The 406,138-nt window shown below is 46.2% G+C and overlaps 138 protein-coding genes across 138 annotated transcripts; 61 read left to right on the top strand and 77 right to left on the bottom strand.

Annotated features, from left to right (window-relative positions):
- Nucleotides 1-144: 144 nt before the first annotated feature.
- Nucleotides 145-1,479, top strand: SERLADRAFT_437427 (uncharacterized protein; the record flags this gene model as incomplete). The annotated part of the gene is made up of 1 exon (XM_007317763.1): nucleotides 145-1,479. One exon carries the CDS (start codon nucleotides 145-147, stop codon nucleotides 1,477-1,479), a length of 1,335 nt encoding a protein of 444 aa, XP_007317825.1.
- A 2,069-nt stretch (nucleotides 1,480-3,548) lies between these two features.
- cfs3 (putative cyclopropane fatty acid synthase) lies at nucleotides 3,549-5,488 on the bottom strand (the record flags this gene model as incomplete). The annotated part of the gene is made up of 11 exons (XM_007318117.1): nucleotides 3,549-3,774; nucleotides 3,832-3,862; nucleotides 3,914-4,044; nucleotides 4,101-4,222; nucleotides 4,276-4,461; nucleotides 4,521-4,730; nucleotides 4,778-4,813; nucleotides 4,866-4,994; nucleotides 5,045-5,103; nucleotides 5,152-5,301; nucleotides 5,386-5,488. 11 exons carry the CDS (start codon nucleotides 5,486-5,488, stop codon nucleotides 3,549-3,551), a joined length of 1,383 nt encoding a protein of 460 aa, XP_007318179.1.
- A 1,394-nt stretch (nucleotides 5,489-6,882) lies between these two features.
- SERLADRAFT_437425 (uncharacterized protein) lies at nucleotides 6,883-8,336 on the top strand (the record flags this gene model as incomplete). Its single annotated transcript, XM_007317762.1, has 15 exons — nucleotides 6,883-7,001; nucleotides 7,056-7,065; nucleotides 7,126-7,143; nucleotides 7,198-7,223; nucleotides 7,272-7,297; nucleotides 7,351-7,382; nucleotides 7,445-7,469; nucleotides 7,526-7,537; nucleotides 7,598-7,653; nucleotides 7,712-7,812; nucleotides 7,867-7,926; nucleotides 7,987-8,014; nucleotides 8,070-8,127; nucleotides 8,182-8,206; nucleotides 8,255-8,336. 15 exons carry the CDS (start codon nucleotides 6,883-6,885, stop codon nucleotides 8,334-8,336), a joined length of 678 nt encoding a protein of 225 aa, XP_007317824.1.
- Nucleotides 8,337-8,611: 275 nt separating this feature from the next.
- On the bottom strand, nucleotides 8,612-10,244 carry SERLADRAFT_415172 (uncharacterized protein; the record flags this gene model as incomplete). The annotated part of the gene is made up of 6 exons (XM_007317761.1): nucleotides 8,612-8,725; nucleotides 8,753-9,087; nucleotides 9,147-9,465; nucleotides 9,514-9,551; nucleotides 9,604-9,888; nucleotides 9,946-10,244. 5 exons carry the CDS (start codon nucleotides 10,219-10,221, stop codon nucleotides 8,833-8,835), a joined length of 1,173 nt encoding a protein of 390 aa, XP_007317823.1.
- A 667-nt stretch (nucleotides 10,245-10,911) lies between these two features.
- On the top strand, nucleotides 10,912-11,359 carry SERLADRAFT_388062 (uncharacterized protein; the record flags this gene model as incomplete). Its single annotated transcript, XM_007317760.1, has 2 exons — nucleotides 10,912-11,084; nucleotides 11,136-11,359. Coding segments are annotated over 2 exons (152 nt in total), but the record flags the coding sequence as incomplete, so codon positions are not given.
- A 1,787-nt stretch (nucleotides 11,360-13,146) lies between these two features.
- SERLADRAFT_437421 (uncharacterized protein) lies at nucleotides 13,147-14,529 on the bottom strand (the record flags this gene model as incomplete). The annotated part of the gene is made up of 5 exons (XM_007317759.1): nucleotides 13,147-13,401; nucleotides 13,461-13,779; nucleotides 13,828-13,865; nucleotides 13,918-14,202; nucleotides 14,254-14,529. The coding sequence occupies 5 exons, from the start codon at nucleotides 14,527-14,529 to the stop codon at nucleotides 13,147-13,149; spliced, it is 1,173 nt and encodes a 390-aa protein (XP_007317821.1).
- Nucleotides 14,530-15,165: 636 nt separating this feature from the next.
- Nucleotides 15,166-16,608, top strand: SERLADRAFT_466237 (uncharacterized protein; the record flags this gene model as incomplete). Its single annotated transcript, XM_007317758.1, has 7 exons — nucleotides 15,166-15,447; nucleotides 15,501-15,636; nucleotides 15,683-15,728; nucleotides 15,782-15,847; nucleotides 15,914-16,170; nucleotides 16,232-16,510; nucleotides 16,564-16,608. The coding sequence occupies 6 exons, from the start codon at nucleotides 15,245-15,247 to the stop codon at nucleotides 16,289-16,291; spliced, it is 768 nt and encodes a 255-aa protein (XP_007317820.1).
- Nucleotides 16,609-16,775: 167 nt separating this feature from the next.
- On the top strand, nucleotides 16,776-17,035 carry SERLADRAFT_437419 (uncharacterized protein; the record flags this gene model as incomplete). The annotated part of the gene is made up of 3 exons (XM_007317757.1): nucleotides 16,776-16,824; nucleotides 16,879-16,903; nucleotides 16,951-17,035. The coding sequence occupies 3 exons, from the start codon at nucleotides 16,776-16,778 to the stop codon at nucleotides 17,033-17,035; spliced, it is 159 nt and encodes a 52-aa protein (XP_007317819.1).
- Nucleotides 17,036-19,791: 2,756 nt separating this feature from the next.
- On the bottom strand, nucleotides 19,792-20,106 carry SERLADRAFT_437417 (uncharacterized protein; the record flags this gene model as incomplete). The annotated part of the gene is made up of 1 exon (XM_007317756.1): nucleotides 19,792-20,106. One exon carries the CDS (start codon nucleotides 20,104-20,106, stop codon nucleotides 19,792-19,794), a length of 315 nt encoding a protein of 104 aa, XP_007317818.1.
- Nucleotides 20,107-22,521: 2,415 nt separating this feature from the next.
- SERLADRAFT_437416 (uncharacterized protein) lies at nucleotides 22,522-22,920 on the top strand (the record flags this gene model as incomplete). Its single annotated transcript, XM_007317755.1, has 1 exon — nucleotides 22,522-22,920. The coding sequence occupies one exon, from the start codon at nucleotides 22,522-22,524 to the stop codon at nucleotides 22,918-22,920; it is 399 nt and encodes a 132-aa protein (XP_007317817.1).
- A 403-nt stretch (nucleotides 22,921-23,323) lies between these two features.
- On the top strand, nucleotides 23,324-23,773 carry SERLADRAFT_388060 (uncharacterized protein; the record flags this gene model as incomplete). The annotated part of the gene is made up of 2 exons (XM_007317754.1): nucleotides 23,324-23,430; nucleotides 23,507-23,773. A coding segment is annotated over one exon (185 nt), but the record flags the coding sequence as incomplete, so codon positions are not given.
- Nucleotides 23,774-45,243: 21,470 nt separating this feature from the next.
- SERLADRAFT_415168 (uncharacterized protein) lies at nucleotides 45,244-46,850 on the bottom strand (the record flags this gene model as incomplete). Its single annotated transcript, XM_007317753.1, has 5 exons — nucleotides 45,244-45,723; nucleotides 45,783-46,101; nucleotides 46,150-46,187; nucleotides 46,240-46,524; nucleotides 46,575-46,850. 5 exons carry the CDS (start codon nucleotides 46,848-46,850, stop codon nucleotides 45,469-45,471), a joined length of 1,173 nt encoding a protein of 390 aa, XP_007317815.1.
- A 551-nt stretch (nucleotides 46,851-47,401) lies between these two features.
- SERLADRAFT_466233 (uncharacterized protein) lies at nucleotides 47,402-49,213 on the top strand (the record flags this gene model as incomplete). Its single annotated transcript, XM_007317752.1, is given in 8 exon segments — nucleotides 47,402-47,437; nucleotides 47,457-47,690; nucleotides 47,756-47,891; nucleotides 47,938-47,983; nucleotides 48,041-48,106; nucleotides 48,168-48,431; nucleotides 48,498-48,768; nucleotides 48,822-49,213. 5 exon segments carry the CDS (start codon nucleotides 47,832-47,834, stop codon nucleotides 48,536-48,538), a joined length of 477 nt encoding a protein of 158 aa, XP_007317814.1.
- Nucleotides 49,214-49,798: 585 nt separating this feature from the next.
- Nucleotides 49,799-52,364, bottom strand: SERLADRAFT_355805 (uncharacterized protein; the record flags this gene model as incomplete). The annotated part of the gene is made up of 12 exons (XM_007317751.1): nucleotides 49,799-49,842; nucleotides 49,913-49,957; nucleotides 50,071-50,222; nucleotides 50,291-50,429; nucleotides 50,502-50,608; nucleotides 50,672-50,792; nucleotides 50,848-50,916; nucleotides 50,984-51,022; nucleotides 51,075-51,171; nucleotides 51,223-51,481; nucleotides 51,542-51,566; nucleotides 51,621-52,364. The coding sequence occupies 12 exons, from the start codon at nucleotides 52,324-52,326 to the stop codon at nucleotides 49,799-49,801; spliced, it is 1,803 nt and encodes a 600-aa protein (XP_007317813.1).
- Nucleotides 52,365-52,415: 51 nt separating this feature from the next.
- Nucleotides 52,416-52,899, bottom strand: SERLADRAFT_388052 (uncharacterized protein; the record flags this gene model as incomplete). Its single annotated transcript, XM_007317750.1, has 3 exons — nucleotides 52,416-52,691; nucleotides 52,747-52,773; nucleotides 52,828-52,899. One exon carries the CDS (start codon nucleotides 52,660-52,662, stop codon nucleotides 52,483-52,485), a length of 180 nt encoding a protein of 59 aa, XP_007317812.1.
- A 6,189-nt stretch (nucleotides 52,900-59,088) lies between these two features.
- SERLADRAFT_407978 (uncharacterized protein) lies at nucleotides 59,089-60,612 on the bottom strand (the record flags this gene model as incomplete). Its single annotated transcript, XM_007317749.1, has 6 exons — nucleotides 59,089-59,241; nucleotides 59,290-59,411; nucleotides 60,098-60,138; nucleotides 60,181-60,316; nucleotides 60,340-60,469; nucleotides 60,580-60,612. 6 exons carry the CDS (start codon nucleotides 60,610-60,612, stop codon nucleotides 59,089-59,091), a joined length of 615 nt encoding a protein of 204 aa, XP_007317811.1.
- Nucleotides 60,613-61,490: 878 nt separating this feature from the next.
- Nucleotides 61,491-61,925, top strand: SERLADRAFT_437407 (uncharacterized protein; the record flags this gene model as incomplete). Its single annotated transcript, XM_007317748.1, has 1 exon — nucleotides 61,491-61,925. The coding sequence occupies one exon, from the start codon at nucleotides 61,491-61,493 to the stop codon at nucleotides 61,923-61,925; it is 435 nt and encodes a 144-aa protein (XP_007317810.1).
- Nucleotides 61,926-62,349: 424 nt separating this feature from the next.
- On the top strand, nucleotides 62,350-62,877 carry SERLADRAFT_388051 (uncharacterized protein; the record flags this gene model as incomplete). The annotated part of the gene is made up of 1 exon (XM_007317747.1): nucleotides 62,350-62,877. One exon carries the CDS (start codon nucleotides 62,386-62,388, stop codon nucleotides 62,554-62,556), a length of 171 nt encoding a protein of 56 aa, XP_007317809.1.
- Nucleotides 62,878-67,585: 4,708 nt separating this feature from the next.
- Nucleotides 67,586-69,255, bottom strand: SERLADRAFT_415165 (uncharacterized protein; the record flags this gene model as incomplete). Its single annotated transcript, XM_007317746.1, has 5 exons — nucleotides 67,586-67,982; nucleotides 68,042-68,360; nucleotides 68,409-68,446; nucleotides 68,499-68,783; nucleotides 68,835-69,255. 5 exons carry the CDS (start codon nucleotides 69,108-69,110, stop codon nucleotides 67,728-67,730), a joined length of 1,173 nt encoding a protein of 390 aa, XP_007317808.1.
- A 347-nt stretch (nucleotides 69,256-69,602) lies between these two features.
- Nucleotides 69,603-70,897, bottom strand: SERLADRAFT_466226 (uncharacterized protein; the record flags this gene model as incomplete). Its single annotated transcript, XM_007317745.1, has 3 exons — nucleotides 69,603-69,804; nucleotides 69,857-70,586; nucleotides 70,642-70,897. 3 exons carry the CDS (start codon nucleotides 70,860-70,862, stop codon nucleotides 69,709-69,711), a joined length of 1,047 nt encoding a protein of 348 aa, XP_007317807.1.
- Nucleotides 70,898-72,215: 1,318 nt separating this feature from the next.
- SERLADRAFT_437404 (uncharacterized protein) lies at nucleotides 72,216-72,595 on the top strand (the record flags this gene model as incomplete). The annotated part of the gene is made up of 3 exons (XM_007317744.1): nucleotides 72,216-72,227; nucleotides 72,278-72,432; nucleotides 72,502-72,595. 3 exons carry the CDS (start codon nucleotides 72,216-72,218, stop codon nucleotides 72,593-72,595), a joined length of 261 nt encoding a protein of 86 aa, XP_007317806.1.
- A 262-nt stretch (nucleotides 72,596-72,857) lies between these two features.
- Nucleotides 72,858-73,408, bottom strand: SERLADRAFT_388039 (uncharacterized protein; the record flags this gene model as incomplete). Its single annotated transcript, XM_007317743.1, has 2 exons — nucleotides 72,858-73,265; nucleotides 73,331-73,408. A coding segment is annotated over one exon (211 nt), but the record flags the coding sequence as incomplete, so codon positions are not given.
- Nucleotides 73,409-73,650: 242 nt separating this feature from the next.
- SERLADRAFT_466219 (uncharacterized protein) lies at nucleotides 73,651-73,959 on the bottom strand (the record flags this gene model as incomplete). The annotated part of the gene is made up of 1 exon (XM_007317742.1): nucleotides 73,651-73,959. One exon carries the CDS (start codon nucleotides 73,857-73,859, stop codon nucleotides 73,689-73,691), a length of 171 nt encoding a protein of 56 aa, XP_007317804.1.
- An 830-nt stretch (nucleotides 73,960-74,789) lies between these two features.
- SERLADRAFT_415162 (uncharacterized protein) lies at nucleotides 74,790-75,820 on the top strand (the record flags this gene model as incomplete). The annotated part of the gene is made up of 8 exons (XM_007317741.1): nucleotides 74,790-74,969; nucleotides 75,020-75,061; nucleotides 75,114-75,170; nucleotides 75,220-75,271; nucleotides 75,333-75,379; nucleotides 75,436-75,496; nucleotides 75,566-75,655; nucleotides 75,766-75,820. Coding segments are annotated over 8 exons (555 nt in total), but the record flags the coding sequence as incomplete, so codon positions are not given.
- Nucleotide 75,821: 1 nt separating this feature from the next.
- Nucleotides 75,822-76,296, bottom strand: SERLADRAFT_448641 (uncharacterized protein; the record flags this gene model as incomplete). The annotated part of the gene is made up of 1 exon (XM_007317740.1): nucleotides 75,822-76,296. One exon carries the CDS (start codon nucleotides 76,002-76,004, stop codon nucleotides 75,822-75,824), a length of 183 nt encoding a protein of 60 aa, XP_007317802.1.
- SERLADRAFT_466217 (uncharacterized protein) lies at nucleotides 76,280-77,064 on the top strand (the record flags this gene model as incomplete). The annotated part of the gene is made up of 3 exons (XM_007317739.1): nucleotides 76,280-76,325; nucleotides 76,373-76,737; nucleotides 76,790-77,064. The coding sequence occupies 3 exons, from the start codon at nucleotides 76,313-76,315 to the stop codon at nucleotides 76,865-76,867; spliced, it is 456 nt and encodes a 151-aa protein (XP_007317801.1).
- A 2,323-nt stretch (nucleotides 77,065-79,387) lies between these two features.
- SERLADRAFT_388035 (uncharacterized protein) lies at nucleotides 79,388-79,814 on the bottom strand (the record flags this gene model as incomplete). The annotated part of the gene is made up of 2 exons (XM_007317738.1): nucleotides 79,388-79,711; nucleotides 79,766-79,814. The coding sequence occupies one exon, from the start codon at nucleotides 79,629-79,631 to the stop codon at nucleotides 79,467-79,469; it is 165 nt and encodes a 54-aa protein (XP_007317800.1).
- Nucleotides 79,815-80,171: 357 nt separating this feature from the next.
- On the top strand, nucleotides 80,172-83,165 carry SERLADRAFT_466214 (uncharacterized protein; the record flags this gene model as incomplete). The annotated part of the gene is made up of 10 exons (XM_007317737.1): nucleotides 80,172-80,318; nucleotides 80,373-80,402; nucleotides 80,453-80,762; nucleotides 80,830-81,163; nucleotides 81,222-81,460; nucleotides 81,510-81,784; nucleotides 81,840-82,148; nucleotides 82,204-82,339; nucleotides 82,406-82,536; nucleotides 82,599-83,165. The coding sequence occupies 10 exons, from the start codon at nucleotides 80,217-80,219 to the stop codon at nucleotides 82,680-82,682; spliced, it is 1,950 nt and encodes a 649-aa protein (XP_007317799.1).
- Nucleotides 83,166-83,278: 113 nt separating this feature from the next.
- Nucleotides 83,279-83,496, bottom strand: SERLADRAFT_369079 (uncharacterized protein; the record flags this gene model as incomplete). The annotated part of the gene is made up of 2 exons (XM_007317736.1): nucleotides 83,279-83,418; nucleotides 83,478-83,496. The coding sequence occupies 2 exons, from the start codon at nucleotides 83,494-83,496 to the stop codon at nucleotides 83,279-83,281; spliced, it is 159 nt and encodes a 52-aa protein (XP_007317798.1).
- Nucleotides 83,497-83,696: 200 nt separating this feature from the next.
- SERLADRAFT_437400 (uncharacterized protein) lies at nucleotides 83,697-84,051 on the bottom strand (the record flags this gene model as incomplete). Its single annotated transcript, XM_007317735.1, has 2 exons — nucleotides 83,697-83,919; nucleotides 83,996-84,051. The coding sequence occupies 2 exons, from the start codon at nucleotides 84,049-84,051 to the stop codon at nucleotides 83,697-83,699; spliced, it is 279 nt and encodes a 92-aa protein (XP_007317797.1).
- Nucleotides 84,052-84,521: 470 nt separating this feature from the next.
- Nucleotides 84,522-88,004, top strand: SERLADRAFT_466211 (uncharacterized protein; the record flags this gene model as incomplete). The annotated part of the gene is made up of 24 exons (XM_007317734.1): nucleotides 84,522-84,558; nucleotides 84,615-84,693; nucleotides 84,743-84,767; nucleotides 84,835-84,878; nucleotides 84,937-84,964; nucleotides 85,018-85,040; nucleotides 85,096-85,175; nucleotides 85,226-85,251; nucleotides 85,305-85,317; nucleotides 85,376-85,415; nucleotides 85,469-85,477; nucleotides 85,536-85,740; nucleotides 85,789-85,882; nucleotides 85,934-86,013; nucleotides 86,081-86,150; nucleotides 86,214-86,286; nucleotides 86,340-86,440; nucleotides 86,494-86,788; nucleotides 86,840-86,862; nucleotides 86,918-87,020; nucleotides 87,078-87,084; nucleotides 87,134-87,229; nucleotides 87,277-87,485; nucleotides 87,542-88,004. 24 exons carry the CDS (start codon nucleotides 84,536-84,538, stop codon nucleotides 87,569-87,571), a joined length of 1,776 nt encoding a protein of 591 aa, XP_007317796.1.
- On the bottom strand, nucleotides 88,001-88,497 carry SERLADRAFT_388028 (uncharacterized protein; the record flags this gene model as incomplete). The annotated part of the gene is made up of 3 exons (XM_007317733.1): nucleotides 88,001-88,180; nucleotides 88,240-88,330; nucleotides 88,395-88,497. Coding segments are annotated over 2 exons (197 nt in total), but the record flags the coding sequence as incomplete, so codon positions are not given.
- A 431-nt stretch (nucleotides 88,498-88,928) lies between these two features.
- On the top strand, nucleotides 88,929-90,335 carry SERLADRAFT_407970 (uncharacterized protein; the record flags this gene model as incomplete). The annotated part of the gene is made up of 5 exons (XM_007317732.1): nucleotides 88,929-89,180; nucleotides 89,237-89,392; nucleotides 89,447-89,891; nucleotides 89,988-90,220; nucleotides 90,285-90,335. 5 exons carry the CDS (start codon nucleotides 88,929-88,931, stop codon nucleotides 90,333-90,335), a joined length of 1,137 nt encoding a protein of 378 aa, XP_007317794.1.
- Nucleotides 90,336-90,597: 262 nt separating this feature from the next.
- SERLADRAFT_369076 (uncharacterized protein) lies at nucleotides 90,598-93,215 on the bottom strand (the record flags this gene model as incomplete). Its single annotated transcript, XM_007317731.1, has 9 exons — nucleotides 90,598-91,046; nucleotides 91,096-91,209; nucleotides 91,266-91,373; nucleotides 91,423-91,471; nucleotides 91,537-91,731; nucleotides 91,838-91,917; nucleotides 92,743-92,957; nucleotides 93,014-93,104; nucleotides 93,158-93,215. The coding sequence occupies 9 exons, from the start codon at nucleotides 93,213-93,215 to the stop codon at nucleotides 90,598-90,600; spliced, it is 1,359 nt and encodes a 452-aa protein (XP_007317793.1).
- Nucleotides 93,216-94,632: 1,417 nt separating this feature from the next.
- On the top strand, nucleotides 94,633-98,060 carry SERLADRAFT_437394 (uncharacterized protein; the record flags this gene model as incomplete). Its single annotated transcript, XM_007317730.1, has 12 exons — nucleotides 94,633-94,876; nucleotides 94,927-95,013; nucleotides 95,076-95,226; nucleotides 95,307-95,518; nucleotides 95,574-95,824; nucleotides 95,880-96,110; nucleotides 96,176-96,713; nucleotides 96,769-97,002; nucleotides 97,059-97,690; nucleotides 97,749-97,832; nucleotides 97,886-97,904; nucleotides 97,954-98,060. 12 exons carry the CDS (start codon nucleotides 94,633-94,635, stop codon nucleotides 98,058-98,060), a joined length of 2,790 nt encoding a protein of 929 aa, XP_007317792.1.
- A 905-nt stretch (nucleotides 98,061-98,965) lies between these two features.
- Nucleotides 98,966-101,475, top strand: SERLADRAFT_466194 (uncharacterized protein; the record flags this gene model as incomplete). The annotated part of the gene is made up of 9 exons (XM_007317729.1): nucleotides 98,966-99,548; nucleotides 99,602-99,781; nucleotides 99,847-99,917; nucleotides 99,967-100,161; nucleotides 100,220-100,334; nucleotides 100,400-100,582; nucleotides 100,644-100,771; nucleotides 100,826-100,921; nucleotides 100,982-101,475. The coding sequence occupies 9 exons, from the start codon at nucleotides 98,996-98,998 to the stop codon at nucleotides 101,108-101,110; spliced, it is 1,650 nt and encodes a 549-aa protein (XP_007317791.1).
- Nucleotides 101,476-101,560: 85 nt separating this feature from the next.
- SERLADRAFT_466191 (uncharacterized protein) lies at nucleotides 101,561-102,442 on the bottom strand (the record flags this gene model as incomplete). The annotated part of the gene is made up of 3 exons (XM_007317728.1): nucleotides 101,561-101,636; nucleotides 101,695-102,026; nucleotides 102,084-102,442. 3 exons carry the CDS (start codon nucleotides 102,429-102,431, stop codon nucleotides 101,579-101,581), a joined length of 738 nt encoding a protein of 245 aa, XP_007317790.1.
- A 1,570-nt stretch (nucleotides 102,443-104,012) lies between these two features.
- Nucleotides 104,013-107,990, top strand: SERLADRAFT_437391 (uncharacterized protein; the record flags this gene model as incomplete). Its single annotated transcript, XM_007317727.1, has 8 exons — nucleotides 104,013-104,269; nucleotides 104,332-104,595; nucleotides 104,647-104,849; nucleotides 104,899-104,999; nucleotides 105,058-106,271; nucleotides 106,325-107,751; nucleotides 107,804-107,845; nucleotides 107,899-107,990. The coding sequence occupies 8 exons, from the start codon at nucleotides 104,013-104,015 to the stop codon at nucleotides 107,988-107,990; spliced, it is 3,600 nt and encodes a 1,199-aa protein (XP_007317789.1).
- Nucleotides 107,991-108,007: 17 nt separating this feature from the next.
- SERLADRAFT_466187 (uncharacterized protein) lies at nucleotides 108,008-109,128 on the bottom strand (the record flags this gene model as incomplete). Its single annotated transcript, XM_007317726.1, has 2 exons — nucleotides 108,008-108,727; nucleotides 108,801-109,128. 2 exons carry the CDS (start codon nucleotides 109,111-109,113, stop codon nucleotides 108,297-108,299), a joined length of 744 nt encoding a protein of 247 aa, XP_007317788.1.
- Nucleotides 109,129-109,314: 186 nt separating this feature from the next.
- On the top strand, nucleotides 109,315-111,288 carry SERLADRAFT_466183 (uncharacterized protein; the record flags this gene model as incomplete). Its single annotated transcript, XM_007317725.1, has 7 exons — nucleotides 109,315-109,488; nucleotides 109,542-109,696; nucleotides 109,757-109,865; nucleotides 109,921-109,950; nucleotides 110,006-110,080; nucleotides 110,142-110,783; nucleotides 110,846-111,288. 6 exons carry the CDS (start codon nucleotides 109,360-109,362, stop codon nucleotides 110,472-110,474), a joined length of 831 nt encoding a protein of 276 aa, XP_007317787.1.
- Nucleotides 111,289-111,344: 56 nt separating this feature from the next.
- Nucleotides 111,345-111,852, bottom strand: SERLADRAFT_466178 (uncharacterized protein; the record flags this gene model as incomplete). Its single annotated transcript, XM_007317724.1, is given in 2 exon segments — nucleotides 111,345-111,370; nucleotides 111,384-111,852. Coding segments are annotated over 2 exon segments (408 nt in total), but the record flags the coding sequence as incomplete, so codon positions are not given.
- Nucleotides 111,853-112,483: 631 nt separating this feature from the next.
- Nucleotides 112,484-113,018, bottom strand: SERLADRAFT_466177 (uncharacterized protein; the record flags this gene model as incomplete). The annotated part of the gene is made up of 2 exons (XM_007317723.1): nucleotides 112,484-112,497; nucleotides 112,578-113,018. Coding segments are annotated over 2 exons (444 nt in total), but the record flags the coding sequence as incomplete, so codon positions are not given.
- Nucleotides 113,019-113,280: 262 nt separating this feature from the next.
- On the bottom strand, nucleotides 113,281-117,133 carry SERLADRAFT_437387 (uncharacterized protein; the record flags this gene model as incomplete). Its single annotated transcript, XM_007317722.1, has 21 exons — nucleotides 113,281-113,865; nucleotides 113,921-114,031; nucleotides 114,097-114,158; nucleotides 114,217-114,381; nucleotides 114,424-114,559; nucleotides 114,619-114,753; nucleotides 114,806-114,820; nucleotides 114,883-114,894; nucleotides 114,951-115,068; nucleotides 115,126-115,273; nucleotides 115,329-115,398; nucleotides 115,450-115,569; nucleotides 115,633-115,661; nucleotides 115,721-115,808; nucleotides 115,873-115,942; nucleotides 116,023-116,079; nucleotides 116,133-116,322; nucleotides 116,378-116,500; nucleotides 116,573-116,656; nucleotides 116,709-116,921; nucleotides 116,992-117,133. The coding sequence occupies 21 exons, from the start codon at nucleotides 117,131-117,133 to the stop codon at nucleotides 113,281-113,283; spliced, it is 2,673 nt and encodes an 890-aa protein (XP_007317784.1).
- Nucleotides 117,134-117,538: 405 nt separating this feature from the next.
- SERLADRAFT_466168 (uncharacterized protein) lies at nucleotides 117,539-118,501 on the bottom strand (the record flags this gene model as incomplete). Its single annotated transcript, XM_007317721.1, has 2 exons — nucleotides 117,539-117,780; nucleotides 117,840-118,501. One exon carries the CDS (start codon nucleotides 118,416-118,418, stop codon nucleotides 117,888-117,890), a length of 531 nt encoding a protein of 176 aa, XP_007317783.1.
- A 904-nt stretch (nucleotides 118,502-119,405) lies between these two features.
- On the bottom strand, nucleotides 119,406-119,951 carry SERLADRAFT_466166 (uncharacterized protein; the record flags this gene model as incomplete). Its single annotated transcript, XM_007317720.1, has 2 exons — nucleotides 119,406-119,867; nucleotides 119,923-119,951. A coding segment is annotated over one exon (456 nt), but the record flags the coding sequence as incomplete, so codon positions are not given.
- Nucleotides 119,952-119,963: 12 nt separating this feature from the next.
- SERLADRAFT_387982 (uncharacterized protein) lies at nucleotides 119,964-120,547 on the bottom strand (the record flags this gene model as incomplete). The annotated part of the gene is made up of 2 exons (XM_007317719.1): nucleotides 119,964-120,097; nucleotides 120,205-120,547. The coding sequence occupies 2 exons, from the start codon at nucleotides 120,379-120,381 to the stop codon at nucleotides 120,089-120,091; spliced, it is 186 nt and encodes a 61-aa protein (XP_007317781.1).
- On the bottom strand, nucleotides 120,541-121,083 carry SERLADRAFT_387981 (uncharacterized protein; the record flags this gene model as incomplete). The annotated part of the gene is made up of 2 exons (XM_007317718.1): nucleotides 120,541-121,006; nucleotides 121,057-121,083. One exon carries the CDS (start codon nucleotides 120,804-120,806, stop codon nucleotides 120,621-120,623), a length of 186 nt encoding a protein of 61 aa, XP_007317780.1.
- Nucleotides 121,084-121,676: 593 nt separating this feature from the next.
- Nucleotides 121,677-123,131, top strand: ATG6 (autophagy protein; the record flags this gene model as incomplete). The annotated part of the gene is made up of 6 exons (XM_007317717.1): nucleotides 121,677-121,835; nucleotides 121,886-122,093; nucleotides 122,141-122,229; nucleotides 122,285-122,497; nucleotides 122,552-122,894; nucleotides 122,946-123,131. 5 exons carry the CDS (start codon nucleotides 121,786-121,788, stop codon nucleotides 122,688-122,690), a joined length of 699 nt encoding a protein of 232 aa, XP_007317779.1.
- Nucleotides 123,132-123,375: 244 nt separating this feature from the next.
- SERLADRAFT_355797 (uncharacterized protein) lies at nucleotides 123,376-126,283 on the top strand (the record flags this gene model as incomplete). The annotated part of the gene is made up of 13 exons (XM_007317716.1): nucleotides 123,376-123,525; nucleotides 123,574-123,818; nucleotides 123,883-124,059; nucleotides 124,110-124,249; nucleotides 124,308-124,462; nucleotides 124,521-124,637; nucleotides 124,696-124,843; nucleotides 124,900-125,012; nucleotides 125,065-125,262; nucleotides 125,316-125,600; nucleotides 125,657-125,777; nucleotides 125,830-125,950; nucleotides 126,007-126,283. 13 exons carry the CDS (start codon nucleotides 123,376-123,378, stop codon nucleotides 126,062-126,064), a joined length of 2,028 nt encoding a protein of 675 aa, XP_007317778.1.
- Nucleotides 126,284-126,408: 125 nt separating this feature from the next.
- ATP16 (delta subunit of the central stalk of mitochondrial F1F0 ATP synthase, ATP16) lies at nucleotides 126,409-127,245 on the top strand (the record flags this gene model as incomplete). The annotated part of the gene is made up of 4 exons (XM_007317715.1): nucleotides 126,409-126,599; nucleotides 126,653-126,806; nucleotides 126,865-126,953; nucleotides 127,010-127,245. The coding sequence occupies 4 exons, from the start codon at nucleotides 126,477-126,479 to the stop codon at nucleotides 127,136-127,138; spliced, it is 495 nt and encodes a 164-aa protein (XP_007317777.1).
- A 406-nt stretch (nucleotides 127,246-127,651) lies between these two features.
- On the top strand, nucleotides 127,652-128,099 carry SERLADRAFT_466152 (uncharacterized protein; the record flags this gene model as incomplete). Its single annotated transcript, XM_007317714.1, has 2 exons — nucleotides 127,652-127,901; nucleotides 127,967-128,099. Coding segments are annotated over 2 exons (303 nt in total), but the record flags the coding sequence as incomplete, so codon positions are not given.
- Nucleotides 128,100-129,348: 1,249 nt separating this feature from the next.
- Nucleotides 129,349-129,695, top strand: SERLADRAFT_466151 (uncharacterized protein; the record flags this gene model as incomplete). The annotated part of the gene is made up of 1 exon (XM_007317713.1): nucleotides 129,349-129,695. A coding segment is annotated over one exon (347 nt), but the record flags the coding sequence as incomplete, so codon positions are not given.
- Nucleotides 129,696-129,984: 289 nt separating this feature from the next.
- On the top strand, nucleotides 129,985-131,339 carry SERLADRAFT_387966 (uncharacterized protein; the record flags this gene model as incomplete). The annotated part of the gene is made up of 8 exons (XM_007317712.1): nucleotides 129,985-130,093; nucleotides 130,152-130,196; nucleotides 130,251-130,480; nucleotides 130,528-130,666; nucleotides 130,719-131,033; nucleotides 131,087-131,123; nucleotides 131,174-131,270; nucleotides 131,321-131,339. The coding sequence occupies 3 exons, from the start codon at nucleotides 130,472-130,474 to the stop codon at nucleotides 130,766-130,768; spliced, it is 198 nt and encodes a 65-aa protein (XP_007317774.1).
- A 31-nt stretch (nucleotides 131,340-131,370) lies between these two features.
- SERLADRAFT_369056 (uncharacterized protein) lies at nucleotides 131,371-132,519 on the top strand (the record flags this gene model as incomplete). The annotated part of the gene is made up of 8 exons (XM_007317711.1): nucleotides 131,371-131,402; nucleotides 131,454-131,575; nucleotides 131,684-131,722; nucleotides 131,782-131,798; nucleotides 131,850-132,011; nucleotides 132,068-132,214; nucleotides 132,270-132,316; nucleotides 132,366-132,519. 8 exons carry the CDS (start codon nucleotides 131,371-131,373, stop codon nucleotides 132,517-132,519), a joined length of 720 nt encoding a protein of 239 aa, XP_007317773.1.
- Nucleotides 132,520-134,064: 1,545 nt separating this feature from the next.
- SERLADRAFT_466148 (uncharacterized protein) lies at nucleotides 134,065-136,556 on the bottom strand (the record flags this gene model as incomplete). The annotated part of the gene is made up of 6 exons (XM_007317710.1): nucleotides 134,065-134,228; nucleotides 134,282-134,814; nucleotides 134,879-135,247; nucleotides 135,306-135,480; nucleotides 135,533-135,828; nucleotides 135,886-136,556. The coding sequence occupies 5 exons, from the start codon at nucleotides 136,264-136,266 to the stop codon at nucleotides 134,713-134,715; spliced, it is 1,323 nt and encodes a 440-aa protein (XP_007317772.1).
- A 2,716-nt stretch (nucleotides 136,557-139,272) lies between these two features.
- Nucleotides 139,273-139,967, top strand: SERLADRAFT_466144 (uncharacterized protein; the record flags this gene model as incomplete). Its single annotated transcript, XM_007317709.1, has 2 exons — nucleotides 139,273-139,649; nucleotides 139,704-139,967. 2 exons carry the CDS (start codon nucleotides 139,335-139,337, stop codon nucleotides 139,947-139,949), a joined length of 561 nt encoding a protein of 186 aa, XP_007317771.1.
- Nucleotides 139,968-140,334: 367 nt separating this feature from the next.
- Nucleotides 140,335-140,785, top strand: SERLADRAFT_387958 (uncharacterized protein; the record flags this gene model as incomplete). Its single annotated transcript, XM_007317708.1, has 3 exons — nucleotides 140,335-140,388; nucleotides 140,445-140,593; nucleotides 140,645-140,785. Coding segments are annotated over 2 exons (161 nt in total), but the record flags the coding sequence as incomplete, so codon positions are not given.
- A 5-nt stretch (nucleotides 140,786-140,790) lies between these two features.
- On the bottom strand, nucleotides 140,791-142,678 carry SERLADRAFT_448609 (uncharacterized protein; the record flags this gene model as incomplete). The annotated part of the gene is made up of 2 exons (XM_007317707.1): nucleotides 140,791-142,211; nucleotides 142,288-142,678. The coding sequence occupies 2 exons, from the start codon at nucleotides 142,474-142,476 to the stop codon at nucleotides 140,937-140,939; spliced, it is 1,464 nt and encodes a 487-aa protein (XP_007317769.1).
- A 444-nt stretch (nucleotides 142,679-143,122) lies between these two features.
- Nucleotides 143,123-144,414, bottom strand: SERLADRAFT_437378 (uncharacterized protein; the record flags this gene model as incomplete). Its single annotated transcript, XM_007317706.1, has 6 exons — nucleotides 143,123-143,321; nucleotides 143,394-143,557; nucleotides 143,620-143,661; nucleotides 143,711-143,819; nucleotides 143,872-144,035; nucleotides 144,094-144,414. 6 exons carry the CDS (start codon nucleotides 144,412-144,414, stop codon nucleotides 143,123-143,125), a joined length of 999 nt encoding a protein of 332 aa, XP_007317768.1.
- Nucleotides 144,415-144,715: 301 nt separating this feature from the next.
- On the top strand, nucleotides 144,716-145,269 carry SERLADRAFT_466134 (uncharacterized protein; the record flags this gene model as incomplete). The annotated part of the gene is made up of 3 exons (XM_007317705.1): nucleotides 144,716-144,864; nucleotides 144,924-145,086; nucleotides 145,140-145,269. Coding segments are annotated over 3 exons (300 nt in total), but the record flags the coding sequence as incomplete, so codon positions are not given.
- A 446-nt stretch (nucleotides 145,270-145,715) lies between these two features.
- Nucleotides 145,716-147,574, bottom strand: SERLADRAFT_466129 (uncharacterized protein; the record flags this gene model as incomplete). Its single annotated transcript, XM_007317704.1, has 5 exons — nucleotides 145,716-146,733; nucleotides 146,786-146,996; nucleotides 147,056-147,245; nucleotides 147,301-147,396; nucleotides 147,450-147,574. The coding sequence occupies 5 exons, from the start codon at nucleotides 147,532-147,534 to the stop codon at nucleotides 146,701-146,703; spliced, it is 615 nt and encodes a 204-aa protein (XP_007317766.1).
- Nucleotides 147,575-147,842: 268 nt separating this feature from the next.
- SERLADRAFT_466127 (uncharacterized protein) lies at nucleotides 147,843-149,367 on the bottom strand (the record flags this gene model as incomplete). Its single annotated transcript, XM_007317703.1, has 5 exons — nucleotides 147,843-148,437; nucleotides 148,558-148,680; nucleotides 148,834-149,020; nucleotides 149,133-149,232; nucleotides 149,298-149,367. 5 exons carry the CDS (start codon nucleotides 149,327-149,329, stop codon nucleotides 148,388-148,390), a joined length of 492 nt encoding a protein of 163 aa, XP_007317765.1.
- A 147-nt stretch (nucleotides 149,368-149,514) lies between these two features.
- On the top strand, nucleotides 149,515-152,276 carry SERLADRAFT_448603 (uncharacterized protein; the record flags this gene model as incomplete). Its single annotated transcript, XM_007317702.1, has 7 exons — nucleotides 149,515-149,914; nucleotides 149,986-150,160; nucleotides 150,210-150,278; nucleotides 150,448-150,805; nucleotides 150,865-151,284; nucleotides 151,354-151,867; nucleotides 151,889-152,276. 7 exons carry the CDS (start codon nucleotides 149,515-149,517, stop codon nucleotides 152,092-152,094), a joined length of 2,142 nt encoding a protein of 713 aa, XP_007317764.1.
- A 1,465-nt stretch (nucleotides 152,277-153,741) lies between these two features.
- SERLADRAFT_387939 (uncharacterized protein) lies at nucleotides 153,742-154,395 on the top strand (the record flags this gene model as incomplete). Its single annotated transcript, XM_007317701.1, is given in 5 exon segments — nucleotides 153,742-153,801; nucleotides 153,870-153,986; nucleotides 154,038-154,216; nucleotides 154,271-154,351; nucleotides 154,365-154,395. 3 exon segments carry the CDS (start codon nucleotides 153,754-153,756, stop codon nucleotides 154,185-154,187), a joined length of 315 nt encoding a protein of 104 aa, XP_007317763.1.
- Nucleotides 154,396-154,888: 493 nt separating this feature from the next.
- Nucleotides 154,889-158,558, bottom strand: SERLADRAFT_466115 (uncharacterized protein; the record flags this gene model as incomplete). Its single annotated transcript, XM_007317700.1, has 14 exons — nucleotides 154,889-155,880; nucleotides 155,932-156,394; nucleotides 156,451-156,482; nucleotides 156,539-156,680; nucleotides 156,740-156,923; nucleotides 156,986-157,022; nucleotides 157,072-157,219; nucleotides 157,282-157,360; nucleotides 157,417-157,481; nucleotides 157,537-157,645; nucleotides 157,698-157,805; nucleotides 157,860-157,984; nucleotides 158,050-158,110; nucleotides 158,162-158,558. 13 exons carry the CDS (start codon nucleotides 158,369-158,371, stop codon nucleotides 156,216-156,218), a joined length of 1,479 nt encoding a protein of 492 aa, XP_007317762.1.
- A 93-nt stretch (nucleotides 158,559-158,651) lies between these two features.
- Nucleotides 158,652-159,838, top strand: SERLADRAFT_466108 (uncharacterized protein; the record flags this gene model as incomplete). Its single annotated transcript, XM_007317699.1, has 2 exons — nucleotides 158,652-158,894; nucleotides 158,953-159,838. The coding sequence occupies 2 exons, from the start codon at nucleotides 158,685-158,687 to the stop codon at nucleotides 159,778-159,780; spliced, it is 1,038 nt and encodes a 345-aa protein (XP_007317761.1).
- A 1,336-nt stretch (nucleotides 159,839-161,174) lies between these two features.
- On the bottom strand, nucleotides 161,175-165,603 carry SERLADRAFT_361215 (glycosyltransferase family 2 protein; the record flags this gene model as incomplete). The annotated part of the gene is made up of 20 exons (XM_007317698.1): nucleotides 161,175-161,990; nucleotides 162,046-162,174; nucleotides 162,235-162,261; nucleotides 162,322-162,561; nucleotides 162,614-162,638; nucleotides 162,694-162,796; nucleotides 162,850-162,995; nucleotides 163,053-163,114; nucleotides 163,168-163,242; nucleotides 163,297-163,317; nucleotides 163,373-163,604; nucleotides 163,658-163,701; nucleotides 163,754-163,767; nucleotides 163,822-163,928; nucleotides 163,980-164,002; nucleotides 164,057-164,139; nucleotides 164,203-164,362; nucleotides 164,427-164,726; nucleotides 164,786-164,893; nucleotides 164,953-165,603. 20 exons carry the CDS (start codon nucleotides 165,601-165,603, stop codon nucleotides 161,940-161,942), a joined length of 2,601 nt encoding a protein of 866 aa, XP_007317760.1.
- Nucleotides 165,604-166,538: 935 nt separating this feature from the next.
- SERLADRAFT_466100 (uncharacterized protein) lies at nucleotides 166,539-167,189 on the bottom strand (the record flags this gene model as incomplete). Its single annotated transcript, XM_007317697.1, has 1 exon — nucleotides 166,539-167,189. The coding sequence occupies one exon, from the start codon at nucleotides 166,976-166,978 to the stop codon at nucleotides 166,592-166,594; it is 387 nt and encodes a 128-aa protein (XP_007317759.1).
- Nucleotides 167,190-169,848: 2,659 nt separating this feature from the next.
- Nucleotides 169,849-171,466, bottom strand: SERLADRAFT_466097 (uncharacterized protein; the record flags this gene model as incomplete). The annotated part of the gene is made up of 6 exons (XM_007317696.1): nucleotides 169,849-170,175; nucleotides 170,239-170,430; nucleotides 170,491-170,893; nucleotides 170,948-171,062; nucleotides 171,126-171,256; nucleotides 171,313-171,466. The coding sequence occupies 6 exons, from the start codon at nucleotides 171,430-171,432 to the stop codon at nucleotides 170,039-170,041; spliced, it is 1,098 nt and encodes a 365-aa protein (XP_007317758.1).
- Nucleotides 171,467-171,636: 170 nt separating this feature from the next.
- Nucleotides 171,637-172,974, bottom strand: SERLADRAFT_466093 (uncharacterized protein; the record flags this gene model as incomplete). Its single annotated transcript, XM_007317695.1, has 6 exons — nucleotides 171,637-172,099; nucleotides 172,156-172,231; nucleotides 172,288-172,539; nucleotides 172,600-172,650; nucleotides 172,703-172,768; nucleotides 172,830-172,974. The coding sequence occupies 6 exons, from the start codon at nucleotides 172,855-172,857 to the stop codon at nucleotides 172,024-172,026; spliced, it is 549 nt and encodes a 182-aa protein (XP_007317757.1).
- A 136-nt stretch (nucleotides 172,975-173,110) lies between these two features.
- SERLADRAFT_466089 (uncharacterized protein) lies at nucleotides 173,111-174,869 on the bottom strand (the record flags this gene model as incomplete). Its single annotated transcript, XM_007317694.1, has 1 exon — nucleotides 173,111-174,869. The coding sequence occupies one exon, from the start codon at nucleotides 174,778-174,780 to the stop codon at nucleotides 173,320-173,322; it is 1,461 nt and encodes a 486-aa protein (XP_007317756.1).
- SERLADRAFT_466086 (uncharacterized protein) lies at nucleotides 174,860-175,534 on the bottom strand (the record flags this gene model as incomplete). The annotated part of the gene is made up of 1 exon (XM_007317693.1): nucleotides 174,860-175,534. A coding segment is annotated over one exon (621 nt), but the record flags the coding sequence as incomplete, so codon positions are not given.
- A 1,803-nt stretch (nucleotides 175,535-177,337) lies between these two features.
- On the bottom strand, nucleotides 177,338-178,136 carry SERLADRAFT_466083 (uncharacterized protein; the record flags this gene model as incomplete). The annotated part of the gene is made up of 4 exons (XM_007317692.1): nucleotides 177,338-177,354; nucleotides 177,422-177,757; nucleotides 177,819-178,032; nucleotides 178,087-178,136. 3 exons carry the CDS (start codon nucleotides 178,128-178,130, stop codon nucleotides 177,476-177,478), a joined length of 540 nt encoding a protein of 179 aa, XP_007317754.1.
- A 2,029-nt stretch (nucleotides 178,137-180,165) lies between these two features.
- SERLADRAFT_466079 (uncharacterized protein) lies at nucleotides 180,166-181,938 on the bottom strand (the record flags this gene model as incomplete). The annotated part of the gene is made up of 5 exons (XM_007317691.1): nucleotides 180,166-180,578; nucleotides 180,790-181,087; nucleotides 181,165-181,634; nucleotides 181,687-181,826; nucleotides 181,882-181,938. 4 exons carry the CDS (start codon nucleotides 181,742-181,744, stop codon nucleotides 180,475-180,477), a joined length of 930 nt encoding a protein of 309 aa, XP_007317753.1.
- Nucleotides 181,939-190,654: 8,716 nt separating this feature from the next.
- Nucleotides 190,655-193,497, top strand: SERLADRAFT_466076 (uncharacterized protein; the record flags this gene model as incomplete). Its single annotated transcript, XM_007317690.1, has 7 exons — nucleotides 190,655-190,778; nucleotides 190,848-190,952; nucleotides 191,014-191,163; nucleotides 191,234-191,332; nucleotides 191,429-191,759; nucleotides 191,906-192,248; nucleotides 192,901-193,497. 5 exons carry the CDS (start codon nucleotides 190,716-190,718, stop codon nucleotides 191,633-191,635), a joined length of 624 nt encoding a protein of 207 aa, XP_007317752.1.
- A 584-nt stretch (nucleotides 193,498-194,081) lies between these two features.
- SERLADRAFT_407945 (uncharacterized protein) lies at nucleotides 194,082-196,465 on the bottom strand (the record flags this gene model as incomplete). Its single annotated transcript, XM_007317689.1, has 7 exons — nucleotides 194,082-194,264; nucleotides 194,319-195,307; nucleotides 195,363-195,874; nucleotides 195,919-196,043; nucleotides 196,098-196,237; nucleotides 196,286-196,406; nucleotides 196,463-196,465. The coding sequence occupies 7 exons, from the start codon at nucleotides 196,463-196,465 to the stop codon at nucleotides 194,082-194,084; spliced, it is 2,073 nt and encodes a 690-aa protein (XP_007317751.1).
- A 169-nt stretch (nucleotides 196,466-196,634) lies between these two features.
- On the top strand, nucleotides 196,635-198,717 carry SERLADRAFT_361210 (uncharacterized protein; the record flags this gene model as incomplete). The annotated part of the gene is made up of 4 exons (XM_007317688.1): nucleotides 196,635-196,777; nucleotides 196,829-197,202; nucleotides 197,263-197,598; nucleotides 197,651-198,717. 4 exons carry the CDS (start codon nucleotides 196,675-196,677, stop codon nucleotides 198,539-198,541), a joined length of 1,704 nt encoding a protein of 567 aa, XP_007317750.1.
- A 663-nt stretch (nucleotides 198,718-199,380) lies between these two features.
- SERLADRAFT_415133 (uncharacterized protein) lies at nucleotides 199,381-202,368 on the bottom strand (the record flags this gene model as incomplete). The annotated part of the gene is made up of 3 exons (XM_007317687.1): nucleotides 199,381-202,030; nucleotides 202,093-202,264; nucleotides 202,300-202,368. 3 exons carry the CDS (start codon nucleotides 202,366-202,368, stop codon nucleotides 199,677-199,679), a joined length of 2,595 nt encoding a protein of 864 aa, XP_007317749.1.
- A 1,581-nt stretch (nucleotides 202,369-203,949) lies between these two features.
- On the bottom strand, nucleotides 203,950-205,142 carry SERLADRAFT_415132 (uncharacterized protein; the record flags this gene model as incomplete). The annotated part of the gene is made up of 4 exons (XM_007317686.1): nucleotides 203,950-204,405; nucleotides 204,554-204,723; nucleotides 204,879-204,969; nucleotides 205,061-205,142. 4 exons carry the CDS (start codon nucleotides 205,061-205,063, stop codon nucleotides 204,139-204,141), a joined length of 531 nt encoding a protein of 176 aa, XP_007317748.1.
- Nucleotides 205,143-205,318: 176 nt separating this feature from the next.
- SERLADRAFT_361209 (uncharacterized protein) lies at nucleotides 205,319-206,271 on the top strand (the record flags this gene model as incomplete). Its single annotated transcript, XM_007317685.1, has 3 exons — nucleotides 205,319-205,622; nucleotides 205,703-205,854; nucleotides 205,925-206,271. The coding sequence occupies 3 exons, from the start codon at nucleotides 205,333-205,335 to the stop codon at nucleotides 206,269-206,271; spliced, it is 789 nt and encodes a 262-aa protein (XP_007317747.1).
- Nucleotides 206,272-206,830: 559 nt separating this feature from the next.
- SERLADRAFT_437354 (uncharacterized protein) lies at nucleotides 206,831-207,830 on the bottom strand (the record flags this gene model as incomplete). Its single annotated transcript, XM_007317684.1, has 7 exons — nucleotides 206,831-206,909; nucleotides 206,962-206,998; nucleotides 207,048-207,169; nucleotides 207,227-207,448; nucleotides 207,517-207,606; nucleotides 207,670-207,734; nucleotides 207,795-207,830. 7 exons carry the CDS (start codon nucleotides 207,828-207,830, stop codon nucleotides 206,831-206,833), a joined length of 651 nt encoding a protein of 216 aa, XP_007317746.1.
- Nucleotides 207,831-210,075: 2,245 nt separating this feature from the next.
- On the top strand, nucleotides 210,076-210,300 carry SERLADRAFT_387878 (uncharacterized protein; the record flags this gene model as incomplete). The annotated part of the gene is made up of 1 exon (XM_007317683.1): nucleotides 210,076-210,300. A coding segment is annotated over one exon (225 nt), but the record flags the coding sequence as incomplete, so codon positions are not given.
- Nucleotides 210,301-215,122: 4,822 nt separating this feature from the next.
- SERLADRAFT_437351 (uncharacterized protein) lies at nucleotides 215,123-215,989 on the bottom strand (the record flags this gene model as incomplete). The annotated part of the gene is made up of 1 exon (XM_007317682.1): nucleotides 215,123-215,989. The coding sequence occupies one exon, from the start codon at nucleotides 215,987-215,989 to the stop codon at nucleotides 215,123-215,125; it is 867 nt and encodes a 288-aa protein (XP_007317744.1).
- Nucleotides 215,990-224,049: 8,060 nt separating this feature from the next.
- On the bottom strand, nucleotides 224,050-228,910 carry SERLADRAFT_448582 (uncharacterized protein; the record flags this gene model as incomplete). Its single annotated transcript, XM_007317681.1, has 19 exons — nucleotides 224,050-224,438; nucleotides 224,494-224,635; nucleotides 224,695-225,003; nucleotides 225,063-225,160; nucleotides 225,211-225,304; nucleotides 225,360-225,425; nucleotides 225,478-225,635; nucleotides 225,690-226,131; nucleotides 226,194-226,274; nucleotides 226,334-226,519; nucleotides 226,579-226,650; nucleotides 226,702-226,812; nucleotides 226,868-227,060; nucleotides 227,113-227,517; nucleotides 227,569-227,696; nucleotides 227,785-228,069; nucleotides 228,123-228,383; nucleotides 228,445-228,650; nucleotides 228,708-228,910. 19 exons carry the CDS (start codon nucleotides 228,802-228,804, stop codon nucleotides 224,386-224,388), a joined length of 3,387 nt encoding a protein of 1,128 aa, XP_007317743.1.
- A 1,499-nt stretch (nucleotides 228,911-230,409) lies between these two features.
- On the bottom strand, nucleotides 230,410-231,696 carry SERLADRAFT_466059 (uncharacterized protein; the record flags this gene model as incomplete). The annotated part of the gene is made up of 5 exons (XM_007317680.1): nucleotides 230,410-230,728; nucleotides 230,790-231,180; nucleotides 231,234-231,284; nucleotides 231,334-231,418; nucleotides 231,473-231,696. The coding sequence occupies 4 exons, from the start codon at nucleotides 231,582-231,584 to the stop codon at nucleotides 230,853-230,855; spliced, it is 576 nt and encodes a 191-aa protein (XP_007317742.1).
- Nucleotides 231,697-232,436: 740 nt separating this feature from the next.
- On the top strand, nucleotides 232,437-233,213 carry SERLADRAFT_466054 (uncharacterized protein; the record flags this gene model as incomplete). The annotated part of the gene is made up of 1 exon (XM_007317679.1): nucleotides 232,437-233,213. One exon carries the CDS (start codon nucleotides 232,515-232,517, stop codon nucleotides 232,821-232,823), a length of 309 nt encoding a protein of 102 aa, XP_007317741.1.
- A 2,118-nt stretch (nucleotides 233,214-235,331) lies between these two features.
- SERLADRAFT_387863 (uncharacterized protein) lies at nucleotides 235,332-235,878 on the top strand (the record flags this gene model as incomplete). Its single annotated transcript, XM_007317678.1, has 2 exons — nucleotides 235,332-235,640; nucleotides 235,692-235,878. Coding segments are annotated over 2 exons (321 nt in total), but the record flags the coding sequence as incomplete, so codon positions are not given.
- Nucleotides 235,879-237,927: 2,049 nt separating this feature from the next.
- SERLADRAFT_387862 (uncharacterized protein) lies at nucleotides 237,928-238,713 on the top strand (the record flags this gene model as incomplete). The annotated part of the gene is made up of 3 exons (XM_007317677.1): nucleotides 237,928-238,045; nucleotides 238,106-238,245; nucleotides 238,400-238,713. 3 exons carry the CDS (start codon nucleotides 237,998-238,000, stop codon nucleotides 238,611-238,613), a joined length of 402 nt encoding a protein of 133 aa, XP_007317739.1.
- Nucleotides 238,714-238,756: 43 nt separating this feature from the next.
- Nucleotides 238,757-239,821, bottom strand: SERLADRAFT_369015 (uncharacterized protein; the record flags this gene model as incomplete). The annotated part of the gene is made up of 7 exons (XM_007317676.1): nucleotides 238,757-238,949; nucleotides 238,999-239,056; nucleotides 239,084-239,188; nucleotides 239,243-239,305; nucleotides 239,357-239,452; nucleotides 239,509-239,622; nucleotides 239,680-239,821. 7 exons carry the CDS (start codon nucleotides 239,819-239,821, stop codon nucleotides 238,757-238,759), a joined length of 771 nt encoding a protein of 256 aa, XP_007317738.1.
- A 144-nt stretch (nucleotides 239,822-239,965) lies between these two features.
- SERLADRAFT_466045 (uncharacterized protein) lies at nucleotides 239,966-242,625 on the top strand (the record flags this gene model as incomplete). Its single annotated transcript, XM_007317675.1, has 7 exons — nucleotides 239,966-240,487; nucleotides 240,545-240,779; nucleotides 240,835-241,013; nucleotides 241,071-241,265; nucleotides 241,329-241,530; nucleotides 241,590-242,234; nucleotides 242,291-242,625. 7 exons carry the CDS (start codon nucleotides 240,312-240,314, stop codon nucleotides 242,402-242,404), a joined length of 1,746 nt encoding a protein of 581 aa, XP_007317737.1.
- A 497-nt stretch (nucleotides 242,626-243,122) lies between these two features.
- SERLADRAFT_437343 (uncharacterized protein) lies at nucleotides 243,123-245,201 on the top strand (the record flags this gene model as incomplete). Its single annotated transcript, XM_007317674.1, has 14 exons — nucleotides 243,123-243,446; nucleotides 243,495-243,660; nucleotides 243,720-243,834; nucleotides 243,888-243,909; nucleotides 243,965-244,128; nucleotides 244,179-244,227; nucleotides 244,288-244,299; nucleotides 244,358-244,468; nucleotides 244,523-244,572; nucleotides 244,629-244,688; nucleotides 244,741-244,759; nucleotides 244,811-244,817; nucleotides 244,874-244,999; nucleotides 245,065-245,201. The coding sequence occupies 14 exons, from the start codon at nucleotides 243,123-243,125 to the stop codon at nucleotides 245,199-245,201; spliced, it is 1,362 nt and encodes a 453-aa protein (XP_007317736.1).
- A 1,580-nt stretch (nucleotides 245,202-246,781) lies between these two features.
- Nucleotides 246,782-247,438, bottom strand: SERLADRAFT_466038 (uncharacterized protein; the record flags this gene model as incomplete). The annotated part of the gene is made up of 1 exon (XM_007317673.1): nucleotides 246,782-247,438. One exon carries the CDS (start codon nucleotides 247,132-247,134, stop codon nucleotides 246,958-246,960), a length of 177 nt encoding a protein of 58 aa, XP_007317735.1.
- Nucleotides 247,439-251,106: 3,668 nt separating this feature from the next.
- Nucleotides 251,107-251,374, bottom strand: SERLADRAFT_387845 (uncharacterized protein; the record flags this gene model as incomplete). Its single annotated transcript, XM_007317672.1, has 2 exons — nucleotides 251,107-251,277; nucleotides 251,327-251,374. 2 exons carry the CDS (start codon nucleotides 251,372-251,374, stop codon nucleotides 251,107-251,109), a joined length of 219 nt encoding a protein of 72 aa, XP_007317734.1.
- A 1,719-nt stretch (nucleotides 251,375-253,093) lies between these two features.
- SERLADRAFT_437341 (uncharacterized protein) lies at nucleotides 253,094-255,021 on the top strand (the record flags this gene model as incomplete). The annotated part of the gene is made up of 4 exons (XM_007317671.1): nucleotides 253,094-253,176; nucleotides 253,239-253,275; nucleotides 253,337-254,082; nucleotides 254,136-255,021. The coding sequence occupies 4 exons, from the start codon at nucleotides 253,094-253,096 to the stop codon at nucleotides 255,019-255,021; spliced, it is 1,752 nt and encodes a 583-aa protein (XP_007317733.1).
- Nucleotides 255,022-256,140: 1,119 nt separating this feature from the next.
- Nucleotides 256,141-257,338, bottom strand: SERLADRAFT_387838 (uncharacterized protein; the record flags this gene model as incomplete). Its single annotated transcript, XM_007317670.1, has 6 exons — nucleotides 256,141-256,433; nucleotides 256,490-256,591; nucleotides 256,645-256,785; nucleotides 256,845-256,950; nucleotides 257,008-257,145; nucleotides 257,205-257,338. The coding sequence occupies 6 exons, from the start codon at nucleotides 257,285-257,287 to the stop codon at nucleotides 256,392-256,394; spliced, it is 612 nt and encodes a 203-aa protein (XP_007317732.1).
- A 530-nt stretch (nucleotides 257,339-257,868) lies between these two features.
- nps10 (putative nonribosomal peptide synthetase) lies at nucleotides 257,869-262,506 on the bottom strand (the record flags this gene model as incomplete). The annotated part of the gene is made up of 12 exons (XM_007317669.1): nucleotides 257,869-258,236; nucleotides 258,293-258,553; nucleotides 258,612-258,758; nucleotides 258,817-259,095; nucleotides 259,148-259,709; nucleotides 259,773-259,937; nucleotides 259,994-260,155; nucleotides 260,220-260,429; nucleotides 260,485-260,591; nucleotides 260,663-260,884; nucleotides 260,942-261,249; nucleotides 261,308-262,506. The coding sequence occupies 12 exons, from the start codon at nucleotides 261,642-261,644 to the stop codon at nucleotides 258,021-258,023; spliced, it is 2,976 nt and encodes a 991-aa protein (XP_007317731.1).
- A 319-nt stretch (nucleotides 262,507-262,825) lies between these two features.
- On the bottom strand, nucleotides 262,826-268,021 carry SERLADRAFT_448570 (uncharacterized protein; the record flags this gene model as incomplete). The annotated part of the gene is made up of 30 exons (XM_007317668.1): nucleotides 262,826-262,976; nucleotides 263,031-263,091; nucleotides 263,137-263,178; nucleotides 263,232-263,295; nucleotides 263,346-263,383; nucleotides 263,432-263,441; nucleotides 263,568-263,978; nucleotides 264,031-264,035; nucleotides 264,113-264,325; nucleotides 264,371-264,410; nucleotides 264,467-264,729; nucleotides 264,793-264,873; nucleotides 264,924-264,968; nucleotides 265,022-265,063; nucleotides 265,128-265,166; nucleotides 265,224-265,346; nucleotides 265,398-265,412; nucleotides 265,465-265,575; nucleotides 265,631-265,896; nucleotides 265,947-266,028; nucleotides 266,077-266,156; nucleotides 266,212-266,227; nucleotides 266,283-266,387; nucleotides 266,443-266,905; nucleotides 266,965-266,992; nucleotides 267,052-267,182; nucleotides 267,235-267,295; nucleotides 267,349-267,689; nucleotides 267,739-267,816; nucleotides 267,885-268,021. 30 exons carry the CDS (start codon nucleotides 268,019-268,021, stop codon nucleotides 262,921-262,923), a joined length of 3,447 nt encoding a protein of 1,148 aa, XP_007317730.1.
- Nucleotides 268,022-268,418: 397 nt separating this feature from the next.
- Nucleotides 268,419-269,728, top strand: SERLADRAFT_369004 (uncharacterized protein; the record flags this gene model as incomplete). The annotated part of the gene is made up of 7 exons (XM_007317667.1): nucleotides 268,419-268,548; nucleotides 268,607-268,687; nucleotides 268,746-269,022; nucleotides 269,071-269,221; nucleotides 269,275-269,437; nucleotides 269,490-269,578; nucleotides 269,639-269,728. 7 exons carry the CDS (start codon nucleotides 268,419-268,421, stop codon nucleotides 269,726-269,728), a joined length of 981 nt encoding a protein of 326 aa, XP_007317729.1.
- A 124-nt stretch (nucleotides 269,729-269,852) lies between these two features.
- On the bottom strand, nucleotides 269,853-271,463 carry SERLADRAFT_466019 (glycoside hydrolase family 17 protein; the record flags this gene model as incomplete). The annotated part of the gene is made up of 7 exons (XM_007317666.1): nucleotides 269,853-270,225; nucleotides 270,275-270,352; nucleotides 270,411-270,493; nucleotides 270,553-270,874; nucleotides 270,934-270,991; nucleotides 271,049-271,151; nucleotides 271,204-271,463. The coding sequence occupies 7 exons, from the start codon at nucleotides 271,433-271,435 to the stop codon at nucleotides 270,058-270,060; spliced, it is 1,044 nt and encodes a 347-aa protein (XP_007317728.1).
- Nucleotides 271,464-272,215: 752 nt separating this feature from the next.
- SERLADRAFT_466015 (uncharacterized protein) lies at nucleotides 272,216-273,984 on the bottom strand (the record flags this gene model as incomplete). The annotated part of the gene is made up of 8 exons (XM_007317665.1): nucleotides 272,216-272,532; nucleotides 272,604-272,663; nucleotides 272,715-272,837; nucleotides 272,897-273,043; nucleotides 273,102-273,410; nucleotides 273,465-273,554; nucleotides 273,604-273,675; nucleotides 273,738-273,984. 8 exons carry the CDS (start codon nucleotides 273,957-273,959, stop codon nucleotides 272,446-272,448), a joined length of 1,110 nt encoding a protein of 369 aa, XP_007317727.1.
- Nucleotides 273,985-280,745: 6,761 nt separating this feature from the next.
- Nucleotides 280,746-282,575, top strand: SERLADRAFT_415117 (uncharacterized protein; the record flags this gene model as incomplete). The annotated part of the gene is made up of 2 exons (XM_007317664.1): nucleotides 280,746-280,797; nucleotides 280,849-282,575. One exon carries the CDS (start codon nucleotides 280,938-280,940, stop codon nucleotides 282,573-282,575), a length of 1,638 nt encoding a protein of 545 aa, XP_007317726.1.
- Nucleotides 282,576-283,938: 1,363 nt separating this feature from the next.
- On the bottom strand, nucleotides 283,939-284,973 carry SERLADRAFT_466005 (uncharacterized protein; the record flags this gene model as incomplete). The annotated part of the gene is made up of 7 exons (XM_007317663.1): nucleotides 283,939-284,114; nucleotides 284,176-284,265; nucleotides 284,324-284,403; nucleotides 284,454-284,661; nucleotides 284,719-284,756; nucleotides 284,808-284,888; nucleotides 284,938-284,973. The coding sequence occupies 7 exons, from the start codon at nucleotides 284,938-284,940 to the stop codon at nucleotides 283,976-283,978; spliced, it is 639 nt and encodes a 212-aa protein (XP_007317725.1).
- Nucleotides 284,974-287,637: 2,664 nt separating this feature from the next.
- On the bottom strand, nucleotides 287,638-288,671 carry SERLADRAFT_465998 (uncharacterized protein; the record flags this gene model as incomplete). The annotated part of the gene is made up of 3 exons (XM_007317662.1): nucleotides 287,638-287,778; nucleotides 287,844-287,979; nucleotides 288,030-288,671. The coding sequence occupies one exon, from the start codon at nucleotides 288,601-288,603 to the stop codon at nucleotides 288,358-288,360; it is 246 nt and encodes an 81-aa protein (XP_007317724.1).
- Nucleotides 288,672-291,613: 2,942 nt separating this feature from the next.
- On the bottom strand, nucleotides 291,614-292,311 carry SERLADRAFT_465993 (uncharacterized protein; the record flags this gene model as incomplete). Its single annotated transcript, XM_007317661.1, has 4 exons — nucleotides 291,614-291,733; nucleotides 291,804-291,957; nucleotides 292,014-292,125; nucleotides 292,183-292,311. 2 exons carry the CDS (start codon nucleotides 292,248-292,250, stop codon nucleotides 292,017-292,019), a joined length of 177 nt encoding a protein of 58 aa, XP_007317723.1.
- A 1,606-nt stretch (nucleotides 292,312-293,917) lies between these two features.
- SERLADRAFT_437330 (uncharacterized protein) lies at nucleotides 293,918-294,403 on the top strand (the record flags this gene model as incomplete). Its single annotated transcript, XM_007317660.1, has 3 exons — nucleotides 293,918-293,967; nucleotides 294,021-294,229; nucleotides 294,291-294,403. 3 exons carry the CDS (start codon nucleotides 293,918-293,920, stop codon nucleotides 294,401-294,403), a joined length of 372 nt encoding a protein of 123 aa, XP_007317722.1.
- A 295-nt stretch (nucleotides 294,404-294,698) lies between these two features.
- On the bottom strand, nucleotides 294,699-295,154 carry SERLADRAFT_387798 (uncharacterized protein; the record flags this gene model as incomplete). The annotated part of the gene is made up of 1 exon (XM_007317659.1): nucleotides 294,699-295,154. A coding segment is annotated over one exon (175 nt), but the record flags the coding sequence as incomplete, so codon positions are not given.
- Nucleotides 295,155-295,478: 324 nt separating this feature from the next.
- On the bottom strand, nucleotides 295,479-297,230 carry SERLADRAFT_465990 (uncharacterized protein; the record flags this gene model as incomplete). The annotated part of the gene is made up of 11 exons (XM_007317658.1): nucleotides 295,479-295,745; nucleotides 295,802-295,834; nucleotides 295,889-296,073; nucleotides 296,124-296,142; nucleotides 296,193-296,228; nucleotides 296,276-296,376; nucleotides 296,438-296,517; nucleotides 296,567-296,668; nucleotides 296,722-296,810; nucleotides 296,874-296,905; nucleotides 296,967-297,230. 11 exons carry the CDS (start codon nucleotides 297,128-297,130, stop codon nucleotides 295,657-295,659), a joined length of 930 nt encoding a protein of 309 aa, XP_007317720.1.
- An 85-nt stretch (nucleotides 297,231-297,315) lies between these two features.
- On the bottom strand, nucleotides 297,316-298,688 carry SERLADRAFT_465986 (uncharacterized protein; the record flags this gene model as incomplete). Its single annotated transcript, XM_007317657.1, has 3 exons — nucleotides 297,316-297,699; nucleotides 297,766-298,285; nucleotides 298,350-298,688. 3 exons carry the CDS (start codon nucleotides 298,548-298,550, stop codon nucleotides 297,542-297,544), a joined length of 879 nt encoding a protein of 292 aa, XP_007317719.1.
- A 1-nt stretch (nucleotide 298,689) lies between these two features.
- On the top strand, nucleotides 298,690-301,492 carry SERLADRAFT_465982 (uncharacterized protein; the record flags this gene model as incomplete). The annotated part of the gene is made up of 9 exons (XM_007317656.1): nucleotides 298,690-298,826; nucleotides 298,882-298,933; nucleotides 298,986-299,266; nucleotides 299,320-299,482; nucleotides 299,536-299,731; nucleotides 299,786-300,046; nucleotides 300,100-300,535; nucleotides 300,582-300,700; nucleotides 300,756-301,492. The coding sequence occupies 9 exons, from the start codon at nucleotides 298,761-298,763 to the stop codon at nucleotides 300,838-300,840; spliced, it is 1,659 nt and encodes a 552-aa protein (XP_007317718.1).
- Nucleotides 301,493-305,216: 3,724 nt separating this feature from the next.
- On the bottom strand, nucleotides 305,217-306,430 carry SERLADRAFT_387784 (uncharacterized protein; the record flags this gene model as incomplete). Its single annotated transcript, XM_007317655.1, has 6 exons — nucleotides 305,217-305,530; nucleotides 305,581-305,705; nucleotides 305,761-305,872; nucleotides 305,929-306,033; nucleotides 306,090-306,328; nucleotides 306,408-306,430. The coding sequence occupies 6 exons, from the start codon at nucleotides 306,409-306,411 to the stop codon at nucleotides 305,477-305,479; spliced, it is 639 nt and encodes a 212-aa protein (XP_007317717.1).
- An 887-nt stretch (nucleotides 306,431-307,317) lies between these two features.
- SERLADRAFT_355774 (uncharacterized protein) lies at nucleotides 307,318-310,040 on the top strand (the record flags this gene model as incomplete). Its single annotated transcript, XM_007317654.1, has 13 exons — nucleotides 307,318-307,791; nucleotides 307,850-307,983; nucleotides 308,033-308,432; nucleotides 308,490-308,577; nucleotides 308,629-308,716; nucleotides 308,774-308,824; nucleotides 308,896-308,984; nucleotides 309,045-309,423; nucleotides 309,475-309,531; nucleotides 309,583-309,611; nucleotides 309,669-309,747; nucleotides 309,805-309,861; nucleotides 309,918-310,040. The coding sequence occupies 11 exons, from the start codon at nucleotides 307,730-307,732 to the stop codon at nucleotides 309,675-309,677; spliced, it is 1,386 nt and encodes a 461-aa protein (XP_007317716.1).
- Nucleotides 310,041-311,514: 1,474 nt separating this feature from the next.
- On the top strand, nucleotides 311,515-313,552 carry SERLADRAFT_437324 (uncharacterized protein; the record flags this gene model as incomplete). Its single annotated transcript, XM_007317653.1, has 7 exons — nucleotides 311,515-311,682; nucleotides 311,738-311,970; nucleotides 312,049-312,141; nucleotides 312,196-312,419; nucleotides 312,477-312,663; nucleotides 312,715-313,465; nucleotides 313,517-313,552. 7 exons carry the CDS (start codon nucleotides 311,515-311,517, stop codon nucleotides 313,550-313,552), a joined length of 1,692 nt encoding a protein of 563 aa, XP_007317715.1.
- Nucleotides 313,553-314,624: 1,072 nt separating this feature from the next.
- On the top strand, nucleotides 314,625-317,648 carry SERLADRAFT_361197 (uncharacterized protein; the record flags this gene model as incomplete). The annotated part of the gene is made up of 14 exons (XM_007317652.1): nucleotides 314,625-314,960; nucleotides 315,010-315,086; nucleotides 315,144-315,303; nucleotides 315,356-315,432; nucleotides 315,493-315,626; nucleotides 315,681-316,080; nucleotides 316,140-316,227; nucleotides 316,285-316,372; nucleotides 316,430-316,480; nucleotides 316,534-316,622; nucleotides 316,689-316,901; nucleotides 316,957-317,074; nucleotides 317,133-317,189; nucleotides 317,248-317,648. 12 exons carry the CDS (start codon nucleotides 315,148-315,150, stop codon nucleotides 317,523-317,525), a joined length of 1,749 nt encoding a protein of 582 aa, XP_007317714.1.
- Nucleotides 317,649-317,954: 306 nt separating this feature from the next.
- SERLADRAFT_437321 (uncharacterized protein) lies at nucleotides 317,955-318,698 on the bottom strand (the record flags this gene model as incomplete). Its single annotated transcript, XM_007317651.1, has 5 exons — nucleotides 317,955-318,085; nucleotides 318,171-318,253; nucleotides 318,315-318,486; nucleotides 318,548-318,595; nucleotides 318,653-318,698. 5 exons carry the CDS (start codon nucleotides 318,696-318,698, stop codon nucleotides 317,955-317,957), a joined length of 480 nt encoding a protein of 159 aa, XP_007317713.1.
- A 690-nt stretch (nucleotides 318,699-319,388) lies between these two features.
- Nucleotides 319,389-320,038, top strand: SERLADRAFT_465971 (uncharacterized protein; the record flags this gene model as incomplete). Its single annotated transcript, XM_007317650.1, has 3 exons — nucleotides 319,389-319,427; nucleotides 319,482-319,588; nucleotides 319,647-320,038. Coding segments are annotated over 3 exons (531 nt in total), but the record flags the coding sequence as incomplete, so codon positions are not given.
- A 646-nt stretch (nucleotides 320,039-320,684) lies between these two features.
- On the top strand, nucleotides 320,685-320,959 carry SERLADRAFT_387776 (uncharacterized protein; the record flags this gene model as incomplete). The annotated part of the gene is made up of 2 exons (XM_007317649.1): nucleotides 320,685-320,861; nucleotides 320,915-320,959. Coding segments are annotated over 2 exons (222 nt in total), but the record flags the coding sequence as incomplete, so codon positions are not given.
- Nucleotides 320,960-323,749: 2,790 nt separating this feature from the next.
- On the bottom strand, nucleotides 323,750-325,669 carry SERLADRAFT_368985 (uncharacterized protein; the record flags this gene model as incomplete). The annotated part of the gene is made up of 12 exons (XM_007317648.1): nucleotides 323,750-323,822; nucleotides 323,873-323,978; nucleotides 324,030-324,169; nucleotides 324,226-324,272; nucleotides 324,328-324,371; nucleotides 324,438-324,515; nucleotides 324,574-324,717; nucleotides 324,777-324,920; nucleotides 324,974-325,046; nucleotides 325,094-325,227; nucleotides 325,427-325,475; nucleotides 325,529-325,669. The coding sequence occupies 12 exons, from the start codon at nucleotides 325,667-325,669 to the stop codon at nucleotides 323,750-323,752; spliced, it is 1,173 nt and encodes a 390-aa protein (XP_007317710.1).
- Nucleotides 325,670-326,711: 1,042 nt separating this feature from the next.
- Nucleotides 326,712-328,697, top strand: SERLADRAFT_465967 (uncharacterized protein; the record flags this gene model as incomplete). Its single annotated transcript, XM_007317647.1, has 8 exons — nucleotides 326,712-326,968; nucleotides 327,025-327,287; nucleotides 327,349-327,630; nucleotides 327,687-327,860; nucleotides 327,916-328,012; nucleotides 328,062-328,214; nucleotides 328,275-328,398; nucleotides 328,454-328,697. The coding sequence occupies 7 exons, from the start codon at nucleotides 327,098-327,100 to the stop codon at nucleotides 328,580-328,582; spliced, it is 1,149 nt and encodes a 382-aa protein (XP_007317709.1).
- Nucleotides 328,698-330,410: 1,713 nt separating this feature from the next.
- SERLADRAFT_448548 (uncharacterized protein) lies at nucleotides 330,411-335,043 on the bottom strand (the record flags this gene model as incomplete). The annotated part of the gene is made up of 18 exons (XM_007317646.1): nucleotides 330,411-330,999; nucleotides 331,053-331,335; nucleotides 331,389-331,548; nucleotides 331,608-331,634; nucleotides 331,689-331,954; nucleotides 332,009-332,055; nucleotides 332,107-332,201; nucleotides 332,254-332,329; nucleotides 332,394-332,504; nucleotides 332,561-332,725; nucleotides 332,775-333,111; nucleotides 333,162-333,303; nucleotides 333,367-333,521; nucleotides 333,579-333,654; nucleotides 333,738-334,019; nucleotides 334,072-334,132; nucleotides 334,197-334,266; nucleotides 334,573-335,043. The coding sequence occupies 18 exons, from the start codon at nucleotides 334,673-334,675 to the stop codon at nucleotides 330,654-330,656; spliced, it is 2,802 nt and encodes a 933-aa protein (XP_007317708.1).
- Nucleotides 335,044-335,703: 660 nt separating this feature from the next.
- SERLADRAFT_368979 (uncharacterized protein) lies at nucleotides 335,704-338,511 on the top strand (the record flags this gene model as incomplete). The annotated part of the gene is made up of 5 exons (XM_007317645.1): nucleotides 335,704-336,372; nucleotides 337,242-337,607; nucleotides 337,654-337,957; nucleotides 338,019-338,258; nucleotides 338,315-338,511. The coding sequence occupies 5 exons, from the start codon at nucleotides 335,704-335,706 to the stop codon at nucleotides 338,509-338,511; spliced, it is 1,776 nt and encodes a 591-aa protein (XP_007317707.1).
- Nucleotides 338,512-342,034: 3,523 nt separating this feature from the next.
- SERLADRAFT_348468 (uncharacterized protein) lies at nucleotides 342,035-343,469 on the bottom strand (the record flags this gene model as incomplete). Its single annotated transcript, XM_007317644.1, has 7 exons — nucleotides 342,035-342,276; nucleotides 342,336-342,409; nucleotides 342,469-342,533; nucleotides 342,587-343,063; nucleotides 343,119-343,144; nucleotides 343,204-343,322; nucleotides 343,372-343,469. 7 exons carry the CDS (start codon nucleotides 343,467-343,469, stop codon nucleotides 342,035-342,037), a joined length of 1,101 nt encoding a protein of 366 aa, XP_007317706.1.
- Nucleotides 343,470-343,611: 142 nt separating this feature from the next.
- Nucleotides 343,612-344,818, bottom strand: SERLADRAFT_387750 (uncharacterized protein; the record flags this gene model as incomplete). The annotated part of the gene is made up of 5 exons (XM_007317643.1): nucleotides 343,612-343,780; nucleotides 343,833-343,897; nucleotides 343,959-344,123; nucleotides 344,214-344,376; nucleotides 344,429-344,818. 5 exons carry the CDS (start codon nucleotides 344,632-344,634, stop codon nucleotides 343,777-343,779), a joined length of 603 nt encoding a protein of 200 aa, XP_007317705.1.
- A 17-nt stretch (nucleotides 344,819-344,835) lies between these two features.
- SERLADRAFT_491610 (Ca-transporting ATPase) lies at nucleotides 344,836-350,368 on the bottom strand (the record flags this gene model as incomplete). Its single annotated transcript, XM_007318118.1, has 17 exons — nucleotides 344,836-345,345; nucleotides 345,405-345,571; nucleotides 345,632-345,782; nucleotides 345,834-345,879; nucleotides 345,932-346,007; nucleotides 346,060-346,340; nucleotides 346,400-346,611; nucleotides 346,672-346,886; nucleotides 346,935-347,052; nucleotides 347,106-347,265; nucleotides 347,322-347,882; nucleotides 347,947-348,428; nucleotides 348,479-348,545; nucleotides 348,604-348,738; nucleotides 348,791-348,935; nucleotides 348,986-349,239; nucleotides 349,292-350,368. 17 exons carry the CDS (start codon nucleotides 349,547-349,549, stop codon nucleotides 345,059-345,061), a joined length of 3,615 nt encoding a protein of 1,204 aa, XP_007318180.1.
- A 141-nt stretch (nucleotides 350,369-350,509) lies between these two features.
- On the top strand, nucleotides 350,510-352,088 carry SERLADRAFT_465940 (uncharacterized protein; the record flags this gene model as incomplete). The annotated part of the gene is made up of 7 exons (XM_007317642.1): nucleotides 350,510-350,665; nucleotides 350,729-350,843; nucleotides 350,897-351,204; nucleotides 351,261-351,428; nucleotides 351,490-351,543; nucleotides 351,600-351,656; nucleotides 351,709-352,088. 7 exons carry the CDS (start codon nucleotides 350,609-350,611, stop codon nucleotides 351,937-351,939), a joined length of 990 nt encoding a protein of 329 aa, XP_007317704.1.
- Nucleotides 352,089-352,123: 35 nt separating this feature from the next.
- Nucleotides 352,124-353,189, bottom strand: SERLADRAFT_465936 (uncharacterized protein; the record flags this gene model as incomplete). Its single annotated transcript, XM_007317641.1, has 5 exons — nucleotides 352,124-352,269; nucleotides 352,323-352,693; nucleotides 352,749-352,815; nucleotides 352,871-352,973; nucleotides 353,040-353,189. 5 exons carry the CDS (start codon nucleotides 353,134-353,136, stop codon nucleotides 352,188-352,190), a joined length of 720 nt encoding a protein of 239 aa, XP_007317703.1.
- Nucleotides 353,190-353,330: 141 nt separating this feature from the next.
- Nucleotides 353,331-354,383, bottom strand: SERLADRAFT_465935 (uncharacterized protein; the record flags this gene model as incomplete). Its single annotated transcript, XM_007317640.1, has 4 exons — nucleotides 353,331-353,887; nucleotides 353,941-354,013; nucleotides 354,074-354,179; nucleotides 354,226-354,383. 4 exons carry the CDS (start codon nucleotides 354,336-354,338, stop codon nucleotides 353,475-353,477), a joined length of 705 nt encoding a protein of 234 aa, XP_007317702.1.
- A 2,460-nt stretch (nucleotides 354,384-356,843) lies between these two features.
- On the top strand, nucleotides 356,844-358,630 carry SERLADRAFT_465929 (glycoside hydrolase family 5 protein; the record flags this gene model as incomplete). Its single annotated transcript, XM_007317639.1, has 5 exons — nucleotides 356,844-356,858; nucleotides 356,931-357,033; nucleotides 357,090-357,186; nucleotides 357,247-357,935; nucleotides 357,988-358,630. 5 exons carry the CDS (start codon nucleotides 356,854-356,856, stop codon nucleotides 358,426-358,428), a joined length of 1,335 nt encoding a protein of 444 aa, XP_007317701.1.
- A 270-nt stretch (nucleotides 358,631-358,900) lies between these two features.
- On the bottom strand, nucleotides 358,901-361,434 carry SERLADRAFT_465926 (uncharacterized protein; the record flags this gene model as incomplete). Its single annotated transcript, XM_007317638.1, has 14 exons — nucleotides 358,901-359,483; nucleotides 359,535-359,626; nucleotides 359,685-359,691; nucleotides 359,752-359,933; nucleotides 359,988-360,003; nucleotides 360,061-360,118; nucleotides 360,176-360,329; nucleotides 360,381-360,427; nucleotides 360,481-360,555; nucleotides 360,613-360,715; nucleotides 360,773-360,835; nucleotides 360,894-361,007; nucleotides 361,068-361,230; nucleotides 361,314-361,434. 12 exons carry the CDS (start codon nucleotides 360,960-360,962, stop codon nucleotides 359,069-359,071), a joined length of 1,281 nt encoding a protein of 426 aa, XP_007317700.1.
- A 911-nt stretch (nucleotides 361,435-362,345) lies between these two features.
- Nucleotides 362,346-363,686, top strand: SERLADRAFT_387727 (uncharacterized protein; the record flags this gene model as incomplete). The annotated part of the gene is made up of 8 exons (XM_007317637.1): nucleotides 362,346-362,372; nucleotides 362,429-362,603; nucleotides 362,663-362,736; nucleotides 362,788-362,934; nucleotides 363,008-363,130; nucleotides 363,180-363,344; nucleotides 363,397-363,530; nucleotides 363,584-363,686. The coding sequence occupies 8 exons, from the start codon at nucleotides 362,346-362,348 to the stop codon at nucleotides 363,684-363,686; spliced, it is 948 nt and encodes a 315-aa protein (XP_007317699.1).
- Nucleotides 363,687-374,809: 11,123 nt separating this feature from the next.
- SERLADRAFT_387725 (uncharacterized protein) lies at nucleotides 374,810-375,205 on the bottom strand (the record flags this gene model as incomplete). The annotated part of the gene is made up of 1 exon (XM_007317636.1): nucleotides 374,810-375,205. One exon carries the CDS (start codon nucleotides 375,156-375,158, stop codon nucleotides 374,937-374,939), a length of 222 nt encoding a protein of 73 aa, XP_007317698.1.
- A 1,683-nt stretch (nucleotides 375,206-376,888) lies between these two features.
- Nucleotides 376,889-377,512, top strand: SERLADRAFT_387724 (uncharacterized protein; the record flags this gene model as incomplete). The annotated part of the gene is made up of 1 exon (XM_007317635.1): nucleotides 376,889-377,512. The coding sequence occupies one exon, from the start codon at nucleotides 377,288-377,290 to the stop codon at nucleotides 377,450-377,452; it is 165 nt and encodes a 54-aa protein (XP_007317697.1).
- A 4,042-nt stretch (nucleotides 377,513-381,554) lies between these two features.
- Nucleotides 381,555-383,875, bottom strand: SERLADRAFT_465921 (uncharacterized protein; the record flags this gene model as incomplete). The annotated part of the gene is given in 4 exon segments (XM_007317634.1): nucleotides 381,555-383,037; nucleotides 383,093-383,739; nucleotides 383,793-383,822; nucleotides 383,838-383,875. 2 exon segments carry the CDS (start codon nucleotides 383,452-383,454, stop codon nucleotides 381,777-381,779), a joined length of 1,623 nt encoding a protein of 540 aa, XP_007317696.1.
- Nucleotides 383,876-384,182: 307 nt separating this feature from the next.
- Nucleotides 384,183-387,552, bottom strand: SERLADRAFT_437300 (uncharacterized protein; the record flags this gene model as incomplete). Its single annotated transcript, XM_007317633.1, has 14 exons — nucleotides 384,183-384,614; nucleotides 384,666-385,121; nucleotides 385,173-385,250; nucleotides 385,310-385,434; nucleotides 385,486-385,671; nucleotides 385,725-385,947; nucleotides 386,028-386,338; nucleotides 386,387-386,454; nucleotides 386,512-386,636; nucleotides 386,685-386,835; nucleotides 386,896-387,017; nucleotides 387,073-387,146; nucleotides 387,200-387,341; nucleotides 387,394-387,552. The coding sequence occupies 14 exons, from the start codon at nucleotides 387,550-387,552 to the stop codon at nucleotides 384,183-384,185; spliced, it is 2,652 nt and encodes an 883-aa protein (XP_007317695.1).
- A 131-nt stretch (nucleotides 387,553-387,683) lies between these two features.
- Nucleotides 387,684-389,215, top strand: SERLADRAFT_465914 (uncharacterized protein; the record flags this gene model as incomplete). Its single annotated transcript, XM_007317632.1, has 7 exons — nucleotides 387,684-387,858; nucleotides 387,924-388,054; nucleotides 388,107-388,195; nucleotides 388,253-388,434; nucleotides 388,484-388,574; nucleotides 388,628-388,775; nucleotides 388,834-389,215. The coding sequence occupies 7 exons, from the start codon at nucleotides 387,703-387,705 to the stop codon at nucleotides 388,970-388,972; spliced, it is 936 nt and encodes a 311-aa protein (XP_007317694.1).
- Nucleotides 389,216-389,344: 129 nt separating this feature from the next.
- Nucleotides 389,345-390,226, top strand: SERLADRAFT_465912 (uncharacterized protein; the record flags this gene model as incomplete). The annotated part of the gene is made up of 3 exons (XM_007317631.2): nucleotides 389,345-389,534; nucleotides 389,590-390,004; nucleotides 390,063-390,226. 2 exons carry the CDS (start codon nucleotides 389,863-389,865, stop codon nucleotides 390,224-390,226), a joined length of 306 nt encoding a protein of 101 aa, XP_007317693.1.
- Nucleotides 390,227-391,007: 781 nt separating this feature from the next.
- SERLADRAFT_415092 (putative ureohydrolase) lies at nucleotides 391,008-392,733 on the bottom strand (the record flags this gene model as incomplete). The annotated part of the gene is made up of 9 exons (XM_007317630.1): nucleotides 391,008-391,222; nucleotides 391,273-391,313; nucleotides 391,370-391,448; nucleotides 391,498-391,518; nucleotides 391,571-391,590; nucleotides 391,642-391,775; nucleotides 391,832-392,060; nucleotides 392,114-392,268; nucleotides 392,328-392,733. The coding sequence occupies 9 exons, from the start codon at nucleotides 392,718-392,720 to the stop codon at nucleotides 391,104-391,106; spliced, it is 1,191 nt and encodes a 396-aa protein (XP_007317692.1).
- Nucleotides 392,734-395,401: 2,668 nt separating this feature from the next.
- Nucleotides 395,402-395,786, top strand: SERLADRAFT_437297 (uncharacterized protein; the record flags this gene model as incomplete). The annotated part of the gene is made up of 2 exons (XM_007317629.1): nucleotides 395,402-395,646; nucleotides 395,711-395,786. The coding sequence occupies 2 exons, from the start codon at nucleotides 395,402-395,404 to the stop codon at nucleotides 395,784-395,786; spliced, it is 321 nt and encodes a 106-aa protein (XP_007317691.1).
- An 8,434-nt stretch (nucleotides 395,787-404,220) lies between these two features.
- SERLADRAFT_437294 (uncharacterized protein) lies at nucleotides 404,221-405,072 on the bottom strand (the record flags this gene model as incomplete). The annotated part of the gene is made up of 3 exons (XM_007317628.1): nucleotides 404,221-404,606; nucleotides 404,664-404,679; nucleotides 404,731-405,072. 3 exons carry the CDS (start codon nucleotides 405,070-405,072, stop codon nucleotides 404,221-404,223), a joined length of 744 nt encoding a protein of 247 aa, XP_007317690.1.
- Between the last annotated feature and the right edge of the window lie 1,066 nt (nucleotides 405,073-406,138).

Here is a 406,138-nt window from a genome sequence, read left to right as displayed (position 1 = left end):
CCTCTCCCCCAGAGCCATGGGTATGAGGATTATCAGCATTTCCAGAATGACAACTTTGTCCACCAACCGTTCAATCAATTCGCTCAGTTCAGTCAAATCCCTCCGCATATCAACCATCACAGTAGTTCTCTTGCCAATTCTGGCATGGTATCTTCAGCTTCTTCCTTGCCAAACAATTCATCACTACCTTCATTACCGTCTATTGCAACTGATCCTAGTTTTTTTGACCCAAACGCCGCCAGCCTTTTTCCAGGAGCATACCATCAATCCCTTTCTTCACTTTTCCAGACGAACCATTCCTCCCACTCTTTTGGTTCTTCATTTGACGATATGCAGCCTCGAGGTCTCCAAGGTTTAGAAGTCGGACATCTACAAGTGCGTGATGTACCATTTCAAGATATACCCTTCCAGCTTCCAAGTTCTCCTGTCTCTGGATCCGTGTCTGGACACTCTGGTTTCTTTATGAACCAGGCTCCCGCTTCTCCCGCCTCGGGCCACTCCAGCTTCTACGCAAGCGTACCTCCAGGCTCTCCGTCCTCTGGCCAGTCTGGCTTCAGTGCAAGTCCCAGCGCGAACCTCGTTCCTCTCTCACCTAACCCTGGCTTCTTTGCGAACCTTCCCCCGTCTTCTCCCATTTCTCGCTTGGCCTCACCTCCTCCCCCTGTCCCATCTAAGCTTACTGCAACTGCGCCCGCAAAGATTGTCAAATCGGGAAAACGGCCATCTGCTGTGACCGTCAGAGAGACACTCCGAGCCCAGTTAGCAACATCGTCAGGCAACGAAGTGAGCACAGAGCATCTTATCACCACAGACAGAAGGGTCAGTACAAAGGACGCTGGGACCCCACAGTCTGCAAAGGTGGACGACAGGCCACGTAAGCAGCCACGATCTCATATTGAGGACAATGTGTCCTTGATGCAGAAGGTGATGGAGCCTGTTGCACAGGCTATGCAAGGACAGCAAAGCCTTGCACAGGAGGCACTCCAAGTTAAGGGAGGTAAGGTAGCTGCGAGGCATGCGAAGTACACGGCCATAGCAGAACGTGCACGCAGCGACAGGCGGTCGAAAGATAAGGAAGCCACTGTGTTGGAACACGAACAGTTCAAGGAGAAGCTGCAGTTAGTTAACAGAAGTCAGGTACAAAGGGAACGAGAACAGCGACAACACAAGAAGGACATGTTTGAAATGAAATTCAAACTCATCCAAGCCGTCAAGGATATCCCTGGTGTGGATAGTAGCATCATCTCTTCCCTTCTTGCCAACAACTCTACCTTGCCTGCTCCCTCTTCACTGGTGTCCAATTTCTTTGAGCAGTCGATTTCTGGCCCTGTTGCTTCCTCTTCCACTTCCGTATCCACCTCTGCTTTCAATTCTCGTGCATTGGACAATTATAAAGATTACAGCGGTGATGATGACGCTGATGATGACGCTGATGACAATGAAGACTCAATGGCAGTTGATGGGGGGTTGTACGAGTGAATTCATACTATCATGCTTGTTCTGAATCATCGCTATCTCTGTACTATCTTATTTTTTGTATGTTTGTTGAGCAATCATAGTGTTGTGGTATTTGTGAACAAAGTATTACATTCAATGTTTACAGGTTCAGTCTACATAAAGATGACTAGAAAAAAGTCCCAGCATTAAACGATGACGAAGTAACTGACCCTCGGGTATATTCACCCCATCAACGACACGAGGTGCTTCTGGCAACTCACAGGCAATGGATATATCATCAGGTACATCCTCGGAAGCTTCGCTTCTGATTGTCATCTCGCCCATCATGGTTGTCAAACCCGCCATCATCATTCCACCTTTCAGCACTGTTGTCGCCTTCTATAAGAATCACCAAGTTGTGCAAAATAAAACATGAACGTAGCCACATAACAGCCCACTGATGCCTCTGGTGTGAACTGATTTGTATCCTGAGTTCTCGCAGAGATTGAAATCGGCCCTTGAGTAAGCCGATTGCATGCTCCGATCGGATCCGAATACGCGAGAGGTAGTAGTTATAGTGGCGCTCACTTTGCGTAAGGTTACCATTTGTGGGACGCTTAAACGGCGCCACACACCATTTTTGGAGGGGGTATGCCGAGTCTGCCCACAGCCACTCGCCTTCGTCTAGAAATGCTGTGTGATCGCGAAAGATCTGAGTGCTTTCAAATGCATAGGAGTCGTGGACGCTGCCCGTATGGCCCAGACCGTAGTCAACTATCCGTAGATTGTGCGGCAAGATAACGATCTGGGATTAATTAGTCAATATCTGTATGTAATATTTGTGATCGGGACAACGCACCTGAGCGTTTAATGAGTAATTTGATGAATGATCGTACCAGGCCTCGCCAAAATGGCTTGGCTTTTGGAACAGTGGGAATGTTGTCCCATCTACTGAAAGCCAGCCGTTTTGCCATGATGGGCAGACCTTTGACCCTGCATAAGCTTTAGCTTTTATTTTTTCCTCATTTGTTGGTTTGCACATAACCATGTCATGCAGGGAAATGAGCGCGACAACCACCCGCTTAGTCGATAGCACTACTGTGCCGGCTGATACTCCAGCCCATTCGGCTACATCATCGCATGACACAGCATTCCCGTAATGTCTGGCCCGAACAAGAAAGATGGCGAGCTGGAGGGAAACAGCATACTGGGGGTTGTTGGACTCGTTATGAAATATTGGGTGGTTCTCGATCAGGGTCACGATTGCATCAAAAGTTGCCGGAAGCACGCGGAGCTTACGCGAGAAATGGCGGGTGTCGTTATGGCGAGCCCACTCAAGCGAGCCAAGTTGGGGCTGCCGAAATGCAGGTGCTTTGGGAAAAAAAACCCTGGTCTCTTCCACCGTTTTGTGTAGCATCATGTATACTACGGATGTGACCTGCATAAGTGTGAGCTGAGTGATTGGATGTGATTGATACCCCATATCCTCGGCATCGTTGTCCTCACCACCCTCTGACTCTCGATCAGATTCTCGATCCGACTCGCCTATGCCGTCAGACCTGCCGCTAAGCGATAAGCTATCCAAATCGAGCCCCAACCCCAACTCTGATCCCACATTGGAGCTAACCGAGTCGCTGGAGTCGGAATCACTTGATGATGACATTGAAAGGCCGATAGACAACTGGGCCGGTTGTTTCAGGGAGGCTAGCAAGTTGTTAAGTAGCGTTGTTTGTGAGTTGATGAATAAACTGTCGAGAGCATTGAGATGCTGATCGCGGATTGTAGGACGGTGTCGACTCATAGTTACGATGGATTTGTGGGGGGGAGGCTCAATCTGATCTGATTTTTTATATATACAACCTTTGTAGTCTGACTTTGTATATCTGATCGAGAATTCATCTATACCCGACCCTTTCTGGTAATTATTTCAGCTTCAGACGCTTACAAATATCCACTTTTCTTTTTTTCAGGCTCCTGAAAATATTTCAGCGTTTACTTCGAACGACGCTAATGTACATACAAGATCCGGTCTACGACAGCAATGTCCGTTTACGACTTAACTCCATCATTTAATCACAAATTGTTGACACATTTTCCTGCCCGCTTTGGGATTAGCACATGCTACAGGACCTCCAGTGGTGAGATCTATAACTCACCGGCCTAGCCAGCGTCCAGCAATTCAAAGAGGTGTAAGCTTTAGCGTAACCAGCTTCTGCATATGTAAACATATACATCCACTTCCGTCTGAACGCTTCCAGGTTCTTTTCATCGCAAAGCTGCGGAAACCTTTCTTTCATGTGCTCGACGACTTTGCTGTTAAAGTTCTTCTCGAGACGCCTGCCGAAGAATGTTAGGTGACACTTTAACACGACATGCACAGCAACCATAACATACCTGCCCCATTCGCGGAGGGTGCGCGGATAGTCTTTGAGAGTGTCTCATTAGTCTGTTCATAACTATGCTCCAACAAACGTACGTATTCCATGATCTTCGATGCTTTCCAGGACGAACCGACCAGGTACAGCAGCTTGGACTGCAACAGCAAAGCTCGTTGCGCTAGGGAGATGGCAATTCGGCCAGTGGTAATGACGAGCAAAATCATCTGGCCTGGGGGGAGATCGTCGTCAACGAGAGTATCTCCGCAATGTAACGAATGTTCATACTGATAATCAGTATAGCGAGACTCGGCTTGCGTTGTCGCAGTGATGACAGCTGCTGCTCTATCCTCCTTCAAAGCCCAGTCCATCATGCTGAAATATTCGCCATGGTGCTTTGGTCCAACAGCCTGTTGAGATTGAGGAAATCTTCCGATAATTCTTGGCATACAAAGATATTTACCTCAAACATCTCAGAACTAACGAAGGCGTCGAATTGGCCCTTGAAGGATTCTGGAAGCTTGCGATAGTCGCACAGATGAACACGGATGCAGTCGGAGAATCCGGCAGCTGCAGCCCTCTCTTCAGTCATTGCCTTCTGCTCTACGGAAAGGGTCACAGTATCAACTGTACAGCCCAGTCGAGCAGCCTAAAATATATAAGCCGACAACTTTCGATAATTTTTTGGCCTGCAAACGGATATCATACCTCAATAGCCAGGGCACCCCACCCCGAACCGATCTCCAAAAGTCGGTCTCCAGCGCGAGCACGAGCTTTTTTCAATAAATGGTGAATTTTGCGGTGCTGGGCTGATTCAAGGTCTCCAGGAGTAGGTCCAATGGTCAGATCTCCGCGTACACCATTTTCTTCTTCACCCCATATAGCACACGAATACATCATTTCCTTGCTAAGGAAACACTAGCGAGATTATCAGAGATATTCTAGCTGTGTAAGTAAGGAAATACCTTGAAGAAATCGTTTGAAGTGTCGTATGCAACCTCCTGATTTTTTTTATGAAATGAAAGGTTGGTGAGTGAGATACGGACGACTCACTGCATTCCACCGTGCCATCGTTAAGTTCTGTCGGCCGAGGGCCTTTATAGCTACTGCGGAAAATAGTGCAAAAATGAAGCTAAATGTACTTGATAAATTCGACAGCGCATGGCGATTGTCGAGCCAAAGCTGTTCGAATGGGTCAGATCAGATATTAGTTCGGAGGGTAGCACACTTACATCAAACATAGCTTTCAGACTAGACACATCAAAGTCGCCTTGCATATAAGCCTCGGAGACTAATCGTAGGTGAGTAGACCAGCCACTCGAGATTGTAGGGGACTCACCGCCCAAATCGTTTGACAAAAGGATTCGGGCCCACATGTCCTGGCTAACGACTTTGAGAACGACAGGAGGGCGGCCTTCTACGCATGTCCCAAACTGATGCGACTCTGCGCTACTGATGTCCTCGATGATGAGCTGGCCCTTTATAACACCTTGGGCCAAAGTTGATAGCACTCGAGAACGTGCTAAAAAAATGTTCGTTTGGTGTACGTGGCTAGAAAAGGGTGGAATCATACCATGGGCAGTCAAAAATTCCAAAATTCGACTTCGTGAAGGCGTGCTAGAAACAAGGCTAAAGCGAAAAGTTGGAGGATGCAGTATGGACGAAGTGACACTCATTGTAATACTTTCAAAAGGAAAGCAGCTTTACCCTATATTTTATATACGCCAGAGATATCTTATTTCCGCCTGGATAGCCAGAAAGTTATTTTCATCATCATCTTGAATCATTATCTCAGCACTATTGCCTGAGAATCGCCAAAGGAGTATGAAGACAACGATGCTGCATTAGAATAGCATTGTAGCCGCGGAGTTAGTAGACATACTTACAAATGATTATGTAATAAAAAAGTTTTGAGCGCAAAAGCGTATGATGGAATGCTGATGATCGATCTGCTTGACCGCCGCTGGCTCTGGTTCCTCTTATTGTGTATCGGGAATATGCTTGTTTTGATCGTTTGAGGGTTATCTTGGGGGGTTCAGAGCGGCCAGAGGGATAGGTAGAACCGGAGGTGCCAAGAATTACTGGTGTGCACCCACACTATAACAACTTCATCATGATGGTGAATGACAACTATGGGCGTGAATCTCACATTCTGTAAGAGACTGTGAGATGAGTGCGATACTGAACCTTCGCCTTAACGTTAACACGATTATATTTCTGATGGATGGAAAGCCTTGGATGTTTGACCAGGCACCATGGCGCCGGCGGCTCAAGGCCAAGCCAACCTGGTTCGTTGGTTCAACGTTCAACGTTCGCTAAGGATTTGGGCCAAACCTCAAGCTGGTATTTCAGTTGTTCAAAAGTAGTGGCCACTATGATGCCCGCACGATGATGATATACAAATTTCTCCAGCAGCGGCTTCTTCCGCACATTCCCAAAACGTCCGAAGCTGGGTTCGAGACTAGTAAGGCCTCGTGCTGGTTCTGATTGTGTCAAAACGCCGGGTTGATTATAGGCCTAACTCGTTAGTTGCGGCGAACACCACTCTAAAGCACTGACAGGCTGCCATAAGACTGTTCTTTCGACCACGATATCAAGCCATCTTCATGGCAGTGGTACTATTGCCAATTACATTCAATTCACGACCCTCATCGTACTCATAGATAGAGCAATCACTTTTGGTAATAATGTATGACAGTATATAATAGCCAACACTAACCAACTTGAACATCCAAATCTCTTCCAAATCGTTGAATATGACTAGCAGAGTCCTTGTACCAACCTTAGGAGTTGTCTTAGTTGGAAATTTTATCTCGACTACGCAAGTCCATTTCTTTGCGCGGCTGTTACAATGTGGCATGATTAACACGCTCCCCCAGGTTGTATGGCGTGACGTCTATGCAGGTATATTATTACTATTCAAAATTTTGGAACAGAGATGCTAGCAATATCAAATCTGTTGTACGATATTTCATCAGATTTTTTGAATGTGCTGATACTAACTTGATACTCAGGTCTTACTCCTCTGGTACGATCCTTGAGATAGAGCCCTACTTGCGGAAAATTGAACATGGATGCATTCACTTTCAGGCTTCTTGAGTCAGTCCACACGCTTCTCATATGTTCCTTCACATGGCGTTCTTTAGTACTAGAATTCAATGATCCTGCCGCTCGCGCAAGGACGCAAGTGTGAGTTTTCTCCGTCTAATAACCACCAGGATCCTGCTCAATATCCTTCCATAGGTCTGACGACGTGAGTTCATGTTTATATGATTGTCAATATGATTTATCGAGCGTGGTGGTTTTTGTATAGGTAACAACAGGCATCACGGTAGGTTTTCTCTGTACAGAGCCTAATCTGATTTTGCTCATCCTTATATCTTAGGGTTCAATCATTTTCTTGGTCCATTGGTACATGCTGACCTCTCTTTGCATATCACCACGCTGATTTTATGTTAGTTTCTATGCACGTCGGATATGGATATGTGAGCACATTTTAATCAGTATCATATGAACAATGAGACTGACGTCATCTTAGTGAGTCTGCGCAATAAACTATTGATTGGCGTCGTGGCAAGCCAGTGTCAATCAAGCTTTCTTGTTCCTCAAAATGAAAAACAAACCATCTCTAGTTGATCCTGGCTGTCTGTCACTTTGGTGAGCGGATATATTTGCTTACGTGCTAGGATTTGATTTGATTTGAGGCCCTTAAGTACTTGAAATCGGTAAGTAACACGAGCCAACGCCTGTGTGAGTGTGAAATTGCTTATGGAATCTTCACGCAGGGGTGATGGCTTTGACGTTCAAATGGCCCGAATTCTCTGAATTCCACAGGATTGAAGTAAGCTTAAGCTTCCAAACTCAGTTGAACAGGCTAACTTCTATACTCTGGAAAATAGCCGTATTATACAGCTTCTCTCGCTGTTGCTGCAGCAAATGATATAATTATCACTGTATCAATAGTTTACCTCTTGGCCAGCAGTCGTAACGGGATAAAGAGGTGTGGGACTTTACATATGTCATTTTCAATATGTTAGCTAACTCGATTTGCAAGCACAAACACAATTGTCTCCAGAATTATATCATATATCATTAGTTCTGGAGTTTTAACAAGGTGTGTCTATTTTCGAGGATATGTATATGACTGACTACTTACTGCTCGAATGTTAATCAGCGTGACAGATGTTGCTATCTTAGTTTGCGTACGTCAACTCCCAAGGTATGCCTCATTATGCTGAAATCCAGAATTGAAAACAGTTTGTCGCCATGCCTAACAATCTAGTATATCTTGCACTGTACCAATTCATCAATAACCGTATGTGTTCTACAATATCTAAAATCTGCGATAAAGATACTGATGTTGATCCAGTTTATGCGAACTCTTTATTAGCTACGTATGTTCCTTGTCTTGCTTCCCGTGTTAACCTAACCCAATTTTACAGCCTTAATGCGCGAGAATCGCTGAGAGAAGTCACGACATCAACTAACATTCTTTCGCAAGGTGTTGCTTTGTCGGATTTCTGAGCCATGCCGGGATCCCATTCTCGTGTCGAATCGGAGGCTGATGAACCTTCCACCAAGGTACAGTCTTTTATAAGCACTACGTGATCCTCCAAAAATTTATAATATGTTTCTAAACTTCGTAGCGGCCAACCTTGACAAAGCTCTCACTCGGGAGTTCAGCATCTCAGACTGTATACAACAAATTCTCTTGATACGACACACGAAATGATTGAATCCAGAGGGATAAACAGGAAGGCGGAAATGCCAGCTTACAAGTGTATTTACCCATTAAAACCACTAAATAGAAACTGACTCTGATCGGTTTTAACCGATGTCCCTCGTCCTAAGTGATCGAAGAGAGATTCGGAAGCGAATGAACAACACGTTCACTTCATGCCGATGCGACTCTTTGCCACGTAAGGTGATTTGAAGGACACTGCACAGAGGCCAATGATCCAGTTTCTCGAATAGATTCACAAGTAGATGTAAACAAGTATAACGATACAGTATAAGGGTTTCAGGATCCAGGTATCGCTGATACCCTCCTAACTATATAGCTGATGCGACGCGTCCAATGAACAACACCATGATAAAGGCTTTCGATGTTACTATCCTCCTTGTAGATGACGCGTGATCGCAGTTTCCAACTGCTGAGTTCCTTGAGGATCTCGTCAAAGCGCGCAACGACTTCATCCATAGTAGGCCGCTTTACTGGGTCATCTTGTACCATGTCTTTCACAAGAGGTAACATAAACTCGAGTCCGCGTTTTGTCTGAACGACAAAGAGAGCATTCTTAATCAGTCCCTTTTGTTAACAGACAAGGAACTCACCAGAAGAAAGTTTTCCCTAATCATATTTCCTAGATAATAGATGTCTGTGGGGAACGGATTACAAGCATCGTCCGACTTTTGAAACTCGGGAACAGTCTTGTCACCTCCCCATATGGGGTATTCCAGGGGAGCGCTGTTGTCAGCGGCATAACGGCGGGATATACCAAAGTCGATAAAAAAGTACTTGAGTGGGCGTCGAGTACGAGTGAAGTATCTGGCTGTGCCATTGAAGTCACGTCTCATGTCCAAGTCTTGAGGATGATAAGGATCAATGTATAGAGGGGTCGCATCCATCATAATATTGAGACCCATACAGTCACTGGCAGTCGGTGAGAGAGGATAAAACAAATATTTGAATAAAATATACCGATGAGCAACATGTTGTTGATGAATAAATCGTAAGCCCTGAAGGGGAACGATCATCAAAGCTTTATTATGAGTATTAGAGTGAACTTACAAAAAACAACTGACTAAAAAAATCTATTACTTCACCGCAAGTATCAAAGCGAGGGCGATGGAATGGCCGCAATAATGGCATGACCAAAATAGACTGATCATGGTCATCTGGCACATCAAGCACATCGTAAATCGGTACAGAGTAATTGGAAGGGTCAGAGGCAAGTGGTTCGGTCGAAAATAAGCGACCAATTTCAATTTCGTAGGGATGCCGAGACTTGGTGATTAACTTCAAAGTCACAAAGACTCCATCGCTCATCCGAGTCGCATCCAGCACATGACCCATCTAAGAGATAGCTAGTTATCGGTGAACACTACAAACACCAAAGATAGTATAACGCACAGCAGGCACTTGACTGTCTTCGCACTGTGCCCACCACTTCTTGGTACCTTTCCATGAAGGGACCCAGCCAGGCGCGTATCGCGGGCGTAACAAATATCCAGTTTCCTTCAACCATTGATATTGCTGACACCACCAACGTTCAGATTTACCTATGGCTCCAGGGATAGTCGACAGAGGCGATCCAAATGCTTGACAGGCTCGTTCCTGGAACTTCGCTTGCGCCCGTGCTCGCCTTTCTTCTCGTTCAGCTTTACGCTGACGACGATGAGGAAACATTGTGGAGCATAGAGTTTTGCAACGTGTAGTACCCCCAGTCTGAGAGTAGCAGTCTGGTTCCAGAAAATTGAACAAATTCGTGTAAATCTGGACCCACAGAGGGCCGCGGATTCTGAAGTTAAAATATTAACCTCCGCCAATGCGAGGCTCACTGTGGCGAGCAAATACAGTTCAAAACGTTCAAGAGTGCAGTGTTGCAGTTCTATACGTCCTGGGGCTCTCTTGCTCGAATGAAACTCTGAAATACCTGGCGTTATCAGTACTTTCTGACAATATTCTCGCTCAATTATATAGTAGGCCTCAAGTGATTTTGCATCCCTTTCTAGTAGGCTCTGAGCCAGTCGAACGGCTTCAAGTTTCAGACAGGATTCATCTGTACTGCGAAACATGGCTTATTTTCACACTTCCCTACCCGACTTGCAACCGACATACCTACTATTCCAACTAAATTGTAAGCAGAATGTTGTTTTCCTCATTGCGTTTATGCCTTGTCAAGTTGTATGAGAATGTCCTGTTTTCTGGCATTCAGCCAGATCTGCTAGTCTGTTTCTGCTTGTTTACGTTAGGCCTACTCATCTGGATCTTTCTATCATATCAGCGACAAATATATTACACTGGCGACTTTCTATCGGGCTGTATCTTTCATTCCTCCTGCAACACATGCACAACGACGAGCCTGAATTTGATCTCGTAGCAGCCCTTGCTACACTACCAGAAACATCTCAAAGGTGCTCTAAGTTAGAGAGAGGTCGATTGTACCACCAGATATCTGTTGAATTGCTCCTCCAATGCCAAAGATATTCCGCTGAGGCCCGACCGGAAACAAGGAAGGATATTGACAATATAGAAGATCGTATGGAAAGGTGAACCCTGTTTTGATTACCATTTCCAGCTTTAATCAATCTCATCTTTAGACTAAACATCATTGCGTTTGATCTCGAGCAAAAGAATAAGAAATCAAGCAAGTGGGACCCCCGCAAGATAATGAATATTTACTATGAAAATTGTAAATTTGCCAAAGAAAGTCTTGAAGTTTTGAATTTGGCGAAGGTAAGTGATTGAAGCCTTGTGAGCACATCGTTTATAGTCAACTAGGCCACATCAGATGAGATTATGAGGACGAGAGCGCAAAGCAGTGAAGGTTAGTTAAATACCTCCTATATCTGTCGACAGTGTAAAGCTTTAATTTCATAGATCGTGAATCACAGATCAGTATAACAACGAGCTTCTTCACTGCTATAGATATTGTCACTCAGGGTGGTGAGTTTTCAGATTACCCAGGATCTTCCTTAGAAGGACTTAACCATCCTATATGTTTGTGTTCAGATGCAGATTTAGATGAGAATGATGGCGATGGAGCTGATATGGGATCACGACCAGCTGATGGAAATCAGACCAATGAACAAATCCTAGGACAGGTCCAAAATTTTGCTCAGGCCTTACAGTCGATACCCATTCGTCAACTTGGAACATCAGACGTCACTGTAAACCAGACTATCATTGTCCAAAGCATTGTAAATCGGGGTTCCGGGACCACTACGAATCCCACGATCAATGTGGGTGGATCAAATACTAGGGGTGAGGTTAAATAATTTATTCTTTTCAATCCCGTAATGCAAAGCTTACAAGCAGTACCTCATGCAGGCAGTCGACATACGACGACCGCTTCCCAACTATCTACATAAAATGTATATCAAAGCCTGAAACCGTTAACGACCAAAGACGGCATCTTGTAGCAGTGGACTGAATGGATACGGAGTGCGGCATCAAATTCACCGCCACGGTATAATTCTGTCAAATACAAAACACTCAGACTACGCCCGATGGCCCACTGTGGTATCAACGAGATGGAAGATTAACAGATTGGCATAGCCCGGCCATTGAAACCGCGTTTCTTGTTAATGTATTGAGGATGGTAAGCATCGATGAATAGAACGGTTGCGTCCATCATGAATTTGATCTCCGTAGTCGTTGAATATATTTCAGGATGGAATAGTAAAGACAAATAACACCGATCGGCCATACGTACGTTACTGAATGCATTGACTTACTACTTACTGCTCGAATGTTAATCAGCGTGACGGATGTTGCTATCTTAGTTTGCGTACGTCAACTCCCAAGGTATTCCTCATTATGCTGAAATCCAGAATTGAAAACAGTTTGTCGCCATGCCTAACAATCTAGTATATCTTGCACTGTACCAATTCATCAATAACCGTATGTGTTCTACAATATCTAAAATCTGCGATAAAGATACTGATGTTGATCCAGTTTATGCGAACTCTTTATTAGCTACGTATGTTCCTTGTCTTGCTCCCCGTATTAAGCTAACTCAATTTACAGTCTTAATGCGCGAGAATTGCTTAGAGAAGTCCCGACATCATCAACTAACATTATTTCGCAAGGTGTTGCTTTGTCGGATTTCCGAGCCATGCCGGGATCCCATTCTCGTGTCGAATCGGAGGCTGATGAACCTTCCACCAAGGTACAGTCTTTTGAAAGCACTGATCCTCTAAACTTCATGATATATTTCTAAACTTCGTAGAGGCCAACCTTGACAAAGCTCTCACTCGGGAGTTCAGCATCCCAGACTGTACACAACAAATTCTCTTGATACGACACACGAAATGATCCAATCCAGAGGGATAAACAGGAAGGCGGAAATGTCAGCTTACAAGTGTATGTGTATTCACCCATTAAAGCCACTAAATAGAAACTGACTCTGATCAGTTTTGTCCGATGTCCCTCGTCCTAAGTGATCGAAGAGAGATTTTGAAGCGAATGAACAACACGTTCACTGCATGCCAATGCGACTCTTTGCCACGTAAGGTGATTTGAAGGACACTGCACAGAGGCCAATGATCCAGTTCCTCGAATAGATTCACAAGTAGATGTAAACAAGTATAACGATACAGTATAAGGGTTTCAGGATCCAGGTATCGCTGATACCCTCCTAACTATATAGCTGATGCGACGCGTCCAATGAACAACACCATAATAAAGGCTTTCGATGTTACTATCCTCCTTGTAGATGACGCGTGATCGCAGTTTCCAACTGCTGAGTTCCTTGAGGATCTCGTTAAAGCGCGCAACGACTTCATCCATAGTAGGCCGCTTTACTGGGTCATCTTGTACCATGTCTTTCACAAGAGGTAACATAAACTCTAGTCCGCGTTTTGTCTGAACGACGAAGAGAGCATGCTTAATCAGTCCCTTTTGTTAACAGACAAGGAACTCACCAGAAGAAAGTTTTCCCTAATCATATTTCCTAGATAATAGATATCTGTGGGGAACGGATTACAAGCATCGTCCGATTTTTGAAACTCGGGAACAGTCTTGTCACCTCCCCATATGGGGTATTCCAGGGGAGCGTTGTGGTCAGCGGCATAACGGCGGGATATACCAAAGTCGATGAAAAAGTACTTTGGTGGGCGTCGAGTACGAGTGAAGTATCTAGCCTTGCCACTGAAGTCACGTTTCATGTCCAAATCTTGAGGATGGTAAGGATCGATGTACAGAGGGTTCGCATCCATCATAATATTGGGGCCCATACAGTCACTGGCAGTGTGTGAGAGACGATAAAACAAATATTTAAATAAAGTATACCGATGAGCAACATGTTGTTGGTGGATAAATCGCAACCCCTTTGGAGTAAAGATCGTCAAAGCTTCAGTATGAGCTCCAAGGTTAACTTACCAAAAAGAGCTGACGAAAAAAATCTACTACTTCACCGCACGTATCAAAGCGAGGGCGATGGAATGGCCGCAATAATGGCATGACCAAGAGAGCCTGATCCTCGTCATCCGGCACATCAAGCACATCATAGAGTGGTACAGAGTAGTTATAAAGGTCAGAGACAAGTGGTTCGGTCGAAAATAGGCGACCAATCTCAATCTCGTATGGATGTCGAGACTTTGTGATTAACTTCAAAGTCACAAAGACTCCATCGGCCATTCGAGTCGCATCCAACACATGATCCCTCTAAACAATAGCTAGTTATTAGTGAGTACTACAATCGACAAGATAACGCACAGCAGGCACTTGACTGTCTTCGCACTCTACCCACCGCTTCTTGGTATCTTGCCATGACGGAACCCAGCCAGGCGCGTATCGCGGGCGCAACAAGTATCCAGTTTCCTTCAACCATTGATATTGCTGGCACCACCAACTTTCAACTTTACCAATGGCTCCAGGGATAGTCGACAGAGGTGATCCAAACACTTGACAGGCTAGTTCCTGGAACTCCGCTTGTTCCCGTGCTATTCTTTCTTCCCATTCAGCTTGACGCTGGCGACGACGAGAAAGCATTGCAGAGCATACAGTCTAGTGTTTCCAATCTGAGAGCATCAGGTGTAGTCTAAAAATCAAAAATCACGTAAATATGGACCTATAGAAATTCGCGGATTCTCAAGTTGAACCCCCGACACTGCGGAGCTCACTGTAGGCAAACGTGCGACTTCACAGTTCCACCATATTTTCCATTCGTCCTGAGGCTGACTTGCTCAAATGGAGCTTAAGAATAAAGGCATGTATTTGGAACCCCTTGAGTATTCTCTTCGACACGCGCTGTCTCATATTTTTATGACGTTATCACCGAATCCTGTAAGTAGGCCTCAAATGACTTCGCAATCTTTTACAGTAGACTCTTGGCAGCCAGTTTTCAGACAGACAGGTCCGACAAGTCGGCGCTAGTCAGCACCTCATCTGCATTGCGCAACATTGCCTTTTCTACGTCACTCTACCCTACCCGTAAACAACAGACGATCATCATGCCAATCAAAATTATATGCAGACTATCGCTTTTCTCATCGTGTTTATGCCTCGTGATGCTACATGAGAATGTCTTGTTTTTATGTATTCGATGGAGACTTGTAGAGTCCGCTGGCGTTTGTTTCTGCTTATTTACGCCGCGTCCACTCATCCGGCTCTTTCAATCATATCAGTGACAAGTCTATTCACATTCCAACGACTTTCTATCGACGGGCTACACCACATACTGTATTTCCCATTCCTCCCATAACACATGCAGAATAACGAGCCCGAATTCGATCTCGTAGCAGCCCTCGCTACACTGCCCGAAACAGCTAAGAAGTGCTCCAATCTAGAGAAAGGTCGATTATACAACAAGTTATCCGTCAAATTGCTCTATCAATGCCAAAGATATTCTGCTGAGGCCAGACCGGATATAAAGAGGAAAATTGGTAACATACAATCTCGTATCACAAGGTGAGCAATGTTTCGACTACCATTCCAAATTTTAATCGATATCTCATTTTTAGACTAAACACTGTTGCTCTTCTACTCATGCAAGAGAATAATAGATCGAGCAAGTGGGACCCCCGAAAGATAATAAAAATGTACTATCAAAATCGTGGCTTTGCTGAAGAATGTCTTGCTGTCTTGAATTTTGCGAAAGTAAGCGACTGAGCACATTGTAAGCACACTGCTTATAGTCAGCTAGATTACTTCAGATGAGATTATGAGGACGAGAGCGCAAAGCAGTGAAGGTTAGTTAAATACCTCCTATATCTGTCGACAGTGTAAAGCTTTAATTTCATAGATCGTGAATCACAGATCAGTATAACAACGAGCTTCTTCACTGCTATAGATATTGTCACTCAGGGTGGTGAGTTTTCAGATTACCCAGGATCTTCCTTAGAAGGACTTAACCATCCTATATGTTTGTGTTCAGATGCAGATTTAGATGAGAATGATGGCGATGGAGCTGATATGGGATCACGACCAGCTGATGGAAATCAGACCAATGAACAAATCCTAGGACAGGTCCAAAATTTTGCTCAGGCCTTACAGTCGATACCCATTCGTCAACTTGGAACATCAGACGTCACTGTAAACCAGACTATCATTGTCCAAAGCATTGTAAATCGGGGTTCCGGGACCACTACGAATCCCACGATCAATGTGGGTGGATCAAATACTAGGGGTGAGGTTAAATAATTTATTCTTTTCAATCCCGTAATGCAAAGCTTACAAGCAGTACCTCATGCAGGCAGTCGACATACGACGACCGCTTCCCAACTATCTACATAAAATGTATATCAAAGCCTGAAACCGTTAACGACCAAAGACGGCATCTTGTAGCAGTGGACTGAATGGACACGCAGTGAGACATTGATTTCACAGCCATGGTATAATTCTGTCAAATACGAAACGTTCAGACTACGCCCAATGGCCTACTAGTCGAGTGTAGTATCAGCGAGATGGAGGATTAATAGATTGGTGTAGCCCGGCCATTGAAACCGCGTTTCTTGTTAATGTATTGAGGATGGTAAGCATTGATGAATAGAACGGTTGCGTCCATCATGAAATTGATCTCCGTAGTCGCTAAATATATTCCAAATATATTCCAGGATGGAACAGTAAGACAAAGAACACACCGATTGGCCATACGTACGTTAGTGAATGCATTGACTTACTACTTACTGCTCGAATGTTAATCAGCGTGACGGATGTTGCTATCTTAGTTTGCGTACGTCAACTCCCAAGTTATTCCTCATTATGCTGAAATCCAGAGTTGAAAACAGTTTGTCACCATGCCTAACAACGTAATATATCTTGCACTGTACCAATTCATCAATAACCGTATGTGTTCTACATTATCCAAAATCTGCGATAAAGATGCTGATGTTGATCCAGTTTATGCGAACTCTTTATTAGCTACGTATGTTCCTTGCCTTGCTCCCCGTATTAAGCTAACTCAATTTACAGTCTTAATGCGCGAGAATCGCTTAGAGAAGTCCCGACATCATCAACTAACATTCTTTCGCAGGGTGTTGCTTTGTCGGATTTCTGAGCCATGCCGGGATCCCATTCTCGTGTCGAATCAGAGGCTGATGAACCTTCCACACCAAGGTCAAGTCGTTTGGATTGATCTATAGATAAGACAGAAGGCTCAGATCTCGTTACAGAGTCTTCGCATACATTTAGATAAGTACCTATAGATAAGACAGAAGGCTATACTAATAATCAGCTAGTTATTCAAGAAGGAGAAGAAAACATAGAGGGTCTCACCTCAGATCTCGTTACAGAGTCTGAGGTGATACGTGGCAATCAAGCCCTCTTTATAGGTAAGTAAAATAACGGGATCAAAAAATTTGATGGTATATAGTGGTGCACGGGCCACCCTAACTTACTTGCCTTCCTTTCTAGGCGCTTTGTACCAGCTTGTCTCAAGACTCGACATAGTTGTTCCAACACTTCCCCTCAAGCTACACGAAGCCCAAGCTCGGCAGCAAAATGTTTTGCCTTAACGGATGGCAGGGCCTTGGTGAGCGTATCGGCGATCATGTCTTCGGTTGGGCAGTAGATCATTTTGATCTTGCCCTGTTCAATTGCGTGACGTATGAAATGTAGTTGTATGTCAATATGTTTGGTTCTGGCGTGGTACTGACTGTCTTTCGCCAGGGCTATTGCCGATTGGTTATCACAGAACAGAGTCGGCATTGGTGCGTCATTCCCACATACCTCTTCCATGAACATCCTAATCCAGAGGAGTTCTTTTGTGCGTGGGTTGCAGCCATGTATTCTGCTTCCGTCGTTGACAGCACGACCAACTCTTGCTGTTTTGAGAACCAGGAGATCATTCCGCCATTGAACATGATGGCATATCCTGAGATAGCGCGGTGGTTTTCATGCATGCTGCCATCAGCATCACAATAACCGGTAAGTTCCTTCTTTTCTGGTCCATAGCATAGCCAAAGCTCACGCGTCCCTTTCAGATACTTCACCACCCTTTCGCCGCCTCCAAATGCGCCCTCCCAGGATTCTCAACGAACCTCAATAGTATGGCCACAGCATGCGCAATATCTGGCCGAGTGGCAATCACCACATACTTGAGGGATCCTATGATCTCTCAATAAGGTGCATCTCTCATATCTGCAAAGTCCTCAGGCGTCTTGGGGCACTGGTCTTTTGTTAGATACATGTTCGCCACCATTGGCATCGACAGGGGCTTTGCATCCTCAAGGCCAAAATGTTGGACTATGGCATCAATATACGAGTGCTGGGAGAGGCTTATTGTCCGGGTGAGTCGATCCCTTTTTATTTCCTTTCCCAACATCCAATGCAATTCTCCAAGGTCACTGACTTTGAAAAGTTTTGATACTTCGTTTTTCAGGGCAGTCATATGGGTGTCACCAGTGTCATGTCATCAACATGCACTGCTAAGATCATGAGTTCATTTTCTTTTCATCTATGAAAAACTGCGTTGTCTGATTCACAGCGTATCAGTCCAATCATTTTTAGGTTTTCGCACAAAGTCTGATACCAGCGACAGCCAGCTTGTTTTAGGCGATACAAAATTTTATTCAAGAGTAGGACTTGTTTTACTTTTCCCTGAGTGATGTAGCCAGGAGGTTGACGCATGTATATGACCTCATTGTCATCAAGTTCTCCATTCAGGTACGTGCTCTTTACGTCCATTTGATGGAGTTCCCAGTTTTCACATGCAGCCATGGCCAGGATGATTCGCAGTGAAACCATTTTTGCAACAGGTACAAAATTATCAAAATAATTGATGCCTTCCACTTGGCTGAACCCTTGTGCGACTAACCTTGCCTTATATTTGTCAATAGCTCCAGATGCGGTCTTCTTGACTTTGAATACCCAGCGGCTACCAATGACATTAGCTCCTTTTGGTTTCTCAATGTGAGTCCACGTTCCGGCTGTATCCAGTCTCTCTAGCTCTTCGCTGATTGCATCTTTCCATTTGTCCCAATCGGGGCGTTTCTTTGCTTCCTCGACGGTTCTTGGTTCCACACTGTCAAGGTCAGCCATGTGAGGCAACGATAAACTATAACAAAAACTAAACCTATCTCCTTCTGCACTTGCAGGGAGTAAGGGTTCAATGAGCTTGAGGTCGACAGACGCTAGCAAATATAGCGAGTAGAGGACTTTGAGTGGTAAGCTTCAAAGGTTCTTGTTGAGGAGTAAAGCGGGTAAATTCAGTAATAGAAAACTAAGGAGCCATACATGAATAGGTAAGGCTTTATATAGGGAACTGTCCGTTCCTCAGACCAAAAGGAGAATATACGAAAAGTGGTCTGAGGAATTAATCAACCAATAAGAAAAAGGGGGAGTAACTATCGTACAACTTTTGACTTGATTAATCAGCATGTGAGAGACTTGTACTAATAATAGAGGATTGTCACGCGTGTTCAGGAACCGTATCCTCACGATGAGGTACAATCCTAAATAAGGCGTTATTAGTATTACCAGGCTTTACTGGGGCTTGAAGCTGGTTGGCGAGATGCCTACTACCAGTCCCTACCCAGTGTGCTGGCTGGCTGGGAGCGATACCCAGTCTCTGATCTGTGATATAAAATGGTAGCGATGGTTAAGAAAGCCTGTGAGGGCTATGAGAAGTAGAACGGCAAATGATACCTCTAGCCCTAGAGCCAAAGGTGTAATGGGAAAAGCGTTCGAGAACCAAGACATAGTGAAGATAAGAAAATAATAAAATGGTCCTTACAAGCCATGCATGCAACCATAGCTACATTTTGGGCTAAGTCTCTCATGGCTTCATCATCTCGTTCTTCTTTGTCTCTTCCTTCAACATTGTTTATATTTAGCTGGAAGAGCTGGAGGTTGTTGAAGAGGGGGTAGTTGGTTGTCTTGGGGATCAGGTGGATTAAGAGGTCCGCCTTCATCCGATGCATCTTCATTGTTAAAAATCTCAATGATTTGACTCTCTTTAGGTGCTTGGACTTCTACAAGAGTATTTTCCCCCTCAAGCCCAAAGGGAGTCCCATCATTTACATTGAGAGGTATGTTTTTAACGTTAAATTGTACCATGCGTTCAACAGTTACTGAGCGCTTTTCTGGCCAGTAGATGTGATGTCCTTTGCTTTCATAGTCAAAACCCATCCAGTGTCCTTCCTGCACTCGGCTTTCTAGCTTGGATCCACTGGGATCGTGGACTAGGACTTTTCAGCCCCATTTATGCAGCAGGGAAACATTGGGTTTGGCACTGTGGGCTGCTTCATGCAGCATCATGTTGGCTAATGCTTTTGTAGAGGTGCAATTTTTTAACCATACTGCTGTCAATGATGAGAATTGTTGTTAGAAAACCACACACAAAAACAAACTAACACACAATCCTCCCAGATTCCACAGAACTTGTTTATGGGCTTTACCTCCTAGAACAGTGGAGTGGTCTTGTTGTTTGTGGGGTGGTACGTATAATGATCCTTTAAAGTAAAACCCAGAGATGTATGGGTGTGGGTTTTGAGGAGAAGGGGTAGTTGGAATATAGAAAGATAGGGGCTTTGTGGCGAGTATAGACAAGCACTACCTTGCTAATCGTAACACAAGGTAGGTTTGAGAACGACAAGATGACAAGGTTCCCAGTGATAGCAGGCTTCTGACGCACAAACTGTAGTGCTCAGAAGGACTCTAATTGAAAGGGATGACAATGACTTCAAAAGTGGGAAGTAATGATGACAGCAGTTAACAGTAGTAGCAGTGGGAAGTGTTGTGACCACACTGGATCACAAGCAGCAGAGTAGTGAACTTGAAATTAGAGAAGAAGTCTGGGATTGAGTTCTTGTTCTTTTTACAAGGTAAATACAGGGGTTTATATAGTAAAAATATGTGTCCATAAAATGATTCAAAAATCAAAATAATTGCACTGTAAATGAATGTTCTGCTGAAAAAAAAGAAACTGGAGCCACCGGTCCACCACCTAGTCCAAATCTGACAGTTCCATGGCTTTACCAATGGACTGGTTGTACTGGACCACCTGGTTGGGCGAGGGAGGGAGGGGAGTAGTTCCAATTTGGAACAAGTGAGTCCCAGGCAGTGTGTGGTAGCTGTAGCTGTAGCGAAGACGATGGACGAAAGATAAGTGTACCCAAGTGTTAGTTTTGGTGATTCTGCACCTTTGTGCTACCTATATATTTTCATTCCTTTCTCTATCTATTCTTCTATCATTCACTATTGATTGTGTTCTCTATTATTTTGCCTTTGTGGCTGCTTTGTTTACCTTTGTTTACAAAACTTCGGACAGTACTGCAGAGTCCAATGCTTCCTATTCTCTAGTTACTCACATTGGACTCTAGTTCCAGTCCCTGATTGCTCTCAGCAAGTGGCTAGACACTTCCTTCAAGCTTTGTTCTTAATAGGTTATGAGCCCTGTGCTCTAGCCATCTTCCTGACCTCATATCTCACCATCCAAGCGTCCTACTGCTTATCCATCGTAACCATCGTCTTCTGGGACTCTTATTATCTCATCCATCACCTCAGATTACTCTGATCTCATCTTGATCTCCAACAACAACTCCTTGTTGCAAGTTACCCCCATTTCAGACGCTTTTTTGGTCTTATCTGCACCATATCTCGCCCAATCCTTATCTGATTGTCCTGTAACTTCTACCATCGTCTTCTACGGCCTAAATAACCCTAGGAGACCTGTCAGAGCAGTTGGATTTGAGCTGGATCTTTCTGTGAGCCTTCATCATCATTTGATCACCTTTTGGCCCCCTATTCCATATCTCCACATCCTGTGCTCGGATCTTGGCCCTATTTGAGCCATCTACTACCCTATACTATTGCACTTTACACCGTCAATTTGGGGGCAATCCATCCACTCCATCATCCTCTGTGAAGTTCGCATTCTTGGCACTTTCACCCCTATTGGACCCCTATTGCATATCTCCACATCCTGTGCTTCACTTCTATTTGGGCCATCTATTACTCTATAAAAATGTTCCCTATACCTCTGATTTGGTGGCAATCCATCCATCTTATCTGTCTCTGCATCAATTTCGACTTTTTGCCCTATTTTTCGCTTTTTGGCATATCTGGTGTGTGCATAAAGCTCCAATCTTCTCTACTCTGTCCATTATCAGATAGAACAAGCCTATAGACTGTGAAGCTCGCCTGCATTGCCTCAGTTTGCTGTTGCCTAGAGCCTCTCTCAGTCTGCGGTGTTTGGGGAGCTTAAGTCACTTTGTTGACTCATATACAAGCCCTTTTAACCAACACTGTCTCGAGGCGATTTCTCTGTTAATATCAGTGTGGAATTGAAAGGGGAACACAGGCGTAACCCTGTAGCAGCACTAGGAAGCCTTAGCACCCTCCTGGATCACTTTTGGGCGCTTTTTGGACCCTATTTGGACCTATCCTTGCGCTTTCTGACCCTCTCCATATCCTCTCTCTACCGCCTCACCATCTTATCTGCTCGCCTCCTACTGTTGCCCATTGTCTTTGCCACTATTCCATTGCCTATAGCCGTCTCCTACATCATTTATCATTGCTCTATTGTTTTATACAACACCCATCATGTCTGACTCTGATCCCAAGTTCCATCCCTTGTCTGGCACTAACTACCCCCAGTGGAGTGGTGAAATGCAAGCTTGGTTGATGACCAAGGGACTGTGGGGGCTCGTCTCTGGCGCTGAAAAGTGTCCTGGGACTGACGCTGAAGCAATAGAGAAATGGGAGTTGAGAGCTGAAAAGGCTGCTGGTGTATTATACCTCAATATCACCAAAGAGCAGCGCATTCATCTTGATGGCATCATTGATGATCCTGTCAAGATCTGGGAGAAACTAGCAATTGTGCACGTCTCTAAGAAGCCTGGGACAAGATTTAATGTCTATGACGACTTCTTCTCTATCAGAAAGAAGGAGGACGAGTCCCTGCAGTCTCTCATGACCAGAATTGACGAAGGCATGCATTAGATTCAAAATCTTTGTCCTACTGGCTTCTCATTGTCTGAATTGGACAATGAATTGACATGCATGGCCATGATTAGGGCGCTTCCTGATCAATATGCCCACTTCACTTCATCTCTACTACTTCTGGGCACCTTGGACAAGACCCAGCTCAGGGATGCTTTCCTTGCTGAAGAGGTCAATCGCCGTCATCGTGCTGAAGTCAATTCTGCCTTGCATTCTTCATCTACCACTGCCAATAGCACCTGCACCCATCCTAACTGCCATCATTGCAACCAATCCACCACCTCTACTCGCGTTCAGTGTGATTTCTGTGGTTTACTTGGTCATACCCAAGACAAATGCCACAGATACATTGCTAGTCGCCAACAGGCAGTGGAGGGTGCTAAGAATCGCTACAAGCGTGGCAATAAGGCTCAGGCAGGCTCCAGCAACTCTCAGAATACCTCTCAGCAGCCCAAATCTTCGCCCAACAATGCCAATTCATCTACTGTGGTCACTGAATCAGCTGGAAATGCAAGTCTTCGTTCCATTCATCCCTCTGATCCTCATTGCCCTCTCCAACTTGATGCTGACATTGATTGGAATGCAGACACAGGCGCCACTTCTCATATGACACCTCATCATCATTGGGTGCACCACTATACCCCATATCGTGTGCCAATCAAGCTGGCTGATCACACTGTTGTCTATTCAGCTGGTGTTGGTACTGTGGTGTTTAATCCTGTGATGAATGGCAAAGTGGCTAGGGCTGTGGAATTCTCTAGAGTGCTCCATGTACCAGATCTTCGAAATAATCTCCTCTCAGTCTTGTATTTAACTCGTCAAAGTGGTTTCAATGTCACTATTTCGTCTCATTCCATGTCCTTTATGCGTGACAACACTCTCTTGTTCACTGCAACTATCAATGACAACAATGCAGCATTCCTTGATGGATCTACTGCTGCTTGTGTTGAATTGGGACATTTTACTGCGACTATACCACTTGATTTGATGCTCTGGCATCGCAGATTGGCTCACCACCATCATGCTGATGTCAAGAGACTGATACAGAGAGATCTGGTCACTGGGCTTACACTGGAATCCAAGGCTGCTCCTGATCCTGTCTGTGAACTGTGCTTGTCTGGCAAGATGCATGCCAATCCATTCCCCTCATCTGATACTCGCTCTGCTCATCCTTTGGACCTCATCCATTCTGATCTACACCAAGTCTCTTCCCCCACATTCTCTGGTTATCGCTACTGGGTCACCTTCATTGACGATCACAGTCGATTCCGTGTTGTTGTGCCTCTCAAGGCCAAGTCAGATGTCTTTGATGCTTTCAAGAGATTCAAGGCTTATGCTGAGACTCAATTGGAGCGTAAAATCAAGGCTCTGCACGATGACAAAGGGGGAGAGTACATGTCCAAAGAATTTGAGCAATTCACAGATGACCATGGGATTGTCAGACAGCATACCACCAGGAATTGTCCTCAGCAGAGTAGTGTGGCAGAGCGAGCAAACAGACTTCTGACTGAGCGTATCACTGCCATGTTATCAGAGTCTGGATTGCCTAACAGCTTCTGGGGTGAATGTCTGTCCACTTTGGTGCATGTCTGGAACAGGTGTCCCACTGATGCAGTGGCCCATGCCACTCCATTTGAGTTGTGGTATAGACGCAAGCCTGACATATCTCACCTTCACGTTTGGGGCTGCACTGCCTATGTGCATGTGCAAAAGGACAAAAGAGGCGTCTTTGGCTCTCATATGGAGAAATGTGTGTTCATTGGTTACCCTGAGGGATACAAGGGATGGAAATTCTACAATCCTACCACCAAGCGCACTGTTATCTCTGAGAGAGCTGATTTTGATGAGCGCTACTTCCCTGGCTTGAAGAGGTCTTCTGACAATGTCCCGCCTCCACCTCCCACTCCACCTTCGCTATCCATGCCATTGGGCCTGATTGAGGATGTCCCTGCACCAGGTCCAGGGGGAGATATGGGCCCACCAGCTGCGCTTCAGCAGCCTCAGCCATTGCCTGACAATGGGCCTCATTTGGACCTTGATGCAAAACCACCTGTGAATCAACCTCCTGAGCTTCCAAATCACCCTCCTCATGGCTCACCTTCTCCTGACTTGCCTATTGCACTGAGACACCCTGTAAGGGCTAGGAGACCACCTAGACCATGGTGGCTTCAACACAGACAACCTACTCCTGCCATTGAGAGTGATGACAGTGATTCTGAGGCAGTTGATGATGAAGTGGCACACTTTGGAGACTCTGCCGAGCCTAGGTCATTTGCAGATGCAATGAAGCGTCCTGATGCAGATAAATGGAGAGAGGCAGCCATGGAAGAGCTTCAAGCTCGTGAGCGCAATGGTACTTGGTCACTAGTGGAACTACCTCCTGGAGTCAAGGCTATTGGTGGCAAGTGGGTCTTCAAGATCAAGCGCAACTCAGATGGCACTGTTGAGCGCTACAAGGCCAGATATGTGGCCAAAGGTTATAACCAGCGCCCTGGCTTTGATTTCCTCGAAATATTTGCACCTACTGTCCGCATATTGTCCATCAGAGTTGTCCTTGCCATTGCAGCCATCCACAACCTCCATTTGCACTTCATTGACATTTCCCATGCATTCCTGAATGGAGTCATGGATGTCAAGGTCTACACTTCAGTCACCCCCAAAACATAAGCATTTAGCTTCAACTATCTGTGTAAATGTATAAAGCTAAGAGCTTGTTTTTCCTGGTATCATCCCAAGTGCTCCAGCAAGGATGGGATCATCCCAGAAGTGGGATAATACCACCCTTCTGGGATTTTCCCATGGTATCAGACCATTTGTTATGGTGGGATAATCCCATTAGATGGGATAATCCCAGACATTTGCCACATGTCACATGGTGTCAGGGGGGCTTTACTGCAAAAATAGTTCCTGCATAAATGTAGCCAACATCAATACATTATCAATAGTACTAATAGCCATGAAGCAGAATACAATACTACCTGCTTTCATCATTTATAACATATATACAAATTTCAAATGGTGTTTACTCTCAATTGAACCTTAATTTGTCCAGCTTCTAGTGTAATATCATATACTATAGATTGATGGAGGAGACTTTGACCAAAGGTTAGTGTAACTAATTGTGACATATAACCATTTACAAATTAACCTGATTTAATTCAGTTGATTAGGAGATAATTCAACCATATCTCTTTTCCTTAACTGACTATATAACTTTGTCATTCCTACTTATCATATAATTTACTGCATATCACAAAGTAGATTTATCTACCCTGGATTTCTATCAATGTTACTTAAAATGGCTTATAGTCAAAGGAATACAAGATGTTTGACAATACCAAGCATATACATCTGCAGGATTACAATACCTCTCATTCAGGCTCATCCAACTTTAAATAATGTAACACTCTTGCAACCAGGCAAAGATATGTCACAAATCCATTTAATGTGCTGATCCAAAAGATATGATATTTTTTTGAATTGTGCAGCTTTATCCAAGTGCCTGAACTGAAAAATGCACAAAGATACCAGTCCGAGTAAGTACTACATATTCATTATCCTTCCCTCTGCTGCATCATTGTCAAAGGCAGAACATGTCTTGCATGAGACAAATTGCTGGCTCTTTGTGGCAGCCCAGCATCCACAAGCCAACACCCATTTTATCCACTATATGTCCCCACGCATACAATTGATTATAAATTTTTGTGAAAACAAAAATGGCTGAAAGGTGTGCTCTGCATGCTTATGCAATTTTATGTGACTTGGGATGAACCTACGTGAGGGCTACTCTGAATCACTGTCCCAGTTCAACCTTAGGTTCATCCAGGTCCTACCATAACATAATAGTTGGTTTACAAACAAAATACTGCAACATGTAAAAAATGGAAACTGCTGGAAAAGGACAATAATATTTTAAGCTGCTGGGAACTTACCTATGATTATATGTTACAGAATAACCTTAGTGCATTTCAGGAGTATTTTCCCCTGCCATGCTGAGTCACCAGCAGCCTAAGCATGCTATTCGATAATTCTGTTCCTGTTGTGGGATCTCCCTGTCCTATTCTGACTCAGGGTGATCTTGTCCCCTGCTTGGATTTGTCTGTGATGTAGTGAGATGATCCTATGTAATTTGGAGATTTTTCTAGATCAGATTGAACTGGAATGATCCCATCTCTTTCCAAGACTTTCCTTGGCTGGTTTGGGATGATGCTTTACCCTTCAGGCATTGGTCCATATCAAATTGTGATGATCCCATCCCATTTGGTATTTGTCCACATTTAACTGGGATCATCCCCTTTTTTGCTGGGATTTTCCCAGATTGGTTTGAGATGACCCTATCCCCCCTTGGTATTTGTCCATGTTGAACTGAGATTTTCCCAGATTGATTTGGGATCATCCCATCCTCTTTTGGTATTTGTCCATGTTGAGCTGGGATCATCCCATCTCTGGCTGGGATTTTCCCAGAGTAGATTGGGATCATCCCATCCTCTTTTGGTATCTGTCCATGTTGAGCTGGGATTGTCCCATCTCATTTGGTATTTGTCCATGTTTAACTGGGATCATCCTATCTCTTGTTGGGATTTTCCCAGATTGGTTTGGGATCATCCCATCCTCTTTTGGTATTAGTCCATGTTGAGCTGGGATCATCCCATCTTATTTAGTATTTGTCCATGCTTAACTGGGATCATCCCATCCTTTGGTGGGATTTTCCCAGATTGGTTTGGGATCATCCCGTCCTCTTTTGGTATTTGTCCATGTTGAGCTGGGATCATCCCATCTCTGGCTGGGATTTTCCCAGAGTGGATTGGGATCATCCCATCCTCTTTGGTATTTGTCCATGTTAAGCTGGGATCATCCCATCCTATTTTGGTATTTGTCCATGTTCAACTGGTATCATCCCATCTCTTACTGGGATTTTCCCAGATTCAATTGGGATCATCCCATCCTCTTTTGGTATTTGTCCATGTTAAACTGGTATCATCCCATCTCTTGCTGGGATTTTCCCAGATTCAATTGGGATCATCCCATCCTCTTTTGGTATTTGTCCATGCTTAACTGGGATCATCCCATCTCTTGCTGGGATTTTCCCATATTGGTTTGGGATCATCCCATCTCATTTGGTATTTGTCCATGCTTAATGTTACGATAACACAATTTCCGGACATCTCCTTTCCTTTTTATTCTCCGCTTTAACTTTATACTTTAAGTGCCACGCGGCATTTCCCTTTCTCGCGCCGCATTTGCCTTTCTTTTACTTTTAGACTTAACTCTCTCACGCAGTGGAGCTGGCCATACGGGCTAGGCCCTATGACATCATCAGCCACTGCCTTCATCAACTGTATAGTACACATGTACAAACAACCTGTAGTAGTATATATACCCCAATAGATCCAGGAGACTCCTCAGCGAGTCCTCCTGTTGTATACCAACTAACTCACTGCAGCCCAAGGGGTACCCACTCCCCATCTTCCACTACCTTTATAGTGTGTTCCTGTGTGCGCCAGAGTAACTAACTCTTGGTTGTTACATTAGGACTCGCTCTTTCTACTCTCTCGCACGTGTGTGCAGAAGTCCCATCATTTGGGCACCCGGACTCCAGGGTGAAGGAGATTGGTTAGCGGTTAGGAATATCCCACATAGCAGATAGGTGCGCTCCTAGCGACGGCCTTGTAGTGCTTTGGGAGAAGAACCCAAACCTTCGAATACGCGGCCCCCAGCGTTAAGGGGAGTACTTAGCTCAGCAGTTGGTGTGGAACCACTGTTGATTAGATTTAGAATACAAACTTTCACTTTCGAATACCTCTGACCAGGCCGGGCACTTGCCTCCGCCAGTCTGGAGAAGGGTTGACAGCTTAACAAGCGGACCACCCCCTGACAACCGTTCGGACCAGGGTTTATTACGTTTACCTTTTTATATACATTTTCAAATACTATAGTGTGGGTAGTCGGAGATTGAGATCCGATACTCAGCTGGGAAGAGGTTGATCCGCAGATAGCAAGCGGGGACCCCCAGTTACCTATCTTCTACGTTACACAAAGAGAACAAGTCGACATGTCGTCGCAACAAGATATGAATCAGCTACTGCATGCAATGCGTGTGCAGATAGCTGAGTTAACCTCGCAACTCGCCGAGATACAGGCCAACCCCCCTGTAGCAACCCCCTCGGTAGAGAAAAAGTTCAATAAGAAAGTCGAAGTTGTCGCTGACCCTGGCGCCTTCGAAGGAGACCGAGCGCGATTCGCCGAATGGTGGATCAAGCTCCAGATTTGGGTCAAGGCAAACTGGGACGCGTTTGCCGACGATTTTGAGGTAGCCACTGCGGTGCTATCTCGCCTAAAAGGACCTGTGGCGGGTCGATACGCCCAAGTAAGACTCCAGGAATGCTACACCGCGGGTGTGTGGCCTACCTGGGACGATCTCAAGAAAGAGATCGAAAAATACTTCAAACCACAAGCTGAGCGAGACTGGGCGCGTCAGCAAATCCGTTCCTTCAAACAAGGAAACATGAGGACGGACGATTATGTCACCCGGTTCCTGGCCCTCTCCATCCAAGGAGGGTTAGGTAACGAACACGCAGTAGAACTGCTGGAACGCAATGTGAACCCTCGCATTGCAGAACAGATCTATCTGCAGGATACAAGAAGTGACGACCTGGCTCTGGCAGCCGAGGAAGTCCGACGAGTCGGTAGGGCCATGGAGCTCTACGCTATGCACCAAGGTGGCGGGTCCACCAAACAAACCACCATACCCCAGAGGCGCCCTGGGTCATCAAACCAAAATCATAATCACTCTCGCGGGTTCAAGCCGTTCGGGCTGCAGCCAGGACAGGGTGCCCCTATGGATATCGGCGCGGTCCAAGGCGGACAAATGCGCAGATTCAAGGGCAGCTGTTACAACTGCGGCCAAGAGGGACACATGTCCCGAGACTGTAGAAACGGGGCGCAGGCCGCCCAACAAAAAAATAATCAAGGGCGCCAGGCGCGCCAATTAGAATCCGAGAAACCGGACGATCGGCTCAACTCTTTGGCCGGTCGTTCTTACGACGAAATCCGGGCCTTCTTCTATGACCAACAGGTCAACGAAATGAAGGCTCAGGGAAAAGAATTCGGGGCTTAGGTCACTTGGGTACCTTAGCTCCTGTTAAAAATGAAGTAAACCACAACAAAGTGGCCCCTGCTCCGGGGTGTTGCACGAGCAATAACGGAATGACGGGGATGGCTCCCCAATTTGTAAATAAGTTTCTAAATTTGTTATCAGAAGTATGTACTTGTATGAAGAAATGTAACTGTAATATTTATGATACTACCGCTGCACCAGCGTCTCTCTTGGAGCGTGGCCCCGGCGAGACAAACACTAGGGTGCTTGATTCTGGTAAAACAAAAATAGAAAAACATGTGTCATTTAAAACTTCTTCTTCTTCTTCTTCTTCTTCGGAGCCACCCTTTCCCGAAATCCCAAGGCGTGTGTTGATGCGCACGTATTTATTCCAAAAAGAGATCCGTTTAGACGTTGGCGTGGAAAATCTTGCCAGGGGCAAAGTACACTCAACGAGCGCACTGCTTGATTCAGGCGCTAACGGGATCTTCATAGATCAGGTCTGGGCGGAGCAAATTGGACTCCCCCTTGTAAAATTAGAAACATCTATTCCCGTCTATAACGTTGACGGTACGCTTAACGCAGGTGGCTGTATTACACACAAATGTTCTTTTGTGGTCGAATATCAAGGACACAGAGAACGAGTCACTGCCGAGGCTACCCAACTAGGGAAGATTAATTTAATCTTAGGCTGGACCTGGCTATTTAAACACAATCCTGAGATCAACTGGCAGACAGGGGTTGTCACATTGTCACGTTGTCCCCAGGAATGTGTAAACTTGGGTAAACCAAATCATGTCCGTCATAATGAGCGTCTCGAAAAGTTAAACGCTAGTCACGTTTACGAGCTCAGATCTTTAGAAAAGATCGACGATGACGATGATGAGGTAAAACCAGAGGAAGAGATTAAGAGGCTGGTACCTCCCGAGTACCACGGCTTCTGGAAAGTCTTTTCTAAACACAAATCAGAGCGCTTCCCAGAGGCTAAGCCTTGGGACCATGCTATAGATTTGAAAGACACCTTCAAACCAAGGAAGGGACACATGATACCGCTCTCTGCTCCCGAAAGAGACGAGGTATCTAGTTTCATAGACGAACAACTTAGGAAGGGTTACATCAGACCTTCCAAAAGTCCTATGACGTCCCCGGTGTTCTTCATTCCTAAAAAGGATGGTAAGAAGCGCATGATTATGGACTATCGTTACGTGAATGAGCACACGGTTAAAAACGCGTATCCGCTGCCTTTGATTAGTCAGCTAGTGGACAAATTGGCTGGTGCCAAGATCCTGACTAAAATGGATCTCAGATGGGGGTACAACAATGTACGAATCAAAGAGGAAGATGCTTGGAAGGCCGCGTTCACGTGCCACCGAGGATCTTTCGAACCCCTTGTTATGTTCTTTGGGTTAACCAATTCACCGGCGACCTTTCAGAGCATGATGAATGAGATCTTTGCGGATATGGAAAACTGTGTCGTCATTTACATTGACGATTTATTAATATTTACAAAGTCGGACGATGAGGCTGAGCATGACAAGATCGTGCAAGAAGTCCTTCGACGCTTACAGGAACGGGACCTATTCGTCAAACCCGAAAAATGTAATTTTAAAGTGAAGGAAGTAGACTTCCTCGGTATGATCATAGGCCAGAACGGAATCAGGATGAACCCTGAGAAAGTTCAAGCTATTTTGGAATGGCCAGAACCTACTCGCATCAAAGGAGTTAGGGCCTTCCTAGGCTTAGGCAATTTCTACCGAAGGTTTATTGAAAACTTTGCAAAAATCACGAGACCGTTGAACGATCTTACCAAAAAGGACCTTGTTTGGCAGTGGGGCGCCAAAGAACAGGAAGCTTTTGATAAGCTTAAACAGGCATTTACAACAGCGCCCATATTGGCATTCCCTGAATTAGACAAAGAGTTCCGGCTAGAAACCGACTCTTCTGACTTCGCCACTGGGGCTGTTCTATCAATCAAGTGCCCTGATGATCTTTGGAGGCCTTGTGCCTATTTATCGCATAGTTTGTCGCCTACAGAGCGCAACTATCAAATATACGACAAGGAGATGCTGGCCATCATTAGAGCTTTAGAGCACTGGCGGCACTACCTAGAAGGTGCTAGGCACCAATTCGAAATTTGGACCGATCATAAGAACCTAGAGTACTTCATGACGGCCCGAGACCTGAACCGAAGACAGGCCCGCTACGCGGTGTACTTGTCAAGGTTTAATTATAAATTAATTCATAAGCCTGGAAGCTCAATGGGGAAAGCAGATGCTTTATCCAGAAGAGAGGATCATGCCAACGGCATTGAAGATGATAACAAAGGTGTCACCCTGATAGATCAATCAAGGGTCGCCAATGTTAGAATCGGGCAAGATTCCGACCTCCTAGAAGTCTTTAGAAAAGACATCTCCCCAGAAGAAAAGGCGCGCCTTGACGGCAATGAAAACTATTTATGGAAAGACGGGCTCTTTCATTTTAAAAACAAAATCTATGTGCCTGAGTCCGCAAGGATCAAGGCAATAGATAGACATCATGACACTCCAGTGGCTGGGCACCCTGGATGGCAACGAACGATGGAGTTGATCTCCAGAAACTACATGTGGCCTGGCATGGTCAAAGACATACAGGGATACGTAAAATCCTGTCTGAGATGCGCCATGGCCAAAAATTCCCATTTACCGCCGGCCGGTAAACTCATGCCGAACCCGATACCAGCTGGCCCCTGGCAGGATATATCGGTAGACTTCACGACGGATCTGCCCGAGTCAAACGGGTACGATTCAGTAATGGTGGTAGTAGACCGCTTCTCCAAAGAAGTGGTATTCATACCCACCAACAAAACCATCACCGCCGCCGGTACGGCAGACTTATTTAAAGATTTCGTATGGTCAATCCATGGGTTACCAGAAACGGTAATCTCTGATAGAGGACCGCAATTCGCTAGCGAATTTACGAAAGAATTATGCCGGATGCTGGGCATCAAACCTAAATTATCCACGGCGTTCCATCCGCAAACCGATGGACAAACGGAGAGACTTAACCAGGAGTTAAAACAGTATCTCCGTATATTTATTAATGACAGACAGACGGATTGGGCCAAGTGGCTAAAGATAGCCCAGTTCTCGTATAATATTAAACAGTCGTCGGCTACAGGCAAGGCACCATTCGAGGTTACTAGATCGTACCTCCCCAGAATGGGTGTAGAACCTGGCAAGAGCAAAAACGAGGCTGCTGGGAACATGGCAAAAGACATGAAGTCTGTCTTGGACGAAACGCGCAAAGCGCTATTTAAAACTGCGGAGCAAATGAAAGACAGGGCAGAGCGTAGACGCTCTAAGGCCCCTGATTACAAGATCGGCGACCTGGTCTGGTTAGACACCGACCACTTGAAATTAAAAGACCGGCAGTCTAGAAAACTGACCGAAAAGTGGATTGGCCCTTACCGGATTAAGGAAGTCAAACCTAATGCGGTGGAGCTGGAACTCCCAAAACGAATGAGGGTGGTACCCACGGTTAACATTAGCCGTGTGAAACCCTACAAGGGACCGCTGCCGGGACAGCGCGTAGACCGGCCCGGTCCGGTAGTAGTCACCCAGGAAGGTGAAGAAGAGTTCGAAGTCGAACGGGTGGTAGATGCACGCTTGAAGCGTGGAAAATTAGAGTTTCTGGTCCTATGGAAGGGCTACGGAGACGAGGACAGAACGTGGGAACCAGAATCCCATCTGGAAAACTCCCGCGACGCTGTTCGCGAATTTTATTCTAGGAATCCCTCAGCTCCCAGAAAGCTTAGAGGCATGGATTCAAACCTTTTTAATTCCCTCTTTCAACCTATGCCCGAAAATTTTACCACTACCTCCGGAATTTGGTCTCGCCTGGAAGTCGAGCCTTAGAAGGGGGGTAGTGTTACGATAACACAATTTCCGGACATCTCCTTTCCTTTTTATTCTCCGCTTTAACTTTATACTTTAAGTGCCACGCGGCATTTCCCTTTCTCGCGCCGCATTTGCCTTTCTTTTACTTTTAGACTTAACTCTCTCACGCAGTGGAGCTGGCCATACGGGCTAGGCCCTATGACATCATCAGCCACTGCCTTCATCAACTGTATAGTACACATGTACAAACAACCTGTAGTAGTATATATACCCCAATAGATCCAGGAGACTCCTCAGCGAGTCCTCCTGTTGTATACCAACTAACTCACTGCAGCCCAAGGGGTACCCACTCCCCATCTTCCACTACCTTTATAGTGTGTTCCTGTGTGCGCCAGAGTAACTAACTCTTGGTTGTTACACTTAACTGGGATTTTCCCAGATTGGTTTGGGATCATCCCAGATTGGCTTGGGATTATCCCATCCTCTTGTGGTATTTGTCCACATTGAGCTGGGATCATCCCATCCCTTTATGGTATTTGTCCATATTGAACTGGGATGATCCCACCCCCTTCTGGTATTTGTCCATGTGAGAAGTGGGTAACCCCATGTTACGTGGGGACATGTACAGATTTAACTGGGATGATCACACCCTATTTCAGGGATTTGTCCAGATCAGTGTGGGATGATCCTCAGTAAAAAAAATCAAAAGTTGGGCAATGTCAATGGTCAGAATCAGTTTTGAAGGAAATTACCTGAGTTCTACATATTGCCATAAAAATGATAATCCAAAAAGAGTGGTGTGAGACAGCATCACTATCATATGAGAGACAGAGAATGTTGGCAGAAACCTTACTTGGCATGAAAAAATATTTTCTGGATTCATTTCAATTTCTCAAGAATCTAAAAAAAGAATACCTTTACAGCACTCAGATTCTTTGTGGACTTAGATACTGTACTATACACAGTCAGCATATAGGCACCAGTCACCCCTTAGACCTTCAGCTGGTAGCTCCCAGAAATGGCACAACTCAAGGTATTAAATACCTAAGCAGTGCCTAATTAATCCTCACACTCAAGTCATCTAGTGTAGGAGTATCAAAATGGAGATCTTGTGTATTATACTGTACATAGCAAGCATCCCCCTCTCCCCATAGACCTTCAGCCAGCAGCCCCCAGGAACCACTCTCAGAGAATGTACAATATAAGGTATCAAATACCTTGGTAGTGCCACAAAAGTGGTAAATTCATGTTTTTGCAAGAACATGACTTTATGTTTCTTTTTACTATGTTTTACTTTCTACAAGGTCAGGATTTTCCTCACAGAATATGCCAGATCTAGTGTAATCTAATATTTGATGTCCTTCTGCAGATTACTTTGTTGTCACAGCATTTGTGTTGTGTTTCCTAGTTTTTACTTCAGTTAAGGGTATAATAAACCTTGCAAAAAAGCAGAACTCACATATCACATCTATCAGCAAGGACAACAGCATCTTTCTAGTGTATGGTTCCTGCAATTGATTATATCTAGAAATTGATAATGTTCCACATTTAAAAAAAAGGGAATGCTTCTCCCCAAATTTGCAGTAAGCTACAATGAGGAACTTGTAACTCATATATTTCAAAATAGTCTTGATTATATTGGGCTAAAGTACCATTATTCAGGTGGAAAAGACTGGAAATATCTTCACTAGTTGGCCCAGCATTCTCACATGTTAGTATTAGCACCAATCCCCCTGATACCATGTGACATGTGACAGGTTATTGGGATTATCCCATCTGAGGGATAATCCCACTATGGTACATGGTCTGATACCATGGGAAAATCCCAGAAGGGTGGTATTATTCCGCTTCTGGGATGATCCCATCCTTGCTGGAGCACTTGGGATGATACCAGGAAAAACAAGCTCTTAGCTTTATACATTTACACAGATAGTTGAAGCTAAATGCTTATGTTTTGGGGGTGACTGAAGTGAAGGTCTACATGCATCAGCCAGAGGGATTCCATCAGGGTCCTCGCAATCTTGTTTGCCAGTTGGACAAGGCCATCTATGGGACAAAGCAGGGAGGCAGAATGTGGAACCAGAAGATGCACACTGTGCTTGAAAAACTCGGATTCAAGCGTACTTATTCAGACTCTGCCATCTATGTCTTTAACAGAGCTGATGTGCGCATTATCCTGCCTGTCTTTGTTGATGACATGACACTGGCATCCACTTCTACTTCTGCACTTGACCAAGCTGTCAAGGACCTCTTCCTGCACTTTAAGCTTCGTGATCTTGGCCCTACTTCTTACCTACTTGGCATTTCCATCACTAGAGACCTAAGTAATTGCATCATCTCCCTCTCCCAACATCAGTACACTCTGGACATTTTGGAGTGCTTTGGCATGAAGGACTGCAAGCCTGTGTCCACTCCCATGGATCCTGGTTTGTGCCTCACCAAGGACATGTCTCCCAAAACATCCAGTGATGCTGCTTTGATGAAGGACATTCCCTACCTTGCTGCTGTTGGTGCTCTGATGTATCTGGCCACTACCACTTGTCCTGACATTGCCTACACTGTTGGAGTCCTTGCCAGATATAACTCTAATCCTGATCTTACTCACTGGAGCGCTGTCAAGCACTTGTTCCGCTACTTGCAAGGCACCCTTGATCATTCCCTTGTCCTTGGTCCTGATCCCAATTCCACTGAACTCTTCACCACTTTCTCTGATGCTGATTGTAAGGACCATTTCATTGTTTTCTTATCTTCGCTATGTCTTGGTTCTCGAACACTTTTCCCATTACGCCTCTGGCTCTAGGGCTAGAGGTATTGTTTGCCGTTCTACTTCTCATAGCCCTCACAGGCTTTCTTAACCATCGCTACCATTTTATATCACAGATCAGAGACTGGGTATCGCTCCCAGCCAGCCAGCACACTGGGTAGGGACTGGTAGTAGGCATCTCGCCAACCAGCTCCAAGCCCCAGTAAAGCCTGGTTATACTAATCACACCTTATTTAGGATCGTACCTCATCATGAGGATGCGGTTCCTGAACACACGTGACAATCCTCTATTATTAGTACAAGTCTCTCACCTGCTGATTAATCAAGTTAAAAGTTGTACGATAGTTACTCCCCTTTTTCTTATTGGTCAATTAATTCCTCAGACCACTTTTCATATATTCTCCTTTTGGTCTGAGGAACGAACAGTTCACTATATAAAGCCTTACCTATTCATGTATGGCTCTTTAGTTTTCTATTACTGAATTTACCCGCTTTACTCCTCAACAAGAACCTTTGAAGCTTACCTCTCAAAGTCCTCTACTCGCTATATTTACTAGCGTCTGTCGACCTCAAGCTCATTGAACCCCTTACTCCCTGCAAGTGCAGAAGGAGACAGGTTTCGTTTTTGTTATAGTTTATCGTTGCCTCACACTGATCATGGTGGTGACAAGGACTCTGGTCATTCTACTGGTGCCTATATTGTCAAGATGGGATCTGGTGCTGTCTCCTGGAGCTCCAAGCTTCAGAACATTGTTGCTCTGTCCACCACTGAAGCAGAATACATTGCTGCTGTTGAGGCTGGCAAAGAGATTTGCTGGATGCAAAATTTGTTGAAGGAAATGGGATATCCTATCACCTCTCCTTCCACCCTTCATATTGACAACCAATCTGCCATCTCTGTATCCAAGAACCCTGAGCACCATGGTCGGATGAAACACCTTGATCTGCGATGACATTGGTTGAGAGATGTTGTTGACTCTGGCAGATTGCTCCTACCTTTGTTCCCACTGCTGAAATGCCTGCAGACTTGTTGACCAAGGCTCTTGCCAAGCCTAAAGTGGAAGTGTTCAGGAAGATGATGGGACTTATTAGATCAGGGGGGAGCTGATGCTTGGGAGGTGCAGCATCAGGGGGGAGTGTTAGTTTTGGTGATTCTGCACCTTTGTGCTACCTATATATTTTCATTCCTTTCTCTATCTATTCTTTTATCATTCACTATTGATTGTGTTCTCTATTATTTCGCCTTTGTGGCTGCTTTGTTTACCTTTGTTTACAAAACTTCGGACAGTACTGCAGAGTCCAATGCTTCCTATTCTCTAGTTACTCACATTGGACTCTAGGTACTGTATACCTGTCATACTCTCTAATAATACAGTTACTCACATTGGACTCTAGTTCCAGTCCCTGATTGCTCTCAGCAAGTGGCTAGACACTTCCTTCAAGCTTTGTTCTTAATACCAAGTGGATGGGACAGCAATGTACGTGGGCAACGCAAGGGGATGAACCATCTCCAGCTCAAAAACTACCCACCCATGCTCCAACCAGGCAAGATGAACGACCAATGTTTTGATAGTATATGATGGCAGATTGACATCATGAAGATGGACCTGTTGCCCTATTTGAACCGGCTGCCGGGGCTTTGCTGATATCAGCAGTGGCACGTGGTAGTCAACGGATTGGCGACAGAAGCGGATAGGAAGTGGTGACATCAGAAATGGTGGAGGGGCAAAGAAGATGAGGAGGAGGCTGGAGGTGACGAAGAGGTGGATTAAAATGGAGATCCAGAAACAACTGTCAGGTGAAAATAAAAAGGAGAGGAAGGGGCCTATGGTGGGGCTAGGCAAAGGAAGGGGAATGAAGGAAACAACAAAAATGAGGGCGCAATGCAACATGTAGCCAGTGGCAACGCAAAAATTTGCCGAAATGCCGAAATGCGGAAAGTACCGAATGGAAAAGTGCCAGGCAACAAATACGAAGCTATATAACAAAGCACAATGCCTGGTCAAGTCCTTGCTGGAAGGCGGTGAATCAGGGTATGAGGATGAAGAGTATCGATATGAGCGCAAATCCAAACTAATATTGAACTAGAGAACAGTACATCAAGTATCTACTTCTTTATATAGTGAATGGCGATGGTCAGACCGATAAAGGGAAGAATTGAGAAAGTGGTCTGACCAGCCAGCTAACCAATAAGAAAAAAGGAGAAGGTGGTCTGATCTATTGTATTTACTAATTGTATGAGAAAATGTATTGGTAAGGGATGTGCGATTGGCTGTATCAGTAAGCCTATGAGAAGGCGCTGACTCACAACCTTCTTCGCTTATCAATATTCCTCCGAAGTATTCCCAGACATAGCACTGGATTGTTGCTATGTCATTTGGATATCTTCTCGAGGGTCTACAACAAGTCTCCTTTGTTGTAGGTACAATAGGACGTGAGTGTGAATAGAGAACAAGAAGAAAAAGGATAAAAGTAATAAAACACCTGCTGTAATCTCTAGTCCAAGGGCAAGAGGAGTGACAGGGATCGAGTCTGCTAACCACGACATGACGGGGATGCAATAAGAAAAATTGATTCCTAACATTAGCTCCCCTTTTATAAGACTCGTGTCCTCATGAGTCCGGATGCGGCACTCTGGAACTTGTTGGTAATCCAGTCAAAAAGCATTGGAGATTTAGAAGTGGCAGTGTAGTTTTCGTAAGGACAGAAGTGAAGAGAAGCGGTAATGATGCGAGGGGCGGCGGGATTCGTTTTATGGAAAGTGGCGAGTAAATTAGCAACATGTGTAAGATTGGTGTCGGGTTCCCAAGTGTGTTCGGAGACTGGATAACCATGCCAGTGAATTAGGTAGTCGAGCTTACTACCTTTCAGTTTAGTTGGTCTGGAAGCGATTATACTCTCTACTTCGTATTTGTCTATCCCTTCCACAATCCCGGGTGGTGGTTGTGAGGAAATTGGTTGATTGAGGAATTTGGGAGCATGATATGGTGAGAGGATGGCTTCGTTGAATACTGGATGAATGGACTTCCAGCTCTTAGGGATGTCGAGTTGATAGGCGGAGGGTCCGACCTTTTGGGTGACTTTGAAAGGCCCGAAGCGTTTATCATCTAATTTCTTCATTGGTCTATCCGTTGTGATGTTATGTCCTTCTAACCAGACTTTGTCGCCAACTTGATATTCTCCGGAGGGGGATTTCTTACGGTCGTAATATTTTCTTAGATTATCCTTTGCTAAGAGAAGGGAAGATTTCGTGATGTCGTGGAGTTTTTTCATCTGTTCGCCAAATTCTGTCGCAGAAGCGGATTGAGGGGATGGTGTGGTGGTGATATTTGTTCTTGGGTGTAGTCCGTAGTTCAAAAAGAATGGTGTTTGATTCGTTGCGGTGTGGAGATGGTTGTTGTATGTAAAGTCAGCGATGGAAAGCCAGTCTGCCCAATCATTTTGTTGATGATTTATGAAAACGCGAAGGTAGTGCTCTAGATCCTGGTTGATCCATTCGGACTGTCCGTCTGTTTGAGGGTGGTAGCCTGTAGAGAGGCCTGTTGTTATCCCCATTAAATCATAAAAGTCTTTTGAAATCGAGACATGAATTGAGGACCTCAATCCGAGATGATCTCATCAGGGATTCCGTGGAGTCATATTACATTGTCTCGGAGTTGACGTGCGTAACCGGCAGAGTCGGGGGTGACAAAAGTAGGGACAAAATGGGCCATTTTGCTAAATCTGTCAACAAAGACCTGAACGGCGGTGTAGCCCTTGGACTCCGGTAATGCGCCTATGAGATCGGTGGTGATAATCTGCCAAGGCCGATCTGGTATTGGGTTTGGGTGTAGAGGGGCGTTAGGCTTTGTCCGATGTGCCTTGGTGCGTTGACAACTCTCGCACCCTCGTACATATCGTCTGATATCTGTACAAAGACTCGGCCACCAGAGCTCTCAGTTTACTCGTTCAAACATTGTTCTTTCTCCTGGGTGTCCAGCCAAAACTTCGTCGTGATAATCTTTCAATATTTGCGCCCGTAATTTGTGGTTTCGGGGAACGTATACGCGGTCAACCAATGGGATCAGGTAGGAACTCATCGCAGATTCTCTTTTGACCCAGACAATCCTATCCTTCATCTTCCAGGTATCTGGCTTCTCTTTCAAGTTCTTCTTTACTATGTCGTCTTGTTTCTGGAAGCTTCGACGTATATCCGGTAGGTATCCTTCGTTGGTGTCAAGTACTTCAAAATATACGTCCGGGAGAAGTGTCTGATTCTCGTTATTGTTTGTGCCTTTAGGATAATTGATTCGTCTGCTTAACAGGTCAGCCTTTGTATTTTGATTTCCTTTGACGTGTTCCATTTTGAAATTATAATCTGCAAGCTGAGACGACCATCAAGCTTGGCGTCGATTGTATTTCTGAGGTTGACGGAAGTAAAGGAGGTTTTGGTGGTCTGTGAAGATAGTGAAGGGGTGTTTCGATCCTACAAGGTGATGTCGCCATTCATCTAGCACCGTCATGACTGCGAGCATCTCTTTATCGTAAATTTCATAGTTTTGTTCTGCAGGGGTAAGAGCTTTTGAGAGGAATGCTATGGGTCTGAATTTATCGTTTTGTTTCTGGGATAGGACGGCTCCTACAGTGAAGTCAGAGGTGTCAGTTTCTAGTTTGAACGGGTCGTCATCATTTGGTATTGCGAGGGTGGGAGCAGTAGTAAGTGTTTTCTTCAATGTTTCAAAAGATGTCTCTTGTTCGTCTTTCCAGGTCCAGTCAACTTTTCCGGTGAGCACAGTGAGTGGTTTCGCAATTCGTCCGTAGTCTTTGACAAATCGTCGATAGAAGTTGGAGAACCCTAAGAATGATTGGAGTTCTCTTTTATTCTTTGGTGCAGGCCAGTCAGCGACCGCTGCAACTTTTAATGGATCCATACGGATAGTGTCTTTGGAGATGATCATGCCTAAGTACTCGACTTCCTGTTTCTCAAATTCGCATTTTTCCGGTTTAAGATACAACTGGTTTTGTTGCAGGATACGGAGGACTTTGGTGACTATTTGGCGATGTTCCTCAAGTGTTTCCGTGAAGATCATAATATCGTCTAAATATACAATAACTTTTCCTTCCATGATTAGTTCTCTTAGGAGGTGATCTATCATGGTCTGGAAGGTCGCTGGCGAGTTGGTAAGTCCAAAAAACATAACAAGGGGTTCAAACAGGCCGCGATTGGTCCTGAAAGCGGCCTTGTGTTTGTCTCCTTCTTAGATTCGGACATTGTTGTACCCCCATCGTACGTCTAGTTTCGTGAAGTAGTTGGCACCTTTGAGTTTATCAATGAGTTCGGATATGAGGGGGAGGGTGTAGCGATTCTTTATGGTAAGCTCATTCAGCTTGCAACAGTCTTGGACAGGGCGTAGTGAACCATCTTTCTTTTTGATAAAGAAGAATGGTGATGCGTAGGGTGATTTAGATACTCGGATCCGTCCACTTGTTAGGTTTTTGTTAAGGAATTTGTCTAGATGGTGTTGTTCATCTCGGCTAAGAGGGTACATTTTGCAGTCAAGACCATTAGCCTCGGGTACTAACTCAATTGCATGGTCCCCAAGGACGTTTTGGGGGAAGTTTGTCAAATGATTCTTTGGTGAAAACGGGTTCAAATTCATGGTAGATTGGAGGAACGACATCTCGGAAGGTGAGTTTTGACTTTGCCTTTTCGGAGGATTCAGCTATTTGTTGACTTTTAGTGGCAAAAGCATTCAATTCTAGCTGTGTTATCTCCATGATTTGTGTTTCAAGATTGACGGCTAGGATTTTATCCCCTTCTTTAGGATGATACTCCGGATCATCGGCAGGGAAGGTAACCTTGTTGGCCCACCAATCAATTGTTGGATTGGTAAGTATCAACCAGTCGTATCCAAGCAGTATGTGCGGTGAAAGTAGTGATGCTACGATGACATCTATCAAATGTTCTTTCCCTTTCACATTGATGTGAAGGGTGACATAGTGCGTTACTTTCTGGGATCGACCATCAGCTCCTGCGGCGTCAAGAGGGACGGTGTCATGCACCAAAGTTGATTGGTAGCATGGAAAGGTGTCAAGAATGAAGCAAATATTCAAAAAGACTCGCCTTTGCGCCACACAGGCATAGTGCCACGTGGAATAGTAATTAATATTGCCCTTTTTGAACTTGTGGCTGATCAGCACCACCTCTATTAGGCAATCCAGTCACGCTCACCTTTGCTTTTCCATTCGGTACTTTCCGCATTTCGGCATTTCGGCAAATTTTTGCGTCGCCACTGGCTACACATTGCATTGCGCCCTCGCTTTTGTCGTTTCCCTTACTCCCCTTCCTTTGCCTAGCCCCACCATGGGCCCCTTCCTCTCCTTTTCATTCTCACCCGACAGTCGTTTCTGGGTCCCCATTTTAGTTCACCTCCTCGTCACCTCCACCCTCCTCCTCCTCATCTTCTTTGCTCCCCCACCATTTCGGATGTCACCACTTCCTATCCGCTTCCGTCGCCAATCCGTTGACTACCACGTGCCACTGCTGATATCAGCAAAGCCCCGGCGGCCGGTCCAAATAGGGCAACAGGTCCATCTTCATGACGTCGATCTGCCATCATATACTATCAAAACATCGGTCGCTCGTCTTGCCTGGTTGGAGCATGGGTGGGTAATTTTTGAGCTGGAGAAGGTTCATCCCCTTGCGTCGCCCATGTTCATCGCTGTCCCATTCACTTGGGTACACTTATCTTTTGTCCATCGTCTTCGCTACAGCTACACCTACCACACGCTGCCTGGGACTTACTTGTTCCAAATTGGGACTACTCCTCTCCCTCCCTCGTTTGATCAGGTGGTCCAACACAACCAGTCCATTGGTAAGGCCATGGAACTGTCGGATTTGGACTAGGTGGTGGACCGGTGGCTCCAGTTTCTTTTTCTTCAGCAGAACATTCATTTACAGTGCGATTATTTTTGATTTTTGAATCATTTTTATGGACACATATTTTTTTAGAATGCCTGACTGACAATAAAGGAACTGTGTTGATACTGATAGTGTTTTGCCTTGCCCTTTTTTTACTGCATCTTCCCATGACATCATGATTTTCCTGCTCTCTTTTTGCTATTGGACTTTACTTTATGGCTGTACAAACCTGTGACATTACTCACAGCATTCATTGTTCTATCCCTTTCTTTTCCTTTTTTTGACAATCTTATCCTGTACTACCTACGCAGGATTTGTCAGTGTACATTCCTTCCTTCATATTCTTTCTCATTCTTTTTGCACAGCTATACTGTGCATAGCCTACTTTTCTTTTACTATATAAACCCCTGTATTTTACCTTGTAAAAACAACAAAGAACTTGAATCCAGACTTTCTCTCTAATCTCAAGTTCACTACTCACTACTACTTGTGATCCAGTGTGGTCACAACACTTCCCACTGCTACCACTGTCAACTGCTGTTATCGTCACTTCCCACTTTTGAAGTCATTGTCATCCCTTTCGATTAGAGTCCTTCTGAGCACTACGGTTTGTGCGTCAGGAGCCTGCTATCACTGGGAACCTCGTCACCTCGTCATCCTTGTTGTTCTCAAACCTACCTTGTGCTACAATTAGCAAGGTAGTGCTTGTCTATACTCGCCACAACGCCCCCTATCTTTCTATATTCCAACTATCCCTCCTCCTCAAAACCCACACCCATACATCTCTGGGTTTTACTTTGAAGGATCTTTATACGTACCACCCCACGAACAACCAGACCACTCCACTGTTCTAGGAGGCAAAGCCCATAAACAAGTTCCGTGGAATCTGGGAGGATTTTGTGTTAGTTTGTTTTGTGTGTGGTTTTCTAACAGCAGTTCTCATCATCGAGCTTGTCACACTACTGAGTACTGATGAGATAAGATAGGTCTTTGATGCCTCATGTGATCATGTGATGAAAAGTGTTACACTTGGTGGCAAACAAAGTTGCTATCGCTTCTTGCTTGATATGAATTATTTAGGATTTTTTGTTTGAGAGAAAAGCTGAACCTCAGTAAATACAAATATAATACTGTAAGAAGAACTAAGGAAAATAGTGCCATGTAAAGACGAGATAGATTTTTTGTGGCAAAGATGATAAAAATTCAAGTTGGTAATTTGCCTCGTCGCGCCAGTGGTCACAAGCCAAATCACGTCATGTGATGGCGTCGGTTGTGGATGACGCCTATCTTACACAATCCTGAAATGCGTGTAACATAATGTGACATAGCGTGAGAAATATTGTTTGTGCTGAGAGTTGTTCAAAACGAGCGCGTTTGCAAACGGCTCTCGTTTTGAAACGGAGGCTGCCGAACAGGCCCTTACTCGCCTTCCGTACCAGCTTGTCTCAAGACTCGACATAGTTATTCCAACACAAGGTACAGTCTTTTAAAAGCACTGATCCTCCAAAATTCATGATATGTTTCTAAACTTCGTAGCGGCCAACCTTGACAAAGCTCTCACTCGGGAGTTCAGCATCTCAGACTGTATACAACAAATTCTCTTGATACAACACACGAAATGATCCAATCCAGAGGGATAAACAGGAAGGCGGAAATGTCAGCTTACAAGTGTATTCACCTATTAAAGCTACTAAATAGAAACTGACTCTGATCAGTTTTGTCCGATGTCCCTCGTCCTAAGTGATCGAAGAGAGATTCTGAAGCGAATGAACAACACGTTCACTTTATGCTGCTGTGACTCTTGGCTACTTGAATAACTTTTGAGGACACGGTGCACAGAGGCCAGGGATCCAGTTCCTCGAATAGATTCACAAGTGGATGTAAACAAGTATAACGATACAGTATAAGGGTTTCAGGATCCAGGTATCGCTGATACCCTCCTAACTATATAGCTGATGCGACGCGTCCAGTGGATAGCACCATGATAAAGGCTTTCGATGTTACTATCCTCCTTGTAGATGACGCGTGATCGCAGTTTCCAACTGCTGAGTTTCTTGAGGATCTCGTTAAAGCGCGCAACGACTTCATCCATAGTAGGCCGCTTTACTGGGTCATCTTGTACCATGTCTTTCACAAGAGGTAACATAAACTCGAGTCCGCGTTTTGTCTGAACGACAAAGAAAGCATGCTTAATCAGTCCCTTTTATTAACAGACAAGTAACTCACCAGAAGAAAGTTTTCCCTAATCATATTTCCTAGATAATAGATGTCTGTGGGGAACGGATTACAAGCATCGTCCGACTTTTGAAACTCGGGAACAGTCTTGTCACCTCCCCATATGGGGTATTCCAGGGGAGCGTTGTTGTCAGCGGCATAACGGCGGGATATACCAAAGTCGATGAAAAAGTACTTTGGTGGGCGCTCAGTACGAGTGAAGTATCTAGCCTTGCCACTGAAGTCACGTCTCATGTCCAAATCTTGAGGATGATAAGGATCGATGTACAGAGGGGTCGCATCCATCATAACATTGGGGCCCATACAGTCACTGGCGGTCAGTGAGGGATGATAAAACGATTATCTGAACAAAACATACCGATGAGCAACATGTTGTTTGTGAATAAATCGCAACCCCTTTGGGGTAAAGATCGTCAAAGCTTCATTATGCGCTCCAAGGTTTACTTACCAAAAACAGCTGACGAAAAAAAAATACTACTTCACCGCAAGTATCAAAGCGAGGGCGATGGAATGGCCGCAATAATGGCATGACCAAGAGGGCCTGATCATGGTCACCCGGCACATTAAGCACATCGTAAATCGGTACAGAGTAATTGGAAGGGTCAGAGGCAAGTGGTTCGGTCGAAAATAGACGACCAATTTCAATCTCATAGGGGTGCCGAGACTTTGTGATTAGCTTCAAAGTCACAAAGACTCCATCGGACATCCGAGTCGCATCGAGCACATGACCCATCTAAAAGATAGCTAGTTATTGGTGAATCTACAAGCGACAAGGTAACGTACCATAGGCACATGACTGTCTTCGCACTCTGCCCACCACTTCTCGGTACCTTGCCACGAAGGGACCCAGCCAGGCGCGTATCGCGGGCGCAACAAATATCCAGTTTCCTTCAACCATTGATATTGCTGACACCACCAACGTTCAGCATTACCAATGGCTCCAGGGATAGTCGACAGAGGCGATCCAAACACTTGACAGGCTAGTTCTTGGAGCTCCGCTTGTTCCCGTGCTTGCCTTCCTTCTCGTTCAGCTTGACGCTGGCGACGACGAGAAAGCATTGCGAAGCTTGCAGTCCAGCAACCCGCAACAGTAGCCTGCCTAGAGGCCCAAAATTTAGCTCGTTACCAATTTCACGTAAATATGGACCCACGAAGGGTCGCGGATTCTCGAAGTTAGACCTCCGACGCTGCGGGGCTGACTGGGCAAATGTAACAATGCGTTTTCTATTCGTCCTGAGGCCCTCTTGCTGCTCTCCTATTCCAATGGAACTCAAGAATAAAGGCTTGTACTATCTATCTTTCACACGCGCTATCTAGTATGCTTTTGGCTGTTATAATCCTGCAAGTAGGCTTCGAATGACTTTGCATCCCTTTCCAGCAGGCTCTTAGCCAGTTAAGTGGTTCTCAGACAGACAGGTCTGACCAGCTATTCGGCCGACCCCTAACCAACAGACGATTATCATGCCATTCCAAATTATATGCAGACTATTGCTTTTCTCATAGCGTTTATGCCTTGTGAGCCTACACGAGCATGTCTTGTATTCAAATAGATGGAGACTCGTGGAGTCCGCTGGCGTTTGTTTCTGCTTATTTACGCCGGGTCCACTCATCTGGATCTTTCAATCATAATCAGCGACAAGTCTATTCACGTTCCAACGACTTTCTATCGGGCTATATTACATACTATATCTCCCATTCCTCTCGCAACATATGCAGAACAACGAGCCCGAATTCGATCTCGTAGCTGCTCTCGCTACACTGTCAGAAACAGTTAAAAAGTGCTCTAATCTAGAGAAAGGTCGATTATACCACAAGTTATCAGTTCAAGTGTTCCGTCAATGTCAAAGATATTCTGCTGAGGCTAGACTGGATACAAGGAAGGATATTGAGAAGATAAAAGTTCGTATGGAAAGGTGAACATTGTTTCAATTACCATCCCCAGTTTTAATGTATATCATCTTTAGACTAAACATCATTGCGCTTGATCTCGAGCGAGAGAATAATAGATCGAGCAAGTGGGACCCCCGAAAGATAATAAAAATGTACTATCAAAATCGTGGCTTTGCTGAAGAATGTCTTGCTGTCTTGAATTTTGCGAAAGTAAGCGACTGAGCACATTGTAAGCACACTGCTTATAGTCAGCTAGATCACTTCAGATGAGATAATGATGATGAGAGTGCAAAGCACTGAAGGTTAGTCAAATATCACCTACTATATCTATTGACAACGTAAAGCTTTGATTCCACTAGATCGCGAATCACAGATCAGTATAACAACGAGCTTCTTCACCGCTATAGATATTATTACTCAGAGCGGTGAGAGATTACCCAGGAATTCACTTGGAAAGACTTAATCATCCTATGTGTTTGTGTTCAGATGCAGATTTAGATGAGAATGATGGCGATGGCGATGGCGATGGGGCTGATATGGGATCACGACCAGCTGATGGAAATCAGACCGATGAACAAATCCTAGGACAAGTCCAAGATTTTGCTCAGGTCTTACAGTCGATACCCATGCGTCAACTTGGAACATCCGACGTCACTGTAAACCAGACTATCATTTTCCAAAGCATTGTAAATCGGGGTTCCGGGACCACTACGAATCCCACGATCAATGTGGGTGGATCAAATACTAGGGGTGAGGTTAAATAATTTATTCTTTTCAATCCCGTAATGCAAAGCTTACAAGCAGTACCTCATGCAGGCAGTCGACATACGACGACCGCTTCCCAACTATCTACATAAAATGTATATCAAAGCCTGAAACCGTTAACGACCAAAGACGGCATCTTGTAGCAGTGGACTGAATGGACACGGAGTGCGGCATCAAATTCACCGCCACGGTATAATTCTGTCAAATACGAAACACTCAGACTACGCCCGATGGCCCACTGTAGTATCAACGAGATGGAAGATTAACAGATTGGTATAGCCCGGCCATTGAAGCCACGTTTCTTGTCAATGTATTGAGGATGGTAAGCATTGATGAATAGAACGGTTGCATCCATCATGAAACTGATCTCCGTAGTCGTTGGATATATTTCAGGATGGAATAGTAAAGACAAAGAACACCGATCGGCCATACGTACGTTACTGAATGCATTGCAGACCCTGATGAATAAGCCTTTCCTTGAATGTCTCACTACAAGCAACAGGCGAGGGCAGTCGACTACTTCACTATATGTGTCGAAGAGTGGACTGTCAAACAGTTGACACAATAGCATGACCAGAATTGCCTGGTCTTTATCATCCAGTACCTGGAACACACCGTGAATCGGTCCGACACGGTACATACAATTAATTACCTTATATTCGAGTTCTGCTCAAGTCTCCTCTTCCTTCTGTCGGCGTCAGCGTCTGCATCGTCTCCTAAAAGGGCTGTTAAACAAGATCATTAAGACCCTTACTGTACTATGTACTATATTTCTCACTCCGTTCGCTGTCTCCAGTTCCAAAGACTCCTTTCTCAAGATCGTCCTCGTCAGTGGGAATGTGCAGTTCCAACGTGATTGTTATCTTTTTGCCAGAGGTACAGTCCTGAATCCAAAGTTTTGGCGTGTATGCCCGTGTATGATGGCTAGTAGTCTGCTCGGTGATGGTAGATGGTCGATGGTGTTTGTTTTTATATGAATGTGTAGGAAGTGTGGTGGTTTCCGAAATCGTGTTGTTTTATTGTAGTTGCACTTTCAAATGTTAGAAGTTTTGTGTTTTGTTGTTTTGTGAGCGGCTATGACATGTGTTGATTTGATATCAGTTAGGCTTGCCAGTGGTGGCGATGAAACGACTGGAAGCTGAAGGACATGACATTGACTCGAAGGCGAATGCTGGTACTTTTCACCTTACGTGTTTTACAGGTAGGTAGAATGAGTTCGATTGAGTTACAGTCGCAGTTACATGAAAAGCAAAAGAAGGAAAAGCAAAACAAGAGTACACGATGGGCAATCATGGTATGGTTGAAAATTGAAGTAAGGCCAGGGGGTGTACGATGTGCTTTTTTTTCCTCTTCTAGTATTTCGTGCCGTAGATTCCTTCCTCTTTGGCTTTGATTTCTGTTCACAAAGAAGGGGGGAGAGGTGTATCAGCATCAGCATTATCTATTATGGATGGAAGGGAACGTACGAAGGGCGAGGTGTTTAGAGTGGAATCTGCACAACGCGAGGTTACCTGCCAAATGTTGTTGGGAACAGATGGAAAGAGCGTCGCAGATGCATCAATCATTATCATTATATATTAGTGCCAGTGGAGAGAAAAACGCCATAACACAAAAAAAAACGCACCCATCATGCACCAGATCCCTTCAAGCCCAGCACCCACTTCGCGCCATGTAGACTGTAGCTCGCCCTCTGCGTCGAGCCCCCAGATCGGGTTCAGCTTCTTGCCAAGCTCGTCGCCGAGGATTTGGCGGTAGGCGGAGGAGGCGTCGGAGTATCTGTGCGGTGGATGTGAGTGATGGCGGTGGCGATTTGGTTTGGGTTGGGTTAGGGATAAAACACGCACCCAGTTGCGAAGATGACCACATCTGCATCGATCGTGGAGCGGTTCTCGAATTCGAGGCCAGACGCGGTGAACCGCGACATGGGACTGTCGGCTTTGAGTTTGATCTTGCCGTCGACGATGAGTTGCGAGGCGCCAACATCTGTGTCGGTGTGAAGGAGAGGGTAAGCTGTTGGGCGGCAATGTTTTGGTCGTGCAGAGAGGAGGGGCTTACCGAGGTAGTACCCTCCAGCCTTGGTCCAGGCTAGGAGGAGAATTCCTGTGTCTTCCTCGCCCATGCTGAGCTGGAACCCACGCGCACGCAGACCGTCCAGCAGCTCTCTATAGAAGTTGAATTTCAGAGTTCGGGGTGGATAGATATAGCATTATGGTGGAAGAGCGTACTTGTCTGCTTCGGCTATGTCCCTGACTGCGCGCTGGTGCAAGAACTTAAGGAGGTGGTTCGGATATGATGCGTTGATTCTGTCAGCGATATCTGTGGGTGGACTGCCTTCCCAGTATAATGCTTACGAGGGTATAATTAGAGGAAGAAGATGAGAGATCGATGAAAGAGGACATACGGAATAACCTTGGACACCCTTCTTTTGTAGTCATGATGTACGTAGGACTGCGTTGGCACATGGTGATGTCTGAATTGAGGCAATGAATGGGGATCAATATATTGCTAGTTGCAACATAGATGGGAGTTTGGCTCACCAATTCCATGTTCATAGTAATCAGCACAGATATCATGCGCTATTCACGCATAAGTAAGTTGTTGAAGGACCCGGTGAAGAAATGCCCTTACCAGATGTACATGAACCGACGACCACGACCTTCTTCCCTGCGTGATCGAGAGCTTTTCCATGAGAAATTGAATGTAGGACCTGCCCTTTGAACTCGTCCTGCAAGTACCCGATTAACATCATTCTCCATGAGCTTGATTAATAACACACTATGCCAGGGTACGTCGGTATACGAGGGATGCTGCCCCCAATGCCCAAGCAGAACACGACATGGTTGACCTGGAATACTCGTTCGCTCCCATCAGCGCGCTTCACATTCACGCGCCACTTGTACTTGGAGGACGAGAGTGGAACGACGGCAGTGACGAGGGATGAAGTCCAGACATTGAGTTCAAGAGACTGGGCATAAGATTCGAGCCAATCTGCCAGTTTTAATGCAGGCGTGTATACAGGCCAAGTCGGTGGGAAGCTGGGAAGATTTTTCATGATTGAGGGTAAAGTTAAAATTTGACTACGGGTAAACACGTACGGGATGTATGGCATATGGTCATACCCTGAAAGTCTAAACGTGTTATCAATGGAACATAGGTAGAGGAATGATAACCCACAAACTGGATCGTGAAGACACAAAGCCTCATAACGCTTCCTCCAATTGTCCCCTATCCTCTCGTTCTTCTCTATAACGAGAGCACTCAAACCAAGCGCTTTCAGTCGTGCCGCGATTTCAAGACCACTCTGACCACCACCGAGCACGAGGACCTGAGGCTCCGCATCGATGAATTCTTTTTCACGCGCTCGTTGCTCAGCCCATTTACCATGGTTAGGGAGGGAGTTGCGTAGGAATCCGATTTGTTCTGGGAAGCCCTTCAGATCTTCTAAGTTCGTGAGGACCGTGTGTGCTTTCCAAGTGCCGTCTGGCAATGGGACGAGCCTGAATACACCTGAAGCAATGCCTACGTGGGTTTCAAAATCAAAGAGACCCTGGATCCATGCCAAGTCCGGGTAGGGCTGCTCCAAACCGACGAGATCTTTCCTGAGCTTGAACGACGAGACTTTGAAAGTGGCAAGCTGATCGATAAGGAACTTTTTGATAATGGGAGTGGACTGGAATGTCCGCAAGTTCCATGTGAGTGTGAACATGTCGCGCCAGAATGCGTCGTCTACGAGGAGGTTGATGATGTTATCGACGCTCCCATCTTGCATGTTTGCTGCGAAAGACGCGAACCATTCTTCTGCTACTTTGTTGGCATCGAGGTCTTGAGGAACAACACCCCGGAGTTTGTCTAGTGTTGGGAGAGAAAGCTGAGAGGGCATGGCCGCTCGCTATGGATGAAGATTAGAGAAGAGGAAGAAGAAGTCACCTTAAATAAGTATTGTCAGCTGACTCAAACGTTTCGCACTGAGCGTAAGCCTATTATTTATTCTATACGAATCCCTGATCGACATGGGATAGCAACTAGTAGATGACAATTATCCGCATAAACGCAAAACGTCTGTCGCGAATCGTTTTTTGCATCTGACAGCTTGGGGCGTTCGGACCATGAGTGGGTGGGTGCGTATAGTGCGGATGCCGGGGTAATGAGGTTCGAGCTTGTTGGCGATGCCGGACAGGTAGGTGTTCACTGATCTGGGATTTATGAAGGACGACATGTAGATGATGTAGAAGCTGGGGGTGTCACCTGTTGGGTGGATAGGAATGTGATGAGGGATTTTGGAAGTACGAGAGAAACAGACCTCGCACAGAAGTTTGACAAGGCCAAACTAGGAAGGAGCTGTGGATCAGATAGCCTGTAGACTTTAATGGAGAAGTTTCACCTGGGGATTTATTTCAGTTCTCCTTTTCTTATAAATCATCGTAGCAACCGTAGCCCACCTCAGTCTTTCCCCCCAAAAGCTGAGGTGAGCATATACCTATTTTGACATTAGTCAAATAAGACAAGATTTGAGTGGGCTACCAGACAAGCCACAAGCCACAAGCCACACCAACACCGTCGCCGAGAGCGTAAGCTGGAACAACCCCAACCGTTCCCACGATTATCGGGGCTCCAGTATTGAGTCAGGCTGACCAGGAAGCGTTGAATGCCTGCAGATCAAGATAGAGTAAGTGCGATTCACCCAAGGAGGGACGCAGAATCATGACCGGAATGATGGACCGCCGCTTGTATTTCCCATTATGGAAAGAGCTCTGGGCGTGCTTCTATGAGTGCCAACAGGACCTCTCACAGCAAGCATTAACAACTTTTGTCACACTCATAATGGATGAAAAAGTCTGAAAGTAGTTAAAAATTTTGATTGCATTTTGGACCTACAAAATGATATCTTTTTGTTGACATATTTCCATTAATACTATATTTTTGTGTGGATATGTAGATATGTCAACAAAAATACATTATTCTGATAAAATCTTGCAGGTCCAAAATGCAATTAAACATTTTAACTACTTTCAGACTTTTTCAATGATTTTGGGTGTGACAAAGTTGCTGTGTCTGATAACCGCCTATGGAACCTTGATGAGGCATCTGGACAAAGTTTTGCGAAAGTGGCAAAATATCTACCTGGACAAAAATCCCATATTGCATGTAACCCAGACTCCCTAAACCATTCAGTGGTGGGAATTCAAGCTTAACAAAAAAAAGTATTATACAATATGGTGTTTTTCTGACTTTACACTCAACTCTTACTTTGAGTTGAACATCCACTGCTAGGAATGGTAAAGTTTGGTTCAGACAAATTGTTCAGAACCACTTAACCCTAGGTTTGTAACTACCAAAGTTTTTATACTTTGGCGCACAACTTGACAAAACTGGATAAACCTACTATCTGTTAAGATACACAATTTTTGGACTTCTTTTTTTCATTCTCAGCTTCAATCTGGACACTTGTGCCATATGATACTCTCCTGATTTTATTTTTGGGGTCACACAGCACCTTTTGTATTCTTAGATATAACTCTCTTGTGCGGTGGAGTCAGCCACAGGCTTAGACTCTACATCAGTAAAGTGTCAAATTTCTTGACGGAACTTGGTCACACTTTGGTGACTTTCAAGACTGTTCAAGAAATATAAGGAATTAAAGTTCTATCAAGTGAACAAGAAAGCGAGCCAATTTACCTTTAAGTTCATTTAGACACAGCAAAGAATATGTAGGCTGGTCTCAATAGAAGCATTCAGACATTTTGATCAAAGTGTTATCCAAGCGTAGTCCAAGTACATGAAATATAAAATCAAGTTTGACAAGTTATGAATCATCCTTGGCTAAGTCCAAAGGCATGATGGTCTATATATTTATTAATGTAGAACATTGTTACGCACAAAGTGCTTAACAAAGTCTGAGGGTTCGTCAAAGTTTCAAAGAGACTTATCCAAAGACATGTTCGAGGAGGTAGTTCTGAGTAGAGTTCTTCCAACGAGAGTTGGTCTTCTTCTAAGTAGAAGTCTGATCTTAGGAGTCTAGCTTTGTAAGCGTAAACTGTGTAGAATTGTATTGAAGAATACTACTACTGTTACAAGCATATTTATAGGAGCTGGAATCGGTGATAGGAGTTAGGTCATATCTAGGGCTGGTCTGTCTATTGAGGACTAAGTACTATACTAAGTAATGCGACTGCGAAGAGAACAGAAATATACGTGAAGGAAATGAGTCATTGGTCCGATGGTATAACCGATGAGTAAAGGAAAATGAGTAGTCCGTAAAAGAGAATAGAAATTGTAACAAACGTAGGAAATTTATTGACAAAACCGGATAAACCTGGTCTCTGCCAAAGCAGCCATTGTTCTCCATGGAGCATAGCCACCACTCCATGGAGTAACCATTGTTCTCCTAGGAGCACAATTGTACTCCTAGGAGTCATTATACTGTAGCGAGTAGCACCTCCGACTATAAGTAGTAGGGGGTTTAGTATAGGAATACCTCGGTCGTTTCTATAGCCTCTCGGGCAGCGGCTGAGTTTTACTTGGTTTTATTATTTATCTAGTGAGTTAGTGAAATCAATGTCAGATGGGATGAACCAATGACCATAATCGCCAAATACAGGCATGAGATGTGCACTATGAAAGATACAGTCTAAATGAATAATTTTGAGACTGGGTGATCCATCATTATTTGTATCAGGCTGGACCTTCCACAACCCAGTGGGTTCATCAGGCTCATCCAGAATATGAGAGAACCACTGTATAAGAGCACATGGATAAGTAGTATTATCATGTGAGAAAGAAAGGAATGCAAAAATGCAAATGACATTGAGTCCTCAGATTCCTGGAATTGAAGGATTGCGCTCGATGTAACAACCAAGAGTTAGTTACTCTGGCGCACACTAAGACAAACTATAAAGGTAGTGGTGAGGGAGTGGTTACCCTTTAGGTAGGACCGAGTTAGTTGTTGGCATACAACAGGAGGACTTGCTGAGGAGTCTCCTGGATCTATTGGGGTATATATACTAATACAGAGTGTTTGTACTTATGTACTGTACAGTTGATAAAGACAGTGGCTGATGATGTCATGGGGCCTAGCCCGCATGACCAGCTCCACTGCATGAGAGAGTTGTATCTAAAAATAAGAAAAAAGACAAGGTGGCGCAAGAAAGAGGAGTTTGAACAAAAAAAGGGAAGTGCTGCGTGGCCCCATGTGTGAAAGCTAAAGTACAAGGTTAAAGCGGAGAATGAAAATAACAAATAAAGGGAAGTGCTGCTGTCATGCACCAAAGTTGATTGGTAGCATGGACAGGTGTCAATAATGAAGCGAATATTCAAAAAGACTCGCCTTTGCACCACACAGGCACAGTGCCACGTGGAATAGTAATTAATATTGCCTTTTTCGAATTTGTGGCTGATCTGCACCACCTCTATTAGGCAATTCAGTCACGCTCACCTTTGCTTTTCCATTTGGTACTTTCCGCATTTCGGCATTTCAGCAAATTTTCGCGTCGCCACTGGCTACACATTGCATTGCACCCTCGCTTTTGTCGTTTCCCTTACTCCCCTTCCTTTGCCTAGCCCCACCATGGGCCCCTTCCTCTCCTTTTTATTCTCACCTGACGGTCGTTTCTGGATCCCCATTCTAATCCACTTTTTTGTCACCTCCACCCTCCTCCTCCTCATCTTATTTGCACCCCCACCATTTCTGATGTCACCACTTCCTATCCGCTTCCGTTGCCAATCCGTTGACTACCACGTGCCACTGCTGATATCAGCAAAGCCCCGGCGGCCGGTCCAAATAGGGCAGCAGGTCCATCTTCATGACATTGATCTGCCATCATATACTATCAAAACATTGGTCGCTCGTCTTGCCTGGTTGGAGCGTGGGTGGGTAGTTTTTGAGCTGGAGAAGGTTCATCCCCTTGCATCGCCCATGTTTATCGCTGTCCCATTCACTTGGGTACACTTATCTTTTGTCCATCGTCTTCGCTACAGCTACACCTACCACACGCTGCCTGGGACTCACTTGTTCCAAATTGGAACTACTCCTCTCCCTCCCTCGTTTGATCAGGTGGTCCAACACAACCGATCCATTGGTAAGGCCATGGAACTGTCGGATTTGGACTAGGTGGTGGACCGGTGGCTCCAGTTTCTTCTTTTTCAGCAGAACATTCATTTACAGTGCGATTATTTTTGATTTTTGAATCATTTTTATGGACACATATTTTTTAGAATGCCTGACTGACAATAAAGGAACTGTGTTGATACTGATAGTGTTTTTGCCTTGCCCTTTTTTTACTGCATCTTTCCATGACATCATGATTTTTCTGCTCTCTTTTTGCTATTGGACTTTACTTTATGGCTGTACAAACCTGTGACATTACTCACAGCATTCATTGTTCTATCCCTTTCTTTTCCTTTTTTCACAATCTTATCCTGTACTACCTATGCAGGATTCGTCAGCGTACATTCCTTCCTTCATGTTCTTTCTCATTCTTTTTGCACAGCTATACTGTGCATAGCCTACTTTTCTTTTACTATATAAACCCCTGTATTTTACCTTGTAAAAACAAGAACTCAATTCCAGACTTCTTCTCTAATTTCAAGTTCACTACTCTGCTACTTGTGATCCAGTGTGGTCACAACACTTCCCACTGCTACCACTGTCAACTGCTGTTATCGTCACTTCCCACTTTTGAAGTCATTGTCATCCCTTTCGATTAGAGTCCTTCTGAGCACTACAGTTTGTGCGTCAGGAGCCTGCTATCACTGGGAACCTTGTCATATTGTCGTTCTCAAACCTACCTTGTGCTACGATTAGCAAGGTAGTGCTCGTCTATACTCGTCACTAAGCCCCTATCTTCTATCAATTCAACTATCCCTCCTCAAAACCCACACCCATACATCTCTGGGTTTTACTTTGAAGGATCCTCATACATACCACCCCACGAACAACCAGAGCACCCACTGTTCTAGGAGGCAAAGCCCATAAACAAGTTCCATGGAATCTGGGAGGATTGTGTGCTAGTTTGTTTTTGTGTGTGGTTTTCTAACAACAGTTCTCATCATCGACACCGCATGGCCCCATGTGTGAAAGCTAAAGTACAAGGTTAAAGCGGAGAATGAAAATGAAAGGAAAGGTCCAAAAATTGTGTTATCATAACACTCGACAAAAGCACAGTTGTAACAAGCTGCATGCTTTTTCCACAAAGGTGTGGCACAAATTGTTTCTTGGTGCATACCATTGGTTCCACTGCAGTCGCTTGGAGTATAGAAATATGCAACTGCTGAGTGCATCACAACTACCCTTGAATTGAATATGGGGCATTGGTGCAGGGGTATATCAAAGGCTGAGGGCACGTTATGGTCATTTATGTGCTCTTGGCTGTAAAGGAAGCACCAGAGTAACTCAACAAGGTGGGGCTAATGAAGCTGTACACTGAGCTCATGGCATTTTGTCGGATATTGATGCACTAAAAGAATACATTAGTATAATATGTATTTGTAGTAGTCAAAATGTACCACGCTGAATTGATGGTTTGACATAGCTGTAACAACCAAGAGTTAGTTACTCTGGCGCACACAGGAACACACTATAAAGGTAGTGGAAGATGGGGAGTGGGTACCCCTTGGGCTGCAGTGAGTTAGTTGGTATACAACAGGAGGACTCGCTGAGGAGTCTCCTGGATCTATTGGGGTATATATACTACTACAGGTTTGTTTGTACATGTGTACTATACAGTTGATGAAGGCAGTGGCTGATGATGTCATAGGGCCTAGCCCGTATGGCCAGCTCCACTGCGTGAGAGAGTTAAGTCTAAAAGTAAAAGAAAGGCAACGCGGCGCGAGAAAGGGAAATGCCGCGTGGCACTTAAAGTATAAAGTTAAAGCGGAGAATAAAAAGGAAAGGAGATGTCCGGAAATTGTGTTATCGTAACAATAGCTGGGCATCATTGGGCCTGGAACTGGCCTGCTATCATTATCATTGTTATGTTTGATATTGTGATGCTCTAAGCTTGCTCCTGCATTTGATGCCCTTGTATTCTCTGTGGTGTCCCTTTGGTTTGTGTAGTCCAGAATGTTGCCTGAAAGTGTTCCTCAGGCTGTAAAATCAACACAAGAGGCCGCAATTTTGTCAAGCCTCTGGTTGATAAGCAGCATTTGACCCAATGCTCTGTATCTACTTGAACAACGCTATGGTTGTTTCACAGCTGTAATGTGCCTTGATTCAGTTATCAAAGAATAAAGACCGTTTGGCGACCTGAACATTCAGATGAGTTGTGTATAATGTTGAAGTGAGTGTTGCTGTGGGAGAGAAAAGCTGGTCAGTCAAACATTTAGTATCTGGAAGATGAAAATGCTATGACTGCATCTTGTACTTTCTGAACAGTGCTATCACTGTGAATATCATGTCAGACCAGGTAGTAGAAGTCAAAAAATGCCTAAAAGGTGTGTATTATATCAGGTGGGACATGCCCTTCAATGGCAGTGAGATACACCTTTGAGTCATCACCAGTCCACTACTTGAATCCATGGCCTTGAGGAAACTGTCAAAGTCCAGGAAATGAGGGACCTGCCGCAATCCTGGTAAATCATATATTAGAAATCATTGGATTATTTTGATAGAAAAAATGTTTACCTTTAATCAATTTCATTTAAGATCTCAATCAGTGTGCTTCTTGCTATATGTGAGACAAAGGTATTCTCCTACCCAAGTCACAAGGTGGTCCTTAAAGGTACCTTTAATGATTTGGTGAAGAAGGTCTGGAGCCAAGATTTCATGTATGTCAACACAAGGAAAATTATGGGTGAACGGCTAGATGGGGTTTTTGAATTGGATTCATTTGAATGTAAAAAAACTCACTATAATGTCACTAACAGTACCATATTGATCCCACAAAACACCTTGATCAAGAACCTTGGTGTGATCTTCTGAGTATTGACCACCTTTGCCATCAAGGTAGTTAGTTGAGCCATGCAATGCAACTACAAGCAGAAGATATTAGTCCAGATAGTGTTATGGAAGAAAAGCACCCACTGGGCACACCACCTTTAAACTATGCATGCAAGAAGGACCTGCTTGGGGTAGTCAGCTATGTATGGGCCAATGCTATAAATAATATGTTTAAAATGTATGTTAGAGCATCAAACAACCTATGGAGTTAACATTTCAGGTTCAAGATTTTGAAGAATATGTGACAGTGATGTGTGGAATAGTTGTTGGCAAAACTTGCCAAAAATGTTACGCTTGGAGTGTGCAAGCCTGGTAACACAGAGTTTCTGGGTGTGCAAGTTGTTTCTGATAAGCCCATTTGTGAATGGGTTTGAGATGTATTCTGATGATGAGGTTTAGACTGATTAATACCAAGTTACACCGTTGAAGTGTACAATTGTATTGGAGATAGTATTTACAATATAGGCATATATATAGTGCCTACTTTAGGGTAGGTGTTTGTGTTGAACAAACAATGACGGGTGATACCATAACAGGTAATAGTATGTGGGAAAACATTGGTAGGTAGCGGTGTGTAGCTACTTGAGAAAAATAAATAAAAGTCTATAGCAAACACAGTTCATAACAAAAACTTGGATCATTTGTGTACTTCTTATCAGCTAAATAAACATCGGATTTAGTATATGCAAAATAAAGGTAAAAGTTAAATGTTACATACTTTTTGGGATGGCCAAGAAGCCCAACAACACTATAGCATTCCTATGTGCACAACAAGCATTATTATGAACATTCCCCACGTACAGTGGATAATATTTGTTTTGCCCAGTTGCAACCGAAACTGTTGTTTTCTCGCTTCCTAAGATGACTGGCACAAATGGCAAACCATGTGTTGTTGGATCAAAAGAAATCTTATCTGCTTGCTTCCAGGCCCATTCACCTACATGAAATCTTTGTACTCACTCTCTCCCTCAGCATTGAACTTCTGATAGGGTGTGAAGTCAGTTTTGCCACAGAAATCTTGATTGAAAAGCACATTTTGTATAATAGTGTGGGGATCTCTAAACCAAACATCAAACTCTTGGCTCATCCACTAGGGTGGATTATCTTCAGGAATTTCACTATTGTAGGACAACAAAAATGATTCCCATGGCACGTCTCCAGTTGAGGTGGTGTCAATCATTTGGTATAGATCATCCTTACTGGCACAAGGGACATCTTTGTTAACAAGTCCATTTTTGATGAATAAAGCCCTCCACAGATCTAGGAGTGTGTTAATGTCTCCAGCAGACATCTGTATTTTCTTGTAGAGGAGTCCGGCAGTCTCAAACTCTATGTGATCGCAATATGGGGACCAATCATCTGATAGTGGATTTTCTGGTAGTACGAGCTTTGCTCTAGGAGGAAGACAGTTCCCACTGTCATTGCAAGGTTATCCTGTAAATGGTTAGAAACAATGATGTGGTACAAAATGTAGCCTTACCATCTAAAAATACATGATATTCATTTTCACCTTGCAGCTGACTCGGATCTTGTAGCTCTGAGTCATTTTGTTGTCCAAAGATTTCTGGCTCATTTTCAGGATCAAATGGAAGTGCTGGAAAAGGTGGATGGAGTGGAGTGCTGGTATCCAGATGGTAGGTATGAATGTGCCTGTTTAAACCAGATATGCTGCAAAGCCAGCAATTGCATTGGGTGTTCCCACAGGGTATGGTGAAGCAGTTTTGTTGTGGGTGGACGGGCTTGCTACCATGCTGTGGAGGCATTCTAAGTTGATTTTTTGTCTGAAAGAAAAAGCCAAGTAAGAGAAAATGAGCACCATGGATGGTGTGACAACACAAACAATTTCATATAAGCTTTACTTACTAGGCTTGAACTCCGTCAAATTTTTCTCTACAATGCAAGCCTTGCATCCTTCAGTCCTATTAGTCTATCAGTCCACATCTTGCATCCTATGCGTTTCTATCATGCCTAACCCAGGAACTTGTGCCAAGAATGCCCAGCTGCATCCTGGAAAGATTCTACTTGACCTGCAATAGAAAAAATGTTCTCAAGAAGAGGTAGCACAGGAAAAGCAGCAGTTTAAACTCACCAAGTAGGAGCTACTACGAGCAATGAAACTTGGCCTTGCTGCTACTGCACAGTTTGAAGACAAAAATGCAAGAGAAGGCATAGAACAGGATAGACCTATTCTCCCTCCCTCCCACCAATACTGGGCAAGTAGCAAAGATAGCCCTCAGGCTGATACCAAGGATAGTATTGGTACTATTAGAGAGACACCAGCACCTTTCCCCTTTCAATGGCGCCTGTTCCGCCTGTCCTGTCATAAGAGTAGCTTGAAAATTGTCACAGACAGCAAGGATGAAAGGACATCTGTAGGCAGGAATGGCAGTGACAATGAGGAAGGTGAAAACAACTTGGAACCTATTGATCTGATGGATATCTTTTCTGAACCAGATAAAGGTCAAGCTGAAGCTGTTGAAGGAGTTGAAGATGATAGTTTGGAGCGAGTGTTGAAAACAATGTCATGCACCAAAATTGATTGGTAGCATGGACAGGTGTCAATAATAAAGTGAACATTCAAAAGACTTGCCTTTGAGCCACACAGGCACAGTGCCATGTGGAATAGCAATCAAGTTGCGCTCACCTTTACTTTCCATTCAGTACTTTTGGCATTTCAGCATTTTGGCAAATTTTTGTATTGCCACTGGCTACACTGTGCACCCTTGCTTTTGTCGTTCTCTCTTACCCATTTTCCTTTACTCAGCCCCACCATGGGCCTTTTACTGTTTTTTTTATTCTCATCAGACAGTTGATTCTGGCTTCCTATTGTAGTCCACTTCTTCGTCACCCACCTCCACCCTCCTCCTACTCGTCTTCCTTGCTCCTCCACCACACTTGATGTCACGTCACTGCTGTTGATGATGAGAATTGTAGTTAGAAAACCACACACAAAACAAACTAACACACAATCTGTAAGGACCGTTTTATTATTTTCTTATCTTTGTTATGTCTTGGTTCTCGAACGCCTTTCCCGTTACACCTCTGGCTCTAGGGCTAGAGGTATCCTTTGCCATCTTACTTCTCATAGCCCTCACAGGCTTTCTTAACCATCGCTATCACTTTATATCACAGATCAGAGACTGGGCATCGCTCCCAGCTAGCCAGCACACTGGGTAGGGACTGGTAGTACCCATCTCGCCAACCAGCTCCAACCCCCAGTAAAGCTTGGTAATACTAATAACGCCTTATCTAGAATCGTACCTCATCATGAGGATACGGTTCCTGACCACGCGTGACAATCTTCTATTATTAGTACAAGTCTCTCACCTGCTGATTAATCAAGTCAGAAGTCGTACGATAGTTGCTTCCCCTTTTTCTTATTGGTTGATTAATTCCTCAGACCACTCTTCGTATATTCTCTTTTCGGTCTGAGGAACGGACAGTTCCCTATATAAAGACGTACCTATTCATGTATAGCTCCTTAGCTTTCTATTACTGAATTTACCCGCTTTACTCCTCAACAAGAACCTTTGAAGCTTACCTCTTAAAAGTCCTCGACTCGCTGTATTCAACAGCGTCTGTTGACCTCAAGCTCATCGAACCCTTACTCCCTGCAAGTGCAGAAGGAGATAGGTTTAGTTCTTGTTATAGTTTATCGTTGCCTCACACAATCCTCCCAGATTCCACGGAACTTGTGTATGGGCTTTGCCTCCTAGAACAGTGGAGTGGTCTGGTTGTTCATGGGGTGGTACATATGACAATTCTTCAAAGTAAAACCCAGAGATGTATGGGTGTGGGTTTTGAGGAGGAGGGATAGTTGGAAGATAAAGATAGGGGCTTTATAATAAGTATGGATGATTACTACCTTGCTAATTGTAGCACAAGGTAGGTTTGAGAATGACAAGATGACAAAGTGACAAGCTTCCCAGTGATAGAAGGCTCCTGATGCACAAACTGTAGTGCTCAGAAGGACTCTAATTGAAAGGGATGATAATGAATTTCAAAAATGACAAGTGACAATGACAGCAGTTAAGAGCAGTAGCAGTGGGAAGTGTTGTGACCATACTGGATCACAAGTAGCAGAGTAGTGAGCTTGAGATTAGAGAAGAAGTCTGGATTGGAGTTCTCTTTTTTTACAAGGTAAAATACAGGAGTTTATATAGTAAAACAAAGGTAGGCTATGCACAGTATAGCTGTGCAAAAAAAATGAGAAAGAACATGAAGGAAGGAATGTATGCTGACAGATCCTGCATAGGTAGTATAGGATAAGATTGTCAAAAAAAGGAAAAGAAAAAGATAGAACAATAAATGCTGTGTAAGTAATGTCACAGGTTTGTACAGCCATAAGATAAAGTCCAAAAACAGGAAAAGAGCAAGAAAATCATAAAGTCATGGGAAGATGCAGTAAAAAAAGGGCAAGGCAAAAACACTATCAGTATCAACACAGTTCCTTTATTGTCAGTCAGGCATTCTAAAAAAATATGTGTCCATAAAAATGATTCAAAAATCAAAAATAATCGCACTGTAAATAAATGTTCTGCTGAAAAAAAAGAAACAGGGGCCACCAGTCCACCATCTAGTACAAATACGACGGTTCCATGGCCTTACCAATGGACTGGTTATATTGGACCACCTGGTCAAACGAGGGAAGGAGAAGAGTTGTTCCAATTTGGAACAAGTGGGTCCCAGGCAGTGTGTGGTAGGTGTAGCTTTAGCGAAGACAATGGACAAAAGGTAAGTGTACCCAAGTGAATGGGACAGCGATGTACATAGGCAACGCAAGGGGATGAACCTTCTCCAGCTCAAAAACTACCCACCCATGCTCCAACCAAGCAAGACAAGCAACCAATGTTTTGATAGTATATGATGGAAGATCGACATCATGAAGATGGACCTGTTGCCCAATTTGGACCGGCTGCCGGGGCTTTGTTGATATCAGCAGTGGCATGTGGTGGTCAACGGATTGGCAACAGAAGCGGATAGAAAGTGGTGACATCAGATATGGTGGGGGAGCAAAGACAATAAGGAGGAGGAGGGTGGAGGTGACCAGGAGGTGAACTAAAATGGGGGATCCAGAAGCGACCGTCAGGTGAGAATAAAAAAGAGAGTAATGGTCCCATGGTGGGGCTGAGTAAAGAAAAAAAGTAAGGGAGGGCGACGAAAGTGAGGGCGCAATGTGTAGCCAGTGGCGACGCAAAAATTTGCCAAAATGCCAAAATGCAGAAAGTACTGAATGGAAAAGTAAAGGTGAGCGTGACTGAATTGCCTGATAGAGGTGGTGCAGATCAGCCACAAGTTCAAAAAAGGCAATATTAATTACTATTCCATGTGGCACTGTGCCTATGTGGTGCAAAGGCGAGTCTTTTTGAATATTTGCTTCATTTTTGACACCTGTCCATGCTACCAATCAACTTTGGTGCATGACACCGCTCTCCATCTGTTTCTGTTGCCAATCTGTTTGACAACCACGTGCCACTGCTAATATCAACAAAGCCCTGGAAGCCGGTGCAAGTTGGGCAACAGGTCTATCTTCATGATGTCAATCTTCCATCATATACTATCAAATTATTAGTCGCTTGTCTTGCCTGGTTGAAAGGTGGGTGGGTAGTTTTTGAGCTGGAGAAGGTTCATCCCCTCACGTCACCTATGTACATCACTGTCCCATTCACTTGGGTACATTTATCCTTTGTCCATTGTCTTTGCTACAGCTACACTTACCACATGCTCCCTGGGACACATTTGTTCCAGATTGAAGCTACTCCTCTCCCTCCCTTATTCGACCAGATAGTCCATTACAACCAGACCATTGGTAAGGCCATAGAACCATTGGATTTGGACTAGGTGGTGGACCAGTGGCTCCAGTTCCTGTTTTTTTCAGCAGAATATTAGTGCAATTATTTTGGATTTTTGAGTCATTCTTATGGACACATATTTTTTTAGAATGCCTCACTAACAATAAAGAAACTGTGTTGATACTGATATTGTTTTCTTTATCCTCTTTTTACTGCATCTTCCCATGATATTATGATTTTCTTGCTCTCTTTCTGCTATTGGACTTTATTTTATGGCTATACAAACCTGTGACATTACTTACACAACATTCATTGTTCTATCCCTTTCTTTTCCTTATTAATCTTATCCTGTACTACCTATGCAGGATCTGTCAGCATACATTCCTTCCTTCATGTTCTTTCTCATTTTTTTTGCACAGCTATACTGTGCATAGCCTACCTTTGTTTTACTATATAAACTCCTGTATTTTACCTTGTAAAAAAAGAGAACTCCAATCCAGACTTCTTCTCTAATCTCAAGCTCACTACTCTGCTACTTGTGATCCAGTATGGTCACAACACTTCCCACTGCTACTGCTCTTAACTGCTGTCATTGTCACTTGTCATTTTTGAAATTCATTATCATCCCTTTCAATTAGAGTCCTTCTGAGCACTACAGTTTGTGCATCAGGAGCCTTCTATCACTGGGAAGCTTGTCACTTTGTCATCTTGTCATTCTCAAACCTACCTTGTGCTACAATTAGCAAGGTAGTAATCATCCATACTTATTATAAAGCCCCTATCTTTATCTTCCAACTATCCCTCCTCCTCAAAACCCACACCCATACATCTCTGGGTTTTACTTTGAAGAATTGTCATATGTACCACCCCATGAACAACCAGATCACCCACCATTCTAGGAGGCAGAGCCCATTCACAAGTTCCATGGAATCTGGGAGGATTGTGTGTTTGTTTGTTTTGTGTGTGTGGTTTTCTAACTATAGTTCTCATCATCGATAATGTGAACATGGCTTTCCAAGCATCTTCTTCTTTGAGCTGTGCATTGCTCTTTTGTTACAGTGTTAGGCACCAATTTGGAATCTGGACTAATCATAAGAATCTAGAGTATTTTATGATGGCTTGAGACTTGGATTGAAGAAGGGCCCACTATGCAGTATACTTGTCTAGATTTAACTATAAATCAATTCATAAGCCAGGTACTTCTATGGGAAAGTGGATGTAACAACCAAAGTTTGTATACTCTGGCGCACAACAAAGACAAGCAAGGAGGGGTGAATGAAGGAGAGGGTAATCTCCCTTAGGATAGGACCAAGTTTGTTGTGGGTAAACAATAGAAGGACTTGCTGAGGAGTCTCCTTAATCTATTGGGGTTTATATACATCTACAGACTATTTGTACATGTGAACTGTACAGTTTGTTATGATACACAATTTTTGGATTTACATCTTTTATTTCTCCACTTCAACTTTCCTTCTTAGTTTTCACACACTCGTGCCATGCGGCACTTTCCTTTTGTTCAAACTCCACTTTCTCAGGCTGCACTGCTTTTTTTATTTTTAGATACAAGTCTCTCACGCAGTGGAGCTGGTCACACGGGCTGCGCCCTATGACATCATCAGCCACTGCTTTCATCAACTGTATAATACATAAGTACAAACACTCTGTAGTAGTATATAAAACCCCAATAGATCCAGGAGACTCCTCAGTAAGTCCTCCTGTTGTATACCCACAACTAATTTGGTCCTATCCCAAGGGGTTTACCCATTCCTACCTTCCTCACTCTTGCCTGTCTGAATTGTGTGCCAGAGTATCAAAACTTTGGTTGTTGCACAGTTACCAAGGGTAGTGGCTGATGATGTCATAGGGCACAGCCCTTGTGGCCAGCTTCACCACGTGAGAGAGTTGGATTCAAAAATAAGAGGCAGCAGTGCAGTGCAAGAAAGTGGAGTTTGAAGCAAAAGGAAAGTGCCATATGGCACAAGTGTGTGATAATGAAAAAGAAGGTTAAAGAGGAGATTGAATGTTTAAGAGTCCACTGAGCTCCCAGCCCTTGGATATCAACACTCAATTGCACAATGTTGTCTAACAAGGCCCAGGCTTTGACTTCTACAATTCCAACAAGGCGGACTCTCAGCACCACTTTGTTTCAGCTCGCCTCAGCCACTCATCACAACACTACATGTATAGATCATTTTGACCTTTCAAATACAATTTCTTCCCCTTATTGATGGGTCTTGCCTTCGGTGATTTGCCCCCATTTCTGGTCTCACAGTGCTGGTCAGACCAAAAGACCAAATTACTGAAATGACAGGTCAATATCAGCAAATATGGAAATATAGCTTTCACTCAGGATATCAGTGAGTTCCAATATTTCCAAGTGGAAATATGTTCAGTAAGCAGATCTACAGACTCGGAAACGAGTCAACGACACATTCATAAGCAACTACACGAAGCAGCCTCGAAGTACACTGGAGAAGCTAGGAACTCAGTTCCTCGAACAGAACCATAAGCACTAGTAGGTGTATCCAGAATAACGATAGAGACCGTATAAGGGTTTCAGCGTTCAGGTATCGCTGATACCCTCCTAACTATATAGCTGATGCGACGCGTCCAATGAATAACACCATGATAAAGGCCTTCGATGTTACCATCCTCCTTGTAGATGACGCGTGATCGCAGTTTCCAACTGCTGAGTTCCTTGAGGATCTCGTTAAAGCGCGCAACGACTTCATCCATAGTAGGCCGCTTTACTGGGTCATCTTGTACCATGTCTTTCACAAGAGGTAACATAAACTCGAGTCCGCGTTTTTTCTGAACGACGAAGAAAGCATGCTTAATCAGTCCCTTTTATTAACAGACAAGTATCTCACCAGAAGAAAGTTTTCCCTGATCATATTTCCTAGATAATAGATGTCTGTGGGGAACGGATTACAAGCATCGTCCGCTTTTTGAAACTCGGGAACAGTCTTGTCACCTCCCCATATGGGGTATTCCAGGGGAGCGTTGTTGTCAGCGGCATAACGGCGGGATATACCAAAGTCGATGAAAAAGTACCTTGGTGGGCGCTCAGTACGAGTGAAGTATCTAGCCTTGCCACTGAAGTCGCGTCTCATGTCCAAATCTTGAGGATGATAAGGATCGATGTACAGAGGGGTCGCATCCATCATAACATTGGGGCCCATACAGTCACTGGCAGTCGGTGAGAGACGATAAAACGATTATCTGAACAAAACATACCGATGTGCAACATGTTGTTTGTGAATAAATCGCAACCCCTTTGGGGTAAAGATAGTCAAAGCTTCATTATGAGCTCCAAGGTTAACTTACCAAAAATAGCTGACGAAAAAAATCTACTACTTCACCGCAAGTATCAAAGCGAGGGCGATGGAATGGCCGCAATAATGGCATGACCAAGAGGGCCTGATCCTCGTCATCCGGCACATCAAGCACATCATAGAGTGGTACAGAGTAGTTATAAAGGTCAGAGACAAGTGGTTCGGTCGAAAATAGGCGACCAATCTCAATCTCGTATGGATGTCGAGACTTTGTGATTAACTTCAAAGTCACAAAGACTCCATCGGCCATTCGAGTCGCATCCAACACATGATCCCTCTAAACAATAGCTAGTTATTAGTGAGTACTACAATCGACAAGATAACGCACAGCAGGCACTTGGCTGTCTTCGCACTCTACCCACCGCTTCTTGGTATCTTGCCATGACGGAACCCAGCCAGGCGCGTATCGCGGGCGCAACAAGTATCCAGTTTCCTTCAACCATTGATATTGCTGACACCACCAACTTTCAACTTTACCAATGGCTCCAGGGATAGTTGACAGAGGCAATCCAAACACTTGACAGGCTAGTTCCTGGAACTCCGCTTGTTCCCGTGCTATTCTTTCTTCCCATTCAGCTTGACGCTGGCGACGACGAGAAAGCATTGCGGCATACGGAGTTGGATAACTTGTAGTGCCTCCAGGCTAGGAGTGATTTAGAACAGAATTTTGGTTCGTTACCAAATTCATGTAAATATGGACCCATAGAAGGTCGCGGCTCATGAAGTTAAACGTCAAACCCCCCGACTATGTCACCGCGATGAGTCTATGATGCCACTACAACGTGCAAAGGCCTATCTAGAAAGGCTGACTCAATCAGATACCTATCGCGATACTATCGCCTGTGGTTTGTTCGCTGGCGTGCTCTGTTCAGGTCGACCTAACATGTACAAGAGAAATTTGTATGAAGCCGAAACTTGGGGTCACTACCAATCACCCGACCAATCATAAACGGCTTTATGTGACGATAAGATATCTCTGGTAGTATATCGGCCAGTACACCCGCCTGTCATCTTAAGAAGGGTCGCGGGAGAGCGGGGTTCGACTCCCCGCCAGAGAGAATTTTTTGTTCATTTTTACTCACATCCATGTCATGATACTTCGTGGTTCATTGATAGGTCTATGCTCTTACTATCCAGCTTTTAATAATTAGAAGCTCGCCATTTCACACCGAAATAAAAAATTCAGGACAAGAACATATATTTCATCGCTTTAGTTTCTCAATAAGCTCGGGAACAACTTCATATAAATCCGCGACAAGTCCAACATCCGCTACTTGGAAGATGGGAGCATCGGGGTCCTGTTGTAGTAAATTTAGCACATTATACGTTAGCACATGTACACGACCCTACCTTGTTCACTGCGACGATGAGTTTCGAGTCTTTCATCCCAGCGAGATGCTGGATAGCTCCTGATATGCCGAGGGCCATGTAAAGCTCAGGTGCAACGACTTTACCCGTTTGGCCTACTTGCAAGGAGTTATCCGCATATCCAGCATCCACCGCCGCGCGAGAAGCTCCGACGGCGGCCCCGAGGATGTCGGCCAAGGGATAGAGAGTGGACTGGAATGTCTCTGCATTCTTTAAAGCACGTCCACCCGAGACGATTCGACTAGCAACACCCAGTTCAGGCCGGTCGGACTTGGTCAACGACGTGCTAACGTGCTCTGAGGGAGAGTCGGAGACCTGTACGGGGTCGAGGGTTTTCAGCTCAGCCTCTGCTCCTTCGGAGAATTCAGCGGGTGAGAAGGCCGTTGACCGAACAGTGAAGAATTTGATAGGTATCGAAGATGGGGCACGAACAGTTGATATGGCGTTTCCTGCATATATGGGGCGTGTAAAAGTTGTGCTGTTGGACGACGCATCGTGTTCAACCGATGTGATATCGGAGACGGCCGGTACATCGAGTTTGGCTGCGACTCGAGGCAAAATAGACTTGGCAAGAGATGAATGGGCGGAAATAACATGTGTAAAGGGTGATCCTTCAGAGAGGAGCTTTTCGAGAAGCGGTGAAACTGTTTCAGGCAAGGGAATGGTGTATTGAGGGGAACTGGAGTGCAGAACGGAAGATAGCCCTTGCAATCTGTCCACCGATATCAATTTACTGATAGCTGAAAATGGTAGACAGTCCAACTTACTTTTTTGCTGTCTCTATGATGACTTTGACTTCATCTGATCCACCTAACACCAGACCGGTGACTTGGCCGCCTAGTTGGCCAGCAGCTGTGAGGGCTGAAAGGGAGCCGGAATCGATGACACCCTGACGATGTTCGAGGAAGACTAGCGCATTAGGTGAAGAGGCGGTGGCATAAGTACGCAGAAGTGTTCTGCGAAAACTGAAAGCTTGTGTTCGCAGCATGTCGGTACTCCGTGTGTTAATGCTCGTTCAGTCGCAACTCACAAATTAGATCCGGGTACCCATATGGGTGTCTACTTTCCCACGCCCATCCAACGAGACAAAATGATCCGAGTCAGAGGAGATCGACTTACCGCTCACTGGACTCTTCAGTAATGTCGAATGTCATGTCGCTCATACACGTTTATCTTGGTGCGTTAGGAGCAGAGGCCCAAGTTATTAATTCAAGATTACAATCTCTAAAATCTGCGCTTTGGTTTGATTCAAGTCTGCTCGCTGTCACCATAACTTGAACTAGTAATCGAACCATCATGCATCATGGCCCCTGGATCACACACCGGTTACAATTACTATTTATCCTAAGGCCATACATGCTTTTCAATCAAACTTGTAGTCCTTGTCGGCCTGGATAGGCATTCAAATTTCCTACGCAAGATGGGTGGTATTCCTCGACTCTCTGCTTCGAATCAATGTCGATGCTAGCATGCGGTGATGGATCACCTCAATTTCTCATATGGTTCCGCCATAGTTGTAGTGGATATATAGCGATATTGACGAGAGAGATTTGCCGCGACTAACATGTCTCCTTCCACACTGAGGCTGTCAGTGCTCGTCAGTGATATCGAATACACTGCAAAAAGTGATACTCTGTCTATTAGAAAACATCGCAACACTGACATCAATATTTTTGCCGTCATTCCATCTGGATATGGCATGAGGACAGCAAAGTTTCTTCCGTGAGTGTATTGCGATTGGGAAACCTTGCTGCCTATACTGAAAGGAAAGGATTCTCGCAGAGGGGCGGATGTTGTGAAAACTGTTCATCAATTCCTTGGCAGGTTCCAGATATCTGCTCCTCGATAGTTAAAGTGAAGCACTTCGATTTTCCTTTATCCTTTACCACCCCGCGTCAGGCCATGATGCATCGATTATTTTGGTTTACAACATTCACCCTCTTTTTGCTACTTGCTACTCCGAGTAATGTCCGCGCTGGAAACACTAATTGTGTTGGGACTATGCTTGACTGGTACACCAGTGCGGTCGGAGAGTCACCATGTGAGTTGCAGATTTTATTTGGAGGATAGCGCACGCTAAACTATCCTAAGGCATGACCTATCAACGTCTTATGCAGATATGTGACCCTCAATGTGGGAGATAAGTTGTCTCACACAATGTCACCTTAATAATCCTAGCTCTTAGACGAGGTTCCGTCATTCCGAAGTACTGCACCAGGTGACAATTGTGATACACAGCTTAGTATGTTCTTTGGCTTTAGCGCTGTCCTATATTTCAATCGTCTCCTTCACAGATAAGTGTTGCTGCAATTCGATATCCTGGACGCTTAGTATGCTTTGCATGAAGTGGGTGGTAGATAAATACATTCTTCTGAGCTAAACTCTTTGACTTAAAGTTGCCAGAAAGACGTTAGCGGAAGTAGCCCTAACGGCATAGACGCAGGTATAGGTCTATTGATCCATCCTATATTCATGACTAAAGTGACTTTATCTGCAGGCGCCGGTGCGTATCAAAAGTACCTCACTGACGGGACAACGTGTTCTTCTACAAATCAATCGTGAGTGAAAATTCTTGCGGGTGGTAGTAGTCTAATATGAACACGTTCATAATATTTTTCGACTTCCAGCCTTCCCACCGATATCCAGGCTGCAGTTTGCAAGGCGGGTATAAAGTTGGATGACTCTTTATACGATATATTTTGGGATGACGGGGCATGGTAGCTATTATTTTTCCTTGTCTCTGAAACCTCTTTTTTTGACATGAGCGCATCAGGTATTAGTACGTATTTGGCTTGATGTCGCCACTGTATCCTTATTAGTCTTCAAAGTGTCTACATGTCTAAATCAGCCCAAGGGAATGAAATCGCAAGTAACGATAACACATTCAGTCATTGCCAGACTCCCGGATTACTGGTCCCACCACCCTCTACATCAAGTCCACCCTCTACATCAAGTCCACCCTCTACATGGTCTACAGGTCCACAATCTACACTATCATCCTCTACAAGTTCGCAGTCTTCACAGTCTTCATCCTCTTCAAGTTCACAGACTTCACAGTCTTCATCCTCTTCAATCTCACAGACTTCACATCCTTCATCCACACTGAGTTCACTGCCATCTCCAATTTCTTCGCTGTCGACCTCACCGTCTCCGGGGGGTTCATCCCCTTCGACAGTTCCTAATACAGCGAGCCCTTCCAATATGAGTACCATTGTTGGTTGTGCCGTCGGCGGAGCTGTACTCTTGGCAGTCCTCCTGGCAGTTGCTTGTTTCTTAAGGAGGAGGCGACGTGGTAAAGGTGTGGTCACACCTGTCCCACCTTCAGGACCACTCCTCACCCAGTCTCGATATCTTTCCGGGTCTTTGGTGCCAGTTACAATGCCTAATACAGGTGAGACCAGAGCTAGTGAACGAGGGATTGCATTGACGCTAAGCAAACAATGTCGACAAATACAGATCTGTTGGATCAGAATACGCACATTTTGCCTAGCAGTGGCTTTAGTCAAGATACCTTCAGCTCAGACACTTCTTCGTACGCTTCCGAGCAAGCTGTTCGTGAAAACTCCGTTGGCGCGTTGAGGCCAAATTTACTTGGTTTTAATCCTTTAAGACACGCCTATGTCCTGGAAGGAGTTCACAGGGAAGGCCCTAGAGGAGAGGAGCTTCGTAGAGCGGTGTTCGAGGTAGAAGAAGATGCAGGAACATTTGGACAGACTTACATGACTACTCCGCCTCCATATAATCCTGCCTGGGATATTTTCCAAATACAAAATGAGGTGAGTCTATCGACATTGCGCATGTAGTACCCGAAGTCTCAGCTTCTGGCAGGAAATCGGTAATTCCCAGGCTCAACGACCGGCGCAAAGTTCGCTAATGGAAGATAAAGACTAGTTTGTGCAGAGGATAAGCTGTTGATGTTTTTGCGACGTTCTAATATTGACTTGATCAGTTGAAGATTCTTTTCTAATTTGATGATAGTTTGCATTGCGTGATGTATCGAACATCTATCTTGTTGAACTTAACGATTTTGATTATTCGGTCGATGCTAGCTTTAAATTTTACGCTGCAAGGACTCATGATACTGTCATCATCACTGTTATTATAATTAGCTTCAAAGCATAATCTTTGTGGCGTGACGCCACTACTCTGGTACTAAAGTATCAGCTCCGAGTCACTGACGCTTTTCCGCATGTCTCGCGTAATTCAGAAAAATCAACGGTGCTGGTGTATAATCATTAAACCACTCCCAGAAACAACAGGTATGTCGATGTGATTTTGCTGGCACCATTTTGACACTATTCACTATACCAGTACGCCAGCTCGCTGCGATGTCACGTGTACCCCCCACGATCCCTTTGGAACTCGCACACCGTTGTCATATATATATGTATGGCTGTGTATACCTGTCGATGCTGTCCGTATTTCACTTCCCACAGCCATGAAATCTCCCGGACGGGATGCGGTGTATTTCAGCCTGGGTGTCCTTTGATTGAATCAATCTCAAGTACGTTGCGATCTTGTACGGCTTCTCACGTGTTTTTGAGATAGTTGTATTGAAGTTATAACGGTTTCAGCAAGGAAAGATATGCTGCGACAAGCAACTCATTGTCTCTCGCGGTTTAAGTCGATATCAAGTAGGTCACATTGTGTTGTTTGGATGATGAGGCTGCCACATTGAAATAGTTGATATCAAACAGGTCACTCAATTCCCTCGAGCACAATAGACGCCTAGTGCTTCGTATGGCAATTGAACAACTGTATTCTTGCAAGATCATCATGAGTTTCTGAGGCACAATCTGGAAGCTTTGCTGCATATGCTGAAAGTTGACTTTCCATCAATTCAGTTGACAGATGGGATAACACGGTATACCTGCTCTTCGCTACTAAAGGCCAAGCCCCCTCCATCTTCATCTTCACGCCTTTCATCCTTTACTACTCCCTGCAATGACTCGGACGCGCCGGCTAGGCCGGCTTGCAGCCACTACTCTCTTTTTCTTTTCTCTACTTCCTATTCCAAAGACTGTCCACGCTGGAAACACTACCTGTGTTGGGACTATGTTGGATTGGTACACCAGTGCGGTCGGAGAGTCGCCATGTGAGCCATAGAATTTGTCTGGATCATAGTGCATGCTAAGATAATCAAAGGCATGACATATCAGCGACTGAGGCAGATATGTGACCCGACTTGTGAGTGATATTTCCTCTTATGCGATGCCCACTTAATCATTTTGGCACTTAGATCAGGTTCCGTCCTTCCGAAGTAATACACCAGGTGACAATTGTGATACACAGCTTAGTACGTTCATCTTCACCGTCGTCCTGTTTCGAAATCTCATCCTTTATAGATAGCTGTTGTTGTAATTCGATATCATGGGCCCTTAGTATGCTCTGCATGAAGTCAGTGGTAGATGCTTAGCTTCGTCACTTCTTTTTTGAGCTAAACCATTGGATTCTAAAGTTGTCAACAAGATGTCATTGGAGGTAGCTCTAATGGCATAGACGCAGGTAAGATTTCTTTCAACTCATCCTATTTCCATAGCTGAAGTGATTGTAATCTGCAGGCGTCGGTGCTTATCAAATGTACCTCACTGATGGGACAATGTGTTCTTCTACAAATCAATCGTGAGCGGAAATTCTTACGAATCGTGTTCGGCCAATACAAACGTGCTCATGATGTTTTCCAACCTCCAGCCTTCCCACCGAAATTCAGGCTGCAGTTTGTAATGCAGGTATAAAATTGGATGACTTTTTGTATAACCTATTTTGGGGTGACGGAGCTTGGTAACTGTTATTCTTTCTTTTCTCTGAAAATTATTTTCTGACATGAGCGCATTAGGTTCTAGTAAGTATTTGACTTGATGTCTCCACTGTATTCTTATTGGCCTTCAAAGTGTCTACACGTTTCAAACAGCCCAGGAGGATCAAGTCGCAAATAATAACAACACCTTCAGTCATTGCACAAGTTCCTGGGCAACGCCCCTACAGTCTCCACAGTCTTCACCTCCTCCAAGTTCACAGTCGACACAACCTTCGTCCTCGCTGAGTTTACAGTCCTCTTCTTTGTTGACCTCACAGTCTCCACAAGTTGGATCGTCATCCTCTCCAAGTTCACAGTCTTCACATCCTTCATCCACACTGAGTTCACAGTCCTTTCAAATTTATTTGCTGTCGACCTCACGATCCCCTCAAGTTTCTTCGTTGTCGACCTCCCAGTCTCCACGGGTTTTATCCCCTCCGACAGTTTTCAATGCAGCGAGCCCTTCTCATATGAGTACCATTGTTGGTTGTGCCGTCGGCGGAGCTGTACTCTTGGCAGTCCTCCTGGCAGCTGCTTGTTTCTTAAGGAGGAGGAGACGTGGTAGAGATGTTGCCACACCTGCCCCACCTTCAGGACCACTGCTCACCCAGTATCATTCCGGGTCTTTCGTGCCAGTTACAATGTCTAATACAGGTGAGACCGAAGCTGATTAGCAAATGACTGCATTGACGTTAAGCAAGCCGTGTCGACAAATACAGGTCTGATGGATCAGAATACGCACATTTTGCCTAGCAGTGGGTTTAGTCAAGATGCCCTCAGCTCAAACACTTCTTCTTACGCTTCCGAGCAAGCCGTCCATGAAAATTCTGTTGCCTTGTTGAGGCCGAATATACTTGGTTCTACTCCTTTAAGCCATGCCTATGTCCCGGAAGAAGTTCACGCAGAAGGTCCTTTCAGGGAGGAGCATAGAGGAGAGGAACCTCGTAGAGGGGAAAGGGAGATAGAAGAAGATGCAGGAACATTGATTTCATTGAGTGGCCAGACTTCCAGGACTGTTCCGCCTCCTTATAACCCTGCTTGGGATATTTTTCAAAGACACAGTGAAGTGAGTCTACTGTCATCGTGCATGCAGTATCCAAGGTCTCAGCTTCTGACAGGAAACCAATAACTCCCAGACTCAGCAACCGGCGCAGAGTTCGCTGATAGAAGATAAGACTAGTTTGTGTAGAGGATAAGCTGTCGATGTTTCTTGCGACATTCTAATATTGACTTAATTCGCTGAAGATCCCTTTATTTTGGCGACAGTTTGCATTACGTGATGTATCGACTATCTATCCTGTTGAACTTCGTTATTAGGTCGATGCTAGCTTCAAATTTTGTAGCCTTTACGCTGCAAGGACTCATCTGCAATGATATACTATCATCATCACAACTATAATCAGCTTTAAATCATAATCCTTGTGGGGTGACGCCTCTCAAATCATGCATCAGTCATCACGACTCTGATACTCTCAAGCCAAGTCGTTGGTGCTTTCTCACATGTCTCACATGTTTCGAAGAAGTCAACAGTGCGGGCGTACCAGAAACAACAAGGATGCCGTTATGGTTTTACACATAGTTGTCATAGGTATGGATCTGTATATTTTTGCTCACACGGCCACCTCTCGATACTATCCGTATTTCACATCCCATAGCCATGAAAAATGCTGGACAAGATGCTGTGTAGTCCAGCCCGGGCGTCCTTGATTGAATCGATCTCTAGTACGTTGGGACCTTGCACGGCCACGGCTTCTCACGTGTTTTGGCGATAGTTGCAATGAATCTATAGCGATTTGAGCAGGGCAGGATTATTGCGACTAGCGACTCATCTGTCTTTTGCAGTTCAAATGAGTGATATCAAGCAGGTCAGACTCTGTCGTGTAGATGATACTGCCACATTGACATAGTTGATATCAAGCAGTTCGGGCAATTGTCGCAAGTACAATAGACGCCTATTGCTTGATATGGTACCTGAACAACTGTATTCTTGGAAAATATGCTTCCGAGGCATCAGGAAACGTTGTTCTATATGCCGAAAGTTGGCTGTTCATCAATCCAGCTGACGGATGGGATAACACGGTATATCTGCCCTTTGATAGCCAATGCCAAGCCCCTCCCCCCTCCATCTTCAACTCCACGCCTTTCATCTTTTTACTACTACCTGTAATGACGCACCGGCTAGGCTGGCTTACAGCCACTACTCTCTTTTTCTTTTTTCTGCTTACTACTCCAAGCAATGTCCGCGCTGGAAACACTACCTGCGTTGGGACTATGCTTGATTGGTACACCAATGCGGTCGGAGAGTCGCCATGTGAGCTATAGTTTTTACCTGGAGGATAGTGCATGCTAAGATCTCCCAAGGCATGACATATCAACGATTGAGGCAGATATGCGACCCAACATGTGGGTGATAATTTCTCTCATACAACGTCCACTTTATCATTTTGGCACTTAGATCAGGTTCCGTCCTTTCGAAGTAATACACCAGGTGATAATTGTGATACACAGCTTAGTACGTTCATCTTCACCGTCGTCCTGTTTCGAAATCTCATCCTTTATAGATAGCTGTTGTTGTAATTCGATATCATGGGCCCTTAGTATGCTCTGCATGAAGTCAGTGGTAGATGCTTAGCTTCGTCACTTCTTTTTTGAGCTAAACCATTGGATTCTAAAGTTGTCAACAAGATGTCATTGGAGGTAGCTCTAATGGCATAGACGCAGGTAAGATTTCTTTCAACTCATCCTATTTCCATAGCTGAAGTGATTGTAATCTGCAGGCGTCGGTGCTTATCAAATGTACCTCACTGATGGGACAATGTGTTCTTCTACAAATCAATCGTGAGCGGAAATTCTTACGAATCGTGTTCGGCCAATACAAACGTGCTCATGATGTTTTCCAACCTCCAGCCTTCCCACCGAAATTCAGTCTGCAGTTTGTAATTCAGGTATAAAATTGGATGACTTTTTGTATAACATATTTTGGGGTGACGGAGCTTGGTAACTGTTATTCTTTCTTTTCTCTGAAAATTATTTTCTGACATGAGCGCATTAGGTATTAGTAAGTATTTGGCTTGATGTCTCCACTGTATTCTCATTGGCCTTCAAAGTGTCTACACGTCTGAAACAGCCCAGGAGGATCAAGTCGCAAACAATAACAACACCTTCAGTCATTGTCCGAATGCCATCGTGACGTCAACCATCAGCTCAAGTTCCTCCACTAGTGCCGCAACAGGAGCGGTGACTGGGACCCCACTGCCTTCACAAACTCCATCCGTGCCAACAGTTTTGGATGCAGCGAAGTCTTCTAACATGGGTGCCATTATTGGTGGAGCGGTTGGTGGGGTTGCGGCCTTGGCAGCTCTCCTGATAGCTCTTTACTTCTTGAGGAGGGGGAAACGCCATAGTAGGGCTGATGCACTGGATATGGATGCAGCTGTTCCTACTTTTAGATCATCTCCCAACCAGACTCAGCTCTCCTCGCTATATTTCAATCCGTTCACTGCGTCTGATAGAGGTGAGATCAACTCCAATGATGAATAAAGTTGAAGGACTGCTTTGACGTTGGACAAACAGCGCCGACAACAATAGTAAGCAGCTACATGGATCACAATCCGCAATTTCTGTCTAGCAGTGGCTCCGACCGCAATGCCCTCAGCTCCGAGTTTTCTTCTACTGCTCAAACCTATCGTGAAGACTTCGTTGGCCCACTGAGGCCAAATGTACTTGGTTATGCTCCTGTTCACTATTCTCATGCACAGGAAGGGTCTCGCCGGCAGAGCCCTTTCACGGATGAGCCTAGAGTAGAAGAGCCACGGAGAGCAGAAGGGCCACAGAGAGCAGAAGGGCCACAGAGAGCAGAAGGGCCACAGAGAGCAGAAGGGCCACAGAGAGCAGAAGGGCCACAGAGAGCAGAAGAGCCCCAAAGAGCAGAACCCCGGATAGAAGAAGATGCCGGGACATTAATTTCATACTCCCAGAATCTGGGGAGCATTCCACCACCTTATAATCCCGCTTGGGATATGTTCCAAAAGGAAAATGAAGTGAGTTGGTTTATTGTTATCGTGCATATTACACAATATCTCAAACGCTGACAGAAAACAGACGAACTATTGGCAGGCTCAAGCACTGGCCCAGGGTCCTCTGCCTGAAGACAGCCCATCCGTGTCTAGTGGGCAGCGAGTGTAGACTGTGGGCATTTCTTGTAGGTATTTAGTATATATAAGGTCAACTCAGTTCTAGCATAGCGGTTGCTTGGAGACGGCACACAATAATGATCTTCTTGACTTTTTTTTATTTAGTTGATTCGAGTCTGCGTAGCCCTTACACGATGAACATCCATAAAATACATTGTAAATAAAATTCATGGTTTCACAGTTTTGGCACGAGCTTGAATGAAGCTTAAGCAGGGCCCCGTAGTCACGTGCTTTCCGGGACGGCTCCCAGTTGTGCCGCTTCACATGTAGAGCGTAAATCCGAAGCTACAACAGAGCTTACAAACTTGAACATATTAGTGATTTGCTCCTCTCACCTGCGCTATCGTGGACGATGTCTTTTCAAGGATTAATATCAGGATCTGAATGTGGAGTCCAGTCAAACCCACTTTCTCAAGTACTCAAGCACACCGAGGGGGACAGAAGCTTGCAACAGGTATGTTCATCAACTCCATGATAGTCGGCATGGGCGAACTGACTGGTTGATTAGGATAGAATTTCTGGACCATCCTCTTCACGGGTATGTCAGATGCTCATTACACTTGTTCTGCACATTCATCATTTTCACAGCTCCATCACCTCCCCGGGACTGCCCCTCAGCAAGCCAATGATCACGATGTAGCCATGGCAAGGCAGTTTTTTGAGGCCCAACAACCCGGACCTGGACAAAACTTCACTCTTCCGCCACATATACACCCTGCTGAGCTCCTGCGTCTTGGTGAACTCAATGGCCGCCCTGATCTGAATGAGGCTTGGATGAGGGAACAGCAATATAAGTCGGTGCTTCAAGAGCCGATGTCTCAATCATCCTGGGCTGCAGAGTTTGGTCACAGCGCTGATCAGATACAACCTACAGCTGTCCCAGAACATAATATGTCAGGTAGGATCCCACTGAAAGCGGTTTATGTTCGAATCATTGATCTCAGCACTGACACGTTCGTAATTAGTCCAACAACGTCCTTCGTATATGGGCAACAGTGGAATGTATGGGGGTTCTATGCCTTATGGAATATACGGTGGTGCTATGAACCAGAGTTCATACCAAGGTTTCAGCAATAATTATGCTCTTGCATCGGATCAGGCCAAAGGAAAGGGTAAAAGTAGAGAGGTGGACTTCGAAGAAGCGTTTGCTCAAGCAGCAGCGTCTTTCAATCCAATTCAGGCAGAAACTTCGAGGATTGTAGAAGTCGATGAGAGCGTAACAGACATAGAGCAAGCCCTGAGAGGCACTGTACTGGAAGACGACACAAAGACGGGAGTGCTTGGCTCGGACTTTCCAACGTATGTCAGGTTCCTCGGATACTTTGCGTACCTTTAAACTCACGTCATCCATTACTAGAGTGTGGGAACACTTGCAGCAGTCGGGGGTCCCGCCTCCGCACGAAGATATGGCAAAGTGGGAGGCAGAATTTAATCAGCTGATGACATCGCAGAGAGAGGAAATAGACCATGATTATAGCACTGCTATGCAAGATACTTGGGAGAGTGGTTTAGGGGGATTCGGAGAGCACGGGTTTGTGGAGGAGCCGCAAAAGTTTGATGATGAAGGTTTACCCATCCTGAGCGAGTACATTTTCGGTTAGTATTAGCATTTTTAGGCAGTCACACCACTGACAATCGACAGTAGAAACTTCTAACAAATACCTCGATCCATCCACATCTACTCGGTCCCCTCTTGGTGAGGCCAAACTTCTCTTGCAGCAGAATGGCTCGTTGTCAGAGGCAGCACTACTACTTGAAGCCGCCATTCAGAAAGGTGACTTAGGTGAAGGGGGCTATGAAGCTTGGATCCTTCTGGGGGAAACCCGAAACATGGATGAACGTGAAGATCTTGGAATGCGGGCTCTTACCGAAGGTGTAAAAAGAGCTGAAGCTGCGGGTGCCGACGGTGCAGGCATGCTAGTAAGCTGAAACTCACCGCTCCCATGTTCCAAAGTAATCTGATCGGACTTATCAGTCACTTGCGATATCATATACCAATGAGTCATACGACAGGGGTTCATACACGATGTTGCTGCGCTGGCTGAGAGCTCGATTCCCAACTTATGCCATCCCAGAAGAAACTGGCAAGGCCGTTGCTTCAAATTCTACATGGGACTCGCATGGTAAATTGACTGATGCTTTCCTTGGCTTGGCACGATCGCAGTTTAGTCAGGGGTTGGTGGACCCAGATGTGCAAATTGCTCTCGGGGTACTTTTCTACAATACTGGAGAGTATGACCGCGCAAAAGACTGCTTTGAGAGTGCATTATCTGGACGACCTCAGGCAAGTAAAAACAACCAGCTGTGTATCTGGTTTACTAAATCGTCCGATTTTTTAGGATTACCTTCTATGGAACAGACTAGGGTCATCTTTATCGAACGGCAACAAGCCAGAGGAAGCCCTTGGTGCATACAGAGAGGCACTCCACTTACGTCCTACGTACACTCGTGCAATCTATAATGTTGGAGTAGCATGTGCGTCCCCGTCTCCTCGTGTTTTGTGGGGCTTCATTTGCTGATTTCGGTCCCATGTCGAAATAGGTTTGAATATAGGCGCACATCAAGAGGCTGCGGAGCACTTTTTGAGTGCTTTGGCAATGCAAGAAGCTACAGGGGGTGGACAAACTAGCGATCAACTTTGGTTTACCCTGAGGCGCACTTTCTTGTCAATGGTATGTGATCTCAAGGTTGACAGGGGGTCCCCTTGTGGACTAATCCCCGTGTTCAATTTCAGGACCGAACTGACCTTGCGGAAATCGCAAAGCCCGAGAGTCACCCGACCCTGGAGTTGTTCCGTCAGAAAGGTTTTGATTTTTAGATAAGATCCCGTAGTATGCCTATTGTTCACAGCATGCAGACACTGCCGGTACAGAAGCGGACAACAATGGATATAGACATCTGTTTGTACATAGGGGAACAGCTGACACTTGCGTTAACATCTTAACTACCGTCAGTACTTTTGTGAAAGTCGGTTCCTTGGTGCAAGGGTTGATCGCAAGAGATAACTGCGGAAGTGTCAACAGGATGAGGTATTCCAATCTCCATTGTCTGTGTAAGCATGTGCTAGCATGAAAGCTGTCGCAGCATAGCATACGCTGCAAGTTCGCGTGCTCTTCTCAGGAAGGTATGCTCGATCCAGGGTAAAGTTAGGACGACAGACATGCCGAAAGATGATCTCTGGAATTCGTTAGCTTCTTTGATGTGTGATCCACGCCAGTGGAGTGGGTAGCTGGAGCTACGAGGCCTGAATGAACTACTTTAGTCGAGATAGTTGTGCTAGAAACGAACTTGGAACTGCTTCGACTTTCTTTGGCCTTACCCGTTTACACGATGTGACTTGCCATTTCAGGGGATAGGATTTGGTTTAAAAAGGCGAGCGTAATCGTAGGTCAACCAGTTCCCGTACTTTCCTCTTCACCACAACCCCCAATCGTCAAATCCAACACCTGTACGTGCTGTCGCAGCCGTTATAGCCACTTTCTTCTTGCTAAACGTTTCCTTCAGAAGCCTCTTCCTCCTTTGAAAGAAATGGCCGAATCCAACGAACAATGCAGCTGTACCTCTACGTCAGTAGAAGATCTTCTAGAGCAATGTTTCGAACCTCTTAGCTGACCTGTGCTAATCTTGTTCATATATAGCTGCTCTTGCAAGAGCGGAAGCTGCACCTGCAAGTGAAGCGGGAGCCGCCAAAGTGCGCACTCGTGATGTAGAGGCAACGCACCCTTTACTCCCTATTGTTGTATGATTATGAGCGGCGTTCATTGTAAGCTTGATGATTGGAGCACATTGCGAATGTAGATGTACCAGAGCGGGGGGTGTTACGTTAATAGTATCAATGTTCTTGGATTAGCGCTGTGAGACCCAGGAACTCGCTCCCGTGGTAGCCTTCGTAACGAAATCTCGAGGGGTTACTTGTGTTGAGTCTCACGCTGACATTCCTCGGTGTCCCTTTGAAAGGATTCATCATATTGGCGCCGCTGCCGGCCACAGGGTGAAGGAAAGGCCTCTTCTTGAGCGTGTAACACATGTTCGGATACGAAGAACCTACGATAAGACTATTTGCGTCCAGTCCGTTGTTTCCCGGTATAAGTAAATTCCATTATGGATCCCCCATTCACCGAGAACTCGTACGTTGGGCTCGAATCGCGAGCTGCAGAAGACGGTGCGACCTCTTGCCAGTTCCGCATGGTTCATAATTGTTGCAAAGAAGGGTTTTCCGCAAGCTAATCACTATTCACTGCAGTGCTGCATTCGAACGTGATGTCGTGGTTCTGTGGAACCTGAGCATGATTGTTATGTACCGGCCGACCGGTGCCACAATAACATTCATTATGTCCGCCCTACTGACATGGTCCCCTGACCAACCTCAACCGGCAGACCATCCTCGTCGAGTGCTCTTATGGTCGTAAGCGACAGTTACAAATATCAGACATAGCAGAGGTCACTACCATTGGCAAGGGAATCGATCGAGCTCGTTGGGGGCGCTATCACGCCAGAAGTTACCGCCGTGGGTGTAAAGCAGGCAGAAAATATGTCCGGCTCAAATATCTCAGGTCATGGGTTATACCACTGATACGCTCACCGGACCGAAACAATACAACTATATGCGCATTATAAGAGAGCAGACATTCAACACCCCGTCTAGAGAGCAGTTGTCGTCTGAAGGTCATCATGTCTTCCGGAGACGTCGAGATGTACGTTTAATGCCTCTTCGACAACTACCTAGTAGTAATTCATAATTCTCTGGCAGTCACTCTGTGTCTAAGCCTTCATCAACCCCCAACAATGCTAAGTTAAACAAGATTTCCTCTCAGCTCACCCAAGAGAAGGTAGAGCCTTTGGTCATCTGTTCATGAATATATCTAATTTTTTGTTTAGACCGGGGGAGGGGCGCAGGCCATGCGTGGGTTCTTATCGTACTTACACCTCGTTTGAACTTGCGTGGATTCAAAATCGATTATTCATTACAGTTTACGCTGTTGGTTTGACTGAAGATGACATGAACAAGCCTCAAGTACCATGAGTTCACTACTGGTATATCGTCTTTACTGATGGCGATGTGTGACGCATAGATTGGAATATCCCCAGTCTGGTGGGAAGGTAAATGCCGTTTTTCTTCGAATAAATTCTGCGCTTACTCCTGGGACCTGTAGGGAATCCTTGCAATTCGCACCTTGTACGTTTTTCTCCTTGAGCGGAAGCGACCATCCCTTTATAATGTGGAGAAATAGCTCGATTTAGCCATGAAGATAAAAGATGGATGCAAGGAAGAAGGTCTCGTTGGCCTCACATTTAACACCATTGGAGTTAGGTAACGAACCCCGCTATTCACAATAAATGAATCGTTCTTACATTAAATAGTGATGCTATCACAATGGGCACGGATGGTAGGTATTTTAATCATGGAAGTTAACTTTCTTGGTACTCACGTGAGTTACAGGCATGAGATACTCGTGGGTTTTCCTCAAACCCCATTCTGATAATACGCAAGTCAATTCTCTCCTTGTTCAGACTCCCGAGTCGCGACCTCATTGCGGACTCCATTGAAGCAGTAAGTTGTCTGTATTCATGCTGAACTCCCCGTTAATCGTAATTATTTTGTAGGTTGTAATGGTAAAGACTCAACACCTTCGTCTTCTTTTCACTTTAACGGGCTTATTGTTTTTCACAGGCTCAACACTATGATGGCAATATTTCGGTTCCAGGTTGCGATAAGAACATGCCAGGTGTCTTCATGGCGGCAGCGCGCCACAACAGGCCTACCATCATTGTTTACGGGGGGACCATCCAGATTGGAACCCGACATGTTGACTGTCCATCCATGGGATTCGAGAAAGGCGGTACTGTAAACATCTCTGACGCCTTCGAATCATATGGTATACTTTTCAATTCAACGAAAATTGTCGGTATCTGATCGGTCGCAGGTGCCTTTGCTGTGGGGCTTATCAACGACGAGGAACGGTTTGACGTAGTCAGACACTCATGTCCAGGCCCCGGAGCTTGCGGAGGGATGTTCACGTGAGTAAATGCTGCACCTTTTTGTTACCAGGGCTCCTGAGCATTCGCTAGTGCCAATACTATGAGCTCTGCTCTTGAAGTACTCGGGATGTCGTTACCATACTCTTCTAGTACTCCCGCTGTTTATCCAGGTGAATAATGCATGGCTAACATCGAGTAAATATGTGCATTGCTAACTGGTGATCCTCACATTACAAGAGAAGGCACAAGAATGTTACCGAGCCGCAAAGTATATGAAGAAACTCCTCGAGCTTGACCTCAAACCCAGGTCCGTTCCATCTTGCATCCTGCTACCTTTTTGACACCGAACTTATATATATCATTAATACAGAGATATCCTAACTCGCCAGTCGTTCCTGAATGCAATCACTATCGTTAATGTTCTTGGTGGATCGACCAATTCGGTGAGAGGAGTGTCCATCATTGTGCAGTTTGCGTTATTCACGACAAACTGCAGGTCCTACATCTGCTGGCCATGGCCCGTGCCGCTGACATTCCCCTCACAATTGACGATTTCCAGGAAGTTGCAGACAGGACGCCATACCTGGCTGATTTGAAGTAACCTTCACTTCTTCCACATCGAGCCTGCATTGTAACATTATTATTTCCAGGCCTTCTGGAAAGTACTATATGGAAGACATCCACAACATCGGTGGTATCCCAGCTATCATCAAGTATTTGTTGAAAACTACAAACCTCATTGACGGTAACCAGATGACCGTCACGGGGAAAACACTTGCTCAGAACCTGGAAGACGTTCCTGAATTGGACTTCGATAAACAAGACATTATTAGGAGGATAGACAACCCCATTAAACCCACCGGACATCTGACCATCCTGAGGGGAAGTCTGGCTCCTGGATCAGCAGTCGCGAAACTAACCGGGAAGGAAGGTTTGCGGTTCACGGTGAGGTCACACCGTCGTCTCGAGTTCCGCTTTCTAATTGTGTATGTACAGGGTGTTGCCAAATGTTTCGACAGGTTATTAGTATTGATATTTCACGCAGGATATGGAATTGACCCGATTTTGTTTTAGTCTGGAAAACTTTTATCCATCCCTTGCGGCAGGTGAAATCAAACCTGGCACAGTGTTGATATTCAGGTACCAAGGTCCAAAGGGTGCGCCAGGGATGCCAGAGGTGAGTATTATCAAAAATATATATCCTTCATAATCTGACGCCCCGCACTCGAATCAGATGCTGGGTGAGGCAAACGCTTTATTCTCAATAACTGTCTCACGTTATGTTCACAGGGCCCACTGCTGCCTTGATGGGAGCTGGATTGGGCAACAGCACTGCTTTAATTACTGATGGCCGTTTCTCAGGAGCTTCTAGAGGTTTCATCATCGGTATGTCAATTGAGCTGAAGAGGCGGCGTTACACTCATTCTTTGTAGGACATGTCGTGCCTGAGGCTACCTCGGGTGGTCCCATTGCTCTTGTCAAAGATGGCGATCCCATCATCATCGATGCGGCTAGTCGAGCTATTGATTGGCTTGTTGACGATGCAGTGAAAGCGAGCCGCAGGAAGGAGTGGGAAGCGTCTGGTAAGAATAAATTGAAAGTGAACAGAGGAGTACTGTTCCGTTATGCAAGAGACGTTGCAGTATGTGTCCATTTCTATTTGTTCCTTAACCGAATGGCTAATGAACCTTTTTACAGCCTGCCAGCGAGGGTGCTTATTGCGACTAAGTCAAATATCCTATTGTGTGTAGCGTAGGCACTATGTGTGTAGTCCGTGTATGATTAACCGTCCATTATCGAAATCAAAGCAAAGTTCGTTCTCAAGAGCCTGATAATATCACCTCCACTATTGTCCCTGGCCAGCATGTCTATAATATTTAAGTAATAGGTGCAGATGGCCTCGTAACTAAGAATGTCTCGGATCGCTTTCAAGCCAGAACAGTACCAACACTTCTATCTGGGCCGTTGGGATAAGGGTTGATCGGACTGTCGGTGGATCTTGGCAAAGCTTTTGAAGAACGACCATCGATATTTACCTTCGGATCTTCTCCTGGAAAGTAGGAAGTCTTAATACTTAGATTGGCATCGTTCGTGTTGCCCTCGGGTATATTTTGTCCAGGTATCCTCCGCCCTTGCACGATAGCGGGATCAGGGGGAATAATATATCGTTGAGGTTTCTTCGGCTCTTTCGAAGGCTCCAACCCTGCAGCTACTCTAGCTTCCCTTGCCTTCCGCTTCCGACGCGTTATGAAGTAGGCGGTGAAGCCGATTATCCATGCAATGCCGAGTAACGTTCCACAGATGCTGCCTGCAATAATGGGAGTTTTCGCTTTATGTCTGGACATAATTCCATGAGCGTTGTTTGAACCACCAGACTACATGGGATGGTAGTTTACCCTTTCAAAGACGCAGATTCTGAGGGATTCCCAGCAAAAATGTGGAAGGTCTGTGTAGGTCCTGTCATCAACATCGATGTTTGACCTTAGACTAGTAATACCACCCGGACATCAATACGCGAGCCCGTTGGAATTCGTGGAGTCTGGAAACATACCTGATATTTTTCGCTGATTTTTTACTCCGCAAATGCGGTTGACGAGTGTTGGGAAGCAAAGAGAGTCGAATGGTGACCTAAGCTGCTCTAGTTTCAATCCCGTCGGCCACGAGCCTCGCTGCGTTCTCCACACCAAGATAAATGCTTGTGCCTGCTTTGACTTTCTAGGCCGTAATGTGGGGCGTAGGGCCCCTAGTCAAGTATTTCGGTGGGGCCGTGAGTGCAGGGTGCTAGGACTAGGCACGCTGTACAAAAAAAATAAGGCTAATGATGAATATGCGTCCAAGATGCTTTCAGTGACAACCAACTCACTTTTTGTGGTCAGAGAAATGAATGCGATATTCTGAATAGTGCTAGCCATTGCAGTTGCAACCTTCTGTGACTGCAGCTCAGTTTAAAACTGACTCTTCACAAGAAACCTGGAGCTCGCTTATGTCCGAGTCGTATCCGAGTATCCGAGTACCGACAGCCTGAGGTTTGTTCGATCACTGGCATGATAACTTACTTTTGTTACCACCACTTGTCTGAGGAGACATGTCCCATTTCACAACGGTCACTGCGACTTATATTCTAGTGAAATATTCGAGGTCTTACCCATCGTCTGCGCCGTCATCGCAGGCCCAAACAAGCTCAGATGTAGACTGGCAGCATTTCGTGAACCCCGTAATCAAGTTATACCTGGACGTCAAGAAGTCTTCAACAGGCGAACTTGTTTCTGTCCGGCTGCGTATTGCATGGTTTATGGACGACCGTACAGAGGATGTCGATCGACGAGAAGTCGTGTTCGTAAGTTGCTTCAATCTGATGCTCGTCTATCACGCATACGAACTTTGTCTATTCAGGAAGACTTGGAGTTACTGTCATTTTCATCGCTGTCTCCACCAAACCCGCAAGCGGCACAAATAGAACAAGGTCTCCCTCTAAAGGCTGTTTACCGTGATTCTGTGGTTGGTATACGTTACCTTCACCCAAGAGTTATTGGGCCAGGCACTCATCCGGTATTTCTTCATTTGGACATATATCAATGCTTAGTTTATGCACTGTTCTTGAAGGTTTATCGTCGATTTCAAATTACTTTCCTCTCACCTACCGCTGCCCTCCAGTTTATCGACGCGATTCGTACCGTTTGTCCCTGTAAAGCTAACCCATCAACCCAAACGCCAGTTCGTAATCAGACCATGCACACGGATCTCAGCAGACCGCGAACTTCCACTGGTCTAATGTCGCAAACAAACACCCTCATCCGTACCCAAACCTCCCATTCCGCTGCGCCTATCCCAAAAAGGGCTCGCCTAACTTATGACGGAGCTTTTTCTAGGCCTTCAAATCCAGGACGCTTGAATCTAGAAACTTCAACTGATCTTCATGTTCCAAGTTTCACCACCTCAACTCCATCTAGGCAGATGCTTCCTAATAATGACAATACCAGCCAAATTTCATCTTCCTCCGTGACGCTTTCCTCTTCAAGTAGTCGAGAGATGATCAACCCAGACTGCGGTAAGGCGTTATCACTAACTAGAGACCTCTCTCACCCCACCAAAGACAAATCTGGCGTCACAGCTCCGTTTGACTCGAACCGAAATTCTCTTCCAGATTCCTCGCAGCCCTCGTATGCAAGCCGTAACGACTCTGACATGATGCCACCACCACCTCTTCCTTCAAGTGCCCCGCGACCTGTAGAAGTGACAGGACCTCAAGTACCGGATGCATTCACATCAGAGTTTCTAGCGTCTTTACGGGAAACTCCTGCCCTCTACGATCTGCCGCAAGCTGAACTAGAAGACCTCGTCGGCCATGTCATACGGGAAGAAGGGTTCGCGAAACTGGTATATCCTTTTTCTTTATAGTGTCGATTTCCTTCATCTAAAACGTCTCGAAATATTACTATAGCTCGATGCTCTCGATTCTATGTGGAAAGTGAAAGGTTTCTTGGACCGCTAACAAGTCTTTTCACCGTCCGCTCGATTCTCAACTGTTCTCGCTATTCAATGTTGTTTCCTTGTCCTGCTACTCACCATAGTTATTTTCTGTATATCACTGATCACTTGAATTAACCATGTGTTCATATATAAGTTGTTCTATATGTTGCAATGCCATCCATGATCACGATCAACAGGTTTTCAAATTCATGCTGCTTAACCATCTAGCTTTCCAGTAATCTCTATCACTTCTATGCCGTCTCCATAGTAGATCTCATAATGCCTTAGAGGTCCTCTGAGTCTTGTGGGACCACTTCAAACGAAGTCCCAGTCACTTGTAGATCATGAACACTTTCCACACCAACTCCTTTTAATATACGACTAACCCCCTCCTTCTTCACAGCTTCCAACTCTTCGTCGCCTTTCACCAGGAGCATCCCTGCAAACCCAAGAGAATTGACGCTCACTTCCATGCCAATTTCTGGTATAGTGTGAAATTCCAATCGGCGTGGGATCAAATGCATGTGCTCCAGTGTAAGAATCACATTATACGATGGCGTTCCTGATGGGTATGTGGGGTCATGTCGAACGGTGGAGATGACGAGATCGAGGAGGGAGAGGAAGGGAGGGAATATGAGTTCTTCTAGCTGATCAGGACTCGAATCACTGAGTGGGACAGGGAATCGGAAGACGTGATTCGCGTATGGTAAAGATGATATAGAGAATGGCCTCCCTGTATATGATGTTACTGTCTGATTGTCCGATCAAGGAAGACAACTTGCCCGATACTTCTAGCTTTGCTTTTCTTGCCAGCCGCTCGATCGGTGGGCCGCCATCATCCACTGGAATGAACTGTAGGTGTTTATGTGGCTGACTAGCACCGCTGTTCTTTCCGCCTTGTGTTCAGAAGTATTTAAATCCACATCGAGGATCTAGTAAACGTATGGCTCACAGTTATAAAAGGCCATGTAGCGCTTGTTCGCCTTGCGAGCGGCGAGAAGAAGTAGATAGGCTTGCACCAGGTCAGGGGGCATTAGTGGGGATGTTTGTGCGCGAAATTCTGCAAGTAGATGAACCACCAGGATCTTCATGTAGACTATCAAACATACCTTTCGTCACCATAACGAAATGGTGGGGAACGACGGAATATTTGTTCAGCTATAATGGGGGTCTCGAGTCTGAACTCTGGAACGGCTCGTGGGCTTCTGTATGTTGGCACTTACAAGGACGACATAGTCTGCATCGTTGTTCTCGTCTTGCAGAGTTCCCAGTAGTATATTAGGGACGTATGGAGGGGCAAAAGGATCGAGTTTCCTTACTTCCTCGCTTGGGTGGTTGGCGAGCGCGATACCTGTGTCCACAGTAGGAGCGGGGTTGGTCGGTTTCTTCTGCAATGCAGGACACACCCGAATCTCGAACTTTTTGGCACGGAAGAAATGCACACAAGTAATCAGTGATCGTTTCATAAACAACAGAGCCTGGAAACCGGACCAGCTATCTAATATCAGGCTGATAACTACTTACCTCGATACCATCTTCCTTGTGAGTATGGGCGGTCGATGGGAAGAAGAGTAGATCGCCTGAAGAGAGGGCGGTATCGAAGCCTTTTTGTAATCCTGAGATGATATCTGAAGCAGACATGATTGATTGATATTTGAGATACCGATACCAGTAGTAGCTGCGATCACTGTCGGATGATGCTGCAAGATGGCAGCGGTTGCAACTGGAACCGTATGTGTCAGACCGATGCTTTGTGGTACTATTTTCTTGGAGGGAAACTCACACCAAGGCACAACTCGAAATACAATGTGTACCTGTCAAGTTCGCTAGAGGCCGGACTCGGTATCTAAAGGGTATATCTGATATGATGTCTCTCTGAACACTAACGTTAACCGAGACGTTGATCTAATGTTTTATTGGACGCGGAATATCCAGATCAACTCTCGATCGCAGTTCATGATATAGGCTTGAACACCACTGCAGATTATTGGGAGGTTGTAGACTTTGCATACACATAACCAGATTTTCTAAGATGGAATTGTAATCATGATGCGCAATGATGATATACGCGAAAACAAGAGAAGCATCTGCAGACATAACCAATGAGGGCCCATAAAAATACAATACACAGAAAGCCATTGGCGCTTGCGCCCACGTCGCCCCATCTACCAGAGAATGTGAAGTAACACGCAGGACCTAGAACCTGTCTGCCTGACGTGTCTTCTCCCCCTGCAACATCTGCAGAAGGAGAAATGGTCGGTGATACCTAGATCAAACCCGACCTGCTTTCCCTTTATTCTCCTTCGCCTCTTTCAAAATTTCACCCAGCATCTGAGCCCTGGTGTAACAGATAGCGGCAACAAGCGAATAGATAGCGGCGTTTGTACCCTGGTGAAAATGTAAGCTGGCTGATTTTTGCAAGAAGACACAGTGAGGTATTACCTGATAGAAAAGCACCGCTAAAAAGGCCTGAAAGAAAAGTAGCACGACTTTTAAAGGCATACTGCGTTGTAGTGCCGTTCCCCTGAGCCGAGGTAAAGGATACTCCAAAGCGATCATCGTAAAGCCGAGAATCATGGTGAGAATTTGAACGACCGGAACCTTGACGATGATTGTGATGAAGAAAGAAACCTTTGGAGACGGCCTGTTAAGGTGGCATGTCAGTACCGATGAGGGGTGTATAAAACGATTAACACGCACTGCAGTCCACCAGGATTGCGGAGGATGCCACCGATGAAATCCCAGAAGAACTTGCGGAAGTAAAAGCCCCAGAAGCTCGCCCAGACAGCATCTTAAGAAATGTGAGTATAGTCCACCGAAGCGATTAGGGAAAGGACGACTCACATGCACTTGCTACCAAGGCGATGTAGCGACTCAATTCGTTCCAGATGAGATTACCCATTATTTCCTACTTTGTTGACAAGATAAACTTTAGAAGAGACCAAGAGCGCAGCTCAGGAGTGATGAGGGTGAAAATGAAAGAAACGGCAGAGAAAGAGGCGAGGCAGAGGACAGAGAGAGCGCAGCTCTGAAAAGAAAAGGAGCGAAAAAGAAAAAGGGACCAGACACAGGAGAGCGTCCATTGCATTCTTAAGGCGGACAAAAACGCGAATTTCGTGCCACTGTCTCTAAGGTAATTTCCGATCGGTTTAGCCTTATTTTCTCACCATTGTTGGTCACTTAATTAACCGAGATCCGAATCGTTAGCTCCTATTCTTTGTGCCACAACTGGTTCACTTTGTACCACAATACCGCCTGCTAAGAGCACCTCAAATGCCACCAGACATGAACACACACAACATCCACAGTCCTCAAAGGTGTCCTCCTCTGCGCTCGCTGTGGTCGTGATGCTGCCCCTGGGACACATGAGGCAGTTTGACTGTCATGGCATTTATAGCCTACGATGGGAAGAATCGGGTCCGCACTGTCATTCTCTCCACTGTGGAACAGTAATTATCAGACAACGAGTAGCCCCGAGAGCTATCTTTAACACTGAAATGTGACACTTACAGCACGATACCGGCCGGCTTTTTCCAGGAGTCCCATCGATCTGATTACTGGCAGATGGCATGAGAAATGCTTACTACGAAATACTGGTCACTCCGTGCGTTTTCCAGGTGGAACTGGCATGAAAAGGAAATATGCCTCCAAATTGTCAGCCTCAGAAATTTTGTCCGTGTCCTGACTCAGGTCTTAGTCGTAGCTCAAACCTGCCTTAGTCACGGTTATGGCACCATCAATGTATCAAGCAGCTAGAGAGGAACAGGTTCCTCGGCTGTGCGTTGAACCGCCTTTGATCTGCGTGCAGACTTCACTGCAGATTGACAGACACGATACGTATAGACGGTCTGTCATGACCATGTTAATATGCAACATTCTCTTGTAACTGTAACCATACAATCTGAAACCGGGAGTGCATACGGGGAATGCGACTTTTGTGACACAGGAGGACATACATATCCACTCAAATTCACTTGCGGAAGGGTGAAATGGGACGAGTCTTCGATATCGTGAGCAATAGCTGAGCGCCTTTTCCAGCGTTTATCATGATGCCGAGGAGCATTTTTCATCATTATACCGCTCACGCTGATATGAAGCAACAGAAACAGCATAGACAAATAGTTGCTAAGAGACAAGTTTTTACGCAGACGACAGGCACTGAGCGACATGCATATGTATGCCAATGGATTTAATAGTAAATGGGATCGAGGCCTTGTATCACAAAACGCGTCAACAACGACAAGCACAGTGCACGGACCTCCAAATCAGATTGCGCTGTTAGTCGCGCTGCGTCCTACCTCTTCTTTCTCTACAGATACATGTCGAAGAATACGAAAAAAGCTGTAAAGCCTCCCATAAAGCTTTCAGCATCTCGAGATGTGGTTTCTGTCGCTCCTAGGCATGTTTCAGTGAAATACCAAGGTAAACGAGATGAGAATGGACTAAGACCCTCAACCTCGCGAGCTCTTGTGCTGCGAAACGGTAAATATGGTGCACGAGGAACGGGAGAGCTTATGTTAGCTAGCAAGATTAGCGGCAGAGAGAAACTTGATCTTTTGGCAGGTTGGTTGTAACTGTTCCTCCGTCACTCCAGGCGCTGAATGCTAGTTAAGAGGATCTTCTCAGTCGATCCAAGAATGCTGTTATGTCTCCCTTGCGACTGGAAACTTGCGTGAAAATAGCAGACTCGCAGTTCAACGGTACGCGCACCAATGCGCTGTATGATTTGGATCGAGAGTCTCTAAACATTCGAATAACTCAGCCTATTTGGACGATATCTCCAATTTGCAAGATCCTGACTTGTTCTTGGCCGAGATAAAGGAAGAACTGATGGCGCGCACACCGTGCAGCGACCAGCGAGGTGCTGAAACTCTTGAGAACCCCACCTATATTGCCTCAGTTATCGCAACCAGGTACGACTTAGCAAAATGTAATATATCTGATAAGCATGACGCATTGATCCATTGCATACTATGTTGTGTGAATGTTGTAGAATTCACAATGCATATATGCTTGCATCTGCATGGAAAATTGTCCTAGACAGTCTTCATGATCTACAGCAAGCTGGACTCGTCGACAAAACTGCACAAGCCCAACTCAAAAGGGACCAGAGTCTGCGATCTCAATATTTGCTTTTGTGTGATATGGTCAACGTATTGGCAGATATCGGGCAAAAGAACTTTTCGGTGCTCGCCACTACGACTCGTGAGATGCCCTCTCGTTTTATGTATCTGATGTTTCTCAAGGTTGTGTCCTTCAGCCCATTATGCTCACTATTTCAAGCCTGCTGAAGGGACCGATCCTGACGATCCAGAGATGACCTTTGACTGGGGCGCACTGAAGGACGCAGGTAGATCTTTCCTCGATTCCATCATCGTCGAACTGTGTTTCCCGCATGCTCCGTATCCTAAGCGCATTTTGTATCAAATCCTGCACGATGCTATAGGCGAGGCACCCCGAGAAGCAAAGCGCTTCCCTCAATATCTATGGGATGCAGTGGGCGACCTCTCTGTAAGGCTCAACTTGATTCATCTGGTCGTATCCATGACTCTACTTTCTCTTCCAGATAACTTTACAGCTGCAGGAATTACTTGAAAGCACACTATTTGGACCAGAGGGCGAAGCTTGGAAGAAATTGCCACGCCAGATGCCGGAAAAATATGATCAGTGGATTGATGCCCAAATATATTCTCAGCAAGCCTCGAATAGTCACAACAACTTCAAAGATCTCGTACATCCGTTGGATAAAACCAAGGATAAGGTTGTCCTTGAGAATATGTGGAAACATGTCAATCTTGTAAGTTTCTGGTATCAGGTCGTTTGTTCTCCGTCATTCATGTTCTCCATTCGTTGTCGTTAAAGAACTATAAAGCTGTTTCAAGTATGAATATCGATACCCTGTGGCAACTGGACGAAGCATTACATCGCATCCCGCAATGGAGTTCTTTTTATGTACCAGGCTTGAATGTAGGGTCAGATTCCGACTCAGACGCACCTCCGGGTCTCTTTCGTTCCAAAGGCAGGCTTCCTAAAGCAACCAGAGCAAAAGGAAGTAAAGGACGAAAATTACTTGCGATTACCGATGGGCCAGCAGATGACGATAGTGATGGGTCTATGCCAGGCTTGCAATCTGTCTCGGATTCCACGGGAGATAGTGATAATTATTCAGACTCTGATAAAGAAGATATGGATATTCAAGATATGGACGAGGATGACGACGACGACGAGAGTGGGTATGACAGTGAAGAAGAGGCGGAGTACCGTGATATGATAAGAGAAGCTATGGATACAGCGATGGGCATACCCGAGTTCTTTGATCCTAATACTCCAGTCCCCGAGCTGGATGCGGCGGATGGAAAAAGGGGAAATCCATTCTTGAAGTTGCTTGGGTCTCTAAGAGGTAGGATTATCTCGATGGTGGCTATGTGGGTTCCTTATGGATGAATTTATCATAGGACGAATGTTCTCCTCCAAGACAAGGCTTAGTACAACTGCGCGGACAGGTCCTCTCAAAGATTTGTTTGGTAAAAAACCTGCCCCCCAAAAGCCTACCCCGCCGACGCAGAAGGATGTATCAACCTCCCAGATTAATTGGACCAGCGTACCTATAGATGACTTACCTCCTTTGGAGCCCATCTCCGGCACAACGAGACTACCGAGGCGTAACTATACTACACCCAACACGCCAGGTGAGTGTCAAGTATCAATAAAGTACCAGCTGTAGACTAAGGCTGTCATTGCGCAGCCGCAATTGCAGCGGCAAGCCTAGGGTCGAATAATTTCCGTACAACAGTGGAAGAAGTAGAAGATGAAGATGCGGCAGATTCGTCTGCGAAGAAGAAGAAGAAAAAGAAACCCAAGAAAAAGAAAGTACGCCCAGCTGACGGAGAGCTAGCGCCAGTGCAAGAAGACATCCCCTCGAACACCATGGCCCCGGCTCCCTCGCCTAGTAAACCAATGACTACATCTCCTCCTACCTCACCTCCTAGAACTATGCCGAGGAGATCAAGCGGGAGTGGTGGTGCCCCTTCGATACACTCCCACATGTCGACCGCATCTCTGTCGCTTCCGTTAGAGCAGACTACTGCCCAGTCTTCTCATTCGTACTTACAGGAGCGTGAAGGACCCAAGGCTAAGATTAAATCCCGGCCAGACCACGCCTCACTCTTTTCTAGTAAAAGAGGCTTCCTCTCTGAGTTGATTGGCAGCAAAAGCAAGACGGAGGCTGCGGAAAAGTCCAAGAAGACCAAAGGAAGTAAACACAGTTGGTTCAGCAGGCTGACAAAAAAGACGAGTATCTACATGCATCAATTGCTGGGTACTTCTGAAGTAGCGGATGAGAAAAGTGCTCCTATGAAATGGGAAAACTTCTTGAAGGTGATTGGTTGATAAAACATTCTTGTGTTTGTGCACTTACGATGAACTGTTAATACAGGTCATGCGCGAGATGGGATTCACTTATGATCCTAGCACGGCAGGCTCCAGTGTGCGGTTCGATCCCCCTGATCCGAAAGATAAGGTGAGTATTTCATGCTAGCGCCCCGGTATATGCTGATGACATGTACACTGAAGTCCATCACATTCCATAAACGTATGTGCGCTTTTTACATGACATGACGCTCATTGAACGGTCGATCTAGCCCATCCAGATACGACGCTACATCCAATAAAGCTGAAGGAGTACGGCAATAGGTTGAAGAGATACTATGGCTGGTCAGAAGAAGATTTTAACAAGATGCTCAACTAAAGTACGCTAGCTTTTGACGGATATATACGCGAAAGCTCACTGTGTTTATAGTTTAGTGTCTGGAAGACGCCTCTATGTGATGTACGAATACCAATCCCTGCCTTTGTCAATGACCTTTATCATGTCAGTTTCTCAATTTTGAACTTACGTTTTTGGAAATCCTACGATCCTCCTGGTATGGTTTACCGCCATTTTTAAGTGAAAGCTATAAAAAGCGAAGTAACCTTTGGTAACATTATAACGAGCTGAATAGCATCTCTCTCAGCGATCTTCATGTACGCAATCTGATATATGTTCGTGATTCCTACCACCTTCATGAAAATGAGATAACTAAGTTTGACTTTAACTCAGTGGATTGGGGCGTCTCGCGGACTGAATCATAAGGTAAGGAATAGCGGATAACTGATGGAAACCTCTGCAACGGAAAATGAGCTTTCATACCAAGGTATAGTAAGACGTTGAGCTTGAATGACTGGCAAGATCAAAAGCCCACCATGTTCAGCTATGCAGTTGGCACTTCCAACAATTGCTGAACCATTTGGATTAAGCTGAGGGTGCTCCCTTTGGCACTGTAGGCAAACTGTCTCAAACTATAATATTACGATGAGCCTCGTATATTTTCCGTGATGCCAATTGGCATTCAACAGTACAGTGTACAAGGTATAAGGCTAAAATGATGGATCTTCTAAAATTATGCTGCTTAAACGAATTCTCCCCACACCGACTGATGGAACTGGCGTTTGATGTGTCCATAATCAGGAAAAGATCGTGCAGAGAGCTCATTGCCCACTTTTATCTCGGGAACATACCTCGTAAAAAGCTTAAGGAAGGTTACGCGATGAGTATCGCGTCAATTATGTAATATTTTATTGATTAATCTTCCCACGCCTGTATAAGACCTAAATGCGGAAGGATTGAGCTCCCTGTTGCGAACGATGACGGCCAGGCCTCCGCCAGCGCGGCCGCACGTTGCACTCAATCCATCTTTTAATGTTCGAAACACTGCTGATTGGGCGGAGGACGATGCCTGGGACTCTGGGTCCGATGCTGAATCTCCTCGCCAGTCTACCCTCTCACGTTCATGGAGATTGTCCCCTGCGACCTCAAAACGCACACCATCTTCCCCTATAGCAGCACCAAAGCCCGTTCCCAGAATGTCAAGCAATTCTTCTTCATCTGGTCTTGCATCTTCCTACACCCACCTTAACCCCCCCAGTCCTAGTTCTTATCCTCCAAGGTCAGAGAGCACCCAATCTCCAAAAAATGGGCTCGGATGGACTATCGTCAGAAAGACCAGTGATCCTCGAGAACATGTGAATATTAGAGATCAGTCTAAAGACGAAGATGCACATGGTGACGTTGACCTGGATGGAGATATGGTGGTTGGTGATCTTGAGCCGGATGTCGTGGAGCAAGAACCAGGAAGGAAATCTAGGTCTGACTCGGAACGAGGGTCTATCAAGTGCGACGCTGGTGACATCGTGAACGGTACACAAACTTTTCAAAGTTTAGTGATTATTCTTTATCGATGATATACTTAGATCCATTCCACGGGTTGCGTCACTCGTCGCCTCAATTTCCCAATACGCACCTCAGCGCGAAGGGAAACCAGTCGCCTCAAGGAATCGAAAAATCAGAGAAGATGATGCGGGAGCATTCCATCCGCTCGAGTAGACGAGTCAAATTTGTTGAGTGCTTGAGCAAAGAGGATGTCAACATTGGTGAGCCCTTGAACCATCCAGGAATTCGAATGATTAGTGACACCCTTTAATCCGTGGTGATAAAGCCGATTTGCGAAAGCTTGCCTGGGCAGGTGTTCCTAATGAACTACGTCCCATAGTCTGGCAGCTACTCCTTGTAAGTGATTACGCCGTACGTCCCACTTGGTGCCAATAGTTTTTCACAGGGGTATCTTCCTCTCCCTTCTCCTTTACGTTCTACGACGCTTTCCCGAAAACGAGGAGAGTATCTTGACCTTGTCGAACGTGCATTACCTCGCGACAGACAAGGTCTTGATCAGCAGATATGGCATCAGATCGAGATAGATGTGCCCCGGACCAGGCCAGGTGTACGGCTTTGGATGCAGGCGTCCACTCAACGTGTATGTATCATAAACTAAAACCCATGCTTGGATACTTATCTCTTCCTTTCAATAATAGAGCCTTGAAAGAATACTCTACGTTTGGGCTATACGACATCCGGCGAGTGGGTATGTTCAAGGAATCAACGATCTGGTGACACCATTTTTTCAAGTGTTCCTTTCAGCATATATAGGTACGTATGTTGCAATTTGTCTGAACTGAATTCTGTAATCGCATGTCTATTTTTTTCCTCGACAGACTCGGATCCTGAACAATTCGACACCTCTCTACTACCCTCACATGTTCTCAATGCCGTCGAAGCAGATTCGTTTTGGTGTCTTTCTCGACTTCTTGATGGCATACAAGACAACTATATCTCCGCACAACCAGGTATCCAGCGCAGTGTAAAGCGAATGGCCGAACTTGTGGCGCGGATAGATGGTTTGTGATTCCAGCATGGCAGCCAGTCAGCCATTATAATAACTGTATGGTTTGCACATAGCCCCGCTTTTTGCCCATCTCGAAGCCCAGAGTGTGGAGTTTATGCAATTTGCGTTCCGATGGATGAACTGCCTCTTGATGCGCGAGATTAGTGTTCAAAATACCATTCGCATGTGGGACACATACCTGGTCAGTCCATATCTTCAATCTTTAGACACAATTCTGATTTGATTCATCGAGTAGGCTGAGGGCCCAGACGCCTTCTCACAGTTTCATTTATATGTTTGCTCTGCTTTCCTTGTAAAATGGAGCAAGAAGTTGCGCGAAATGGACTTTCAGGTACAAAATCCACGCGTCATCTTAATTCAAGATTTGAATTGCTATTAACACACATTGCAGGGCATAATAATGTTCCTTCAGTCTCTTCCTACTCAAGATTGGGGGGATCATGAGATAGAAATGCTCCTCAGCGAAGCATTCGTACTTAATTCCATATGGCAAAATGCACAGAGCCACTTCAACGCTTAAGGAACACATGGCACTCAAGCCGTGGCAATATGTAATGTAGGACCATAAGAGAAGTCAGCTAAAATCATGCTATGTAAAATGTTATGAAAGTTAGAAAGTGTAATGTTAATATCTGGTCTGCGACCAGGCAGTACTATCCTTTTCGAGGAGCATCCCTGTGAAAAGACGAAGAGTGTAGGTCCTTTCCAGAAAGGTGGTAGTATGTGAGACTACTGAGCATGTCCTTCGGCCTGTGCAATCTCTCGGTCTAAAGCATTCTTCAGTTCTGACGCTTGTTCTTCGGTCTTCATGCGAAGCTTAAAGAGTCTGGAAATGCCTTCGTCATGGCCCATAAATGAGACGAATTTCGTAGCCGCTGTCGGAGCAAAACCTGTGTAAAACTTGAAGTTCTGCAAGGTACCAGTTATATAGTTCTCCTTGGCAATCAAGTGATGCAAAAGACGTACAATTATGATCTTGCCTGTACTGCTATTTCTCAGCAGCATGCGCCGAGCGTCTGTCGTCTTGTGTTTCTTTAAACGAAGCATACCTGGTGACGTTCGTTGCACATTGATTTGAATTGAAGAACATAATTTATGGGCTACTAACCTACTCCCATGTCTTTCCATTCGGATTTTTCATCAGTTTTGAGCATTTTATAGACCTTGCATTTCGCAGCGTGAGTGGTCTCTTCGTCTTCCTCTCCTTCCCCTTCTTCATCATGATTTGTACTGGGAAGAAGCTTGGATGAATCTTCCTCTGTCCCCTCCACATTTTCGGACGGAGTGGCGTTCCTTGATTTTTCGGCTGGAGGTGAAGCAGTGTTCTCAGAACTCTTGGGCGGGGCACCAAAAGAAAACCCTGTCGAAGACTTGGCCGAGTCTTCCTCCCCATCCTTCGCTTGATTTCCAAAACCGAAACCAACAGGATTACCAATGCTGCCAGTTCCTTTACCGAAACCGAAGAAACCAGTCTTTGGGGGAGAACCTCCGCCAAAGCCAGTGAAAGGGTTGCTGGTGCTTGACGGCTTGTCTGCCACCCCAAATGCCGTAGAACTACCGAATACACTAGTAGTGTTGCTAGTGGTTGTATCCGAGGACCCTGCTGAGAAAGATGAAATTGGACCGGTAGTGACACCGAAACCTGAGGAAACCGGGGCAAACGCAGATATAGGCTTTGTTGATGGCGCGTCCGAGACTGAGGTCACTTTGGACGAAGAAAAGAAGTTGGGGACACTAGTGCCAAATGGTGAACTTGAGGTTTTTGGTATTGAGGGAGCATCAGAGGTAGGAGCAAAGGGATTCCCACTCGACTTTGTACCAACACTCTCCTCAGCTTTCATAGGAAAGCCACCGAACGTACTTGTCAAAGATGGAGCGCTAGAAATACCAGACGAGAACAGAGAAGGCTTAGCACTGACATCGTCCTTTTTTGAAGCGCCTGTACTGAAAGCTGATTTTAGCCCTTCTGGGTTCTGATTGTTACCCGCAGATAAGGAGGGACCAAGCGATGATGAAGGGTTGACTCCGCTAGTTTTTGACGCAAAACCAAAAGCAGACTGTGGTTGGCTTGAGGTTGTAGAGGATGATGTGGCACCAGCTGTGAAGGGATAACCACCTGGTTTGGCCACAGACGAGGATTTTTCAACGCTCGGAGTAAATCCACCTCCGCCACTGGGACCGGAAGTAGAAAACGCACCAAAACCAGAGAAACTTGACGGAGGTGCCGGCATCACCGCTGCTTTGAAGATATTGATATTTCCGGGGGCTGATGAGGGTTCAGATGTAGAATCATCTTTTGCAGGTTTAGACTGCTTGTCATAATCGGTCTGCACTGAAGTGCGCAAATTTTTGTAGCTCTCTAACAGGCCGACAACGTCTACGAATGGATCTCGCTCAACCGCTTTAGAAATGGCAGACAGGAACGACACATTGAGACCACGAAGAGATTTGTAGTATTTGACCTCTGCCAAGTCTTCTTCTTTTTTGAAAGATGAGCTTGTATACGTTGACGTACTCGATGTTGAATCAGAGGCGCTAGGACCAATAACGGAAGCAAAAGCCTTGGTAGCGGGTGACGCCAAAGAAGATACAGAGGGAGTGGTGAAAGAGAAGGATGATGTTTGTGAAGAAGGATTCAGTAGGCCACCAAATGTAGAAGAACTGGACGTAGGCTGCGATGAAGGTATTGCGCTACTGAGAGCAGGAGTAGGAGGCGTGAAGGTGAAAGGACTGGAGGTAGTGGGTGCAACAGATGTTCCAAAACCAGAGAAACCTCCAAATTTCGGCGCACTTGCTGATTTCTACAGTGCTTTGAGAAGAAAATCAACAGCAAGACCAAGAAATGCTTACGGGTTCCTCGGAAGAAGAAACAGGACTGGGCGAAGGGGCATTGAGCGAGGAATTCCCGGCCATTACACGCTTAGGCAGAGCCTTTATCCTATGAAATTTTGTAAACATAGAGTTTTCAGGGATGGGTATATGCCACATACTTTCTATCAGCAAGAGCAGATTCATCCGCCTTGCGAAAACCTTGAGCAGGGTTTGGTACTTCCTAACTCAACTGTGAGCTATGCAAGTCGAATAAGGTACGAGAGACCAACCTGTATATCATCGTCTGCATCGTCCTTTGAAATCTGCCTTTCAGCTCCTCTTTTCATGATGCTCAGGAGACAAAGACTGGCTTGAAGATGCCTGTAAAGTGTAAGCTTGCCTGTTAGTCCAAGTTCAAGCGAACGCGACACGGGCATGCGGGTGAGAAAATGTTACATAATCATCAACGCTAGGGTTAGGTTTCTATCATTGCGTTTTGAGTCTTCCGTCTTTTGGGCGCGCATTCTCCATTCAGTTGTAACTTATCCCAAGACATTGCCCCAACGTTTCTTCAATCATTCCCGGCGTCTGTTTGCTGTACATACTCTCTTATGTCCTCATCGCCCACAGCCGCGATGGATTCGCGTTCGTCTTCACCCGCAACGCCAGACTCACCAGACGGCATACATCCTGTTGCCATACACCATGACAATGAATTTTCCTCTTGGTATCATTCCTTACGTCCCGGGAAGAGCTTTCCAGAGCTCAGCGCATGGGACGAAGCTTCACACTGTCTCGCCGTCGCAAAGTCCGAAGAGGAGCGCATGCTTCAGCTCGATGATTTGATCGACGAACACGCATACGACGAGTATGACTCTCGGTTTCTACCACTGGTGTGCATGGCTTTGCTGATAGTGCTGTTATTAACAGCCCTTCGTTGTCTGGCATGGAGGCTTTGTTCCCACATACGCGCCCTTTCGCTACTGGTATAAAGTCTCAATCAAACGGTCATGCGCCTGCACCCCAAACCCCGGCTCCGACTGCGCCTCTCATGGAGTCTGATTTCATGGTGTCATCGCAAGGTCAGGTATCTTGCACTAAGCCAATTCCTCCTCCAGCAGTCAGACCTCGCAAGCGAGATCCTTCTACTACCCCGCATAGAGTGGTATATCCCGCAAAGGACTCATGCCATAAGTATGCCGTCTCTCCATTTCCCAAATTAATGTGGGCTTACACCCTACTCAGTCTTTCCATAATGACACCAAATATCCCCGAAAGCGGCACAAAATCTCGTGTCGAGACTCAGGTCCGTGTTACGATTGACTTGGCCCATGGTAGCTCGTCGTCTGGAGAGGCGTTCAAATACGATAGGGTGGGTACCTGGAAATGGCTCAAGTTACCACCAGGCACTTCCACGAAGAAACGTACTCGAAAAGAGGGCAAAATCGGTGAGGTTCGCGACTTTTATGATAGTTATATGCAGTTAACATTGTAAAGATCCTGCGCCTTTAGATATTCTTCATCTTACAGCGGCAGTGACTTGTGCGTCACCGCCTTTTAGTCGTGTAGTGAGCTGTGCTAGCTGTCAAGCCCGTGAAGTGAGTGCCTGTTACCGGTTAAGTGTTTCTCAGCTTCTGATTGCGGTCGGAAATCTAGGCCAAACGCGTTGCAAAGAAACTTGCTGCCCGCGTTAGGCCCGCTCGGTCAGATTCAGACTCGCCCGAGGATGGAGCGGACCACCCCAAAGGCTCTAAAGAGGACACAACAAGCATTATCCAGTTTAACTGCCCCGAGGTATTAGATTTTGCTTCGGGCTCCGCCGTACTACCCGTACGCATCACATGTTACTGTAGGCATCATCGCGAGAAGATTGGTTTTCATGTTCACTTCACCATGATGGATCACAGTGGTCGCGTTATTGGAACAGGAACTTCCCCGCCTATCATGATAACTGATGACCACAAGAGCACGCAAAAACAAGGTGTATCTGGTTTCCCAGATGAGGTAGACTGGTCTCAGTATATACAGGCCGGAGAGCCCGTGGAACCGTGTGCTCCCTCTAAACGCAAAACGCAAAATAAGAAAGGCCAATCTAAGAAGCGCCCTAAACCTTATGACGCCGCGAGTCGAAGTAATTCTGCAAGATTCTCGAGGGAGGCTAGCGTTGGTAGCTTTTCCTCGCCCGTCAATTCGCCATCCACCGTACCTAACACAAGGTCGCCCACTCCTTCACATCCTCCACATTCTTTGGCTTCTATTCAGCCTCTCTCTCAAATCGAATGTATATCTGTAGCAACCATTCCTCAAGAACAAGAAATTACATCTACTACCCAGCACAGCACACTGGCCGGAGAAATGGATTTGAATGATGCGTTCGGAGTTGCTGACATCAATATGCTTGGACCGCCGGAAGCGAAGGATATAGCCTCTTCTTCTGCAGACCAGCTGTCTTCTCCAGTGTCCGGTACTCTGGCATCCCCTATTCCTACACCTGTTCCACCATCGGCTGACCTCATGTCTGACCTGGTCCCTTCCCAAGCAATGCCATTCATGTTTTTCAACCCCGGTTCGCCTTCAATGACATCGGTTCCACTCCCTAAGATTCATCGTCTCATCCCTGCCTCAGGCCCCACTCACGGCGGTATTGAAGTTACTGTCCTTGGCGAGAATTTTCACCCAGCGGTTCAATTGAATTGCATATTTGGAGATGCAGTGGCGAGCTTCACGCAACGTTGGAGTGATAATACTCTTGTATGTGTATTACCTCCTAGATCATCTCCAGGTGTAGTCGCTGTATGGTTTGAAGGTGTTGAAAAAGATAATACCCTCCCTTCATTGTTCACTTACACCGACGAATCGGACCGAGCACTGTGAGTTATTTGTCGTCATGTGTGTAATTGTGTGATTTCTCACCCTATCCCAGCATGGAACTGGCTCTCCAGGTCGTAGGCCTCAAAATGACGGGCAAAATTGAAGATGCCAAAAACGTGGCCTTACGCATCGTCGGAACTACGGGCACCGAGGACTCTCAAAGCAGACCTGAAGCCAGCACCGCCATGCAGGTTGCATCGTCGTCTCCATCATTCAGAGATATCCGCCCTCTTCTCTTAATCCGTACAGGGGAAGAAACTGACTATGAATCTGTGATCGTCAAGTTTCTTAATATGCTTGACGTGGCTGTGGACAATAAATCAGACATTCCAATGTCTGCTGCTATCTCACACACCACCACAAGTGGGCAAACTCTTCTTCATCTTGCCGCATTCCTTGGATTTTCCACTTTGGTGGAGTTCTTGTTGAGGCACAACATCGACCTAGACGTTCGTGATCGAAACGGATATACAGCCTTGCACTTTGCTGTTACAGCACGTTCGAAGGCTTGCGTAAAACTGTTGGTCGACGCTGGTGCTGACCTTGAGATCGTGAACGTACTAGGAAAGACTCCAGAGGAAATAGCACCAACTGGCTTCTTTGCCGACATCATCTCGTCTGAATCAGAGCAGTCTTATGAAGCTGACGATGACGATGACGGAGAATCTCGATGGGGAGACGTGGAAACGGAAGATGAAACCCATGAGGTAACCGTCAAGCGACGCGTCACGGATCGCATTTCTCGTCGCCGAGTGGATGATTCTAGTCAACAAGCTGAGAGAAAACAAACACCCGAAATTCCTCGTATGGATACTTCTCAAGGTGATCTTGACACTTCCTCTGACATCAAGAAGCCAAAAGACGTTGAAGGTGATGAAAAACATACTGCATCCTTCGTCGATATGATTCAGCGCACATTGGCACAGCTTCATGCTCCTCAAGGAATCATCCCAAATATGCCTCAGCTTCCATTACCTCATCTGCCTGAGATGCCCACTGTCCCATGGGCTGCGCTTCCTCAGATTCCCATGGTGTTCCCTGTTTTTGTGCCGATGCCTGCATGGCCATCCTTCCTGACAGACAAACGGGACGAACAGCAGGAATATATTCAGGGCGAAGATGCTGTTAGACCGACGGGGTCTGCTACTATGCGTGCTGCTCAAGAATGGCGAGCTACATGGGAGAAATGGACCGCTCTTGCTATCGCAACTGCTACCATGCGCCAACAACAGAATGTAGAGGAGGCACCTCCCATGTACACACCAAGAGAAAACTCCGAGGATGACCAGCCTTCACAACAACATGCATCATCATCTGTCTCTGACGGCGAGGCGTCTAATCCACCCAATCGACCTTCTAATACAGCAGACAGGCCATCCAGACGGGTTGGGTATGAAAATTTACAGATTGCGGACCAAGAGGTGAATGCTTATGGCTACAGGCCAACGAAGGCTCAGTCACAGAAATTAAAGAAGAAACGTGGGGTTCTTTCATAGCCCATAAATTCCTCATGCTAACTTTCACCCTACAGACGACCGTATGCTTGTCCTGTTCTGGCTTCCTATTCTCCTCAGTAAGTAGCTAGTGATATCGATTTGTTTGCTTCAAGCTGATTTGTTTGCTCAGTTTCGTTACTTTGGGCTTTACATAACGGAGTACGCTTTGCATTGCAGGCAATAAAGACTACCCTTTCATTGAGATCGGGAGTCCATGCTTGAGATTCTTTTTGTTCCCTCAGTGAGTGTACAACTATCATACAATGTCGCCTCCTTCTAACATTGAGATGTTTAGTTAAGTTAAGCTGTGAATGGACACTAGATTTTAGATGCATTCACGAGTTATGCACACATTGGTGTGGCTTGTCGGAATTGCTGTAAGAATACTCGTAGTCAGTTGTACCTACAATTTCGCACCGACAGGGATGCATCGTAATAAACTTTTCGGAACAAGATGGTCTCTAGAGGTTCTTTCATCGCAATGTTTACTCGTAAAGACCTCCATATTGATTCAAAACATCTGATAGGTTACTTTCCTCTGTGCTTTTTGAAAGATTCTTGTATACCCTTTCCAGCCTTGATATCTTCCATACATCTGGCGTCAACTTCCTGGCCCTTGGCCGCAACTTCGATTACCTTCTCCGTCATGTCCTTGGGAACGCAAACGACACCATCTTCGTCAGCGACGATCCAATCTCCGGGGTCCACTCTCACTGATTCGAAAGCATCATCACCTTCACCAACTTGTCCCTGTGGCGCAATCAGGAGAGGGATATTGATGGCGGACGGACGGACAAATGGAGACTGGCCAACGGTCGAATGGCCCCGCGCAAAAACTGGGAATGAGGCAGTTCGATGCTCTGCAAGATCTCTGCAGCGTCCAGAAATCATAACACCGACAGCCCCGCGAGCTTGGGCACCCGCAGTCATTAGGCCTCCCCAAACAGCATTTTTAGCCTCTGAAGATGAAGTAAAAGGGGAAAGACACTGATAAGTGGCGATAGAACGGACTAAAGGGGAAACAAACTAAACGGGGAGGGGCATCTATGACAATGACAGAGCCTGCTGTTGCAGTATCCACAAAGTGGGAGGACAGTTTTGGGGACAGCTTGTCTGATGTCATGACCATTTTGACCGTGTATGCTGGTCCACAAACTCTCAAACCCGACGCAGATGAGGTAGGGGACATCATGTTAATGTCTGGAATGTAGCCGCCATTAGGAGAACCAAGCTTGATAAGAGCATCGGACAATTCGCAGGTAGAAAATGAAGAGAGAGATGGGGGGTGAGTAAGTGTTGACATAGCTCGGACAACAGACTGCAATCTTGCTACTGCACGCTGCATGAAGGTGTAAGGACCAATATTAATATTTGACTTTCAGTTAGATAAGCGCTCTTAAGTAACCCGATCGGGGATATATCACAGCCACAGATATAGTTAGTGTTTTCCCACGTCAATTACCAGCGACGAAGCTATAGATGGTATGAATTACGTAATTAATTTCCACGGGCATTGGTTCGCACCGCTCCGAGTTCTTAGCCATTCACATCCGAATCCTTCAACTCCAAGTCCTAGTTGTTTTTCTTCGCCATGCCAGTTTCGCTCTCTCCATCCCAGCCAAGAAGTGCAAAAAAGTCTCTCAAGAGAGTCTCAAAAGCGATCATGAAGTCGTATCGCGTGCGCATACCAAAATACGACTTGCCTATTCGTCTACGCCCGGTTCGTTCGCTGTTCCCTGCGTCCGAACGTACTTGTGCTCACATACCATCCAGTGGTTCATCTTCTTCACTTGTGCAATCATGGTAATCCTCGCATTCCTGAGCTTTACAAACGTCTCCAGGTCTCTTCCACTTAACGACAAATTGCTGCACTTCATCTGCTTTTGCATCGCGACCGGAGTGTTCTACTTTATATTCGATGTAGAAGAGTAAGTTACTGCTCAATTCTTGAATTAAAAGCATATTTATCTTGTTACTGCTCGTATCAGGGATGCTCGAAGAATATGGTTTTGGCGCCATTCCGGCCTGCTTTTCACCGCAGTGATCTGCTTTTTTTTCGGAGGACTTGTCAGCGAAATCGTTCAATCGATGCTTCCGGTTGAGTACTATTCAGACATCGCATATGGCGAATATCACTAAGTGAAATTTGTAGTACAAAGAATTCCACTTTGGTGATGTCGTGGTTTGTTCATTCAACTTCAGCTGAGATTGCAGTTTTGACGTTCATGTTTTGGTAGGCAAACATGCTTGGATCCACCATCGGCCTATATATAGCATACTATGTCGAACGATATTATCGTCACAGAAGAGAGGTCAGTGTAACTTACATGATGGTGCCTGTTACTGATATCTGACCAAATAAACCCTTATTAGATTGCTCGCTTGTATCGTCCGCTTGATACTGAGTCTGTACTTTCCGACGATGAGGATCTTTCAGAAGACGGAAGTGGACAAGGGACACAACTTCTACCCACACACTATGTAACCTCACCAATTGGTCAGGGCAAACATTCTGCTTCTACCAAAGGGAAAGCATACAAGGCAGACAGACTGGCCGATGTTTGGGACGAACGAGAGGAATTGTTCGGTATCGGAGACGACAGTGACGTAGAAGACAATTCAGGATCCAGTGGAGCACCATCGCACAAAACAACTCATGTACGATTTGAACAGCCGCCACCAAGAAATACTCCCTCTAACTCATGATCGAGTTGTGTCTTGGATATTGATATAATGTATAGTAGACCAACCATCCTTTCCATGGACAATATTTAGCGGATCCATGTATCACTGAAGCACTAGAGTAAAATTGGACAAGTCGGATAATATTTATTGGGATGATGATTCACGGCTATCTTTCTCCCGGAGTGCTTGCAAGTTACATTCCAGCTGTCCCAGCTCATCTTCTATCTCCCCAACTTCGTCCTGTCGTTTCTCGACTAGTTTATCTAGCCTCTCACAAGCTTGTGACGCCACGATCACCACTTTGTTGTCGACAGTCTTCTGAAGGGTATCCTGGAATATAGTAAGATGCATGAATGAGTAGGCTCACTCCAACCTCTGGACGGATAACCCACCTTCAGATCCCTTCTAAGACCATCGCCGACTCTATTCCAATCCTGCATCCACCGACGTTTTGCCCTCTCCCACTTTCCAACGGCCCATCTGATACTGACCACGGTTCCTAACATGCCAATACCAACAGCGGTACCCACTTCTGTTCCTGGCATACCTATGATGTTCTCACCGAATCCAAGCCACCAGCCCAGCCCAGAGCCTCCTAGAACGCCACCAAATGTACCTAAGGCTGCTTGTTGGGCTGCAAGATGGAGACGAGTAGTGGAATAGTCAACTAGTTGACCCTGCCGGGTGGACAGAGGCTGTATGAGGGAAGACGAAATTAGTCTATAGGATGGTGATGAAGAAAGTTGCTGAAGTTCGTTGACGATGAGGGGAGAATGGAAACTACGAGTGGTTGCAGGCGGCGAAAGTTTGGATAACAAAGCAAACGTCGAGGAGGTAAGTCTCTCTTGTATGGAAGATAGCCGGCCTGTATGCAGTATGAGCTAAAACGGATAATTACCTGTCAAAGAACGTTTCAAGTAAGAGCGAGATACCTACTTGGTCTTTAAGATCCCTACACCATGCCTTGTTGACGGCAGATCCAACAAGGGATCCAACCTCATCGACCTTCCAAATCATCTTCCACCAAGTCAGAGAGTCGAGCAAGAGTTTCATCTCCTTTCCGCCCTCAGTCATCGCCTTCTTCACGGAGTCTTCGCCATCACCTTGGACTTCCGACGAACCCAGTACTTCGACCTCAGCTTTAGCTCTTATTTCCTCGACTTGTGCTCTAAGTTCGCTGATGCCCTGGCAAACTGCATTGATATCTCTTCTCTCGGCTTCTATTGACCTATAACCTGCTTCTAAAGTACTGTTGATGTGTACCAGGGCGACTTGTGTTCTGAGGCTTGATAGATCACCACCTCCGAGAGTCATGGCCGTGATTGATCTGGTAATGGCGTCCGTAAGAGCGGACACCTTTGAGCCAGCAAAATTGATTTGGTATTTTTGAATAGCGGTTGAAGAAGTAGGTTCGGCCTTCAGAGTACGGACGGCATTTAGGGCACGGTTTGGATCAATAGCCAGCATTCCTCCTGTCTTATCCTCTGAGGGTCCGGAGAGAAACTTGCTGATTTGGCTGAGCTGTACATCCGAAGGCAAAGAGGTCAAAGCGAGGATCGTATTTTGCCTGGAGAGTAGATGTTTTGCTTTTCTGAAAAGAGTGGAGAGTGGTGTAAGAGCGGGGTTGCAAAGCAGAACCAATAGGTCTGTGTCTAGATAATTGCGAGTAATTTCCTCAATTGTTCGAGTTAGTTGTGCCTCTGAAAAACGCTCTGATAATGGTACTGGGTGCATCTCGATGATTTGTACGGGTAGTGGGAATTGCTGGAGCCATGATGATGGGATTGCAAGCTTCCCTTTCTCCTGAGTATCTGCTAGTGAGGTAGATGGCCAATACCTGGAGAATCTCAGTAAATTATCATTGCATAGAAAGTGGCCAAAAAACTTGGCCATTTATAACATACTGACTCTACATCCAGACTCTTTGGGTGACTTTTCCAACGTGCGTGGAGAATATTACTTTGTGTATCGTCTGAAGCGAAAGGATCTTCTAATAGGGCAGTTAAAAGCTCTTGGGATCCCGCCCAGCTATCGATACCGCACACTAGAGAGTCAAGAAGTTACTTCCATAGACTTTTGCAACGACGCGCAAGGAAAGCAACACGCAGGCTAAAATGCACATACCTCCTATACGGACCTTCGATCCTAATGCCACAGCATCGGATAATCTGGCATACGTTTGGGATAATAGAGCTTCCCAGAGTTGTAAGGAATCTGCAGTTTCCTTGCAAATGTCTTCTGGTGGAAGAGTGCGAGGTAACAGGGAAAGTGTCTTGTGAAGGAGTGTAAGAGTATGATGCCTGAGTGAAGGTACCTCCTCTCTTTTATTTCCATCGAATGCACTTGCATAAGCTCGGCTCTGTGTAACATTCTTCAGCCGCTCTGCTTGAGGGCCCTTGAATTGCGAGCCTAGCCTCAAACATCTTCCGGCTTTGCGACTTCGGGAAGAATAGGATCTTGAAGCTGGGCGAAAGGAGGAAGCATTATGAAGAAAAGCAATGTTTCTGGGTGTAGCAATGCGGAGAACAGGGGAAGAAGTAGGACATGATAGCATTGGGCGTATCTGACCTTCGACTTAGCACTCAGCCAACGCTTTTGGTGCATATGCCGTTGACTTTTTCCGCACGTGATCGAGAGGACGACGCGAACACGACTCAGACGCAGTAGATAAATATACGCGAATGCGCAAATTGTACAAATTCCAGTAGTTATAGAGTAGATAGAAAATACAGAATAAATATAGATGTTACGATATAGCACCAAATGGCCCAGAAACAACAAAAAGAGATTGGATACCGTTATTTGAAGGGTGACAAAAGACTGGTTATCATCTCTTCCGCTTTCCTTTCGTATTAGCTTCCCAGTTCCACGTAGAAGTCGCTTTTTTCTTGGTGGGACTGCTTGATTCTGCCTGTGCGTGGAGAATTGCACCTCTGCTCAAACAGAAATCGATATGGGCATTCAGCCCCTGATTGTCCGTCGCAAGATTCTTTCCGCATATAGGACAGGTATGTGTTTGAGCGTCAATCTCTTCCGCTTGTGATGTAGGTTGCTTGGGTACTGGGATGTGACCCGAACTACGGGGTTTTTGTCGTGAGATGGTAGCCATCGATGATGACCTTCGACCTTCAGAATTGGAGCGAGCAGGAGCTGAAACCGGTGGTCGGAGCTGAGCCTTAAAGTCGTCATTTTCTGAGATATCGTTTGGTTCGTAATCTTCTCCGTCCACTTCCTCATCGCTATCAAATCCAGCCTCTAGTTGCTCATCATCTTCTCCGCCAAACCCAGGCATATAATCCTCATATTCATTTTGGTCATAATCAGAGTGGTCATGTTTGTGTATATTGCCTTCCTTGTTCGTTGCTTCATACTTAGCCTTTTTGCGTGGTGATGCAGCAGTAGGTTCTAGAAACTGATACAAGATATACTTGACCCATATTCAGACATTCGGTGACAGAACCACTTACACGTTTGATACCTCCTGCGGGTGATGACGACCTTAGATCTTTGAGCTTGGTGATCCGTAGTCCAATTAGCCTAATTGACAGAGGATGGCTTGGCAAAAGTTCCTTGCCGATCTATAAATTATAAAAATTAGAAATACGAGAAGTAATAGGTGGTACTGCCACAAGTGATGGCATACAGCAAGCAGATCGTCCTTCTTTGTGCTTATCCACCGATCAAAGGATTTGGCGCGAGTGTAAACTACCAGAGCATCAAAGGTAGCATCAGTAAAAATCCTGCATTATACGCATCGACAAACCTTGATATGTATTTAACTTGTACTTTAGCGTCACTGTTTTTCCTGTCCACCCATTTCTTTCAGTATCGTCTTCAAGTTCAGCAGCTACTTCTTCGAGTTTGTTGAGTATCTGTTGTCTATCGCTAAGTGTACTGAAAGTCCTGAAATGAACCTTAGCGCTAGCGACTTTTCATATGAAGATAGATGCCTGCCTTTCTGCGCCGATACTTTTCCGTTCCTCTCTTTTGCCAGGCTCAACGACATTGGATGCGATACCAAGATGTATCCGTAACAAAAATTGGAGTCCGAATTGTTTGTCCATCAGCGAGAGAGTTGCCCTATGAGTGTAGATGTCGCCACAAGTCTTGTAAGTTTTTCAGTATGAGTTTAGAGGTTTATGCTGGTGAGGAGAGAGATACATACCTTTATGCCTATTGCGTCAAGTAGCCTTTCATTCACACGTCCAACACCAGGTATCCTCCGGATGGGAAGATCCTGCATAAAGGATTTGATGGATTCACGGTCAAATGGGAGGTAGAATTGACCGTTTGGTTTATTCTAATCATTAGGGACTTAGCCTCTATGAAGACGGATGAACGACAGAATATACCTTGTCTGAACATATCTGAACCGAAAGAGGAGTGGGTCAGAATCTCCAACTATGTGCGATTTGTCATGATAACTGACTTTGGCTAACATCTGGGGGGTGGAATCACAGTCAACTTGAGCTACGATATCACAGAGATATGACGTACCTTGTTCGGCGCAATCCCAGCACTTACTGTTAGATTCGTTTCCTTGTGCACAAATGCTCGCATTTCTTGCACACATGCCTGTGGGTCTAAGTTGTGCTCCTCGCAATAGGCTGTGATACTAGATAACATTGCATCGGATTAAACTCATCAACGTCTACGGAAAATTTCAACTCACTTCAAGTAACCTTCGTCACAACCTGCAGCAAGCATGTTGGGGTCATACCGTCTGAATATATCCATCACCTTATCAGACATCTCCTGGTATCGGGTAAAATTGATATTGACGAGGATTAGTTCTGGACACAATTTCTTGGCGATGAAGCCTATGGAGATATAATGTCATAGCATGAACAAATTCTCAAGAAAAACCTAGCTTACCCGGCATACCAGAGCGCACCCCGTACTTTCTAGCATCATACGAGGCGGTAGAAAGAACTCCAGCTCCTACCTATTACCGTAAGACAGGGTTTATATTGAAAGACGTCAGTGCTGAACTTACTCCAAAGGGTTTGCCTTTGAGCTCTGGGTTGTGAAGGAGTTCTACATTTGCATAAAATGCATCCATGTCTACATGAACGATAACCTGGCTAAGGTCACGATGCGACTCTAGCTGGTCGAGCTAGAAGGAAATGCGAATGGTCTCCATCATGAGCATTTGGGTTGGTATGTCTGTCGCACTCACAGTATGGTCAGTACTCTTCTCTATCTGACCTGTTAACGTCGAGACACGAGTTATTGGGTAAAATGAATGAAACCCGCTGTTCACGTACTAATGTCCACTCCCTGTCTTGCATCATCACGTTGCTTGAGGATTTTGTTAATGCGCTCAGTCAATTCTTTGTCTTTCCGCTTCTCGTTCTGAATATATAACACAAAGTACTTAGCAGGATACACATTGAGACTGAACGATATACAGTCTCACGTCGTAGAATTTAGATCCTTTTGAAGCTTCTGCAATAATACGATTGATTTCGCTTTGATCTTTGGCCAGGCTGTACAGCGAGTTTTGTGAGTGGTGTGTAAAAGTATAAGATTCTGAAGATGCGATACAGTAATGACAAAACGAACTAACCCTGCTTTCGTGGTGGATGGGCCCGCCAGACGCTTAACGAGACTTGCAGTATCAGGGCTTGGATTTGGAGGATTCAGTTCTTGCCCCATTGTTTGCTATTTATGACGAACAGACTAGGTGTTTGGAAGGGATAGTAATGTGATTCTAAGCATGAGAGTCCTTGAAGCTTTTGCGAGGTAGTAGGAACACCAAGAATGTATTTGCCACAAACGCGACGCATAATTGCATCACGTGACGCATCTATATTTTCGAACACAATTGGAAGTCTCCACCCATTCCCTAAACGAATGACAAAATATGCTACATGATACAATGAAAGTGTATGGTACAACAAATGAAGCATCTAATACCTTACAGCATACGTCGTAGTCTTCATTGAACGTTTCTCGGATCACTGGCAAGAGTCGTTGGAGGAGAATGAACCTGTACACACCGAGAGGAGTCTTCCGGTTCATTGGGTTGCTTGCCACGTAATCTTCTTATGACGTGCAAGCGCCGAACTAACGCGTGATGGTAGATGATTTTATGGAGGGTGGATGCATAGACTCACCATAGTCAAGCCGCACATGCTCATCTGGGTTTTCTTCATCGGAGTCAATAAGGGGGTCTGCGGTCATTGCGGTGTGCCAGGCATCTGGAAAGAAATACAATGAGATGGCCAAAGCAATATAGGTGAATAGTCATACGCTGGATCATAGATCTTGGAGATACTGGCATGCTTGATCGTCGAGACCGTGGAGGTAACGGGACACTACCAGTGGGCCCTGAGCTGGGCCTTCCCGAGTGCGAATATGGGTCACCAAGTGAATGACGGTGTGAGCGATCACCTAGGCGAAAGGTATGGACTTGTCGTGGTTGACGAGATCCTGACTGGACGTGAGATTCAGTGGATATATGAGCTAGTGACCATGCATTTAGCCAGTATAAATCAGCGGAGATAACAAGACATACGCTGACGACTTTGCTCACTTATCAACGCAGTATCGATGCGACTCATACTCCCCCTTCTTTCCTTATGAGCTTCCTTATGAACCTTAGAACTCCTTTTCCTGTTTGTCGTCGTTTTGGGTTTGTCGTCTTTCTGTGTCGGAAATTCTTTGTTGTCGGACATCTCGTTAGCCCTTGTTTTCATCGAAACATTAGTTATAGGATCCGATTGAGCAGAGATTATGAAGGTGTACGCGCCTCTAATTAATATTGGCAGTGGACTAGCTCCTAGCTGCGAGCCCGTCACTGCAAGGTATGTCCTGAGCAACCCCCAAGGTTCAAGTTGTGGCTAGCGCTACAAGTGAGAAAGTCCTCCGACGCACGGTTTCCGAACCTTGTATTTGAAACATATCTTGAAATGTCCTGAATCGCATGACAAGAGCTAGATATCGCTAGATTTTCGGGAAGTCAATGTTGGAAAGGACACTAACAAGAACCAATCTCATGATGTTCGTGGCAAATAAACATCAGGCCAGCGCTTGATAAGCGCCTGTCAATGAAATCATACTCATCACCAAGCTCATCATTGTTTATATTTGAGCTTAAACATTTGTCACTCCATGCATCCCATGGGTGCATGTGTGATTAACTGCATTTCAAAAACAGTGCATTACAAGCATAAGTAATCTTTAAGCATGCTCGAGCAGCTGGTGGTCAGGTTCAATATTTACCTGGACACCACGGGGCCCAAGAGCTGAACGTTAAACCAGGCGATAAAATCAACCACCGGAAATCATTATGGAGGTACGGAGCGATCAGGAGATAGATATTCTGAATAAAAAACCTTTTCTTCATAATGTACATCTACAACAACAAAACATGAAGCATACCATAGTATATGTGGGTTGTGCGAACGTCCATGAGCTACCGAGCCCGGCTCAGTCCACTCTTTTACCTTGCCGCATACTCTGAGTCAATGTCAAGCATGCGAGCGCTGTATCCCACTTCTGAGTTCGAGTTTCGTCTTGCCTAAGTGGTGTCGCAGGACGAGGTGTAACAGAAGATTCGACCCCAAGTAAGGAAGAAGAGCCTTGTTCGAGAAGTCCCATAGAAGTATACGTAGTGGAGACGAAAAGTTTCAAGAAACCAGAATCCTCTTGTTGATGTTCGGGGAGAGGGAACGACAACGGATCAGACATGGCATTCCCACTTCCACAGCCAATTTCGAGGAAACTGTGCCTTCGCAGAGGGGGAGGAGTTGAAGTAGGTTCGGGGTGGTAGAGCAAATTAATACCGAATCCATTCGTATCCATATACGCTAGATATGGCCAAAGGTCCAGATCAGAGTCGTTGTGGACGACAACGGCATAAACAGCCTGTTTATCATGGAGTATACGTGCTTGGCCATTCACGAGTAGATTGTTACCCACTCTTTTCCGAAATCTGGGATCGACACGATATATTTCCATTCTAACAAGTTCTCGGAATGGATTATCTGGATTTTTCCTGTGGAGATGAAGATGGAAACGCGCAGCCTCATCTAGAAGAGTAGTGCCATCTTTCTGTTTCTCGACTCGAACGATGGGATGTCCAGATGATGGAACGAGATGGTCAAGGTTCTGGACATGAACGTCATGCGTGTGAACGCCAACCGAAATATCTGCGTTGGCAGGACTCTCTACACGGACAATATTCAGGCCATCCTTAAGAGATAGATCTTCCACTGAAATGGAAGCTTTACTGCGACAAGTAAGTCGCTTGAAGAAAGAAGCGCAGGTCCTTTTAAAATGGACACGAAATGGGGTACGATTGTTCCAGCGTGTAATCTGTGCCCAAGAGCCTTTTCCTACGGGTTTGCTATTAGATTTCCGCCTGGCTATAGACCAGGTGGGATGGACTTCCAGGACACGAAGATTATCTAGCGGCGGGTTCAGGGATCCACGACAGTTATGGCCGTGAACACTGAATTCAGTGCCCTCGACAATTCCATGAATGGCACCCATTTCAATCCGCATGCGGTCACTATTGCCTTCAACTGGCACAAATCGACCATCTGTGACAAAGGGTACAGCACTAAAAATGACGCGATCTTTATGCTGCCCAAGGCAAAGTGGGTGCTGCCCGTGTGTAGCGCCCATGGACGACACCAAACGTCCAATCAAGTCCATGCATCTGGTTTGGTGAAGTGGTGCCTTTTTGGTCGCAGCCAGTAACGATCCAGTGAATCTTCCCCCCTCTTTTCCTTCGATAGCCTTCTCTCCGACTCTGCAGGCGAATAACGCAGTATAATTGGAAGTATCTTCTTGATAAAAACCGTGCTCTGCAGCAAATTTTTGTCCTATTGCACCCCTCCATAAACCTGAACACAGATCCTCTGAGCTCGCTTTGGTTGTAGGAGTAAAACGCACGTAGCGCCGATCACGTGAGTCGGAAGATGATTTGGGCGGAGAAAAGCAACAGTCAAGGATGAGCGTAATGTTATCACCCTTAACTTTGCAAAGTTCGGCAAGCATAGCGTTCAGGGAACGATCAGAGATGCCAGCAACTCTGCCTTCCGGACCCCGCGTGTCATGGTCATAGGGACACAAGACTTGAACGCTAGCAAATTTACCTTCACCCCAGTCCCGGGGACGCGGTACTGAACTTCCATGGCCGGCAAAATAGATTATCATCGCATCTCCACGTTGTATGTCTGGATTGTTCACGAAGTGAGCCATGAAAACGTCTTCGATACGCCGCTTGGTCGCATCATTGTTGAGTAGCGTTGAAATATGGGGCTTGGGGACGAGAAGTTCTTGAATGAGCCACTGTTTTACACGTATGGCATCGTCACAACAGGATTGCAAATTCCATATCGATCCTGATTTATAGTCGTCAATGCCAATGATAAGAGCGAATGCACGCGCTGCCATCTACGCCTTTAGTACAGCATCGCGTCAGACAGTGAAAGTTGAGTGGGACTCTGCTGCTCACCTGGTATGCTTTGGTGACAAGAGAGAGATTTTGAGTATAATGAAGAAATGCTCTCAATTCACTTTATACACGCTCTTTGGCATCGCATCGTGAACAGGGGCTCGACACATGTTGGGCCATGCGCTAGACGGCGGTCGTTAATATGACACTAAGGCGAAATTTTGGGTTACAGCAGCTGTAGATATGAGGCGGTCAGCGACACGCACGCCCGTCGTGACCAAAGGATTTCAGGCTCTCTGACCAATGACGGCCAACTTTATGCGCAAAGCATGAGATACACACCTCAAAAACACATGTAAGTGCGCTGTCCCCTACCGCACGGGCTATCGAGTGGAGTGATGCATACGTTTTCGTACTAGACATACCGTGATCGTTCATGCTAGAATATTCCGCGGTGCTGTGATGACGAATGGTGTAGTAAGTTAGGTGCTCGCAGCTGAGGTCGGTGCCGTAAGGCATTTGATGATATTATATCAATGAACCAGTTCATATATTGAATGAACGAGTAGGAACCAGGGTATATCACCCGTAGCATCGTGATAGGGTGTTATGATGGTAAGAACTTGAACGAAAACAACAGTCCCTAGCAGCGACTCGGGCAAAGTTTACCCCAACGGCAGGGTAAATTCTAGTGTGAATGTGAGTATCTCGGTGACGCTTTCGAGTCGCTGATAGAATGCTTGATACAAGGTCATATACTATGGAGTATGTCCCATTATCGGGGTGTTTTGAGGAAAGGTCAAGTTCGAGGTCAAGTCGAGTTTGAGCCGGGAGGAATGGTCTACAAAAGTCGGCATGGGCCGGCAGACCGGCGTCTGCACTGTGACTGAGGGCTTTCCAGCAGACTGGCTCGCCGGGCAGCACCGGGTATAACAGGCCTTCATCGAGTTTGTGCCGTGGCTTTCAGTAAGTTTGTGATCACCGTTCTCTTCAAAGCCTGAGTCAATATTGCTTCAATCTTGACCCGCCTCTGGCAGAAACAGCGTACCTTCAATTTCCTCGGTTTAGCGAGTGGCGGCCTCAGACTTGTTCTGTACGTACAGTCATGAATCTTGTCTGTCAACAATGCAAGGAGCCCTTGCAAGTGCGTTATCCTCGTACATCTCTTGAATGGCAAACTGACACCTAGCCCAGCTCGACGCCTCGTTAGTTGACCTGGCACCTTCTGCCTACGATATGATCGTCGCTTCTTTACCTCCAACACCTTCATCACGTGGGCGATATCTGACGGACGCCGAAAAGCTAGCTCAGCTACCATCATCACCTAGAGCCAAACTCGCATGGCAGAACTCCAAACAGGTCGATAAATCTGGCCCTCCGTCTCCTCTTTCTCCCCGTGCGCAGGGAAAACAGCCCCAGCGTGTTTACCAACCTCCAAATGAGTCCTTTGTGCTCCTGCAGGATAGCGTAATTCGCAGCATTCCATCCCCTGTACCATCTCCTACAGGTTTCAAGAAAGGCTCCGCAATGAAGTCACGAAATAGCCCCGCAAAGTCTGCGAACCAACCTCCCCCGCAGGTAGAGCCAGATCACCCTAATCCTACACCAATTTCACACCACTTGCGCTCCACTCTTCGATTGTTCAATTTGCTCTCTACTCGCACAGATATCGATCACCCTCTTTGTGCAGAGTGTGCGCAAATTCTGTTATCCGGCCTCCAACGACAGCTCGATGAAACGAAGAAAGAACGTGACGGATATATTGCCTTCGAGAAGGAAGTTAGGAAAGAAAAAGAGCGCGAGGCAAACACGATTACTAACGAAGACACAGACAAGAAAATTGATCAGCTAAAAAATGAAGAGCGGACCGCAATTGAGCAGCTGAAACAAGCTGAGTGGGAGCGGGATCAATTAGAGGAGGAAATGCGACTATTAGAACTGGAGGAAAAAACTCTTGAAGAGGAGGAGAACGAGTTGGTTCACGTCTTTTCATCACTACCGCTGCAAAGCTAATCCTCAACAGGTTTTGGCGAGCTCACAACGATCTTCTTCTGTCTTCAGCTCAACAGTCTGCTCAGCTAGCTTCACTCCGTGCTGCTTATGCAGCCGACTATGCTACTCTTGAAAAGCTTGAGCGTACCAATGTTTATAATGACGGTTTTTGTATTGGCCATGACGGTGTATTTGGGACTATTAATGGACTCCGGCTGGGTAGAGTACCAGGGGTTCCGGTAGGTCTATTCTAGGGTATATTCCTACGAGTGCTGATTCAATGCAGGTGGAATGGCCAGAGATCAACGCTGCTTGGGGTCAAACTCTTCTGTTGCTTTATACCATTGCTCGGAAACTCGACTACACATTTGAAAAGTAGGCTTTTATCTATACCATATTCTCGATGACTTATATGTACTTGTACTTTCAGCTATCGCTTAATCCCCATGGGGTCTTTCTCAAAAATAGAGAGAACTGTGGGTGACAAAGCGACATATGAGCTTTATGGCTCAGGTGATCTCCACTTTGGTCGCCTTCTGCACAATCGACGGTTTGATTTCGCAATGGTCGCTTTTTTGGATTGTTTGAGGCAGCTAATAGATCACGTCAAGTCTCAAGATTCACAAGTGGAGTTTCCTCATCAGTACGTGTTCTTTCATCTGCCCACTTGACTCTGAGCTAAACATAACTGGTTTAGAATTATCAAGGATAAAATAGGTGAAGCTTCGGTGAAGCTTCAGTTCAGCCAGGAAGAGGCATGGACTCGTGCGTTGAGACACGTTCTCCTGGCCCTCAAGATTATATTGAAATGGACAACCAATGGCAGCAATGCTTGACGTTGACGGCCTTCCGGATTGCGCAGAACACATGACAGTTGTCGGACCTCATCAGTACGTACGTACACTACTTATCTCATACTTCGATTCTCCCGATACAATTGCAAGCTGTACGACTACTGTGCAATCGGCCCCTGTTTGCTATCACATGTCCATCGCCCAGCTAGGCTGTGGCTTTCGAGGACTCGAGAGATTCCGCGAAGACTGATCAAATGCAGTATTAGCCTGAGATCTGGTACCAGTACCAGTACATACTGAGCTGTTCATTAACGTTCATTTCTCGAAGCGTATGATCGAACCCAACCGTCTGGACATGAACGTGTGGGTGCTGACATGCGCCTCATGGTATAGCTACCAGCAACGTCGTCGCATATTAAGGACGCTGCCTTAGTCAGATATGGGTAGCTTACTGTGCAGTTTGGATCGCTTGAGAACAGGGATAGAGCGCTTGTGAGGGAGAAAATACAAAAACTCTGCCCGTCTGACAAATCTGTCACTCGGCCCGACATCAGTTTCTGAGTAAGGCGGTAGTCGCAATTCTAAGCAATACGCATATGCTTGGTATGTTCTTATCTCCTTCCTTTTCCCTGGTCTCAGCCTACTTATAACTGCACCTTTTATTTTCTCAATTTGCCAGGCTATATATCTCTGATTAAGCGATTTTGGGTGCAGAGACCAAACTGCCATGGGGTTGTTGTATCTCGGAACACCGCTCACCTGGGATGAAGCAAAGAAGTATGCTGATCATGTTAGGTTTCATGGCATCACACAGTTCTTGCACACTTGGGATCGCGTAAAGGACAGGTACGGCGATGAGCTGCTCTGGGGTGATGAGGTGCGTTGATCTCCCGCTGTTATCTACGCGAGTGCTCATAGTCCATAGGTGGAATATATAGTTATTTCCTTCGACGACGAGGGGAAAAACGCCAAATTATCGCTCAGACAGACCGAAATTCTTGCGAAGCTCAGCAAGATCGTCAACGAATTATCGGATGACACTGCCGACTCAGCAACAATTCCCACTTTTCATCCTGAGTATGGCAGATACATGCTGGAGTCGACGCCCGGGTCTCCGTATACCGGCTCGATTCCTGATCTGTTGTCGGTAGAGGACAATATGCGCTATAGGTATGTATTGTCCTTGTCTGAAATAACACTGCTCGTGGAACTCACAATCTTTTGACCGCTGGAGGCGTGTTCTGGCTCGCAAACATCTAAAGGCGAACGAAGTTCCGCTAACTGTCACGTCTTTCCCTCGCTTGGGAGCCCCTGGAGTATTCACAGAACCTCATTTCACAGCCGATAATGCCGTTTCTAGCCAAAGTCTGTTCCTTCCAGAGGAGATTACAAACCCCCATGCTCGCTTTCCGTCAGTATTGTGTCCTTGTAGATTTAACTCGCAATTGACTTGCTTTGCAGCACATTGACAGCCAATATCAGAAGCAGAAGAGGATCAAAAGTAGCCATTAATCTCCCTATTTTCATAGACGACAAAACACCTCGCCCATTCGTTGACCCCACAATTCCATGGCAGCGCTCGATATACCCTGGGGATTCTGGTGAGGAAATTGATCGCATATCAATATATGCATTTCATGAGATACTCTTCAACAACAGAGGCTAAGCGTGGGGCTGCACTCAATGATCACATTTACATGGATGCCATGGGTTTTGGAATGGGATGTTGTTGTCTCCAACTGACATTCCAGAGCTGCAATGTAGATGAGGCGAGGCGTATGTATGACGCGTTGATTCCTGTGGGACCTATAATGGTAATTAATCTGAAAAATTCTGCCACAAATTGCGATGTCCCTAACCACCTTGTTACAGCTTGCATTGAGTGCAGCTAGCCCAATCTGGCGAGGATATTTAGCGGACGTAGACTGCCGCTGGAATGTCATTGCCGGAAGCGTTGACGATCGAACTGAGGAAGAGCGTGGTCTCAAGGTAACCATTTGTTTGTTGAACTTTGAAGAAACAATACTTACATTTTTTGAGGGAATAGCCCCTCGAAAATAGCAAATTTTCAATTCCTAAATCTCGCTACGACAGTGTGGATTTGTATATCTCGACGGACTGGATAAATAAACCTGCATATAACGATGGGATTGTCCCATATGATGAGCCTATTTATGATCGCCTTCGTGGTCATGGTAAATACGTAATTTTTATCGCTTTTCAGCTGTGATCGCTCATTCTTCGTATCTAGGTATTGACGATTTGCTTTCTAAGCATATTGCTCACCTTTTCATACGTGATCCCCTTGTAATCTTCTCGGAGACAATCAATCAGGACGATACAGCGAGCAATGACCATTTTGAGGTATTTCTCTCACATATAAATTTGACGAATGGCTTCAAATCGGTTTCAATAGAACATCCAATCAACTAATTGGCAGACCCTGCGCTTCAAACCCCCTCCGCCGAAATCGCCTATTGGCTGGCGCGTCGAATTCCGTAGCATGGAAGTGCAACTGACGGACTTTGAGAATGCAGCATTTGCAGTATTTATTGTGCTCTTGTCTAGAGCTATCTTGAGCTTCAATATAAACTTTTATATACCCATATCCAAGGTTCCTTTCTCTCCCACCTCTCCCATCTCCTCCAACACTAATTTCTTACACAGGTTGATGTTAATATGGGCAGAGCTCAGCAGAGGGATGCAGTGCACTCAGAAAAGTTTTATTTCAGAAAGGATGTGCTTCCACCTGGTCACACATCACCTACTTCTAGCGTTGCCTCGTCCTCGGGTTCTAATTCCCCCGTAGAGTGCTCGAATTGCAGTCTGCCATCGAAAGACAAGAAGCTACGCAACTGCTTCCCTCCTCTGGCCCGACCCCTTCATGTCGTTGATAGTCCAGTTGAAGAAGAATATGAAGAAATGACTGTCAATGAGATTATGAATGGAAAGGTAAACTCCCTACATACTCATGTCTTACCGTAGTGCTCACTTTCACTTTCGAACAGAACGCCTCCTTCCCAGGCTTATTAGGGCTCGTTGATGCATACTTAGATACAATAGATGTCGAGAAGGCAGAAAGATCGAAGATAGATCGATACTTAGACTTCATTCGGCGGCGATCCAATGGTCAATCATTTCTTGTGATTCGTTTTACATATGTATTAACTGGCTGCTTTAGGTTCTCTCATGACTGCTGCAACTTGGATGCGAAATTTCGTTCGCTCTCATCCCGCGTATAAATTTGACTCAGTTGTGAGTCAGGAAATCAATTACGACTTGATGATAGCTATTGACCGTATGTGAGTATGGTTCCGCCTCTTACGGTGCTGCTTTATACTGACTGGGACGACGATAGCGAGCGTGGTATCGAACGTGTTCCTGAACTTTTGCCAGAAGACTATGGGCGAAACTGAAACTGAACACTCTTTGCACATAACTCAATCAAGTGGTGACGACAAGTATCAATCCATGAACCATCCGATGTCAAGTTTGTACCGTTGATGACTGTGTCTTGGTACAATTAATTTATGGGCATTACTATGTATTGTTATCGTGAAGTGTATCCCTTTATCTATGTGGAACATTGGATTATTTTTTGGGCCTGCGAAATATATATATATATGATATCTGTTATCGATGTTTGCGAGCATGAGTATGATTTTATATATGAACTGCCTGCATACCTACCTTGATACGACCTTGATACGACTTAGCCGCGCAGAGCCATAACTCCTAACCCTAAATTTTGTAGCGACCCGGCTTTATCCGCGCTTTACTCTACCTTTCTACGTGCCCATCGGCAGCCAAATATTTCATTCAAAAGCCATGTCTTCCCTTCGCCTCATCTCGTCTGCCGCTCGTCGCGCGCCGTCGGTCCTCACGCAGGCCAGACGTGGATATGCTGAGGTTTCGGATAAAATCAAGCTCTCGCTGGTTCTTCCCCACCAGGTAACTTCATAGTTAACTCCACGAAAAATCCTATGATTGAGATTATGCGGAAGGCCATTTTCACCTCTACAGACGTGGTCCAGGTGAACGTGTCTGCGGCGACTGGTGACATGGGTATTTTGGCTAACCACGTACCATCAATCGAAACATTGCGCCCTGGAGTGGTTGAGGTCATCGAGTCCGGGAACACTTCGAAGAAGTGGTTTGGTCAGTTCACTTGTGAATAACTCGTGTTTTAGTGCGCTAATATCCGTTCTTTTGCTAGTCTCTGGCGGTTTTGCCAATGTCCACCCCAACAACAAGCTTACCATCAACGTAGTGGAGGCTGCACCTCTTGATTCATTCTCACCAGAGGTACGAAGTCGAAAGTCGATGAACGCACTCCCATGTATACTCACCTAAATGTATAGGCTGTCCGCTCCAATCTCCAGGAAGCATTGAAGGTTGCTGCTGGTAACGGATCTGAGGAAGTCAAGACGGAGGCTCGGATAGAGGCAGACGTTTACGAGGCACTGCAGCATGCCCTTGGTTCAAAATAAACATGGTCTTGCGCTTGCATTGTCTGTAGCGTGATGCCTTATAATTTTATAAAGATTTAACCTTGAATTATGGCTATTCGTTAATTTCCTGGTACTTGCAATTGGGCATTTTGCGGGCTCGGGCAACGCACGCTATGATTCTAGCGAATTGTTTAACCTCCATTTAAATTCGAAGTCCTCTTGCAATTGCGGTGTACTCATCGACGTGGCTGCAATGTTACTACTGCAACGAACTCTTAAATTTACTTTTATAACTGCAATTAATGCAAAGCAACGATCCTAAAAATCTCCCAGCTTTCAAATCGCACAATCTTTGGGACAGCATTATTTCAAGTCTCGAGTCCTTACGGCTGCCCAGTGGATCTGTACTACTAGGGCCGTATTGGTCTCGACACGAAACCCGCGGCTTCTCAGGCAATTGATTCTCACAGGTAATACACGACGACAAAGGGAGCCTTGACCTGCTCATTGAAGACCCAAGTTCACTGAAAGAACCGTTGGCATAAACCTGGCTACAGGTCCGTGCGCGTCTCAAATCACTCCTGCAAATACGTCTCTTTCCACCTGGTAGCTCGGTTCAGGAGCAATAGCAATGCTACCACACGAAGAGGCACTCTGTAATGATCTTTCGCTGCTCGAGGTCGAATGTATCAAATCCAGTTTTCGTTGGCGCGAGGAGGTGCTCTTACAGAGTAGCCGGTCTCGAGGAACGGATGAGCAAGCCGTCGGGATGATTATGCAGAATATCCGTGGGGATCCTCTTGTGCGAACATCTAATGGCTTTACTATTGTCTTAATGGCTAACTTGTTTTTGTCAATTGATTCCAGGGTCGAGAAGCCACGCAGAGATGGATAGACGTCGCATATTCCAAGAATTTTGACGGGGTGGAGAAGCCACCCGCAAATATCTCTGTGGACAATAACACGATTCTGAGGGCCGTTATCGACTTTTTTTGGGCTGCTTTTCACAATGAGAACGAGGCCGCGATTCTTCTTCATAACAGAATACGTAAGGATAATCTACCCGCCCCACCTAAAGGTGAGGTCAAAGGAAATTACAAATCCTCTGCGAGAGACGGCTCATCTCTCCCGTAGTCAGTGCTTTAGGTGTTCGTAAACAGATTGGAGGTCGCCTAAACAAATCATCGAGCTCAAAGACAGTTATGCGCGGGACTGGCTCTAGGCAACAGAACCTGCGCTTGGGCACTGGGGCGAGGGTGAACAAGGGTGATAAAAAAGCGTCTCACGGAGCAGTGGCTTCTGCCAACGGTCCGACCCAAGCTAAGGAAAGGCTGTCGTCTAAAACGTCTCGGCCTTCAGAAAACTCTAAGGATAGTCAGAAAGTACCTCTGGGCCGCTCTAGTAAGAGAAGGGCCGCATCAGTAAAGCCAGATGTCATAGCACCATCCAACTCTTCAGAAGATCTTTTATTGCATACTTCTAATGCTCCATCCACGAAAAGACGTAAAAGGGCGGCCTCGGATTCTCAAAAGCTGTCTTACGAAAAACGCGTACACCGTACTGATAACAGGCGCAAGTCAGGACCTGTATTACGTTCAGAATGTGGTGTGGACAGAAGTGAGATTGGTGGTGCGGGTACAATGGAACCTGATTCGAAGCAGAAAAGCACGGAGAAAAGCACAAGGAGTGCACAAAAAGCTAGGACAGATACAGTGCGGCAGAATCCTGATTTTTCAGGGCGTCCTCAACCTTATGAAGAAGATACACCACCTCGCACCGCCCAATCCTCGTCAAATCAGGGTTATGTATCTTCTTATTCGCTGGATGTAAAACGCTGCGGTTTAACTGAAGCAGGGAAGCCATGTCTTTCAAGCGTATCTATTGACGGAAGCAACAGTAGAAAAACTGCTACGACATCATTTAGCGCATTTCATTTCACGCCATCCGACCAGCCTCAGAACACGGTTAACGCGCATAGGATTGCGAAGAGTGAGAAGAAATCTTCGCCCCAGACAGTTCAACGGGGACGATCTAACGCGCTTAAGGACATTTCACATCCTCCTGAAAAGCGGCTACGTCGCAGTGATGACGGTGCTACTACTACAAGCAGCTCAACGGTCCAAAATATATTCCCCATTCAGGCTCCCACCGAGCTTATACAAGATATGCAGGGTGTGTAATAGTCTTCTGGACTCTTAAAGCTACAATAATAATCCGCCCTCTCATTCCGCCAGTACCCCCAAGTTCGGCTGATAACTCGTTTATTCAGCTTGCAGCAACCGCGATATCAAATACTCAACTCTCGCATGCTACTCTTCCCAGTGCTATCGCGGTGCATGCTACTAAAAGAACTCGGAACGACTTCGAAGAAGTCAGGACCGAGCAGAGAATTTGGCAAGTTAAGCAACGTCCAGGCTTACAACTTTTGGCACCATGTAGGCTTATTCGCAATAAGCCCGGCAAAATTTCGTCTCGTTGTATTGTGCCAAGGCCTTCTGCAGCTTCGAAAATTTCAGTAAAATTTACTGACCCGCAATTTAGCTGTGGCGAATTAGACCGTCACATCCAGCACGCCGGTGAAACGGCATATCTTACGCACACAAATAATACCCCTGTGTTGGATGACTGGAGTAAAGAGAAGGAAGAAGGGCATCCTGAAACATTTCCCAACGATCCTCTCATGCCAGAGGACCAAAATGTACCAGACGTGGCTGCGCTTAGTATTGTGCAGCCACCAGTACTTACTTCTGATAATTCTACTGTAAAGGCAGATTGTCATGTCCAGAGCAGTACCAAACCACTATTGTCCGTCCCACCGCCGATCTGGGCTTTCGTACGTTTAACCTAATGCCTCCGTAAAGGAAGCAAGCTGATGTACACTTAGTCTCGACAGGAAATATGTGAATCCTTCGACTACTTCCGTAGTTACCAGGGTGGAGTTTATTTCAACAAGGACAGGGTAAAAGGTTATCTCCTTAGTGCATTTTCGGCAAAGTATGTGCGTCTGCCAGCGAGGTTCCGTTTGTCAGTCTCAAATATCTTCGATTTTTAGTCGTGATATATTTCACCATGGCGGAAAATTCATTATATCTCATGGGTGGGTGTCTTACTTGGGACTAGTCAGATCGTCGAGCTTATCGTGATGTGGTAGGGGCGGGAAAGCAGAAAGTGTCCTGTCACGTGAAGGGGGCCCGCAGACTCAGCTTGCTGATGATCAAGATTCAACTGACAAATCTGTGCGCGCATTGTTGAATACTTTCGCGAGTAAGAATCCTCTGGTCTTGCTCGTGGATGATAAATATGCTTTGTTCCCATACGATCTTGCCTCCTCGCGATATACTTACGTAGTACTTGGTCATTTCTGGATCTCACATGCATGGGGTAAGTGGTGTTCGCTGTGTTTAGCAGGAAGGTTAACACGTTTTTAGCTGAGTATCAACCGGCCTCCAATACTCGAGGACGAGTCGTCCGTTATAAATTCGCGTTTCAGTGGTGTGAAGAGCAAGGCCCACCCTGGTGGATCCCCAAAACTGACGAGGACAACTGCACCCCACCTACGAATACAAGGTTTGTTCTTCAGCACGCAAGCAAAGTATATATCCCTCAAACCGTTCATTAGACATCTCGAAAATGCAAGCTCGTCTCAAATCAAATGCGTCAGTTGCATGAAGAGTAGTCCTTTTATCTACAAACAAGGTTGGATGTGCCTGAATCCTCGCTGCAATAATTTCTGGCTGCTGTCAAAGGGAACATGCCCCCCATTGCAACTTGATTACGACCAAAGTTTTCTCCAACTATTACCAGCAGAACTCGAGAGACGACCATTGCCAGACCTACGGCCATGTCGAAAACTAAACCTGACGGATGGCATAACTACAACTCACCCGTATACCAAAGGCTGGCATTGCCAATCTTGCGGACGTTTATCAAGCAGGCGAGGCGATATTATTTTGGAGTGGTTGATACTAATATTGTCCGGGCTTACAGATTCAAATGGGAGCAATGGGAATGCTCGCACTGTGGAGTGAGGAAAACATATTTCTTCCAGTATCCGTCTTACTGACAATAAGCTAGGCTTATCAAACAGTCAAAGGACGCCTCCGCCTTCCAAATGAATTCTGGGGCTTCTACCCCAAAAACATGCATGACTCTCTAATTGGAAAAAAATCAGGTGCGTTTCTTCAAGCTCCCTGTTTTGCCCTCGTGTAACCATGATGATAGGTATCCAACCTTGCTCAGCAAGCCTTTTTGACTACGGTGGTGGCTTTACCATGTGTTCGACATTTGTTTTACCATACAAAAGGTTACTTTCGATTCCTTGCAGCGTAGTAAGTTGCTTATGCTTGCAAGCCAGAGGAAGAATACACCTTATAAAAGGCACGCCGCCAGCAAATAAGGCTGCAGATAAGATATTTCAAGATTATCAAGAGCAGGCCGCGAACGGAGAGTTGTTGTTAAGAAGATATCCTCTAAGAAGTGTGAGTTATACCATAACATCAATGTTCCATGCACTTACATCTCTTATAGCACAAGTGTAAGATTCCGTTTATCTGTTATGTGTGGTTGCCTAACTCGGTCTCATAGTGCGAGGAGCATTTCTTACGAACTACTTCTCCCAAAATTGTGAGTTTAGCCTACAGAGCTTTCGTAGAGTGACGATGATTTAAACTTGTACATGACAGCCGGTGAACCATATCAAGTATATATAAACATTGTGCACTAAGACACCTCACTGATTTGACATATCCAGTACGTCGGAGGAACAGGGAACACTGTGCCATTCACCAATGCACCGACCGCAGTTCTTGATGCTTTGAGCCTAATCAAAGACCGCGCACGTAGGTCGTTGAATCACGACATTCCTTTCAACGAAGTATTAAGTGCAGCCTATATGGAACGGCAAAAGATGTCTGTGAGTACACTAGTTATATGTCTTCGTTTTACAGTCTTAAGTGCTGTATTTTATAGTTCCATAGCGACAGTGAGAAAGGTCTAGGCCCAGTCGTTGCTTCTCTATCGCTGGGATCTACAGCCTACATGCACTTTCGAACCCGTAAACTCAAGCAACAACTTGAAAGCCACAAGCAAAATGTTCTAACATTAGTACTCCGGCACGTAAGTTAGAATTTGTACGGTTTTTCCATTTCGAAATTAAGTGACGATGGTGTAGGGCGACGTCCTGGTTATGGAAGGCATTGGGGTGCAGGAATATTATGAGTAAGTGCATGTATTATGCCTGTAATTCGGGATTCTCAGCGGATTGTAGGCACACGGTGGTACCTACGAACTTCCGTATCGCTGCTACAGCTCGCTGTATTGGGTCAGCCAACCAATCTCCAGCCCAGGAGAAACCAAAACCGCATGATTCGGTGACATATAATACAGATAGTAAACTAGCACCTACCAAAGCTGCCGACTAATGCCCAATAGTGAGATGATTAAACTGCACGCCCTAAGTGAGTTTTCGGTCTACGAATGATCGTGATATCCTAGCATCTACGTCTACGCCATCGCTTGTCCAGCCAGAACGGAAATAAAACTGATAGGCGGCTTACACGTGTGAATGGGAATGGTATGGACCTCGAACACTGCCACCGCGATCATCTTGCAAGCGCAACCGCCATCTTGACTTGCCATCGCGCTCCAGCGCTCATCTTGAAGTTGTGTTGTTGGCCAACGTTTTTTGCTATAGCCTAGTTGTATATATTTCTCATTCAAAACTTCGTTGATGACCCCAGAACCAAAAACACCCACAGAATCATCTAACTCGACTACAACGTCGCCAGGCGGTGTTTTGCCTCGTCTTGTACGCTCATTGAGCAAAAGCATCGCCACTACAGCATCTACACTATCGACAGCGAATGCGCATCCCGATGAAACGCTAACGTCGGGTTCCAACATATCCCAAAATGTCTTAAAATATAAGACCGCGGCCATCGCCAAATTCAACGGTTTCGTGCACAAGCAAAAGAGAGCCGATTTTCCTCCAGTATCCTGGTTTACAAAGGAAGACTTAAACAAAAAGCTTCCAGATGTCCCCTTAGAACCCCCTCCTGCCGAAGCTCAAACTAGTGCTAAATCCAGTACCGACCCACCAAACGATGTGCCGATGGAAACAGCTACTGAGGAGCCTCAGAACTCCGAGTCCAGAGACGAAGAAATCAGTCAACCTCCCGAACCCGATACCCTTGCACGGAAAATTCAAACCATGATATCTTCATTACCGTCTTTTACTACGTCGAAAGGTTCACCTTCTACAACACCTGTAGATGATGCTACAGACCCGCCTCCACCAGCTTCGTCAGGCTCTATAATCGCAGACTCAAAATTACTCTCGTTCCTGTCATCTGCTACAATCATGAATGGGTCTATAGAGAAAGGGAGACAATCCGTCTGGTCGATTCTTGATCGTTTACGGTCCCCTACCAGCAAGGATGATGCCAATACACCACCTGACACACAAGAGCACGACGCGGACTCTGACATGGATGACAACTCGTCCGTTATGATGTATGGCCCGCTTGAGCCACATGAAGGCTCCGAGGTTGAAATTGCGTTGTCCGAGATAGTGTCTGTTGACGGGGATGGGGAAGAAGTACGCACTCTGGAGCAAATAGGTTCTCCAAGACCCGTGCCTATATCATTGCCGGAGGAATATATGCAGCCGCTATCCTTTAGTAGCCAATGGAAGGGAAAGTGTAGAGAGGAAGGAAATGGCAGTGTGGATGCTAAGGATTATCCAGTCCAGCCAGAAAAGCCGAAGAAGGTCAAGGAGTATCGAGTCTGGCTGCCATCCACAACGAAAATTTCAGTCGAAACTACATGGTGGGGCTTCAGAATGTATGGGACATTTTGTCTTATTTGTTTGGTTCCTGGAGTTAATCCATTTTTATCAGTTATCTACCGCCCCCTGTACTTGACGTGCTCAATAACAAACAACTTGAAGCTGCTAAGCGCGCAGCTATGATAACGGCGGCATTGAAGTGGCTATTAGATCACCTGCCTGTAACTCTCATGCCTCCTCAGCTACATCCCGCCATGTTAGTCTTGAAACGACTAGTCCCTTATCTGGGATATATCGGAGGGTTTATCGCCTGGGGTTGGTCAGGTGTCAAGTCTTTTGATAAAGGTACGGTATTTCTCTCTCACACGAGGTGTACGTTAACCCATTGGATTTTGTAGGGTATGGAGTGATCCTAACTGCGACATGGATCCTTCCTATAGCACTTATCCCAGGCACATGGGAGTTAGATGATACGCCTCCCATGTCCCCGCGACAGAATCCCACTACTATGGACCCGCAGTCATCCTGGTTACCTAAGTAAATGATATCATGCATCAATTCAAACTAACAATTTTCTCATACATGTAAACCGCGCTCTCAGTTTATTGGTACATCTATCGATTGTATTTCTCGATTTGCTCATACATGTCCCCACAATTGCTACCAAGATCTTCCAACCGATGTTGTATCTCACTTGAGATGGTATACATATTGTCCTTCCGTTCCGTAAATAATCAAAAGAGCAGTAATCATAATTAATCAATAAGTATATCGGCGTATGGTTGAATTATTATAGTTGTCTTTCTGGGTTACTGATTTCATTAGCATGTCAAGCATAGACGCAGTGTTCCGTGACTAGGCGGATAGGGATAGCGTGGGATAGCGTAGATGCAGCTGAATCTTTGGTTACCAAGGACAGCCTGATGTAATCCTGGAAGAAAAATCGCATCACGTCATTAGCTCTGAGTTGTCTGCCTATCAGATCAGTAATGTACCTTGACAGATAGTTCGCCCGTGGTAAATCCGGTGGTTTCTACGCTTTTTTCAAAAGCTAGTTCCCCGGTCCAGTCTCTTGTAGTAAAATTTAAATCCGATGAGGTGTCATCCAAGAGCGTGGCAGAAGGCTGCAACTCCAACTTCCACTCATCGAGCACGTGATGACCGCAAGTCTTCCACCCTCGGAAAGAGATGGAGGTTTGACGAACCAAGGAGACTCGAAGTGAATATATATCTGAGCCTTTTTTTCTTGATGAAGATTTTGTCGACCGCATTAACGAGTCAATGGTGGATGACAGGCCTCTTAGATGGAGATGGAATGGTATTGCTTCTGAAGTTACGAAAACTCGTACTGAAGGAATATACATCTATGAAACGCAACAACGATCATTATTAATCGATTGAAGAGCATAGATGGCGACATACATGACATTCCAAAGTCTCTCCCTCGGAGCCTGATGATGGCCATTTTAGAGACCACGGCTCGTGATGCCATTCGTCGGGATATTGGAGATAGGTGCTCAGGGTACTTGATAGTAACATGGGTCTAGGAGGGCGTATGATGGGATGATACCGCAGCCGAGCAGTCAACCATGATACCCTGTGAAGATAACATTAATTCAGTTGGTATTAAATCTTGATTGAACACTCACTTTGCGAGTCTGTTGATGAGAGGTAGCTTCCACGATTTAAATGTTACAATTACAGTGATTATGTAGTAGGAAATTGCGCCTCCCCAGGCTATTGAACATGTTGGAGGTAGAGGGCGCATGCGTTGTTGAACACGATCCATATAGGCCAAGGGAAATGGGACGTAGAAAGGGACGATGCTAGGGCAAACATCGGTGAGAGATGTTTCACTGTTCCATAGAGTATACATGTTAGAAAATAGGACAGAGTTGAGTGGGCCCGCAGCCCAGTTGGGAGTCACAGATACTGCGCCTTCGAGCTAAAATCAACGGTTGAGTCAGGACTGCATTGTATAAATATATTGTAAAGGTCTTACCTTGACTGCCACCGATAGAATTGTATCCCGCTCATCCAAGGTGATTTCACCTTGTATACAGCCGCCTTGACCATAAGTAGGGAGGCCATCAACTTTGTTGCAGTTTTTAATACTGAGCTGGATTTTAGGCTTCTTGTAGGTGATAAATGAGCGATTTTCCGAGGCCCTACGGCGTCGTGAAGTCCGTGCAACACATTGTTCACCAGCTTGAGGTTTTGATGAATAATCTGGTGGAGGCGAAGGAGAGTAGGTTGGCGGAAGCTCGACCTCGCTGGGTTCTGTTTCTGCAGAGGACGAGTAGTCACAGGAAGATAAGCTGGTAGCACTTGAATTATCCAGTGCCATTGCTTGAGGGTCGAAAAGTGATGAGGTCGAAGACATTCAAGAGGATTCAGATGGATTGCAAGATGCGGCACACTACTAGTACAGCTTGAGGTCTGGCTTTTAAAACACTAGTAGCCCCTTGCTCCTTTATACGCTGACTTGTTGTAAGGTTAGCGCTGGACATGCCTGGCATCTGCATAGCAAAGCTAACGTATCAGCCTATATAAAGAGGAGCTGTGGAAGGGATCCGGTCAAAATGATGTGCTGGGGCGCAGGTCCAGGTCATCATGATCCTGATTTGACAAGGATAGCCTTGTTTCAGGTCAAACAGGTATGATACAACGTTAACCTGTCACGAATGAATACGGCCTTTCCTTTTCATTCTACATCAGCCTGCAGTGCATCTTTTGACTCCGTGATCGAGCCATCGCCTCCGTCCGAGGCCGTCGCGTGGCTTCACTGCCACGTGCTCCCCGGATCCCTAACACTGTCATCGTAGGCAACCAAAGCAGAACTATCACGTCGCCAGGTTGGACCCATCTTTTCACTGGAATCTACAGCCAAAGAAGGCGCATACAATATCCGCTTGTCAACGAATTTGGTTTACACTGGCCATCATTGCAAAGAAAGCTTGGAGGCGAACACCTGCTCGACTGTAACGCCAATGCTGCCAATGCAAAACATCATCCGGTCTTTTACCTTCAATCCAGGTGGACTATATGACTGCGAAGTGCTGTTCCTTAGCAGCCAACTCATGTCTTAAACTGACCTGTTTGAATGTAGACCGTGACCGACAAGTTCCAGACTACACCTTGACGCGCTTCGGGAAATAGCAGTCTTGACATGCTTAGTGTCTTATCATTGACTATACCTCTACCTAGAAAGATTGGACAATATGTCCAGCCTTGGCGATGCCTCCTCGGGTATCTTTTCTATGTACTCTCATCCGATGACCAGAGCCAGCTCGGCTACTGAGAACACAGAGCCGTTGATCACACCCATGGACGAGATTCCTGTTAACAGGAATCCAAAGCAAAATATACTAGGACCTAGGAATATGTCTATCGGGAATTATGATCGCTCTGCTGTTAGCACTCGATCTGCTGCATCTGATATGCTATCTCCAAGGTCAAATATCGTTCCCAGGGGGCCTGGAGAATGCGACCCTGAACCCATTGGTCCTTATTTCTCCCTTCCAAGAGGGTCTGTGCAACGACAGAAGTCCACCAAGCAGCTAATCAGTCGTTACGAGTCTATCACTCGTACCACCCCTTCTCTTCCCCGCCGACCTCCAAGTTCAGCTGGAGCCGCTTCTTCTGCGAGTGTCATCGAGTCCACGCAGACATACTTCAGCACCAAAAAGGGAAAGCGCCGCTCTTCGTTTAGCAACTCACTCCGAAATTTCGTGTCCGTGTTCAAAAAGGGCAGAGGAACAAATAAAGAGAAGGATTCGGATGAAGAAGACGGTCTTGCTAAATACAAAAATCATCCGCCGGGATCAACTTCTAACCTCCTACAAGTACCTTCTATTCCTAGGGATGTTGATACAAAGGATCGTTTCTTATCACGGCCAGCAAACCAAGACAAATATGTGTTCTCAGTGGATCAATCTGCTTGTCGTTTCTCAGGCACATTACTTTATCTTTCGCGCTCATTCAGCTCACCATCGAAGTCCCCAGTCCTCCCTGTTTGGATCACCTGCACTGTATCACTGTATGCGACACACGTGTTGATAACATGGCTCACGCTGCAGGGGAACCCTTCAACGCATGTTATACCACTGTTAACCTGCAGTGACGTGCGTTCTCTTGCCCTGAATCAAATTAGCTCCGACGAGAAAGCATTACTACCTCTCAAATCGGACAAAGACGATTTGAAGGTATTCGAAGTTCTATTTGAGGGAAGACCAAGGGAGAAATTTGCTGCACCATCCGTACAGGAGCGAGCTGAATGGGTTAGTGCAATCTGGTACGCCGATCATGCATTATTTTTGCCTCAAGGACAAGGGAAGTACTGATGTCTTATGTAGGGATGCGATCCTCCAAACCCAGGATCTGCGTCAAGCTGATCATATTCTAGCCCACGGGAATGAAAACGTCGGCCAATTGACTGTTCAAACTGATTTACCACAGTTGCCTCGAGCTTCGAATCATACTGCCTCAGAATACACGCCATCTAGTGCTTTAGGGATGGATAGTGCGGAAAATCACCGTTCTCCTGCTTCGCATCACGTTGAGCGTTCCCTGCCACCTACTCCGATATCCAGTGCCCCCATGCCACCCGCCCCTTTCCCTCCACGCATATCATTGCATGATCCGGGGATATCTCGTTTGGTAGGGTCACCTGTGTCATTAATGCCCTCTGAATTTCCATTGTCCCCTTCGTCACGTTGCCAGAGTCCTTCAATAGCAAACCTGGGCCAACTCTCCGTAGTCAAACAGCGTCTTGCTGAAATCGAGCGGACCGGTTCTGGCACCTCCTGTATTACCGATCCGGCGTCTACACCTACGCAGAGAACACGGACAACTCGGTCCGAACGCGTTAGGAATGCCTTTTCTGAGATTGAGAGGTTGCAGCACGACAGCGGCCTTATTGTGATTTCAGATGCAGGCACTCCTGTTCCTGTCCGGGACGTGACATCACCATGCTTGAGCGAAACAGCTCCCCTATCCCCCGAACAGGACGCTCTGCCGGGACAGCGTACTATCAGGTACCCAACAACCAAATATCTACCACTGGCATTTCCGCCTCCAATACAAGAGCATCCCACTGGATTTTCTTCTCTGTCTCAATACAGTAGAAGTGATACAGTGTGCATAGAGCCTAAGCTTGCACCTTTGGCAGAACTTATCCAAGGCAATGCGGCAAAGCACTACGATCAGACTGCCGGGCTTGGAGAGCAGATCATATCTTTACAGCAAGACATTCACAATCTTCCCAAAGAACTTGGGCCCCTAATGGCAGCTGTCACTCAGCCAACGCCACCGAATGATCTCCCAAAAGGAATCGACCCGAGCGTTTTCCATGACATTCTATTCAAAGTCGAGGACATACGAAAACAGACGTCTACGGATACAGGGACACTGCAAGCGAACTCCATTCTGAAAAATCTGCAAGTCTTGCAAATGCAGCTAAAGTCTGATATGCCTGAGGTCCTGACAAAATTAGACACCATACAAACGACCTTTTCAGCGTTCGAAACGGCCGCGACGAAAACAACTCTGAGTAATGTACAACCTCAAGATAATATTCCAGCTGAGAAAAAGCTCGCGCAAGAACCATTGGTCGATCTATCTGGCATACATGCGAGGCTTGAAGAATTGGTGGCTCTTGTCAGCTCATCTAAGGATATATTAGCTGTTGCTAAAAACGATACTGATCCAGCGGACAAAGCTGCTGAGAGACCTGTTCAAAAAAATGATGAACTGTCTGCTGACAAGGTTCAATTTATCCCTTCTTGTATGATGTATAATGAAACTGACAAATCAAAACAGTTGCAGGAGATTTTGGCATATCTAAGTGCAGATGAAGCTCAGCGAAAAATGCAGCTCGAACAACAAGCCGACAGTGTCCGGTACCTGAATGAGCTCAATTCCGTGAATAGCCCTTTCTTGTGCCCAACTTGTTCTCACTCATGCTCAAAATATGATTTAATTAGTGGCTCGATGCTTTCGTTAACAATGGCACGTCACAAATACAAACCATTTCGAATACTGTCGAACAGCTTTGTCGAAGGCTAGGTTGTAATCCGAATGCTGAAGAAGATGGAGGAGCTGCCAGCAGTTTGCTGGAAGACTTGCGCCAGTTAATTGCGATGCACAAAGATCGAGAACAAAGTGGGGAAGAGACACGGGCATCTGTTAACGAACTGATGGGGGTTGTTCGAGAACACTTGGGTAGTGACGTGCAAGCTCAGAACAACTTGAGTAAGTTTGCCTTGGCCAACTTCACCCACGCCCGAACTGAGCCGTTTCACTAGCGACCGACTCTATCATGCAGTTAATCAACCGCCATCGTCACGACCAGGAACAAATGCTGAGAGCACTGTCGAATGGTTCGCTGACTTTCTCATATGTCGTAAAACTAGCTGACGTTTTGCAGAACTGACGAATGAGATAAGAGGTGAACGACTGCGCTTTGTAGAAGCGATGAAAGAAGCCACCGCTATCAACGTTCAAGGTAGATTATTTCATTTAGTACTTTCCTTTCGTCCTGAAGTAAATCCACGTACCTAGCGCATGTTGAACAGTTCAAGGCCGAGTTAACTCGCGAAGTAGTGGTCATGACGCAAGATGTAGGACGGTTGCATAAAGAGAAGCAAGCCTTAGAGCAACAGATTGCAGACCTCTTCGCATTTTACTCTAAGCAAAAGCAAGATGACGAGGTCAGTAATCTCCATAGCACCCAACAGATTTCTGATGAAGTACCATCACAGAACCGACTAGCACAGGCGCAACCAGCACTACAGCCCCAGGGTCAGATGGAGGGGCTTAGAGGACCCCAGATTATGAGGAACCTACCGGCTTCTGCTCGACGTCGTGCATTGCCTCTTCCAAGATAGATCTCGATATCCTGCGGCGTAGTACAACGTAATTTTGATACCATACAGTTTATTTTGAGGTGAGATATTCACGGAGGATTTGTTGAATAGCGGAAGTACTCTATAATTAAAATTTGGATGTCTATTGTGATTATATGCCTCCGAGGATTAGCCAGTATAAACGGCTTTATGAACTCTGCGATAGGAATGCTCGAGCTTCTTCCCAGTTCATGCGCTCCCGCTCTTTTCCGAGTAGCTCACCTCTCCGTATCTCTTCAGCGTCAATGGCCTTCCAGTCCTTATATTGTGTTACAAGACCAGCCTTCAGTCCATCGTTTATTTCTGGCGGTGGATTTTCAGGGTGGGGATCTGAGTTGAGCGTGTCAGCAGACGATATACCAACTTCTCGAGTAGTGGACGTCGGCGTCGTTTCCACAGTGTCGCTACCAGGCGTTATATCCGATAGAATGGTATCTGCGACGGCATAGGCATCCATCATGGTGGATGCCAGTACTCCCTTGGCGCCGTTGGCCGCCCAGCCAGAACTATAGATGTTCTTGAGGGCGTTTCCAGAAGATGAGATGATGCGTCCTGCCATAGACCGCAGGTGGGTAAGACCAGGATCGTAGAAAGACGTCTCTGGATCCGCACGGAAGCCGAGCGACGTGACGACGAGCGATGTCGAGAGCGCAGAGGTCTCTCCTGTGGGAATGGCTCGGTTAGTCGTTGGATCAAGGGCGGTGTGCGCGAGAGAGAGCTTCGCCGAGGGAGAAGAGGGGGATGGGGGAGTCAGCCCGGTTGGAGAGCGGAAAAAGTCGAGGGACCATGATTTCGAAGTTGAGCCTGGAGGGTTTTTAGACCCTTTTCGGAGGAGATCAAGCACGCGACTTTGTTGGCGCGTTAGTTGGGTGCTGGAGGGAGGCGATAATAGAGAGGGCTCGATAGGTACCATGGAAGCTTCAGGAAGATTAATCATTTCCCTCAGCTCCTTCATAGTAAAAGCTGCCTCTAAAGGACCTCGTCTGCCCACAATCGATACATGCCTTACAGCCGAACGAGAAAGGACTTCTAAAACAGGCTGTGGAACGTCGTATTTCGCGAGTACAGATGGAGAGGTGAGGAGAATGCGAGCTATATCAAGGGATACATTGCCATTGCCGATCAAAGTAACATGGGTGATTTTGTCAAGAGATGGAGGGGCAGGTCGAGAAGGGTGTTGGGTATACCAGTGAACGAGAGAAAGTGCGGGAATGCAGTGAGCAGAAGGAGGTACCGCCGAATGGAGAGTAGGAATGGTACACCCTGATGCGAACAAAAGGTGTGTATAATGCTCGTATAGGGAAGATAGTGGAACCGTAAGTGCATGGGGAATGGAGGATAGGGGTGCATTTCCAATATTCACATTGCCAAAGAAGCGGAAGCGGGGATCTGCTGCTGCAGTATCAAATTTGTTCGTGCAGTTCTTGAAAGCGGTGCGCGATATCAGCAAGACAGATAATCAAGAGTTCTATCAAAATAGAGTAAGATTGATTGCTCACCTTGACCTCAGGATGATCTGGCGCTACACCATATCTGACAAGTCCGTGTGGTGCCCACAGACGATCAAAGAGATGTATTTTGAGTGGTGGTGAACTTGCATTTGAGTGTGGAAGGAGAGACAGAAGCCGAGAAGCAACATAGAATGCAGATGGCCCTCCGCCAACGATGGCCAGCTTCACTGGTCCCATGGGGGTAATTTATAACACCTTGGGACGTATCACGAAGAATGTCGAAGCTGTTATTTCAGTATAGTAGATTGTTCTGGACTTGGACGGCAGGTGAAACCCTTGATAACTGAAACCAACAAGAAAGTCCAAGTAAAACTTGACAGTCAAATTGATCAGAAAAGTTATCGCAAGGAAAAGCTCGAGAGACAAGCGACCCAAGTCCAAGGCGTAGTACCTAAGATGACTCCCAGCCCAGCTATTGCTTTTCGGCCGTAAAAGCGGTAAAGCGTACGCACGTGATCAGACATCTTGTAATTGGGATCTAAGAACTTCAACTTGAACATCGCGCAGAGCAACATGTATTGTACGAAGAGTTTTCCTTACAAGACCGATACGAGGAGACGACCACATTCGCAGTGAACAGTCCTGCAATTGTCGCTTGGTGTCAGAATTAGCCAATCATCGATCTTCCTGTCGTGAATCAGGACATGATCGTTCAAACGTTCAAGGGTGAAAGTAACTTATGGGACCCAACGGTAATCAGCCGAGTTAGGAGCCCTGTCTTCGCCAGCAACAACGGTAGACTACCTCGACTAAGGTTTGGGAGCTGGCTTAATCAATGTCTGTAATAATAAAAATCAAGATGGGCTTTGTCAAGAAATCTACGTTATACACGACCCGTCAACAGCTTTCCGATAGATACCTTATTCCATTCGCCATTCGCCGCCTTCGGCTCTTTTTCTCGCAATAGCCAATCATGATAAGTCTTCATAGGATAAGCTGAGTTTGCAGTCTTGATTTCCTCATCTAGCTCCGAGTAGTCGCCGGACATACGGGCAGTGTGAGAGAGTTCAAGGTCTTTGAGTCTATACAACAACGAAAAAAAGACGATTGTCAGACTTTAGGCACTTGAGAGGTTCGTAAAAAAGAGGTCTTACAGGTCTTGGGCTCCACGGTTAGCTTTGGTGATTAACCAGGCAAATACTTTTGGCACAGCTGGAATCGAGCGTCCCATGGCGCGCTTGTAGGATTCTTCCATCTGGCTTATGGTTGAGAACTCAGAGCTGAGAACGGGTGTCTTGTGAATATACTGTTCATGATTCTATCAAGAAATGAGTCAGTCCACTATAATCGAGGATTTCGCTCGGATGGAGATATACTAACTCTGAAAACGCCAGCCGCAACATTGCCAATGTCTTCAGAAGACTTGAGACAAGTTAGCAACAGAACGGACCAGATACCAGCATATTCTCACGATAAGAGCAACCTCTGTGTCCGGTTTTAAACCTGTCTTCAAAACAGAGAATGTAATAGACCCAATAAAGCCATCAAAATTCTCCATGAAGATTACTGGGCGTATGATGCTGTCAAGCTTGATGAGAATGAGAATAACGAATTTGTTGGGATGATACTTACGTCCATGGCAAACCTTTCTCACCTAAAGACATACAATGCTGCTCGATACGTGCCTTCGCAAGGCCTGAAAGCTTGAGATCATTCTCATATTTGGGGCCGGCTCTTCTGGCTGAAGAATAGATGTAGGCAGAGACGCCATACTCGAGAGCAATGTCGGCAAGCATCTAAAACCATCACGGCATCAACAACCCAGTCAATTCATTGGCACAAAGACTATGGTACCTTTCCTTGCCTCTCCTCACCATCAGCCGAAGCACCAAGGCCAGGAAAAGCTAACACAGAATACACACCCCAGATGCCCCCATCAGGTTTTGCTTGCTCGAAAATCTTGGTTATTGTTTCGGGAATGTCAAGGTCACCTTCAACAACTGTTACTTCATTCTCTGCGGCGATGTGCTGGGCACTCGGACTGGAGGCCTTTCGAGTAAGTGCATATATGTGATATTGGTTCTCGGAGTCAGCCGTTGTAGGATTGAGTAGAGCTCGGATTAAGGAATGACCTTGCTTTCCAGTAGCGCCGGCAACGAGGATCTTTCGCCGCATGTCCAGAGCCTTACTGGTGCCGAACTGTGCACCGAGGCGGAAATACTATTACTTATTATGGTCACGGTCGTCGGCCAAAGCAAACGCGTCTAAATAGAATGCCGACGCGAGTCTTTGTACCGTCACGGTCATATTATTTCCATGCAGGCCACATTGGACGCGTTCGCACTCAAGCGTGAGCTCTGGAAGACATTTTTAGGAGCCCATCGAGCTCACTGAAAAGTAGCATTCACAAAGGCACTGACATGTCTCTCAAAATACGGTGACGACCTCGTCATTCACGCAGAGCACGACCAGTTTTCCCTATGCGCTACGAACTCGTCCTTATCAGCTTATTGCCGATTCGTGTATGGAAAACGGTTCTTCTCTAGGTATAGTGTTGGACAAAGGAGAACAGATGGGGCTTCAAGTATTGGAGACGAAGATGTGAAGGGACAACTTATGACCAAAGTATGTAGTCGTCAAGTACAGTCCCTTTTCAATGTTCAGATCTTTCATCTTTGCACTAGGCTCTTTTATCTATATTAAAGCACCGCACTATCGACAAAGCGGTGGAACGCTGTGAGTTGTCTATTGTAGAGGGTGCAGCACCCGACGAAGAACAAGGTGGTATAGAGGACGATCATGACACATTGGAAAGCAAGTTGATAGTTCGTTTACACTGCAAGCATGGTAAGCATGACAATCTCTGCTGATCTCATTTTCATGACTTCATAGATTCGTAGGAGTTGTTAAAACACATCGTTTACTCCTACAGACTCCAACATCATTATTGTCCCCTGGTAGCCCAGACCCTGCAACTGAATCTCGTCTGACAATCGGACCCAGAGCGATCAGAGATATCACAGAGCATTTCCAAGGTGGAAGAGGAGGAAAAAATGACCCACAGTTAGTCTGGACTTTTGGCCACACGGAGGTTGAAGTAAAGAGTCTTGAATCGTCCATCGATACGAAAGGTCTGTTTGATATTCAGTTATTGAGTAACTACTTACATAAATCACGTCCTAACAGGTAAAGCGCAATTGTCCACCGAGCTGACCATTAGCGTAGACGAATTTGACGTTTATGAGGTCCTTTCACCACCTGTCACTATTGCTTTTCATCTGCGAGAGTTTAACGTACGAGAAATTGCACCTTATTATATCTCCTCACTAACAGCATACTTCTTTTCAGGCTAGCGTAGCCTTCGCAGATTCCATGTCACTATGTCCCGATTTCCGCTTCACTGAACCAGCTGCCCCACTTTTCATCGATATAGAAAGCGACGAGTGCAACTGCCTCTTCGTTATCTCAACATCTCAAGTCCACAATGCTCCAACGAATGCTCACATTCCAGCTGTTCCTAGAAGTAATCCCAAAAAGCGTCTACACGAAGAAGAACAAGAAGAAAATGGCCTCGATGCTGGTACTGCTTCAAGTAGTCGGCTAGGGGAGAAATTCAGAAAGCCAATGAAAGCCGTACAAAGGACTGATGCTCCTTCCGTCCCTCCGTCTTCACGCGCTCAAAGCGCAGCACAGTCTGTACCTCCTGCATCGTTTGTCCCTCAGACGCCGGTACATTCTGTGCGCCAACAATTAACCCCCAACGTCGATGACAATCCAGGCCCTTCTACTAGACTGCCACTTTTCCTCTCCTCGCAGCCTTCCCGCAAGGCCTCTGACCCGGATCCCAGACCTCCATCTTCTCAAGAAGATCGCCTTCCCCTATTTTATCCGATGTCTCAGATGTCAGCGGTCGACGAAGAAGTAATCAGGGCATCTGGATTAGGTGTGGAGAATATGAACGTCGACGAGCTGGAGGCAATGTTGGAAGGCGATGGCGAGGAAGTTGCGTTTGACTTTGGATCACAGACCCGACCTGGAGAGGAGGTCGTGCCCCCTTCATGGCCGAAGGATCAGGATGACGAAGACTACCTTGAGTTTTTGGATGACATAGAGTTCGAACCTACACAGGCGGGAGACGCCAGTGAAGGACACAAGGTAAGTCCCTGCAGAAGGATTCATTGAAAGGCTGTTCTCCTGAAATTTGCCTAGACGTTCCAACCACTCTTCGAGGATTGACGAATAATGCCAAGCGATCAAGAGAGTGGGTTTTATTGCAAGTCATTAGGCCACAGGTATCGCGACCGCCCCTTTTTTGGTGTTTGACGTCCCAACGATAAGATTTACTGGTTGAGCATTGTTGAAATTACTAGTATGGCCTATACATGATTAGCTAATGATACAGATGGAGCTGCAGTGATAGCAAAAAATACAATAAACTATTCGAACTAGACGTTGTTTCCACTACTTCGTATTAAGATTTTGGGTAAGCTGAACCTGTAGGGTCGTTAAAAACAAAATTGAATGAAAGACCTTCATTAACACATACCTCGTCCTTCGTGATAATTCTGAGTTCGCCAGGTGATGTCGCTTTCCCACTAACTGCGCTTGCAGCAACCTGCATCGAGCGAACGACGTTGGAATGCTTCGTAATCCAATAATGAATTTCATCAGGAATGATTTCGATAGCAGCTACACGGGGATCATCCTCGTTGCCCCTGTGAACACCATCGTGTAAATCACCGATGTATGCAGTAATGCTTCCAACAAGTCATATTAGAAAGCAAATCCACAAAGGAATTTAGCGTAGCAGACACACAAAGTTGACCAATGCTTCTTGATAACATCCTTGTCTTGCGTTACTTTCGCTTTGCCAGAATAGGATGCCCAATTTGTCGATGACTGATCATAGAAGCTGACGTTGACATGGTCGTCATTTTTTATTTCTTTGAATTTTGCAGAAACGTTGTTCGCAAGGAAAATGAGACTCAGCTGGGTCTCATTGTATGCTGTTCAATACGAGATCGTCAACTTCTGGCTGTAGCTCGGCTTTTCAACACGTACGAGTTGCTGGGTTCATAGCCCGAGAGTGCATGCTGCCATCGTCTCCTCGAGTGACTAACATACCCGTCTTCGCGGATTGGATAACACTATGAAGATCTGCGAGCAGAATTGAACGATGTCCATGAAAGTAACGACTCAAAAGACCATACCACTGATCTTCTCTTGGAGAGTGAGGTTCTCATTCAGAGCAGCTTGTTTGTATGGATCAAGACGAGCTTCTTCGTTTTGCGACATGATGAGTGGGAACTAGTAAGTGAATAACCTTCAAGAGTCTCACAAAGCGCCCAGTATTTATTCATTGCTGGCACACCTCAATGTTACAGCTGACGTCGATACACCGCGTTGGATGACGCAGTAGTGTGGACTAGTGACGTCATGTTCATTCATGCCATTTTTTGAGGCGCGCGCATTTTGGCTTGATCATGCACCACACACACGGTATATGTAGTAAGATAGGAAACACCTGTAAAGAATTATTAGCACCATATCGTCGGATCTGAACATAGTGGGTAACAAACTTGTATCGACATACCGAAAGTTGACATCATCAATCTCAGATCGATTCAAAGTTACTCGTCGTATGCCTTGCTGGTGGTGCCCCAGTGGAGACTGACACAGATGCTGGAGTCAACTTATCGGTAAAAAGATATTGCATTTCAAGTTACTATATGCCAAGACACTTCGTATACAGCATCCCTCATCATAATTCCTGGACCTGATTGACTGCCTGCTAATTTGTTATCCCATTATAACTCTAGGAGGTCACAGTAAATTTACTGGCGTCTTCAACAGTAGTCCAGCAACTTGGGTCACAATTAAGCGAATGCAGGGTGGTGTCATAGGACTTACCTCTATAACCCTATAACTAGCGCTCCATATTCGTATAAATACTTTCCCACTTCACACGTCGCTTGCCTATTCTTCGAAACTGGCAGAATTGAGCAGAATCACACTATCAATTATTAGCATTAAAATGGCCAGGAAAGAATATGCAAGTCTGTCTTGCCATATCTCCGAGCATCTCCAGAATATGCATTGACGGGAATTATACAGTGAGATGGGTAAGAAACGATAAGATATGTAATGTCTAGTGTAGCCCCACTGGAGACGATGACTGTTGTGTCATGGTTTCCGGCACTAATGGACAAAAAGCGGTGTTAGCGAAACAAGTCAAAAATATTGTTACGTGGGAACAGGGAAAAAATTTGCATTTTGTGAAATGGATCAGGTGAGCATAACATAGACGAGCGGACTTACTGGGAGGTAGTTGTGGTCGTGTGCCTTCGCTGAAGACGCGAGAAAGGAGTACACCGACTCCTTCGAATACACCTAGTAAAATTCCACAAGCAATGGCAGAACCTAGTGCAGATTTTGGGCCACCTAAGTAGCAAAAAAGTCAGCACTGATTTTTTCCTTTTGATTCGTCATGAGATGAGCAAACAGGTGTGTGCGCCAAACATTTGACTTCTGCAACACGATGATACATTCGGAAGGCCGAGAACCAAGCTTTGAAAATGTTAAAGTATGACTCACTTCGGGCAGCAAGACAACCACCAGTCATAAATCCTGATATGATAGCGTTCCATGCATCCTCCTTTTGCCGCCACCCCTTGACAGCGCAGTCAAACGTTGAGAACATGCCTCCCCAGACACCGAAGTTTCCACCTGTTACAGGTGCGCGAGCTTTTATTGTAGATATAGCGCCAACGAAACGTTCACCCTTGAGAAATGCAAAATGGATTATGACCAGTCGGTTGCCAAAGTGCAAAAATGGAGAAGGAGAAGAGCCAGATGAGAGTTTGTCGTGTATCGTCAGAGCCGAACGGACATACCCTAGGTGAGTTTCGTGCTCCTTTTATACCGTGCCAGATACCACCACCAACGGCACCCATGGAAAAAGCACCACCAAAGTCATTGAGGATAACCCATGGGCTACAGACACATTCCAACAAGACATTAAGTTAAAAGCAGCCATGCCATTGAGAAAGAGAACATACCATGGATCTCGGGTATGATCTGCGTGAGCCATTAAATCTGTTTACAACGTCGCTGGCGCTGACGAACCCTGGTAAGCTTGCTGTGGCGTGAACAGCCAAACTTTTTTCTTGGACGGGTATTTCCGAGTCATGTGATCGTGCCACATTAAACAGATTGATTTTCTCTTGACGCGTCTAAACACGAACCACGACAATCAACGGAACCCGTGCATCCATCATGGCTACGAAAAAAGCGGATAAGCACATCTTTCGGAGGCTTTCCCAGGTGTATGTTGAGATTCCCCCTTCACCCTTGCACAGGTCTCGCAATGCATCCATTTCTGCCCCACACGTGTCTTCTGTCAACCAAAGCCGCAAAGAAAACGCGTTGCTGCCTCTTGCTAACTCCCAAATGACACATAACCAACCCTCTAACTCGCACAAGAAGCGCAAGCGCGACACTGAAGAATCCTCAGATATGACTCTCGTCGATAACAGCCAACCGATTAAGAAGTCCAAGTCAAGTGGGACGAAAGGTCCTACTGCCGCTGGGGAATCTATTAAGCCCAAAGTTTCAGACGAATTCCCTGATGGTTATCATTATTGTCACCAGTGCTACAGGAAGCGCGATCAGTCAGGTATTTCAGTCAACCTCCCATCGTCATAGATGGCTATACGCGGATTGGGTCTGATGTCTTTGGATCACCAGCGATTATTCGTTGCACCTTCAAGGTTACGAAAGAACAGAGTTGTGGGGCAAAGTATTGCAAACCTTGCCTAAAGAACCGCTACGGCCTCGACTTTGATGCAATCAAAGCAAAAGGCGAGATAGCCAAATCCAAAGAGAGGTCCAAGCATGCCGTCGGGCAGGGACATATTTTCAAGTACATCGTTGTCTCTCTTCCTCTAACAGCGTTTGCTAATCGACCACAGGTGTCCGAGGTGTAACGACTCGTGCAACTGCGTCCGATGCAGAAAGGCAAAGGGTCTCCGACCGACAGGGTAAAAATGAGCACATTTGGCGTCAATCACAGCTCATATAGTCTTTCATAGGAAAGTTCTCAATATCGATGATATCGGTTCTAAAGTGGATGTATGCTCAAATTTCTCTTTTCACTTGCTTTACAAGCTCATCCGCATGCAAGGACACGAGTAATAAGTTGTCGCGAAGTGCATCAGGGAAGAAGTCCAAAGACCCTGCGGCCGCTAGGAAGACAGAGACTAAAAAGCCCCGGGCTGCACCACGGCCGAAGCTCTTACCAAAGCCAGTATGGACTGGTGTTCCCATCTCTCTGTCTCTAAGTGATGCAGAAGATCGCTTTCATATTCGGGAATTTGTTTTACGTTTTGCTTCCGCGTTGGGTGTTTCTCGAACACACGTAGAAGAGCTAGAGGAAATCCAAGGTTTTAGGGGTCGCGGATCTGAAGATGATGATGACGATCTGGTTGCCTGGGTTAGTGAGCCATGCGTCAAATCAATTATCCTCGGGCTGTTGGGAATGCTGGATCTGGATGGAGAAGCTGCCAAGGTTTGCTCATCAATGTCATCCATTCGAGGTTTCGTCAACTAAACTCTCGCCGAACTTAGAGTACAGACGCGGCAATCAAGGAAATTAGACACAGTGGAGCAAATCTTAACAAACTATGGGCAGAACTATCGTCCCTGCGCGATGGTTGGAGTCGGACGATAGCAATATCTTCGAGCTCTGCTTCTTCCGGCAAAAGGCTAACATTCCCTGACCCCCTTCCTCCACCTGAGTCTGCCACTGTTCACCAAACTCGTAGTGGCGCCGCACAGGTAAATGCAACGGGAGTAAATGTCGTTCGAACTGCACAATTGGTTCCTATATTGCATGCTCTGGTGGACGCGGTCATAGATACCGATGCTGTCAGGGAAGAACTGGATTCAGGGTTGCAAGAGGCAAAAGAAAGAGCTAGAGAAGCCCGCGAAGGCCTGAAAAGAGAGAATGAACGCTTCGAACAGGAAAAGCAAGATGAAGATAAGAAGGTGCATTTAATTTTGGCTTCATCGCTACTTCTTTTTATTCAAAAATACTATTTAACGCTTGCACGGTAGGATAAATCAAAGCTTCGACGTCATAAACGTATGGCAGCGGACATCGAACAAGTACTCAAACTCTCTACATATGCATATGCTCCCCGTTTGTCACCTCTGGGCAGGGACCATGAAGGACGAACTTACTGGGCCCTTTCCCCTGGTTTGGTGGAAACAGAGGCTGCACTCGATACCCTTTCTTCCGTATCTCAGGGCAAGACAGCCTCGAGAAAAGCTAGAGGTCGCAAACGCATGGTTCCCTCTGAAGAGCACCGCAGTTCTCTGAGAAAATGGTCCTGGTTCATAGGTGTTTGGGGTATGCTACCTCCGCCTGAAGAACGCAAAATCATCAGAGATTCGGAAGATGACATCTCTGACGATTCCGTAGATGAGGAAGGAGAGCAGTGGTGGGCCTTCTGGAATCCCGAAGAGATATCCAAATTGGCGACGTGGATCGCTTACAAAGCTGGCCTATCAGAGAAAGAATCAAGGCCTAATGAGGATGATCGAAATACGCATTCAGGCATTCCTCTTGGTGGTACTCACTCTCTTCGAGTGGAGTCGTCTGTCAATGGCGAAGAAGTAGACGACTCTCCAGATGAAGACGACAATGAAAACGACGATTGTATGGATTCGACGAGGATGCCCACTCGGGGCCAGCTGAAGATGTTAATCAAGGGGTTGCAAGAATACTCAGCTTTGCTCAAGTGGCGTACAAGCAGAGACGAAGAGGACCATAAAATAGCCCTCGGTGACAGCTGAACCCAAGAAAATTACTGTCTCTTTCATTAACATGTTCGTATACCTAACTAATTTGCCATGTATTCAAGTACTGTATATGGACGTCACATGGCTTTCCTCTAGATCATTATTCTTACAATATTGTTATGTACTGTTTCATTTAGTTACCGTTGTTATAAACTCCTCGGTGTTGGTGGGCCGCTCGACGCACCTGGACAATTGCTCCGCGAGCCAAATTGCCAGGATGTGTTTGCACTGTAAATGTTTTAGATGTCGATAAATATAGATGTTTCATTTTGAGGAAGTACACACCGTGATGTGTGATTCACTCATAAGAACAGCGAATGCGAAAGAAGGACAAGTGCAATAGCATGATGCAGATGCAGGAAAATCCAGCTGAGGGAAAACGGTGTAAGCGGCAGTAGAGCCAAGGACTTCGAAGTAAGAGCGTCCCCAAGGGCTGGTGTATTTGATAACTGGTACATATCAAGTATACCATGAAGATCAAAGTAAGTATATGTTTAGCACAACTAGTTAGGTAGTTGACATACCACATGCCCTATCCACAAGGTCAAGTGCTGCTACAATTGTTGTTTCAGGGAAGATGGATCGGAGCCTCTCCAAAGAGCCATCTACTGGATTGGATAATCGGCGAGTCAGATTAATTTCATAACTTGAAGTTAGATGCGGCATATGGACGTACATTCATCGACCTTCACCGAATCTATTACAGCCTTTATGACCTGTGCTACTATATTTTCAGATGACATGAGTAACTGAAGATTCGCGGAGAAAAGCATATCATCAAAATTCGATAATTCAGCTGTGAAAGGTGGATGCTCACAGAAAGTCAAATTCTTATAAGTATCATACCAACAGATGATCACGCATATAGAAATCGTTGCGAGTCCGGCGAAGATCGAAGGTGAACTCAGCAAATAATAAGTCGCTGCACAGCTTCTAAGTGACCACCATCATTGTTTACATCGGAGGCTGTTGCCAAACAACCACCTCAATCGTCGGCTCGGATCGATGTGATCTTATCTTCTGAACTGAACCATTATCGCTGTATGAACCGTCCGTTGTACAATGCCAACAAAGGAGTATCTATTCGTATTTGCTCAAGCGCATGATGAATTTCGCATTCCGGAGCTTCTTTCCATATCTGAGCTCCATGGTTTCGCAATCCATTTCCCCGACGACCCAGAGGAGCTAGATGTCACAAGACCCTTCATGATACTTGGCCTTGACAGAGAAGAACACGCAAACATTCTTGCTAAACGATGCATCCTTATCAGGTGAGGTGGCTGCATACCTCTCAGAGTGTATTGTGTAATCTAATCAATTTCTCAAATAGATCTATATATGAGTTTTATGCCAGGGGAAGAAACTATCAAGAACTGCATGAAAGAAATCGCCTAGTTCAATCAAAATGGTTCCAGTACGCAGCGGATACTTCGTTCAAGTATGTCGTAGCGGGTTACAACCACTCAATATCCCAGCGCCGTCAGCGCGAAGTCGTGGAGACGTTTTCTTACATGGCTTTCATGGGAAAAATCGACCTAAAAGATCCCGAGGTGGTCATGGGATGTTTTGAAGAGTGTGAGACATACAGTTGGTTATCATGGCTGACCCTGAACTCGGCTCTCAGACGAGGATTCTCGTGGAAAACCTCAAGAAATGCGCCGGCAGGATGGAGACTTTAGACAAGTATACTTCGGCAGGTTGGTGCGTTTTTCACGATGGCCAACTTATTACCCATTCTACATGGAAAATATTAATGTATACTTGTGCAGATTGAAGAAGGCTCCGCACGGTCATTAGTGACAAAATTCGATGTCAAAAAACGAGAATACTTTGGGAACACGAGCATGGAGGCAGAGATATCTCTTTTGATGGCTAACCAAGCTCAGGTATGAAATCATCATAAATCCGCCCTGTCCTTTTAATAAGCTTACAATCAGGCTTCTCCCTCGAAACTAGTATACGATCCCTTCATTGGCACTGGAAGCATGGCGTATGTAAGCTCTGCAATGACCAGATACCTTGCCAGCCCCTCCATTTATGAATTTTTAGACCACTGCCTACTTTGGTGCCCACGTATATGGCTCTGATATTGATGGGCGGCAGATGAGGGGTAAAGGTGCATATACTATTCCAACAAACCAGTCTCCTGTGTGCGACTAATTCCTTCTAGCAAAAGTGCCCGGAATCCTCCGAGCTGCTGCGCAATACGGGGTTGCTGATAAAATTATAGATTTATGTACTTTCGACGTGACAAAAAATCCATGGAGATGCGGAGAACTATTCGATGTAATCATTACAGATCCTCCTTGTGAGTTCCACCATATCCGATGGCAGCTTTATTTCTGAGGAATATGTCAGATGGCGTTAGAGCTGGTGCTAAACGCCTCGGAAGAAAGAAAGAACGCGAGCCGAAACAACAACCATTTACCGGCCCACGTCCGTGAGTTGAAATTAACTCTTGTCTGTCTTACGATGATGTTGATGCGGCATACTCAGAGACGACTTGCCTTACATACCGCCCACTAGGCCCTATGAACTGTCTGATCTGGTGTCAGATTTGGTCCTGTTGGCCCGTTATCTACTGAAGCCGGGTGGTCGGCTTGTATTCTTTTTGCCAACTGTGACCGATGAATACGAAGAAGTGGATATATATACTATGTTGTGTGAGGGCATGGAGGTGCTTGCCAACTCGTTGCAGGATTTCGGATCATGGGGTCGCCGAGTAAGTCACGCGATGTTTACATTGTTTCGTTTTTGGGGTTTATCACTATTGCAGCTCATCACCATTCGCAAAAGTACCGCGGGCACTTATGGTTCACCATTTCTCGTTGAAGGCCAGGATGTCGCCATCCAAGCTGCCGAAGTCCCACGTGGTCACATCCCGGCCCATAAAGACTTTAGAAACAAGTATTTTCAAGGATTCAAGAAGCAAATAGAGGAGGTATGAATATCTACGAAGAATAAGGGTCCAGAATCGTTGCATTGACGTACGAGTATAACGCGGCGACTTGGCAAGGTATCATCATTTTCAAAACGTGTGTTCCGGCGCTGGGAACTTGAGGGAACATGCAGCTCACTGGCCCATAGTCGGATAACACTGCGAATGAGTCTAAACAAAAATGGGTGTGACGCGGGTCGGATGCAATACAGCAAATATGGCTAGATAACTGCTTCAAACTCAGCGGCACTCCGATTTGTCCCTTGGCCCCAACAAGCCCCAAGAAGGACACCCTGTCAGTGAGTGCTAATTACCCGCCCTCGCCATGTCCACTGAGTGGGTCACCATCATGCCCAACATGGGGAGAATTGACCATCGCCTTCCCCCAGTTGGCATCGAACATCTCTTCCGTGATCCACACAAAGATCTTCCTGTTGAACTGATCGTAAACAGTGATCACGTTGACGCGAAACGCCAACGTTGGTCTATATCATGGACTGTAGGCTCGTCGTCAGATGGGCATCGTATCCATAGGGTTCTGCAGGTCGTGCGCGAAGTGGAATTTGGTCACTACAGCAATTGGGGACCAATCACGCGAGTGTTTGAGCCCGTGCAAAGGAAAGTGATACCAATTACCACTCTGAATCTGGCACAGCGCAAAGCGCTTGAGGACATCGCTTCCTCTGCTGAAGTGCCAGTTCCAGGCGCAGAATGGAATTGTCAAGATTGGGTCGTTGAGGTACTTCACAGAGCAGTAAAAGGAGGGCTAATGGCCACTGAACAGGTGGATAGGGCCTTGCGCGAAGCTAGACGATCATCGTAAGGACAAAATGTTGGCGTCGGTAGGCGTATTCAACGTCGCATCGTAGCTCAATTTCTGACCAGAGTGGTAGATGCAAAATCAGTGCCCAATTCACTTGAGCACTTTGTATCAATAGACCTGCCGGAGGGCAACTTTGTATCACTTTCGGTTCGGACATCCTGCCCTTTCTCGCATGGACTCTGTAAGTTTGTCATGTATACCACACGCAGTGCTATGTTTTGCTTTCTTTTTCTTTCATCGATGGAATTCCTGTGGTGACAGTTATATATTCTAACTGCGATCGGCGTAGATCCGGTACAATAGGGAAGGTAGACTAGATAATGGATATGTCAAGCAAAAATATAAACATACGATCTATTGCTGCCTCTTAGTTTCTGAAATTTTCTGCTCGTCTAATACTCTCCGGGCCTGTTTTCCACGGAGCAGGAAAACAAGTGATCCAATGGTCGTCACAAAAGCGCCACCGAAAATGAAAGCTTTATGCATATTATATGGTGGATTCGCATCTGGTCCGTCACGAAGAGCGCCTTCAACTGTTTTATCGAGAAATATGAGATATATGCATTCGACCTTAGAGGAGGTTATTTACCTAAAATGAATATGATGGCAAAGAGATTGCAGCTGAGAAAATCAACATCAACAAGGAGCTACAGTAGACTTGATGACTGGTTACGTACGAACACCATAGGAGCGCAGAACTTCCATCGGCATTCCTTGTTAGTTCGCAACCAAGTTCCAACCCAACGGGTAACATAGTGATCGAGCAACAGCCTATGAGAGCCATTATTACAAACAGTGCAGCAGTGTTATTCGGCGTGACTAATGTAGCAAGTTACATTAAATGTCACATCAAGAGCATGGGAAACATGTAGACTTACCAGCCCAGATCAGCGATAACCAACACCCAGCAACAATCGGTACCAATATTTTCACAGTCAGGGCGAGTTGATGCGTTAGGACACGATCGAATAGAGGCGCAGAGATGATCGAAGCAACTAAACCACTTAAAAGAAGAGTGGCACCCATGTAGCCACTAACATCAGCCGAATACCCAGCAGGCTCCTTGAAAAAGAGCAAAAACTGAGGTTTTGCGGGAACACAGCGCAAAAAAAAGATTGCCATACCATGTATTGGGCGGATAATATAGAGAATGTATTCGCCCTAAATGAATATGAGGAAAGTTCAATTCATCTACATACAAATAACTCACATTCCTGCTAGCACACCAAATATAATTATTACGATCATAAAGTCAATCCGTTCGCGTAAAGTCATATGCGCTTCTGGGGGACATTTGAAGCCAACCATAGCTCTCAGCAGAGATGTCATCTCTTGTGGTTTTTGAGAGCCCGCATGCGCTGATTATTTACGATAAAAGACAGTGAAAATATTATCATAGAGATATACAACTGATACTTACTTGGTGGTGTTGCGGGAGAGGAGTTGATGAGAAACACTGCTGGAGTCACAGCGGTTGATATGATGGCTAGTACTAGAATCTGGAAAAGGACTGTTCAATACACAAGACATATCTGCTTTGTAGCCGTGACCATACCGACTGTCGAGCAGTGCCAACGCTAGGCGATAATACTTGTCCCAAGGCCCCACCTACCGGGTTCGCTACAGATCGGCCAATGAGAGACAAATATAGAACACGATGAAGTTAGCACCCTACCAACAGCTATAATCATGGTGGCTGTTGTGCGACCTCTCAAATCGAACCACTTTTCTGAATAAATAGGCCCAAGGACTTGGAATATCGGTTGAGCAATAGCTGAGAAAAGCTAAAAAGGTGCATCAGCCAAAGCCAGTATTTCAAATGATATACCAACAAACCTGGCCAACAATGAGTAGTGCATATGCGCTCTCCGGAGACAAAGTGCCTATAGTTCCGGCATAACGTATCCAACCTGAAATCAGGAGCATTGCGACACCAATTTCGCACTGGTGGGTGGGTACTAATCAGCCGATGGATGGGTACGCGCTGGCCAGACCTACACATCTCCTTATCCCATATCTAGAGCAAAAGACGGGTATTGATAACGACACCGGTAGATATATGCAAGATACAATATTGCCTAGCCAATTCACTTGGTCTAACGATATGCCAAATTGGGTGGCAGCTAAACATAGTGAAAAGTGAGTTAGTGCCAGTGATATTCGATAACTGTATGATACTCCGACTTACTGTCAGTAGAGATTGGCCCAAACCATGGCCACGTCATTCCAGTAACAGCGCCCAACAATACCTTTGCCACTACGTCTTAAAAAATGGGAACCGAGGTTGATGTATGACTCACAAAGCCAACCAGACCAGCAAACCGCCGTCTGTACAATCTATAAACTACGTCCAAGTCATCCTTTTCCTTCACCTCGTTTGTGGTGCTGACACTCGTCCCATACCCCGTGTCCGTTCCAGCACCGTCAAACTTTGCGAAGACGTCCTGCTTGAAGTCTTCTTGACTGTTCTTATTGGGTAGTTTGACATCGTAATAATCATTGGGGTCCATGACATGAGGGTGGAAGCGGAAGCGAATTGAGTAACGATGTAAGTGAGCGGGGCTTGAGCTCCTCAGCAAATGGCCATTGAAGGAAAGGTGGAAGAAAGCTGTCAAGATACCTGCGATGAGGTTATAAAGGACCTGTGTTGTCACTAGACCGAAGGCTGCCAGGAACAAGCAACCTGACACATTCCAGTGATGTCAGTCTAATCCCTTATCTCGGATCTCTGCCGCCCCTTATTTAGACTCCGCATTTATGCTTATCTATATTCGGTTTATACCACATCCCGTCACGTCACTCACGTCACGTCTTCCTATCATCATGAGCGAATACTGGGTCTCTCGCAAGAAATACTTCTGCAAGTACTGTGAAATATACATCGCAGACGATGCACCGTCTAGACAGCACCATGAGAGCGGTCTCAGACACCAAGGAAACAAGGAGAGATTTGTTAGAGGACTGTACAAGACGGGAGAGAAGAGAAAGAAAGACCTGGAGGAAGAGAAAAGAGAAATGGATCGGATAGGAAAGGTGCGTTATCTCTGCGCTGGTGTTTGATTTATTCACACCACTAATGCCTTTTCTTTAGGCTGCACAGGCTGCCTTTGCACAAGATGTGGGTGCTGGTCACGCCAAAGCTAGCAGCAGTACCTCAGCTCCATCAACGTCTGCCCCGCCTCGGAAACCCCCACAAAAACCCTCAAATCCATACACGAACTATACCACAGCAGAATTTCTCGGATATACAGATCCAGACGCCGAGCGTTTGAAAGCTGAAGCTGAGCGTCGGCGTATGCAGGGCGTTGCAGGCGATTGGGAGGTGATTGACACCTCGTCTTCAAGTCGGCTCGCAGCAGCAGATGCTTCAGCGGACCCCACCATAGAAATAAGCGAGAATCGCAAGAGAGAAGCCCCTCCAATTGAAGAAGACGAGCGGCAATTCAGGTTGCGCCGTAAAGTTCTATCTACCGGGTTGGGCGAGATATACGATCCCGGCATTATTCAAGTCAAACCAAAAGTCCTAAAGCCAGAACTTGCGGCTGAAAGTGAAATTGTACCCGCCTCCCTATCTGCAGTAACTTCCGAGACTAAAGCGCTAGGTTTGCCCAAGTGGACAAAAGTTCAATGGAAACGAGCAGGCAGTGAGGAAGATACTGCACAGGCTGACGATGTGAAACCCAAAGAGGAACAAGACGCAGTTTCTAAACGTGAAGGGAGCGAATCGATGACAAAGTTGGAGATGGATGGGGATGCTAGTGTCGAGTTGAAGCAGGAAGGTTCTCTGTCGCTACCTGCGGAGCCTGGGACCAAGGAAGAACAGGTTCCAGTATCATTAGATGAAACCGTGCCTTCAGGCCTTTTTCGAAAGCGAAAGGCACCTGGCGGTGTCGCAAATAGAGGAAGACGCCAGATATGAAACTGTGTTTCATCTATGAATGAATCACATATACTATTTCGCATGCTATTGCAACTTCCAGATGGCCATCCACCTATCAGCTTCATGCCTATTATCTCCAAGTTTGTTATGAATGGTTTGCCACCTCCACACCCCTTGCTGAGGCATGACCCAATTGTTATTATTAAGCTGATGTGCTGACAGGGAAGTGTGTGCTTCGAGACCATAGCTTCTCCGACAAGTCAAATCTCAACCCTATACTGATATTGTCACTATATCCACGCTGCCTTGGCATCAATCAAACGTATCACGAGCCCTTTGTAGGAATAATTTCCTTAAGGACGAACTTAGGGATGAACATAAGTAGGAACGCGTGAGTCCCGTGAAGGCGATGCATGTGGTCGCCTTAAACAATACGTGTCACAACTGCATAAACTCCTAACGAAATCTATAATTGAATTTTTTTTCCATGCCTATCTTGCCGTATGTGCTCAAGTGTTGGAAGTCAGGACTAGTCAGGAGTGACTCAAAGTAAGCGCCAGGAGCGGGAATGCACTTGTACTCGTGACTGCCGGTTCCGGTGTCCTATTCCAAAAGGTGCATCGGTCCCGCATGCATGTTTTTGCTCGTTCCTCTCACCTGTTCACATTTGCCAATAATCTTTTATTGTCGCTGTAGCGATCTCACAGCATTCCCGGAAAAGTCGCAAACAATCCTTCAATGCAGGACTCTAAGACTGATTCCCCTACTGAGGACACTGGGCCAATACCGTTATCTTTTCCGGCAATCCTACGCAATCCTGCACTATCTGACCGATATGCACACTTGCGGCATAGCACGGCAAGAATCCCTCCTCCTATTTCCACTGCAAAAAAGGATAGAAGGGATGAACATGAGGGGAAGAGATGGATAAGGCGTAAAGATAATGGTTTGTGCTGCAGTTCGCTCCAGGAATAATGAAACTTACAGGATGATAGCTCGATTCGCTGGGAATCCTCATATCGTACTTGCAACGAAGAAAGACCACCTTCTCTCCGTCCCTCAGGCGCGCACTACATTTCCCGAACCACTGCCTCCTTATCTTCCGCGCAATATCACAGTCCCCGCCTCTACTCCCCCGGCTCGAGAACCTAACTCAGCCAATGCTGGGCGCTTCTCTCTCAGCCTCAAAGGCATGCGGAAAGAATTACGGAGATGGGGTACTCGTGCTGAGTCGCTTGTATGCGACATAGAAGCAGAAATAATGCAGTGGTTAGAGGGTGGGACTTTCTTCTCACCCGATTCAGAGAATGCCAATGCACTCCATCTTCCCGGAAATCCTGTCCAAGGCAGAGATTACATCCGAGAAGTTCTGCGTACGCCTCTACAGCTTGTGTGGTCAATTGCAGACGACGCCTTCGCACGATATGTGGTACATTGCTGTGCACGGTACCATAATGTCGTTAGTTTCAGTATGCATCTTTCCTTCCCTTTTCACTCTCACCAATGGCGCTCAAACATGATCCGATGTATGCAGGTAAAGATGTTTCGGGCCAGCGCCTTACTTACCTTCTCCGCCCTAATGCCACTCGGCCAGATTATCATGCTGCATCGGCATTGGATACACCTCCTGTTACCGACGCTGGTTACAGTTCCCAAGTTGACACCGAGTCCGATTTCGTCTCTGATCGGGACCATAAATCGGACGTAGATGAATCGGACGGCGATTTTGTCGCACCAGACGCACTTACATCAATTTCAGAAGGGTCTGATGCACCGTCTCCACGCTCTAGTTCACCAGCGAGCTGGTCGGTCATAGGGGGGACGGACAACGAAGGCGATTTATCCGCTGACGATTTCGCAGCGAGCGTAGAGTCGCTGTCCCTGCAAGATGACGTCGATCGCACGCCTCGACATATAGCTTATATTCGTCAATCCCAGCTTCGAACTTGGGATCATCGACAAGGGCGTTCAGCTTCTTCGCCCTCTCGTTCACCGATAAGAAGGCCACCACGCCGCGTTCACAGTCATATAAACCCGAGAACGTCGAGGCCTACTTCCAAGTCGTTCTATGATTATTTGTTTGCATAATAAAGAAGCAAATATCAGAGGTCATTATGCCGTGGTCGTTACATGATATGCATTAGATATAAGCGTCATAAATCGTACGTAAAGAATAACTGAAGACTTGCATAATCCTTTCATGCGGTAAATACTCTCGTCAGGAGATATAGCGTTGAGCCGAAGAAGCGCTGAAGAACTTTTGTCAAGCAGTTGCATTGAGCTGAACCATTACCATCAACTTACAATGAAATTTGTGATGGCCGAAAACGCGAGCACGAATATTAGATATGCCTTACTCCGATTCACCCCTGCATTGGGATCAAATGTGCCCGAGGAATCTGACCCTCCCAGGATTGCGACTAGGAGCAGGCCCTGAATGACAATGGGGTCTCAACGAAGACTCGCTAAAGGTATGTATTTGAATTTACATACGTTTGAAAGAACCCATGTCAGGAGGACCTATTGTTACTTGGTGGTCAGCAATCGCAAGATAGGCGTGACATGAAAGGAAGGACCCACATTCGTGCGGACATTGGCATAATAATCTTTAGCAGCTTGTTCCTTTTCGACGTTACTAACGACGGCAGACTTATTTGCTGTGGGCTTTCTATGCTTTAAGTTTTCTATAGCTTCTTCGTATATATCATTGGCGTCGGCAGCTTCGGCCAGCATTTCGACATCGACCTGAGAATGGCTATCTTGCATGACTGCGCCGAGATCTGTGTCGACTACGGTGTCCTGCTTGGTTCCCCAAGATATCTGGCCCAATGTTAGCTTAAAGTCAATTCAAGAAGATCAATGCTGTAATCACATCGTCAAGATTTGAGTAGGCATAGCTGCAAATTTGTGTGCGTCAAACATCACAGAGCACCTGAAGGTGAATGCACTTACATATTTAAGATGTTGATATACGTTGGAGATAGGAGTAAATATTGTATAAAGCTGGTAAACAAATGCCACGGGTCAAAAGCAAGGAGGCTAGAAAACGCATATACTGCAAAGGTTATATAGTCAGAATACTAATTACAAGCAGAGGACTAGGCTTACCTCCGTAAGTTACCGCAACACTGAGTAACATCACTGCCCCTCCACTTTGAGAAGCTGCAGCTATGCCACACAAAATAGAAGCAACCACCAGATATATCATCAAGATTGCCATGAATATTGAAGCGAGTTTATATTTGCGATGTGACCTATTAAGACAAGAAAAGAATTGGCACGGCTTTTGTTTAACATGTACGAAGACTTACGCCTGAGGTTTGTTCCCCATTGAGAGGAGAAAACAAGCGATGATTATCGAGGCCATAAAATACTGCACAACGGGATATCAGCGACAGATGAAAAGAAGCAAAGTGTGTGTAGTACCTGCACAATGGAATTAAAGTACTTAATTCCCTCTATACCAAAAGACGGGTTCTCCAATGACGAGCTCAGCACCACCTATAAGTATGGTTGAATTACATATACTCGGGAATGACAATAGAAGATGCGCACAAAAAATAGGTAAAAGTTTCCCTTGATAATTTGCAGTCAGTATAACGATTGACTACCATACGATTTATGTGCTCACAATGCTAAACCATGAGAATATCATATTAATGATATTGTACACCGTCTCCACAGCCAAAGTTACCTTACGGCTGAAACTGTGGCCGGATCGCATAATTTGCCCCACATGGGCAATGGCATATACAGCAGCGAAGAAGGAGCCGTTTAACCATCGCCTGCGCTGACTGATGAACTCGGGAAGAGCATCCGGAACATCAGTCTCGCCAATGGCTCCTTTAACATATTTGAGCACCCTTTAATAAAAGATTAGAACACAAACATCACTGAAGCCAATACAGGCACGCACCAGTTCGAATTGGCCTTCGCAATCAGCTCAAAACACAAGATACGCTAATAGCCAGTAAACTTCAGTCACTAGTCAGCACAAGTGGACATAACCTACATCCTCGGCCAAATCTGAGAATCAGGTCATTAGCTTACACGTTGGAGATATAGCAAAGGCATACATACACATATTTGAAGTAAATATATCTGTATCTCGCCCATGCAAGACCTCGCCTTTAAAATAGGAAGCCAGTGGTCCCTCTCCATCCTTGTTGTTCAAAAGGGCAATATATCTGGTTGCCGGCATAACTAACTTTGTAGGCACACTTAAGAAGAACTCTTACCTATAAGCTGAGAATGCCCCAGGCTTTGCAACATAAAATCAGCCACGAATGCATAGAGTAAATCTCGTGAAGCTTACCAGAACACTAATATATCCAAACATGTTTTCCGTAGGTTTATCCAAAATGTTACTAATTTTGTATTCAAAATTTTGGGCAGCAACTGTAGCATTGATGTAATGAGCGGTCAGAAAGATGAAAGCGCTCTGCAATACGCAAGACAAACCTAATGGATTCAGCAAGTACTTCCAATTTTTGCCTTTATACACGGCAATCTCCCCACATGCCCCTCCAACGTTGGAGTTCACATCGAAAGTTTTCCAGAGGCGGTATATGCTATTGTTTCCTGGACGTGTACCGACATCAAGCAAAACGCATACATTAGGCTTAAAACAGACGATAGTGAATCTTTGAACTAATATGACGAAAGTAACGTTCTGTTCCACTGACCTGTAAGGTGGCCGCAAACGCATTGAAGAACCATCTATGGCTATTTATTTTCTTCTGGTTCTTTTCCTTCATACAGAATATTATTTGGGTGGGCACAATACCCTTATCAGGATATTTAAAGTGTAAATTCGGGTCTAGGGCGAAGGAAGTTGTGTATTCGAATAAATGAGCAGTAACGGCTTTATTGTTGACAAGATTTTTCATATGATCTCCCGGCTGATACACTCCTAGCAGAGTAAGGCAATCCAGGACGCGAGGGTGTATTTTCTTCCGTCCATCTGCAACGATGCAAACTACGATCTATGATACAGACGAGGGATGATCAGCAAATACACCTTGATGCTGCAAGTTAAAGCTACCTTCTTCCATGCATCAGGACCCCAGGTCTGGGAGTTTTTGCGGGAGCAGAGGTGAGATATATTTCTCATCACGCCATACATGGTTCTGCAAAACAGAACCTCGTCTTCCTTCAAGTATTCAGTCAACACATATGAGCATATGAACGACGAGTGTAATGGACACTCACATTATACATAGTGATAACAATAAATAACTCCGTGGTCCTTCCATATTCATTCTGCCTCAGAAAAAACTTCTCCTTCTCGAAGTCATCCGGGTCACAGGTAACTGCTGTATACCGCGTTTTGACCATTTCTGGCTCTCCGCGATAAGGAAGAACTAGTTTGGGAGGGACGCTCAGATCCACCACAAGATTACCATTGGTCAACTGCACCCTTTTCTTTTTCAGTCGGCGACGTACACGTCCTATGGGTGCAGGACCAAAATGTCGAGTTTCGACAGGTGTTTCTGGCTCCGTGAAACCTACAGATATCGCAGAAGTCTTCTCGCAATCTTCATAAGACCCCTCGAGGGTGTAATCATCCCCGTGTTGAACACTGACGTAGTCACCATGAGTTTGTTGAGAAACTGCTTTCTCCGGATCAGAAGTAGTTTGAGAGTAACCCGTATATTGTAGAACGTTGTTGTCCGCCAGCCTGTAGTCCTCGTCTTCAGCGGCAGGTGTCGGTGAGCGGGACCTTGGAGGACGGTAGGTGGCACGAGTATAATTGCCGGATGCATAAGCTTCGGTATCATGTTGGAAATGGTCGATAATTCCATCATAACCGGCAGGCAAGAATTCTGGCTCTTGGGCAGAATATGGTGTATCAAATGGCATAGCAATCAAGTGTTCATGAGAGCTATTCGAAGGAGGTTGAGGAAGTGAGCGCCTCAGCGAAGAATGTTGGCTGTATTGGGAGTATGGGCGCAGTTGATCAGACGATTGTTGGTCAACGAATGGGTCCTGTTCAATTGGTTGAGAAGGCAGACACTCTTCAAGCTTCAGTGTTTCTCCAGTTAATATAGTCGGTAGCAACTGTCCTGGTTCATATCGCCCAGGCTGAACTGGAGGCTGACCATAAGGATTTGAAGGAGGAGGAGGTGCATTGTCGCCGTTGCTTTCTCCAGAGCGCCATTCCGATCCATCAATGCTAATATATGGTACGCAGCTCTCATAACTATTGTTAGAGTCAAAAGTGGCAGTGGAGGTACGGTTTTGTAGCATGATTTCACCCTGCTGGCCGACATGATTAGAAGAACTATGATCTGAGCTAACCATAAGAGCGTGAATGAATTGAGCATGAGAAGAAACGTAGCCCATTTACTTACAGGTCAGATGATATGAGGGAGTCACGATGATTAGGATCATCTTCTTGGCTATTGTAATCCACATATTCGTATGTCTCACCGACTTGAGGTTGGGTAGATGAAGCTTGAATACGAGGAACGGGCTTTCGGCGGGCCATCGCTGCGTTTTTATTTTTGAAAAGAGAAAAGGACCGTTGTGCGCGCCTTCAAGTTGTAAGTAAATGGCGTTGAGATGTACTTCCTCAACGCTGTAGTAAGTATGAACCTGCGGACTCGAATTTCTCAACGCGATTGTGTGACATATGTGACTGGTACGCGTCGCGAAGCCATCACGTGAGCAAAGTTTTGACGCTCGTGAGCGAAAATTTGGCTTGTATAATTGATATATTGAACGATAGTAGCATGTTATAAGATCAGTGCTGCTCTCAAGAACATATGAATCTTCCTTTCTGTCGTTGTGACATGAAATCATAAAATGACACATAGTATACGCAGTAGTATCTACAAGTACGTGCAAATCATGTACCAGTGTCAGTAATGCTACGACCATTCTGAGCCAGAGTCCTTAGCCTTCCGGTACGTAGTAAAATGGCCTCCATCTGCTTCCAGCCCATCCACATAGGCTTTCGATCGACGACACTCATCGGAATCTGATCAAAGTCGACAATGAATCCAGCTAATCTTTCCCGCTGGAGCCCATCATGTCCTTGAATGTTGGAATCATTCATAAGCGTTGACCCCGTGGTGTTCTGAGAGGCTATGCTTTCACCCATAATTTTTGAGACTTCGTTCTCGATTTTACTCCCCGGCCTGCTGCCTTCTCGAGATCGTAAGTACTCTGATGTGTTAACCGATGATTTAACTCTGCCACCCTCTCTGGATCCAGAGGAGCCGGAAGTGTGCATCTTGATCTTCGTTGGGTCCCTTCTTGGACGACTTGTTTTCAGTCGAGGAGTGCCCCCGTCCACGCCATCAGAAGGGAGTTGAGACACATTATCAAGAACCCTTTTCTTTTTCCGTGAAGATGGGGATGGGGACTTCTGTTCCAATTGCCGCTTATTTCGGACAGGATTACCCTCTGGACCCGTTTCAACCTGGATTGCTCTACCCTTGCCCTTTCGGTCAATGTTCATGAAACTAGGCCTCGCCCAAGCAGCCGCAATGTGTTCAATGGAGTCGGGTTTTGATTTGGTAACGTCAGGATGAGTCGAAGACGTAGAAGGATCATCACCCCCGACAGAAAACCTTTCGGTCTCTCGTTTGGTGGGTATTGGCGTCGATGCGCTCACAGCATCAGTTTGAAAAGAATGGTGTTCGGAGGAGGACTGAGAGAATAGGGAGTGAAAAGCCGTATACTGCGATGGCTGAGACGCGGCGCCAGATGATGATGGAACAGCAGAAGCGACCGCTGGTACGACACTCTTTACTGGGCTTTCTTTACAGATGGCTTTGGATACCTGTGTCGATTGCGGTTTATTAAATAAAGGACTCAACACTGTATCCGTTTCGGCTTCATCATCCGAAATATCAATCACAGGAAGATTTGGATGTACTTGGCGTTTGTCGTTATCTCGAAATACTGGTTCTGTGACTTGAGAACCGTTCTGGCTATTGGCGGGTAAATCATTCAGAGACGTCCTTTCGTTGTCAAGCAAACCCTCGGATTCTGTTGGTCTGAGAAGGCTTGATTCCATCATCTTGGTTAAATACTTCCGCGGGGCATTCCCCGTGCTCTGTGAGTTAACACCGAATGATACTGGCAGCGAAGACGGCGGTAAGGGTAGGTATTGCGAGCTTTCGTACGGTTGAGGCGGGGGTTGAGAAGGTTGGGATGCTGTGCCAGATGTGTCAGAGTTTGGGACGAGGACTCGGCCCGGTCCTGAGACATTTGGGTCTGGTGGTGGCGGTATACCGGGGTGTGGTACCCTCCTGAGAACAGTTTTACGAGCGGGCAAGTGCAAGGAAGGCGATGGTGGAAAAGGTGAATCGGGTACGGAAGGTAGTGGGGGAGACGAAGTACGGGGATGCACAGATGGCGGGAGTCGTGATCTGCTCTTTGTTCTCTGGGCTGGTGTGGGATATGGAATCTCAGGAGAGTGCGTTATCGGCGTGCTCAAACGGGTTTCTTTGGAGGCCTTAGAAGGTGCTGAATTCTGATTCTCCATATTATCATCCGCGTTGGATGGGTCCATTCCCGTTTCATGGGGTGAGCTTTCGTGAGGTGAACTACAGAACTCGGTTGGGGCCCATTCAGAAGGAGTTGGTGTACTTTGTTTTGTGTGCTCCGGAGCCTTGGCCGGGGAGTGGGGTGGAGGCGTAGATTTTTTCCCGTTGATGACTGTAAACATGTTATGAATTATGCGCAACTATCAAACAGCTCCCACCGTCCATACCTGAGCTCGGCATAATTTGAGCTACCTGAACTGCGTCTTTGCTATCTTCCCCACCTTCGCCTCCATTAGCAAAGTAGGTGAGTAACGACAGATACTACGAAGATACGCATAACTTACGAGGTATGGTGGGCACCTGCGCGTTGGTCTTTTCCATGGTAGGGCAATAAGACTGTGGATTTTTACGGATCAGCTATCAAAGAAGATACGGACGCTATGAGTGAATAGTCGCGACGTGAAATCCAAACTCTATCACGACTCACGCGCCAAAGTCGATTATGTCCTTTCATAGGGTCACTTCGAGAAGCTTGGGCGGTAGATACAGCAGAAGACTGAGCTACTGCTTCTTGGGCTACAATTGACGACTTTTTCTGCTTTTCTGGTTGAGCAGGTTTGGAAGGGAGACGGGAAAGTTTGGGCTGTTGGAGACATGAAATAGGGGGTTGGTTTGCTCGGCCTTCAGCTTTTTTTTGCTCCTTCCTTATCTTCAACACATTCCTTGGAAGAACAACAGCTAGAATCTTGAGTGCAAAACAATATACCTCTAATAAGACTTACCCGCCCCCGCCATCCTTCCGAAGACCTTCAGTCCATTCACCCAATTTGTCGTCAGTTTCTACGTCCTTTGGTTCACCATATATACGCTCGCCATCGCCACCAATAAAATTGATGTAATCAATATCCAGGACAATATGAGCCGAGGAGGACATCTTCTTCATCTTTACGCTGACAGGAACACGAGAGAAGAACGGACGAAAGTATTTGACAAATATGACAGCGTTCCTACGCTCTATCAGTTTTCGTCCATTTACATCACGACTACAGATATTTGTGAGCACATTTACACATTTTGTTGCCGTTTAGTACGTATAGTTTAACTCACTTGCTGTAGCCTTCAAGGGCGGCACCACTAAAGCGTACGGTGACTTTATGGGCCTTGTCGGAAATTCGAGCCCACAGGTGATTATCCTTCGGGCTTGGTATTGATAGAAACTAAGAAAACCATGATAAATATGCTGAACACACAAGCAGAACTACAAGGATAACCTCAATGAGCTGGACCCTCTTGCTCTTGTTCACAAGAGGAACATTATGAAGATCTCCACCGTATTCCTCTGCAACGTCGATTAGATATTTGCAAATCCATGGCTCGGGAATTGTGTCAGACATAGTTATATAACCATAGGCCTCTGCTGGCGTTAGTTTCAAGCTGCAGATGCAACTGGTCAAGGTGATGGTTTTGCGAACCTAATTTGGGACGCAACTAATGGTCGTGACGCGCGATGTCACGAAACGCGTTCCATCACAGTCGCGTGCAAAGTGCGTGGCCCAGTGAAACGTCCTCTAGGTAGTGTAACGTCGAGTCTGCTAAGCATCCAATTTGGAAGATGGCGTTGAGATGGCCACTCTAATTCGGTATGTTTTCATTGGCATAGCAATCAGGATTGCAAATCAGACAGCTATAAATCTAGCATCGAATGAGATACGTGGAATGCACTATCATTGCCGTACTAGTAAGTCTATGTAGTTATTAGATTCCATCATTCACAGATCAAACGATTAGACAAAGTGCCGTTAATCCAACACAGAATATTTCTTCAGATGTTCAGGAATGGCCTCCTCTAACCCTTTCGCCTTTAACCATTTCTTCGAGAATAGCCGACTCTGGTACCGATAAGCACCATCACATAAAACTGTAACAACCTTGGACCCTATAAGCAAAAGTATGGGTCAGCATCTCGTAGAATCTACATAGAAAAAAGGATCTGCCGCACCTTTCCCCATCATTTGAGCAAGCTCGACGGCAGCAACGACGTTGAGTGCAGAGCTGGCTCCAACATACAGCCCCTCCGTATCCAAGAGCTGGTAGACCATTGATATAGACTTCTCATCAGAGATGTGTATTGATCCAGTGATATCATTCACGAAGGTTGCTAAGTTATGCGTAATTCTTCCTTGGCCAATACCTGCATGCATATAATATTAAAAGGAAGTGGAAAGCATGAAATGGTGTCAGATCATCAAACCTTCAGTAATAGAACTTCCTTTCCTCTCAGTCAACTTGCCACCGCTTGTTATATAACTGTGCAAGACACTGCCCGGTGGGTCTGCCAACCAGGTCTGTGTCTTACATTTACTCTTCTCTTTTAGATACTTTCCTACACCAGCCAAAGTCCCTCCTGTGCCCGTCGAGCAGATGAATCCATCAATTTCACCTTGTGTTTGCTCCCAGATTTCTGGACCAGTAGAAATGTAATGTGCATATGCATTAGCCGTGTTGTCGAACTGATCTGTCCATATAGCGTTTGGTATGCTTTTGGCGTATTCGCGGGCTTGGTGATTGTAATTCTGGGGGTTTTCATACGCAACAGCAGGGACAGGGAATACTTCAGCACCCAGCATACGAAGAAGGTCGATCTTTTCTTGACTCTACATTGACATTCTTATCAATAAAATGCCACATGATAGCTAACTCAATTTTACCTGAGTATTCGGCATGAAAATGACACATTTGTAGCCTTTTGACCTGCATACGTGTGCCAGACCAATGCCAGTATTTCCAGCCGTGCCTTCCACTACGGTCCCCCCGGGTTTGAGGCTACAAACGCACGGTTTCAAGATATGATGTTAGCTGCTACGACAGGTTCACAAGTCGACTCACAATCCTTTTTCCTCAGCATCTCTTACTACACCAACAGCAGCTCGGTCTTTGATGCTTCCACCAGGATTTTGGAATTCTGCCTTGCCAAATATCTTACATCCCGTCTGTTCTGACAGAGACTTCAAATATATCTAAACGAGAACCTAGATAAACTCTGTATAGAACTATAGCTGTATCGGAAGCTTACCAGAGGTGTGTTGCCTACTGAACCGGTGAAGCCATCCACAGCGATCCTGTTTGTGGTATAACCTCTTGAAGTTCTGAGGACTTCTCTCCGAAGAGTAGGGAGCAGTGGTATACGTAGCATTGAAAAATGATATGGAAACGAACAGAACTATAATGTGAAATAAAGAAGCGCCTGGGCCTGATTAATGATTGAGCACGAATCTTAGACGTCATGACGTAATATACACATGGACTCGGAATAATGATGTGGTCAAAAATTTATGTACTTATGTATGGTGCACATTTCAGCTGTAGGTTTTCATTCCAACTCACCTTTTCAAGGTGGTACTGCACCCATACTACGTTCACGTTGTCCACATAAGTACTGACTTAACAGTTAGGGAAAACATCTCGAGTACCAAGGAGACATTGCGCCCAAAGCGAAAGCTATAGGCCTAATTATGATAAAGTGAATTCAGAAGCAAACACTCATCCATTGTTGAAGTATAGAATATAACCGACCACCAGAATGGGAGAAGAAAGAGATATGCTTTCAGCGGTATATGTATGAAAGCCAGGAGGACACAGGTGAGACATGGAAGATGGTAGTCTGTCGTACGTGCAAAGGTCGTGCAGGCCATAAGGAGAAAGAGGAAAGCATAACATGGGTATAGACGAGAAAATGTTCTATCAAACTAGATTCGAAGAAAGGCATCACAGAATTAGAGAAGTATCACTGCTGGCGCTTCTTGACATTCTGCGACAGCCACTGTAGACCTTCAAAAAGACCCTCACCAGTGGTGGCACAACTATTGATCACGACATGGTCAGTGTGACTTGAGATTAAGGAGTGCAGAAAGCGTACCTTGGGTGAACGTACCACGACCGATCGCGCATGCGATGCAGGCCCAACTTTTCGGTCACTTCAGCCGGCGACATGGCTATAAAATGGAAAAAGTCAAGGATCCACGTGTTCGAGATAGCATGGTATACATACCTCCGGGAAGATCCTGCTTGTTGGCGAAAACAAGTAATAGACACTCCTTCATCTCCCTATCACTTAATATCCTATGCAACTCCTGTTTAGCCTCGTCAATTCTTTCCCGATCTTGACTGTCGACGACGAAGACAAGGCCTTGAGTGCCGGTGTAATAATGTCTCCAAAGAGGTCGAATCTTGTCTTGACCGCCAACGTCCCAGACATTAAACTTGACGTTCTTGTACGTAACGGTCTCCACATTGAAACCAACTAAAAAGGTGAGAGAGTAACGATGAGATTTTGAGAAAGAAAGAAGTCACAAAGGCTGACCCGTAGGGATTGTAGTCACAGATTGGTTCAGTTTCAGTTTATAAAGAATAGCTAAAAGTAAATGGTCAACGAAGAGGAGTGGGGCAGACGACTTCCAGCGCACTCGTCTTTCCAGCTGCGTCGAGACCCAACATCAAAAGTCTCATCTCTTTGTTGCCAAAAATCTTCCCTAGTTAAATGTTGCATGGTGAGATTCTGTAAGTAACTCGGGTCAAGCACACAAAACTCACCCAACGCCTTCGACAGGTTAGCTCCCATGATGATGTATTATTGAAGGTAAAGAACGACAGAGGCGGGTTTATTGCCAAAAGCACACAAATGGAGGAAGGTCAACGATTGACAGAGGAATGAGGATGACCACGAGAAGGAAAAGGTGGAATCGTGTTGACGCGTGAAACCCAAATAAACACGATTGGGACCCCGGTCACACCAAGAACATCTATTTCCGGGTCCTACCCCAGCTAATGTAACACGACTCCCAATCATCGATGTATTAGTAGTATCAAACTGGTAAGAGAAAAAAATATCCAGCGGTTGCTATATTATGCCAAAAGTTATCAAGATAGGAGCAATAAGTACATATCCACACACGCAGAATCCGAGTCGGGGGCTACTGACATACAAAATAGAAAGTGGGTATACCAAACAAAAACGAAAGGATCATAATCTTGGGATGTAGAGCCAATAGCACACTAAAGACCATATTACTCCCCACTATTACTACCTTCGTCCCACCCTAGTCGGAGCCCCTAGTTGGCTTTGACTGAAAACCTTCAACCAACCATCCCCCATGTCAGAACGCAGCGCCTCGATCCGCGCACGGTAGGCCTCCGCTTCTTCGATTTTGCTTTCCGATGTAGCTGAGTTTGAGGTTGGAGGCTCATAAATCGACGTGGACATATACGACCTTCGCACTGGTGACAAGGCCCTCGCGTCGCGCGATATACGTCGAAGCGATCCAGAATGAGCAGACATAGGTGCAGAATCATCTGCAGCGGAAGCCGACGAATGATCTGTATTACGTCTCCTATGTCTTGAGTGAGGAGGCAACGTAGTCTCGGCAGATGCCTGTGAGGGCTGTGAGGGAGGATCGTGCGGTCGTTCCCGTTCCGAGCTGGCTTTCACGCTCGAGTCTCCGTGCGGTTTATTATGGGAACGCAAACCGCTATGCGCAACCGAAGCATCACTATGATCTGCATCACCATCCAAGTCCACTATTCGCTTGTTCCTCTTTCGTCTGGACTTTCCTGCTACAACTGCCGTCAACATAGGAGATGCGTTCCGTGAAGCTGGTGACGATGCCGAAGGTGAGAGTTGTGGGGTAGATGGCATATCGGGAGCAGAAGTGGAGGTATGAACGCCTACTGCAACCACTGATGGGGAGGGTACAGCGGGTACAGAACGGGAGGCCGGAATCTGGTCAGGAGCAACCGTTAACGTTCGCCTCTCAGAGAAGCTTGGCGGTGTGCCATCCAATTGAATGTTTTTCCCCTCTTTCAAGAAAATATCGAAACAGTTTATGCGGTAGTTGTCCTCATGGTAGGCCAAAGGATTACCTTCCACCCAGACTTCTGTGATATTTGGAACGGTTGCTAACCTGCCAACCTCCCCACTTTCCACTATGTAATTGTGTCGAAGATCGACACGTTCCAAGGCCATAAGACGTTCTAGGCCACAGAGAGACTCTAGTCTGTTGCGGGAGAGATTGATGGTAAGAACTTGACCTAGCTGCGTATAGATACCCAGGACAGAATCGATCATGTTGTCAGAGAGGTTAAGCGATACCAGATTGTGGAGAACAGACAATCCGTGAGGTACTGACACTAGGAGATTTGACGATAGATCAAGATGAGTTAGCGAAGCGAGGCAAGTCAAAGGTTCCATTGACAAAAAAGTCATTGCATTATCCGCTAGCGATAAGTGCTTCAAAAATGCCCACTTCGATGGTGACAGCTGTGAGGCGGCTAATGGTGGCGGTGGCAATTGAATATTCTCCGCTGTGGGTGTCTGAAGGTCCTCTACACTTTCTGGAACAGACGCTGGTAGGAGAGTGCTGTGAAAGGAGGCCTGCCTCGGGAGCACACGCGATCCCATCCTCCGCCTCGTAATACTAATCCTCTCTTCTCGCTCCCGTTCATCCTCTAGAACAGAGACTACGAAAAGATCGGTGAAGTCTTCCATCCCACTCTTTCTTATCGTCAAACTTCCGAGGCTCTCTGCAAGTTTATCCCACCCCAAAAGCGTACGCGGGTCTATATCCACGCATTCTAGGCTTTGTATGTTCTTAAATGCATCCATAGGTAAGGCGTTCTCATTTGGCGGTTCTTTGGACAACTCTGCTATCATCTTTGAGCCTGGGGACTTGATAAGGATAGCAGGAATCTTTGTGAAGCTGCTGAAGATGAATCTAAGCTCTGCATCAATACTCTGTGGCTCTGGTCTGCCCCACCAGCCTCCACCCAATGAAAGTCCAGATACAGCAGTGAGAGAGGACCGAAATGAAGCCAAGGAGAGAGTCTCTGATTTATCCGGGTCGGAAGATACCTTGGTGAAGGTCATGGGCCGCGAGGGGTGGTCTACTTTCACATCCAGCGTGCCTATGGCCATTCCAATTGCCTCCAGTCGCATGAGAATGTAAAACAGCCTATGAGTGTCGATTATGAAGACTACAGGTTTAGGTTTCGGTGGAGGGGCAGGAGGCTGAGTACGGCTGTCGACATAGAACCATCCTACAGGATTGAAGACTGAAGTTGCAACGGTATCTGTATGGCGCCGTTGTGGGCGTCGTCGCCGCACGAAGCCAGCTTCAGCAAGGCCTTTCTCGTTGTTCCGTATGAATGTGGACACCCTACGAATATAAACGTCTCCAGGCTCAGGTTCCATGGTAATGTAGGGTTGTATTCGAGTAGAGGGAAGGCAACCTGCTCCGTGCTGCATCGAACCACCGCGACAGCTGCACCCGTTCCGGGCGTCACAAACCCTAACCCTAGTTTGAAACTCAGCACAGAAAGCTGAATTCAGTGTTTTCGATTATTAGATTACGCGTCACTCTTACAGTCACCTTCATCGGTAAGTCTCATCGTCGAGCTCGACGATGGCGGCGACAGTATCGACGCTGATCTTGACGTTTGTTTTTCGTGCAGATTTTTCACCATCATGAAGATCACCGTAAAGACTTTGCAACAGAAGGTCTTTAATGTAAGTCGGGGTGACCTAATGCTCATATCTAGCCGTTCACGGATATTCTGCGCAGATCGATGCCGAGGGTTCAGACACCGTCGGTGATCTGAAGAAGAAAATATCAGAGTCTCAAGGACATTCAATAGAAAGCCAGAAAATCATATATTCTGGTTAGCTCCCATCGTCTGGACAGCAACCGTCTTGTATTCACTCATCTTGATTCGATAGGTAAAGTTCTTCCCGACAACAAGTCAGTGGAGTCATGTGAGATTAAAGAGAAGGATTTCTTGGTATTGATGGTATCTAAAGTACGCACATTCTTTATTGTTTATCGTAACAGATAATGAGGTTATTCTTGTGTAGCCCAAGCCAACTTCAACGCCTGCAGCCTCATCGAGTACTGCGGCCGCGTCTACTCCAGCTCCCGCTCCCGCTCCGGCTCAATCTGCTGCTGCCCCCACCCCACCAGCTCCAGCTGTTCCCGCCCCCGCCGCTCCTGCTGCTCCTGCCACTCAGCCTGCTGCTCCAGCACCTCAGGCGGCCTTTGGTGATCTAAATTCGTTTGTTACTGGAGAAGTCTTGAACACCACTGTTCGAAATATGATGGAAATGGGCTTTGAACGGGAACAGGTTATGCGTGCATTGCGAGCAAGTTATAATAATCCTGATCGAGCTGTCGAGTACCTCTTTAATGTAGCTACACAGATTTCTTAGCTTGCCTTAACACTAACGTACATAATGTTTTCAGGGAATCCCTGCGCATCTAGAGGCAGAGGCAGCTGGCCCTGCAGCTCCTCCAGCCCAACCGCCCGCTGGCGGCGGTGCAGCTCCAGCAGCAGCCCCAGCCCCAGCTCCTCAGCCGGCAGTGCCACCACCCAATCAGCCTCAAAATCTCTTCCAGGTGTGCTTCGATGCATATTATTTGTTTCCACAGCACCTAATTTGAATTTATCTCAGCTCGCTCAGCAACAGCAACAGCAACAACAAGGCCCAGCAACTGGTGGAGCTAATCCTTTTGGTGGAGCAGGTCCCATTGATATGGCTGCATTGCGTGATAATCCACAAGTACAACATTTACGAGAACTAGTAGCTGCCAATCCACAGCTCGCCCAGCCTATCATTCAGCAGCTGGCTGCTTCAAACCCTCAGTTCGCTCAGATGTTTGCACAAAATCCTGAAGCTCTTATGCAACTCCTCATGAACCAGGGAGAAGGTGGAGAAGGTGGACTACCCCCTGGCGCTCAATACATCAATGTTACACCAGAGGAACAAGCTGCTATCGAACGGGTAAGTCACGCCTTGTTCTTACGGGGAATGTGCTGATTTGAATTAGCTCGAGGCTTTGGGTTTCCCCCGTCAAGCTGTGATTGAAGCTTATTTCGCTTGCGATAAGAACGAAGAACTAGCAGCAAACTACTTATTCGAGGGTGGTTTCGAAGATGATGATGCATAGAGATTGGCGTGATTGAAAGGGAAATAACAGAAGAATCAAATTGCAGTTTAGTCTCTGTAGTGTCTTGTTTTGTGTACTTTCTATAGTGTAGCAGCAAGTTCTAAGCTTCATCGGATTTAGTTCTGAAGTCGTTCATTTAGTGCGGCTGTTCGGTGTGATTTAAATGGTACATTCAATAGAAGCATTTACCTTGCGTATGCATATATAAAATAATAAACTATAAATAAAGCAATTTAAAGAAATCTACGATAGCTCGTCAACAGTCATATCACCATCGATTGTCTCCAGTATTGGCGGATTTGACGCAGTCATCTTTGGACACCCATCAGAACCAGCATCTTGCAGCTCTACCACACTGACATTCAGATTCTGGTTTGATAATGGTGGTCGAGAAACTCGTGTGATATGTGTGCGAGGTTTGCTATCAACAGGAACCATGACAGATTTGTACATGGCGATTTCATGTCGCAAATCGTCGTTTTCGGCAACAACAACATCCTTGTCTCGCATAGACATAAGCAATTTCTGCCAAAGAGACAGTCATTAGTAGATTGTCTTGCAATTACTGTTGCGGAACAGACCATACCTGTTTTGTCTCAGAAAGCTCTCGTCTTATCCTGTCAACATACATGATTCTTTGCGCGGGGTTGTTATGGCCAATTATCTCCGCATTGAATTTACTTAAACGTTCTGTTTCTTCCTCTGCCAACGTGTTTCTGGCAAGCAAGCCTTCTACTTCCTCGACGAGGCTGAGATACGCTTCTTGGAAGCGCGAGGTATCCGTTAACTCAGCATTTAACCTATGGAGGAGATTGTCAGATTATAATGGCGTAAAATAGGACAAGTAAGCGTACTGCTCGATCTCAGATTTGAGACTTTCCTCTGCCACTTTGCTCATGCGAGCGGCAACGGCCAACTTCTGGGACGTCTCTCGTTCCTTTTGGAGCGTCTCCTTGTATTTGCCAGATTCCTCCTGCATCTGAGTCTTTAGTTCAGCTGACCGAGTCTCCAGGACACCTTGAGAAATCTTCGATTCATTCAATGATGTCTGTAGCTCCACCATAGCTGACTGTGCAGCCTCGAGTTCCGTATGTGTCTCCTCAAGCTGGGAGCACAGAGCATCACGAGCTATAATAGTAGACAATAACTCCTCTGTTTTCCTTTGGCATTGGTCACTTTCCTGTGAAAGAGCCTTTTCTGCTATGGAGTACTGCAGAAGTAACTCGTTGGCAATGAGACGGTAAAATTCTCCTAATGATTGATGTTCCTTTGTGATACTCTCCTGTATTTGTCTTCGGAATTCGACTATTTCTTCCTTCGCCACCTTGACGTCATTTTCCAGTGATACGTCTGGTTGCTGGTCAACCGCTGCTTGCATCTTGATTGCATCATGAAGCGCATTCGCATAAAATGCAGCTTCCTTTTCCGTATCTTTCAGACAACTGCGAAGAACCATGTTCTCCTCCTTCGTATGCCGTATGAGATTTGCCAACTCAAGTACCTGACCCTCCGAATTCGCTAGCTTTCGCTCGAGTCGCAAAACGCGTATCTGGAGAGCTGCGTGGTCCCGTTTGAGAGACGCATTAACGGATGTCGCTACGGTCGAGTTAGCTAGACGTCCGTATTCCTCTGCAACGCGTCCTAGCATTGACCGACATTGTTCCAGTTGTATCACCAGCTCTTCCTCGTGATTGCCTGCCTCATTTTGCAGCAATAGCAAACGTTCGCGTATTTCCTGCGCCTCACTCCGTGCAGTGTCGGCTTCTGTTCGTAAGCCCTGTGCAATTTCATCCACCCTCCTAACCTCAGAGTCACCCTTCATTTGCATCTCCTGCATATGTAGCTCTGCAATTTCCCGCTTCTTCTTCTCAGCAGAAAAAGACTTCTCTAAATCTGCTATTTTCTTATCCCTCTCCTTTAACTCTTCTCTCCTTCTTGTTTCCAAGTTCTGAAAGGCTTTCTTCGCATCTCCAGCTTCGCCTTGCTTACTCAATAGCTGACTACGCTCATGATCTGCCATCCGAAGTTTGACGCGTAGATCTTTGATTTCAGCCTGATCATTTGCAGCTGTCTTCTTATACTCTTGGATCCGCACGTCATAAGTATCATTCTGCTTCTTCAGTTTTTCGTAGCGTTCTAATTGGTCCGAATTTGTCTTCTGAGAGCGTGCCAGTTCCAGCTTCACGCGGTCCAATTCAACTTGGTGCTGACGAATAACATTCATGTTTATATTGACGAGGACAATGTGATAAATGGACGTACTGCTTTCTTGCTTTCCAAGTGTAGCTTCTCCAATTCCTCCAGTTTTCGCTGAAGAGCCGCGTAGCGATCTGCGTTGGGTTGTTTTACAGCTGCTGCAACAGGTCTCGTCGCAACAGTCTTCGTGTCAGCGCTGTACGCTCCAGGACCTGGTTTTTACTATATTCTAGTATTTTAACGTGACGTAAAACAATCTGAGTCTTACCAGGAACTTCAGACTCCTTTTCTTTCGAGAATCTATCCGTTTTCTCCAAGAAAGCACCGCGCTTGTAAGCGTCAGCTTGAGACTCTGTTACCAGCCAGGGGCCATCATCGGGTCAATGTTTGATGCGTATAAAATGTTAAAGACACCTGCCTTGAGCTAAATTGTAGGCATTTGGGCCGGGAACATCAGGTACTGAAACAGGAAGAAAAGTTGCAACATTAGGAGGGATGAATGGTCAGGAGTATTCAGGCCACATACTTTTTTCCGGGGCGAATCGTGGTCCTTTGGGGAACATCATCTTGGTGTCGTTAATCGTTATGGATGTATATTCGTGTCTTGTATTTGTTGACCGCTCACTCACTTGGACGTTCGGCACTTGGATATCTTGAGGCCTTGAACTTGAGTCTGGTTTGAGCTGATTCAACCTGTAAATGAACTCATAACAGGCAACAACAAACGCGCCGCGTCAATGAATACACGTGACATAGCACTGATAGTAAAATCAGATTCTACGAAGTAAACCCAGAAATTAAACAGCAGAAGGTAAACTATTCACAATCGACCCACGTTAAGAGTAGAATTTCAAACAAGTCAGTATAAAGTCGTAAAGCAGCGAAACGTTGTAGGTATCTAGTTTGACTAAGCTCTCTTGCCAATAGAAGGCATGAGCTCGCATATTCCTCTTTTCTTTCTTTTTATTTTTATTTTTGAGCGTGATTTTCACCTACCAGCACCATCCTACATCTCTCTAATATGAAACCCCCTAGCCCATATTTTCTCACTGAACTTTGGCTTTGGGCTTTGCACCCAAAGTTTGGCCCTTCCCAGCACCCAAGATCCTTCGGCGTTGCTTCATCATGTGAGTGTATAACACATAGAGCGCTGTGTAGCGTGAGCATAGATGTAATCAGTACCATCCCATAGACCTTTATAGTGATAAATTAAAACGCAAGAGAAATTAAAGTCCAATGTCACCGATGAGAATATCCCCTCTACAAAAGCCAGTAGCAGACCTGACTTTACTTATGAAGGGACAACGGACAAACGCCTACTATACAAACGAAAAATAACAGAATAGATAGAATGCACTCACAAGGCCACCAAACGAAGAACAAAATAGCCCTTGTCCAATCACCAAGAGTCCAGAGCTTCCACCCCTGCTTAGCCCAATCAGGGACAGAAGCGAGCATAATGAACGCTTCGGATCCCGCGCCAAGGGGGTAGAGCACATAAAAGGTGGTGTAACGGATGTACAGAAGGAAGTAAGGAGGCCACGTAGAGGACGGGACAAGAGAGGGAGGTAGCAGAGAGAGAGCGTAAAACGTGTATCTCGGGACTTCAGTGAGGCACCAAGCAAAAAGCATGGTTGTGTAGAATGGGTTGGTATGGGTCTGATAAGCGCAAAAAAGTCGGTAATAAAGTAATCAGCGTGATGGTTCAAGGCGATACATTGGTGATCGACACTCACACTCTCGACGACACCTGCAACCCCCCAGACCAAAATCAGGCGACTAGCAACTTGCATCCCGGTGGTAACCAAGGGCGATCTCACAAGCCCGAAAAGCGCGTGAACCACTTCGAGCACTGCAAGTGTCTGTACAGGGGCAACCCATCTGAACGTCGCCGCACATGCAGTACGGATACGGGGGTGGAGGGCCTTGGGTATCGAATACAAGAGAGAATCAGCAAGGTAGACAGACGGGGTGTTAGTGTGCGCGTGGGCCATTGTGCGGAGAAAGGGCAGGTTGCGGGAAAGAAGGGAGGGGACCGAAGAAAAAAAGGCGGTGACGGAGGAGATGAGAGATTGAGCCTGTTTGGTGGCAGTGGGCGGGTCAGGTGAGAATAGATGCATGACGAGGAGTCCGAAAACATAAGCCCATCCAAGTGCAGAGAGAACATTGAAGGCAATAAGATATATACGGAGAAGAGGGGAAGGACCTTTTGTCACAATCAGGGGATAGGACTGAAACATATACAAGGCAAGGCTTACCACTGCGCTCCCTTTTCTCCTTCATGTCTTTACCGACGGTGGGGGTCGTGATCGCCATGGCACGTCGTATTAAAGGTTGTGGAAAATTTTTAGCAGACCACTGGATTGTGAAAGTTGGTCTCCTAAGTACTTCAGATGTCCTGTGAATGTTAAAGTTTTGGCCGAGGCTACAACGATAGGCTGGTCCGCACTCACCCTGCTTAACTGTCAAAGGTTGCTCTGGGCCTGCCACTAAAAAGAAGGTTGGAGGACGGAGCAGATGACAAAGACTTTTGGTTACATAAAAATCAGTGAATCAAAGTCAGAGCGGGATTTGATGTTGTCAGCAATGCTCTCTTCCATCACCACCACCACTCTCACTGCTTGTCGTCGTTGTCGTAGCCGTTGTCGCGCAGATGTTCTTTGACGCAGTCTCACGATTCTGCAGGTCACACTCGCTTCACACACGTTCTCATGGGACTAGGATTAACGAGGCCACTACATTTCAAGTCGACCACACAGATAAGCAAATTATGGAAAAATTCTTGCGAAGACTCTTTGTCCTGGTCAGACGAGCCCAGTTTTACATTCACTACTTAAGTTTAATCCTTGGCAACACTATCTTTATTTTCACCTCCTTCTCCTGGACTCTCCTGTTGCTGCTGTTGTTGTCCCACAGTATGTGACGTTGGATTCGACGTTGGATTACCAGCGAGCAGTTGAGCCTGTGCTTGGCCCGCCCCCATCTGTTGGGTCTGACTCAACGCACCCCTTAACGCAGCGTTTTCTATCCTTAACTGATCTACAAGTGCACGACATTCCTCCCATCGCCTATTTGCTTCATCTGCGCTGGCAAGGGCGGCATCAAGTAGCTGCGAGCGTGACTCAAGGGCCTTTACATGTCTGAAGAGGCAAGCATTTAGTGTCAAACAAGTAAAGGCTCGACGGAAGAGAGTGACGCACTGATCCCTTCTTTCTCTGAACGCTCGCTGTGCCTTACGATTCTGTTCTGCTCTTTTGCTTTGGCTCAATGTCCTTCCTCCACCAGCACCTCCCGTCGGTGACACGCTCCCTGGGTGCTGGTGACCTTGTTCTTGCGTAGGTGGAGGGTGAGGGTATTCTGGGCCAGGGGCATATTGATATGTGTGGGGAATGGGGCCGGGATGATGCGGGTGCATGCCAGGGGGAGGGGCGAGGGCGTGGGGGGGAGGGAGAATGTGCTGGAAGCTGGGCGGGATGCCGGGATGTTGTTGTTGGTGTGGGGGCGGAGGCGGTAGCGGGCCGTCGGTGGCGCTCACTGCGGGCGGTGTCTTTCGCTTTCTGGACGGACGCGAAGCTGTACCAGTTGAAGCTGTTCCGGCGTTGGCAGGCATGGCAGAATTGTTGGAGGGGTTGTTAATCGGGGGAGGGTCGTCACGGAGGCGCATTGTCTGCATTGTGGAGGCATGCTGGGTGAGCTGGTCTTGCGACTGCTGTTGGCCGCCTGAGGAAGGCTGCTGGGGTTGTGCCGAGGACGAAGAGGGCTGTTGTTGTTGCTGCGATTGCGAATAGTTGTGAGCCAGCATTTTAGCGGGGGATGGCAAGAGCGCGTTTGAGGGGGCGCGAGTATTAGTAAGATGCGAACAGACTCCCACACGCGGAGATTAGATAATTTATTTTTTGGTTTATTTTTCTTAGGTAAGACCTCGTTCGACGTGCGTCGCTCCTTCACCCTTTTGCTCACACAATCTTACCACAGGGCGACAGACAGCAACAATATATCTGCTATATCATGCCAGCCGATGGATCAAAATCAGTGGAACGGGCTGCATGAGATATTTCTATTATTTTGCACGGAAATTATTCAATTTTAAAGGTATGAGTCATCCGATTAGTCATTCACGTGACCTCCACTCCGGGTTACGAGTCAAGGTGGGTCGGTAGTCGGGTCCTGTAAGTGTGCAACGGTCAATATTTGCATTTCTTCTGTATTTTGGGCGGTTGACATTATCGGGCTTACAATGTTCCTTTTTCGATGCTCCAGAGTAAATGGGTCTACAATTTTATCCACCGGTTTACTATGGTGAAAGACATCCTTCAGCTGATATGCAAGATTGATAGTAGGATGCTACAAGGCCGGGGTCTCCATGTCAGTTCAATTAGCAGTGTAATAACAGAAGCTGGTTTTGACTAATAACCCACCTGCATTGAGTGATGACCTCGTCACTGAGGCCTGGTGAAAAGTTGCTTTGTATAATTAGGTATAGATTTTTATAAATTAATATAACAGTGTGTCAATCTCTATGAAAATTCTTGAATGCATCTGGCAATGTCTGAATATGGGAACTATTGCATTGATTGCAACTTGAGCTGAGTTGGCTCTGCTTCTGTCACATGATAACCATGATAACACAACACACATTGACTAGGTGAGTTGTTTTCCTTTGTTTGTGAGATCATATTACTTCTAACTAATTTACTGCAAGATTTAGATATGTCCTTTTTCTCTCCCAACCACAGCTTGCACCTACTCTATTGGATAATATTTGGACCCTCAGAGCACATCAACATGCATGGGAGAAGGACTGTTTGTCAAAAAAATGCCATAGAAATGTACATACAAAGCTTCTTGTATACCAAACATATGTAAATACCATGTGGAATATAGTAGTAGCCAAAAGGCCGGTTATAATTACAAGATAAGACCTTTGGGTGATGTTCTGAAGTTTGCTTATATGATACAATTTCTACATACTCCTCAACCAGCAGTTTCTCAAGCTCTAGTGTTAATTGACATCAATTAAAGAGCCTAACAATCATATATTCCAAGTAGCTGTAGTTCTGACCTTGCTATATTGTTATAATCTAATCCTAAAACACCTGAAGTAAAAGGGCTTATATCACCACATCTTACCTTATGATTTCTTATATATACCACATGGCTGATCACATTGTCATGCACTGTCAGAACCGTGACATTCGGAGTGATTGGAGTTCGGAGTGCAGAGATGGGGTGGGGAGTGGAACAGAGTACAAGGTTGGGAGTTGACTTAGCTTGTGCGCTAGGCCCTTCTGTGGACCTTGGTTCCTAACTCAACAGAGTGAACAGGTGAGAGTAGAGGATGAAAGGTGGAGTGGGGTAAGGGTCCTTTGGAGAAGGATCAGAAAACTTAGGAGCTGACTTTAATAAAGATGGGAGGAATCTAGTTGATATTCGAACTGCAGGAACAGAGTGTAACAACCAAGAGTTTGTTACTCTGGCACACAACTCAGACAAGCTATAGAGAGAATGATGAGGGAGTGGTTACCCTTTAGGCTTCAACAAATTAGTTGTGAGGATACAACAGGAGGACTCAGTGAGGAGTCTCCTGGATCTATTGAAGTATATAAACTACTACAGGTTGTTTGTACATATTGTACTATACAGATGATAAAGCAGTGGCTGATGATGTCAGAGGGCGCAGCCCGTGTGACCAGCTCCACTGTGTGAGAGACTTGTAGCTAGAATAAGAATAAAGGCAGTGTAGCGCAATGTCATGCACCAAAGTTGATTGGTAGCATGGACAGGTGTCAATAACAAAGCAAATATTCAAAAAGACTCGCCTTTGCGCCACACAGGCACAGTGCCACGTGGAATAGTAATTAATATTGCCTGTTTTGAACTTGTGGCTGATCAGCACCACCTCTATTAGGCAATCCAGTCACGCTCACCTTTGCTTTTCCATTCGGTACTTTCCGCATTTCGGCATTTCAGCAAATTTTCGCGTTGCCACTGGCTACACGTTGCATTGCGCCCTCGCTTTTGTCGTTTCCCTTACTCCCCTTCCTTTGCCTAGCCCCACCATGGGCCCCTTCCTCTCCTTTTTATTCTCACCTGACAGTTGTTTCTGGATCCCCATTCTAATCCACTTTTTCACCACCTCCACCCTCCTCCTCATCTTATTTGCACCCCCACCATTTCTGATGTCACCACTTCCTATCCGCTTCCGTCGCCGATCCGTTGACTACCACGTGCCACTGCTGATATCAGCAAAGCCCCGGTGGCCGGTTCAAATAGGGCAACAGGTCCATCTTTATGACGTCGATCTACCATCATATACTATCAAAACATCGGTCGCTCGTCTTGCCTGGTTGGAGCGTGGGTGGGTAATTTTTGAGCTGGAGAAGGTTCATCCCCTTGCGTCGCCCATGTTCATCGCTGTCCCATTCACTTGGGTACACTTATCTTTCATCCATTGTCTTCGCTACAGCTACACCTACCACACGCTGCCTGGGACTCACTTGTTCCAAATTGGAACTACTCCTCTCCCTCCCTCGTTTGATCAGGTGGTCCAACACAACCAGTCCATTGGTAAGGCCATGGAACTGTCGGATTTGGACTAGGTGGTGGACCGGTGGCTCCAGTTTCTTTTTCTTCAGCAGAACATTCATTTACAGTGCAATTATTTTTGATTTTTGAATCATTTTTCATGGACACTCATTTTTTAGGATGCCTGACTGACAATAAAGGAACTGTGTTGATACTGATATTGTTTTTCTTTATCCTCTTTTTACTGCATCTTCCCATGACTTTATGATTTTCTTGCTTTTTTTTCTGTTTTTGGACTTTATTTTATGGCTGTACAAACCTGTGACATTACTTACACAGGATTTATTGTTCTATCTCTTTCTTTTCCTTATTTTGACCATCTTATCCTGTACTACCTATGCAGGATTTGTCAGCATACATTCTTTCCTTCATGTTCTTTCTCATTCTTTTTGCACAGCTATACTGTGCATAGCCTCCCTTTCTTTTACTGTATAAATCCCTGTATTTTACCTTGTAAAAACAACAAGAACTCAAATCCAGACTTCTTCTCTAAATCTCAAGTTCACTACTCTGCTACTTGTGATCCAGTGTGGTCACAACACTTCCCACTGTTACTACTGTTAACTGCTGTCATCGTCACTTGTCACTTTTGAAAGTGATTGTCATCCCTTTCGATTAGAGTCCTTCTGAGCACTACAGTTTGTGCGTCAGGAGCCTGCTATCACTGGGAACCTTGTTATCTTGTCATTCTCAAACCTACCTTGTGCTAAGATTAGCAATGTAGTGCTCATCCTATATTCATCTCAAAAAGCCCCTATCTTCTATAGTTCAACTATCCCTCCTCCTCAAAACCCACACCCATAATCTCTGGGTTTTACTTTGAAGGATTGTCATACATACCACCCCACAAACAACCAGAGCACCCACTGTTCTAGGAGGCTAAGCCCATAAACAAGTTCTGTGGAATCTGGGAGGATTGTGTGTTAGTTTGTTTTGTGTGTGGTTTTCTAACAACAGTTCTCATCATCGACATCGCCATCGCATACCAGCTTTCACAAATACTCATTAAATCATTTGGCATTTCTTCTTATTTTCTCTCCAACTCACAAGCATGTACTCTCCTCACACATTTTTTCTTGTCCACATCCCGTACACTTCTTGCTCAAATGAAAATATTGAGACCTCTTCGATTTATTTTCATATTCAACAATTTAAAATCACCAGCTCAGTTTGGGTGGTGTCGGGTTCTTTCCTACAAAAAGCACTCGACTGTGAGGAATCAATTTTTCTTATCGCATTCCCGCCATGTCGTGGTTAACAGACTCAATCCCTGTCACTCCTCTTGCCCTTGGACTAGAGATCACAGCCAGTGTCTTATTACTTTTATCCTTTTTCTTCTTATTCTCTATTCACACTCACGTCCTATCGTACTTACAACAAAGGAGACTTGTTGTAGACCCTCGAGAAGATATCCAAATGACATAGCAACGATCCAGTGCTATGTCTGGGAATACTTCGGAGGGATATTGATAAGCGAAGAAGGTTGTGAGTCAGCGCCTTCTCATGGGCTTACTGATACAACCAATCACACACCCCTTGCCAATACATTTTCTCATACGATTAGTAAATACGATAGATCGGACCACTTTCTCCTTCTTTTCCTATTGGTTAGTCAGTTGGTCAGACCACTTTCTTAATTCTTCCCTTTCTCAGTCTGACCCTCGCCGTTCACTATATAAAGAAGTACATACTCGATGTATTATTCTTTAGTTCAATATTAGTTTGGATTTGCGCCTATACCGATGCTCTTCAAAACTCTCATACCCTGATTCATTGCCTTCCAGCAAGGACTTGACCAGGCATTGTATTTTGTTATATAGCTTCGTATTCGTTGCCTGACATCGATGGTATGGAGCTGTGCTCTACCATGGTTAGGTCTCATTCTTTTTCCAAAATCACCCTCCTTGTTGAGTCCTAGCTATGACATGCTCCGAAGGTCTGTGTCTTTCGAATTTCCCCCTTCTCTCCCCTCTCGTTTTCCCGAAATTCGATACACGTGTTTTCGATGACTCAGCGTCACGTGACCATCATCACGAAAACCTAGACCTTCCCCACCAAACCACGAAATATACTGTCGTATGACAAATATTTAGTGTTTTCTCTTCTAGCATTTCATGGAAAAATAAATATATTTATCTAACTAATAATAAATATACATATTTTTCCATATCTTACATCTTAGTACAGCGAACTACAAGCCCGCGTGAAAACATTTGTTTGACGCTGAAAGGCTAGGCCCGAACCGAACGCTAGTGAAAGTCTAGTCAAGGACATGTGCACACAAATAGCCGGGTACCGCCACAACAGAGGGGAGGCACAACGTGAGATTATCTTGCCAGTATCTTGAAGATTATATGACCATGTTGCATGCTATCATCTTAGCAATGCGTGATGACAGAGGAGGCCTAACCACGCTGCATGGTGCTCAGGACGGTTTTGTTGCTCTTTATCACGTTTAATGGTTACGAACACTGTAATTTAGCGCATATATCCAACCACCATTACTGTTTTTACGCGCACACAGTGAGGACATGAGAATATGATATGCGTGGAGGCCACCTCCTGGCATCTGGTGGTTCGTGTTCACCACGAGGCCGATGGGAAGCGTTGTGACATCGTGTATGTATGCGCTTTGAAATGAGCGCTGGAACTGTCACTCGCCATGCGCTTGAAATATAGGCTAGCAAGACGTCGTTGATAAATGACTGGATCTGTGATTCAACGCAGAGGTCTTACCGAGTCGTATACTGCAATTCAAAAACCGGTTTTCGACGTGACGGATCAAGACGTCCAAAGTAAGATATAACCTAAACAGGGAAAGTGTCCTAAAGTCCGTACTTTTCGCGGACGAAGGTTGGAGTATGAGAACCGGAGAAGTGAAGGCGCGAAGAGACGCCGGTAGCCATTAAAGGTAATGAAGTTTTTCAAGACTCGGTACCTTGGAACGTGCTTGTTTGCGGGTTCGTGGTGAACACGAGTATAGTGGTAAGGCTGAGAGCTGGAGCAGAGACGAGTTTTCATGATGGACGTAAGAGATGAGACTCGAATGGGGAATAAGACGCGCTCTTAATCGGCTTTGAGCATCGATGCAGAGAGAGAAGCTGTGCATTGTCCATTTGCTTAGTCACATGGAGTACTTGCCGGCGTCGAGGGCTGAGGAAATGAGCAAAGAGTCGTGTCTAGTCACGCCGCGCCAGCGTGTGTTGGATAGGAAAAGGAGGACATGGTGTACAACACGGGGAGAAGTGTCTGTGTGTACGGCGGGGTCGGGGTCGGGGTCGGGGTCGGGATGGGGTGGGCGCTGTGTGAGACAGGGGCGCGAGCACATCGACTGGGTGTGTGAATGTAGAATAAAGTATGGTGGTCGCTGTTGGGGACGACGAGGAGGGGGTGTGGGGGGGAGCGTGTGAAAGTGCTGTAACCTCGTGTTGTTGACGTGTGTTGATGTGGTTCTGGTGGACTGTCGCCCGTCGAGTCGCCTTCCTTCTCTCTTTCTCTTATAATTTCCGAATACCCTCTAAAATACCCTTGTCTTTTCTGACTCCTCACTCCCATCTCTTGCATGTCGTCCCACCCCGACTCTCCTCCTCCCCCTCCCCCAGACATCGACAAGGCAAAACCACACCCATCCCCGCCCACAACGTCCCCCACCAACGGTTCTCTCCAAAACGGCTCTGGCGGGCTGGCCCCGCAACAGCTCTCCTCCTCGCCATCCGCATCGTCCTCAGCCCACTCCAGGACTGAGAATCCGTCGGGCAGCACCGTCTCAGACGACAAGGAGAAGGAAAAACTCGTCGACAAGGATAAGGACAAGGGATCGCTTACCACAACGCTCAACACATCGAACACGCACCCCAACACCACAAACACAACGTCTTCCTCATCCTCCAATTCCAATCCTGCCCAACCTGCAAAGCCGAGAACCCGTCGTTTTTCACGACGCAACAAACCCGCGTCTTCGGTAGAAAAATCGGCCACCTCATCGTCTGCGCCCGCAAAGCCTACAACTCTTGCAACCCCCGCAACGTCTAAATCATCAAAATCAAGTGTTCGCTCTAACTCCAGACCAATTCCTTCCGCTCCTAAATCGTCCTTCCTTTCTAAACTTGTACGTAAACTCGTACCATGTGTTGGTCCGAGCGCATCCCACCCCATCGATGCTCTCCGTCCTCCAGCCACTGTTGGAGCCGCCGCAGGAACATCTAATGATGTAGATGCTTCCAGCGCAGTCTCGGGGCCTACACTCGATGATCTCAGCGCAGCCGAGAAAGAGAAAATGGCACAGGACCCCGTAGACAAGCCGTCTCAGGACAAGGAGCTTGAAAGCAAGGAAAAAGATAACGAGAAGGCAAGTGTGCACGAAGGTCAAAGCACTCCCGCAGTCATCGTCATCCCTCCCGCACCCACCGCTCCCCCTCCTTCTGCTGATGTCCTTCTTCCACCAACACCTACCAAAGCCATCCTCCCGTCATCCGAAACGGGGGGTGTACTAAGCGGAGCCGTTCAAGCTCCAGGATCAACTGGATCTGATATATTCTCAGCTTCACCTTCCTCTTCTACCGGAACAGGGGCAGCCCGGAGACACTCGCACGCAACCGGTAGTGAAACAGACACAAGCTACACCGATGACGAGGGTACAGGCGGTGGAGAAGATGGCGGTGAAGAAGGCGCCGAGGGCGATGGAGAGGGTGGGGAAGAGGGCATGGACGAGGACGATGAGGATATGCTCATTATGAGTGGCGGAGCTGGCATTCCTATAGGACCTGTGAGTGTTCCGTCTTCTACTGTATCTATATTTCGTTTCGAGTGCTGATTACCGTGATTCATACGTCAGGACGGTGTTCCTCGCCCACTCCTTCCACCTATCGCGCCACAGCATGCTGGTCGTAAGTGTCTCGTGCTTGATTTGGATGAGACCCTAGTGCATAGCAGTTTCAAGGTACGTTCTCACAGCTTCTCGTCGCGTATCGTGTGTGCTCAGGGTTTCTCTCGAAATCTAGTCCATCCAGCATGCTGACTACGTTGTGCCTGTCGAAATCGAGTATCACTGGCACAATGTCTATGTTATCAAACGTCCAGGGGTTGATAACTTTTTGAAGAAGATGGGAGAGCTGTATGAAGTAGTGGTGTTCACAGCAAGCTTGAGTAAGGTCAGTCAAAATGCACTCATTAACTATGCAACGTAGATCGAGATATAGAATGCTGAGATCTACCTCACAGTACGCTGACCCTGTACTGGATAAACTCGACATACATCAGGTGGTGACGCACAGATTATTCCGAGAGAGCTGTTATAACCATAAGGGAAACTATGTCAAGGTACGTTAGCACTTTCACGTTCTTTCGATACGTATATCCTGCGTTATCTTCATATCTCCAATGTAATCATGTTATCTGATGGTTTCCCTCTTGCAGGATCTTTCTCAACTCGGCCGACCCATAGCCGATACCATCATCCTCGACAATTCTCCTGCTTCGTATATTTTCCACCCTAACAATGCTGTCCCCGTCTCGTCTTGGTTCAACGACCCTCATGATACGGAGTTGACGGACCTGTGTCCGTTCCTTGCTGATCTCGGTGGAGTAGGAGATGTCAGAGGAGTTTTGGATGGGGGTATGTAAGTGCGAGAAGCGCCGGAGGAGTGGGTTGGGGCGAAGGTTTTTGGGAAGGAAGGGATGGATAGAGGAGTAGAGTGAAGGAAATTACGATGACGGGATATGCAGAGCTACACATCTGCGTGACAATGTATGCTTATATCCGTCTCGTTTGTTTCCGAATCATCTCTGACTTTGCTCCTCTGCTTATTCGCCTGTCCACGATCACTATGATGTCAATATCACGACCAATGATTACACGATTTTATTATCATACTCGGATCTGTTTGGCCAAAGTTTAGGAGATGGTTCCGGGCGTTGGTGTCATCCTCTTTTCTTATCATGCGCTTATCTTTACACAAGGCATCCTCAATTCACACTTTCTTCCAAACACTTTCTCTCACCATCTCGGTATTCTGGTATCCCTCTCGCCTCCGTCATCGTCGTGGTTTCCTTTCTCTCGGATGGAATGTATATATGTTAGTCCGGTTTTGGTCATACCTTCGCTATTGGTTCTCGTCTTCGCATCTTGGTCACATCCTTATACTGGCCCTGCCGTCATTGTGTTCCTTGTAATGGCCGGCCGTGTTGTCGCTCCATATACCCTCGCGCAATTCAGCAAGCGAAAATCAAATTCTTAGTCAGTCTTCCAATCTCACTCGTTCGCATCTTTATTTTTTTTTGTTCCTCGCTTTCTGGGTCGCTGGATTATTTTATGCTTTCTCTGTTGTTAGCTTTTATCTTTGAATATGTGGACGCTTCGGATGACTGGTAGGACTGGTGTTTATAGGTCGTTGATGGGTTTACTGCGGCCATGACATTTTTTTCCCTCCCCAAGACGGTTATAGCTTCATTGATTATTTTTTCTATTGCTTTATTGTTTTCTTGTTCGACTTTTCATATTGTCGCATCTTTCATTGTCGTTTTCTCCCTCTTCGTTATTGAACAACCCCCTACCCTCTCGCATTCCACCACGATACCTATACTACACACTAATTAATTTCTTTCAATGCAACTAAGCATGCCTTAATCGCTTTCTTATTGCAATTACTTCCCTGACTGCTTGGAAGATGTGCTTTTCATCTTTACCACCACGATTTTCCGCTATTCGATATCTTCCGATTTTGCAATGAAGAAATATCGAACAGCTTCTCATTTTCGCGCTCTTGGTTCAATATGCTGTTGAATCCACGTCCCAGAAAGCGTTATCCTTCACGTTTTTGTTTTAATACGATACCCCTTCAACTGTCCAGTAATGCTGATTTTCACCGCTTGTCGGCTTTCACTAACAGGAACTCAACGTTCTGCCACCTTTCCCCTCAACACCATCCATTTCACTGTCATCAGCTTGTTTCGCACATATCGCCCAACTAACGCAACACAACCCCTCCATTCTCAACTCGTATTTGTCTCGAATTAAGTATGCAGGTCTCAAGGATGTAGTGGCTTTTTCTCGCTTCCTTTAACTCTCATTTCTTGGTTTAATCTATTCTCGCCCCATTTTGTGACGATGTCTAGGTCTGTTCGTAGTGAAATTCGATTTCTCACCTCTTTCCTCCTTTTTTTGTTCCCTCCCCCATCATCCCTGCCGTCGTCTTTGCGCTCGATTTCTTATTTGCCTTATGCATGCCCCTCATGACCGTTCACGAAAATGTCTCTGACCCTTCTCATATATCGAACACTATTCTCGACTTTCTGCTCAAAAGTTCTACGCACATGCATACAACTCACATACAGATACAAAGCAACAAGTCCACACTCCTTTTCCTTCAAGTTTTTCTCTCCCCATTTTCCATCCTCCTTTTTCTTTTTATCACCCTCTAGTTTCCCGTTTCGTTTTGCTATTTCTTCTTTCATTCACGTATAGGACGCCAGGTCCTTTTTTTTTTTCTTTTTATCCATATAAAACCTCCTACGTCCTATCACTGTTACGTACAATAAAAAATCTCAGCGTGACTATCTACAGTCCAATATATATACCCATACACAGTGAGGCAGTCTGGTTTTCATCCTTGATATCTTCAGAGCACCGGGAGCAAAATGATGCCTTTCCAATCTGCATTTGCGACTTTTGACGTTGCAAAAGGTCGATTACTTATGCGATAAGTTGAGATCCTACGCGTTAGCCATAGAACTAAGGCCAAACTAGAGCCCGCTCACTTTACGAACCTTGAACGACAAGTATATATAAATGACTGAGATCATTCTTCTGACGAAGATCGTACACATACAAGATACCATAATCAGAGATACCAACATTCGACTACTACGACTTCCGAGAAAGTCTACATATTCATATTTATTTATCCAAGTAAAACTAATCAAAACTACACAAGGAGCAACAGGATACAAGATAATAGTGAAATCAAATCCAACTCAATCATCTCCAACAAGAAACTAATCAAAAATGGTTGGCGGTATAGCGTGTAGAATAGATATCTACGTAAAGATTAGACCTTATATCCAAGCGTTATTATAGCCCCATAGCGGTGGCGATAGATGGTGCGACCGATCCATGTCTTTGGCGTTCCCATAATTTATCTTTGGCACGGATCTCGATATTCTCAAACGGCGCTGACTGTGACAACTTCACACAATCTCGTGTACCGAGCACGAGTAGTTCGAAGAAGAAAGATGCTGCCGCTCGCCGCGATGCCTGGCACAAACACCATCAGTTTAATCACTATTAGCATCATAAAGATGAACAAACCTTATCGGACATCTGACGGAAACTCATCATTGGCTCCTCGCCCTCGCCTTCAGGTTGCAGCTCCTTTCGAAGGATCCCCAATGCCTTCACGGTATTCTTACTGTAACCTCCTCCTTCTCCATCTGCGGGCTCAACCTCTCGCTCCTGCGTTTGGGTCTGTGATGGCCGTACATCGAAAGAGGCAATAGGACACGCCAGATCGGCGTAGGTTTCCTCACCTTCCTCGCCTTCGACTGCAGGAGTAGAAAGCCGACTAAGTTCAGTAAGTGGCGAGGACCTGGATCGTCTAGATATCACGTCCAATTGATCCTGTGCTGCGGGGAATTCTCCTCCGACGTCCATCTGGAAGTCATCTATCACCGGTGCACCTGCATCTCCGAAATCGAAACCACTGTCAGGGGCCGCACTTCCAGGTCTGCCAAAGGCTTCGCTGCCCACAGCAATGCTAGGCGCTATGCTAGCGTCGCGCCGGGCCTGTTCGACAGCTTCCTCTTCGTGAACACTTTCTTCAACCCGAGGTCTTTTGCGCGGACTTCTTTCTCCTGGAGGTCCGCGTCGTTTTGGTGCTATGGCATTTTGGAGTGGTCGCATAAATAGCTCATTCAGCTCTGGCGCTAACCCTGGGGGGCCTGCACAGAAGTAGGTCCCGTCAGGCATAACTTTCGTGGGTAGGAAGTGCGCAAGGGGGTCATCGCGAATTTCAAGGAGCCGCATGACCATTGACGACCGCGGGAGAAAATGTTGTTCCGTCAGAATGTCACTGACGTCTTTCGTTATGGGTGCACCAAGTCCACCGTGGCGACCGCGGCCAATGTTTGCTCCAGGACCATCTGCGAGCTCGGTGACGGAATCTATAATCTGTTTCTTATCTTTGGCTTTACGTTTTGCTTTGGCGGCTGCTTCTTCCTGGGCAGCGGCTTGCGCAGCTGCGTGGGGAGTGAGGTTTACGCCGGGGGGAGGCGTCTGTGGTGGTTCCGTGAGAGGGGATGCTACCGTGTTTTGAACGTTTAGCAGCATTGAGGATATACTATCAAGATGACTTACACATGCGTGAGAGAGACCTTGTTTGACCCGGTGTCTTTTCACGTTCGCTAGGAGGACGATCACCGAAGTCCACACCGAGATCAATCTCCATAGCACCAATATCAGGTCCAAAACCTGGATCGACGTCCATTTCGGCGCCAAAAGGGTGCTCAGAAAGCTCTCTACTCCTCTGAGAAATAATGTCCAATTCGTCGATACCGGCTCGTCCCATTAGATGTGAATCAAGCGATTCTCTGAAACTTCGGGGGGTTGGTGCGTCACGTCCAACTTCGACACTCATATTGTCGTTTCCACCAGAGACACTAACAGGGCCGTCACCGAAATCGAGCCCGAGGTCGAGTTCCGCATAGTCCTGCGAGCCTATTCCGTCTGAAGGGCCTAGATCAAACCCATACCCTGGGTCGTCGAGATCAAACTGGAAGTCATCAGCAGTTGCAAGTGTAATGTCTGCCTGCCTTGCTACGTGGTGACCCTGAGGGGCATCTAACGGACGGTCTTCGAAGTCGATGTCCCTATAATAGAACATTTATAAATGGGCTGATATTGATTTTCGGACTTGACTTGCCAGTTAATGTCAGGGAGAAGTGCGTCAAGATCAAATCCACCACTTTGCAATGTGATTGCATTACGGTTGACCGCTAGTTGGTCCTCTGTCATGTCGACTATGCCTGGACGGAAAGCCTAAGACAAAGTAGTATGATTGGCCATTCCTGCAGCTGAACAAAGTGGTCTTACTATTTTTATCTTCAGCAATGCTTCATTACAGTCGTCCAAGAGATATTTGGCTTTGCGGCTGTAGATTCGAACGACTCCAAGGAGTAACTGCCCGCTCAATCTCAGGGCCATAACTTCAACCTCCTGCCCCATTATTGCGTCTATTACACGGTAAACGTACATTTGCATGATACTTTGACCTAACTCACCAGCAGCCTGTTCAATATCGGTCTGTAATGTCTGTGTTTTGGAGAGTTTCCGTTCCATGTGGGCGGCGAGCCATACTTTTGCCAATGGCCCGCGCCTAGATAAAATAGCTTCTGAATAAAACTAAAGAAAATGCCTCAGGAATGTTTGAAAGGTATATTCGTGAGTCTTACACGTACCATTTTACCAAGAAATACAAGAGAGGTAGCAGCGCGTCGGTCACGGTTGTGGCACGGCGACAGGAGCGTGTCCCGGACCAGTGGAAGTAAAACAGGCGGCGATGGTGGCAGTGCTATGGACGCGCAGAGACACTTGTTGCGCTTTGTTTGTCCTTTGTCCTTTTCCGCCACTGTTCTTTTCTGGCTGGTCCGCTCGCGTTGGTGAGCTCAAAATGCTGGCTTCCTCCTCGCGCATTTCCCTCAAGCGAGTCACAGGAGGTCTGCGCTCGTCGCCAGTGCATATAAATGGCGCTGAAAATGTTTCACGCGTATTGAGTGAGTCTTGTCGAAAAAACCACCACAAAATAGGTTCACAACTTTCTGCAGGTCATGCTCAGCATAGACATTCCTCTACTGCGTCTTTGCAGCCCGCACCCCCACCATCTGCATCAACGCGGCTGCGACACAAGCCATGGGGCTTTACACCCGACACCAATTACCAAGGTACACAGAGGAGAAGTGCGATTGCTCGGTGTCAGAGTGAAATGGCCCGTCTGGGAGAAATGGGACGGTTTGCCGATTGCCTAAGGCTCTGCAAGTCGATGAAGAATCAAAATATACAACCGACGTTACTGATATATAACTCTATGCTTGCCGCCGGGTCTAGGGATGGTTTCATCACGGAGGCGTGGGGTATTTTTGAGGATATGATATCCATGGGCATTCAGCCAGATAGACAGTCATTCCACCATCTCATTCATGTAAAAGAATCACATTTATCTGAAGTTGTCGCGTGGTTATTCATTTATTTATTTCCACAGGCATCGAGGCATCAGCCTTCACAGTATATGTGGGATGTCCTACATAAAATGGAGGGAATGGATATTTCACCCAACGAGCACACGTATGGGCTCATAATCGAGCGGTTTACAGCAGCTAGCCAACTTGAGCTTGCATTGCAGTTTATGAACGAGATGGGCAATCGTGGATTCCCTCCTGAGCTACCTACCGCTCAAAGCATGATTAAACTCGCTGCACAACAAAGCTTCCCAAGGCTTGCATTAGATCTCGCTGAAAACTTTGAGGCAACTTCTGTTCGAAGATTGGATACTGAGACGTGGATGACTTGCTTACATTCCTCATCGGAAGTATTATATGTAAGCCTTCTATACTTCTTCAATAAGGTTCAACTGATTTAGCTATCCAAAGGCTGAAGGTGTCTTGCGATGTTGGCAGAAACTTGTTCAAGAACTGAAAGTTGTACCTGGCGAAGGTGCTTGCCTTGAAGTTTTACAAACGGCCGGCCGTCACGGGCTTCCAGACCTTGCCACCGATGTCATTCGTGTGCTCAGGATGATGGGAGTCGAGTGGCAAGAATGGCATTTTGCACCATTAATCGAGTCGTTTTGCAAAGTCCAAAAACTCAAGGAAGCGTTTGGCACGCTCGATATTATGCGCAGCAATGGGATTCATCCTGTAGCGGAAACGACTCAGCCCATTTTCAAAGCGATTGCCAAAGATATCGACAATGTCGATGGCGCATGGGAAATTCTGGACGAGCTACGCAACGAAGGGAAGGTGATTGATGCCACAGCCATCAATACTGTAATCCAAGCTGCCATCTCCCTCGGCGATCTGCAGCGTGCAGTGGGAGCATACAAGGCCTTTCCAGACTATGGTAGTAAACCAAATATCGAGACCTTCAACTTACTCCTTTCTGGGTGTATCGCAGCGAGCCATCGCGAACTTGGCAACAGGCTTCTCCTCGAGCTCAAGGAAGCATCCATCAAACCTGATGCGCGGACATACGAGCGGATTATCATTCTATGCTTGACACAGGCAAGCTACGAGGATGCATTCTTCTACCTCGAGGAAATGAAGGCGCAAAAATTCCTACCCCCTATCTCTGTCTATGACTCCATTATCCGAACATGTGTCGCTAATGGGGATGCACGATATTCGCTAGCGTTAGACGAGATGAAGCAGTGCGGTTACGAAGTTTCTAGGGACCTACAACGCTTTATCTCTTCAGGTGGCAAGTCAAATGCAGATATAATTCGCCAGGCTCGTAGGGAAGGGCAGCAGCAGAGTAGTTCGTGATCGTCCGTCGGAATCTCCATCATGCCCACTTTATAGAAGTTGCGCTTGGGGCGGATTCATGCGTGCTTCCACTTAAAATCGATATCATCCATTTATATATTAGAATCTAATATCTTGGGCCGTGGCCCCATCCTATCCCCACTCATTCAAATACTACTTTGAGCAAAACCATGACTTTATGTCGTCAAGGTCGGGACGTTCCTCCATTCTTTATTTTGACAGCACTGGAATAAAGCGCGCGAAATGGCCTCTCGATCACTGACTAGGACACCATCCTTTCTCAGCTCTGACATCTTGTGACGGCAGGTTCCGCATCTAGGTTGACACCATGGTACGCCTCGATCGATGAATGTCCATTTCGAGTACGTTCACTTAACTTTTTAGCTATCTCCTCCCGTTCTTATCCTCCCCTGTTTCCCGGTGTCAACGGGAATATGCCACTCCATCCCCCCAAGTCACCCCACTAATCCCATTCCCTCCCGGCAGTCATATGCAGACGTGCCTGAAATCGACGTGCCCGAGTCGTCCGCTAGGCAATTACGCCCGGTCAGCGTTAGGCACCAAATCGTAAAATCATGGTCATGCGTGTCCAAACGGTGTTGCTCAATCGCCCAAAATACTCCAGTGTACATTATAAGAGGGCTATAGTTATAAACACCTTGCATGATTCATGCGTGGTCTAAGATATATAATCACTCATCCACCTAATAATAAGAGCCCCCTCAAATATACACCAACCATCATCCCTAAGGCTGCTGTGCTTTCCAGTTTAGTGTCCACACTGACCCGTCGGAACCCTCAAGTGCATTGGCTTCTCACCACCAGCTTTCATCGTAAAAAATCGTTCGGTTCATAATCATTCAATTGTTGGATTGTACTATATATATGGCAAAAAGCAGCCCAGTACTCGACCGGTGAGCCAGGTAGCACTTCCTTCACACCCCCTCTCCCCCCACTCTCCCCGTCCATCCTCTTTCTTGAGAGATACAGCACAATAAAGAAAATATTACAGCCATCCAAAGAGATGTTTGCTGATCTATCGCCGTTGTCATAGAACCTCAACACCTCGACGTACACACGTTTACACCAGGCCTCCCCCCCCTTTCAAAATCGGCGAAGACACGACCAACACACTTTACTTCCTCTTCTCCAAACTCCCCTCAGAAGAATCATCCTCCTCGTCGTCCCATGGACTAAAGTTCGTCTTTTGCATCATCGGCAGAGCCTGCAACCACGACGGAAGCACCCCCCTCCCAAAGTCACCACTAGGCATCGGCGGGACAACAACCGCTCCACCGGATCGAGCGTGCGAATGTGCATTCACAAGCCCGTTCGAAATGCCCGTGCTGGAGCCCAGAGCATGTGAATGAGACTGAGACTGTGCCGGAGCATGAACAAGCACAGGTGAGGAGGGTATGCTCCCCACATCGCTCAAGCTTGGCAGTCTCTCCAAACTGGTGTTGGTCGATCCTCCCAGTGCGCGGTGCAAAACCTCGCGCTCAGCCGGTGAAGGCGCAAACGCACGCAGGAGCGAGCTCGGCGTCGAAGAAGACGACGTGGTCGATATCAAACCAGTCGGGTTCAGGACATCGTATGACAAAGGTGGACTCTTGGCGGCTATCGCCATCGCAGGCGGTAACTGGTCGGAAATCTTCCTCCTAGGCAGCCGAAAGACCTTCGCATCAGGATTGAGTCCCTTCTTTGGCTTTTCCTTTGTCGTGAACCATCTTCGGGGAACAGATTCGGCTGCTCTGCTATCCGGACTCATATCCTGACCACGGGACGCAGTCACGGTAGGATCAGAGTGAGCACGATAAGGGACGCCCATGAGGGGGGCGTGCTCTTGCTCGTGCGAAGATGCGCACACGATGAAATGATCGCGGTCTGATTCCTGCTCGTGATCATATTCGCTGAATGCTGACGAGGGACCAGTGATAGAAACGGGGGACGAGGTATACGTGCCGCCTCCAGCATACTCATCTTGTGCACCCAGCCTCAACGAACGCCAATTACGATCCATGATCGCATCACTCTCCGATTGGAAGGAACGCGAGACGACACCCGTGTTTGGTTCACTGGTAGAGTCCATAACACTGATGAGACTGCTCTGGATAAAATTGGACGACATGGGTGAGATGCCAGGCGCGTGAGCAGGAAGACCAGGGCCGAGGCTGTCTGAATCTTCAAATGGAGAAAACGTCGGGCGAGTGTGAGCAGGTGCGTTTACCTGAGGCTGATGGCGTCCGGTTGGCCGAGTAGACAGTTGCGATCCATGCGAATGAGCAAAAGAGGCAATGTCTTCATCGAAGATGGTATATCCCTTGGCGCGACGTTCCGTAAATCCTTGAACAGTGTCTTCAAGTGTCTTCGGACTGAAATTTGATAGTGCACCAAGGGAAAGATGCATAGGACGTGGTGAACGCGATAAATCACCAGAGTGCGTAACATCCTTCGACTCTATAGCAGTACCATTGTGTTCCAGTCCCTTTGAGGATGTCACCTCCGTGCGCTCTGCAGGTGCATCGGAAGACAAGTCGAACGGATTGTACGATGTAGAAGACCATGAACCCAAGTCATTGTGAGCCGAATTATTCAGAGAATGAAGCGATCGCTCCCGCTTTCGACTATCCGCTCTCTCCTTCATTTCTTTGAACCTCTCCCTCTGCCCCGCTATTCTCTCTTCCAGCTCTCTTGCACGGGAACTCAACGCAGCAATTACATCCTCCGCTACTTTAATTTCCCTCTTCTTTTCTTCGAGCACTTCCCCAATTTCCCTCTCCTGCCCCTCCGCTTCCTCCTTCACCTCAGCAACAGTCACACGATCACTCTTAATAGTATCACACAGACGCTCAATCTCCACACCAAGCTGCTCCACCCGCTTGATCGCTCCTTCTCTTGCGCCACGGGCAGCTTTCAGTCTCTTCTCAGCATCACGGCGAGCGGCCTCCGCCCCACGACGTGCATCATCAAGCGAACGAGTGCGGGCTTTGATATCCACACGGCTGGCATCTTCACTCCGCTTGCGTTCACGCAGCATATCCACTTCACCTTGGAGCACAGCACGGGACTGCGCTGCACCGGCATGTGCTTCACCAAGCTGTGATTGCAATTCGGTCACAGTACCTTTGGCCACAGCAATTTGGCGCAGAACCTCGGCAATAATTGGGGAATGATCAAGGTGAGCATGACTCGAGCTGCGAGATATAGCAATGGGGGCAGGAAGTCCGAGACGTGCGTGATCAGCGGCACAAAGGGTTGGCTGAGAATGAGAGGGAGCGTGACCTAAAGATACAGGTTGCTTGGTGCTGTCTGGCTGTCGATGATCGGTATGCAAAGGAAGAGAGACGGATTTGGGAAGAGGTGGTGGTGTCGAGTTTCGTCGGGGAAATATACCGACTCGTTGAGAAGACCGTTCGCGATTACGCAGTTTGGGTGGTGATCCGCGAAGAGAGACACGGGGAGTGGATGTTGATTTGACGAATGGAAGACCTGGAGGCAAAGTATTCGAAACATGCCCTGCTAGAGAAAATACAGCTTATTGGCAGACTTACGATTGCAGTCATTGAGTTTATCTAGTGCTTTGAACCCAAGAATTCCAGAACTCCAGCCTTCCGCATCTTTAGATCTGATTATCGCATCACGATACCAAGATTCAATTAGACCACCTCTCCACCACCGACCAAATGCGCCGATATACCAAGAATCCGAGACAACTGATCCGTCCTGATCGATGTGAGATGTGTGAGAGCTGTTCCTACCTGCGGGAGGAGAAGAGGCAGCGCCGTGAGTTGTAGCGATTGTGCATATACCAAAGCTGTGAAAGACATGTTTGGGAGTGCGTAGTGAGACAGAAGCACGGTTTGCAAAGTGGAAAGGCAGTGTTGTACGCTCCTGGGAGGAGATATTTGAGATCAGTGAGCGACGGTTTGAGGATGATTGTGTAGAGTCAGAGTCTTCGACATCGTCGGTTGCATCATCGAGACGACTGAGATGGTGTCGAAAGGACTGTTCTGTGAGGTAAGCACGGAAGGTAGTCTCTGATGGGTTAGTGAGGTAGGCTGATGTGTTATCGATGAGCATGCGAACGCCACGTTGTGAAAGATGAAAGATTACGCACCGAGGATGAAGAGAACGGCGAGGAATACAAGAAGACATGCGAAAGACCTTATTTCCGACTTTGTCTGGAGGGACCATGAGAAGAAGGGGTTGTTGAGAGACAAGATGCCCAGAGCACCAAAAGAGAGGCTCATGGACAGAATGAAAGAAGGGAACAAGGAGGAAGAGAAGGACGGAGAAGACGATGGGGACGATGGCAGTGCTGTTCGGGCGGTGGACAGTGTTGCGAAGGTCGGCGCTGTCGTGTGGAGGGAGGAAGGGGGCGAGCACGACGGGGACGACGAGGAGGGGGAGAGAAGAGAAGGGTTAGCTGTGTCTGATATTTTTTGAAGAGAGACTGCAGCAAGAAGAGCCCAAAGCCGGAGTCAGAAAAAATGTATGTAATAAAGAGAGCGTTGCCACTGAAATGTGGCGCTTAGTTCCCCGGCCCTAAGCGGTGTGTCTGTTATCGATCGATACAGGTACAGTCATCAGCTACAGTCTACAGTACACGTTACCGCATCACCTACTACACGTACCCTTCCTAATAGTAATACATCTGTCCCCCGTATCTCATTCTGCTACCCTCTGTGGAGTCTTTTGCCTCGTGACCGCGCTTGTTCTCCACCACGACCTCTTCTTTTCCTTTTGTCTATCTAAACTTCATCCGCAGCTTCATATCACCTCTCTTCTGACCGCTCCCTCTCCGACTACTGCACCTCGCTGCACCGTTCGCGTGTTTCACAACTCGTGTTTCGCTGGGTTCAACGATATTTCACGTGTACCGCTCGCCACCACCCGGCGCTTCCTCAAAAGCTGCTGATATGGTCGATCATCACCTGCGTATCGCTTGTCCTTTTCAGACACTTGTCCATACTGAGCTCCGGAACATTGCACCGGAGAACTTTCATCACCTGCAATCAATCCACAGACGTCGGTCGATACACCACGTTTAGACGCCGAATCTCGTCTTTCATCCCCTTTCTTGCGTCTTCTGGGTCTCTCACCACTGATCCCAATCAGCCACTTTCAACTTTTGAATCTTATTGATCACCTTGTCGTTATAGTATAGCTTATTTTCGTTATCTCCCCCACATTCTTGTCGAATGACCACTCGTCTTTTATGGCCTCTCATCAACAAAGATAGCTCATCATCTGCCATGCATTGACCTGGACCTCCGTGAATCCCGTCGAGCCCATCACTGTTGATCAGCTCTGATTGCTGGTTGTTATAGCATCGCTTACTACACTCTTACATTGATACGTTCTGACGCCCTAGCCCATTGGAAACCGACCCTCAGATCAACAAAGGGATGATATCAAGCCATGCATTAAGATATGTCATCATGCTACGAACCATGTACAAATAAATCAATGAGCAGTGAGTGAGTGAATGGGGATGGCAAAAACGACAACTCTGGTCTCTAGAATGTTTAGTATGTTTAGTATACTCAATACAACACCATGCACAACTTCCCGTCCATCTCTGACGCGCCCCGACGCTAACTCGCACCTCCACCCGTCCCCGCGCCAGTACTTGGCCCACTTGCTGCATTACCAGCTCCCGCACCGACACCCTCCCCAGCTGCAGCATCCTCTGCACCGATCTTCATCTCCGCCTCTATCCGTTCCCTCGCTCGTACGACCTTGGACTGCAGATAATGTGAATGTGAAGGAAGCGCTGCCTGCTTTCCTGCGCGTCCTGTCGCACCAGCTTCGGGCGCTGGGGCCGGCCGTGGCGAGTTCACCTTGAATAAATGCTCGTAGCTCTACACAAAAGAAACCATTCATCAGCATTGTTACCACACACAAACAAAATGGGCATTTTGTGGATATGCAAATATTCCAGTTTCAAATCACGGTGTCGAGTAACAGCCATAGAACGGGTGATCTTAAGGGATGATGAGTGCAACACACCTTCATCACACTCTCCAACATCTCTCCACGCTTGACATTAAGAATGAGGTGCGCCTCGTCCAGCGTCATGCGATGTTCACGGGTAAGTTTATCCGTCACCGACCCCGACGTCGCATTTCGTACACCCGCAACATCACTCGCAATCGCGCCCTGTGGACTATGTTTGGCATCTAACGTACAGCCCAAATCACAGTCGTGAGGTAACAGGGTATTGCGGTAAGACGTCGAAACGGAGCGATGCGGAAAGAAAAGAAAAAAAAAGTCAGAATAATGGAGTAAGCATCAACAGTACGGGAAGGATAAAACAGCAAGCAGCGCTACGCACTTTTGACAGCTTGCCTCCCAGCTTCGAACAAAGCCTTGCCGAATATCTGTGCGCCTGTGACGAGGATCTGGATGATAATTTTTGGCGCCGACTAGAGCAAACAGGATGATAAAATCGAGTATCAGCGCTAAATTCACACTGTATGACGGCTTGCCGCTGCAAAGTCAGAGGAAATAACGTACCATGGCAAGAGGAGAAAAACAGTGTAGAGAGAAAGAAAGAAATGGATGGGAACGAATCCCGCTGAACCTCGAACACGGCTCTGTAGCTGGAACTTTGGGAAGCTTGAGTTGAGCGGAGGGAAAACTGGACAAGTCACGTGGCAATGCTCAAAATTTCTGACCTTTGCGCTTCACTCAGAGCTGATTGGCAAAAAGGCTCAGAGAATATCGTAGCTTTTCTTTGAATTTGCTACAACCCCTGGTTCGATTTATAGAAGCCATCAATCCCCATCATGACCACCGAACCACATACAAAAAAGCGCAAGCACGCCCACGCCGCCGTCGAGTCAGAGACGCCTAAGAAAAAGAAGGAGAAGAGAGACAAGGTTCGCAGTGTGGACGAGGGGGCAAAGAGCGCCAGTACACCGAAGCAAGAAAAAGCAAAAAAGCGGGACAAGGGCAAAAGCAAAGCAACGAGCGAATTCCATGTTGTGAAGGCCTCGCTCTCCGTCTCAATTCCACCTGTGTTCGCCACGAACCAGCGTGCAGGCGTTGAAGAAATGCTCGATTCTATGATCATGAGGTGCGTTCGTGTGGTACATCTTGATATGTGGCTTAGTTGTTAATGTTATATATGCGCTCGTCATTCCATCTCATGTGCAGGTATATACCAGCATTTCAAGGCGTCGTGCTCGCACATTCGAATCTCCACTTCCTCAACAGTTCTGCAACGATAATAGCCGACTGTCCATTCTCAGTATGTGCCGTCGGGTTCGACGCAACAGTATGGAGTCCGCGTGTATCCATGAAACTCGGTACGTTCCCCCTTATGGAACGCTTGCCGTTCCAAACATCGTCGACTCAGACTCATTCACGTCTCACTAGCGGGTAAAGTGAATCTTTGCTCGCCAGACCACGTCTCTCTCCTTGTTCATAGAACATTCAACGTCTCCATCCCACGCAATCATATACCCACAGATCACTGGGAGTTTGAATATGGTCCTGCAGAGAATGACCCCGAATTCGGAGCTGGGGTAACTCCAGAAGAAGACGGGGAAGATGGCGAGAAGGATGGGAATGAAGATGTCCAGATGGAGGGTGTCGATGGAAAGAACACCGACGAGACGAAAGACGAACACGAGAGTGAGGGGAACGGGAGATGGATACATAAAATCACTGGAGAGAAACTTGGTGGACCTGAAGGCTACCTCGAGTTCACCGTTATCGGGTGAGCATCTTTTGATCATTCAATCACTTATGACCAAAGTTTTCGCTGACGCTTGAGCAGTCTTACTGTAGCAAATGAGATGTTGTCCCTACAAGGCTCTATCCAACCTGATCCCTTCTCTCCTGAACATGCTCTTGTCGCGCTAAAAGCAAAATCTCCGCCACCTGCCCCCGCTAGTAACGTAACGCTCGATGAGGAAGATGAGCTGGAAGAAAATGAAAACGACGAAGATGATGATTTTGATACGTTCGAGCAGCTTGGAAGGTTGGGCGATGAAGCGGAGGCTGCGCAGCTGAGGCAGAAGGAAGAAGAAGCTGCACAAGCGAGCAAGGAAAAGAGAGAGAAGAAGGAGAAAAAACGGAAGCGGAAAGAAGTGGCGAAGCAAGATGATGAAATGGATACTGGTCAGCCTGAAAAGGTGAAAGGGGAGAAGAAAGCAAAGCGGAAGAAGACAGTGGCATGATGTCACCAACCCTCCTTATTCATCTTGGCCTCTCGAACTGATGGACCCGGGTTTTGAGGAGGTTTGATGTGCATCATATTGTGAGACTGTATACAGTGTTCTAAATACGCTTCGACATTATAATATAATCACACTTGTCTTCTTCAGAAAACTCGGGAGAAGTAGGATCTGTAGAAAATCTGCAAAACGTGTACAGAGCACAAAACGACACAGCATTCGATTTACACATACCCTATTGACCGGTAGAATTGATGGGCCTCTTCGTTTGCTAGAGCAAACAATCAGTAGGAGGTATGAATCATGGAAAGTAAACAAACATTTGAAAACGGTTAACATGACCTTTTTCATTTTCCATTCAGTTCCAACATCAACCAAACATTGCGTTAGTCGTTTTCCAAGACCTAGCCTCTGTGTCTCTCGCTTGACCTGGAGCTCGTAGCTTGATGTAGATTCGCGGAAGTGGTAGCAAGCTCGACCAAAACAATGCGTGACCTACCAATATATCACATTCTGACTATCTTCTCGCTCAAAACGAAACATGGTGTATGCGACTAAAGTTCGAGGAAATGTACTCGACTCGACTCCTATTGGGCTTTCGGCGCCTTCTTCCAGTTGGTTATTCTCGTTCATTCGTTCCAAGAGAATGAAGCGGGATAGGGGATCGAATAGCTCAGTTTGCTTGGAAGATGGGTCCCATCCGAACGAAGAAGTCATGTATCTTGGATGACAAAGTTTACCCAAAATTTAGTATATGCAAGGAGGACTAGCATCAGTGCTTAAGCTTACAGCGCTCGCATATTGTCTTCGAATATGTCCCAGATACTTTTGCGATGATCCTCGGTCAATTCAGAAGAAGCCAGAACGGTTAACTGGATTCTGAACGATGCGTTGATATATTTTTTAAATATATATTGACAAGGCATCATGATAGGAACGTACTTTTGTGCATTTCTTAAAAACAAGATCGAGCCCTCGATAGAACTTGCTAACTGGGATGCTGGTGCCTGCAGATAAGTGTCCTGTCGTATAATCGAGGAATATTAAACCACGATAAAATATATGACCTTGATGGCTTTCTGGACGCGCGAACTGAAAGGCATATTATAACGGGTGGTGTCACCTCGGACGTTGGACACAACTTGAAGTTGCCAAGTTGCTGCACCTCAGGCAGGGACTTAATCCGTTACGTAAGGGCCTCAAAGACCTATTCTTTGTCGACAGGTTTGGGACCTTAAGTATCCCCTCGCTGCCGAGGTTTCCCAGCCAAGTATATATATAGTATTTCTAAATACAGCGGTACTTGAACAACCCTCTGCAAACCCTCCTGTGGTGCCCTCTGGAGTTTGTAAAATATTTCTTTGTTCCAGAGGCCTTCTAGGGCAATATTTACAGCATTATTTCCATATAATGCATACTCTTTATGTGTGACCAAACCGGATAAACCCGGTCTCTGCCGAAGCAGCCATTGTTCTCCATGGAGCATAGCCACCACTCCATGGAGTAACCATTGTACTCCTAGGAGTCATTATACTGTAGCGAGTAGCACCTCCGACTATAAGTAGTAGGGGGTTTAGTATAGAAATGCCCTCAGTCGTTTCTATAGCCTCTGGGGCAGCGGCTGAGTTTCACATAGGTTTATTAGGTTATGAGCCCTGGTGCGCAAAAGCTACGCAGGAAATAATTCTTATTTGAAACGGCAACCTCGGAACCATGACCACAGCACGAGATACATCCGCATGTCCAGTTCTCACTGGACCCAACAATTTTCAGATATGGAAACTCCGGATCATCTCAAAGCTACGTCGGGAAAAAGTTCTCCGGGTTGTTACTGGAGAGGAGCTTAAGCCCTCACCAGGAAAACCTACCTCCTCGGAGGATCCTGAGATCACCTGGATACTTAAGGATAAGAAGGCACATGGAATCATTCAGGACCATATCTCTGATGCCCTCCTAATGAGGACTGGAGACCTCACCAGCTCCAAGGAGTTATTTGATAAACTTGTCTCACTCCATCAAATGTCCAACATTGCCTCGGCCTTCTATTCATTCCAGCAACTCACCAAATTGTCCTGGGATGGGACATCACCTATCCAGGACCACATTGCGAAATGGACAATTGATTCACACCTCTCCGGAATGGAACTAGGAGTTGATACCAAACTCATGGCTTTTGCTCTTCTCCAATCTCTCCCATGCACTCCTGAATGGCAAATATTTCAGTCATCGGTAATCAACATGATTGAAGAAAATAAACTTACCTTTGATGCAGTTGAGATCCGGATCACTGCAGAAGTTGCACGATAGTCAGGGAAGGCCCCTGGAGGTTCCGAATCAGCACTCAAATCTGAGGAGAAATGGTGTGACTTCCACAAAGCCAAATCACACAACACCTCGGAGTGTCAAACACTTCAGTCAGCTGAAAAAGGTCAAAGGAAGAAGGGAAAGGAAAGACACAAGGATAAGGAAAAGAGAAGGAAAAGGCAGATACAGCGGAGCAATCATCTGGATCTGACTCCGAGGAGGAACAAAGTCATATTGCATTGGAACATGTACATATTTCCAAGCCCCTTGCTAAACACATTCAAGCTTACCTTGTGTCGGAACCCGATAAGACCAAAACAACAATTATTATTGACTCCGGAGCAACATCCCACATGGTCCCTCACCGCTCCTGGTTTGAGCCAGGAACATACCATGTTCTGCATCCTCCGAGGACAATCAGTTTTGGGGATGAATCCTCTGTAAATGCCATTGGCATTGGAACAGTAATCCTACAAGTAATTGTTGGCAAAAAGGACTACAATATTGCACTGTCAAATGTCTTACTTGTGCCAAACTTCACGTTAGCACTCGTCTCTGTCCACAAATTGTCCAAAACGGGGTTATCAACACTTTTTCCAGCAGGGTCAAATGCTTGTGAAGTTCGGAAAAAGGAGGAACTTATCCTCACTGCCTTACACAAGCAAGGACTTTATCACATCCAAGCAAAACCCAAAATCAACCTGGAGTCAGCTTTTGCAGCAGTAGATGTAAATTTATTGCACAGGAGAATGGGACACATTGGAATGGACCGCTTGCAATGAATGGTTACAAAAAGACAGCTCCAGGACATAGACACCCTTACCGGAACCCTGGAGTTTTGTGAACCTTGTGCTTTAGGAAAGATGAAGAAATTACCTTTCAAGTCCACTGGAGGAAACCGAGCCAAGCGCCCCATACAAATTGTGCACACAGATGTTGGAGGACCAATCAAACCAACTTCCAGGGAGGGTTTTTGGTACTGGATTATCATTGTAGATGATTTCTCCAAATTTCCATGGATATATTTCCTAAAACATAAAAGTGAAGCACTGGAACGATACAAGCAATGGAAAGAAGATGTCCAAACATTCTTCTGGACTCATTTGGGAGAAGAAAACTTCACTCCACTATACACAGAATTCCTCCGGAGCGATGGGGGAGGAGAATATACTGGCAATGCATTCAAAAATCAACTCCGAGGAGATGGTGTCATCCAAGAAACTACAGCTGCAGATACTCCGGAACAAAATGGCATTGCAGAACGCATGAATCAGACATTGGCTACATTAGCAACCACTATGCTCCATGATTCCAAGCTCCCAAAGTCATTTTGGGTAGATGCCATGCAAACAGCTGCATATATCACAGCACGCAGCCCAGCATCAGGACTCCATGGAAAGACCCCATATGAAATACTGTTTAAAAGGAGAGTTGATCCAACTTTGTTTCGCCCTTTCGGATGCCAAGCATATGCCTTGATTCCGAAAGACAAAAGGCAAGGGAAGTTTTACTCCAAGGGGCGCAAAGCCATAATGATTGGCTACACACATGGAAAGCAAGCCTACAAACTCCTAGACACTGAAAAACGGACTGTGTTTTCCAGTCGGCATGTTATATTCAATGAATCCGGAACGGTACAAAAGGATGACACTGCTCCCTGGAACACAGACACTAGCACAGATCAGTGGGAGGGACTCATTCCAGAGAATGCTCACTATCCAGACCAAAAAACATTGGAGGAGGATGATCCTGACCCTCGGATCTGAGATCCAAATGAATTGCAAATGGAACCACATCTCCAAGGAGATGTTCCACAAGCAATGGAACCATATCAGCATGAAGATGTTCCGAGAGCAGTGGGGCAATACTTCTGTGGAGACGTTCCGAGAGCAGTGGGAGCACCTGATCAGCTAAGACACCCTCCACAACAGTCTCTACAACCAAGACCTGAACACTGGCCATCTTCAGAACGGAAAGCCAAAGTAGAGTTACAGTCAGTGGGAGGACAGCCCCTCAACATACAGCCAGCTGATGTGGAAAAAGTCCGAATACAGCTAGACAGCCTGTCCATTGGATCACCTTCTGGAAGGCATACAACACCTCCAAGGAGTCATCCAACACCTCCGAGGAGTGATTCAACACCTTCAGGAGTGAGTGGGGCAACAAATACACAAATGCTGCTACTCCCTGGAGTACCTGCACAAGTTCCTAAAAGAGCAGTCATGCCTGCTGAAGTCCTAGGAGTACGCAGAAGCAGTCGCCAGACCCGTCCTGCAGACAAAAACCGAGATTATCAAAGGACTCTAGATGAGGAACAGTCTCGAAAAGAGCAACATGACAACTCCATGGAGAAACCTAACACTCCTGAGTGTAAGGACCATTTTATTATTTTCTTATCTTCTCTATGTCTTGGTTCTCAAACACCTTTCCCATTACACCTCTGGCTCTAGGGCTAGAGGTATCATTTGCCATATTACTTCTCATAGCCCTAACAGGCTTTCTTAACCACCATTACCACTTTATATCACAGATCAGAGACTGGGTATCACTCCCAGCCAGCCAGCACAATGGGTAGGGACTGGTAGTAGGCATCTCGCCAACCAGCTCCAAGCCCCATTAAGGCCTGGATATACTAATAAACGCTTTGATCAGAATTGTACCTCATCATGAGGATACGGTTCCTGAACATGCGTAACAAACATCTATTATTAGTACAAATCTCTCACCCGCTGATTAATCAAGTTAAAAGTCGTACAATAGTTGTTCTCTCTTTTTCTTATTGGATGATTAATTCCTCTCACCCGCTGATTAATCAAGTTAAAAGTCATACAATAGTTGTTCTCTCTTTTTCTTATTGGATGATTAATTCCTCAGACCACTTTTTGTTTATTCTCCTTTCAGTCTGAGGAACAAACCGTTCACTATATAAAGTCTTACCTATTCATGTATAGTTCCTTAGTTTTCTATTACTGAATTTACCCGCTTTACTCCTCAACCGAAACCCTTGAGCTTACCTCCCAAGTCCTCTACTCGCTATATTTACTAGCGTCTGTCGACCTCAAGCTCATCGAACCTCTTACTCCCTGCAAGTGCAGAAGGAGACAGGTTTTGTTTTTGTTATAGTTTATTGTTGCCTCACACTGAGGTTCATGAAGAAACATCTGATACAGAGGAGACATTCTTTGCTGGAATAGCAAGTACCGGTCCATCTAACACAGACCTTCCAAGGACACTAAAGGAAGCCTTATCACGTCCGGATGGAGAATTATGGAAGTCTGCCTTGGAGGAGGAACTCCTAAGTCTCAATACTAATGCAGTATATGACACTGTTCCACTTCTGAAGGGAGTAAAACCCATCACATTAAAACCTGTGTTCCGGATCAAGTTTGATCAAAACGGAAACATTGAGAGATACAAACTCCGGATTGTTGCACGAGGTTTTACTCAAAGGGAGGGGATTGATTACCAGGAGGTTTTTGCTCTGGTTGCAAACTTAGAGTCAATCCGAAATATTCTAGCCCTGGCAGCAAAGTACAACCTAGAACTTGATCAAATGGATGTATCCACAGCTTATCTCAATGGAGAACTTGAAGAAGAACTGTACATGCTTCCTCCAGGGGGTGTTCCTATCCAACCTGGATATTGCTGGAGATTGAAGAAATCCATCTACGGGTTAAAACAAGCTGGTTGTACATGGAACAAAACTTTTGATTTCAAGCTCCAGGAGCTCGGTTTCACAAGACTAAATGCAGAAACATGTCTCTATGTATTCCGGGAAAACAAACAAATATGCTTTGTTGTTGTCTATGTAGATGACCTCCTCCTAGGAGCTTCATCCCGAAAATTCATGGATATCACAAAAGCCAAACTCGAATCCATATTCAAAATGCGGGACCTTGGAGAAGCAAAATACATCCTCAGAATAGAAATCCAACGTGATTGTTCAAACAAAACAATATCCCTATTGCAACGCCAATACATTGACACAGTCCTGGAGCGTACTGGAATGAAGAACTGCAAACCAGTATAGACACCAATGGCCCATGGATCAAAACTCCTTGCAAATGCTCCAGGGGAAGATATTGTGCAACACGAGATGCATATTGAAGGGCGCCAAGTGTCATACCTCTCAATTGTAGGCTCCCTCATGTATGCCATGCTCGGAACCCGCCCAGACATTGCCTACGTTGTTGGAATACTAAGCAAGCATAGCTCAGCTCCAAGGAGCCATCACTGGGAAGCTGCAAAATGTGTCCTCCAATATCTGAAAGCAACCAGGGACATGGAACTACAATATGATGGCACAGATGTCTCCATGGACATGGATTTCTATGGATATTCAGATGCAGATTGGTCTGGAGACCCAGACACGTCTCGATCAACATCAGGCTTTGTTTTTATCACCATCCGAGGAGCAATCTCCTGGACAAGCAAAAGACAAAGCATGGTAGCTTTATCCTCCATGGAGTCAGAGTACATTGGATTGAGCAATGCTGGACAACACCTTGCATGGCTTCGGACATTTTTTGAAGAAATTGTACATGCTCAAAATGGATTTACAACATTGCACTGTGACAATCAAGCAGCTATTATTCTTACATGAGATCCACAGTTCCATGCTCGCACAAAACACATTCAACGGAAATATCATTTTATCCGAGGTGACTTAGTATCAAAGGGAGAGGCAGTAATCAGATATGTTCCTACAGGAAATATGGTTGCCGACATTCTCACTAAACCCCTCACTCACAAAAAACACTGGAAATTCTTTAAAGCTATGGGACTACGGTTGCACTCGGGTGGGAGTGACAAAACTGGATAAACCCGGTCTCTGCCGAAGCAGCCATTGTTCTCCATGGAGCATAGCCACCACTCCATGGAGTCACCATTGTTCTCCTAGGAGCACAATTGTACTCCTAGGAGTCATTATACTATAGCGAGTAGCACCTCCAGCTATAAGTAGTAGGGGGTTTAGTATAGGAATATCTCAGTCGTTTCTATAGCCTCTTGGACAGCGGCTGAGGTATGTTACATTACATTTATTAGAGATCACCTTAAACTAACATCCATTGTAGTTTCACATAGGTAAATAATAAAGTCGTTTCTATAGCCTCTTGGGCAGCGGCTGAGTTCCACATAGTTTTATCATATAGGGAGTGATCCAGATGGAATTAAAACAAACAGAGATGATAGAGAGGGTTATCAGAGACCCAGAAGACAATTTGCAAGAGGGATAAACAGTAGGGTGCTTGGATGATGAGGTATGAAGTCAGGAAGATTGCTAGAGCACAGGGCTCATAACCTGTTCAAATTGGATAATGACCAGACCAGGGATTGAACCTGGAACCTTCTGGATACATGCCAGCTGCTCTACCAATTGAGCTATATGGCCAAGGTTATACAATATTGGATCTTAAACATAACATGCAACCACGGACATCTTACACAGTATAGCTGCTGCATACTGGATTGGCTTACAAATCAGAGGTATAATCCTATGGGGTATTGGTATGTCAGAGTATATTCTAACACTCCCTCCTGATCTGACATATCCATATATGGTAAGTGTACAAACATAGCCAAACATGTAAGAATGACTAAGCTTATACAATAGCACAATAAAGCACCAGGGCTCATAACCTGATCAAATGAGAACTTCTGGGAAGTGTCTAGCCACTTGCTGAGAGCTAACAGGGACAGAACTAGAGTCCAGTATGTAGTAACTAAAGAATAGGAATATTAGACTCTGCAATACTAGTCCGAAGTTTTGTAAACAAAGGTAAACAAATCAGCCACACAGGCGAAATTATAGAATGCTCAGTGAATACTGAACAATAGAGCAAAAAGAATAAAGAGGAAAGTGGTTTAGAAAGAAGGGAAAATAGATAGCACAACTAGGTGCAGAATCACCAAAACTAACAGTATGTGCAATGCGTGAACCATGGGTGAACAGAGTCTGAGGGGCACCACAAGCGAAGTAGAGGATAGAATGCTCGGCTGGCAGTATGCGAGCGTTCTCGGTATGCAAGAAATCTATACTTGATATAATATGCGCACAGATCTGCATATGTGTAAGTGTGTGTGCTTACTGTTATTTGTAGAAATGACTGACTGGTTCAGGGGGATGATACTTGTGGATTACACGGACTCCATTGCGAATACGGATCCTTGGGGAAGAAAGCAACAGGACGTAGTGCCATAGAAGAGGCTGGTGAGTCTTGAAGGCCTGCATGGCTTTGGCTAACGTTGTTCTGCCTATTGCCACCCATTGAGGTTCAGATGTTTGTTTTCCCACTGCAAGTCCTGTCTCAGGCTGCAACACTTTCTGCTGCTCCTTCCGGAGCTGTTTATCTACTATTTGGACAGCAAAGGAAGTCAAGGCAGGCCGGGCGGGCTTGATTTCAAGGTAAGGAGTCTCTGGTGAGTACATAGTGTTTGAGCTGATGTCTTGATTAGGTTTCGGACGACCATCAGGATGATCGAACCATAGTTGCAAGATCTTAACACTATCATCTTCTTTCATGCGGAAAACCTCATGCGGACGACCATCAGGATGATCAAACCATAGTTGCAAGATCTTAACGCCATCATCTTCTTTCATGTGGAAAATCTCATGCAAGAATCGAGCAAAAGTCCAGTGAGCCTGTTTATCAATTACATCTAAAATGAGTTGTATTTTCTGCTGATGTGTTTTATGCTGGGAACCAGCTCGAGGCATTGGCCTTGATGGCATAGGTGTGTTGGGTTGAGTAAGGAATGGCCTTGATGGCGTAGGTGTGTTGGGTTGAGTAAGGAATGGGGGGGGAGTTGATTGAAAGAAAAGGGGCAATGATTGAGACTCGGAGTGGCTACGAGCTAAGCTGATAGGGGTTAATATTGGTGTCTGAGGGAATGGAGGAATACTAGAAAGATTAGGGACTGAAATTGTACGACCGAGACAATGAGCATTGTCTGCCATGTTTCGTTATGGGAGTAGATTCTCTCAATAGGGGCTTGATCTCTTGATCTTATCGCAGCGCCACATCAAAATTTTCAGCACATGTTTGTATTACTAAGGTAAAGTACATCATAAAACTGTTATCGCCGATGGCTTGAGACCAAAGGCCTGAGCAACGGTTGCACCCTCGCCAACCGCGGCAGACCTTCTTTTCCGGAACTTCTCCCTTCCGGATTGATGGTCTGCTTACTATCGTTGGACAATAGGTGCAATTGGCCTGGGGAGAAGTTGAATAACTCACCAGTCGTTGAGCTTTAGACTTGACCAGTAGATATAATTTTTAGTTTTCTAGCTGCCTATGTAGAAAAATAAGCAAGGACTCGAAGCATTGGAGCAGCGGAACAAAACCGAAAAGACAACACATGTTTTGGAATGGTTCTGCAATTTCTGGTCACACTGGGTCACAGCGGCACTCACAGACCAAATCAGGCAGAGTGTTACGATCTCTATTGGACATTTAAGGACTACTCATTTCTTTTTACTCATCGGTTATACCATCGGACCAATGACTCATTTCCTTCACGTACACTTCCGTTCCTCTCGCATTCACAGTACCTATTATAGTACTTAGTCCTCAACAGACGGACCTGCCCTAGATAGGACCTAACTCCTATCACCAATTCCTTTCCATTATAAATACCATGTAATAGCAGTAGTATTCTCCAATACGATTCTACGCAGTTTACGCTTACAAAGCTAGACTCCTAAGATCAAACTTCTATTCAGAAGAAGATCAACTCCCGTTGGAAAACCTCCACTCAGAACTACATTCTCGAACTTGTCTTCGGATAAGTCTCTTGTTACGATAACACAATTTCCGGACATCTCCTTTCCTTTTTATTCTCCGCTTTAACTTTATACTTTAAGTGCCACGCGGCATTTCCCTTTCTCGCGCCGCGTTGCCTTTCTTTTACTTTTAGACTTAACTCTCTCACGCAGTGGAGCTGGCCATACGGGCTAGGCCCTATGACATCATCAGCCACTGCCTTCATCAACTGTATAGTACACATGTACAAACAACCTGTAGTAGTATATATACCCCAATAGATCCAGGAGACTCCTCAGCGAGTCCTCCTGTTGTTAACCAACAAACTCTCTGCAGCTCAAGGGGTAACCACTCCCTCTTCATTTTCTTTATAGTGTGGTTCTGTGTGCGCCAGAGTAACTAACTCTTGGTTGTTACATTAGGACTCGCTCTTCTACTCTCTCGCACGTGTGTGCAAAAGTCCCATTGGGCACCCGGACTCCAGGGTGAAGGAGATTGGTTAGCGGTTAGGAATATCCCACATAGCAGATAGGTGCGCTCCTAGCGACGGCCTTGTAGTGCTTCGGGAGAAGAACGCAAACCTTCGATACGCGGCCCCCAGCGTTAAGGGGAGTACCTTAGCTCAGCAGTCAGTGTGGAACCACTGTTGATTAGATTTAGAATACAAACTTTCACTTTCGAATACCTCTGACCAGGCCGGGCACTTGCCTCCGCCAGTCTGGAGAAGGGTTGACAGCTTAACAAGCGGACCACCCCCTGACAACCGTTCGGACCAGGGTTTATTACAAACACATTTTTATATACCTTTTTAAATACTATAGTGTGGGTAGTCGGAGATTGAGATCTGATACTCAGCTGGGAAGAGGTTGATCCGCAGATAGCAAGCGGGGACCCCCAGTTACCTATTTTTACGTTACCCAAAGAGAACAAGTCGACATGTCGTCGCAACCCCAAGACATGAATGCGCTACTGCACGCAATGCGTACGCAGATAGCTGCATTAACCTCACAGCTCGCCGAGATACAGGCCAACCCCCCTGTAGCAACCCCCTTGGTAGAGAAAAAGTTTAACAAGAAAGTCGAAGTCGTCGCTGACCCTGGCGCCTTCGAAGGAGACAGAGCGCGATTTGCCGAATGGTGGATCAAGCTCCAGATTTGGGTCAAGGCGAACTGGGACGCGTTTGCCGACGATTTTGAGGTAGCCACTGCGGTGCTATCTCGCCTAAAAGGACCTGTGGCGGGTCGATACGCCCAAGTAAGACTCCAGGAATGCTACACCGCGGGTGTGTGGCCCACCTGGGACGATCTCAAAACCGAGATCGAAAAATATTTCAAACCGCAAGCTGAGCGTGACTGGGCGCGTCAGCAAATCCGTTCCTTCAAACAAGGAAACATGAGGACGGATGATTTCGTAACCCGGTTCCTGGCCCTCTCAATCCAAGGGGGTCTTGGCAATGAACACGCAGTGGAACTGCTAGAACGCAATGTGAACCCTCGCATTGCAGAACAGATCTATCTGCAGGATACACGAAGTGACAACTTGGCCCTGGCGGCTGAGGAAGTACGACGAGTCGGTAGAGCCATAGAGCTCTACACCATGCACCAAGGTGGCGGGTCCACCAAACAAAACAACACACCCCAGAGGCGCCCTGGGTCATCAAACCAACATCATAATCACTCTCACAGGTTCAAGCCGTTCGGGCTGCAGCCAGGACAGGGTGCTCCTATGGATATCGGCGCGGTCCAAGGCGGACAAATGCGCAGATTCAAGGGCAACTGTTACAACTGCGGCCAAGAGGGACACATGTCCCGAGACTGTAAAAACGAGGCGCAGGCTGCCCAACAAAAAAATAATCAAGGGCGCCAGGCGCGCCAACTAGAAATCGAGAAGCCGGACGATCGGCTCAACTCTTTGGCCGGTCGTTCTTACGACGAAATCCGGGCCTTCTTCTATGACCAACAGGTCAACGAAATGAAGGCTCAGGGAAAAGAATTCGGGGCTTAGGTCACTTGGGTGCCTTAGCTCCTGGTAAAAATGAAGTAAACCACAACAAAGTGGCCCCTGCTCCGGGGTGTTGCACGAGCAATAACGGAATGACGGGGATGGCTCCCCAATTTGTAAATAAGTTTTTAAATTTGTTATCAGAAGTATGTACTTGTATGAAGAAATGTAACTGCAATATTTATGATACTACCGCTGCACCAGCATCTCCCTTGGAGCGTGGCCTCGGCGAGACAAACACTAGGGTGCTTGATTCTGGTAAAACAAAAATAGAAAAACATGTGTCATTCAAGATTCCTTCTTCTTCTTCTTCTTCTTCTTCGGAGCCACCCTTTCCCGAAATCCCAAGGCATGCGTTGATGCGCACGTATTTATTCCAAAAGGAGATCCGTTTAGACGTTGGCGTGGAAAACCTTGCCAGGGGCAAAGTACACTCAACGAGCGCACTGCTTGATTCAGGCGCTAACGGGATCTTCATAGATCAGGTCTGGGCGGAGCAAATTGGACTCCCCCTTGTAAAATTAGAAACATCTATTCCCGTCTATAACGTTGACGGTACGCTTAACGCAGGTGGCTGTATTACACACAAATGTTCTTTTGTGGTCGAATACCAAGGACACAGAGAACGAGTCACTGCCGAGGCTACCCAACTAGGGAAGATTAATTTAATCTTAGGCTGGACCTGGCTATTTAAACACAATCCTGAGATCAACTGGCAGACAGGGGTTGTCACATTGTCACGTTGTCCCCAGGAATGTGTAAACTTGGGTAAACCAAATCATGTCCGTCACAATGAGCGTCTCGAAAAGTTAAACGCTAGTCACGTTTACAAGCTCAGACCTTTAGAAAAGATCGACGATGATGATGATGAGGTAAAACCTGAGGAAGAGATTAAGAGGCTGGTACCTCCCGAGTACCACGACTTCTGGAAAGTCTTTTCGAAACACAAATCAGAGCGCTTCCCAGAGGCTAAGCCTTGGGACCATGCTATAGATTTGAAAGACACCTTCAAACCAAGGAAGGGACACATGATACCGCTCTCTGCTCCCGAAAGAGACGAGGTATCTAGTTTCATAGACGAACAACTTAGGAAGGGTTACATCAGACCTTCCAAAAGTCCTATGACGTCCCCGGTGTTCTTCATTCCTAAAAAGGATGGTAAAAAGCGAATGATTATGGACTATCGTTACGTGAATGAGCACACGGTTAAAAATGCGTATCCTCTGCCTTTGATTAGTCAGCTAGTGGACAAATTGGCTGGCGCCAAGATCCTGACAAAGATGGATCTCAGATGGGGGTACAACAATGTACGAATCAAAGAGGAAGATGCTTGGAAGGCCGCGTTCACGTGCCACCGAGGATCTTTCGAACCCCTTGTTATGTTCTTTGGGTTGACCAATTCACCGGCGACCTTCCAGAGCATGATGAACGAGATCTTTGCGGATATGGAAAACTGTGTCGTCATTTACATTGACGATTTATTAATATTTACAAAGTCGGACGATGAGGCTGAGCATGACAGGATCGTGCAAGAAGTCCTTCGACGCTTACAGGAACGGGACCTATTTGTTAAACCCGAAAAATGTAATTTTAAAGTGAAGGAAGTAGACTTCCTCGGTATGATCATAGGCCAGAACGGAATCAGGATGAACCCTGAGAAAGTTCAAGCTATTTTGGAATGGCCAGAACCTACTCACGTCAAAGGAGTTAGGGCCTTCCTAGGCTTAGGTAATTTCTACCGAAGGTTTATTGAAGACTTCGCAAAAATCACGAGACCGTTGAACGATCTCACCAAAAAGGACCTTGTTTGGCATTGGGGCGCCAAAGAACAGGAAGCTTTTGATAAGCTTAAACAGGCATTTACAACAGCGCCCATATTGGCATTCCCTGAATTAGACAAAGAGTTCCGGCTAGAAACCGACTCTTCTGACTTCGCCACTGGGGCTGTTCTATCAATCAAATGCCCTGATGATCTTTGGAGGCCTTGTGCCTATTTATCGCATAGTTTGTCGCCTACAGAGCGTAACTATCAAATATACGACAAGGAGATGCTGGCCATCATTAGAGCTTTAGAGCACTGGCAGCACTACTTAGAAGGTGCTAGGCACCAATTCGAAATTTGGACCGATCATAAGAACCTAGAGTACTTCATGACGGCCCGAGACCTGAACCGGAGACAGGCCCGCTACGCGGTGTACTTGTCAAGGTTCAATTATAAATTAATTCATAAGCCAGGAAGCTCAATGGGGAAAGCGGACACTTTATCTAGAAGAGAGGATCATGCCAACGGCATTGAAGATGACAACAAAGGTGTCACCCTGATAGATCAATCAAGGGTTGCCAATATTAGAATCGGGCAAGATTCCGACCTCCTGGAAGTCTTCAGGAAAGACATCTCCCCAGAGGAAAAGGCACGCCTTGACGGCAATGAAAACTATTTATGGAAAGACGGGCTCTTTCATTTCAAAAACAAAATCTATGTGCCTGAGTCCGCAAGGATCAAGACAATAGATAGACATCATGACACTCCAGTGGCTGGGCACCCTGGATGGCAACGAACGATGGAGTTGATCTCCAGAAACTACATGTGGCCGGGCATGGTCAAAAACGTACAGGAATACGTAAAATCCTGTCTGAGATGCGCCATGGCCAAGAATTCCCATCAACCGCCGGCCGGTAAACTCATGCCGAACCCGATACCAGCTGGCCCCTGGCAGGATATATCAGTGGACTTCACGACGGATCTGCCCAAGTCAAACGGGTACGATTCAGTAATGGTGGTAGTAGACCGCTTCTCCAAAGAAGTGGTATTCATACCCACCAACAAAACCATCACTGCCGCCGGTACGGCAGACCTATTTAAGGATTCCGTATGGTCCATCCATGGGTTACCAGAAACGGTAATCTCCGATAGAGGACCGCAATTCGCTAGCGAGTTTACGAAAGAATTGTGCCGGATGCTGGGCATCAAACCTAAATTATCCACGGCGTTCCATCCGCAAACCGATGGACAAACGGAGAGACTCAACCAGGAGTTGAAACAGTATCTCCGGATATTTATTAACGACAGACAGACAGATTGGGCCAAGTGGCTAAAGATAGCCCAGTTCTCTTATAATATTAAACAGTCGTCGGCTACAGGAAAGGCACCATTCGAGGTTACTAGATCGTACCTCCCCAGAATGGGTGTAGAACCTGGCAAAAGCAAAAACGAGGCTGCTGGGAACATGGCAAAAGACATGAAGTCTGTCTTGGACAAAACGCGCAAAGCGCTATTTAAAACTGCGGAGCAGATGAAAGACAGGGCAGAGCGTAGACGCTCTAAGGCCCCTGATTACAAGGTCGGCGACCTGGTCTGGTTAGACACCGACCACTTGAAATTAAAAGACCGGCAGTCTAGAAAACTGACCGAAAAGTGGATTGGCCCTTACCGGATTAAGGAAGTCAAACCTAATGCGGTGGAGCTGGAACTCCCAAAACGAATGAGGGTGGTACCCACGGTTAACATTAGCCGTGTGAAACCCTACAAAGGACCGCTGCCGGGACAGCGCGTAGACCGGCCCGGTCCGGTGGTAGTCACCCAGGAAGGTGAAGAAGAGTTCGAAGTCGAACAGGTGGTAGATGCACGCTTGAAGCGTGGAAAATTAGAGTTCCTGGTCCTATGGAAAGGCTATGGAGACGAGGACAGAACGTGGGAACCAGAATCCCATCTGGAAAACTCCCACGATGCTGTTCGCAAATTTTATTCTAGGAATCCCTCAGCTCCCAGGAAGCTTAGAGGCATGGATTCAAACCTTTTTAATTCCCTCTTTCAACCTATGCCCGAAAATTTTACCACTACCTCCGGAATTTGGTCTCGCCTGGAAGTCGAGCCTTAGAAGGGGGGTAGTGTTACGATAACACAATTTCCGGACATCTCCTTTCCTTTTTATTCTCCGCTTTAACTTTATACTTTAAGTGCCACGCGGCATTTCCCTTTCTCGCGCCGCGTTGCCTTTCTTTTACTTTTAGACTTAACTCTCTCACGCAGTGGAGCTGGCCATACGGGCTAGGCCCTGTGACATCATCAGCCACTGCCTTCATCAACTGTATAGTACACATGTACAAACAACCTGTAGTAGTATATATACCCCAATAGATCCAGGAGACTCCTCAGCGAGTCCTCCTGTTGTTAACCAACAAACTCTCTGCAGCTCAAGGGGTAACCACTCCCTCTTCATTTTCTTTATAGTGTGGTTCTGTGTGCGCCAGAGTAACTAACTCTTGGTTGTTACATCTCTTTACAAACCTCGACGAACCCTCAGACTTTGTTAAGCACTTCATGCGTAACACGGAGCTTACAAGTCAAATTCCGCCAGGTCACACCAAGTCCTGACGCTGGTGGTATGTGCGGTACGTACCGAAGCAGAGCTAGCAGTCCTTGATTGATTATCTTGGTGTGTGATTGCCTGTTTTGGTTGCCTAGTCACAACTCCATCATTGTTTTTGTTTCTCCAGACGCTTTGAGGCCCCAATCAGCTCAGTAAGTATCTGGCATTGTAGGGGCCTACCTATTGACGTTTTCTAGAAAGATATTGCAATATTCCCAGCACGAGATCTGGTCAAATCTGGCCATCTTTCCCTCAAAATTCACACTTCTGGAGTTCAAGAGCATAGTGTCAGGTCTGTCGTTGTTGCTACAGATAAGCTATTCACTAAATTCTTTCACAATTATATTCTCTATACTATATTCTACATCTGACAATTTTCTAGCTACCTGTACAGTGATCGTTGAGCCTCTGGAGGCCCAAGTACATATCTCTTACCGGTTGCATCCGGTGTCCAACGATAGTATAGGAGACTAGGTTGTACTATAGTTTGACATCACCATACCGTGCGAATATCACGGCCAGCTGTGAACGTAGTTTGGAGAAATGTTGTATGTGGCTGAAAGTGGCATGTCGTGAGTGTTTGCACAGCCGGACATGCGTCGGCTGCCCCGATTATTCCGTTTCGAACTTTTCGCAGAATCTCGAGTGATCACCACTACACTATAAAGCCACTATGAACGCACTTCACAAGGAGATATATAATGCGTAGACGGGGTTCTCATCATCTCTACAGGTAATGACAACGAATTAATCTCACATCCTTATAGCTCTACTCTAGGGGACCTATATCCTCTGCCCCTCAGCTCACTCACGGAAGCCCATGCTGCAACCTCAGGTACTTCTGGGTCCTCGGGTTCGCCTTCCACTCACGAAATAATACAGAGCTCTAAATTGGTTTATAGGATGGATTTAATGAGCTATGTAATGCAGCAGGACATTTCAGTGCAAACAAGACAGGCAAGGCATTGGAACATATACAGAATGGGCTTCTCCTAGTAATTGAGTATCCGCCTGGATGTATCAGCAACAACCCGAGGTCGATATATGACGCTCGAGGAAATACTTACGCCGACTATCGACTATAGCAATCGGCATGTATACCAAGTCGGCCGTAGAGGCAGACATAGCGCCCATGTTGGGTCAGCACCATCCAAGATGACGGCGCGATTTGGCTCAAGTTATCGCGTGATTGATGCAGGTCGCAAATAAAAACTTTTCGGTCAGCCAACATAGCGAATCTTGATAGCCCCTGCCCGATTCCGAGTTTCCAGAGCTGATAAAGTTAGTTATCAGACAGTCTTCTTCGCGCATGCAATATGAAGACTGACCTTTTAGTTCCTCGGCTTCTTCTCGTTGCTCATAATTCAAAACAAGGCGCTTGAGATGCTGCTGCTCTACTTTGTCTTGCAGCTGAGCAGAACGTGTATGAACAGCAAGAGCAGATTCGGCTGGAATTCGAAGTTGACGAGCCTGTTTTAAATTACAAACGACATTAAGAAATAGTTGTTAGTGTTCAGTATAGTATATACCTGCTGTTTGTTGCCCCGTTTCGTGATGATCGTGAAATTCATGACAGGTTGACCCTCGGTCCCATCCGCATCCGCATCTCCGTCGGTGTCATCCTCCGCGCGCTTCTTGCGTGCACCGGGAGGTAAAACAGCGGATTCCCACAATGACAAAGCAGTCTTCTTGTCAACCTTTCTTGATTCAGTTGAGGAGTCTGTAACCATTTTAGCGAGCTCCTTTGCAAACTCCGCATCTGCCTCCTCTGATGGGCCAAGATTCTCCTGGTTAGAGAGAACGATGACTGGCTCAGGTGACGGAGCACGGTCTTCGTTCTTACCGGGTATGAAGGTAAGCGGCTGGCTAAAGTAACGTTTACAAAAACAACGCATACCGAGGACTCTTGAGCGGTGTCTTCTTCATCATCATCCTGCCCTTGAGGTCGTCCGTTTTCATCCTCGCTGTCTTCGCCGCTATCTTCTCCTGGTGCCACTATAATGCCTTTAGCTATTTAGCAAACCAAAGCCAATGAATTTACTCACAGCCAGCATTTTGCATAGCCTGACTGAACATTTCATCGACAGCAGTGGCAGCATCCTCGATAGTCTTGAATGACGCCAACTTTGGTCGAACAGCCTAACAATTAAAGCAAGTCAAATACCATAGCTTGCAGCAAAAGACTCCATTTTACCTCCATCGAATCGGATAGCATAAAGTCCACATCCATAGGGATTTCCTCTTTACAAAGCACATAATACTAGATGAAATATATCAGCACGTCAGAGCTTGGAGAAAAGCATGTAAAATACTTGGAAAAAGGTTAAAAATCCATCTAGCTTCCTTTTTTGGGTCCCGCGGTCGAAGCACATGCCAACCGTGTCGAGCAACACACAGACAAGCCGAATTCTAAAGAAATCGTCCGGCATGTCCAACGGAGAAGGCTGATGAGGTAGTGGACGACCATCGGCTAGGTATTGAAACCAATAAACATAGCACTTTAGCGAATAGTTTGCCATCTCACCATGTCCAAAGGTCACTAGGGACCAAAGAGTGTCAAAGACGAGGCTTGAGCCAATGAGGCGATATATATACAGCTCTCCCAAGTATTTCATGGTAGCCAATCGACGCTGGTTTGTACTGTATACATTTTGCTCGAGGCCTCTACGGATATCCTCAAGGACTTGATCTACGACGGCGATCGCAAACGAGGGGTGATAGCGTTGCAGATCGTACGTCAACATTGCAAGCAGACTGACGTTGCTGTACTTGATCTTCCAGGGTTTCGTGAACACTTTATGTAGCGTGCGACGGATCGTTTGGTCTTCCCAGTCTAGCTTCCGAATGAGTTTCAGGACTTTGTCGATTGTCTTCTTAGTAAGAACGTCATAGATGAGATGACGAATGAAAAGCTCAAGCGGCATTCGTTCTTTTTCCTGGCGAGGGGCTCGTTCAGGGGGGTTGCACTATTTCAGTGGTTCAATGGGGTATTAGAGTAGCTACGAGTAAACTCTCGAGTGGAACGAACCTGGTAATAGGCATTCTCGAGCAAAAGAATCTGTCTCTGATCAAAATGCTGCATGCTTTGTTTACGTCTCATGAGCTCCAACTTGAAATCAAAACTCAGTCAGCAAATACCACTTGTTTTAGATGTCCATACCGGCTCACCATAGTCGCAAACCTTTCTCGTGTCTCTTCGCTTCTCAACAAAAACCGACCACAACCTTCGAGTAACAGCGCGATATTGTCAACATTTGTACCTGAAAAGTCATCCAGGCAGACTTTGAAGATGTGCAATATAAGGTGGGAAGGCACGACACGAAATTTCGTGAGATTTGACAAATAAGTTATATTCTACAAGGTTAATTTCATCACCTATCTGAACATCAGTTATCTACAAGAGAAAAACTCACTTTGTTCCTAACTTCTGCAAGTTCTTTCACCACGTTCTTCTTCCTTTGCAAATATCGAAATTCTTCGTCAAGCTATCCATTTTATCTGAGCGGCGTAATAGATTTAGGAGTACCAGCACTCACCAAACCGACGAGCTCTGTGCCAATATCTGGCATATATTTATTCAATGTTGCCACAAATCTCGAGTAATGCGGTAGCAAATCTGTGCGATTCTTCTGAACGGATGCCAAAAACTACAGGGGACGATCATTTCAGCCCACTGTCTAGTGTCAACCTTGACAAGCTGACCTTGACTAATCTCTTCCTTGCTGCCTTAGTGTTGAGAAAGGCAAAGTCAATTGCGGCTTGATCAACCAATGCCCGATTGGTGGTATCCGGAAGACGGGTAAGCAAAGCTGTCAGAAGCTGGGCAGACCCCTGAAGAGCTAGTTGTGGCGATAAAGGTGGGCTTGAAGGCTTGGGAGATGTAGGCGTCGCAGTCCTGCGACAACTATGTCCATAAAAACAACAAAAGATAGCATCACGACACTTACCCTGCATTCTGCTCATCATCTTCAGGTATTTCTTCTGGTCTCGATATGCTTGTGTCTCCATTCTGACCATTCAGCTTGAGCCCCTCCAACTCCTCTTCTAGCTTTTTCACTTCTACCTCGACCTTTTCTTTTTCTATCCTCTCTTTTTCTTCATCGACATCTTTATCACCTACTTCCTCAGAGTCAATACCCAAAACACTTTTAGGTACGAAATCCTTCAAATCTTGGATGTCTTCAAAGAATCTCCGCTCCTCTTCATCCTCCCATTTCCCACCAGAAACCATCAAAACATCTTCTGATTCGTCACCTAAGCCCATACCATTACTTGTTCCGATCTGAATGGAATCCGACTTCTGAGAGATGGTTGGAAGAGAAGGAAGAGGTTGGTACAACAGTTCAGAAAGCCTGGCATAACATGATAAATGAGATGTCAACTTGGATACATGCGAAACATACGTTTGACAGCTCGCAAGCAATTTCTCGTATCCTTTCGTCATCTTCTCATATGCTTGTTGTCTATCTTCAAATATCTCGCCAGAGCGAATGTATGCTTCATGGTTCCTTCGATCTTGTTCTTGCAAGCGCTATAAATTGATCACCATAATTAGTAAGCACAAGTTGAGACATGATAGCAAATATTAGAGAGAAAGATATGTGGAGTGACGTACTGACCTTATGTTCAATTACAAGCTTCTTACAGACAATTTCAAAATAGCCCTCGCACATGCGCTTTATGCGATCCCTTAAGTCTTGCTCAATCAATTCTTCTTCTTCTTTAATTATAGGGGGGAATGATGCTTGAACATCGTTTGTAGAGGCAGCTGACAAGGTGCCTGGCTCCGCATTCACTGGGATTTGTTTGGCTTGCGGAGGCACCAGACCGAGAAAAGGACGAGAATATGACTTGAGAAAAGTGGACAATAAGGGTAGCGATGACAAGGAAGGGTCATTCGACAACTAAATCTTGGTCATGAAAAATTCAGGTGACTGTATGCTAACAAAACACTTACCAGTTCCTTCAGGACTTTCATAACCCATTCTCCGCCACTTCTACTAGGTGCGTCTCTGATGATTCCGACTAATGCTAATTCAGAACACACTCGAAGGACAGGCCGTTGGCGCGCAACACGGGTTGCATCCTCTTTTTCACGCTGTTCTTGTGGCAAAGCCGCCAACTGGGAGCGGGAGGGTGGGCTAAGGACAGCAGATAGGGAGCTTATGAGGACCGGAGTGAAACTGGTTGAGAAACGTCGATGTAATGAAGATATAATCTGATGGTGGTTTAGTTCGAGGTATTCGTGATTTCGGAGCGGAGAAAATCAATATGCTTGCCTCTACAGCGCTCCACACGTCCTTTTCACTTTTACATCTTCCGATTCCCTCCACAGCAGCGCCTGCTATTTCGTCCACGTACTTCTCTAGAGATAGAGAATCGATGTCTTTGAGAATATGATCATGGTTCTCGGTTCCAATAGACTGGCGCATTCGTTTGATAAGAGCGGTATGCCTCTTGAGTGACGAGTCTAGCTTTGAAGATTCTGGTCATGACCATGGCTCATCAGTCGAGTAAAATATAAACCAGGAGTTAGGCTTACCTTGGCTATCTAGACCCAGGTTAAGTTCCTTGAGCTTTGCACGCTTCATCTGGCGGGCCCTCTCCTCGTCCACTTTGGAAAGATTTGTAGGCTCCATGACAGTTCAATTTCGATCTGTTTATGAAGTTGGAAGAGAGCCACGAGTCGTCGCTGTTGTTGAAGTCGGTCTGACTCTGTTGAAGTAAGTTCAAGTTCTACTCGTGCGGGACCCGCTGGAACGTGATGACCAAATACAATCAGTCACGCCTGCACCATATGATAAACAATTGTGCCACACAACTTCAACCGAACTTGAATTTGAATGGCACTCCACCACTTTTAAATTTAAACTAGTTTCCTAAGCCTCATTTGTTCATAGAATACACAGAACCCATATATTATTCTCTATGCAATTATCGCATTACATACATTAGGTGATCTTACTCGCATTATACACTTTTAGAACCTTAACATCATCCCGCCGCTCGGCCACGATGGTACATACACCAACGGGGGAGACGAATCGTGCGATGGGCACTTTGTTTCCTGTTAAGTTAGCTGCCAAGAGATGCGGAAATGTCGTAATCGGTTCAGCTTTGCTCAAGCACCGTTTATTTGCAACTTCATCTCATCCACCTGCGAATCTCAGCACCCTCGCTCATCTAGCTTATGGTTATGCTTAGAATTCAACCTTAGGGTTGCCACTGGGACGCATGCATGCCATCTGGCTCTGTGATCAACCCAGACGGCGAGGACGAGCAACGTAGTCTCTGCCATGCTCCACTGCACAGGTAAGTGATATCGATCTAACCAGAGTTGTTCAGGGAGGACGCTGCTTATGACTCGGAATATCAAGTTGCCTCCCATAATCGCCTTCTATATGCTGAATTTAACGTCAAGTAAGTGCTAGTATAGCTTGAATTTGACTTACCAGTTACCAACTGCGACTCGAGCCATGTATCATCGATTGTACAGCTTCAGGGCCACACCGAACGATAGTATATATTCAGTAAGTGCTGGGTCGTATCACAAATGCATAGAATTTGTGTTGCTCAATATACGGTGTTTGAGGTTATTCCATTAGGCCATCTTGATTCATCGCGCTCTGTGCCAATCACTCTTACGATAGCTGTATGCATGCGCTGCGTGCTCGTCACTTCACTGGTTTCTCTTTGCTGTATTACTCATCCAGTCCTCTCAATTTATGGCGAAAACGTATTGTCGCACTCATTCGGGCGATTCACCAGGAACTAGTCAAACAAGAACTCCGCCCAAAATTTCATCTATGCAAAAGTTCATATTAGGGCAAACAAACCTTAGTTGGGATGTAAAAGTACGTTAATCTGATCTCAGTATTGCCTGAGCATCCTGTATCAGATGCTATGCCACCTCGCTCCACTGTCCAGTTATGTTTCCGCCTAGCGTTGATCCTATTGTGAAACGTTTGCTGAATTTCAAGTCTGCATTTGATAGACCGCGAAGCGGAGACTTCTAATCAATCGAATATCAATCAGGACTTGATCAGAACAATAGCTATGGAACGGGTGGATAACCCTGTAGCTATAGCAAGCCAAGGGTGTATAAATTCGATATCATTTGATTTAAGCGCTGACCTCCACTAACAAGAGACCACGAATGACAAAAGGGACACAACACCGGAACAGAAGTAATTAAATTCACAATGGCTGAATTTACAACATTCTATCCAACAACACGCACTGTTAAAACACTATTTTTATGGCATTGGATAGCGAGGATCAAGGATCAACACGAAATCGAATACAAATGAAGCAGCACTATGGAAAATATGCAAAGCAGTGGGGACATAGCCGACGAAATTCTGCATAAGGAGCCGTGATGCATAAAGGGTGATGGAAGTCGGAGGCGTGATGCTAAAATTAACAACAGCTAAGCATCTAGGATATAATACTTATACATACTATCAGTATGGGGGTCAGGCAGGGTTCAATCGAAAGCAAGAGTACAGGAAGGCAAAGCGAGAGCAGTGCAGCGAGAAATCGTATGAAAGAGCTCGAAGTATACTAAAGGGCCACAGCGCATCGGCATCAGCAACTTGGATAAGGGTAAGAGGACCAGACATACCAACGAAAACAGACCTAATAATGGACGACTAGTAGCGATCAGCGACTCCGCCCTTCTCCATCATCATCCTCCCGCTGTGTCGTAGTAGTCGTACGAGTCGCCGCGGCGGTGGCCACCATCAGTCTGGGGACGCTGTGACAGGGCTCTTTGCTGAGGAGAATTCGAGTGAAGATATGCTTTGCGGTGACTTGACGAAGAGTGGATACCCGGGACGAATAACGCGCCACGATTATACGAGCTACGCTCTTTTCTCCGAATATGGGTAGGCTTCGGGAAGGGTTCCGGCAGGCCTTGGTTTGGTCCGGAGGAATAAAATATTTTCGGGCGCCAGTCCTCTATCTCGTCCATGATGCAAGAATTTTTGAATTTTTCAACGAGAGCTTCCTTGCCCCTGGGGAATACGTCGGTTCGTTTTTTGGATAGCACACATTAAAAAAGACTTACTGATAATTGGCATAGCTCATGTGGAGAACTTTCTCGCTCGAATACATGTTCCTTCCCCCATCACGTTAGACTCGAAGTAAAGAACATTCTTGTGACTCACCATTTTTTACCTAGTCTTGACTTTGCGAAGAGCTCTAAATCCTGGACAGTGATAAAGTTCACAAACGCGTAACCAACATTGCAGCCTAAATAAACAAGCTTTAGTATAACCAATTCTAGATTGCTCGGGGTACACATGCCGTTCTGGAAATCCATCCTCAAATACAAGAAGTCGATCCTCCGATGACACACTTTGTCGATATACGCAATCAACTCCTTGTCGGTCATTTTATTTGGGATATTTTTCACCATGACTGTCGTACGCGTATCTGACCCATTCTCAAGCCTTCGAATATCAAGCTGATTACGCTCGGAGACAGCAGAGGATGAAGCAGGAGGGTTGCGAGAATGAGGTTCAGCTCGCGGAGGCTGGACGAAGTAAGGTACGCTGTGCGGGGGTGGGGGATACACAGGTGTGGGATGCTGTGGGGGGACATGATATGGATAATTGTACATCGGCTGCTGAGGATAGCCATGGTGATGGGTAGGCTGGAGAAGGCCTGGTCCCCACTCCTCTCCATGGTTGGACATGGCGTCAGGATGCATCCAAGAAGCCCAGGGATCCCAATACATCTGCGCCCCACCCGGGGAAGGGACCAACGGAAAGTTGACAATCGCAGGATGGTGGTGTGCCTGAGCAGACGATGCATCCGGACCATAATACCACACACCTTCTCTCTGGGGTGCCTCCATGGCTGCACTCGGGTGACGTTCATAGTAATAACTAGCAGTCGCATGGTATGGTTCGGTGATCGGTGACACCTCTGGTGCTTCGACGCTGCCTATCTGACTGTGGTCCTCGAAACTTGCATGGTATTCATTGTTGGAAGGAAGATGCATATTATTATGTGGGTGGAAGTATCCTCCCTGACGCCCGTCGACGGGGCCCCTCTGCATGGCGTCAGGATAATGATAGCTGGAGCTGCGCCTGCTAGTCACTGAAGGCCCGCCAGGATACGCCATACGAGGTGCTGTGTCTGGAACTGACGGCCTTCTTAGTGCAGAGGGAACTTGAGACGTCGACTCGAGACCTCGAAAGACGGAAGACGACACTTTATCTGTGTCGTCGAAATTCCTCCGATTACCTGTATTAGTTGTGCCCTTACGGCTTCTAACAACTGCCGCTTGTTGGTATTCTGTTTCTGCGTGGAAATCCAATCCCTCTGGCACGTCTGCAGCAGAATGCACATGGTTCGTGTCTTTGTTAGTAGACGTTGTGCTAGGAGCGTCGTAACGGGCGGCGGCGGGGGTCTTCGCTTCCGCGGGAGACGCATCCCGGGTGTGACGTCCCTCAAGAGACTTCTTAGCTTCGCCATCCAAGTCTTTGGCGGAGTCTTCCCCGAATCGGCCTCGGTTGATCATGGAAAACTTCACATTGTCAATAATTCGGTTATCGAGGTCGCTCCAGGCCGACTGCGTGGCCCGGATATCGTAATAGTCGATGAGGAAAAGCTAATAGTCACTGTGATCAGCATAGGGCATCGGTTTTAAAAACAATGACACCAAATCAGCAAAGTGTGCTCTGGCCATTTGCTAAGCCACATATATGCTCGGAAAGCGCCCGTGCTGCACGGAATTACAAATCTCGGCATATCAACAAATATGCAGTATGATGTGGTAGAATGGGTACAGGACATACAGAAGCCGCAAATATTCCAAATTATACAACCAGGATGATGTAAAAGAAAAGGAGAGGTCACACACCTGTTGATGGTCGTCGCCACGAACGAAACGGAATAGACACAGATCCCCGTGGGTCGATAAAATACTTTTCACTCTAGTAAGACTAGGAAGATGTTTGTCAACAGCGAAACCATCCGTGCGCCCGCGCCCAGAAGCCGCCTCGACCTCACCAACAGATAGCAAAAAGTCGCTGTCATACAGCGGCTTGAAAGACGAGCCTGATTTGTCTATCAGCTGGGTAGATGAAGAGATAGACAAATCGTCACTAGTTTATAGCGTTTGATGTAAGCTAAACCTACCTCTGCAAATTCGCGGGGTGCTAAGAACGCGCAGTGAATATCCTCGTCCCAGCTGTCGTGATTATTCTTCGTTCCAACTTTTTGTTTGTCCTTTCCTTTTCCTTCGACTGCACTGATGTTTCGCCTCTCTTCGATGAGGGACTTCATCCGCTTAGCTTTACGGTAATCGTATAATTCGAGGATAACAGTGCATTTATCTCGGTAAGAGAAGTTAAAATTATGGATCACCTGGTCAGCAGCGCTATTGTTGGCGGTAGATGTGGGCTGGTTTCGGAGCAAGTTCGCTTCCCCTTGAGAAGCGTACTCCGTCGTGTCACAAGAGGATGCGATAACAGAGAGAAGTGTTCGTAGGACGTCTTCGGGTATGTCTTGCGGGACATTACGAAGCTACAAGGATACGTGTAAATAATAGCGCATATATGCTGAAAAATAAACATTTACGATGAGAAATCGACTTTGGGAGACCTGAGGTAGATCGGCTTTGGTGGCCACCTTGTCTTTCTGGGCATCTATTTTTTCGTGAGAATCGTTTGCTTCAGGATCTGTGCTGTCGCTCTTGAGAGAGGAAGAGGGAGTGAGAGGCGGGGTGAGATAATGGGACTTGTGGGATTTGCGAGAAAGATCGTTTGATAAGCGAGAAGGCTGCCTTGTGGTGGGTTTAAGAGAGGAAGGAAGGTCGAGAGGACCAAAACGGGGCAAGTCGGATGTGGAACTGTGTGAGGCAGTGGGGGAACGGGAGACGTGGGGTGGAATGGGGCCGTCACGGGGAGGAAGCCTTGAAATAATAAAAATATTAACGGCGAGTAAGCGGAATAAACCAGCACGTGAAAGATGACAAACTTACCATAGATTAGGCAAAGACGGCGAGTGCTGTAGACGAGGAGGATGGGGACGGGGTGCAGGGGTACGAGGAGAGCTGGCTTCAAAATGAGCCATGGAAAGTCAAGGGGAAAGAGCGTCGTAGAAGAGATACGGCTGCAAGGAGTGTATATAAGACGGAGAGGATAAGAAGACGATTGAAAGAGGAATGTTGGGATGCAAGTTTAATTTAACGGCGCAAATTGACGTGTTGGGAACTACGAGAAAGTAAATTGCGACAGAAAGATCTCAGGCAGAAAAGAAGAATGTCGGATTCACGAAAATTACGTCGGAAGCTGGATACAAGGAACTGCGAAGCAGCCGTGATCGCTAGTGAGGAACGGAGGACGATATCAATGTTGCAGCGCAGAGGAGAAAAGAGAAGGAAGAGAAGCTCTGGAAATACAGGACGTGGGCAGGTGGCGTAGCGGGAGGACTCAGAAGGACACAGCACGGACAAGGCGCTGCTGGTATCACAGACAGCAGAAAACAAAGCATCCACACAGGCGGGACGGAACAATGCTGGATGGAGGAGAAGCTGTGCACACACTCAAGGAAGCGCTGAGAGGATGATGACCGCTTGAATTAGTTTTTCATGGTATGTGCTGGTGGTACATGGGCAGACTGGATGCGGCAATGACTGAATTGGTATCGAAGAGCGTTGCGAGTTCCTTACGACGTCTGTCAGCTCAGATGCTCCTGTCGCAGTCGTGAATCGTCGCGTGTCGAGGCGACCATGCGGGTGCTCGTCGCACAAGACGCTGCATATCGAGCATGCCTTAAAAAGAGGATCTCGGTTCCAATTTCGCCAACGCTTCGGCGACTGTTTTGGACAAGAAGACGCCTCCAAGGCCCAATCTCATTATTCCCGAGCCTTCATTTTTGACAGATCTAATTCGGTTTTCTTCCCCACCCCTGCTAGTCAGTCTGTTGGCTCCCCTATTACGGAATCTCACCTACCCCATCCCTTTCCAGGGTCACTCTCGCCACTTCCCGTCTCTTCCTCCCTCCATCCTCCCCATGTTACCAGCCGCGGCATGTTTTCTCGCGGAGATAACTTCTTGGTTACAGTTATCTTTGCGCCCCTCCAATGTCGACCTCGCGACTGTCCATATCCATACGTTGTTCTTTTCCGCCGAATCATATCTTTTGTCCTGTTATTGCAATTGTAGGCACCTTCTTCTGCTTATTTGGCTGTCACCGTTCCTACTTAGACAGTACACTCCCTATTCGACGTCTGAACTCCGCCTGTTAGAGATCTCCTGCATTTTTCGTATCTTCGACTCCACCGACTATGTTACCGCTCCACCTGCAGTGTTGTGCCAGGTAATCCTATGTCTCACGACGCTTCTTTTCGGAATTGTCATTTCTCATCAAATCAATCTCTGAACACGGACTATGCCGTCCGGCAATCCACCAAGACGCAACAGACCTCGACGCGGATAGCAAGACCATTCTCTGTATCCCACTGTGATCATCGTTAGATCTGATATTCCCGGAGTTATTGCGTAGAACTCACTAGCGGCCACTGCTCTTTGACAGCCGCACTTCTCGGTCCTTTCGCTCGTCTGAGCGCACTAGCTGGACCGCAGCCGACGATCACTGCCGAAAAGCGACCATTGAAGATTTTGAACACAGGTAGTACCGTAAGCCGTCAGCAGGTCAACAATCAGCCTCGTAATTTATCGCTATGCTTGGTTGGTTCCATGGCGTAAGGGCGTCGGGACCATGGAGATTGACGGACAGCCACGTGGTCCATACTCGCGGCATCAAATCGGAGTGGCTGACTCCTGTATTGACTTGTTCCTCCGTTTTGCACTAATGAAATCTTATGCCAGCTGCTTGGCCAGTATAATTAAGCCGCGTGAAACTATCTCCCGTATCTCCCATATGGACCTCTCAATTTGACTGATACTGCGACAACCACAAACCTTGCCGATGATGTAAATTTGTTTCGTCGCCGTCGCATCTGTCTTCAAGTTTTCTGACAGACGGATCAGGAAAACTGGTACCATCCGGACTGATGACGCAGGCTGTCGTACAATATGGGCATGATGTGGTAAGGATTAATATTGCCAAAGTAACTCGACTACCCAAAGTAACTCGACTACCCACGAACGGGCGGACTTTCTACAACTTGACTAAACCGTTCATCGGCGTCTAATCGTCAATGCTCGTTCAGAAGCCGTGTTAGACCTTCCAGTCCAAGGCTTGGGTGGTTTCGCCAGTCTGTTCATTGGTCATTCACATAGCTTCTGGTCTAAAGAGTCCATGTTCGGTAGGTGCGAAGGCATTCCATTATCAACCTTCCATTTCGCACTGACCGGCCGAAAATAGAAGGCAGCTTATCCAACCGAAAATTGGTCAACTCCTACGGCCAATGCACGGGGCCGCTGGGGAGAAAAATGCACTGTGATTGCCTAGTAGTGATCCCGGTCCTAAGGCTTACCTCGATTCCGATCACTCGTACATTGGCACAATGAATGATGGACGTCCCACATTCGGAACAACTAGCAAATGATCGAACTATGTTTCCAAAACTAAACCGATAATGTACAATCTCGGTGCCGATTTTGACGATGCATGCAAACTTCTGACATTCTCAAAAGAGTGAAACGGAGGGATGGCAAGGTGAACGATACCGATACTAGTAGGACCTTTGATCCAGCCGTCCGTCAATGACCGGGTTATACGTTCATCCGTCCCAGTAAGTTCATTCACATAAATGATGAAACGATACTGTCATTACTTTACTGGTCCAGTGACTGACTTGTCTATTCACGGGCCGTCTGCCCGCGCGAGGCCCCTGACTCCTTCCGATAGTTTTTTCTGTCTGGTCAAAAATACGGCATTACACCTGTTATCGGATACCAGGTCACGCTGCAAAGACGAAATTTCTCAGCCGTTGTTCCATTTCTGTTCTCGTCCAGTGCACTCGGGTTCTCCGGCGAGGAGCGCATCCCACATTATATTTCCAGCCGACAGGACTGCGAAATTACTTCACTACAACCAAGTTGGCGTATCGACCAGTGACTGATCGTCGGCTTTAGCATGTAAGTAATTTGGATTGGCTGTGTCGATCCCCACTCACCCGGTAGTATAGACATAGACAAAGGTCGCCATATTACGTGATATATCAAGAGGTTTATGGAAGCCATGGCGAAAGTTCTCGAATATGGTTTTCATCAGGTTTCCGCTACCTTCCAGGAAATACATAGACTTACGGCTGTCGTTACGCCGCAGATGTGGTTGCAGCATCCATACAGAGCAACTGACGGTAATATATAGTGATTCCCTTACATATGTCAGGTTCGGGAGTTTGACACTTACGAAGTCCAAGCAAGGCTCCCGCAATCATGGAGGGAGACCTCGCGTTGCAGCTCGTACTTAGTAGGTGTGTAACCAGATATCTCAAACTAACAATAGATTCTCTAAATTTTGTCATCAACATATTGATGGTTGGTGAAAGGAATTAAAGGAAGATGGATGTCTTTACAAAACTTGAATGATTTACTTCATTGATGAGACACCTCTTCGAAATCACCAAATTCCAGCTGACAGTTGCGGCATTCTTCATAAAACAATATAACTCGTCTTAGTATCCATCTCCCCTGTATCTATGCTAGTGCTTGTAATTCAAAGTCCCTGAACATTGAACTTGTTTCTTATGTAAACGCTGAATCATTTACGTAACCAGGCGTGAGATAATAAGTCCCTACTCAGGTCTAATTCAATTCCAGCAAGTCCTGTTTGAGTGTGCTACAACGACTTCCAACGAAATTTTGGTTTTTCCATTGAGAACTGTAGACGCAGACCAGTGTTAACATGCCGTTCTACCAAATGCTCTGTATTACTGCTCACTACAAAGAATACGTACGTGTCGCGTTTTGTCTACGGTTTTTTTCTTCATTTTGATCATAAATAAACATGTAGAGACACATCAAGGATCTGGTTCAAATGTCAGCAAAGCATGTCATGAACGCAGGAGGCGTGGTCCGGAATATCAACTACTGGGGTACACAGACGCTGCCGCAAAGAATGCAAAGACATCAACAATACTACAACACCGGAGAGTGAGTATTGTTCTTATATACGTGGATATCTTGTTTCGCCTGGGGAATGTCAGAAAAGCAACACTATAACCCAAGAATGACTACGACGACATTCCCTTCGTTTATCTTTCCTGGTCTTTCGAATCTACTTACTCACCGTGCTTTATGTTCCCAGTTACTGGACGATGCACTTTGACACCTCCCCACGAACGCTCCGTACGCTGGGTGGTATCATGCGACGCGACCCCCGTGTAATACGATGGACGATGCTCAAGCTGGGCGAAAAAGTCGAAGACGTGGTCAAACCACCAGAAAAGACTGTGGAACGTGACGGGTATCTCAGAATACCACAAAGCAAGGAGACCATGCCCACTTGGCAAAACCAGTAGCTGTCTACGAGATTGTGGAGGATTTATCTGACTGTAGAGGCAGTTATATTCATGTGGTGGAGCTATCCTGATCAGTATTATATTGCAGCTCATTATTAGCATCTTCCCTCTCACACCCTCGAAGATCTGCGGAGTGCCCCTCTCTACCCTGTTGTACTTATTTTTGTCCTGTCAGCATTTTTCCGCTTTATCCATTCGATTGCGCCCCAGAGACCATCTATGACAGTCACGCCGTCCAGATTCTCTCCTTCCTCTTTCCTTTCCCCTTCTCCATCCGGACCTGGCCTTCGAATCAACAACGCGTGCATATTGGCAGCACGGGCGCCGTGATAATCGCTATCAAAAAATGAGCGTCCGCACAGTATGTTTAATTACGGCTACTTGCCAGTCCAGTTCATCTCCAACATGCACGCTGTCTATGACATTCACTGCCTCTGTTTTACCTTCCAATGATTGGTGTGGTGATTGACAAGCTCGAAGGAATATTTCGGCAGCGGGTTTCTCGACCCCTGTTTCTTCGCTAAGAAGGACTGGATTCAAGTAAGGGAGCACTTCCAGATCTTCCAGCACCGAACCTAAAATTTCGTCAAGTACGAGCGTTAAGTGGAAGCAGCCATAGAAAGACATACGCATACGACAATCAGTATTGCTAACCAAAGCCGTGCGGATGTTCATTCGATGCAGCTCGCGCACTGCTCACCAAGTTTAGCGAGCAATAAAATGGTGAAGATGTGTTAACGTACGTACAGGAAGAGAATCATCGAATAGTTTGTAGCCTTCCTTGGAACTGAAGCGAGACAGAAGCCTTGGGACGATGTGAGGGAGTGAATCCTCTACGGCTACACAGGGACATTATGTTGGCACGAGGTAAAGATGTCTCCCATTCTTAGATTACCTTGTGCATCTGCCCCAGCACCGACAGCCGTGCGTCTAATGACATCAGTCCACCATCCTCGGACACCGTCGTCTCCTTGGTACACAGGGTTAGTGCTCTGTACGTGTTTCAAGGCTACGTTTCGATGGTGGTCTTCAAACAATGAATTGAAAAACACGGAACGTCACCTACCAGCCTTGAAGGACAGCTTTAGAGAGTGTGGATTGAGGACGCCAATGTATGGAGCAAATGTGTCCGAATATTGAGCATATATTGGTGAACGCGGTGTCAAGAGCGTGTGCAGGGCGTCGAAGGTAACGAGCCTAATTGTCATTAATATGGTCTATGACTGCAGTAAGTGATCTAAGATGAAAGCTGGAGAGACTGAGAGGCAGCTGGCTTCTTGTGCCCGTCCGGCGAATAGCCATTCGCAGACGGACGGCGTGACGGCATGCGGATTGGTGCACGCAAGCCACTTGAAGCGCTCGCTGGTTGCGTCAGACCATCCCAGTCGATGCCGCATTGACCGCAGCATTAGACACAGCCCTATCATTGTGCACAACTGGCAGACAGCTCAAAGAATATTAGCTGCAGTTGCTCCAGCTATTAGAGCACCCGTGTCCCTTGAGATTTCGTTGCCTCTCGCCACCTTTCCCCTGAACGAGAGCTGGTTTTCTCACTGGATACGTCGAGGCGCCGTACCTTCATTTAGGACCGACTTCCTCGGCTTTCAACCACTTGGCCTGAACCCACACACGTGTCAAAGCGGAGCCCATCGACGGGGCACTGCTTCCAGTTTGGATTCTTCGTCTGTCACGACCACCATGGCTGAGGCGCTCACGTATGATACCCAAGCCCTTAGAAGGACCCAGTCAACGGGCGATCTCCCACCTCGAGAGCTACTTCGCCCCGCCAGGGCTCGTATCTCGATAGATCATCGCCGCTCAGAACACAGTCCTCATCTCTTCGATCCACGGATACGAGCAACAGCGCCTGAAGAGTTGAGCATCCATTGTCATCTGCCAAAAACCCGATAGCTGATCACGCTGTTCTATAGTTTGACCCTTGCTCCTCGGACGCAACGTACATTTTCAATCCCAATTGTACCCGAGTTGCCCAGTGCCCAGTCTCACGCGGCAGTTACAGGACCTTCTGCTTCTGCTCTGCACCGACAACGCCCAACGTCTTGGTACTCCAGGGCAAAGTCGTTTTTTGGATATGGACCTGGCTCCTCGAGGACTCGGAAATCACTTGTCTCTTTTATGTGGAACCTTGGTTTTGGTTTTATGCAGGTTTGCTCCCTCGACTGCTTTTATATTATTAACAGGCGCTCAACGTGATAATTAGATCGTGGCCACAATTGTCTTACTTGCAGTCGCCTCTTATCTGAAAAGCCCAACTTCCCCAGACGTCAAAGAGATCAACGCTTGTGGCCGGCCTCTTGTAGCTTGGAATTGTATCTGGCTCTTCAAGGTCACCCTGTCATGTATACTGGCTTATTGGAGCTGGCGTAGAGCTTGTGCAAGGTAAGGTCATGTCCCAGTTATTTTTTTTTTCCTTTTGCTTATCCTTATCGTGCGTAGTAGTCGTCGTGACGATACTGAATCTAATAATCGTGATGGTACTAACAGCAATAGGTCGTCTCTACAAGCCAGCGCTAATCGACGAAGGTACCACGAGGCACATAGAACTAACATAACTACGCCAGCATCCGGTCCATCATCCACCTCACCTAACAATGAGGAGCAAAGTCTTCCATACTCTCATCTTTATGCTCGGCACGTACTCATGTATTCAGAAGACGATATAGCTGATTATAATCATCTTGACTTCTATCATAGATTGTCGCTCTTTTCTTCTATCATCACTCTAACTTGGTTTTTGACTGCTCATATCCTCGAATATACTTCTATCAATACATGCCGTCAATCGGCTCCACACGTCTGGTGGCTTACGTTCGCTATTCTGTGCACGATGTATATCACAGTGCTCGAGGTATTTTTCTTCGGTCTTCTCGTGTTCATCGTCCTGCCTACGGTCTTGGTTCGTTTTTCATTTGCCCGTGTTGTGCCAATTGACTATCTAATAATGGGGATGGTTAGTTATTTTACAACATCGCTTTACTCTGCTTGGGACGACATCCACTCCAAAACCCTCATTATATCAAGCCTGAAGTCAAAAAGCTTCCTAAATCCTTGGTAGATCGCATCCCACTAGTGATATACATCCCCCCACCTCCAGATGATCCATTTCCCGGCCCCATACCTATACCGAAGTCTGCCCATTCATATCCTCCAAAGCCAGTCTCCGCTGTAAGAAACATGAAGAGACGTTTTGCGTTTTTACGTAAAGTGTCGCTGCCGAAAAAGAAGGCAGAAGGGGGTTCTCAGAAGACTGAGAAATCAGACTCGATTCTAGGAGGGAAGACGAGGACGTGGGAAGACTCCTGGGAGCAAGGAGAGTACCCATTCGTCAGGCTGGAAGGGAACCGCGCGGTGTGTGCTATCTGCCTGATGGACTTTGAGGAGCCGAAGAAAACGGAGGGTGCTCTCAAGGACGATAATGAGCACAAAGGAGAGCCCCAAGAAACCGTTCGTCCAGAATCTGATGCAGAAACCCCACAAGGAGTTCCAGAAGCTCCAGAAGAGAATATTGAAGAGGAAGAAAGGCCGAGTATGCCGCACTTGGAAGATGCAGGCGAAGGGCCCTCACCATTGAGGTTGCTGGCATGTGGACATGTCTTCCACGTAAGCACACTCCCTGAAGTTTTTGTGGATAGATACCTCCTAATCACTTTATCCAGCAACCATGTATTGATCCTTGGTTGACCGAAGTGTCAGGGCGATGTCCAATTTGCCAACGGCCAGTTGAGATTGAAGAACCCAAAGCGAAAAAATCAAGAAGAGGGCGTGCGTAATGATTTTACGTAATGGGACACAATGGTGTTGGGTCAGCCATGGCTACCATATAAAATATTCGGCGAGGCTGTGAGAAGACATGATATTAAGAAAGACTAACTAACGGTACGGTGTATTTTTTTCCTTGCATCCCTGTATATCTACCTGTCCTGGACCAATTTGCATGCTGTTTGTTTCTACTCCATCGATTGTATGATTTATTGTTTTTGCTTCCTGTAAATCTGAGATTTACAATCACGACTAGACGCTGAGCACCTGTGACAAATACATGGAAATCGACAGAAATACGAAATTCCATCCAAACATATATATGCACGTGGTAAGTCGCCTTTTTTGGTTTGTACCCACATAGAACTGATTCGGACAGTTTCTCCATTGTGGTCAAGTACATTAAGTTCCTTGCAGTCAAAAGCAACAAACGAATCTCAACCCTCCGATGGTGCCACTCGAGATTCTCTTGCTACCACGTGTATCTCTACAGGTCTGTCACGGTATATTACTGAAAATCCCTGCACAAAATATGGAACCTACGGTATTGGAGATGATGATTGTATAATTTTAGCTCCGATCACCTCCAAGCCTGGTTTGCATCATAGCTGGAGCTACCTAAGACTTGAGTCAGGTTTATCTGGGCCCCATGCTGACTACAGCTTCCAATCGTTAGCCCCAAAACTTCGGCATACTTCTTGTGTTGCCCCCCTTACTAGACGTCTCAAAATGCCTGCCCCTGCCCCTGAGGAACCCACTACTGACGATTCCACAACTGACTCGGAACGAACCGCTGCTCAGAAATCTGAAGGCTCATCATGGCCTACTGCTACCCCTGAACAACCCCCGCGTCATATCCTGGACGATGAACCTTTCTCACATAGTTTCTTCGACAGTGACGAAGGCACTTCAAGAGCAAGGGCCCAATGGTTCAAGATCCTTATGTTCGGTCTGGGAGTTGTTATATGTCTTGTATGGACAGTGCTGCCAATGTATTGGGCTGCACTGGGACGTATCGACAGTCATGTCGGGTCCCTGACTGGGTGGGTGGTGGTGAGTGGTTTTACTTAGTGTCATAGTCGCATTTATCAATAGGACTAGGATTTTGATGGTGGGCAAATAGGTCAAGCCGTCGTTCTGGCATTTCAAAATATTAGTGGGAGTGACCAGATGTCGTGGGTAACTGTTCCTGCCAATCAATTTCCCAACGGACCTCCGGATTTAGTTTCAGCTATCCTTGATGAAAGGTGCTGGGCAGCTATCTCTAGTAAAGACTTTTTTCTCTTTCCACGTATTATTGAATGACCATCTGCCTTGTACATGCAGTAAATCCCTCAGCCTCCGCCAATCTCAATGCTGCAGTAGCCGCGAAGAATGGTGCCTATAATGGGTCCCTGGCGGTCACAGCATTCGCTAGCGAAGCACGCAATGAAAATGCATAGTAAGCTTATATGTGTTCTGACACCATATGCTCATACAAATCACACTCTTTAGTCGCGATGTGATCATCGAAATGGTACGGTGCACGTTCCACATGAAGTCTGAATCTCACATTTACTTTCGCATTCAAGATCAATCCACCACTTCAACTTGCTTCACAGCAATTTGCACTCCAATACGCTGCAGGGCTGGGTAACAGATCAGACATAGCGGCTTTGCTGATGTCTGCACCTAGTGTGGTGACACTGCCATTCTATTATACTCTCAATAACATCCGACCATTCGATGTACCAGTGTATGAATATTCCTTTGATTGAATATCTGAATACTGAATTATGTTTGCAGTGCTGCTGCAGTCGATTACGTTGGCCTGATTTACTTGCTAATTCTTGCAGTAGGTCACTTGTCATGTGGATGGTGAAGATACTGACATTTTGCTATCTGACAATTGCAGTTCATAATGACAGTAAGAGTTTGTTACGATATCGTTACAACTGATTCTGTAACTCTCGTTATTCCTCTAGAATCAACTTTTAGCTGCCCGCGTTGAATCGGGTCTTGCACGTCGCCTGAAACTGAGATCACTGATCTTGGTTCGAATATTCACTCCCATCACCATGTACTTTTTTGTTTCTGTATGTAATTGAATACTCGGGGAACTTCACAAGCTCATTTACTTCTTTCCACAGTTGATGTATTCGCTTCTGAGCTTGGCTTTTGAAGTGCCATTCAATCGCAGGTCTGTGTGTCATTTCGCGGGCCTGATCACACCATTACTGATGTTCCCTTGGTAAGGTTCGGGCGCGCTGGTTTCGTTATCTACTGGATGATGTCGTGGTGTGCCATGATAGCCTTGTAAGGGCAAGCGAACTACGTCCAAATTGCTTTTTTGACCTCATTGTCTTAGGGGTCTAGCTCTAGAAGCCGTACTCACGATTCTGAGTTTGAAGTTACTCCCTTTCTTTTTGGTTCTATAGTTAATCTGTAAGTCGCTCCTGCAAGCCATGACAGAGTCTAAACAAAACTGAACACATCTGCAGCGAACGTTGCTGTTGTATTTTATCCCATATCACTTCTTCCTGGTATATTCCGATATGGTTACGCCATGCCATTCTACAATGTTTCGCGCACTGCCAGAACAATCATTTTCAGCACACAGAACCAAAGTCGGTATTATCTCGGTTCCTTGTTATGATCTAATCCTTTACTCACACATTCCATCATATCTTAGTCGGCTTGAATTTTGGTGTTCAGTTTGCTTGGATCCTCGTCTCGTGCATGACGCTACCGCTATTTACTTGGTTTGTCCGCAGACAGGAACTTAGAGCATGGCACAAAGGGAGGATGCACGCCAAAGCGGTGGGGTGATGAGCTGTTTTTTGTGCACTAATACACTCGCATTTAACATGTTATCATTGTAAACTATTTCACGTTTCTGACGTACTAGATGTACATCCCAGTTGCTGGGGGGTGGGGTTTCGGACTGTGTGCCGCCGGCTTGTTGTGGGACTTGCCGCGGCAAGCAGTTCTTGTTCTCGACTTTTATCATCTACAGTGACTTTTATCCACCCAAGTTTCGATTCAAGTGTTCGGTGGAGATCTATAGTTTCGGTGTATAATCTTGAAAACTAACTCGTTCAACATCGCCACATATTACCCCACGTATGTTGCTTTATGAGTCATATGGTCCACCGAGAGACTAACTCTGCAATACTGGCAATCATTGCAGTGATCTTACAGGCACTACTGTATTATTTCACCTGCATTTACACATCGCCTTACGCAGGGGGTTGCATCTACGATATTGAATATTTGTGTTCATGCACAGGTTTACATTGACTCGAAATTGCATATCCGAATTAGACCTCAACTGTTGTATTGCGGTCTGAATTGCATCAAACACATCTCTAAAACGTTTGTACTGGAAGAGCTACTTAACGGAAGTCAGTCCCGCACATGCCTCAGCAAACGGAATCTGCAATGCGGGCTACTATAGGATCGCTCCAGGCCGATGACATTGGGCGTAAACTGCGAATTGCAGGCCGGTTTGTGCTTTCCTATTCTCGGCAGGATCTTCGTCTCTGATTTTCTTGTTTTATAGGATGCTTTCTTATGACCCGCAAACGGCCTTGGTGCTCCTCCATGATCAAGAGAAAGCATTGCTAGTCGATGTATCTCTTTGCATTGACCCACAAACGTCTGGGCGATGGGTCCGCGAGCGGAAGAACATTGTGTATGTGATAGGTTATTTGGAACAGGTTTTGGTGAGCTACACGCGCCTTTTTTACCTTTCATTCTACTCAAGCAGCTCTCAACAATATCCGACACATTGACTCGATCTTTGATGATATGTGCAAACCTGTGCCATATCCTGCGTCTCATTGCAGACACCACTCCCCATACCTATGCTCCCTGCATATGCACATCCGCCGGTGATTGATGAAATGCTTGTTATGCGTGCCCTTGTCGTGACACCACAGCCAACGCTGGATACAGAACATTGGAGGAGGTCCGAGGGAATGCGTCCTCCTGACCCATATCCTTATTATTGATTGTACAAAGGAGATGGAGAGTATATGTTTTGATATCGCGTATGGCTGCCTACGGATTTTTCGCGCCGATGGTGGACATGCCGTGGGCGATAGCGATCACGATTGGACCCAGATGGGCAAGCGATGATGTCTGCGTTCATGCAGCAGCGTGTTTGACGAGAGTTTTCTCCAAAGAACCATTGATTATGGTCGTGTGATTTAGATCGCACGATATGCGGTGGTAGAGCACGCTGTAGTCGCTGGATGATGTTGGTAGTGATCGTTTAATGCAGCGCTTGGATGATGCCTTGCTGTAATATGCAAGACAGACTCTGTCCCCTTGCTGTCTCTTTGCTCTATCGTGTATATCATGTATCATATTTCTGTGGCAGATGACCGGTCCGGTGATTTAGAGTGACGGGACGCCCGATCTCCGATGAGATGAGATTAGATTCTCGAGGCTAAGCGACCCCGATTGGCTGGTTGGACAGGTCCCACTCATTGTCTTTGGCCTGCTCGACGGCGACGACGACGACGACAGTTGGTAGTAAAGCGAAGGACGCGACGTGTGGGAGATGTAAAATCTGCAATTGTCATGATGCTGCCCTTTTGTGACGATGCAGTGCAGGTGGTGTGTTTTCTTTTATGTCTAAATTCGAGGAATGTCTTCCACGTGTTGGGCCGAAAAGGGAAACAGCAGTGGGCATGCCCTGCCTCGCCTCAGCTGCTACTACTTGTAAACGTCCACAGTCCGACCTGCCTTTGTACATCTCACAACCACCCTTTTATCTGCCCGCCATCGTTCATATCCCGCTACAGTCTTATAACGCGACAATACATCTTTATCCTCCACCACCATCTTCCCCAGCCCGTTCTCAGATCCAGCCCGCACATTTCACTCCACCCACAGAGCTTTGTCCTCCATCGCCACTGCTACCGCAACGCACTCATCGATTAGCCCAGTGCTCCTAGCTCATTCGATGCCAGACGATAACATCCTTGGCCCACTTTCCACCTCCCATCCAATGTCATCCAGCGATCTTTATCCCCGCGACCCACCCGCCTTCGAATGGCCCACGCCCTCAACCTCCCGTTTCCCTCTCTCCTTCGAACGCCCAGAAACCCAGCCAGCTCGCAGCGCAACTCCTCCTCTACATCCTCCAAAGCCTGTTTCTCCTCGTTATGACCCTCTCTCTATCCTTTCTTCTGCTCCCTCATCTCCTCCACCTTCTTCGTACGCTCATCTAGATGCGCTCCGCCCACCAGAAGTCGCCCCAGGCGTCCTTGCTGATGGGGGCCTCACAGTGTCCTTCCCTCCTGTTCGACACTTCCTGGCATCAACGCTAGAAGAACCTCTCCATCACCCGCCCCCAGCAGACAAGCGTGTCTTCGCATTAGCGGCGCTCGCTGTATTCTACCGCCCACTGCATCCAGCACATTGGGTCTTTTGGAGCAAAGACAAGAAGAGAATCACAGCACATGTTGTGCAGGAGCTCTTAGGTATGTCTTCGGATCCCTTCACATGCTGTATTGCAGCGCGAAGTATTTCGTTTTTTGCCTTTATGGAAGCTACTTCCTCATTCGCCCATTACGTTCTATTATACCTTGTTGAAACGCTTGGTTCGTACACTGACAAACTATTCTCAGATACAAAACCACCGCCCATTCGCTCTCCCATCGGCTGGATCGCAATGCCGGAGAACCTCTGGATCCTCGCCAGCATGCAACATGCGTATGCAGGCGCCCTCACCGAGCTCTCGTGGTATGTTCCACCACAAGACACAAACGAAACCCGGATGAACCTCCGCAAACGCAAAGCTCAGCCACTGCCACAAGCGCTAGCTGACAGCGACAGCGATGTCGAGCGTGAAGAAGAACGGCCATCTCCAAAGAAGCGCGCGAAGACACGTCGGACTGTTGCTTCTGCGACCACTAGCACTGGTGCCGCGAGTCAAACGACGGTGCCGGTAATGCCGGAGACCATTGGTATTGGTGTCGACAGCAACGACAGCTCTCAAAATCAGGCTGTGCCTGCACAACGTAAAAAACGGTCGTTGATCGAGTCTCCCGTGCTCACCGGGTCCGCCTCCATCCCCGATGAGGACGGCGCTGATGACAAACAGAGTCAGCCACAAGTGGTCGCTGTGGGAGGAGAACAAGAGGAGGATGTACCACAAGTTCGTAGCAGCCTTCGACAGAAGGAGAAGGAAAAGAGAAAGAAAGAAGCAGACGGAGAGGCGTCGCCGAGCGGGCTATCGGCCACTTCTACTCTCAATGCAGCGTCCATCCGATCAGAACAATCACCTACTCGCTCAAGTCCTTCGATTCCAGTAGCAAATCGAGGACGGTCCTCATCCTCTGCGTCCCTATCTACAGGATTGGGATCAGGTTCAAGTACGGCCGTTAGTATCTGTGATGAAGCTGGAGTAAAGAAAGCAGAACTACCAGAATCGGGTAGTGTAAATGAAGATATGAGTGATCCAGAGGATGAGGAGATGGAACAAGAGGAAGAAGTAAAGCAGAAGACCGCCACGCGAACTCGTACGCGTTCACGCAAAGCCCCTGCCCGTAACAAACCTTCTTCGGCCAAAAAGTTGCCCCCAGCTCGCACGACTACATCCAAAGGCACTTTCCATAACAAAGCCAAGCCAGAGGCTGATAACGAGAAGACGGCCGGAGCAAAGTCTCGCACGAGGCCTAAAGCAAGACCGAGGAGACGATAGTTTTCTCTTTTTTTTTTCTTTTTTTGTATTTTCTCTTGTTTTCTTATGTGTATGTTTATGGAAACTAAATGTTGGTGATGTGTGGACATAGCTTTCTTGATTACAACAGGAATTCTGTGTTACTACTGCCCGCGGAGAGCCTCTCGGTTCATGGGCTGATATATTGTCTTTTTTTGACTTCTGTCTTGTGTATTCCCGATTATCTTTTCCCTCGTTCCACTTGAGTTGTACGCCTTTCTTGACCTGTAATTCTGTTTCATTACTCTTAAATATCCCTTTTACCCCTGTTCTGACACGTTCGTGGGTGTTACTCGCTTTGCTATCTGCTTTGCTTTGGATTTGTTCAACCAATGTGTTTCACTACTGTGGGTTCGTGTAACTTGTCCGTTTGTGCGTTCTAAAATAAACCAAGATATCATTCGCTGCAGCGCGACTAAGGTTTTGCCGAGGCAAGATATGATTGTACTGTTGTGAAATTATGGCCCAACTATAACTTCGGATATCTTCTCAAGAACTCGTGGATGATTGAGCCTTGAATCAATCATGCAAATTCCGCACCTGGACTGTGCTCTCTTATCTTTTGGTCTGCTTCTCCAGATGAAATACCAATTAGGGATCGGCGATCAAAGACGCGACTGTGACAAGGCGCGATGTGACTCAGCACGTGATGCGTGATCTTCAAGCGTCGTGGTTACTTTTTACTTTTTCCCCTTTGTCCCAGCTGCATGTGGCAGAACTTGATCCTTAGTTTCTGCATCTCTCGTCCCCACCACCCCACGAAAGTTGTAATGTAAACTACTGGAAATGATCCCTATTATTGTGAGCTTCCAATCAATATTCTCATCCGTGGATCACTGCCAATACTGACATGCATTGCGTAAATCTTGCCTGTCAATCTTTCAGCTCAATAAATCGCAATGGAAAGAAGCCTTATCTGTCTAGTTAAACGCTGGCTTTAGTGTATGGCGTTTATGGGTTATCGGTCCCGATGTCGCGCCCGAGTATTGCATCTTTGTAAGTTCTGTACGGCAAGTACAGAGAAGTCGTATGATAGAAGGAAGGTATGATCATCCGTCATCACTAGTCTAACTTATTGAACAAAGGCGTTAAGTAGTAGGTGACACTTTAGCATTCTTCTCGATGTTCAATATGTGTCGGTATTCAACGAGCTTTTCGTCACACATCCTCTATCCTACATCATGGGTTCATATTTTACGCACTTCTCCACTTTGACGTCAACCGAAGCAGTCTCCTTTGAGAACATAAGATCAGGAAGACAGACACGTGATCTACGCATGCCTTCACGGTTCACGGTTTCAGGCAGTTGCTTCAAGGCGGCCGCAAGATGATTAGTCAAACTTCCATGCACGCTTTCATAGATGTGACGGCTTCTATAGTAGGATATTGAATAGCCCGAACCATACGTCTGGAAATGGCAAGCCATTCACTTCTCGCCAAGCATGCCACCGGGGGCGAAGAGTATTTATGCAAGAGAACGGGATTCAATTCTACACTACATGTTCCGTAACCCCCCTTAGTGGGTGAAGTCTAAGTCCACAGTATTCTAACTTATCTTCTTTTTGCATATTTTATAGCTGCTTTGGGGGGACCACGGGGGGTATATGACGTTGATTATGGGTCCGTGAGTTTCTTCGTTCTGTCAGTTGAAGATAGTCGTTATCTCATTATCACCCCTTGGATAGTGGCGTTAACGGTCCTCACGTTTATTGGGTATTGAAACGTAAGTATGTCCTATCTCTAACCATATGCTGCCAAATTTACTTCAACTCCCGTGGAAAGTTTCTATTTGCATAGTTTGCGAGAACGTCTTTGGGCTTCATCCCACGAAGTCTAGGAGAATTTCAGCTAGGAATCCAAGCTGTGTGGCTGATCGCTGATACGACATGATTGATACGCTCACAAGACCCATCGTCTTCGTCCTCCTAGACGCTACGGTTCACGGCGATATCGGATGCAAGCCGGGATTACGATATAGGCATCCACGGGGAGGACCGTGAACTACAAACACATTTCCAAGAGCAGGATTAATGTCGGACTCGGACCGTCATTGATGTGTCTTACGACCGTTCGCCACGGCCAGTGGCTAACCCTTCTTGACACAAACATTGACGCTATCTCAAAAGCCAGACTGTGTATCGTTGTGAAACACTCGCTGTTGCCAGTAAAATGCTCACAGAGTAAGTAAATAAGTGGTTCAATAGTGGACCCATCGACTAACAGCGCTGATAGCCCGGTGATATACCGCATGAACTGCTGGCATTTTCATCTTCGCGGGTAGCGGATGCTTTAAAATGTGTGTACATGGACAAGTAGCACTCCTATGGAATATTCATATTCCTCAAGCTTGAGTTTTTCTTGGATATCTGATATTAACGGGCAAGTTCCAACATCAACGATTCAAATGTTCACAAATAGCTCAACGGCGATTAACAAAGGTTTATCAGTGAGACACCTCAGCCGAGGTGCAGGCTGCGAACCGCTGGGCTAGGTACCAAGGCATGTACATGGCAGTACCTTGGAGTACCTGTATATTTACCAGCTGTTATGCATGCGACCCAGTTGATATTTGGCAATGTCAACTTGGACAACTGGACAACGGGCTGGTCACATCCAGGAACTGGATGATGATAACTATTATTGATAGAGATAATATTGGGTATGCGCCATCTGAGATAAGGAGCGATCGGTGGTTAGCAAATCGCCGAACCTATTGGACATAACAGGTATTTATGTGCCCGGACTCGCCTAGATCAAGGCTGTATTGTCATTGATAGCTCAAGTTGAGGTGACACACATTCATTGGATCAATACTAACGCTCTTGTGTTGTTTCACCATCTGTACTTTGATACATGCTTGTATTCGTATGGTAGTAGGCCATCTGACAAACCGGAAAACCGAGGAGGTGCCAGGTGCGCATGATCTAGGTGGGGCGAGTGACCGTCCACCATTCAGTAAGGAGAAAACATTGACGGAGGATATATAAGATCTATATATGGACCATGTCCATCTCGGGTGATGTTCCTGACCCAACAGCATGTACCTCGCAAAACGTGCGGCTAAAAGGAGACTGCACATGTGTCGCTGTTTATTAACGTTTATTTGTAACCCCCAAAGTTAGACATTATAGTACTGCTCTGTTGGACACCTATAACATTCGTGTGAGCTAAGTCAAGGACAATATCCACAATTCAATGGGAATGGGAGCGAGATCCAGTCAGAACGCAAGAAAGGGATGGGTCTTACGTATACCTAAATATATATATACCAGAGGCAATCACAGCAGTAAACAGACCGGTCAATAAGGCCCTTCTGGAGAATGATGGAAAGCTGACATGAACTTACTGTAAGAGTCATAGTAGCGCTATAACCCATAGGGAAAGGGAATATTTATCCTTACCAGTGGAATGGTGTATCTCCGGAAATGACTGCGTCCCAAATATGCTGGCAGCTATCCAGAAAAAGTGTACCCACACTACGCGTGCGGTTAGTACTCAGAATGCATATAAGGAGTGCGTTGCGCCGACGCTGTTGTACTGTGACTCGTTACCTTGGCTTGCTGTGAGTTTGGGACTAGTGGCAACGGTTTCAGGATCTTCCAGGAATATGCTACCAGTACGGGATATTTGTACCCTAGTTATGGAAACACTGGTTATGTGGGGAGCTGTGCACTCGTGCTAAGTACCACTTCTGCAAGAAAACCGCAGGAGGCTGGATTGACGGGACTCAGGACTGTGGACCTGCAGGTGCAGATACAGGTAGAATAATAATAATGCAGGTGCAGAATAACTGGGAAGAATTGGAAATAAAACACAAAAGTAATGTATTTTTGTGTGACGGCTGTTTCCCCATAATTGTAAGCGCTGTGACGCCGGCAAGGCACTACCATTTGGTCCATTTCTGCTTCCGCCGAGCGGGCCACACAATTCACCCTGCCATTGTTACGCTGGGTCACTGCCCTCTCTCCTCCCACCATCATCTTCTCCAATGCCAGCCCAGCAGTCCTCCTCCTCATCGTCTCTGGCGACGCTCTCCTCTTCCTCCTCCTCGCTCGTAAAGGCGAAGAAACGGTAAGCGCTTGTCTCACTTTTACCTCGTGCTCTCAGTTCTCACCCTTCGTCATGCCTTACAGCAGATGGACCCGTGAACAGCTTCTCAAAAGTCTCGAGGTCAAAACACATCTCACATAGTTAATCCTAACGATGTCTGACTTTATTCTTTCGTATGAAGATACTTGGTACTCTGTCAGCACCACTACCGCCAGAACTACCCCCGTCTCCTCCTTCGTCCCGGTCAAACTCCCCCGCCCCACACGCTTCCAAACGCAAGTTGGACTCTGCACAGGATCCCACTCAGAGCAAACGTGCGCGGGTCACAACTCTCCCTGACAAGCCTCCTCAATTCCACCATCACCATCATTATCACCATCAACCGCCTCAACGTATCCGGTCTCCCAATCCAGTTCCCAATTATAACTTGCGCTCTGAGCCATCAGAGGACGGTGAACTACGAGAGGAGACGACAGCTACTACAACTTCTTCGTCCCGTGGGACAGTATCAGTATCTACCGTCCTCTCGACACTTGTACCTATACGTCGACCAAGACGTGGTCGACCACCAAACAGCGTATTCGATGAAATCCATGATAAGTACCACCAGTACGGTCGTATGCTTAAGTATTCTGGCGACGCTCGATTCTGGTCCACCTATCCTGCAACTCATAAGGAGTACCGCCCACTAGCAAATCCGCCTCCTCCTAATTCTCCTTATCATAAGTACGGCGGTCTGATTGCCAGACTTGAGCTGGCAGATGCACTTGTATGCTTTACCTACTCTATCTGGAGTAGAGATTATAGCCGCAGGTCGTGTTTCAGGGAGACATGGGCTACCATTGAGGCCTTTTTGGGTTGGTGCAAACATAAGTGGATGGCTGAGGACACTATTGGTGATCGCGAAAAGGCGCTTCTGGGATTAATGTCGGTTCCTTCCTTATCGTCTTCGTGGTGGTACTAAATGTCATGATACGCAGCTGGATGATCGAAGGTTTTATTCATGGGCGCAAGTTCCAATACGCTGCGAAATTGACCATAGATCCTGAAATGGATCGTGTATGGTCCAAAATGAGAGCCGAAATGGCTACGCTTGCTAAAGAAGTAGAGATAAGCCCTTCTACAGTAACGCCAGGTCAGCTTCCGCTCGGTTCCCAGCCGACTCCTCCGATGCTGCCGTCACCTGCAAGCATCGCTCCATCAAATAGTGCAAACTCGACTCCCATTAACAATCGAGCAAGTGGCACACCCAGCACGGCAAGCAATACTGGCAATCCTAGTGTTCCCCCTCGTCCGGTATACACTGGTCCGCTGGCTCTTCCCGCCCACTTGTTGCCTCAACTTCCCAACTGTGCTGACGGAAGCCCTCCAACTCCTGAAATGGTAGCGGCTGCAGCCAAAGCAACTACCACTTTTGGACCAGTCTTTACCTTTGGATTAAAGGAGCAGTCGGGTGGTATTGTTGCTGCTGCGTATTGTATGGAGCAATGCCAGCGCGTCCTTAACTTGCCCACAATGGCCAGGCACTATCCTGCTACATTCGCGCGCATGATGGGAACAAGCCTTGCCGCTCATGAAGAACACGAACCCGATATCGAGGACGAAGAGGGCGAGTTATTTTGGCCAGGCCAGTGCATTACAGGTGAAGGAATTGGATGGGTATGCCTGATGGGAAAAGCTATGATCAAGGAATTTGGTCGAGACATTGGTTACAGAGGTCTTGAAGGCGTCGTGCCGAAGCCGAAGCCCGAAGAACAAGGTGCCGAGGCTGAGGATAAACCCGCAGAATCTGCTGCTGGGACTCCTGCAATTACTGTACCTCAAGTCCCAGGACCGATACCTGCCCCTGCTCTTGTTCAACGGTAGCAAACTTTGCACAAGAGAGAGAAACTGATATTTGATTTGCAATGACCACAAAAGACCAACTACAGAGGTCTCATTACTCCTTACACGCCCTGCTGGACGCATGGTCGCCATTTCTGGAACGGACTGGATTTTTTTGGATTGGGGAATAAATAAAATATTTCTGGAAGACATAGGGCGATTAAACAGGCCACAGGATTACGCTCGACACAAATACACCAACGAAAACCGCCATTTGGTTTCCTCCTATTACTTCGCGATGCTTACTATATATTGATCACCATCTTCGAAGAATTTGTTGGTCGGTCTTCATTCGCGTACCCGTGGATATTATCGGGAGATGCGAAGGCCGCTGCTCACTCGCTGCACACTTGTGTGCGTGTATTGCCATGGGCGAAGAAAAGCCCGTGTAATCTACTGGTTGAATCTCACGCATTCACCCCAATTGTTCTAAGCTGATCCTTCCTTCCACTATTCCAAAACTATTACCCAGCTTTTGTTGGCCTTCTCTATTATTTTTTGTCTTCGGTTTGATATTTCTCCATGATATCTCTTCCATTAAAGCCCTTCAGGATTCCATTATTTGTCTAGTACCACTTTCGTCTGCATGTCATCTTTCTGGAGAATGGAATCTACGTAAACTATTTATGTAGTCACAGGGCCCCCTTAGATTGGACCTTGGCTCTCCCCGCTGTACTTCTTTACCTAACTCCTTGGAGTTCACATCCATTGCAGCTTAAGTATCCAACGTAGCCTCATCAGCTCCTTTCCCCCCTAGAAGCATTCCCCTCCTGAGACCGAGACTGCTATGTACGTGTATGATTATCGTATTCCTAATGTATACCTGTTCTCCGTGGATACGTACTGCATCGGGTTTACAGTTCTTCGCCTGATCTTCGGGTCTTCCACCACACATACCCAGAGTTTGTATGGAAGCAGATATGTATCCGCTTTTCTCGTCGTTTTAGGCAGCTGAAACTATTTGTAAGTTGTAGAATGGAGGGCGTATATGGAAGGTTTGGCCCAGGCTGACACATCTACCGTAGACGGCGCTCACACCAGTAATGTTCCAGTTAGTGCCTAACATGTAGAACTTACTACCAACACACTGAACACTGTCCTGTGAACGTGCGATGGCGCTCTTTTACTGTTCCCAAGAAACACTACACGGCGTATAACTTATATCACGATTGGCACATAGCAGATGATGCAAGGCAAAACGATGGGTGAAGCATAATATATATCGAGGCAAAGCATGATGGCATGGATTGGTCATGAAGGTGGGATGGAAATGCGAGCAGAATGAATTTATATCCAGAGAACCCATAATAGCCATATGTATCGCCCCTGCCCGACCCCAACGGGTACGGTTTTCACCGATTGGACTTGGCCACACGCTCGAGCTCGTCCTTTTTCTATAAAACGTAGTCAGTAAACAATATAACATCAAAAAACCAAACAATATACTAACCTTAATAGCGTAAGAGTTTGAGGAACCCTTAGCGGCGTTAATGAGTTCATCAGCCAGACACTCAGCAATGGATTTCACGTTGCGGAATGCAGATTCACGTGTCTAGTTTCAAGTTGAGTTGGTGTATAAAGGCAATCACGAGGAGATAAACATACACCGGTGGTAAGAAGAGCGATCGATTGATTAACCCTTCTTAGTGGGGAGACATCAACAGCTTGACGCCGGACCGTACCCTGCGAACCGATACGAGTAGAATCTTCTCGGGGACCCGTGTTGACGATGGCATCGACGAGAACCTAGGGAATGGTAGATCAAGTCAGCTTTGAGTTTAGGAAAGGGGTGTATTTGCACTCACTTGGATAGGGTTCTGGTCAGTGAGCAAGTGGATGATTTCGAATGCGTGTGCGACAATGCGAACGGCCATCAACTTCTTTCCGTTGTTACGACCCTTCATCATCAAGCTACAAGGGCGTGTTCCAATAAGTTACCAAGACAGTGATCTTGCGGGTATTACAAACCTGTCTACCAAACGCTCGACGATAGGCATCTGGGCCTTCTTGAATTGCTTTTTGGCGTAACGGCCAGCGGTGTGGGGCAGGTAGACTGCATGACGGACTTGGATATAGTCTGTCAAAGATATATCCTTGACTTCAACACTACAAACCAAGGGCATATTATGTCAATACAGCCGGTAAGCATCGACAGCTTCACGCACTCCTGGGTGTCCCACTTTCCGAACAGCTTGATTTCCTGTCCAAGTTTTGACACGTCCTTTGGGAGAGTGGTGACCGTGGCCATTTTGAGGTGCTTGAGGAACTTGATGCGAGCGAATGAATACCTTTCCGCGACAGCGAGCGCACGTATTTGGCTTTGTTAGTATAGAAAACAAGGTTCGGTCTCTGTCCGGCTATTCCCGTGAACTGTACAGCTCATCCCTTTGTTGCCCTTTTCGGTCCGGGACCGATACTGAATTCCGAGTCACCGGTGCCTCACAGGCTATATGCGCCATATCCAACAGTAACGTCAAAGGACATATTGTTGACCGCTAAAAGTTTCATCACCACTTTAATGATCTTGAGTTCATTATGGTCACCACCACATTTCCTTCGTCCGGGAAGCAATACCATAAACGCTGACTCGAGGCCGCGATCGACGGGGTTGCAGTGTGCTGTGCGTGAAGTGGGCTTCATTCTTACTTGAGGTATTTCATTTCAGGATTGTCAGGTTTTGAAGGTTCAAGAAATTTAAGAAGCTAGCCGTATTTTAATATGGGCTTCTCCATTTCTGCCCATCCCAGAAAATCCGGGTGACTATCATCGCGTTATTATGTATCCGAACGCCCCCAAGTTGAAGATTTACTCGTGGGGCCCACTCTGGGTACGAATAAGACGACTGCAGCATGTCGTTTGTTTATGTTACACGAGGTAATATACACAATGTGATGTCTATGAAACGCAACAGATGATGTTGAATCGCTGTCACAGCCTTTTATATCATAGATCACACCCCATAGATTCGTCTATCTTGGGCCCTAAAATGCCCCTTTCGCCAGCCAATATTCCACCCACAACTCAGCATCTGTCTTCCCAATCTGTGGAAGATTCTTCCAAGTGGAACTCACACTTTGAGCCTTGTCCGTGGAAAGGGTCGCAATACCTCCCGCCTCGACATCTGTCCTGCCAGATTGGCGTACTTTCATGTCGGCGTCTGCCATTGTACGGAAAAAATCAAGAAGCTTGAGTGCAGGCTGGTGCATATATCTCGGTTAGTCGAGGCGGATGCCGCGGAAGAGTCAGCACTCACGATATTGTCAAAGTCTACTGCTGTTGCATTCTGTGCACGTTTCTCCAGTCTCTTCACCCATTCTCCGAAATCAACGAAGGGAAAATCTTTCCTATGAAGACATTTCTTTTCCAACAATGTGTCACGTAAAATCTCCATAGTATCCATCCAGGAAACTGGACGAGGATGAGCGAGATTTAGCGCCAAAGGTGGGGTCTGTTCTGCAAAAGCCACGTCTAAAATCGCCGCGGCCACTTTTTCCGCGGGCATCCATGAAACGAGCTGTATCAAGTCGTGTTCATTATGATCACACATTGCAATTACGAATAATATCACTGACACCTTGGGCGGCTGGAAACACAGCCAAAGCTAGGCTGGACTTTGCAATGATCGGCACCCAGTCAGTTGTTGACCATGCTCCGTTAGGTCCACCAGCTATCTGACCGATCCTAAACGATGTTGCATGCAAGCCACTCATATCCAGGAGCTGCAGAGTAATGGGGATTAGGCATTTTCGAAGTAGCCATTGAGGGGACAGCACTCACACGTTCCGAAATGTATTTACTTTCTCCATACCCGGAACCGACCGCTACGCTTGCGTCGAGCTGCACTTCTTCCGGAAATGCCCCCTTTCTTTGGTCCCATCCTTGCGCAGATGCAATTGACGATGTGAACAAAAAGCGTGGATTGGAGGGATGGCTCGAAGATAATGCGAGATCGATTAGCTGACGTGTCCCCTGGATGTTGGGCTCAAAAGAGGAAAGGGCAAGGTTGAAATCGAGCCTCCAAGCATTGTGAATAATAATGGTGACCGACTCCCTAAGCTACAATCAGATGTCAGCCTAATAAAAAGTGTCGAGGTGCGAGTCAAATTGCCTCATTGTATGTCCGCTCATCAAGCCCACATTTATCAGCTGCAGCGTCACCCTCGAGAAAAACGAGCTTTTCCGAATCCAGCAAAGTGACATCCAACGCCCGATCTTCAAATGATGAAGCTTGTCTTCCTTTGATCGCATCTGCCTTCGAAGGCCGATTGAACGCATATACCTTCGCAGTAGCCTCATTCTTTAAGAGCAAAGCCAATAAATATGATCCCAATCCACCTGTCGAGCCAGTCAGCAACACCACCGATCCTTTCGATGGTATTTCCCCCTGATTCTCCGCATGGGCACCGTTCGTCATTATCGTCTTTCCCAACCCAATACTATACTTCTTAAGCGCATTTTCGATCGCCATCTTCTTGTCGTGTGCAGTGGATCCATTGGTTTCGCCCTCCGGTCGGTTCACGATGCTAGCTACTCTCTTCGCGAGGAGATGAATGCTAGGGTTATCAAAGACGAAGTTCTGCGGTATACGCTTAGCTGCTGTGCGCAATTCAACTTGATCAGATGCATATAACGCCCCGAGGATGCGATTACGAAGGAACGTTGCATTCAAGCTGTCAATAAATTTGCACAAAACTCTCATTAATAACGGGCTAGGCAAGAGCGTTAGAAAGTACCTATCGAAACCTTGCGAAAAAAAATCCTTGTCCGGTATGATGTCGACACCTGAAGAAATCGATGCTATTTGCTCCTGCAACCATTCAATGAGCGCGGGCTCAGTCCAGCTCCGTGGCGGAGTTGCATCACTGCCTGCCTTCGTGCTGGCTTCTACTGTGTTGTATCTGCAAGGATTAGTTATGCGGAGATCGTCGGAACAAGGACAAACTCGACGACTTACAGTGCATTAATCTCCTCCTCGTATGCTTTGATTGTAGCCTTCTTGGAAACCGTGCCTTTTGCGACCCGAACCATGGGCTTAGAGGGCGATGTAATGAGAATCATTTCTTTGAAGATACGACTGAATGCTGGGGCATCTTTGTTTGCTGCTTCTACATCAGGCCTATTCAGATGACCCAGAGATTTAGGACAATCCAAGTGACTCGAGCAAGATGAGTATCACGCACCACACCTTATTCCTGAACTCTTCCACTGCCTTGGTGTCCGTGACATCTACATCACTGATCGCCTCCACCAGGACGCCGACCTGACTACGGGCGCGCCCAAACATAACCACCCCACTCACAAGTGGATTTGATATTATGACGCTTTCCATCGGAGCGGGAACGGTTTTCTCGCCGGAAGCGAGGATCAGAACATCATCCTTACGTCCGACACTGCGATTACTCGTCGTAAGTCTGGAAGATAGAAATATGTGATATAGAGGCATACATTTTCCAGTATCCTTCCCTGGTAGGATGCTTGATGAAAAGGTCAGATGTTGCATAGCCCTTTACATCTGGCAAATTCTCGACAGCAACTTGGTGCTCGGCTGTCGTCTGCCAAAATCAATACAAATCGCTCAATCATTCATTCTCGCAAAAAATCCGCAGACGGAAAGCCAACATACCAACACTTGGCACTCGTAGGTACCATCATCCTGAAGAACCCATCGCATCTTCACTTTAGATGAGGGGTGCATCCACTCCCAGTCACCACTCTTCAGATCTTCTCTACTCGGTAAATTCATTATAGATCCAAATTCTGTCGCACCATAAACAGAAGCAACGGGTACCCCAGCGGCGTGCAATTTATCCCCAGCCCTCGATGACAGAGGACCGCCGCCATAAATCTGCAGATATATCATTTTTTTCATTATGTTTTCTCAGCTATCGTCGATAACACTTACCACAAATACCATTTGTTTCAACGTCTCTATCGCCTCATCGTCACCCGCCCATAGTTCTAGGAACGATGGCACAGCCACAACACAGTTTGCACCTGTCTTTCTTATGTTGTCCAAGATATTGTCAGACGTTGGGATGACTGGCTGGGCATCTGGGTCATCAAACGAAGTTGGAGGGAAAAGTGCCGCAGTAACAACAGACGCAAGTGGAGAGTACAACTGGACACAATTCCCAAGACTATGAAAAGGGGGAAGTGATGCGGCTGCGAGTCGTATAGCAGGAGTGTACCCTGCGAAACCCTGTATGGCCGCTGTAAATATGTATCAGCTACGATACTCTATAGCAGTTGTGGCTATGGTAGCACTCACGCTGCTGTAGCCAGTGCATCTGAGAGCGGTATGTCTGCGGGATAGGCTTCGGGAAACCTGTACTACCTGACGAATGGATGTACACAGCAGCTTCGTCCAATGATGGACGTCCAGCCGATGGGTACCGCTCGAACGTGTCATGCGCTTGTTCCTTCCCGAGATGAGGAAAGACCTCTGCAAGAGTAGGTATAACCTGGACGTGTAGTGAGGGAGTCCCGAGTTCGCGTTTGATGCCGGAGACAAGGGATTGATGCGCAGAAGGAAGAGTGAGCAGACGGTTACACGCAGTCTTTTGCAACATGCTGACAACAGCTGCAGAGGAGTTACGGGGCGACATAGGGAATGGCTACACACATGTGTGTGCAGTTAGTGAGTGTCATATTCGTGGTGAACAGCTACTTACCACGAGACCAGCAATAGTAATGCCTGAGATTATAGCTTGATACAAAAGACTATCTGTGTTGGCAATGATTGCGACGACTTCTCCGTCCGCACCTGTACGGTTGGGTCGAACTGCGTGCGCTGCACGGTGAGCGGCACGCACAAATTCAAGAAATGAGATGTGCGTGAGTGTGCCATCTTCATTAGGATACACGAATGCTGGGAAGCTTGGATTATGGTCAAGGTGAAATTGTAGATAGTCTGTCAAGAGGAAGGGGGCATGTGCAGGAGGATAGGTGAGTTCTAATGACATCGCTCGATGTCGATGACTGGGTGTTTACGTTTATTGGAGAATGGGAAAACTTAAGAGACGAAGTTGGAGGCTGACAATCTAGTGAATAGCTGCTTTTATCGTTCTCGATGCCATGCCTAAAGGGGCACGATCCCGGTGAGCGAATAGGTCTGCGTCATTCAACGAAGCATTACACTGGACATACCTACTAAAAAAACTAGATACTGACAATACTGAGTAACTCAGAGTCCTTGGGAAATCAATGAGGCGCTCTCTCAAGGGCATACGGCGTAATCCAACCAAGTCATCGATCGTCCGACTCATCGGGTGGCATCTTAGCACTCCTCTACAGGCTCTTGACGAGGATGAGAGAAAATAGGTTCCTTATTTATCCGCACTCCGTCATGAAGAATGACGAATTCCACGAACTCTACATCTGGACTGCCTTACTTGCTTCCGCTGCTGTCTCTGATGTCCTCAATCCACTGGTACCTATGCAGAAATGAGAGATGCCTTTGATATCCAGTTACCTAACTCATCGGACCACCTACAAACCTAGCACAATTTTCCTCATATAGGGGACAGTTTAAGGTAATTGCATGCACGCCGTGCCGCTCGGACGAGAGACCGTGAACATCGCTGTTGCCGATGCCGGTTTCCCCTTTAGGACTGGTCAACGCCCAGCTCGACAAAATAGGGGATGGCACGGTGACTCGAATCCCCTGTACTCCGAGCTCATCACTATTAGATACAGTGCTATGGTCATATGAGCAGGATAACGCCTAGGATAATTCCGACTCGCAAGGGCCAGCGTGTCACTTCCAAGTCACGTCAGTCAGCCCATGATGTCAAGGACTTGAAAACAGAATATAGATTGAAAATTGTATTTACACCATATAGCATGTATAGAAAGTTACGGGGCTTGCGCCTAATTTAAATGTTACTCTACCTGAGAAGAGGCTGCTTGTTGTCTGATTCCGAACAGCTCGATAAGATCTGGTTGGGAAAAATGAGATGGGACCACCCTGTCCATGAATAACAGTGAAGTACCTTGCAACCTCGCCTCCTTTTTCTGACGCTGTGTTTCTGTGCGTTTGATTCCAGAGAAAGCCTGTCATCTCATTAGGACCTGCTCTCGTTATATGCAGGCACTCACTTGTTGGATCAATAGTTTTTTCCTTTCTTGGATGTCGATAACCTGAAGGGCAAGTCTATACGATGATCTTAATGGTTCTTTTGAAGCTGACTGACTTTAGATTCAACAGTGTTTTCTGCAATCAACTGATAGACATGGACTGGTTTTTTTTGGCCAATCCTACGAGACTCGTTATGCCGGCTGTACATGACAAAATTAAATAATCCTACCGATTACACCTGTCAATTGCTTGGCTCTCAATACCCTCCTATAGAATTGTTAAAGTTGAGATTAATGGATAAGAGACATTGCGTACCTGCCACCACCTGCAGAACGGTCAAAAAAAGTTTGTCAGCTGTATAATAAACTCATAGGTTCACGAAACTGACGGATCCATCCTGTGGACATCCAACACCTCAGCGCGCTACTCAGCTAAAAGAGAATTAACTTACAGGTACACATTATTGGCAACGGTGAGATTCAAACCTAAAGCCCCCGCCTTCAAAGAAATGAGCATAACTTTTGGGTTTTCTCCCGTGAAAAAAGAATCCTTGAAGGTGGGTTTTGCACTCGTCTTAGCCCTGGACTTGCCTTTGCCCTTGACCTTCTGAGACCTTGTGGGAGCCAAGAAATCACCATCAAAGTCGTGGTCTGCACCATCTGCAACAAAGCTGGCATCCTTTTCGTCGTTTATTAAGGAATCGTCGGTATAGATGGCCCGTGCGGAGCGGCGTGTCCTAAGGGAGGGAGGGAGAGGTGTCTCCGTAGAAGCTGGAGCATCTTCCAATGGGACACAGAAACGCTCGAGAGTTTCTTGGCGTCTCTTTGCTGACATCTGCCCATCAAATCGAACGTATGAGATTCTGTGTACATCTTCAGAAGGTGTGAGACTAAGGAATGGTGCGATATCCTTACCCATGCTCTTCCAATGTTTCAGCGATCTATTCACGGTAAGCGTCAGATACACATTCAATTATCTTGAAGTATGAGCCATCACCTTGTCTAAGAAAGAAGTGAACTGAGAGAAAACAAGGGATTTCTCATTGGCGGGCGTGAGTTGTAGAAGATGCACTAATTGGTCTATCTTCGCAGAAGAGCCAGACCGAAGTGCATTGTTGTCTTCGTTTTCCTCTTGGCGCACTAGAACCTGAGTGAGCTCTGTGGGTGGTGGAGGTTCTATGAGGTCACCCATGCCTATGAGACGGCGATCCTGCAATAACATGAGATGACTTCACACATTCTGCCAACGACATACCATAGGGCACTTGGGATCTCGGGCTATGACCTCTTGGATGCTACCGGAAATGGTGAGATATTCCCTAGAACCCTATGCGATTTACGTATGACTCACCAAGCAAAGCAGAAAGAGTGGGCACAACTAGTTATACGAGGTTCAGTGAGAATACTGAAGCAGATGGGGCATTCCTCGCTATCTTCAATCAATTGGGCCAGCAAAGCTTGCAGTCGCAATTTTTCAGCAGGGGTAATTTCTATGGCAGCGTGAGGGGCATCCTCGTTTGCGCGCAATTGTTCCAAGTAATCAGAAGGAACGAGTCCAGGGTGAAGGGCGAGTTGCCGTAATCGGGTTAACATGCTAAGAACGTTAGTAGTGACCTAAAATGAATTCACAGTCAGAGTGAACCGATTATTCGCTAATGAGAGAGCAAATGATATTACAACTGTATTCATGCCTCCATTTTGATTCATGATGTTCTCAACCTTTTGCTGGGATACTTGCTCGACCGCGTCGTACAGAGCCTGGAGGGAGTCTATCAAGGGAGCAAAAAGAATATGGGATAAAATCTCACCCTGGCTTCGTCATTTAGTGTAACAGGTACTAGAGTCATTTCAACCTGTTGTGTTTGCACTAAATTTGTATGCTACAAACACAAATCGAAATTCTTACAGGTGGTAAAGGCACAAGATAGTTTCCTTCACTATCTTGCATCTTTGTGGATGATAACGAAATAATTAGCGTCTCATGGAGATGAACACAATGGAGACCACACTACCTCTTTGGTCCGACGTATGCAGATATGACTCATCAGTGCCTGAGTGATTTGTGGGTAGATGAGTGACATGTACTGCTGCTATGCATATGTACTTACACGAAGAAGTTCAGCACCTACAGGATCTCCATCTTTGAGTGGCCGAAGCAGGAGTCTTTTGTAGAAATCCTCATTGTCAAGAGGTCGGCAAATCTGGAGGAAAGTAAGGATCGAGCCCAAGTCCTGAGAAGCCATATGTCAAAGGATTAATTCCTCCAATCGCGTTTGACGTACTCTGGGAGAATTAATCTAAACAAATGCTGTTAAATTAATGAATATTCCATAGAAGATCGACACGTACAATCGGAGTCCCAGACAATACCCAGCGCCTCTGCGCAGTTAGTTTACATACAGCCTTTGCCATCTTCGTTTTTGGGTTCCGAATATTATGACCTTCGTCCAAAACTACCCTCTTCAAATATATTGATCAAACTGTCGCTGTAAATCCCTTCGCACAAGACACTCACCTTCCATTTGACATCGAATAAACCTTTCTCATTTTTCGATTTCTTCCTCTTCTTAGGATGCCCCTCTGGCCCATTACTGACAGCTATAGCGTCGGGATCTTCGCTAGTCACGGTCTGGTATGTAGTTATCACCACATCATATTGCATCAACTCCTCTGGGCTCATGTTTCTTGCAGACCCATAATAAACACAGTATCTTAGCGCGCCTCGTACGCAGTGCTCTTCGATTTGTTTCTCCCAGTTCGACATGACCGAAAGTGGTACCACTAGTGCAAGGGTGAGCGAGACTGCATATAGAAGCACAAGCAAAATTTACCGATCAGAGTACACTTTGAATGGTTAGGAGGCAAATCATCCTTAGTGGCAAGGATAAGAGCAAGGATAGTCAATGTCTTTCCCTGAGGAAGCGTTAGCAGAAGAAAGTAATTTATCGGAGAATTTCGTACTAGTCCCATGCTATCACCTACTAGTGCACCACGCTCAAGCTGTGGGGGACTAGTGAGTTCTTGAGGAGTTTTTGTCGCGACTAAACGGAGCGGGAGATTTACTGATTGATCGCGCTACGTATAAAAGATACTTACTATTATAATAGTAGGACTGGCATTCCCCAAAATAAATAACTCAAAGTGACTTTTCATGATAACAGACACACCTTTGAGCCTGATTTCATATATTGCCAGAATTGAACTGGTTTGTCGGATTCTTGTTTAGGAAGCTTAGGGTATTCGTGTTCAATGCACCATTGTAATGCTTGGCTCTTATAGTATAAAAAGTTAGAAGCTATAGATTCGTGTGAAGGGAAGGTACTGTACCTGATGCTTCAACAAATCTACTACCAAGTCACCGCTTTGAATGCCTGGTGGACTAGGATGTATAGGTAGATTCAGAATGTCATCCTTGGAGCATAACGTATCCAGCAGCGAAGTACGCCTTCCTTCGTCATCCACTTTCTCCAGAGTATTCAACATGTCCTTTAGTTCCGAAGCTTTCTGCAGGGCTTCCTGCTGTTTCTGAATGGCCTCTTGTTGCCTTCTTGAGGCTTCTTGTTGAGCTCGAGCTTGGGCAGCGCTTAAACCTCTTTGCGATGCCTGTTGTGTGCTGGGGCGGGACACTGAAGAGCTGCTAGCACTTGCTGATGCTCTTCCACTTGAGACGGGAGCCCCAGGTACCGCGCCAGACCCGCGAGGAGGGAAGCCGCGTTGGTGAGGGGTTGCCCAAATGAGCTGCGGTTCGAGCTGATCCCGCCTGTCAGAGGCTCCATATATTTTCAAAGTCCTAGCCACATATTGTTTAGCGTCTATACTCTCAGCACATAAAGACATTCTCTTACTCACATTGAAAGGGAATAGCTAGATCTGGTTACTGGTCAAAGAAAGTGAATTTGAAATCTCTACTAAAGCTTCCCATTGAGCGTCACGTACAGTTGCCTTCGCGCATAACCCCCTCTACCGTCACAGAGCCACGATCGAGCAGAGGTGATAATTTAGAAGCAATATTTCGAGGTATATGCCCAACCTGTGTCCCCCCAATGTTCATTACTTGAATGGCATTTCTGAGAAGGTTTGAGTGAGATAGATGGAAGATGGAAGCACGATACGACTCGCCTATCATATCTATTATGAGGTTCTCTGATGAGCCTTACTTCTTCACCTGGTCCTACCAGACCTTTTTTACCATGAATTAGTATGAAACAGTATTAGTAAATAAATAAGAAGCACCTTTGTAGTATTGAACGCCAACTACACTAGCCTGCATAACACAGTACAACTCATCTCTAGGATCCTCAATCAAGATGACTTCATCGTCGCTATCTTCTGAGATAGGCATGTGATGATTATAACGCCCCACATGTGGTACTTGTGATGAATTGGACTGTGAGGGAGACGCAAAGGAAACCCCTGGATCAAAAGAGGCCTTCCTTTTTCTCTGACTGGAACCTGCCGTGACATTACTTCTGGCAACTGGGGGAGCCACGAGGGTCCGGACTGAGGGCGGAATATCTGTTGCATCAATGCAACGATTAGAAATGGCACGGCGAACTTTCTGCTGATCCTCCGACCTCGAAGGAATTTAGTGATGAGGTCATGTGCTTACGGAAGTGTACATACTTCAAGCTATCGTAACCCTTGATGTTACGGGGATTTTGGGCAGATAATGCACCCAAGATAATTGGCGTTACACAACCCCTGACAAGCATTCAGCGCAGATTGTTAGTGATGAAGCCCTGCAGATGAAAAAGCCGTAGAAATTGTACCAATGACGCCATTCAACCATGTCACCATATTCCCCCGAGACGACTTGACCATATCTGAGATTCCCTGCTAAAATAGGCGTGCCTTTGCAAGGTAATGGGCCTTTACACGTTGCACGAGAGCTTTTGCTGTACTTCATAAACCAGTTAGCTGGACTGACTGGGAACGTCACCTGAGTGGGGTTACTCACTTCGACCACATGTGAAGCCATGAATAGGACAAACCCCAGATACAAGCGATAAAATAAGGTATTGCTTCGTAGATTTCCTTTTGAATGTGATTAGAGTTCGGGTTAAGTTATTTGGATGTGGACGCGATGGAATATGGCAGTCCGCGATATTTACTGTTGTTTGCCCGACGCGACGAAAGTTATTTGTGATCAATGCTGTCACGACGCGCTCCTGTCACGCTATTGTTGTAAATTGACGCGCCTTTGAGGTTGTTTCCACCTCCCACTGCATTTCCTATACCTCAAAATATATAATTCATACTAGACTTGGCCATTTCTCATCGCTTCTAGTCATCTTCTATGAAAGATGGTCACATTCAATCCAAAAATTCAAGTTGGGAGCTCTTCCGAAAGTTTGGCTTACGATCCTGAACAAGATGCCACCGAAATACGCGATATGAGGATGAGATATCGCATACTGGAAAAGCGTACAGAGGGTGCGTATGGGCGCGAGATGAATATGTTCTTTATTATGACGATTATCTGTCCAAAAAGACAAGCACATTCGCCCCCAAGAGTATAAAACGGAAGATCTCCTTAACCAAGTGGAGCAGGCCGACACATTGTTCAAGAAAGGCTTGCAAACCTTTTTTAACATGTCCCGGTTTGCTCTAATGCAAAGTTTCCCATGCAGTAAAGAATCCTACCGACGCAACTCTTGATTCTACTATCCTTCGTAATGTCTCGTCTATCAGTGCACAGAAGGCGCGCGCTATGAAACTGGGTTCAGGGGCTTTTGACGTAGATGATTTTATCACAAAACTCGTCACTTTTATGGGTGGACGCCAACAGCTCCGAGGAAACGACGATGACTTCGAGCTAGATGATGATGCTGCCACTCCTCTGGCCTGGGACAAAATCGGACGCAAAGCATTAGCTAAAAGTCGTAGAGTTCCTGTCCTGGATTTTATGTGAGTAAACCTAGTTTTTGATCCTCATCTCCTCTTATATACGATTAGGCTTGGTCCTCTTTCCATCGAGCAAAAGAAGCGTGTCTTCGGGAAACGGTCCAAGCTAGAAAAGAACAAAGAGGAGGAGAGAAAGCCTCAAGAGTTAAGGGAAGAAGATATTGCCCGTTCAGAAAACGAGACAACCAAAAACGTGGCAACGGTAAGCTCTTTTTTCGCAAAGACAAAGAAAGCGCGATGCATGTTTTGTTATAGATCGAAAAAATACTCGCCGAACAAGGCGCAATCAACATATTTAGGTTCATCGTGAATCCTAATGACTTCGCCCAATCAGTTGAAAATATGTTCTATCTCTCGTTCCTCATACGAGATGGTCGATGCTCGTTTGAAATAACTGAAGAAGGCGACCCCATCATCTGTGCGTGTGGCAGAATCTTTCCTGTAGCGAAGATATACTCACAAGTATTCAGATTCATGTGAACCCCCCTCAGATGACGATTATGCAAACGGACTAAAAAAACAACAGATCGTCACAGAGTTTGACATGGCAACTTGGAGAGTGAGTTCCAAACCCCTTATATGTATGAGTTTGTTTATCCAAACGTCATTTTTTCACTAGCGCGCTATCGAGATCTTCAACATTACGGAATCTAAGATACCTCAAAGACCTCCCTCTAAAACAAAGCTTGGCGATAAATGGTATGGTTAGATCCACTCTTCATTATTACTTTTGTATATTCCCTCTGCTACTTTACTGTATTTATTCTCAATAATAAGAATCTGCAAACACACAGCGAGTTATTATTTACGACGTATTATGTCAAACCTCCTGATTTTTTATACCTGCTTGTCGTGTATTTATTGTTGTCAATGGGACATAATATACATTGAGAAACATGATGCAATGACTAGTGTAGATAGTATAGAAAATCGAGATGACCCCATGGTATAATAAATCATTCACCCAATAGTTTAAACAGATTTACCGATCGCTCGCGTTGAGTTGGGATCCTGGTACAGAGAAATGGACTATTTTTACTAACAGTGCGTGCGCGGTTGGAAGTGGAATTTCATATTCCCTTGCGTATCGTATATCCCGTAACCAGGTTCTTGATTATCCGAATAGATGTGTGCGAACCAACCGATACCCCCGTCCACGACTTGCTTGAGTGTTTCACATTTGCTGTCCAGGAGGGCAAAATAATCCTGACAGACCGATAAGCTTCGTTGGGAGTAAAGGTGAGACAAAACTAACATGTTCGTTTTGTACATTAGCAACTGCCAAAGGGCTATTGGGCTGGACACTAGGTGACGTGACGGACGGCCATCCGTTCTAGCACAGAATGTGATTTATTTAAAGTTAAATCGTGGAAAAAACTGATATGAAATACCTCGTCAAAATACATTTTCTTCCCATTTCCATGAGAAATGAACCAGTTCAGATCAGTTTCAACAAGCGGCCACGACGCGTTTGCTAGGGATTCTTGAGTGTTACAATGAATTGAGACAAGCAGACAAGATAATTTTGTTCACCGATAGATGCAGTCTGATCGAAAAAGGGTAACATGTGAATGTTGATATAATCCAAAGCATTAAGCACATCTTGCGCTCCACCCCTCTCCTGATATCCATAAGCCAACTCGCTGACGGTGACTGGGATGTTGAGATCCGATAAATTGGCTTTCGCTGCGATGACCTGAGCAGCAAGCTCGGCGTGTGGCAGCACATTATCATAAAGTGGTTCAGAGCCAAATTGGACTCCTCGTGTAACGAATCTAGCTCTTGGATTCGAATGAAGGGTCGCGAATAGAGTATCCCGTCGACCAATCCACTGATCAGTGCCATCAAAACCAAACTAATCGATTATATATTAGCTACAAGCACTAGAGCAGGCTGGAAGAAGAATAGAATCACCCAGATCAGAGCATGTACACCGAGAGTGTTCACCCAAGCAGCTTCAATAATGTCATCACTGTGAACAAGCGCTTTCCATTTGAGCCTCTAAGGTAAGATCAACGAATCAACCCACTAAAATCCTTGCCGGTCGCATGCCCCGTATAGGCGAACATATCTCGAGTTAAAGTGGTGCCGAATATCCCCGAATTCCAATATCAGCTGAGCAAGGCTTTGGCCTGTAAGAAGCATCATCAGTGAGGGCAAAATCAACGTGTAACCAAGGCTTACATGCAGTGACCTCGTAGCTGAATCCAACAAACGCATATTCAGTCGATGGATCGCACCACCAGTTGTTAGGATCAAGACCATCGACAAGTAACGGCGTTTGGAAGTCCAAAGCAGGAAAGCAATAATCAAGACTCGATATATCCCTTGGGAGTTCGATAGCTACGGAAGACGCCCAACCGAAATAAAATACAGTGAGTGCGTTGAGCAAGACAAAAAGCGGTAGTTTCAACATTGCGAGAAAGAAAGGGACGAGTCGGATAGTCCTCTCAACTATTCTTGGTGTATTTTTATATACATTCAGGACAAAGACAGCTGGTTCATGTTCCTTTCTCTGCGGCGGCAAGTTTCGTCACGTTCATGCAAGCAGCTGACCGGCCGGAATGATGTAGAATTCTGAAAGAAGTCTAGGCAAGAGCGAAAATGCCGCTAAATCGGAGAGAGCTCCTATATGCATGTGTTCCATGCGTGCGATTCATGATTGAGACATTCATGGATTCCATGCCAGTAAAGCAAGAGTAGTTGTGAGACAGGTAATCGTAGTGTCTAACAAATGGAACTGTACGTTAGTCTGGGTCGTAAACTGAGGCGCGTGATTCGTTAGATTAGGGGTTTTCTGATGAAATAACTCACCACATGGTAACCAATCTTCGACAACTCAAAGAGACAGTAGCTCGATCCAGCCTGAGAATAAGAAAAAGCCCCGGGCCTGTTGTTTGAATGGCAAAGGGTATTGAATCCGAGCGCTGGTATGATGATAATGGGAAGGATAAAGGAAACAACAGAAGCTAAACTCAATGCCAGTTGCCGTACGTGTTCCGTTCAGCACATGGATGCAACAATGTGACCATGATGGTTATGACACACAGGTTGCTGGGCGAAGGCGAGCAATAATGGGTGCTTAGGTAATGTAATCACTTGGTGCTTCCAACAAAGGGGTTTAGGTTGCATTTGTACAAAATTACACCTGGCGATCACGAAAGTACTAGTCTACTGTGCAGGACCTGACGATTTACCAATTTGCGAAATGCAACTTGGGATCCAACTTCATCAATTCATCCATGTTTCTCCAGAGAATTGCAGCTTTGATGCCTCCCCTGGTTCTGCGAGTCTCCGGAAACAATTGGTCTTCTCTTGAATTTTCGAATCGCCGATAAAGATCAACCGAAGAAATTATAATTTAAAACTGAAGCTCCAACGGAAATCTCTTTATATTTCAAGACTATATGTTGAAATACTATCAGGCTAATCGGGTATATGAAATGAGTCCAGGCCAAGAGGGAGCATGGTGTGATCTTTCAAGGCAGATTTCTCCCAAGACGATCTGCAAAGCTGAAAAAGAGAGTGAGAGAGATGAGAATGTAAGTTAAGTATTGTAGTAGCAAAGCAAAATTTTGACGTACATGTTCAATGGCGTCGGTAGTCGACAATATATTCATGTGATCAGGAACATGACTGCTGTTCTGTGACTGATTTGAGCAAGGCGACAACTGGTCATTCTACTCTCGACTTACCAGCGTATTTTCACTGATATCACGAAAAGCGATTTGAAGATCCAAAGGAAGCTGGGTGGGTATAACTAAAACATGAATAGGGGGAGTAAAAGGTTTTGATGCAGCAATGTGACTCGACATATCCTATTTAGATGATAACACGTCAAGCTTCGAATAAAATGAGAGTGGATGAATGTAGGCACCATTGCAGTGTTTATAGCAAGCTTGATATCCTGTCGCTTCGCACGAGCCTCCCTTCCGACCAATACGAAGAATTCCCAAATGCAATCCATGATGTACACCGCTTCCTGAGGTAGAATCTCGCTTGATAGCGAAGGCACTGGACAAATCTACATAGTGTTATTCAGTGAGCCATGCTGATATCAAGACACGATAGTTGACATTTACCACACTATCGGTGTTCCCAATGTCCACTTTCCAGCATCTGCATTCTTCTGTAAGTGAGCTAGACCTCCATTTCCAGTAATCAGCCTGAGCATAATCTCCATCGCCTAGTATCATCCAAAACATTTCGTCCTTTTTATCTCCTTCTCCTTCTGAAAGCTCGATCACTGTGGAACCTTTGGCGGCGAACCTTTGGGCATATTCCATAGCTGCTTTACGCTCATCAGCCCTTGAGCCACGCCCATACCACACATAAATATTGTCCAGAACCGTTAGGCAAAAACTGAAACCTGAACATAAGCTTTTCAAATTCTATGATAGGAGCTAGATTAGTATTGAAGACTAAATCAATACCGTGACTCTTACCAGGTCAACCTCGTCTATCATGATCAGACCTCTAGCAGATCGTACAACGTGCATCGCAGTATTATCTGACGACCAATGCAGTCGAGTGCCCTAGATGCTTGCATGAGCAGAAGTCTAGTCATGCCAATATTGAACCTGCCTGTCGTATAGCCAATTTTCCTCCAAGAGCGTGTACCAGTTCTTGGGGTTCATGAAGTTGGTGAATAGTCACCTGCAATGCCGCATGTCTTCATTAGTTTTACAGCTATAATAGAACGTCAAGCTGGAGCCCACCAAACTTGTCCCATATCTTTTTGCAAGATCTATCAACTTTTTCTCCTCGCGATCCCCGCAATGGCATTTATTCCCGCACCACCCCCACACTGTCGATGTAACCAGACCACTCTCTTTTGATTTCAAGCGCTGTATGACAGCCAAAACTTCAGTGTCATAGAATATATCAGTATCTCGCTGAATGACAGTGGCTGTGTTGCCTATAACCGACATAACCTCCATAGAGACAGTACGTAGGTCGGGATTAGGCGTAAAAATAGTTGCTTCGACTTGGAGGAGGGCGCTTACATCTACAGTTGGTAGAGGTTCATCGGCATGATCTACGGAGTAATATATTCAATGCTAATATTGGGTTCTAAGCTAGGAAACACACTCACCAAAATGTACTACTTCGACCTCTTCCACTGTGCTTGCCAAAACCCTTCCTTGTAATGGATTAGTCTCTGCACGTAAGCTTTCATTTGGGCTTTCGCTCATTTCCACCTGGCCGAGCACCGTTTGTTCTACCGGCGAAGCCTTTGAGAGCGTCCCTGCAGGTGATGACACGGGTGTTTTCTCCTCTTTCAATGCGGGCATGGCTATTGCAGAGTACTTTTCATAACTCGACCTCCTTTTCTCTGCGAGTACACTAGGAGGTGTGATGTTTCTTGAACGAAGCCTAACTCCGGCCCCGTACTGCTGTACAGCATCGTCGATTTGAGGCTGGGGTTGTGGGGAGGAAACTGGGGAAGGCAACGGCGAGTCTTCAGCATGATGTTCGGTCAAAGCCTGCGCAACGTCCATCACTCGCGCACGATTCCCGGTACTAGGAATCCGATTGTGTCGCGTCGGCGATGGCGCAGGCTTTTCTTCTTTCTGCACCTTCTCCTTCAATTGTGACTGTAGATTTTGCACGACGGAAGTCATAGGAGAGGTAGTAGTAGTAGTAAGGCCAGGCAGCGCATGTCGACTTGCCATCCCTATTCCTAGTCCCATCCTGCCATCGCTTTGTTGATTGTTGTAGGACGAGCGCGGAAGCGCCTGGACAGGCTTTACGCCGATCAGGATCTGTCCAGCCCATCGATCAGTGACTTTGCCGGGATTCGCCAAGGGTGGCTCTTGAGAGGGAGTAGCTGAAATCACCGTTTCTGGCTCGAATTGCACGTGAGGTAAATCTTGCCCAGGATGGGTAACATTGGGTGAAGAAGACGGTGAAGGAGCTGGATTTTCCGCTTGAATACTTACTTTATTCTGAGACACGGTCAGAGACGTTGCGTTGATAGTAGATGGCTCTGTTGTCGGAACATGAGGAGCCTCAACTTCTCCTTGTGCGCTTGCGACTTTAGTTTTTTGAGGCTTTCTAGCTCTGCTCTTCGTTGGCTGTCAATCAAATGAACAAAAGGCCACATGCGAGAGAATTTCCCGCAAGGAGAACGGCACAATAATAGATCCAGAAAGGAATGAAATGAAAATCAAATTGGGGCAACAACAACATCCGCCAACAAGCAACAGAAAATGTACAAAACAACGCCCCCAAGGCAAAGTCAGAAAGTGCAAAAGCAAAAAAACCCATCAACTAATTGCCACTCTGCGAGTTTTGCCAAAAAGCACGCACATGACTTAAAGGCTTGCCAGGGGATACCAAAGGTGAAGAAGACCTGTCTGATGACTTGCTCCTTCTTACTGGCACTACTCCTCCTCCTGCGTCTACTGCAGTAGTTTCTTCACTATTACTGTGAGAGGCACTTCCACCACTTCGTATGCCTAGTTCATCCACTTCAGCTTTCGTCACTTCGGGCAATACTGGTTCGTCTCCCGTCTTCGTTGGCTTGATATAAGATATCATAGTACTTCCGGAACCAAGACCGTTACTCCCTTTATTCGTAGTCTGTGCAGCGTCCGCCACAATGGGTAAAGGACCACTTTGTTGAAATGGTGTCTGAGTCATCGATGGGAGTGATGCAGTACTTTTTAATGACCTCCCCGTCTCATGAGACTTGACCATAGGTATCTCATGACTTTGTGGGCTCGCGGGCGGCGGTGTACTCGCCGGTGTAGAGCCAATAGTACGAGATTTCTTTAACGCAGGCGGTCTGGGAGACATAGGAGGTGACGCGTTGCTTGCTCCCAGAGGACTACCGCCTGCAGCTGAGTTAGGCTGCCATCTATCCAACACAGACGCTCTCCGCGCACCCTTCTCTTTAGACTCCCCCGCTTTGACATCCGCAGGGTTGTAAGCTTCCGCTTCACGCCTCCCACTCGCTTGTACAACGCTCTGTACAAAACCCCGGCCCTGTAGACGACTAATACTCGGCGTCGGGTCTTTCCCTGAAGCAGTCTGAGGTGGACGGAGGAACGCAGCAGAAGTTCGCTGAGGCTGGGGGGAAGCATGGACAGGACGCGAAAAGGCGGAGCCTGTGCCTTGTATTGGTATGGGGGACTTGGGTGGAGATGTTACTGTGATGGTAGACATAGGCTGACGAGTCCCTCGTGACGGGGTCGTAGGAGGAGGACTCGAAGGAGGGGTGTTCAAGCTTCGAGTGGATTGAGGTCGGCCCATATGAACTGGTGTCTTCGCGCGATTGCTTTCTACTGGTGTCTTAACACGAGGCTCTAGCACTGGAGTCTTGGACCGAGCGTCCATGACAGGTGTTCTAGCACGATTTCCCTCTACGGGGGTTTTGGAACGAGAACCCAACATTGGAGTCATGGAACGTGTATCTGTACTTGGGGTATTGGCACGAGCATTCCCTGTAACGGGCGTCTTTGCTCGGACCTCACTCGCGACTGGCTCTGGTACCGGTCGTGATGTAAGTGGAGGAGTATCAGCGACCTTTCTTTGGGGTGATGCTTCCTGCACAACCGCCATCTCTCCAAATACGCTCCGTATCGGTGACCTTTCTGAGCTTATACTGCCCGGTGTGCTGATCCGCCGCTCACGAATTCCAAGTCCTACAGGCTTTACTGGCGTTTGAGCTTGCTCTTCTAGTTTTTCGACATATCGTCTTGCCACAGAAGACGTACTCATTGTACGCTCTCTCTCCCTACCCACTGTTGGTACTGGACTCTTAACATTAGCTCCAGCCCCTGCCACACCCCCTCTACCAACCATCCCGGGCATTGCCACACCACCACGCCCAAAGACAGGGTGTACACGCCCATGCCCGTGTCGTAAATCGTCTGGGTCAAGCTGCTGCGCTTGAGGCGCTTGCCTATTTAACCGAGGTCCTGTAGCAGAACCACCCATAAAGGCAGCGAGCGACATGGGTGGGGGCTTCGAAGAAAGTTGCGACGTTTTCCCCGAAGAAGATGAACCACTGAATGCAGAAACTGGTGGTGGCAAAGCTGATGAAGCTGAAGACGGTGTGATAGCAGATTTAGAAGAGGTGGATAATAGAGGTGAAGGTGGTGGTTTTGTGTTAGTTCCAGTATTTTCCGCCAGACTCGAATTTAAGCCTGGGGTAACCTTGGCAGAACCACCTATAAGGGTATGCATTGCCTCCAGTCGATGATCTATCGTGTCTTTACCACTCGCATTGTCATTTCCTTGAGAAGATGTTTCAGGTGCTACTTGCCCTGTACCCAGATTGCTGCCTAATAGCCCCCAATGCCAACCACACAAATGCGTATTAGTTCACCCCAAGCTACGGGATAGCACCATAACTACTTACCAGCCTCAGTTCCAGATAAAAATCCTAGTCCAAAATCGCCACTTCTCCCACCTCTGCTCCTCCTCATCCGTGCCATCCGTGAACGGGCAATTTCCTCCTCCAGGCGACGTTGCTCGACCTCCTCGTCTGCATCCACCTGGCGCTGTAGAGCCTTGATGCGGCTTGTCCATTCAGCCAAGCCGCTTTCAGCATCTGGTGCAGGTGGCAGATCAAAGCGTGGACTTCGAGCAGATGTTTCCATCGGTGAGATGTGGGGGTGTATGATGTTTATATGGTCGAACGGCACTTCCTTTATGTGTTATGGCAATATCAGACTGCGTTTAGTAGACAATATCGCTAGGAATCTTCGAATCTGCAATTCATGTATACATCCGCAGGCAATGCTGAGAAGGGTCAGGTATCCTTGATCCTGTCTCACTATATGTATTCCTCAGGCCTCCGACAACTGCGAAGAGAAACGCTCACGTAAGCATTTCTTAAATACAAAGGCCGCTGGTTGTCTGTGAACTTGGAAGTTGAAAAAGGCTCTCAAAACAAGCCGTTGTTGCAACAATAGTGCAGTTTATGGGATTAGAGAAACACAAAAAATGTCCATTAAGATAATGATGAGTACATCGTAACTACTAACATCCAAATCAGTATGTCCAATGTATAGTTCAGGTCCATGCTCTACACATCCCATTCATGTTTTATCCCATCCTTCCATCCACAAAAGCTAACCCGATGATGGGACATATCATCAAAGTATTTAAGCCAAGAAAGTGAATACGGAAGAGATCGCAATAAGCGCAGATACGGCTGCACCCATGCTGTATCCACCGACTGACAATGTGGTAGCTGCACTTGTGGTAGTCGTACTCGTAGAGTTGCTAGCGGTCTCCTTGATATTGGATGGCATCCCACCAGCTGTAGTGCCAGTTAGAATCTCAATCAAATTAAGCCCTCGTGAAATTACTCACTGGTGAAGTTAGCACCGCACTGTTGTTGAGCGTCACTCGACACACTGCTTGAAATCAAGGCGGGCATCGACTGTTGAATGGTCACGTATGCAGCCTTGGCACAGCTGGTGCAAGAGATGTTGGACGGTATACCAGAGCTCTGACCACTCATGACCTTCGAAATCAACCCGGCGATGTTAGTGAGAGAGAGCGTAGTCGTTGAGTTCTGGATAGCGTAGAGCGTTTCAATAGCACAGTTTTCGTTCGCAGATGTGCTACAGACAATCACTGGTTAGAGAATAACACAAAATAGAAGAAATAAGACTCACTCTTGCAGGCAAGCAACCTGTCTGACTGTTGGGTAATATTGCTGAACAGCCGATATTAAACCAGAGGTGTCGGTTGTCGATGCACCAATGCTCTGCAAATCCGAAGCACACCCGCTTGTGACGTTGCTGACAATGTTGGAAAGCGACTGGTTGGTACAAGCCGCCGAGGAACAAGTAGTTGTCAACCAAGAGCTCAAGGTGGGAATGATGGACGTTGAGGAAGAGTTCGAAGTCACAAGGGCAGCAAGACCGAGAGGGTTCAAACAACTAGCATCTGAAGAAGTAGCGAGTTGAGTGAGGGTAGTCTGGCATTGCGAGGACAACCTATAACCGAATATACATTATTATAACTGCGGTGTGCAATGCAGAAGGTACTCACGATTGAGCAGAGGCGAGACCAGCGCCTGCGATGAGAAGAGCGGATGCGAAGAACATAATTCGTTAGTACTGATTTTCTTGAATTTAAAGGGTTGAAAGTTAGCAGAAAGACTGGTGAGGGTAGTAAAGTAACAAAGAGGAGGAAATGTTTTGGTGCGCAGTCAACGGCTCTTATATTTGTGTAGTTGCGACCGGCTTAATCATCCCCGTCACTGCATGCGCGGAGGTCTCACCCCCGATTTAGACAGCTACTCCACACCAAGTCTCGGCACTGATCGGCTGTGCCATTCACACTTATTCTCATGCCCTACCCTGTGACTTCCTTTCTTTAGTTCCAACTATGCACAATGATGGAATCTGAATATTCAATTCAATATACTGTGGTCTCTGCTGTGCCATTTCGCCTTCACGTTGCCAGCCTTTGTTTCAGCCTTTGTCGTAATGTTGCATAAAAATTGGAGTTTAGTCGCAGCAGTTGGCAATGCAACCATTCGCAGCATCCAGAGCTCCACATTCCTTTTCGCACGATACGCATCTAGCATAACTTTTGGCTCGAGCGCCGGAGAGACTTCTGCAAGAGGTAGCATCATGGATAGCAATGGCGCTTGAGCTTGAGGATCAATCTGAAACGAGCTGTGTACCGTCGGACAAGGTGCCGTTTTTTCTTATGTGCCCTTTAAATTAGTGTGACAGTACAATGATCGCAGCTCTTCTTTGTTGCTATACGTCCATTTCGAATTCAATCGTAAGAAGTCAGAGATCAGACAAGTATTCAGATTCAAGTATTATGATCATGACTCGGATGGCAACTACACTTTCTTCGTATCACTTTCTTCACTGATTCTTGTGGTGTACTACGGAAAATATCGATGAAGATGATTTTTGGGATCTGAATCCCGCACACAACCTTGGGCACTGTTCCTTTTTTTCGCCTTTCAAGAAGGGAAGTCCTGAAAGGACCAATTTCACTGCGCCTTGGCAGTGGGCCTGGGACAGATCATGCATAGATCATGAGCGCTAGGTGCCGTTGCGCATTGTGCCCGTGCCCGGGTCACATCTTTTTATCACCCAAGTCTAAGTTTATCATCTCACTATTTCTCCGCTCTCTCTTGACCGCGATGGCAATGGCATAAATCTTACAGTGACTTCCAGTGATAATCTGGAGCGGGTTTCAATTCTTGCTGAATGTCAATCAGTGCTATGCTGGGCGGCTCCGCGGGCGCCAAGTTCATTCGAATGCGACAGATGAATGATTGATTGACAGGAACCGCCTTTTGTTGGACGTTGAGCCTAGCCAAGCCCTCGGGAACTTGATTTCAAATTGAACTGGTCCATATTCTAACGAATTCATCAGATATCAACTGTGTTATCCAAACATATTCACTGATATACTTCGAATCCATTTACAGGGCAAAATACATGGGTCATGTCGCCAGCCATAGTATGTGGTCTCATAGGCATAATTCCTAGTGACACGTAATATTCACCAAAATATTGACAGGTCACGCCGCTTTGCACACCATAACCAAGAGTTCTTCCGATGGTATGGCTAGGGAAGACTAGACTTTGACTTGTTACAGGCCTCGAACGAATCAGAAGTGGCCTTAGACTCTGGCATTCGGGTTAAGGTCAGGGGCACTGGAAAGTCTGAGGCCGATCCCGAACTTTGTCAATGCCCACCTTCAAATCCACTACTATTGATGAATAGACGACATTGATAATCTTACACTAAGTAGTGCATATCTGGCACGCCAACATTCGCATTGTAAGTATAATTATTGCTTTTTCAAGTGGCTCAAACAGAAATTATCTTCAGCGTGGCATTTCTGATACTTAATCCTGGATCACAAATCAAGGCGTCGAACAAGACAACATTCTCACCCCGCATACAGCAATACTACTAGCATGAATATCGGTCTTGGTCTTGCGTTAGATGCCTTTGACTCCTTCAACGCGTCTTGCGCATCTGCCCCTCCATCAGGGGCATGCACCGCCGTTTCCCCTATAGACAGCGAGGGACGGGTAACGGGAAAGCGTAAATGGTGCTCGTCTTCCCAAAACGTAATGTACAGCAGTCGCCAATCACAGTATAAACGCGAATTGCAACCCAATCACACTTACGACCGAGCTCTGCCTAGTGGTCCAAGCAGTAATTCACGGCGTAAGAAAGTGCGTCGCCTGCAGCAACAGCAACAGGCAAACGCGTCTATCCAGTGCACAGAGTCGTCTGCTGCCCAATACAAGTTCGATTCTGCAGCAAAACGACAAGAATACACAAAAAGGAAGACGAACGGCGCGCATATACCCGCATCGTGCTCGTCTTCTCTATCTACCAATACCAATGTAAGCAAAGGTATTGATGGTCTTCGTCTTCCCACCTCGTCAGCAATGTTTCCTGTTACTACGCTGGATTCGATAACTCCAGAGAGCATAGCTTCTTTATTGGAAGCGCTCAAATCTGCTCAGATTTCAACTCACCAGCATTCTCAATCAACCGAAGGGTACGGCATGTCATATTTATCAGCATTTCCACCTACTCCAGTTTCATCTCTGCCATTCCCTTGTTCCCTTCCTCCCGCTACGCCTCCCTCACATAAACCTACTCATCCGGTCCCAGACATCGCATCGCATGGCCCCCTAACTTCTGACACTTCCCCTGATTCCTCCGTAATTCAATCTTCATCGCCAGAACTGCATCTTATTTATCATGGAGTTCCTCTTACGTATCCTCTTCGTACTCTTCCCGACGATCCAACTGTCCCACTTATTCTTCTCAGTGTTACGCACGCTGACCCGGGTGCTTATTTTCTTGTAGGAGCTTGCTACAGGCGGACGGGTAGATCCCGTGCTGCGAGGTCAATAGTGAAGGCATTAATAGAAGCTAATAGAGCGGACGGAAACACTGAAAGTAGCCTTCGTCCCGCGATGCTTCTCCTTGCTGCATGCGAGCATGATCTTGCTAGGTCAGCTGTATCTACCCCCGAACACGATACACATGAGAACGCCGCGAAGGAGCTTCTTCGCGCTGTATACGGTGCAGGTGTTGATAATGCCAAGGGCATCCCTCCGGGACGCGACGCTGTAAACACCAATGCTCTTGGATTGTATTTTCGCGAGGAAGACCCTAATTTTTCTGCCCATGGACCCCATTGCACTAGTGCGCTACGTACCACATCACTTTCATCTTCCCCTTCGAACTCCATCTACTTTCCTCTTCCCTCCAATCTAATATCCACTCCCGGGACCCGACTACTTGCTCCTCTCACTTCCTCTGCCGGTACACGTATCCAAGAGTTGGAGCAGGTGATTTACAAGCTCATCTCCGAGAAACAAGATGCGGAAAAACGGGCGGATGAGGCTGAAAGAAGAGCCCATGACTCAGAGGGAAGGTTAGCAAACAATGGGATAGTGCCCACAGACACAAAGTATCATTTGACAGGATCAGGGAGTAAGCTCCGGGTGGCAGGGATGCAAGCACAGACAGATCAAAATACCTGGGGAGTTCATCAAGATAGGAACACCGCAATGGGCACGTGGCATTAAAGTCAACTTGATATGCCATATGTGCCTTTGACCTTTGGAGTCAGGCGAAAGTTTCAAGATTTTTGGGGGGAGCTGACAAACTTCTAAATTGCATGAAGGCCAGATTATTCAGTAAAGGGGCTTGACTAGGGGGTTGTTTTGAAGTCAAGTCAACTCTTGCTACTGAGTACTCGGGTCACCGAACTGGTTATCGTTTTGCGCGTGGACGCTCACACAGGTTATTGAACTTTATCGCCATTTTAGATTTCTCCATCATTCATAAAGCAATACATTTTCTCCTCGGACTCTCACATACACTGTCAATGGTACCTAATCATAGGTCAACTTTCAGCTTTCCACATTCAAACACATAGCCATCGCTCCAGAGATAACCAGGATGCATCATTGTTCCCGATATTTCGTGACAGTACACCGGTTTTTTTGTTACCATACATTAAATTATGATTCATACCGGGGAACTTCGACGTTCTATCTTTACACCATCCACATCTTGGTTGTGTTGGAAACGAGGACAGACCACTCAACACATTGCAAGCATCGTGACAGCTAACTTGTCTGAATATCCATGACCATTGTGCAACCCGAGACACAACTGAAAGGCTGTGATATCCTCGATCTATCAGAGTTACTTCTTTTGGACCAGCGCTGACCAGCTCGATGAAGATGATAACGTTGGAATCGCGGTCCGCTCGAGTCACTTATCTAAGGATAATGCTGTCGAATTAAAGGGCGAAACAGAAAAGTAAACAGAAGACCTCGTGTTTACTTCTCCACATTGCAGAAAACGTGGTTTATAATGAGGACGCAACATTGAACCAAAAGCTTACCATTATCACATTAGTTCAGACAACAGTACTGCTCCTGATTCCCCGTGTTCGTATTCAACGGATCGGATCATTGTGATAGTTGTGTCGACCTATCGGACCTATATAAAAGTTCCTTTGTGAGGATGATGAGATATCTATATCATCTGCATGGCGCCAGTTCTCGAGGATACGCCTATTTCCGAAACGGATTGATCTACCTACGTGCGTAAATGCATATTCGATGGCGTCGGATGCTTAGTCTTTGAGCTTATATTGCATCCTTTGTGCAGACATCCATCGAGCCTGATGGACCAGAGGAATCAAAACTGTACATGTTCTTTATTTGGATTAGCTTGATGAACGCCTTATAATGAGCTTGGAGAATACTGATCGCGTGCCTTATAAGATAACAACACCCCTTACTCCGGTTAAATGGGTTCAAGAGAAGTTAGCGCAATCCCAATGACAGAGATGGTGATGATATCACTTGACGTAGGTCCATGAACTGAAGGCATCTCCGATGGCGTCGTGGCAAACAGAAGGATTGTACAAATGAGAATTTTATGAACGTACAATAGATATATACACCGGAGCTCAACAACACAAAGCTCCAAGCTCTGTGCAACACAGATTGGGTCGAGTGTACCTCGGCAAGAGGGATCCGGGGTGATCAAATGACGCTGTAGGATGGAGATATACGGAACGGACCTCCAACACGAGTTCATGCATTAAACTGTATCAGTGATCATTAGTACAGGAGATCGTCAGAGCATGGAAAAAGAGGAAAGCTCACAGCACTGAGGTATGATTCCGCGACTATACGTGCTCGCGCATTGAGGCTGAGCTTCATTTCGCTAATTTCCCTGTCTACTTCTTCCATAAATCTGGGGAAAAGGAGGTGCTAAGTAACAAAAGTGATAGGCAAAATGGGAGATACGCAACTGAATGATAAAATCCACAATTTTGTGCTTTAACATAGTTTCCGCGTGAACGTGCGTGATAAGGAAGGAAATATCATATCCCTGGTAGAAGTCGATGAGATTATCATTTGCACGGATTAGTTACTACTCACTGGGACCGGCTTTCTCCGCAGCACCACGAAACTCTCTGCTCTCTGCATCATGAATCGTGTAAACTTGTGACAAAGAATGCGCTCGATCTCATCCGCTTGCTTTATCTTTATGCTCATACGTATCGAATTCACTGAGGGCTCAATGAGGACACGTTCATTCTCGTTTCGAGAGATAGTCAGAGGGTTGAGTAACACTTCCTTCGATCCCCTGATCGTTGGAAGAAGAGTTAGCGAATTAACATACGATTACAGGTAGATAGCAGACCTGGCCTCAACTTCTGGTTTATTGTGCCTTTCAACGACCTGTCTATGGTTAAATCGCAGTTGCTCGAGTGATCGGATGATATTCCTCACCTGAGACGAGAAATTCTCTAAAGTAAGTGCAGCAGTAAGAGTAGACCTGACTGCTGCAAGATAGGGCCTCAGGACATTGGACTGCAACAAAATAAATGCTTTGGATCTGGATCTATGTTATGTAGCTCACCATTGTGATGAGGGACGAGTACGCTAAAGGGATTATAGCGGAGTTCAAAATAAAGTAGCGTACAAATCTGGACGTCGCGCGTTTCTTTTTGGTAAGCGCGTTCTTGCCAAACTAAAAATTTTGGGTATTCCGCGTTCAACCAAAAAAAAAAAAAGCATTGTAATGGCTGTCGCAATCGCTGTATGGTGCGTGTAGTATTTTAGGACGGTGGTGACTGCAATACTGACTTTTCTCTTGTAGGAGTGTTATCTTAGAGTCTGGTAAAAAACAGCTCGTCGTTCCTCAGAGCGACCTTCGAATCACGAACGCGGCTCTTGGAGCAGAATTGGCTGACGGGACTGGCAGAACCTCCATCAAGCTGGTTTACAATACTCCTATTGCTTTGGACGATGACGATGACGAGGAAGACGCGCCACCGCAGAGTACGACCATTCTCTGCTCGTTGACTGCTGGAAAGGTGCGATCAACATCAAGTCTCTTCGATATCAGAATTCTATATAATCTTTTCAAAGATCGAGCAATCAGCCGTGGATATCATTTTGGAACGAGATGAGGAGTATGTTTTCGAGGTAGTGGGAAAAAAGTAAGGGTTCACATTGGCACTTTAAATTCGCGAATATAGTAAATTCAAATATTTTCAGCACTATTTACCTCACCGGCAACTACATTGGTGACTTCTTCTCGTTAACGAATCTATGAAGTACGACGCTGACGTACTTGTGGATTTAGATCAAATGCCCCCAGATGAAGCACCTTTTGGAGATGAGTCTGACTCTGATGATGAAGGCGCGTTCAACCTCGAGGATGTAAGCTCTGACGTAGAAGCGGAAGCCGATGATTTGGACTTGGAAGATGATGCAGAGTGAGCACGTTTTAGAGTGTTATGTTTCATATATTGCTGTTGACCCTTCCCCCTCACCAAAGTCGGTTCGAAGAATTGTCGGAGGACGATGTGCCCAAATCTTTGAAGCGCCCCCGGGAACCTGAAGCAATGGACACCGATGCAAAGCCGGAAGAAGAGAAGTTATCGAAGGCGCAGAAAAAGAAGCTGAATAAGAAATTGAAGGCTGATGATGGCAAGGCTGTTGCAGCAGGGGCTCCTGATGAAGATGAAAAGGTGGAGAAAAAACAGAAGGATAAATCTAAGAAAGAAGAAAAAAGTGAGAAGAAGGAAAAGGAGGGTCAGAAAGCAGCAGGCACTACGCAAACGCTCGCGGGTGGTCTCAAGTTCAGGGATGTAAAAGTGGGCACGGGCAAAGCTGCTAAGAATAATGACCGGGTTGGCATGAGATACATTGGTAAGCTCACGAACGGAACTATTTTTGACAAAAACGTGAAAGGAAAACCAGTAAGCTTTTGTGGTCTTCTCTTGAAATATTTTGATGCTAAAATGTGCATAGTTTTCTTTCAGGTTAGGGAAGGGAGAGGTTATCAAAGGTGAGTTTTACCTTTCACGTGATGCAAGTTTAATTTCTAACAATTCGTTTTTGTCAGGCTGGGATATTGGTATTGCCGGTATGCAAGTCGGTGGTGAACGTGAATTGACTATCCCAGCAAAACTGGCTTATGGTAGCCAGAAGATCGACAAAATCCCTGCCAACTCGACTTTGGTCTTCGGTGAGTGGTTTCCGCTATTGTACCATAGCCATTCTAACGTTTTCCAGAGGTCAAACTTCTCGAGCTCAAATAAGGCAATGTAGTTCATCATCTATACATTCATGATACATAAAACTCTACGTTCAGGAATGGGTTTGCAGATTTATAAGTAAAGTATGAGTTATGAGCGTACATGGTTTAATATGCTTTCAATGCTAGTCTTTGTTCGAGCTTTGATTTTACGGATCCCCTCCACTCGTGCTCCAGTATACTGTAACCCACCACGTCAACATATTGTCCAGGTCCATCTTTCCAGCGCTCACGCCATCTAAATTCTTCTTTGCTTCCTACAACGTTCTCTACCCAACCTCGCATGGCTATGTTATCCACTCCGGTGTCAAATGTCACGCGATGTAAACTTTGGTTTTCGAAGGCAAATGTGAGCAACGTGTACAAGGCGTCCGTAGCCAAGCCTCCGCGGTGATATTCTGGCGAGACCAGTATTCCAATACTGCATGCATCGTTGAGCACATCGATTTCCTTCAACGAACATGTTCCCACAAATTTTGAGGTGGTATCGTTTTCGACAGTGTGGATATGAAAGTTGATAGCACAGCTATCTTTTTCGTATTCGTCTCGCCTTTTGCGAGCATCCTCTAAAGAGAAGTTCGTGGGGAGGAAACGCAGGTAACGAAGTGTTAAAGGATGCGAGCGAAGGATGGACACGGCTTCGTCGTCAGCGCTGTCAGGTGGTACGAGCCTTATCCGTTTCGTGGAAGATATTAGAGTTATTTGGTGTATTGCCATGTCTAAGATGGTTGTGAGATAGCTAACCTAGAATTTCGTAGTAATTCAATGTCTAAATTGGCCACAACTTTAAAGCGCATAATCTCCTCTCCATCACCCGAGGACGATTTGTAAAATTTTCGTAACTTTACCCCATGATCGAAGTAATTAATTCTTAGACCTCCATTTTTATCATAAAAACACCATTTCTCCACTTCCAAAACCCTGACGTACCAAGTTAAAATACTATTAGCGACCAGGGTTTACTCACAGGTATACTGTATTTGAAGACCCCTTTAAGCTTGGTTGAAACTTGAAGAGTGCGAAAATGATTAATGCGGTGTATTTGCACATATATAGACAACAACGCAGTAACGGCACTGACGGTTTGCCAGCCTTGTATCAGCTTCCTAATTCAACCAGAACCCTTAGCGTTGAAAGAGTAATTATTCAGGGAATCTGTGGGTCAAGTATCAGCTGGTTGGGAATATAAATGCCATACACGGTAGGGATAAATGACAAACATGCGTTGTTGGTGTTACTGGTAGAGGCTATGGCGCCTCCCATCCGATGTAGTGCTTATGAATTATGAGCATCGAGAACCGAATTCCTTGATAACAAGTTTATACTGCGCATTATGAAACCATAAACTCCAAGCTCCTGCAAGCATCTCAGCGTGGTGGTGACAGGACCACCCGAGTAGCTCGTACATCAAGTTCGCGGTGCTCTCTCTCCATCCGTTCATTAAGAATTCGTTTTTGGTGGTCTCGGGCCGCAAAGCATGTACTGGAAACTGCACCTGATAATCACGAAGTCCAATTGCGATTGATAGTGTGCGCAGCCGTGTCGTAGATCATACGCTCTGTACTGGGCTCACGTTTCGGACCATGATTTGCGTAACTCACCTCAAAGGGCCTTAGAAAATTCTGAAAGTGCAGCAGCGCTATACACTCGCACTACCGCTCATCTCCGCTTTGCCCAACGCCCAGAAACATTGAGCAGGTGATTGAGAAGGTTTCCCTAATGGTTTAATTGCGGTTATGAGCCTACCGCGACCAGTCCAGCCCATATGAGTCCTACACACAGGGAACAATTAATACAACAACAGCGTCTCACCTGAACATAGAAGCTGAGGCTATTTTGGAGTATCGGGAAAGCCACCACCTGTGAAAGAGTAGTATCCTTAACGAGTGATAGTAAATTACCAGCTTCTCTCCGAAATAACGGAGGCGTGACTGAGCCAATTGGTGGATATTTCGCCGCAGGTAAATCAGGATATTTCATCGATGACGCTAGACCATTCCTAGAGAAGTGGGAGGAAATCCCAAAAAAATTATATCCAATAGGAACCCTGGCCACTCTAGCGTTAATGAAGGGATGTCAGGGCTGGTGACTTCGTAGACTTGGCGTAAATGTTATATGGCGTGCGCAGGCCCGTCTGGACAAAGGATTTGACCAGAATTCTCTTGAGGTGGCATACTGATCTTGCGATAACCCTTGTGCATCGTGGCGTGCCGGAATTCGGTAAAGAAAGCACCACGATCAACACCAAGATGAAAGTCCGAAGACACGACCACTAAGCCAACAGGAGACGGAAGGGGAAAATGATCTCGCTCAGATAACAATTTGTTCTGTCATGTGAAACGTGACGGTAGTGGACGTATACATTTCAGGACGTTGGCTGGGAGCAATATTGCAGCGTGTTGAAGGCAATACTATACGTCTTGTGATTCGAAAACTCATGTTTAATTTGTTGACATGACGGTTGGGACCTATGATATCCTTTTTGGCGGTCAGCTGTTCGGCAGATACGATTGTGGCCGTCCACGGGCGGGTCGGAGAAATTCTGTCTGCGCTGAATGAAACAGAGCTTCAGATGCGCATACCGATATGTCAAGCGTTTTAACTCATACATACGTTCATCGACCGGATTTTCTGGAGCCATCGATCAACACGCCGCAAAATTTTATGCGGATGTGTCCATCAAATACTCCTCATGGGCATGAAACAACCCTAGCTGCAATAAATCTGACTCACGACACTCCACCAACTGCAGGCCATGTTTTCGGACCTGAAATATATAAAAAGCGTTTTGAGGTTTGGAAAACTACCCATTCGCCCCCATAACAGTGGTTAAACTATAAAAACAGATACTCCCCCTTGCTGAATGCGCCGTATCCACTTGACTTTATAAATCACCCACCGTTTATTTCAACAGGCATGCTTTTTGTCCATCATCGTTGTTCGATATTACATGCCTTGGGGGAGGGTTCATCGACGCCACTGGCATTTTGACAAGAAAGCAGCGAGGTCATCCGTAATCCTTCTACGAAGGGCCCCTGAAGCGACATGTATTCCTCTTCTCGGGTGAAAAAAAGGTGAGTCTTCTGGTCAACTCTTTAGATACTACTCTTCAGCAAGAGGGCATGCTTCGTTACACCAGGAGTCGAGCTTGGACGACGTTGGCTCTGTTCAAGAGCCAGAATGCTGATGTCTACACGATTTTCTATGATGGGGATGTGTGTATCCTTGGTCTGGAGCACTTCCATCCCATATGTACTTCAGACACGTACCCGCGTTTACAGGCTTCTGTCACAGTACATACCATGGGAATGGAAGAAGCCCTAGACCATGGTACGATTACTGCAACCATCATAGAGGTTTATGTCATTACTTCTGGATGGAAAATGCTGGACGGAGCTCACGCCTTCAGGTCAATGACCTTTGACTGTGGTCATAATATTGCATAGTGCATCACATTGGGCTATCCCAGTGACGAGGAAGTTTGCATTGGGCAATGAGGGCTGCAGATAATAGGCCAGAGCGCTTCAAACCCTGTTATAAGGATGATTTGCAGGATGAGCGCTTGTTTACCAGTGGAAACTGCACAGATCTCACAGCATTTAAACTGTAGATGACTCGCCTGATATGATATTCTCTGCACGGGGAACGCTTACTTTATGAAAACAAGATGCACTCATAACGATGGGCAAGATAGAGGGCGGTAATTTACCTCACAGACGGATTTCGCTTTGCTGTCAGCCGGCGGAAGATCGTTTGCGTGGCTGTTTAGGTGAAGTTTGTATGCGGCGTACGTACTTCGCTCCTTACCGTCATGTCATCCCATTCACTTTACTTCGGTTTCAATCGCATTTCTTGCTTTCACAATGTAGACTAACATCACTGCGATTCCGACCGTATTGGAACAGGGAGCCATTGCATACACCAAAATTACATTCCTAGGCCAATCCATCATATACACCTCGCCTGGAAATCTGATCGTACTCTAGCTGGCAACATTCTTCTTTTCTTCACAACAGATCTCGTCCAAGAGTTTAGATTTGCCAATGGTCTCAGCCATCTAGATAGTTCAAATACTTGTGAGGCGATGGCTAATGCAATCTCATCAAGCTGACCACTGGAAGGACCAACCTGCAGCTTATTGTCACTCAAATGACCTATCCACACTGCCATTTTCTTGTATGCCTGCTGAGTTTGAATGGGAAAAACCTTCGTATTTCCTGTTTCCGCCTCAGTACCAACATAGTCATGATTCCACTACAGACGTTGAATCCATGGCCTTAGCTCGCTCGAATAAAGAGGGTCAACGCGACTGTAGACCTGCGCATTCGGGGGAGACGTGCCGCTGGTTTTAAGTTAGGTGGGTTTCAGTCCTTGATACGTTTTGGTATTTGCAATAGGCTTTTAACTTAGCTTTTCGGTTGACGTTTTCTAGAAGCGCCACATGCGCTCTTCGAAAGCAAAACACTATTTTGCATTCTTCAGAAGATTCCTCCTTACTCAAGGTCTCGGTGTTCACACTTTATTGACATGGCCCTGGCGGACCATCTAGTATGGTGTAGGAGAAGAACAGGCCCATTTCCTGCGTCTCCAGTCGTTCGTCTGTCGCACTTGCTACTGTATATCCTCGCACAAGGCTGGATTTCTCGGTCAAGCTTCAATGTACTAGGATGAAGTCAACTCCGCGAACTTCCTGCATGTCCGCCGCTTATCAAAATAGGCGCCATCGTTTTACGATGTTGTGCTCGAACGCCAGATTTCGATGAATATATCAAATCACCTCGGCAGAGCTAGAGATGCGGCTACTGCCAATTTTCTTTGCCGAAATAGTGAATCACTCAACTTCGTCAGTCTTTTGAAACACTTAAAATGCAATGATCACCACCTTGCCAACGTCTCAAAAGATACGAGTTTTTTTTTTCATGTGTAATTTTCAGAATCGCGATAGTTCCCTTTAGATATCACTCCCGAACAAGTATTCAGTCTTGCTCTTTTAATCGTGGAAGTTGTTCTTGATTTTGACACATTTACTTGTCAATATTATGTTACAGCGTCCCCTACTTCAGGTTTTGCATATATACCCAACGCTGAATATAGTTTAACAAGCTCTTAACTGAAAATGTGCAAATGCAACATGATAAGGACTTTCGATTACGTAAACCTAAAGGTATAGTTCTCCGTACACATTGGTTCAACATGGCGCACGGCGTCGCAGATTTGTAAGAAAGCAAGGTGAGTTGCCCCCTTTATTTCTGAAATCGTCCCGGTAGGGCTTTGAATTCAATGGGACTTTGTGAGAGAGGAACCCGTCATCGATATTGTTTCCTACAGTACATACTGTAGGTAAACCATGTTAGCAAGAAATCGATCAGTGGCAGCTTTGACGTATTTACATGTCATCCGGGTGGGGATCGCCGGCTCTGTATATTCCTGGCACTCTGCACAATCATTTCCACAGCCAATGGCTTAAAACTCTCTTCAGCCCAAACACTGAGACCAGCTTCGCTAAATGGGATCGAGTCAGCTATGACAGTGAACTCCAAAGCGAACCCGGTAAGTTACTTGTCACATTGCTGATGAAGTAGTAGCATATACCGTGACACAATTTGATGATACGGGCATTGAGACATCCTTCTTCCTGGATATTATCGGGTCATCCTTGACAGTTTCATCTACGGGTAGAATGAATGAGCAGAAATTTGTGAAATATAGGGGGCAATCAAGGCTAAACCCTTGCGAGCTTCCGGTTCAAGAGTACCATCGACACCACGACGGAAATGATTCATTGGGCCGAGTAAAGGTGGGATTCAGAGACTATCACTGGAATCCCTTGACGGTGGAAGCTATAATCAAGAATGTTAAGGCACACTTCAATGATTAGATAGGGTGCCAACGGCCACCGTGGGGGGTCCGTGCTTGAACAATCAAAATAGAAGACGGATGAAATGATGACTACTGACAGACGAGGTGAGTCAAGTTGAAGTTACCGAATGCACAAGGCCTCAACATTATACATGGACGGAAAAGTCATAATGCTTTGAGTCATTCTGCGCTGGAAAACACCACATTCGAAACCACCAAAGTAGTTAGAAGGTAGCCAAAATGATGATGGTCATTATTTGTGTGAAGGATCCCACGTTGAGATGAAACGGTAGCGGTGATTCGCTGCGTGGAAACGGAGATTGTCAGGGTAGACAGCCACGAGTAGGATGAACGCTGGGGCAACAGATTTCAAGCAGGAAAAAGGACCCAGACTTACGAGTCAGGTAGCTGCCCTGAGGCCTAAAGTGCAGTACCGGCCTCCGAGAGTGTTTTTACCGTTGAGTGCGCCCAAAACAGAAACAAATATTTCACATTGGGGCTGAACCACATCCAGAAAAAGTGTCCCGGGTATATCAGATCTGGATTCAACGGGTGTCTTTCCAACGTGGCCAGGAAGGTAAAAATTGACGGTATCCAAGATTGGAGCACTGGCGTGCAAGCTGTCAGCGAGTTATCGATGCATCAAATCGCAGCAGTGTGGTGGCCGCGAGGAATGTCACAGTGAATTCGTTTACACCTCTCTGGGTTCATTAAAGGTGGCCCGCCAAACCCAGTCCACTGGCAACGAACCAAGCAAGCTCGAGTCGGAGTATCCGCTTTCCTGGATTTTTAAGGGCAGTGGTTAGGCGTAAAGGACGGTTCACGATGACGATCAGGCGCTGGGACCCTTGCGAACTTACAGGTTACCGGTCGACTGGTAGTAGTGATAGTAGTGGTAGTGGGAGGAGGCCATCACGGTCAAAGACAAGGGGTCTATCACGAGGGACAAGTTCCTCTCGCTATTTCTTCTATTTGTCCTGCTCACGAAGCCTTGGTCCAGTCAGTTCCAGGGATTCCTAGCCGTTCATGAAAACTTCTGTAGCCCTGTGGAGACATCATGTCTCCCTTTCAGGTCAGCACCATTTGCTCTATCAGACACATAAACATTACCAACCTTGGGCTCTGCTCTGCATCCAGCGCTTCTGCGTGAACCCTGTGCAAGCGAGGATTGAGAACTTTCGAAGATGGTGATTTAATGTTTTGCATTCATCACAGGGTTTCATTCACTGAGCGTGATGAAATCGCAAGCCAGCGTTGCGTTTCGGCCCTGTCTGGCAACACGAGTGCACCAGAGTTCTACTGTATCTCGGTCAGACCTGCTTCCACCCCATATGCACTTCCGACGAATGTCTTTCTTTCCAGACAAGAGTGCAAGTACATACCATGGGAATGGAAGAAGGATTTGACCATGATACAGTGAACAGCTGTGCACTCTATGTCTATTGAGGAAACACTCAACTTCGAGTTCAAGTTGACTGTGACCTTGTGCATATTTCCTATTTGGACAATGTAGAAGTACTGTACTCACATTTAAGCAGTTTCGAGTCTCTTGCAAGCCACGAAAGTGAACCCCAGCGGCGGTTGTTGGACAAGTTCCCCGCAAGCAAACACTTTCGCACTGGCAGACCAAATGGCGGAAAGCCTGGATTGCATGCAATCATCGATCCACCTCTCTTTCGAGTTGTACGACAGCTTTTCGTACATATCGAAGCCTCGCACTGGGGTGTACATGCCGAAAGTATTCAAGGTGAGTTCCCAACAACGCTCTGAGCTTGAGAGGAGATTGTACGCATTCACATTCGAGAAAGGTGCATCGCTGGCAAGCTGGAGAAGGGAATTTGAGCTTCATCAGAGGGCAGTCGAAATCGATCTTCCCGATAGCAGTCGATCAGGAAAGATACACCCAAGCTATCTATTTTGACGGCGCACTCGGACCCGGAAGATGCAAGCCACTACGTGTTGGTGGGAGAAAAGTAAACAAGTGCGGTACGTGAAACCGGTCGTATTGGCCCCTTGTACGTTAGCCAGAATCCTCACAGAGAGCTTGCTTATGCAGACGCTGGTTCTGAGTCTGCTGCTGAACAGTGGTTCGTACCATACTACCACCCGTTCACCACACAAGCGTTCAAGTTGAAGGTAAAGGTTCTGGTTCATCGAGGCTCATTGTCGTAGGCGGAATTATTTGAGGCAGGCATTGTGTCTACGTACCGGGAGCAAGGCGCGCATGGCGGCGATTGTTTGCACATGCGCAACATTCCGGAGCAAAGAACTTGTGCTGCCGATGAACTATTTTTCCATTAGAGAGTTCTAGTTGCAGAATGGGTGCAAAGCAACATATACTCAGCTCTCACTCTTTCGCGCTCACACCACATCTCTTGGGCATGTTTGTGTGCTCTGTTCAAGTTGTTGGCGTTCCTTTTTGTTTATTGTTCTCCCTTTACTGGAAAACACAGACGGTGAAAAGGAGGCTCCGCTTCGGCCAGAAAAAATGTATACGACGGTAAGATTTTCTGAATATTCCCTTGAATGACTTTTGTGTTACAGAGCACTTTTCCGTTCTTTACCAAGCAGTGCGTCTTCTGAGGATCTCGAAAAACTGCTGCTACAGCCATCGCAATATGCCGATAGAAGTTATCGTGATTAACGATGTAGTCACTCAGCTCCACGATACGTCTTGACGTGGCATACATACAATACGCGCTGGAAGGCGTGTTACCCGACAGGAAGCCAGGATGGCCATACTTAAAGGAGTATATATGAATCATTGTGCTAGTCCAGTGGTTGGAGCAAGGAAGGACCATGTGCTCAGACGTCACGGCTAGAGAACGTCATTCGTTTACTTCTTTCCTGCTTACTCCCAGGAACGTTACCCCATGTATGTTAACTTGCCCAATCCTTCCGTTCCCTCAGCTTTTATAGTCCAGATTTTTGCAGCACAGTTATCATGACGCTATTCGTAGACCTTCCACGATCCACTCCCTCAACTCCGCGAACTTGCACAAAATCGCGGAATCAATATAGACGCCTACTGAACGCTCATTTGTTCCTCCATTCATTGAGGAAACCTATTAACATCTAAAAGGTCTGCAGGAGAATTCATCATCACGTTGTCATGGTCAAACAATACTACATCAGCGGGCAAATCGATATATGTGTCCTCTACCGATATACAGTCTATGCCCAGCGCCCAGGAACTACAGGGTGAGATGATGACAAGCCGCCATCAACTGCGATATTTTGGCCATTGACGTAGCTGGATTCGTCTGGGGAAAACTCCTTTCAGCAGGTGGGTGTGCGCATGAGGTCATATGTGACTCACCAGAAGCCAAAAACAAAGCCATCTGCGCGATTTCTGTGCGTGTAAAAGTTCAGCTGATGATTCAAAATACGAGTGTTAATTGTATACCTTCGGCAACTCCGAATCTGCCCATGGGGTTCAATTGACCAAGTTTGCTTGCGTTACCTCGTTTCCGAGCATAATCAAAAGCATCCTTTGTCATATTCGTTTCGATCAAACCCGGACATATACTATTCACGCGAATGTCGCTCTTTTGAAGCTGATAAACGCTCGTTTTGGCAATAGAGTTTACTCTGCATGCCGCTTAGAAAGTATGTTAACCAACATTTGAGAATATACTCACGCTGCTTTACTTGCGCTGTCTAGGTTTGAGGTCAGTCACGAAGAGTGAAGTGTCGAAAGAGGACCTTACAATCAATTGTCCCTGCCCCAGAACGCAAACCGGCCACTTGGATGGTGTTAAAATACACTTGTGATAAGTTGACTGGAACTCACCTGATGCCGTTAAGATGATACTGCCACCACTATAGTCCTTTCCTCCCAGTGTTTTGACCTGCTTCATGGCTTCCGAGCCATACTTCACCGCCAAAAAGGTACTACACAAAAAGTTGACTTGTGAAATTTCTGGAGCAGGTACAAGTAGGAATAAATACGCACGACAAGCTATTTATTCTCATGCTTTCCATGAAATCCTCAGCAGTGGTATCTTGCAAGATTTTTTTACTGGCAAAGCCGGCCTGCCTCGCTGTTTATTATTGGTAAATGCTAGGGGAAAATGAGACACACGTTTGCGAAAAATACATCTAGCCGCCCTTCGTCCTGTATTGCTTGATTGCAGATCGCTGCTATTGCAGCATCATCCGCGGCGTCTGCTTGTATAGTAGTAACCTACACAAAATGTGTGAGTAGACAATGTTAAGCGGGAAAAGGACAAGAATGACCTTGACATCCGGGTATGCCTTCTGAATTGTAGATTTCAAATCTGGCAAATTGTCCGCTGAGAAATCCAACAGATAAAGATGTTGCGCGCCTGATATTCTGACATGTTAGATGATAATATTCCGATGCAGGTATGGTATTGTAACGATCATACCTTCGTGCGCAAATAACAAAGCAGATGCACGTCTAGCGTAACGAATAGAACATGGTTGACACGGTTGCATATGTGACGAAGAACACAGCTTACCCTATTCCATGCAACGAACCAACACCTGTAACGATACAGACTTTGCCCTTCAAGCGCTGACCACGAGGGGTTTCGGATAGGTGAGACTGGATTTTGTTGACTCGAGACAGAGTCCGCTGGTAGTGCTCGTCAGGGTTAGACGTTGGGAGTTTGTAGCTAGACATTTCAGAATTGCGGTTTACGAGAAGGTTGTATACAAAACCAGTTATTGTCCAGCTCCGGTAGGTTAGTTCACAAAACAGTCATGAGTAAAAGGCCCAACTCGCTAAATTGGCGCTGGCAACCGGATTCTTTGCACCTGTTCCGGCTGAAGCACCGGCTTTCACTTACAGTAAGCTCCCCACATGTGAAATGATCACTATATATTTGTGATGCTAAAGATCGAAGTAAGAACTACTATCAAGAACAGCGATAGGACATATTGACAGATAGTCACAGTATTAGTACAATAATAGTCACTGATACAAAATATCGCCAGATAATCTGATTTTTCGGGAGCAGAACATCTCATCTGCCTGAGATAAGATTTATCATCGAAAAGAGCTATGAAAATGACAGACAGGCCCAGTCGGAGCCTACGCATCCTGGTAAGGATCCGAGAAATCTCGCTCAGGGAAAGAACTAGTGTTGTACGGATAGTCAGCAGTATAACCGGCTTGTGATAGCCACGGAGGATTCACATCGGCTTGGACGTGATACGGGGCATGTCGAGACTCCGTGGGGACATACACACCTGAGCGGGATAGCTCCGAATGGTTAACCTCGGGCATGTAGGAGGTAAGACCTGATGACGACGGACCTGGGGTGGAAGATGAAGGGGGCATAAAAGAAGACATCAGCCGTCCAGCATTAAACGAAGCAGTCTGCATTTGCGCATCACTGTAACCGGTAGGAAAGTATGGCCCTGACGTCTCATTCGATGGTTGGGGATAAGAACGGTTAAGGTGTGTATCTGGAGGATATGGGAACTCGTGCGAGGTATGATCTTCAACCCCGAGCGAAGATGCATAGGGACGTCTCGCAGCAGAAGTGGCTACATTATCGAAGATGTCGTTGGAATAACGCGATGAAGACGTGGGAAGGGAAGGATATTCAGGATATGAATTTTCGGATGGAGGAAGCGGTGTCCCACCAGACGCCTGGCCGGGGGGGTGGTATAGCCCTGTTTGCACTCGATTGAACGAAGGTGAAAAGGTAAAGGCCGGTGTTGTAGGGGCGGCGCGTCTTCTCTTCCTGACAGGGGCTTTGGGTCTCGTTGGGCGCCGATCAAAGGAGAGTTCAGACGTAGAGAAGAGAGGTCTTTGTCCATCGTCAAGCCTCTACAAATATACACATCCAGGTGAACGGGACCAGCAAGAGAAAATAAAGGAATTAAGGACTCACTGGAGCTACTTCCTCCTCTTGTGTGTCATCCATGTTATTACGGACGAATTCAACGGGAAAGTTGTTTGTCAGATGAGAATCCAGCGCTGGATATACAGTTGATAAGGTTATAAGTATTTGAGGACCCTGTGGTGTTTTGAATGAAGTACTGGGGAAACATCGTGAATATGTAGGCCATATAAGATAACTTTTCGAATGCATTTTCTGGAGGCATGATTCATGGAGACAATGGCGTGTTCCCTCAGATGGAAACGCGTAAACCTGCACCCAAGGCTGAAACCCAAGGAGAGGTCAAGCCAAATGTGATGGTTCATCCAAAGCACATTTTGACACTCCGCCACCGTGACCGTGGCTTCGTCTGATCACTTTCTATCAGATACTCAATAACTCAGACGCCAGTTATTCTGCAGCATGTCTTCGAGTATCGAACTGATCAATCCAAAAGCCGAGAGCGTCCGACGGGCTGCAGCATTGCAGGTAAGAATTCCGTACATTCGGTCTGCATTCTTTGCTGAAGCATCGCTTTGCGTAGGTCAACACTACCGGGGCGATGGGACTCGCGAACGTGGTTAAGGGTAACCTCGGTAAGTTTTAAATTACACTTTAGTGAGGAATGAACTGATCCCATCTCACTAGGCCCGAGAGGAACGTTGAAAATGTTGGTGGACGGGTCAGGTCAGATCAAGATGACCAAAGATGGGAAAGTATTGTTGTCAGAAATGCAGATTCAAAATCCCACTGCTGCTATGATCGCTCGGACAGCCGTAGCTCAGGATGACCAAGTGGGCGATGGAACCACCTCGGTGGTTCTGTTGGTTGGAGAGTTGTTAAAACAAGCAGATCGTTACATCTCCGAAGGCGTGCATCCGACCGTTATTGCGGAAGGATTCGACCTCGCCAAAAAAGAGGCCCTGTCCGTTAGTGCATGCCTATTTTCTTATTTTGCTCATCTCATTCGATCTACCGATAGTTTTTGGACACGTTTAAACAACCTTCCAACCTGGACCGTGCGACCCTCATAAACGTTGCTTTTACGTCGCTCGCAACAAAGTTACATGCGTCTCTGGCCAAGCAGTTGGCAGCAGATGTTGTTGATGCCGTGCTAACCATCCGGCCACCCCCGCCCTCAACAGGTGTGTCTTTCATTTGCCATGAGGGTCCCACATACACTAAAATTTTGTATCAGATTCTACGGATCAGTGGCGCAGTCCTATCGATCTCCACATGGTAGAAATAATGAAGATGCAGCATAGGACAGCTTCTGAAACTCAACTTGTACGTGGCCTTGTAATGGACCATGGGGCAAGACACCCAGATATGCCTAAGCGAGTTGAAAATGCGTTCATCTTGACGCTGAACGTCAGTCTGGAATACGAGAAAACGTGAGTGCTAGGAGGGTGTATTGTGCGATGTTGTGTATTGATAAAATCTTGTAGCGAGGTGAATTCTGGATTCTTCTATTCATCGGCCGAACAGCGTGAAAAGCTCGTGGAATCCGAAAGGCGCTTCGTTGACGAGAAACTTAAAAAAATCGTGGAGCTCAAAAACCAGGTTTGCGATCAAGATATAGGAGGGAAAGAAAAAAAGAAGAGCTTCGTCATAATCAACCAAAAGGGTATCGATCCTCTCAGTCTAGACATTCTTGCCAAGAACGGGATTTTCGCTCTTCGCCGCGCGAAGCGACGAAATATGGAACGGTAAGTTCATAAAATCTTAGCCGATTACTTTGTCCTGAATAATGGACATGCAGGTTACAGCTGATCTGTGGCGGAGTAGCTCAGAATTCTGTTGATGACCTAACTCCTGATATCCTCGGGTGGGCGGGACTTGTTTACGAGCATGCTCTGGGCGAGGAGAAATACACATTCCTAGAAGAAGTTAAAGAACCGAAGAGTGTTACCCTGCTGATCAAGGGCCCAAACGCACACACAATTCAGCAAATTCAAGATGCATTAAGGGATGGCCTCCGTGCTGTGAAGAATGCTTTAGAAGACGAAGCGCTCATACCAGGTGCTGGAGCGTTCGAGGTTTCATGTGCCGCTCATTTGAGTGGCCCTGTAAAGAGGACCGCCAAGGGACGAGTCAAAATGGGTGTCCAGGCTTTTGCTGATGCTTTATTGATCATTCCCAAAACATTGGCGCAGAATGGAGGTTTTGATGTTCAAGATGTCGTCGTCGCTCTACAGGTTTGTAGTAGCTCTCCTTACTATTTCCCTTCTGACAGTTGTCCAGGATGAGCAAGCCGAAGGAAACACTGTGGGGATTGATTTAGAGTCGGGAGAGCCATTTGACCCCAGCGTAGAGGGAATCTGGGACAATTACAGAGTTAAGAGGCAGATGCTTCACTCTTGGTAAATTTGTATGCCGCATTTCATAATGTTCTGGTCACTGATGCTTTCATTGTAGTTCCGTCATAGCTGTGAATCTCCTTTCAACAGATGAGATTCTTCGGGCAGGTCGTAGTTCTCTAAAACCAGATGGACAACAGTAGATTTAAGTAGTCTGAAGTACAAGTATAACTGTAGCATTTCTAATGAACCTCGGTGATGTTTTCAACTTCCCCGTAACTGTTCATGTATTTGAAGTCTTCAAGAAGCGGGCACAAAGACTACAGTCCAAATTATATCCGATTTACAATAGGAAGCTTGACATTGGTAAAAAAAAAGAAAATTGATGACAATCTAGCAGAACTAATATGTGGAACTAGTGTAACATGTCCAGTGAAATGGAATTGGTCAGTGGAACAAATAAATAAATTTGTTGTCCACGCATAGCGTTAGCAGTTCAATCCGTAGAAATATCAGAAGAAGTATCCCATCCCGCATTATCCCATCCCGCATGAACAAAATTTGGCGGAGAACTGGGATCGTCTGTACAAAAAGTAGCCGATTTCTGAAGATATTGTGACATAGGAGTGGCAGGAGTATTTTTCCAAGGGACGACGGCTGGGAGCTCCGAATCATAAACGACGCGAAAACGGGAGGCCATAGACTCTATTCTCTCGTCCTCTTCGGAAGAGGGGGTGTCATCTGAGGCAGGAACAAAACAACTCGATGTATGATCGGTGTTTTTAACGGCTACCTTAAGAGCTCCGAATGAAGCTTGGCGTTGTAATACAAATTTCGAAGAATCAGTACAATCCTAAAAAAACGGAATTATGGTCACATTGACGGAGTAAAGTTTAGAAAAAAAGCGTACCTGTTCTTCTAAAGAAATACCACTGTGACGATTAGCTGAGAGCCACCCAGGTATCGGGGCTGAAGAGGACACAGTTGACGCATGGATCACCGTTTCGTCTTGATATCGTGGTACCCCTCCTTCTCCAATGTCAATGATATCAGGGCTATAAAAAGAGCTGCTTCCTTCTATACGATCTTTACGGCGTGTGGTGGGTCCCGCATCGATTGGTGATCTTGGTGTTGATGACCAGCGGCGTCTAGCGAAGTTGATCGGTGAAGGCTTGAAGGTAAGAGCACCAACAAGGTGCTTTGCGGTAGCTGTATCATCACTCGAGCGAATGTGGAGCCGATCCAGACGTGGCGAAGCAGATGTTTCCACAATGATCGGCAATGCGTCGTGTTCCTCAGGAGTAACAGGAACCTCGTTTTCCGATTCTGAAGCGCGCGGTGGACTTCCGGTCTCACTCTCATCTGTCGTTAGTGATATATCGTCGAGGAAGCGAGGGATCCACTTTCGCCGAGCGAAGTTCAAGGGATTAGGGCGACACAAGAGACTGCTACCCATGCCTTTGAATCTATAACTGGGCGTTCCATCATATTTGGAAGGAAGGGGGGGAAGAAGGTCATCGATGTCCTTCTCGACGTGTGACAGGCCGCGTGGCCTTTTCGTCGGGGGTTCTTGAATGTCAGAAGTGCCCTCATCTGTCCGCTTTCGTATCGGAGATAATTCGTGTCCATTGTCACCAGGTAACTCCTCATCAAACTTTGCACGGGACCCCTCATTCCGACTCTGCAGCCAAAGTTTCACCTTCGTCCTTTCAACGGCTCTCTGTGCACGGGAAACACCACTTCGTAGAGAAGAGTACTTCTTCCTAACAAATTTGCCATTCGTGCTTGCTTTCTTGCCGAACCTTCCATTTGAATCCCGAGGCTGGGATTGTACAGCTAAAGATTTCGGCTTGAGAGGTTTGTCCGGCGGTGGTTGCGTTCTCCTCGGAGAGGAAAGTCGTGGTCTTCCTCTCTTTCGTTTTGGGGGATCCTCTTCTTGTGGTGTATTGGCAGACAACTTGGGTCTACCCCGCCCTCGTCCTTGCGTGAGAAGCTCTTTGGCTTTTGCTGACATTTCAACTCTAGGAGCGGGGTCTACTTTACGCCTCTTAAAAGAGCGCTCCTCCACAAGAGCACGACGTTTATATGCCCTGGCTGCCATTGCAGCGGATGCAAGTTTGCGATCAAGAGTGGATAGTGCTTTATGAGTGATGCGACGAGAAATATCTACTGAGATACTCTCTTCTCGAGGTGTGGAGTTGGAAGCTGAATTTTGACCTAAGACACGGGCAGGCCAGGGCTGAGCATATATTGCAAAATGCCGCATACATCTATGACAGTTGTGGTAGAAGGGTTCAGTTTAATATGTGGTAATATATTGAAAAATTTACTGCTTACCTTGGACATTCCTGTTTTTCTTTTCGTTTTCTGCCGCGACGAGGAGTTGTATCAAAAGCAAGCCCCCAGACGACTTTAGAGTCAACAGATATCACTGGTAAAACATTCGTGCAAGTTACACATGTAGGGAGCGGCTTCCCGTCCTCTCCCCTGGGAACTTCGGATTTAGGCACTTCCATACTAATGGGTTGAGTAATTTGGGACGAAGGGCGTGCACGCAGTACTCTGGCCTCAGAATCATCCACCGGCTTCGCTTTTTCTTTGCCTTTATCAATACTGGGGGTTGGCAAACGCTCCGACTGGTCCTTCAAGGTTTTGGTAATTCCCACTACAGAGGAGGACCGAGCAGATCGCGAAACAGCCTCCTCGGACAGCTTTTGACGTCTGGTTGAAATAATTGACCTGAATGGTGTTTTCATGCTATCGGGCGTAGTTCTGTTTATCCGACTGGATGTCGATGGGGAGCTGCTGGACGGCGCAGGACGGTGAATATCAGGGTCAGGGGTAGCGAAAATTGCTCTTTGAGAAATGGAAGGTGTAGAAAATGGATGAGACGATTCGCGAGATTGAGCCAACAACTTTGACAAGCCAGACCCTTCTGCATCGATCTCCATATCATCTTCATTGTCCGCCACGTTGGCAAGGGGTTTATGGGTTTCCTTTTCTTCGTCCTCGCTGTCATCCGAATCATCATCCTCTTCTTGAACAATAGCATACACTCCACGTCGTGTCCTCCGCTCATTCACGTTAAGCGCTCCTTTACCCTTGGGATCGGCCTCGGAATCACTTATATCACTGTCTGACACAACTGCGACGGATTCGCATCCTGATTCCACTTCACCATCAGAATGATCTGGGGCGTATCCCCCCTTCCCGTTCTTTTCGCAGGTTTCGCATAAGCAGTGTCGATTTCTGTATCCGACTACCACGGAAAAGATACAATGTCAAAATAAATATCAGATAAAATTTTGCATACGCACAGTATCCATCGCCGTAATGAGCGGTTATCTCTTCGCCAATTCCAATAGGTCTCATTACCCGAAAAGTGATGTACTTGCCCTCACGGAAAAGCTCACAGTTATTCTCGCAATCGTGCTGTATGTATGAGTTAACCGTCTGGATGCTTTAAAATCAAGAAAAGAGCGAAAGCTCACATTAACAAAGCGAGCAGGCCCCAAAAATAGATGGTTCTTCTTCATCTGCCTAGAATGGATGACACTGAAGTCCCTCCTGATATCAGTATTTCTCAGGTCGGTTCGCTTGAGTTCCTTATCCTCTTCTTTAGTAAGATGTGCCATGGATCCTTTTAGCTCTGTGATGACCGCTCCAGGAGCAAGCGGGCGTGTGGCGAGAATACATAATTCTGACTTGCCAGTGCGGTGAGAATACCTGGATGTATGGGCGATTTCGATGGAACCTCCAGGGTGATAAAGCTCAAAGTATCGAGAAGCATGGCTGTGGCGCACACGAGTAAAAATCAATGTTCTAATAAAGAACGAACGCATATACATACGTGGCAAACGCGTTTATCTGCTTCTGGGTGTAAGGTTTGAGGTAATACCGAACTGGCGGAAGGCTAAGATAATTATTTTTGAGTGACATGTGCGTTTTCGTGACGTGAAAAAGGCGACGAACGCAAGAAGTTCGTCAACGGCCTGCCGCACGGTATTCTGAGCAGGACCTTTCGTTGCCACCAGCTATGAATGCGATGACTTGAGCGACATTACGACACATAGAAATATACACAATGGCATTGGAGCGGGAAATGTGTAGAAATACTCACGCGCCGAACGATTTGCAGAAGGTCCTCCACGTTGGTCTTGGGAAGTCTGCGGGAAGGGTCCATTTTGTGCACCAGAAGAGGAACAGTGCCCGTTCCAAGCTTTTCCACCAACAAATGACTGAGAAAGTCGTCGTCCTTGGAGAGGTCGCGCATGTTCATTATTTTGGTGGGTCGCCATGTTACAGAAGCCCCTTTTGTTGAAGAAGAGGAATCATGGCTAGGTGCAGGCGCTGGAGCCATTAATGAGAAAATATTAGCACCTGGAGTGCTGGTGGTAAGGGATGAAAGAGACGATGGCTGGAGGCGACAGGATGACGCGAATTTTCAGTTGGCTCACGGGAAGATCAAGGGAACAAGGTGAGGGACGGGGTTTGCCATGTAACCGAATTCTGCAAAACCTCGGCTTACATAACGAATATCGCTAGCGCTATGTCCACTGCAGTCCACACAGCTGTCAGTGCCACCGGTACATGACATCTTCCAGCCAAGTGACCATCAGCAACCTGCCTTGGGTAACTTAACATCACCCGGAAATTTGTTGGCATGTGAAGCGGAAAATTTCATGGATTGCAGGAAAAAACATAGTTTCGGGAGAGGCATGTCGTCATACACTAGCACATTTCCTATTTTTACGGGCATCACTACATCCTGGTCCTCCACACCTGCATTGCATGCCCCAGGACACCGGTAGGCAATAAAAGCAGCAAAAAATAATATACTCATGCATTGTGAGCGTGCTTCTGCTTGCCTGATCTGAGTTTCCTGAGGTAAAACTAGCGAAAAGGATCAGCATCGCATCATGATTACTACTATCTGAACGTACCTCAAGCTCCTTTCCTTCGAGAATATACCCGTCGGCACGGCCAGACTGACCGGGCCGGCTCGAAATGGCAGCGTACAGGCGACCAGCAGCGAATTGAGATTCCAGAAGAGTGTCGATTTTAGCATCTTTGATTTATAGAGTCAGTACCACGTAGGTTAATGTGTATAATGTGAAACGCACCCTTCTTTCTCTCTTCCAAGTTGCGTTGTGCATGGTTAGAAAGTTTTTTCGCCTCCTCTGTGGGAGCAGCGGTTTGTGCTTTCGCACCCTTCTTCGTTATGGGTTGGGCGTACTACAATATGCAACAGTTCAGTAAAATCAACTCTACAATTAAACCGTGATACGCACGTGAGCTTCATACCATTGCCTGAAAGGAGTAGCATCGACCTGGATGATAGCACTCTTGACCAGGGTGTTGGTACGGACCAACTCGTTGTTGGAAGCGTTGTACACCTTTATCATGCCCCGCATCAACCACCATGGACTTACACTTGAAGGGAAAGACTCACGACGCCGATAAGCCTGGTTTTTTTTGTTACATGTTCAGAAGCCCATGCGAAGTTACCAGATTCAAGTCGGAGAGCGCGGTACTTGATGTTTCCACCACGAACACGCACAGTATGGACACGTTTAACACCAAGCTTAGTGTTAGCGGGTTGACGTCCGAGCTCGAACTTTCTCTTCTTGCGATAATGAGCGCGCTGGGCACCGGTTGCGGAGCGTTTGTGCCGGGATGAACGAGAAATACCTAGTGTAAACAAACGAAGGAGGACGAAGAAGTTAAAATCTTTTTAATGTCATTATACAGAGAGACGAGCAACACTGACCCATATCGGAAAGTCTTGAGGATGGGAGTCTTGAGGTCGCGACAAGGTTTTTGATGATACTTGGGGATTCAAGGTTTGGATGTCTTCAAACTCAGTTCGGCATAATCCGGCACTGCTGTGGCGTCCTATTATGCTCTCTGCCCTCTGCCACTACAGTGCAAGACATTACTGTTGCTTTGTAGGGTATTACTACCAGAAAGACCTGCAGTTTTTTTGCGTGCGTGTTCAGACGTGTGTTAGCAAACAGTTTTTATTCCTTCTGCTGTTCTGGCCGTGCTCCTGAGCTTCAATCAACTACAGCTCCTTCGATATCTCTCTCGATGTGAATACTGAGTGAGTATTGCTTAGTTTTCCTATTTACTTGGCGTCGCTCCTTCAGGGAGTTAGTCTGGCTAATTTCAGTTGTAAAATTAATAGTTTTAGACCACATACCTTACCGCCTGGCCTCTTCGACTTCTACGCGGTAGAAGTCAACGTGTGATGTACCAAGTCAGTGTATCGTTTGCATAGTGCGCGGCCTCCTTGAGCTTGTCTTCATGGGGTTTGTGGCCTTGTTCATATACACTGTTTCGGTTTTTAACGCTCGTTCTTGGGTTATTGCCTGCGTTTGGAATGGCGTCGTCAATCTGATCAGTGGTAAACGGAGCTTCATCTTCATATTCTGTGCTGCAGTCAACGAGGGCGGACATGAACTGTGTACTGGCGCTTCGAAGTTCTCCGGATATATCTCTTTCACAAAGCAATCTTTGATAACGTGGTACTATAAACACGGTCCCACAACAGCTCGATAAGGCTTAACCACGATGATACTGGAAGGATTGCACGTGCAGTGGTAAGCCATGGACAGCTTCAGGTTGATGCAACGAATGGCTTGTCACTTTACGCACACGCATTGCCGCATTGTTTTCGCGAGGCTATGAAGTACAAACGCCCTCTGCCCGCTTGTTATACGGGAGACCTACACAATGTCTTTTGTCGATGCCCGCTCACCTCATGCTTCAGGCATGGCGTGTCCACAATAGGGGCGTATATCTGTCAAGTTGCTCACTGTTTCAGTTCATTTTTCCGTTCTGCTCTTTCGTGCCTCTCCCTATGCCTTCCATACTGACTCTCTGCAAGTTTCGTTTGCAATACCTCCGTCGGCAGAAGCGATCTGAGGTGGTCGCTAATCCAGAAGTCGATGCGGTGCGCAATGCGCTGACACGACTGACAAAAACGACAACCCCTCCCTTTAGAAAGGTCTGTTTTCAACGTTATTCATACACAACATACGCGCAGAAGCAGAAGGATATCGTCAACTTTGACAGGCGTTCGGCACGGAAATGCAGTCATTTCTTCATATTCTTACTCGGTATCTTGCGGAGAAGAAGAAAGGCCAGAATCTGTATGTATATCTCCGAGAAGCGTTCGCTTCTTATCCCCTAATTTTTCATCGTTTGTAGTGAGTGGGATCGTATCAGATCCCCTGCAGAAGGGCAAATAGTTCCCTATGATCGGTTATGCAACTCTGTTGATCCTAAGGCCTTGAACAAGCTTGCCGTATTAAAAGTCAACGGCGGACTTGGTACTTCGATGGGTGAATGCATTGTAATTGGGAATTTTGAAGCTTCTAACCCGTAATTTAGGAATGGCTGGGGCCAAAAGTGCTCTTGTAGTGAAAGACGACATGACTTTCTTAGATCTCACGGTTCGCCAGATTGAGCATCTCAATACTACCCACCAAGTGGATGTTCCCCTGATTTTAATGACTTCATTCAATACATATGAAGACACCCTCCGTATAATTAAGAAGTACGCGAACCAAAAGCAACGCATTACTACTTTCAACCAGTCGAGATACCCAAGGATCTCAAAGGACACCCTTTTACCATGCCCCAAGCATGTAGATGATGACAAGCAACTGTGGTATCCTCCTGGCCACGGAGATTTGTACTGTGCGTTGATGCATTCAGGAGTATTGGATCAGCTTCTGCGCGAAGGCAAAGAGTACTTGTTTGTATCCAACTCCGATAACCTGGGTGCTGTGTATGTGATCCGTTATGTGGTGGAGAGGACTAAAACTTACTGACAATCACGTATCAGCGTCGATCAGGTTATCTTGCAGCACATGATCGATAGCCAAGCTGAATTTCTGATGGAAGTAACAGAAAAGACAAAGGCAGATGTAAAGGTATGATAGATTTATTCCAAGCCGCCGAACACTTCTCACCATTTCAACCAGGGAGGCACTCTCGTCGACTATGATGGATCTATTCGCCTTCTTGAACTTGCGCAGGTTCCATCTGAGCACGTGGAAGACTTTAAATCCAGTAAATTCTAGATCCTATTTCAGTTTACGCTCTTCGTTTACGATTGAACACCTGTAGTGCGAAAATTCAAGATTTTCAACACGAATAACCTGTGGATCAATCTCAAAGGTATGTGGATGCATTTAATTCCATTATATTAGTCTGATTGCCACATTTCGTACCTCTGCTGTGTCAACCAGCTTTGAAGCGAATTCTGGACACTGGGACCATGGACTTAGATATCATCGTCAACCCAAAGGTCACAGACGATGGTCGGTCTGTCATCCAGGTGAATACACTTGTTGTGTCGGCAGTCTCATTTTCCAAATATCACATTTTGATTGATTAGCTCGAAACCGCTGCTGGAGCTGCCATAAAACATTTTCGCAATGCTCACGGTGTCAATGTCCCCCGTTCACGCTTCCTCCCTGTGAAGTCTTGCTCTGACCTCTTTCTCATAAAGAGTGATATATACTCGCTCAAACATGGTCACTTAATCATGAATGAAGAGAGAATGTTTGAGAACATACCAGTAATCAAATTAGGGGACCACTTCAAAAAGGCAATTCTTTACTTATCCGATAAATTGTTGACACTTACCCCTTCAAAGATTCAACAATTCCAAGCACGATTCAAGAATATCCCAAATATCGTTGATCTCGACCATCTTACTGTTACGGGTGATGTTCATTTCGGGCGGAATGTTATTTTGCGCGGAACCGTAATCGGTAAGTATGGATCACCTTCATAATCTACTCTCTAACAGTATCTGCGCACAGTTGTAGCCAATGAAGGACAGAGGATCGAAATACCGGACGGAACTGTGCTGGAGAATCGTGAGTATCGATAACATCCTACGCCTGACTATCTTAACGTGACCAACTAAGGTTTGCTTGCTGGAAATTTCGAAATGACCGTAAATGCCTTTTTGCCTAACGCTCATTCGCCTAATTGACGCGACTTCTGACAACAGGAACTATAATGTGAACGCGCGTATTAAATTTCTCTCGCACAGAAGATCAGCACCTTGCGTGTACGGACCATGTTTCACTGTAAATCTGCTCGCCATGTTTATCATTCTATGTATCTTACTTCCTTCTGGGGCCTAGCTTGTGTACATGAATCTTCTACTTTGTCGTTTATGCAAGAAGCCAACCAAGCTTTGGGTGAGTCTAAAGCACACTCCCCAACTTGGTAATCGATGTGAACTTATGGAATGTAGATCTTGCCCGTCCCTGGCTGCAGGTTCGATGGAACCATAGGTTCCCATGCGATGTCCTGTTGCTGATGGGTCCGTGTTCAAATACTGCGTGAGATGGACATGGCGATTGCCCTTGTACGGAAAAGGCACCCTCTCCACTAGTGCATGACGCAAATAGCTCGATCCGTGACAATGATTATCCCGTATTCTTGACGGCGATAACTGGTAGTTGAAAACGTTTGTCTTGGCAATACAGTGCCTGGCCCTGGGAGAGTTCCAGTTATCGTCGAAAGCAAATTCAGGACCAGCAGTCACGACGATTTTTCCGTTTAGACAGACGGAAAAATCGTTCTGACTGCTGTAGCCAAAATAAATGTAGCGGTGGTATCACATCAATGATAGCAATACCAGTTTACCTGGAATAATAGAATGTAACCTAGGTCGATCATGTAGTTTTTAAGGATTTCAAGAATTAACAAAAGTTTCAAGTTCAAATTTGAGCTTGACAACGCCCGGCATTCGCCCGGAACGGCCAGACTCGAGTAGTCGCAAACAAAGCCAAACTCCCTCCTTCCTCCACATTTCGATTATACCTATGGCTGGTCACGGTGCAGGCCATCGTAAGGAGCTGTAATTTCTTTGTTGCTTCTTTCCGTGCTTATCACAGGTTGAATAGCTTCAGGGTTCAACCCTCATCTCCCTGGATTCAGGTATCAATTCCTCGCAAAAGCCCTTGGGGCTACAATGTGGTTCTTCATATTCTACCGGGCACGGTGCGTCTTTACTTTAGCCATACAAACATTTTCTCATTGTTTTGCGCTTACAGACAAGATGGACCGAAACTTTTGGTATAAATTCTGGGTTTGTATTTGGGGTTTTGCAGCTAATTGTTTCTTGTTTGCAGGGCTGGCGGCATCCTTGGGAAGGCCACGGTCATGAGCACCATGAGCATGCAGAACACCACTAAAGATGTCGTATAGAGCCAGTGTAATATCCGAGCCATTTGATGAACTGCTTCTGAAATACTGTGGGATTCTCGACCCTAAGTCGTCATGATATCCATCAGTTCCACAAGGACATGTCTGTATGGACGGATTCATCCATTCATGCTCGTTGAGAGAGCCAAGATTGACGGAGTCTGGTAAGTGTTTAGTTGGCAATGCATCATGCAGATCATTTGAAGCCGATTTTATGACTCGCCGTGGAGTCGAGCTTTGAGCTTCATAATGTATGCAGTCATGTGACGTTGACGCGTAGTGGTGAACATTAATGAGGTAGACTCTGGTGTACTCAGGTAGTAGTATCGTGTTAATGAGCATGTGTCGAAAGCCCAGCTCGGATTTTGGGAGATTATCGCAAAACTCGATTACAACGTTTCCCTTCGAAAAAAACATAAGAATGTTATTTGATGTTCCACAACTCGTCATCGGGCCGCAGCACTGGCGATGCATCGTCGTGGTACTTTTCACTGAGACTTAGTCGCCGTTCTCAGGCCATCGGGACCATGTCAGGTCACCATCGCCACTGAAAAGCTCTTTCTTGTAATTTACCTCATCGGTTTCCTTCCAATTTCTCAGTTCTACCTGACACGAATCAGTGACCCTCAAGTTCATGAAACATGCGTACAAATTTGCCAGCCTTGTTGCCCAAGGGCTTGAACGCGCCATCGTCATGTAGGACTCTTGTTAATGGTCTTCGTCTCGCATGGATAGCGGTCGTGCTCTGGGGTGAAGTCGGTGTATTTTTCTATAATCTGAGAAGCTGCGATTGGCCTGACCGATTACAAGTAAGCCGTCATAACAGTAGACTGTCAGACTTGCTCACCATGGATGTATGCAAAGCCGGAATCGCCTGACCTCCGCTCTGCGCATATACTCGTCGTCGCCGATCCGCAGGTCCTCGATCACAGGTCCTATCCAGAACGCGGTCTTGTCCTCACCATGCTCTCGCAGTTCATCGCTGACCTCAATCTCCGCAAGAGCTGGCGCGTGACGATGCACCGACTGCGCCCACATGCGGTCGTTTTTCTTGGAGATATGATGGATGGGGGGCGCACCGACATGGACGATGACGAGTGAGTCTTTACTCATGGCTCGAGGCGGAAGCCATGTCGTAGTATGACAGAAGTTGTTACTCCTTATCCCGTGTTCAGGTATGAAGCATATTATGAACGTTTTCGCAGTATATTCGCTCTGGATTACGTACCGCTTCCCGTGTACTACCTTCCAGGCAACCATGATATTGGGTACGTATCCCCTTTGTTCTCGGTTTCTAACTTTCATCGATTGACATGTTCTAGGCTAGGTAAATCAGACACCTTTTCTCCGGATGCCGTGAAACGATATGTATCGCATTTTGGCCCTCTCAATCAACGGTTTTCTGTAGGGAATCATACCATTATGCTCATCGATGCACCTTCACTTGTTCAGGAAGACTACAAGCGAGTACAGCGTGGATACAGTTTTGAGGATTGGCCAAATGTAATAGACGGCCCTCTCGAGTTCGTGAAGCGTTACAAGTCTGGTGAGCCTTGTTGTCTAGTCTCAGAAACTGTCTGCCCCTTGTTAACACATATGGAAGAGGAACACAATAGCCCAGTTATATTATTTAGTCATATACCTCTTGCGCGGCCTCCCAATACAAATTGCGGCCCACTTCGCGAAAAGGGTACAATCCGTCAAGGAACTGGCCTGGGGTATCAGAACACGCTCACAGAGCCAGCCACGAACTATTTGTTGAAGTCTCTTAGACCTACACTCATACTAAGGTAAGTGATATATGCGGGTGCCTCACGGATTAGAACTTTATTTGAATACAGTGGCGATGATCATGATTATTGTGAATATGCACACACACTACCACTTCTCGACGGTTCCTCGTCAGTTGAATCGGCGAAAGAAGTATCTGTCAAATCCTTTTCCATGGCTATGGGGATCCGTCGCCCTGGGTTTCAGCTCCTTTCTTTAACGTCCACGGTGACACCCGACAACATGGTGCAAATACCGAATGGACCTCCGCAGGACGTACCATGTTTGCTCCCCAATCAGCTGGGCGTGTATTTATACGCCTACGTGCCATTCATCGTTTTCTCGCTTCTTGCACTATTCTTATCCAACATAAGACGGACCTCTGCACGTGAATCATATCGAACATCGTCATACATGCGCACACAAAATAGGTCAAGGAGTCCTCGTGGCCGCTCAGCTAGCGAAGAATTTGGTAATGGTAATGTGAACCACGTCAATGGTAACATCGAGCTATCTCGCCGGCTGTCTTCCAGAGACGACGTGAAAGACGTTGATATACATGTACACGAGCGCGATCACGACGCCTACGTTCTAGCACCGCAGACAGAGAGGCAGCACGGTGGAGAGCGTCGCAAACGTTCGTGGTCGCTGACGTTCACGCTTTGCGGCCAGCTACGACGTCTTACTGTGGGTCCTCTGCCGCATTTCTGCGGCCAGGGTGATGATGTAAGGGGACGAAATGAGGTGGAGCTACCCCCACGCGAGGAACAGGGTTTGTTCAGGGGGTTCTCAAGGGACGTGTTGGACGTGGCATGGCCTGCGGTAAGCATGTTCGGTATAGTGGCGTGGTGGGCTTGGAAATGAAAACCATAGGGTGCTGAGCCGCTAGTGCTTGGCAGAGCTATCTGATTTGTGGTTTGAAGCACCTGGTTTGGTATTAGTTTGGGATGGCACTCGGACACGTTGTCTTTTATTACAGGTGATGCTACTCGCACTTGGTCTTTTCTTTAATGCTTTATTATTGTTTCACGTTTGTGTATTTCCTTTCAGGTCTTTCTGGAAATAATGACAATAGAGGATTGATTAAAAATTCTCAGCTATCAGAACAGTGAGCTTCAGACCTGCAGAGGTGACTCGTTGGTGACGTGATTAAGTTGGAGCTATGGTCCAAGGATAAGAAAATGATAGGAAGAAGTAACAAGATGCAAGGTGATGCGTCTACAGGTCTGGATGGAGGTAAGTCCATAACTAAGTATAGAGAAGGACTTCCTTCACTGGGACGGAACAAGAGAGAGAGAAACTCTATTAGAGAGTTGGAGTAGAGATCTTGCGCTGCTGAGCGTCGTCGAAAGGCCAGGGATAACGGAGTTGCCTTGTCTGGCGTGAAGGTACATGATAGGGTCATAAACGCCTCCCTGTGAATCAGGTCGGACCTGGAAGTGTTGGAGGTACGGTAGATGTCACATTGCCAGTCTTGCAGGGAATTGGAACCTTTGCAGTGCGGCGAATCGACGGTCGAACAGCTAGAATGACCGGTCGTTCTGTCAGTCAAAGACAAGGAACTGGGAACGTACCTTGGGGGCGGCCGCTTGTAGTGGTCTAGGTACCTCTGGAGGCTTGAAGACTGTGCATAGCATGAAGAGGCTATCCCCCGGGAGTATGTTAGACTGTCCAGTTAATGATGGAGAATCACTGACAGACGGCAAAATCTGTCGGACCGAGACCTTTGAATATGCGGATGCTGTAGAGCAAAAGGCTAGATCCGCAACGTCCGTGCGGGCGGCGGCGAAACCAATGTGGAATATGTGCATCTTGAGGCGTGCTTTGAAGAGAGAAAAGAAAGAAAAAAAGAAAGGGTGTGTGGAAGAGACGAAGGAAGGTGTGGTTATAACATAAGACGATAAGGAGATAACTTCGGAAAAGGAGTGGAAGGGCTGCACTGCCATGTCGATAAGGTGTACGTATCAGAAATAAGGCGAGCGAAGACCAGAGGTACAAGTGATCCGAGTGCCAGTCCAGCCCGATATGTCCAATACCTTTAAAAAGTTGGATACATATGCTCGTTATAAAACCCTAAGCACGCCAGCGTGGCAGACATCAGCTCCACCCAATCGCTGTTCTGCGGGCACGTTCGTAGCAAACGAATATAGCGAGTAATAGCAATCGCTTCTCTGCTCTCCGTCTCCGTCCTTTCTTCGCCCTCAAATACCCTCGTGTCCCCTCGCTACCTCTCTCTCTTACTCTCACCCCACTGACAACCATTTCGTGATTCGAACCCCGTCCTCTTTTGCCTTACCGCTGAGCTCATTGGAAGAAGGTTCGGACTTGTCCGCAGCTCTCCACATCCATATTAATATTGATCTCAGCTCCGAGCCCATCACAAACATCTCCAGCTCCTCCTCTTTTCTCGCCATCCCCCCACACAACAGATACCCATCCCAAGGCGAGCAATTCATATCTACAGCTGCAGTTCGTTAATCTAATCTTGTTTTTTCAACAGCAATATGTCTATGTTAGCGTCTCGCGCAGACACCGTCAATGCCCATGCCCGCGGCAGCAGCGTTGACTTCAAGACAGCCACCACCGGCGTGGCTGCAAAGGCCATGCGCAACGAGATAAGCCATCTCGTCAGCACTATTGATGATCCAGCCACCAAGAAGGTATGTCAAGCCTTGTTTAACACGTGTTCCCCCATACCAATCAGCACACCAGGCTTTCGACGTTGAGATGCAATCTTTCTTCTACTTGTTTACTCGTTATCTCTCGGAACGTGCCAGAAGCATACCTCTGTGCGTATATGCCTCTTTTGTTCACCCGCCCGCAGCCTGATAATCCGACAATGTGTTAAGTGACTGGGATCGCATCAAGTCTCCCGCCAATGACCAAATCGTACTCTATGACACTCTCACCATGCCCAAGGACCGTAGCAACCTGAACAAGCTTGCCGTTCTCAAGGTCAATGGGGGTCTCGGTACTTCTATGGGTATGTCATTCTCCATTGTCGTTCCCTACTCCTCTTAATGATTCTGTATCGTAGGTATGACTGGCGCCAAGAGTGCACTCGAAGTCAAGGACGACATGACCTTCCTTGACCTGACAGTGCAGCAGATCGAGCATCTCAACACAACCAACAATGTTGATGTCCCACTAATACTCATGACCTCCTTCAATACGCACGAGGATACCCTGCGTATCATCAAGAAGTATGCAAACCAGCAATTGAGCATAACGACATTCAACCAGTCCCGTTACCCTCGTATAGACAAGGAGACGCTGCTCCCCTGTCCCAAGCGTGCAGAGGACGACAAGAAGCAGTGGTACCCACCTGGTCACGGTGATCTCTACAACGCGTTGATGCACTCGGGTGTATTGGACCAATTGCTGTCCGAAGGCAAGGAATATCTTTTTGTGTCCAATTCGGATAACTTGGGTGCTGTGTACGTATCTATATATTCGAGAAGAGAGCAAGTTATTCATTCTGTGCTACTCTGGGTAGGGTCGACGAGAAGATCCTTCAACACATGATTGACTCCCAAGCTGACTTCTTGATGGAAGTCACCGATAAGACCAAGGCTGATATCAAGGTATATGTGACCGTCTTTCTGTGATTCACCCAGATGACGTGATGCTTTATTATACAGGGTGGTACTCTTATTGATTATAACGGTTCGATACGTCTCCTTGAAATCGCCCAAGTGCCCTCCGAGCATGTAGAGGACTTCAAGTCAGGTAAGTAGTGTCTTTGTATCGTTGTCATGGTCTTTCTAAACATGGCAATTTACCCAGTTCGCAAGTTCAAGATATTTAACACCAACAATCTTTGGATAAACCTCAAAGGTTTGTATTATTTGCTTTCTCAGCACGGTACATGACTTGACAGACGTACGCAGCTCTCAAGCACATTATGGAAACAGAGGGAATGGAACTTGAAATCATCATTAACCCAAAGACCAACGACGACGGTCAAGCAGTCATCCAGGTAGGTATCGTCACAGCACGATATATATAATGCTCGGCGGCTGAACTATTTGTATTTGATTTTCAGCTCGAGACTGCCGCTGGAGCAGCGGTCAAGCATTTCAAGAACGCACATGGTGTCAACGTTCCTCGAAGCCGCTTCTTGCCTGTTAAGAGTTGCTCAGATCTGCTGTTGATCAAGAGTGACATTTACTCGCTGGACCATGGTCATCTTGTGATGAATGAGAACAGGATGTTCCAGAATATACCTGTGATCAAGCTTGGTGACCACTTCAAGAAGGTTAGTCTGATCAAGTGGGATTTGGCACAGGCTTGAGTGACGCTTGTATTTTCAGATCCAACAATTCCAAAAGCGTTTCAAGAAGATTCCCAAGATTCTTGAGCTTGACCATTTGACTGTCACTGGAGACGTCAACTTTGGACGGAATGTCACCCTACGCGGAACTGTCATTGGTGCTTACCTTTCCTTAAAATCCACTGAGATGGAGCTTATTTATAATTCGCGTTGTAGTCGTTGCCAATGAGGGACAAAGAATCGACATTCCTGATGGATGTATCTTGGAGAACAGTATGTCTTTTGTTCATCTTGCGTCTCCCCGCAGTCTAATTCCTGACTCTTCCCCTAGGGCTATTGTCTGGAAACTTGAACATGACCGTAGGTTTCGTCCTATCTGAACAGAAGTTGGCCTCTAATGACAACCTAAACGCAGGAACTCTGATGGATCGTTTTCCTCATATATTTTCCACTCGGACTCTTGAGGCGAGCGTAGAGCCAACTGAAAAAAAAACAGGACAATATATATATATACAACATAGACGAGAGCGTTTTTTCAAGTTCTGTCTTCCAGTTTTGTGTTTTCTGTCTGTGGTTTCTTTCCGCTTTGTGACCGCATCTCCATTCTAATTCTCTCCAGAGTGCTAGTAATAACCTGTTGGGTCTCTTCTACGTTTACGTTTACTTTTATTATTTAGCGAGCCGTCACCGTCAATTCTTTGGGTATTTCAATGTTACGAATGTCTGGATTACCGTGACTTGTGCAATTGAGAACATCGACATGAGATGGATGTCATTGCTCAACTATGAGCTATTGACACCACATCAGGCTCACGGAGCATGGCGAGCATGGGACTAGTGCCGTGGATATTGGACACTGTTACACGTCCTTTGACTTTGAAACCAAGATGCTCATATATCGCAAGCTAAGAATAAATGTGAATAGTATAATTTGTATAGTTGAAAGGATGCTCGCATTTTTTGTCGTTGTGGTCTCCAAAGACATCGCGACACCAGTAGCGTTGGCCTGTTTTGGCGAATATCTAAGTTACAAGTACGCTAGGGTGATGATTGATGGCTGACCTTGGCTTGAACCTCTTGAATCAGGGCTTTTGCTATGCTTTTGCCTTGGTGCTCTGGAATGACACCGATGGATTGTAAATGCCATGAATCGAGCATGGCACTCTCCCCTGAGAGGGAGGCAAGTTGTTTATAGGCAGGGAAAAGCTAATTACCTATCAGTTGTGAATTGAGCCACAAGATGATGGGACGGACTTGCCTCTTCCTTCCACCATTTTTGGAGCTGAGGGGAAAATTTGGTCATCATAGGTAATAAAGCTGAAGCTCTCTGGTCATCACTAGTCGATAATGGGTGTTCAATAGAAAGTATGTGATTAGGATAAGGAATCTCGAACACACCTATCGAATAGAGTTCGGCCAGGTTCAAACCAGACAGCGGCCCCAACCACGGTTTTGTTAATATCTTCAGCGGCGTAAATATCCCCAGCGATGGAGGCAGCGACCACTTGTGATCTCTGAATTTGTCCAAGCACCTCGTTATCGTGGTAACTAATGAGATTGCTGAATTTATCTAAGGGTGCGAACCATTCATGGATAAGCATATATCGGATACATACGGTGAGAACACTGACCTTGACTAAATGCTTCGTTCAGCACACTGATAACTGGCTCAACATCCTCTGTAAAAAATTGGGTGTTAACAAATATCGACGCGTAGAAAAGCAGCCCTACCGGACCTCCTTTCGCCAGGTGACGGATAGTGTACGGGCTAGTAGCGGACATGGACACGAGGTAGGAGGGGTCAAACAATAGATATGCTCGTTTAAATTAGGAGTTCGAAAGTACTGATGAAGAATATGTGATTTGACGTAGAATTTATGTAGATCGTCCTCAAACCACACCCCGATTATAGTCTGGTGACATTCTGCGGAATCCTATGCAGGTCAGGGCACAGCGGCTGTAATTTAAGTCAGACTTTGTGATGCTCGGGCACCGTCGGCCCAGACGGCGACCAGGTAGTCAGCTAATGAAAGGCTGATTATGATGCTGTGTCGACTACGAAAGCTTCAACTTAAAACTCGAATGGTGATCGCGGGTGTGGAATGAAAGAATTGGTCACGTGAGCAAGTGCAAAGCACTTTTTGCACATTTTCTGTGTTCATGTCACGGTGGCTTTTACTTCCAGCACGCCTCCACTGGCAAGTCCCCAGAGCCGATATCGTAGCGTTACCAGTTTCGCGTGTCAAACAGTATGGAGGGGCTGAAGCGAAAAAGAGACGATGATGTGCCCAGAATCACGTATCATGCAGCAGGTCGCACCTTCGATAGGTTATTCAAAGGTAACCCTTGATTGATCCATCGACTGGCATGTCCGCGTTAAGTGCAATCTCATCTTAGAAAAATCACTCGAGGAAACGAAGGAGGTGGTGCGGAGAAAGCTGGAGCTATCTCATGATGCTGTTTTACGAATGAAACAAATGAGAGGAGGGAAAGCTATTGATCTTGACGATGGTACATCGCCTCTCACATGAATACAGTCCTGAATTTCATCAAGTTGCATTTTAGATGATGACTTTGATGCTTTCTCTGCACTGGTCAGGAACGCTTCCTCCGTCGATGTCCATGTAACAGTGGCCAGTCCCAAAAAGCAATCGCATACGCCCAGGGCTTCGGTGCGCGTCCAGCTTGCTTATGTTGAGGTTACTCTGACAGCCCTTATAATAATTACAGAAGAATACAGAAGTCCCTGTGCTTACGCCTACTGTGGCCCTTCCCAGACCTCCAGAACCTGCGACAGACACTGCACAAAACCGTGATGTACTCCCAGTTGTATCCAATACTACAGGCCCATCAAAAGCGCCCAGTTCATCGAGGAAGAAGCGCAAAGTGTCATTCGATGACACCCCTGATCCACAGACCCCCAAACCGCGTAGTAGTACTCCATCACTCACTAAGAAACGAAAAATGAACACCGACAGAGCCAAATCTCTTGGACCAGAGCAGTCCGATGCAGAGGTAGCTCCTATGCCCAAGAAAAGACGAAGCACGAAAAAAAGTCAATCAGTGGACGATACAGCAGATGGCGTGGAGGCAATCTCGGTGGTGGACAAGACGGCGCTCGCAAAGGAACAAGAGGTCACCCCTGTCACAGTCTCTGATCCCTCCTCCTCCAAGGCTGCAGTGGCCAAAACCGCATCTGATAAAAAGTCTAAAAAGCCAAGGAAGACTAGTAGCACCAAGCAGATTCCTCCGTTAGCGGAGCCGCTCGTTGACTCTAATGTCCTCTTGTCCGGGGCACAAGACACGCCAGATGTGCCCTTGTCTGTGTCATCAGAGGGAATCCTCCCTAGTGAACCTCCGAAAGCAAGGAAGAGAACGAAGAAATCAGACAAAATCATAGCTTCGGCAAATAAAGCAGGAGAAGGAGACGGCCCCACGATAAATATCGATGATATAGCTGCTGGTAAATTCAAACACTTTGCTCTAGGAAAAGCTCACTCGTTAATTATTCTACAGAAGTTGCTCGGGAGTTTCAGAAGACTGTTACCGGGAAAGCTGCTGGGAAAACCCCTCGGCCCTCAGAAATAAGTATGTAAATAGTTGCGTTAGTTTCCGGGTGAATATAACCACATTCGCATAGAAAAGAAGGACAAACTATTACCTGTAGATGAAGGTGTTTCGGAGAATACTTCATTGCATGGTGCAAGCAGCTGTATGTCATGTACTTCTGTCTTGGATCCACCCGTAATAACATACTCTCTTCTAGCGCTATCAAAGCGCCGTAAAAGCTTGGTTGATGACTCAAAGTCTGAAGTCGAAGTCACAAGTGAGCCAAGCTTCCATCATCGTTACTCTCAGTTGACCGATATAATACAGAAAAGTCAAAGCAAGCAAAACGCAAAGCTGAGGAAACCGAAACGACTAGTGAACATGCCGATACGGATGGTACGTATAAGTTAAGACGATTATTCTCCTGTTTCTAACGAACAACTATACAGTCCCTCGCCGAAAGAAGAAAGCACCATTATCCTCGCCTGATTTGAGATCGTCATTTGCTGCTGTAGACGCTGCAATTGCATCTGTCCTGCAATCAAATAATGAGGAACCAGCTACCCCGTCTCCACCTTCTGGTTTGGAGGACCCTGCTCGAAGCAGCCGTTCTGATAAGCCTGTGCGTAAAAGAGCGAAGCCTAAGTCAAAGGTCTCGCAAGTGCCGGACTCTGATGTTGTCGTAGCGATGCCTCCTGCTGTTCAGACTACGGTTAAGACCCCTTGTCCTGTCTGTCTTACCTCCCCCTTTCATCTTCGTTATCAATGCCCAGTAATCCTAGCGGGTTCAGATGCTATGCAGAAACGCCTCGAAGAACTTGAAAATGGTGATAAGAGGGATCATGCGAGACTCATCGAAGAGCTACAAGAGCTTATTCGCGATGCAACGGCGCAAGAAAGTACGTCCACAGCACCTAATGGTTTATCGGCAGGCATTTCACCACGCAACTTCACAACTTCTGACACTCCCGAAGATGTTGGTAGTAAGCCAATCGTTTCATCAAGCACTTCAGATAAGCATAGCTCGTCTTGGCCATCGATGGTTCGTACTGGCCAAATTTCCGAGGTTACTGTAGAGAGTAGAGATGAAGGAAGCAGCAGTGAAGGCTCCGATGATGACGAAGACAATGATGGACCATCTGATCCTACCGAGCAAGACCGCATGAATCTAGCAGCTCTAGATCATCTCTCTCTTGCTGAAGTCGACTTGGATGAATTGATTCGTGGTCCAGGTAAATCAAAGAGTATTCTCCAGGAAATACTTTCTTCGAGTACAAGTGATCATGATGATGAGGACGAAAAGGATAAACTATTGGACGAGGAAAAGGAGGATCGCGATTATCGACGTTTTTCCAAAAAGTTTGATAAAACCAATTTTTCCTCCGACGAGGAGTCACAAGCCGAAGCATCACCTGACGGCGAGGACGGCGAGGACATACCATTTCTTTCAGAGCCTCCATCAGAGGCTGTTGATGATCAGGACTCTGGAAACTTTCGCAAGTCCACCCCCCCTCCCGATACTCTGCCAAAAGACATGGGTGGAAAAGAAAGCTCGATAATTACGGGTGAACCGTCCTTAGAAGCTCCTGATGAAGCAGCAACCACGACCTTACAGAAGAAATCGGCGAATACCCACACTGACCAAGATATCATGATGGCAGGAGCAGCGGAATCCTCGTCCTCGTCTACTCCTACATTGAATGGTCAAGGCATGGATGCATTAAACTCCACTGCGTCACCTGAGCCAGGAGGCTTGGTAACCTTAGGAGGGCTACCAGACATTACACAGCAAGCTACACCGGATGTGACAGGAAACGTTACCGTTGAGTCAAATCAGCAGAATGACGATAACAATGAACGAACCGAGGTTGTTAAAATTGGGTCAGAGGCTGTAAAAGGGACCACTGCATTATGCATACCCTCGCCAGCCCCCGTTGGAAGGCCGAAAATACTGTCTATTCCCGAAGTCCAAACTACCGTGAAATCGCTTGCAGAAGACGAGGACGGAACTGGTTCGATTGTGACGAATGATACAGATTCCTTTAATCGTGACTTTGGGAATCAATTGTCGAGTCATTCCACCCCAAAGCCAGGCGTGGCTCACCGGATGAAAACGCGGGGTGGAAAGGCCGGTACAGACTTGCCCGAGGCTGTTATCAGGGATAGCTCAGTACTACCGTCTACCAGGAGGTCCAGTAGACAGTCCACCGCCGCAACAAACCGTGACGTAGTTAACGCCCCCAGGAGAACAAGGAGCGCAACGCAACGAGCCTTGCCTCCCAAAGCGACCAAACCTCAACAGAGCAAAAAAGCTGGGCAAACAAGAGAATCAGCCAAAACTGTACAGAAGGACGGTGGCGATGCTGCCGCTAATGCCACTATCCCTAGCACTACTGTAATCCCTCGTGGATCAGCTGAGAATGATACGGCCCTTTCTCCTCCTCCTCCTCCTTCTCTGCAGCAATGGGCCACTCTACGTGAACCTTCCTCGCCACTGATTCCGGATTCATCAATTGCAATAGACGAACTCCAGCCTAGTAGTTCTGCACTTAGTTCCCCGCTGATTAACAAAGGGGTTACATCTGTTGCAAACGGCTACAACGTCACCGACAACGAAGACGTAGATGATACTTTGAAGAATCATGATCCCTTGTTCATTCTCACAGAGAGTCAGGTCCCATTCCCATACTCTCAGTGGAACGAGCCTGCTATGGAACCTCCCACCATAAGGACACATCTTGGATCACCATCTTCTTCTGAATCAGAGTCAGAGCAGACCACGATGGGGCGTTCTCAGCGGAATCAAACGCAGAAGTCAACCATACCCTATCGCAGTCTCACTGAAATCGCAAGTCAACAAGTTTCTTTTTCAAGCGATATACCAGCATCGCTCCAAAAGATTTCCAACAGGAAGGTTACAAATGCCTACACGGAAGACTCAGACGGAGAGGAGGATACATCTTCCGAGTCAGGTTCAGAGGATGGAGGAACTCCATCTCATATTCCAGAGTCAAAGAGGGCGGGTTCCACTCGTAAGAAGAAAGCAGGACTTCTCAATTATGTTTAGTTATCTCGTGATTAACCCCTCTAGATTTTGACTGTACGTCGTGTCCAGTATAGCATTTCCCTTGTTCATCATAATCTTTCAATCTACATTGACATCTGGGTTAAAATCGCATACAAATTAACTCGCATTTCAAAATAGTACTGCATCATGCCTCGCTCAGCCCACCTAGACATTATCGCGACCCTTACCTTGAAGCCCTTGGTTGGTTAATGGATCCTTAATCTGTTCGGTGCACAGCTTTGGGAACCATTAGCCATAATACAAGCATTGATGCAAGCATAGCTACTATGCTGGAGGAGTTGTAAGGTCTTTGCCTAGAAATTAACACACAAAGACATACAGAGGCTGAAGAGTCTGAATTCCTCGCTTCGAAGCGAGTAGACCTGTGATAAAAGGAAATACTGCGGACCCCGCTTGTCCAAATCCGCCAATCCACCCGATGGAACCTTTTAAGTTGGTCAGAAGAGTTCGGAACTTGATTGTAAAGGTACACATACTGGTTAATAGCCAACGGGGAAGAACACGAGCAGCATGATTCACTGCCAATGGGTATGTCGGGCCTAATAATACCCCTACCAGAGAGACGGCAACTGCCCCACCGATTAGTGAAGGGACTAGCCAAACCACTAGCTCCAAGCTACAGGAATCAATGAATACAAAAGCTGGACCGTGCAAGATACATAGCATGCTTACCCTATAGCAAGGACAGCATAGACAAGTAGTGCACGTTGTTCACCCATCTAACGCTCGCTAAATCAACACTTTAAAACATCAAGCGAAGTAGACCTTGTTCACCTTGCGATTAAACCATAAAAGGACCACGCGCCCGACCATAAGACCTGTCGACGATACAGATACTAGGTAGGGAACTTATATATGATACGAAAATGAATTTCTAGACGCACCTCCAAAAAACCCAGATGAGATATATCCTGCAGACGGTCCACCACCACGTTCATCGATCATAAAAGAAACGATCCATCCTTCACGGTTGAACAACCTCAGACCAGGGGCAGGCAATAAAGACACAAAGATACATACCACCGAGAGTCACTTCTACCCCGACGTAAACTAGAATGAAGAACGCGAGGACATGGACAGTCTTCTGTGCGAAAATCTGCCGGTAGGTACGTGTCTCGGAGGCGTTCTCTTCACCGGAATCGAGCCCGATTTCAGCGAGACAGTCTGAAAATTGACAAGGAAAAATTGAATGGAAACGAGGTGATATAATTATGAGGCAGTACCATTCTGTTTTTTGAGACGGAACGTATATGCCAAAAAAGCGACATTTGACAACGAAATCCCAAGAGAAATCAGATAGTGAAAAGACCAATGTTTAAGCTGGGAAAACTGAGTCGACACGAGAGGAGCTACAAGAGCCCCTGCACCTAAATCTCAAGGTCACATTTGAGACCCATGCTATTGAAACATGTCCCCGTACCATAAACTGCATGAAGATAGCCCATCTTCGAGTTGTCATCTAGAGCCGCCACGAAACCGTTCGCTTGGGCATCCTGCGGCAGTGTCAACTTCGCGATAATAAATATAAACTGGGAAATACCTGTACTGCAGAGCCCACTCCATTGATAAAGTTTGCTATCACAAAGACAGGGAAGGGTACGGCAGCGGCTTGCAAACTATAAGCAACTATTTGAGTGAGAGATCCTATACCCGACATTAATACGTGGTCCCGAGCTTGATGGCATAAGTATACCAAAAAATATCAGCTAGATAAAAAAACAGCTATATCATTTAAATGGTCATTTTTTTTGAAAAGTATAGACACACCTTTCCAAATCCCACTTTGTCAGTTAACATGACATTAATCACTGCTCCAGCTATACATCCCTAACAAAGACCTTAGCTCGGGTTGCGTGGAAAGTGAGGAGTAAACGTACGACACACAAAGAAACGAACAACAACGAAACAATAGTAAAGTTTACCTGTCCTCAAGCTGAGGAATATATTCACATCAACAAACAATTCGTTGACATACATGATACACAGATTGAATCCGGGGCAAAAGAGGCCCAGTGCTACCGTCATTCCAACCCAAAAGAAAAAAGGACCAGTATAAACACATCATTTGCATGCGGGCTTTACGCTTCTGCTCTTCTGTCTGTGACGCCAAAAACATATTTTTTTCGAACCCGACTGCAGAAGAAACCACAGGCTTTGAAGACTTATCTTCTGGTGCTCCGGCTCTGATGGATAGTTCGATGTCTTCTGTTTTGGGAACGTCGACGACGTCGACTCCAGAGGCCATACTTTTGTAGAACTGGGCCGTACCAGCATTGATTCCATCCTTCGGAAGGGAAGTAGACATAACTACGTGTCATTTGTGAGTTATCGATTTACGAAAGGAATACCTGACTGCTTACCACTGAAACTGGGTCGTTCGTGGTCGAAAAATGGCTTGAGATATGAGCGAAAAAGCCGTCAAAGTCGAATAATCCTACTCATGGGATTCAATCTATTTTTCAGCTTTATAAAGGTGCTGCAGCGTTTTGTTTGGACAGTCCTTACTAGTAGCAGACGTACAAACGGGAGAATGTCGGGTTTACTTCCCCCGCACCTTGGCTTGGCTGGCAACGTCCGAAAAGCCTAAGTAGTTCGTGGCGTCACATCACAGCACATCACTCATACATTTGGCTAGATCCGCTTACTCTGCCCATCAAAGTACATTGCAGGTGGACGAAAAACCTCCGACAAAGGTCTTGCAGTCTTTGGTCCTTTGGGTAACATTTTGCCGAACTAGCCGTGTAATAGTTTCATCCCACACGACTCGGAGGACCCGGTCATTTGAAGTTCCACCTTCATCACTAACGTAAGACTTGGATTAGCTGCATATATACAAAAAATTCCTGCTGTACTGTAGTAACTTGGTGTGTTCTCTCCAACTGCGAAGTCTGACTGTCGCTATCATGTGCCTTCGAGTGCACACTGTACAGGTTGTATCAGCAACCATACTGGCAACTTCCATTGCGTATAAAATTTTTGCAACTTTGCTGAGACGGAGACTCCGGGCAAAATATACTGCTGTATACGACGTCGATGACCTTGATTCAGGCTCAGGAAACCGGGAGAAGAAGGGTACCGTAGTAATTGCTGGTGGAAGGTAAATTCCGTCGGCTTCCAAATTTACTAGTGAACTACTAAATCATGATTTTTTCAATAGTATAGCAGGGTTGTTTGCCGCTCGTATTTGTGCAGATGACTTCACCGAAGTTATTATCGTCGACCCAGAGGCATTCAAGTCCCTGGACAGCGAGAACTCGAAAGGCAGCACCGGATCTGCTGATCACAGTATCAGCTCTACTGGTCGTTCGCGGGTATATCAGTACCTATCCTTACATGCCTATCAACCTTTTAGTCTTCTGGTTCTGCGAAAACTGTTCCCGGATTTTAATCAACAATTATCGGCTGTAGGGGGATTGTGGGTCTTAATATTGCCATCTATGCCTCATAAAAATTTACAGGAGAATACCCTAGCGCTGCATCTGATCCTCAATTCCACACCTCTGGACGCCCGATCCCTGCTCCAAAGAAAGTTCAGTTTGAGGCTATGGCTTTGAGTAGAGATATCTATGAACCACTCTTGCGCCGCCTCGTCTTGTGCCGCTTTTCAAATATCAAGCAAATTACCGGTTCTGTAATAGCCGTGCAACCTACTACGGACAACTGGGAACGTTTAGGATCCGTCTCTGTCCAATCCGGTGACGTTACGACAACTTATGGTGCTGCACTTGTCATTGGTATGCCCAAATAGCGATATCTTCGCTATTAGCGATACTGATGAACGCCTCAACAACACAGATTGCAGTGGACGCGCGTCCAGTGGCTATCGATGGTTCAAGGATACACCAGTGGATACCAAACAAAGTGATACTCCTTCAGGTTATTTACCGTATGCAGATCTCGCTCTCTCCTACGACCATAAGCTTGGATCGGCTACCTGCGAATTCATTGTTCCTGCCAACTTTTTGGAGACCATTGGTTGTCCTATCGATCGCTCATCCTCAAACCTCTATGTGAGCATACCAGATTACAAACAAGACGGCAGGGCTATTGTCATTGCATTACGTGAACACAACCGGCGTAGGTGGTGTCCATGTTCTGTCAATTTGATTCCACCTGATACTGCTATCTAACAGTCCAGATCTCTTTCGGAGGTTACGATATTCGTGAGAAGATGACTACAGTTGGAGATGTTAGAACTTTTTTCTCGGAAATGGTTCTACATGAACCGCTCCCAGAGTGGGTGTCCAATTTGCTGGATGAGGTAGAAGAAAAACAATATCCTCCATCTATATGGACATGGCGTGTCCGTGAGTTGGAATTGATTGTGATTGTCGATTACGTTGAAGCTAATTTGGAGTGAAGCGCCTTCAACATACATCCAGTATCATCGCGCGGCCAAATTACCCTGTAACTTTATTGCTATAGGAGATTCTGTACTTACCTTGAATCCAGTGCCAGGGTAAGCTATTCCACGTATACGTAGGCATCTCACTCATTTTTGCATACAGGCAAGGCTGCACTAAGGCTTGCATTGAGGCTGTCACGCTGAATAGTTTGCTGAAGTCCGTGCGGGAAGTGGATGCCATTGGCAATATTGTTATCCCGTCTGGTTTCAGTAACAAGTTCTTCCGATCTCAACTATACCGCACAGGTCGCTTATGGTTTGTATCATTTCATTCGCTGACCATGGACCCCTATATCTTATCATGTTGTTGCACTAGGGACTCGAATCGGGCCTCAGACTATGGGTACGAGACTGTAGTTCCTGTGAAGGGTGATGATCATTCTTTTGGCAAAGATCAGAGAGAATTTATTCACGGGAAGCTTCTTCCAATGATTATCACGGTAGGTAAACTTATATTGTACTACAAGCTTAGCTGGGCTTATCATACAACGCTAGGATGACGAGACCTCAACAATATTCTGGGCTGTTAGCGCATTCTTGGAGGCCCCAACTGAGATGATGTTCCCGTCCTTTTTGTTTAAAGTCTGGTGGAACTCCACGAAAGCCCGGCTTTTTTCAAGCTGAAAACTCAATCCATGGACTTTGGCCTATCGCTTCTTAGTATACTAGCTTGTTAAAGTACCTCACCTCTCCGTAGATATAGTACACTAAATTTATCTAGTCGAATACATGCAATTGCAAACAAAAACGCCTAGTCACGTGAGTGCGACAGAGTCGTTCGGGAATTCATTGAAGTATCTTGTTACACAACGACATTCTTCATCGTCACCAGTGCGAAATTGATGGTCTGGAAGGGTGCTTTTCAAAAAGGGGTTTCCTGTTTCAAGTTATCTGAATATCAGAACGCGTTAACATATTTTAACGAGGTATGCCTTGCATAGTAGATAACTGTGGACTACTCTGAACGAAGTTGAAGGCCATTGCACTCGGATGCGATCAGTTCACAGTGTATGATTGTCGCGCTGCAGTGTATGAACAGCTCGGGAACCATAGGGAAAGTCTCCAAGATTCCAAAAAGGTCATCGACCTCGCTCCCGAACGTTGGCAGGGCTATGCCCGTTCTGCGCGACTGTTTCACGAATTGAAGAAACACGACGCAGCCCTAAAGATGGTTGACTTTGCCCTAGATCGTGTCAAATCGGACGATGCGCGTCGACGTGGAGAGTTAGTGGCTTTGAGGCGTCGGGCTGTAGAGGCGCAGCTAGTGGTTGCGCAACGTCGACGAGAATATCTCTCTAAGACTGCGTACCACTTTGGCAAACTTCCAGTGGAAATTTTCGGTCTTATCTTTGCCTCAGTTACAGAATTGGATCCAGCTTTTTCCGTCACTTTGTCGCGTGTGTGTCGACAATGGCGTGCAGTCACGCTTAACACACCTTCTCTCTGGCGTACGTTGGTGCTGTCCAACAGACATCCTACACGCAAAGCTCAGACGTGGATAAAACGATCGCGTGCCTCCATCTCCACCCTGTTGTTCCGAGAATCCATGTCCTTTCCAGATGGCATGCAGGCTCTGAGCGAGTTGGAAACTTTGTCTTGGGAATCACTGCGAGTATGCTGCCTACAGGGCCATATCTTGGATCAGTTCCATCGGTGTTTAATTAAATTGGGAAAGGTTCAAGTTCTTTCCTGTTTAGAGGAGCTGGAAGTACAAGACGGCAACTTGCTGGACTGGTTATTGATCCTTCTCACAGACGCCAGGCTCCAAAGCCTTACTCTGACTGGCTCTAATTCCTTCGGCCTTGCTCCATGGGATAACATTCGTCGCCTCAAATCACTCATCATTCACCGTGCTCGCGTGCCCGCCTCCATTGAGGTTTTAGCGGCCATAGAAGCGAATCCTATGCTGGAAACGCTCAGTATTGACTGTAGGACTCTCAATGACATGGCACAGCCGTCGTCTCCTTTAACAATGGCCCATCTCAAGCACTTAGAGCTTCAAAATGTCAATTGTTTCCGTCCCATCATAGATAACGTCCACGCTCCATCACTGCGCACATTGCGTCTCTTTAATGACGCTGCGATGGATGAAGTGTTGGCTCAATATACGCGACAGGGCTTACCTTGTCTAAACGAACTTCGAATAGGCAAATGTCAGCTTTCGGCAACGTCTCTGATACAATTACTTCAAGTGGCACCTGCGCTACATATTCTGGAAATATCTTCTATCTACGGAGCAGCAAGTGCAATATTAGAGGAGCTTTCAAGAGTTGCTCCTTCGGACCATGTCCACCCCACTTCAAATGCGGTCATATGTCCCTCTCTAAAAGATGTGGATCTTTCTCACTGCTCCGACTTACTGACAGGACCTGTCATGCGTTTCATCAAAAGTCGGCTCGCTGCTGAGTGCACGGAGGACACATCTACAGATGTGAAGGTAGACAGCTTGGTCTCTCAAATTGATTCCATTAAACTTGATGGATGCATAAACATTGAAGCAGGGTGTTTGCCATGGCTTAGGACTAAAGTGAGGCAAGTGAGTTGCGTATTTATGTCAAAAAAGGAATCTAGGAGGCGATGAGGAGAAACGGGGTGTTCTTTATCGCTATGCTTTGGCTTGACGTCAGGCTCGAATGCTAAGATGATGATATTTTCATGGGTAGAAAGGAACACAACAAGAAATAAAAATAGATATTTATTCCTCATCTTCCTCGACGTCTCCAAATTCGAACATCCCTAGACGGTCCCGTTTAGCACTTAAGACTGCATTTTGCAATCCCTTTACAATTTGAGGATAGACGGAGAAGTATTTGCAGCTCTTGCGGTCTAGTGCCGCCAGTCCTTCGCGCAACAAGTCTGCGTTGATACCCAATGGATCGTGAGCTATTGCTGAGTCCGAAGGGTCCATGAGACGTAAGTGAAGCAGAGATCCCTCCTCCTGATCAATGTTTGCCACTAGTTTACGTCCTTCGCACAGCAAACGGAAGCGGTCGATAGCTTCTGTGTGGTAATCACTCTCGGGCCCAACGAGTTTGATAAAGCTGAGGAAGCCCATAAGTAAGCAATAAACCACAGCTAACAAGTAGATGCGAACCTTAGGCGCGCCTCATGGGCCTGGCCAGGCAGGGAGCGGAACTTGGGGTCAAGTGGCCTTACATCTTTGAAACCGACTATATCTTGGTTACCATAGTCGATGAAGGTCACCTCAGCCTCTTTTTTGATAGGTGAAGCACGGCGAACTCGGGCACGATACCATGATCCGTCAGAAAACTTTGCGGACACTAGGTCGCCACCCTTTGGAACGAAACCTGCAGGTGCAGCCGCTGAACGATGGTGCAAGGAAAAGTCGCGCATCAGCTGTTCGAGTGATGCAATACCTGTTGCGAGCACATATCAAACGGGTGTTCAGTTTAGTAAGGGCTGCGCTGACCTTCAGTATTCAAAATTTGAACAGAGAAGCTGAAACCATTTTTCGTTCGAACATCACTGACGATAACATCTAGATATTCCTGCTTGAGGGGAGCAGCATCAGTGGCAGATGGTTCAGCTTCGGCCGCTTTTTCAGCTTCTTCGTCAAAGTCTTGCCATATCTTTAAAAAAATAACTGAAATTGAAACTTCGTGTTAAAGAAGTTAAGGGTTAGACTGACGTTGCGTTGAGCCTGTTTCGCTTCAGTCTAAATGGATCGTCTGAGATGTGTGATCCCGAATGCAAAACACAGAGGGCTGACCTCTGCATCGTATAGTTGTCGTGCCCATGGTAGGCTATCGGCAGAAAACGAGTGGACAGTTGCAAGACCTTCTCTTGCTAGAGCCACAGCTACATTTTCTCCTTTTACATACAACGCGCCGATAAAACCACCAGATTTGTCGACAGTGTCAACTTCAAATTCGACATCACGCTGCATATATCTTCGGTTAGCAAACTCGGTGGCTTCTGCGCCATAAGGGTCGCTCTTCTCTGACGGGTTCCTTGCCGTACGAGGGGCTCGAACACCTTGTTCCAAGTTATAAACTAGTACGCAAAGTGAGTGTCAGGGGGATAACTCACCACCCAGTACTAAAGTCAGAACCTGATTATCCTTAGGTAATAGAAGTCTAGAAGGCAGGCCATGAGAAAGATTGAGCTAGTGATGTTTCTGCACGCACTTAAACCGTGACCCTGCTGCAACATAGTCAACTACCGCAGGGATCTTCCCTTGCCTCTTAAATCCGCTGAGGAACTGAGAAGCACGAGTGCTCGTCTGTAAAAAGATCAGTATATCATATCGGAAGAGAAGAAAAACATTCTCCCACATCGGAGACGTTGAGAGGTTGTTTGTGAGCAGGTTGTTCTTTGCCAGAATGTATACCCCGGGTGTCTGCTACTGCGCTATCAAGAGCGTAACCTGCCGCGTTAACCTTTGAGAGTAGTACTGATAAAAGAGTTCGCTTACGCTTGTTCTGCAGCCATGAGCTTATCGAAATCAGATGACCGGTCCTCGTCGTCACGTTTATGCCGTACGACGCTGGCAAGGCCTTTTTCGATCAGCTGTTCAGCGATATTCCTGCAATTAATCCCAATCATTACAGAAGAAATGAAAAATAACGAGACAAGGCTTACGATTGCTGCCCTCCATAACGAATGGTAGCACATTCACGTTCCTCATATTCGCCCTCACGAGGTCGCACAAAGTCTATAGTGACCTTCACATGTTTACCAACAAGTCGCTTGCGCAAGAACTCCCTCGCTTCATGAGCATAAAATGCCTGTTTAGGGTCAGCAAGTCTGCAAAAAATGAGCTTTCGGGTGTACGCGTGAGCTTTTGGGGACTTACTTGGGTCCTCTCGTGGAACTTAGTTGTAATCTCCGTTCTTTGTTAGTATCCCTGTCGAGAACAGAAACCTGGTCACCACTCCAAACTCGAATGACTGTGCCATCAAAGACTCGAGTTCCGCCATGTGTTGTGCTACCGTTTGCATGTCCAGCTGCAGACGCAGATGGAGCAGGAATATTGGCGTATAAACAGACACGCTTCTCCTTGGCAACCTTTTCAGCTGCGCGGAGACGCTCCATACCTCCACCACTTGCGAGCATACCTGCGTGCCAGTCAACTACGCGAGCCAAGCCAGCAGCAACCAAATGTTCGGCAACGTTGCCTGCGGGGTGTAATACTAGGAAAATATGAGTATTTTTGCGTTTTATACAGAAGCGTCAAGCCTACCTGTTCCAATCAATATAGAAGCTGGCGAAGGTGCAGTATTACTGGTAGCAGTTTGGAAGGGTGTAGCAGTAGAGGTTGGGAGGGAAAGAATCTGTACGCGGACTGGACGTTGCAATAGGCGTGATTCTGTAAAGAACTTGGCCTAGTTTCATTGCAGTTAGTCGCCAAATATGCAAAATCAACCAAACAGATGTAGCAGGCTTACTTCTTCTGCCCATGGCTCTGAAGTTTCCCCCTCTTTTGCTGATATCCTTGCACACCGTACACCTGCGAGGGCAATATTGATAAATTGATGTTCACCGTCAGGCATGAACAGTCGGACACGCAGAGTCGATCCGTCCCGTACTTGTTCAACGAGAGCTATTCGTGGTACTTCTTAACATGACAGCCAACGATCAATGTGACAATAAACTTTACCATCTATCGATTTCCCTTTCCATTCCGATACGAAGGCTTGGGATTCAGTGGGCATCATATAATGAATATCGTGAGCCTAAAATTAAGGCCACGTGACAATATAGTACATGAGCTTTCCCTACGGGACCTGGATAACAGATAACAGAAGTAGCAACGTACTTTTGGACCATGAGGATTCCAAAGGCCTTTTCCAGAATTATTGGCTTCAGTTTCAGCGTCCCTTTTCTTGTTATCCTCCTCCGTAGGATCCCTTTTCAGGTCTTTTACTTTAGCCCATCCGTTCTTGAGCAACTCCAAAGCCACATCCTGCCCACCGATTTCGGCAGTTCCAATATCGCGAGGTACATCCTCATTTGGGGGCAAACTGTGCGTGGATGTGAATGAGATTTCTTTGCCCACTGCGAAGGCGCGCAGGAAATCACGGGATTCGAAAGCCCAGGGCTGAAATTTTTGAAATGAATAACGGTCTATACCGGGGAATTGTGTCTATCACCTCATCGTCCCGAGTAGAGCTTCCTACCCTCGGTGCTGTGACATCTGCGATATGAAGAATTCTAACATGATCGTGATGCAGATGTTATATTACTAGTGGAAAAATGACAAGCGTAATACTCATACCTTTCTTTCGGAGGTTGACCCTGAGGCCCTGGACGGCCACGCAAGACGATGGTATCACCAGAGATAACAGCTGGCAATCACAGTCATTAGAAAAATCGATGAAAAGAGCTGACGAAACTATAGCGCACATTTCACAATCTGTGCTGAGCGTTTGTCAATTGATCGATTGAAAAATATGGCTTAAAACAAACATACGGCTTTCCCAGACATGACTTAAGTTTAGTAGATGCGTTCAACGGTGATTGCTAGAAAATGCAGAATTTTTTGTGTGGTAACAGGAAGGACTTTGACCTTCCAAGCCTCTGGATGCCAGCAGATGCAATCGTGTTGCGTGGGAACTGTTTACCATTAGTAAACTGCATGGAAATGTACGTACTGAGTTGCCTGGTTCTAACCATGACCACAGGACCCTTGAGCACGCAAATGCAACATTGGATAGTGCAGAGCACCCCATGAATGTCTCTACGCACTATGGCCATACTATGATTTCTCGCGTTCACTCAAGTCGCCGCTGATTCCAGCATGGTTCCACCCACATAATAGCCTGGCCTCGATCCGGCTTGTTACAAGCCACTATTAACGCGGTTTGGCTTCTCCTTCTAGAAACACCTGGATCAAAGAACGCAGCGTTTGAGGAAATGATGGTAATGGAGGGTGCCCCTGTTTCCCCTCAAAGTACTCGATCTATCCATCAATGAATCCTCCACGAGGCTCACATCGGTGCAGCTGACTCCATTCTACTTGCCATATCAGATACCTGATCTCTTCACACCCATTGAGTTATGGTTGTAACTCATACAGTATCGTTCTTCCCTAGACCTTGCGTTTATGCCTAACTCGTACACTGTATAACTTACGCTAGTGCCGCGCCACAAACACGCCTTTATCTCATGCAAGTTCGGTGGAAGTATGTCATACGTTTATAGTGTCTGTAAGTTACAGTAACTCGTTGGTCCATCCGCTACAGAAGTCCCTACGTAGTCTGTTTGCCAGGTACGGTGCGAGAGTCTGCAGTACAGCTATCTATATCTAAAACACGCGATCGGCACGTTGGAGGCATGACGATGTGGTGACTGCTACAATCTCCGTTAGGTGGTTCAGGCGAGCACTGCGCAATAAGAACCGGACCAAGGTACACTCACCTTGCTTCTCGAACTTGAACTTCCCAGTAAGACATCAACGTCCCCGTCCACCCATCCTTAAACTTAATGACGGTGCCGCCGCTCGACTCTCCACCTCCTGCCAGCAATGTGAGCTACCACGAGCCTGAGTAAGTGTGTAATCACATTGCGCGTCCTCTTACCGTCAAGCTTACGAGTGTGTCAGAATGGATGTGCTGGCGCAGATCAGGGAAACTGCGTCATCGTCGACTCCACTTGCAGAATTTATGCTGGACCCAACGGTCATCAGCACACTCACGAGTACAGAGACCAAGAGGAAGAAACACAGGAGACAGTCGTCGGGTACAGGCTCCCACCGCCACCACGAGCGCCAGTCGCCGTCTATAATGGGCCTTGTCTTGGCCGAGGAGGAACGCCAGGCGCAACATCTAAAGTCCGTACTAAGGGCCACGGCAGATAGATTGGAACATGAAATCAGGAGAGCAGACAAAGCGGTGTCGAGGGCAGAGTATGCGGAAATGCGTGCCCGCGAGATGACGACTCGTGTGACATCTGCAGAAAGTGGAAAGCAAACTGCAGAGCTTGACGCCACGCGTGCGAAGGAAGAAGCCAAGAGGTATCAACTGCAGTGTGAAAGCTTGGAAAGGCAGCTAAAACGCATGCAGGCGGATGCCTCATCATTGCAGAAGCTCAAGGTAGAAGCTGACGAGAGTGCATCAAGAGCGCGAGATACGGCGAGGAAGTTCCAAGTGGAATTGAAGAACCTTCAGGAGAGAGAAGAAGGGCGTGAAGAGAGTCGTAGATTTGGTATGCACAAGTGGTTCAAGAGTGGAAGAGCCGAGGGATTCGATGCTGGTCATCTTGAAGGATTTGAGGAAGGTCGAGAAGAGGGCTTTGAAGAAGGGAGGGAGGTGGGCTTTGATGAAGGGCTGAAGGCGGGCAGAAAGGAAGGATTCAATGATGGTTGGGAACAAGGTCTGCAGGACGAGCGTGAGCATGCTTTGAAGGCTTTTGACAAGTTCCTCGTCGCAGAGTTCAATGAAGAACCACATGCAGTGAGTACCATGATAGTATCTGCAATGTCCTTTTTCTGAGGCCTCCACAGGCGCATGAAGCCACACGACAGTGGGCTGAATCTACATACCCAAGCCAATCTTTCGAAGTAGAATCACCGAAACCGAAACCTCGATCCACGTGGCTCCGTCGACAGTTGTATGGTGATCCTGCTCTTGATGGCCGTCATGGTTGAAGGACACAGGGGTGGGACTGGTATTTAGTATATTTAAGAATTGGACATACGCCGATTGCGAACATTGGTTAATAATTGTGTATGGACACTGGTCATCCCTCCTAACTTGAAGAATCCTACGGCCTTTACACTCTTGTAGTTGATCGTTATCCACTATGTGTAATGTGGCAGGAAAGCATAGCATCATCTAGGACATCTGCGCAATTATATTGATAGCTGGAGGACTGTTCCGCGGAACAAGATTTAGAAATACCCATCTTGCGATCACGAAGATGTGTCCACTTGAACTCCGGATGTTTGAAACCAGTGTTGATAGCTGCACAGACTTTCACGTCCTGGGATTGAATACTGCATCATGATGCTATCATCACGATTCACTGATGGGGTAGTGCCTTCGGATGTATCACTCAAATCGCAAGTCCAAGAATGCAACTTCGACATCAAAGCGTACAGAACGGTGATGCAGTAAAGGGGCTACTGCTGTCAATGGTTATCGTAACGGTTTAAATGAGCTGCATCAGCGGTATGTGTTGGGACTGCGATGTGGTTATGGGAGAGAAATAACATAACCTCATTGAGCTCGTGGGAATGGGGCAAGAGATGTCTGTTATCTGGATCCGATGAGATTCTGATAACTATTCGTTGATCGTTGCATCCTGACGTCGACAGTTGCAGCGCTCCTTGTCTCTTGTAAACTATATAAGCTTCTCTCTCTCCATTTGTTTTCCTTGTATCGCCATCATGGCTTCCTCCCAATCTCTCCGTCGCAAAGGCCCTAAAAATCTTCCTAGTCTCCCTTTGTCTGCATTCACACCACCAAACACCGGCACTTCTGAAAGATTCCCACTACCACCCACACCAGGTGCCATATTCCCAGACATCATCATCGACTCAAACGTCGCGGCAACAGCTGATCTGTCCAAGTACAAGTCAGATGCAGCCCAACTACTGGAAGGGAAAGTGGCGGGAGTAGTCTTGAACTTGCAAGGCAAAGCACCCGAGGATGTCGACAAGTTTATACAAGGGTATGATCGTTCTCGCGTCGCTAGAGATACTCTGACGGACTATTGCTTCATTCAGGTATCAGTCGAACCCGGACTTTCCTGTTCTTTCTTTGCTCGTTCCATTCAGCCTCGATGGCCCTGTACCTACCGAACCTCCTTCCCATTTGTCCGATTCTGCCAACGTCCCTACCGCTCTAACTACTACATTCGTCAACGCTGCCCCACAAGGCATAGATAACTTGCGATGGGCTCTCAAGCACAGCCGTGTCGTAGACATTGATGTTCAGGGTGATATCATGGGCAACGAGACGGTGTGGGAGACCTTTGAGGAGCTGCTCACCAAGGCCACAGTAGATCTTGATGTGAGGGGAACTCCGATCGTGCTATGTAAGTAGATATCAATTTTGGCTTTATTCACTGAGGCAACCACTGACAAGTCCCATCACAGCCAATGTCCTGCCTCCCCCTCACGACCTTGATCTCCACATTGTTACCTTGATGAAGCACCCTACATACCGGATGTACCAGGCACATACTGCCGCCCTCTCTTTGTTCCCTAATCTTCATGTCAAGTTTATCCCTCCATTATGGAACGCGACCACGCCACCGACGCCACACGTTGCTCCCAAAGCCGAAATTCCAGATACGGAAGACAAACAGGAGTGGAAACGCAGAATAAAAATGTATAGTACGTGATTTTCGATTTCTTGCCACGTAGCGAATTTTAAATGCTGCCTTCCACAGTTGGACCCGTCCTAGAGGCTTTTGGATTCGAGCGCATCATCTTTGGCTCCTCTCCTTCTCCTATCTCACAGTCTACCTCTAATGTTTCCGATTGGTACGAGCTCGTACGAGAGGCATTTGCAGAACTCGGAGTCGAACAGGAAGCTATTGACTCTGTATTTTCTGTGAATGCAAAGAGAGTGTATGGCTCGTCATAGGTCGTCGATGATAAAAGGAATGCATTTCTCAACTCCTCTGTGGTCTATTTTCCTTCACCTGCTTCTTTTCGCACTACATTAAAGCCACAATCTTCAATTTCGCCACGTTCAGAAAAACTGTTTCCATGTAGTACCACAGGGGTCTTGTGTGTTGTTGTACAAAAGCTATTTATCCATGAATACCATAGCAGTGCCACATTTATTACGTGATATTTGTTCCTCGGTGCTACCGTGACCAAGTCCTGTGTTGGTCTACAGTTCAACTACAGGGCCAAGTCTGAACACTTGAGTACTAAAGCTCGCTGAACGAACACCCAGATTTATTACTAACAACCACTCCATTAATATCCTCAACGCTACGGCATCGCTTTCTCCATCTGGCCCTTCTACTTAATTTCCTTGTTCAAGTTGACCTGAACCTTCAAACTCACGCGTGTACTGACACACTTCAGCATATAATCCCTCAATTTTGGACGATACCTGTGGACTAGTTTTGAGTATACATGGCAAATAATGATAACGGAGTGATAGGTATCGGAAGAGCAAATGACTCCTCGTGAGTGGTCCCTAGGCTTGAAAACATAACATGTTTCACTCAACCCATTTGCGCGGTTAGGAGTAGCAGAGAATCATCCCCAGCAATCGTGAGTACATATTCAATCACTGTTGAACGTAGTACATGCCGCTCCTCGCTCGTTACCTTCATCCCTGTGGACGTCTTCTTATAATTCTGCCATTCATCTCTAGAGAAGGCAACCACGCTCATTCTCGCCTACCTCAGACGATGGAGATCTTGCCGTCCCATCTGTGCCACAAGATGACGACGTAGACACACCTCCTCCAGAAGGCGCATCTGCTCCACTCATCCGTCAAGCTGTCGGCTTCTCCTGGGCTCCACAATCATCTGCGAGCATCACCACATATCAGGCGACGCTTCCCGCGAAACCAGTCCCTCACTTTCTTCCCGGGCAAGAAGTCCTCGCGTCCCAAACTCGCTCTCAAACTCCCCAGTCCAATACCACAAAGAAGGCATCTTCTGCAAAACCGAAGACAACGAGAAAGAAGAAAGCTGTTGGCGATGCATTTTCTGCGCAGACTGGGAAATTTAGATTGACTTGTTCAGTGAATGAGAACTTTGGACGGCCCACTCCCGCTCCCACTCCCACTCCCGCACCTTATTCTAGTTCAGTCTACCCTGGTTCCGGGCCATATTCCTCCCTTTACCGCCTTGGTACTGGGTCTTCTAATGCCACTACACCTTCAGGAAATTCTATGGCGGGGAGCATGTCGCCCGCTCCTGGAATTTCTTCTCCCGGAACCTCTTTTTCATTACCCCCAGATCATACATCTAGCACCTCGCACAACAGGAACGACTCAAGATCTGCGCATACTCCCAGATCAAATACGCATCATCAATCCTCTCGTTCTAAAGGTAAAAGACGCGACAAACAACCATCTCAACCAGTTCCTCGTGACGTGAGACATTCCTATCAATCTACAACGACCGATCCACAGCCCGGTCAGTCAAACTATTACAGACGAGACTATGAGAGAGACAGGGACGCAAGCGATATGCATGACTCTCTCCCACATTCGGCGCATAGTACAATGCAACCCGCCCCTGCTCATCCAAGTTCTTCCTGTAAGTTTGTGCCATCTTTATTCCATAGCATCAGCTTAGAATTATGTAGCTGCACCCGCCAATAATGCTGCAACACAACCTCGACCGATTTCTGGGCCATTACGTATGGTCACCCTCTTAATAGAGGACATCAGAAGCGGTGTGTCAGACTCGCAGCTTGCAGAAGTCAAAGTACCTCTCAAAGTTGCGACGGATCCTGAGTATGGGTTTTGGGCGATCGCTAAGGATATCTGCGAAGGTCTTCAAACAGGCCCGTCGAGGATTGATGGTTTGTCGTGATGTTTAGAGCTGTGTTGTCTTCTTTTATCTAACAAGCGGTCTAGGACCTGCTAAAGTATATACTCTACGTGGAAAATATCGACAATTCTTTATGCGAGTGTCAGCCGACAACGTTTTCGAGGCTGGCTCGACAAATCTTGGAATCTCGTCTGACAGAACGCTTCAGATAGTAGTGGAAGCTGTATGTCATTCAGAACTCATTCGATTATGCAGTTCTCTGACGTAACAGTTGGTATAGCCTGTTCCAACTGGGCGGCTGCCCTTACCACCCAATATTCCGCAAAATGTTATGCATGCTTCAGACTCTGACTCAGATGGAACGCATGCCCCTGGTGAGATCCGAATTATGGTAGGAGGCTTGACTAGAGACGCACAGGTGGAAAAATTAGCGAAGATGGATTATAACACTCTTCCTCAAAAACGGGACAGGTCCCTGTCATCAGATGACTCGTCGAACCGTCATTGGGTCAGACCCATCGCTCGCATCTCGCCCTATTCCTCCCCATCACCCCGTCCTTCTCCTTCGTCGAAAAGAAAGAGGAAGACTGCACGCCGTACAGAAGATATTGCGCGTGCGTCAGTGTCTTCGCGTAGTGATGATATGAACCAAGCTGGCCGTTCTGGAAGACGGGAACACATGGCGTCTCCTGGTTTGGGCCGTATCGCTGAATCTTCGGAAGAAAGGGACAACGTCATCGCGAACTATATCAGGTCATCCATAGAAGGCGACCCAGGATGGATACAGTACATGCAATCAAAAGCAAAGCCCCAAAGGGTCTCGGAGGTTCTCAAGCAATATCAATTTGTACAGTCCAAGGTCCAAAAACTGGTAGGCCAAGTGACTCCAATACATTTGGATGGAGCGCCAAACTGTCCAGTTGAAAAGGTACGCTCATTTGTGAATCAGACTCCAGACTACGTCGAAGTATTGATATCTTCGAAGGAGCATGTATGGCACGTACTTAAACTGTCTACACAATGGGGTTCGGACTGCCAAGAAACACTTTCGTTGGTACATTTCTATGGTCCGAATGGTTCTCGATACGAAGATTCTCGTGTTGTTGATATGATGAACGACACTGCTCCACCAAGAGACAAGGCGATGAAGCGGTTTCTTAAGTTCTTGCGCGAAGTTGACATGGATTGGGCTCGAGATCACACTGCGTCACCAGATACAACATGGGAGCAAGACTTCACAGAGGCAGATTCAAGGCTGTCAGAAGGCCCTCGTGAGACTCAAAGCTATCCCTACCGCAGCAATGATACTACCCCCTCTCGGCATTACAATTACTAGACCATCAGCGGACGCAAACCATTAGAGTGCCCATTGCAGGAAAACGGTTGCTGAAAATCTGGTGTTCCCCGTGTCCTCGGGTATACAATTTCCTGTTAATATTATTTTGCCAATTCATCCTTCCTGAACATGTTTTACGGAACTTTGAATGGGTATATCGGGAAATGGGTACAGGAAAAGCGTGCTAGGTTATAATACAACCTAATAATACGACGTATATCGCCACCAAAAGGAACGATGTCCTCTGAGGAAACGGGACCAATCTTGGTGCGCTACCAAAAAAACAATGTCAGGAAAATTGGACATGGTTAGAGAGCACTGTACATCATTCTTTTGTTGACCTCTCTATTCCCAAGGACATCAACTTTGATACCGACGCCAGCAGGGACGCATCCTTCCCCGAAAGCTGTCTCGAGAGCTATTTTCGCTTGGAATCCGGAACAGTGCATAGGAAGGATATACATGGGCGCCGGTCTGAGCTCCTGTGATAGGAACTCCACTGTTGGAGAGATGCGGTTGGTTAATTCCGGTCCTGCGAGATGTAACCCGCCTATGATCTGGAAAAGAAAGGTAAGAATGACGGCAGAAGAGAGGGAGCTGATAGGCAACGTTCCATGTGAATCGGCCTAGAGAACTTCGATGTAGCATCCTTCACGACATTAACAATACCCGCATGAGAACACCTTGATGGCTTACGATCAGAAAGAGAAGCTCCCTTTTTTTATTATGGGAATTAACTCACGCGCTCAAAATCACCAAACCCTTTCCATACACGTCTATGGCAACGTACCGTTCATCCATAATATGCTGGAAGAGATGAAATGCGCTTCCGAATGGATATGCAAAGACAAAGGACGTACGTGTTCCTGTACCCATCGACCTTCACCTTGTTCTTCTACCCACCTCATGCCACCAGGCAACCCATCTTCAAATGGGGTTAATCTGGGTATTTCCCCACTCACCCAAATTGTGTCATCTGCTACAGCATGACCGTCCGTATGATACTCGATCTTCCCACCGGCTTCTTCGATAAGGGCGAAGGTTGGGTCATTCGGTAGACGGCCGATAATGCTCTCATACGCGGGTGGGGGCGCAATGCCTCGAGCAATTGGTCTGGATGGATGGGCGTCCACAATGCAAGGAGATGGCTCCTGCCCTCGCAAGCGTAGGAAGGACAGGAGGCCACCAGTGTGATCACTATGCCAGTGTGATAGGACGACTCGGTCGATTTCGTTTACGGGGACCCGCATTGAATCTATGTTTCGCACTAATGAGCTGGAATCTGGACCAGTATCGAATAGAGTTAAATGGCGTTTAAAGCCATGTGTTTGCGTCTCCTAGGTTGCTTTTCTTGTCTAGGACAGACAGCATAGGAGGGCAGGGAGTGCTTACTATCAGTGCGGAAAAGCCATGAGCCCCTATCACAGCACAAGATAAGACTTTTGTGTCAATGAATACGAGATCCAGAAAGGCTCACCACAACACAGCCTTTCAAAATCAAGCATTGGGACACCTGTGCGTGGGTCTTTTGGAGGACTATGGTCAACCAAGTGCTGACGCATTTCATGCGTGAAGCCAGGTGGTAATTTAGTCATCCTATAGAGTGATTAGCAGGGAAAGAAAGAGGGGTTCGATGGAGACATACCATTCTATGCAATTGTCGACGAGAAAGGTGATTGTAAGTGTGTCCACAGATTGGATGAATGCTTGAGGACTGCTTGAATACCCAGCAGATGAAGTCATTATCAGTCCGAATAATAACCACCACTATTCAGGCAAGAAATAGTCTCGGCCCGTGAGAATACTTCCCGTTAATATCTCGGACTATGATGCAATCACTTAGCGCTGAAATCTCTCAAACCACGAAATTCTTAAGTCGCACAATGGACATACGAGATCGTAAACCTCAGATATGAAAGGTTCAACCCTCCACTCCACCAGGGATGCGCTAATATACAGGCCCCAACACCAACAAGATAGCCAGTATCCAGAACACGAAAGTACGAATGGTACGATAGCATAAGTACGAGAGTAAACTCCAAAAACGTGTTTACCTGTCAACGCTAAATTTACCTAGCCCGACGTCACCATGATAATCAGACTTACACTTTGGCCATACCACCATATCCCATCTGTGCACCCGACTCTGCCAACTTGCGTTGCCTGAAAGCCTGATATCATTTCAATGGATTCAGTTGGAGGTGCGAACGCGTAAACATGCAAGGGTCTTACCCTGCGGTACTTCGTGCGTTCATAAGTGACCAGTGCCACAATGATAATAGTAATCCCCATGACACCACCAAAGATACCAAGGCCAACAGGTAGGACCTTCAGCGACCTTCCGGGCATGGTGAATGCAGCTTGAACTGTGGGAGTAGCGGCAGCTGATGAAACGTTCTGAAAAAGAAATTGGTAAGGTAAGTCCCGAAGCCGGCGGTATGTACGCGCATAGCTCATACACGCAGACTTTTGATGCAAGATACTCACGTCGCCGGAATTGTTAAGAGGCACTGTACTCGTAGATACTGCAGTAGACGCGGAAGTACTGTTGGTGGTGCCCATGGACATGGTGCAATTTTGCACTTCTTGCACCATCTGGCCATCCGGTGTGAATGTCAGCACACATGTTTCTGTGACAGGGCCAGCCGAGCTAGTGTATATATTCGATATGTGTCAGATTGCAGAAAAGCAAAGGTGCGCACGTTTGAACAACGTTTGTGGTAGTAACCGTGGTCGGCGAGGCGAGAGAAGCAGCTGAGACTTGAGAAGCAGCTTGACGGCGAGCGAGGGGGGCGTCAGGGTATGCATCCAAGTCCACGACAGCCGAGGGGAGTGCAGCCGCAAAGCCCAAGAAGAATAGCACCAAGGAGAACAGAGCGAACAAAGAAGATCTGGACAAAGAGAACATTGTTGACTTAGAAAAAATAAGTTTTGAAAGACTGTTGGGCCGAAAAGAACGTAGAGCCTGCTCTTGAGAAGATGATAGTGAAGAGAAAGAACGCGCAGGCCACCAGGGCGAAGAAAACGAAGTAAAGAATTGAACGGGAAAGAATAGAAATAAGACAAAGGGCTAGCGACCAAGGCGACCTTCCAGAAATAACTCAAATCCTTTTGTCGACTAGATATCGAATATATTTCGTGCTCCGACTCAAGTTTACGGTAAGATACCCGCCAGGATCTCGATACACTACCATAAACGTTCAAACCCAGACAGAGGCACAGCTCGGCATCATGAATCTGTCACATCGCACCAGCAACGTGTCACAAAGGCAATGCCTACCTTCCATTTATAGTATGATACAAGGCGGCAATCTAAGTATGTGGCTTGTCAGTCACTGCATTCCCCCTTCCACAGCTTTATATGCTTTCCCTTCGCGGAAACGTCGCTTCTCCTGGCGAAGGTTGAGAAGCGCTCCAATCACTTTGGATATCGCCTGGGTTGCCCACTGCTCGAATGCCAGTGATAGCACAACATTCACCACCGCAAAGACGACGAGCCACATTCGTGCCGATAGGGGAAGCGGCATCAATTCCAGGAGTAGCGCGAGAGATTTGAGAGGGCTTAAGGTGACGAGCAAATTGAATAAGGAAAGAGCTACGATCGAGACCATCAACCAGCCTGTGTTCACATGTATCATTCAACAACCATCAGCCTATCCGTTCGCTGGTGTTACTCACCGTTTGTCCACATCGATTTGCGATAAGGGGGGCCGATGCTGAATACCGCAGCAACCAGTATATACTGGAAGCAAGATACCAAGAATAACGTGGAGTTCTCGTAGTTCGTGGACCGTAGATGATTGCCCCTGCCGCTCTCTGGGTCGTCGCCCAGCGGCGGCGTGTACCTGAACGCAGGAAATACGTGAATACTATCCGCACAAATCGTTGATGGATGATTTACTGACCACTCTTGACGTCTAACCCAAAGAAAGGTCCAGGCTTGCACCGCACTTGTTATGACAATTTGCCCAACCAGGCTCGCCAGGACTTTTTTCGATATAAGGCTGGCAGTCGGTCGTTTTGGATATATCCGAGGGAATGGCAGCGTTCTACCCACTAAGAAATTTATCAAAATCATAGGCCCATCGTGAGTGGTATTGCACTTACTTGTAACAGCAACAGGAATGATAATGAAGAGATCAATATACAAAAACTGGCGTATCATCAGCCAGCTTGTTCCGCATCATTCAAAGAATACACATTACCTGGAAGTCACCTAGGGATGATGCAAATGAATATAACAATGTGATTGTTGTAAATTGTATTAGGGAATATAATGCCCTGTCCGAAAGTCAGGATCCCAAGGATAGGATATTACGACAGTGGGACTCACATATATTTGAAACAAGAAAAGCTTGTAACTAGAGCAGCTCTTCCTTCTTTTATAACTTCGATAACGCAGCCGATATCAGGGGTACTGCTTGTAAATGGAGCAGCAACAGATGCCTCCGCCTCCGATAGCGAGATACCGACGTCTGCAGCTTTGAGTGCAGCACAATCGTTCGCGCCGTCTCCGCACATGAGAACAGTATAGCCCAAAGCCTGAAGCCTTTCAACCACCTCGTTCTTTTCGTCAGGAGACATTCGAGCAAATATTTGAGTCTTGACGAGCATCTATACCAGCGATACAACTTCAGTGAGTGGTTTTACGCCAGAAAGACATGAATACTGACCCGCTGCAAAGTCTCGAGAGGAGCGTGGTTGATCATCCACCGAAACACGTCACCTGTAACTACAAGTGCATAATCTTGATATTGTATTTCTTCTGACTCAACTGTATGATGAGGTGGAGGTGTCAATGGTTTGAGGCTATAATCATCCAACTTCCAAGAGACGTCATCCATGCACGACCATTCCAGCTTTGAAAGGGGTGTCGTGGCATTTCCTAGAATCCTTTCCAATTAGTAACATAGCATACCAGCTAGTACAAATCGAGAGTAATCACCACGTAGGAATACAGGGACAAAGACGTGAGCAGCTTGATTCACCATATTGCACTCTCTGGCAACGCTGACTGCCGTTAGCGGATTATCGCCAGTAATCATCCTGCAAGCGAGATGGGCTGCTCGGAGTGTTTGGATTGCGGGTGCAGTTCCTGGTTTTAGTTTATTTTCGAAAATGACTAAACCTAAAAACCGAAGGTTTGATTCAGCTTGCTCTCTGAAAGGGGGATGAGTAAGGAGTAGCAATATCAGATATGTGCACTACCTTCTTAACTTCTGGGCCTTGAGCCAAGAGAGGCCCTCGATGCTCTTGCCAGCAATAGCAATTACTCGATAACCACGTTTGGTATAGTAAGATAGTAGGTCATCGTAATCATGGGGAACTTATACACAATGTCAATACGAGGAAGTGTCATAGAAGGAAAGAAAAACGTACAGGATGCCTTGTCGCAGATCTCACCCATGACCTCGGGAGCCCCTTTGACATATATTTCCATACTATTGCTCCTAAGACGTTTGACTACGACACTCATGCGCCTCAGAGCAGAGACAAACTCGAATGTCCGTATCACCCCTAGCTCAAGAAAATGGGCATGCTGAACTTCAATGTAAGTACATCGAGTCCTCCAGCAGTTAATTCCGGTGTTCTTACTTTGGTCCCTCCTTTCAAAGCATCTTCCAACCGGAATTGTGCACTCCCAGGAGGTCGCACAACAGTTTGGACCAGAGCAGCAGGTCTATCCGACCCAGAGCGTCCTTTAATGATACCTGTTCCTGCAACATGGCCTTCTTCCAACGTCCATTTCGTAAACTCGAACATCTTCACGTCCAAGGGGTCGCCAATGATCTGCTGGTCCACCATTTTGAGCGAATGACAGGTTGCAAGAGCATGTAGAAAGCCAGCACGATCACGACTAGATGGCAAGTCATGGACGTTGTTAATAAGTTCTCCGAAGCGATGAGCGTTCCGGTCGAGAGAGCGCACGCCAAGTATATCAAGGCCATCTTCGGTGAGTGTCCCTGTTTTGTCGAAGCAGCACAGATTAACCTTGCCACTAACATTTACACGCGTGGGTGATATGCAGAAAATGCCGAGCTTGCGAAGACGACCTAAGGCAAAGCTAGTGCCTATGGACAGCGTCGCAGGGAGAGCCGGAGGCACGACGATAGTTATCAGGTCCAGTGCTCGTACCAAAATTGTTTGCCATTTAATCTTGTTTTTTTTGGGGGGATAAATAATAAGCAGAAGAATTCGGAGATGACCTTGCAAAACCTACCCCAAGTCTAACGAACTGAACAGCACTTGCACAAAAGCCAAGGCCAGCGATTCCAGCAAGGACACCGATAAACCGTATTGAATCACGATAAAACTTGAAACCCATTGGTTTTGGGAACAGCATAGATCTAACCAATGCACCCTTCGTCGTGTTGAAACCTGTCCTCACTACCAATGCCAGGGCAGGTCGACCTTCGTTTCCGTCCATGGCAAGTGCTCCCCGAATCCTCACGATCCTTGTTCCAGCATATATAAAGCTCTTCGAAATCTCACCTTGCACATCTTTGAGGTCTCTCCAGAGTGCGATGCTTTCGCCCTTGACAGGTGTCTTGGAGACGGGCACGCTCTCTCCGGTGAGCATACTCTCGTTTACAATGGCGTCACCAGAAAGTAGTAGCATATCAGCTGGGAAAAGGTGGGATCGTAGGTCGGATAGATTGACAATATCACCCGGTACTAAATCAGCCGAACTTTGCTTGAGCCCTGATTGAGATAAGTTAATAAGTTCAAGAGAGGAAAAAATGACAACTAACATGCGTTATCGACAAAAGCAACGACATCGCATGAAAATCGAGACATTTCACGCATTCGTTTAATAGTCTAAACGAATCAAGAATAATCAAACGATAATTTGTTCTGCGAGTGTCTTTAACCTTACCTTCTTAGTGTCAATGAGTGTAGTTGCTACACTCAGTGTTGATATTAGTGCAATACAAAATGCGTAATAGTAGTAGTCATCCAAGGACCACAAGATAATACTGGCAACTTGGAAGACGTAGAAGGGATGAATGACCTGGCATCTAGTAAGATTCGTTCCACGCTTATAATGAAGATGCACTACGCACTTCATCTATTAGGAGGTTGATTGTGGATTTCCCTGCTATGTCGATTACATTGGCGCCGAACAGAGTAAGTCTTTGACGCCTCGTGGAGTGATCAAGACCATTCTGTACGGATTGTAACCCTGTCCATGTGGGATCTCGCCAGTCCCTACGCATAGCTTAGTCTGCAGCAATGATGTCGTGGTAGGTATCACTAACCTTATTACACTAAATAACCCTGTACGGACGTCCAGTGCAAATCGTGAATAGCGGTAATCAACAACCAGCAGATCTTGTAGGACATGGGCATCGTCATGAGGCCCATCAGGAAGCTTGTATTGAGAGGAGTGGGTTCTATGTAAGGAAGTGAGGCGGTCATTTGACTCTGTCATCACAGGAGGAAACACCGTTGATGCAGGGTACGGATAATCTAGACGTTTGATAGGAAACAGTGTCACATCTCTATGTGCTGACTGAGGTGCATTCAAATAATGCCCATTATAAGGTGGGAGACGTAGTACATACCTCGACGACGACGAAACCATGCTTCAGATCCTTGAAGGCCTTCTCTTTGGTCACCCAACGAAGCCAGACGCGAGGAAACCAGTGTCCGAGTAAACCAAATATGCCTAATGAAATGGTACATGCTAGTCTCCAGAGCCATTGACGCCAAATGATTACTTCATAGCCCACAAAGCGTATAGTACTGTCTTCATCCGCAATGTATATTGTTTGCCGGCTTGGAGGACCAGCAGGCGGTGCTTCGAGCGCGTCGAAAGGCATGTCTATATCTATGCGCAGTTCATCACCGAATATGGGGTCAGAGGAAAGAAGAGGAAGGGTTGAACCCCCTGTAGGTGATGGGGGATACGACCCATAATCTATGTCACTGGGACTGTGTATAGAGCCATTTATATTCAGTTCTTCGTCGTCGTCGTCTTCTTCCCCTGACGAGTAACCCCAACGATTATCCTCTTCATCGTCGGTGTCCAAGGCGTAGTCCGAGCCAGCATCAGAATGTCTGCTTCTGCGAGAACGCCTCGTAGAAGACGCAGATGACCGCCCTGAGGGAGAGCGTTTACGACTTGATGAGTCGCCAGTTGCAGACCTCCCAAAAAGTTGGGCTATGTTCTCAAAAACAGTTGACCGTTGAGCCGGCGGAGACTGGGACCTCCTTCGGCGTCTGCCTCTAATGCTACTGCTCGGCACGGGTCTTTCTTCCTCGTCCCCAGATAACTCTTCTCGTGCGTCGCTTCCGTCTGCAACATGAGATCCTTGACTGTCTCCGCTCGTTCTACGGTTCATCCAGCCTTTCCCTGTCGACGTCTGACTATCTTCGCTTCTCCTTCGCCTCCTCGACCACTCGCTGCTTCTTCTTCCTGCGGGTCCCATCTCCCGATGAGACATCCGTGACATGCTACTGGGTATCACTGTGTGACCTGGGCCGTCAAACATTGCGCCCTCGCCGCCTTCTCCCCCATATGCGTCACTGAACTGTGAGTTGCGTCGTGCGAGCGTACTGTGCTCAAGGACATCCTCGATGTCGACAACTGTGGCGCCCTCTGTGTAGTCGTGGGCATTGCTTGGGCCTGCAGTCGCCATCGATAAGGCCTTGAAGCTTGAATGTTTGGACTGCAGAGCAGAGATAACCACGAACTGCAAGATATTCTATGGCTCGCGGGCTGAACCGAGTCACGGTACCGGAAGAAAAGCAGTCCGTTTATGGAAATTCGCGGTATTCCTGGACGCGGCATTTGCCTTGACCATCGTCGAGACTCAGGCTACCATCACTCCAAACCCTCCTCAAAATAAAGTCACCCTTGCGGCACGCATATATCGCTCATGAGTACTATAACTGATGTCTCCGGAAAGCTTGGAGAGTACATGCTGAAGGGCTGGGTAAGCCTCACTGGTTGTCTATCATGATGAATAGTTTCTGAGTGCTCATTCCATACTTGAAAGATCCTCACAGATACATCCTGCCCTACACCCGGCTGTAGGATCCCACTCATGCGTTCACCAAATGGGACAACTCCACAAACCTATTTTTGCGCCAACTGCGATGGATTTTCTCAGCGTAAGCTCTCGATATTGATACTTCCACTATTGTTGTCTTCAACAGCATTATAGCATCAACCTCAGCAGTATCCGATGCTCTGTCCCAAACCTCTAGCAACTCGTCTCACTCAGAGTATAATCGCTCTTCTACCCCTCCCACAGAAGTAACGAGCGCTCTCAGCTCGCCCACATTCGCGCCTGGAGTAGAAACAGAGGAGGCACTGCGTCGTAGACAGCAATCAGACTTCGCTTCGGCGGAAATTGGCAAGCGCCTTCTGAAAGGATGGGCCATGCTTGGAGAAGAATGTCCCAACATCAGATGCTATGGTGTGCCTCTCGTTCGACCCCCTAGGACGGGCGGCGACAGAAGCCCACTCAAGGTGAGCTCTGCTGGCTTACCACGTTGGATTCCCAGATCTGTTCTTACGATTTATAGGAGTGCGTGGTGTGTGGGACGTCGTATACAACCCAAACAGATGAACAAGGTTGGGAGCGCTTGGTATCCGTCAACCCCGCGCCTCAGGTGACCCAACCACGGGGAGAGACGTCTGCATCAACGCGAGGCTTGAACACACATATGTCTGACCACGACAATGGATCCTCTGTGCGCAGATCTCCTTGATTCTGCGGCAATTATCTGATTGATGGACTGATTTGGCTTCTAGAACTCTCGCGTTGCTAGACCTTCAGTACCCCCTATTAATATAGAAACACAACAGGTGAATACATACATTGCTTCACTGACTACTCGCTTCAACCTGCGGTCTCAATTTAGGATAGCATGGTTTCATCGTTGGCCGTTCAAAGGCCACATGCGGCCTCGACACAGGATGTCAGTTACAATCACTGGAGCAGATGTCATCGTGCTGATTTTAGTAAAACAGATACAAACTTCAGTCTCTGCTACGGCTTCTGCTCTAACTACATCATCACGATCTTTGGAAATGACTCTCCAAGTTCTCTCGCGAAAACTCAATTCATTGTGCAACGACCCTGCAATGGTGGATCCTTCTTCCGTTTCAGTGACCGCTGATGCTATCAGCAAAGTGACCCAAGCTCTTGCATCTGTCAAGCAACTGCAATGGAGTGAAAGCCAGGCCCAAGTGATGTCATGATAAAAATAGACTTCTCGACGTATGGTTCGCCATCCAAAAATTGCTTGACATGTCTGCCTCTCATCAGAGTTTACTGCCACTATTTTCTAACATATCACGGCTGACTGCTCCCTAACTGATATATGAAAATGGTGCCTACCTTCAGCATTTCGTCGTGATTGATATATCTCACTCGTGAAAATACACACGGCGGGGGAAATGAATAAGCAGCTACAAACGATACAATAAAGTGTCCAGCATAGCAAGGGTCAACCCAGATATCTCAATATCAAGAAGAAACAAATAAACGTAAAAATAGCGCCTCCAACGAAAATGTACATGTCCTGTGTGCTGTATAGGATATGATTAAACATGCAGTTCACTGTGAGAAATACAAAGCGTACCTTCGTCTTTCAATCCAACCAATAACGTCGCGACTGAACCCTAGGGTGTTGGCAGCATCGAGCAGCCGCCTCTGTGTTCCTTTCATCATGTTTCTTTGATCCACGAGGTTGTCCAGAACTTCTCTCCCTTGCGCCAAAAAGTCATCAATTCTTGCTTCGGTGTTTTGAATGAACGTGTGTTCGTCCAACGCATGACCTTCCCGCAGCGTTGAATGAGGTAGGGGTGTTGGCATTCGGAACGGTGATTCGGAGTGTTGTGAAGTTGATGGGTCATTCAAGGCATTAGGGGTGAAGCGCCGTCGCGTGTCAGAGTTAGGCGACAATAGACTTGACGAACTCTGGAGAAGTTCATTTCGCTGTGACGCCGCTTTCTGTGTCCTAGTTAGTAAACCATGACTGTCGAGAGTGGCCATTGGAGCTTCGTACCTCCGCCTTGACACGCTCAAACTGGCTTTTCAGGTCCGAGTAATCTGACCTGAATTTATGTACTCGCCTTGAGAGAGCTCATCACGTCAAACAGTATAGCCGCATATAAAGGAGATTCTTACATTTGTGCCTTCTCCTGCTTCGCCTTTATGATTTCACGCTTCGCCATGGAGTCATAGTCATCCACTGTCCGCTGCATAGCAGCCAGCGAAGCTGATATCTGCCCTAACGAGAGTACAGTTGCTGAGCTACCGTCACTTCACCTGTGACTGTTAAGAATGATTGACAAACCTAGTAAAGAGACTGAATTGTCGCCATTGCGTAGACGCTCGAGGTCAGCGTGGAGTGAGTTTGTCTGGCGAACACCGAGGGTGTACAGGGAATTCATGGCGGGGCTGAGCAAGACGTTGACGGAAGACGAAAGCTGATTCGTGCCTGTATCCGACAGTGCTCGAGTCGCGTTGTTCCCTGACGTGCTCGGCGACGTGTCTGCCGACTGTGCTGATTGGGCCGGCCGGCCTCTCGGCTACCAAGGCCGGTGTACAATGCAGATCCCACTGCAACCTCCATCGCCAGTATATACAGAACATACGTGGGGTCACCGACTGGCTGTGGTCACCTCGCTAGTAAGTATATATTGAAGCAACTCTATCGCAGTGCTGCACGTACATCAACGTACATCAAGGGGATATCATTTATGGTTGGAAACGTAGATGAGAACCGTTGTCACCGTCTCTTCCCCTTTCTCGATGCTTTACCACCAGCCCTCTCAGCCTTTTCCGTTCTCCTCGCCCTTTGTTTTGATCTATCCGCCTGACGCGCAGCTTTTGTCTGATACCTGATCTTCTTCACCTTTTCGCTTTTCTTTGCACTACTCTTGAGCTGTGTCACACCGCCTCTGTCTTTCTCTTTCCCTTTTGATTTAGTGGTCGACGGATTTGGTGCGTAATGTGGTACGGATTTTTCTGGTAGGGCAGATGTCGAGGGACCATGTATGAGTGTTTCAGGCTCGAATTCTTCCACAACCGTCACCGTGGCAAACTGTTCTTCTCCCTCATATTCTTCTTCCTTTTCCATGTCCTTACCGTCCGCATCATGCTCCAATCCTGACCATTCTCCTGTGTCATCGTCTCCATCATCTGTTGGACGGTAAGGGGATCAACGTAAAAGGCTAGACAGTATAGCTCATCACCAATGATAGCACCATATGCTCTTTCTACTTCGGCAGCATTCTGAACAGCACGCTCTGCCAACATACGTCGCCGCTGTGGAGTATTGACGCGATCAGAAGTGATTTAGACATCGCATCGCATTGTGGCACGTACTTCACGACGCGTCTCCAACCTCTCTTGCTTCTCTCTAGCCTGAGCCTTTTGTTTTGCCTCTTCCTTCTTGGCCAGTTTTCGTTTATGAAAGCCGGTCAAAAACTCCCTGATGGAAGGTGAGGCCGGTTAGTGGGATAGAGGGAGTGATATACCTGCGTGCGTCTTCATCGAAGAGCACCTCCTTAATCTGTTCTTTCCTTGCTCGTTTCTTTGCGGCTATTGCCCTGTGGGACTGGGTGAGTACCGCATAGTTTGATGGTTGCATGAGGGGGAGAGGCAAGAAAATGATACCGGCGGGTCCGGGGTCGGTGACTAAAGCCGGCGGGATGAGCAAATAATATATATAATAAAGGATTGTTTGGATTCTCGTTCCTCAGAAATGGAATAAGAATCGACTCTCAGGCGAAGACATTTGTGTTCGTTTCCCTCCCTCATATATAACGCACGGTCTTGTCTCTCCTCGCTGTCGAGCCGCTCAATGCCCGCCCTCACCCTCTCCCCCTCACAGCACACAAGCACGGGCACGGGCCATCTCCAAAACAGCCCTTACCACCGCACACAGGCTCTCCAAAGAGGACTCAGACCCCCGCCCACAGACCCCTTTTCAAACCACGCTCTTTACGACAGCGGCACAACAAGCCACCTCTCGCCCCAGTACCAACAGCTTTCTTATATCGAGCGGGTCTATCCATCCCCAGCACACTACTTTCCAACAAACGTCCAGACAATCCCCCCCTCATCTGCCATGTTCAGCTATTTTGCTACATCTCCCCAAATCTCTTCTACCTGGCAGGCCCACCCCTCCATCGCACAATCTAACCCGTATCCGCCGCTACCACCACCCCCGCAGCTGGTTCACAAAGTCTGGATCTTGGATTGCAACTCGTGTGGAACTTTCCTCACTAACCGCGGGATGAAGGTGAGTGTCACTCCTTCCTCAGTATTCTTAGCATACACCCATGCTCTTGTGCATGTGCTTCTCTGTATGATAATTTACCCATATACGCTCCCGCTATCTTGCTGGTGATGTTCATGCCAACAATTTCAGGCTGTCTTGCTTCTTCGACCAAATGTCTCTCTTTTCTCGACCGATGCCCTTCCTATCAACTGCTCGGCGTATACCACAAACCCGGATGCTCTTCGGCCATCCCCTTGCCGGCCATCTACACAAGTACCTTCCCGAACGTGCGAATGCCTCACTCAGACCCTGTGCTGTCACAGCTGCGGGAGTGCAGTCGGATATATGATCGTCATCCCAGTAAGATCATAGATCTCGTGCATCGCTTTGCGTTTAGACTGTCTAAATTTTCACCTAATTTGATTTAGTGCTCTCGTTGCACATCGTCAATCAGTGCCACGAATCGCGCTACAAATGGGCACCGTTTCGTATTTCACTCTAACGAAATCAAGGCATCTGAACGACACTATGTCTCGGGAGAACCTGGCGTGATCCCATACGATGTTCCCGTACCGAGTGCTGCCCCTGCCTTGACGCATGCATACCATCAGTCTCCGACTCATCCCACAACGCAATATAATTACAGTCATCCTCGCAACCCGCAGGCTCTCCCTCCCCAACCTACTTCCTCTCCCCCACCGCAATCGGAGTACTTGCCTACGCCCCCTCTCGAGCTTGCCGAGCTGACGCCTCTTTCTGCATCCTCTTCATCAGAGTCTCTGCCATTTTCTTTCAGTAGGGCTGCCTCTCCCTACCGTTCCCCGCGGGCTCTTCCCCGTTCACCTCCGCCTCTCCCACCGGCTGCTCAAGTGGTTCCCATGTCAATACCGTCGCAGCCGGCTTCTGCTTCTTCATCTCCTGAGCCGCGGGGAATGCCTCTAGAACAGAGAGAGCAAACAGCACGAAAACTCAAATCAGGAGAAGTTTTATTTTGGCACCATCTTTCCAGAAGCGGCGAGATTCCTGGAGTGCAAGAGGACTCACGGGCCAGAGTGGCGAAAAGGAATGACGGTCCGACTTTTTTTGATAGATGAGAGTATGTTGTCTTGTCGGCCATCCGCCAGCCTCCATGGCACTCGGGCATACCACTGGGCAGTGCCTTTAACGAACGTTACGACTTGTGCTCTATTGATATTATATGTATCAAGGTTCTTTTCTTATCTATAACCATCGATATGTTCCGACATCCCTGTTCAAATCATGACTTTACGCCTTGCTATACCCTCATTCTGTCTCGAAGCTGTTACCTGTGGACTACGCACATTTTTCAAGGTCATTCAATCATACATACTAGATCCGGTCATTTTATTCTTGTCTAGGCCGCCAATAAGGCAATTTGTTTTGTACAAAAGTTTGTACATTGGAGTGTATAAGACGCGGAGGTATTTTTGCACTTTTGACTTTCCGCTTTTCTGGTCCAGAATACCTGCAAGTGCGAACTACAGAAGCCGGTGCCGAAGTCAAATTCCCTCGGTCCTCGAAATCTCCACAGATACACGGTCTTCGACATGTTCGGGCGACACGAGAACTGACACGGATAAATCTCGGGGCTTGGAAGATGGCAGTATTAATAACACTACCATCTCATGACCTTCATCTCCAGGCTCGGCCCGCCCTCACTTGCATGAAACGGTAAATATTTAAGTCAAACCGTAGACGGCAAGGCGATGGTCCGTCCGCGCCCTTTGCTCTTCTGTCATCCGCATTGATTGTTAATAAACGTTACTAAAACATGTCTTCTTATCTCAAAGTTTCAGGGACTAAAGTCGTCGATGGCGATGGCGCAGAAGTCATTCTCAGAGGAGCAGGTCTCGGGGGGTGGATGAAGTAAGTATCAAAAATCCGATAACCTGTGCTGCTGTTCTCGTCATGTGTACTGATAACGCCTTTTCTTGATAGCATGGAGAACTTTATTTCGGGTTATCCTGGATGTGAGTTTCAGATCCGTGAGGCTCTGGCGGAAGTAGTGGGGACATCCAAGTCGGAATTTTTCTTTGACAAGGTGAACAGGTTTCCTGCTACTCCGGTTCGGCGGGATATGACACCGGCGTTTTACAGTTCTTGCAGTACTTTTTCGAAGATAAGGATGCTGCATTCTTCAAGAGTTCGGGCCTCAATTGCATCAGGCTACCTTTTAACTACAGACACTTTGAAGGTTAGGAGTATCGCACGTTTGTTCGACTGGCGGCTGGCTGATTAATGCTTATCATCAAAGATGACATGAACCCACGTGTGCTCAAGAGCGAAGGCTTCAAACACCTTGATCGTGTGATAGACCTTTGCGCACAACACGGCATTTACACCATCCTCGACTTACACACTGCGCCTGGTGGCCAAAATACCGACTGGCACTCAGATGCCGGCACTCACATGGCGAATTTTTGGCTCCATAAAGACTTTCAAGATCGCACATTGTGGCTCTGGAAAGAGCTTTCCAAACACTATATAAATAACAAGTGGATCGCTGGCTACAATCCCCTGAATGAGCCGACAGATCCCTCGCACACGCGCGTGGTTGAATTTTATGACCGCTTGTACAGCGCCATTCGTGAAATTGACTCTGAGCACATCATCTTTTTTGACGGCAATACGTTTGCCTCTGATTTTTCTCACTTTGGGGATATCCACAAGAAGTGGGCAAACACGGCATACTCGATCCATGATTATTCTGTCTTTGGATTCCCTGCGTCACCTGAGGATTATGTAGGCTCGGATGACCAGAAAAGGAGATTGAGGAGAAGTTACGAGAAGAAGAGGGAGTGGATGGACCAGCGCGGTTTATGCGTTTGGAACGGCGAATGGGGCCCAGTGTATGCAAGGACGCAATATGAAGGTTCGGCGACGGATTCGATTAACGAGCGGCGATACGAGGTACTTAAAGATCAGTTGAGCATATACAACAAGGTACATTTCATTGTCCGTCCCTTTCTCTACTTTGATTGATATATTCCGAAAGGACCGCCTGAGTTGGACTATCTGGTTATACAAAGATATCGGTTTCCAAGGGATGATTTATGTCGCACAGGAGACGCCGTACATGACTTTGTTGAAGGACTTCCTCGCCAAGAAACAGCGCCTTGCTGTCGATGCTTGGGGCTCTGACGATTCCCACGTTCGCCACGTATATCAACCCCTCATCGATCACATCACTAAAGAAATCCCACTGGAGAACCAGAAAGTTTACCCATACCCAGTTTGGAAGCTCTCCGACCGAGTTGGACGCTTGTCTCGCAATATTTTGGTTGCGGAGTACCTCGTCAAAGAGTGGGCTGAACACTTTAGGGGAAAGACGGAAGAAGAACTAGACCATATTGCAAAGAGTTTCAAGTTTGAAAACTGCGTGCATCGCAGTGGCTTGAACAAGATTCTTGCGGAGAATGCAAAGCTGGAAAAATGAGAACCCGGGAGTGATGGTGGCTAAGTTGTATTGTTCGTTACCTGTAAATATTATTATCCACGGAGTTCACAGTTGATAAGGTATAAAAATTATGTTTAGGACGAGTTTCCATCGTTATTATTTGTTGCAGCCTGCGGGTCTGAAGATTGTAGTTTGTCATCGCGGAGATCAAAAAATCATAATCGCTCGAATTTCTACCAGTGATTCTGAGTCGTACTAGGTCACAGTTGAAATTTTGTCTTGGGCTGGAGGGCCTCAAGCTATGGTCATAGACAAACAAAGTTGGGCTTGCATTCCTGGCTCTGACGTCATTTGATGGGATTTCACAGTAGAGCACATTCTCGCAGTTATATGTTGCAAGGTGAAATGCTTACTGTAAATGAACCACACGATTTGAGCCTCGGCGACAAAGATGAAGACGACATTGCGTATGCCTCACGTCTTTATTACAAATGTGAAGACGAGCAGAGTTCAACGCCAGCAGTATTTTAGTTCTCTTAAGATCACGGATACAATGTCATTTTCTGATAAACCTTACACACTATAACTTAGTTATAACAATATACACCATCATACAACACTAATCCCCACCAAACACGCAAGCCAATACACTCACTTTCCTGCCCAATCCAAACCATTCTTATACAGCTTCGAACACCCACCCTTCGCTATCATGGGACGCTTGACTGTACCAGCTCGTTCTATCGCTAGTTCTACTTGCATCTCGCGGCTCCCCCTCTGTCGCCATTTGCCCTTCTATCGTTGCCTGCCCAAAAATATTTGCATGTTCTTTCGCATTCTGGAACACCACCGTAGTCACTGTGGACAGCGAAGGGTGGGACGCAGCTGACTCGGGCCGCCTTGGCAGCTCGGCAATGTCAAGAAACTCTTTCCCTACAGATCTTTCGTAGAAGTCGGCCGGGGCTTCTGTTATGGTAGATGGACGGGGCAGGGAGATGAGCGGTCTTCGCATTATGGAGTCGGGTGGAAGAATGCGACGTGTAGTTGTGAAAAGAGTCACATTGACAGCTCCGGAGAATAGGAAAACTGCATCGCTAAAGAAAACTATGGAGTGGCGTTTACAAAGGGCTGGAGAAAAAACAAACCAGAATATAGTTACTGCAAAAGGCACATCTTTGCCTGCCCAAGAACTAAATCGAGCAGCGGCTATTGGGAGAATAAGAATAGTATATGCTATCTGAAGAATATATTAGAGTCAGCATTCAAAGGAAAGTTTACGTATATGACGAACGTACTGGGTATCTTTGTGAGGATGTAGTGTGAGCATTTACTTTTGTGAGATATACCGGTGCAGAGACTTACAATAACATCTGTTTCGCGATCATCATCATTTGATTGCCTGCAAAATCTCGACCACGCCATGATGATGATGTTCGCTTCCTGAATCGGAAGGTGATATGCCAGCCATGGATGATTATGTTTCCTCGCAAGCGAAGAAAGATCGAAGAATATAGTATGAAACTAAGAACCGCCGAAATAAACATCTAATGGATGATAGAATGAGCGACAGGCACTCAGGTTAAAATTTCGTGACTCACGATCATGTAATCTAGTCTATGATAGCTTGAAGGTTAAAATATATCAAGACATTGCAAGTAGGCAGTAGCTTACGTTATGCGCTCCGTTGCATAATTAGCCGAAATCCAACACCAGTATCCTGATATTCCATCTGTTGAAAGAACCGTATGGCTCGTAATGAAGCTTCAACAAACATGATGCAACTTACAGAATGGACCACGATCAGAGTTATCATAGGCGAGTGGCCCAGATATAACGATTCCAGCAACAACACTCCAACCACCTAGTAATGTCAACCATAACGAATAAGGTCGCATTTGCATTCGCAGGAATAGAATGCAAAATGTGTGGATAGCGATGATCTAAGCTAGAAGTTACTGAAGTGAAGACCTCGCATAATCAAAAGTACTTACTAAAGACCACATGGCTGTGCCAACGTCTGCAGCTTGCTTGATCGCACCTTAAAACACAGATGATATAAAATAACGTAATTTTGAAAGAAGAAAAATTTACCTTGTGCTACGCAGAAAGTTCCGGTGGTAAGAACGTGCTGCCGGATCCACTCCTCATTCATGATCGAGCCCACAGCTGGATTGAGAGATGAGGATAAGAGACTCTGTTATCGTGCTTCATGTGTGGGTTTACCTTGTAGCAAGTCTGAACATAACAAAGACACGAAGTATGCCGCGACATGAGTCCGAACGAACAGATTCTTGTCACTCGACGCTCGAGTATTATACGCAGAGATCTATACCCAAATTCAGTTTAAAGTAACGCAGAGGTAATACAGACTTATGATACGCACAGAAATAGCGCAGAGAAGGCCAACAACGGCTACTACTGAAACGCACGACACTACGATAAGCGTCTAAGCAGACGACTTAGTTCGTATATGGCAACGGGATATTCCAGTAAATAGTACTCACAACGATAGCATGGGTTTCTGAAGTCGTATACACGACCTCCAAGGAAGACCCTGTGAAACTATCCGACATCACTCGATGATTAGTGGTTAGCGACGATGAAGTCGAAGATAAGAGCTTAGATTAAAAAAATCGTAAGCGGGTAGTAAGCAATACAACAGGAATATTTATACTGACCTGCTATGCACAGCAGATTAAGAAGGAGGACCTGCCTCAGCCAAACAGCGTCTATGGGTGTACTGAGGGAAGAAGCAGCAGGGGTGCGAGGAGTTGCCTGTTCACTATTAGAGTGGACATGCCTGCCATCACTCCTGACATTATTGACGAGAGCCCTGGGATGCTGTGCATGCCATCGAAATTGTTATTGATGACTGATGCCGACCGAAGAGGACTTGTGTGTGTCGGGATTTGTACTGTACTTACAGCAACTGGCTATGTCGTTATACTATGTTTGTTGTTTACCTCTATGATATTCTTTGCCACTGAAATACGCTGGATGACAGTCAAAGATAAATGCAGAAGCCCTGCAGAAAGACGCTGTGTGCTGTAGACACTGCAAAATGTCAGGTCGCCGTCTGCCTTCAGCCAGGAACAGCTGTCAGGCCTGTCAGGGACGTAGAGTTACGTAAGACCTCTATCACGTGCCACCGACAGATAGGTGAAACTGGAACCGACGGATGCTCCTCGCAGTGGGGGACACACAAAGTATATGTGCTGGATGAGCTGGATGACGGTCTCAACTTTGTCCCGAGGGCGGCCGTTCTCGACTGAAACAATAACTTAGACGCTGTTATACGCTGTTTATTATGCAGCTCGCCACCAATCGGGGTGCTCCTTTCTCAAAGATTTCCTTATTCGGGGTACGCCACTTGGTTCAACTTGAACCTGCCAATACAGCATGCTCTGATTCAGCTATCTATATAGAATACGTTGGAAAACATGTATATGCGGAGTACGTTACGCTACGCATTCCTCGGCCGAGCCTGCAGTTCATTTGAAATCATGGGAGCCTGCTTGACGCCGTTTCGTACTTTTCGATTTCATGGACATCGGCTTCATCATCACGTATCAGCCACAGGCGGCCATCCAGATCGCATCCAAATGCAGTCTAGGGAGCCAAATCCACCATAGATGGTGACTTAGACTGGTATGACAAACAGGTTTGGGACCATCGGTGGGCTGAACCAATCTCCGCTGAATAACTCATTCCCCATTGAATTCAGGATGACGCAGTATCCGATCACACTCTCCTAAGATCGTGTCCTGCAGACCTATAAAATCCCCTTCGTCGTGTCCACTCTTTCTCAAGCTCCTTCTCCATTCACAATGCGGTCTCTTTTCTTTGCAGCCGCTGCCTTATTTTTGAGCTCGGTGTTGGGAGCACCTCCTCCGCCTCCTAATCCCTCTGGAGGTGTGGGTGTCAATGCTAGCGACCCTCCGCCTGTCTATCACACTATGACAGATTTTGACTTCCAGTCATTTGTGCGTTTACTCCTTTTATTCCCCTAGTCTCAAACTTGACAAAAGCTCGTTCGTAGAATTTGGCTTTGAATCAAGAGTACATAGAACTTGATCTTTTCCACTATGGACTGGCAAAATTCTCTGCCCAAGATTTCGAGGACGCGGGCATCACACCGGAGTATCAGTTCCTCATAGAATATATGGCCGATCAAGAAGTTGGACATGCTATTCTAATCTCTGATATTTTAGGACGTGAGTACTTTGCTTCTACTTCTATCACCTTCTTCACGCTTATTTGCCTTGCTTCGTAGCCCGCGCTGCTAAGGCATGTGAATATCAGTATCCATTCAACACCGTGCGCGAATTCATCGACTTCTGCCAAAAGGTATGCTAGTATTTGTTTACATATGCATCAGTTGGTTGACCCACCTCTCAGTTGACTCGCTGGGGTGAATCGGGCGTATACGGTTTCCTTCCTCACTTAAACAACCGCGCTCCTGCTGAGTTGCTCATCAATTCGATTACGACTGAAGCTCGTCAACAAATGATATTCCGTCAACTTGAGGGTGTTTTCCCTATGTCGGTACGTTTAAGCAGCATGGCAGTTCTATAAGTTCCGTCCCGAACTTTATCTCATATCATATATTCAACGTTAGGTATACTTTGAGGTTGGTATTCCCCAAGCATGGGCATGGACTCTGTTGGCCCCTTACCTTACGCATTGCCCTGCCGAAAACCCACACATTGAGTGGCAGAATTTCCCTGCCCTTGACATAAAGGTAGTCATTTCTTTTATGCACACAACTTTGTAATACTCATCGATATTAGAACAATCCCAGTGCTCTTTACAATGACAGCAAAGCTGCAATCGCTACCAATGTATCTGCGATTTCCTACCCGGGCAGGGAGGTTCAGTTGTCTTGGGAGGATCCTGGAAAGACTGTAAGTTATGACGGGAAGTATGTCACTACCACCAGCGCCGGTGCTCCCAAGGTAAAGCATAACGTCCACGCCAACAACATTTCATCTAACGTAACAATTTCAGTTCGCTCTATGGGCGTCCCAACTTAACTCCACATACACGCCGTTGTACAACATATCGAACAATTGTGCTTACACTAAGCAACCGGATGGTCGTGTCTTCGGTGATGGTACTGCCCCAATCTGGAATGACACAATGTGAGTTGATTAGCTTGTACTATCGAGCTATCAAACCTTATAGCATTTGGTAGGTTTATTGCGATCACGGATAAAGATCTATATGTCACTCCTTACAATCTATCACTGGTCAACCCCCACATCGTCGCTGGCCCTGCTATCTACCAGGCTGGCTAAGGCAAAGGAGAGTAGATGTATTAATGGTTTTGTTTGGACATTTTTCATTGACTGGACAAAGAACTGTAATTTCTTGTTGTATTTAGCAAAATTTTATTGGATTGTTGTTGTATGAAATAGCATACGTGAAGGGCAAATCTGTGTTGAGAGAATATTCACAGTTTGTGCTACTGTGCATTGGAACCTTGAGAAAGAATTGCAGTCTTAAAATTTATTTGCTTTGATCTTCTTTACACTGTGTAGAACTTGCGCATCTATTTGGTGGAAAATCCGAAGATTTCTTAATTACATACATCTGCAAAGCGCGAAAATTCCCTTAAACCTCGCCTAGCGTTAGGCTCATTTCAAAATTTAAATCTTCTGGCGCCGATGTCTCTGATTGGTGGAAAAAGTCGATATTTCCATATATATCCAAAGGATTGATTTTTCAGAAGTAGATTGCGATGAGATTTCAGATATCATAGAGAGCGTTTTATCAGCGTGATAAGATAGAGATTGCCAGTGGTGGCTGATTGTCATTATCATATCAGAGAACAATAACTAGGAGCATGAATATCTACTGTACAACAATCAATCTGCAAACTCGGTCAGAAACATATTATAGGTCTCTTTGTCTGAGAAATTATTGACATGGAAAGTTGTTGGAACCTTCATAGAGTTGCTGGAATTGATGTCACGGTTCATAACTGCACCAAAGACGGGTATGAGATCGACAGGCAAGTGTATTGAGTTGAGAGGAAACACATTGCCTACCCGGATCCTTTCTCCGGTTGTCGAGTTGCGGAAGAGTCGTTCAACCATGTACATATCAACGTCTTCTTCTACCAAAACATTCCCTTGGCCATCTCTTCTCACTCCTGTATAACCGAAATTTTGTGCATAAATAAGCACAGGCAATAGACATTGGTCGAGGACAGTGTTTCACGGCACTATGGCCTGAAATATGATACGTGTTTGCACCACAGAAGTAGCTAGATAAAAGCAACACATCAGTTAATGTTACGATAACACATTTTTGGACTTTTAGTTTTCATTCTCCTCTTTAACCTTCTACTGTAGTTTTCACACTCCGTGCCATGCGGCACTTTCCCTTTTATTCAAACCCCACTTTCTCACGCTGCACTGCCTTTCTTTCTATTTTAGATACAAGTCTCTCACGCAGTGGAGCTGGTCACACGGGCTGCGCCCTCTGACATCATCAGCCACTACCTTCATCAACTGTATAGTACAACATGTACAAACAACCTGTAGTAGTATATATACCACAATAGATCCAGGAGACTCCTCAGCGAGTCCTCCTGTTGTTTACCCGCAACTAACTCGGTCCTATCCTATCCTAAGGGTAACCACTCCCCTCACTACCTTCAAAGTTGGTTCTAGTTGTGCGCCAGAGTATACAAACTCTAGGTTTTTACACCGATACTCTTCAACCTCAGTACTCTGATTCACTGCCCTCTTCAGGGACTTGACCAGACATCTGTTTTTGTTATATAGCTTCGCATTCGTTGCCTGACAGAATATTGAACTCACCTTCAAATCCTTTTCCAGAGCAACCCTTTGGAAGACCATTCCGCTATACCTTGAAAAAGACTGTCGTTGCCTTTGCACCGGTCTAAACCCTCATCGTCACCTTCTTCGTACCTCCATCATCCCTATCCCTCTCCTCACCCTCGCCATCGGCCTCTTACTATCCATACCACCACACCTATTTGTTAGTTTTGGTGATTCTGCACCTAGTTGTGCTATCTATTTTCCCTTCTTTCTAAATCACTTTTCTCTTTATTCTTTTTGCTCTATTGTTCAGTATTCACTGAGCATTCTATAATTTTGCCTTTGTGGCTGATTTGTTTACCTTTGTTTACAAAACTTCAGACTAGTGTTGCAGAGTCCAGTATTCCTATTCTTTAGTTACTCATACTGGACTCTAGTTCTGTCCCTGTTAGCTCTCAGCAAGTGGCTAGACACTTCCCAGAAGTTCTCAATTGAACACTATCACCATCCAGTCCCCTCAAACTGAACATCTCAATCTCATCTACCATCACCACTCTCGTCCAATTCCTCGCACTCTTTGCCATCATCCGATATCTTCAGACCGAGCTCATCAGTGACATCATTTACCTTCACCATGTCTACGTCCCAACAGCACTCAGAAGAGTGGGTGTCAGAAGCGGACCGCAGACACCAGAGAGACTTCCTTGCAGCCCTCAACAAGCCGCTCCCGGTCCTCTCTGTCCCTACCGAAGCTCGTACCCCAGACGCAGAAGGAACGGTCGAGCAGATCACTGAACTTTATCAAAACTCCTCTGCTTCGTCTTCTCCAATCGATCCAATCGAGGAAATCATCCTCGACATAAACAACACCCTTGCTCTCACCCAATCTGTTACAATTGACATACCAGCACCTACTTACGCTTCACTTTTTTGTACTTTTACTTTTACTTTTACTTTTTCCAAGTCATATGACCAGTCATGTGACCATTTACTTTACTTTACATTTTCAACTTTTCATAGTCACATACCAATCATGTGACACATCACCTGACCAGTGTCTAGACTCATCATGTGACCAGTCACATGCTAGACATCGGACTTTAAACTTTATTTACAACTGTACAGTACCTCATGTATTTTAGTATATATACAGGAGCAATACATGGGGAAGGACTCAGCGAGTCCTCCTGTTGTCTACCAACAACTAACTTGTTGAATCCTAATGGGTAACCACTTCCACCTCTTCCTCTTCTTTTGAGTGTTGTTTTCATTGTGCTCCAGTGCCCCAAGACTGTGTCTTGTTGGTGTTGTCACACAATCTATATTTTACCATTCTGCCATCTGTAGGAGAAATTCTAGGAGCCTTGAGGAGGTACTCCAACATCTTAGACAAGGCATGGAGAGAACTTTTAATCTTCATATTCCTGCAGCACGGACAAATTCCGTTGAGTGACTACTTCGAGAGTCTAGTAAGCCCAAGTTACGAGAACACTCAGAGGGTTAAGCTTTTGAAAGGAGCAGCCAACGTACAGGAACGAAATTTACATCTCATTTCACAAGATATATATTCCCTCTCTCCTCGAACTTTATTGTATTTGCCCTTTTTCATTCCCAGACATACCCAGTCGACTCCTCCCCTACAATTTTGAACACACCTTGCTTTGCGGTATTGTTCTAAGGAAGAGGCCCTACGAAGAACCCACCTACAACATCCCTTCTTTGTTTTTTACCGAAGACTACTACAACATCTACTCCGCCTCTCCAGTCCATTATCAACCCATCCAGTACTTTTGTATCAGCAACCACCTCAACAATCTTTCTATTATCCATTATTTGACATGACTCCATTGTACTCTCTATCTCCCCCAAGTCGAAGATCTTGACGCATTTGGACCACATTTTGGTCTTCAACATAGTACTTCTATTGTCATTGTTACGTCTTCTACCAAATATCACATTCAACGAGTTGTTGCTGGATTAGCTCAATTTGATCAGCTCATTGCAACCGCACAGAGGAAATTCTGTGACAGAGAAGACTACACAACCAAAATCGACAATATCTGATATGTCTCGGAATACATTGAGAAGTATTACTGGGTCTTAGAAATTCTCACACTGTTCGTCGTTAATCAGCAATCAGACTACCCCGAGCGCTTCATTGTTACCGTTATCCAAAGCGACCTCTGAGCCGTTGTTAATCACAGTCCACAAACTTGTATCTACTCGCAATACTCATACACCTACCAAGGTCGAAGAGGAGAGACACCACTCATCCCATCAGTCAAGCAACTTTTTGCACCTTGCACGGAAAGAATCAAATTAGAAATGGGAAGCTCATTGGAAGATATAGTTGGAGACGGATCAGACGAAGGGACAGAGTCAGAAAGCAAAGGGTCTACTGGAAACATAGAGTATTGGAGACCTCAAGAAGCAGAAGGAGGAGATTTTCCCAGTAACTTTGTATTTGACCCTGACTTTAATTAAACAAAGACTCATTATCTAACTTGTTAAAACTGGAGCCTTATTAAGAGCCCCGTCCTCTTGTCACTCCCGGAACACCTCCCCCACAATCTTTAGGAGCTGCCGCAGAAGCCCTGGAACCTGACGATCTATATCAATCCGCAGGACCGGAAGACTTTCCTCCCCCACCCCAGAATCCATTACCCGAAAACCAACCTGATAATTGGTTCGATCAAGAATCTCTGGACCTTGAACCTGATCTAGCAGCAAGAATGACCGACGAATCCAATCAAGGCAGCAAGGCTGTCCTTGCTTCTCCTCCATTCAAATTCATTGGCAAAAAGAAAATATACCATGACTGGAAAAATGCATTAGCAAACTACTTTTTTGCTTATCCCAAAAGTTTCCAAACCAACTCCTCCAAAATCCTTTTTGCATTATCTCAAATCTTGTCCGATAAAGCCAATGACGCCTGCCACACTTAGAAGGCAAATTTCAACGACAGAACCACGGTACTAGGAGACTTATTTGCACCACTAAATTGGGAAACTATCTCGGAGTTTATCAAGGAATTAGATAACAAATTCCTGGACCCTCATCTCAAGTTGAAAGCAGAAATTGCGCTTCATAGCTACAAGCAAAGAGAGATGATGGTTGACACCTACTTTGGAGGACTTGAATCCAAACTTATGGAAGCAGGATTGCCACCAAATGCACATGAAAGTTATCCATTCATTCACAGTATCCTTCGCCGCAACCTCTCTCAATTCCTTTGTGATCGTATTTTGCAACAAGAAAACCTACCAACCACGTACTCAGAATGGAAGGTAGCAGCCAGGAAGTGGGAGCAGCAAAATGAAGAACTTGGTCTGGAAAGGAGGAGAGACAGACCCCCACAACAGAGACTACCGCCACCTCAGTACCAACAATATCAACCGCGTTATCAACAAAATTGGAACTACCCGCCGCCACAGCATCAACAAGCAGTACCACGTACAGAGACGCGAAGACCACAGTATATCCAACAACAATCATATTATACTCCACCACAGAGGCCGCCGCCCCAGAATGCAGTCCATCCAAACACAGCAGGAACATTTAAAGGATTATGTGTACCTATGGAGATTGGGAGTTTGAACACGCAGAGACAATGTTGGCCCAACCCGAACATTATTTGTTACAATTGCGGTGAGCAAGGCCACATTTCTAGGAATTGTCCACACAGAAAGGTGGCAATACGTTATATGGAAACGGAGGAAACCAAAGACACTCCCACTACATCATCATTGAAAGAGATTGAAGTGCCTCCGAAGGATTTTCAGAATGGTCAGGAGTAAGCACAGACTCTCTGACCTGTAATGTTGTATCTAACTCTTGTACACTACCAATAACTGCAATGAATCAAGTTGATCAACATCTACATGTGGTAACCAAAAACTATGCAGAGCCACATTCACCAGAATGGTTGGCCAGACAAATCAAAAACCAGAAACCAGAAAGAGCAAGGGCTCGTCAATCTTGAAACACGGATCATGGCGATAACACAGTTGGAATTGAACACCTTTGCCACTAAAAGTCAACAGATAGCTGAGTCCTCCAAAAGGGCAAAGTCAAAACTCACCTTCCGAGACATCGTCCCCCCAGTCTACCATGAATTTGAACCCATCTTTACCAAAGAATCATTCAACAAACTTCCCCCAAAACGCCCTTGGGACCACGCCATTGAATTAGTACCTGAGGCTAATGGTCTTGACTGCAAAATGTATCCTCTTAGCCGAGATGAACAACACCATCTAGACGAATTCCTTGACAAAAATCTGAAGAGTGGACAAATCCGAGTATCCAAGTCACCCTATGCATCCCCATTCTTCTTTATCAAGAAGAAAGATGGTTCGCTATGCCCTGTCCAAGACTATCGCAAGCTGAACGAGCTTACCATAAAGAATCACTGCACCCTCCCCCTCATATCCGAACTCATTGATAAACTCAAAGGTGCCAGCTACTTCACAAAGCTAGATGTACGATGGGGATACAACAATGTCCGAAACCAAGAAGGAGACAAACATAAGGCCGCTTTCAGGACCAATTGCGGCCTGTTCAAACCCCTTGTCATGTTCTTCGGACTTACCAACTCACCGGCAACCTTCCAAACAATGATGGACCACCTCCTCAGAGAACTGATCATGGAAGGAAAAGTTATTGTATACCTAGACAATATCATGATCTTCACAGAGACACTTGAGGAACATCGCCAAATAGTCACCAAAGTCCTTCGCATTCTGCAGCATAACCAGTTGTATCTCAAACCGGACAAATGCGAATTTGAGAAACAGGAAGTCGAGTACCTAGGCATGATCATTTCCAAAGACACTATCTGTATGGATCTGTTAAAAGTTGCAGCAGTTTCCGATTGGCCAGCACCAAAGAACAAAAGAGAACTTCAATCATTCCTAGGATTCTCCAACTTCTATCGGCGATTTGTCAAAGACTACAGGAAAATCGCAAAGCCGCTCACTGTGCTCACTGGAAAGGTTGACTGGATCTGGAAGGACGAACAAGAGACATCTTTTGAAACATTGAAGAGAACACTCACTACTGCCCCCACCCTTGCTATACCAAATGACAACGACCCGTTTAAACTAGAAACCAGCACCTCTGACTTTGCTGTAGGAGCTGTCCTATCCCAAAAACAGAACAATAAATTCAGACCCATAGCATTCTGTCAGGCAACAAATACGAAGCTATATAACAAAGCCCAATGTCTGGTCAAGTCCTTTCTTGAAGGCGGTGAATCAGAGTATGAGAATGAAGAGTATCGGTAAGAGCGCAAATCCAAACTAATATTGAACTGGAGAACAATACATCAAGTATGTACTTCTCTATATAGTGAACGACGATGGTCAGACCGAGAAAGGGAAGTACTGAGAAAGTGGTCTGACCAGCTAGCTAACCAATAAGAAAAAGGAAGAAAGTGGTCCGATCTATCGTCTTTACTAATCGTACGAGAAAGTGTATTGGTAAGGGATGTACGATTGGCTGTATCAGTAAGCCCATGAGAAGGCGCTGACTCACAACCTTCTTCGCTTATCAATATTCCTCCGAAGTATTCCCAGACATAGCACTGGATCGTGACTATGTCATCTGGATATCTTCTCGAGGGTCGACAACGAGTCTACCTCGTTGTAGGTATGATAGAACGTGAGTGTGAAGAGAGAATAAGAAGAAAAATGATAAAAGTAATAAGACACCTGCTGTAATCTCCAGTCCAAGGGCAAGAGGAGTGACGGGGATTGAGTCTGTTAACCACGACATGACGGGAATGCGATAAGAAAAATCGATTCCTCACATTAGCTCCCCTTTTATAAGACTCGTGTCCTCATGAGTCCGGATGCGGCACTTTGGAACTTGTTACTAATCCAATCAAAGAGCATGGGAGGTTTGGAAGTGGCGGTGTAGTTTTCGTAAGGACGGAAGTGGAGAGAAGCGGTAATAATCCGAGGGGCGGCTGGATTTGTTTTATGAAAGGCGGCGAGTAGATCAGCGACATGCGTAAGATTGGTGTCGGGTTCCCAAGTTCGTTCGGAGACTGGATAACCATGCCAGTGAATGAGGTAGTCGAGTTTACTACCTTTCAGTTTGGTCGGTCTGGAAGCGATTATACTCTCTACTTCGTATTCGTCTATTCCTTCCACGATCTCGGGTGGTGGTCGCGAGGAAATTGGTTGATTGATGAATTCGGGAGCGTGGTATGGGGAAAGGATGGCTTCGTTGAATACGGGGTGAATGGACTTCCAACTTTTAGGGATGTCGAGTTGGTACGCGGAGGGTCCGACCTTTTGGGTGACTTTGAAAGGTCCGAAGCGTTTATCGTCCAATTTCTTCATTGGTCTATTCGTTGTGATGTTATGCCCTTCTAACCAGACTTTGTCGCCAACTTGGTACTCCTGGGAGGGGGACTTCTTGCGGTCGTAATACTTCTTCAGATTCTCGTTTGCTACAAGAAGGGAGGATTTCGTGATATCGTGGAGTTTTTTCATTTGTTCGCTAAATTCTGCTGCAGAAGCGGAGCGAGGGGATAACGCGGTGGTGATATTTGTTCTTGGGTGTAACCCATAGTTCAAAAAGAAAGGCGTTTGATTCGTTGCGGTGTGGAGGTGGTTGTTGTATGTAAACTCAGCAATGGAGAGCCAGTCTGCCCAGTCATCTTGTCGATGATTTATAAAAACGCGGAGGTAGTGCTCTAGATCCTGGTTGATCCGTTCGGATTGTCCGTCTGTTTGAGGGTGATAGCCTGTAGAGAGGCCTGGTGTTATCCCCATTAGGTCGTAGAAGTCTTTTGTGAATCGAGACATGAATTGAGGACCTCGATCGGAGATGATCTTTTCAGGAATTCCGTGGAGTCGTATTACATTATCTCGGAGTTGACGTGCATAACCGGCCGAGTCGAGAGTGACGAAGGTGGGGACGAAATGGGCCATTTTACTAAATCGGTCAACAAAGACCTGAACGGCGGTGTAGCCCTTGGATTCCGGTAATGCGCCTATGAGATCGGTGGTGATAATCTGCCAAGGCCGATCTGGTATCGGGTTCGGGTGTAGAGGGGCGTTAGTCTTTGTCCGATGTGCCTTGGTGCGTTGACAACTCTCGCATCCTCGTACATACCGTCTGATATCTGTACGAAGACTTGGCCACCAGAGCTCTCGGTTTACTCGTTCAAACATCGTTCTTTCTCCTGGGTGCCCGGCTAGGGCTTCGTCGTGATGATCTTTCAATATTCGCGCCCTTAGTTCGTGATTTCGGGGAACGTATACTCGGTCAGCTAAAGGGATCGGGTAGGAACTCGTCGCGGACTCTCTCTTGATCCAGACGATCCTATCCTTCATCTTCCAGGTATCCGGCTTCTCTCTCAAGTTCTTCTTTACTACGTCGTCTTGTTTCTGGAAGCTTTGACGTATATCTGGTAGGTATCCTTCGTTGGTGTCAAGTAATTCGAAATGTACGTCTGGGAGAAGTATCTGATCCTCATTATCGTTTGTGCCTTTAGGATGATCGATCCGTCTGCTTAACAGGTCGGCCTTCGTATTCTGATTTCCTTTGACGTGTTCCATCTTAAAATTATAATCTGCAAGCTGGGATGACCATCGAGCTTGGCGTCGATTGTATTTCTGAGGTTGACGGAAGTAGAGGAGGTTTTGGTGATCTGTGAAGATGGTGAAGGGGTGTTTCGATCCTACAAGGTGATGTCGCCATTCATCTAACGCCGTCATGACGGCGAGCATTTCTTTGTCGTAAATTTCATAGTTTCGTTCTGCAGCGGTAAGGGCTTTCGAGAGGAATGCTATGGGTCTGAATTTGTTGTTTTGTTTCTGGGACAGGACGGCTCCTACAGCGAAGTCAGAGGCGTCGGTTTCTAGTTTGAATGGGTCGTCGTCGTTTGGTATAGCAAGGGTGGGGGCAGTAGTAAGCGTTTTCTTCAACGTTTCAAAGGACGTTTCTTGTTCGTCTTTCCAGGTCCAGTCAACTTTTCCGGTGAGCACAGTGAGTGGTTTCGCAATTCGTCCGTAGTCTTTGACAAATCGTCGATAGAAATTGGAGAACCCTAAGAATGATTGGAGTTCTCTTTTGTTCTTTGGTGCGGGCCAGTCAGCGACCGCTGCGACTTTTAACGGATCCATCCGGATAGTGTCTTTGGAGATGATCATGCCTAAATACTCGACTTCCTGTTTCTCGAATTCGCACTTCTCTGGTTTGAGATACAACTGATTTTGTTGCAGGATACGGAGGACTTTGGTGACTATTTGACGATGTTCTTCGAGTGTTTCCGTGAAGATCATAATATCGTCTAAATATACAATAACTTTTCCTTCCGTGATCAGTTCTCTTAGGAGGTGGTCCATCATGGTCTGGAAGGTTGCCGGCGAGTTGGTAAGTCCGAAAAACATGACGAGGGGTTCGAACAGGCCGCGATTGGTCCTGAAAGCGGCCTTGTGTTCGTCTCCTTCTTGGATTCGGACGTTGTTGTATCCCCATCGTACGTCTAGTTTCGTGAAGTAATTGGCACCTTTGAGTTTATCGATAAGTTCGGATATGAGGGGGAGGGTGTAGCGATTCTTTATGGTAAGCTCATTCAGCTTGCGATAATCTTGGACAGGGCGTAGTGAGCCATCTTTCTTTTTGATAAAGAAGAATGGTGATGCGTAAGGTGATTTGGATACTCGAATCCGTCCACTTGTTAGATTTTCGTTAAGGAATTCGTCTAGATGGTGTTGTTCGTCTCGGCTAAGAGGGTACGTTTTGCAGTCAAGACCATTAGCTTCGGGTATTAACTCGATTGCATGGTCCCAAGGACGTTTCGGGGGAAGTTTGTCGAATGATTCTTTGGTGAAAACGGGTTCGAATTCATGGTAGATTGGAGGAACGACATCTCGGAAAGTAAGTTTTGACTTTGCCTTTTCGGAGGATTCGGCGATTTGTTGACTTTTAGTGGCGAATGCGTTCAATTCTAGCTGTGTTATCTCCATAATTCGTGTTTCAAGATCGACGGCTAGAACTTTATCCCCTTCTTCAGGATGATACTCCGGATCATCAGCAGGGAAGGTAATCTTGTTGGTCCGCCAATCAATTGTGGGATTCGTCAGTATCAACCAGTCGTATCCAAGCAGTATGCGTGGTGAAAGTAGAGATGCTACGATGACATCTATCAAATGTTCTTTCCCTTTCACATTGATGTGAAGAGTGACATAGTGTGTTACTTTCTGGGATCGACCATCGGCTCCTGCAGCGTCAAGAGGGACGGGCAGAGGCGTAGTATTGAGGGTATACTTGTCAACCAGGCTTCGATCGATAACCGAGTTGGTGCAACCAGAGTCGATAAGGGTTGGGACGGTGAATGTCTGTCTGTCGTCTATGGTAGTGACTTGAGAAATGATATGGAGGCTTCGTTTTGACGTAGGGTGGTGCGGCGAGGTGTAAGCATGGATGCGTTCTATAATGTTCTCTTCGTCGTGGTTCCTCAGCATCTGTATCGCCTGCAGGGTGATATGCTCGTAGTGATCTTTATGGGCCCAGTTTCGTAACAGAGCTCTTGCTCTTTCTGGTTTCTGGTCTTTGATTCGTCTGGCCAGCCATTCCGGTGAATGTGGCTTCGCGTAGGTTTCGGTTACAGCACGTAGATGTTGATCAACTCGTTTCATTGCAGTCGTTGGTAATGTACGAGGGTTAAATACAACATTTCGGGTCAGAGAGTCCGTGCTTACTCCTGACCTTTCTGAAAATCCTTCGGGGGTGCTTCGATTTCTTTTAATGACGATGTAGTGGGAGTGTCTTTGGTTTCCTCCGTTTCCATATATCGTATTGCCATCTTTCCATGTGGGCAATTTCTAGCAATGTGGCCTCGTTCGCCACAGTTGTAACAAGTAACATTCGGGTTGGGCCGATGTTGTCTCTGCGTGTTGGAACTCCCAATCTCCATAGGTACACCTGATCCTCCAAACGTTCCTGCTGTGTTTGGATGGACTGCATTCTGGGGCGGTGGTCTATGAGATGGAGTATAATACGGTCGCTGTTGGATATACTGTGGTCTTCGCGTCTCTGTTCGCGGTACTGTCTGTCGATGCTGTGGCGGAGGGTAGTGTTGGTTCTGCTGATAGCGCGGTTGATATCGTTGGTACTGAATTGGCAGCCTCTGTTGAGGTGGTTTATCTCTCTTCCTTTCCAGATTAAGTTCTTCATTTCGCTGTTCCCATTTCCTTGCCGCTGCCTTCCATTCTAAGTACGTGGTGGGTAGGTTTTCCTGTTGTGAGATACGATCACGAAGGAATTGAGAGAGGTTGCGGCGAAGGATACTGTGAATGAATGGATAACTTTCATCTGCGTCTGGTGGTAATCCCGCTTCCATGAGTTTGGATTCGAGTCCTCCAAAATATGCGTCTACCGTCATCTCTCGCTGTTCGTAATCGTGAAGGGCAATCTCTGCTTTTAATTTGAGATGGGGGTCCAAGAATTCGTTATCTAATTCCTTGATGAATTCTGAGATAGTTCCCCAATTTCGCGGTGCAAACAGGTCTCCTAGTACTGCGGTTTTGTTGTTGAAATTCGCCTTCCATGTGTGACAAGCGTCATTGGCTTTATCGGACGAGATCCGGGATAGTGCAAAGAGGATTTTGGAGGAGTTGGTTTGGAAACTTCTGGGATAGGCGAAAAAGTAGTTTGCTAACGCGTTCTTCCAGTCAACGTATGTTTCCTTTTTACCGATGAATTCGAATGGAGGAGTGGCAAGGACAGCTTTACTTCCTTGATTTGTTTCGTTGGCCATTGCTGCTGCTAGATCAGGTTCAAGGTCCAAAGATTCCTGATCGAGCCAATCGTCGGGTTGGTTTTCAAGTTCTGGAGTTGGAGGTGGGGGAGGAAAGTTTTCTGGTCCTGCTGATTGATACAGATCGTCTGGTTCTAGAGCTTCAGCCGCAGCTCCTAGAGATTGTGGGGGAGGTGTGTCGGGAGTGACCAGAGGACGGGGTTCTCGATAGGGCTCCAGATTTTCAACGGGTTTAGATAACAAGTCTTTCTAGATAACTGGTCTCTTTTTTATTTACTCAAAGTCTGGGTCAAACGTAAAATTACTAGGGAAGTCTCCTCCTTCTGCTTCTCGGGGTCTCCAGTATTCTACGCTTTGAGTAGACTCTTCACTTTCCGACTCGGTTTCGCTGCTAGATTCTCCTCCAAGTATATCTGTTAATGAACTTCCTGTTTCTCGTTCTATCCTTTCTGCGCAAGGTGCAAAAAGTTGTTCAACCGACGGGATGAGCGGTGCTTCTCCTCTCCGACCTTGGTAGGTGTAAGAGTATTGCGAATAGATACGAGTTCGTGAGCTATGGTTGATAACGGCCCAGAAATCGCTTTGGAGTACTGTAACAATGAAACGTTCGGGGTGATCAGATTGTTGGTTAACAACGAATGGAGTGAGGATTTCCAGGATCCAGTAATATTCGTCGACGTATTCTGAAACGTGTCGAATGTTGTCGATTTCGGTCGTGTAGTCTTCTCCGTCACGGGATTTCCTCTGAGCAGTTGCGATGAGCTGATCAAATCGTGCTAACGCAGCAACAACTCGTCGAATATGATCTTTAGTAGAGGGCGTGACAATGATAATGGAAGTGCTGTGTTGAAGACCAAACCGCGGCCCGAATGCGTCAAGATCGTGGACTTCAGGGAGGTAGAGAGTTCGGCGAAGTCGTGTCAGATATTGGACAATAGAAAGGTGGTCCAGATGATTGCCGATGCAGAAGTACTGGATGGGTTGGTAACTGACAGGAGAGGCGGAGTAGGTGTCGTAGTAGTCAGATGTAAAAAATGAGGACGGGATATCATAGGTAGGTTCCTCGTTAGGCCTCTTCCTTAACACAATGCCACAAAGCAAGGTGTGTTCGAAGTCGTAAGGGAGGAGGCGGCTGGGTATGTCTGGAAAAATGAGAGGGCGGATTCGATAAAGATCGAGAAGATCTGGGACGTGGCTCTGCGAAATAAGTTGCAGGTTTCGTTCTTGTACGTTGGCTATTCCTTTCAAAAGCTTAACCCTCTGAGTGTTCTCGTAACTCGGGCGTACTAGGCTTTCGAAGTAGTCTATCAACGGAATTTGTTCGTGCCGCAGGGATATGAAGATTAAAAGTTCTCTCCGTGCTCTGTCGGAGATGTTGGAGTATCTCCTCGAGACTGCGAGAATTTCTCCTACAGATGGCGGAATGGTAAAAAATGGATTGGGTGAGAGCGAGTGCGTCGTTTATGTCGAGGATAATATCCTCGATCGGATCAATTGGTGAAGACGAAGCAGAGGAGTCTTGATACAACTCAGTGATCTGTTCGACCGTTCCTTCCACGTCTGGAGTATGGGCTTCGGTAGGGACGGGGAGGACCGGGAGCTGTTTGTTGAGAGTTGCGAGGAAATCTCTCTGGTGTCTGCGGTCCGCTTCTGATACCCACTCTTCTGAGAGCTGTTGGGAGGTAGACACGATGGAGGTAGACGACGTCGCTGACGAGTCCGGTTTGTAGGTATCTGATGATGGCAAAGAACGCAAAGAATTGGACGAGAGCGGTGATGGTAGAGAAGGCGTCCAGTTTGAGAAGACTGAACGACAATAGGTGTAATGGGGTGGATAGTGAGAGGTTGATGACGATAGTGAGGAGAGGGATAGGGATGGTAGAGAGGTGGAGAAGGTGATGATGAAGGTTTAGACCGGTGCAGTGGCAACGACAGTCTTTTTCAGGGTGTAGGGAAACGGTTTTCCAAAGAGGGGCTCTGGAAAAGGATTCGAGGTAGGTGAGTTCAATATTTTGTCAGGCAACAAATACGAAGCTATATAACAAAGCCCAATGTCTGGTCAAGTCCTTTCTTGAAGGCGGTGAATCAGAGTATGAGAATGAAGAGTATCGGTAAGAGCGCAAATCCAAACTAATATTGAACTGGAGAACAATACATCAAGTATGTACTTCTCTATATAGTGAACGACGATGGTCAGACCGAGAAAGGGAAGTACTGAGAAAGTGGTCTGACCAGCTAGCTAACCAATAAGAAAAAGGAAGAAAGTGGTCCGATCTATCGTCTTTACTAATCGTACGAGAAAGCGTATTGGTAAGGGATGTACGATTGGCTGTATCAGTAAGCCCATGAGAAGGCGCTGACTCACAACCTTCTTCGCTTATCAATATTCCTCCGAAGTATTCCCAGACATAGCACTGGATCGTGACTATGTCATCTGGATATCTTCTCGAGGGTCGACAACGAGTCTACCTCGTTGTAGGTACGATAGAACGTGAGTGTGAAGAGAGAATAAGAAGAAAAATGATAAAAGTAATAAGACACCTGCTGTAATCTCCAGTCCAAGGGCAAGAGGAGTGACGGGGATTGAGTCTGTTAACCACGACATGACGGGAATGCGATAAGAAAAATCGATTCCTCACACATTCCTTTCAAAAGCCCTTACCCCCGCCGAACACAATTATGAAATCTACAATAAAGAGATGCTTGCAGTCATGACTGCACTAGATGAATGGCGACATCACCTTGTGGGATCAAAACACCCCTTCACTATCTTCACGGATCACCAGAACCTCCTTTACTTCCGCCAACCTCAGAAATACAACCGACGTTAAGCTCGATGGTCCTCTCAGCTTGCAAATTATAATTTCAAGATGGAACACGTCAATAGGGATCAAAACACTAAGGCTGACCTGTTAAGCAGACAAATCAACCACCCTAGAGGCACAAATGATAACGAAAACCAAACACTCCTCCCGGACGTACATTTTGAAGTACTTGACACCAACAAAGGATACCTACTAGATATACGCAGAAACTTCCAGAAACAAGACGACGTAGTAAGGAAGAATCAGAAAGAGAAGTTGGACACCTGGAAGGTGAAGGATAGGATCATATCATCTGGATCAAAAGAGAGTCCACAATGAGTTCCTACCCGATCTCATTAGCTGACCGCATCTATGTCCCTCGGAACCATGAACTACGTGTGCGAATATTGAAGGATTATCACGACAAAGCTCTTGCTGGACACCCAGGAGAGAGAACAATGTTTGAACAAGTGAACCAAGAACTCTGGTGGCCAAGTCTTTGCACAGATATCAGACGATATGTACGAGGGTGCGAGAGTTGTTAACAAACCAAGGCACATTGGACAAAGTCTAACACCCCTCTTCATCCGAGCCCAATACCCGATCAACCCTGGCAAGTTATCACCACCGACCTCATAGGCGCTCTACCGGAGTCTAAAGGCTACACCGCTGTTCAGGTCTTTGTAGACCAATTTAGTAAGACGGCCCATTTTGTCCCTGCTTTTGTCATCCTCAACTCTGCCGGTTACACCCATCAACTCAGAGACAATGTGATACAACTCCACGGAATCCCCAAGAAGATTATCTCTGATTGAGGTCCTCAATTTATGTCACGGTTCACTAAAGACTTTTATGATTTGATGGGGATAACACCAGGCCTTTCTACAGGTTATCACCCTCAAATGGACGGGCAATCTGAATGGATCAATCAGGATCTTGAGTATTACCTGTGTGTTTTTGTAAATCACAGACAGGACGATTGGGCAGATTGGCTTTCTATCACCGAATTCACATACAACAATCATCTCCACACTGCGACAAATCAATCACCTTTCTTTTTAAACTATGGTCTACACCCACGAACAAACACCACCATTGCGTCATCCCCTTGATCCACATCAGCGGCCGAGTTTGGGGAACAGATGAAACAACTCCATGAACTCACAAAATCTTCCCTTCTTTTAGTAAATGACAATCTCAAATGATATTATGCTATTATGACCGTAAGAGATCTCCACCCCGAGAATATCAAACTGGCGACAAAGTCTGGTTAGAAGGACACAACATCATGACAGACAGACCGATGAAGAAATCAGACGACAAACATTTTGGTCCTTTTAAAGTCACCCAAAAGGTTGGACCTTCTGCTTACCAACTCGACATCCCAAAAAGCTGGAAATCCATTCACCCAGTGTTCAACAAAGCTATTCTGTCTCCATACCACGCTCCCAAATTCCCTAACCAACCTATCTCCTCGCAACCACCACCCAAGATCATTGAAGGCGTAGACAAATACAAAGTAGAGAGTATAGTTGCATCTAGACCAACCAAACTAAGAGGCACTAAGTTCGACTACTTGGTCCACTGGCATGGCTATCCAGTCTCAGAGCGTACTTGGGAACCTGACACCAACCTTACACACGTCTCCGATTTACTCGCAACTTTCCACAAAACGCATCCCGCCGCCCCTCGCATCATCACCGCTTCTCTTCACTTCTGTCCTTACAAAAATTACACAGCGACTTCTAAATCTCCAATGCTTTTCGATTGGATTACCAACAAGTTCCAGAGTGCCGCTTCCGGACTCATGAGGACACGAGTCTTATAAAAGGGGAGCTAATGTGAGGAATCAATTTTTCTTATGGCATTCCCATCATGTTGTGGTTATCCAATTCATTCCCGGTCACTCCTCTCACTCTTGGACTAGAGATCACGGTTGGCATTCTAGTACTCTTATCCTTTTTCTTTTTATTTTCCATTCATACTCACATCCTATCGTATTTACAACAAAGGAGAACTGTTGTAGATCCTCGAGAAGATATCCAGATGACATAGCAATGATTCAATGCTATGTCTGGGAATACTTTGGAGGAATATAGATAAGCGAGGTAGGCTATGAATCAGCGCCTTCTCATGGGCTTACTGATACAGCCGATCATCCACCTCTTACCAATACTCTTTCTCACACGATTAGTAAATATGATAGATCGGACCACTTTTGCTTTCTTTTCTTATTGGTTAGTTGGCTGGTCAGACCACTTTCTTAACTCTTCCCCTTTTTGGTCTGACCATCGCTGTTCACTATATAAGGAAGTACATACTCAATGTATTATTCCTTAGTTCAATATTAGTTTGGATTCACACTTATACCGATACTCTTCAACCTCAGTACTCTGATTCACCGCCCTCTTCAGGGACTTGACCAGACATTTGTTTTTGTTATATAGCTTCGTATTTGTTGCCTGGCAATATGTCCAACAGAAATCGACAAAGAAGATGTGTCGGCATCGGGAGCAGGGTAGGACTGTTGGTTGCCCCATGACAAGAGGTAATGGTGCAGAGGGAGACAACGATGAAGACAAGATAAAGCGGAGAAAGAAAAAGCACAGCCTGTAATTTTGATGGAAATACAAAAGGATATAAAGCCTCCTTGAAAGAAAAAAACTTCAATTGCGAAATATAAACCTGGATCCTACGGGTCCAGGAATACAATACAGTGCTGTGCCACAACTCTGCGAGCACGAGTCTCATGAGGTGAAGCTTTCTACTCACTATTCATTCTCATCTCAACTGACTATCAAGTTTCGAATAACTGCTGTTATATCATGTCAAGAAAGAAAAGACCTCTACTCAAGCCTCTACTAGTCGCAAGAAAAGGGCACCAGACGCATAATAATAAGAATCAAAACCAAGTCCCAACACAAAGTTGAACACTCCTAAGTATGTACAGTGACTAACAAAATTTCGGTCTAAGGATAATATTACCACATATTTACCTGCAGCATTCAGAAGGCCATGTAGTCAATGGTCAAAAGCTGCAATGCGTGATTCCAACCATTTCGTAACACAGTGATGGACATCACTGTTCGATTGTAGGACATTGAGGATACGGTTTCCAACAATGATCGCGCACTCTTCTGCCCGACCAAAGCCCGTCAGGCATCCTTTTCTATAATCGTCTTCAGTAATCTTGAGCATCAAAGAAATAGAAGGCCCCGTCGAAGCTCCAGTGCCTGGCCCGAAAATTTGCCCACGAAGCATCACAGGAAGTGCAATGAGCGTGGGCAGATCTTCAGTTAGGTCATCAACCTCGTTGTACAATTCTTCTTCTGTTTTGTTCAACTTGAAGAACGGGTTGTCGACGCTCTCTAACAGTGCAACAAGTGCTTTTAAATCATCAAACGCTTCATCCACAGCCTCCCGAGCCACCCGGGTAGATTCTGTGTCCGCGGGTGGCCGTGGTAAAAGGTTGAGTAGGTCATAAAGAGCGCGAGCATCTGCAGCTGGTGTGGAAGTGACCGTCACCGTAGGCGGGGAAGGAGGACGAGAAGGCGGCAGCTTCATAGTAAAACGAGCGGAATTGGGCGTGAGAGGAGGAGTCGTCCCCGATGACAATGTGCGCTTCTTTAATGTTACTGGTGCAATAGCCGGAGATCCGATAGGAGAAGCTGGTGGTGAAGGGGACACAGTGGGACGGTGTGAAAGGGCGACTAATGCTCGCCAAACAATAGATATCAAGAAGGTGGCGAGACTAGCCTGAGAAGGAAGTGCTGTAGTGTACCTCGCCAATGCACGGGAGTAAACCGGCATTAAACTTTGCAAGGTGACTATAGAAGGATGAAGCACCGGTCCAGACTTGCCAATGAGAGATGCCTTCTGTACCGTAGTACTGACAGGAGATTCCAGTGCATCTATTATCGGCATGAGTTCAGTCTTGATCCCCACGATCAGGGGGTTGACCACTCGAGTGATAACGGAGGCAAGCCCTTCCCGAATTGCCCTTAATCCGTCACCCCTCACGTCCGAGTCGAGGCCCAACCCCATTTCATCGAAGCTTGTGAGGAGCTCCCCAGAAAACACGGCCAGTGCCAAAGCATGAAGCTGAGTAGGATTGGGGTTCGGTATCTGGACACTGGGTGCAGGAGGTACAAGGAATGCTGGTGAAGTAAGGAGAGGAAGAAGATATGCAGATAGATTACTCAGCAAGACCGACAGCGGGCGGTGCAAAGAACGTAATATCGCCTTGTGCAAATGATGGTTGCCTCGCGCAGCTTGCAGCTCACTGGAAACGAGGATTCAATATCTGCTATGAAAAGAACAAGGATGATGACTCTTACGATGCAATTAAAGTGCCAAGAGATTGCCCACGACCTGATGGGATAGGACGTTTGCCACCGACTTGTTCATTCGCACCAGCTGGCCCGGTTGGTTGAGCTAGAGCCTTGGAAACCGCCTCACTCAGTTTAAGGCTGAGTGCCTCGAGGTAGGAACCATCCTGAACAAGCAGTGCAGGCGCAGGAGCGGGAGCAGGGGTCACAGAAGGAGAAGGACGTCTGAATGAACTGAGCGAGAGTTTGTTGAGAGGCCTCGATACTCTGTCGAAACCTAACCCCGAATCGGGGCGAGAAGGAGTGGGGGAAGGCGACGTAGGGCGACTTGCTGGACGAAAAAAAGATGGGTGCTTGAGTGCATGCATCATGTCCAGAGTGTTGAGGGTATAAGAGAATGTTAAAAAGCAACTGGAAAGAAGTTCCGGGTTGTCTCTTGTGATTGTTTCTTCTAGGAGTCTAGTATGCGATTTTCGGAGCAGGCAACCTGGTTCCGATGACAGTGGAGCGAATTTATCCCATTAGCCGGCGAAAGTAAGATGATGGAGAAGCAGCGTTGAAAGTGTAGAACGCAAATGGGCCCTAAGGAGGGCGGTCTGTGTCAACGAGGAGAGTTGCAAGAGGACCGAAGTGAATGATCTTAATCTGGTATGGGGTGCTGGAATTAATGAAAAGTCAACATCACGCATTTTGTGGAGAGATAAAAGCACATACGGCAGTGTTGAAAACAAATTCATAGATTGTTAGGGAAGGCAAGCTTGGAGATGGTCGTCGTGCGAGGAAAGAGGAAAGCTCCTTGGTCGAAAATTTCAGGACGCAGCGGTTATATGTGCTAGTCACTTTCCCACGGCTGCTATGACACCTTGTTTCTTTTACCTGTCCGTTCGGTGCGGTGCTGGGAGCCGCCGTACGCTTGGCAGTGCCAAAGAACACTGTTTGCCGGTCGTCGATTCACTTATATACGTGATCATCCCACGTCCAGTGAATCACCGACACATTTCTTTCTTCGCATCTTCGCACTACAGATTCATCTGTCATAACATGTTCGCATCATGGTACCAGACAAACCCATCACCCTTTGTGTTTCGTTTCTACCCGCCTAGATCTCATCTAAAAGTCTCTTTATACTCGTCCTCAGCTCGTCGTCTTCGCACCGCATCCTCCATAAACAACTTTCGTCGTCACTTTCTCTCAAACGCAGAGCCGCACATCGATACGAGTCCACCTGACTCGCTGCCTGAACAAGGACCTTCAAGTCACCTGCCAAGAGGAAGCACACGTTACTGAATCTGATAATCAAGCGGAAACAAATAGAAGAACCTTCATAGGGTGGCTGGTCGATAGCGATGACTTTAAGTCGGTGTTGCAATTGCTGCAGTCGCCTTACGATAGTGTCCATTGATGCTTCACACCACCCACGGCCGCTATGATCTCCCATACCTTCCCAGCAACCTTGGAAATCTGGTTCGGTCGACACCATCAGCTCGGAAATGAAGGGAGCTTCGAGCGATATCAGATTAACTCCGGATGCCTGATCTATTCATCAGCACTTTTTCCTGGGTCAGGGCTCGTCCGTGCTTACCAAGTCATCGAGCGCTGAACTAATTTCCATATTCACATCGCTACCGCTCTGGCGCGTGATCGTACCGGGTGACGGTCTCCGTGTATCCCCCGTTTGGGTTAATCGATCCAAGCCGTTATCGCTCGTGGCAAGTGTCAGCTCGCCCGGTGTCATCGTTCTCGCCAATGGTCCGAATGAAGAAGAGACATCGCTAGCCTGAGACAAGCTTCGGTGCCTACCTTGAAGATCAGAATGGGTGACTGTATGTGGACTTGTAGGAGCGATCCGAGGACTGGTCAGGTGCCGCAGACTGGGTGTTGGTTGTGGTGTCTCATAGGCGGTATAACGAAGTTTGCTCGATGCGCCAGTACTCCTTAAAGAGGATAAACCCGACGGAGTAGGCTTTACCACTCGACCAATCTCGGGATGACTATCCGTACTTTGATATTCAGAGAGTGAAGCCACGAAATCTGGAAGCTGCATTTGCGTCAAGCTCGGAAAGGCACCCTAAAGACAACTCGGACTCACCGAGGATGAATGTGCTTTCGAGATGATTTCCGTAAGGACATGTCGTTGACTTGACAAGTTTAGAAACTGTTCACAGCGCTAAAAAGGTCATGTAAGGTACTAAAAAAAACTAATGATACCATAAACCGAATGCATACCCGCGTTATATGCCTCCTAGAAAGCTGTAATATATCCTTTGTAGACACTATAACATCATCAGGTACCTGAGAGCATTCTGCACAGAGACGCAGCATTGATAGCAAACAAGCATCTTGTACTGCAGCTATTCATTGTGCATTAGAAATAGGCTTGAAGTAACAAATTAGTCACGAACCAGCATACAGCGACAATCTGCTCGATATTCCTCGTAGGATAGCTACAGGCGAAATGGATGTTTTTCCGGCATATTCACATACCAGTGCAGATATGATGACCATAAGTGTGGAGCCAATACGGCTTTCACTCTCAACAATAGGCGAAATTAATGTCGTAACACAACCTATACGACCAGATATGTCCACTGTATCACATTAATGAGTACCACTACCAGTTTGAATAAGGAGTGTTACGCACTGCTTCGAACGTGCACTAGTATCCTTTCGACGGCACTTTCGATGATAGGCTGGCCTTCCGGGAGGCTTTCGGCTTTCGTATCGACATCTGCCAAGAGCTCCCTCAACTGGACCGCATAAAGCTCGCCATCGCCTCCGCATTGTATTTCACCGATTTCCAATAGACGAGAAACGTATTCGTCCCTATCCCTGATCGATAGTGCAGAAGGCATGCGTTGAAGAAGCTGCGAATAAAAGGATCCGACAATGGCAGGATCAATACCATGGAGTGTTGTCAATGTCTGAAACGTTCATGATTAGCCACACCACAGATCGAAAATTTCCTGAGGATACTCGCATTCTTTCGGATCAAGCTGTCACTCGAATCAAGTAACTTCATGACACGTTCAGCCTCCCATTCGTCCAGGATGGCCACGGTGTCCGGAAGGGTCCCTGCCCATAGCGTCTGATCAAGACATCCCAAACAAGTAATAAATAGGTATTGCTGGTTTGGGTCGGTAGAGGCTAATAGATAACGAATGCTATCGACAGGTGATAAGGCAAGCTTCGTTTGAGCACTTGATATCGATTCACATGGAATAGATGACAGTACAAGGAATGCCTCGCGTAGCAATGCTGTAAGTAATATAAGCCAGAAACCCGAAAAGCTGATTCCAAACTTACGAGCTTTAGCATATTCGGAAGCATAACGTATAATCTCAAAAGTTGTATGGATGCTGTCCGGAGATGGCCTTTGTGGTAGTGAAGTCAGGGTTTATAGCAGAGAAAATGATTTGCCGTAGACTAACCTAGTTACTCGGAAAGCCTCGAGAAGCGCTAACAACATTCTTCTTTTTGACTTGTGCTCACCCGCGGTCCAGGCAGACGCCAGCATATCGCTGATAGCAGCATGTACCTTATCACTTCTTTTAAACTGCATATTTTGAGCGACAAGCATAGATGAAAAGACGGTAAAGCTTACATGAGTAGAAACTATGAGAGCAGCATGAGAAACTGAGAAGTCAGAATCTTTTATACGTTTGATGACCTTTCCCTCTATTCGTGCCAGAATTTCCGCGTCATAGCGTGACAGGACACGAAAAACCAGGAGGGCGCGACGACGCACATGAGGCCTACAGTTGATGACTTCAAGTTGTAAGGTGAACTCGAGATAGATGAGAATACATACTAACGAGCTATGCGAGAGGAGATCATGTAGACGCGACTGAACTGCAGGTATCACGTCTTCGGTGGAAGACTGTATGAGAGCATCAAGAGCGAGACAAATACGTGGTATATGCGAACTCTCCAGATCCTTTCTTTCACCATTAAGTACAAGCAGAATGACAGGTAAAAAAAAAGCAGCTAACCTTTCGTAGCGTGTTGATTAGCATCAACTGTAGTTCGTGACTGGGGGACATAACCTCAGCACAGAATAGATAGCCTTTTATTTATTACTTTAGAAAAGGCTAAGGAAGAGTGCAAAACGAAGCGTACCAATTCTCTTCGATTGTGTTGACTGGCCAGTTTCTGCGAGATTGACTGCGTGGGGTAGTGCGAAGTCCAGATCACCGGGGGATGCAACAACCAAAGCCATCGAACAATATAGGAGCAATATCAAGCATTCCTGGCATTCCTTCTACAAAATTTCTCCACTGAGTTATGGATTTATACCCCCAAGCAGTACGCACGACGTGAAGTCTCGGGTCTGCAAGTCGGCGACGAACGGACTCAATCTCGCGTAGAAGAAGTTGGTCTGCGGCTTGAGCAGAAGGTGCGTTCTCTACTTTTCGCACTACAGAATAATGTGTTCGACTCATAGCCCCAGAAGATATGAACGGGACCTCCATAATGAAAGATTGGCCGTGCAGTGGGCTATCTTGCAGATACACGTGCGATAGGTTACAGAGACTTGGATGGGAACACGACAAGATCACCTGCGCAACCCAAAAGTCACCATGTAAACACAGAACAAACAACTGGTGGCTGTGTTTTCTATCATGTCTTCCTCGCCGTCTGCAGCAGCGACCGCACATTCTTTCAATAAAATCCTAAACCAGCCAAAAACTACCAAGTCAAAGCGATCCCCAGATGTTGAAGACGGTGTCAAGAAGCTGCGACGGATGATTTTGGTCGAGGGTATCCCATCTGCTGCCGTGTGTTGTACTACTACTTTCGCCGCATGTAATTAGGGAACTGAAAGCAACTCTCATGTCACCAGGATCCTACACTACGCCCTCGGATATGGAAAATTCTCCTTCGTGTTGATAGCTTGTCTGCAGAAACGTTTCTACAATATGTTTCACGAGGCCCATGTGAGGTCCGAGAAAAAATAAGAAATGACACGTTCAGGTCTGCATTCAGCACCCACACTACAGAATTACTATGCTTATAGTATTATCAGAACTTTAGCTACTGATCGTGGGTTCAAAGAACGAGTTCGTGAAGACATGCTCGTTCGTCTCCTCGATGCGTTTGTGTGGCGGAATCATGGTACGTGCTTTCCGTGTTCCCCTGCATCGTGTATCTCAGGCTCCCACCATTCCAAAGATCGTCAAGAGACTCATCAACTTGGATTCACATATGTTCAGGGCATGAACGTTCTTGCCGCACCTTTCCTGTATACCATGCCCTCGGAACTCGAGGCATTTTTTTGTTTTGCGAAGTTCATCGAAGAATCATGTCCACTATACGTTCAGCCTACTTTAGAAGGTGTACACCGAGGGCTCAAGGTAAGTATTCCCTTGAAGCTCTTTACCGCGTTGTCTGACTATGTGGTAGCTCTTAGATCGATGCCTGAAGATCGTAGATCCTGAGCTTTTCGCGCACCTGAGATCAAAGAATCTATCGGCAGAAATTTATGCTTTCCCATGTGCGTTGGACGTCCTTTTTTTAGTGCATCAGATAACCTGTGTATTTTTGTAGCCGTGCTGACGTTGTGCGCGTGCACCCCACCCCTTGATCAAGTCCTCCAGCTATGGGACTTCCTCCTTGCGTTTGGCGTACATTTGAATGTTTTATGTGTGATTGCACAGCTTTTGCTTATGAGAGATGAAGTTATGAATTCCTTGAGGTATGATTCCACTGAGCACTTTCTAGATGGATAGTTCGGCTTATGATATGGATTGTAGTCCGATGCGCATTCTCCGCACTTTCCCTCCCCTCGAGGCTCTTCCTGTCATTGGAATAGCTGTGACTCTTGTTCGTGACCTCCCAGCTGATCTGTACGATGAACTTGTCCGCCACCCTTTTGAAATACAAAATCTATAGCCCACGCTACATCAGCCTGCCTTTCATGCGACACTCCTTGGTTCCTTAACGCTATGACCAAATTTCGCCACGCGAGTAACATTCTCTCCATCGTTATGTTTTGAATCCCGTGTAGCATATCTGTATCACAGTTGGGATGTTGTAAAGAACATCTACTATCCATCTTTCGTTTTCCTGCTGTAGTGAGATGACAGAGCATCATGGTGGAAATGGCTCTTTGGAGTGTATATGCTAGTCATACCGTAACAACATATTATTCTCGGCGCTGCATCTTTCGATCCCAAGATTCGAACCGCGATCACCGAACATAGGCCTCTAGTTTCACGACGATAAACCATCCTTTCCTTTCATGTCTTAGATCAGTCCCTCGCTGAGGTTGTGCAAATGTTGGCCCAACTGCTCATCGTTGGCTTGAGCTGTCTCCATTCCGGGTTGACCAGCGGGACTCTCATGGACGTCATCGAGGAGCCTCCTTCACCATGGATGGCTTGGTTGATCATTAGTGTCGAATACTACATTGTCCAATTAGAACATCTCCTTCGATGGCGTGCAAACAGCCGGGGTACGGGACACGCTACGCGACTTCGAATTTGACTAACGATTTCCTAATTTCCTAGTTCGTCTGCGATAATGAAAACCGATATGATTTCGTTGCTATTCAAGCGAACATACCAATACCATGCTTCTTACGAAGCACCGCATCATCTCCCAATTTTTATCTTGTCATGTCCTTAGAGCAGTCTGCAGACGAACTTTCGTTGAACACTCCTCAAGCTGTTGCAACGGTCTCTTCCAGAGCTTTTGACACTTATCCTGTAGCTGAGCCTGAGACGACCTCTCAATGTACATCTATTCAGATTTTCATCACATCAATCGCTAAATGACAAAATATGCTGTTTCGACGACTTGGAATTTTAGACCGCCTACAAATAACTACCACTTCTGTGCATGGTCATCGGTGTAGTCTTCGGCGAGTTAGCCCCAGGAATTCAAAAAGCTTTGACACTGCGTGCTTGCAGAGCGTCTCCATTCGTATGTCTATTTCTTATACCTTGTGCTATTGAGATTAACATGGTACATGTCTAAACAGCGGTCGCCATTGGCCTCATTGTCATCATGTGGCCAATCCTGACCAAGCTCAAATATGAAACAATAGGAGCTGTCTTCCTCTCTCGACGTATCTTGATTCATATAGCGCTCACTATGTCCCTCAACTGGATAGTTGGCCTACTCCTCATGCTTGGCCTGGCATGAACGACGCCCCTCGATCTTCTGACATACGGCACAGGCGTGATCCTCGTTGGCCTAGCACGCTGCACAGCAATGATAATGATATGGAATCAGTCCGCACAAAACAATCACGACTACCGCGCAATTCTGGCGATCCTAGTTGTCATTAACTCCTTGCTACAAATTGTGCTTCATTCTCCGTGTGCCGGGTTGTTTGCTGATATACGCACTACTTTGTAAGGTTTATTACAAAAAAAAAAGGGTTCGCTCGATAAACGCTTCTTCCCGTACTTCAAGCTTCAAGAGAGGTGGTGGGTACGGTCACAGCGCTGTCCCTGCTATTTCTAGCCCTCTCGTAGCACAGCAATCATCATACTTCCCTAGCTCTCATGGACCTTCATTTATTCTCACGAAATTCGTATCTGGGGCTCAAAACATAAGCCCAGTTTAAGGCCCTGGGTCCCCCATATCGCTATCGGGTCACCAGTGTAGCAACTCTTCAGCGAGAGTCCTTCCAGATACGAAATTGGTCCTTCACAGCCACCAGAGCAACGGAGATCAAAGAGTTAAGCTACTGGAGCAATGTTATTTATCGTGCAATCTTCTTTTTTATCGATACACTTCCCTCTGGCCTATATCGTTCACGGACGTTGTTTCATACACTTATGAGATGAATTTACGCCTCCTCTTAACTCAATCCGTTATGACTCATATGTGTGGGGGGAAGAATCACTGATAGTTTTCCATACTCACTGTGCCTTCTTCCTAGCGGTGCAAGAATTAAAGACTTGCAAAAGTTTTGTTTGATTGTCAACATTGGGAATGGCATAACATCGCGAAAGCATGGTATATACTATATATTTTGTCCGAAGTTAACCTGAGGTCTGAACGGTCAAAAAGATCACAGTTCATCTTTAGGCATTCGACCGGGGTATGCGGGTGATGTAGGAGGTTCGTGAGACAAGAACATCGACAGGAAATCGTGTACGATATCTGCAGCCGCGATGCCTGTGATTTCGGCTGCAGGGGAAAGTAAGCCTGAATCCATTCTTGATAATGTATTTAATCACCATGATCATAAGCGGGCGCGACTTCAACGACGTCTGCACCGCTGGTGAATGGAAGCCTCAGTCTCCGCAATTTACATTTTGTTCCAATCTGACTTACACAAAATTCAAGCCCGCCAGACCACGAATTATTCTCTTCACTTCTCTGCTTGTCCAGCCACCAGCTTCGGGGGTTCCTGCTGTGAACGAAAGTCAATATATGGCACCATCAAAGAACACGAGACCTACTTGCTGGGGCTAAACCAGGATCTAGACATACATTCAAGCGGCAGTAAATAGTGGAAGAAAATTGAAAACTAACCAATGACATCTATATCAAGGCTACATGGACCTTTCAGATACCGTTAGCATACGGCATATAATATGACATACCTAAGGTAAACAGGAGAAGATCCAACCCGCCGTCTGATTTGTTCAATTATCGCTGGAATTCCATGATCATCGATATCGTCGGTGGTGATAACCTGAAATCCGACTGCACTATCATTCTCGATATCGCCAAGGCCCTATTGAAATAAGAATTGTCAATTTGAGGTGTTGGGAGAAAAACAGACGGGAGTACTTGTAATTTACATCTGATGCCAGCATGTATACTTGAATTCGCGATCAGACCTTCCTCTTGAGCAATGTAGAAAAATGTCCCATGAGTGATTCGTGACTGCTCAGTCATTGAACCAGGATAGCTTGCCCACGTATCCAAATGTGCATCAAAGTGTATGACAGATACAGGACCATACACCTTATTCAAGGAACGGAGTATGGGAAGTACAATAGTGTGATCCCCGCCCAAACTGCATGCACGTACATCAGAATATAGGTTACGATACAAATGATGAAGCCCTACGTGATAATCCTTGGATGTTCACGTTCATCATTCGCGATAACTGCGCCTTGAGGCCAAGATGTGGAACTAGAAGCTATAGTCCTCGCTAATAGTGTGGAGTACGCAACTTCCATCTGGTCGATCGCTAGCGCATTGTCAAAGGGCATGACAGGTACCTGAGGACAGAAATTAGTATAAATGTTGCCACTTGGACGCACACCAATAATTATCATACATCACCACAATCTAATATTTCAGAGCCTAGCTCGTAAGGGTTGTTTCCCCAGGCTAGCGTATACCCTCGAGAACCTCTTTGCCTTCTGCTTCCTGAGCGGATAGCATAAGGTCCAAAACGAGCACCCGGGCGATAAGAGGTCCCAGTATCGAAGGGCATTCCGAGAAGTGCGATATCAAATGCAGCGGACTCATCCTCCAAACAGCGTGTGTATGGTAAGTGAGAGAAAGCTAATGGACCAGAGAAAGGCTGATCAATCTGTTTTCCATACTTCGAAAGCCATGTTTCGCCGCCATCCTGTGTTTTGAGTGGTATCTGTTCATGACCAGTAGAAGATGGGAGACTCGGAAATCCAAAGGCAAAAATCACGCCAGTCACAGTGATCGCCTTCATAATGAAAGATGTTGCAAAGAAACAAGTCGCAGTTGAGCTATTTGTCAGTTCACTCGACCACTATATTATTTGGGCTCTCAGTTTGTCTGTGGGAGAAAATAATGCACATGGCCAGTTAATCGTGAGTGTCCATCATCTTAATAGAGCTTTGCGATAAGGAACTGCAATGATGGTATGCCGGATGGGTTAAATCAGAAGTAAAAGCAGAAATAGGAAGTAGATAAGCACTAAGCGAAGAGAACATTCTGTGATTGTACAAGAGATAACGGGTAGAAATAGTCTCCAATAGCTTACATAAGAAGAAATTGCCCTCTGGGCAGTCCTGGACCCGCTTTTTCCTGGATAGTAATTTAGTAGGCTCGTTCCCACCCTGTACTGGATTGTTGTTGGCAATCAGAGGGCCACGTACAACAAGGTGACAAAACCGGTCTCTGCTCAAGCAGCCATTGTTCTCCATGGAGCATAGTAATAAATCTAAGTGAAACTCAGCCACTGCCTTAGAGGCTATAGAAACAACTTTATTATTTACCTAAGTGAAACTACAATAGATGTTAGTTTGAGGTTGTTGGAAATATAGTCTGAGGGCAAGCACTGTACAGCGAGCCCAAAGATAGGACGCAGCGTGGACGCTAGATTAGGAAAGAGCTGTAGTTCAGCTGGCCCGTGCGTATTAATGAAAATAAATTACTTACATCTTTACTTCTGTTTTTCTTGCGACTTATAAACCTTCGTAGCAACCATACCCACCTCAGTCTTTCCCCCCGAAAGCTGAGGTGAGTATATGTCTGCCTATATATGTAGTTTAACATTTTACTTACCTCTGTACCTAGCATATTGTTTTGACTAGGTAGGACCTGAATATAGCTTAGTCTTTCCCCCCGAAAGCTGAGCATATTGTTTTGACTAGATTGTTTTAAGAGAGGTGATCTCTAATAAATGTAATGTAACATACCTCAGCCACTGCCTAAGAGGCTATAGAAACAACTGAGGTATTCCTATACTAAACCCCTTACTACTTATAGTCGGAGGTGCTACTCGCTACAGTATAATGACTCCTAGGAGAACAATGGTGACTCCATGGAGGACAATGGCTGCTTTAGCAGAGACTGGGTTTATCTGGTTTTGTCACTCCCACTTGAGTGCAACCGTAGTCCCATAGCTTTAGAGAATTTCCAGTGTTTTTTGTGAGTGAGAGTGAGAATGTTGGCAACCATGTCTCCTGTAGGAACATATCTGATTACTGCCTCTCCCGTTGATACTAAGTCATCTTGGATGAAATGATACAGTATTTCCGTGGAATATGTTTTGTGCAAGCACGGTGTCAATGATGAGAACTGTTGTTAGAAAACCACACACAAAAACAAACTAACACACAATCCTCCCAGATTCCACGGAACTTGTGTATGGGCTTTGCCTCCTAGAACAGTGGAGTGGTCTAGTTGTTTGTGGGGTGGTACATATAATGATCCTTCAAAGTAAAACCCAGAGATGTATGAGTGTGGGTTTTGAGGAGGAGGGATAGTTGAATTATAGAAGATAGGGGCTTATGATGAGTATGGACGAGCACTACCTTACTAATTGTAGCACAAGGTAGGTTTGAGAATGACGAGATAACGAGGTTCCCAATGATAGCAGGCTCCTGACGCACAAACTGTAGTGCTCAGAAGGACTCTAATTGAAAGGGATGACAGTGACTTTCAAAAGTGACGAGTGACAATGACAGCAGTTAACAGTGGTAGCAGTGGGAAGTGTTGTGACCACACTGGATCACAAGTAGCAGAGTAGTGAACTTGAAATTTAGAGAAGAAGTCTGGATTGGAGTTCTTGTTGTTTTTTTACAAGGTAAAATACAGGGGTTTATATAGTAAAAGAAAGGTAGGCTATGCACAGTATAGCTATGCAAAAAGAATGAGAAAGAATATGAAGGAAGGAATGTATGCTGACAAATCCTGCGTAGGTAGTACAGGATAAGATCATCCAAATAAAGAAAAGAAAATGATAGAACAATGAATGCTGTGTAAGTAATGCCACAGGTTTGTACAGCCATAAAATAAAGTCCAATAACAAAAAGAGAGCAAGAAAAATCATGATGTCATAGGAAGATGCAGTAAAAAAGGGCAAGGCAAAAAAAATATCAGTATCAACACAGTTCCTTTATTGTTGGTCAGGCATTCTAAAAAATATGTGTCCATGACAATGATTCAAAAATCAAAAATAATTGCACTGCAAATGAATGTTCTGCTGGAAAAAAAAAAAACTGGAGCCACCAGTCCACCACCTAGCCCAAATCCGACGGTTCCATGGCCTTACTGTCACGATCGTACCCATGTGACTCATCTTTTTTATCTAATCGCGAGATAGAGACTATTATCTCACCTTATCTAATCTCTCCTTGATCTTATCTTATCTAGTAATCACGTGACACATTAGTAATACTCATTACCAATCAGCCTCACGCATTACACATGTTACTTACCAATACACTACGTCATACCTCACCGTAGCCTCATGCCTTCTTCTATATAACTAGCACGATATCCATGTACATACCCCAGTTGTAGATTTACTCTTATACTTGCTTGTCAGACACTTGTTGTGTGATTTAAGTCCTACGCTGCTCGGGTTACCGGCATAACAGCTAGGGTCTTTACATAATCTACAACTTTGAACGACACCTGTTGATGAGCAAAAGCACAGCTATCCTAATCATCACCCTATTCCCTCTCATCGCAATCATACTCTTTGGCATTGCCAAACTCTACGTCTACATCACTAAACCAACAATCATCACACCTATCACCCGACCATCTACCATTATCTCATTTTTTCCTGCCAACGTCTCACCCACAGAGTCGTTTGTCGATATCCCCCTCACTCCCCCTTCCAACCCTTTAGCTAGAACCCTTGACGGCGTGGAGCCCAATAGGTATTACTTAGTTTAGAAAAACTTCTTTACCCTTCTGACCAGGCCGCTCACTTGAGTCCGCCAGTTGGAAAAGACCTGCACGCGGTTATTCGCTGGGTATCACTGGGACAACCGTCTGGACCCCAGTTACTATACTTTAGAACACCGATATATCAGAGTAGAATTAGTTACGTACATAGTCAGTGCGGGACAGAAGAGGAACCGCTTGACTAAAGAAGGAAACAGATAGACCGGTTGATCTTACATTAGAAAGTGTTGATCCGACTTATCATCGGGAAACTCTTTTGTATGCAACCTGGGAAATTCGAAGAGTGGCTAGCAGAAGAACGCTTTCACTCTGAGAACAGATTAGCTTGGGAAATTTACTTCACATTCCCAGCAATAGAACCAATCAGAACCCGATACCACACCCCCTACCCAGATCATGACGACAGAAGCATTCGGAGAGTGGCGAGGTCCGCGCGAAGAGCCGGACACACCAGAGATAGGAATGGGAGAATTGTCAGGTGCACTCCCACCCTTGGAACCACAAGCACCAACATCGAGGGAAGCTGGACTGGAACAGTACGTTCGGGCCAGAATAGAACAGGAGCAGAGACGGCTCCACGACCTTTACAAAACACAACTCAAAGAGGCGAAAGAAGAAGTAGAAGAATTGCTAGCCAAGCTGAGGTTAGCTACGTCGAATTCTTCTACGTCCGCTCCCGCCGCATCCGCACCCACGCCACCCAATACGCAGCCGAAACGCGTAGACAGAACGAGAACGGCACTCCAGAAGCCTGAGAACTTCGATGGAGACAGAAAAGAGTACAAGGCTTTCCGCGAGGCCTTAATGCTAAACTACGAGGATGATGAGGAGTATTTCGCGGATGACAAAAGAAAGATCGCCTATGTGCTTTCTTTTATGACGGGAGGAGCAGCGGCTGCCTTCAGAACAGAGTGGATGGAGACGAAGATAGAAAAGAGGATGCGAGGAGAAAACCTGAAATCCACTTACGAAAGTTTTGAGTGGTTCGCTCACAAGATGGAGACTCGGTTCAAAAATGTTCACGAGCAACTCGCCGCCCGCAATGACATTATGATCTTGCGCCAAGGAAAGAACACGGCAGAGAAGCACTTCGAACATTTCGAAGAACTGAGGACAGAGGCTAACTACCTCCAAGCAGCCAATGAGGACTTCCTCATTTCACTTTTACGTAGAAACATGAACGAACCCCTGGTCAATCAGGTGATATACGGCGGCCGAGAGCCAGCCAACTACGAAGAGTGGAAAAAGGAGCTGATCCGCATAGACTACTTGTGGCGCCACAGAGAGGCAGAAAAGGAGAGCTTCAGAAGCACGGAGAAAAAGAAGCAAGACGGAGGAGGAAAGACCGAACCAAAGGTCGAAAGAAAGAAGGACGGTAGCGGGTACCTTTATACCCAAGCCGGTGACCCGATGAAGGTTGATAAAGCGGAGTACCGACAGAAAGGGCTCTGTTACTGGTGCGGAGAAAAAGGACACCGATCCTTTGAATGCAAAAAAGAGGCGCACGCAAAACCCCAATTCAATGTTAGGGAGTTCTTGCAAAACATGAGTGCGGAAGAAAGAGCAAAGATCCTTCAGGGTTTTTGAAGAGGCCAGCGGTAACACATCAACCGGCTGTGCCTAAAGACAATAGTTTCCATAATAGTTTCTCTTCTTTATCAATCGAAGACTCCTGTTCGCCGTCTACCACATGTTGTACCAATCATGAAAATGAAATTGCATTAGCAAAAGACGCAGCAGATCTAAGATCAAAAGAAAAAGAAACTAAAAAAGATGTGAACCTGAATAGGGAACGGGTTAGAAAGATCCCAGATAAAAAGATTACGGCGCACTCAAAAGAGGAAAGCGCAGTAACTAAAAAAGAATTTGTGAAGGAAGTGACTCAATCAGGCAGCACTTCATTGGAAACAACAGAACCACAGAAAGCAGTGACTCAATTGGGAAGCACTGATGTAACTGATGGTTCGACCAGTTCCAAAGAGGTCAGGAACACCTCTAATAAAAACCTAGACCACAAAGAAAGAAAGAAACTGACAGCGGCATGGACACCACTTTGGGTTGCTGAAAGATTACGAGACCAAAAGGAAGACAGATCCATTGGTATTCTCAACATCTGGACGCACCAAAAGAGAAGCAGAGAAGTCACAATAGAGACGATACAAGAGTTAAATGCATTAACGCTACACGATGCTGAACTCGCTCTATTAGAGTTACACACCCCAAAGAAATATATTAGGGGAACGCAAGGAAATCAGATGAACATTACTTGCAAACTCACAACTCTTGACACAAACCGATCAACGACGATCGAAGCTCTCTTAGATAGTGGATGCACAGGGAGCTGTATAGATTCAATGTTCGTGAAAGAACAAGGTTACGAGACAAAGAAAATACCGAGACCCATTCCAGTTTATAACGCTGATGGCACACTTAACAAAGATGGTGCTATCAAAGAATTTATAGAATTACGATTGAGCATAGAAGACCACGAAGAGAACATTCACTTTGCCGTAACAAGCTTAGGGAGTGGTCGCATGTTCCTTGGACATGAGTGGTTAACAAAGCACAATCCTACTATAGATTGGAAGAAGTCGGAGTTAAACTTTGATAGATGCCCGAAAGAATGCAAACGACAGGTTGACTTCCTTGATCCGGAAGAAAACCCTGACACATACTTTTCGGAAGTAGATCGCTCAGATGGGGATCAGCTGATCCAAGTGAATCTAATGAACTACGAAGATACTTCTATTGATGATCATTACTACCATATTAGGGCACAAGGCACAACAGCTCAGAAGCTTGCCGAAGCCGCTGGTAAAGATCAGAAAGAAGGAGGATTCGAAAAGATAGTTCCAAAACACCTCCACGATTACAAAGACGTATTCGATAAGGAGTCATTTGATGCACTGCCAGAGAGACGCCAATGGGATCACGCCATAGAACTCATCCCAGGCGACCATACTCTGGACTGCAAATGTTATCCACTGGCTTTAGGAGAACAAGAACAATTAGATGCATTCATAAACGAAAATCTCGAATCAGGAAGAATCAGACCTTCCAAATCTCAATTTGCATCCCCGTTCTTCTTCATCAAAAAGAAAGATGGAAAACTTAGACCCGTCCAAGACTATCGGAGATTAAACGATATCACCATCAAGAATAGATATCCGCTACCCTTGATAAATGAACTTGTAGACAAGCTCAGGGGTGCAAAATACTTTACGAAGTTAGATATCAGATGGGGATACAACAACATCCGAATCAAAGACGGAGACGAACACAAAGCAGCCTTCAGAACGAATAGGGGGCTCTTTGAACCATTAGTGATGTTCTTTGGACTCACGAACTCGCCAGCGACATTTCAAACCATGATGAATGCGCTATTCAAAGATTTGATTGATGACGGAAAAGTCGTAATATACCTCGACGACATCATGATTTTCACAAAAACAATTGAAGAACACCGCGCAATGACGCGCAGAGTGTTAGATATCTTAAGGAAGAACAATCTTTACTTAAAACCAGAAAAATGCGATTTCGAAGAGACCTCAACAGAGTACTTAGGTCTTATCATTTCAGAAAATGAAATCCGCATGGATCCGGTAAAAGTAAAAGGAATCATGGAATGGCCAGAATGCAAATCAAAGAAGGAAGTACAGGCATTCTTAGGTTTCGTGAACTTCTACAGAAGATTCATAGAAGGCTTTGGGTTGATCGCCAAGCCATTAACGAAATTGACCGGGAAAGTAGAGTTTGTGTGGGGACAGGAACAGATCGACACTTTTAACGGATTAAAAACCCGTGTCGGATCAACTCCCGTACTCGCCTTACCAACTGATGACGGCCAATTTAAGATAGAAGCTGATAGCAGCGATTATGCTATGGGGGCAGTTCTTTCACAAATGCAAGACGGGAAATGGAAACCGATTGCATATCTCTCAAAAGCGTTAAACCCTACAGAACGCAATTATGAGATCTACGATAAAGAACTTCTCGCTATAATGACTGCGTTAGAAGAATGGAGGCATTATCTCGTTGATGCTAAAGAGGTGTTTGAGATCTGGACAGACCACCAGAATCTTCTCTACTACAAACAACCTCAAAAGCTCAACAGACGACAAGCTAGATGGGTCATGGAATTGAGCAATTACCACTTTACGCTCCATCATATTCCAGGTACCAAACACATCAAAGCAGACCTTCTCTCGAGACGAGCAGATCATGAAAGGGGGGTGGATGACAACGAAGACGTAATCGTTCTAAAAGCAGAACACTTCAGAATGATGATTTCACACACAGAAAGACAACGCATGGCAGAGCAATCAGCCGATGCAGTGGAATTATACAAATGGATCTGTAAAAGAATGATGAACGTAGACGAAGTAGCGCGAAAGATGATAGAGAAAGGGGAGGACAGAGAAAAAGGCATATGGATGGAAGACGAGATGTTGATATTCAAAGGAAGGATCTATATTCCCAAAGACGGGAAATTACGAGAACACATCATAAAAGAAAACCATGACTCCACTGTAGCAGGACACCCCGGACAGTATAAAACCAAGGAATTGGTAACTAGATGGTATTGGTGGCCGTACATGGACAGAGACATCCGAAAGTACGTAGAAGGCTGTGAAACGTGTCAACGCACAAAGATTAATCATCAAAAGAAAGCGGCACCGTTACACCCGAATGAAATCCCAACCAGACCATGGGAAATCATTACCACAGACCTAATCGGACCATTACCGGAATCTCTCGGTTACAATATGATACTTGTGGTAGTAGATCGATTCTCGAAGATGATCAAAGTCATGCCGACTTATGATAAAGTGACGTCAGAAGGAGTAGCCAGATTATTTAGAGACAACGTCTTTAGAAATCACGGCATACCAGAGAAGATCATTTCAGATAGAGGACCGCAATACGTCTCTAACTTCATGAAAGATCTCTATAAGCTCCTCGGGATAAAAGGAAACCCCTCGACCGCTTATCATCCTCAGACAGACGGACAGACAGAACGAATAAACCAAGAGATAGAACAGTATCTCAGAATATTCGTCAATCACAAACAAACAGACTGGGCCGAATGGTTACCACTAGCGGAATTTTCTTATAACAATAAATCACACTCTGCAACTGGCTATAGCCCTTTCTTTTTAAATTCAGGACAACATCCGAAAGTCGTAAAAGGAATTAGAAGTACGGTAAAGACAGAGAGTGCGGAGGAGTTTGTAAAGAGGATGGAGGAAACAAGGAAGGAGGCAGAAAAATCGCTGGTAAAAGCAGCAGAAAATATGAAAAAACAATATGACAAAGGAAAGAGGGAGGCTATTGCATATAAAGAAGGAGACAAAGTATATGTTGAAGCGGAACATATAACCACCGATAGACCCGCAAAGAAACTTGACGATAAAAGACACGGACCTTTCCCCATTGAAAAGAAAATAGGCGAAGGAGCCTATAAATTAAAACTTCCTGGACGATGGAAGAACATACACCCGGTCTTTAACGAAAAGTTACTCACACCCTTCAAAGAACCAGAGTTCGAAACTCAAAAGAAACCAAAAACCGCACCACCGGTGATAGTGGAAGGAATCAAAGAATATGAAGTAGAAGAGGTTCTAGACTCACGATTGAAACGTGGGAAACTAGAATATTTGGTACATTGGAAAGACTTTCCAAAAGAGGATCGCACGTGGGAACCCGAATCTAACCTAACACACTCACCAAAACTCGTAAAACAGTTTCATGATAAAAACCCCAGTGCACCTCGAAGGATAGAATTTACTTTAAATTACCAACCATTCGAAAACCTCACCATTCCAACTCGTATTCGAAAATCCTTATATAACTGGGAAACCGGAAAGCTAGACTCTCACTTTCGGGACGAAAGTCCTAAGGAGGGGGTAATGTCACGATCGTACCCATGTGACTCATCTTTTTTATCTAATCGCGAGATAGAGACTATTACCTCACCTTATCTAATCTCTCCTTGATCTTATCTTATCTAGTAATCACGTGACACATTAGTAATACTCATTACCAATCAGCCTCACGCATTACACATGTTACTTACCAATACGCTACGTCATACCTCACCGTAGCCTCATGTCTTCTTCTATATAACTAGCACGATATCCATGTACATACCCCAGTTGTAGATTTACTCTTATACTTGCTTGTCAGACACTTGTTGTGTGATTTAAGTCCTACGCTGCTCGGGTTACCGGCATAACAGCTAGGGTCTTTACACTTACCAATGGACTGGTTGTATTGGACCACCTGGTCAAACGAGGGAGGGAGGGGAGTAGTTCCAATTTGGAACAAGTGAGTCCCAGGCAGTGTATGGTAGGTGTAGCTGTAGCGAAGACGATGGACGAAGGATAAATGTACCCAAGTGAATGGGACAGTGATGTACATAGGCAACGCAAGGGGATGAACCTTCTCCAGCTCGAAAACTACCCACCCATGCTCCAACCAGGCGAGATGAGCAACCAATGATTTGATAGCATACAATGGAAGATCGACGTCATGTGTTCAATTGAGAACTTCTGGGAAGTGTCTAGCCACTTGCTGAGAGCTAACAGGGACAGAACTAGAGTCCAGTATGAGTAACTATATTATCAGAGAGTACAGAATGTGTACAGTACCTAGAGTCCAGTATGAGTAACTAAAGAATAGGAATACTGGACTCTGCAATACTAGTCCGAAATTTTGTAAACAAATCAGCCACAAAGGCGAAATTATAGAATGCTTAGTGAATACTGAACAATACAGCAAAAAGAATAAAGAGGAAAGTGATTTAGAAAGAAGGGAAAATAGATAGCACAACTAGGTGCAGAATCACCAAAACTAACATTGCTTTCCATGTGTGTAGCCAATTATTATGGCTTTGCGCCCCTTGGAGTAAAACTTCCCTTGCCTTTTGTCTTTCAGAATCAAGGCATATGCTTGGCATCCGAAAGGGCAAAACAAAGTTGGATCAACTCTCCTTTTAAACAGTATTTCATATGGGGTCTTTCCATGGAGTCCTGATGCTGGGCTGCGTGCTGTGATATATGCAGCTGTTTGCATGGCATCTACCCAAAATGACTTTGGGAGCTTGGAATCATGGAGCATAGTGGTTGCTAATGTAGCCAATGTCTGATTCATGAGTTCTGCAATGCCATTTTGTTCCGGAGTATCTGCAGCTGTAGTTTCTTGGAGGACACCATCTCCTCGGAGTTGATTTTGAATGCATTGCCAGTATATTCTCCTCCCCCATCACTCCGGAGGAATTCTGTGTACAGTGGAGTGAAGTTTTCTTCTCCCAAATGAGTTCGGAAGAATGTTTGGACATCTTCTTTCCATTGCGTGTCTTGTTCCAGTGCTTCACTTTTGTGCTTTAGGGAATATATCCATGGAAATTTGGAGAAATCATCTACAATAATAATCCAGTACCAAAAACCCTCCCTGGAGGTTGGTTTGATTGGTCCTCCAACATCCGTGTGCACAATTTGTATGGGGTGCTTGGCTCAGTTTCCTCCAGTGGACTCAAAAGGTAATTTCTTCATCTTTCCTAAAACACAAGGTTCACAGAACTCTGGGGTTCTGGTAAGGGTGTTTATGTCCTGAAGCTGTCCTTTTGTAACCATTTGTTGCAAGTGGTCCATTCCAATGTGTCTCATTCTCCTGTGTAATAAATTTACATCTACTGCTGCAAAAGCCAACTCTGGGTTGATTTCGGGTTTTGCTTGGATGTGATAAAGTCCTCACTTTGTGAGGAATCAATTTTTCTCATTGCATTCCCATCATGTTGTGGTTATTCAACTCGTTCCCCATCACTCCTCTTGCCCTTGGACTAAAGATCACAGCCGGTATCTTATTACTCTTATCTTTCTTCTTCTTATTTTACATTCATACTCATGTTTTATCATACTTACAACAAAGGAGAACTGTTATAGACCCTCAAGAAGATATCCAGATAGCATGGCAACGATTCAATGCTATGTCTGGGAATACTTTGGAGAGATGTTAATCAGCAATATAGGCTATGACTCGGCGCCTTCTCATGGGCTTACTGATATAGCCAATCGTACATCTCTTACAAAGACTCTCTCTCACACAATTAGTAAATACAATAGATCAGACCACTTCCCCTTTTTCTTATTGGATAACCATTCAGTCAGGCCACTCTTGTACTTTCCTCTTTTTCTGGCCTGACCGCTATTATTCAGTATATAAGGAGTAGATATTCCAAGTATTGTTCTTTAGTTCAATATTAGTTTGGATTTGCGCCTATATCAATACTCTTCAGCTCTCATACTCTGATCCACTGCCTTTTATCAAGGACTAGGCCAGGCATTGATTGTTGTTATATAGCTTTGTATTTATTGCCTGACACATTTGTGTAAGGCAGTGAGGATAAGTTCCTTCTTTTTTTGAACATCACAAGCATTGGACCCTGCTCAAAAAAGTGTCGATAACCCCGCTTTAGACAATTTGTGGACTGAGACAAGTGCTAAAGTGAAGTTTGGCACAAGTAAGACATTTGACAGTGCAATATTTTAGTCCTTTTTGCCAACAGTTGCTTGTAGGATTACTATTCCAATTTCAATGGCATTTACAGAGAATTCATCCCCAAAACTGATTGTCCTTGGAGGATTCAGAACATGGTATGTTCCTGGCTCAAACCAGGAGCAGTGAGGGACCATGTGAAATATTGCTCCGGAATCAATGATGATTGTTGTTTTGGTCTTATTAGGTTCCAACACAAGGTAAGCTTGAATGCATTTAGCAAGAGGCCTGGAAATATGTACATGTTCCGATGCAATATGTCTCTGTTCCTCCTCAAAGTCAGATCCAGATGATTGCTCCGCCGTATTTGCCTTTTCCTTCTCTTTTCCTTTATCCTTGTGTTTCTCCTTTCCCTTCTTCTTTTGACCTTTCCCAGCTGACTGAAGTGTTCAACACTCTGAGGTGTTTTGTGATTTGACTTTGTGGAAGTCACACCACTTTTCCTCGGACTTGGGTGCTGATTCAGAACCTCCAGGAGCCTTTCCTGACTGTCATGCAACTTCTGCAGTGATCCGGATCTCAACTGCATCAAAGGTAAGTTTATTTTTTTCAATCATGTTGATTACTGATGACTGAAATATTTGCAATTTAGGAGTGCATGGGAGAGATTGAAGAAGAGCGAAGGCCATGAGTTTGGTATCAACTCCTAGTTTCATTCCGGAGAGGTGTGAATCAATTGTCCAGATTTTTGCAATGTGGTCCTGGATAGGTGATGTTCCATCCCAGGACAATTTGGTGAGTTGCTGGAATGAATAGAAGGCCAAGGCAATATTGGACGTCTGATGGAGTGAAACAAGTTTGTCAAATAACTCCTTGAAGCTGATGAGGTCTCCAGTCCTCATTAGGAGGGCATCAGAGATGTCGTCCTGGATGATTCCATGTGCCTTCTCATCCTTAAGTATCCAGGTGATTTCAGGATCCTCTAAGGAGGTGGGCCTTTCTGGTGAGGGCTCAAGCTTGTAAAGCCAAGCACCCCATACAAATTGTGCACACGGATGTTGGAGGACCAATCAAACCAACCTCCAGGGAGGGTTTTTGGTACTGGATTATTATTGTAGATGATTTCTCCAAATTTCCATGGATATATTCCCTAAAGCACAAAAGTGAAGCACTGGAACAAGACACGCAATGGAAAGAAGATGTCCAAACATTCTTCCGAACTCATTTGGGAGAAGAAAACTTCACTCCACTGTACACAGAATTCCTCCGGAGTGATGGGGGAGGAGAATATACTGGCAATGCATTCAAAATCAACTCCGAGGAGATGGTGTCCTCCAAGAAACTACAGCTGCAGATACTCCGGAACAAAATGGCATTGCAGAACTCATGAATCAGACATTGGCTACATTAGCAACCACTATGCTCCATGATTCCAAGCTCCCAAAGTCATTTTGGGTAGATGCCATGCAAACAGCTGCATATATCACAGCACGCAGCCCAGCATCAGGACTCCATGGAAAGACCCCATATGAAATACTGTTTAAAAGGAGAGTTGATCCAACTTTGTTTTGCCCTTTCGGATGCCAAGCATATGCCTTGATTCTGAAAGACAAAAGGCAAGGGAAGTTTTACTCCAAGGGGCGCAAAGCCATAATAATTGGCTACACACATGGAAAGCAATGTTAGTTTTGGTGATTCTGCACCTAGTTGTGCTATCTATTTTCCCTTCTTTCTAAATCACTTTCCTCTTTATTCTTTTTGCTGTATTGTTCAGTATTCACTAAGCATTCTATAATTTCGCCTTTGTGGCTGATTTGTTTACAAAATTTCGGACTAGTATTGCAGAGTCCAGTATTCCTATTCTTTAGTTACTCATACTGGACTCTAGGTACTGTACACATTCTGTACTCTCTGATAATATAGTTACTCATACTGGACTCTAGTTCTGTCCCTGTTAGCTCTCAGCAA

Source organism: Serpula lacrymans, assembly GCF_000218685.1.
Source record: "Serpula lacrymans var. lacrymans S7.9 unplaced genomic scaffold SERLAscaffold_6, whole genome shotgun sequence".
Lineage (NCBI taxonomy): Eukaryota > Fungi > Basidiomycota > Agaricomycetes > Boletales > Serpulaceae > Serpula > Serpula lacrymans.
The sequence above is the reverse complement of the archived record's forward strand: the minus strand, read 5'-3'. Positions and strand labels throughout refer to the sequence as shown.